This window comes from Neocloeon triangulifer, unplaced genomic scaffold (genome assembly GCF_031216515.1).
Source record: "Neocloeon triangulifer isolate White Clay Creek 2 clone unplaced genomic scaffold, ASM3121651v1 ptg000014l, whole genome shotgun sequence".
Lineage (NCBI taxonomy): Eukaryota > Metazoa > Arthropoda > Insecta > Ephemeroptera > Baetidae > Neocloeon > Neocloeon triangulifer.
Genome location: NW_026775556.1, coordinates 135201 through 630220, shown reverse-complemented (window position 1 = coordinate 630220; position 495020 = coordinate 135201). Strand labels below are relative to the sequence as shown.

Below are 495020 nucleotides of genomic sequence, written 5' to 3'. Positions count from 1 at the left end.
AGAATCTGAAAGTCTTTATCACGCAATCTTGTAGTGAAACATACAAGATTTTTTTTTTCGTTTTAAAAATTTGTTCAAATTTGAAAGATTTATTTGAGAATGGGAAATAACATCCTTTTCATGGCTTGCAATGAAATCCTCAAATTTCAACGCATAGAATTTCCCTTTAGAATTTATTTGAACTGCTCCGGAATGAATTAATTTTGAGTAGAATAAAATATGGCGAGGGAGCGCAACTAAATATGGCAGTCGCGGGCGAGCATAAGGGGTGCTTTTGTTGCAGGGCTGGTCCGCGCGCGGTCGGGGCTGCAGGAAGCGGATGCGGTGTCCGGCGAGCGAGTTGTTTCGCGCAGGATGTCGCAAGTGCGCGCGGTGCAAACACAAAATAAAGCGGAATGCAAATCAGCGCGCGCGCGGCTGCATTATCGGTGGAAATATTGCCGGAAGCGAAAACTCGCGCATCAATTTTCCAGCCGTGCTTCCGTTTCGTTCGCTGATTTTCCTGTCGCCGGCAAAATAAACTGCCGCGCTTCGACATGCATAATGTCGTCCCTGTATATGTTTGTATTTGGAATTAATGTACATGCCAGAGAGCAAAACTCGCCGCGAGCTTCCTCCTTTCGAAACGCGCCAACCGCGCAGTGAGTTTGCAATAAAGCAGCAGGAAAAGGGAGGTTTAAAAAAAATGAGAAAGAGCAAATAAGCACAGAGACCAAATGTGCCGATTGATGAGTTGGAAAAGAATCAAAATTTAAGTTTAAGAAATAATTATGGCTGAGGAATTTTTTTTCAAATAAGAAATTAGGATTTTACTTCAGCGTCGAAATTGAATTATTTTGTCACTCTGCACAAGTGTTGTGAAATTTCACCACATCAGCGGAATGTTGAGGAAAATTTTATTTCACGTTTAGCAGCGAAAAAAATTTTTTCTCGGTGGCCTGTGGCCCCCGGAAAAATCCGGGCCACACAGGCACTAAATCCGCCACTGTCTATATGCCAAATTTGAAAAAAACAGTCGTAAAAAGTATGAACCAAAGTAATTATTGACATTAAAATGATCCCCAAAAGCAGCAAATAGGAGGTGAGTTAATGATGAGAAAACGACTCTCCATGACAAATTTAACTAGTACGTAGAGCCTAAACCTTTTTGGCTTCAAATCAGTTCCTCTTGACAAGACCTTTTTCTATCTGGATGTTTTTTTTATGTGTTTGAGCAAATTTTGAAGGCGGTGGGGGAATCTTTTGGATTCATGAGATTACTTACTTAATTCATTTAATCGTTGTTTAATTAACTAATTTCACTGTGACCTTGACCTTTTTGGTCACCAATCGATGCTTCCAATTTTTCGTATGGTTACAACGCTATAAAAATGAAAAATTTAAATGATAATTTAATTGTGAGATGATTTCATGCCATTATTAGAATCAAAAAACACTTTGTTTTTGAAGATCATTTTCTGAAATCTTTAATTTTCCTTATTATGAAGGAGTTTAATTACTTAAAATTATTTTATGTTACCAACCCAAGTTTTTGAAAACACTTTAATTTAAATTAATATTTGATGTTGCTATTGATCACGCAGCAAGAATTTGGAATAATACTTTTTATTTAAAAATAGTCATCCTTTACGATGTTAATGCCTGATTGATTTTTATTTCAATTGAAGGAAAGTGCGTCAAGATTTGAATTCGCTCACGAAACTTAGTTATCAGGGGCGAACAATTAATGCGGGCGGCGTTCGCGGTCGCGACGTGTGCTGGTAATAAAATTAATTTATTCTCAGCAGATACCGCGAGAAAGAGTAATAATTTGCGCCTTGCTTCCTTCCACGGAGATCACGCGGGCGTTATCTCTCAATTATTTCTATCTCTGTCGCGCCAACTCGGCACGTGTGAGAGACTTTGAGAGAGATAATAATGGAGAGAGAGAGAGACGCAAGCAAAACTTGCTCTCGTTTTTCAAATCAATGCGCGGGGGAGAAAAGTTTTATCTTTTTGAATATCCAATGAGCCTCGGTCGTTATTATTACTTTATTGGGGGCCAATAAATTACTCGAGAGAGCCGCTTTTTGCGGCCGGGTGTGTCAATCGCCATAAATCGGGCCCATATTTTGCGCCGACCCAGCAGCTGAACCGCAAATTGCACTTGGCGCCGACAACCCTGAACAATTTCCTCTTTTGATTGGCAATTCGCAATCTTAGAAGTTGTTGTCAAAAAGCATAAAGAGCCTCTGAAGTCTGATTATGCATCATTTGAATGTGATAAAAAAAATGCTAAAAAATTGGTGCTTTTTTTAATATAAACATGTTGTTGGCTGATTGCATCTTGTCCAGAATGGGCTTCATGACTACAACAATAGTGTGTTGTAATTCATTTCCAAACACACAAAAAACCTCATAATCGAAAATTTGAATGAATTTGGTATAGAAATTAATATTAATTGATAATTGCTTTTAAATAATATACAAACAATAAATTAATGAAACTTTTAACGTGCCAAGTTCCTATAGTCTCTATTATATTTTCAAAATATAAAATATTTATAGCATTTTCTGATATATTTCTCAAATTAACTACCAAACTTATAACAAAAATTTTGCTGCAAATTTTTTGCCACACTTTTGTCCACATTCATAATTTTTCCCGTCCCTCACAATATTTTAATTTTATTTCAAAATAATTATATTCAGTTATTTAATTAATGATTTGTAAGTAAACCTGGTATTTTATTTTTAGGCCTGTCATGAATATTTTATAAAAAATCCTGTTTTTTTCTGCAAAAAGGAGGGGTTAAAGTTAAATCAAAGTTGTGAAGGAGCTATAATTTTGGAATTATATGATATTATTTGCTCTCCTTGAGCGCGTGGTTTTATTTGACGCATAAAGTAATGTGATGTCTCTCTGCCATATTTCGCAGTCGTAAAAATGCAAATGCTTTGGGTGCAAAAAATGAATAATTCCGCTCGGTGAGTTCGGCTGAGAGGGGTTACGTATCGATTGCGGCGCGGCGGGCCGGGGGAGCGAAACTAACGCATGCACAATGTGATATTTTCGGTCATGTAATGTAATTAGTTATGATAATATGGTGCGCCGGAAAGACGGAGCGGCGCTTCCTTTGCCAACTCGTCTTAGTTCACAAAAGAGAGTCGCGGCGCGCGCGGTGACAAAGGCTGCAAAAATCGCGTCCCCAGCTCTCTTCCTCTCTCCGCCGCCGCCGCCGCAAGATAAATGACCAAAGGACATATTTATGCAAATATGCACTACGCCTAATTTGAGCAAACAAGATTCTAGAGTAATTTACATTCTTGGCTTTTCCGAGAGACAAAGTTTTGGAAATAATTTGGCGCGAGTTTTGTTCTTTCCACTTTTTGTCTTGATTTAGTGCAGATGTTCATGCAAAACATTATGCCGCTGTTATCTTTAATTTCATTCTCGCCGCGAGACGCTCTCTGCTTTTTGGCAACACGCGCCCTTGACCGCCAAACGCCGTCGCGCTCCACTTTTTCGCACAATTTTTTTTTACAAAATTCATGTATTAATTAAATCATTACAAATTTTGTTGATTTGAGCAGAGATCAGATTAAACTTCCTAACGTCGCAGTCAAAAATAATCTAGAAATTTGTGATTGCCATTGAATTTAAACTCTCGTGGAAATTGTTTCTTTTTCTCACGACTTCTACTTGTTGTTAGGAAATAAGGAAACAATTTTTCAAATTTATTTTCAAGAAATTTTTATTTGGGTTCGATTGAGGGCAACTATGCCCCATACTTGAACTCATCCAAATAAATGGCTAAATAAAAAATGAAAACAAGAGAGAAGTAAACATTGCTCAAAATATTGCTTTTTCAGTACTGCCTTAAAAAAACTTTTTCATTTAAACGCAGATTTGATGGTAATGCTTTCCGAGCCTATGGCACATTAAAACAGTTATCCAGCAGCTGCACCTCCACACTAACAAACGGTGCGAGCTGTTTCATTCGGTGCGCTCTTGTGCGCCCAAGCAGGTCAGCAAATTAAATTAAATTTTAAAATTCCCGGATGCCCATAACCATATCCTAGGCGGTCCGAGGCGTTGGAGTTCTTTCCCCTCAAAGTCACTTCATTTCATCTGGCATATTTCCTTTAAATAAATATTGGGGCTTATGCTGTATACTATTTAATTTTATATGATTCAACAGTCTAAAAAATAATTCTAGCTTTCAATTTCTACTAGATAAGTAACAAAAGAGTTTTTATTGTCACATTCTGAATGGGAAGGACAATAATTCGTCATAATTAATATTAAGAGTGTTTTTTTTTTTAATTCAAAAACTTTTTCAAGTTTTTCACAAATCCGTCTATTTTATAACAGAGTTTAAATACTATTTAGGGTGACAGACACATTTTTCTTTATTTTGGAAAATACGGACAAGTAGTTGTGAATTCGTGCGGCACTTGCAGATTTCGTCTGTGCCGGCGCACGTGTTGTGGGCGTCGTTTTGATTAATCTGGCAATAAATCAGACAGAAGTTCTCGTCGTCGTGTATTTTAATTGTGCGAAGATGAAGTGGCGCGCGCGGTGCAGCGATAGGATAATGGAATTTATGTGGTAAGAAGATTTGAGTTATCTTGCAGGGCGCACACGTTGCTCGAAATCTGCTTTGCCCTCTGCGCGCGGCGCGTAATATTGGGACGAGGCTCTTTTTATTCTCGGCCGCAAGATTTATGGAGCCGCGCGCGACCGGCTGCAGCTCTGACACTGACAACAACCAATAAATCCCGCGCCCCACATAAACCAGCACCGTGTGTGCGGCTTAAGCAATCAAGGTGCAAAAGATAAAAAACCAGTGCGCATTATGAATTAGAAAAGGGGTGAATAAAGTTCCTGTTTTGCATGAAAGGGATGAGAAATAAAAGGTTTAAACTTTTGCTAAAAATTTGTTCTCAACTATCACAATTTTGCTCTTTAATCTCGGAAACAAGAAAAATTTGAGACTTTTTCAAAAAGTTTTGCTATATTTTGCATTTCAAATCACATTTTATTCAAAGGTGGGGGATTTTTTTAGCAAAATAATTTTAAAATTTTCATCTTTTGAAAAGAAAATGGCATTTTGTAAGGGTGCGTTATAAAACAGACAATTTGTGAATTTGAGGCCACAAAAAAAGTTCAATTTTGCTGTTTATCAAAATTTTGATTTAAGGAACTAGGGTTTTAAAAAAAAATGGATTAACTTAAATGATGATATTTTTTTAATTAATCTTTTGTACATTTTTAATGATCGAGACAGCTGTAAAATATAATAAGTTAAGAAAATAGAACTATTGAAAATTTATAGTCTTTGATGGAAATTTTCTTAATTTTTACTCAAAATTTAGCCAAACTAAAATTAATAAAAATTTTTTAAGTTTCATTAAACAAACTTCAAGCTTGAGGTCAAAATTTACGATTTGAAAGGAAAGTAATCACTTTAAATAAAACGATAATTGTTTTTAAATTATTAAAATTTTGGATTTCGGAGTTTATTTTAAGGGACAGTTTGAAAAAGACCTAGCAAAACCAAATGGACTTTGATTATTTGTTCTGTTTATTACAAAATTGACTCTCTGTCATTTTCTTTTTATGAAAACGTGCGTCAAATTTATAATCAATATAAAAGTGAAAAAGTTGGAAGCTGCGAAAGTTTTGAAGAGAAAAGATTGGTGGAGCAAAACAAGCCACTTTGGCCCATCACAAGGGCGTTACTCAAACTGCACATACGCCGGTCCAAGAGGAAGAGAAAGAAAACAGCTCTTTCTTTCTTTCTTTCTTTCTTCGGCGGCCGGGCAGGCAATCGATATCTTATGGATTTGCGATGTCCTGCCGCGTTTTTTCTTTTCCGCAAAGCACACAAAAACTTTTTCCTTTCGTATCGCCGAATGGTCAGAGAGTCCGAGTGCTTAATAATCAAAGTCGAATCATTATTTGTGCGAAGTTTGTTTTGAATATTTTAAGGTGTATCACCTGCCATATTGGCGGCGCACAATCTGCTTCGGGCCGGGCGGGCGGGCGGGACTAAGGGGCGCCTCCTCCTCTCACTCCTCCCCCAACCCATAAATACCCCCGCACTTTGCACCCCCGCTCGATCGCTCGCTACATGCACACCAATCCGCGTGTAATCGCATGAAAATTCGCGCACCAAATTCGCACCAAATCTCCGATTGTTAATTCTCTTTTGACACGAAATTGCAAAGTTCAACTCTCACTGCGCACTTACAGGGTTTGTCGTTTTACTAAAAATCAGGAAGAAAAAAAAACAGTCATTTTTATTTTTACAATAAATATCTTTTCTATACCAAAATTTAAATCTGCACATTTTTAACGCATCTCTCAAAAAATCTGCAAATTAAGATTTCATTTAGTAACTTTATTGTCTGAAATTTTTATCAAATTTAAAATAAAGATATTGCTCACCGTATAAATTCAAAAATGACCATCAGTTCCAAATTTTTCTTAAAGAGGGGTGTCGAGTGACGAAGAAACGTGAGAAAAATTTACTGAGGTGCGGTTTCCTGAATTAGCAATGAAAATTTACAGGTTGCAGGCCAGATTTTATTTTTGCAAAATTTGATTGAGTTAATTTTTATCAATTTTGGTCGGATCAATTTAGAGTAAAATATTATTTTGGAATATTCCCAGTAAATAATTTAAGGAAAAATAATGAAATCTCAATTAATTAATTAACCTTTCTTTACTCCATTAAACAGAGGAAATTTATAAACTATTTCCAGTTAAAAAAAAACATAAGTTGAATTTTAAATTTAACTTCAAAATCTAATAAAAGTTTCTGGATAAATCTCTTCTTTTACAAAAAATTTGATAAATAAATTTTTTTATTTTAAATCTCTTCCTTTTTGCAAAAATGATTTTACTGCACAGGTTTGTCTTTTCCATGGAATGAGCAGGAATGGTTTTTTTTATATCTTTTCACGCATTCATGCAAAAAGGTGGTTGTATCTTTTTTGCAACTCCATGTGGACGCGATTTATAGCCCTCGACGCTTCTCCTTTTCTTTCTTATTCTTTTTCGCTCTTCCTCTCAACCTTTTCCGCTGCCAAGAGCATATTTGTGCGCCGAGAATGGAAATTTATTAGCAGGAATTCGGCGTGTCGTGAAATCAGAGATAAATCATATGGTCCTGAGAAACAAACTTGGCTCGACCGCAAATGAATTGAGAGAGAAGAGAGAGGCGAGGTGTCTGCAGCGGCTGCACTCCGACCAGATGAAAATATGGCTACGGAAGAGAGAGGCTTTCCACAAGATTAAATTGTTATATAGTGAGTGTGCAGGAGAGGAAGAGACACTTTCAAATTAAGCGAAAAATGAGTGGGCGCTGCTGCTGCTCGCTCGCAAGTTATGTGAAAAAAAAATCGTGGAAAATGTTTTCTCCCATTTCGCAGATTAAATTTTCTGATATATCTTGCTGGTGAAGCCCTGCATATGCCCGAAGCTAATTGAAAAATTTAGAACTACTTCCAAGATTTTGAGATTTGAATTTTTTAACAATTACGCACCTAATTAGCTAAAAAATCTGGATATGAAAAGGTTAATATAAAATTAAGCTTTTTAAATACAGAGCAAAGGCCGCGCATCAGCTCTATTATGTTGGCCAAAAAAAAGATGTCTTCCGCCCGAGCCATAAGGCCCCATGGCTCTGACGGCAGCCGTGTACCAACATAATTTTGGGATGCGCAGCCTTTGATACAGAGTAAAACTTTTAAATTTGAATTTTGTGATGGAATTTTATATTGGAGCTCATTTTTAATTATTTCAAAATAGAAATAAGGCAGATCTGATTTTTAAAGACACTTTTAAAATGAAATAAAATGACTTTTTCTGAATATTTTGTAAGAGAGAGCTGAGGATTAGTGAACAAAAATTAAGGTTTTTAGAGATTGATTCAGAAACCATCTATTAATTTTATAAATATGTAATTAAACCTATTAAACATTAAAAAATCAATATATAAACAAAATTTATTCATCTTCAAATAGTAACTTATTTTTGCTCCATATCCACACTGCAGTGGGAGTTGGAAATAATAAAAAATGAATCGCGGGAGCGCCGCGCAATCGGGAAACAAAACGCGGAGCATCATTTGGAAATAGTTACGCGGGGGTTCCTCTGCTGTATATTATCGTGGAGAGGGACGAGGGTTGCAGGGGTTAGTGGCGGCGGCGGCGGCGACACGGCCTCGTAAATAATACAGCAAAACTAGCAATATCACTCTCTCGCACCCCGACCATGAACGCGCGCGTGCAGCCATTTAGCGTAAAAGCTTTTCATTATTTCTTCGTATGGCTCGCCATGCGCCAGCCAATTAAATTAGCGCGACCTGCATTCTGCCCCAACAAATCAAGTCTGCACTCCGAATTTTGAAGAAAAAAAATCGCTCAAAAACAAACTCTCAAAACTTTGGCAAATAAAAGAGATTTTGGCTGTTTTAGTTTTGCTTTCTAATTTTATTATCTGCTTAAGCTTTGCTTTTAGTTACCAAAAACTTACCAAAATGTACTTTATTGAAATTAGAGAGACATAATTGAAGGTTGAAAAGTGCAAAAAATTTAAATAATATTATTTAAATTGTAAATAAAACTCTGGAATTCAAAAGTTTCAATAAAAAATTGCATTATAGCGATTTTTAATACCTCTCTGAAATAAAAAAAAAAAACGCAATTTTTATCCTGCCATAAATCTGGCAAAAAGTTTGATTGGAAATACGTTTTTGACAATCTCGGCTCCGAAAAATGCCGTCAATGCAAAAAGCGAATGTAACCGCTGCAAACTTTTTATGATTTATGCGTTTCCTCCCAAGCAGGGCCGACCGAAATTTTGCTGAAAATTGACAAACTCATTGGAAGGACAGGTTGTTAAGAAATCGCGGAATTGATTTGTCTATTTAGCAAAATGACTCTTATTGCTTTTCCGGCGGCGCGCGGGCACTCGTGTCTCTCTGATAAGCGCGTGGTGTGACAAGGGTGTTGACACGCCGCTTTGCAAGGGAGAGCAAATTTATGGCAGGGACGAGGGTGCGCTAAATTGTGGGTGCGCCGATTAAAAGCATCTCAAATCGAATGAAAGCCACACACTGATTTCGGCGGCGCTCATGAATTGAAAAAACAATCCACGGCCGAGCTGCGGCCAAAAACACTTGAGATAAAAAAAACGCGCAGGGGGACAAAAAAAAACGCAAATGTGGCCAAAAGCCTAACCGATTCCAAAATCAAAGCTTTAATTAAAACGATCTGAAAATGCCATAGGAATTCTGGTTGAGGAATGGTCATTAAACATTGATTTTGTTCTTAATAAGAAATTTTCCCACAGTTATTCGAAGTTAAAATTTGATTTTTAGTTTTATTTTAATCTATAGCTTTATTTTTTATTCTTAACAAGTTCAAGATAATAAATAAAATATTTTAACTAAAGATTTATAGAATTCTGATGCTCATTTTTTTTAGTAAGAAACTTGTGTAGAATTCAAAGCTTCACATTGAAAATTGGTATGTTCAATAAATTTTCATGTTTGAAAAACCTATAAAATGATTATAATTTCAGTGCGGCTTCCTAAATTAATGTAAATTCTGAATTTTGCTTAACCCAAAACGGTATATTTTGCATAATCAAATAACTCAATTCTACCATTTGCATCAACCGCAGCAATGATTGGATTGAAGGAGTGTAAAGTAGGCAAACATCCGCACACAGATGACACTTTTGTTGCCTACTTTTCAAACCCAAATAAAATTGAATGAATTTTTTAATTTGACTTGAAATAGAGTCAAACTTGAGAACAAGAAAGTTTCAATCACAATTTTGTAATAAATTAGTACCTTAAAATGAAATTTGTACAGAAATAAAAGAAACCAAGTTTTATTTTTTAATTTATTTGACACAAGAAAGACAAAAATTTATTTGGCGATAAAAATAGGAAATTTTTATTTAATCCAAAATCCAATTAAATACATAATATTTCAAAGAATTGAAGAAACAAAACCAATTTAATTAATATTGATGATCGGAAAGGAAAATTAAAAAAAAAATGATATCTTCCATCGCTGGAAACGAAAACTTTGTTACATGAAATTTTCACATCGTCATGATGTTGATGCAAATCTTGCCGCCTCTCTTGTTTATTACCCTGAGCGTTTTATTTATTCTCGCGATGAAAAAAGTGACGAGTCACTTTGGTGCGAAGCCATTATTCCATTATTCAAATGCGGATTTGATGAAATAAATATCGGCGGCGGCGGCGCGAAATAGGCAATATAATTGCGTTCGCCCGCGGCTCCGATTTGAAAGCGGCGGCGGCGGCGGATTCTCAGAAAATATAATAAGCGCGTTTAAAATGCAAATTGCTTTTGCTCGTCGGCTTTGCTTTGCGGCGAGAAACGTGAATTAAACATCGTGCATTAGAGAAAAATAGAGAGAGCGAGCGGTGCTGCTGCAGAAATAACAAATGCTAATCCCTTTATGCTAATTTAAGTGGCGGCTGAACATGCAAAAAGGTGTAGCGTGTAAATTCATGGCTCTGTGCCGCGCTAATATGTTGTTATTACGACACGAGAGAAGGACTAAACAAGGTTACCGTTTCAATTTCTGTGTGCAAAGCGACCCTCGCTCGCTACACCCGCCCTAATCTAATAAATATTATCTTCCGCTGCAAACTCCGTCGCTTTGCAAAACACCCGCGCCGCAACACGCCAAATCGCGCGTTAATTTCATGCATGGACTTGTAAACGAGAATGACAAGTAACAAAACACGTCAACGCATCACTTTAATATATTCACACAAAATTCATTTAAAAATTGTTGCCTCAGCTTTTCAAATAATTCGATCTTGAGTATACTTATCTTTGTCTTCAAGTTTAAAATTTACAGTGTTATAATTTATGAAATTTCATACAAACAGCAGGAAAAAATTTTGAAATTTTGAAAAACTTTCTTAAAAATAACAAATGTGCGGAAAAACTCTGCTAGATAAGAAAAATTTTAATCATTGCTGGCAACTTAGGTTTCTTGAATTTTTTTTAAATTGAAGGAACTGCGCTAAGTGTGCGAGCTGCATTGGAAAACTTTGCCTAATGAGGAATTAAAAAAAATTTAAAAGAAAAAACATCTAATACACGAATTACGAAAAGATATAGGGCGTCTTTATTTAGCCGTTTAAACAAAAGATTAAATTCCAAAATCATAACTGCTTCTCAAAACATCACTTCAAAATTTGTGTGAAATTATCTGTTGATTTCAGTTTCGAACTAGTACTATAATAAATTAAAACAGGAATATTTTAGTCTAATTAGTAATTGTTTGAAAACCTTCAAAATTTAATAAATTTCCATAATATTGACTCCGTCTTAAATTGCTCCGAAACAACGGAAACTTTTTAAGCACAGAAAATATAATATTTGAAATTTAATTATGAGCATTTTGAACTTATAAATGTTTTGTTCAAAAATTGTGATATAAATAGTATTTTTTACAATTTATTTTTATTTTTCAGTCTTGTTTTTTAACATAATAATGTAGTAACAGATGATTTTCCTACACAATTTTCATTTCATATGAAATAAAACTTGCAATCATTCAGCATTTTACAAATATTATTAAAACACTTTTTAAGATTTTTTTTACTTTTAAAATGACACATTTTTATGTGAGAATTTTGTAATTAAAAAATTTGTGAGAGTTCAAATCCCGATTAACTTTGTGAATGTATTTTATGTTTTAGAACCGCACTAACGGAATATGCAGCTGGCCACTTTTTTGTCATCTCGACCACACAAGTGCGGCTTTGACGGAGGGAAAGGGTTGGGCCAGCGGTGCCGGCATAAGTGCGTGGTTGCGCCACTTTATTGGTTATATCGTCGGCCAGACCGAGCATATTCGCCTCTTCTGCACCTCCCGAGCACCCCAACTAGACGCACTGCGGCGACAACACATTCTCTCTTTCAAAAAAATAAAGTTTTCATTCAAATCGAGGAGGGAATGAGAACTTTCTCAAAGAAAGAAAGAGTTTGGTTGGTTTTACGAGTGACGAAAAATTACTTTTTATTTTGCTGGGGAAAGCGAATTTGCAGATGATTAGTGCAGCGTGGTGGCGCCAAAGTATATGGCATATTTCTCAAGGAAAGAAATTCGCCGCGTCTGGACCAATAAAGTTGTGCGCAGTGTGTGTGTCTGGGCCGTTTTTTACGACGCGCGCGGCTTCTCGAACTAAGGAAATCCATATGTCATTAGAGCAGCAGAGAGGGAAGGGCTGGAATTGATTTAATTAAGTGTGCGGCGCGCAAGGCCCATTTACTTTTACGCCGCGCACGAGAGTGTTATAAAAGAGATGAGCGACTTTGGGGCTTTGAGTGGCGGCTTGTCTATGTTAGATAAGAAAAGATTATGTGCGCGTCGCCGCCCTCGCGCGCTGCACCGCAGCAGCTTTGCTTCCGAAGCAAATCTGCTCAAATTATTGCACTCTCTCGCGAGCGAGCGCGCACACAATGTTTATCAAGATAAGATCGAACGGCATAAATTGTGCTGCCACCAGAAGGGAGCAAAAAACAATAACGGAAAATCATAGTCAACCGGAGGATTGTGAATATAATATCGACTGCTGCTGCTGCTGCTGCACCAACTCACTTTTAATTTTTTTTTCTTGAATTTGACTTTCTCTCTGAAATAAGAATAACGAAATGAGATTATTGACTGATTCATTCTAGTATTTTTGCTTTTTTTTGCAAATACTAAGTATTTTTATTTTATAATAAAAATTAAATAAATTTATTTATACACTTTGTAAATTGACCGGATTGAATTATTTTATTTATCAGGGAACGTCAGGAAATAATATGGAATTAAAAAATCAAACTGCAGATAGCGCAGAAATCGAGGTCTCTCACTAAAAGAGTGATTATGAGACTGAATTTAGAATAGGAAGGAGCCGCGTTGAGCTTTGGTGCATGCAGCACATTTATATACATACCAGATACATACATACTTTTATACTTTGCTTATCAGAAGACTTTGGTGGCCCGAGCTTTGAGACCCATCGAGCAGGGAGAGCATCTTTCATTCTCATTGACGTCCTATTTGAATTCAACACTTGAGCAAAGACAGAAGTGGCACTTGTTAGAATTTGGTGTGTCGTTAGATTGCCACTGCAGAGCCTGCTCTGAGAACTGGCCTGTCCTAGCTCACCAGCCCCAAATCCATGATTTCATCAAACAGAATCCCATCTATATAGAAAGGTACGAAAAGGAGTTCAAAACAAAAATTGCTCCATTCTGCAATTTTTAATAAATCTGAAATTAATCTAGGTGACGTTCTGGTAGTGGAGGATCCTTTGTTTTACATCAACTCGTCCATGATCACAAGCTTCGAACCCAGCTGGATCCATTGCTCAGAGTGCTTCAAACAGTGTCTCAATCTGCAGCCGTGCACTACTTGCTCGCTGGTAATTTTCTTTCTAATCTAAATGCAGTAGTTGTTAAAATATATTTAACTTTTTACCGCGGCCACCAGCTGTGATGCATTTGTGTATAAGAATTCTCCCCTATTTTTGTGCACTTTTTCTCTTTTTGAATGCTAACTCAAATATCAGATAATTTTCATGAGGTATCATCCAGCTTTTATTTGTCCTATGTCTTGTGTTTTATATTTAAAAACAAGTCACACGGATTTCCTTTCTAAATGGGTATTTTATTTGCTTTTTTTAAGCCTGGTTTTGTCTATTCCAAAATTTATGGACTATGGACATCTATAAGTTTCTTATTAATTTCTTTTTAAATTAATTCAAAATAATAATTCAATAACTTTTTATAATTGTAAAATAATAATATATAAAGAATGAAATGAATATTTATTAATTTTAAATAAAAAAAAAATCATTACTTAGTCAATATTTTTCATGATGAATTATGAACAGAGAGCCAAACTTCCATATAAAATGCAATAAAACATTTCATAATGTATTTTTGTATCAATATGTTTTCTAGGTGCTGTACTGCAGCCAGAAGTGTGCCGATGAAGCCTGGGAGAAGCACCACAAAATAACGTGTGCCCCGGCCAAAAAGATTTTCAACAAGATGTCCAGCAAGGAGAGCAACAAAGTCAATGGTTACGATGTTCTCCGAGTGTCGAATCAGGCACTGGCGATGCTGGCACATTTTGGCGTGGACAACTGTGTTGGGGCGCTCGTCAATGGCCAAGTCTCCAGCGACGCTTCCGCAGAACTCGGAGACTTTTTAAACTTGCATGCGGATCAAGCTATGACAGAATTGGCCTCTAGCAAAGGGAGCTCTGAAGCGATTGAGATGGTTGTGGAGAGCATCGATGGCCTCAGTGATGACAAGAAGGACAGACTGCTTGAGTTCCTCCGCAGGGCTGTGCCCATCATCCACACCTACAATGAGTTCATTTTTAACGTGGTGCTGGAGCGCAAAAAGAACAAGCTCATCCCCAGCAAGATGAATGTTGTCGGCCAAGGTTTCTACCTCCGACTCATGTCCACGCCCAGAGGGTGCGAAGCAAATGCCCAAAGGTGTTCGTACCTGAAGACGTTGGTCATCAAAGCCCTGAGGCCCATCGAAGCGGGCGAAAGGATTTTCTTCATTCATGCCAGCAGCTTCACTAAGTACCCCAAAGCCACAAGACAAGTTCAGTACATGGATTTATACGGGCCCAACTTCAAGTGCCGCTGCAGGGTGTGCAGCGAGGATTGGCGTGTGTTGGACAAGCAGCCCGTCATCCACAACTTCATCGAGAGAAATCCCAAGTACAAAAAGAGCAGACTTAGGAAGGAGCTTGTGGCTTTAACCATGGCATGGGAAACCGAAGAGCTCCCACTGAATTGGTTTACCTCCGAAAAACTGGACTTGTGCAATAGAATCCTCGAGTTCTACTTGGGAAAAAGGAGGGATGACCTCCAGTGCCACATCGTCCTCGAGCTGCTCACAAGGCACTTTCCCACCACGACCAAGAAGCATATTGAAGGCGACAACACCGTCGCCTCTTCTGGTCTAGACCACTGCCTTGTCTTCAAAAACATGATGGAATAATTTAGAAGTCGATCACTTTCAAGACCGTGAAGTGCTATGTCATCTTTTTCTTAAATAAGTGATGAAACTGTTAAATTTATTAGTGTAATAAATAATTGAAAGGTTTTTGCAGGGAATTAACTTGAAACTGTCGGCTCTGTGCCTTTAAAGAATGTATTAAGGCCTCCTTATTGACATCTACAACTTCTGTTTGCGGAAAATCGGCCCGAAATTATTGGACCCAGATTTTTTTTTAGATTCCTGCCCACCAGTGGAGTTGATTGCACAAAGAAAAATGGGAGATCGCGCGGATTAATCTTGAAATATGATTTTTTGAAATTTAACATGGCGTTTTATGGAGATTTTTGGTTTTGGCGATTAAAAAAAATCTGCCCGAAATTTTTTGCTCAAAATTGCACAAAATGATAATTGAATGACCCTAAACAGATAAGCAGCAAAAAAATTGGGGGTTCATGGGGCAAAAATTTTACATTGGGCATATGGGAGATCAAAAAAACCTCTTTGGTACTCTTAGCATTGCAATAAGGAGTCCTTAATTAAAGGCAAAAGACTTGTATGTATATTTTGTTATAAGCCGAAACTTAATTAAAGGTAAACAAATATTTTAATTTTGATGAAATAAGAACTCTCTAGGAAATAAAGAGAACGCACAATATCAGACATTATAAACTAGTATGTATAATTGAGACAAATAAAAATTTTGAATTTTGCATGGGACAAATGTTTTGAATTCAATATATTATAAATGAATGTAACAAAACAGTCTGCAGAATTTTCGCCTATATAACATAATTTTTGATTTACATATTTGAAATAGACGCTTTTACAGCGGTCGGACTACTTAGTACTTATTCTTGTTGTTAACTAAAAAGAATGTCTATATAAGTAGAAAAGGAAATTTACAGAACCAGCAGCATAGAGTTTAAAAGGTGTTTTTGTTATTTTAAATTTTTTTTAATTGAATTTGTTACAGTCCGTGCGGCATATTTGCAGCGCGGCGACCCAAGCAGCAGATGAAAGCACTCGTCTCCAATAAAATAACGGCAAGTTTCATGCTCCCTCTGCTTATTTGTCGACTGCACGCCGGGGCAAATAGGAGAATAAATGCGGCTTTTCTCTGCTTTACATATTTCTTCCATTACGCGGCGGCGGCGGGGCAGCAAACCAATGTCATATTTCATATCAGTTTGCGCGAATAAAAATTCAAATTCATTTCCCTTCACTCGATCCCTCTCTTTCTTGCGCGCGTCGTAAAAGTTGACTTTCTTTTCCATTAAATACTTCGAATGCTCTGGCTTCATACTTGATTAGATACGCGTCGTCGAATTTATATTTTCTGTCCTCCCACAGCGCTCTCGTCCGTCCGGACGTGCAAATTGATTCCAATCGCATTTGCATAAAAAACTTAAATGAATCGAGTTCAAAAAGTGTTTTTTTCTGAATGTATAATTTTTTTTATAAATTTCCAAAATTTATCTTTAATAGGAAATTTCGGGTAAATCAAGCAAAGAGAATAAATAGAGTTGTTCTCTGGCTTGCGGGAGAGAGGAGACGAGATGCGATTACGAGTGGCAGCGCCGAGGGAGTTGCAATGAGAGGCGGCTGGCTGTCGCATCATGTCTCTGTGACAGTTCGCATTCGCGCAATTCCTCCGCAGTGCCGCTCCCGCTCAATCAAACGTCTCTGGGGGCTCGTGTCTCGGCCGATAAAACCGCAAATATTGCCGCCGAGCCATAAAATTGCGCCGAGCGCGCGTTTTATTAAATTAATTACACGCGCGCGCCGCAGCCTACAGGATTATTTGTTTTCGTCAGGGGAGTCCATCCATAAGGCCGGATCGGGTGCGATTTCCGCTTTATTGCCGACAAACTTTAAATTAGAAAATTGTGTTTATGAGAGAGAGACGACAATTTCGGAAATAATTCCATCAAAAGCTGGGAGAGCGGAAGAGAATAATTGTCACGCAACCGGCAGGACTCGAAAGTTCAGCGGATTGCATACTTTCTAAATATGCAGGCTGAAATAGTTTTTTTTTAGGAAATTTTAAATTACTAATGATTTTTTTTAAATGAAATTCTACTTGAAATTTAAATTTAAAGGGAAGATTTTAAACAAACCCGTTGATGAGAACTTTCTTTATGATAATAGAAAACAAGACAAATCTATGAAATTAATGAAAATGAGTCAAATCACAATTGGCGCAAGCAATTGTGTTAAGGAGGACTAAAAGAGCGTGTGGAACTTGTTAAAATGCAATACGCGGCGCCGAGCTGGCAAAGTTTTGCGGCAAGAAGAAGTGTTTCTCTCTCCTTTTCTTCTTATCCGGGCAGATCACGTATTTGGCTGAGGCTTTTCGCTGGTATGGGAAGGAGCTGCAGTAATTTGACACAACAAGGCTAGCTCACTTAGCGGCACGTGAGATGATTAGATATCAACTGCGCAATTCCAAATCTGCTGCTATCTACGCGCCTGATCTACACAATCTTCATCCCCGCAGATGACAAATGGTCCGCCGTGCTACAATTTAATTTCCTTTCCCGGCAAAGTCTTTATTTCTCTCTGCACCGGGTCGAGAGAAAAGGGAACTTTTCTCGCACTCGGACGCTAATTGGTTAATTAATTAACTGGCTATAAGTGCATTTCATTGGTTTGCAGTTCCCCCACTAACATCAATCTTGGGGGAAGAGAAAGATTGCACTGTGGAGATTTTATTGTATTTGCTGAGCAGAGGAGTTAATTCGGCTAAAAGCTGCCAAGTACAAATAGTTACTACATTTGTTTTGTGACACTTCCACTGCGGTTTAGGAACAAAATATTTAACCCAAAATTGCCATTTTTTGGGTTAAATTTTAAATTGGTTTAAGTTTTTATTAAACTTTCTGCTCTCGGATCAGACCAATTATTTTATATATTAAAATTATAACTTGTAAAAAATAAATGGGCAGACTGATTTTAGATTTTTTTTTCCACTCTTAATTTAAATTTGGTTTTGTTAGAATCTAATTAGAAATAATTTTTTTAATCAAAAAGATTACAAAAACTTCACTTGATTGCATTTACAGACTGATTATTTAAAAAAATCTAAATGAATTTAATGACTTTTATAATTTAGTTTTTTTTCTGATTGAGATTTTGCAATTCCAATCAAGTTTCTGCAAATAATAATAAGAAATCATGATTCAAGAATCCCTTAATCGTAAATCTACGACTTCCAAAGCCAAAGTATCATTTAAAAATTGTGTTGACATTAAAAAAAGATATGGATTTACTTATTCCAAGGATACCAACGATTTAATAATATATTAAATTTATCACCACAGCATTCACTTTTGAAACGCCTCCAACAGTTCCGAGTGCCAGTCGGGAACACACACGAGACGGTCGTTCACCTGTCCAAGGTCACACATTGACCCACTCCGGTCTTCACCATTCACATCCACGGAAATTATTTCCTGCGTTGAATGAAAGTTAAATTAAGGGTACTTGAACGAATTAAAACTGTTTTACTTGTCTGATGTTGCTCGAGGCGGCCATTTCAAGGCACATACTATGGTTGCCCATCTTCAATCTCGCCTTGCCTGACTTGAGTATTTCGATGTAGCCCAAAAGGCCCTCCGGAAGGTCGCTTAACGTCGCAGGTATGCTCTTTTTTGTCTGAGGAAAATATGCAAATTTTTAGACTGAATAAAATTTAAATAAAAAAAGTGTTACTTTGGAAGTTCCAGAGGACGAGGGTTCTTCACTAATTTCTTCCTGCTTTTCCACCCTGCCCGGAAGACAATCTGGAAACTGATCAATTCCATTTGTCAGACAAATAAAGCAGAAATTTAATATTATAATGTCTTTGGTGAAAATGCTGCCCGAAGAAAATAAAAATTTAAATTTTTCATTTTGAAAACAAAATGTTCTAAATTCCCCTCGTTGATGTGCCACTGGTAATTAAATTTTAATATTGTCAAGTTCAATAAAACATTTATTCAGATAATTATTTAAAAATTAGGCCTGTTTGTAACCTGAATTTTGATTGTTAGAATTAATTTGATAAACGGAGACTTTTTATCAACCTGAATTAGAAATAGTTCGTTTGTCCTGCCGAGGACCCCCGACACAGTTTGGTTTTCAGGTTCGGCACAGCTGGTGGGTGACACGTCCTCCTCGGCGTCAGGGTCCGCTTTGATCTCCACTTTGGTCACAACCTTCTGCTGAATCAGCAGCGGCTTCGAGTCGCCCCACGACGCCTTGGCCTCGGGGTTGTCCAAGAAGTCTGCGCGCTTCATCTTGAGCACCACCTCGTCCTCCGCCGCCTCCGCGTACTCCTCTTGTACTTCAATTAGTTCCTAAATTTAAACCCTCAGTCAAATTGAACGACAATAAATTTGAAAAGTGGTGCCTCTTTTTTGAGGATGGGTCTGGAGACCTCAGTCTTTTTTGAGCTGCTCGCGGCCGACGAGCAGACGTAGTGGTCCTTCACTTTGAACTGCCGCTCCGCCTGGCCCTGACCAAACACGGACCCTTCCGTCTGAAATGATTCATAATCAGTTTTGGTGCAAATTTAAAAAAGGAAACACGGACTTGGATGAAGGCGACTCGGTCTTTGGGCGGTCGTTTCCGAGCTTTTTTTGCCGGCGGCTCTTTGCTCTTAGATTCTCTGCTGGGACTGCTGACGGGGGTCGACGCCTTGACGGGGGAGGTCTTGGCCTTGCCCTTCTTCGGCAGGGTCGGCTCGAATTTGCGTTTCTGCTTGACGCCCAGGGTGAGGTCGCGTGGGGTGCGGAACGACTCGAGTTTGCCCCGCGCGCCCAACGACAGCAGCCCGTTGCCGAGGCTCGGCAGGCCCATGCTCGGTTTGCCAGGGTCGGCCATTGCCTGAAATCACGACAAAATCTGTAAAAACTTGCAAGTTCAAAAACGAGGAGACACGTCGCTGAAGGAGAGAAGTGTCAAAAAAATCAATTTTCCTCAAATGAACCTCGCCGATTTTGCCCAGGTTTTCAATTGAAATTTTTTGATTAGGTTTCGAAATACCTGAATTAATTGCTTTAAATTATTTCTTCAGCAAAATTCCTGGCAAAACGTTTCTTTTGAAAAACCATCAGCAAATTGTAAACAGAGACCCATGTGTTTTCCTCCTTTTCGTCCTCACGCAGCTGCATCCAAGGAGGGTCGCGCAACGCAGCGATCTGATTGGCTCTCGAGCGACACCCCAGCGGCGCCTTGCGGACATTCAGTAAACTAAATCCCTTCAGCGTCGATTGCGTCGAACACGATGGCCTCGTCCGAAGACGGTGCAACGCTGTCTCTGGTTTACGATTTTCTGCTCAACTCGACGGACAAAACGTTCGCGCAGATCTTCCAGAAGAAAACCTCGGCGGTAGGTTTGCGTTTTGCCAAATTTTTCGGCCGAGTCAAGCGGCGAACGGGCCGAATTTCGCATCCGACCGGCGTCTCTGCAAACCCCCTTCGAGCACAAACAAAGCAAACCACGTGCGTTTCGGCCAAAAACGTGGCCGTGAACATTTTTGGATTGATTTTCTGCAATTTATCTTCAAATATTCTTGTTATTAAGAGTGTTTTATGATTTTTGACAATTAAATCGACTCAATTAACGACCCTTTGAATTATCGATTGATTTTTTACATTAAATTTGTTTATTATTAACCAAATTAATTCCTTTGTTTTACTTTACAGAAACCACTAGTGTCCAAAGCTCCTAAATTGAAGGATGTGGTTAAACATTATCTGACGTAAGCATCCTATTTTAATCATTGAAAATTATTAATGAATAAATTTCAGATCGTCGCCACTGAAAGAGAAGTTGCTTGCCTCTTTAGAAAAGTCAGACGATGGTTAGGAAATAATTTTAGTTGGTGATCTTTCGTTTAAAAAGTTGATTTTTTTTTCAGACGAAGAATCTGAAGAGAGTGAGGAGGAGCCAACGAAGAAGCCTGTAGCAAACGGCCTGCCTCCGAAAAAGGTTCCTGCCAAGAAGGAGAGCTCCAGCGAGGAGGATTCCTCGGAGGACGAAGCGCCCAAGAAGGCCAACTTGGCCAAGGCGATTGCGGCCAAGGCGCCTGTGGTCACTCAGAAGGCTGTCAAAGCAGCGCCCAAGAAGGTCAAAAGTTCCAAAGGCAAAGATGACTCGGATGAGGAGGTCGTGGTCAAGGCCAAGCCTCTGGCCAAGGTTGCCCCCACAGCCCCCAAGTCTGCTAAAAAGGACAGTTCGGACGATTCCTCGGACGATGAAGAGTCTTCAGACGACGAGAAGCCTCCAAAAAAGCTTCCGGTGAAGGCTGCGGCCCCTGTGGCCAAAAAGGCTGAGAGCACCAGTGACGAGGATTCAGACGAAGAAGAGGAAGTTGTCAAGAAACTTCCTGCCAAACCAGCCCCAGCAAAGCTTGCTGCCAAGAAGAAGGAGAGTTCTTTGGAAGAGTCTAAAGCAGCTGCAAAGAAACCTCCAGCAAAAACGCCACCTGCCAAGAAGGCACCTTTGGCCAAAAAGGAGAGTTCAAGCGATGAGGATTCCTCTGAGGAAGAAGAAAAGCCTGCAGTTAAAACGGCCTCTCCTGTAAAGAAAGTAGTTCCTGCCAAGAAGGAGAGCTCCAGTGAGGAGTCTTCTTCGGATGAGGAAGAAAAACTAGCAAAGCCAATAATCTCTCCTATAAAAAAGATTGTCCCTACAAAGACAGTTGCCCCTGTCAAGAAGGTTGCCCCTGCAAAAAAGGAGAGTTCCAGCGATGACGAATCCTCGGAGGATGAAACGCCTGTGGCACCAAAACCAGCTGCCTCTCCTGTGAAAAAGGTTGTCCCTGCTAAGAAGGAGAGTTCCAGCGAAGAAGAGTCTTCGGAAGACGAAAATCCTGTTGTTAAAAAATCAGCAGTTCCGGCAAAACCAGTGGCACCTGCCAAAAAGGCTCCAGCAAAGAAGGAAAGTTCCAGTGAGGAGTCTTCGGACGAGGATGAACCTCCGGCAAAGAAGGCAGCCCCTGTTCCCAAAGTGGCTGCAAAGAAGGAAAGTTCGAGTGAAGAGGAATCTTCGGAAGACGAGGCTCCGAAAAAGGTTGCCACTCCTGCACAACCTGTGAAAGCGCCGCCCAAGAAGAAGGAAAGCTCAAGTGAGGAGGAATCCTCAGAGGAAGAGAAGGCGCCGCCCAAGAAGGTTGCACCTACTGCTAAGGTGGCTCCCAAGCCTGCAGCCAAAAAGGAGACTTCCTCAGAAGAGGAATCTTCCGACGACGAACCGGCCAGCAAGGTTGCGGCAGTGGTTGCCAAAAAGGCGCCGGTCCCTGCTAAAAAGGCTGAAAGCTCCAGCGAAGAGGATAGTTCAGGTTAATGATTTTATAAAGATCTCAATGGGAAATCCTAATGAGTGAACTTTGTAAATTTTTGTTTCAGATGAGGATGAAACGCCAGCTGTGAAATTACCACCTAAATTAGGAAGAACCGCTGCCAAACAAAATGGATCAAGTAAAAAGAATAAATTGTTTCATAATTTGATGGTTTAACAAAGGTTCTCTGTAGAAAAAGAATCTTCTTCGTCAGGAGAATCATCTGATGAAAGTGAAGAAGTTGTGACAAAACCAAAACCAGTAGTAGGAACCAAAAGAAAGATGCAGGAAGAAGAGGCACCTCCAAAGGCAATGAAATGCAACTTTATATCTCATTGGTACTAATTATTCAATATTTGCAGAAGAAATTGGCTGTTGACTCTCCAATGACTGGGAAACCCAAAGCAGCGGAGGCTAAAACCAAAAAGGTGTGTACGAAATAACAAGAAAAAGATCCAAATTAAAACTTTTCATGTGCAGGGTGCCAACGTCCCCTTCAAGAGGGTGCAAGAAGCAGAAATTGCGGTAGACCCGAGGCTGGCAGACAACTCGTTCGACGCCAAGGTAAATAGTTTAAATTAGTTGCTCGGAGGGAGACTGGGGATGTCTGTTGGTCACGCCCGTTTTGTTTTGGTTGCAGAGTGGCGGTGACGAGGGCGGCATCCCCGGATTCCCTTTGTTAGCGGTCTCGGGCTATGCGGACGGGAAGGGTTACAATTTTGGCAAGGACGTTCAAATGCTGGCGGGGAAACGGGGCTACCTGGGGGTGTACACCGAGGAGCAGAAGAGGGGAAGCGGGGGCTTCAAGGACAGGAGTCGGGGCAGAGGAGGAGGGTTCGAAGGAAGAGGCAGGGGTAGAGGGAGGGGGCGGGGCACCCCTGGGGGCTCCTGGGGGGACACCTCGAGGGGAACCCAGTGGAGCAGTTGGAACCAACAGCACGTTCCGGCCAACCCTGTCAACAATAAGAAAATCAAATTCGACTGATTGCAGAGAGGCGCGCGCGGGTCTTGGGGCGAAAAGGCCAACAAGGACCTCAGATGCACCAAGGGCAAGTCCTTCCGCGCTGAGAAGACCAAGAAGAAGCGCGGCAGCTACCGCGGCGGCATGATCGACATGACTGTCAACTCCATAAAGTTCGATTGAGCAATGTGACCAGAGAAACTTATTAAACTTTGTTTAAAGTTTACGCTAAAATCAGCTAAAATGTATTCTAATTTTTGATATTATGTTAAGTGCAGAAATAAATATGCAATCACTCCTGAGTTAAATCTGAAATTGTATATTAAAAAATCACAGGCAGTCGTCTAGCATGAGGGTAGGGAAATCCACTTCGGTCTCTATTTTTCTGGCCACATTCAGTAAATTGCGCTCTCCGAAGTTTGGGGCCAAAAGTTGCAGCCCCAGAGGCATTCCGCCCTTAGACAGTCGAATTGGAATTGAAATTGCCGGACAACCTGTTGAAATCAAAATTTAAATCTGTTATAATTTTTTAATTCATTACCTGCTAAATTTGCTGGCTGGGTGCAGTAGTCCTGCGTGGCGCACTGCTCCCTGTTGTCTTTGAGTTTGAAATCTGAGTACCTGGGCGCCTCACCCAAGGTCACAGGCGACAAGAGCAAATCAACGCCCTTGGCCCAGACCTTCAAAAAGTCCTCAGAAATCAGTCTCCGCAACTTCAGCGCTTGCATGAAGTGATTTTCGTAATTCCTTAAAAAGAAGTTTTTTATTTTGTTGAACAAAAACTGATGTGCTCACCTGCTGAGTAAAAAGTAGTTGCCGGAAATAATTCTGCCGCGCACCACCTGGTTGAAGCCGTGACTCCTCGAGGCTGCAAACATTTCCTCAGTCGATTTGGTTTCGGCAGCTCTAAAGCCAAACTCGATTCCGTCATACCTGGCCATGTTGCTCGCCACTTCGCAGTGGTTCAGAATCGAGTAGCATGCAATTGAGTATTTTGTGTGCGGAAGAGAAACCTTAATTTTTTTATATTGAACATGAAAATTATTTGGATTAGTTAAAGATAAAGAATTTACCGGAATGACTTTGGCGCCTAGTCTTTCCAATAAGGAAGCCACATCGCTCCAAATGTCCAAAATTTGCTGGTCGACGTCTGGGTTGTGATATTCTGTGGGTATCCCCACCGTAAGCCGGCTCAAGCTGAAGTTTTCCTCCAAATCAATTGGTTCGAACAGATCTGAAACCGTTGTCGAGTCTTTCGAGTCCCATCCGGCCAAAATATCTGCAAATTACAATTAATATCTTTTTTTTTAACAAATACAAAGGGAAAAATATATGTTTTTACTTAGAATAAGAGTTGTGTCTTCAACGTTCCTGGCCACAATGCCTGGAACGTCCATCGAATTGACTAGGGGGATGAGTCCATGCCTGGACAGGAGGCCGTAGGTCGGCTTCAGCCCCACAACCCCACAGTAGGCGGCCGGCGTCCGAGTCGAACCTCCAGTGTCGGAACCCAGAGCCCTGAAAAAAAAGGATTTCAAGCCAAATATTCAATGTTTTTGCAAAAATTTACGCAAAACAGGCGCCAGAGGCAACGGCGGCTGCACTGCCTCCGGAACTGCCGCCAGCAATAAACCAGTCCTCAGGGTCAACCTTTGTGTTTAAATTTTCCACTTGACTTTTCCACACATTCCTCGTTGGCCCAAATGCAGAGTCCACGGCTCCAGAACTAGAGATTAATATAAAATATAGAAAAATTCAAATCAATATCAAAATGTGTACCCCATGGCAAATTCATCCATGTTGGTTTTGCCAACAATGCAGGCGCCGTGGTCGATCAGTTTCTGCACTACGGTTGCGTTGTACGAAGGGATGAAGTTTTCAAGCATTTTTGAGGCACACGTCGTCCTCACCCCACTAGTGCAGAAATTGTCTTTCACAGCCACCGGCAAACCTTCCAAAGGACTTCGAGCAGAGCCTGAGATTTTTAAATTTTAGATAATACCTAAAATAAATACAAAGAAAAAAATGCCTGATTTAATTAATTTTTCTGAATATTGAACTTGATTTTTGGCGAGTTCGCTGGAAACGGTGATAAAGTTGTTTAGGTATTTTGTGTTGTTTATCCTCTGCAGAGAGGCTTGGCAAAATTCAGACGACTGGATTACGCCTTCTTGGAGTTCTTTTGAGACCTGAATTCACGTAAATCAAATTAAAATTTAGAATTAAATTAGAAATTTAAGAAAATACCTGTTTGATGGTCATCTTTGTAGCCCTTGACAGCATTCTTGAAGGATATGTATAAGATAAAAAAGTGATCCTTGCAATATTGGTGCTTCACAAAATTGGAGCAGAAATGAGCCTTTTTCCAGTTTCTTGGCTAAATATATAGGACGAATTAATGAATCTCAAGTTTCCTATTATGCTAAAATTTCCATACGCACCTCTAACAAATAATTTCAGTTCCTCCTTACAGATTTTTAGAGTTTTAAAAGATCAACCATGCCTGTTTTCCAGACACAAGATTTCTCGAATTTCAAATTTCGCGCCTTGTTTCTATTTACGTTTTTTTGCGCATATTAGTGCAGTTCACGACCGGCAGATAGCTCGCGCGTCTAGTTTTCTGCTGCTTTTGCAACACGAACACACGATTGTTTGCATTTCGCATCGCATCTAATTTTGACTGAAGCTTTTTCGGGAAATTTGCGCGTTTTCGGCCAAGTGTGCTTCGCTAAAGAAATGAACACGAACAACAGCAGTTCGGGTGCGCTGTTCGCGTGTTCGCGGTGCTTCACGAGGCACCCCTTCGAGGAACTGTCGGCCGGACAGCAGCTTTGCAAGGTGCGATCACCGACCCGACTCTCTTTTCATTTCGCTTTTCCGCTGAAAGTTTGAGCTCTGGCGACGTGCTTGCGAGCGGAAATTCTTCTCTTGGCCAAAGGCACGCGACGAGAACGAAATCAAAGGACTCGGACACTCGCAGAGGTCGAGCTCAACTTCCGCTCGAATTGGTGTCAATGCCATGTTTACAGTTTCTCTTGTCAAATCAACTAAAAATTGAAAATTAATTTTGATTTTTTTTTTGTAATACATAAATTTAAGATTGAAGTTCATGAGAAACAAATTCAAGCCCAAACTTTTAACAATTTAATAAAAAATAAAAAATTGAATTTTTCGGTACTTTTCTTAATTTTGTGTTTGATTTTTTGTTCAGGAATGCAGAGGTTCTTTCCCAATAGTGAAATGTACTTTTTGTCGGTCGGAGTTCCAACAGAGCACGTAAGAGGATAAATTATTTAAATCAGAAACATGTTATATAAAAAAAAGAAGAGAGCAATCCGTTAGTCTCAAGGACGACGTTGTATGTTGTTTTGAAATTTCTTGATCTTGTTCCAAAATAGAACCCTTGCCAAGTATAACAAGAACATTTTAGTACAAAAACATTTCAATCAAACAGCCATAAAATTTTTGCAGAAACATTTTTGTGGTTTAATTTTGTGTGTAAATTTCAGGAAGGGGAGCACGTCGACGATCTGCAAAAAGTGCGAGCAGAATGTGATGCAGTATGGCAAGCCGAGTGCGTGCAAGTATTGCAACATCATCGCCGGCTTCATCAACAACAAATGCCAGCGGTGCGCCAACTCGGAAAAGAAGTACGGCCCGCCTGTGACGTGCGACCAGTGCAAGCAGAAGTGCGCCTTTGACCGCAAGGACGACGACAAGAAGGTTTGCCAAAAGTTCTAAAAAAGAAATAATTAAAACCAAGAGTAACTTGTTTCAAAATGGAACGGCAGGTGGACGGCAAGTTGCTGTGCTGGCTGTGCACACTCAGCTACAAGCGGACGCTAGCCAAGACCAAACAGACGCAGGCCGAGAGACACAAAATGCAGCAGAAGGAGCGCAAAGACAAGTAAAGAGCAATTTTATTTTACAAATATATTGAATTTAGGTAATTAAAAACATAATTATGGATAAAGTTTTGGGCTGTTTAATATTAAAAAGAGAAAATTTTATTATCTTGGAAATCAATTTCTCTTTGATTGTTTTTTATTCAAAATTAATTTAATTATTCCTAAATATTTAAAAAAATTGTTCAACATAAATTGATGGAGTCCATTCATATCATTTGTGATAATTTCTCAAGAAACAGATTGTTTCCAGTTGGAAAACTTTGTGAAATTTATGCGCTACATTTTGTTTGTGAAGTTTAGAATTTCCTTTATTATAATTAGTTTCTAATATAATTTGAACTTGCAGAGGTGGTCACTACAGGCACAAACGGCCTAATAGGGTAGACGTGACCAAGCTGCCCGGCGAGCCCCCTGCCAAAGTGGTCAAAGGCCCTCCTGCGCCCATAATGGAAATAGACCCGAATTCGAGTGACCATGTCGTGGCCATGACTCAGTTGAAAGAGAAAATCGCCTCTTTGCAAAAGCAAATCCAGCAGAAGGACGCTAGTCTCTTTACCAAGGACAAACAAGTTAGTCCGCGATTTTTTTTTTCCAAATTCTTTTCTATGAGAACTTTTGCAAATTCAGATCACGGAACTGAAGGCGAAGCACTTCACCGTGGAGCAAGAGTTGCGCGCCAAAATGAAGTCGATGCAGAAGGATCACGAAAACAAGGCCGAGCAGATGCAGATCAAGCTGAAGAACCTGCAGAAGGAGTTGGCCACCCTGTCCAAGAGCAAGGGCAAAAGTGTAATTAGCAAAGAAATTGCCGCCGGCAGTGGCAGTGGAACGGACAGTCCGTCACTTGCCTGAGAATCCTCCTCTGAATAGTTTTGTAAAATCTCTTTCCATCAGACGTTTAATCAAGTTGTGGTGAATTTTTCATCGTTTTGGTTTCCAACGCTGAGAAGAAGTCCCACCAGATTCGGTCGGATCATAGACGAAATTTTTATCACGTTTTATCTCTTAATTTAATTTTAAATAAACAGACAATTTTATTGCATCGAAAATTAATCTGCCTTTTCACATGACCATTGCGACAAGAATCTTTCACCTCCCGAATCTCTGGGAATATGAAAGTATTGGAGATGGGAGGGTGCGGTTTCATTGCTGTCCATTGGACTCGGCCCCTTGGAAGTAAATACTTTCGCTATTATAGAAATATACTTTTTATTTGGTTTAAATGACTTAATTATGTTATTTCATATTTAAAAAACTTTTTAAAATAAGATAGAGTATTTATTGAACACAACTAGGTGTACAACGGGTGAAAAATAAGGGTTGTTAATTTGGAAGGGTAGAAGTTTTTCTCCACCATTAAAGCTATTAGATGGGAGGATTTTTTTTTTAATTTTGTAAATTCAATTTGTTTTGCATGAAATGATTTAATTTGAATGTTTTTATCTAATATAATTAAGACACAGGGTATAAAAAATATACATCAATGTATAAGTTTTTTTAATTTTTATTTACACTGACATAATAAATGAAGTCTGACCCACTAGCATGTCTTCATTTGCAAAATATGAAGATATTTTTTTTACGTCAAGACTCATTTTGACTGAAGATTACATGAGATGGAAATTTGTTATAGCACCAAAAAGCTTATTGCCAACGGACACGTCCGGATGATTATTAAGAGGAAATTTTGAGGAGCGTTTTAAATATTTAACCCACTTTAATATGAAGATCTCTCACAACCAGCGCAGGTTCTGTACTGGTAGAAATCATATGTCAAAAAGGCCGTCATCTATTAGATTAATTTAATTTTAAACCCAAAATGCAGAGCTATTGCTATTATTCACTTTAATTTTTTAAACTCCAATAGTTGATGTAGAAAATTTTAATCAATTATTAAACATAACCATGTATTCACATGTCCATGGCGACGACAATCTTTCCTCTGGTGTGTCCCTCCTGCTGGCACTTGAAGGCCAGTGGCATCTCGGAAAACTTGAACGTCTTGTAAATCAAGGGCTGGATTTTGCCCTCGCTGGCCAAGTGGGCCAATTCCTCTAACCCTTTTGAAGAAGGGGTCACCGCGCCCCACTTGACCACGGCCCCTTGAGTTGCGAGGGAGAAAATATTCAGGGCGATTATTTCTATGAGACTCTTGAGAATTCCAAAGATGAGACCGTAGACGTCCGTATTGGTCATGAAGGAGTGGGTGATGGTCACGTACTTGGACAACTGCCACTTCTTCAAGTTCTCCAGGTGGGGAGTGCCCAACATACCAGCTGCGTTGAAAATCAAATTGTACCTAGATTAAATAATAAATTTTGGACTTTATTTTTAGAATTTCGGAAATTACGGTCCGTTGAATTCAATCTGCTTGTTGTAATCGGCGCTTCTGTAATCAATCACCTTGAGTAGCTTGTAAGCTTCCAACTGAGGCACTGCATCTTTGCTGCAAGTTGTCACCACCTGAATCAATCAAAAACCTGATTTAATCAGAAAAAATTATCATTTTATTTTTTACCTGACATCCCCAGGCCTTGAGCATTTGGACAGCAATCGATCCGACCCCTCCGGAGCCCCCCAAAACCAAAACCCTGGCGTTTTTCAAACCTGATGTCTTCAAAACACACCAGGCTGTCATTCCAGCCAAGGGCAGACACGCAGCCTCAATGTCCTCCAAATTGGCAGGCTTCTTCACAACCTGGAGATTTTATTCGAAATTTGATAAAATATTTAAATTTTAAAGGGAAAACATACATTTTCCTGAGAAACAACAAGGAAAGTTGAGTGCGTGCCCTGCTTCAATAGCGGCAACATTCCCATGACGCGGTCTCCAGGCTGAAAATTGGTCACTTTAGGCCCACAGGTGACCACCTCTCCAACAAAGTCGCGGCCCAGGGTCAGCGGGAAGTCCCTGAAGAGCCCAAGAAAGCGAGCACCGTAGCCGCCTGTTGGAATTCAAGTTGTTTTCAGAAGAGCATATTAATAATTAAATTTTTACCAAGGACGTGGACGTCGATGGGGTTGATGGAGTGTGCCGAGGTTTTGACCAGCACCTCTTGAGGCCCTGGCAGTGGTCTGTAGCCGTCCTGTTGGGTCAAGGTGAGTTGGTCGGCGCCTCCAAACTTGCTGATGCACCACGAGAACATTTTAACAGCAAGGAGCGTTGACGAGCCGGCGCAACTGACAATTTATATGAGTCATGAAGTTGAACCGACCTTGGTGCGCTCCAAGTGAATGTGGATGTGGTTAGTCTACAATTGACTCTGAATTCCCTTCCATTCCGCACATTCTTATCAGATTCTCAATGTTATTTATTTTTATCTAGATATTCATTTCTATAATGTGACTAAAACAGGAACATACAAATTCTGCTCTAATTAACATAATTAATATTCAAAATTATTTAAGTTAAATTATTATATTTTAATAATAGTAATTCTAATTTATACATAATTTTTTTTTGTAATAATTTACGTAAGTCTTAAACGTCCATCACAACCACAATTTTGCCTCTCAAGTGTCCCTCCTGTTGACACTTGAAAGCCTCTGGCAATTCAGAAAACTTGAATTTCTTGTGAACCACCGGCTTGACTTTGCCGTCGGCGACTAGTTTGCCGAGCTGCTGCAACCCCTTCTGTGACGGGGCAAAGAAACCCCACTGGACGAGCGCCCCTTTTGACCTCAGAGACTGCAAATTTTGCATGGATGCGTCAAGGACGCTCTTTACGGTGCCCACGGGGACGCCAAACTCGTCTGAATTCCTCAGCAGAGGAGGCGACAGGGTGACGTAGCGCGCCAGGCGCCACTCTTTGATATTGTCAATGTGGGGTGTCCCAGACAGGCCTGCAGCGTTCAGAATTAAGTCGTAACTGAAAGTGAACAAGAGTTGTAAAATATGAATAAATACAATTAAAAATCAAGCAATACAACCGATGCTTAAATCAAGTAATAAAATTAATAATTTGATCAAAATTGAATGGTCAAATTTAACTAAATTTGTAGATTTGATTTTGAAGTGGAAATGTACAAACTTAAGTTTTTACTTAAAATTTTCTGCTTGAAATTAAGAAAACACATCAATATTCGATAATCTCAAAATATAGAAAATAATTGCCTAAATTTATGTTGAATATTTGTATGAAAGCAAAAGAAAAAGTTCCAGAAGGCTCAGTTCAGTTAATTTAATGGTAAAAAATTTCAAATAAATTGCTTAATTTTCTGAACAAATAGACTACAATTTGCATGGTTAACTATGAATCGATTAATGTTGGATTTCTAACTTACGGGCCACACATTTTGATGTCCCGCGAGTAATCAGGACTTGTGTAGTCAATCACAGCCTCCAGACCAAAACTTTCCAATGTAGGGACAGCGTCCGTTTTGCAAGTTGTCACCACCTAAAAATTTGAAAATTTACAAAAATTAACAAAAAAAACACACATTTTTTTAATAACAGCAAATCGTATAAATAGGACGAATTAAAATATAATTTTTTTAATATTTTTTACCCTGCTTCCGAATGCCTTGAGCATCTGGACTGCCAGTGAGCCGACTCCGCCAGAGCCGCCGAGCACCAGCACTTTTGTCCTTGGCCAAACATACTCTGAAAACGGCGCCCAAAGTGCAGACCAGGCTGTGAGACCAGCATAAGGAACGCAGGCCGCTGAAACGTCGTCAACATTCTCTGGTTTCCGCAACACCTTTTTAACCAAAGTTTTATTATATTAATTGATTCATTTTAATTCCAGAAATATTTTCTTACGTGATCGGCAGATGCCTGGACAAACTGTGCGTGGGCGCCCCTTCTGTAGGGTGGGATCACCCCCCACACGACATCACCAATCCTCAGGTGTCGCACCTGAGCACCACACTCAACTACCTCGCCCACAAAGTCCCTTCCTGGGGTGACGGGAAACTCGAGAGAACTCAACTCGGCCGCCGCATTTCTGCAAACGCGGTCTTCCGCCTGTTTGGCCAGATTGAGAAGAGAACTGCCGTAACCACCTGACAAGATAAAATTTAAATTTTCATTCAACATTTTAATCTTTTTTTTTTACTAATCATGGCCAAGTCAATAGGGTTGACAGAGGTGCAGTTGACTCGGACGAGGATGTCGTTTGGTTGGAGCAGTTTTGGGATTCGCTCCGAGTCGGTCAATCCAAGCTGGTCGATTCCGCCAAAGCTGTGCACCTGCCAGGCCATCATTTGGTTCTTTTTCTGAGGCGGTTTAGTTGTTGCTTCTTCAGCCTGCTGGGTGGATGACTGGTGCCTTTGCCAGCCACACATCACAAGTCGACTATTTGACAGCAGCAGTCGCGAAGAGCAGATCAAACTTTGGCAACCAGACATTTTCCTAGACTGTAAAAGATGTATGGGTTTGATCAAACTATGTAAATATAATTTTTGTTTTGTAATAAACCTTTTAGGGTTGAATGAATGTGTGTGCAAATTGAATCGATTATGTAAGCAGTTCTTGTACTTCAGACTTTTTGGTTCTTAGCTGAGCCAGAATTTCTAATTGCAGTTATGATTAGAAAATGAGTTACAAGTGCATTTTTCTCCGGCTTTCATTGTTTCATTTGTGAAAGTTGAAAGTTGCAAAAACTTATTTGTTTTGACTTTTTCGAAGCCCAAGTGGCTGTTTAAGCGAGGAGTTGGAAAATTTCAAAATTCTGTTGTAATAATTACCAAAACAAGAATGAAAAATTGATCGGCTCTGTAATTAAAGTTTTTTTTATTAATTTTATTTATATTCTGTATATTTAAGGCTAAAAAATATCATTAAATAACGAGTATAGTTTAAAATCGTCTCTCTCCTTTGTAAAACTCTACCGCTCAGGAAAGTCGCCAAAAACATATGATCAAATATGGCGACTGCGCGTTACGCCTCTTTGTTTTTGGAATAAAATAATTTTAAGAAATTTCGCCGAAGCTCTGCGAGAGCTTTGCATGTTGTTGGGCGCATGAAAAAAGAAAGGTCACGCCGCAATCGAATGCCCTTTTTTAATTAATATGACCTGCCGACAAATCAGACTTTGGCCTTAAAAGAGAAGAAGAGATCAAAGAGAAGTGTGTATAATGTTTTTATTGTTGTTTATTTGTCCACATTGATACAAATACATTGTTTACATTCAATTTTTGGAAAACAATTATTTAGAAAAAAAAGAGATTGTTGGACAAAAAGGCATCACCACTAGCAAAAATTTTGCTAAAACTTCCGAGATCAAAAAGACCCCATCCGCCGCAGTGAGCCTCGGTTGTGAAGTGTTATCTGTTTGTTATGTACATATTTCCTTTGATGTGTGATAAATATACTCCATCGTTTTAATCATTCCATTTCTGGTCCAATTTTAAGCCCAAATTAATTTTTTTTTCAGATGATTGCTATATAAGGAAGGCATAACGCTAATACTTTTGATCCTAAAAATGTGCAGCTTTCCAGACGAATAAACGGGAAGGGAAAGAAAAAGAGGAGAGAGGAAAACGTCAACAGTGAAAGTGGTTCACAAGATTTTGTGAAACTAATAATAGATTATGGAGTACAAAACCGAAATAGAGGTTTGCAAACTTACATTAGCCTTGTACGTTGTTGAAATTTAAACCTTGCCCGGTTCTTCAGGTGGATCTGGACGACGAGGATGACTTTGATCCTCCCTTGGTGATCGCTGGTCCTACGTGCGGATTCTGCGAGCGGACGCTGCCGGACGCGACGACCCTGCTGGAACACGCCCTCAACGAGCACGACATCAAACCTGATGTCTTTCACGGCGTGGACCTGGACGACCCAGCGGCCGTGCAGGAGGCCTTCCTCAGGGCAGCCAACCTGCGCCAGGAGTTTGTCTCCTTGGGGGAAGTGGAACGCTGCCCTGAGTGTGGTTTCCTGTCCACTTCAGCCGCCGTCCTCGCCTCCCACAAGTGTTCGGTCTCCGACCCTCTAAAGTCACCTCACAAGGACCCCTTCTCCATCGTCAAACCCCGAGACCCCCTTTTAGTCCCTCAAGTTGTATGATCATGATTAATTTTTGCCAAAAGCTTTGACTGAAAAAAAAAACTTTTAGCATGCTAAGAAAGTGGAAAACACGGGTGTGCTGCTCTCGAAGAATGCAACTATCAACCATGTGCTCAATGCTGCAGCAATTCCCATACTGGTATGCAAAATCATCAAGCCCTTGAGGAAACCTACTATTAAGCTCACAGTCGGCAACGTCATCGAAATGTCCCTGGTCGATATAATTTCCAAAGGTAATCAACAGTGATTGCAAATTTTTACTGTCATCAAAGTGGAAGTTTTTTTAATAATTTAAATTAACTGACCGACCAAAGTTCATCCCAGTTAATTTAATTCACAAATGTTTTAAACCTTCTCAGTTATTTTACATTATAGATTCATGTAGGACTTAACTTAAAAATCAAAACTATTGCTTTATTATAATATTAAGAAAAACCATTTTTATCTTCAAACAAATTAAAATAAAATTAACTCAAAATTATGCCAAGATTTATTTCATCCATCTGCTTGTAGCCGGGATGAGTGTGAAACCTCCTGAAGACTACTGCCAGGAAGCGGCCATGGATGAGATTTACAGACTGTGTTTGGTGCCCCAAACGAAAATGGCAGAGAAAATCCACAGCATGTCGCCGACCAAGTGTCGACATCTGCTGACCCTTCTGAGGGCAAGACGCATCCGCGTCCCTGTCTCGGACACCATGTCCCTTTCCAACCTGCTGCAGTACAGCGCCGGCTCGAGCAACCTGCGCAAAATCCTACCTGCCCCCACCCCTGACGGCCTCCACCTGACCCTGATGGAGACCCTGCTGGACGAGGCGAGGGTGCACTCGGCGCAACAGCAGTCGGTAAAGGTGCAGGCCAAGCTGCAGAAACAAGCGGACAAGTCGACCGCGCCAACCCTTCAGTCTCTGCTCGTCTCGTCCATTCCCACGTTGAAGGTCAAGCCGCTGTTGCCGGAGGTCAATGTCGTCCAACCTGAACCGCCTGCGGTCATAACCTTGGAGGAAGACGTGCCGCCCCCTCCTAGACGGCACTCGAAGTGGGTCTAAAGCTATAAACCTTGGGTGGAATTCAAGTTTGTTGAATTTTGTTTCAGGGAGATTAATTATATATGCGAAGGTTGCGAACGTTCCTTCGAAACCGAGTACAATTTTGTCAAGCACATGCAGTGGAAGGGCTTCACCCAGGAGGCCCCGGAGCCAATTTTCTGTCGGCAGTGCCCAAAATTCACCTATTGCGAAAAGGGACTGAAAAAGCATTTCTACCTCAGCCACAAGGAGCCAACGAATCTCGAATCTTTGTCTAAGGACGGCCAGATTTTTGACACATACAAGTAAATTTTTTACTTCCATCAGATTTAGATGTAATTCTAGCCAAATTCCAGGTGTCCCCATTGCAAAAAGAAGCGAATTTACCCGACTTTGGCTTTGTATCGGCACCACTTGGGATTGTGTTGCAGACGGAAGAACTGCAAGTTGTGCCAGCCCTCCTCTAATAAGGTCGCTCCGCCTGAAAGGAAGAAAATAGAGAGGAGGAAGGTGGAAAAGGAAAAGACTAAAAGGAAGGAAAAACTTAAAATTAAGATATCGCCCAAGGCAAAAGTAAAAGTCATAAGTTTTTCAAATCTATCGTTCTACAATGCCTTAATTTTAGAAAAACAAACTAGCGCCAATAGAATGTGTCATGGTGAAACAGGAAGGCGGAGATTTTGAAGAGGAATCTTTAGCTACGGAACCAGTAAGCTTTAAATTGGCTGTAATTAAACTGATCTAATGAACAAGTTTCTGCAGTTTGCCTTCATCTCACTGAAGTGCGAGCCAGCCGAACTGAATTGCGAGCCAGTCAAAGAAAATGCACCAAAGGTAAAATTTATCCAAACAAAATAAGAAACCTTTCAACTTGTTAGTTTCCAAGGTGCTGGAATCTCAAGTCAAGGAGGAAAGTGTTGGTACGGTAGAGACTGTGGAGGGCATTTTTGAGTGTGTGGCGTGTGAGTGGAAAGGGCTGAGTACTAACAGACTGAGGACCCACTTCCAGGAAGAGCATTCTGATGCTCTAGACGAGTTCCAGGTTTCTTTTTTATCTACGGAATGAGTTGGCCTGAAATAATTTTGTTTTCTTTCAGATGAGTGTTAGTCGGTGTGGCACTGTGAGCGCCCGTTGGGTTTGTCCGTTGTGTGGCAATATTTTTGCCAGTGAAGAGGCCTTTTTGGGCCACGTCAGCAACCACGGCGTTGCGCCTCAAGATCTTGTGGCCAAAAGGTGCGATCTACGTCATTTGCCGAGTCTGATGACGACTCTGCTCGCCCTCAAGGCAAAGAAAAAATAACTTTTTTTATCTATTGATATGATCTCTTTGTTTTTACCACAATTGCATACGTGTATAATGCATTATTAAAGCAATAATGTCCGGATCAAAATTTGAGTTTTATTTAAAACACATAATATTATACAAAAATCAAGACTTTTAGAAAACTATTGTGATAATCGAATTCTTTTCATATTGAAGATTATAAATCATAAAATAAGCCCAAGCAATTAATAGATATTTACAGGCTAAAAGACAGTAATTTTTATTTAATCTTTTTCATCACATTTGCGATATTTCAGTAAAAAATCAATTATTTGAATCACATAAGAGGAAATTATATTTTTTAATCATATACCATTATTGTTCTTTCTAAGCATTCAACGTGAATAGTTAAAAGATCCCTAAATGTCCCAAAATGAATTTGAAACCATCAATTTGGTCAAAACCGTTACAAAGATAAGATTTTTTGACTTGCTTATCAAATTCCGTACTTGCAATTTCACACGTCATCAATGCAAGTCTCGGGGCATAAACTGGAAGGAAGCAGAGGAATTTAATCAACTCAGTGCAAAAGCTAGGTTCTTGATTGATACAATTAAACGTAAAGGACTTAAGATTTTGCAAAATGCGTCCGTCAACAAGCTGCTCAGTTAAATGGACCAGGTGTTCATGGGAAAAATTCCAATTGGAAAATTTCTCTAAGTCTGGCGCTGCCAACACAAGTGCAGTTAAATCTGGTGGGAATTTGTTTCCAATGCGTGAGAGCGAAAAGTCCTTCAGGTATTTTAAATGGTTGGCATTCACTTGAGGTTTGAATATATTTTCCTCTCCGTCATATAAATCAGAGCTAACGTCAAGTTTATGCAGCTGCGGGCACTTGACAATTAACTCGTAAGGGTTTATACCTGCTTCAGAATCCCAGATGTATATTTTCAGTTCATGAAGCTTTGCACCACATTGGGTAAGAAGATCAGACACATCAGATTCTTTAACATCACTCAAACTCAAAACTGTCAGGTCTGAAAGTCCTCCAATTCCATTCAGATGCGTTTTGAGAGGTCCTTTTAAGTGAAGGTCTTCTAAAAAGGGTACAAGTTGCAAATCGAAGCCACCTAAAACTTCCATTTCTTTAAGGGCGAGTTTTCTTTTGCCTCGGTAAGGACGAAAGTTGTGGTACTCTCCACCTCCTGAGCAGTACTGCAAGCACGGCAGCTGTTCGATGCATTCGGTTTTAAAGTGATTGAAGTAGTGGGTCTGCTCTCCAAGCACAGCCTATAAAAATAATAATGAAAATATTTTAAACATTTTGCATTGTATTTTACAAACCGCGTCGTCAATATTGAAAAATTCGTCTTTGTCCCAATTGATTTCCAATCGTTCCAGGTCCTGGAGAAGGAACAATTTTTTCAGAGTGTCAAAGCAGACCAACTCAAAAGTGACTGACAAAGTTAGCAGCTTTGGAAAATGATGAGCAAGCTGCACCAAGTCTTCTGAGTCACAAATATAATATTTCAGGACAATGTGCTTCAGTTTCCCAAATTTCTGTAGGAAAGGCATCACATTTTTAATGTGCAAGTTTTTCTTCTTTGGGTTCGAGGAGTCCGTTTCATGGTAGCGCTTGTCGTTGATTTGCTCCAAGTTTGGGCACTTCTCAGCCAGCATGTGCCACACTTTTTGGGCACGCTCATAGTCTGCACAATGCTGGAATTGACCACCGAAGATGCCAAAGTCAAACTCCTTTGTGGTGGTATTCAAGAGACGGCTCGCCAATTCAAATACCCAGGCAGCTTTGGCAGGGGTCAGCCGATTTTCATTGGAGGCCGCCATGCGACTCGAGATTTCTTTTTGCAACGGAGGCGCTGTAAAAAAAGAATTAAGACTATATTTAGTAATAAAGTGATAAATTATATGGAACGTTTGGGAATGTTTGTTACAAAATAAACTCACAGAGGTATTGAATTAGTGCAAGAGTGGGTTGTGCACATTCATAGCTGCTTGCAACATTTATTGAAGTCAATTCCTTCAACGGCCTCAAGTTTTTCACCTCCGACCTTTTCACTATAGCACTCTCCAGTAGTGGCTCAAGCTCCATGATTGCTTCTGAAATTATAATTATCTATCATTCAAAAACTTAAATAGAATTTACTTAAAACTTTATCTTCCTCAGCACGAGGGAAAAAATTATGTAAAAGTCAATCAGTCAATGATTTTGATTCATTAAAAATTTATGAGGAATACAACGTTAATTTTATAATTCAAATATAAATGGCTTCTGTGTTGAGATGTAATGATCAAATAAAAAAAAATTTTCAAAAAATGTTCAATTTTACTTTACCTTCCATCACTTTTAACCATTTTTGGTTTAAGCGTATGTGACCCTCTTGTCGTCAAGTCTTCGTCAAAAGATAAGAAAGCAATCTTAAATTATCACACACCTGCAAAATATGGAAGCAACTTATTAAAACAAAAAGTAGTGTGCAATTTTATTGATGTTTTGCTTGATGTAAATAAAATTTTATTATTGATTTTTTCGATTTTTCAAACAAGTGTGAAACTTGTCGATCAAAGATCGAAGAAAAACACCAGAATAATCTTAAACGGTAATGGTACTCGCTCGTCACTGACCTCAACTGATGGTTGGTGTATTCAACGCGGGTGTATTATTTTCAGAGAATAATTTTCCAATCTCCCAACTGCGGCCCCTGGAGCCAAAAATCAAAACAACCCAATAGCACTTAAAATAACATAAATTTATGTCAAATATGGGAGCCAAATCAGTTTATTAAATTTAAAAATAAAAATAAAAAAAATAGTCAAGCTCGCAGATAATTTATTTTTGCAAACTTACTTTAGATAATTTTTATCAATTTTATGGCTCAGATCTCAGATCAGAAGCAAACCTGGCAAAACCGACCAAAACAAGCAGCCTCCTTGTTTTTACGTGACGTCACGCACGAGTCCCTGCGAGTTGCGCCTGCGCGCGCAGCTAGCCTTGATTTCAGCAGCTGTTGCTGCCGGCATGTCTCAAAAATGTCCTCAAACTTGTTTTTGTTTTGATATTTATGCTTGTTACTCTTTGAGCAGCAGAAAATTGGCAACTGACAAGTACACCAGTAAGTAAATTAATTATTTATGTAGCGTGTAAAACTGTAAATTAAGCAAAGGGCCAAGGTTAATTTCAGTAATTTCACGCGTTTCTCCGATCGTATTTTTTTTTTTAAATCATTTCATTGCAATTTTCCAGCGTTGCTTCGAGGTGTTTTCGATCGCTAATAATCAACGTTTGACGACGGATCATATATCACGAGTCTCTCGCCGCAAGTAAATCCCAAACGCTGTACCTAAAAATGTCAAAAAGGGCAAAAAGGTATATGTAATCAACAAGTTTTTTACCATTTTTGTATGTTGTACTGTGTTGTACGTACACATTTGTGTCTTATAAATATTTGATGACGATGAAAAGTTTTTTACAAATTAAGGAACCAAATAAAACGTTTGATAATTATAATTTCAGAAGTGCTTATGGAGGTTTGGAGCTTGAGCAACTACTGGAGATTGCTACAGCAAAAAGATCAAAAGTGGCAAACCTGAGGCCTTTGAAAGAACAAGCTTTAGAAAAAGTAGCAAGTTTTGAATATGCACAGACCTCTCTCGCTCCATTTCAGTACCTCTGTAAGTGTCGATTCAACAAAACTCGTCAAATAATATGAAATTTTCTTTGTACATTTTAATTTCTCACTTTAATGTTGTACTTCAATGAGTTAAGACTTAAATTCTATTTTTAAAACTAAAAACATGTTAAAGCTTTAAAATTTTAATTTTTTTATTACAGCACCTCCGTTGCAAAAGGAAATCTTGAGTCACGTGGCGGCTCAGCAACGCTGTAGTGAGGATTGGCTGACCCCTGCCAAGGCTGAGTGGCTTTTTGAAATGGTGAGCCGTCTCTTGAATGCCAACACAAAGGAGTTTGACTTTGGCATCTTTGGTGGTCCAAATGGTCTATTCCACTGGTCAGACCATGAACGCAACCAAAAAGTGTGGAACATGCTGGTTGAGAAGTGTCCAAACTTGGAGAGAATCTTGGACAAGCGCCATCATGACAACAGTGACGCCTGGACGATCTCATCGCCAGTGAAGACTGACCCTAAGAAAGGATTCTACTTGCGAAATGTGATGCCTTTCCTACAGAAATTTACGAAACTGAAGCACATTGTTCTGGAAAATTATATTTGTGACTCGGAAGACTTGGCGCAGCTTGCTCATCATTTTCCGAAGCTGCAAACTTTGTCTGTTGCCTTCAAGTTGGTCTACTTTAATACTCTGAGAAATTTGTTCCTTCTCCAAAACCTGGAACGACTGGACATTAATTGGAACGAATATGATTTCCGTAATATTAAGGACAAGGTTTGTTCAATCATATGCTCAATGTTTAAAAATATTTTTGAATTTCATATTTTTATTTTTCTAGTTGTTGTATAACGAGCAGACCCACTACCTGGATCACTTAAATACAGAATGCATGGAGCAGCTGCCATGCTTGCAGTACTGCTCCGGAGGCAGAAAGCACCACAACCACCGTCCTTACCGTGGACACAGAAAACTTGCTCTAAGAGAAATTGATGTCATGGGTGGCTTCGATTTTCAACTTGTCCCCTTTTTAGAAAAACTTCACCTGAATGGACCTCTCAACATGCAAATGTTTAAAATTAGAGCTCTTTCCAACCTCACATCATTGAGTTTGAGTGATATTAAAAAATCTGATGTTTCGTATCTTCTGACCCAGTGTGGTGCCAAGCTTCATGAACTGAAAATTGATATCTGGGATTCAGAAGAAGGTATAAACCCTTACGAGGTGATGGTGGAGTGCCCGCAACTGCGCAAACTTGACTTTGACACGTTCCTGTGCGACGGAGAAGCAGAGAACGACTTCATATATCAAGTGAACGCCAACCACTTCAAATATATGAAGGATTTTTCATTCTCATGCAATGATGATTATTTTCCACCTGATCTAATTACACTCGTACTGGCAACACCAGCCTTGGAGAAATTTTCCTTTAAGGAAAACTGGAATTTATCTTATGATCATCATCTGGTCCATTTAACTGAGCAGCTTGTTGAAGGACGCATTTTGCAGAATCTAAAGTCATTTGAGTTTATGTACCTCAATCACGAGCCCAGCGCTTGTATTGAGCTGGTGAAGTTTCTCTGCCTCCTAGCAGCTCATGCCCCGAGACTTGAATTGATTCGGTGTATCATCGGAAGAACTGAATTTGAAAAGGAAGCCAAGAAATCATTTCTATTTGGTGGTATTGACCAAATTGATGGTTTCAAATTCATTTTGCAGGATTGAATGATCCTTGAATTGGGAACAATTACATAATGATCTTTGAAGTATGCATTCATAAATTTGTAGTTCTCGGGAACAATAGCTCTTTAAATAACTGGATCTGGTGTAATTCTAAAAAATTAAATTTTTCCATTTTAACAATTATGCTATGAGCATGCAATAAACTGATTTGATATAGAAGATTAAATAAAAATTATTTTTTTCTTGTCTGTATGAAACCATTATTATTCGTATTAATGATAATAACGGATAATAAAATAATAATAATGATTTTTAATTCAATAAATTTTGTTATAGTTTGTTTGTTCACATTGATTAAGGAAATTACATTGGTACAAAAAGATTATATTTAATTATATAGGATATAAAGCCTTGTAATTATTTGAGTGAAAAAAAAACATTAATTTCTTAATGTAATTAATACATAAAATCATATGCATTTTATTAATTTAATTATAGGCCAGCCATGGATAAATCCATGGTCCAGCCTAACTAGCAGGGGCGGATCTCACACGAGTTGCGCGCGCAGTGCTCTGTGTTTTGATGTTTCGAGCTGCGGCCGGATTGAAAAAAAGTGGTCTTGGATCCTCAGATGAGCGCCGTCACCCCAAGCACCGTCCGAGGTTGTTCTTCCACTTGCAAATTGCAAATAGGTGCGTTCCTCCACTCTTTGCTCCCTTTCGAACCGTCCAATTCATTTCCTCTTCTGCAGACATGCCGAAGGGCGTTTAGACGAGGGAGCGAAATGACGCCCCCGCCGCCCCTGTTGGAGGTCAAAGCGATCGGGCGTCGGAAGGGCTGAGAGATGCTGGGGGCCTGGTTGCTGGGGGCGGCACTGGTGGGTCTGGCCTCGGCCGCCCCCAGCGCCTGCGACCGCTCCCGGACGGTCCTGGACGGCCCGAGAGGTCGCTTCAGCTCCGGCCCGCCCGGGTCGAACTACACGCAGGACTCGCACTGCCAGTGGCTCATCCAAAGTATATAAATTTTATATGAAATTAATCGGAAATAATAGGAGGATAATTTTGAATTGAAAGGTGATCTTGGGGCCGGCTGGATCACCATCAAGTTCAACAGGCTCAGCACCGAGTGCTCATTCGATTACATCTTTGTTTTCGACGGGGACTCCCCTGAGTCACCCCTGCTGGCATCCTTCAGTGGACAAACGCAGCCGCAAAATGTCACTGGAAACTCCGGAAGTGTGAGTTTTCATTTGGATACTTTGATCCATATCTGTTTATGGTTTTTAAGACATTGATCTGAAAAATAAAAATTAAATCTTTATTCCTCTATTTATAATTTAAAATATTTTCAAAATTGGATATAAAAGTAATTAATTTATAATATTGGAAAGGAATTTTTAACTTTTAAGCAATTAATTTACTAATTTTCATTCCATGAAACAATGTGTGTAATTAAAAATTCTGATCTTCTCTGATCTTCTCTCAGATGCTGGTGGTTTTATACTCGGACACAAATTACGTTCTGGAGGGCTTCGAGGCCGAGTACTTTGTGTCTGCATGTCCCGCCGATTGCAACGGCCGTGGCTCCTGCACCGAGGACGGCCTCTGTGAGTGTCATCAGGGCTTTGGAGGCCCCGAGTGCTCCTGGCGCTTGGCCGCTGAGGGGCCCAGTCAGTGGGCCTGGGTGCCCCAGCGGGGGATGCGCGCCAGGGCCGCCCACTCGGCCGCTTACGTGGCCGCCTCCGACCGCCTCTACATCTTCGGAGGCCACGATCTGAACAGGCCCATGGGGGACCTGCAGGCCTTCGACTTCAAGGCCAACGAGTGGCTCAACATTCTGGCCGAAAACGTGCCATCGCCCAGATTCTCACACGCTTCAGCAAAGTAAATTTATTTGATAATTATTTTTAATTGAACTAAATCAATTTCTTGCTGTATACATATTTTTTTTTTTAATTTTATAAATGCCATTGTAATTATTGAAATTAACTCTTTGCCTGAGTTAAGTAAAAAAAGTTGTCTTAACATGAATTTTCTTCTGTTTATGAGACTAATTGCTAATTTTACAAGAGAAAACGCAAATATTTTAGATTTCTTAATAATTTGGAAAAAATTTAACAAACAATGAAAAATTATATTTCTAATTTATATCATATTTCAACTATTTTCTAAAATTAAATTAAATTGTTCTTAAAGGAGACGGAGACCTTGTGTATCTTTGATTAAATTATTTAGAGCTTATTTTGTTTGCAATTGTTTGAATTTTTTTTTAATTATTGTACTAAAATCATTGTTTTCTTTGTAGTCATCCTCTTGGTTTTGTGATCCACGGCGGCCAGTTGTCGGACGGAACGTTTTCCGATGAGCTGTGGGTTTACATGGAAGCCAACAAGGATTGGTCTGAGCGAGGACTGTCCTGCACCGTGCGGCCACCCTCTCTGGCCAGACACTCGCTCACCCTCGGCCAGCACGACTGGCTCTACCTTTTTGGCGGCCAAACCGAAGACGGCCACTTTTCCAACCAGCTGTGGCAGCTCAGGGTCGGCCGCTCCCCTGAAGAGGTAAAAAATAAAAATAAATTCCAATTTGATTTTTAAAGAAATAATTTCAGGACGAGTGTCATTTGATCGAGGCCAAAGCTGGGAAAGAATTGAGTCTGCGTCTGGCCGGACACTCTGCAGCTTTTCATGCCGACTCGCAAATTCTGTTTGTTTACGGAGGCCTTGCAGTTTCTCACGCCAAAACGGCGGCCCTGTCTGATAGGATGTATGCATATCATGTAAGTCGAATTTCAACCTGAAAAAGGTTCCTCTTGGAAGTCAAAAAGATTTTGAATAATTTGATGCTATTTTGTCAAATTTTTACACATTAAAAAAAAATAGCAAAGTACTACTTACAATTAGTGATTTCCGAAAATTACTATACCATTTAGAATTAAAAGAAAAATGTGTTGCAGTTACTCTTGCGTTTTTTTTATTGGATGAATAAATTGTTTTTGCTTTCATTAATTGATTTTGTTCATTATCAATTCTCGCAATTTCAGGTTGAGAGTGGAGTTTGGTCCGAGCTGCACTACCCGCGCTCGCAGGACGCCAACATCCCTCGAGAGCGCGCCTTCCACTCTGCCTCGATCGTGGGTGAGCTGCTGGTGGTGGTGGGGGGCTACAGCCAGCGCCACCACCAGCACGAGACCTGCCACGACCGCTCGACCTACCTGTACCACCTTCAGTGCCACACCTGGCTCGAGGTGCCGCCCCTCAAGGCCCAGCTGCCCGAGGGCCGCTACTCGCACGCCACCGCCCTCAGGGGCAGCCAGTTGCTGCTGACAGGTGGCTACGGGGGCAAGGTGACCTCCGACCTCTTGGTGTGGACCCCCCTGGCCGACGGCAGGGTAGTCTGCGTGCGCCTCAAGGGCTTCCTTGAGTGCACGGCCAACCCTGAGTGCGGCTGGTGCTCGGCCGACGACACCTGCCACCCCCGGACGGCGGGGGCAAACTGCACCACCAACCTGCAGACCACGCGATGTCCAGTAATTACTCACTTTTTTTGCTTTTCAGCCACATTTTGAAAGTGTGGTCAGTGTTAATAGAATTCGGCTGGCCTAATTCGAAATTTGATATTTTGGCAAAAAAATAAGTTTGACTATATTTATTAATTTCAAATATTATAATCATCCCAAATATGCGTCTCCTATCTAGTCACATGATGTTTGGAATAGTAGGCCAATCAGCCATCGAATAGTTCTTTTCTTTTGCAATTTTTTTTTTAAATTTCCAACTTTGTTATAGTTTTGCTTGAATTTTTTTAATTTAATAATTTTTAAAGAATTTGTTCAAAATTGGATAAATAACTTTTTTTAAAGAAATGGTTAATGCTATTATATTCTAATATTGTATACTAAGAATTAATGCCTTGTAGCAAGATTTTGCGGTTTTCATAAGTTTTTTTAATGTCAAATTTTTATTTCCCACAAATTTTATCATCAAAGTTGATATTGAAAATAAAACTAAAATATATAGCTCTCAATGTTTTACAAGCAATAATTTGCTGATTTTATTTCGTCTTTTTTTTACGAAAAATATAAAGATGATCTTTGATTTAAGGAAATTTTATAAAAACTTCAATGAAATATAGTGTGATTTTTTTTAAATTTTCCTTCGCAGGGTATCTGTCCAGCCCTTTCCGACTGCCACTCGTGCCTGGCCCTTGGCAACGTGACCAAAGGCGACTCTATCGCAGTTGGTTTGAGGCTGGGCCAGTGTTCTTGGTGCGTCCAGACTGCTCGGTGTTACCCCAGAGATGGTAATGCATAGTAATGTTTTGCTAGTTGAAATTAAATTTGAAGTGGAAGCAGATAAATGGGGGATGTGCGGAGCAAAAGAAGACACGCCTACGCAGTCTCCGGGCTGGTGGGGCTCCAAAGGAACCGAGGTGCACCAGATTTCTGCCTGCACCAAGTGGGACAGACGACCTGGACTGACCCTTCTCAAATATGCACACCCGGCCAATTTCTCCCAGCCTGATTATGTGAGTTAAAATGTCATTAACAGTCAGTGCAATTTTAATTTTTTTTTCTGCGAACCAATTCTAATATGAATTTGCTATTTACAATTAGGTGAGTGTGGTGAACGCAACCTTGGTGGAGTTGCCGTCGTTGGCCGGCCTGACCGTGGGCAGCGACGCAATGGCGCGGCTCCTCGGATTTCTCCGAGTGCCGGCTGCGTGGAACGACGAAGCGCTGTGTCTGTGCGTGGAGCACGCGGCCGCCTTCCTCAGGGTGTCACCCTCACCAGGGTCGCTGCCTGTCATGGTGGCCAATGTCTCGACCGAACTGCGTCGCTGTGGCCGAACGGCGTGGCCCACCGGCAATGACGCAAAACTCAGTCCTGGCCGCCTGGCCATTGAGTTGGTGGTGCGCCAGCCCCTAGGCCGCAACCAGGCCTCTTCGGCCGTCGTCCAGGTCGCCCATGGTGGCCACTGCGGACCCGACCACAAAACCAAGGTAATAATGGGATAAAAATTATGAGTTATATGGAGATTAGGACCAATGTACAGATTATTTTACTGAAAAAAATGTGCTTTATTTATTCAAAAGTTATTTTTAGGTATTTTATAGTTAAAAGTTGTAACCTTTTTTCATCAAAAGCATTTTTAAATCTTGAATGAGATAATTTCCAAAATATTACATCACAGTTTTAATCAAATTAATCGAAGTCAGGAAAAACTTCCCGTAATGCATAAATTCATGATGGAAAAGCAGGTGAACTTCTAATCAACCCTTGTTTTGAAGGGATGTTAATCAATTGATTACGATTTGAAATTCGGAATGCAATTGGTAGATTTTCAGGATGGTTACGTATATTATGAAGAATGAATTGCTTAAAATTATTTCCAGATGTTTACCTTTGAGCATTTGGAGGCGTGGGAGGGTTCCGAGTGCGGGGTGCACCACAACTGCCTGCAGTGCGTGGCCGACCAGGGTTGCGGGTGGTGCGAGCTGAACGAGCGGTGCGTGTCGCGCAACACCAAAGAGCAGACGAGTTGCGCGCGCCCCGAAGGCCACTGGCGCTTCCTAACCCTGCAACCTTCAGCCTGTCCGCGGTGCTCTGATATCACGGCGTGCGGCGCCTGCGCGGCCAATCCGCTCTGCGAGTGGTGGCCCCACGAAGCCCATTGCACGCGCAGGGGAAGGTGAAAAACTCTTCAGAAATTATCAGAACAAGAGATTTAAATGTGGATTTTTAGGCTTCAAGGCGCCGTCCGGCAGAGCGAGCAGTGCCCTGCCGAGTGTCACTTGCGGAAAAGTTGCGGACAGTGTCTCTCGGACGCCGGCCCATGTGTTTGGTGCCATTCCAGACAGGTAAATTACCATTACTTGATTACCTTAAAGAAATTTCTGCTTAAAGACGGTAAAATATTAAATATTTATACACATCAAGATTCCAAAATAAGAGGAGAACAAATTTTTGGCTCAATGGTTGGAGTGCTTGCATTCTGATCAGTGGGTAGCTCGGCCGTCATGGGATCAATGCTCAGCCTGAGGCTCAGACCTAGGATGGATTTGGGCAACGGACAACGCCTCGGAACGCCTAGTAGCTTAGTAGTAAAATTATTTGTGAAGTAAAGGTTTTATACGCCGGCTCGAAGCGTCCTTTTCTATTAGTTCTCCAATTTATTACTCGCTCACTCAGCTTACACACAAGATTTTCTGGGAGAGCAAGGCGTTTTTCAGCCCTGTTTATCATGTTCTTTCCCCTCATAGTCACTTCATTTCATCTGGCATATTTTCTTTAATGTTCATAACCCTCTGATTTTTATAATTTGCAGGAATGCTTCTTGTTTTCCGCCTACACATCTCAAATGCAATTTGGGCAGTGCCACGATTGGCAAGACAAGGCGCCGTGCAGGGAGTGTGAGGCTCTGACAAACTGCTCATCTTGTTTGCGCACCCTAGGCTGCGGTTGGTGCTATGAGGTGGACAACCCTGTAAACGGCAACTGCGCCGACGGAGATTGGACCAGTCCAAAATCAGGTAATTATTATTATTTTTTTTAAATAATGTTAAGTTAATTTTTTTAACTAACACTTGTGATATTACCAAAGGTCTATGTCCTACCTATGCATCATCAAACTCGTCATGGGCGTACCGGACATGTCCGGATGTGGATGAGTGTGTGCTGGGGCTGCACGAGTGCCATCCGGCCGCAACCTGCATCAACACGCCTGGTGCTTACGAATGTGCTTGTCCGCACGGTTTTGTGGGCGACGGGCGCCGCGAGTGCCGCCGCACCTGCTCTGTCGAGTGCATTCACGGCCACTGCAGCGACTCGCCCGACTACAAGTGCACCTGTGGCCTTGGCTGGACGGCCGAGGCGTGCAACGTCTCCTGCGGCTGCAACGGCCACTCCTCTTGCGTCGAAGGGCCAGGCCTCTGTGACAAGTGCCACCACTTCACTGCAGGCCAAAAGTACATAATTTATCACTCGTATACAATTATTAAAACAATTTCTGCAATCTCAATTTTGCACCCAAACTTGAAGAAGTGCTTAAACTTTCCAGTTGCTGTTCCTTATCAGCATAATTCAATTTTAAATTAAAGGTTTTAAATACATAAAAACGAAGGCTCTATGTGCATTTCCCTGAAAAGCTTATCTAAAATTATTTGCTCCAATATGACTTTGATTTCCCCTGATATCTATATCCCCTAAATTTCTTAAAAAGGGAAGTCAGAATAGTTTAAAATTATTGGGTGACCTTTTGTCATTTGGATATTTTAAAATAATTTCTAATTTTTTTACACATGATTAGAGGAGATTTTAGCGATTTAATTTTTAACCTCTCAACAGTTGTTCAGAGTGCAGTCCAGGAGCTTTTGGGGACCCAACGTCTTCAGAGGGTTGCCTGCCCTGCGAGTGCAATGGGCACGGGGATGAAAACATGGGGTTGTGTGACCCCGCGACGGGCCAGTGTTTCTGCGCAGACAACACCGAAGGCCCGACCTGCTCGCACTGCCGAAGAGGCTTCTACGGAAACCCCCGAAACGGAGGGTTGTGCTACAGGGGTTGCACCCCCAGGGCTCTCCTCTCAGGGCTCAAACCTGGTGCTTTTGGTGCTGCTGACGCTCGTCCTCTCGACGAGTGTCTTTGGGTAAACATTTTTTGTTTTTAAATTTAATTTACGTTTAAATTTAATTTCCATTCAAGGTGATATGGCCGCTGGCAAACATGACGCAGCCGCCGGCCGTGGTGATTCAGATGCGGATCGAGGCACTGAAGGTCGAGTGTGGCCTGAATGCTGTGTACCTGTTCGATGGCCTCCCTTCGAGTGGCCATTCCCTGGCTGTGGTTTGCAACAACGACACCATTCTTCCGCTCACAATAGAGGCCAGATCTGGTCTTCTCTCAATCTACTTCCAAAGAGGAGTGAGTGTCATTTTTTATAAATTTACTGTAAAAATTGAATGCAAAATTTGTATTTTTAAATTACATTGCCGTTCATGTTTTAAATTAGCAACTTTCTTGCATTTAAACTTCCAAAAAGTTGGTTGAAAACAATTTGACTGAATTTTTCCAGGAGTTTGGCGAGTCTTTCAACGCCACATATAAAGTGTTCAGTTGTCTGGACGACTGTTCAGATCGAGGCAACTGCGTGGATGGCGTGTGCGTCTGTTCGGAGGGCTGGACAGGCCCGAGTTGTGCTGGAGTGGTTTGTCCGTCCAACTGCAGCGGCCACGGCTTCTGTGATCTGCGCCTCGGCAGTTGCGTTTGCTCGCAAGGGTGGGGCGGCGCTGCCTGCGACACCCTAACACACCAGCGTCTGGCCTTTTTGTAATCAATCTCCCATTTCTCTTAAAGCCGAATCTAATTGGTTTACTGCAGCACCCTGTTCCAAGCAGACACTTTGCCGGACAGCGTCGACCACCTGCGAAAGACGCTGCCTCGCTTCGGGCACTCAGTGGCTTTGGACAGGAGAGGCGGTCTGTGGCTTTTTGGCGGGTTGTCTCTGTCCCTGGGGCCATTGAACGACATAAGGTTGTTTGACACAAGGAACAGGACCTGGATGCAGGTCAGTTTGGATTATTTTTTATCAATTACTTGAAAGTGGAAACGGAAATCCTTATAAGTTAAAAAATAAAATTTTTTTCAAAAAACAATCACTTTATTTAATCATCTGGAGACAATATTCATGAGCAATATTTTTTATCCTGAATTATTCCAATGCAAAAAACATGTTGGCTATGTTAACATTTTTCTTACGCTACAATCCTAATAAAGTTACAGTTTAAATTTTTTGGTTTTTTCTAACTTCAAACTTAGATAAATTACGAAGCATAAAAACAACACTACTAAAACTTTCAAAACATCAAAATTTAGGAAATTATTGTAGACACCAAAATTAGTGTCATTTTCAGTTTTTTTTCTGTCCAATTTTTTGTTTTCTTTAGAGCGTTTTTTCTTTTTGCATTGAAACTGTCATTTTCATATCAGGTTACGGTGGATTCAACAAGAGAAGCGTCTTTGCCAGCCGGGCGTTACTTCCACGCTGCGGTGTTGGTGGCGTCTCGCCGCGAGTTTTTTGTTTTTGGTGGTTTGAGGGCCACCCGAGGGCCGGCAGAGGGTCCCTTTGGCTGCAGAAGTTTCGCCACCAGAGATCTGTGGGTCTTCAGCCTCAAGTCGCACCGATGGGAGCAGATCGAACCCCTCGAGAGTCCTCCCGCCCTCGCTGGCCACACTTTGGTGCTTCGTCCCGGCTACGGGAAACCTTCGAGTCTCATCCTCATCGGTGGTTTGGACCCCTGCCGAGGACCTCTGGACGACACCTGGGTCTTCCTGCTGGACACGAGAGTCTGGTCCAAACTGCCAGTCACAGGAAACGGGCCCCCAGGTTAGATTTAGACGAAAGATTATTGAAATTTGGTTTGATTTTGTTTCCTAATAGGAATATTCGGACATTCCGCGACCTATCACGCATCAACGGACGTGGTTTACGTCTTCGGCGGGTACGTAGGACCCAGGGCAAGACCCTCTGACCACCTGTATGCGCTGCACATGGGCTCCAGAATTTGGACCCTGCTACCACCCTTTGCTGATTACAACCCCATTGAGTTTCCAATGGTAAAAATTTCTCCTTTTTTGGAAATATTGACAAGTTTGTTAACAAAACTTTGGTGTTTTAGCCGAGGTCGCGCTCCTTACATTCCAGTGTGATGGCCGAAGACTACCTCCTGATATTCGGAGGACGCACATATCCACACAGCCCACCTGATCTGCTACTTGCCTACAATTACGCTTGCAGTTTGTGGGTGCAGCTCCTGCCCTCAGGTAGAGACAATTCTCAAATTTTCCAATAGTTTATTTTTAATATTTAATTTAAAAACCAACTCAATCATGTGATGTTTACAGGAATAAAAAATTCCATTTAATTGAGATTGATTTTTTTAATGCAGATTTGGAGGTGGTGGGGAGTGCGCCGTCCAGCAGCGTGGGCCAGGCGATGGCGCGCGACGCCGAGAGCGGCGCCGTGTTCGTGGTGGGCGGATACAACGGCGCCGCGCTGGGCCGCGTGACTGCAATTTCGGCGCCGGGGCAGCTGTGCGGGCTGTTCGCGCAGAACAAGGACGCGTGTCGCGGCGTGCGCGGCTGCTCGTTCTGCTCGCTGCGATGGAAAGACGGCGCCGAGAGCTCCACCTGCTTCGCCGCCGGCTCAGAAGACGCGTGCGGCGCCGCCCACAACGCCACCGTCGTCAGCAACAACGGCCAGCGCTGCGACGCCGCCTGGCTCGCCAAGCGCGAGTGCGGCTCCTCGCGCTCCTGCGCAGAGTGCCAGGCCCTCTTTCCTCTCCAGGTATACCTTTTACTTTCAAGATAGAAGTTGATATATTAGTTGCAATATTCTGGACAAATTTCCAAGATCTGCTGTTAATATGATTGATAAAATTTTAAGTTGGAAAGCGTAACTTCCAAAAATTGTCTTAAATTTATTCACTGTCTTTTTTTAAATTCCAAGTACATATATCAAAGTTGAAAAATAAATTATATTATATCCTTTTTTTATAAAAAACGTGGTTTTTAGTTGTTTAGATGAATATCAATTGTGTATTTTTTTTATAAATTTTTTAAATTACAATGAAAAAATTATGTTTATTCTGTTCACAGACGCACGAGAGCGGCGCGACGTGCCGGTGGTGCAACGGGCGTTGCGTGCACGCGGCGGCCGAGAGTTGCGGCGCGCCTGCGTCGTGCCAGTCGCCGTGCGCAAGCGCAGCAAACTGCGCGTCCTGCGTCGACAGGGGTTGCGCGTGGCGCGACGACGCTTGCGCCGAATCGCCGCCGAGCGAAGGGAGCGCGTCCGGTGCGTGGGGGCGGTGCCCCGCCCCCTGCGCCGCGCAAGTGACGTGCCGGGCGTGCCTGTCGGGGGCTGGAGGGTGCGCGTGGGCGACGCGCAGCAACACGTGCGTGGCGCTGGCGCATGCGCCGCTGCTGTGCGCGGGGGGCGCGTGCGGCCTGCTGCTGCGCGGGGGCACCGACCGCTGCCCCCAGCCGTGCACGGCGCTGACGCAGTGCGCAACGTGCTTGCGCCACGCGCGCTGCGGCTGGTGCTGGACGCACGCGCTCAACGCCACCGGCCAGGGCTTCTGCGTCGACGGCTCGATGGACGGGCCCGACGCGCGCGCCACCTGCGCCGACGACACGCACAGCTGGCACTACGCCGAGTGTCCGCCCGAGGACGAATGTTCCAACGGACACCACAACTGCGACCCCCAGTCCGAACGCTGCGTCAATCTGCTCCATGGCTACAAGTGCGAGTGCAACGACGGATACCAACCTGACAAGTAAGTAAATTCCATTTACATTTAATTTTTAATTATGTTGATTCAATAACCCGTCAAAATTTGCGTTCATAATTTTAAACTAAAAACTGAAAAAACGATTATCACAAATATTCAACGATACCGTTGATTTGAGTCGTGATTGAAAATAAAGTATATAAATGAGAAATTCATATATTCAAAATAAATTGATTCTCTGCATAGGTGAGAAAAACATTATGGCGTAAATAGTTTTCCAAGCCTCAGAAAGACAACGTGCAATCCCATTCATTTTTAAGAAATTATTGCAGGCGTCGCCGAACATGCAGAAGAGTTGCAATCCTGACGTAACGCACAATTTCTAGCATTTCTCATTTCCATGCACAATAACACGTTCTTAAAAAAATCATAAATTTAAGGTTAAGCTCACCATTGATAAATTAATCCATTAAAAGCCTTCAATTAGTCTAAAAGAATTCATTTTAACATTGATTAAACGCACAATGAACTAAGATTAGTTCATTTTTCATCTTCTTAAATTCTCAATTTTAAAACAAAATTTCGTTCAGTCAACAGGATATTAAAAAATAATTGAAAAAGTCGCTCAGACACACTTGAAATTAATTAATTTGAGGATAAGAAGCCGAAAATTGGCTAAATGAGCGGCTTTTGATCCTGTCCAAGCGCACAGACCCCAGATTTCCATCTTTGCCTGGAACATCTATTTTTTTTCCTTTATTTGACAAAGTGTTTTGCTTTCAGAAACGGCGGCTGCATCCCTGTGTGTCCGCAAGGCTGTGTTCACGGACGCTGCGTGGAGCCGAACAAGTGTGAATGCGATTTTGGCTACGTCGGATCTGATTGTCGCCTTCAGTGTCAATGCAACGGCCATTCCCAGTGTGGCGGACCAGAAGCTTTGGACAAATGTTCCAAGTGCTTAAACAACACAGAGGTGAGAAAATAAATTTAGAAAAAAATGATAAATTTGATTTTTTATCTGTTTAATATTTTAGAGAAAAAAAATTAAAATATGCAATTTAATCGAACACTTTTTAATTTCAATTTAATTTTGTGCGTTAATGTCTTATGCAAGAATGAAGTTGTTTTCAAATAAACTTTATTTAAAAAAAAAAAAGAACTTTGGTGATTCTGTATAATAATTTTGAAATTTGTAGGTAAAGTTGAAGTTGAACTGACAAATGTGTTGTGTTTCAGGGCGCGCAGTGCGAGCGGTGCAAGAGCAACTACGTGGGCACGCCGGCCAACAATGGACGGTGCGTGCCGTGCGCCGAGTTCTGCCACGGACACTCGTCGACGTGCGTGGACGGTGGCGCCGCCGCGGCGGTGTGCGTGCGTTGCGCGAACCACACGGCCGGCGAGCGGTGCCAGGTGTGCGTCCACGGCCACTTCCGCGCGTCGGACGCGGCGCTGGACGCGTGTCGGCCGTGCGAGTGTCACGGCCACGGCGACGCGTGTGACGCGGCCACCGGCGGCCACTGCAACTGCCACAACAACACCGAGTCGGACGCCCAGTGCGCTGCCGGCGCCAGGGTCGGCTCCGGCGGCGCCCCCTGCTGGCGCCTCCAGTGCGCCCGCTGCAAGGAATACTTCATCGGCACCCCCACGGGTTGGTTAAATTTATTTTGCCCAATTCCACAAAAAAATTCTCCTCAAAGTTTTGTCCTACAAACGATTAAAATATCAATGTCCCAAAATAATTTTTTTCTGGCAATTGTAATTATTTATTACAGAAATCAATTTATACTTTTTCTTAATTCATGCGGTTCATTTGAAATGCAACAATCACAACAACATCAAAAACAAAATTTAATAGAAACACTAAAATAATATTTTGGTAATAAATTTATAATCTTAAAATTATTTTATTTAAGGTTTTCATTTTCTCTATTTATGTTTAATTAATAATACTAATTTGGATCTATTCAATTCCTTTTTCTTTTCTTTGTTTATTATAAGTTTAAACCATTTAATCGTTTGTTTGTTTTTTCAGCCCAACCTAGAATATATTAATTTTTCCACAACGAAACGTTTTGTGCATACCTATTATTAATCATGCGTTTGAGCTTATCACAGAGGTTTCCATAATGCTATTATTATAAAATAATTATATTTTTTTGGTATAGACTTTACTATTTGTTTGGAAAACAGTAAAATTTTGTGAATTCTTTAAATTGATTAATTGATATCATGCCTAAATTCAATTCAAAAACTTTCAAACGAGATGGACTGATTTCAAAGTTACATTTTTAAAATGATTGTTTTATTTTTCTTGTAATTTAAAAAAAAAGAGTGCTCAGTAGCAAAGTTGTTTGTGTGTGCTTTTTGTCGTTGTATTTCACATTAATTTTATTATAAGAGATTAAATTAAATAGATTTAATTGCCACTCTTTTCTCCAAGAATTAATGATCCGAAAACATTTTGTTAATTTTCCTTGAATTTATGAAATTTTTATAATTTTGTGGATTCTCTATTAAATTTAAAAGGACTAGAATTTACGGTGTTTGAAAAATAGGCCATTTATTGAGGGGCAAGTACTTTTTGGAATTTAACATCAGAAAACAAAAAAAAACTTAGTTATGAATTTGGAAAAGAATTATTTGAATTTCCAGCAAAATTTGCATATCTTTGAAATCGTTAGACAATCTTTTACGCACCTCTATTATATTATGAAGCATTCATATTAAATAATAGTCAAACGTAATATTTTGGAGGATGAAAATAAAACACAACTTAGCTTTAAAAGTTAAAATCAGACAGTGAAGTTTTAAATACCTCAATTTATGACAAGAAAGAATGAATAATTTCATGTTTGGATACAAAAAGAACAATGAATCTTGATGCAAAACAAAAACAATTGAAATGTAGCTTGAAAATTTGTGCTAATAAGATTATTTAACAAAATTTGAAAGATTTTCCTTAGAATTTTTTCAATTTTCACGGCTTTTAAGAGGGATTTAAATAGAAAAATTGTTTTGAAATCAATCGAAAATTTGATAAAAATTTTCTATTTAATTATTTTCAGGGGGCCACGCGTGCTATCGGCAGATGTCAGTTGAGCTTGACTACTGCGCGAACGACAACTGCGGGTCGCTGGACGCGGGCCGAGCCGCCTTTTTCGCGGTGCAGCCGCGCTTCATGAACGTGGACATTCGGCTGGTGGTGGACGTGGGCGGCGCCGGCGCCGACGTGTGGCTGGCGCCGCGCGATGACGCGTTCGTCGTCGGGCTGGACGGACGCGTGGCGCTGGACGCGCGTCTCGGCAACGCGTCCGTGCTCGAGGTCGGCGCCCACGGCCTGTCCACGTTCGCCACCCTGGGCGGCGCCCACGCCCTCGTCGTCCGCGCCCTCCGCCACCGCCTCGTCGTCACCCTGCCCCAGAGTTCGCACGACCTCGCCGTCGCCCGATTCTACGTCGCCGTCCAGGCCAGGGACGCGCCCCTCCACGGCCAACTCCACTTCAGACAGGTATTTTATCTTATTCTACTTTTAATTTTCATATAAAATTTGGCAAATATTTCAAGTGTATCTTAATTAAAAAACGTTCAAAAGATTAATAATAGTTACAAATCCTTCAATCGATGATTTCTCAAACATTTTCGCAGTGACCTTGACCCTTTTGGTCACCAATCGACTCCTTGTGACCTGACCTTTCCAATGATGTTGAAGTGTTGAAGTCAATTCAAATTTGGTGGAGGGGGAACCTTGCAAACCAATCAGATCACTCGATTTTCATATTTTTTATTAATCATCTTGATTGACCTTGACCTTTTTATTTGTATTCCCCGTGACTTCAACTTTCAAAATTATAATAGAAACAATTTCATTGTTTTGATTTTAATTTTATACAAAATCGAGTTAAAATGATGAATTATTTTTGTAAAATTTATCATCTCTGGATCTTTGAACTGATTTTGCACATCAAACGCTTTGAAACTCACAGTGCACCGAGGCGTCAAATTAAACGCCGTCGCGTTCTGAAATTTTCCTCGGGCGAAATGTGCCCATTAGAGTGGCAGTAACGCAGCCCACGGCTAACTAAGAAAGCTCCACTTTTCAAACCGCTTCTTGTTCTAAGCCACTTTTGCGTACAGTTAGATTTTAATCAGCAAACGACACAATTTTTTCATGCAAAACTTGAGTTTTTAAAAACGAAAAGTAATGAAAATTTATTTTCTACGAATTTTGTCGATTCAAAACTCGATTTTACGATAATTCACAGAATGAAGAATAATTTTATTTAAATATAAATTTTCAGCAAAGCATTATTTCCGATCATCAATAAAAATAAGAGAGCTGCAAGTTTCCTCTTTTGTCAATCTGCAATATTCTCTGCGTCCTCTAAGATTTGCATTGTTTGTCCAACAAATTTCCCTTGGGAGAAGGAATCGGCACAAAACGTTCAATTAACGAGAGTGCTTCAGATCTTTCAGATCTTTGTATCCCAATTTCCATTACCCTTTTCTACTCTACCTCTGATATATATTATTACTGAACGGTTAATTGAGAATTTTATTTGTAATTCATTTAATTAAAATAATTGAAAAAAAGGAATCTTTAAAATTTTATTGCCTGCAGATAAAATAATCAAAATTACATCGTCATATTATTTTAATCAATTTTAACATCATTATTTTTAAATTAAAAATTAAAATATAAATTAATTAGAAATTTTAAACTTTTACTTCTATTTTAAGGAACCAAGTTTCCTTTTCAAGCTGAATAATAAAAGAAAAATTAAATGAGATTTTTTCTGTGAGTATGAAGAGCAAAACTTTAAGAACTGTAGCTTTTCTTACTTAAATAACAATCAAAAAATTTAAATGAGGAAAAATATTTGAAAAAATAATAAACAAAATAATCAAAAATAATAAACAAAATAATCAAAAATAATAAACCATTTTCAATTATTTTTTAACAAAAGCGAAAATGTTTGTGATTGCAGGACCAGCTACACATCGACCTGTTTGTGTTTTTCTCGGTGTTCTTCTCGTGCTTCTTCCTGGCGCTGGCCGCCGGCCTGCTGCTGTGGAAGGCCAAGCAGGCGGCCGACCTGCGGCAGGCGCGGCGCCGACACGTGGTCGAGATGCTGCACCTGGCGCGGCGGCCATTCGCGTCGGCCGCCGTCGTGCTGGGCGCGGCCGCCGGCCGCCCGCGGCGCCACCGGCGGCCGCGCGAGGTGCGGCCGATGGCGTTCGAGCCGACGGCCGACGGCCTGGCCGCCGTGGCCACGGTGCTCGTCGAGCTGCCGAGCGGCCCCGTCCGCCTCGCCCTCGCCTCCTGCCTCGTCCTCATGGCCCGGAGGCCGCCCGCCTCCTGACTGACGCCCCCGCCCCACCCCACCCCCACTCAGGCTCAATGCGTCCTTTGAATAAAACAAGATGTGAAGCCACAGGTTGTTGAAAAACAAAACGCTCTGCTCGTCACCAAACCTACCACAATATGAATCTCATTTTAAACTTAATTAATTGTAAATAATATATGATAATGAATAAAAAGTGAGGATGCGCCAAACGGATATTAATTGACTTGCGCATCCATTCAACAAATATACAAAAAAAAAACGCATTTTAATTACTCAAGACAATCATTGAAAGTTTAATTTTGTTAAAATTTCAACAGTTATTTGAATTATTTAATCTTTTTTTTTTAATTAATTCACTGTTTTTAATCAACAAGTTTTGGAATGTGTAATAGGAAAATCAGCACATCTTTTATTTTTGTTTCGAAATCATTTCACTGTGACATTTGTGGCAAATGATTTGATTTAAAAAAATATATATAGATCTGTTTCGGATGAACATTTCATGCAAGTGATGCCAATTATTTGAAAAAATTTAAACTTTCTGTCATAATCACCTATTTTAACAAATGATATATCCAGTGAAATTAAAACTCCTGAACTCTTTTAACATAAGATCAATGTAAATTTGTGTTTTCGACTGACCTGATTCTAAAAAAAAAGTTCAAATTTTATCAGTCTTTTAACAATATAATCAATATATAATAAACTAATAGATCTGTCACAATTTTTAAAAATATCTATGAAATTTTTTGTTCTGAAGTTTTCTCGGTTTTCTCCATTAATGCTTCCTTGTTTTTGCTACATTTATTCTGGTTTTAACCAGATTTAAAAGCATTGAGAGTTTTTTTGACAGAATGACTCGTCAAAATCAGAAATTCCCACGTTGCACCAGGATAGGTTTTCTTTTCTTCTATCTCGTAAACTGTGTAACTGGAGCAGAAGTGAATTTCCATTGCATTCATCAGAGAAGCAAACAGAAGCCGAAAGCAAAAGCTGACGTAGAAAAAGCTGCAATTCAATTGGGCGATAAAAGGCTCTTTCACTTTTCTTTTATTTCTCCACTCGCAGAGATTGGAAAGACTGAGTGCGGCGGCCTAACTGTTGCATATCAAACCGGCCAGGGGCGCACCACCCCTCTTTTCAGACGCCTCCACATCAAGGGTTGAAATCCCCCGTTTTCAAACTAATTTAGAAATAAATCTAAAAATTCTAGAAAAATTCAAATCAAAAATAATTTTGAGGTTTTATACTGTTTTTAAATCAATTTTGGGGTGGACGCGCCCCTGACAGGGTCGAGAGCATTAATGGAGCGGCGCGAGTCGCCATGACGACGGCACACTCACTTTTCTCTCTGAGCACTTTGGCAGACTTGTTGCATTTCGGACGAGGCCCGTCGTCATGGCAACCAGACTCGCACGCCTAATTGCGCCTATTCATCCCTTCAAAGGCAAAGGGTTGATTGCGCTAATAATCGAGTTACTCGCGTCGAAAATCTCGTCTGACCGGCGCGACCTTGCGCTTGATCCACTTTTGCTCTCGTGTATAGAAAGCGAAATCTGACCTTCCTTTAAAAATATATTATTTATAAATATATCCTTCCTTCCTTTCTACACTTGCATAATACATTAATTCACACGCCACATTGACTCTCAGGTGCACTTCAATGCACCGTTGATCAAAATTTAATCAATCACACAACGAGGAAAAGTGTTTGAGGAAGAAAAATAAAAGGAAACTACTGATCTTGGACGTCACTGAACTCTTCTTGTATTATTGATAGGATTTCCCCAACTAGATGCGTCGCTTTGCAGACCAAGACCGGTGTATTATTTCACTCAATTCCAAATATTTTGTTCAGATTTTCCTGTTCTTTGCAAACTCGCATGGAATTCCCAAGCTTTACTGCTGGAGCTAAAATTTTACTAACGATTTTTTACAAATTTACTTTAAATATACATTTTTAGTGAAAAGTTTTGTAATTTTTATCAGAAATTATTCTGGCAGCGATCAAGTTCCGGATAAAAAATCCGAAAAATTTAATTTTTGTATTAATTGGCAAGATTTTGCTTAAAATGTTGAAATAAACAAACTTTTTTAATTGAATTTCAGCTATAAAAAAATGTGCGAATATTAGCAAATTAAGCTATATATTATTTACAAATTTTCAAAACGTGTCTTTGCATTTATTTTCCTGGATAAAATTTGACTGATTTCAAAACTTTGATTTTAATTTGAAGAGTTCTATGTTGCAAATATCTTTTGTTAATTTTCCAACACTATTCTGTTTTTGAACCCGGTTCCAAATAATTCATAGAAATACTGTCAGTAGCAAACTAAGCTAAAAAAATTGGATGTTTTGCTTAAAACAAATTATAATGTTATTTTTCCTTATATTTTTTAATTCAATATTTTGTTAAACATAATTTAAGCTTCAACTTTATAATATTTAAATTTATTAAATATTTCTCATTGTTAGTTATATTACATCAAAAATAAAAATAGCTTCATTCTGGATTAATTTTACTTAGTTGCATAAATCTTTAAAGTTATTTTCTTTTGAAAATGGAATAATCTCATTTTCAAAATTATCATATCTGTTTTTGAACGTTCAGAATCAATTTTTTTCTATTATTTTCATCCACTTTTATTTCACGGAGGATCGAGACTTTCTACCGAATTTTCTGAGCAATGCAATTGAAATTGTCAAATTTGCAAAAGATGAAACTTTTTTCAGGTATGGTATGTAAGGACTTACCAAAACATGCAATTTATATACAATTTATTTATCATTTTTCAATTATGTAATTAAATTGTAAATTAGACATTTTCTTGTTACTGCAATTTTGATACTCTCAGTTTCATTCCTTTTGGTACAAAATGTTTAATCATAATTAGTTGTATAATAGAAAAAATGTGTTTATGCTGATGTAATATTTCCTATTATATAATTTGAATCATTCAGCTTTCACAAAAATTTTCAAACAGAATCGTTTCCTTCCGAACAAACAAGAATGTCCTGCAACCTTGATACATAATACCTGCCAGAAAATGGGGCGCCTTTTCTAAATCGGTCATTTTTAGAGCGGCTTTCGCAGAGATTCGTGGTCGACGGACCGACCGGCCGTCACTTGAATGAATGAATGTGTAAATAAAACCAGCCGCTATCAATTCGTTTGGTTTTTTCGGTGCTCGGGCAGGGTTGCGAAATTCTTCCCTTCCTCGGTCGCAAGTGCCAAAGGAAAGGAAGGCGCGCAGCGCACGCTCCTGGCCCGCAGAGTGGAAGGAACGATTTGCTCATTCGGCCGCCGCTCTTCGCTCCAGCACCACACGCGCTCTCTCCTGCCAGCCAACAGGTAAGAAACAATGACGAAAAAAATGCAGCCAATTTAGCAGGCAATTAGCTTTTACTGCCCAACAGATAATTGTTTAATAATCCTTGTTATTACATCCAGCGTTAAATTTGTAATTACTTGGGCGGAACAGAAAAAAAAGTTGCTACGCAGGGAAAAACATTTATTGAATGCAAATAAATTTACGAATTCTATTGAACTTGAATTTAAATATTATTTGAAGTACTTTAGAAAATTCGGATAATGGTAAAATTTTAATTAGTGCTAGATTTTTTCGATTTTTTATTTTTATTGGCTCTCATTTATTTTTCGTGACTTTAAATCGTGCTTGTTTTCCAGTAATAAATGACAAATTTAAATTTTATTACCAAGACGTCAAAAATCGTAAAAATTTAAACAATTCTTCGAAAGTTTGATTCGTTTGCATATAATTAATGAGTCGTGTCGCTCGTTTGAAATATTAATTTACGACGCCCACTCGTTTGCTTTTACGATTGAAAACTTGTGTATCGCCGGCGGAAAAGCGAGCTCGACTTATTACTAAATTATTATTAGCGCGCGCGATCGAGCACCGCTCACTTTTACTTTCTATCCGAGCGACTCAACGAGCGACTTTAATTCGAGCAAAAAGCTACAATCGTCACACCAGAGCACATTTCTCAGGTAAAAGCGGCACAATGCGTTTTTCAATTCTAACGGCTTGACCGACCGGATGAAGCAACCAACTCTTAACCTCTGAATGTCTTTGCTTGACGCGATCAACCGCAAAACTTTTGGTTTAAAAATAACTCAAAATGAGCAGTAAAATATACAATTAAAATATATTTGCCTAGTGATTTTGATCGGCTGAATTATTCTTTGACTGTAAAAAGTCATGTCCATTTTCAAGGTAGCTTTAATTAATTAAAAACAGACAAAACATTAATTGCATCAAAAATATTTTCTCAACATAAACTTCAAGGCAGCTAAAATAATAAATGATTTGTAAAAAAGAAAAATCAAGTAAATTGTTCAGCTCAACGTAAAAATCATACTTATTTGCGGCAGTTGTTATAAATCGAAACTCTTATTCTTTATCTTTATCTTTATTTGTATAATTGTGTTTAGAATGGACACGGCAGAATTTAAGGATTTTGCCCGGAGCATGGTCGACTTCATCGGCGACTACCTGGACAATATCAGGGACAGGTATTTCCAATGCAAACAAATTTTATAGAAAATAATTTAAAACTTCTTCTCCGAATTTTTTGTTTGCCTAATTTATGGAGAGTGTTACTGGAAATATTTTTATTTTTATTGAAGACGCGTGCTGCCCGAAGTGGAGCCGGGGTACATTCGTCCGCTTTTGCCGGACGCGGCGCCTGAGGATGGCGAGCGCTGGCAGGCGGTGATGGGCGACCTGGAGAAGGTCATCATGCCCGGCGTGACCCACTGGCACCACCCGCAGTTCCACGCCTACTTCCCCACGGCCAACAGCTACCCTGCCATCGTCGCCGACATGCTCTCCGGCGCCATCGCCTGCATCGGATTCTCATGGGTCAGATTTCAACAACTTTTAAATTTAATTTTATTGAATATATAAAAAAATTATGGAAAAAAATTCAAGAAATAATTAGTACTATAAATTGTCTCTTTTTTATTATTAATTATACCTAGATTTATTTGAAGGTTGGAAAGTTTAAAATATTATTATTATTTTTTCATTTGTGAGTTCATGCATTTTGTTCCAATTCAACTGATTTTGTAGCAACTCTGTCTTTGAATGTCTCTGGATCAGAAAATTGAAACCAATTGAGGCCAATCAAGTCAGCCTAATTTTTTTTATTAGATTTGTAACACCACATCTCATTTCTTATTCTTCAACTAAGCTATAATTCTAATTTTAAACCTTTACAGTAATACACATTTAAATTTAATACTTCATTGAAGAAAAATGGTATTTTTATTTAATTTTTTTCAATAATGATCAATAATTTCATCCTAGTAAACTTTCCATATTTTCTCTATCTCATTTTCGTGTTCAATTTGATTAATTACTTTTTAAACTATTTTTAATTAAAAATATTTAATTATTTTGAGTAAAATTTTATTAATTTTTGTTGTTAGATTGCGAGTCCGGCGTGCACAGAGCTGGAGGTGATCATGCTGGACTGGCTGGGCAAGATGCTGGACCTGCCGGCCGAGTTCCTCGCCTGCTCCAACGGCAAGGGTGGCGGCGTCATCCAGGGCACGGCCTCCGAGGCCACCCTGGTCGCCCTGCTTGGCGCCAAGGCCAAGGCCCTGCGCAAGGCCAAGGAGCTCGAGCCGGACCAGCCCGAGGCTCTGCTCACCTCAAAACTCGTCGGCTACTGCTCAGGTACCCTTATTAAATTAGGATAATTAAATTTTTAATTATGAAATCGAAATTTGCAGACCAGGCTCATTCGTCGGTGGAGCGCGCTGGACTGCTCGGAGGGATCAAACTGCGCACCGTGGCCGCAGGGGATGATTTTCGTCTGAGGGGGGAGGCCCTGCGCAAGGCCATCAGGGAGGACAAGGAGGCTGGACTCACTCCTTTCTTTGTAAGTTGCAAAAAAACTTTTTAAATTTATAGTTTTTTTTATTTATTTATTTTTTTAATTTAAAAAGTTTAAAAATAAGGGTTCTTTTAACTGCATTTTAATGGTGGAATAAAATAACAAATTCACTATTTGCTAATTTTTTTAATATAATTTTTTTTAATATGGACAATTACTAAAGTTTTTTTTTTAATTCATGAATTAAATTTGAAAATTGGTATTCATTTCATTTTATTTTAGAACTTTCTTTTATTATTAAATTTTGCGTTGTTTTACTTAGTCTAGTTTACAAAATAACAATTTTTTTATTTCAATTTTTCCAGTATGTAATCATTTTCTTTAGATTTTTCATAAAATTAATGAATTATTATTTTAATTTTTTTTAAATACAAATTTTCTCTTTGATTGTGTGCAGGCCGTGGCAACTCTAGGCACGACGAATTGCTGCGCGTTTGACGACCTGGACGAGATCGGGACGGTGTGCGTGGAGGAGGATTTGTGGCTGCACGTGGACGCGGCGTACGCGGGCTCAGCGTTCATCTGCCCCGAGTTCCGGCCGCTGATGCGCGGCATCGAAAAGGCCGACTCGTTCAACTTCAACCCGCACAAGTGGATGCTGGTCAACTTTGACTGCTCGGCCATGTGGCTCAAGGACCCCAACTACGTGGTCAACGCCTTCAACGTCGACCCCCTCTACCTCAAGCACGAGCAGCAGGGCGCCGCCCCTGACTACAGGGTCAGTATTTTTTTTTATCAAATTAAAAATTTTTCCAAAAACTTTTCCTAATTCAGACAAGATTTTAAATTTAATTGAATTGTCTATTTATTTAAAAATACACCGAGGTGGCCTTGACCTTGTGGTCACCACTCGATTCCCAAGACCTGACCTTTCTAATGATGTGTCACACTTTATGTTTTTAAGTAAATTTGAATATGGATCAATGTGGTGGTGAGGGAACCTTTCGAACCAATCAGATCGTCTGATTCCTTTAATTGCTGTTTTCTCAATCAATCTCTTGGTGACCTTTGATCTTATGGTCACCGTTCAATTTCTTGTGACCTGATCTTTTCAAAAGAATCTAATTTTAAAATCGACTACATACAAAATCAAGTGATTTATCCCTATTATTTGAATTTAATCTCAGTCAGAAAAAGCCAATTTCAAAGCTGATTTTCTCAATAATTTGATCGATGACCTATAATGTTCTAGGCATATTCTGAAAGCTTAGAACTTATCCTTTCCAAAAGTGTGCGATTCACACCACATCATCAATATAATAATTAAAACCCTTTAAAAGAAAGCTAAAAAGAAATGCCAAATTTGTGCAGCACTGGCAAATCCCGCTGGGCAGGAGGTTCCGCTCGCTCAAGTTGTGGTTCGTCATGCGCATCTACGGCGTCAAGGGTCTGCAGGCGCACATCCGCAAGCAGGTGGCCCTGGCCAAGCAGTTCGAGGGCCTCGTCAAGCAGGACCCGCGCTTTGAACTCCTCTGCCCGGCCTCCATGGGCCTCGTCTGCTTCAGACTCAAGGTATGGATTTAAAAATAATATTAACATAAATTTAAAAAAAAAACAACATCATCAGGGGAGCAACGAGAGCAACGAACTGCTGCTGAAGAAGGTGAACGCCAACGGCAAGATCCACATGGTGCCCTCCAAGATCAAGGACACTTATTTCCTGCGCATGGCCGTTTGCTCCCGCTTCTGTCTGCCCACCGACATGGAGTTGGCCTTCAACGAGGTCGCCTCTTTGGCTGCAGAGTTTCAGTAGAGACCGGCAAATATGGTAGTACTTTTTTAGTATTTAGTCGCGCAGTGTAGGGAGGACAATAATTTACAAAAAAGCACCCTCATGACAATATATTGTATGTATTTCTCAAACGCCAACATTTTCACTCATTTATCCATCAATGTACTTTCTGTCAAACTTATCAAGGGACCAATTTATTTGAACAAATTTTAAATCATTTGTTTTGTGATGTTTTATATTTTCTAAGTTATGGATATTTTTGACAAATAAATTTAAATTTACTCATAATTCTCCAACTCAGTTATGAGTCAAACGTATTTATTGTGTAGTAAAATAAAATAATATATGAAACTTTTCTTGAAATTGATTTATTTGATTACACTTTTTTTTAAAAAAAAAAGCAGCTGTATATAAATAAAAAAATACGTCAAGATTTTTTTCTCACACTTAAATATAATGAAGAGTATTATAAAAATGGGAGGCATGTTGTAATTATTATTAAACTGTCAATAGACTTTACCTGCTACCATCCTGGGCAGAGAGGTAGTTTTAGAGCAGAGTTTTAATTGGTAGCAGCCAAAGTGCACAAATCTGATGTAGATTCGCAAGGTTTGCTGCTCAAGAAGTCTGACGCAACCTGTAAAATTCTCAAATTAGCTCAACACTTCATTTGTCAGTAAAAATGGCTTTCTTAAAAAGTTTTTGGCCACAATTTAAAAATAAAATGTATATATTATATTTTTTTTACACTTTTGAAATTTGAGATTGCACATAATGGAGCCTTTACCTTTTCAAGCGCTTCCAACACCGTGTCTGCCAAGTGGTCTTTAAACATAACCGGCGAGATCAAAACTCGTTGGAAGTCGGTGTTTTCCGTCCAAAAGGCTTCATATTTTGGCGACTTCTTTTTGATTTGTCTAAAAATAATATGAGAATAATATTAATAACTAATAAGTTTAATCAAATCTGCTTGAAATTATATTTTTTAAATGTGCTATAAACATTTTAGTAAAAAAAAAAAATAAATAATAATAATAATTCTCCTCACCCCTCCTCATTTTGCTGCTTTCTTACGACGTGGATGATTTTCCCTGGGAGGTAAAGGGGTTGGTGGAGGGTGAGTACTATCGAGCTGTCCGTCGGGTGGGCCGTTTCACTCATCTGAAATAAAAGTTTGTTCAAAATTTTCTTTTATTAAAATTCCACACACAATGACAGCCTCTGGATCCAAGCTGGCTTCTTCATCTTCTTGCGGCCGGGGTGCGCAGCAAAATGCCATCCCCCCAGTCAACGTCCTCCACTATGGAAATTAAAATTTAAAATAAGTTTAATAAATTCATGTTTCCAAGAATAAAAAATCAAACCTTTGGATCGGAGCTGAATTTGATTGCTTTGATGAGATCAGCCCTGAGAGATTCCATTTGGCGCAGACCGATGCGCGGCACCAGGTCCTTTCCGACCACCACGGAAATTGTGAACTCCTTTGAATACTGCGCCGCAGTCAAGCTGTCAAAGTAATAAAATATTGTTATATAAATTTTTATTTCTAATTTTTAATTTAAATTAGAATTAAAAGATAAATTGGAATTTTAAAACTAATTTATTAATTAACTCGTTTTTCAAAATATTAAATTTTAATTCAAGTGAACTCAACAAGGAGCTTTTTTTTTTTTTTTTTTTTTAAATCACCATATTAGGCTTCCCAGTTTATTTTATTCCAATTTTTTTTCGACTAATTTTAGAAATTTTAGAAAGCAAAGTTAAATCAGCTATGATGTATCCTTTGCGAATGCATAAAACAATAAGCATCAAAATCAATTGAGCCGTTTTATGGAAGATGAAGAAATTAATAAGAATTTATATTTTACCTGAGGAGGCCTCCAGGAGGGGAGTAGGCGTAGCACCTGAGGTCAGGGTACTCCTCCCTGAGCAGGATGGCGACAAGAGCGGCCGTGCCAGCGCCCAACGAGTGACCCACGACGACCAGGTCAAATCCGTCGGTGCCCTTGGAGGGGTCGAAGGCGCGCGCCAGAATACCTTCCTCCTTGATCTTGTCCCTGACGTACACGGCGGCTTGCACCATACCCTGAAGTGTTATTTTCAGAAGAAAAAATAATAAAAATAAGAAATGAAAGACCTTGTGGGCAAGCCAGTCGTCTCGGGGCGGGTGGAGGGGAAGTGGGGCGGCGTCGGCGTTCAGGTCGGTCAGGACGTCGGCCATGGACAGGGTGCCCCTGATGCTGAGCACCACCGCGCGCCGATCAAAGTCGAGGGCGACGAAGAACGCCGTCTGGCCGATGCCGACGTGGTATGTGGCAAAAACCACCTCCACCTGGCCAACCTCCACCTGCGCCCTCAGGGCAGCCACGTTGCACTCCAAGCACGACGTGTCCTCCAACACCGCTGAAGAAGTAGAAGGAGGAACGCGCCGGCAACAAGAGCATCTTCAATTTTCAATTAATAATTTTTTATTTTGATTATTGGTCGAGAATTTAACTTTTTTTTAATTATTTCAGGATTTAATTTAGTGTTTTGGATTACGGTTCTTTCAGGTATATAAAGATTAATACAAAACACAAAATAATTATTACAATTAAGGAAAAAGTACAAAATTTCATTAAAATTTCCAAAAATCCATTAGACTTGGCTTTTCTTTTTGAACTAACAGTAATTTTAAGAATACAAAAAATCATATTTTATATTTTATCTACAATCGAAATATCCAAGATGCAGAAAATTTGAGAGAATTTCCTTTTTTTAAATTATAAGAAAACTTTTTTTAATTTAAATTAAAAATCGCAGGTCAAAATAAATAAATTTAGCATTAATGTAATTTTAGGTATAAAATTGAGCCGCTCTCATACCTGAGTTTGCTGCACAACCTGCAAGTGTCACAGGCGGAGTGCGTGATAACGTACATGGGCCATCCATAGGCGCCGAGCGCGAATTTCATGAAGTGGACGACCGACCTGAACTGGGCCGATTCCTCTGGCTCGTCCAAGGCCACCAGCTTTGGCGTCTCGTTGCCTACTTCCTGTGTTATTAAAAAAGATTCTTATTTCAAACACTTTGCCGGATGAACTTGGTGTACCTGAGAATCTCTTTGTCTTTGCGACTTTTGCATTTTGCGCAGGAGAATCAAACCGGCGACCACGTCGCTCGGCACCACGTCCAGATCGCAGAAGAAATCGGTCAGCAGCTCGGCAAGGTCCGGAAAGCAATTCTATGAATCAGTGAAATTTAATCGAGAATTTTAATAATTCATTTCGCTTTTTAGTGCAAATAGAAATAATTAGCTGACAAATTAATACAATTTTTTAATTAAATGAAAAACAAATTTTTAAAGAATTTTATTCCATTGAATTAAAAGTTGAAAGAATCTTGGTTGAAAGGAGGCCAAAATTTAAAAAGACGCTCACAGCGGTGCTGTCCGAGGGGCTGACGCTGCAAAACAGGAGGCGACACCTTTTTTCCCAAGTATCTTGGTAGGCGCGCAAAACTCCGCTGCAACAAAAGTTTTTTTAAAACCGTCCTTCGCGAAAACTCTCTATAAATCAAAATTAAAATTGATTTGGAACAAATTTGTTTCACCTGTGATGCCTGACACTGCCTGATCTCGATTCGGCACTTATTTGGTTTTTCTTCAATTCGACCCATGAGCGGCCGGTGGCGTCATAAGAAATCAAAATCGTGATCAACAAACTGGTCAGAACACAGCCGTTGCCAACAATCAATCCTGTATAAATCATTTTATAAAAAAAAAACATTAATAATTATTTAGACTTGTTTAAAATGCTTTTAAAATGTATCTAATTAAAATGTAATTATTAAGGTTATTAAACAAAAGTTTAGAGTCATTCAACATTTTGAAGATATTTAAGATAATGAATCAAAGATTATAATTGGGCGAAATTTTTAATGCAGAAATTTGAATACAAATTTTTTGCCAAACAGAAAGTAGCTCACTGACTCACCTAAAACAAGCACCCTGTTTGAGTCGACGGGACAGTCTGCGTAGAATTGCACCAGCCACACCACGCCGAGGACCAGCCAAATCAGCTCCAAAATAAACAAAACTGCAAAATAAAAATGAATTTGTTAAGAAATTTTTGCAAAGAACGAAATTTAATATGAAATTCCACGCTACAATTTTTATACAAATTTTAATTAATTTTTATATGTGTATATTTTATTTAAGAATACAATTGATTGTACCTAGTCTTGCATAGAGCAGAAGGTGGATTTTTTCTCTGGGCCGCGTGTCCAAAATGGTGCCCCTCGCGGCCACAAGGGCGATGCCGAGTTCGAGGGCCATCGCGACGCCCAGCATGCCCAGGAAGACGCCCTGGTGCACCCTGAGCAGGACGACGCAATCCTCGGCGCGCCACAACGACTCGCTTGACAACACCAGCACCACCAATACGGCCCTGCAACAATAACATAATTCAAGGAAAACTTGGGAAAATTCAAGAATTTCATATTTTATTGTTAGGATACAAAATGCTCATCTTGGCTTATTTATATATAACTAGAAAAAATTGATTACAACATTTAGTGAGCTAAAATATTAATTATTAAATTAATTTTTAATTTGATTAAAAAATAACGATAATTAATTCATTTCCTTCATTTAAACGCTGCTTCGCTTCTTGAATTAAAAATTAATTGTTCCTTTTTTCCAATAAAATTAGAACTCTCAAAGCGAAATAAATTACAATACATGTACAAGTTATTTTATTTTTCTTTCTATTTATAATTCAATTGATGGGGAATAAATAAGTTCAGGATTCAATTTCTGGCTCAACATGTCTGTTAATTTGGCGCGCTCTTGATAAGTTTTTTTTGTTAGATAATATAATTTTTTTATTGCGGGGCCTTCAATTCAAAGTCAAAATTTATCTCACTGAAGGTCAAAGCACTGCCAGAGCCTATCATTTGTTTTAGCGCGTCTCTTGACCAAACTTAGCCGCGAATAACGGGACCGCGAATATTTTATTTCAATTTTAATTTGTACCCTTAATTTTAAACAATTACAGCGGATTTATGCCAAAATTGTTCAAAATGTTCAAATATATTTTGAAAGTTTGAAAATAATTTGACACAACAAAAAAATTTTAATAAAAATAACAAATTTAAAAAAAGTATTTGTATTCCTCTTTAATAAAAAAATAGAGCATTAAAAAATAACAACATCTTCGTTTTTCTCATCAAAATTTAACTAATGACGATTTTAGCGCATCGCACCGTAATTTTATTCCGTCGTTTTTTGCGTTGATCATGGATTATTATATTATTTCTAAATTGTTAAGCACTAAATTTGAAGTTTAATTACAATATAAATAATTCTTTTTACATACCACACGGTGTGCAGCAGAAAGAGGAATATGCCGGGCAGGACAAAGTCATCGCTGCCGACGTTCCATCGACGCCTCAAAAACACCAGACCAGGCATGCCTTCGACTGCTCAAGATCAATTTTTTCAGGCGCTACAATTTAAGGTACCCGATGGCCGAAATGAAACAATGATCAAAGTCTTTTGAGTGCCTTTCCTGATCCACGCCAGTGCTTGAACTTCATCATTATCTATCGTGTGCGGCACTTGAATGCTCAATAGAACCCCCCAAAACACCCACTTTGAGCCTTAATTCTGCACACAACATTTAACGCGCCCTTCTTGCAATCGCGAGTCAGCTGACCTCTGTTCTGTGCAGCTGACCGACCAGCCGAACACGCCCACTTTGTCGTTTTTTACTCATCATTTTTTTTACATTCAATGAAGCATCCGCTGATCCGCTAGCAGATGAGCAGAAAATGTTTTCAATTTATTAAATGCTTGTTTTGGAGGTTAAAAAAAATAAAAGGATCGAGGTGAAGTTTTTTGAACTGCCCTTTAAGATGGTTAATTTTTAATTTTAAGCTACATTTAATCACTTCTGTACAGACCGAGAAGAATAAATAATAATAAAATATCAGCCTTTGCACACTCGCGATAATTATTTAAAAAAAAATAATAATAATGTTCAAAAATATTGTTTTTATACATTTTTATTCTTTTGATGAATATTATAGCAAATTATATGATGTATAGAGTATTTTAGTTTAGAATTTGGATTTATTTTAGATTTTTCCCTGACTCAAAAACGGGCGGAAAAACGAATGGCGTGGTCAAAATCAAGATCCCTTCAGCCGTTTTGGAGATATTGGCGTCTGAAAATCGAGTTCTTGGTACTTCCTCCTTTGAATTTACCCGTCGCTGCAACAATCGAAAATAAGAGACTGTCGAGAGCGGATTTGGCTGATCCCGACTTGGGTCACGTTAGGTCGTCAAAAGTAAATGAAAAATTAATCAAAGTGAATAAAGTTTTGGAAAATAAAAGTTAAAGAGTTGCTTGACACGGCCCTTTAAATTAAATTATTTAATTTTCACGGACACCTGAGATATAGAAGGGTTTGCTAAGAGTAGTGCCATTTGATAAATAATTTTTTTACAAACAAAAACTTAATGGGAAAGTTGTAGCCAAAGACATGTTCTTTCTTTTTTGCATTGAAAAATTTTGCGTAAAAATTTTTATTATCCCTGAAAAAATGAAATAAATTTGAAATTTATATTTTTAAACATGAAATAAATTTTTAACATTTTTTCTGAAATAGCCAATCGATTCAGCATGTATTCATTAGTTTATGACTAAATTTTCATCAGAAAATTCGCAGCCGTTAATAAATAATCCTCAAAATACTCGGATAAGTCGTGTTATTGAAAACAGCCAAAAGAGGTGTCCTTGGACTTTAAGCTATAATTTATTAACGGCTGCGAATTTTCTGATGAAAATTTAGTCATAAACTAATGAATACATGCTGAATCGATTGGCTATCTCAGAAAAAATGTTAAAAATTTATTTCATGTTTAAAAATATAAATTTCAAATTTATTTCATTTTTTCAGGGATAATAAAAATTTTTACGCAAAATTTTTCAATGCAAAAAAGAAAGAACATGTCTTTGGCTACAACTTTCCCATTAAGTTTTTGTTTGTAAAAAAATTATTTATCAAATGGCACTACTCTTAGCAAACCCTTCTATATCTCAGGTGTCCGTGAAAATTAAATAATTTAATTTAAAGGGCCGTGTCAAGCAACTCTTTAACTTTTATTTTCCAAAACTTTATTCACTTTGATTAATTTTTCATTTACTTTTGACGACCTAACGTGACCCAAGTCGGGATCAGCCAAATCCGCTCTCGACAGTCTCTTATTTTCGATTGTTGCAGCGACGGGTAAATTCAAAGGAGGAAGTACCAAGAACTCGATTTTCAGACGCCAATATCTCCAAAACGGCTGAAGGGATCTTGATTTTGACCACGCCATTCGTTTTTCCGCCCGTTTTTGAGTCAGGGAAAAATCTAAAATAAATCCAAATTCTAAACTAAAATACTCTATAGTGTGAATTAAATATTCTGTGTGTTGCAAACCATAAAAAAATGAAGTGACAGTTGTGCAATAGTCAAAAAGTCAACAATGAGAATTTTTAAATCTGGAATGTTTTTTCCCTGTTGCTAGAAGAATTTCGGAGATTCGCACTCGCAACGGTCATTTTGAGTTTGTCGAGTGATCTTACCAGTCAAAGTGGTCCTGAATCCTGCGAAGTGGAGACGGCGAGCCACGATTAAGAAGGCAAAAAAGGTAATTTTTTCGCTCGTAAAGTTTTAAGCGAGGTTATTGAGATATCGGATTAGCAGGTTGAGAATTCCTGGCTCTGCGACATGAAATTCTGCAAGAATTTTAAACTTTCTGTCAGTTGAGAGCGCAGAATGCTTGCAAAATTTATAAATTGTGAAATATTTCAAATGTATTCATGCTCAGATTCCCTGAATATAATCATAGGAGCACGTCATCAATTTGAAAAACACAGAGCCCCACGAGATTCAACGGGGTCTTTAAAAATCGTGAGTTTGTGCCATTATATTCAAAAATATTTTTATTTTAATTCTTTTGATGAATTTTTCAACAAATTATGTGATAGTATGTGTATTCATTATTCTGTGTGTTGCAAATCATAAAAAAATCAAGTGACAGTAGCAATAGTCGAAAAGTCAACAATGAAAATTTTGAAATATTTGAATTTTGGAGATTTGTATTTTCAACGATCTTTTTTAATTTTTCAAGTGATCTTGCCAGTCAAAATCGTCTTGAGACGGCGATTAAGAAGGTCTTGAGGTAAATAATGCGCTCGTAAAGTGTTAAGCGCGTCAATTAAGATATCGGAAAGCAGACTGAGAATTCTTTATATGTAAATTGAGCGCAGAATGATTGAGCATGCTTGCAGAACGCAGCGGTAATTTATAAATTGTGAGAATTTTTAAATGTATTCATGGATCTGAGCATGAGAATTTTTCATGTGATCAACTATTTTTGGTCACGAGCCGCGTGCTCTCGCTCATAATAGACCGGCCCTCGCTCTATCTTGCTCACGTTCAAATGCCCCGAGTTTAAGCCAGCGATTTGCAAAATGCAGTCTCACTCACAGGTTTGCCATCTCCGTAGAACCCGAGATGAAGGTTGGCGACGCGAGGCTCTTTTCTTTTGTGCCCGAGCAGGCTTGTAGCAAGATCATCAACTCAAAACTTGCCACAAATTTGAACAAATGGTCCGAGTCGGCAAGGAATTGTCAAACTTTACTATCGAAAAAAATTCGCACAAAAAAAAAACAAAAGCACGCTTGCTGGAAGCTGCGCGCCCATCCACGTCTGGGCCCACAGCCTTTGCAGACATGACCAAGAGCAGTGTCGAAACAAGAGCAAAAGTTTCAGCGTTTCGAAAAAAGGGCCCATTAAAAGAATAACTTTCTTTTTGGTCACAACTCACTTTGAGCCCAGATTCCGACTGACTCTTTCTTTGACTCAAGTCAGACACGAGCAAACAAACCTCAAAATCAACGGCTGAACAAGTCAAGAAGTATTTTGTAAAAAAAAAATTATTTCCAGCGCTGCGAGGATGTCCGAAGTCCACGCATTACATTTTCAGGCGCGGCCAGTGCACTCTGAATTCATGGATAATGCTGTTGCAGTACCTCCTGATGAAGAAGGTACGCGTTTTTAATGTCCACAAAAACTTTTTTATGCTTTTGCATTCGGCTAATTAAATTTTTCGTAACTTTTTGCCTGCTCTACTTTTGAAACAAACACTTTTTTGACGTCCTCAGCACATTTCGCTCTTCAAGAGCCTTACCGAACACTCCAACCTCGATAAAAAATTTTGGGAAAAGTTGTCGAGCTGCTTGAGCAGGCCCACGGACAGATAAGCAAGCAGTCCGAGACTGCTAAAACCTTGGGCGTTTTGGAGTGGTACATGAAATGTATAGCATAACAAAACTGCAGTCTTAATAATTTATAAATTAATAGGAAGGCAAAACTAAAGGCCAAGGAGGCAGAGCTAGGCATAGATTTGTTCAAACTCTACGGAGAAGAGGCCATGAAAATCTGGACCGCGTTGAGCAAGTTTGAGACATGCGAGGAGTGCAAGACCACGGAGTGCACCCTGCAGCAGCCGAACCTCGACAGGGCCTCCTTTCTCAGCATGATCCGTGGCCGCACAGATATAGCGAGCGAGTGCAAGGTAAAATTTCTCCTCCAGAATATCACACTTGATATTTATGAATTTATTTAATTTTCAGTGCGGCGGAACTAGAACGGTTTATTTTGTTCTTAGCGAGTCGGGCTTCTACGTCGACCTGGCTCAAGAGTTCACCCGTGAGAAGCAGCTTGAATCCCTTCTGACAGATTTTCCACCCAAGTTTGAGATTGGCAAGAAAACGTTCACAAGACTGGTGCTCTGTGAGTTGAATGTTGAATTAATTTTTCAATTTTAATCAAATTGCTGCTTTGTTTTTTTCTAAGGCATGGGAGAGTTCAAAGGCAAGATCGCTCACCAGTTCCTCATTGTGACAGAGGATGGAGAGTTTCAGCGACTCTGTGACGGTTCGCCTGAAATTTTGTGGACCAAGTATATTCCAGATCTAACCTATAAACTGGAATTGACGGCGCCGCCGCTGTGCAGAATCTTGCTGGCCCAGACGTCGGCTTAAGTCCAAGACTCTCGACAGGACTGTTAAAAAAAAATGTTAAAATTTCGGTAGTCTTATGCACTTGAATGTTAAAAAGTTTGGAGATTTAAATGCGTGAAAGACACTGAACTTGTCAGCTTTTCAAATTTTGTTCATTTTAATTAGGGCAAAGTGCTTAATATAATTCCAACAAAGTCTTAAATCTTTCACTGGAACAGCTATTGATTCCAATCGATTCTACATAATATATTCGAATAAGTATAAAAATTCGTTCAGGAAATCTTTGTTCTTGGTTGTGCCACCTGTTCGGGCAATTTTCTTTTCTTACTTTCCAGGTCAAAATTTTTCTCCTGCAAAGTCTCAAAATTTTCAGGCGTCATTATTATTTGACTGAGTTGAGATCCGCTAAAATCACAGGTTTTCCTTCAAAATTAACTTTTTTTTAATTGCTTTCGGTAATATTTTTTATTCCAATTCTCGAAACTGCAAGTGGATACCAGGTGCATGAAGACACCAAGGTTGTCAAGCAGAATTGTGTAATAAAAATTCATTATTATGAGATTTAGGAATGCGATTATTAAAACAAATCTCTTTCTTTGATTTTAAATTTCCATCTAAATTATAAATAGAATAAAAGATAACATGGAGTTAAAATCGAAACGAGTAAAAAACTTCAGATTTTTGGCAAAGTAAAAAGTTATCGCCAGCTCACCATGCACGCAGTATAATGCATGCAATATAAAAGTCTCAACTTCAACTGCCAAAAATTAAGATAAAAATAAGACGGAGCGCGATAAAAGAAGTAATAAAATATCTTCTTGCCTTCATTGGTAATAACTGTTGCGGCGTCGTCCGCCGACGACGGCCGACGGCCATTCAAATCAACAAGAACTGTCCGAAAACGCGACTTTGCTTGTCAACTTTAGAAATTCGACTGGACGGGGGCGTGGCAATGTTTACAGCGGCTTTCAAGTCGGCCACGCCCACTTTTGTATTTACTTCAATAAAATTTTCTACGATTGGAATTTCGCAAATAATGCTGGTTCCGAAAACTTGAATCAGTTCGTACTTTTCCGTCTTTTCCCTCTGAATAGTCTGAATCTCACTGCCGAAGAATGGACGATAACTGGGAGGAAGAGGGACTTCTGCTTTTCCACAGGGTTGACTCGGATCAGGTTTTTTTCTTTTTCCAAACTCCTTTTTTTGTTTGCAACGAATATTTAACTTCCCATTCGCAGGTAATTTACCAGCGCGGCCCGAAAGGCGTGAAAATGGTCGGACGATACGTGGTGGGCGAAGTCCTGGGCGAAGGTTCCTACGGAAAGGTCAAGGAGGCCCTGGACCAGGACACGTTGACCAGGAGAGCCATCAAGATTCTCAAACGAAACAAGCTCAAGCGAATTCCCAATGGAGAAGCCAACGTTCAAAGGTTTATTGATCAAACAAATCTTAATTTAATTTTTAATTTTCCAACTTGCAGAGAGATTAAACTTTTGTCTAGTCTGAAGCACCCAAATGTGATAAGTTTAATTGAGGTAATTAAGTAATAATCACTTTTTTGGATAGTCTTTGAATGGGCGACTTTTTCAGGTGATGCGAAATGAAATCAAGGACAAACTGTACATGGTCCTCGAGTTCTGCCTGTTCTCCCTGCAGGCCTTGTTGGACTCTGTCTCGGAAAAGAAGCTTCCATATTCGCAATCGCACTAGTAACGAAACCATAATATTTTCTTTATAATTTTGGTAAATTTCATCTGATTAAAGCTACTTCTGCCAGCTGGTGGACGGACTCGAGTATTTGCACAGCCGAAGGGTGGTGCACAAAGACCTGAAGCCGGGCAACCTGCTGCTCACCATGGACGGCACCCTGAAGATCTCCGACTTTGGAGTGGCCGAGGTCGTCGGCCTTTTCGACCCTGAGGACTCGTGCCAGGACGGCCAGGGCACGCCCGCCTTCCAGCCACCTGAAATCGCCAACGGGGCCAACACCTTCTCAGGGTTCAAGGTCAATGCATAGTTATTTCTGCACTTGGGACAAATAGGTTTTTTTATGAAAATTAAAAGAAAAATAGTTGTAAAGAGTTTTTGTTAAATTTTTTGAATAGCCCTGATGCTTTTAGGGGAAATTTTGTATTTCAAACTTGTAAAAGGTAAAATGATTGTTGATTTGTACTTTAAAAAGATATTTTGGGCTTATTACATTGAAGATAATTACTAACAAATGTTAAATTTGTGATCACCTATTTTTCTTTTACCCTTTCTCGAAACTTAAACCTTTTTCAAATCCAGGTTGATGTGTGGGGCTCAGGAGTGAGTTTGTTCAACATGTGCACAGGACTGTACCCTTTCGAAGGTGACAACGTGTACCGGCTTTACGAGTCCATTGGTCGGGGCACTTTCACGATGCCCCCAAACCTTGACCCCTCCCTGGCCGACCTCCTGTCCGGTCTTCTTTGCGCCGACCCGCACAAGCGCTTCAATTTGAATCAGGTGAGAAAATAAACTGGGCATATTTATTTATTTTTTAACGAACTCTTTGACTGGCAGGTTCGTCACCACCCTTGGATAGTGCGGAAGATGCCCAAGTGCGAGCCGTGGGTGGAGGTGCCCGGCGACAGGGTGCACTCAATGAGCGTCCTGCCCTACCTGCAAGACCTCCACTATGGGCCTGACCCTGACGAGCAGGCCTTTTTCACTCAGCGCCAGATCAACGGTAAACTAATCTTTGCAAATTTGTCCACTTTTGACTTATTCTTCTGTTCTTTTCAACAGAGGCCAGGCAGCTGGCGGAGGAGAACAGAAATCAAGAGCTGCAAAACAACAATACAAAGACTTCTTGCATCTCATCCAAAAAATTCTCTTCCTGTAGACAATCCTAAGGTTTTAAACTTGATTTTAGAAGGGGAAACAATTGTTATTAGTAGGGCTTGCACATATAATAATAATAAAAAATACAAATTAACGTTTAAAAATTGTTTTATGATAATTTTTAAGAACGGATTTATCGATCCGAAACGAAAGCCAGTTAAATCGTTTCTGATTCAAATGCGGGTTGACAGGTGTGTCTGTATCAAACAGGTCACAGGCTTATTAAAGACGTTGCACACCACAAGCTACATTCGATCCAAATGTGCCTTGATCTGAATAATTCTGGAACAAAATTTTAAACATAATTTTTCAACTCGCCGAGCAAACTTGCTTTTTTAATGGCGAGTTTTTCATCACCTTGAACTTGAAGTGCGGTGGCGTGTTTTGTTTTTAACACGCATTGCACAGCAGACGTGTTCATCAGGCAGTTATATATCAGTGTAGAGCAGGAAGTGGTGTGTGCCTTGATAACAAACGTACTTGCACTCATACCACGCTCTCAGTCGCGTGGAATTTTCTCGGAGGTGCGTTTATTTGAAATGTTTTGTCGAGACGTGGTGCAAAAGTGAGAGTAATGCGGCGAGAAGAAAATTTGAGTGGCAAAAACAGCCGTGTCCGCAGACATACCATAGCAACAGGTACAATACAAAATCATTTTCCAGAGTGAATTGAAATTCTGTAAAAGGAATTATAAAGTAAATCTAAATTTTTTTAAATCAATTTAGTTATCTATTGAGCAAAAATTTTCAATATGGTATAAAACATCAAAGTGAATTAAAGAAACCCTGCTTCCTTTTACATTCGTTGTCTTCGCTGTTTTTTTTTTTTTTTTTTTTTTTATAGGCAGCTAGTATATTTGAAATAATTTTTTTATAAATTTAATCGTCAGTTTCATTTAGAACATTTTATAAATAAAGCTGGTAAAATGTTAATTGAACAATTTTTGAATGATTTTCCTTGTTTGATAATAGCAAAAGAGTCAAATGACTACTAAAATTAACTTCTATTTGGAAGTAATTTAAAATTTCTTGAGACGCAGCGATGCGAATCGAGACGAATCGCTCGTTGCTGGAAGAGTTGCTGCACGAGATTTACCGCGACGGGCCGGCCATCAGCTCACCCTCTGAAGGCAGCATCGAGCCCTGCTTCTGGGACACGTTGGCGCCGTCGGCCGGCGCCGACGGAATCGCCACCCTGCGCTCCAGCGCCGACGCCCTGAAGGCGCAGGTCAAGTCCCTCGGCGCCCACCTCGGCCGACAGCTTCGGCTGCGCGACGCCCTGCGCAGGAAGTGCGACCTGCGCTGCGAAGTGGTCACTGCCCTCCTCAGGGCCAACTCGGCTTCCACAGGTAATCAAAGTTATCTTTTTTTAATGAAATTCTTAAATTCTAATTAATCTTGTTAATTTGTTAGTGTGAGTGAGTGTTTTTTGTAAATTTTAGTGTAGAGTTTGAATCCACGTTAAAATTCTTTTGAAAATCTAATTAATCTGTTTAACTTTTATTTAAAGAAAATTATATGAACATTCAATTTTCGGTTAGAATAAAGATAAAATATAGGATTTAGGATATAAATTTCAATTTATATCTTGAATATTTTTGCCAAAAAAGTGACTTACAAATTTTAAAGATTCATCGAAAGAATTAAAATTTCAATAAGAAAGATTATGTTCTTATTTTACAATCCTACATCCTACTTTAATTTTATTCACTCAAAAAGCGTGTATAGGTAAAAATTTTACCTTCTCTAGTATAAAAGAAATTCGAGCCTAAAAATATAAACCCGTTTCTTAGAGATAAATGTCTACAAATCTCTGCTTATGTGGCTAGATTTTTCGGCTTACATTTTAGCGATTAAAGCTATATAATCTTTTAGGTTTATGTGATTAAAAAATCTCACAACTAATTAAATCTCCAACGGACTTGCTACTTTTTCCTTTCAAACTTTACAAACCTTTATAAGACAAAAATAAAAAAAGATTTTCGAAATGCAGCCCTTCAATATGAAAAGTGGCGCCAGACAATGTGTCTCGCGTGCATAATGAGGTCGCGCGCGTATATATCTAATTTTCGATGCGCTGCCGTACTACTTGGGGTGCCAAACAGATTTGAGCACCGCGGCAGGGGTGCCACCCCCGTCGGCCACCCTTAGCCATTTAAAAATCGATAGACGGGGTGGGTGGCCGCCCGCGCAGGAGTGCCAACCGGGCGCGCAATGAGTGGCCTCTTCAGCTCCATCAAGAGCCTGGCCGCCGGGGCCAGGGCAGGACCCTCAGGTATACCACCCTCCGCGCACCCTGACCCTTGAAAACCGAATTCCCTTGTCGCGTGTCCGTCCCTGCTAAGGGGAGGAAAAGAAGGCGAAATCGCGACACACTCGCAACCCCCCAGAGTAATGTAATGCGCTGACCTTTCGTCGCTATTTATAAATATATGAATTATTCAATTAGCTCGGCTCGATTACGCGCGTGCAAATATTTACGCGTCAACAAATTCGCACTGGCCAGATTTTGCAAGTTTTGTTGTTTTAAAGGAGCTACGTTAAAATTTATCTTGGTTGTTAATCATTTTAAAGAACTTTCTCGGTTATGTTGCCTTTTGACATTTCACTTTTCCTCTCTCTAATGAAATTATTATCTATAAAGATTGATTCATTTTTTATTTGTATATATTCTTATTAATTTTTAAACGATACGTTTCACCAAAAATCAATTCAAACAAATTAAATTCAATATAATCCATATGTCTTTAAAATTATTCCAACTTTTACAATTGATAAAAATTTTGATGACATTTTTAGGTGAGGATGCGCGCGTCCGATTCAGCGTGGTGCCGCCGCCGTCGGACAGCGGCTTCGTCCAGTGGCGCGACGCGATGAAAATGGTGGCCAAAATGCCCGGAGGCATTCCTCCTGAGTTCCGTCGCAGAGTAATTATTGCAAAACCTAATAATTTTAACAAATAAATTAAATGAGAAACCAATAAAGCTTTGGCTGACGTTGGCGGAGCGGCACTTAACGGCCAGGTGCGTCGACTGGTCGCAAACAGAGCGCGTCATTTTCAGTGACACCAGCAACCCTGACGATGAAGAACTCGGCGTCCAAATCGTCAAGGTCCGAAATTTATTTATTCATTATCCTTTCAAACAAAAGTTGAATTTTAAACATTACAAAGCTTATATAAAAAATCCTAGGATCTGCACAGGACGGGGTGCAGTTTGTTCTGCGGCGCGACGGGCGAACACAACCAGGCGCTGCTCAAAAGGGTGCTGCTCGCCTACGCCAGGTGGAACAAAAACGTCGGCTACTGTCAGGGCTTCAACATGCTCGCCGCTCTCATTCTTCAAGTATAACCAAGATTATAAAAAAAAAGTTTTTTAAATTAACCATTTTAACTTGCAGGTTATGGATAAGTCTGAAGTGGATTCTGTCAAGGTAGGTTCCTTTTTTTAATTAAAACGAAATGAATTTTCCTCTTAATTTCTAAAATTGTAATCGACCGTATATTGATGATTAAATAATCATAATATTTAAGAAAAAACTGCGTTTGAGAAAAGTTTAGTTTTAAAAACACTTATTAACATAAAAATGTTTGACATTAGGTGATGATTCTGCTGATCGAGGGTGTCCTTCCGGACGGCTACTTCGCGAGCAACATGTGCGGCCTTTCGGTGGACATGGCGGTGTTCCGCGAACTTCTGCGGCTGCGGCTGCCGCGACTCTCGAAGCACCTGGAGGCGCTGCAGGCGGAGGCGTCGGGCGCCGGCTACGAGCCGCCCCTGACCAACGTCTTCACCATGCAGTGGTTCCTCACCCTCTTTGCCAACTGCCTTCCACACAACACGGTGCTCCGCCTCTGGGACCTCGTCCTGCTTGAGGGCAACGAAATCCTGCTCAGGGCGGCCCTCGCCATTTGGTCCTCATTGCAAGAGTTAGTTCAAATATTGCAAAAAGATTTTAAAAAATGTAGTGTTAGTAATATTTTTAAGAAAAGAATTTATTTTTGCATAATTATTAATTAGTTTCAGATCTAAAATTAAAATTAAGTTTGCGAAATAAAATAATATTCAAGCATTAATAATGAAATTATGCAAAAAGTGGTGTTTGGCAAAAATAATCATCACTAAAAATGGCCTTCTTATAACTTCAGTTTGCTTTAGATGCTTTTAAAAGATAATATATGTTTAGTTTTTTATTAATTGAGTCAATATTTTTGTGATTTAGTGTTGCCATTGTTGCCAATTTAGATGTGAAAATTTGTGAAAGTTACATAAAATTTCCGAAAATATAAACGCGATTTTATTCCAGATTTTCTTTAAAAATTTTTAACAAAAAATGGTCATTTATTGTCAATTTATTCAATTTGAATAAATGAAGTATTATGGAATAAATATTGCAAAAAAATCTTTTCTAAATGAAAATTAATCTTTTAGGCGGATTCTGGCGGTGGAAAGTGCCGACGAGTTTTACAGTATCATGGGTGTGCTGACGCGCGAAATGCTCGAGTTCGGTCTTTCGGACGCGAACCAACTGATCATGGCCGTGATCGCCGTCAAGCCGGTGACCGAACTGTCCGACCTGCGCGACAGGTTCACGTACAACATCACACCCTGGGGCGGCGCCGTGGGGGCGGCGCGCCGGGGGCTGCGGCTGCTGCAGCTCGACGACGACACCGACGACGACCTGGACGAGGACAAGATGGCCGTGGCCGCCTTTGGCCTGGGCTCGGTGTTCGGGGGGCGCAGGCCGTCCGTCGACCGCGAGCGACTCAACCTGGACATCAGCGCCCTGAAGGAGCAGTACTCACGGCTCAGGGTGCGCCAGAGACAGGCGCACATCATCATCTCAGGTCGGTTCAATCAAAACTTTGCATTTCTATTTTTCATTTACAGTATTCATTTTACTATTTATCAAAGTCTATGGTTGAAACTGGTAAAAATTGTCAAAACCTTAAGCTAAAATGTTAAAAATTAGATGCTAAAAAATGTAGTGCGACGCTCGAGATAGATAAAAATTGTTTTTAATGTCAGGCTTCAACATTTTTTGTTTGTATTTAAGATACGAATAAATATTTTGGCCAATTTAAAGCTAAAAAATCAAGAAAAATCAATGGGGGAGATTCAATAGACTTAGCTCTCCCGGGATAAAAGATAAACCGAGATATATCCAAAGGGATAAAATTTAGACCACTGTCCCCGGTTAAATATTTTTTGTCCCGCCTTCAATTTTTTCTCCCCAAGTCATTGGGGGATATCTTTTCTTAGCCCCCTCTACGGGATAAATATTTAACCCGCGCTAAAATAAATCAGCTGGTAAATAAAAGATCGTCAACATGCTCGAAAACTTTTTACATTTTGGCCAATTGCAAATTAAGCAATTTGAGGTACTCATATGTGCACCTGATATGAGGTGCTCAAATCAGGTGCTCATATGTGCACCTGATATGAGGTGCTCATTTTAGGTGCTCATATGTTCACCTGATATGAGGTGCTCAAATCAGGTGCTCATATGTGCACCTGATATGAGGTGCTCATTTTAGGTGCTCATATGTTCACCTGATATGAGGTGCTCATTTTAGGTGCTCATATGTTCACCTGATATGAGGTGCTCATTTTAGGTGCTCATATGTGCAACTGATATGAGGTGCTCATTTGAGGTGCTCATATGTTCACCTGATATGAGGTGCTCATTTTAGGTGCTCATATGTTCACCTGATATGAGGTGCTCAAATCAGGTGCTCATATGTGCACCTGATATGAGGTGCTCATTTTAGGTGCTCATATGTTCACCTGATATGAGGTGCTCATATGTAGGTGCTCATATGTGCAACTGATATGAGGTGCTCATTTTAGGTGCTCATATGTTCACCTGATATGAGGTGCTCATTTGAGGTGCTCATATGTTCACCTGATATGAGGTGCTCATTTTAGGTGCTCATATGTTCACCTGATATGAGGTGCTCATTTTAGGTGCTCATATGTGCACCTGATATGAGGTGCTCATTTTAGGTGCTCATATGTGCACCTGATATGAGGTGCTCATTTTAGGTGCTCATATGTTCACCTGATATGAGGTGCTCATATGTTCACCTGATATGAGGTGCTCATTTGAGGTGCTCATATGTTCACCTGATATGAGGAGCTCATTTGAGGTGCTCATATGTTCACCTGATATGAGGAGCTCATTTGAGGTGCTCATATGTTCACCTGATATGAGGTGCTCATTTTAGGTGCTCATATGTTCACCTGATATGAGGTGCTCATTTTAGGTGCTCATATGAGCACCTCAAATGAGTCTATTTGTAGTGAATTTGTAGTCAACTTGGAGTCGTTTGTAGTCGTTTTGTAGTGAATTTGTAGTCAACTTGGAGTCGTTTTGTAGTCAACTTGGAGTCGTTTTCGACTCTCATACGACTCCCAAAATGCGCTAAAACACGCAAAGCTCGTTCTCCCTTCATATTTATATACCACCTTCCTTAAACATCCCAACAATTTTACCATCAATATGCCGTCAACTATTTCAACTGTTGAACCACCTGACCTTGCTATCAATTTTGAAACAAAAAGGTCAGCCGCTAGTAATAAAAAATTAAATACAGTCAAAAATTTTCTTGACATTGGCTGAGCTGAGTGTTCATTGCAGATGCACTTTTGACAGCCGGCAGCCGTAGCCAGCCACTGGTTCAATACTTGATTTGATAGCAATAAGAAAAAGATTTATTTGCCCAAATTAACTTTGACGAAAAGGTATTTAAATATTTGGGAAACACTTAAGATGAAAGAAAAGCAAATTCTTTTTTCTTCTACTTTTTCACGTTCACTAATTTTTTTCCTTTTTATTTGTTAAGTGTAATTAAAAAATATTGGCGAATTTAATTTATCTACAAATAAAAAAATAAGCTTGAGAATTTTAATTTTTAAGCGTTGAGAAATTTGAAATTGTATATGCACAAAATTTGAAAAGAAAAAAATCCTTGCATAATTTCGCTTTGATGAAGAGGTCTTTAGAAATTTCTGAGCAAAATAAATAAGCAATTTTAAATTAAGTTCGATACAGAATTTTGTGTTACCTTTGGATTTCAATTTTGCCCTCATTTTCATGATCCTCACAAAATTTTGATTTGAAAAAGTTTTTTATTCATTGCAATTGGCCAAAATCTAAAAAGTTTGCGAGCATGTTGACGACCTTTTATTTACCAGCTCATTTGATTTTAGCGCGTGTTAAATATTTATCCCGTAGAGGGGGCCAAGAAAAGATATCCCCCAATGACTTGGGGAGAAAAAATTGAAGGAGGGACAAAAAATATTTAACCTGGGACAGTGGTCTAAATTTTATCCCTTTGGATATATCCCGGGATATCTTTTATCCCGGGAGAGCTAAGTCTATTGAATCTCCCCCAATATAATTTAATAGTCAAAATCGAACCCATTTAATAAATTTCTACATTCCATAAAATTTAAACTTTGATTGAAATTAATTAAAATTGCAGTTCATTCAAAACTTGAGTGAATTTTATGAATACAATGTTTTATTTATTTATATTTCAAAGTAATATTAAATTTTTCGTTTCAAAACAAATTATTAATTGTGAATAATTTCAGCGGCCTGTTCGCGAGCGCCGGGTCCATCCGGGCGACCTGTGACGGCCCCCGTTGTCATGAACCATTTGCTTCTAGGCCGTTCCGCCCTGCGCGAGGGCCCCCGTCGCCCCTCGGCCCCTGCCCTGACCCAACTGCACACCCCGCAGAAGAAGTCGTTGCAGCCGCCGCGGCGAACCAAGACGCCCCTGGCCGCAGGGTCCACCATCAGGTGGCACGAGCTGCAGGGTCGCAGGAGTCCGTCGCCTCCAGAGGGCGGCAGGTCGTCGTCATCCACCTCCACCGCGTCCAGCAGCACCGAGCTGTGCGACTCGGACAGCGACAACGAGGACGTCTCACCGCTCCCCTCCCTCTCCCTCCCGCCCCCCGAAGAGGAGAAGGAAGAGGAAGGACAGAAGGAGGAGGAGGAGAGGCGACCCAACACCCTGGAGGTCGCAGCGCCCATCTCGTCGCTGCTCTCGCCGATGGACTCGCCTTTCGAAATGATGCCCTTGTCGCCCGTCCCGCCAGAACTGCCGCCCGTGACACTGGACAAGTCACCGCCTTCGCAAAACGCAAGTCTTTCACAAGAATTCGACTTTCTGTCCGACAAACTGCTTTCGTGTTCCTTGGACGCGTCGTCGCCCAACCCGCCGCCCTCCGACTCGTCCAGTTCCGACTACTCCTTCCCCATCGAGTGCACGCAGAAAATCACCATCCCCCAACTGACGCCGCGCACCACCCCTTCGCCCCAGTTTCAAGCAATAGTAGACTTCTCTTTCCCCGAACCGAGCGTAGCAATAGAAGAACCAGTCGATTCCGACAAACTCTCAAGCTTTACTCCTCCGAAAGAAGAAACTGAGATTATCAAGACTCCAGTGAAAATCAAACTGATGAACTTCAAATTCCCCTCGCTCTCTCCGGACGAGGAGGACGAACCACCTGAAATTGAGCAATTAGCAAGTGCGACCAAAATTTCACCGACTGATCTGTGTGGACAAAGTGTGGAGGGGGCGGGAGTGAGTTTGTGTCTGCCTTTGATGGACAGTCCGATTGCTTCTTCGTTCACTTCTCCGGACTCCTCCTCGAACATGCCCGACTTGGTGGCCGACCTGTCGCCCATCAGGTTGGAGCCGGTCAGTCCTCCGAAGGCCGTGTCTCCGCTGTCGCCCATGCTGGAGGGGTCGCGGAAACGGTGGACCGTGGCCATGTGCGAGTCCGCCTCCTCCTCGGTGGAGGAGGAGGTGGAGGGGGAGGCGGCCGAGCGGCGGGCGCGCGCCTTCCAGGTCATTCGAGAGAACTCGGAGATTCTGCAGCGCATCGTGCAGCAGCCGCCAACGAGGGCGGCCGGGTGGGGCCGCGCGGCCAGCGAGGACCGGCCGTACAGCCCCTTCCCCAAGGCCCGGCAGCCCAACCGCGAGGCGGGCGTCCGGCTCGGCCTCTACAAGAAGTGACGCTCCCCAAAATCAGCCTTGCCGCTGCCTGCGGCCCCACTGTTGATCGTTTGCCAACCCTAAAGGCGGTGGCCAATTATTTGAAATTGTATGCAAAGCAGGTTAATGAGGATAATTATTAAAGTTGTGAATTCTTACGCCCAGTGTTTCTGTTTGAAAAAATACTTTATAGATACGTTGCATTAAATTTACACTCTAACTTGAAGTTTGAAATTTACAATAGAACTTAAAGAATAAAATAATATTCACATAGTTCTTAAAGTTAGGTAAAATTAAGGTCCTACTTGTTTGCCCTGGACTGCATAATTCTGTCCACGTTAGAAACGCCATCAACGAGTTTTGTCTTAAAAAGTACATTCGCATTTTTGAACATGCCGTCCTTGAGCGAGACGATGATGAACTGAGACTGCTTAAAGTGTTTCTGCACCAGCTCACCAATGTTCTCTGTGTGAGACGGGTCCAGGGCAGCATCAACCTGAATATGTGATATTGCAATGAGTTTCTTTTCATAAGAAGTTTTTGGAAAAATCGAACCTCGTCAAGAATGTAGATAGGGGCAGGCTTGAACTGGAGCATGGCCAGCACAAGAGACAAAGCCACCAAAGATCTTTGACCGCCGCTGAGCTCGGAAAGACCTTCTTTCCATTTACCATTAAAACCGACGTGGACCTGAATAGAATAAGTCAATTTTGCTTTTGGGAAAATATTTTAAACTACCTCTAATCCGTCAATGATTTTGTTGGTGCGACCAGTTGGTTCCAGTTTGGCAGTGGCTCCCACCAGCAGTGTGGAGAAAATGGAGCCAAAGTCGGTGTTGATTTTCTGCCAGGCTACGTCAAGCGCCTCGACCATTTTCTTGTCCAAAGCCTAACAATGGAAATTTAATTGCAGAAAAATTAACTAAATTAAGAGTTCTCACCTCAATGACCACTTTCAGTTTTAGCCTGTCACTTTCCACAATGTCTCTCTTCTTGAGAAGCGCCAGCAACTTAAATTTTCACATTTCAGAAATCTTTTTCACCAATTAGGATAAAAAAGCGGCTTACTTGCTCTTCGTTTTTGGCCAATATGTGTTGAGCATTGCTGTTTGTCCTCTTCTCAAGCGCTCTCTTTCTCGACTCGAGAGAAGCCAATTTCTCTTCCACCACATTATGAGCAGCAAAGTCGTAAGGACCATTCTTCTGGCCGAACAAGTGCCTGTCCGTCACAATCCAGTCGTTCTTCCTCTCCAGTTTGTGCATGTAATCTTCCAGCACTTTGATTTCCTCCTGGAATTTCAATTGAAATATTCAATGAAAAAAATTTGTCTTGTTCAAGAACGCACCGTCAGCTTCTCTATGGCGTGCGCCAACTTCTTCAGCTCAAGTTCGCAATCAGATCTTTCTTTTGTCAATTTATCTTTGGTCTGGTTGATCGAGTTTATCTCCTTGTTCTGTGCGTTTATTCGGTCCTTCTCCTGAGTGACCTTTGCCCGCAGCTCTCTCACGGCTTCCTTAGCCCCCTCCAAATCTCCTCGTCCTTCCTCCAGCTTTGCTTCGTTGGCCTCTATCAAAGCGGCCGCCTCCTTTGCTTCCTCCTTGGCTGTTTCAATTGCTGTCTTCAGCTGCTCCATCTCGGCTTCCATAGTGCTGAATTCCTAAAAGTTACATTCAAGTTAAAACTCTACATGAATTAAAAAAGTGAAAACTAAAAACCAACCTGCATTTTCTGTTCGGAGGACTGTTTGTGCTTGTCGAGCTGCTTCTGCAGCTCTTTGAGTTCTTTCTCGGCCTGCTTTTTCTGCTTCTCGGCGTGATTTTTGCTGTCCTTCATCAAAGCCTCAACTTCCTTTTGCTTGCTCAGGCTCTTGGCCAAAGTTTCTCTTGCAATCTTCACCTTTTCCTCTGCCTCCGTCAGCTGGGTCTCGAGTTCTTGGTTTTCAAGCTCAAGGCGGCCTCGGTTGCTCTTGGCAATAGAGTCTCTGCACAGACTGGCACTGTGTTGCGCCTCCTCCAACTCGGCTCTCAACTGCTGCTTCACTTGCATGCCCTGATTTACAAAAATTATTACTCTGATCTCTTTAAATTATACAAAAATAAAAATATCGAACCTTCTCGTTGTTTCTGAGGTGCTCTTCAATGTTGGCCAATTCCATCTGTTTGCCTTTGAGTTTTTCTCTCGCCTCTCTGGACTTTTCAAGCACTGGCAGCAACAGAGACTTTTTGTCGGTGGAACCACCACTCATCACACCGGAAGGACTGAAGGAATCGCCTTCCAACGAGACACAGGTGCATCCAACCTGAGGAAATTTTGTTTTAAAATCATTTCTCATAAAAAATGCATTTTTACACACCCTAGGGTTGAAAGGAAGGGACTTGGCAGCGTCCTGCGTTCGGCAGACGAGCGTGTTTCCAAAGATCCTCTGCATGGCAGGTTTTAGTTGCGGGTCAAATTCGACAAGGTCCATGGCCAGCCAGACGTCATTGGCGCCCACCAGGTTCTTGGCGGCGTCCACCCTGTCCTTGGGCAGAGTCGAGGACTGGAGCTTGTTGAGGGGCAGGTAGGTGCGGCGTTCGTGAGCCGACTTGATCAGCAACTTGGCCGTCTCCTCGTTGTCCACCAACACATTGTACAAGGAGCCGCCGGCCACCGTTTCGATGGCCAGGGCAAACTCTGGTTTCTTCACTCGGACGTTGTTGCAGATCAGACCTTTGACCTTGGAGCGGTCAAAACCAGGGCAAGGATCTGGGAAGTTGAAGGTTGCACTTGGGAAATTTCGCAGTTGCTCCGAAACCTTATTTTGTACATTTCAATAAAAAAAGTTATGATCAAGAAAAAAAGTGCATTAGTTACTTGTTCTTTGAGACTGGAAACTTCACGGACGACAGCACGCTGCTTGTGTTTAGCTTCTTCATAGGCCTCTTCACAACCAGATTGCTTCTCCAATTTGGACTATGAGAAATAAAATTGATATACAAATTCAAAATTAAAATCATTTTATCACTTTTAAAGAGGCTATCTTTTCCTCTAAAGTTTTGAGCTTGTTTTTTTCCTGTGTTATATCTTGACCACTTGCCCCCTTCAGCTCCGCTTTCTTGGCAGCCAGTTCCTTTTTCAGTTGTGTGATCTGCATCGAAAGGGTGCTTTCCTGAAGGAAAATAAGTTACAAATAGAATCTTTCTCTTAAGTTTTGAGCAAACTTGAGTTGTTGCGCTGATGGCCGTGGTTTGGGCGTCGATGAACTGCTGCTGCAGAGAGGTGGCTTTGCCTTCTTCATCAACAAACATGCCCATGCTGGCCGCCTCGTGCCGTTTCCTGGCCGCCTCCAAAGCATCAGTCAATTCTTTCGTCTTAGCGTCAGCGGCCGAGAACTCATCCCTGCCTCCAGCCAATTGAGCTTCTTTGGTAGCGAGAAGTTTCTCATCATTTTTCATCGATTTCAAAACCTGAAATTTTTAATCCTCGGTTGCGATAAAAATTTCTAGCGTAGAAATATATCTGCACGCTCTTCTCTCCTTGTGCATACCTGTTGCCGCCTTTTGGCTTCGCTACTCGCAGCCTCTCCAAGAGACTTACTTTCCGCTGCCAATTTTGCATCATGTGTGACAGCTTCATGCAATTCTTTTTCAAGAGCACTCAGAGCGCTCTCGCCCTCACTCTTCTTAGCCTCCATCAACTTTTTTAAATTCTCCTCCAGCCGCTTGTATTCCTCGGCCTTCGACTCAACCTGTCCCTCCAACTTGGAAACCTTCTTCTCTGCGTTCTGCAGGTCTCCGTCCAGCTTCACTTTTTGCTCCTGAAATCAAAAATTCATTTTCTGCTTCTCATCAAAGTGAAAGTTTCTCCCAAACCTGGTATTCATAATATTTGTGGGCAGTGTCCTGCCGAGAGAGCGTCTCAATCTCTCTGGTGCACTTCTGCAGCTCCAGGTATTGCGCCTTTTCCTGTCGAAGCCGCTCGATTTTGGGTTGCAGTTCTTCGTTTACCTGCCTATTGACCTCCACCAGTTTTTGGTCTTTTTTCTCCAGCGTTTTCAGCGACTGCTCCTTCTTGGTCTTGTACATTCGAGTGCCGGCCGCTTCTTCTACCATGCTCAAAATTTCTTTCGGTTTCATGTTGAGGACTTTGGTGATTTTTCCCTGCATGATTAAAAAGTGAGGGTTGTTGACATTCAACTGCACCGATTTGAAGAGATCAGCAACACGGGTGTTCTGCACAGTGATGCCGTTGATGAGGTACTTATTTTTGCCACCGATGATCACCTGTCTGGTGATACTGATGGTGTCCTTCTCCTCATAGCCTTTAAAAATTAATTTAATTGCAATTAGAATTTGACGAAAACCAGTACTCCAGTAGTACATAAATTTAGGAAATGGATTATTCTTCCCTTAAATATTTATTTCAAATTAAGTTAATTGAAGATTAAGGGCATACCACAGGGACTTTGTTCCTTGTTCGTGTTGTCGAAAGTGACGGTGACCGAGGCTTTGGTCACATTGGCCTGGCCGTGTTTGTATACCAGCTCCTCCAAGGAATGCGCTCGGACGCTAGACAGGTTGGAGATGCCCATGACGAAACAAAGCGCATCCAAGATGTTGGACTTGCCTGAAAGTACGAGTTAAATTGAAATTTTAAGCCGCATAGCAAGAAGACTTTACCAGTTCCGTTCAATCCTGTGATAGCATTGAAAGACGGATCGAAATCTTTGATTTCCACTCGGCGACCGTAGGACTTGAAGCCCTCGATGATGATGCTTTTCACATACATTTTGTCCAATTCTTGCAAACAATTTCACTAAAACTAATAAAAACGACTGTTTCTAAGTTCTCGAAGGCAAAATCACTCTAGAAGGCCAGATTAAAACAAATTCATAACATTTTCGGCTGAAAATCGTCTTTCGTTCATCCAACGACTGCTTTTGCTTTTATGAGAAGGCGCGAAATGCGGTCACTGCTACCAACATCACCAAAGGTACACACATCGCAGAGTAGCCAACCTCACCGATACGAATACGAACCCCTGACCACCCCTGACACCCCACTCCTGGTTCACGTTCACATTCACCCCTTTGGAGCCATGTTTGTGTTTTCATCTGGGCAGAGATGGAATTCACAGATTTGAGAGATCAAGTTTCAACTTGAACCAAATTAAAATTGAATCGCGATTTGTTGGGTCGTCGAATTTTCGCACAAAAACTCTCTTGGAATGAATTTGGAGGCTGCTATTTTTGTGTTGATTTTTTGTTTTCATTTCACCCCCAGCCGTGGTAAGATTTTCAATTTTCCTGTCCGGGTATTTTGATTTTGACTTTTGACTGCAATTTCATCCAGGTTCAATTCATAAAAATCTGAAATACTTTGAAACTCTGTACCCTCACGAAATTGCCCATCGAATCGTGAAGAGAGGATCTGACCATGGCACTCACCAGTTCAACAAAGTCCGAGAGGTCTCCTTCAACGGATTCGGAAGGTTTGCCAATCATATTTCAGGTATTATTTTACATTAAACTTTGATGCTATTTAGGGAATTCCGACTGATTTTGTCTCCGAAAAAAGAGGTTTTGCACCCGCAGTTCAAAGCTGTGGAGTTGGATGCAACTGGGAATGAAAAGCCAGTTGCAGTTGGTACATATATTATTTAAAGAAATAATTTTTTTTTTAATTTTTGAATAAATTTATTTCTTTTCCCAGACCATGAGTCCTTTTACCATGGACGAGTGTTTGGTGAGCTGCAAAGCCAGGCGCATGTCCATCTCAATAATGACACAGGAGAAATGACGGCCACAATCCATTTGCCTCACGATTCTTATCATGTTGAGGTAAATTAATTTCGATAATTAAATATTAACTTGTTATGAAAATTGAAATGTTTAGCCTTCCTGGAGGCACTTCAAAGAGGAGGATGGTGAAGGCAGTGGGCGCATGTTGGCGTATCGAAGTTCCGATGTGAAGCTTAGCTGGGAACATGACGAGGATGGAAACCCACACAACTTGCAGACAAAGACCTGTGGGTACATCAAAGAGGGTCCTCAGGGTGGTGCCAAGGACGAGGAAGAACACCGAGTAAATTTATAAATTTTCTTTAGTAAATATACAGATTTATCAGATTTGATTTTTTTTTCATCATTTTTAAAAGGGTAAAAGACAAGCTGATCAGTACGAGTACACTCCAACCAAGACTAGGTGCCCCTTGTTGTTGGTTGCCGACTACAGGTTTTTCCAGGAGATGGGCGGCTCAAATACCAAAAACACAATTAATTATTTGGTATAAATTTTGAAATAATTCTAATTATCCTATATTTTTTTTTTAAATGTTCAATTATAGATCAGTCTCATTGATCGGGTGCACAAAATCTACAACGACACAATTTGGCAGGACAGAACGGAGCAGGATGGTTTTAAAGTAGGAGTCGAGAGCACTGATTTTATCAATTTTAAAAGCCAATACTTTACTTTTGCAGGGGATGGGATTCGTAATCAAGAAAATCGTCGTTCATTCGGAGGCGACGAGAGTGCGCGGAGGCGAGGCGCATTACAACATGATCAGAGACAAATGGGACGTGAGAAATCTCCTAGAGGTGTGTGTTTTTCATTTTATTCCGGTGGAGCTTTAAAATTCATGGTCTGGGCTAATTCTTTTCTGCTTCGTTGGCTTTGGTGTTGGGCAGGTTTTCAGTAGGGAGTACAGCCACAAAGACTTTTGCTTGGCGCATCTCTTCACAGACCTCAAGTTTGAGGGAGGCATCCTCGGCTTGGCCTATGTCGGCAGCCCGCGCAGAAACTCGGTCGGAGGAATCTGCACTCCAGGTCTTCCAACGAAACCAATTTCCTTCTTTTGTGCTTTATTTTTCGGCATGAACTTCTAATTTCATATTTTCCCTGAATTCCAAAGATTTTCAGTTTTGATTGGAACATAATAATAATTTTCAGAGTACTTCAAGAATGGCTACACGCTGTACTTGAACTCTGGCCTGAGCTCAAGCCGCAACCACTACGGCCAAAGGGTGATCACCCGAGAGGCAGACCTGGTCACTGCCCATGAGTTTGGCCACAACTGGGGCTCCGAGCACGACCCGGACATCCCCGAATGCAGTCCTGGCGCCTCCCAAGGGGGTTCCTACCTCATGTACACTTACAGTGTATCCGGCTACGATGTCAACAACAAGGTCAGCCTAATTTTTTTTAACACAAAATTTAAATTGAAGGTTTTTTCCACAGAGGTTCAGCCCGTGCAGTCTGCGCTCGATCAGGAAAGTGTTGCAGGCAAAGAGCGGCCGGTGCTTCTCCGAACCAGAGGAGAGTTTCTGCGGCAACCTCAGGGTGGAGGGTGATGAGGAGTGCGACGCTGGGTTGCTGGGCACGGAGGACAATGACCCCTGCTGCGATAAAAACTGCAGACTCAGGAGAGCATCTGGAGTTTCTTGCAGGTGAACCTTTTGACCTTTGATAAAAAATGTTTATAAATATATGTTAAATTTTTTTCAGTGACAAAAATTCACCTTGCTGTCAGGATTGTCAGTTCATGTCATCAGGTAAAACTTCTTGTTTTGATGAATAAAGCATTTGTTCTGATTTTACCCATTTTTAGGAACTCGTTGTCGAGAGGCTCAACACGCAACCTGCGAGCAAGACTCGAGGTGCACTGGCACTTCACCTGAGTGTCCTCGTTCTCCACCCATGTCCGACGGGACACCCTGTCTTGAGCGTGGTCAATGCAGACATGGCAAGTGTGTTCCGTTTTGCGAAACCCAGGGCCTTCAGAGCTGCATGTGTGACACAAGTAATTAAACACAAAAATTTTTTTTTTTTATTGAAAATTTATGATTTTAGTTGGTGATGCTTGCAAAAGGTGCTGCCGCATGAACTTGAATGACACCTGCTTTCCTGTGGACCCGCAGGACATTCTTCCAGACGGCACTCCTTGCATTCAGGGCTTTTGCAATAAGGTGAGATTGGTGAAGGTTGTCGACTTTTGCCTTGCTTAACTGGGGCGAATTTTTAAAATTTCAGGGCTTGTGTGAGAAAACAATCCAAGACGTGGTGGAGCGCTTTTGGGACATCATCGAGGATATTAACATTAATAAAGTGTTGTTGTTTTTGCGGGACAACCTTGTTGGCACTGTGCTTGTTGTCACTGCACTTCTATGGCTGCCTGCCAGCTGCCTTGTAAGTAATATTGTAATTCCAACTCTTTCAAGAAACAGAAATTTGGCCCCATAAAACGTACAACATTTTCTAAATTGCCAAACTCAAAGGAAACAAACTACATTGGCTAGTAAAGAAAGCACTTAAAGTAGTTTTCTCACTGCCAATCATCTATTATTTGGGGACTAATGCATTTATTTAAATTTAAACTTTTTTTATATTGTTGATGAAAAGATCATTTCATAAAATCTTGCATAATTTTTAACTTGATTTTATTAATGTGAGACTTCTCTAAATCAATCAAAATTATCTTCCAGTCTTGAATTTCAATTTTAAAGTGATTGAAACTGTAGGAACTTTTGAAATCAAAATTTAAATTTTGGATTAAAACTAAAATTTTGCTTCTAGATCAGTTACGTTGATCGTCGTTGGCGCTCTGAGGACGCCGCTCGCTGGGAATGGCGCACAAGGGAGGACCTTTTGCACCCCCGAGACCCGCCTCGCAGGGTCATCCACGCCAAAGGGCCAAACCCAACCCCACTTAGAAGAGTGCACCTGGCTGCAGCCCCTTGCATCCATTAACAATACACAATCCAAAGGATGGCTTTTATCCGAATTTATTTTAGTTTCAAGAGAACCAGGCCATATTCTCATCACAACTCATTATCCGCTTCTAATTTAATTTTCTTGATCTCAGTAAAAACTTCATGAGTGTTGAGTGTCAATCTCTAATTTAGTCAAACTCGACTGCCGTAAAACAACTAGTCATCTGAATCTTTTTCGAGTCAATTTATTTTCAAGATCGATTAACAAATTGCTGTTCAATAAATGCCAAAATTGAATTTTCCGACAATTTGATTACTCTTACATGATTCCTTTGAGTTTTCCGTGTACTAAATGCGGTGATAAATTAAAAACCAACTCGGGGCAATGTGTCAGAGCAAATAGTGGTGAAAGAGCATGAGAATGACGCTTGAAAATGTCCCGCTGACAATGGCGCACAAGCGAACTTGTTGTTGGCCGCGTTCCAACGGCGAAGCAGCGACGCAGCAGTGCCGTCCGTTCGCCTTCATCTACTCGCTTTACTCAGTCGCCAACATGACAATGGACATTGACATCTCAAACTTCCCACTGGAGGTGGTGGAGAAAATCCTCTCCAACCTGCAGGGCGAGGCCCTCATCGCCGCCTCCCAGGTCTGCTGGTTGTGGAGCTGCGTCGCCCACAGGTTAATTTTTTACATAAAAAAACGAATAATTTGTGACTTGATGATTGACAGAATCATGCAAACTTCAAACCGAGACTCTTTTTCGGACGAACTGCTCGAGGACCTCCGACTGGACATCGAGGACCTCAAAGGCGACCTCCTCCTTGACCTCTACAGAGAAACGCACCCGAATTTGGTTTTGCTGCAAGAAACGCCTCTGGTCCAGATGCACCATTTTGCAGCGGTCCTTCAAGCCGATGGTAAAATAGGAAAAATAATTAGAAATGAAAGAAAATCAATTTTACCGGAAATAGGCCCTCGACTGTACGCTGGAGACGGTGTTGGAAACGTGATGGTTTACGAGCTGTTGGAAAGCGAGCAGAGTTTTCTCAGCCCTGAACCTGTTGTTTCCGTTGTCATTCCAAGCGGGCCTGTTTCGAATGTGAGCAAATTAAATACTCCAAAATATTGGATAAATAATCATTGAGAAAAGATGAGCTTGATGAAGGCCCACGACCTCTTGTTTGTGTGCTCCCCAAGCCAAATGCACGTGATGAGCACCAAATGCACCAAAACCGGCATGGTCTGCCTTGACCCTTTGGAGCCATCGACCCCGTGCGAGCACAAAGAACTCACCCTCAGGTTTTTATACTTATAATATTAATATAATTATAGCTTTTAATAAAAATTCATTCAGGGTGCACCAAGATCTGCTCGGCGTGGCAGAGGGTAGTTCACAAATAAAAATCTTCCGAGTGGAGGGCGTCGAGGAAAATGTGGTCATTATGAACCAAATCGCAGATTTCGCCACCCCCTTTGGCATCTTCAGATGGAAAATTTGGAATAACCAGGTTTGCAAAATAAAAATATTATTTTTCTTAAATTTAATTTTTAATTTTAAGGTTTTGTGTGTTCTGAAAACGGGAAGTGTTTGCGTATGGGATCTGGAGCAGGCCGGGTTCACTCACAACTCAGAGCCTTACTCGGAACTGCGGTACCAGAACCCCTGCTGGCTCTACCAGCGTTACGTGCTGAGCTCGTCTGAACTTTCCAGAAACCTTCTGTGTAAGTGTGCAATGTGCCCCTCGTCACCACCATCATCGTCGTCTTTGGAACTGTACCAGTGCGAATTTATTTTTTCAAAATTATCTCCAGCATCAAAATTTTTCACAATAAAAAAATCGTATCATTTTAATTTAACACATTATTCTTGCATTTTTAACACTCGCATCATAAATATATATTGGCATGCAAAAAATTAAGGGACGAATTGGTATGGTGGTGACCAATCTGTTGCAGCCAGGTATATCATGCCTACCTGTCCTGCAGCCTACTGGCACATCTCGTGCGGCCCGGCCTATTGGCTCTTCGGCAGACTCGACGGCAAACACGAACCCGAGCCGGAAAAGTACCGCGGAATCATGCCCAGTGACGTCACGTCTGTTTGTCTGAAACGCAGATTCCTCGCCTGCGCCAAGAGAAGCCCTTGTAATTTTTTTTTTAAATGGTGAATGTTTTAGTAATTTATTTTATTTTCAGATCAAATCGTTTTGTATCTGATGCCGAATCAACTTCCGAACGACAGAGAAGCGCTGACCAGAGCCCTCCAGACGCCCCTTTTGACTTTCAACGTCCCCGAACACATCAACATGATGGAGTTGGGCTTCCAGGGCTCTCGCCTGCTGCTCTACACTTATTCCCAGCCAGGCAACATTCAGTGTTACATTTTGTCTCGGTGATTTTTTGCATAATTTTTTTACTCGAAGTGCGGAAAAAAAGTGACCTGATTATTGATAAATTTAACCGAGCATATTTTTACATGAATTATTTGTAAATAAATCAAACGTAGATTTAGTTATTGCATAAAATCTGTGAAAATTGTGAATTTTAATGGAGCGAGCGTGATTCTCCTCCCGCCGTTTCCCCCGGGGTCGATTCGGCACTAGCCCATCAGCGCCCCTAGCGGTCGTACTTTGAACGACTCTGGACAAGTGATCCAGAGGGACCGTTCTCCTCTCGCCAACCGCTGCCAACAATGCCAGCATCATCAGTCACGTGACCCGGCGAACCCGGTGCAATGTAAAGATGCCAACATTGCAAAAATAAATAGCACAAATTAAATCGAAATTTATACCTTAACTCATTATTTTTACTATAAAAAGCTACCTAAGTATGTAATGAAGTATTAAATCAAATCTTAATTAATCAAAATATTGATGAATTCTTAAAACAATTTTGGAATTTTGGCGATGGTCGAAGTTCAGTTTGCGTCACTGCTTGTTATACGTGTCTTGTCGTTTGTCCGCTTGCAGCCAGAAAGGCTGTCGGTCGTGTCGAGCTGTTGACGAAATTACCGAGATTTGGCCTCCGTGGTGAATAAAAGTTTTCCGCAGGCACCTGCTAAACCTCCGACCACCCTCACTCAGCCATGGGCCGTAAGTATCCGCCACCCCCGAGCCACCCCCGCGCCCCGAAGGCCGACCGAACCGAGTTGCTTTCGAACGAACGGGACTTGACACGGCGCATATGGCCTCTTGTGCGACCGCTGGGGGCGGCCAGGGCGCACCCACCCTGAGCCACACGAAAACTAACCACCTTTCAACCTTCTTGCAGTTAAATTCTTGGAAGTGATCAAACCCTTCTGCTCAATTTTACCGGAGATCGCCAAGCCGGAGAGAAAGGTGAGACCTGGCTTTTAATTTTTAAATTGAAATTCCGGCTGAAGTTCCTGTTTCTATTAATTAACTAAATTTACTTTTAATTCATCGGGGGTTAATTTCTTGTTACTATGTTCGCAGATCCAATTCAGAGAAAAAGTACTATGGACGGCCATCACCTTGTTCATTTTCCTCGTGTGCTGTCAGGTTTGTTCTCCTTTCTTTTTAATTTAATATCTTCAAAAACCTTACCTGAGTAAAAAAATCACATTTCCCAAATGGTCGGGGTCGCAGTAAAATAAGCATTGTTTAAATGGTAGATCCCGTTGTTCGGCATCATGAGCAGCGACTCTGCGGACCCCTTCTACTGGATACGTGTCATATTGGCGAGTAACAGAGGCACCCTGATGGAGTTGGGCATATCGCCCATCGTGACCTCAGGGCTGATCATGCAGTTGCTGGCCGGCGCCAAGATCATCGAGGTGGGCGACACCCCGAAGGACCGAGCTCTCTTCAACGGCGCGCAGAAGCTGTTCGGCATGGTCATCACCGTCGGCCAGGCCATCGTCTATGTCATGACGGGCATGTACGGTGACCCCAGCGAAATCGGCGCCGGCGTCTGCCTGCTCATCATCATCCAGCTCTTCGTCGCCGGCCTCATCGTCCTGCTGCTCGACGAACTTCTGCAGAAGGGCTATGGTCTTGGCTCGGGCATATCTCTCTTCATCGCCACCAACATTTGCGAAACCATCGTCTGGAAAGCCTTCAGCCCTGCCACCGTCAACACTGGTAACCTTCTTTTTATCAAAGTTTCGGAAAGTAAATTAATTTTCTATTAAAATTCAGGTCGTGGAACGGAATTCGAAGGCGCGGTCATTGCCCTGTTCCACCTGCTGGCCACCAGACAGGACAAAGTGCGCGCCCTCAGGGAGGCCTTCTACAGACAGAACCTGCCCAATCTGATGAACCTCCTGGCCACCATCCTCGTCTTTGCCGTCGTCATATATTTCCAGGTAAGTCAAAGGTCACGGATCTCAGAATGAATGAATTATTCATTCATTGACTCTCTTTCACCTCAGGGCTTCAGAGTGGACCTGCCCATCAAGTCTGCCAGGTATAGAGGGCAGTACAGCAGCTACCCGATCAAACTTTTCTACACCTCCAACATCCCCATCATTCTGCAGTCGGCTCTGGTCTCCAACCTTTACGTCATATCTCAGGTTGGTTCTCAACTTAGCTTCTCTTGAGCGGAAATTAATGCAAATTTCAACTCAGATGTTGGCAGTGAAATTCCAAGGCAATTTCTTTGTCAACCTGCTGGGCACGTGGGCGGACGTGAGTGGTGGGGGGCCGGCCCGAGCCTATCCGGTGGGCGGCCTGTGTTACTACCTGAGTCCACCTGAGAACGTGGGCCACATCCTCGAGGACCCCATCCACGCTTTCCTCTACATCATCTTCATGCTTGGCTCCTGCGCCTTCTTCTCAAAGACGTGGATCGAAGTGTCCGGATCGTCCGCCAAGGACGTAAGTCAAATTTCATTCTTGAATTTTTTATTTTAGGCAATTTCCGCAACTTTAAATCTCATTGTTACAACATGCAATTTTTGAAATATTCCAATTATTTTATCTTGAAAACCAACTTTTGCCATGACATTATAGAAATGACTAAAATTTTAATCTTCTAATTTTATTAAATGCTCAAAATTTGGATTTGTTTGTTGTACCAGGTTGCAAAGCAGCTGAAGGAGCAGCAGATGGTGATGCGTGGTCACCGCGAGAAGTCGATGATCCACGAACTGAACAGGTACATTCCGACGGCGGCCGCCTTCGGAGGCCTCTGCATTGGCGCGCTGTCCGTGCTGGCCGACTTCATGGGGGCCATCGGCTCCGGCACTGGTATCCTGCTCGCCGTCACCATCATCTACCAGTACTTTGAGATCTTCGTCAAGGAGCAGAGCGAAATGGGCGGCATGAGCACTTTGCTCTTTTAAACACACATTTTCTCCTCTATTCATGTTTCTGTTGTTGAGAATGAGAGCGCGCATTATTTTGGGGACCACTTTGCTCCTGTCCACTTTGCGGGGCGGCCAAATTCATCCTTCTCCTTTAATTTCTCTGCTTGTTTTCTTAATTTAACTCAATTCATGCGCATAAAAGACAGTGGAGGAGCAAATCAGGCCCAGAAAAGCAAGGAAGTAAGAAAGATGTGCAAGTTACGTTAAAATGCCTCTTTAAATCAAGAGAGAATTTTTGCAAAAAAGAAAGAAATTCTGTCCCTTTTGGTTGATTTTGTGAAATGACATCGACTCTTTGTGTTGTTGCTGGTGCAGAGTGAATGAATGGGCCTAATTATTTAATTTACAAAATGTAGGCCCTCTCAAGCGTGTTTTCTATTAAAGAGAGAAAATAACACAATATAATTTATTGTGTGCCCTGTTATTAACTGCAGCTTTTGATTTCAACACCCTTAAAGAAATTCTATTCAATGACGCAAACAGTCGCCGTGGCACCTCTCGTCTTCTCAGAGGGCATGTGATGCATATTGATTAGTGATGACTCATCCATGGTCGAATTATTGTTACATGGAAAAAAGTTCAAGAATATAAATTCTACTTTACTTAATAAAGAGCTGAAATTAAAAAAAAAAAAATAGATGAAAACTAGATAAGTTTTTGTTTTTTTCATTTTTTTTTTAGGCCAGCATCGGTGCTTTTTTTACCACGTGGTTGCCATGGATACGAACACCTAACAGTACTTTGTTACTCTACAATAATATCCTGTTCGTCAGGCATATCAAGTCGAGCTCTCTTTTGTTTACACCTAGTCTTTTTATTTATTGCAGTTTTTCTCTGTGAAATTTGAGATATTTAGCATACTTCTATTAAAAGAAAATGTCTCTGCGCCAAAATCTGAAGGTCTGCGTGCGTCTGCAAGTAATGAGGGCAAGTTGAGATCTATTTTTATTCAGAAAAATGAATGTAGAGCCATAAAAACCCAAGGTGAAAAGTCCTGGAATGTGTAAATCGGGGAGCAAGGGGGACCTGCTGCTGCATCTGTGGCTGATGGACCAAACGCTGCGGACGTCGAGTGTGCCCGCGACCTACCCTCTCCACTTCAACCAGACCTTTCACATATCAAAGGTTATCAGAATTGATTTTTTAAACATTTTATTTTTATCAAGGCTTGCAGATTTACGACGCGTCCGACTTGTTCAGCCTGCACGGCTGCCTGGCGTCCGAGTTTGCTCGCGTCGAGTTGCAGGAGTCGGCGCCTGGCCTGCGCTCCGTGGCAATTTTCAAGAGCTCCCTCCTAACTTTGCTTTTCCCAGAGAGCGGCAGCCTCAGCTGCACGCCCACGACCACCCTTCAGATGCAACCACTGTGCCATTTTTCAGTTAGAGCACAATTTAATCAAAATCGTTTGACTTAAAAAACATAAATTTAGGGGCTCCTGGGTCCTGAGCTTGAGGTCAGCACCAGGGTGAGCATCCAGCAGGTCACGCAGCCAGCGACCCACAATTACTTTTCGCCGCAAAAGAGACTCTCCTCAGTTGTACGAGCGACTTATTTAATTAAAATTAAAAAAAAAATGATAAATTATTTAATAGGAAATGAGTCCCTGTCAACAGGTGAAGTTGGCAAATCGGTATTCTAAACTGACGTGTGGCTGTCTGCGTGAAAACGAGAAAAAACCACCCTTCGTTGTCAGACATGTAGACCCCGAGATTTTCCACCTTTCCAAAACACCGAGGTTTGATCAAGGAAATTCAATGGAAAAATTAATATAAAAATCTAGCCCATGTAGATCGAGAAGGATTAAAAAAAATGTCCACTATCAGGACATGATGAGATCTAGCAATCAGGACGAAGACTTTTCCCATTCAGATTCGCATGCAGGTATTTCTTTGATTTTTTAAATATGATATTTCAAAAATTTCATGGCGCAGATTGCAAGTGCAGCGTTTGTTGCCTTTACGAGGAGTATTTCGGACGGCCGTACCCGCAGCACTGTCCCGAGGAGGACGAAGGGGTGGCGGACTTGGTGCACGAATTGCAGGAGTGCTGCTGCTGTCACCGCGCCAAGTCGATTTGAATTAAACGCAGTTGCGAGTCGTATATGCGTCAAAACGAATTTTTATTTCTCGTATATATATAATTTTTTTACTCTTAAAAGAACATCGTAATAATAATAATAATAATATACTAAAATACAAACTTTGCTAGGCAACAAACGAAAATTGAAAATAATATAACATCTCCGTTTAATTTAACACATCTGGTTACAGACAAAGATGTTACAGTGTATAAGTTATATTATCGCTTAAGTTGAAAATTTTTTCGCAGACATTTTCGCACATTCTTACGGTTTTTATCAAGTACTTGGGCTGCTTCTCAATGGTACGTGTGAGTAGTGTGGCGGGGCGTCGTGGATTCAATCGAACTTTTGTAAGGCGGCCAATCTGAATCAGATCCATTTGATTTTATTCAACAGAAGCAACAAATCGAAGTAATTGGCTGACCACGTTTTAAAATTCCATCCATCAGAAGAAAAATGAAAATCGAGCCCTTGATTTGATTGACCTCGATTTTCATCTTTCAAAATTGACTAGAAACATAAATGTGATTCTAAACTAGAGCTTTTAAGTAGTAAATTTGCTGCTACTTTGACCCGCAAATAACAAACAAGTTGTGTTAAGTACTTAAAATTGGGCTGAAACGGGGTCAGCGAATCGCTTCCGATTCATACAAAATTTCGATCAAATCCATTCTGAAATGTTTTTATTTCTGATAATCCACTAATCGCTATACTGATGGGCAGATAAATAATGTTTGTTAAGTTACGACACTAATTATGACAGGGCAGACTCGCACTTGATATCACAGCATCCTTATTTTCTTTTTGTGCACACCTGATCGGGGGCATTCGATTTCTGACCAATTGGAAATCACAAACATTTTCGCAGACGATTTCACTCGGATATATTTTTAAAATTAAAAGTTAATTTAAGTAAGTTAGTTGTGCTCATCGAGAAATTAAAACTAATTATACTCCTAGATACGTTAAATCAGTATTTGCACCCAGCTGTTTGAGAGATGTTGATCGAGGTCGACCTGATATTTCATGGAAAAACGTTCGTCTCCGAAAAAAAGAAGACTTTTCATGGAAACTGGTCAACAATCACACTGTTGTGAAAATGCGTTTAAGCAGCTTAAAATTGAAATTCAATCATCTACGGGAAATTAAATGTTAATTTACAAACGACAGTCCCAGGAATATACAATATTGGTTACGAAGGAAATCAATTAAACTTGACTTGGGCACTTCGGTCGAATCTCTACCAATTGGGGGAGAAATCAGTTAATTCTCTTGACGAAAACACCTTCCTTAAAAATTACACTTAATGAGATGTGTATGCACGACAAATAATATATCCATCTGCATTTTTATAGTTAGGCATGGCAAAGCATCAAAATTGTTAGCGGCTGCTGGTGACTGGCTAGAAGCTTCTTGTGATTAAAATTGCCTGAGAAGGAAAAGGTTTTGAAAAGTTCCAAGAGAGAGTACATATTTATATTATAAATGCAGGTTGGAGAGACAAAGAGAGACAGAGAGACCAACCTTGAGTCAGAAGCAAAAACTTTTCGAGGCTAATTTGGAAGCCCGGCTGAAAATTGCCAGCCACCTCAGGGGAACCTTGCATGCCCAAGCTGCAGGTTTTAGTATTGCTAGGCAGTGTATTGCGTTCGGAATATATGTCCAACTGCAACTCGCACTGTTTCCAAACCGAGATAATATATATTTATATAAGTATGAGCAAAAGCTTGAAGCTTTTGGGATTTTTCGCCGGGGACTGCAATGAAAAACGCTTCCAAGTATGACTAAAAATGCACCAAGGGGGGAAGGAAGAATGATTTCTCAACGCAGGGAAAGTTAGCAAAAGGAGGTTTGTACTAGAATATTTGGTCGGGTCCACCGCTTTCTTTGCTTCTTTCGTTAATAGAGAGGCGACCGACCTGTCAATAATTAACCCATTACGCAGAATAATATCACAAATCAGGTCCGATTTGGCTGAGCTGAGACTAAGTTACTTTCCTTAACAATTAATTCTACTGCATATCACCATTTTCTAGACGTTTCGTCTGCGTCCGGTTGTAGAGACTTTGAAGGGGCACGTGCAGCAGTTCCATCAGCTTTGGAAACTCGGGCTCTGCAAATTCAGTCTTTCTCGTTAAAAAATTTAACACTAAATATAAAAATTACCAGAGTCTGGAGAGACAAAGCCGTGCCTGATGAGGAAGTCGAGCACCACCGGGCAGCTTGTCGTTTTGAAGTCTGGTGAGAAGATTTTGTCTAGCGCGTCCTGCAATTTTTTTTTCGGTCAGAATTTCCAAATAATTAATTTGACATTTCCCACCGAAGCAGGCAGAAGTTCAAAGCTCTCCACCTCGCCATCACTGTTGATGGGCACAAAGTCAAGGGGCAGTTCCAGGTCGTAGACAAATTCGGTGTTCGGGAAAAGTCCCCTCTCACTTTCGAAGAAGAACCTGAGAAAAAAAATCTTCCTTAAAATGTGAACTTTCTACTTTTTTTGGAAACTGACGAAACAGAACCGGCCGGAGTGAGTCGTTGGTCCAGGATGCTCCTCGGGATGGACGCTTCTTCCGCCGCCTCCTTCAGGGCCGTTTCCAGAATTCCAAAACCTACAGAGAGACCACCGCCGACCATGTTGTCCAACTTGCCGGGCCACGTTTGCTTCGAGGCCGCCCGCTTCTGCAGCCACACGCACACGCCCCTCTCCGGACACCGGATGTAGCCGTTGATGTCCACCCCGTACTGCCGGATGCCAAATAAACCTGCGGCGAGATTTGAAATAAATTGTCATTTCGAAAAGCAATTTAAGGACTCACATGTGGCCGATCTGTCCATCTTGAGAAGGGGGCTCTTGGAAAACGCAGCTCGAACTTCGTAACACTGAAAGAATAAATTTAATTTTAGTCTGGGATTTGAAATTATTGATGAATTGAGAGGGCAAACCTCCTCTCGCCAGCCTTTTAGGGCGACGAAGGCGCCGTCCTTCCTGAACCTGCGCAGGACGGCGTCGACCCTGGCGCTGCGCTCCTGGTAGTCTCGAAACGCCGGATTGAGTTCGACGACGTCCGAGTGCACAAGGAAGACCTCTGGGAAGCGCGCCAACTGGGCCGCCACGTCAGGCCGCACCAGACCGACTTGCTGCCCTTCAACAACGAACGGCCGACAGTCGCCCTTTTGCAATCCTGCAAAACGAAAACACAAACGCTGATGAAAATAAATACTTTTGATTAAATTAAAACGATTCTGTGGGTGCGGAAATTCAGCAAGAATATCGCCGAGCGAAATTTGTTTCTAATTCGCGATTGCGGTCGATGCTTGGCGACGATTGTCCGCAATGTTTACCATCGGAATTGACAGCGCGAAACTGCGTCGAACGCAAATCGATGGGCCGTGCGCGGCGCCGCTCGGCGCCGCACCGGCAGACTGGCGCCGAATTCGCGGCCCGTTCGCCCGAGGGGTGAACGCGCACGAAAAACGCGACCTGGCCTCACCTGTCAGGTAAAAGCAGTTGAATTTGTGGGCGAGTTTGAGGAGCCGCGACATGGATTCTGTGTTAGAGGCCATGTTGCGGAGGCGGCACCGCCGGGACGTGACTGGTTGATATTTTCTTTTCAGAATGCCAAAGGAGAAGTTCGGGAGAAGTGGAGGAGCGGAGGAGAGGGTCGGGGGATCGGGCGTGTGACGTCGCCGCAAGCGCTTATTTGCACTAACAGTCCGTGCGTTTTGCGTTTTACATTTACAGCTTAGAAGAAAAGAGAGGCAAGAATATAATGTTAAATATAATATATTATACATCGTAATCCAAGGATCGTACCCTTGTAGTGCCTTGTAGTAATCGCAGAAATTTAAATTTCAAATTTCACAAAGGATTTTAAAATCACACTCTTCTGAGCAGGAGTTTTGAAACAATCTTTGAAATATTCGCAACAAACAAATATTTGAAAACTTATTAATTATTACCGCTAATTACAAAAAGGCAATAAAAATATAGAATTATGTATAATAATGCATTAGAAAAATTATCAAATAAAAAATTATTATGCAAACATTACATATATAATCCTCAATAGTGCTCATCTGTTCGTTCAGGCGACCTTGTAATATTCATCTCATGGATAAGGTAATTTTCGTAATTTTTAAAGTGGTCTTTGGTCCTGGAAAATGATGTTCGCCGTTCGCAGGCACAAGATAAATTATTAATCACACAAAGCACAACTCTTATTTTTGCAATAACTCGAATAATTTAGTGTGATGGAACAAGTATCAGACGAGAAGGGCCAAAAAGGACTCTAAGCTAGGTCAAGAGGATTGAGAGGATGATTTAATCTCACAAAAAGAAAAAAAATCGGGTGATAAATTTTATTTCTTGAGGGATATGTAGCAGCATAAAAGGCAGATCAAGAAGGTGAAAGATGACTTTTTCAACCCATTTTAGTAATTATAATTAAAAATCTTATAATTGATTTCCAATTTTGCAGGATTGATTTTATTTGAAAAAAAAAAAAAGTAATGAAAGTGCTTTTGGCAGGAACGAGGAAGGCGTGCACGGAGCTTGGGTGCGAATAGGAGGAACGGGGCCGCATCGATGGACGGGGCGGACGGGGCAAGCAAGCACCCCACCCCGTGCGAGTTGGCTGCGCTCGGCGGCCGCGGATAGCGCGCAGGCAGCCAGTGCAATCGCGAGGCCGCCCCGCCGCGCACCAGCCGAAGCCGAGTCGCCAAGACAGTCTCTCTGTGCCGAGAGAGAGAGAAGAGAGAGAGAGCAGAGAGCGGACGGACGTCGGCCCGAGTTAGGATGGAGGGCGACGGGTGCGGGTGCAGCCCCCGGGGCGCCTCTAAAATGGTGGTCGTGGTGAACCCGACGACCGGCGGCCAGCTGGAGGTGTCCGTGTGTCCCAGCGAGTCGGTCGACTCGCTCAAGAAGCGGCTCAGCAAGCGGCTCAAAGTGGCCAAGGAGCGCATCTGCCTCCTCCACAGGGACAGGTACACGTCCGGCGCCATCTTGCCCCCCCCCGCAACGATCCTCTCTAAATTCATCAAACCCCAAAAGCCCCCCAACGATCCCTCGGGGCTTTGCAAAGCGAAAGAATTAAGGGTGGCTGGCGTATCGATCTGGACACGGGCCGGGCGGGCCCTGCTGCTCCCCAGCCAGCTCCCTATCGGCGGGGCGTGCATTTAAATGGCGCAAGTCGTGACCGTGCAACGCAACGGGTTTCTCGCTCGCTCGCCCGCCCGCTCGCTCGCTCGGCCCAGCCAGCGGCCCCCTTTAAAGATTTAAATTCCCCAAATCGACCCGAATCCGTGCTTGGCTTCGATCGGCCGCGATTCGTTCCTCCCGGAAAAATGGCCTCCGCGCCGACGTTTTTTTCTCTCCTCGGAACGGATCAGGGAGGAGAGACGAAGAAGCTTTACAAAGAGAGAGAAAGAGAGACGCTTGGTAACAAAAACAGAAGAAAAAAAATGTCGAGCTCTCGGTTCGGCCGCCGTCATTTTGGGTGTGGGGCCTTCGAAAAATCCTCCCGTCAAAAGCAATTCCCTCCCCACTGGTCAGGAAACGGTGACCTTCGGCCAATATGTTTGAACTTTGCGATTCCACGCATTCCAAGATGATTAGCGATTTTGGCATTTTTATCTACTATTTCATTTATTCGACCACTCTGGTTGTAGAACCTGCAGAAGATTTCAGTTTTGAATTAAAAAAGCTCCTTTTGCGGTTGTCAAAACAAACACCTGGTTACCCTATCGAACTTTGTTTGTTTCACAGAAGTGCCTGATTCAAATTTAATCGCATTCAATTCTCCGGGTCCTGTAAATTTCAAAATAATATTCCAATCGTCAGCAGTTTTTTATCGTAACTCATTTGTTTATCTTTCGAGTGCACTCGAAACGGAAGTTGAGAGAAATTGCCATGTTTTTGAGATGCAGATTTGTGTATCAAGAATTAATTTAGGCACGATTTATCCCGGAATGCTAATTTAAATTTATATTAAAGAACTATTAAAAGCGTTTGCCTACCTTACAACTTGCAAAGTAATTAAAATAAATAAGTTGACAAAAACAAGCAAAAATTACTGGCCCAAAATCGGGATGTCTTTCTTTGACTTATCTCAAAAGTCACAAGTTTCTTCTTGGTTTACAAATTTGTGCGCAACGCGTGATTCACCCTTTTTCTTTCTCTGTTACAAAACGTGGCGACTCAATCGAAACCGAGGAAGCCACGTGCCCTGTTTGAATTCTCATTTGTTTGAGAATATAAATAAAAAAAAAGTGATAATTGTGTCTCGTCCTCGTCGGTGACCGAGTTGTGTGCTAACTTGTTGTTTGTTGTTGCAGGCAACTGCGCGAGGGCAGTTTGGAGGAGAACCAACTGGTCAATGGCAGCCGACTGACCCTGCTGCCGAGCGTTGAGACTGGACTTCTGGTGAGTTGCACCATTTCAATTAAAGAGGAAAAAGGCTCCAATTCAAGGCTCAAACAAAATTAATCGAAATCAAAGCAATTCAAAGAAAGCTAAAAAAAACATAATGTTATTTGGAGAAAAAATTACTTCAAATTTTACATTTTAAATAGAAACACATAAATCGATTGTTTTTCAACCCAACTTTCAGTTAAATTTTTATTCATTATAATATTATAATTATTACTTCAAATTTGCTCAAATTGCACGTTTATTTGCAAATAAAAATTTAAGCAAGGCTTTATGTATGTGGAGCAAGGAGAGCTCGTCGTTTGCGGCGGCAAGGAACGCTGGAAATGTGAAATAGCTGCTCGGAGAAAATGTCGGCGTGTCGTGCTCGGAAAGGAGAAGAAACTCCTCAGTCGGCTGCAAGTGTTGCGGATCGATCGCGAATTTGGTTTGTGGCCGACGAATTGTGTGCGAGTCAGCGAATGGGCGGCCAAAGTCGAACGGGGTGTTTAAATAACTTGATCAACGTCCGTTGCATAACGTGAAATAATTGTGTTGTGATGAGCGAGCGAGCGACGGGCCGACCGACGCCGCAGACTAGGTTACGCGCGATAAGACTTGGGAAAAATAAAACGCAGCGAAAACACCAGCGAACAGGAAAATAACCGACAATTTCATTCCAAACGCGACTTTTATTATTTAAATTGCCGTTTTGATAGAAAATCAAGGGATCTTAAATTTTATGTTGCTAAAAATAACGATCTTATTAATTTTGATGGGTAATTTTTCTCTACATTAGCTTTGGTTTGTCAGTTGCAAGGAACCGTAGAAAAAAAATAAAATTATTGGGAGAGTAAATTTTTTTAAATTTAACATTACTTATGAGAAAATTATATTCTCAATAGTCAAAATTGACCTGATCAAAATTGTTAAAAATTTTTGTAAAATAAAAGTAAATAGGCCAGCCGACATAAAAAATTTACATCATGGGAAAAGGTTTCAGAGAATTTAACTCGATCGTAGGTATTGTGAGCTCCTTATTGATTGCAATTAAAATTGAAATCACAGTCATATCGGCCAAGTTCAAAAATTTCATTTTTGAACAGCACTGAAATAGAAACTAAACCATTCTTTAGGAAAATGGTAGGATTTTTCGGCCAAACTTATTTTTATTAAAAAAAATTTAGTTACTAATCGATTCTTGATAATCTGACCTTTTAAATGATATGTCGCTCATTAGACATTGGAGTCAGTTAGAATGTGGTGGTGGGGGAACCCTCTGGACCAATCAGATCAATCAATTCAATTAATTGCGGTTTTATTAACAAATGTCTTATTTTTCTTATTTTCACATTTATAAGGAAATAAACCTCAAATTTGGTTTCTTATCTTTAAATTTTGTGCCAGATTTCCAAGAACAAATGACTTTTATTGAAGATTAACAAAGAAAGAAACGTCAAGTTTTTACTGAAATTGAAAATAAATTTTGGCGTAGAATTGTATTTACTCCATTTTGTTGTAAACCATCATTTTAAATCTTGAAAATTTCCATTAATGATCAGAATTGAAACTTGATGATAATCGCTTGGTTATTTCGCGATGGGAGGAGAGACCTTTGCTAGATTTGCCGCTTCTCGTCGGCGGCAAATCGCCAATTTTCGTCGGGTCTGTCGGTTGATGTGTTTTTGCGAAGTGGCTGCCGCTGCTGCAATTACGACTGCAGAGGAGCAGAGCAGCAGCCGAGAGATGTCCCGCTAGGCGTCTTACTTGCTCAGTAGGTCACTCGGCTACGGCGGCTGCTCGCGCGCGTCTCCAACAGCAAAATAAGTATCCGTTTCTCGGGGCGAACGCGAAATCGGGAAAATCACGGCGGAAAAATAAATATTTAAAACAGGTGGCAGGTTTTGCTCCCTTTGACCCCCGAGAGAGAGCGGCCCGGGGAGACGCGCGAGGGGAAAGAAGAGAGCGTGTGATTTTCAGTTAAACCAACCCCATTGTTGCAGCGGCCGTTCTTTGCTCTCGCGGCTCCCCTCTTTCCCAAGAGAAGAAGAAGAAGAAGCAGAAAAAATTTACACAAATCATCCCCTCGAATCGGCCGTTTTTCTCATCGATCACCTTCGAGGGCGAAAATTCGGAAATTTCCGATTAAAAGCAACGCTTGGCTGGATTCGGCCACCTGGGGAAGGTTATCTTCTTTCCGGTGTTTTTCAAACCGCCAAACGGTCACCGTGAAATTTAAATTTTTCTTTTTTTTAAGCGAAATTGTGGCCAAATTTAATCAGTTTTTCCAGAAAAACGACCCGATAAATTTTGATGATAATTTTTATTCTACATAAGCATTTGTTTGCGGATTTCAGTTCCAAGGAGAAATTCAAGTCGTTTGGAGAACTGAATTTTTGAAAATTAACATTATTTCTTATGGGAATTTTTCAAAATAATTTTTTCTCGAAATTAGCCTGACCGCGAAATTGATGAAAATTGACCTAATCACAGTCAAATCACCACGGTCAAAACAAAAAATTAAAATCAATACCCCGACATATCAGTCAGCATAAAAAATTTTCATTGATCTTTCAGTGAAGATTTTTAATTGTAAAAATTATTATTATGGTTTGATAGTAAAAGGAGCAGCTGACTTTGGCGTCGAGGTTGAAAAAAACGATTCGAGTGTCCGTTGGAAGCAAGTGCATTTTTCATTTTGGCTCGTTTCGCATTCAGCCATCATGTAACGCTAATTCCTACGTAAATGAACGAAATCAAATCGGCCGACAGCTAAACAACGGTTAATTAGCTTGTGGTGCGCAAACGCTTTTCACGCGCGCGATAATAACCTTCTTTCCGCACAACTGCGTGGCGGCAATTTTATCAAATAAAATGATTTATTTTCAAATAACTCCCCAAAATGCTGCTTTTCTCTTTTGGTTTGTTCACATTTTCGCAATCTCGGAGTGACGAAACTAATCTGGCCAGCTGGTTTTATTTAATTTTGGATTGTCTTTTCCAATCGGCACCAGCTTTTTTCATAGTTTTTAATTCGAGCCGAGATAGAGAAAGCCTGGTGAAAGAATCAGCTGGGTTTCGCGCGCGCCACAAGAAGAAGTTTGCGCGAGTTGAGTAATTTGATAGAAAATCAGTTTACTTTCCCACGAACGGTGGTGGTGGTGGTGGTGCCGCCGCCGCCGTCCGTTATATATGAATGTGCTCACACATACATAATGCATCTGGAGAGCTGGCGCGACTAAAGAATCGCTCGCGTTCATCGGCAGCCGCGCCAGGTGCCTAGCGGTCCCAACTGTTCATTCTCGCGCCGCTCTACGCTCGAATAGCTCAAAATTCAAACTTTCAGCCCACGATTGACACCGAAAACCGCTCCCTTTTCAATTGGAAATTAAAAAAAAAAAATTTATTTATCCCTGAAAAGGAAATTTTAGTCAAGTTCGAAAGCAGGAAATTTGAATTGGAACATTGTCAGTGGCCTTTTATAAACTCGTAATTCCGTAGGAGATCGTTTATTTTTTTAATAATTCCCGTTTTACTGCATAAAAAAGGGAAACACAGGAACAGTAGTTTTCCCACGCGGGAGCCATCTTTGTATTTCAGGAACTTTGTATGCCAATTATTTATTAAATTTTTACCACTGAGTGAAAAAACCAATGCTCAAGAAACGAATTGAAGTTTCAACTTTTAATCAGAAATCTTTCTTCTTTTCGAAACAGATTAGGATTTTTGTTTCAAAAATATTAATTTTTAATGTTTAAAAAAATCTATCTTATTGTTGGTCATGTTCAGTGTTTTGTCGTTTGTCTTGATTTTTAAGTTTTAAATTTTGGGAAAGCTAATTTTTTGAAATACAAATCCAAATCCGTTTTGGTATAAAATTTAAAGTTAGAATTTTAATATTTTCCCCAAGCATTGCTTTTCTTAATCCACGTAAAATTTCTGTTGGAAGATTAAAACTGGAATATACTGAACAGCGCAAAAATGACGAAACTGCGGGGAAAAAATATTTAAAAAAAATTTAAACATTTTTCTCAATTAATACAAATAAATTTAAATTAAAGTTAAATTAAGTTGTCCTCAAAGCAATACAAATTTTAAAAGTTGAGCATTAAGGAGCTAATCGTGGCGTTTGCAAAGTTTTTTTTATTAGGATGATTAGAGCTCAATTTAATTAAATTCTTAGTACTATTTATTGACAAAATTAATCTTTAAATCAACGGCGGTTCAAATTGTCCTAAAATGGCTCCTTTGTTTTAAACACTTGATTTGACTGTTCCGATAACGAGTCCTTAATTATAATAAAATGGGATTTGTTATTGCAGTTCTCCCAGGTCAAGCGTTTGCAATTTCAAACTAAAAATTATTATTCAATAGTTAAAAGATTCCAATGACCGCTCGGCACGAGATTAGTATTTCATAAAAACAAAAAACTAGATTCGTCCGCGTGAAAATCTGTTTCAGTGGTTTTGGAATTAGACAAACTTTTCCTTTCAAATCATTCCTTCAACTACAATCTGAAACTGGTTTTTTTATTGAATAAAGGAATTTCTTAAACCTTTTTGTGGTAGAACTTCAGGATTGAGGGTTGAATTTTAGTGATTTGAATTTAAAATCTGCCTTTCCTCGATGGGTTTTGTGTGTCGTTTAAGGAAAAACCATCGAGGAAAAACCAACTTTAAATTCAAATCCTTGTCTGATTTCTATGAATTTTCAGAAAGATTTAAAAACAATATAATCTATAAATTCAAATCTTAAACAGACTGTTTATGAAAATAAACAAAATTTTCAACACAGAAGTGAATCGTTTGGGGGAGCTTGGAAAAAAAGAAACAAAGAGCTAGGGGGGAATTAAATGAATCCGACTGGAGGAGACACATCTTGAAAAGATTGATATTATTTAATCCTTTCCTTTGGTTGTCGAAACATCTGTTGGCGTCGTGGGACGAAGTGGAGGAGAAATTTTGTCGCACCCACGACTTCCTGGCCTTGACGAAAATATTCGGCACAAAAAAACGCGCACGGCCAGCTGTTTCTTTGCTACACAAGAGAGCCTTGAAGAGTCTTCCTTCCCCTTTTCACTTCTTCACCCTAGCAACCGTCTAATCACGTGTTTGTGTCGCTCTTTGATTGCAGGCGCAGCGGCCAGAGCAGAGTGTGATGCAGGCTTTGGAGAGCCTCAGTGACTCGCAGGTAAACAATTTTCTCAGACCTTCTTTCCCCTCCAACCGACCGTGTTTTCCTCAAATCTTTTCACTCCCTGGCAGATGCGACCTCGAAATCGAAGGTGGAAAGAAAGAAAAAATCCTCTTTTCATACAAACATCCACGATGCATTGGAGGAAAAAAATTGTTTTTTATTCCACAAGTTTTTCGTTCAATAATCCCAAATATAAAAATTTCCTTCAAAAAACAATCTCAAAATTATAATAAATTAAAAATTGACCCATTTAAAATTATTTAAACTTGTGATTTTAATCAACGAAAATGCATTTATTAATTATTTAACAAATCTATAACATTTTCATGCATTTTTGTTCCACATTTGTTACAATTTTAGAAATTCACAGTAATTTTGTCCATTTTTTTTCTTTATTGATTTATAATTTGAATTTGTCTCTTCAGGTGCATGACTTCCTGTCCGGCAAAGCTCCCCTGAACCTGACCATGCGGCTGGGCGACCACATGATGCTGATCCAGCTGCAGCTGTCCACAGTGACCCCGTCGTCGAGTCGGAGTAGTTCGTCGTCCTCCTCCTCTTCGTCCTCGTCCTCCTCGTCTTCGGCGAAACGCAGCCGCGAGTGTCCGGCGGTGGCCGTGGTGATGCCCACGCGCAAGGACTGCTGCTGCGAGCCGCGGCCCCAGAAGGGCGGCCACGTCCTGGACACGCGCGCCCTCGCCGAGGCCTCCCGCAACCTCACCAAGACCCTCAAGCAGCTCTCCTCGGAGGTTCTCACCTCCAGAGCCACCACCACCGCCACCTCGACGACCACACCTGCCGCCACGCCCTCAGAAGAGGTAACGAAAATTAAAAAAATTTCTCAATCAAATCAATTCAATTAGATTTTCTTGATCTTTTAAGTGGTTTTGGCAATCTTTTGCTTAATTTCAAGACAGTTGCAAATAAGTTTGAGCTTTTCGAATTTAGATGGAAACAAAACTGTATCAGACTTTTCAAAATAGCTATCATATCCCTTTTCATATCTGAAAAAAACGAAATAATTATGCTTTTTTGAGGCTTCAATTTAGATTAAAAAAAAAAATGTTGAAAACCTGACAAATCAATTAAACTTTTATTTTCGTCTCAATCACAATGTTTACTGTTTATTTTAGTAATTTTCCAGTAATTATGATAGAAATGAAAGAATTCAGTAACTTTTGGTCTTTGGAAATAATAATAAACTGGTCTTCAGGGTATAATTTGATGTTGTAAATCAAAGAAATAATTAATTATTTATTGATTAGTAATTTTGTATTTTCAAATCTACTACTTCATTAGTTAAACTTGCCATTTTTTTATTTTATTTGCAGTTAATTTCATTCTTGAAAAAAAAATTTTTTTAACTCTTTTGCAAAATCGCCACGCCTAAAAACCTGCCGAGATGAAATCTGCACCTGCCCGGGGTATTATAAATTTAATTTCGAGCGGAGCGTCTCTTTCTTTCATTCGCTTTTGAAAAGTTATGAATTTAAGTGCTCGGCGCTGGGTTGTTGACCGGCGGCCGAGTGGCAACGCCGCCCCTCTCCGCCGCCGCCGCCTGGCCAGCCGGCCGAGCGACCCGGCGGCCTCCAACGCACCGAATTCCTCGCCGCGGAAAGTGAAAATAAATGATGTTCGGAGAATTGAGGATTGTGTTTGTGTTGCAGGAAAAGAAGCGGCAGGGCGCCATCATCGAAAGCATGCACCACCACGGCAAGGGCGTCTACTCGGGCACGTTCTCGGGCACGCTGAACCCTGCCCTGCAGGACAAGTTCGGCCGCCCCAAGAGGGACATCTCCACCATCATCCACATTCTAAACGACCTGCTGTGCGCCACCCCCCAGTACCGCGGCGTCTCCAGAAGGCACGCCGCCTCCGCCCTCGCCCAGACCACCGACGCCTCCGGACAGCCGGGCAATGCCCCCGAACGTGAGGACAAATCTATTTTCAAATTCAGCCAAAAGTCATTTCTCAAAGGCACTTTCCTAAACTTGAAATAATTTAGGTGGTGAACATATTTGGAAACCTTTGGAAATTTACAACCTGATTATATAAAAGTAACAAAACTGCTTGGTTTTTTTATTCGTAAATTGCTTGCTAAAAAGATTTTTTAAATCAAAATTCTATCAAAATTGATTTTAGCTTTTGCTAAAATTAATCATAAAAGAATTGCAACTTTTGTGTTTTGTAGAATCTTCAGAGTTCTTAAGTAACAGAAGTTGCAGAAAAGTGTTTCCAACTCCATTAGTTCAGTTAAAAAATTCATCATTCTGCACAACTTCAGAATCCTATTAGCTGCGGGACTTCTTGAAGTCTGACGGGTTCATTCTTTGAATGGTTTCCATTGAGAGTTCAAAGACAATCTCTTCAATAATTCTTGGAAATTATATTCACATTTAATGAGAATCTTATTTGAGCACAAATCTAGCAATTTGAGGAACTTTCTACATTATTAATTCATTTTCAATTTTAAAGAGAAATACATTTTTAACAAATCCAAAATATTCCAATTTCATCTTGTTTTCAAGCAAACATTTATGGAACAATCTTTTTTATTTTAATTATCAAATATACATAATAATAATGTCAAATTGACAATTCTAGTTAAAATGATCATTTATGCTGCAATTCAGAAGTTTCAAATTGCAAATATAAACCTTAATTTTAAATTAACAGGTTAACTTTAATGTCAAATTTTTCCGAATCAAACTATTCTAATAATTTTGAAATTCATTTCTTTTTGTTCCTTTTTCAATTAAATAAATGGAACTGCTTCCTTTGAAATGAGTTTACACTTATAAATATGTAATTTTTTTTATTCAAATTATAGTTAAAGATGTTTTTCATTCCTAATGGTATCCAAATATTTTTAACTTTCCACGTTTTACATTTTTGCTCTCCATTTTCCAAAGAATACTTTTGTCAATTAAGTATTCCTTTTTACTGAAAGTAGAAATTATGGTCCTTCCCATTTTCTTTCTATATTTGTTACTACTCTTGAAAGCTCTATTAATCCAAGGGGTGGATTTTCTTAATAAAAAAAAAATAATAATAAAATAAATTTCTCAAATTGATGAATGAAAGTTAAATTAATGTTTAGCTCTTTGGCAGTATTAAATATCTGACATTTTTTGAAGAAACTTCTTTGGAAGAAATAAATTTATATTCAAGATTTTATTTGCAAATAATTTATTTGAAAAATTTAATTTTGCAGGACTGGACGAGTCAACGAGCGAGGAGAACCTGGCGACGCGGTGCAAAATGGAGCAGCTGCGACTGATCATGGAGGAGCGACGGGCACGGCGGCGGGCGCGACGCGAGGCGCGGGCGGCGCCGTACTGGTCGCCGTCGCACGAGGTGACGTCGGCGCCGAGCAGCCCCCAGCAGCAGGCGTGCACGGCCTCGATCGCCGCCTCGGCCGCCGCCGACGACGCCATGGACACCTCCGAAGAGCTGCACGCGCCCCCCGAGGCGCTGCTCGCCTGAACTGAATTCAATAGTGATCGCTGGCCGCCGGCCGCGCCAATGTGCAAATTTCCGCGGCCGGCCCTCGGGTGTGTCGTAGTCCTTCGTCTGTCCACACTCGCCGCCAGGCAGCAGCACCAGGCACCTCCCCTGCAAAGACAGACACTCGAGCTGCTTTCTCAACTATACCCACCTAGCATATGTACATATAAATGAATGTTTAAAGCTTCTCAAACGTTTGTACACTTTTTTCCCCCCACAAAAAGTGTGTGAATTCGCCCTCTTCTTCGTTCGGACGTGCCCAGTGCTGCTGCCCCGCTTTACTGTAATACTATTATGACTTCTGTGGCAGAAAGTTCAAACGGTTCCGCAAAATAATTTCTGCAAAATTAGACTTAATAAATAGTACCACAAACACACACGGAGCCTTTCGACTGGCTGCCTCGTTGGCTACGAAAATAATTAAAATTATATACTGCTTGCAAAATTCACCGAGTTGACATTTGTTCTCATCGCGAGGATGTACCTACCGTATCGGAAATGTATTATTATTATGGAACTATTTAGATTCGATTGAAAATCAATCTCTTTTTATTTGTTGTTGAATTTTGCAAGCGCTCCATTAGCTACGATGTAATTAGATTAATTGTTTGCAACTTTCATTGTGAGAGCTGACTGGGTGAACTTTGTTATCGATTGGCTGGTTGTTTGGTTGATTGTGCGTTTTCTCAGATTAAATCCACTAGTTCTTAATTACCGAATCATGACCTGCTTTCTTTTCACTCAAAAACACAAAATGTGATATGTTTTCTGACAATTCAAGTTTATTTTTTAATGGCACATGAGAGATTTATTTATCACTTGGAAAGGATAGGGGCAAAGGACTGCATCAGTTCTTTTAGGAACTTGTTGTCACTTGACGAGATGCTCTTCTGAAGGTCTTCGAGTTTGTCACTCAGATCCGCACCCTCCACATCAAGGCTCTTGACCTGCTCCAAAAAATCTTCCACCAGTTTTTCTCCATTCTGAAATTGGCTTGAAATTAAAACACTTTAATACAAACTTTCCAATAAAAGTACCCTTCTGTCCTCATCCTCCGTGGACAGGAATTCTGACGGAACCCACTTGTGCAGGAGTTCCAACTGCTTTTGCTTGTCAGCAGCTCTCTGGAAAACAAATTGAACTGTTGAAAATACTTGGATGTGACAAGCCATTACAGGGGTGATGGAATAACTTGCGTCAAAAAATATGAAAACCACGTGAAAGAAAGGTTGCTAAATAGTAAGTCAAATAGTGTCTGCAATAGTTATCCGATCAGCTGAGGAATAGTTCCTCCGTATTTAAAGTGTTTAAAAAATGGAATACCTCAAGGACATTTTTAGGAAACTCGGTCATTTCAGCCACGTGGAGTCCAAAGCTCTGGTCGCAGGGGCCTTCCTTGATGCGGTACATGAGGGTGAGGACCCCCTCTGAGGTTTTAGCCACCACATGACGGTTGACCACGCCAGGAACCTGATTGGCCAGGGCTGTCAACTCGTGGAAGTGAGTGGCAAAAAGGCAGAAACAGCCAATCTCCTTCGCCACATGTCTGCAATTGCACAACAAACATAGAATCTTAAAACTTGAAATCCCTAATGTTTGTTTTCCGACTCAAACAAAATTAGAAAAGCCCAGCAAACAAATCATTGATTTTTCAGAATTTTGTTAGCTTTAGGAAGTGAAATATTGAAGGACTAACTCTGAAATGGCCCAGGCCAGACCGAATCCGTCATAGGTGGAGGTGCCTCGGCCGAGTTCGTCGATGATGACGAGCGACTGCTTGGTGGCCGCCTTGAGGATGGTGCTGGTCTCGAGCATTTCGGCCATGAAGGTGGAGACCCCGAGGGCCTGGCTGTCCCCCGCGCCAATCCGCACCAGCACACTGTCCACCAAACTGAGCGAGGCTTCGGCAGCAGGGACGAAGGAGCCCAGTTGGGCCATCACCACGGCGGCTGCCACGCTGCGGATGTAGGTCGACTTGCCACCCATGTTTGGCCCCGTCAGCACCACCACCCGTTCTTTCTCTGTCACGGTTTACCAAAGTTACAATAATTCTTTATAATTATTAATTTCTCTCTCTCTCTCTCCACCTTTGTCAAAGACAGCGTCATTGGCAACATAGTCTACTCCGTTCTGTCTCTCCAGGCAAGGGTGTCTGAGCTGCTTGAAATTCAGGACTCCAGAGCCAGGAGGGTGCAGGGTTGGTCTGCAGTAGGGTTCGGCGCTGTTCGAAGCAGCAATGGCAAAACTGTTCAGAACGTCAATATGCGCCAGGATGTCACCCAAGTTGTTGATTGTGTCACTGTATGTAACTTTAAAATGGAAAAGAAAAATTAGATTAATTTTCAATTTTTGATCGATAGAAATGATTTAATTTTTTAATCTGATTGAAATTTCCAAGTTTACCTGCCACATCGACAACTCCTTTGACAATCTCCTGCTGCGTTTGCTGATACTCTTCGCTAGCCGCTTGGAAATCGTCATTCAAAGAGCGCAGTTTCTGGTTCACAAAGCGAATTCCTCCTTTGTTGGTATCCAAAATCTGGCAATTAAAATTTATTATCAAAACCTTATTCATTTTTCAAGAAGCGTTTTTACTGTGAACTTCTTGCTTCCTCTGAGAATCTTCTCATTGTTTAGTGTGAGTCTGAAAAAGAAGCCGAGCTGTGGCGTTTGGTCCAACTTGAGCGTTTTGTTTGCCTCCAGGTCAAGTTCCCTGCTCGCTTCATACAGGGCGCTCTCCATTTCTTCCCTCAAATCGGATCGTTTGCTTTGGATTTCTATCAAAATAAAAATATTTATAAAAAGAAAAAACCTCGATTTGTTCGAAAAGTTAAACCTTTGAGGTTGTCGTCGAACTCAGGTCTGATCATGTATTCGCCCTGAGCTGCCTGATCAATGTCTAAGGTCTGCTCAACCATTTCCAAATAGTTAGCCATGTCATCATTTTTCTCTTTCAGCGGCTCCAGCAGCAATGCTTTGACAGAGGAAAGCACTTTTTCTGATCCAGAGAGACCTTCCAATACTGATACGACGCCCGAAAGTCTTTTCACTCCTTGATAGATCCTTAATATTATAAATTTATTTTAATTTGTAAAACAAAAATGTAAATTAACAAATTTTGAACCTGAAGAGATCCTGAAGGGTGGCTTTCTTTCTGTGGATTTTCTTGGCCAGGTACTGCAGATCAGGAACACCTTTGAGGAAGTCCTTGGACAGACTCTCCATTGCTGCCAGGTCAGAGTTGAGCGCCTCAACACAGTCCAGCCGCTCCAACAGAGGAGCCTCATTCCTCAGGGGCTGCTGCAGCCACTTGAGCAGCAGCCGGTGACCCTTTGATAAATAAAAAATCAGTTTTATTTAAAATTAATAATTATAAATTACATGTGGGGTGCAGACAGCCTGTCCCAAGAGGCCCACGAGGGACTCGTGGGGCTTGCCGAGGCCACTGGAGCCGACCCCTGGCTTCAGGTTGATGGCTCGGACGGTCTGGCCGTCGATGCGCACAAACTGCTGACTGTTGAACTCGGAAAGGCCGAACTGCCTGAAGTGGGCGTTGTCGCTGACCAGCTCGAGGAAGTGCACACAGGCGGCCAGCGCCGCACTGGCCGCAGAGTGCTTCAGCTCTGGCAGGGCGGCCACGTTGTCTGACTGGCCAGGTTTGAGGCGCAGCAGGCGGCCCATGTCCTGCAGGAAGGCGTCGTCCGCCTTGAACGTGTTCTTCGGCTTGGTGCTCACCAAAATTCCACACTGCTCGCCAAACTAATTTTTTGGCACACTTAATATAAATTTCATATGTTTTTTAAGATTTAATTGTACTGTTTTGATCGTGGAGATGTCCTGCTCGTCCATGCCTGCGGAGACGAGGATTTCCCTCGGGGCCAATTGCTGGATGACGCACTCAGTGTTGCTCAGGTTGTCCAGGTCAGGAAACTGAGCCACCTTCATTTTGCTGTCACTTGTGTCCACAAAGCCAACTCCAACGAGCTTGAATCACCGACGTAATTTAATTTTATTATTTAAGATAATAAAAAAAAACTCATACCTTGCTTTTGCCATCGCTAGTAATCTTGATGGCAGCAACGCCGGACTGACCTTCGGACTTGGTGCTGAACAGCAAATCCTCAAACTGACTCAGGTTCCCTGGTGAGGCCTACAACAAGATTTATTTTAGCCGTTTAATAATTTACAATATAAAAATAGATTCCACCTTGAACTCTATGGTCCAATTGTTGCTGGAGTTGTTGGGACTCGAGTAAACCTCGACTCTGTAAGTTTTGTTCAAGAGGAGGGTTCTCAGCAGCGCCTCAAAGTGGTGGTGGTTCAGAATCACATACTCCAGTTGGTCTGTAAAATCATAATTTTAAAATGATTTTTATTTTAAATGTCATATAACTCACTTTGGCCGTAGTTCATGTGCTTGACTGAAGACGTTGACTTGAAAATCTCTTTCGAGGCGAGGATGGCGTCCGAGCCGTGCAAGGTGTAGTACTCGTTTCGGTTGAAAATGCGCACAGTGCATGCTGATTTCTGAAAATTAATAATAAAAAAAAATGGTAATAAATATATGGAATGAAAAAGGAATGTAAAATTTAAAAGCTGACGGAAGTGCAGGGAATAGGAAATGTTTACTAGGCGACCTTGCAGGCGGATAAGTGCATTCATCATCATTATCATCTCAAGTGTCGTTAAACAAGCTAAGCACGCTCGACTATCGCAATGATCTCTCTCAAATTTTAGGACACAATGGAAAATTACATAAATTTTACTATTTTATTTACTCACTCCCTACCATGGAATAGTTTGTGCGATTAATCTTAGGAAACGACCTTGGTCGGGTTTCAAAGTTGCGTAGAAATTTTGCTGTCAAAGCGGAATAATAAATAAGAATAAAAAAAACTAATTAGAACACAGGGCTTGGTGTGTCATTTCAAAACATAGCTCGTAATTCCAGTTTTGTCTTGAGAGCGATCAGCGCGTGATTCATTCAACCTTGACACGTTTTGTCATATTTTTTTTTCTTTAAGAGCCCTTATGTTTTGCAGAATTTGTTGCGAATCGCCCTCATACACTTTGAGCGTGAAAGTTGCGCGGCGTTGAGGACCGAAGTCGCCAGAGCGCGCCGACTGCGTTTTTTCATGGAGGGGTCGCTCAAATGACCGCGGCTGGAAAGGAAAACAGAAAGAACGAAACGTACGACTCCGACAGTTTCGTCTTGTTCTCCGAACTTATCACACTTACTCGTCGTTGCTCCCAAAAAGTAAAAAGTAAGTTTGGCAATTACTAATTCACTTTTTATTTCAAATTATCATTATTCTCCGCGATCCACTTTTAATTTTGATGTAAACTTATTGTTTTTAATTTAAAAAATTGCTCTGGGAAAATTTTAAATATAGATTTACAACTCAAACTTAAATTCTTTTAATTTAAATGTCTTTGAAATGAGAGAAATTTTAACGAAATTTTCGGTGATTTGCAACTGGCCTTTTAGCAATTTTGCCGCTGGCGTCAGCATTCACAAGGCCATTCTCAGTTTTATCCACGCATAGATTCCACAACGACTAATTTAAATGCGGACGCACGGTTACATTATTAACAATGAATACATTAAGGCCGCGCACATAATTATACCCTGTGCTATATTTGTGCCACTAAATGCCTGCACGTGATTCCTTTGCCAATCGAAAGTCATTTTGAAATATTACAGTCATAAATTTTAGATTCTTTTCAAATGTATAAAAGTTTTATAAAATTTATTTTTGCTTTTAGAAAGAAAAAAACCTCATAATAAATCTCTCAGTTTTTGCCCAAAAACACTCATTCTTGAATTAACAAGTTTTTTTTATTGTGATTTTCGCAGGATGCAGGTGAAATTCGTGTTCGCTCTGGTGACGGTGGCCCTGATGGCCGCGTACGTGCAGGCGGCGCCGGCGCCTTCGGACGTCGAGGACAAATTGTCCGAGCTGGGCGAAACGATCGCGGGCGCCTTCACCACCGAACCACCCTCCCTGTGGGACCGATTCTCCAGCTCGGTCAAGAACACCTACGAAAAGGCCAAGGACGGCACCAAGAAACTCGCCGACCGCGTCCAGGAGTCGCTAGGAATTTAAAAAGAAAAGATCCTTCCAAGAATAAAAAAAAAACACCTTTAAAACACACCATCCATTAATCACTATTTTATTTTATTAATAAATTTATCGTTTGTATATCTATTTTCTTGCACAAAACCTTTGTTTCATTCAACAATTCCTGCATAAAAAATATAAAATAATTTAAAAAAGATCTAGTAGTAAAATTTTAAAATAAAACTAATTTTTTGAAGGATCTAACTTTGAATGAAATTTCAGAAATTTGGAAATATATTTTTTACACCTTTTAAGTACATTTAAAAAAAAAGCTATTTATTTCCAAATAATCTAAGAAAAGTTGGCTATTTTTGGAGGTGACCGCTTTTTAAGTTGACCTTTGACCTGCATTGGGCCTGTTGTTGTTTTGACACCAAAATAAAAACGAATCCAGAGTGAATGACCATCGCCAGTTTGGGGTATTCAAGGCGAATCGCACCGACGCAGCTTGGATAATCAAAGGCCGGGAGGGAGTCAAAGGTCTTGATTGAGCGCTCGTTTTCCGTCAACGTGCAAAGTCGCGCGCAGTCCGGATCAAGCAGCGAACCAAGTAAGTCCTCACAATTACATCGACACGTTGCTTTTCCTTGTTTTGCAACACCTGGCTTTTATTTTAGTGAAAATATTGAGTTGCAATTTGCGTTCGGAAATAATTGCTGACGGCGTGGCAAAGACGAGGCCTTGAATTCCAAGGCGCAGTAAAGCGCTAATTTTTGCAAACATATAAAGTAATTTCAATAATAAGGAAACTCTTGATGCGAAATAAAAATAATTCAATAATATTCGGTTCAAAATATGTTTGCAGGTAATTTAGACGTGCAACATTTTTCTCGTTTTGTTTTCCACTTACATTCTTTTCTCTACAAGGAGATTAACGCAGTTGTTTTGGTTTCAAAAGGAAGAAATAACCTGAATGACCTTCAGCGTCCCTCTTCTTTGGAGATAATTTCATTTTACTTGTGTGAGCGATGGCTAGACGCATGCATCTCTGTTGCCACACGCACGAGACTTTTGAAAAAATCTCCACAAACGCCTGAGTCGGACGAGTCGTTTTGCGACTTGAATGTTTATCGACGTCATTAGCACTTTCAAGAGAGAAAAAATGTGTCAGTAAAAAAAAGATGCAAATCTTAAGAGGACGAGTTTGTGGCGGGTTTGCTCCGGCAGGAAAAATTAGTCACTTTCCAGATTGTGCCAGTTTGTTAATTAACGTTGATGGCGTTTGACTTTCTTCAACTCTCGCTTGTTTTAAAATTCCACTCCTTAGATTTAACTTGACATTGACAAGGAGTGCAAGTAAGCGATCGAGTAGGAAAGGGAAAAGTATTTAAATCTTTTAAATTACAGTTCAAATGGAAATCCCGAGACAAAGATAAAATTTCACAAAGAAATATTTGAAATATTCAGTAACTTCTATATAAAAAAAAATGCATCAATCCGTTTCTATTTAAGGCAAATTAATTTCATTTAGCTGAAAAAATCTAAAATCTACCCCTTTGACTTTATAAAGTTTTTTATTTGCTTTTTAATTAAAAATTAATTTAAAATAAGCAATAATTGTGTGTGTGTGTTTTTTTTTAAAGATTCACAATTAAAATCATAGAGTTAAAATAAAATTATTAAACAGTAAGTTGTTCCATCTTTTCTTAAGTTTTTTACTTAAACATCGCAGATCGAAGATTTGGTCTATATGATTTACATGCATTGTTTGTGCTAGTTGAATATTTATAAACAAAAATGACAGGTAGAAAGGTTTCACATTAAAATATTACTCAATTTTCAACATTTAATTGGTTGAAATTGGTGACTAAAGGTTTCATAATTAAGTTTTGACTAAAAGCTTTGTGCATTAATTAAAAACATATTAAATTTTATTATTCCCAACAAGCAATAATTTGAAGTTATTTATTTGTTGTGACACTTTTTTATCTACTAAATTAAATGGAATTAATAAATTTTGTAATATAACACTTGATATTAGAATAAATCAGTGTAAATAATTCAGCCACGGATGTATTTTAGAATAATTTTAACTTCAAAGAAATATTGAAATTATTAAAAAAAAAAAAAATTAATAATATTAATAATAATTAAATTATTTTATCATCCTTTTGTATCCTTTGAAATTAATATTCTGTTTTTCATAAATTGTAAAATGATGAAATAATTTTGATTTGAAATTTTTCTGCAGAATGAAGTGCGTAACGGTGGTGATGTTTGCGGTGGTGCTGGTGTGCGCGGCCGACGCGTGTTTCTGGGGCGGCAAGAGCAAGCAGCAGCAGACGCCAGAGTGGCTGACCAAGGAGTCGCTCAGCGAGTTCAACTCGGCCCTGGACAAGAACCAGAAGAAGCGCACGAGGCGCGACACGTCCGAGGAGGAAGTCGCGGTCACACCGACCCCAACCACCTCAGAACGCGCCTCCTCCTTCTGGGAAAAAATCTCCAAGGGCGTGTCCAACGCGTACGAAAAGGCCAAGGAGGACGCCAAGACCATTAAGGACAGACTCGAGGAAAACCTCGGAATTTGAATCTACTTAATTAAAAAAAGATTATTTTCAAACGAATATTGTTGCTAATTTAAGATTAAATAAAATTATTACATATATATTAAAATAAATGCTTGTGAATAATTTGGTCAGAGGAGAAAATTTATTGCCGTAGAATAAAAAGGGCTTGAAAAACCACGTTTTTTCACTCTTTGACTCGGAATATCTCGAAAATGAATCAACTTTGTCGCCCAATTTTTTTAACATGTTGTGTAAAACTAAATTCTGCAACTTTTGGCTATTTTTAAATTAAAAAAAAAAAATTCCCAGCTACTTCAGCAGATTAATTAAATATTCAGGTTCTAAAAGCTGATCTTGAACTTTGACCTACAACTTCGGTTTATATTGCAGATTTGTAGGGCACCTAATTCCAGACAACTTTGGTAATAGGAACACATGCGCTATCTTTAACAGGAGCTGAGATATTTTAGGTTTTCAAAATCACCGATTCCAAAATTTTCAATTTTTCATCATCTTTCAAAATTATTCTATTAATCTATTTTTCTACATTATAAAAGCGACTAACCTGCAGATTTTTGTCATCAGAATAGGTTGACTTCAGGCCACGAGTGGGTCAAAATAAAATTAAAAAGTATCATCCAAATACATATTTGTGAATAATTTCTGGTGGATTTTAAATTTGACCTATGATCAGTTGATTCCAATTCGTTGTTAAAAGTGGATCGCCGCGACACAAGAGATTAGAAAATGACCTGCGACCCGTCAGCGGACCTAACGAGATAATAGCGGCGATTATTGCGCGGAATAATTCACACCCGCTTCTACGCATCATCATCCTATTCACTTCCATTGTCGCGTCTTCAACTCTATTATAGAGTTCAAACAACTGCGCATCTGCTGCTCCAACTTGAGCAAATTAATTTATGTTTGATTTTAATTCAGAAGTTACGGAAGAAAATTTATTGATTAAAATATGAACTCACCTCAGGCATGGACAGGAAGAACCGAGCAAAGGCTGCTTGCTGCGAGGCGTCTGCAAACACAAATTTTCAAGAATTTATTTAAAAATATTTAGAAAATAGCAATGATTTGATGTGAGCTGTAAAGGGCTGGGTTTCATTCAGTCCTTATTTGTTTCAAATCATTTGAAACTTAACTATTTTCTTTGTCAGAGATTATAAGGAGTCGCTCAAATCGTCTTACTGAAGACAAAAGTTGCTCAAGCAACAAATTCCATCTGCCAAGGTATGTTTTCTAAATGAGATGAGCCGATTTATTCCGTAACTTTTAATTCTCTATATAAGTTTTAAATTATCTGGAATTGCTGCCAAACGTTTTTTAAAATATCAAAGAGGGCATATAGTTCTAAATTATTTTAAAAAATATGCATCAAAATAATCTTGTTTTATTTTCACACGGCCAGAGTAGAATTAAATTTAAAACTGGTGGTTTTTAAATGGCAAAATGTTTTATCAACGGAAGAAAAAGTTAATAGTCGCACCAATTTTTATCAATTACAATTTTTCACTTCTCAAACATTCCCTGGCAGAGTCGTTGGCCTCTCCTATTCCCCTTAAAAAAATGCCTACGCAAAACTAGTTTTGTGTTCATCTCGCAGGTACCTGAGCAATTCCCCTTCCATTTCCCATTTGCCCAATTCTTGATTAAAACCGAGAGGTCGAAAGAGATTCAAAGCAAATCGAGATGAAGCCAAGACTAAGCATCACCCTGGTTCTTTTGCTGGCCACCTGGGCCTCCTCAGCAGGTCTGGAGTCAAATCAACCAGACCACGAAGGTAAGAAAAAAACACAAGTTACTTTGCTTTTAAATTAATCTTGATGCAAGAAGGGATTTTGATCAAATTCCTTATGTTTCCAGAACTAAAATTAAGGAGAGGACGCCAATCCTTCAACCCTCCAAATCCGCCCAACCCTCCGAACCCAACGAACCCGCCCAATCCGACGAATCCTCCGCAAGCGGCCCACTACAACCCCTGGAACAACTACAACCCCAACTATAACTACAACAACTATCCACCCTACTCCAACAGCTACCCCCCTTACTACAATAGCTACCCACCCTATTCAAACAGCTATCCGCCCTACTACCCTCCCTTCTACAACTATCCCCCCTACTACAACAACCCGCCTAATTATCCCAACCCGCCCACTTATCCCAACCCGCCGAACCCTACCAATCCCCCTGTGGCTCCCAACCCACCACCAAATTACCCCTACTACCCGTGCCATTCACCCTACCAGTGCTACTACAACCCTGCCATGAACCAAGCAGGTCAGCAGGGCTTCTCCAGCCCTGACCAGCAACAAGCCTACCAACCCCCACAACAGCAAAGCTTTGCACCTCAAAACTACCCCCAGCAGCCACCCTACTACCCGCAGAACTTCAACGGCTTCAACCCCCCGAACCCTTTGAACCCTCCCAACCCGCCGAACCCCACCAGACCACCGCAGATGGGTGGAAACGCACCCCAAAATAACAGACCTCCAGGGCAGCAAGCAGGCGGGGGTGGCAACAAGAAAAAGAAGAAGCCAACCACCCCTGCTCCCCCTCCAGAGGAAACCACCCTCTCGCCTCAGAACGACGAATATGAAGAATAAGACAAAACTTGATCATCTATCCACATACGTAACAGACTCTAAATAAATTCGTTTTTGGATGTTTTTTTTTTACACTTATTTGTATAATTGTCTGCGACCCTTTCAATTTTGGATTTGTGCTGAAACCTCACAACATTTTCATTTTAAAATATTTTAAATTTAAAACAAGTTTTTTTTTAAGAATGGAACAAGTTTCTTTTTCTGCTCTGTCTTTGTCTAATTGTTTGAAATTTGAAGAAAAAAATGAGAAATATTTTTAGCTAGGGCCGAGTTTAAAAAACAGATATCAGCACTGGAGTGCGAAAAGTCGTTCAAAGTTATTTACACATACAACCCATCTCAATACAAGATTGAATTTTTTTGACCACAAAAAGGTCCGCTTGTCTAAAGATTGCAAATATTTTCCACTCTTTCAATAAAAATCATCAGTTACGAGTTCAGAAAAGTTGTCTGACAGCTAGCGATTCAAAGATATTTATTTATGGTGTTTGTAAAAGGGGCAGCCCAATTAATCAGCAACCAATCTAGCTATCAAAAAAAAAAAAAAATCCTAAACTCGTTTTACTACATCTTTGTTGGTGTGCAAATCGAAACCAAAGGAGCTTGAGATGGAAAACGTTCACATTTAAAAATAATCAACACAACAAATCTTAGAAATTCTTTTAGTTTGTGTTGAGCTTTTTTAAATTTTAAGCCAGAAAATTTAAGCGTATAATCAAGTCTTCTTAAGGAGAATTAGAAAATTGATTGCTCCCACAATTGTTATAATTTGGAAGGACTTCATTGAACCATGTCAATAAGGAACCCTTACACTTCTAAGCATGATTTAGAATGGAAACTTCCATTTCAAATATATTAATAACAAAACACAAAGAACAATAATACAAAACGTACCCATGGACAAGACTTGGTTGGCTTGGACGCTCATTTTTCAGCTTTTCGTGAACGGGTCGAGCAGCAATTTTCAGATTTTCGCTCAACGCGAATCTTCAGGTTCACCTGAGAAGTTCCAATTCGGAGTGACGAGCAGTATTTTGGAATTAATCGCCGAAAAACGAGCAGCGATCAAAAGCCCAGGCTGGACCAAAACATGCCGCGGCAACCTGCAGCTGTGATTTACGGGTGTTCGCAAAGGAGACGCATCATTGACACGGACCATGTCGTTTTCCCAATGAACTTTGTCTTAAAAAGTCAGACGTGGAATCAAAAATCGTTTAAGTTGACCAAAGTTTTAAATATTTGCACAAAATGCGGTACGTTATCAGTTTTGTAAATTGGTACTCACAAGCAAATATGAAACTCCTTTCTGCACTCCACAAAATTATACCGGGAAATAAATTGATTGGAGAATTATTTTCAACATTATTTTTTTCATTTTTCAAAAATAAAATTGTAAAAGGAAAAGGAGGATAAATTTTAAGAAGAGATTCAAATTACTCTTGCAATAAAAATTCCAACAAATGAAAGATCTGTAAATAGAAATTATTGGAAAAAGAGATGCGACCTGTCAAAGTCTCCATCTGACGTTTCTTGGCCGAAGCTGTTGAACGTTGAGTTTGAATTTGGCCCGACGAGGCGCGAATCGGCACATTGCTGCTGCCCCTCTCTGCTTCGCTTTTTGCAGAAACTGGATTTGGCCTGAAGCGCTCAGGTATTGCTAAAATAGGGAGAAGAAAAAGAAAAAATATGCGCGCAGATCGAAGGAGAGGCAATAATTAAAGCAAAACAGCGTTCGTCTCTCTCTTATCGACATCAACTAATTTTATACAAAAAAAGGGAAAGGAAAAGGAGACAAAATTTATTCGCAACAAAATAAAATCAAGTTTTTTTTACATGGATAAATTGTAACTAAAATTAAATCATTTTTATCGATTTTTACGTTATGTAAGAGCAGAAAACTTTGAAACATTCTATTGAAAAGATTAAAAGGATAAAATTAGATGTCCCTGCTCGCGTTCTGCTACATTTGCGATCGGGTGCGCGAAGAGATAAAGCTTAGCCGCCCACGACAAGTTGTCGGCATTGTGCGATCACCGTTACAGTTCAACACTCTCCGCCAATCCTGCTCGTCCCACTAATTTTTTATCTCAAATCAAACTTTTTGTATTTATTCAAAACCTGCGATAGTTTTAAAAAGAACCATTTTTCCTAGTCAGAACCAACACGCATGTCTCTAATTAACGTCGTCACAGGTCGATCAAGAGAGACCACACGCCCTGTTGTTCCCTCTGGGCCCCTCGGAATGCCAAGAGCCTTCGGAAGAAAAATCCTACTCTGTTGTAACGAGAGAGAATTAAAATGAGATTTCATGAAGTGTCTGATCGTCATTAATTCTGTGAAGGAGGATAAAGAGGTGCCAACAATTGCATTGTAAACACTTTCGCACGTCTCGTCGTAAATTTTTCCAATGACTTTTGCTAATTTTGAATTAAACTTCCTTCCTTACCTCCAAGAATAATATATCATTCTGTCAAATTATAACAAAAAAAATCGAAATTAGAAATAATAATAAGAAACGCCCAGAATTTTTTTTATAATTTTTTAATCTTCAAATTGCTGTTAAAATTAAATTTGAATCATATTAAAAAAAACTTTTTTTTAGTTTACTTCAGTTTTTAATTTTATTTTATTTAAGTCGCAAGTAAAGTCGCTTTTAAACAAATAAGTATTTTTGAAAACGTTTTTAATTCAAATAAAATTCGTAGCAAAACAATAATCAATTAAAATTTAAAAACGTTAAAAACACTTCCAATAATTGATGAAAAAATTCTCAAAATAGTATACTATTTAATAGTATACCAAAATTAACAAAAAAAAAAACTTTTTAATGGAACATTTTTTTAATGAGAATAACATTTAAAAAAAATCTATCATTAGTTGTTAAGTTCAGAGCAAATCAAGAAAAATTGAAAATACTGAAACTGCCAATAAATAGAATCTCTTGAAGAATTCCTTAATTGAAAGTTTTTAGAAAATACTGTTAAAAAAATTCAGATTAATCCACAAATTTTGCCAAAATTCAACATTTTCTTCTTCTTTAAATATTTCATTGATTAAATTAATTTTTTTGTAATAATTTTCAAATTTAGATTTCATGATTATAACGATTAAACGATTCTTCAATTCCCATCTTTTTAATTAAAAAATTGCTCAATTAATTTGCAGTAAACTCTTTTTAAGGAAAGACCGAGAAAAAAGGATTGTGTGTGTGTCTGCGTTGAATGAGAAACCTGTCCAACCGGGTGAAAATTGTTCCCATCCATCACGTCTGTTCTGTGAAACCGACCGCACCATATAACATGTTATATAAAATTTCGGGGGGACCGCAAGCGGCGCGGTGTTAACGCCCTTGGCCGTGAGTAACCCGACGACGATCTTCTCTGCAGCCCAAATTTTAAATTTACATATCCCCTAATCCAGATCCGAGCTCTCAGTCAGGCGCAAATGAGAAGAAATAAATAAATAAATGCAATGAAACGAGTTTTGCGTAAAGATTATTGTTCCCGCCACACCCTTGCCAAAAGTGAAGTTCACGGCCAAGAGTGGTGCGCGCCGAGCAGAGGTGCCTTGTGTGTCCGTCCGTCGACCAACCGCCGAGAGAAAAAAGCAGAAGCTTCTTCGGAGAGGAGTAGGGACGGGTATAAAGGCTGCCAAGTCCACTCGAGTGCTCCACAGGGTTGGAAAACGCGCAGCCCGAACCAGTGCATGTCGCAACAACACTCCTTGCGCAACACAGGTGAGCAACCTCAACCTTTTTTTTTTAATTAAAAACTCCTTTTTTAATTAAATCCGTTTAAAAATTAAACATACGAAGTAAGCAATTAAACTTGGCTATAAAAAAAAATATGCTAATGAGGCAACCACAAACGAGATTGAGATTAAATTGCGCGCAAAATTTACATCGAGCTTGTTTGTTATCTCCGCAGGTGTGCTCTTGTGTCACTTTATCAGCAAGTAAGGAAATAAGCTTTTTCTCTGGAAAAAGCTAATGGGATTTTATGATGTTCAGATTAGTTTAAAATTAAAAAAACATTTCCTTTCATCTTTCTTTTTCATTTCATAAAAATTGAAATATTTGTGAAAATCAAATTCATCATAAATTATTTTTGAAGACATTTATATTTTCATTCAAACACCAATTAGTGAGTTAAATTATAGCTCTGCATTTTAAAAGAAAAGTTGCAGATTATGGCTGTAAATATTTTTTTTTTCAATTATTGACGTGGTTTAATTAGTGCATAATTTCCAAATTATTATGTAACATTCATTCTCATTGTTTGTGATGCTAATTTTATTTAAATAATCCAATAAAAATCTTATGTTTTTCTTAGTTAATAATTGTTTCAAATATAATAAAAGGACATAAAATTTAAAATAAATGATACTTCCTACAAATTCGAATTGAATTTTATCTCTGATTAGAAGAAATATTTCATCAAAATTTAAATTCGATAAAGATTATTTGATTTTCCTTGTCAATTTTGTAATAGTTTATTTAAGTATTATCACGAGTGATGAAAACAATCTTTCTGGTTGATTTTTTATTATTTTCAAACACACTTTATGGCACAAATAAAATAATTTCACAAAATATTAAGGATATATATTCAGATTTCTTCCTGAAGATGAGCATGTTCATCAAATTAACTACCTTTTTTATGTTGTAAAAACTCTATTTTTTTTCCCCATTTTTATTGCACATTTTATTAAATAAATTGAAACCAAAGGATGAAAACACAATTTATTTTTTCACATTTTAGTCGCAGTTGAATAAAATTTTTCTTTCGTTGTGATTTTAATAGTTTCGATTTCATTCTTGGTTGCTCTTGAATAAAACTGACTTTTAATTAGTTTGTCTGCTGAAATTGACAATCAATATGCGCGACGCATCTCGGCGCGAATGCAATTTTTCAAACGCCGCGCTGCTCACGTGCGACCTATAAGGCCAAACAGGCTACCCTGAGGCAATCGCAGCCTTCGAGCGCGACACGAAATTAGCAAACTCGTGCCAAGCGATCAATTCGTATGGATTTTGGCCTTTGTCTCTCTTCTTTTGCTCTCTCTCTCTCGACTCGTTTTGAAACTGAAAAAGCGCAAAAGTTGGCGAGAGTGCGACGAGTGCGTTGACCCCTGGCGTGAAGGTCACTATCGGTTTCATTGCCCCGCCCCGACAGTTTCCGCGGCGGTCACAAGTCCCATCTCAACACTCTTGATTTTTCCCCAGCCTTATTATAATTCGGAGGAGGAGCAGCGCGCCGACACAAAAAAGCACCTCACAACAAACCGGTTGCCGCGATACATATTTTCAGCTGACCTCAGCAAGGTCAAGAAATAGCTCTGCACACGTGTCGCAGCACACCTATGCCCGCAGACATCGCAATTCCCAAACTCAATTTCATATCAATTGTAAATTGTTTGACTAAATAAAAAAAAAATTGGATTGTTTTTTTATATTCTTCTTTTAATTGGATTGACAATCGGCTTTGTTTCATTGGAGTGCTGCCAATTTAATTTTTCACTCGCAAGGTTTAATTGTTGGTCGCGTGTGTGATGCACACGCATGGGAAAACCGCGGCGACAAATGCGGAGTGCGCTTCCATTTATAACACTTCGAGGGGCACGCCGCGATCTTGATCTCTCACGTTTCTTTGCTTTGATCACTTTTCTGCAAAATTAATCCAGAGTGAGTTCAATATCGACGCATCTAATTACATACAAGCTTATAAAAAATCTCGATCAAACGCATTCAGAGTGAGTCATTTGCAACTCTCGAGAATTTTCTGTGCTGATATAAAAGTTTGTTAAATATAATCGCTTCACAAATTTTTGCAATTAAATAAACACCATTTTCATTTATTTGGAAAGTTGCTTTTGAGTTCCTTAGGTTTTTATGCTTAATCAGTACAATTTTAAAAGATTTACTCCCACAAGTGCTGCCCTGGATTCTTTAGAGTAATAACAACTTGAATTTTTCAAACATTTCCATGCCGTAGATTCAATTAAAATGAGTTTATCCGATTAAAATGTTTAGAATGTAATTCTTTAGGTGCTTATAAATTCATTTTTGTGTTAGTTATTAATGCAAATTCAAATGAATTTGCGAATTTTCTATTTTACCTTAAATTGCAAGTACAATCCTTAATAAAATTTGACCCAGAAGAATAAATGAATAATAAAATTGATTTTTTAAATTTCTTGTAAAAATTCAAGCCACAATTATTGAGGATTTTAAAAGATTTTCCCCAATCTCAATTCAAACATTTTCTAATTTCAGTTCATTTTTTTACTTTACATTTATTGGAAAACCTCCAAGCGCCTGCTTTTTTACAAGCTAGGCAACATCTTCACAGCGGAGACGCGATGGTTGCATAACCTTCGGGTGTTTGATTATTTTTCCCACTCTCTCAATTAGTTTATTCGAAAGAATCATGAATTTCCCTTTCTATAAAAAAGAATTCATTAAATTTGGAAACGTCAAGAAACTCGAAATTTGTTATCTCGCTTTAAAAAGGTAAACAAACGTTTGTGTGGTTTTGAGGTTTTGTGGCTTTTTTCAGAAGTGATTGAGCCTGAAATTTGATATTTTCACAGACGATAGAGAGCCCTAGGATGGGTGGACTTTGGTTGCTGGCAGCGTGCGTGCTGCTGGCGTTCGCCCCCGGCGCGCCGCAGTTCCAGCGAGGCGCCGTCGAGCACATGCCCGAGAGACAAAACGAATTCCCCGAGACGTCGCAGGTGCTCGAGAAGATCCAATTGCCCGGCCTGGGAACGCGCCGACTGCCCCTTCGCGCCGCCGTCGAGCACCACTTGACTGCTCAAGAGCGGTAAGTTTATAGAAAAATTAAAAAGATTGGAAAGAAAATTTTTGAAACGATTCGGTTTCGGCAGAGCTCAGCAACACATTCCCCTGAGAGAGGCGGTCGAAAGTCGGCCCTTCGGAATCCTCGAAAGGCAACAGGCGCAGGCCTATTCAGCGGAAAAGGAGCTGCAGGAAAACCAGGAGATTGACGATGTCAATGCACAAATCCCAGGTAAGGAAATTTTCATCGGTTAATTTCTTTCCTGAAAATAACCAGTCAAAAATTTATTACTTTTTTTCTTAAATTTCTTTACAATTTGAATTAAAGCCTTAAAAAACAAAATTTAATTGGAGATTTTATCCCCCAACAAATAGGTATTTTTTAGGTTCATAGAATTACTTTCGGCTTTTTTTTATATTTTCTATTTATTATTTCTTGAAAAATTCTATAGAAGATTACTTTGTTAGGAACACACATGTTCACAAAAAAGCCATTCTAAGAACTAAAAGAAAAATCTAGATAGTTTTATATATTTTTATTTTGGTAGCTTTTTTTATTGCTGACCATTAAACTTGGCTATGTTTATAACCATTAAAATTGCTATTTTCAAATCAATAAGTAAAGTAGCGCAGACAAACATCTTTGTATTGTTTTTCTGTCAAAACTGGTCTCTGTTATTTAAAATTCCAATTTGTTGAATTTCAAATTGAATTCGGACTAAAAACGTAAGAATAATTCCAGGGCAAGAACGTTACCCGATCGGAATCAGCCCCATCAGCGACTATCGCGTCGTGTGCTACCTCGAAAGTTGGGCCGCGCATCGACGGGAACCGATGAAGTTCTTCACCAAGGAGTTCAACCCTTTCGCGTGCACCCACCTGATCTACGCGTTCGCCTCGCTGGACCCTCACACACTGAAGATTGTTCCGCAGGTAAATAAAGATGATATTTGAAAAAGTGATCAAATACAATTGCAATAAAAAAAGTTAGATAGTACAATATAATTCACCTTAATTATCAAACAAAAATTAAAATTTTTTATATAATATCTCAATGATTTTGATTAAAAGTGATTTATAAAATATAAAACTAGGGATATAATTTTTTTTTTGATCAAAATTAAGTTGCCAAAGCTGCAGTTTTGGTTATTTTCAGTCGTTTTAAAATTATATTAAAATATTAAATTATTTATAAAATGAAGCAAATTTAAAATTTTCTGATTTTTTGCAACTGTGCAGGACGAGGAGTTTGACATTGTGAAGGGCGGTTACAAGGCGGTGATGCAGCTGAAGGAAGTGAACCCTTCGCTGAAGGTGATGGTGTCTGTCGGGGGCTGGGTGGAGGCGGCGCGGCGCTTCTCCGAGATGGCGAGCAGCGCGTCGAGCCGGCGCGAGTTCATCCGCTCGGTCGTGCACTTCCTCGACGAGCACAACTTCGACGGGCTGGACCTGTTCTGGGAGTTCCCGGGGGCCAAGGACCTCGGCGCCAAGGCCAGCGACCGCGACAACCTGGTGCTGCTGGCCGAGGCGCTGGCCGAGGTGTTCGCCCCCAAGGGCCGCCTCCTCTCGGCCGCCGTCGCCTCCTCGCGCTTCCGCATCGAGGACGGCTACGACGTGCCCCAACTCGCCAGGCACGTCGACTTCTTCAACGTCATGAGCTACGACCTGCTCAACGAACGCGACAAGGCCGCCTACCACCCCTCGCCCCTCTACAGAAGGGCGCACGACCAGGGCATCGGCGTCTTCCTCAATGTTGTGAGTCGCAAATTTATGCAAATTCAACCAATTTACAATCAAAATTGAGTAGAAATTTCAATCTTTTTTTCGGTTCTTTGGATAGAAGGGTTTAAATTGTTTCGATATTAAAAGTAGATGATCTACTAAAATTATGTTTCAAATCCTTCAATTTTATTTTCACTAATTCTACTCCATTGTTGTTTTGAAAGGACTACGCAATTCAATACTGGCTGCGAAAAGGCGCACCGAGCCGCAAACTGACTCTGGGTCTTCCCTTCTTCGGACGCACCTTCACCCTTCAGGACGCCAACGTCTTCGCCCCTGGCTCGCCCATCAGCGGCCCAGGCACCGAGGGAAAATACACTTTGGTGAGATTCAATTGAACGCGACTAAATTTTGAATTAACTTTCAATCGGAGCAGCAAAGGGGATTCATGTCGTACTTTGAGATTTGCGAAAAACTGGCCGAGGGAAACGGAGGCGAGCGCTGGATGGAATTCACAGACGAAGTGGGCAGTCCGTATATGGTCAAGGGCAACCAGTGGATTGGCTACGACGACCCCAAGAGCGTCAAAAATAAGGTGAGAGTTATTTTTCCATTCACCAAATAATATGAAATAAAAATAAAAAACAAGTACGAAGCATAAATTAATGTTGTTATATTTTTAAGAAATTTTTATATTTTTATGATAAGCAAATTTTAATATTTCTGATATTTAATAGCAATTTTATGTTGTGCATAGATATTTCACTTACAGAATTATAACTAATTGTAAAACTACTTAATTAATGAATTTTAAATGTTATATCCCAAAACTTAATCGATTTTTGCTTTTAAAAGTTTTATTTATTTTCACAAAAGATGCAACCAATTTTTCCGCAAATTAATTATTTTAAGCCCTACTCAAAATTTAAATCCAATCTTTCACGAAATTTAACTTAATAATTCGTTTATTGTAAAGATGGATTATGTGAAAAAGTACAACTTGGGCGGCGCCATGGTGTGGGCTGTCGACATGGACGACTTCCTCGGCTTCTGCGGCCGCAAATACCCCCTTTTGTCTGCGGTCAACGAAGGATTGAAAGGTTCAAATTCTAAGCAAAACGTTCAAAATTTATAATTCTCCTTTTTCAATCAGCAACCCCTAGTCAAAAACCGGTGACGAGTGCGCCTGTAGTCGCGGCCCCTCCACCCCCTCCACCTACGAGGCCCCCGGTTGAGGCCGTGGAGGCTGGGGAGGCGGCCATGGTGGTGCCGACCCCCGGCCAGGAAATCGTCACCATCGGACCTGGAAACTCGTGCAAGGGACACGGATACGCGCGCGAACCAACAAACTGCCGCGTCTACTACAGGTCAGTAAAAACCAAAAACCAAAATATTTATCAAGTTTTTCGTTCAAATATACACAAATAAAAATACCCATCAGACAATAATTTTTGTAAAAAACAACTCTGCTTTTATATTGAAAATTTAAATTCAATTAAAATTTCTAAGTTAACAATTATCTTTTCAATTTTTATAATCTTTGGATTTATGAGTTGAAAATGGTGCAGAAAGAATAAAAATTTTAGGTTAAATTAAAAAATGATTAAGCTTATATGATTACAAAAACCTTTTTTTTTTACTAATCAGAACAAACTTTGGTGTCCATTTTTAGAAAACATTTTGTATGAGAATAATTTTTTTATAAATGGAAGAACAAAATTTTAATTTTTTTGAGGCAATTTTTTTTAATTTTTAATTTAACTTGCAGATGCGAGTGGGGCGTGAAAACGACTTACGTTTGTCCCGAAGGACTTCACTACGACGCCGCCCTGAATTTGTGCAACTGGCCAGAAATGGCAGGTTGCGAACAGGTGGTGCTCATTCCCGAAAAGTACGTGCTGACCCCTCTGCAGCAGTTCCTGCTTCGGTTCGCCCTCCCCTACTACCCCACGCAGCACAACACCATGAGTACAAAATTTGACAAAATTTCCTTTAATATTTTTAATTTTTCTCCTCGGACAGTTTCGCAGCAGCAGCAGGTGGGCGTCGACTGCAGTTCGGACGGTCTGTACAGCGACCCGAGCAGCCAGAGCTACGTTCTGTGCCAAAACCAGAAGAGCTTCGCCATCCGGTGTCCCCAGGGCACTGTCTACAGCGTCCAGTCCAACCTCTGCGAACAGCAGGTACTTCAACCTGTGGTCAAATCGGCGGCTCAACAGTTTGAGCAGCTCAAGATCGACGAGCACCAATCGCCAAACGCCCTCGACGGCAGGAAAGGTTCGTCGGAGATTTCAACGCCCGAAAACAGTATTTTTATAAATTTCCAAATTTTGCAGAAAAAGGGTACAAGGTGGTTTGTTACTTCACCAACTGGGCCTGGTACCGAAAGGACGACGCCAAATTTGTGCCCGAGCACCTCGACTCGAGGCTCTGCACGCACATCGTCTACGCCTTTGCTGCCCTCGAACCCCACGATCTCAGAATCATCTCGTCCGACACCTGGACTGATTTGGAAAACAGTGAGTTTTTTTTTTATTGAAATGTTATAAAACACGCACACACAATATTATATAAATATAAAATATAAATGAATTAAAAAAAATGAAAGAAAATTGACTTGTAGTTTATAAAATACATTTTTAATTTGACATACGAAAATGCATGAATTTTGCTCTCTCAAATCAATTCAATTCATTCAATCTTGAAAATGCACAACTTTTCTGCCATAAATGTTGGCAATTTTAAGAGAATTGACAAATTTTTGTTCAGGAAAAATTTATTTTTATTTATATCAGAATAATAATTACAAAGAGGCTCATTTCAAATAATTTTCTCATTCTCATCTTTATTAAAACTAAATTTAAAAATTTAATTTGCAGATTTCTACCAAAGGGTAACGTCGATTCCGGAGCCGCGTCGCGGCGACTCGGACGTGAAGGTGCTTTTGTCGCTGGGCGGGTGGACGGATTCCTCGGGCGACAAGTACTCGCGGCTGGTCAACGACCCGTCGGCGCGGCGCAAGTTCGTGGCCGAGAGCGTGGCCTTCCTCAGGTCGCACAACTTCGGCGGGCTGCACGTGGACTGGCACTACCCGCGCTGCTGGCAGTCCAACTGCGGCAAGGGTCCCGCCTCGGACAGGCCCAACTTCGCGCAGCTCGTCAAGGAGTTGAGGGCCGAGTTCAGCCGCCAGAGCCCCCCGCTCGAGCTGGCCGTCGCCATCTCGGGCTACAAGGAGGTCCTCGACGTCGCCTATGACGTGGCCGAGATCAGCAGGAACGTCGACTTCATGTCGGTCATGACCTACGACTACCACGGCGCCTGGGAGGGACGCACCGGACACGTCAGCCCCCTCTTCTACAGACAGGGCGACAGGTTCCCTCAGTACAACACGGTACGAGTTTTAAAATAATTGTTGAATTCTAAAAAACCTAAACACACAAAAATCTACCAAGAGAACAAAACTATGAAATTTCAAGGCCAAAAATTTTAATGTTAAAATTAACTATTTTAGTAAAGAAAACAGATAACATTTGACAAAATGTGTAAATTTTGGAGAAACTACAGGAAAAAGTTTAATTTTTTTTTAAATATTTTACGCAGCTTTCGGAAATTTTCATGATTTTTTTTTTAATTTTCTTTTACATATAAAACTAGGAAATATATTGCCATTAATTTGTATTAATTCATAGTAATCACACTAAATATTAGGAAAAACCACCAACAGCAAACTTAAGCTCCAAAAAAATATAATTTTTAATTGTTACTTTGTTGCCAAATGTGTTATAATAATGAAGTGAAAAATGATATTTTTTATTCATTTCCCCACTTTTTAATTTGGTTTTATTTCAATTCAAAACGACAAAACCAGTCTAAAAAGAAGTTAATTTACACTTATTTAGTTGAAAACCCCTCTAAAATTGGCAAGTCTTATCTTAATTTTAAAATTAACGATTTTTCTTCTTTAGAATTTTACTCTCGAGCACTTGGTTGCGATGGGAGCTGACCGCGAAAAGGTCATCATGGGCATTCCCCTGTACGGCCAGAGCTACACGTTGGACACGGAGACAAACAATGACGTCGGCGCCCCCACCTTTGGCCCTGGAGAACCTGGCGAATTCACGCAGCAACCTGGAATGCTCGCCTACTTTGAAATTTGCGAAAGAGGTACTGAATTTTACCTAATCATTTATTTAAATATTAATTTTTGTCATCAAAAGTGCACGCGAAAAAGTGGAAGGTTGTGAGGGACAAGTTTGGCGCTCACGGTCCTTACGCCTACTCAGGAGATCAGTGGGTCGGTTACGAAGACATCGACTCCATCAAAGAAAAGGTTTAGCATTTATTGCAAATTAAATTTTAATTAAAACGTAAAAATCAGGGTCGCTACATTCGTAACATGGGCTTCGGAGGTGCGATGGTCTGGACAGTGGACCTGGACGACTTTACGAACCGTTGCTGCAAAGGACCTTTCCCCTTGCTCAGGGCGATCAACCGCATCTTCGACAGGGTGCCCGCCGACATGGAACCGACGCAGGACTGCAAAAAGCCGCCGCAGCCCGTCACCCCTGCTTCCCCTACCCTGACGACCGGCGTCGACACAGGTAAAGAAAGATTTACAATTTTGCTAATTTTTCTTTCAATCTGCCCACTTTTATAAAAAAATTATCGGACTTTGTTAAGAAATCTTAAAATAATAATAGATCTGTTGAGTTAATTTTGAAAATTGTGCTTAACAAATTATCTGTTTTTTTGTTGTATTTAATTTTATTTAAACGAGACGCAAAAAAGACAGGCAATTTTTTTATTAGAAACATCAATTTTTATTGGAAATGAAGATTCGGGCTTTTCCTCGTTGCAAAAAATTGTTTTTTATTAAAAAACAAACGGCTCTACCAGTTTCGGTCACGGTCTGCGACCCTATTTCATGAGCAAACGCGCTGCTCGCTGACTAATACAAGAATGACCGTGACCGAAACTGGTAGAGCCGTTTGTTTTTGAATAAAAAACAATTTTTTGCAACGAGGAAAAGCCCGAATCTTCATTTCCATGATCATCTCCTCGAGTGTCAACTTCTTCAAACAAAATCAATTTTTATTATTTAAAAAAAAAAAATCAATTTTTTTTCGCCTCAGTTCGACTTTTTGTTCAACACTTTCAATCAATTTTTTAAATTAATTATGTTATTTTTTTTCTTAATTAACTTGATTTTTTATAGCTTAATTGAGATAAAAAGCACTACTTAATTTTTATTTAAATTTAATTTGGTAGGTGCCGAGTCAACCACAACTCCGATGAGTCCGAAACCCATTCAGGTCTCGACGACCAGCCCTTCGACGACCAGCCCTTCGACGACCAGCCCTTCGACGACCAGCCCTTCGACGACCACCCACTCGTGGACGACCACCTCCTCCACAACCACCACCAGCACCACTTCTCGGCCGACAACCCCCACTCCGAGCACCACCACCGCCTCAACAACCCAGGTCACTTGGTGGCCCCAGTCGAGCAGCACTCAGCAGCCAGGGTCGTCGACCTGGTGGCCCCAGGCGACGACGGAGGCGCCGCAGCCGGCGCCCGTCGCCAACCCTCCCGGCGGCGACGGCGAACTTCTAAACAAGGCGTGCGAGCCGGGCGAGCACCACCCCGACCGCAACAACTGCAACGGCTACTACCGCTGCATCCAGGGCAAGTTGAAGCGCGAGTTCTGCGCCGGCGGCCTCCACTGGAACCCCACCCTGCACGCCTGCGACTGGCCCAGGAAGGCCGGATGCCAAGCAGGTCAGTTTGACACTTTTTTTTTACAAAATCGTCTTCATACAGGTTTGGAATCCGAATTAAGACACTGAATCTCAGCAGATTTATTTATAAAATTGAATTTTAATTAACAATTGCTTTAAATCTGAGCAGGACAGGTATCGAATCCTAACTTTATTGGATTGCTCGAAAAATGAAGAGCTGAAAAGCTCAAATATTTGGCATAAAAAAGGCGCCGCTTCAGAACAAAGTCTCTTTGATTATAATAGGATTTTTAATGGATTACAGAATTTGAAGGAAATTTAATTTAATTGCTCGTTGCCAATAGTTTGCAAAAATATCTTCAAATTTATAATTTTCATCAATACATAATTTTATTTTATTTACTTTACATTCTTACCTACAAGATTTACTTTTTTTACATATAAAATTGAAAACCTGAAAATGAAAATTCACCTTTTTTGAGGGAAAAAAATACTTTTTTCTGCCTTCTCGTCATAAAGAATTGAATTCATTTTTTATTTTAACTCCTTAATTTTAATAGAGAAAAACTCTCATTTTCATTCTGAAGTTGAACTTTCCAATATATCCAATTTTTATTTTATTTCTTTATAAAGAATGAAACTATTTTAGACGCCAATCTGTGTTTATTACTTGATGAGCTCTCCGGCCGCATTCATCCGTTGAATCTCGAACTCAAAGTTGTTGCTGCGGCAGAAGGGACACGGCGTCCTCCTAATGGTGTTGGCGCGGGTGGTGTTTTTCACCAGCAGCTCCTCGCGGCAGTGCTCGCACAAGCCCACGTGCATGCACCGCGTCAAAACGTACTCGGCCACGTGTCTGTAGCACGCAATGCACGGAAACTGCAGCCGAGGAGCTGCCTTCAGATGAAGAAACAAAGAATTTCATGGAAACTTAATAAATGATACGAGCACAAACTTACTTTTAGAGGGCCTGGCTGGACGTTGGCCATCAGAGCGGCCTGGTGGATTTTCAAATTGAAAAAACCAGACAATTTTCAAGTTGATTTTAAAAATTCGTCAGACTCTGAAATTTTAAACGCGTCTGATCTCAACAATCGAGAATAATAGAGTATGAAAAAAGTTTGTTAAATGCAACAATGCAATTTTTTCTTAAAACCTATAGTTGGATAAACAAATTGCCTCTCTTGTAAAAATATGGCACCAATAAGTGAATTTTTAATCTGAAATTTCAGTTGAAAAGTCCTACGTAAAATCAAATTTGTCAAAAGAAATTTAAAAAATCCCTTATTTGGCGAGTTTTTATTATATTCTTCCAATAAAACTTGAAGTTATTCAGGTTACTTTTCAACGTTTATTTATACCGACAATTATTCAAACAGTAGTTACAATATAATATCAAAAATAAAAAATTATAATTCCTTTAAATGATTAAGTAAAATAAAATAAAAATCACAAAAGATCTCAAAATAATTCAAAAATGTAAAAAAAAGAATGAAAAATTTCTTTTCATTCTCCAAAACAACCAGGCCAAACATTTCTGAAAAAATAAAAAATATATCGTACTTTGCCTCACATTTATTCATTCAGAATGTTAAAATTATTTTGGGAAAGTATTTAAAAAAAATGGATTTTATTGATTCAATCTACCAATATTAGTAGAAAAACCCGTTTGTAACTTCACGGTCTTTTTTTTTTTTAATTTTTAACCTATGCAAAAATCCTCAACTAAAATAATTCTACATTTAAAATTTTGGAATTTTAGATCAAAATGTGCCGACGACGAGCGCACCTTGGTGGCCTCAGCAGCCGCCGACGGTGGCGACGACGACGACGACGACCGAAAGGCCGAACGAGTGGTGGACGCCGAGCACGGAAACGTCGCAGCAAATCGTCGAGGGCCGACCGACCACTTCGGCGCCGCCCAAGTCTTGCGTCTCAGGCTCGTACGACGCGAACCCGAGCGACTGCGGAAAGTTCTTCATCTGCGTCAACGGCCGACAGACGAGCCAAAACTGCGCCACCGGTCTTCACTGGAACCAGGACAAGAAGTACTGCGACTGGCCCAGCAACGTCCAGTGCCAGGCCAGGATTTCGCCCGACGTGGAAATCGTCAACGAGTTTGGCGCCGAAGAATCCGACGGTATAAATTTACAAATACTTGGATGGGTTGAAAATTTACATTTTGCTGAATGCAGAGCTGCGGCTGTTCAAAGGCGAGGCTTGTTCTCGCGACTTCATGAGGGACCCTGCCGACTGCTCCGTCTTCTACAGGTGCGAAAACGGAAAGGTCTTGTCTGTGGAGCACTGCGCCGACGGTCTGCACTTCAACGAGGTAAGTTTTGTTGAAATATATAGACAAATTATCGAAATTAGGAGTGCCTTAAAATATGACTTATAAAATTTAGTAAAAATTTGACTTAAATTCCGGTTTTTTTTTCAATAAAAATGTTTTCATTTTAAATTTAAATAACAATAATTAAGCATGATTTCTGAAGAATTGACAAGGTTCAATTACCACAAACAAAACTGATCCATATATGGTCTTTTTTTATTTTTTTTTTTATAGGTAAAATTGTAATAAATTACAGCAAAAACATGTGCAAATAGATTAATTTTTTGTATAAAATTCATAAATTCATAACACGTTTAATGCTAGAAAGCTATTAAAGGTCATTAAAAATAAAAATTAAGTTCAAAAAATTAAATTAAATTTTAAAATCCTACTGTTAAGCAACCAAATCTTACAATTAATCAAACAAAAATCCTTTCAGCATTTTACCCTTTCTTCATCAGATTTAGTAGAAATTTCTTTTTGACATCAATTCATTATATTGAAAATAAAATTAATAGGAACAACGGCATTGCGATTGGCCTGCCAGCGCCGGCTGCAAGTCTTCCGGAGACTCTTCGGCCGCCACCACCAAACGCCCTTCGCCCGCCACCGTCAACCTCCCTGCACCCGAGCACTCGTGGACGCCCCCTCCAAAGGTCGAGGTCACCACCGTGGCGGCGCCAACCGTCGTCGCCGACCCCGCGCCCGCCCCTTGCACAGGTAAAATTAAAGTTTAATAATAGATGCCCTAATTAAATAATTATTAATTTTTTTCTCCAAAATAATCATTGGAGACAAAAAGCAAGAAATAAAATTTAAAATTGAATTTATTTATTAATTCATATGATTCATATATGAATATTTCGGATATAAACTTGAAGTTGTACCCAAATGATTTAATAACTTGCATTCAAATTTTTATAAAATTATACATTAAAATGAAATTTTACATTTAGTTTCAGAATTTTGTTCATTGGGTTCAAACTGAGGGCAACTTTGCCCCATACATGAACTCATCCAAATTAATGACAAAATAAAAATTTAAAATAAGGGGGAAAGATAACATTAATATTTCTCAATGAATTGCTTTTTCAGCGTTGCCTTAAAAAAAATTACATTTTCATTCAAACACAAATTCAGTGGTAACAAATTCCAAAACCTGTAGCTTTGCACTTGGAAATTAAATATAATTAAAAGATATCTTATTTCTTATACATTCATTTTTCTTGAAATTTTGTTTCCTTAGGAAAATGCCTGATGGTTTGTTACTTCACGAACTGGGCCTGGTACAGACAGGGCGTGGGCAAGTACTTCCCCGAGGACATTGACCCCGCGCTGTGCACCCACATTGTGTACGGGTTCGCCGTGCTCGACTACGAAAACCTCATCATCAAAATGCACGACTCGTGGGCCGACGTTGACAACAGTGAGCAAAATTTTTATAAAAAGAAAATGGAATTTTTATAAAATTGCAATTTTAAAGGGTTCTACGAGAGAGTGACCGAGTTCAAGAAACACGGCAAGAAGGTGTTGATCGCGATCGGCGGCTGGAACGACTCGGCCGGCGACAAGTACTCGCGCCTCGTCAACAGTCCCGCGGCCAGGAAACGCTTCATCAAACACGTCATCGAGTTCATGCAAAAGTACAACTTTGATGGACTCGACCTCGACTGGGAATACCCCAAGTGCTGGCAGGTCAGTTAAAAATTACAAATATTTCATTTTGGAAAAAATTATTAATTTAACAAGATTATTTTTTAATCAAATGCAATAAAAAATTTAATTAAAAGGGTTGAATTTTTCAGGTTAATTGCGATAAGGGACCTGATTCTGACAAACAAGCGTTTGCCGATTTCATCAGAGAACTGCGAGCAGAGTTCGACGCCGCCGGAAGTTACCTTCTGACAGCCGCCGTCTCTCCGAGCAAGACTGTAGTTGACGCAGGTAAATTATGAATTTTAAAAGAGCTAAAATTAATTGAGAGGGTAAAAATTTCCACTGTGGAGACTCTAAGAGATCTTTGCGTAAAAATTAACAAATTTAATTTTGGAAAAAATTGACGCACCAGTTCACTTTCCTACTTATTTTCCCATTTATTAAATTATGAAATAATTTAAGAATTTTTGGTGGAAAAATATTTTTATTTAAATAAAAATGAATTAAAATTTGTCAAAAAAAGAACATGAACTTTATAACTTGCTCAAATTATGTTTAAAGACTTTTAAGAAATCTTTAATTAATATTAATTAAACATTTCAATTTGATTAATTATTTTAGGATATGATGTGCCTGCCGTCGGCAAGTACCTGGACTACGTTTCAGTCATGACGTACGATTTCCACGGTCACTGGGACAAGAAGACTGGCCACGTGGCTCCTCTGTACGAACACGAGGACGACGACTTTTACTTCTTCAACGCCGTAATTATCCCATTAAATTGGAAAAAATCATGGTTATCAAATAAAATTATTACGATTAGAACTACTCGATCAACTACTGGAACCAGCAGGGCGTGCCCAAGTGCAAGTTGATCATGGGCATGCCCTTGTACGGCCAGTCGTTCACCCTGAGCAAACCCTCGGAGAACGGCCTGAACGCCCCCGCCACTGGACCCGGACAGGCCGGAGAATACACCCGCGCCGCCGGATTCCTCTCCTACTATGAAGTACATAATTTATAAATTTATAATAATTGCGATTATTTTAATTAAAAATTATTATTATTCAGATTTGTGATAAAATCAAGAACAAAGGGTACACGGTTGTGAACGACCCTGAGGGCAGGATGGGTCCCTACGCCTACAAGGATCGCGACTGGGTCAGCTTCGACGACATCAAAACTTTGACCAAAAAGGTTCAGCGAAATTAAATCTTTTTTTTAAACAATAAAATTTAATTTTTTTAGGCGCAATTTGTGGCCAACATGGGACTTGGTGGAAGCATGATTTGGGCTCTGGACTTGGACGACTTCAAGGGCACGGCCTGCGGTCAGGGCAAGTACCCTCTGCTCACGGCCATCAACTCGCACATGTGCTCAGCTTCTGGTAAGAAAATTGAAAAATTAATTTTTTAAATAATTTTGAAATAAAATTGCAGTCGTCAGCGACACCTCGCAGCAGACGAGCAAGCCAAGCAAACCTGAGGTGGTGACCTCTGCACCTTCCGTGCCCCCAACAGCCTTCCAACCTGATGAAATCCCCACCAAGGCACCAGCCATGGCGCCGACCGTGGCACCAACTAAGGCACCAATTCAGCCGAAGCCACAGCCAGTGACCCTGACCCCAGGAGCGGTGACCCCCGGCCCTGGCACCGACGTTGCCACCTGCGGAGGGTCCACCTCGCCCTGCGGCCCTTACAAGGTCGTTTGTTACTTCACCAACTGGGCCTGGTACAGGTAAATCAAAATTCCAAAATTATTTTTTCGTAAAAATTTAATTAAAAAAAAATTAGGCAGGGAAATGGAAAGTACCTTCCGAGCGACATTGACGCGTCGCTCTGCACGCACATTGTCTACGGATTCGCTGTCCTGGACACGCAGTCACTGCTGGTCAAGCCCCACGACTCTTGGGCCGACTTGGACAACAGTATAATTTAATTTATAATTTTTTTTTTTTTTTAATTTTTAAAATAATTTTTCTCTTGAAGAATTCTACGAAAAGGTGGTTGCGTACAAGGCCAAGGGTCTGAAGGTGCTGCTGGCCATCGGCGGGTGGAACGACTCGGCCGGCGACAAGTACTCGCGCCTCGTCAACAACCCCTCGGCCAGGGCCAGGTTCATCGACCACGTCATCAAGTTCATTGATGAGTACGGCTTCGACGGCCTCGACCTGGACTGGGAATACCCTGTGTGTTGGCAGGTGGACTGCAAGAAGGGCCCTGCGTCAGACAAGGCTGCCTTCTCGGCCTTTGTCCAAGAACTCAGGGCCAAGTTCGGACCGGACAGACTTCTGTCCGCCGCCGTTTCGCCCAGCAAATACGTCGTTGACGCAGGTTTGTTTAATTCTCTTTTATTTAATGTGAAAAAATAATATGTTTTGTGCTTGGAAAAGTTTAAAGATAAATCATTCAATTTGAAAGTTTTATTATTTAATTTTTATTCAATCAATTATATTTTATATTTATTTTACGTACTGAATTTTTAAAATTTGAACGTTAAAATTCTTTTAATATTAATGAATAATATTTTTAAATATTAAATGCAATTTGCAATTACGTTAAAAATTAATATGATACATATTTTTTTAAATCAAGAAATCTTTCAAGAATCTAATCCTTTTTGCTTTATTTTATAAAAATAATCAGAATATAAATTAGTTATATTTGTTTTAAGAAAGATTATTTTGATTCTATAACCAAAATTATCCATAATGATGATATTTTTTTGTAGGCTATGATGTGCCGGCCCTATCGCAGAATCTGGACTGGATCGCGGTCATGACCTACGATTACCACGGCCAGTGGGACAAGAGGACGGGCCACGTGGCGCCCATGTACGCGCACCCTGACGACGCCGACGCCACCTTCAACACCGTAAGAAAACAAACTTGGTCAAAATTAAATTACAACAAACTTTCCCTTGCAGAACTTCACCATCAACTACTGGATCAAGAACGGCGCCAGCCCTTGCAAGATCGTCATGGGCATGCCCATGTATGGCCAAAGCTTCAGCCTGGCCGAAACCACGAACACCGGACTGAACGTGCCCACCTACGGCGGCGGAGAGGCCGGCGACGAAACCAGGGCCAGAGGATTCCTCTCCTATTACGAGGTACTTTTTTTTACAAAAACAAATTTTTTTCTAACTCAAATTTTGGCAGATTTGCCAACGCATCAAGAGCAAGGGGTGGCAGGTGGTGCAGGACCCTCTGAAGACGATGGGCCCGTACGCGTACCTCAGGGACCAGTGGGTGTCCTTCGACGACCAGGCCATGATCAAGTACAAGGTCGACTTCATCAGGCAAATGGGGCTGGCCGGCGGCATGATTTGGGCACTTGACCTCGACGACTTCCGCAACCTGTGCGGCTGCGAGGCCCACCCCCTGCTCAAGACCATCAACAGGGGGCTGTGCAGAATCGACTCGCCGGCGCCTGACTGCAGCTTTTCCTCCAGGTTTGACGGTAAGAGCAGGTTTCAAATTATCTATAAAAGAATCTGAATTTTTAGTAAATTATAAAGAAGCAAAATATTTTGGAAAATATTGAAAAATTGAAAAAAGTTTAAAGTTTCTAACAAACTTTTCAAGATGATAAACATTTAATCGTTTTCAAAAATTTTTTGTTCAAAATATTGAAGAGTAATTTAAAAGTTTTTATTATAAAATAAGCAAGAATTCAATTTAAAACTTCAGAAGTGAACAAATAAAACAATTTTTTCAAAAAGGAAATTTTATAAAACAAAAACAAAAATTTTTTACGAAAATTTATCATGATTATTACTATGAAATTTTGTTATTTCAACGTTCTAAAAAATATCTAGGAAATAAATCGTTTTTTTTCTTTTATTATTTTTTTTATAATGAATTAAAAGTGAAATTTAACACTTTTCAGTGGAGGAAGATGATGATGCGATTAAAATGGTCTCGGCTAGCGAAGAAGAGACGAACCCGAACGATCTGAGGGAGGACACGTGCAGCCACTCTGGTTTGCAGAAACACCCCGGCACGTGCTCCAAGTACGTCGAGTGCGTCAACGGCGTCAAAATCACGCGCAACTGCCCGCCAGGCACAGTCTTCATCTTGGACAAGCAGAACTGCGGCTGGGCCGCCAAGGACAGCACGTGTCTGCCTCAGGAGAACGAGGTGGCCGAGGTCGCCACGCAGGCCCCGCAGGCGCCGCAGCAGGAGCAAAAACCAGTCGTCCCGATGAAACCGAAGCCGCAACCAGTCACCGAAAGGCCTGTTTTCCCGCCACAAACCGGAGGTGGAAAGCAGTGCTCGGACGAATTTGTGCCGCAGCCCAACGACATGAAGGTCATTTGCTACTTCACCAACTGGGCCATTTACAGGTCAGAACTAATCTGATAAAATTAATTATTCTAAATTATTTCTATTGAAATGAAAATAAATTAATATTAGGGTAAATTTTTTACAAAAAAATAAAAAAAATCTCAATTTAATTTCATTACTATTGATGGAATTTCTCAAAACAAGTAGATTTTGTATATTTAATGTGCCTTTGATTTATTTGGTAAATTATTTACCCAGACCTGGAATCGGCAAGTACCGGGCAGAGGACATTGACACCAACCTTTGCACGCACGTCCTCTACGGATTCGCCGTGCTGGACGGCTCGACCTTGACCATCAAGTCCCACGACCCCTGGGCCGACTTCGACGACGGATTGGGTACGAATTTGAAATAAATTTGAGAATATTTTGCTGAATTTAAGAAATTGCAGCGCTTTACTCGAAGGTGTCCGCCCTGAGGCAGAAGGGCGTGAAGGTGCTGCTGGCCCTGGGCGGGTGGAACGACTCGCTGGGCGACAAATACTCGCGCCTCGTCAGCACCCAGAGCTCGAGGAGCCGCTTCATCAAACAGGCTTTAGACTTCATTGAAAAGTACAAATTCGAGGGATTGGATCTCGACTGGGAATACCCCAAGTGCTGGCAGGTAATGAATTTAAATTAATAAAAAAAATTAAATTTAAAATTTTGTCGTAAGTGAACAAATAAAAATGCACAATTAATTAGTAAAAAATATGGAAAATATTAAGTTTTTAAACAAATTTATTTTGAAATATGTTTTTGACAATCCTCCCCATTCTATAATTTATTATACTTTTATTTAAAAAATAAGTAATTTTTGCCAAAACTTTTCCGATAAGAGGAAAATTTATAAAATAAATTCCTTTTCAATTATGATAAAAATCAGGATGTAAAATAAATTTTGGTGATAAAAAATTGAATCTTTTTCTCAGGTGGACTGCAGCAAGGGTCCTGACGCGGACAAGGAGAACTTTGCGGCGCTGGTGCGCGAGTTGAGCGCCGAGTTCAAGCCGAAGGGGCTGCTTTTGTCGGCCGCCGTGTCGCCCAGCAAGATGGTCATCGACGCCGGCTACGACGTGCCCACCCTGTCCAAGTACCTCGACTGGATCTCCGTCATGACCTACGATTACCACGGCCAGTGGGACAAGATGACCGGCCACGTGGCGCCCTTCCGCGTCCACGAAAACGACACCAACGTCTACTTCAACGTCGTGCGTATTCGAAAGTTTGAAATTAAAACAAAAAAATTATAATAAATTTTGGTAAAATCAGGATTACACCCTAAACTACTACATCAAGAAGGGCGCCGACCCTAAGAAACTGGTCATGGGCATTCCCCTGTACGCCCAGAGCTTCACCCTGATCGACCAGTCCAACACCGGACTCGACTCGAAATCCTCAGGGCCAGGTTTGGCCGGAGAGTTCACCAGGGCGGCTGGATTTACAGCATTTTATGAGGTTCGTTTCAAAGTTTTATTTCAAACGCGCACTCCTAAAAATGATGAAACCACTTCAAGGCAACAAAATCATCCACCAAAACAAATATAGTTTTATACATTTTTGAGAACAGTGAGAAAAAAAAATGATTTTTTTTGTTACCCTTTTCATGTTTCCAGGAAAATCAAGTTTATTTTAGAGCGCTTAAAATTAATCGATTTAATAAAATGATAGTTCAATTTTGATATCATTCTAAAATAAAACTGCCAAATTATTTCGAGTGATGATTTGTTAATTTGCACGGTGTAAGGTTCGGCTTCTATTATTTATGGTTTGACACCCTGGATAAAGGTAAAAATTAAACGTTTTTTGCCCCATAAAAATATGCAAACCGACAAAAGAATACAAAATAGCCAAAAGTTTTATCATGACATATCATAATTTCTAAATTAAATAATTATTTTCAACTAATAAAATTTTCGTTTCAAGGTTTGCCACATGGTGAAGCAGCAGCAGTGGACGGTGGTGCGCGACCCTTCGGGCGCGATGGGCCCGTACGCCTACCGAGGCAACCAGTGGATGTCGTACGATGACGTGGACATCATCAGGGACAAGGCGAGTGACCTCAAAAATAATAATAGAAAAATAACTTTAAATTTTTATTTATTTTATGGGATAATTTTTAATTTCATTTTAAAATATATTAATTATAATTTGATAAAATTTAAAATTATGTTAGATAAATGTATGATTAATTGTATTAATAACCCTAATTATAATCAACCCTTTACTAGTCCTTTAAATCGAAATTTCCCTCTTTAGATGGCGTTTGTGAAGAAGCTGGGCATCAGCGGCGCCATGATTTGGGCGCTGGACTTGGACGACTTCACAAACCGGTGCGGCTGCGGAAAGTACCCCCTCCTCAGGACCATCAACGAGGAGTTGCGCGGACAGGGCTGCAAGTTGAACGCCTGCACATAGGACCGACTCATACAACTACCACTTGCCAATCACGCGCTAAAGAATTGTTCTAATAAAACGCACACATTTTTAAGTGCAATTTCCACATCATAAGGAGAAGGTTAATTAATAAAATATCAAAATTGTGATGGGGAAACTGCACAGAAAATGACCAATTTTTAGCATATGTTTTGTTCAAACTCTTGCTTGAAATTGGAAAATGCCGTTTTTAAATGAAAGTGCCAAAATTGAGTGATATTAATTCAATGTTCACGGATGTTTTTCTACTCTTTCAATGTACCAGGACACAAAGATAATAATGAATTGGAACTCTCAACGCACTTAACTTTTATAGTAGACCATATGAGTGCGATTTTTGTATGATCTTTTGTAATATTGCAGAATAAAAACACCAAAATACTAAAAAATACCATATTATGTGAGAGCATTTTAAATTAAACATATCAATAAATTGCAATCTATGACCACCGAGGCCTGCCTCCGAGCGCCAAGGGCTGCCTCCTTATAAAATAATCCTTAAATTTTATTATTATATCTCATAATAAATATCTTGAAATATTTAGTCTGATTTTGTGTATTTTATGATTAGAATATGAAAGTACAGGACTAGATTAACAAATAATACTCTAGTTGTAAGTACAAAACAAATTATTTATATCATTAATAATAAAATAATCTGTCATCTTAAAAAATAAGCAACAAAAATAATTTCAAAATACATTTCGTTTCGTCTTTCGCACAAAATAATACTCTTGGAATGTGGCTTGTTCAGGATCATTCGTTGTTTCGATATGAATTTCAATGTCAGGCCCGCGGCCGCGCGTTTTTGATGTCGAACAACTTTCGGACGAAGTAGACCTGGACGACGGTGGTGCAGGCGATGACCACGATCTGCGCCACGCTCCACGTCTGCACGTACCGATTGTTGTCCAGCAATGTGTTGAAGTGGCGCGCTTCATTGCTGCGTGCGTAGTGCTGGTACTGCAACATGTCCTGGATGTTTCTCTCGACGCCTCGAATCGTCTCCTTCAAATCATAGAGTTCATTAGGTAAATATAGATTTAAAAAAGTGCTAAATTATGCAACTTTTTTTGTCATTTGAACTTATTTTCTAATAATTTTTACAGTTTAAAAATTTAATTAAATGGATACTTTAAAATACCCATTTTTTTAAATAGAAAGCTCAGAAGACAAATTATAAATGTAAATTAAAATACTTAATATAAAAAAATTGTTTCCATTTAATTTTATGAAAAATTCATTAATACTAGTTTAAATTTCTCAATGCAAACTTCATCTCATGAATTAAATTTTAATAATTTAAAAATAAATGCAGCTAACGATGACAATAATTAAGATCAAATTAATTTACTAGAAACTAGATTTTATAAAATTTTGCACATAAAAAGACATCCAAAATGGATAAAAAAAATACCGTGAAATTCTGCACGCTCAGATCCATGTCCTCAACTTCCTTGCTGAATTTGTCCCACTCGTCGTATCTGCAAAATTAAAAATTTGCATTCCAGGCCAAAATTTGGTTGATTTGAAACTAACCTGATGACTGTGATGTACAGATTGACCAACTTGGCCGCAAAACGCGAGAACTGGTTGTCGATGCAGACGGCGTAGTAGCCGCCGGTGGACGACTGGTCCTGGAACTCGGCGTTCTGCTTCCACTGATAAGGGTGGATGATGTTGCCGTTGGGGTGGCGCACCGCGAATCCGGCCATCCCGTCGCCGCCTCGTAACACCTGCATTCAACAATTTTTTTCATTAATATTTAGAGTTCCACCGGAAAAGTTTGCTCCAGGAATTGCAACTTCATAAATAATTTTGTCTACAAATTGCCACGTTTTAGGCGCCAGTTATTTATTTCCAAGTTTCCAAAAGTAATTAAAAATATTTGCTGTATAATTTGAATCGAGTTCTCAAACATGGTACAAAAATTTTTCCTGTTCGGTTATAAATTTTCATTGGAAAAAAAAATTATTTTACTAAACATTTTAATTTCAAGAATTGGAAAAACCCATTTCAACTTTTATTTAAAAATTTTCAACATAAGTCAAGTTTGACAAAAAAAAAAATAGTAATTTATTTTATTGTTAATTACTCGAGGGAATCAATAAAAAATTTTGAAATGAACTTGTTTGTGATTGAACTTGCTATAAAATGAGGAAAGACTTTTTGTTGTTGTAACGCCGAAGCTGTTTGTCTCTGGGCGACAAATACAATGCTTGTCCAGCACCCCTCGCTCTGTTAATTTGTAACTTGTTGTTTTACAGCCACTTTCACTAACTAGCCGATATCTTTGAGTGCATTCCACGAAACCCCTGCTTGACTGACGTTGGGGAATTCAATCACCAGTGGGTTTAAATCTCATTCAATATCAGTCGTAATTATTGAAATTGCATTGCCCTCTGTTTAATTTTTCTTTTTAATTTAATTGAGGGGAATATTAATAAAAAAATGATACTAATTTTTTCATTTTGACATTTATACTTATTTTTAAATGGTATTATTTTTAATTTAATTGGTCCAAAATTAACACAAAGAAACGATGGAAATCTTACAAAATTTATACATGAAACAATGTTGTAAAAAAATTTAATTAAAATAATAAATAATGTACAAATTAAATAGGGCAATCGAAATTATAGTTAGAGTTCAAATTCAAGCAACTTTTTCACTAATTAAACGAGAATAAAATTATTGAATGGGCAAGGGCGCAGCGTGAATGTCAAGGTCGACGCTCGTTAATTGGAATTAAAGGACGGAAATAGATTAGATTTTGAGCGCACCACCTGTTGCCGAACGCACCTGGAAGCTGACGTAGAAGGTGGCGCCGGCGTTGACGTATTGGTAGTAACAGTCCTCCTTGCCAGGGTCGATGTGCACCTTGTAGTCCATGGCGACGGCCGGCAGGGTCTCGTACCACGGCAGGGTGGTCTCGTGGCCCGCGACGGCGGCCGTCGGCTCCTGCGGCGAGGCCACAACGGCCAGCAAAACCACCAACAACAGACACCGCAGTGCCATGTTTGCTCTTTTTTGCTCTTCTGATCTGACGGACACGCCCCCTTCGGCGACGCCAGCGCCGCCACAGCGAAACCACGCGAAACGGGCGGCAAACGGGAGAGATAAAAGAAAGGAGCCATCAGAACTGATCAAATTTACGTTTTGTGATTTTCTTTGTAATTCAAAAAATATTAAATTCTATATATTTAATAAGAAATTTACTATAGGCTGAGGAAATAAAATTAAAAATTTAATTGTAATCATTATAAAATTAGGTCGTTTTTATATTCAGCTGATCCGATCATTTCAGAATAACTTTTCTATAATTATGAAATATAACTTTTTTACGAAAAAAAAAATATCTTTTTTTTTGCTGCACCGATTTGCAGCGCCGATTTGCGGCACCGAATTGCGGCGCCGATTTGCGGCGCCGATTTGCGGTGCCGATTTGCTACGGATTCTGTTAAAATAAATAAATTCAAACAATCTTTATTTAAATTTCTATATTTTTTTATAAAAGCTGAGGCAATAAAATTAAAAATTTAATTATAATTAAAATAAAATTAGGTCGTTTTTTTATTCAGGTGACCCGATCATTTCAGAATAAGTTTACTATAATTATGAAATATGTTTTTTTTTCTTTTTTTACAAAAAGAAAATAAATCTTTTTTTCTTTGCTGCACCGATTTGCGGCGCCGATTTGCGGCGCCGATTGCGGCACCGATTTGCGGCGCCGTTTTGCAATGGATTCTGTTAAAATAATTAAATAAATTCAAACAATCTTTATTTAAATTTCTATATTTTTATAAAAGCTGAGGAAATTAAATTAAAAATTTAATTATAATTAAAATAAAATTAGGTCGTTTTTTTATTCAGTTGACCCGATCATTTCTGAATAAGTTTTCTAAAATTATGAAATATTTTTTTTTTTAACTTTTTTTTACAAAAAAAAAATAAATCTTTTTTTCTTTGCTGCACCGATTTGCGGCGCCGATTTGCGGCGCCGATTGCGGCACCGATTTGCGGCGCCGATTTGCTACGGATTCTGTTAAAATAAATAAATTCAAACAATCTTTATTTAAATTTCTATATTTTTTTATAAAAGCTGAGGCAATAAAATTAAAAATTTAATTATAATTAAAATAAAATTAGGTCGTTTTTTTATTCAGGTGACCCGATCATTTCTGAATAAGTTTACTATAATTATGAAATATGTTTTTTTCTTCTTTTTTTTCAAAAAGAAAATAAATCTTTTTTTCTTTGCTGCACCGATTTGCGGCGCCGATTTGCGGCGCCGATTGCGGCACCGATTTGCGGCGCCGATTTGCGGCGCCGATTTGCGGCGCCGATTTGCGGCGCCGTTTTGCAATGGATTCTGTTAAAATAATTAAATAAATTCAAACAATCTTTATTTAAATTTCTATATTTTTATAAAAGCTGAGGAAATTAAATTAAAAATTTAATTATAATTAAAATAAAATTAGGTCGTTTTTTTATTCAGGTGACCCGATCATTTCTGAATAAGTTTTCTAAAATTATGAAATATGTTTTTTTTTTTAACTTTTTTTACAAAAAAAAATAGATCTTTTTTTCTTTGCTGCACCGATTTGCGGCGCCGATTTGCGGCGCCGATATGCGGTGCCGATTTGCTACGGATTCTGTTAAAATAATTGAATAAATTCAAACAATCCTTATTTAAATCTCTATATTTTTTATAAAAGCTGAGGAAATTAAATTAAAAATTTAATTATAATTAAAATAAAATTAGGTCGTTTTTTTATTCAGGTGACCCGATCATTTCTGAATAAGTTTTCTAAAATTATGAAATATGTTTTTTTTTTAACTTTTTTTACAAAAAAAAATAGATCTTTTTTTCTTTGCTGCACCGATTTGCGGCGCCGATTTGCGGCGCCGATATGCGGTGCCGATTTGCTACGGATTCTGTTAAAATAATTGAATAAATTCAAACAATCCTTATTTAAATCTCTATATTTTTTATAAAAGCTGAGGAAATAAAATTAAAATTTAATTATAATTAAAATAAAATTAGGTCGTTTTTTTATTCAGGTGACCCGATCATTTCAGAATAAGTTTATTATAATTATGAAATATGTTTTTTTTTTAACTTTTTTTACAAAAAAAAAATAAATCTTTTTTTCTTTGCTGCACCGATTTGCGGCGCCGATTTGCGGTGCCGATTTGCTACGGATTCTGTTAAAATAATTGAATAAATTCAAACAATCTTTATTTAAATCTCTATATTTTTTATAAAAGCTGAGGAAATAAAATTAAAAATTTAATTATAATTAAAATAAAATTAGGTCGTTTTTTTATTCAGGTGACTCGATCATTTCAGAATAAGTTTATTATAATTATGAAATATGTTTTTTGTAAAACCTTTTTTTACGAAAAAAAAAATAAATCTTATTTTTTTTAGCTGCACCGATTTGCGGCGCCGATTTGCGGCACCGAATTGCGGCGCCGATTGCGGCAACGATTTGCGGCGCCAATTGCGGCACCTATTTGCGGCGCCGATTGCGGCACCGATTTTCAACGGATTCTATTAAAATAATTAAATAAATTCAAACAATCTTTATTTAAATTTCTATATTTTTTATAAAATCTGAGGAAATAAAATTAAAAATTTAATTATAATTAAAATAAAATTAGGTCGTTTTTTTATTCAGGTGACCCGATCATTTCAGTAAAACTTTTCTATAATTATGAAATATATTTTTTTTTTCAAAACTTTTTTTAAGAAAAAAAATAAATCTTTTTTTTTTTGCTGCACCGATGTGCGGCGCCGATTTGCGTCACCGATTTGCGGCGCCGGCTTGCGGCGCCGACTTGCGGCGCCGATTGCGGCACCGCAAAAATTTATATTTTTTTTATAAAAGCTGAGGAAATAAAATTAAAAATTTAATTATAATTAAAATAAAATTAGGTCGTTTTTTTATTCAGGTGACCCGATCATTTCAGTAAAACTTTTCTATAATTATGAAAATATATTTTTTTTTTCAAAACTTTTTTTAAGAAAAAAAATAAATCTTTTTTTTTTGCTGCACCGATTTGCGGCGCCGATTTGCGTCACCGATTTGCGGCGCCGGCTTGCGGCGCCGACTTGCGGCGCCGATTGCGGCACCGCAAAAATTTATATTTTTTTTATAAAAGCTGAGGAAATAAAATTAAAAATTTAATTATAATTAAAATAAAATTAGGTCGTTTTTTTATTCAGGTGACCCGATCATTTCAGTAAAACTTTTCTATAATTATGAAAATATATTTTTTTTTTCAAAACTTTTTTTAAGAAAAAAAATAAATCTTTTTTTTTTGCTGCACCGATTTGCGGCGCCGATTTGCGTCACCGATTTGCGGCGCCGATTGCGGCACCGATTGCGGCGCCGATTTGCGGCGCCGATTTGCGGCGCCGACTTGCGGCGCCGACTTGCGGCGCCGACTTGCGGCGCCGACTTGCGGCGCCGATTGCGGCACCGCAAAAATTTATATTTTTTTTATAAAAGCAGAGGAAATAAAATTAAAAATGTCTGATTCTTTCTGTTTTCACATACCCCGCCCAAAGTTGAAGATATCGATATGAGATTTTCACCACTTCACCATCTTAGTTTGGAAGCGACTTTCCTAAATTTTTGACTAAAAATTTTCAAAATTGCGGGTTTTACGGGACATTTTGGAAAAACAAAAAAACGTGATTATCTCAGCTTCTAGTGGTCGTAGAACAATTTTCCGGGTACGGCTGAACTCGTCTTAGCAAGTTCTACAACTTTGCTGTTGAATGTAAAATTTTAGGTCAAAGGTCAAGGTCATTTTTGTTGACCTGAAATTTTCAAACTCAAATTTGGAAATGTGCTGCATGATGAAAATCATTTTTGAGATTGCCATTCGATTTATCATGAAATTTTACGTAATATATGTCAAAATTGCGATGGTGATATTTTTAGTTTAATTTAAATAAAAATAAGAATATTAAAAAACGTGGTTTTTCGCACCTTGGCAGGCAGTGTCAACAATATAATCGTGTGTAACTTTTGTTCTGATGATTTTAGGTACAAAGTGGTTATGACCAAAGTTAATCTCCACGTCAAGACCAATCGATTTGTGTATATGTCGATGACCTTTGGTGACCTTCAGGTCAAAGGTCACCCAGGTTGGTGACCTGGGGTCACACGACCTAAATGTGTGATACGTACTTAGAAAGGTCTTGTCATGTAGATAATTTAAGTCACAAAGTTTTTTAGTTTACGTCTACGACAAATCGAAAAATTATAATATTTCCTAATTAAATGCAGTAGTTTGCGTGAAATTTATTGGAAATTAGAGATTACTCGCTTTGTGGTATACGTAAAGTAAAAAACTTGGTAACTAAAATTGTCCTCTTGACAAGACCTTTCTAAGTACGTATCACACATTTAGGTCGTGCGACCCCAGGTCACCAACCTGGGTGACCTTTGACCTGAAGGTCACCAAAGGTCATCGACATATACACAAATCGATTGGTCTTGACGTGGAGATTAACTTTGGTCATAACCACTTTGTACCTAAAATCATCAGAACAAAAGTTACACACGATTATATTGTTGACACTGCCTGCCAAGGTGCGAAAAACCACGTTTTTTAATATTCTTATTTTTATTTAAATTAAACTAAAAATATCACCATCGCAATTTTGACATATATTACGTAAAATTTCATGATAAATCGAATGGCAATCTCAAAAATGATTTTCATCATGCAGCACATTTCCAAATTTGAGTTTGAAAATTTCAGGTCAACAAAAATGACCTTGACCTTTGACCTAAAATTTTACATTCAACAGCAAAGTTGTAGAACTTGCTAAGACGAGTTCAGCCGTACCCGGAAAATTGTTCTACGACCACTAGAAGCTGAGATAATCACGTTTTTTTGTTTTTCCAAAATGTCCCGTAAAACCCGCAATTTTGAAAATTTTTAGTCAAAAATTTAGGAAAGTCGCTTCCAAACTAAGATGGTGAAGTGGTGAAAATCTCATATCGATATCTTCAACTTTGGGCGGGGTATGTGAAAACAGAAAGAATCAGACAAATTTAATTATAATTAAAATAAAATTAGGTCGTTTTTTTATTCAGGTGACCCGATCATTTCAGAATAAGTTTTCTAAAATTATGAAATATGTTTTTTTTTTTTAAACTGGCTGGTGCGTTTGTTTGAGCTAACCTGACTCCTAGTGGAATTTTACCCATCTCATAGGCTCAAATAAACTTTTTTTTAGCGTTTGATTATTTCATTTGCGCTCGGATTCCGTTAGTATCAATTAAGATCATCACAAACTATTACTTCGACAAAAAATCTTCTAAAACGTTGAATTTTATCCTATTTTCCTTATTTTTCTAATTTTTCACACATTTTAAAATTTTTAAGTATGAAAATAAAAATTGTCAGAATCGTTATGAAATATGAAACGCATTTATATTTCTCTATAATGTATTGAATCTAATTTTTTTCAAGCTTCTGGATCAAATTTTATGGAAATAGTTTCTAGAAGAGGAGATTCTAATTATGAAACATACTTGATATTCCGCTCAAATTGTACTTGCGGAATGAATTTCAACGAAGGCTGTCACGCCAAGCGAGAGATTTCGTTGCTGAAATTTCGACCAATTTCCATTTTTCGCTTGTGTGTGTGCTATAAAATAATATATGTTTACATATCTTTCTATAAGGTTTTGTATTTTTGCTGGATCATTATATAATTCCAGGCAGCGATTTTCGTTATATTCGAGTCTGCTGATTATGTTTTGCGATTACAATGGAATGGAGTCTGCAGACTGCTCGCTCATTAGGCGAAAATTCTAGGTGTGGTCGTTTCGTTCGTACTCCAGAGTCGTGAACTCGCGAAGGTCGGATGAAGGCTGCGCCGAAAATTGATTTAGGGTGTTATCCTCTCCTGCTATAAAACGTCTTGTTCCGTCCTGCTTTAAATATTTTGTCTAGCAGCAATAAAAACAGGAAGAATATGGCATTAACTTTGCCTTGAAAAAGTGGAATTATCAAGTACTCGGGATCAAAACAAGTTTTCATAGAGAGAGGCTCAACTAGTCAAAAGAATAATTTTTAATTCTTAGAGAAAAAAGACAAAATTGACTCTGATCTTTCAAATTTGAAGTATTAAATTATGAAGATTCCTTCTAATATAATTTTAATTTTTGGCCTTAAACAATTAAATATCTATTTTCAATTGATTTAAAATCATACATAGACATTTAGGGGGAATATTGCCGAAAATTTTAATTATTCAATGAGAAATCGCACATATAGAGTTAAAAGGAAGAGATAAGAAACCCAATTAAGCGTTCAAGTTTTTAAGATAGTTACTGCTGAGTTTTAATTTAAATCAAAATTTAGCTCTAACGCTTGGATTTGACATTAATCAGGGGCTCGGCTTGTTTGGTTCAGATTTAACAATTTAGAATTTATGAAAAACCGCACGAAGAGTTTAAATAAGCAACTAAGTAAGTAAAGTAAAATAATCTCATTTATTTTTTTCATAAAACTCGTATTATATTTTAAGCGTAAATCATGAATTTGAATTTAGTTTTAATTATTGAGTTTTGAAGTGTTTTGGAAACTCTTTTTTTTTATCTTCTGTATAAGACGAGAAACACTGACAAACAAAACATGTCATATTATATTTTTGAAAATCAATCATTGAAAATAATTTTTACTCAAAAGGTATATAGATGTCAAGTTGAAGTAAAAAAAATATACTGTTAAAATCACACATTTTGTATTTGCTTGGAATTTAATGCTCATTAGCATTAATTATTATTCACGGCAGGAAATGTTTAAAAATCTGGTTGTTTGCAATGCAAATGAAAAGACTCTTTCTTTTTCTCAGCTCATTACAAACGAGAGCTCCGCATTAATTATACGCGGCGCATTCAAATTGAGAAGCCAAACACACGTACTCGCTTCGTGCATCTACTAATTAATTAAAGCGCTATTAATTTTTGACAGAGCGCAACCTTACGCAAGGCAGGAGTGCGTGACTGCGTGGACGCGCGGTGGCGGCTGCGGAGAAAGAGAGGGAGGGGCGCGCGGGGAGGTGAGGCAGGACCGGAGGGGAGGTGAGGCCAGGTGAAGCTGCTTTCATTTCGTTCTTTTGTTGGCAGCCTCTTAGGCAGTCACTTTTATTAGAGAGTAAGTTCAAAATCACACTTTTCGAAAATCAGTTCGCGCCGATTGCACCCCGGCCATGACTCTGAAGCAGTGAGACCCGTTTCGCCCCTAAACCGGACACCAATTTCAAAAGTGAGTCCAATTAAAAAAAAAAAAATCGATTTTTACTCGGCACGATCTGGAAGAGAATTCACTTTCTTTTCGCGCATCCAGTGCACCGACCGTGTTTATAATCGCGCGATAATAATTGTGAGTGAGTTGGTTCGGAGGAAACTTTCATAAAACGCCGTGAAATTCCACGCAGCCCGTTTTATTTTGTGTGATACAAATATATATATAATTGAATTTAAAAAAGGAGTTGTATAGTCTCGGTGCGAGGGCACACGATTGTGGCAGAACGAGTTTCGTTCGGTCTCCGAGGTATTTCTTCGCCGCGCAGACCAGAATAATAATAAAATATAATAACACGGTGTTTTCGGTGACCAACTGATTGACATTGACTCTCGCGCCACGACTGAAAGCGGCTGCTCCAGTTTCCCACTTTGGCGAAAAACATTTGAATTTTATCTGTGTATTAAAAAACATTCATACCTACATTTAATGTTAGATAATCGGATTGTTCACCGAAGCAGAGAATCTGAAAGGAATGTAGAATGTGAGTGCCGCGCCAATAAAAAAGAAAATTTCCCTAGTCATGGGTTAATAAAAATGCAAAAACGAATGGAAAAGTGATCGTGGAATTATCCAACTTTGCATAACTTCCTGCACGCAATCGGCGGCGAAAAGCGATTTTTTGGCATTTGCTCTGAATTATTTAAATCCAGACAATCGAATTCCCAGCACATTTTGCTTACTTTATTAAAATTCAAAAAAATTACGCAAGAGATGCGCATTTGTTCACTTCCCGTTCTCCTCTTTCTTGACGCCATTCGAAAGAAAAGCTGAGATTTTGCAAAAAAGTCGCTGACACGAAAATCGGCATTGTCGCGCGAATCCTTTGTCGGCGGCGCGCAAATAACTCACCTACTTGACGCGAAATGCGATACTGCATTTCCTAGAGTATCTCATGCTGCACTCCTAGCTCCGACTAATGCCGCCAGCTCATATGTTGTTCGCAAACAAAAGAAAAAAAGAGGTTGGTTCTAATTTTGAACTTCGCACAACAATGCAATCAAGGGCAATTTCTATCGCCAAATTCGGATTCAAGGCTACCTTGAGAAAGTCCTTAGGCGTGTCAATGAAACTAATCGAATCGGTTAATAAGTTGCATTACTCATTCTTCAATATGCTTCCAATTTAGATTTCATTTTGAAAATTAATTTCCTCAGCTCAAAGTTATGCTGCAGCTTGATCAAATTTTAAAATTATTAATTTTGATATAAGTAGTACTTTTTTTTATCAGCGGTTTAACTAGATTTAAAATTTTACATTTACTGAAAGAAATTTAACATTGAAAGGAGCTGAGCGAATTATGATTTCCTAAATTTCAACTTTTCATTGGAAATCTAATTTTTTTTTCCAAAAAAATTAGGATTTCTGTTTCCAAAATATTAATTTTTCCGAAAGAAATATTAACGTGGATTCAGCAATTTAACAACATTAATTTTTCCATTTAAAACTTAAAAATCAATGCAAACAGCAACGCACTGATCCTGTTTTCGCTTCTTGAAAGCTCATCAGCTAGCTTAACAAAATTGCTCTAAAAGAAATAAGTGAAAAAGAGTTGAATCATTAAAATCAATCGATACTGTTTGTAGAAAAAAATGTAGTCAAAGGTTGCGAAGCCTTGAATCAAGTAATAGTTAATTCATTTCTTTTCTGCTTCACACTTTCGATTGTAAGATTAATAGGGTTGATCAATAGTTACGAAAATTTTACAGAGGAAGTGATGATGAATTTTGACAGCTCAGTGTTTGTTGTTTGTTTGTCAATCCAGTTTTAATGCTTATAAATTTTATATTTTGTTGCAGGGAGTGCGCGTCTACAGCGACTGATGAAACAATGCGACCTTTCCTCCTCATCCTCTCAGGTGAGTAAAATAAATATACAGTTTCATTTAATGCTCTATTTGGAAACCGTGATTGGGAAATGTCCGTTAATCCGTCTCATTTATAACAGTCGAACGAGTACTTATAGAAATTTAGAAAAAATTTCCGCTCTCTCAGGAATTTAACCTTGCAACTCTTGAGAGTGGCGATTGCACTCTCCGTACTCATTGCGATGGAATTTTCAAGATTAATTTATCCAAACCTCATGTATAACAAATAAAAGTATAAAAAGGCGGGCGGGCGGGCGGGCGTTGTCGATACTATCCTTGAACTCGTTGATTTTGGAGCGCGGTTTATCCCGAGGCGCGTACAAATATTTTTGTGTCCTCTCGAAAAAATGCTCAAATAATTAATTCAATTGTAATCATTTTGAGGTTGTTAATTTGCAAGTATCAATTAATAAGAAGTGAGTTGTGCAAGTGGAGATAGGTAGGTGGCCTTTCGGTCCGAAATGTCTTCGGCGTGCCGTCATAAACACGTTCACTTTTTGCCAGTTTCTGCTCGGCTGCAGAATAAAAAAAAAAGAAGCGTTCGTCCTACTTGCTTGCTCGATGAGCAAATAAATGAAAAGGCATTGTCAACATATTGACCTCCCAATACCGGTACAACCCAATTTTCTGAATCAATTAAGATATTCATGGAAATCCAGTGTATTAAATTCGGATCCGCCGCAACCCGGACTTCCCGCCGCGCGCCTCGTCTAAATTTTATGCAAATTTTGGTCAGCCTTGAAATCTCGGGTCGCTCACACTCATCTCGTTCGTCATTATAAATTTTAATCGGGCTAGGCGCCCTTGCCACTCTTTCTGACAAGAAGAGATGATCTAAAAAAAAATTGCCTGCGATCTCCAATTTCACTCTCTTGATGAATAGAAAGGCGAGTTCATGAGTGAAATTGATTTGGAAGGGCTGCATGTTTTTGGCGCTAATGAGAGGGTACGTATTAATTAGAGGAGAAATCAAGCGTCGATTAATCTGTCAGACATTCACTTCCAATCGTAAAAAAATATCTATGAAATATCAAAATTTCACTTGTTTTAAAACAATTTAAAATTATTTCCAGCCCATAAGTTTGAAATTGATCTATATTATTTTTTTTTATATTTTTATTTCAAATCTTCAATTTTGAGATATAAAATCACTGAATTTGAATCAATTGAATGAAATGCAAAGAATGTCGATGGGAAAATAAGGCAGCGAAACCCGATATGTCGGCGCTCACTTTTATTTTCTTAGAGTTACAAAAGTGGTCTGGTGTGCAAGATGGTCGCCTGCTTATATTTGCGCCGATATTTCAATACGACACACTCGCGTTCTTTTATGACGAATGGACTACTTGTTGTAGGCGGTCTGTCTAATAAAAATAAATTTGGCACGGTCACGCCTATGAATTAGCAAGTGGTCTAGATTCGCCGGCAAACGCCCTCGCATTAATTTGCGCTTTTTTTTCTCCACCAAAGTCAAAGGCTGCAGACGCGGAAATTTTTGTCGAGTTCCGCAAAACAAATTGTGCGATTTCCACTTTCGATCATTTTATCGCAATCGCCGCGTCACGTGTTATGAATTGAGCGGCGGCGAAAATTGATTATCGGCCGCGATGATCTGCCCCTGACACTCCACACAAGTTTCTAATTTTGCAGCCTTTCTTCGGCGGGAGATGCGCCGCCTCAACTTTGTCCTAATTTACACGCTCCGGCCGTCATTATATAAGAGAAATTGAGATGCGCGCCTTCGCCTCACAACACAGACCTATTCAATTGCGCCATAATACGGCATAAAAATAATAAAATAAAAAAAAATTGGCTATTGCTTTGATCAGTTGGAACGAGTTATAATTGTGCAGGCGCCGAGGAAGTAGAAACTTCCTTTCACCAATTATCTCCTCCACATTGCAGTGAAAACACGCAAAATCATTTCAGTCTAAAGTTGGAATTATTTTTGAATACTTTTCAAAACAATCTCTGCTCTTTATTCTCAATTATTTGGAAATTTTTTTAAAAAAATAAGGCAGACAATATAAAACGGCTGATTCTTGCGAGCATCCAAGTCTCCGGTGCCGCCAGGGTATAATTTTCTTTTTCTCCGATACATATATTGATTTATGCCGTCCAATCGCGCACACAAACATGCACGCCTGGTCGTTATATTAATTAATGTACGCAGCCTCACGAAAGGATAAAGCGTTGCTTAACCCTGCCTTGCGATAAACGGCCGAGCAAATTTGTGTTGCGCAATCTAATTTTGAGTTGGTTGGTCTGCAAATTCTGGCTAGGCTCCAACTAGAAATGAAGAAGGCTTTTAGAATTATTTTAAATTAGTTGAAAAATGAACTCTTCGGGCGAGCTCGGAGAATTGTGTCAATCCGATTTAAAATTACTTTTTTTAGATCAATTAAATTTTTAATCATTTTTTTTTCAATTTATGTTTAAGAAAATTCTTAGTGTAAATTAACAATAATATATTTTAGCAAAGTAAAAAAAATATTATTTTAGAATTAAAATGACACATCATCCGTTTACTCTGAAATAGCAAGACAAAGAAAATCCTCAAATGAGAGATTTCATAAATAAATATCTTAATTGAGCATTTTTTTTTTTTAAAGAATCAGAAAATATTTCCACAGACAATTGATTCATTTCATTAGATCCAGAGCGTACGTAAAGTAATTAAAAAAAAATTATAAAACTAGATAATTTTAGATTAAAAGTTTAAATAAAAGGCAGTCTTTGATTAATTTGAGACTTCTTTTGCTTATTCAACTTACAATAAAACTGGTACTTTTTGAACTCGCCTCCTTTACTTCTTTTTCACCAGCCCAACAATGGACCGATTAATTAATGCCAGACAAAGGGAGATAAAACAAAACGGAGAGAAAAAGAAAAAGAAACTAATGCACAATTTTACGCCATTAGAACACGCGAGGGCGTCAACTGCTGGTTTTTTTTCTTTTCATTTAATCCGATATATAAATAAATTTATAAATACGTAATTATACTGGATCGAGGGTAGGGTAATGAGGCTGGATTCTGGTTTTGAATGGACGCGCTGCGCTGCTGCACGTGCGTTGCGACACGCCGGTCAAGAAAATATTGCTAATAATTCCTGTTCTCAAGTCAATCACTTTGAGCGCGTCTCTGCTTATAAAGAGGGTTAGCAATCTTCACTTCTTCTTTTTTTATATATTATTTTGCTTCTCTGCACACTCAGGAGCCGGTTGGAATTTTTATTTGGGCGCCACGCCCTGCACGGTGTGACGCGCGGCGAGCGGCGGCGGCGTTCAATGTCGGGGCTGAAATTAAAAATAAAGTGCAGCGCACACCGAGGCAAGGACGAAGCCGCTTCGATTCTTTTTCTCGGACCACGCCCTTGCTTGCACTTTCTCTGAGAGGTTGGCATTTATGCCTGTGATTGTTGCACTCGCGTTTTTTTTTCTTCTAATTCTGCAGGGTGAAGAAATTTTTTAAAAATTTAAAATAATGCAAATTTCGTTCGGCACGAGGAATCGAAAGTTGGGAAAAAGTAGCATCTCTCAAGATCCGACGCGTGATTGAAAATCTCACGACCTTTGGCGAGTGGGGGGAGTGAGGGTGGGCAAAAAGCAGGTAACTCGCGATTCAGGTTGCATCACTTTTTTTTAATAATTTTTTTGACCAAAAGAAAAGACGAGAAGTAAATTGAGAGAGATTCTAGAACGACATACTCGATTAATTAGATAGGATGCCCAAATTTGGCAAGTGGTCTTTTTCTCTCTCGTCCGCAGCATCTCAGGTCGCGTTTTGTCTCTAGCCTCGACCTTCAAGCTCCTGCTCCGCGCTATAATGAACACACGCTGCTTTTTACGCCAAAGAAAGATGATCCACTCGAGCGAATTCTTCTGCGCACCACAAATTTTCAGGTTTCCTGCTTAAAAAACAAAAATGCTCATCAGCATACCCTTGAATATCAAATCGCACCTTCGCCATTATTTATTACAATCTCATTAAAACGGTAATCAAAGCGCGACATCTCTCAATTTATGGACTGGAAATTTATTTTAATTGATTACAATGAATAAATTTGTTTCAGTTTTGGTATGCTGGGGAGGACCTGGTACAGTGTTGGCAGCTCCTGGAGTAAGTCTTATATATTTCCTTCTATTTATTCGTTGGTGAACATAAAATTAAATAGCCTCATTTCCCTCACGAAAAGAATTGACTTATTTAATTATTAGTTAATAAACTCACTTTCAAATGATTTTCTACAATAAAATGTTCATTTCCAATTTAAATTAATTGAACTTTTTTTGCAGTTCCTCGACTTCGACAATCTGCCGGAGACGGGATTTTCATGCGAGGGCAAAGTGATCGGCGGTTACTATGCGGACGTGGAGACCGGGTGTCAGATGTTCCACGTGTGCACCGTGGGCCAGAAGGGCGAAATAATGGACATCAAGTTCCTGTGCCTCAACGGCACGGTCTTCGACCAGGAGACCAGGGTGTGCGAGCGGGTCGACGAGGTCGACTGCAGCAAGACCGAGGGCTTCTATGATCTCAACCTTGAACTCTACGGAGCCCATGGATTTGGGTAAAATCTTAATTTACAGTAACAAAGACACAGAGTTTTGCAAAAAGAAAAAAGTAATGATTTCTCTACTCTTGTTCTTATAAATAGAGTTTTGGTTCATCTCGAAAGTTTGTTTTTCAAGTGATGAGAGAGGTGTGGTGGAAAATAGGTGAAACTTTTTAACTGATAAAAATGTAGATTCAAAATGAAGTTTAAATTAAATAATTTTAATTGAAATTTTAAATGTGACAAATTTGTGAATTTTAAAGAACATTTGTTTTAACTTGAATTACATACACAAAATTTGTTTCGCAATTTTCATCACCTACTTTCCCTATTCTCAAAAGTGATCCTATTTCATTTTCAAATTGTATGTTTGAGAGGTTCCGGTCGAGCTTTTCATTATTATATAAATTTTACACTTGGGAGTTTCTTTGTGCTGATGGAGAATGCGGAAGCAGCCGTTTGCGTCGCTCTCGATCCGCTCTGCTTTTATTACTATATTGTGTTTTTCACTTTTTCCGCCACCGACTCTTTGCGGCCGGTTAGCCTCGGCGCGCGGCAGGTGTATTTAATTATTTGACGCTTGACTGGAGCCTCTTTCTATATAATATATTGCGTGAGATTTTGAGTGCGAAAATGAGAGTGTATATTTTAATATGACACTTCAAAGGATGAAAAAGAGGCGATTTTCTAGCAGGCAAAAAATGTATATGTTTGCAGCAGTGAATGTTGTGCGAAAGAGTGGATGTCTGCGGTGGAGAACAACGAGATTGCCAACCAACGGTACTTGTAAAAACAATCGAACGCATTTTGATTTTTTTTTACGTTTCAGTTACAAATAAAAATATAAACACATTCACACACTTTTATACACAAAAGGAAAGGGAGCCAGAAACTTGGACAGCGCTTTCCATAAACACGTGTTTGCCTGAATGAAAACTGCATGCATGGGAGCGGATGTGCCTTTTTATAGGTTTCACTCTCGGATCACTAATAAAATGCAAAACAATATATTCCCGCCAGTCCTAAAATCAAATCAAACACGGCATGGAAAAGCTTTTTAAAAAGGGCATGGCCGAAAACGAGACCGAAATTTTGTTGGTGCCAAAACTCTTCATAAATCTTTCGCCGAATTTTTTGAAAGAACAAAATTTATTGAAAAAATTTGCAAACAGCATCCACGAGGAGGAATCGGAGGAGGACGACGAAGTGGACCATCGGCCGATGACGATTCAGGCGTCGTCGACGACCACCACTACGTCGACCACCACAACAACGACGACGACGACGACGACCCCTCGGCCGACGCTGCAGTCGTTCCCGTCGAGTTCGCCGAGCGCCGTCGCCCTCCTCGCAATCCACAATTCCTTCTCGGGGGTGCGCCCCGTCCAGGGCGAGCTGCGCCCCCTGGCCACCGAGCTCCAGCCCCCCACGCCCCCCAGCTACACGCTGCGGCAACAGCACCACCCGCACGGCGTCGCGCACACCTTCTTCAGCAACACGCCCAGACCCTTCCAGTTCTTCGGCCGCAGCCTCCAGCAGCAGGCCAGGACCACCATCGCCTCCACGGTCATCGCCACTTCTCAGTAATATCAAATTTCACAATAATTCCAATAAAACAGATAAATTAAATAACTTTATGAAAATGACGTAAAGAATTAAGCAAGAATCAAGGAAATGAGACATGCAAAAAATGAATTTAATTGTTCCGAATTGATTGGCAATCTTGCTCAATCATCAAAAAAACGGAATATTTTTAATAAAAGTCTAAATTCAAACAAAGTAGGTCAGTACCTGAATGGATTTGCGTGGCTTTTTAAAGCTTCTTCTGATCCAAAACAACAATCATACTTAAAAAAACAGACATTTAATTTTGAATTTGTTGCCTCAACTCTGGTTTTTCAGATTCAGAAATTTCAAAATAAGCACCCTAATTACAAATAAACTACAATTAAAAGTGATTAAAAGTTTTGAACATTTTGTTCTTATTCTATTACAATTAAAAAAATTTTACGTCAGTATTTGATTTGTATTTATTGTTTATTTTATAGAAAATGTGATATTTTCTCAATTTTAATCTTTTAAATTATTGCGAATGAAAGTAACATTCTAATTTATTATTTTAAAAGCTAGAATAATCTCCATTAGAAAGTTTGTGTGCAAAATTTCAGCATCAAAAAATATGCCCTGAAACCTGAAGGTCACCGACTTTTTTTTGCAAAGAACATTTTATACCCTGATTAAATCTGCTCGTCTGAATGCTGTCACTGAACTGTCCTTGACTGTCACCTGCTAAAATTAATCTCGTTTTTTATGCTGTCCATCTTAAAATCTGATAAACACTAAAATTCCTACTTCAGATTTGAATCAAATTATAATTATTTAATTTCCCTTTTGGGCGTTTTCTTCTTCCTCTTCTGCCTTTTTAATTTCTTTTGCTCTGATTGTCAGGTCGATGACATCATCGGTGTCTGTGACACACCCAAGCACCACGGCACCCCCTCCACCACCACCCACGGAGCCGACTGGTCTTGTCGACTCTGACTACGACGCCGTCAAGTCGTTTTACGAAGATGTGCCAAGAGAAGTGAAAACAAAATCAATCTCACTTTCCGTCTCCACCAGCTCCTCCAGCTCCAACAACAAACCCATCATCGGTATTATTATATTAAATAGCGAAATTAAAATAATTTTTTAATAAAAATTTAATTGCGCAGTGACGCACCACCATCCCGTGGGTCGCCCCAAGAGGCAGCTGCGCCAAAGCAGGCGCCGGACGCAGAATTTGCGCACGACGACCACCGAAAAGGTCGAAGAACCTCCGACGACGCCTTCCCCTCCGCCCCTTCTGGAAACCAGTTTCACTTGCGCGGACAAAATTCCCGGCGGCTACTACGCAGACATCGAGGCCGACTGCACCATTTTCCACATCTGCGTCCTCGGCAGACACAAAAAGTAGCATAGAAATTTACATATATTTTTTTTATTTTTAATTAATATTTTCTTTTTAGAATCAATGATCACAAATTTTACTGCGGAGTGGGAACGAAATTCGACCAGCAGAGCAGGACGTGCATTTCCCAGGAGTTTGTCCGCTGCAACCAGGCGGCAACCCTTTATCACTTGAATGACCATTTTTTGCCAACCCAAGGTACAAAAAATTTAAAAAAAAATGTGCGCAGTTTACTTAATATTTATATAAATTTCAGTTAACGAGAACCTGGCAGGAGCTGCTGGATTCGAGTCTAAAAAGATCAGAACTAAGAGACAAACAAAAGGTATCGATAGAAATTTACGCATATTTTATTTCTTTGTAGAACTCTGGCTACGAAATTTTATTTTCATTCTTAATCTTATCTGATTATCTGCTTTAAAATTTGATTTTAACCTACGTGTATTATCAAGTAATCTTCATTTTTATTTTACTTTTATTTTGAGACATGTGATTTTTTTAAATAAATGACACAAAGAAAGTGTTGAAATCTAAAACTGTCGGTAGGAGAACATTTTTATGAAATTAGCATTTGAGTTGCATGGATTCTCAACCAATTTCTCTAATGAAATAATCTACTCAGAAACATTTTTTTAATTTTTCGAACTCTTGCAATATCTTGAAAAGTGGTATTTTTTTAATTCATTTAAAAGAGTATAAATTGACTGCCCTTGATTGAAATGGCAGTAGAGCCACTTATTCATATTTTGAAAACAATCTCTTAATTATTCAAATGTCAGAAAAAGTGTACAGAATAGACTAATTGTAAGAAAAGCCGCACCTAATATATGAACCTTTTTAAAATTCAAATTCATTTATTAGGTCCTCCTCGGTTCACGCTGGAGAATCTGCCGCAAGCGACGCGCAAGTTCGAGTGTCCGGACGAGGACGGTCTGTTCGCAGACCCGGCGTCCACGTGCCAGGCGTACCATCAGTGCAGCGCGCACCACCACTCGGTGCACATTTGCCCGCACCCGAGCGTGTTCAACGAGGCGCTGGGCGTGTGCGACCAGTGGGAGAACGTGGACTGCAACCTGTACGGGGACGCCTTCTACGAGAGCTCGCGGACGAAGCGGTCGGCGGCGTCCAGGAGTTGCGAGGACCACGCCCACCCTGCGGGCACCCCGATCGCCGACGAGTCCTCCGACTGCCGCAGCTACCACCTCTGCGTGTACCGAACCGAGGCGGCCGGACAGCTCGTCCAGCTGCGGCTCAAGTGTCCCGCCGGCAAGGTCATGCACCCCACGCTCAAGCGCTGCGTCAAGGGCCACTCGTGTCAGGACGCGCTCAAGCAGACCTTCTTCGCCAAGAAAGCGTACAAAAAGATTCGATAGCAGTCCCGCATTTCAAAAGGAAAAAATCTCTTTTTTTCTAATACATGAGGCTGTTGAAAACGCAAAAAAATAAGTAGATTTGGAGGCGAGCCGCCCCGGAAAATACTCCCTACGTTTGTTTGTGTGACCCCATTGCATTAATTTTATAAAACATTTGTCGCTCTCTTCAATTCGATTAATTTATTTTATCATATATTGATTTTAACTTAATGTACTGCGCGCATTTTGTCAAACATTTCACTTCCGTTGAGTGCAATCTCATTTTTTTTTTATAAATCATAGCAAAAAATTAAATAAGTTTTTGTAAACGCTTTGGAATTTGTTCTTTGATCTATATTTTAAAAAAGGAAAGAAAAACACGACAAAGCACAAAATTATGTAAATTTGGATAGGCTGAAGCTTTTGAATTTGTGCGTTATGCTTTTGAATAATTTCAAAAAGGACAAAACCAGCAAAACAATGCACCTGGTTAAAGCATTATTGATGTTATTGGGATTTAAATTGTGCCGGATTCAGTCAGAAATCAAATTATCCTAAACCTGAAAAGAAGGGCCCAGAAAAAACAACAATTTATGAGAATTTTCCGCTGCAGAGCTGGAATTTCTCAACCTCTCGCTCTGCATCTCGTTTTGAATGACAGACGAACTGGATTGACGTTTCCTGAATCGTGTGAAAATATCTCGAGCCGACTTGTTGATTTGCTCGCGGCTTCTGTCTCTCATTGTCAGTTTTTTTTTTGTACTATCCATCACCAAGCTCTGATACATAAGTGGATCGAAGGCCATCATTATCTCTCAGTAGCAGCATCTAAAAAGCAACAAGCACGCGCAAATTTACACGGCGCACAAAACGCGGCCGACAATTAATTTTCCCACCGAGAAAACGCACGCAGCTCTTGTAGCGACAAATAAATTACTCTCTCGTTGCGAAATTCACCCCTGCTCCCATCATTGGACATATTGAAATGCGTGTGCTCTGCTGTGTGTAAGTGTTTTTTTTTCTTCTTCTGTGTTAGTGCGTGAAAACAGCCCAGGGCTTGCGTGACTTGTGTGCTGCTGTCAATTAACACACGTTCGCTGCATATATATGAAAATACAAATTTTAACGAAAGCTTTTGTTAGTTTTTCTCGTGCTGGGTCGGGCGGCCCTTTTCTGGAAAACTGCACAGCCTCCCTCATTTTGCAGGTCTTTGCTTAGCGGCCGCCGAAAAAAAAAACGGCCACTAAGCAAAGACGGCTGATTTTCCGTCAAGGGCTTCCGCGTAAAAACGGGAAAACGCACGCGATTCCCGCGCTGATGTTTGCAGTTTTAAGGTTTTTATTTTCTTAGTAACAAGAATTTTTAGATCAAACAATTTCATTAACACTGTCCGCGAGTTATGAATGAAAAAATAATGTAGCGAGCTGCTTTGATCATACGATTTTTGTACTCAAATAAAATTATAAATGCAGTCAAATCAAGATTTACTGGTTTCATTTAATTTGATGTCATAAATTTTGAGATGTATAAGAGGAATAAAAATTTCAAAGAAGTTGTATTATTTATTTTGTATTTATTTTGCAGGTTAACGAGCAAGTTTGCACTCATATCCACTTTTATTCACAGAGATAATTTTACACCGTCACATTTTTACCCATAAATCCCCCAAAATTTGGCAAAAGTACAATAGCTCGTGCGTGGTCTTGAATAAGCTGCAACTTAATTTTTATAAACTCGCAACAATACAGATATAGATAATATTTACAGGAAACCTTCAAACACATTCGAGTCTTTCAGCACGTGCGCGGCACCAACACACAAAACCATTTTTTAATTTAATTAATGAACTTAATTAGCCCTGCTTGGTTTTGGCGAACTCGTTGATCTGCTCGACGCCCTCGTACTGGTCGAACGGCGTGTCATCGTAGTAGGCGTAATCGTAGTCGGAATTGGCGTTGGCCTTGCTGTGCGCGGGTTTCAGGGTGCTGCTGGAGCCAAAGGCGGGAATGGTCTCGGTGACCGGCCGCAAGGTGCTGCTCACACTCTGCCTGGACGAGGAGAACTGCGGGGCGAAGGTGCTGCTGCTGAACACGCGAGGGGTGGTTTGGGCGCTGCTGGCGGCAGAACTGGCTCTGCTGAACGGTTTCGGCGAGCTGAGGCTCACAGGGGGCTTGGTGGGGGCATTGGTCACGCCGAAGGTGGGCTGCTGGGGACGCGGGCTTGACTGCTGGGCGCGGTGGATGGCGTTCAGGTCGGAGGCCCTGAAGCTAGAGGAGTGGGCGGTCCTCAGGAGTTCGTCTTCCTTCTCTTCGGAGAAATCGTTTTCGCGCGGCCTCTGAGGACGACGCACCTGGAAGGGCTTCGGAGAGACGCTCTGGCGCTGGCGCGGGTTGAAGGTGACAGGAGAGTACAAGGTGGCAGACGGTGTTTGGCTCACAGCGTTAGAGGAGGGGTTGAAGGACGAGCTGGGGTTGAAGGTGCTGGGTGAGGTTTGCTGCTGGTTGTTGAAGTTGTTGAACGGCTGGAACTGTTGCTGGTTGTTATTTGCGACCGGCCTCTGTTGGTTCACTTTCTGTTCATTCACCGGAACCTTCTGAAAGTTGTTGAAGTTGTTCTGCTGAGGTGCCTGGCTGGACTGCTTGTTGTTGATCTTCTGGAAGTCGTTGAACTGCTGGTTCACAGGTGGCTGTTGGACGTTGATGGGTTTCTGAGGTTGTCTAGGTTGGTTGTTGAAGCTATTTTGCTGGGGTTGTCTTTGTTGGTTATTGAAATTGTTCTGTTGGTTGTTGAAGTTGCTGGGTGGCTGAGTTTGCCTTTGCTGATTGTTGAAGTTTGAAGATTGTTGGTTGTTGAAGTTAGCAGCCTGAGGCTGGCGTTGCTGGTTGTTGAAGTTGTTGGGCTGCTGACTGACGGCTTGCTGTGGCTGGCGTTGCTGGTTGCTGAAGTTGTTGGGCTGCTGACTGACGGCTTGCTGGGGCTCCTGGTTGTTGAAACTATTTGGTTGCTGAGCAACGGCTTGCTGAGGCTGGCGGGGCTGGTTGTTGAAATTATTGGGCTGCTGCTGGTTGAAGTTGTTGGGCTGTTGAGGCGCTCTTTGAACGTTGCTGGGTTGTTGCTGCTGGTTGAAATTCTTCTGAGGCTGACGTTGGTTATTGTCGTTGAAATTGCTAGACTGCTGTTGGTTGAAGTTGTTGATTGGAAGTTGAACAGGTTTCCTTTGCTGGTTATTATTGAAGTTGGCAGGCTCTTGTTGAAGTTGGTTGACGTTTTGAGCAGACTGCTGAGGTTGTCTCTGTTGATTATTGTTATTGATAGGCTGTTGGTTGAAGTTTTGAGCAGGCTGAGACTGTCTCTGCTGATTGTTGAAGTTGTTGGCAGGCTGCTGAGTTGTTTGCCTCTGCTGATTGTTGAAGTTGTTGGCAGGCTGCTGAGTTGTTTGCCTCTGCTGGTTGTTAAAGTTGGCAGGCTGCTGCTGGTTGAAGTTTTGAGCGGGTTGAGGCCTCTGTTGGTTGTTGAAATTGTTCTGTTGAGTTCTCCTCTGTTGATTATTGATAGGCTGTTGAGGTCTCTCCTCGGGCAATCCGGTAGTGGCGGGCGTAGTGGACACAGCAATGAACTGGTTCTCTGGGCGCAGAGGAGTTCTGTTAGCGGTGTTGATCTTCTTGCCAGGGGAAGCAGAGGTCTTGCGTTGGGCGTTCTTTCTGGCTTGGAATGCGGCGTAGGTCGTGGGCGAGATGGTGGATGCAGGGTTAACGGTTTCCTCAGGGGTGAAGGTGTTGGTCACCGTTGCAGACTCAGTCACGGCGGAAGGAGCTTCCACCGGTGGCTGCAGATCCTTTCTTGGGGATTGCGAAACGTCCAGACGAGGGGTCACGGCCTCTACTCTCTTCTGAATAGGTTGCTGCGGTTGTTGCTGGTTGACGTTGTTCTGAGGTTCAACAGGGGCTTGTTGAGGGCGCAGACGACGGTGCTGCTTGCGACGGACAAGTCTCTGGCCTGGCTTGGGAGAGGGTTTTGGTGCTGGGGCGGGAGGAGCTTCATCTTCCTCATCCCTACCGCGGTGGATGTCCGAGCTGGAAGCGGTGCGGAAGAACTCGTCTTCGGCAGGCTTGGGTGGCTGAGGCCTTTTGGCAGGCTTCACAGGCTTCACGGACAGGAACTTGTCTGATACAGGGGCGCGCTGGAGGACATCGTCGGGAGCCGGGCCACGGCCCACGCGGAAGAGGTCAAACGACTTGCTGTAGTAAAGGGTTGACGCTTCGCAGTCAATGTCGAACCAATTGGCACAAATTTGGTTTTCCTGATCAAACATCGTGTCATTGGGGCACAGGAATCGGAAGTCTTGGGTCGCCTGAAATGAAATAAAATGTAATTGTTGAAATCTGCATTTTAAATTTGAAATTTAAAATAAATTTATCTATATAAATGGATTTAAATTGAAGATAAATGTATCTATGTAAAGTAAATTAATTTATTTAAAACAAATTTAAATTTGAAAAATATTTATTTATTTTAATTTTATGTAATTTTAAAAGAACAAAATATCGCACCTCAGCTGGGCCCATTTTGACGCAAACGTGGAACATTTGGCAGTCAGCCTCAGGGTCAGCGTAGTAGCCACCAATGTCCTTGTCGCCGCAGTCAAAGCTGGTCTCAGGCATGTTGTCCTGGCTGTAGTTGGGTGGTCGTCTCTGGGCAAGGCAGCCTGATGCGAGCAGCACCGCTGCGGTGCAGGCTGAAATAAGTTTTTATCAATTCCAAGCATTGAATAAAGTAAGTGTGGGATTTGCAATTTTGTATTGGGAATTATTACTCAATCTCTCCAGATAAAATCATCAGCGAATTAAAAACACATTCTCGTCTATTCAAAACTTTGCCATGGGATAGTGCCAAAAATCGCTTCATTAGGATTGCCTGGCGTAATTGCCGGTTCGCGCGTCTGTGACGTGAGATTGTGATTTAACTACGATTCATTTCCAATGTGTGAATTTTCAAACAATGCCTCCTACACACTTTCTCTTTCCCGGTCGTCACAACTCCCAGCCAGGCGACCAGGGGATGAGAAAGAAGGACACAATTAACTGGAGCACACACACGTGTATTTTGCAAACTGTCGATTTTAAGCAATTCAACAATTAATGGATCGATAAGTATGTTTATTTGTTCTCGGAATCAAATGTGTTCTCCAAATGAAGAGGATGAGGATATATAATATTCAAATTTGCGAAAGAATTTCCTGCTTGTGGCGAGCGAGGAGATTATCAGATGGAGATAAGGCGTTGAATACAATGAAGGGTCAATTTACCTAATATGAGCGACCTCATTTAGTCGTAGTCCTGGTTTCGCCTTCTGCAAAATACGCGGCACCTGCAAACCAAAAATGGACACAAAATTAACAAGATAATAATAAGTCATTGTTTGAAGAAGATAAACAATAAATTTTAAAATTCAGTCTGGAATAAAATATAATAAACGTTCTTTTAAAATTTCGTTTTTTCCATTATAAATAGTAAAAATGGCCTAATGGACCGGCCGATAGAGTTCGTTGAGGATTGCGAGACGAAATAATAGTAATAAAGCCTTAGGGCCAGTAAAATAGCGTGGCCGGCGGTGCCGCGCGCGATTCTGCATAAAAGTGAATGTGTGGCGGAGAAAGTGCTTAGCATTTGATGAGTCTCGGAGATGAGCCGCGGTGACGCAACGCGCGGCCCGACATCTAATTATGTGCCTTATATGCCATAATATCCTGCAGGTGCCCGTCTGCCCGGCAGAGAAAGATGCGTGTGATTTACTTGAACTTTTCAAACTAGAGATTGGTGCAATAATTAATTTGAGACAATATCGATTCGAGACGGTCATTTTCGCAACTCGTTTACGCACAATCTCGCACCAAATACGGCCGAGAGATTTCTCCCATAAATCAGCACCAGCAGAGATGATTGAATATCGATTTACGAAATAATAAAATGACATTTAATTCCTGAATACAAAAAGGGTATCGTTGGAAAATAATTTTTGAGTTGATGGTTTTAAAATGATCTGCGCTGACCTGCGTTGTTGTAACCGAGCAGACTCATTAATAACAACGCCAAGTGGCGAATCCCGTTGCATTATTATTATATAAATGGAGAGCGACGTCCTTGCGCTAGGATGAGATTTTGAGAACCCAGTTTTGCCCGGTGAGAAATATAAAAATAATAACGGCTAATTGGCGACGCGAATTGAAGGTTTCTCTCATAACAAACTCATTTTCTGAAGCCACGAGACGTTTTTTTTTTACGCCTTTCGAGATAGATGACACGGTCATTTTCTAAATTTTTTCATCGCAAAAAAAGAGAGATTTATTATGCAAATTCGATTATTTTATTTTCCAATTTTACGACACGGATGAAGTTTTTCTTCCTTAATTAAGAGAAAAAATATCTATTTTTTTTTTATGTTTATAAAGCAAGGATTGGCACGATTTTCACGCTCGTTTTTTTTCTTCTGCAGCTCGTAGGCGGATAAAAAAAAATGATATATTTGCACGTCCCCGGGCGAGGAGATTCTCTTCTCCGCGGGGCCAATCGCAACAAGTACCACATAGTTCACCCAAGGTGCTTTCACTGCGGACCTTTGACCCAGCGAAGATGAGAGGCAGCAACTTTCTTTCCAGCGGCCGACGAACCAATTGAACGCGTAATGCACCTTACATCAAAACCATTTTTCTGAATAAATCTCACACCGCCGAAATTTATTATATTTATTTATTCGCCTTGACAAAAAACGAAACTTTCGGCATGCAAAGGAGGAAAGAAAGCGCGATTGGTGCGGCCGAGCCCATCTCTGACGAGTGACAAAGAATAAAAATGCAAAAGGGCGCCGCGTGACCTCGAGTGCAAAATCGAGTGAAAGAAAGAAGAGTAAAGCACTGCTTTCTTTTGTTTGGATTTCTCTATTTTTTGCTTCCGCTTCTTTTCAACAATTGTAAATAGAGTCTTTTTATTTGCTTTTGTATAATATTTCATTAAGCGCGCGCGGATCTAAATGATGCGCAGACTTTTTCAAAGGACCCTGTTAACAACAAGGTGATTCAGCGAAAACTTTTGATTGGAACTGGTTTATGCGTCGCTAAGCTCTACAAAGTTATTAAGAAGTTAATGATTCTGACATTAGCAAAGGTCCGTGAAATTTGTGGTTTAGAATTATTTTATTGAATATTATTTCCAAGTATTTAGTCACATTAATTTATTTACTTAAAACCTAAGGTCATTTGACACTGAACACAAACAGAAATGAGATTTTGAAATAAGTGACTGTAATACAATGATTTAATATCAAAACTATTTGAGATTTTTCTCGAATTTAAAAAAAAAAATTTCAAACTACTGAACTTTTTCTTTGCTTTTTTCCCGCATTAACAAAACCGCTTTGAATATTAATGGAAGAAGAAACCATCTCTTAATGTGCCATTTAAAAATTATTATTCTTGCTTTGAAAATTTGGACGAGATTGTTTTTTTTTTTCAATTAAGAACAACGAAACCTAAATCAACAAGCATCTCTTAAAAAGTTACAGCAGTTCATAGAGGCAAAATTTAACATTGCTTTGAGGGAGAAAAATCGTTTCTAGAAATAAAATTATTGAAAAAATAACAATTAAAATATCCTCACTAATCACAGTTTTATTAAATAAAAAATGGTTCTTCCAATATTGAAACTAATTTTGAGGAGAAAAGATTAAAAATTAAATTTTTTGTAGTTTTAAATCAAATTTAAAAATTGCTTAAATAATTAACACCTTTCACCTTTTCTATGAGGAATACTCTCATTTGTTAAAATTAAAAACTTATTTAAATAAATGAAAGCAAATATTTGAAACTACTAGCAATAAAAAGCCAAGGAAAATGATGAGAATTGTATGTAAAATGAAACACAGATCTTAATTGAATGTTTCAGGTGAATTAGAATCGCAATCTAGGCGACTCTTTTTACATGTTTAATTAAAAAACTCGTGCAAGAAAGTCTTGCTTTGACTTTCGGTTTTGCGACCTCCAAAGTGAAATAATTTATTCAATTTAAAAGAAACACGCAAACCGGACTTTGCGCTAATTAGAAAAAAAAACCGCTTTCTTGATTTGGCTCGAAATTTGTGAATTATTCAAATAACGAATTAAGGAAAATTCGTTTGAAGCAAAAAAGAAATTTGTGCAGCTCAAGAGATAGTGAAAGGAGCGCGTTAGGTAAGGCAGATGCGCGGCCATAAACGAATAAACGGCTGCGTGATTTGGGCGACCTTGGCATTTCTCGGCGCCGCAGAAAGCTGCGAAAATATAGCTTCTTTTTTTTCACTCGGAGACTAATTTTATGCAAGTGTAGCAGCTCTTGAGAGAGAGAGAGTAATTAGCCCCGTGGGGTCCGAGAGCGCACCTGGCCGGTTTTACAGCCCTGTTGGAATCGCGAGCAGCAAAATTAGGCCACGCGATAACCTTAGCAAAGTGTCGATAGAGAGGATGGATGGATCTTTCAGCGCATCTTGCATAATTTTCGTCCTCATTGTGCACGCGGCGTGCGCAATTCTACAAATCGTAAAACATCTCTGAACGTAGAAACATATTTTTTATATAAATTAATTACTTTTTTTACTTTTGTTTGCTAGAAAAATAGCAAATATTTGCTGAAAGGAGCTGCTGTGTTTGGATAGGCAAATCTTTTATACAAATATTTGTAAGCGATGACGAGGCAATTTTGTTTCTAGAGCTGTCTAGGCCGACGCGTGTTTCAATTTTTTTCTTCGTCTACACTAATAACAGCCCACGCCGCTGACAGTTTGATGAAAGGAGCTATTTTAGGTGCCGCCACGAAATTAACCAGGTGAATTAAAATTTATTTACCGTTTATGGCTTGACTGATAACAAAACATTAATAAAAAAGTGTGGTTTGTTTGGCAGACAGACTTTGACATCAGACAAATTATTTCCAATTAATCTCAAATGTCAAACGTGAAGCAGAAAATTTATAGGATGAAAAATATTTATCATCTTTTTTCTTTTTAATTGATAATATTAATAAGAACTTTTGTCACTAACTTTGTTGACATTTGTAATAATTAATAAATATCACAATTAAGGAGCAAATTTTTTTAAGAATTAAATAAAAATTGAATGGAGTTTTGATATAAAAATTTACCAAATCAACGCTTCAATAGAACTGTTTTTAAGATTTATTTTCTTAGATCATTAAAAAACTCTGGTTAACTCGCAATTAATCAAGCTGGTGTATTTTTGCAAACTCATCTATTTTAAACTTATGTCGTTAAATTGCTGTAAATAAATCCAAGCCATTTACAAAATATTTACATAACGTCTTAGGAATTGATCTAAGAAAGTGACAAGAGGATCAAATTTAATATTATTATGATGTAAGATTCAATGAACCTGCAATGAACTCAATAAATTAGTATGTAGTATCATTATTTCAATATCATAAGCTCCTGGGAGATTTGGACCGCCCAATTTAGGGGAATTCTTTATAAAAATAGAGCAAACTTAAATATCCATTTATAGTAACAAAACTTTTTTTTATAAAAATATTTGCAATTAATTGCGACATGAAAAATTTCCAATTTCTTTAATGAATCGCTCAAAATTTTGAGACTTTGGAAGGCTGAAAAATTAGCAATTTTAACCAATAATTAAAAACGAAACCAAGTTATTAATTCAAAAAGTCTTGGATAGATTTAAAAAATAAAATTAAATCTGGCTAGCAAAACCAAAACTTTTAGCTACAAGACATTTTTAAATATATTTATTCTAGACTGAATTTTGCAAATAAAATCGTGGAAATAAATACCTGGAAAGAAGAAAAAGTATGATTAACACGACTAGAAGTAAAGAGTTATATGAAATAAAAAAATGAGCGAGACAAAGTCGGAAAGGCTGACCTGGATGTTGAGAGGATGATCGCAGGAGTGAGTATCAGGGACTGCGTGAAAGTGAAATGGATGAACCCTGGGATGGAAGGTCCCCTCCTTCCTCTCGGCGGGTCAACTCGCATCCCACCAACGCCGCTGCTGCATCTTCATACGGCACCTCACACGCGAAGAGAGAAAAGATACCCTGACTCTCCTCACCTCCCACCGCGTCGTGACCTGCACTCGTTGCATGCCTCTGCACATTATGGTTCTCTCGCCACCTCCGAAATCGATTCCCTTCGATCGAGAGACGCATTTTATTGCCTAATTTCATAGTGCTATTGTTGCCTCCGGCCATTCAAATAACACACATTTCAATTTGCCATTGTTCTCGATTTTATCGGAATCCAATAATCAATTATTTGAAATAAATTTGACTATTTGTAAATTAAAATCGAAAATTTGTTAATAATTTTACTGTAAAATTTTTAAATTTGATAATTTATATTCAAAATATAGAATTTTTTTAAAAGAAAAGGTTAGAAAATATTGTTAAAATTATATTTTTGCATTCAAAATGAGCGAAAATGAGTGAGAATAGTCTTTATGATTTTTTTAAATTCGCTTCAAACTTCATTCTTAGAATGGATCTCAATTGTGTCTGCAGATTCAAAATATTTAAGATTGATTACGAAAATTTTCTCAAACTATTTAGCGACTTCAATTACAAATATCTGGAAGATTTTATGATTTTTTAGGGAATTTGGATTTTTCTGATTCTGCCAGAGGTGTAAATTTTCAAGTAAAGGATTCCTTTTCATTTGAAAATTTTAATTTTGATCAGTTGAAGAATTGAAATTTCTTTCCTTCTTTCGAATTGCACGTTTTTCAGTTTTTAGGCCAAATATCAATCCTTCTTTAATTTTATTTATTTTACTTTAATAATTAGTATTTGAAAGTAAAAATACACTGTAATTTTTCTTAAAAATTAAAAACAAATTGTCCTCGAACTTTAGCAATTATAATTCGTGACTAAAAGTATAACCTTTTGAATAAAATAATTTCATTTAATTTTCACCACTTCGACAAAACTAAAAATAAAAATCCAAAAAAAGTCACAATGCTTTTCTTATAAAAAATGGACGTTCTAATTTCACTGCTCTTTGCATTTAAAAATAAACACTATTTGTGCATTTCATCAAAAATTCTATTTTTTTGAGGTCTTAAATACTTGATATTTGGCATAAAATAATCGATATATGAGATTTTTTTTCTCACTATAGCCTGAAAGTAGTGACTATATTTTTTTTACAATGAATTGCGCAAGAGGTGAAATTGCAATTAGTTATTTGTGAACAATCCGCGCGCGAAGAGTTTTGGGATTTCCGTGTGTCTTTCCTAACATGCCCCTCGGCATGCAGATTAATTATTAATAGCGTCGTTAATTTTATATAAGTTTTTATTGTGAACGCCGCGCATTAGATTAAAACAAAGGAAGCCTCTTCAATTTTATTGCCCTTTCATTTGGCTCAAACGTCAAATTCCAAAATGTTTCATTTTCAAAATCTTAATATTTCTTTTCATCTCGCCGTTGAACAATGTAAATTTCTCACAACAAGGTATGGCTAATTGAGATGCGGTTGGTGCGCTTTTCTTTTTCTTGCGAAACTCCGAAGCCTACGCTGGTTAAATTAACTGACTTTTACTCGAAAACGCGTCACAATTTGTTCTTTTCGAGGCGCTTCCTCGGCCCTGGCTGTAAAATTTGCGGTTTTTGAATGGAGGTGACGTTTACGTAAATGAGCCTAAATTATGCGGACGGAAATCAACTCTTTAAAAGGAAATCCTTCAAACGATTCCAATAAAGTCGTTTTTTCTTCAAATTTTCATGGTTATCAAAGAAATAAGTTCATCACCAGATTAGATTCATTTGGGTATGTTTCAAATTTTTAATTTTTCTCAAAATATTATTAAATATAAATATGAATTGTAAATTTTATTCTTAAATCTTTCAAAATTTGTTTAAAAAATAATGTAGTCACAAATTCTGAAAATAAGAAAAAGTGAAATACTAAAGAAGTATTATTTTTTAATAAACGTTGTTTGAAATTAGATTCCCACATAATTTGAAAAAAGGCAGTAAATTTAAATAAAATTTAACACAACTTTTGCTATTTTCATTGAGAATTGAAACTTATTGTATAATTTTTACAAAATAGTAAATAAGAATTTATTTTTGAAATTTTATTTCTATTAATTTTCTTTATATTTTAATTTTAAATTAAATTGATTAACTTGTTAGTTTGGCAAGGAGTGAAACAGAGTGAAATTCTTCGCCCGACCTATCTAATTTTGATTCAAGTTGACCTGGTCGTCCAACTTGGCGATCTCTGACATAATAAAATTCCCAAAATACTTAAAGATTATTTTGCCAAAAATATTTTGTTTACAAATTTGTATAAATATTAAGAAACTGTGACATTCGGTGGGAAAGATAATTGAATTAAAGAGTCAAGTGCACTCACCTTTAGTGAGAAAAGTGAGTTTTTTTCTTGCACATTCGCGTGCGAGACTGCGCGCGTCCTTGCGTCGCGGTCGCTTGTCTGCGGCTCTCTCGACAAATAATGCGATCTTTGCGTCCGACCGGTTGCATAATTCGCGTGATTGTTTGATTCGCTTGATTTATTGGCGTGCAATTCTCAAATCGGCGGTGATTGTCGAGAGTCACGCGTCGGGAATTACTCGCTGTCAAGCAGCGCATTTCGAATTCATACGTCATATTTCGAGTCGGCCACCTCGAGTGGGCCGTCGTGTGGGAGTAATGGGGGGCTCGGCTCATCTTTCGCGCGCCGACCAACGCCAAAAAGGCCAAAGAGCACTGGAAAGTTATTGAAATTAAATCCACCAACCACCTGACCACAATAGAAATTTATACACATTTTTCCAATTATATTTCAATTTATGGTATTTATTCTTATTTTTAGCAGAAAAAATGACTATGTTACATTAAAAAATAAAATTTGAAGACTGGCGGAAAAGCTTTTTTTATTTTTAAACTTCTTCATATTTTAATTCTGCCAACGAATCTTTAAAAATTTTGTTATTTATATTCATAAATTCAAAGGAGTTTTAAAAAATTTTAAATTTATTTTCTTTCCAGACTTAAGATTCTGCCCAAATTAAACCAAATGTAATTTTTACCAACAGTTATTTTTAGAAGCTTCTAAAATATAATTATAGAAAGTGATTTTTTTTCTTTAGTTAAATAAAAGCTAATTCAAATTAAAATGAAAATCAGTCATATATTTAATTCTTAGAACAAAATTTTCATGAAAATATTTTCAATTTTATTCGCTTTCTACTGAATTGAAAATAAAAGACTTACTTTTAATTTTTAGTTAAAAAACGACTTTTTACCAGCAAAGTTTTGAGCTTTAAAACATTCCCTTCATTAAATTTTTTTTACCACCTGTAATCTTGATAAAAATTTCTCTTTTCATAATTTTTTAAGATCAGGAAATAGCAGTTTGCACTTTTTGTCTCACACCTTCTAATTTGATTTGCAAATCACTGTACGATAAATTATCACTCTAATTTTTTTTTTGCGTACTCCAATTTGCAGCCGCACAAAAGAGTTCCCACGCGGCGGCGGCACTTGATACATAATGCACCGAGATTGAATTAAAATGCAAACGTCCGCTTTTTTTCCTGACGCAACAATTAAATTTTCCAGCGACTCATCTCCGTGTCGACACGCGCAATTATGTCCGAAGAAGGAAAATCACGTAACAATTTTTATATTTTTCATGCTAACGAGGCGAATCTTGTTGTCGCGTCACTGAAAATTTTATACATATATTTATGCAACGATAGGAATTTAATTCGGAGAGTGAAAGTGGCAACATTTAATAAAACAAGTCGGTGCTGTATGGAGAAGAAGAGAAGAAGATCCTCTTCACTTTCTAGCCATCTGACCTTTGATTAGGAACATTCCTGCACTCACGTTGCCCAACTCATTCTCTTAACATGCCTCTCTCTAGACCTGCAAATTAGCCTCGCTCTTTTTCAAAACAACAAACTCTGTCACTTTTGCGGAGGAAATTTCGGCGCCCAGACCAAAGACGCACCCTGACTAATGCAATCTGAGACGTTCGTTCATTCATTCGCCGCAAAACATAAAAAAGTTCACGCTTCCGTCACGTCGAGTGCTTTTAAAACATTAGCACTTTTAATCTCATCCTCAGATTGTGTTTGGGAATTTATTTAACATAATTTTATAAAATTTCTATAAATTTCCCAAAATTACTCATATAGGAAAAAATAATAATTTTTGTATTTATTTAGCTTTTGTTTTAACTCTTCTGCATATAAAGTTTCAAAAACTCAATAGGACATGATGTGGAGAAAATATTAGATGTGTTAAAAATGTTATGAAATTATCCCCAAGTGAATTTTGTTTGTCCTTTAATTATTCTTTAAAATCTGGAAACTTGTATGTAGCTTAACAAAATGCCTAAGAAATGAAACTAAAAAAATATGTATTTATTTCACCAACGATTCTTGAATGTTTTCTAATTTTCGTTGGACCAAACAAGTTTCTGCTATATTTTGAATTTTGGAATTTATGTAAATTTGATGGTCTGCAGCAAATAAAGTGGTTTTTTAATTTATGACCTTACAGTTTTCAATTCTCACTTCAAATTTACTGTCAACAATATTGATTGCAATTTATTAAAATCCACCAATTTAAAAATTAAATAAAATCAACAAAATCTATTGTTCAATTATTGAAATTTTTGGAATATTGCCATCATTATTTTTTTTTTTAAATAGAATAGAAAATGTATCATTTTTTCACCTTTTCCAAAACAAATTTGAATTAAATCACTTTTCAGTTCAATTTTAAACTTAATATGTATTTTTTATTTCCCAAAAAATATGAAATTCATAACCTTAAAGTTTTTTAATCAAGATGAAATATTGAAGTTTTGACAGCTGCACAGTTTTTGCTCTTGATTGCCGCTTTTGTAAACGAGACAAGGACGGATCACGTCTCTCTCTGCGCCGAAATTGCCACTTATGTGATGCGCGCCCATAAAAATCGGGCTCACAAAGGAATAATTTATTTTAATTTCAGAGTGTTGAGCGAACAGTTGTAAAAAATCGTCTCTTTTCGAAAGGAGCGCGCGGATCATTCCACTTTTCAACCTTGATCCACTTGGGCGCCGATAATCGCGGCGTTTGACTGCTTCTCCGTGCTTGCTACACTTTTGAATTTTAATTCTCTATGAGTGTTTTATAATAACGAGCGTGTAATGAGAAGTGCTAGAGAAAGACACACGATCTGCTAATGAGACTCTGATTGCACTTGGAAAGAAAGAAAGGAAAGATGCGCTCGGCCGATATCCTCTGCAATTCGCGCCGAGTGTAATTAGATTTATGGTTTGTTTTTTCTCGGTTGTTTAAACTCCTTAACAATCACGATTCCAATGTTACTGCAATTAAAAGAGGGGTATTTTTATTCACATGTTGCACAGATTCCAGTAATTTAAAAAATAATTTGTAAAAAAGATCAATTTTTTCCATTCCATTTTTATTTGTCTAATTTCCTAATTTTTTTATTCCAAATTTGTGGTCGGATAAATTTTTTTATAAATTTTTTCTCTCATAAATTAAAAAGGAAAAATTAAGCTGAAAGTTAATTCAGATATTCGATATTAACATTTTTAATTTTTGCGATTCATTAATAAAAGAATCCCGTGCGCGCATAAACTGCTTTGATATCTCAACTAAAAAGCAACTAAGTATATAATTTTATCTGCAAATCATTAGTTTGCTAAAAAGCAGTAACTTTATAGCCTGTTTTAAGTGTCAAGTGATACCAGCATTACCCATTCGTCGGTTTTTCTTTATTACCAAACGGACATGACGCGTCTCCATTGAACGGGTCAGAGGTCAATTTTCTGCCGAGCCTCTTTGAACTCGGCAGAGTAAATTGACGCGTTTCCGGTGCAAAGAAGGAAAAAAAAGAGAAGAATTTCGGCGCACATCAATTATTGCGGCATTTTGCTGGCATGCATAATCGCGTTGCAGCCGCGCCGGTTCTCACATGAACACATTTTACGTAACTTGCTGAGAGAATTCGTTTGCTCACTCATCTCTGCTTTCACTCTCAAGTTGCTGTGAGAAGCGCTTTAGCCGCACCTGCCGCCGCCGCCGCCGCGTCCTCCGCATCAAAATAACAACCCATTACGCCGCGTGTACTGAAGTGTGCTTTCAAAATTAATCATCGGTTCCTATCCATCGCCAGCGACACAAACTTTTCAATTCCCACACTACAAATCCAAGCCTTCGCTCTCCAAGGGTACAGCATCGTCGTTAATTGAATAAATTTCAATTTCATATCAGACAACATGGTTTTCTTTGCCTATATCCTTTAAAGAAAAAAATTCAAAAATAAAATGAAAAGATCAAAATGCCAGAGCTTCTTGAAACTAAAGAATAGTGATTATAATTGCATACAAATATAAAATTGACAAAAAATAATTAAATCTCAATTTACCACAGCCAAAAGTCTGAAATTTTTTAAGCTATTTCAAATTGTATTTATCACAGAAAATGATTGAGTACATTTTTTATTCTTGTACTTTGTTTAATTGCACGAGTTTACAATTTTTTTTAAATTATCTCGCACGCTAAATATCTCATAAGGATTCTTCGTCAACTTATTATTGCTTTTCGTTGACTGCGAGTAGCCGATTTCTGTACGGACATAAGACATAATTCATGCAACAATCTGTCGATAACACACAATTTTAGTTCCTAGCTGGCCACAGCATCTCTACTGCCACGTTTCAAAAAGGGTTTGAGAAAATATCAAAATTCCTCAGTTAAAACAATCCTAATTAGGTCTTTACGTGCAGATTCCAATAATTTGTATGTGTTATTTTATTCCTGTAAGGTATGTGAAGGTGATCGAAAAATAATTGCTTTTTTATTCAATCTGATCCCCCTCGACATCTTTTACAACAAAAAGATTAAGAAGCTAAACGCGTGATAAGAAAGGGACTTGATAGTAAATTGGATAATTATTCGCATTTCAGGCATTATAAAATTATATTTAGTCCTGTAAGGTGTAGGAGGGAGAAGAATACATTTTTTTTTATAACTTCTTGGCAAAGATCTTCAGGGTTTGTGGGCAACCCCTTGCCTGGCGATGGTGGCCGCCATGTCTTCGATTTGCCGCTTCTTGAATGAACTCGCCAGACAAAAAGACATGATCGCCGCAATCAACTGAAGAAAACAATTAATTAGAACTCAGTAAGAAGTCGACACGAAAAAAGGCAATTTCAGCGGATTTCAAATGGGGTTCTCCCCAAATCTTTTACCCGCTTTTACCAAACAAAATTGATTCAATTATGAACTGTTTCTGAAAAATAATTCTTAAATTGGAAATATTGTAGGAAACTTTTAATAATTTTTCCAATAATTTTCGACCAAGACCCATTTTGGAATTCTATATGTATGATGATTTGGCGTAATTTTAATTTTTTAAGGGTCGTCAACGTCCTTTTAAAAGCGTTCAAATGTGCAAACAGGATAATTCTTGCCTGCAAGACTGCGGTGGCGATGATTCCACCGCCGATGATGGCGACGCTGCCCGGGATGACTAAGATGTAGACGCCGCCGAAGATCTGCACAACGACCAACAAGAGCATCACCACGCCATACTAAAAAAGAATAGTTGTATAAAAATGGAGCTTCTTTCCTTGTCAGGTATTTTCGCGCACCGCTTTCATCATGGAGGGCGAACCCTTCAGGGTGCCGCAGCACGCGAGGAAGGACACGAGAAGGGTGACGACGCCAGTCGCGATCAGCGCCCCTGCCACCGGATCTGTCTGTGGCCAAATCAATTAGCTCTTTCATTTCTATTTTATGCCAATTTGTTCACCATCCACTCGATGACAACGTTTCCTGTTGAAATGAAAAAAGGACGCCGCCCACGATCATCGCCAGGCCAGAAATCTAACAGGGTTTTCTTTATAATCTGGTGTTTAAAGTGAAAATTTGAGCAATCCCACCACAAAGATGAAGTTGAAGATGAAAATGTACCACCGGAAGCAGCAGAGCAAACATCCGCCCACGCAATTGCACATTTTTCTGCTTTTGCGAAAATTCCACGTCTAGACAAACTGGAGGTCGGAATAGTTTCTAATATACAAGCGTGAACATGGTTTTGCAAAATCTTATATATTTGCAATCAGTAAAAATAAGTGATTACAGGAGATAACAGGTGCATTTTGCCAAGTACTGTGCTAATTTCAATACATTCACGTGTTCACATAGATAAAAAATCACGTTTTTTTTTCATTGGTTTGAACATCAAATATGGTGAACCACCAAAAATTTAAAAATAGAAGACAAAAATTAAAAAAAAAATCTGGAAAGACCAGGATATGTTTTATCAATTTTAATTTGTTCTTAATAAGTTAATTTAAAAAAAATCGAATTTTTTAAAAACTCTTATATATAACATGCATAACGTTTCGTTATTTAATTCTTTTAATAACCACCACAGGATTTTCATTCTGACGTGAGTACTTTTGATTATTTTCTAACCTCTCCCTGTACTTAAATTCTACCTGTGTCTTAAGTCTTTTGCTCAAGAGTATTTTGTTTTGTAAAAAAATATTTAAGGCAGATAATTAAACTTCATTTGTTGGTGATGCGAAAATTATAGCCAAATTAATGGACTCACGTGTGTCCTTGAAAGCGAAGATAATGAAAAATATGATGATAATCTTCATTCAATTCACTCAATTGTGTGCTTTTTTACATGAGCCACATGTGCGTTTTTATCTGAGATTACAACTCGGACAAGGATTCACAAGTATGAGCAAATTTTATAGATAAATCAGTAAGATGAAACTGAGAAAAGTATTAGTGAAGAAACAAATTTTTTCAATTTTCAATACAATTTTCTCATGGAATCATTTTCCCAAATTTGTATACACGCGCGGATTTTGAGAAAAAAATATTTTTAATGTTATAAATCGCAAAAGGGTACTCACCCCATCTTCCTTCCTCCTCTTCAGCCTTTCATCGCAGTCCTGAAATCAGAATTTCCAATTAAAGCAAATGCCACGTTAAATTTTGAAGAACACTTTATATTTCCACTTCATTTATATGAATTAATGTACACACAAAATATTTCAAATTTCTACCTTCGTCCATCTCCATCGATTCCCGCGCTGATTCTCAACAATTCTCAAAAATCTTGCACACACAAATCATTGTTCACAGTTGCACAAAGTTTGAAACTCAAATCGCACGCCGAAATGCGTGAAAACTGAAAAGAAAATGGGAAAATTGTAAACCGAACCGACGTAAACAAAAGCACATGTTGACTGAAGAGTCAGAAGAGTGACGTGTTGACGGCGATCGCTGATTGGTGCTTGTCTTTGGGGTGAGTATATTCCTTTTGTTGTTTTATCGCGTATAATTTCTTAACTAAGAAGAAATATTAATTATATGATTAAAATAATATTATAAACCTAGATACAAAAAAGGACTAAGATTTATGGAGATGCATTTATCTTTTTTCCTCGTCTCTATAAAAAATCTTATCTCGATCTTTATCTATATCTCTATCTATATCTTTGTGGCAAACTTTGTGATCAGTGCCAGTTAATTTAAGAACAAAACTTAGTCAACTGCGGCGGATGGGGTCTTTTTGGCCTCGGAAGTTTTAGCAAAATTTTTGCTTGTGGTGGTGCCGTTTTGTCCAACAATTTCTTTTTTTTTTCAAATAAATGTTTTCAACAATTTGTGTGTAAACAATGTGATGTAACAATTTGGACAAATAAACAACAATAATAATAATAAGACACACAATAAGATTCATAAGTTAAAAAAATGAGAAAAAAAGAGGAGAAAGTTGTTTTTTGCGGAATGAGATGCCAGTGCTTTATTGGCAATTTATGTGATTTTGGTATTTTTGTTTATTATTTTTATTCACATATATTATTCAATTTCTTTCTTCACTTTCTTCCGGCGTCGTTCATCACCTTGGGCAGGCCGAGAAGGGAGTTGATGAGCTCCGAGTTGCGTTTGCGTTCGCACATGGGCTTGGCCGACCTGGCGAGCGCCTCCTTGGCCAGGTCGAGCAGGTAGTTGGCCAGTTCGCGGTAGTGGTGTTTGCACGACACCGACGACACCCGCGAAAAGTGGTTGATGAAGTTCTGCTGGCTGTTGCCGGTCGCCGCCTCTTGTTCCGCGCCTCCGGATTCAGCCCCGAATACACCGACGCCCTCCGACCTGCCCTCGACGACGCACAGGGCCACCACCAACAACGCTGACGCCACCAAATGGTTCATATTATCTGCAAATTTCATTAAAATTAATTAAAAATTAAACTTATATAATCTTATATAAAATATACCAGTTTTGACTTTGACCAGTTAAATTTAAATATCTTACAGAGAAACGATATTTGACAGAATTTGCATAAATATGGAAAAACAAAACAAAATATCTTTTAACAATTTCAACCATTTATTAAATTAATATTTTTTTTTTTTAAAAATAGTTATTAATAATCATGTCTATTTAAAATTACAAAACTTTAATAGAAATATGAAACAATCAAAAGAAATTATAAAACAGATTGCATAAGAATTATTATTCACAATTATCAATTATTAAAAATAATAATTACAATTTAAAGTGGTGCTTACTTGGATAGAGTAGTTTTCGAAGGGATGTTCCTGCTTTGCTCGACTAACAAATTGTAACGACCGAGGGTGAGCAACGTTGGCTTAAATACCCCAATGAAGGGGGTGGCTTTTCAAAAATAACCCTGTATCTGTTAGTGATCCGCGCGGCCTTGCCTTGTACGCAAATTCACGCTTAAACACACACAAGAAGCTTGTGCGAGACACTTCCTCTCAATCTGCCCCGCGAGTGTCACATCCACATATTTCCAACCCCTGCCCTGCCCACGCATAATTCAACTACCTGCGTGACTGTTTAACATAATCATAGTTATTTTAATATCTATGCTCATTTTTAGATGAAAAGAATAGTCATGTTTTCGTATTTTTTCAAACAGCTGGGATTTTATTGTTTAAAAAAGCAACAAACGGCAGTTCAATCACCACAATTATTCCCTTTTGCATCACACAAGTCAATAGTCAGACAGACAGACAATCAAACAAACAAACGCTCTTCCACTACGTCCTCTTCTTGCCTTTAACAACAACTGGCCGGTTTTTCAAGGACCCTTTCTTCCTCTTACTAGTCTGAAAAATTCACACAAGATTTAATTACAAATTTATATTGCATTAAAAATTCCAACCTTTTTTGATACGAATAGGCGACTTCCTTTGATCACACGGTTGGCCACGGGAATCCTCGGCCGGTTGAACTCATTTTCCTTCTTCACCCTAAAAACCAGAATTGATCAAAACAAAAGTCAGTTGAAAATCAAATCGATTACCTGTAAATTCTGACAAGCCAGTGTTCCGTGGTGTAAGCCTCCTCCAAGTAAGTCAGTTCGAAGTTTTTGTTTCCGATGACGGCCTGCCTGGTGCGGTCGAGACCTGCGGGGCTTCGGTAGTCAAGCTTGAGGTCGCCGAACTTGTAGTAGCTGAGTTTGTACATGAGACAGTTGAGGAGCGTCGGGGTGCCCTCCTCGTCCACTCGGAACTCGCCGCGCTCGGTGAAGAAGTCGCTCTCCCTGATGTCCTTGGGGTGCTCACCCTCGGCAATGCGCACCATCCACAGGAACTTGTTGATGTCATCACCACTGTAGCCGATGACGCCGCCGAAAATCACCAACACATAGTCCACGTCCAGGGCTTTCATCACCTAATCAATTCAAAATTCTGATTTAAGTAAAAGTGAGGGAAACAATTTTTACAATCTTTAATCTTCTATTAAGATCAACTTGCCATTTATCAGTTTATTTAAAATTGGCATAAAATTCATTCCATTTTAGTAAATATTATTAATTTTATTTGGACATTTATTAATTTTTTCTTAAAATATTACTAAATCAATCGATTCAATTCAATTTATAAACTGGCCATAAAATTTGAATCCATTTTGGAAATTTAATGTGATTAATTTTTTTAAATGAAATAATTTATTTCATGCTTAGATTATAAAAAAATTTAATCAATTGATTTCAAAATTTTAAAATTTGCGATAAATATTGAATCAGTTTGGAAACATTAATTTAATTTCAAAATTTAAATTCATTTTTTCCTTTCTTCAATATAAAATTAATTCACCTCGTAGGCAGCGCTTTCGTTTGACGACATGGCTTTACCAACGAGGGCAATGTGACTGTTGTTCCAAGTATTGTTGTCAACTAGAGTGGTCCTGTTGGCCATCCCTGCTATCTGGTAGCCGTAGTCCCACCAACTCATCACTCGAGCATCGTCGGCAGTATTTTGACTCAACCAGTAGTAGGCCTAGTCAAATCAAAATTAGCTTTCTTTGTGTAAAAGGGGATGGCCAGAAAAAAGTACTTCTCTAAAATCGTCCAGGATTTGTCTGGACCCGTCATTTCCGTATGAGGCGAGCACGATGGAGGGGCTGCTGTAGGCATTTGAGGTGACCCAGGTGCAGTGCACGGCAAACATCATCAGCATCATGACAGTGGCCACAATGCTCACCATGCGGATGTTGGCGCCAAGACTTGTCGGCTCGGTCGGCTGTTCGTGTCTCATCCGACGCATTTTTCCAGCCTATAATTTAATATTAATTAACACGTTTTTAATTTTAATAAATTAAAAAATGTAGGTGTAAAATAGTAACTTCCTCATGAGGAAATAAAAATTGAATTTAAATTATCTTTACCAACAAAAATTATTTAGGAGTTGAATTGTTCAAATAATGAAAAGTATAAAAATATATTGATGTACAAATAAAGAAATTTAAACAAGTTTTTAGCCCATATGAAACTCTGCTTACATAAAAAAACCTTTCAGGCTTTCATTGAAAAATGAATTAATAGTTGGGGTTAATTGACCTTGTCGTAGAGTTTTCGTCCAGTCATAGTTTCAGCAGCATCGTCGCCCTCCGAGTCGGCCTCATCAATGGGCACTTTAGGGTCTTCGTCCTTGAGGTAGAGTTCAAAGAGGCGCGAAAAGGCAACGCCGGCCAAGATGCAGACAACAGGTGTCAGGGTGAGCATCAGGCGCACCATGACGCCAGCAAAGTAGACGGCGGACAGGGCGTAAAGGACAACAAAGACGCGCTCGTCATTGATCGACTTGATGCAGTACCACAGGCCAACTGGGAAAGTGCCCACCAGGATGTGCAGGTCAAAGAAAAAGGAGAACCACGTTGTCGGCTGGTGCTCGGACACTGACGCAATGATTGGAATGTGTATTTTGGCGTAGCCAGTGTCCCACAGAGAGTAGAACCTGCAAATTCAATTTTGTCAAATAGATTTAAAACAAAAATACAATACATCTACAAAATAATTTCAAGATTTAATGGCAAATTTCATGAAAACATATGAAACATGTGAAAATAAATGAAAATGTAGAGGTTTTCAAATATTTCAAAATTAAATTGAATTTTTTATACCAGATTTTTGGCAAATGAAATTGAGCTTAAATAGTTTTGGGAGATTTTGAAAAATTTAAAATTTTTACTTGAAACTAAATGAAAAAGTTCTTGTTTTTTTTTTAAATCTCACCGTCCACTCCAGGGGGCAATGACGCCCATGTAGGTGAGGCCGATGACCGCAAGGAAAACAGCTCCGGCGGCCGCTGCGGCCGCAGTGAGGAAAAGCGCCTTGAGGTCCGACTTGGAGATGAGGGCCTGGACATACTTGAGGGCGCCGATGGCGTTCAGCAGGAGGAAGACGCCCGTGCTGGCCATGTGCTCGGAGGTGCGGACAGGCTGGAAACCAACGAAGGGAATCTGCATGCTGAGCAGCAGGCCCAGGATGTAGAAGGTCGAGTAGGCCGTGTAGAGGCGCGCCGAGTAGCGGCCCATCAGCAGCAGGGCAAACACATGCAGCGGCACCAGGTTGATGATGAACACGTAGCCACCCCATGCACTCACCTGAAAAATCAAGTTATTTTGTAATTAAATGTCGCATTGTTTTTAAAAAAATATGCCAGATGAAATGAAGGACTTTGAGGGGCAAATAACTCAATAAACGGTGCTGAAAGAAACCTTGCTTTCCCGGAATACATTGTGTGTAACTTAAGCAAGTCATCAATTGGGGAAATAATAAAAGTGCTGATGTGACATCAAAAAAGACAATGCCCATAACCGTGCGAGGCGGTCCGGCGCGTCCTCCGATGCTCCTAGGCGGTCTGAACTGTCGTAGAAGTATGAATCAAACTGCGCTAAATTAATCCTTTTGTGCAGATTTAAAATATTTCAAAATTATTTCCAAATTCTTAGGGAAAATACTTTTCGAAATTGGGGAAAGTGAGGAATGCAATCATGAGTGTGGGCGTTTGCTGGAGACAAGTCGTTAGGAAGGAACAAAATAATATACATTATGGAAGAGACGGTGCATCAGTCAGCCGGAATTATGTGAAGTAAAGGTGATACGAATATTTTTCACGCTGGCTTGAAGCGACCTTTTTTATTATTTCCCCAATTGGTTACTTGCTTACACACAAGATTTCAGGGAAAGCAATGTGTCTTTCAGCCCCGTTTATCATGTTCTTCCCCTCAAAGTCACTTCATTTCATCTGGCATATTTCCTTTCATCCTAAGATTATGAGCTTTTCTTATCTCTTTTATCGAAAAACTTTTGGAAATAATAGGAAAAGTCAGAGTTATATTTTCATAACATGAATATAAACATCAATTATAATAGATGGGAATAAATCTTTACTTGAAATTTTCAGTTTTTTACCATTTTGTCTGAAGAACTATTACAAAAATTTAATTTATTTAAAAAGAAATGTGTTTTAAAGTTTTAGTGACAAAATTTGTATTTTACTAAAATTAGAACTTGGATGCTAATTTAAAGCCTTTCGGCATAAATTTAATTAAAAACATTTCTGGATTTTTTCAAATATTTCTTAGTTTTCTATGCGATATCAATTTCTGAAGTTATTTAAAATAAATAAATTGAACTTTTAATTATAAATTTTGAACTTTTATATTTTCTCACCATGTAGAAATAGGCGAGTGCGGCCATGGAAGCCCAAAACACGGATCCGGTTTTCACAGCCTTGACCCAGAAGTAGTAGGTGATCTGCAGGGCGAAGATGGCAATGCCCTCATTGTCATAACTTCCAGCCACCTTTGGGAATAAATATTTTAGTTAATTTTTCCTTTCTTTGAAATATCCGTAAAATTGTACCGATCTGCTGATGTATCCAGGGACAATGGCGATGAAGGCGGCCGCAAAGAGGCCAGCGCCCGGTGACCAAAGTTCCTTGGTCAGGAAGTAGGTCGAGATGGCGGTCAGTCCGGAGAAAACAGGCGCCAGGAAGACGCAGATGTCCCTGATGTGGACAGGAATGTTCAGTGAGTGCAGGACGTAGTGGATGGCGCCCGAGGTTAACATCAGCCCGGGGTAAACGGTGCCCCCAACGATTCGGCCCAAAGGGTACCACGCTCGCTCGTCGAACCAGTTGAGGAAATTGTAGAAGCCATGCTGGACCATGTACGCAGTGGCTCGGTAATTGAACCTGCAGAAAATATTTTTAATAGTATAATATGTAATTTTTTACTTAAAATTGTTATTATTCCTCATAAAATTTAAAACAATTTAGAAAGTACTTTCGGTAAATTTTCTCCTTTGTCAGACTTGAATAAAATAATTAAATTTTCTTAAAATTTTCAACACGGAAGTTCCCCGCTTTCTTATCTGCACCTTGATAACACATTTTTATAGCTTCAAGTTAGCCAGGTTTTCACTTTATTACAAGACAAGTTAATTCATAAAATAAAAAAATTGAGACTTCACATTGATTGGAAAAAATATTAAAAAATTCCATTGTTGTTAAAATTATAACCAGTATTTTAAAATTATTCTCCCAACTTACAGCAACATCGATTTTTCCCAATAACAAAAATTGAAATTCATAACTCAACAATTAAACTTTTCCAACAATGTAACTGCTCATTGTTGATGCGCAGAAAAATCCGTGATTCTGCGCATCTGATAAGACAATAATCGTCTCTCGATTAGCGAATTTTTTGTCGCAAAATGACTGAAGCGGAAGCATTAGTTGGTCGTGGCGTGCGTTCGGCTAGAGCTGAAGATTCGGCGGCCGAATGTTTTCGCAGGCCGGCCGGTCACGAAATTCGCTGATAAAAGATTATCGCGGACTGACACGTCGCCTCTAGGGAGTTAGGCCGTACCATGGATCGAACTCGTGAATGATGCTCTCGAAGCGGATGACGGCGAAGAGGCGCGACGCAAAGCCACCGATCCAGGCCAGCAGCAGTACCAGAAAGACCACCAAACTCTGCAGTCCCGACGCGTTCACCAGGGACGCCGAATTCGGTGTTTTCGGCGGCCGTGAACCGACCGACACGCTGCCGCCTGCCATCTTGCCGGTATACACACCCACCGACGGGTTGGAACTTGGCCTTATTTGCACTGAGGATGCGAAAGGCATAATGTGTATTAGGCGGGAAAACTTGAATTTTCTTCAAAACGAAGGCGATGGAGAATTTCAAGATGGCGCCTTATGCGCATCCTCTGTGCGCATATTTGACATTCGACTTTGACATTTTGCTTTAATAGGCAAAAGGCAAAAGCTGCTGCAAAAAAGGAACAAAAACAAATCCTTATCACGCTTCAATTGAGTTTTGAATTAAATAACCTTATAAAATGAATGAATGGAGAGTGTCTGAGCATGATTTCCTCCAGGAAATCACGTGTGTCAAGTTTCCCGGCGTCGTGAAAGACTCTGGAGTCGCGAAAGCGATTCAGGCCCTTGGAGGAACCGCATCATTGTCACAGGTTGAAAATAATAGATTTTATCATTTAGTATTATTTATTTTTTCGTTGATTTTAGGCGATTTCCAAGAGCCACAAATTGGAGCTGAATTTCAATGCTGACAGCGTCTTCCACAAATCAGTTTTTGGAGAAAGAGAAAGGGTTCCTGCAGTCCTTCTTAGGGTGAAGAGAAAAACGTATTAACTTTTTCATTGGGAACAAAATACATAAATATTTACAAATTTTAATTTTGTTTTCCAGGTATGAGGCTAAAGTTGTGGGAATCGTCAACACGTGCTATAACTTCAAAAGTATACATAAAATGAAAATATTTCCTGCAACTTTTTTGGTTTTATTTCAGGTATGTGCGACTTCCAGTTCTTGCCGAACGCCAACCCAGACACCTCGGTGTTCCCTTTGAGTACGGTACCTGACCCTGACTCCCTTCTAAGGAGCGATGCGACTGTTCCACCCCTCTACTTCCCTTCCTGCCACCTTTCAAAAATGGACACTCCGTCGCCGTACTGCTACTCGAACCGCTCAAACTCATACGGCAACCGACCCTCCAGAAGGAACCACACACAGCGGGTGCCTTTCACCCTGAACGCCCCGTTGCCCTCCACCGCCCTTCCTGGCGCCATGAAAGTTGCCCAGAGTAGAAAATTGGATCATATTGTGACCATCGTCAAAGACTTGTTTGACAAAAGGCCCATTTGGACACGGGCTGCCCTGCTCAATGCCCTGGGTCTTGACAAGACAACCTTCAGTGCAGTCATACCGTGCATTGCGTTTTTCTTCTTGGTACTTGAATAAATTATTAAACGTTGAATTTATATTTTACCAAAACAACTTTTTAAGGGAGGGCCGTGGAGGCTGACTTGGTGCAGACACGGTTACGACCCGAGGACTGACCCTGCTGCCAGGTATTGGCAGATTATCGAGTTCAGGGCGCAGTCCATCGACCTTCGAAAGCACCTGAAACTGAGGACAGGGGAAAAAGAAAACCCAGTTTTCACCGAAGGGCAAATTCCGTCGCAGCTCAATTCCCTTTTCCAGGTTTGAAAACTAACTTTTGCTAGAAAGGGTTTCAAACTGCCGTTTCTAGTTGGTGGACGTTCATGTGAAGGAGGTTCAAAACCTGCTTTTGTCTGTGCCCTTCAAAATTTGCCAAGAGAAGCACGGGTGGGTTACGGCAGGAACAATTGACAAGATCAGGAAAATCATTGACGAAAAGGCCACTGACGCAGTTGTCATGAAATATGGTATGATTTTAATCTATGATTCCAAGCATTAAGATTACCTGAGTTGAATACTAGGTCGCACCGTGCCTGTGCAAGCATGTGAAGAGCAAGACGAGGATAGTGACGACTCGCTTGTAGTCCTGAGCAACCAGAGTGCGGCCGAGTCTGCAGATTCAACAGATCTAGATTCGGATGATGAAACTTGAATTAAAAATCTTTTTTGTCTTATTGGTACTTCTTTTATTTCATAGGTGATTCAGGAGTTAAAATTAATGTTCGACGATACAGTAACAATCACAACCATTCAAAATTTCTGACTTATGTTGCTTGCCTACAAAATGAAATTTCCTCTAACTCCGATTACAATAATCTCTGGTAATAATTGTGATTCGGGAAGGGCCTGTCCCTAGTGAAAATCTCGTTGCACTTGACTTTCTCAGTTCAGCATTGTTTTCTCGGGGTGAATATTTTTTAAATGCACAACACAACAGTCACAAATGCAATTAAAAAGGAATTCGTAGAACTTAAGTAATATAAAAAACGGAAACACCGATAAGATCACAGGCGAGTTGTTTTTGAATTAGCCAAGCAGGAAAGCGGCCAGTTCGTTGGGACACACTGGTTGGGCGTGAAGCGTGGACACCTCCTCGGCCTCGTGCAGGAATGTGAGGGACGCCTTTTTCATTTTAGCACCGAAGAATCCGGGCAGCACGGAACTCACGTTGACCAAACTGCTCATCTCTGGAGCACACTGCAGGCCTGGGGGTGGGGGCAGACACTCGTCCCAAGACAGCTGGTGAACGACCAGGCCTGCCCTGGGACGTACCTTCAGCCAGCTGGTGCGAAGGTTAAGAACGTGCAGGCCGCACTCAGACTTCGAATTGGGGGTGAAGGAGGGCTTGAGAGGAACGAGTGGGTCGCCTGCGGCAATCAAGTGCACCAAGGGCATCAGCAGGGACTGGTGGCTTAGGTGGGCGGCCAGAGAGGCGCGCGGCCAATGGTCAGACTGACAGCTCTTGCGCTCCAGCAGCAGGCGAAAGACGTTGGGAGTCGGGTGGTTGTCCTGAACTCCCTGAAATCCACCAAATCAGATAATTTTAAATAATTCAATTACCATTTATTCTAACCTGGTTCAGGCCACGGTTGTCATCCTGACCGAGTCTCCTGTCCTGCATGACCTCAAATTGGCCAGTCTGCAGAGAAGCCGCTCCGAGCGGCTGCCCTGAAACCAAAGAGAGGCGGACTCCACTGTCCTCAATGAAGCCCATACTTGACATGGGAAAGTAATGAGCCTGCAGTGGCAGTTTGCTGAGTTGACGCCTCCTCTCGATCATTTGGAAGGCGTTGAGATCAGTGAAGTAAGTGTCACCACTTTCGATGTCTGAGGAAAAACGCATGGCAATCTCAATGTTGTTTCCGTCCACCAGCTCGACAAGGTTGACAATTTCAATCGAACCTCCAACTTCTCCTACAAAGTCAAGATTTATTTCATTTCCACCAGCCAAGAATAATGTGTTTGTTTGTTTGTTTACCTGAGCAATTATAAATGGTTGCTGTGTGCAGTACAAACGGCAACTGGACTTCGATCTGTGTGGCCACAGGGCCGCTGATGACCCTGACGAGAGGCGCTTGTCTGGTGGTTACAATCTTGGCGGGCCCGTCTGGCAGGAAAAGGTAAGCGCCGCTCCTCTCTCCACCCTTTCGAGCGCCGTACTGGACGAACTCGAGCTTGACAGGAATGGTTAGGCCCTGGACGGTGACCGATCTGAGCAGACCGTGGTTTGAGAAGACCGCAGACAGTTGCTGGGAAGTCACTTTGATATCCTGGCCTTCAGGCAAAGAGCCGATTTGCTCGAAACCTTCAGCCGAGTGCAGTCTGTGCTGCCCTTGGTGGTTGGCTAGAGAGACAGAAGCCAGCGGAACTTGCTCCTCGACACTGCTCGTCCACGAAATGAGGTAGGTGGACAAGGAGAAGGGTGGCACTGTAACGATGAAAATCAACTCGTATTCGCCGTCCACCATCGAAGCCATCTCGTCGAACAACGGCTGCACCTGACTAGGCACAGATTGGCCGTCATAATCTGAAACCTATAAATTTTTTGTTTAATAAACTGAAATTTTTCTAAAAGGTTCAGTAATACCTTGACATTGTATTGAGCGACTCTGAGTTTTACGAATTCAGTTCGGGCTCTGTTCAATGAGTTGAAAAGGACAATTTTTCTAGTGGCAAGACCCTCTCCGAAGGTGATTTTGTTTCTCTTCGACAAGGCCCCTGTTCTGGGCCTTGTGTCGTCCAAGTGGAAATAAATGTCATTAGGATCAAGTTGAGGATTTAACTAAAATAGATTTGCTTTAGAGAGAATATTTAAATTTAAAATATATAAGAACCTGATGATAGAGCAAATACTGAGTGCTCATTTGGATAACATGCTGCGCAGCATCAATGGCCTTGATCATTCTATTAACAGAAAATTTAACAATTTCCCAAAGTAAAATTAAATTTTCCATCTTTACTTGTTGCCATAATCCCTCATCACGTGGTCCTTGGCAGTGCCGGTGACACCGTCGTGGTGCTGGAAGAGGGCGTTTGCCTGCCTGGCCATGTCCAGCTTTGTTCGAAGCCCAGCGTGCGGAGAAGTGAGCCACTGCGTCACTCCTTTGTTGTCCTCGGACTTTCCGTGACCCCAGGCAAGTGAGAACAGAACTTCTGCCGCTCTCAGGTAGCCTATTAGGACCCTGTCCAGTCTCTTGTAGTAGGGTCTTGAGGTGAAGTAGCCGCTCCAGTAATGATCATCTCTGTCAGCATAGGTGAAGAAGTCACCCGTCAAAGAAGGAAGATTTTTCTCCCCTCCAGTCTCCGCTTTCAAAGCTGAAAAAAATTCATCAGAATTAACTCAAGCATTCGCAAGAACAAAATAAGTTACCATTAAAATAATCGGCAAGAGTGGCGAATTTGGCCTCAACATAGAGGTCGTGCCTCGAGTTCATATGGTCAAAGAGAGCCTGGTAGTTGTTGAACTGAGCGTCCCACTCGGCCGAATGGTCGTACCTGAAGTCATCACCCAGAGGCACCAGCAGCGCGTTGGTCCGGTACAACTGGGCCTTTTTACGGTACTGGTCAAGCAGCAGCTCCGCCCTCTGCCGAACGTTGTCGTCCGTGATCTGCTGGGGCGAAATTCGCCAGGGACAGGTCACGCCGTACCCTGGCAGTCTCTTGAAGTCAAACTGGCAGCACACCTTGGGGTCAGGGCCGCAAGTGTGCGGCACGTCGTAGCTGTAAAAGGGCATCATGTGGGTGAGCATGTCAGTGGAGGGGCCCGACCAGCCCTGGCGCCACCGGAACTCGAGACCCTTGTCCTGCGCCAGGCGCTTCTTCACCGAGTAATGCACCCTCTGGATCAGGGAGAACTCCATGCGGCTCTTCTTGAGGATGTAAGCCTCGGTGGCCGAGTGGCCGAAAGGGTCGATGGCCCACGCGTGCTTGGGTCGCACGCCCAGGTGCTGCATCAGCCACTCGTGACCCTCGGTCAGCTGCTGCACCACGGCCCAAAAGTGGGCGTTGGCCTCGTCATTCATGACCCAACCGCCGGTCACAATTTCCAGCTGCCCGCTCTGCACCAACTGCCGCAGCTTCTCCTTGTTCTGGTCGTTCTGCTCGGACCACCACAACATCAGGTACGACACCTCGGCCCAGATGAACTTGCGCCTCGAGTCCTCCGACAGTTTCGCAATCAGGTTGGTCAGGATGGCTTTCGTCTGCGAGTGGTAGTAGTCTTCAAAGGTCTTCAACCAACCTGAAAGTTAAATTAATTTCAATTTTCAAAATTTTTACTTTTCTGATTTAAAAAGTTTGTTTCATTACCAGGGTCATTGTGAGAATGGGGGATGAGGAAGACTTTGAGCTTCCTCTTGGGTCCCCACTGCTGCTTGTTGTACTCAATGTTCCACCCCTGCTTCCACACCCCTCCGTCAGGGTTGTCGAAGGGGATGCTGTTGTAGAGGTCGAGCATCAGGACGTCGGCCACAGTCGGTGCCGGACACGTCCTATCGTCAGCAGCCTGAACCTCATTCTCTGCATCTACAAAATAAAAATTATGTACTTTCAATTTTCCCTTTTAAAACAGTTTCTCACCCTTGAGGTCAGTGTTGATGTGGACGAGTTCGCTGATGGTGTCGATGGCTTCCTTGATCTCCTGAACCTTGTTTTGGTTCCTTTTGATGTCTCCTTCCAATTTTTCCAGGCTAGATTCAAACTGTTTGCCCCACTTTGTCTTAAATTAGAAAATTGTATATAGAATTTCCTTTTTGGTAAAAATTAATTCCTACATTGGACGAGTGACTCTCTCTGGTGAGGGGAGCGTGGTTGGCCGAGGGGATCAGGGTGAGGTCAAGCACCAGGTAGAGCAGAACGCACCCTCCGAGCACCGTCACGGCACCCACCAGGGCGAAAATCTTCCGCAGCCGCATTTTCCTAAACAATTTCATTAAATACAGAAAATTGAAAGTTGTAATTTTAATGTGAACGTTTTTACCTCATTTGATAAAATTAACAGTGCAGCAAATTTTCGTCTTCAATTAAAAGCCCTGAAGTGTTGTCGTGGCTCACTATCAGCAGAGCAGCCCACAATCAGACGCGAATTATCAACAGAAGGGTTCATTTGGTGTGCGGCTCGTCCGCTACTTTTTAGGCCGCGTTGACGCAGGACACATCTGTCTATTATTCCCTTTTTCCGGAATTTTCAAGTTTCACGTGTCAACATTTCCTGGGGGATATCCTGAGCAAAATATTAAAATAATATAAATTAAAATATTAATAGTAAAAATATCGTCGACGCAACACCCATAAAAAATGTATAAATAACAAATTTTTTTCAGTACATATTATGTATAAAGAATATTACCTCAGGTTTGAAATAGAAAATAAACTGGCCGGTTCACGTTGTGTCCCACAGACGTCCGGCCGGTGGCTGCACAAAATTTTGAGTCGTTTCCGTAGCCAGAAAAGAAAAGTACGTGTTTTGAAAAGGGGCGGAGCTCTGTTGGTGTGAAACGGGGCGAATCGCTATTGACACGGCAAGTCCGTGAAAATAACAACTGTAGCGGAACGAAAGGCCAGGGTCGGTGACCTTTGGCAAAGATCGCCACCGCAATTAGCCCCGACCTAATTAACCAAATGCCAGAAAAGGGTTAATTTTTGCTGGAATTTTGCTCCGAAATGAAAAGGAATCGCTTTTGGCATTCACTCGGAGAACAGGTGGTGCTTTTTGCGCGGCGATCGACGCGCCGCCCGCGGGTGAACCGCGAAGGTCGGCCAGGTGAGAAGGTTGAGACGACTTTTCCCATGCCTAGGGTCGCTCTGCTGAAGCTGGAGGGTGTCGTGGTCATGGACGTGTGAGGGTGAGGTCACCGCCGTCCGATGACCTCGCACGAGCTGTACTGCAAGGTGAGTGACCCGAGCAAGAGGTTCACCCGGAGAAGGCAGGATCGGAAATTGAAACGCGGAGCTGACAGGAGCAGCTTTTTTTCGTTTACGTCAAACTAAAAAAATATTATAATTATTATGCACCATTGTATACAAATGAAGTCGGCTAATGTGGAGCAGACCAGATTTTTCTTCCTTTGGAGCCAAAGTTTCTTTTAAAATTTGTTCTCGCTACGAAATTAATTAATTTCTGAAACTGAACTTTTGTTAAAATTAGATTTTTAATTTGACAGAAAGTAATTTTTTTAAATTCTTGGATTTTTTTAATTCAATTTTTTTTCATTATCAAAACAAACAGGAAGTTTTGCTAGTTAATGGTGGGAGGATCGTGTGTGGTGTCGGAGGAAAGATTTTCCCCGAAATTGTAAAGCAGCTGCACGTTTTTTTATCTAATCGCTCTTGCACGCTGCGCCTTTAAAAAATTTTGCGCTGACGTTTTATGGTATTTTTTGACACCAAGTTTATTTTATAAAACCTCGTTTTTACTCGGCTGAATTTCACGAATTGCAAATTAAGAAACAAATCAATAGTGGCGGCGTGCGGATGTGAGAATTGGAGCTTATTCGGGGAGATCGATAGAGTTTGCCTTGAAAGTAGGCCACCAGTGCCAGCAGCGGCAGACGCAGAGGGTGCACGGGGCCAATCTGCGCCGCACCGAGATCATTTCTTCCGTGATTTATTAAAAGTTAACATGCCACTTGATTTAATGAAGATTTATATTGAGGACAAACGAGCGCGAAATTGTTTCGAAAGGGAAAATTAAAGAGCAATTTTTTTATTGGCGCGACTTAATCGCTCCGCTGGTTTGCGGAAAAAATGCAGAAGCGATCGATCAAGCGAAAACTCGTTTTGTTGCGAGCAGAAAAAATAATCCCACGTGCTAAGTAATTAACATGAAGAGATAATTGAATTTTATTGTTGATTTGTTAAACGCTTTACATAGGAAATATTCATCATAAATTTTTAATCAAGAGTTGTTAATCATTTGCCATTTTATTGAGAACTTTGAAATGAAATTTTGAAATTTTTAGCAGATTAAATAGTATAATTTGTTTTTTTATAATTTTCCATTGTAACAATTTTGCCCATTCATTAAAAAAATGATTAAATCTCTAAGATTTAAATTGAAATCTAATTGAAGTTTATCAACTGATAATGAAGTTCCTTGAAGTTGGTGATTTGAATTTAAAATCGGCTTCTCCTCGATGGGTTTTTGTGAGTTGTTTATTGTTTCAGAATAAACAATATCCTGCTCAATAAACAACTCACCAAAACCCATTGAGGAAAAGCCGAAATTCAAATCACCATGAATCAACCCTCGATCGTGAAATTCTACCACAAAATTCCTTGAAGTTCTTGATTAAAATGTTTAAATCAATTTCGCATAAATAAAATTTTTAGATATGAAATATATGTTCTTATTTATATTTTTTAAGCATGTAAACAATGACATAAATATCCCTGCCATGCCAAGAAGAGCAAAAGGTTGACGAGTTTATAGCTCTCAGTTTGAAAACTCTGATGCATTTTTCGGATTTTTTTGACACAGTGAAATTATTTTCATAAAATATCAAAACCTTCGAATCCTTCCATTATTTATTTCATTGAAATGTTTGTGGACTGAAAATTCAAATTCATTTAATATTTCTTACTCTCAATTACTCTTAAGTTTAATTTACAAACGTTCATTATATTTCATTTTCAAGCGACTGAATAGTTCATTATTATTTAAAAATTTTACAAAGAATTTAATAGGAAAACCATTTAAAATAATTTGTCAAATTAATAATATTATTTTTGTAAAGTAATTATTTTTGAAATTTCCTGATTTGATTGCTTATATCTTCAATTAAAATTTCTTCAGTAAAATTTTATCATAAATGCCAAAATAAGTTTTTTTTTAAGTTACTTGTAATTTGTCTTAATTTACAAGGATCATTTCTCGAGGCTACAAAGCGTCTTATAATTTTCTGCTACAATTACTTTGACATTCTTGCGGTCACCCATCTTTCTCTTCTCTCTTCTGTGTTGTCACCAAAGCTCGTCTGCAATCAGAGGCGACCCTGAAAGGTTCCTCACCTGCCGGCGGCGGCGACCACATTACATAACGCGCCATGAATAATTTGGTGGCAACAATTTTTATCGCCAAACGTCTCCGAGAAAAAGACCTTGGGCTTAACACAATGGATCGCAAAATCGAAAATCAGGTGCCAAAAATCAAAGTCACATGATTCGAATTGTTACATTGCCTGAATAAAAGTCATGTGAGCAATTCAAGCTAAAAATCAACAAGACAAGAAGGTTTGCGTTGTTTTTCTTTTTTTTTCAAACTACTCTTCGTTTCCTTCTTTGAATTCTGTTCCGTTCATAATCTTTTTGAAATCAAGTTTCAATTTTAGACCATTTAAAAAAAAAATTGAATGTGAAAACAAAGCAAGTCAATTTTTAACTTCGTAAGAAAAAAAGGCTTTTTTTCTCAAAATTAGAGTGAAAGATTATTTGCTCTTGGCGTAGCAAAAAGAGAAGAAAAATGCAGTCATTTTGCTAAATAAAATTAAGTAAAAAGGAAATTATTGATAGTAAAAAAATTACAAATTAATTGAAAATGTTTTAATGTACCTGTTATCGTTTAATTTTAAATAGTAGACCTACCTGTAAAATATAAATTCACTAAGAATGATGCAAAAAAAAAATTCCCGAAGAGAATGAAACATTTTAATCTAAAATTTTAGTTGCAAATTAAGATGTTGGTGTAAACCACTAGCAATTTTATAGTAATATTATAATATTTGCCTGAGAAGACGGCACCTTAACTCTAAACGTCATAAAATTCTCATAGTTTTTGGGCAATTTTTGTAACAAGAAAATTGTCCTTAATTCTGCTGAAGCAACAGAATAGTGCATTTTTTCTTAAATTGGTGACAGCATTGATATTCAAAGACATTGTTGTGAAAAAATCCTAATCTTTTAAGTTATCAGGAAGGAAAGTTTTAAAAATTTGCACCAAAATATTTTGTTCAAACAGCATGAAAACAAGATATGAAAATTCTATAAATTAATTAAAAGTTTCTAAATATTCTGAAAATAAGAAAGCATAATAAAATTCTTTAAATCGCACATAATTTGAATCAGAATGAATGTATCAGATTAAACAAAATCTTGTTGTACAACTTGCATTTATAATTAATATTAACGCAAATAATAGCAATAGTTTAATTATTAAAAAATTGTTTACAAACGTTGAATGTAAACAATGTGATGTGACAATTGAAAAAAAAAAGTTTTCGATACGCGCAGGTGGCCGAGGAGGAATGACGGGCGCGATCGGAAAGGGACTGCAAGTGGAGTGAATCGATCACGGGGGGCAAAGGGGCCGCGCGGCGTCAGGTTTCCTTTTTTCTCTCTCTCCGCGTCCTCTCTTCTCGCGCCTCGAGTCAGTCTTTCAGTCAAACAAAGTGCGGTCGGTCGTGCGAGCGAGAGTGGCGATTGAGCAAAAGTGGCCCCGATGCCATGATCCGCGTGCTGCCCCGGGTGCTGTGGGCCAAAGGCACCCCCGTCAACGGCTGCCCCGAGGGCCCCGAAGGCCTGCCCTCGCACCAACGCCGCTTCGGCCGCTGGCACGCCGCCCCCGACTTTGCCCACCTCTACACCGAGGTAAAAAAAAACAGCTGAAATCTAATATCAGATAGAATTTATTTATACGGTCACGGGGACTTCGAGCTCCAACAAACACACACTCAATCAAGAAACCCAAGAAACTGTAAATCAATTCCATCGAAATAATAGTTTCCATGCCTTTCACACGACGCATTTTGAACAATTATTTCAATAAGAATTTCAAATTCTAAATAAATTCTTATATAGAATATAAAAATAAAAATAAATTTATTTTTATTTTGTTTTCAAATTTTATAAACATAATTTTTTTGATGCTCAAATTCTTTCTTGTGGTAAACTACAAATTCTACAGTTGTTTACTCTCGTTTTGAACTCGAAAATTTTCTAACTATTCCAAGGTTTTCTTTGGAACTTATTATTAGCAGCTCTGAAAACCAGTTTTGCACGTTGGCATCAACCAGTGCAGAATTAATGGCTTAAGCTTGGGACCTTTTTGCATTAGATGTCTATAAACAGATATTTATATATAGATTTAAGAGTTGACACAAAATCCTCAGCCCAATTTAATTTTGTCACGATATTTTTCAGAGTAGAAAGTAGCCACGTGCCTTCCATTAATTCCGATGAATTTTATTTGTGATTATTATATAATTTGGCTTAATTCTGCACAACTGTTCTATTGATTCTATTGAAATTGGAAAATCAGAACTTAAAATGGTAATTAAAATTAATAACATTCTAATCGCCTTGCTGGAAAAGCATTGAAGTTTCATGTTTTATTGTGATTAGTAGGCTCAAGTTTTATTGCAGAAATAAATTACTTGAATTTTTATAACAAGTTTTTTTCATTTTGATGTATTTAAATGTTTTTAATTATTCAAATTAATGGTCTCTTTTAAACGATATATTTATTCTAAGGATTCCTCTAAAAATATATTTTATCTTGTTTATCTTATAATTGAACTCAATCAAATTAACTTAAATTGCTCAAATCACATAATAAGTAGAATTCTAAAATCAGAAATATGGCGGCTGAAACAATAACAAGACCAACGCTCAGATTTCGGGATATTTTAAATCGGTTTTATAAACAAACCTTTTTCATTAAGGTAAAAAATGAAAGTTAATCATCAAATTTAAAAACAATCACTTTGAAAATGTAAAAGAAAACGGATTTACATCAACTATGTCTGCTCGTCTTTTAATTTTCCATTTTTACTTGTCGTGGACTTTTGTTGTCTTTTTCCGACAAAATTAATCCACCCACGTCTGACGGCGGATCTGAGCTTTAAGCGTGTGTTGTGCATACATATAAAAAAGCGGCGGGATTTCTCGTGCACGTTAAAAAAATCAACACCATTTGTACGGGTTCACGCGCGCGCATTGTATAGGTGCAGTGATCAAATTTCCCCTCGATCCTGTCAAGCCTTAAACTTCAGCCACTGCCAAGTGCAAATCGGACACTTGCTCCAAACCGCCAAAAAATTATTCCTATGAAATGCAAATATTCACATCAGACCGAGTTGAAAAGTTATTTCTTTCTTGTGCTGGAAAGAAGAAAAAAATTGATTAGCCAGTCACGCGTTGAGAATTGACGTTTTTATTGGGAGTCGGACGAATGAATGAACTGAAATTTGACGTGTTGTGTGTTGACAGGGGGCCCGGGTGTGGGTGCCCTGCGCAGAGGATGTGTGGGAGGGCGCCGAGGTGCGCCACGACTACAAGGGTGGCGCCCTCGTCATCCTCACGGAACGCGGAAAGGTAACAAAAATAAGGGTTTTTTCGAAAGATTTGCTAATTCTGGTCCTGCAGGAACAAGAGCTGACCATCAAGGACGACAAAGAGTTGCCGCCCTTGCGCAACCCAGACATTCTGATCGGCGAGAACGACCTGACCTCACTCTCCTACCTGCACGAGCCCGCCGTGCTCTACAACCTCAAAGTCAGGTTCTGCAGCCAGAACGCCATTTACACCTACTGCGGTCAGTGTTTTGAAAATTCTCCTACTTTTCATTTGCAAAAATTTTAATAATTTTGAAATTGAAAATAATCGCTCCACTTTCACTTTTAATTAATTTTTATTGTCCAAAAAATTTAAAACTTTCAATTAAGATTTGAATATTTTCAGATTAAAAGATAACTTTTTGATTAATTAAAAATTACTCTCATAATAAAAAGTCAAAATTTTGGTATATATTCCATTCTTTAAAGCCAAGGTTTTCTCGCACAGTGTCATTAAAACCACTTAAAAATTAAACCCTGAAACTGCTTTACAACACAAACAAAGACATAACTTTTCCCTAATTGGTGCAGAAACACACAAGCACACTAACAACAATTTGGAGAATTTATTTTTACTTGAATCATATTTGTTTAGGAAAAACGTCAAATATAAATTCATACAAAGCCCATCACAAGTTTCTGATGTTAATTCTACAAATAACTTTTAAACCCTTTCACTTCCCGTCCGGCTGAATTATGATTCAATAAGTTGATTGGCCTTGACAAGATCGCGGATTAATTAAACATGTCACATGCTTTTTACATTTCAACTTTTCTAGCCAAGAAAACTGGACGACGTCATTTAATGTTGTTCTAATAAGCGATTCCATAATTACTTTCCAGTTTTTTTGTTGGGCTCTTGATTCAGTTCTCCTAGTATAAAAGTTATCCTCTGAGGAATCCAAATGTATAAATTTTATACCGCTGTCCTAGGATAAATATTTTTTAATCCCACCTTCAATTTTTTGTCCCCAATTAGTTTGCCATAACATTATCTAAACCCGCATCAATAGGACAAACATGTAACTCGAGCTGTAATCAAATCAGCTGGTTATGGTTATTTAAAGACTCGGTAACTTTTTAAATTTTGTTTGTTGAAACAAATGATTTCTTTGAAAAATTGTGCGTGTAAAATTTCCCAACTCCAACGGATTCGGTAAAAATTAGTAATTACGAATTTAATTAAAGTTGTTATAAATGAATTTTTAAATATCGATTAATACGAATTTTATTTAAATTGGTAAATGCACATGTGTACAAAAATTGTTAAATAATACTAATTTTAATAATTTTGTCCGAGACAAATTATATAAGATGAATTTTGAAATTTTCATAACATTGGAAAACACAATTTTCCAAAACTGAGAATCACTCATTTCAAAACACGCGATTCACTCATGCAAGTAAAATTAAAACATTATTTCCAAAACCCAATTTTACACAGAATTTAACGGTAGATATGGATATCTATTTTGCCCTCATTTTCATGATCCTCGCAAAATTCTGATCAATAGGTCAGTATTTAAAAAATCTGGTTTGATCATAGCGCGTGATAAATGTTTATCCTTTTGACGCGGGGTAAGAAAAAGTTATCTTTACAAAAAAATTTAAGGTGGAACAAAAAAATTATTGATCACGGGTCAGGGCATTAAAATTTATCCCTTTGGATTTATCTCGAGATCCTTTTTACATTGGGAGAACCAAGTCAATAATGTGGTTGCCAATATTATTTTCAAAGTTTCTTTTCTTTTAATTGGCAGGAATCGTGTTGGTCGCGATCAACCCGTACCATGAGCTGCCGATTTACGGCCCGGACACGGTGTGGGCGTACCGGGGTCAGGCCCTGGGTGACCTCGACCCGCACATCTTCGCGGTGGCCGAGGAGGCGTACACCAAGCTGGAGCGCGAGTCGCGCGACCAGTCCATCATCGTGTCCGGCGAGTCGGGCGCCGGCAAAACCGTGTCCGCGAAATACGCGATGCGCTACTTTGCCACGGTCGGCGGCGCCGCCAGCGAGACGCAGGTCGAGAAGAAGGTGCTCGCCTCCAACCCCATCATGGAGGTGAGAAAAAATGTCCACTTTTTTGGCGGGAGAAATACTGAAAATTGTCTTCAAAATTTAGTTCAAACCAAAACAACCGGGCCTAGTCAGGTATTCTTAAAAGTATGAAAATTATTAAAAGATTAGTCTTTCCTTTACAATCTTTTGATTAAGGTCAGCTTTGATAAAACATTTTTTGCTATAATAATTACGCTCCAATTTCAAAGATAATCTGTTGATTTCTGTGGCAATTGCAGGCGATCGGAAACGCGAAGACGACGCGCAACGACAACAGCAGTCGCTTCGGCAAGTTCATCGAGATCCACTTTGACAAGCGGCACCACATCCAGGGCGCGAGTATGCGCACCTACCTGTTGGAGAAGTCGCGCGTGGTGTTCCAGGCGCCGGGCGAGCGCAACTACCACGTCTTCTACCAACTGTGCGCCGCGCGGGGGTGCGCCGAGTTGGCCGAACTGAGGCTGGGGCCGTGCGAGTCCTTCCGCTTCACCAACCAGGGCGACGACGCGTCCATCCCGGGCGTGGACGACGCGCACGCCTTCGAGGACACCAAGAACGCGCTGACCCTGCTGGGCTTCGGCCAAGAGCAGCAGGCGCGCATCTTCCGCACCCTCGGCGCCGTCCTGCACCTGGGCAACGTGAGCATCTGTGAGGCGCAGGAGGCCGAGAGCAGGGTGGCCGCCGACGACGCCCACCTCAAGCAGGCCTGCGCCCTGCTGCAGGTCGACGAGAAGGCGCTGCGCAAGTGGCTCTGCACCAGGCGCATCGTCAGCATGCGTGACGAGATCATGAAGGCCATGCCGGCAAGTTCAATTCTAATCTCAAATTGCAACATGTTGGAAATTTATTCAAACTTTTTTTGGAATTTGTTTCAATTTATGATTAAAATATCAAGAATTTTAAAACATAAAAAAAGAATTAAGAGTAGTTTCTGAGTTACTTGTTATTTGTGTGAGAGTTTTTAATTCTTCTTTATTATTCAAACTTTCCTTGAATTGAAACAATCAAATTTATTTGGGAGTAAATTTTAATAAATTTGAAATCATACAACATCCTGGCAACATTTTGCTTAGCAATCCAATAGTGGTTTTACAAAAATCCATTCATCCTGGAATCAAAAGCATTTTGCATTATTTAGATGAAAATGTTAAAAGCAAAAAGTGTGCAAAATTAAATTTTCGACAAGTTTTGTTTGAAACATAGTTCTCTAAAATGTTTTCCACAAGAGCTAGAGATAAAAACAATAAACAATGTAAGAAATTGGCCTTTCGTCAAACAACTGAATTTTTGACTAATTTAAGCAAACTCAAAGCACATCTAATAAGTGGTGAAAACTTTAGGCGCATTAATTTTTTCCAGGCTGAAACCTTTCTTTCCTGGACTACATTGGCTTTTAAATTAATCCTCATGTTAGTTTCCACACCAAGAATTAATGAATTACCTTTGAATTGACAGGTGGGTGAAGCTTCCGCAGCAAAAGACGCTTTAGCCAAGCACGTTTATGCGCAGTTGTTTTCGTGGATAGTGCGTCAGATCAACAGAGAGTTGGAAAACACAGGCCGCGGCCAGAGTTTCATCGGCGTGTTGGACATTTATGGTTTCGAGACGTTCGAAATCAACTCGTTCGAGCAGTTCTGCATCAACTACGCCAACGAAAAGCTGCAGCAGCAGTTCAACCAGCACGTCTTCAAGCTGGAGCAGGAGGAGTACCTCAAGGAGGAGATCGAGTGGAAGTTGATCGACTTCTACGACAACCAGCCGTGCATCGATCTGATCGAGGCCAAGCTCGGCATCCTGGACCTCCTCGACGAAGAGTGCAGAGTCGGTTTTAAAACAAAATAATAATCAAGTGTCGGTGTGTTTTGTAAAGAGTGAGTTTGGTTGCAGATGCCGAAAGGCTCGGACAGTTCGTGGGCCGAGAAGTTGTACGAGCGGTGCAAGAAGAGCAAACACTTCAACAAGCCGCGCTTCGGCACCCACGCCTACATCATCCACCACTTTGCGGACGAGGTCGAGTACCAGAGTGGTGGTTTTTTGGATAAAAATCGTGATACTGTGATTGAAGAGCAAATAGAAGTTCTTCGTCAAAGCAAAGTACGTCTCAATCAAAAAAACAAAATTGAATTTATTTTTCACGAGCTTTTGCAGGACGAGTTGATTAGGGCGTTATTTTTGGAAGAAGCGGCCCCAGTGAAACAATCAGCAACCAAAGTCAAAGTCCTGCCTGCAGCTACAGGCACTGCCACAAAAAGTCACAAAAAGACGGTAAGAAATATGACAAAAAGTCTCTTTACTTTGAGCAAATGTACTAGAAAAAATTGATCAAAACTTTTGAAGACTGGATTTGTAGCAAAGTTTAATAAAACCAAATTTTAATAGAGGAAACACCTTTGCCCATTTTAACCGTGCATGGTAAAATTTTTCTGCAACAAACTATTCTTTGGCCAATCATATAAATATTCCAATTCCAATGGATGCAAAAAAATTAATCTCTCTCATTCTCTACCTCTAATCTTACTTTGAAAATTTTGCCGTGGAACACTTGATATTTCACGTGAATAGTGAATTTTAAACTGCTTCATTTAGCACAAAAAGAAATTGCTCTAAACATGCCCAAATTGGAAAAATAAACACCGTAACGAAGGCAGTTTTAGTGAAATAGTTCAATGCAAATCGCAGATCAATCTACCTTCAAATCATTCAGACATATTTTACCAAAATATCATGTTTATCAATATAATATAATATGATATCCCATACCTACTTGATGAGACAAGTCTTTTTTCGAAATTCAATATTTTTTCAAATGTGCATTTCCAATAGATACCCTCAGGGCCTTCGGAGCAATTTTTTTTTAAAGGAAACCAGCAATCATTTTTAGTCTCACATTTATGTTTGAGAGCATTTATAAAGGAATTGTTCATCAAAATTTTAGAACCCAAAAATTTTGACTTACTTGTCTTTTTGAGAAATTTTGATGAAAATTTAAAACGTGTATAACTCTGCAATGGCGAATGCTAGAGTGATACAAATTTTTGGCGTAATTTTTTATGTCAAACAACTTTTCATCATCAATTTTCATTAATTTTTTACTTATTTATTAATGTTTTTTTTTATTAAAAAAAATCAATATCTGGGGATGAATGTACCTTTTGATTGTTTTGCAGGTATAGGAGAAATTGTAGCTTGTGTGATTTTGCATAATTTATGTAATTTTCAGAAGTTAAATTGTTTGCTTTCTCACAAATCCTATTCATATTAAAAAACAGGAAAAATGTTTACTTTTATTAAAAAAAATCCGGAAATAACAGGCATTACAGTTCAAATTGGTCTGTTAGAGTTTTCAATTATATTCAAATAAACAAAATGGGCTTATATTTTAATTCACTCACGTGAAATTGGTGGCTTTTTCACCTGGTTTATTAACTCCGGACGTGATTTGTCAACAATTCAAAACTATTCTGAAAATTACATACTTTATTGAGCATTCGAGATAAATTTCCTAAATTTTTCCTATACAAGCTAATACATCAAATGGGTCCGCCATCTTTTTAACTTTGTAATAAAGAAAATCAGAAAATCGTTGTTAAAAGTGACTTTGACCTAAAGCTTTGGTGTCAACAGTAAAGTTGTTCTGTTCAGCATAAAAAATTACATATATAGGTGATATTTTGATCACTCTAGAATATTCGCGGTTGCAGTTATAAAAAAAATATGAAAAAAATATATCTTCAGGAACTGCTCAGGAAAATTGATGTAAATTTTAGCATGATTTTCGTTCTTAATCATTTTTTTTTCAGGTGGGCTCGCAATTCCGCGACTCACTGAACATGCTGATGCAAACGCTGAACGCGACGACGCCTCACTACGTGCGCTGCATCAAGCCGAACGACTCGAAGGCCCAGTTCGAGTACAACCCGAAGCGGGCGGTGCAGCAGCTGCGGGCGTGCGGCGTGCTGGAGACGATCAGGATCAGCGCCGCCGGTTTCCCCTCGCGCTGGACCTACCCCGAGTTCTTCCAGCGGTACCGCGTGTTGTGCCGCTCGTCAGACGTCGACCGCGCCAACATGAAGCGCACCTGCGAGCACATCCTGAAGCGGGTCATCAAGGAGGAGGACCACTTTTGCTTCGGCAAGACCAAGATCTTCTTCAGGGCCGGCCAGGTCGCCTACCTCGAGAAGCTGCGCGCCGACCGGCTGCGCGCCTGCTGCCTCATGATGCAGCGCACGGTCAGGGGCTGGCTGCAGCGCCGCAGGTACACCAAGATCATGCGCGCCGTCAGGGGCATCCAGACCAGGGCCAGGGGCGTTTTGGCCCGACGCCGCACCCAGAACGAGCGCGAGAGACGCGCCGCCATCAGAATTCAGAAACAGGTAATTATTAATTTAGACACGGAGGAAGCACGAGACAGTGCAAGGCGTTCCGAGACGCTGCTTGGCGTTCCGAGGTGTTCTCCGTTGCCCACTCGCGCTCGTGGCTTGAAAAAAATGAGCTTTTGAGTGCTCGTCAACACTGGTAGTTATACTAGGAGCAGAGTTTTTGCATTTTTTCGCAATCAAATCTCTTTTGAACTCTATGAGAAAAAAAAACATTTCGATCGAAATTTTGTGTTGTAAAAACCAGTTAAAAATTTACATTATTTTAATTTTTTCAACCAGTGCCATTTTGAATTCAAATTATGAAATTAAAACCATTTTCTATATACAAATTTGTTCATTTTTTTTCCTTCTAGATTCGAGGATGGATGGCGCGGCAGAAGTTCCGGGCGATCAGGAAAGCAACGGTCGGTCTGCAGACGAGGGCGCGCGGAATGCTGGCGCGGCGGCGGTACATGGCGTTGCGGTACAACGCGAAGGCCATCATCATCCAAAGGTGGGTGCGCGGCTGGCTGGCCAGGCGGCGGTACCTGCACGCGACGACGCGACTGGTGTTGGCGCAGAGCGTCATCCGACGCTTCCTGGCGCGCCGCAAGCTCAAGAAGTTGAAGGCCGAGGCGCGCTCGGTGGAGCACGTCAAGAAACTGAACAAGGGCCTCGAGAACAAGATCATCTCGCTGCAGCAGCGCATCGAGGAGATGAACAAGGAGCAGCAGCGCCTCAAAGGCGCCTCGGGCGACCTCAGTGTCACCAAACAGCAGTTGGAGAAACTCAAGGCGGCCGAGCTGATCAGCAGGAAACTGCCCGAGAAGATCGCCGAACTCGAGGAGGAGCTGCGCATCGCCAAGGAGCAACTCAGGCACGAGATAGACGATAAGGTGGGCTGTTAATTTCTTCAAATATCTTGCCAAAAAATTAAAAAGCAAAAAAATAATTCATAATCGAGCAATATTGATTGAAATGAATAAAATTTACTTATTTACAATTGAAATTTTTGTAGATTGATCTCACGAACGCCGCTGCCAGGAAAGAAAAGGAATATATCCAGCAATTAGAAAATGTGAACAAGCACAATCAAGGCTTGAAACAGGCTGTGGAGCAACTGAATGAACGTTTGAAGTCGGCTGAGAAGGCAGTCAGAGGTAAGACTGTTGAATCGTTTTTCTTCATTTGCTGTGTAATATTCATTAACATTGGTTCTTACAATAGAATGTATCCTTTTAATCCTATAAGATGCCAAATTAGAAATACTGGGGTTGGAAAAATCAAAATTGGTTCATTCAGGCGACCAAAGAATTGCAAAACTCCAAGAATTAGCTTTGTTTACGTAATTTACAATTTTTTGGTTTCCTGCACCAATTTTGATGTTTCAACGCCAGTTTTTTTTTTGCATCTTATTAATAAGAACCAGTGTTATTTAATTAAATAACTGGTGAAGTGGATAAATTTTTTATAATTGGAATTATTTGTTCGCAGAGGATGCAAAAATGCAAATAGAAAAGGAGAAAGCGATGCTGATCCAGGAGCAGGACGAGGAGCGGATGGCGTACCAGAAGCTGCTGGCCGACCATCAGGAGCTGCAGAGCCGGTACGAGGCTGCGCTGAAGCCGACTCCGGCCCCGAGAGGTCGTCGCATGTCGAACGACGCGCCCGAGGAGGACTCGGGCATGTGGGGCGAGGAGGACGTGGGGCTGGTGTTGAAGCTGCAGCAGAAGGTGCGCGAGCTGGAGCGGGAGAAGGAGCGCTTCCAGCAGCAGGTGGAGAAGTTCGAGACGCGATCAGAGGCGGGCGAGGAGGTGGTTCGGGCCAAGGACCACTTCCGCCTCCAGGAACTGGAGATGGAGAACGAAAAGCTGCGGACGAGCATGACGGCGCTGAAGAACGCAGCCTCGGACAAGGACTCGTCGGGCGTGGCGCGCGAGTTGTCGCGGCAGACCGAGGCCCTGACGGAGGAGTTGGTGCGCAGGAGGGAGGAGTGCATCCAGCTCAGGTGCGTCCTGGCCTCGCAGACGCAGACCCTCGAGTACGGCAGCGAGAGCGAGTTGATCAACGAGGACGGCGAACTCATCATGGCCCTGGAGACGCAGAAGAAGATCAACCGCCAGCTGGAGGAGGAGGTGCAGAGTCTGCGGAAGCGCCACGAGAGGCGCGAGGCCGAGTGGCGCGCCGAGGAGGAGCGGCTGCGCGAGGAAACCGACGCCCAGCAGAAGATCCTGGCCATCGGCCTCAACGGCAGCCCCCAGTCGCAGACAGAGGCCTACATGCAGCACGAGATCAGGAGGCTCACCGGCGAAAACTTGGTCAGTGCAAGATGCTTTATCTAAATTCAAAACTACACTTTTATAAAAATTTTTAATTAAGTATTTTCCCAACAACTGGAAAATACGCTGCGATTGATTTAAAATTATTCAAAGTGTGTTTTAGTATTTTAAGTTTATTATGAAAAAACAATTTCTTTTCACCCAATCGCTTCAGTAAAGGGTGCCAAAGTAAGATCCAAGGGTTGAATTAATCATAACTGCTGATTTTGAGAATAGTGATGAAGTGAACTATTTTTTTCTAGATAGCTTTCGATTTGAAAAATGTCAAAGTTTCCAAAATATGTAAAAAATATTATATTTTTACTGAAATTTTTTCACCCCCTTGAGAAATGTGTTTTTTTTTCAGTCATTTAAAAATGTCATTTCTCCGACAGTTTAAAATTCCAGAAGAGGTATACTGGCTTTTTTGGATACTTTGACCTATGACATCTTGTGAATCGAAAGCTATCTAGAAAATAATACTTCAACTTCACGTGGCAAAATCAAAAGCTAAGAGCAAAAGAAGGAAGGAAAACGTGGATGATTACCAATTTTTGACCTTTGAACCTTATTTTGGCACCCGATAAGGAAGTGATGGGGGCAAAAAGAAAATAAATTCATACTTGAAACATTCTCACACAATAATTAAACTCTTAAATCCAAATCGTTTTATATCCATCGCAGCATTTTTGCAAATCCTTAATTAAAAATTAAAAATCTGTTTTAAAATTTATGCCACTGAGTGAAATAAGTGGAATTATTCAATACAAATGTTTAAAACTTCCTAAGAAATTGTCGAAATGTCCCAATTTTAAACAGAATTTTATTTAATTTTGTTCCGTTCCTCTTGAAATTGTCAGGATTTGCAAGAGAAAATCGACAGCCTGATGGAGCAGCTGCGGAAACAGCGCAAGGCAAGCAAAGTGAAAAGGCGCGACGGCGACACCCTTCCGATGGCCAAACAGGATCAGTTGCCCGAGTCGACGTCGCCGCAGCCGCAACCGCCCGTGCCTGTGATGCGCAAGAAAGAGCGCGACTACATGGGCATGTTTGAGTACCAGTCCGGAGAGGAAACACTCATCATCAGGAGAATCATCTACGGTTCGTTATTTCAAAAATTTAAATTTTTTCGTCATTATTCATCTCATTAATTTTCAGAGTTGAAGCCGAAGGTGGCCGTGACCCTTCTGCCAGGGCTGCCCGCCTACATCCTCTTCATGTGCATCAGGCACACGGACTTCAAGGACGACGACGAAAAGGTGCGCACGTTGCTGACCAACGCCATCAACGGCCTGCGCAAGGTCATCAAGAAGCGCTCCGAGGACCTGGACACGCACGTCCTCTGGCTCAGCAACACCCTGCGTCTGCTGCACACCCTGAAGCAGTACAGCGGCGACAAGGCCTTCCAGGCTGACAACACGCCGGCGCAGAATGAGCAGTGCCTCCGCAACTTCGACCTCTCGCAGTACCGCCAGGTGAGGACAAATTTCTATGAGGGTGTCTACATTTAAAGTGTCTATTTGACCAGATTTTTATCAAAGCTTCAATCAAAGAGGATTGACAAAAATGTTCCTGCTGACGTCTTCTTTCCATCCATGTGTCACACACTTAAACAAATTTCAAAAAGGTCACAGGTCGCCAAGGGGTCAGTGACCTTTAGTAACCTGATCACCATGTTATTGCCTTGGTAGAGACTGAAAAAGAATGAGCTAAAAATTGTCCTATTAATTAATTTAATTTTAAATTGTCGAAGAACAATTTTGTCTAAATTATAGACGTGGTTTGGTTTGAATTGTGGTTTTGAAATGTGGTAATTTCTGTCAGGTGCTGAGCGACATCGCGATCTGCATCTACCAGGCGCTGATGAAGCACCTGGAGTCGCGGGTGCAGCCACTGGTGCAGCCGGCCGTGCTCGAGCACGAGGCCATCACGGGCCTGTCGTCGAACAAGCCGGCGGGCATGCGCGGCCGGTCAGAGCCGCTGTCGCCGGTGGGCGCGGCGGCCGACGGCCGACTCGGCCTCAACTCGCTGCTGGACGAGCTGAGCTTCGTGCACCGGACGCTGGTGCTGCACGGCGCCGACCCCGAGGTCGTCACGCAGATCTTCCGGCAACTCTTCTACTTCATCTGCGCCGCCGCCCTCAACACGCTGCTGCTGCGCAAGGACCTCTGCCACTGGTCCAAGGGCATGCAGATCCGCTACAACATCAGCCACCTCGAGCAGTGGTTGCGCGACCACCGCGTCTCCGACAAGAGCGTCGTCGACACGCTCCAGCCCATCATCCAGGCCTCGCAGCTGCTGCAGGCGCGCAAGACTGAGAACGACGTCGTCGCCGTCTGCGAAATGTGCGACAAGCTCTCGGTCTTCCAGGTTGGAAATAATGTTTCTGATTGATTTTGGCTCTTTTCTTGAACACCGATTTTGTTGCAGATCATCAAAATACTTAATTTGTACACGCCGGCTGATGAATATGAGGAACGAGTTCCCGCCTCGTTCATCCGGCAAATCCAAGAACGGCTCGGAGAACGAGCCGAGTCACAAGGACAGGTAAAAACCTTGTTATTTCTCATTTTAATTTGGTGCAAAAAGTTTATTTTGTTATTTCATGAAAAAAAAAAACGATTCCAATCAGATACATTTAAATTTCTTGCATTTGCCCTGATTTAAATCATCTAAATTTTTGAGGATCAGTGTCTTTTGCACACTTTATTCTCCGCACTTTTAATCTATCTAAATTATTATTATTAAATATATTGTTATAAAACATAAAATTTTTTAAAATATTTATTACTATTTTTAGTATTAATAAATTTTGCTATGAAAAAATTGCATAAAAACTAGGAGTAAGCAGACCAGCCGGTTTTGGCTTTTGAAATAATTTAATTTCCTCGATCACTTTTGCCCAGATTCAAACAAGCTGATTTGCAACTGCCCACTAGATTTTTGTCATTCGCTCTTTTCATTCACCGCACTTTTTTTCATTCTTTTACACTTATTGTTATTTTGCTACCGTAGAAAAGCATAAAACCAGGATTAATTAATCCATGCTGGTTTTCCATCAGAATTAATTTATTTTTCTTGCATTTTCCCTGATTCAAATCATCTGAATTGGCGAGGCCAACTAGTTAAGTCTCTTTTACACACTTTAATCTCTGCAATTTTTTTCAATCTCTCTTTTGTGAATTTCGCTACAAAAATAGCGGAAAAACCAGGTTTAAGGATTAAACAGACCAGCCGGGGGGTTTTTTTTTTATTCAATTTCCTTGCGTTTGCCCACTTTCAAATCAACTGATTTGAATGTCAGCAGTATAGATCAGAGTTTTTCGCACACTTTATTCTTCTCACTTTTTATCAATTTTGTTTATTGAGCTACGGAAAAATAGCATTCGATTACATATTAACCTTCATAATTAATTTCACCTACCAACTTGGTTGGGGTGATATGAACTTCGTAAAAATTTTTATTATTTTTCATAGGAGGACATTTAAAAAAATAGAATATTTTAGAAAAATTTTGTAAGAAATAATTTTATTGTTAAAATCATTTTTTTATGTGAATTTAATTCTTCTTTCCTCAGAAATTTCATCTACAAACCAATGCAAAAGTATAATTAAAAAATCGTCAAAATTAATTGTGCTGTATTTTAACAGAAGCCCCTCATTAATCTCAATTTATTCGGACACCAAATTTTTTTTTCATTAAAATTAACTTTTCCCCCCTGATTCTGTGTCTTTGAAGTAAAATATTTTACACATTTTACTGTTTAAAACATCAAATTATGAACTTTAAATTAAATCTAACTATTTTTGACACTATTTTCAAAATATTTGACTTTTCTCGGTAATTTCTTTACTAATCGTTCTATATTCGGAATCTGTTGCAGGCTACTTTGTTGATGGACTCAAAGTTCAGTTTCCCCGTCCGCTTCCCGTTCAACCCTTCGAACATCAGGCTGGAGGACGTCGAAGTGCCGGACGTGCTGAACTTGCCAATGTTGCGCAAGGTGTGATCACATGTAGCACGCCAGCAGATCATAATAACATTCCGTTTTGTTACGTTTGGTTTTACAAAGTGTTTATTGTTGATAAAGAAAGATCAAGAGAGAGAATCTAGATTAATTATATATATGAGAATATAACTGTTTCCTTGGTTGTGCAGAACCAAAATGAAAAAAAAACGCATTTTCTTGCATTTTTCCTTCTACGAAATGAGACGCGATTTCGAAGACAATAGACCTTTATTAGTTTCATCCTTAAATATTCATATAAGATCAATTCATAGAGTGTTTGATATTGTTTCCGCACTTAAATTGCGTCATTTTCTGATATCCTATCGTTAATATAATATATATTATTATCAGAGAGCTGATTCTAAAGCACTTGTCCTTATTGTCGTTTGATGAGATATTATTATGTCATACATGATTCCTTATTTTTGTTTAAATTATTCTCCTGCGAGAGTCTTTCGTCTAACAAGTTATACAGTTATTTACACAGCATATTGTCGCTTCGTATGTTTTTTACACATTAAAAACCAAGTTCGGTGTGTATATAGGCCTAGGCAAAAAGGTTATACAAATCATTGCGCGTGGAAACTCGAACGGCGCTGCTCGGATTTTTATTGCCTTAATTTTCGCTCTCACTGTTTTCTCACTTAACATTAAATGGCACTTCTTCTTCATCTTTCCCCCAAGTAGTAGTTTATCCAGCAGCAAATTTTAATCGCACCGCCGACCGTACACACAATGAACAATATTTATACACATTATTGTATTATTTCAATTGACGTTTTCCACATGAATTTTGGCACAAGAGCAATTAATAAAATCGACTTCCGTCTCACAAGTACATACTTATTATATATAGACCGACTTTGCGTGTATAAAGGAGAGATATATTTATTTCGCTTTTGATATTATTACTCGAGACAAAAAAAATGTGCGTCCGTCCGCGTTTTGGATTTTGCAAAAGGAGTTTTTGATACGTCTTCAATGATAAAAAGTCCCTATAGCTAATAAAATACCAATTAACGGCGAATATATGTGTAGAGAGAAAAAAAAGAGACTAGAGAGCAGAGACCACTCGACTCCGAAGCAAGGGAATTAAGCAAAAATGCCGCTAGTCACAGAGGAGTATGTACAAAACATTGGTGTCCTACTATATTTTAATTGTTACCAACAAAAAAATGCAGAAAAGAGATATGGTTTTCCGAAATGTGTGGCCATGTCTCAGACTTTTGTATATAAATGTGCGCGTGAGTTTTACAGCTAAGGAGAAAGCTCTATTATTGACTGTAGGAGAGGCGTTTATAATTTTCGCACCATTTTCTGTTTCTACGTTTTCGTGCCCTATCAAAATACTCGTCAGCAGATCTGTTTAGTCATTAGTAATCCGTCCATTTTTTCCAAGCCAGATAAAAATTTAATTTGATAAAAGATTATGTTTCATTTTCATGGAAGGGCTTTTTTTAGAAGGAGATTTTAAAAGCACCTAATGTGGTTTGTACAAAAATGGTGGTCGTTTTATAATTGCAAATACTTTGATGCAATCCGTCCTAAAATTAAAAAAACTTATCACCTAAAAATTAAAGACCATTGTTGTCACATACAAAACAAAAGGGACATTTTCGGCTTGATCTTCCCTAAATTGCGCGCAGTGTAATTTGAGACCTGCTGACTGAGAAGACGAGACACGTTTGCACCCAGAAACGTTTGCGTTTTAGACGGTGCTGGTGGAGTTGCAGCAGCGGTCGAGGGGCAGGGCCTGGCGCTCCTCGAGTTGCATCTCGTATCAAGCCTGTTGCTCTTGGTCGGAGGAGCCCTCGAGGTCGCGGCCCTTGGTCTCAGGTACGAAGGCGAGCACGAAGAAGAGGCCGGCGACGGCGATGAGCGAGTAGAGCCAGAAGGCGCCGCCGATGCCCAGCCACTGCTGAAAGTCGACGAACGTCTTCACGCCGATGAAGGCGCACGTGTAGCTGAAGCCGGTGCCGATGGCGGCGCCGGCGCCGCGGTCCTCCAGAGGGAACAGCTCGGCCAGCAGCAGCCACGGGATCGGGGCGATGCCCAGCGAGAAGGCCACCTGCAACACCAAGACTGCTTTTTAAGTTAAATTCTACAATAAAATATATATAATAATGTCTAGGGAAATGGTTCAAAACTCAGCAATATGAACTAAAATGACAAAATTAACAAATCCTGATATTATAGTTTAGATCGAGCCATATTAGTGAAATTATGTAATTTATATCTAACGACGAAACGCCCACGCTAAAAGAAATAATTTAGAAATATTATGAGTAAAGAGGCTGCTACAAAAATACGGCAGGACTACATGGAAGATCATAGATAATTTTGGAAATATTTAACATATAAAGACATGCACTGCAGTAAAATAAAACACCAGACTACAGCTCAGTTGTGTGCGTTGATACAATGAAATGATAAAATTTTCAATATAGTCCAGCTGTGTGTGTATCTAGAATAGAATGTTGAAATTTTTAGATTAGCCCTGAATTGTGAGTGGCTAGGATTGAATGTTCAAATTTTCAAAATAGCCCTGATGTGTGAGTGGCTAGAATTGAATGTTCAAATTTTCAAAATGGCCCTGATGTGTGAGTGGCTAGGATTGAATGTTCAAATCTTCCAAACAGTCCTGTTGTGTGAGGCTAGGATTGGCTCTAACTAGATTTTAACCGCTTGATTGTGTTCACAAAGGCTGAAAGATACAATCAATAAAGACACTTTGCAACTAAATCGAGTGATAAATTCAGGTCGCGCACGATTAAATTTGTAGCGAAGGCAAGAAAAGTGAAATTAAGAAAAACGCAATTTATTGAATTTTCCATGGCCAGAACTTGATTTTAACCGCTTAATTGTGTTCACAAAGGCTGAAAACATACAATCGAGTGATAAATTCTGGTCGCGCACGATTAAATTTGAAGCGAAGGCAAGAAAAGTGAAATTAAGAAAAACCCAATTTATTGACTTTTCTGAGCCTCATACTAGATTTTAACCGAATGTTGAACTTTTCAAAATTGCTCTGTTGTGTGAGGCTAGGATTGAATGTTCAAATTTTCAAAATAACCCAGTTTTGTGGGTTTGTACACAAAAGAATTTTAGAATAAAACTTGCAAAATCCTATGAATTTCAAACCTTGCCTTTTAAAATTGTTCTTGGAAGGTTTTGTCACTAAATACCAAGCAGGAAAAAGTTTTGTGCCCAAACTTTAGATTGACTAACCGTGAAGAGCAGGACACAGGAGAGCTGGAGCCAGGCGGAGGCGGCGCCTTGAGAGGCGGCGGCGCCGAAGCCTGCCAGCGAGGCGGCCATGAGGGCGAGTGAGGCCGCGAGGAGGGGGACGCGGCCGACGCGGTCTATGAGGAGGCCGGAGGCGAGGGCGGCCAACAACTGCACGATGCTGACGACGATGGCGCCGGCGTGCGCGTTGACGCCGCTGCCCAGCGTCTGGCGCAGGATGGGCACCGCGTAGAAGTTGAAGGCGTGCGCGCCTGAGAAGCGCTGGAAGAACATGAGGCCGCACGTGAGCAGCACCGGCCGCCACATCTGCGGCCGCCAGCGCAGGTGCGACTTGGGCCGCAGCACGTTCGAGCGCAGCGTGGCCAACTCGCACGTGATGTCGGCCTGCGGCCCGCGCAGCCACTGCAGCGCCTGTGCGGCCTCCTGCTCGCGGCCCTGCACCAACAGGAAGGAGGGCGACTCCGGAAGCCACGCCGACGCCACCAGCAGCAGCAGCGGCGCCGCGACCAGCACGCACGCCAGCTGCCGCCAGTTGATGTACGCGCCCAGCACGAAGCTCAGCAGCACCCCCACGTGGTTCGCCACCTTCAGCATCGCAGACAACGCGCCTCGCACCTCCGGAGACGCGATTTCACTCACGTACACCTGCGCAAATTCAATAAAATTAGAGAAAGGCGAATATTTTGTTCCTCAATTTGCTATTTTTCATGCCTAAAAGATATTTGAACCAGTATAATCAGGATTAAGGATTAAATAAAGTGTAAAAATTGATTTTGAACAGCCTCATTTTGAACAAGGGGTGTTATTTTATCAATGATGAAACTGGAGCAACCTTTTCAATCAATATTTTGATATTATTTACTCATCAAATACATGCGGTTGATTTGCTATTTGAGGACTGACCTCTTTTTGTTATCAAATTTCTTAATATTTCTAATGATTTCTAAAATCTCTTTGGCAGCAACTATATTTTTCATAAATCAAAATACAAAATTCGCAACTCAATAATGCCTCATACATATATAAGAATAAATTTTTCCATTGATATTCCTTTTATATTATTGAAATGGAGATTTAATAAAAAAAAGTTGGAAAATAAAGATTTAAAATATGAATGCTGTAGATTCATGGGTATTTTTGTCAGTTTCCTCCAAAACAATCCATCTTTTTGCTGCTGCAGTGCCACTGGGAACGCTTATTTTCTTAACAAAATCAGTTTTCACAGCGTTACCAACGACCAAAAGCCCAATTATTATAACAAAACTGACGGAAAGATCCCTATAATCTTCATAGCAATTCAGGTTTACTTATTTGTGCAAAAAAACAACGACTTGGAATTTTTACCAGAATACTAAAAATTATTCGATTTTTCATAGAAAAAGCTACCATAGTTGGTTTTTAATATTCATTAATTGCACCACTGATGCAGACAATAATTTATCCCATGAATTTGAGGAATTTAATAATTAAAGCTTCCAGCGAATTCCTTTGAAACAAAAACGTTTCTCACCCCCCTTGAATATTCGAGGCAATTGATTTCAAATTACTCGCTGGGGTCCGCATTCCGTTTGCGACAACTCACTCTCCTCTTGAGAAGTTTTGCTTTCGTCGCTTGACTATTCGCGAAGTATGCAACCCGCTCGACGCGCGCGTCTGGCTGGTTGCATGCCTTTGCAAAGTTTTGAAATCCCTCAATCAAGAAAAAAGATTCCTGATTGATTAAAGAGGCGCTTTTTCCAACTTCGCTTGCCTTGACAAATTGAGCCGAAACTTTTTGCCGCGTGTTAATGAAAGGAACAGTTTTTTTTTTTAGTGTTCGACTCACTTGAGTGACGAGCAGAACGAGGGCGCAGCAGTAGCCGCCCGCGAAGGCGGTGGCGAACATCATCTCGACGGAAGTGGCGAACACGGTGAGCAGCCACGACGCCGAAAACGGCACCGCGCACACGATCAGGATGCGGCGCCGACCGTAGCGCAGCGCCACGCCGGCCATGGCGCCGCCGAACAGCGCCCCCAGCAGCGACAGACTCGCCACCCACGACGCTTGTTGCTCAGAAACGGGGAAGCCATCACTGAAAAACGAAACAGATTTTAAAATTTATCAATTCAAAAAAAGATTCAAATTTTTTTTTTTTTTATTATTCAAAAATTCGATGTTCAAACTTTTATTTTAATAAGAAAACAACGATTTAAGAAAATAATATAGATTTTCATTTCCATTAAAAATTTACAATTTTTAAATTAATTGTAAATTGCATTGATATTTAAAAGGTTCCAAAAAAACTTACAGAATTCTTGATAGATTTTCTAGTAAAAATTAAAAAAAAAAAAAAACTAATTTTATAAAAATTTTCATTTTTAGAACTTCTGCAGATTTCCATTTTGGAAATAATCTTTGTTTCTTGATAAATTCTTCAAAATTTTGGCCGGGAAAAATTCTCCAAAGACCGTTTCAGGTAATAAAAGATATAATTAGACCGTGCTTTAATTTGATAATATGAAAAATATGTTTTGCACTTACTGAAAAGTTGTGACGTTGGCGAGGTTGGGCTTGGAGCGTCTGGCGAGTTCTCTGCTTTCCTGGATTTCCTGCAGCGACGCGATGGCCGGCGAGCTGTAACCCTTGCCGAGGCCGGCGGCCAGCGGCCCCAGCGAGACTGCCAGGGCGGCCAGCACCTGCGACAGGTGCTTGTACCTGGTGTTGCTGACCACGCGGACGGTGAAGTTGGTGCAGCCATCCTTGGACAGGGTGCTCGACACGTTGGAACTGCTGCGGCTCAGCGACGGCGGCGCCGGCAGCCGCGGAAACCCACCAAGGCTTGCCACCTTCAAATTAGAAAAAAAATATTCAAGGGGATGTGGACGATTATCAAAAGCAAAACAGACCAGGAATGAAAAGGTAAACAAGATAAGCAATGGGTCTGATTGAATAATCTTAGGGTTGAATTCCCCTGGCGAGAGGAACTTTTGTAATTCAAACCGTGAAAAATGTTTCAACGTTAACAATAAAATCGAGGTCTGATTTCATAATGCCAGCTTTATCGGGGTCATCCGAGCTTGTTTCAATAAAATTTTAATCAATCTTTGTCATTCCAATTTTAAGGAAACAATTATTGTAGAAAATTGCCATAGAAAATTTAGTTAATTTTTAGCAATTAAGTCCTCCCTTGTCTTATAATGTTTCCAAATTTTTGAAAATCTGATAATAATTGCTAATAATAAAGAAAAATGTCCAAAAATAACCGTATTTTAGTAGAATTAATACATTTTTAGTTAAATATTTAAGATGAAACCTGATAATTTGAACTGTCCAATAATCTTTTTTACAATCCCCCTTAAAGCTTAATGATTATTTTAAAACAAAAGCATCTTAGGATATTTGGCTGGTACTTCAAATCGTCTTTAAAGAAGGCGAAGGCAGTTGTGTGCTGTCAAAGTTCAAATTCTTAAGCAAAATTTATAAAATTCTTATTCAATAAGACAAAAATATTACAGAAATTATCAGTTTTTGTAGAAATCAGGCATGAACTTAAATATAATATTCATAAATAAAAATTTTGGCAATGATGATTTTCTTCTTTAAAAATAATGTTTAAAGGCAAAGAATTCTACTAAGTGCACTGATTAAATTTTTGAATTGCTGGTTTAGTAATTTTTTTTATGGTCTAGTAAATTAATAATAAAAAACACAAAAATATAGAGAAATTTGCTTTGAAAATTCAAAAATAGGCATAATAAAATTATGTTTTCATTTTGTCTAAAATTTTATACAGTCAAGTTAAGGAAAGCGTTAAAGATTAATTAAAACAATATTAATCCGAGTACAATTAGCTGTAAAATTTTTCGGTTGGAGCATCTCTTTAGACAGATGCACCGTTTATCTGGCTGGCGAGCTTTTATCAAAGTCAAATATTATTTCAGACGCCGCGCGCGTTTGAGAGCAGATCAAAGTGCTGAGCGCCGCTTTGTGTAACAACATTCGCTCTTTTCAACGAGACGGGCAAGAGAGTTGAAGAATTGAATTACGAGAGCGTATACGTTTTTCGCAGAGCTCTTTGCTCTTTTCCTCGGAAATTAATGGACATGTTAATTAGGAGACTTTCTAGTGCCGCTCTCTCTCTCAAGAGATGCATTCAGCTCCGAGACTAAACATAGCACAAAGAAGGAAAGAAAGCCCTGCTTTTGTGCGGCGCATCTCATTTTCTGCTCCTTTACAACATTTTTGTCGATTTTCCAACTTTGTTTATTTTCCGACGAGAGCGGCCGCGGCGCGAAAATCGATAGATGCTGAGCGCAGCAACTTTCTACTTTCGCATCCACTTGCGCCAAAAATTGGAAGAGAAAAAAAATCGGTAATTTTGCATATTTTTATAAAAAAAAAAAAAACTAAAACTCTCTCGTCTCAGTCGATTGTGAGAAAAATCGATGCGGCGCTTCCTGTTCTCGATTTCAGGCCCGCGCATCTGCGGATAGGGGTGGGCATTTGTTTGTTTTGAAGGGAGGAAAATAATTGTGCTCACCTGGCTGCAATCTTGGCTGGCGGTCATCGCGGGCTGCGTTAGTTCATGCCTCAGATGAGAGGGTTTAGCGCAATGCGGCGCTGGGGGCGGCGCGAGGGGCGGCGGCGGCGTCTGGTCGGGGGCGCGCTCGGGGCTGCACTGCCAGCAGGAGAGAGAGAAAGATGTGTGTGTGTGTGTGAGTCCCTCGGTCCGTCGGCCGTGTCCGTGCTTTTGCGCCGAGCTAATGGCTCGCCCGCCCGCCCGCCAGCCGCGTCGCGCGAGAGGGGAAACAAACCGACTGAATGGGGCAGTATGTCAAACGCTCTGCCACTTCGGGGTGCAGATTTGCAGAAAATAAACGGAATTCAGAATCGGACAAATTCAGTTATCAAATTAATTAGAAAAAATTATTAATTAATCTCAATGAATTACTGCAATTTTTTTAATTATTTTTCTGTTTTTTTTTTTTTTTTTATATTCAAGAAGTTAAATTAATGGTTTTAAAGTTTTAAATTTCAGTTAATTTCTATAACTACAATTGTAAAGAAAAAACATATTTCTTATTTATTAAAGCAAGGTTTCCTCTTCAGACTATTGCAACAGATTTGACTGCATTCCAAGAAAAGGCAGAAGATTGTAAAACAAACGTCATATCCATACATCGTTTCTCATGTATTACATTAAAACTATTTCCATGTTCAGACTTTTATAGGAAATTAATTAAATTCTCTTTCTAATTGTTAACAATACTTTTCAATCATAAAATCTATATGAATTTTGAATGAACTTTAATCGTTTTAACAGTACTTATACGCTCTTTGTTTTCTATCTGTGTAAATAAATCAATTTAATTAAATTTATTTTTAGTCTTTATTCAACACAAATGTGTACATCGTCATGTATTGCTGGTCTAACAAAATTTTTTTTTGTCTTAATTATTTTTGTAAATTAAATAATTGAAAATTCATTAATTCTCTTCGTAAAAACTGACTTAATTTTGTTGCGCTAATTACAATGAGAAAAAAAAAAATTGATACAGACATTTAAAATAAATTCAAACTTACAAGGGAACATTTTTAGGTGCCTGACTGCGATTTTGATCAAATTTGGCATGTCAATTAGGAGTCCAGAATTAAATTATTAGCTGCTGAAATGCATTTATCACTCCCAAAAGAAGGTTTAAAATTTGCCATTAAAATAGATGATGACATTATTTATTATCTCAAATTTGGTACGAAATTGTGGTAACAAATTTTGGTACCACAGTGTGGGAGCAAATTGTGGTACCACATTGTGGGAGCAAATTGTGGTACCACATTGTGGGAGCAAATTGTGGTACCACAGTGTGGGAGCAAATTGTGGTACCACAGTGTGGGAGCAAATTGTGGTACCTCAGTGTGGGAGCAAATTGTGGTACCTCAGTGTGGGAGCAAATTGTGGTACCTCAGTGTGGGAGCAAATTGTGGTACCACATTGTGGGAGCAAATTGTGGTACCACATTGTGGGAGCAAATTGTGGTACCACAGTGTGGGAGCAATTTGTGGTACCACATTGTGGGAGCAAATTGTGGTACCACAGTGTGGGAGCAAATTGTGGTACCACAGTGTGGGAGCAAATTGTGGTACCTCAGTGTGGGAGCAAATTGTGGTACCTCAGTGTGGGAGCAAATTGTGGTACCTCAGTGTGGGAGCAAATTGTGGTACCTCAGTGTGGGAGCAAATTGTGGTACCACATTGTGGGAGCAAATTGTGGTACCACAGTGTGGGAGCAAATTGTGGTACCTCAGTGTGGGAGCAAATTGTGGTACCTCAGTGTGGGAGCAAATTGTGGTACCTCAGTGTGGGAGCAAATTGTGGTACCACATTGTGGGAGCAAATTGTGGTACCACAGTGTGGGAGCAAATTGTGGTACCTCAGTGTGGGAGCAAATTGTGGTACCTCAGTGTGGGAGCAAATTGTGGTACCTCAGTGTGGGAGCAAATTGTGGTACCACAGTGTGGGAGCAAATTGTGGTACCACATTGTGGGAGCAAATTGTGGTACCACATTGTGGGAGCAAATTGTGGTACCACAGTGTGGGAGCAAATTGTGGTACCTCAGTGTGGGAGCAAATTGTGGTACCTCAGTGTGGGAGCAAATTGTGGTACCTCAGTGTGGGAGCAAATTGTGGTACCACATTGTGGGAGCAAATTGTGGTACCACAGTGTGGGAGCAAATTGTGGTACCACATTGTGGGAGCAAATTGTGGTACCACAGTGTGGGAGCAAATTGTGGTACCTCAGTGTGGGAGCAAATTGTGGTACCTCAGTGTGGGAGCAAATTGTGGTACCACATTGTGGGAGCAAATTGTGGTACCACAGTGTGGGAGCAATTTGTGGTACCACATTGTGGGAGCAAATTGTGGTACCACATTGTGGGAGCAAATTGTGGTACCACAGTGTGGGAGCAAATTGTGGTACCTCAGTGTGGGAGCAAATTGTGGTACCTCAGTGTGGGAGCAAATTGTGGTACCACATTGTGGGAGCAAATTGTGGTACCACAGTGTGGGAGCAATTTGTGGTACCACATTGTGGGAGCAAATTGTGGTACCACAGTGTGGGAGCAAATTGTGGTACCTCAGTGTGGGAGCAAATTGTGGTACCACCAAGGTTTTCATTAAAATATATGATGAAATTATTTATTATCTATTTTAATGGCAAACTCAAACCCTTCTGTAGGGGGTGAAAAATGCATTTCAGCAACTAATTATTTAATTCTGGACTCGACTAGAGAATCCTAATCGACATTCCATATTTGATCAAAATCGCAGCTAGACACCTAAAAATGTGCCTTTGTTAGATCATATTTTTAAAAATGTGCAAACATGATAATTGTTTTGAATAATTTTTTAACTAGATATTGTAAATGTTAAATGTTAAATAATTATAATCCAAGTTCGTCTTCTTTGATTTAAAAAATTTTCATAATTTGAAATAAGCGCTTGGCTACGAATCTGCGCCCCTTTGTGGCACGCGCGAGGGGTGCGGATCGTGTACTTTTTGTGCGCGGCCACCCCTCTCATGAATTGCATCCCCCTCGACAGACTTCTCTTTCTTTCTTTTTGTTCTCTCTCCTCGCGAGAGACCGCTTGATCTATTTATTTTACTTTCATAACACGCGCGGTTTTTGTGTTTGTGTGAAAGGAAACGTCGTCGTTTGCTTTGGGGCGAAGTGAACATGCCGGCGGGACGTGCGAGCAGATTATATTGATCTGCAAATTGGGCTGCATTCCTGCACCCCCGACCACCATCGTCACCTCCGCTATGCGCCCCTACAATTTTCCGCCCCATTTAAATTTCCTCCGCACCAAAAAACCTTCCGCTTCCCGAAACCCTCTCCAAGGGATGAAATTGCTTGAATTTTTCATCCCTCGCAGGAACGTAAGGGAGCAGGTTTTTATGGCCGCGCAGAAAGGCGGGTGGAGAAACTGAATAATGGGGCCACTCATAAAAAAAAACTTCAATATTCTCTGTTTACTTGGGATGCTTTGAATGACAATAGCAGCACTTTTCTTATACAATATATTATGTTTATTTGCGTTTGACTGATTTATTTTTCACATTCAACGAGGCGCTCCACTTTTCGTGCTCGAACGCTTTTCATGATAACAAAAATAAACTCTCTCACAAATATACACACAAGAATATATAAATTAATTAATTTAAAGTACTTTATTTACAAGAGGAAGCTTTTTAATTAAACGTAAAAATGCTTGTTTTGGAAGATCGCAGAAGAATTGTTGCTCACTTTCTTTCTTTTTCACACAAAAGTATTTTTCTCCACACGCACACTCTCTCGTACTGAATCACAGCAGTGAAAAATTATTGTAACTTTGATACATTCTTTAGCTTCCACCGCGCGGATGCGATATCAATGCTGCGGTAATTAATTCATTTCGGTGTTAAGCACCGCAGCAGAAATACATCTGCGACCCCTTTTCTCCCCCCAGTGGTTTGAGCAAAATCTCTTCAATTTATTACATGTTTAATGCGCCGCGCCTGCTGCAGACACGCTACTTTTGCTCTACATCAATTTGGCCTCGCGCTCCAGCGTCACCACTTGGTTCACCTCGTCCGACTCCACCTCCTCCCCCTGCTCCTCCGGCAATCTGCAAAATCAATCAAACAGCGAATTGCAATCAACGGTCATATTTTAACTTAAAATCGGTTGAAAACAAATCAATGAACAAAAAATTAAGAAAACGCACAAGATCAATTTCATTTAACAAGGAGTTCTATGATTTAAATTGCATTGAGATATAAAAACTTTTCAACCTTTTCCCATAATGTTCAATATAAATTTTTTATGTCAACTGAGGATTGATTTTATTTTCTCATCTTAATTGGAGTGATATGAACGTGATTTGGTGAAATTTTTATCAATTTTGATCGGACCAATTTTAAAGAAAAAATTATTAAAGAAAATTCCAATAAAAAAATTGTTCAATTTCAAGAATTCAGTTCTCCCAAAGACTTACATTTTTCTTGCTATGCTTCCTTGGAAATAACATCAAAAAGCAATGCTAACGTACAAAAAATTACCATCTAAATTAATCAGCCCTTTTTTAAATAAAATACTATTAGAAAATGAAATATTTATATCAGTTACCACAAAATAGAATGAAATTAATTTCTAAATTTCTATAATAATTTTGAACAATTTTACTATTGATTTTCTTAAACTCACTTAAACTATGAATTGAAAATCAAATTTGATGATTTTTATATTTTACCAGCATTTTCAATCAAAAATTTTGATATTTATTTTGAATTTAAATGGATTATTTTACCTGTGGTAATTGGACTTCCATCTGAAGAGGGACTTGGGACAGTCGCGGTGGTAGCGCCAGCACTCGCCGCCGTCTCCCTGGCCTCGCTTTTCCGCTTCCACGTACTCGGAAAGCAGACCGGAAACTGGAGACTTACTCGCCCTGGAATTCACAAATTTTTTTTTAAATATTCATTAGTATAAAAAATAAAAATAAAGAATCTTGTGTATTGTTTTAGGAAAAATTTTTTGAAATATTTAAAATTGAAACATTTGGAAAAACGGAATGTCGTAAATTGTTGAAGATTCTCATTGATCTTATTAGCAACGATTGGATTTTTAAGATTTCCATTTATAATTTCCAGTTCATTTAACTCCCTGTGAATTAAGATTTTAAAAGGGAAGATTTTAAAATTGAAACAATTCTTCCCAATTTCCTTTAATAATTTGATTGTTTCAACAAATTTGATTTTCTCTTCAAAATTGAATTTAGTTTGTTGAGTGTTTGGCGCGGTGTTTTGTGGCGGGTGAGAGCGAGTTTCACTCTCTCATCGATTTTCGAGTGCGCGCGGAACAATGAAAAGGCGTTCGTCGGGGCGGACGTGTTTTGCATTTGGGCACGCGCGCGCGCGAGCGAGCGCCGCTTGCTCATTTATTTCACCAGCACTCACGTGAGGAAGAGTCTGAGGAATTCGCCGAGGAGGCCGTAGTTGTCGAGAGGGTGTCCGTGCACCTCGCAGATGGCCCTGAGCACGCACGCCTTGCCGTCCATGCCCAGGTTGGCGAGGAATTCCTCCAGGGTTTTGTAGAGCAGGGCGCGTTCGCCGCCCATCAGCGCCGACCTGACGGCCGACGGCGCCGGGCCCGACGGCGCCGCGTTCCTCTTCGTCCGGCTTTCCAGCATCGACGAGACGTACGAGGTGATGGCGTCGCCGGCCATCCGCCCCATGCTGCGCGCCAGAATCGGCGGAAACACGCCGTAAGGGTTCGCGTTGTCGGTCAAGCCCAGGGTGTCAAAGTCGACTGCGGAAGAAAACCAAATTTTAGTCAAAGCTGAATTAAAGAAATACAAAAATTTAAATTCAAGCACAATATTGGACAATACAAATTTCTTTGTAACAAAAAGCTTCCTTTTTTATTCAATCTGCTAAATTTTATTGTTCAAATTAAAATTAAAAATGAGTGCTATATTTTTTTTTAATATTCCATATTTTAAAAATTTTTTTTTTTTTTTGGTAGAAATTCATTTCAATCGATTTAAAATCAAATTTATTTAGTTAAGAAAAAAAATTTGCAACAAAATTTTGACCTTTTTGTACACAAAGGGCTAATTTCATGCATATTTCATGTAGAGTAAAAATTGTTAATTAAAAACAAAAACCCGAGCAGAGGGAGAAATTCTTGTTTTGAACTGCGGCTTGGTGTCGCGGCGCGGGGAGGTTTTGCGGTGCCGCTACCCGCAGGGCACCGATGGTGTGCGGGTTGCCGCTCCGAGCACGTGCAGGGGCTACATTTTTATTCTCATTTGAATAATGGCAGTGAATGAAACAACTGCGGGTTTTAGCACTACAAAGGCCAATTCCAAATAACGCGCCGCCGGTAAAAAATTTAGCCATTTAAAAAAAACAAGCGTCCATCAATCTTCCTTTCATGTTGAATAAAAGTTTTGTGTTTTAATCTTTGAATAAATATTGCATAAATCAATATTGGGGCACTTAAAATATGAATGAATTTTCTAAATTTTATCATTTTGTTTAAAGGGAAATGCGGGGAATAGTATAAATGTATTTTTTAATTAATTTTAATTGAAATTAATCAATTACCTTAAAATATTTTTGAACTTGAAAACAAACTTATCTTAATCTGTGCCTTTGATTATTTTCCAGAAAGGATTGCAGTCCTCATTTCTATTTATTTTTAAACCGAATTTTTTACACTAAAATTGGATTTTTTTAAAGGGCTCGTGAATTTTTTCTAAATCTTTATCCTTATTTTATACCAATTTAAAATGTTCTTTCCAAATTGAAGCTTTAATGCAAAAAATATTGTGCTTTTTTTACATTTTATTGCCACTTTTTAAATTGATTTAAGAAAATTTGATTGGAATTAATTGATGATTGAGACTCACTTGTGAAGGGCAGGCTGATGGTCATGTTGGAGAAGAATCCCTCGGGCGGGTACCTGACGAAGGGCAGCGAGAGGGAGGGGGTGATGACGAGCGAGGTGCCGGGGGGCAGCGCGAGGCGGCCGTCGGGGGTCAACCAGAGGAGGCGCTTCTGGCGCGAGTGCGGCTCCGTCGACGGGTCCGTGGCCGGCGTCGCCACAACCAAGGCCGCCGCGAGCACCGTCGCCGCAAAAAGTGACCGCATCTGCCAACCAAAATTAAATTCGCATCAGAGACAGGTGTCGGCGATTGGGACGGGCCCTCCCTTGGCCCGCCCGACACAAAAGAGCAGTTAAGTGCGTGCCCCAGTTTCGCGCATCAAAAGATAACACGGCAGACAAGGAAAATTGGCAACACAATGAAGCAAGCAAAGGGTCGCGACAGGCTCGAAAAGCATACAAGTCGAGGAAGAAGACGGAAAATTTTAGTTAAAAGTCGCATTTTTGGCTCAAACGAAATTCTCAATCAGTAAAATGTTCAAAATAATAAAATTCTGCGAATTTTCATTTGGTATTATAAAGATTATATTAAGAAATTTCACTTATTAAAACATATTATCTCTGTAAAAATTTCACTTGAGACCACCACAATTAGCGATTATTGATTTATTTATTATGATCAGCAAACTTTCAGAAATTTAGAGGTAAAATTTTCCTTAGTTCAAATTTAAAAAATAAAATTGATGGACTTCTTTAAGAGCTCTTCAAATTTCCTTTCTCTGAAACCAGGAAAATAGGGGAGTGGGAAAAACAATATAATTACATACCTTTTTTCTTTTCTAAAAAGGTAAAAATGAGCTAAATAAATTGATGATTATGTTTAATTGTTAAAAACAAAACAGTTTTATTTAAAGAAAATAAATTTTAGCAAAATTACTCCTCTTCAAACTAGAGTTAAATAATTTTTGCACCTTTTTAATTATCTATTTCGATTTCCCGAGCTTTTACATTCACAGAACGTTCTTGGTTGTCCTTTCAGGTGAATAAAACTTTTAGTGCTGCAACTTGAATATATTTATTCAAAAGATGGGAATGAAAATTCTTTATTGGCAGAGCCGCGTTGGCACGCCGCGTTTTCTGGTCCTTGCGCTGCCAAGATTTTCAGCACCTTTCTTGCAAAGTATTTGGAACTGAGGAGGTTTTTTTTGTTTGCAACAAAAAATGATCGTCAGCAGAGCATTCCGCTAGAAATAATAATTTCGATTTGAAGAGCAGGTAGCGACTGGATGGAATGATGTAACCGAAGGAGGATTTCGTAATGAGCGGAGTCGCAAGCCGGTCCTACCGGTCCGGCGGGCCTCGCGGGTCTTCCCTGACTCGCGCGCACTCTTGACCCAGAGACACGCTGCCTTTTTGTCTGAACGCAGAAGAAGATGCGATCGGGGGGCAAACAGTAAAAAATACGGTTCCCGCATTCCTCCTCTCGTCAAAATCGCAATTATTTTAGAAGTAGAAAAAAAACTGAAATTTTTTGCTCGTTAGATGAAGAAATTCCGCGAAATTGGGCCGACAAGGCGTCCATTCATCAGCGAGGGCTTATTAGCAGCGGGTGCGTCTTTCCTTTCCCAACAATCGAATCGTTGACTGGTGCAACTTCAAAGCGGCGACAAACATGGATGACCTTTCCGCTTTTTGAATTCAACGATTCATGTAAGTCTGTGAGTGATTTTAGCGGTGATTTCTATTTACACATTTGATTAGTCTTGAGTATATACTGAGTACTGAGTTAAAAAAAGAAACGAATAAGTGAAAAGTTAAATTTGAATAAAAATCTTTAAAGCAAATTTATTCCACCCTCAAATAATGTTGGAATGTTTTTGAAGAAAAATTTAGTAATTATTTGTCTAAATAACTCAATTTTAAGATAACAAAAACAAACAAACAGGAAATCCCATGAACAATTTTGCTTTAAAATAATTCAAAATCATACAAAATGGGGTTTGAATATTTCAAAAATGGCAGTCAAATTACAAAATTTTACTTAACAAAATTTTGATAATATTTAAAAAAAATTTACAATTAAAAATGTTCAAATGGTCAATCGATTATTGACTTAGTTGAGCTGTTCCCATCAGACTTTGAGGTGGATAAATTCCCTGGCACACGCACACATCTCATTGTTGGTGCCGATAATGAAGCGGTATAAGTTTCTTCCGCATTTGCTGGCATATTGGTGGCGCGTGATTTGGCTCGGTCAATTGTCCGTCTCTCATTATAGGACCCGCTGGCTCGGTAGGTGTGTATAAATAGGAGCCACCCTGAATTTCAATTAGCAGAAACGAGAGCACGCGGTCGTAAAGAGCTCTCTGTTTAGCTTTCCGATTTGAAAACATGCACACGATAATATGCATAGAGTCGAGTGCGCCGCGCGCCAACCCTTTCTTTCTTTCTTTGCATTATCTGCGTTCCGCGGTTATAAATATTCAAGAGACGCTTCCTTGCTTACGCTCACAATCGGTAAATACACGCACGGCTGTTGAACCTGTTCATTTGTAATTTATGCACCGGCGCTTATTTTTTTTTCGCCCCAAACAGTGTCAATGTGTCACAAATTCGGCGCGCACCTGCCGCCAACACACACCCACGTGATTTATCGTCCACCCGGCCCGCCCAGCCCAGAGAGCAATAAAGGGTTGCGGAATGTTCGCCCCTTGATCGATGACTCCGGCGACAGTTTCAAACCGGCACCAAAACGCGTCATTTACTTGATAAAAAAAGATTGAAATTAATACAGAGAAAAAAAATAGCTTATAGCTTTAAGAACTAAAGATATTGTTTGAATAAAATATTAATTTTATCAATTTTTGCGTTAAAAACTATGAACATGGAGATTTTTAACTCAATTGGCACTGAACAATATTTGTCAGAATAACTTTTGAAGCAATTTAACATAATTTCGAATTTAACTTATAACTTAAATGTTTGAATATCACGGGATATCAATTGGAATTTTTTAAAAGAGATATTCAGGATGTGAGCGAGAAAAACAATTCCTGGAAAACTATAATTTAAACGTGCAAATGTTCAAATTTAAATTTTTACCATAACATGTTGCGATTTTTTCCAAAAGACAATCGGTCGGCAACACACTGAACATGATTTTTACGTTTAAAATTAAACAAATTTCATTTTTTTTTTCAAACAGAACAGATATTCTAGTTTGTTTTGAAAAAATTAAGATTTCCAATTAAAATTTGGACATTCAGACATTTTAATTCGTTTTCTGAGCATTGGTCGCTCAGATTCTAAATTCACGTTAAATATCTTTTGGAAAATGAAAACCAGAACCAGAAACTGGAATACACTTGTCAACGCAAACAAGACACAACTCAACACTAAAAAATTTCAAAAAATTCATACCCTCACTAACAAATTAACAACACGAATGAACTGTGTTTTGCGTTTTTTGAATGTTAAATAACAAAAAAAAAAAAAATTGATCATCCTTTCTCTGCCTTTAATGACAATCTTTACATTAAGATCATTTTATAAAAACTACTAATCTGGTTTAATTTAATAAAACACCTGGAAATCAACCAACTCTTTTGAGATAGAACTGATAGAAGTCGGTTGTTTTTAATAAATTGAAAACTGAAATTATTATTAATTGAAAAAAGAAAAAATGAATTTTTGGCTTAAATTTTGATTGAAACCATCCCCAATAAGTTGTTCTCTACGTAAAAAAATCATATATTTAAAATTAAAAATGATTTTTCAGTTCAAATAGAGAAAGGACACAATTCTCTAAAAGATTTATTAGCGCAGAATGAATTTCAAACTTAAAAAACAAGTTTTAACAGAAAATTAATATGAAGCATAGTTATTGATGTAAAAAACTGGTACAAGTGTTTATTCAACTCATATTTTAGCCCAATTTGTACCGTTACAAGTACTAATTAAATTTTATTCAACTCGATTAATATGATTATCGCGGAAGTACAATTTAAGACAAACAAGTTTGGCTTTTGTTTCTGATTTTACGGAGCGCCAAAATCGCGAATTGTGACCCGCCACGCGTCTCTCGTTTGTATTTAAATTTTGATTGTTTCTTTGCTCATTTCTGATCGCGTTTTTTATTATTTTAGGCGTGTGCGTCGAAAAAGTCAAAACCGGTCCGAGCTAGGAAAGGTTCGGAGGAGCACCTTTTTGCAGGTTTGCCCAGAGCGAGGGTCATCGAATGTGCTGCAAATTGAACCCACGTGTTCGCGCATCTCAGTCAGCCGGACAGACAGAGACCGCAGCAGCGAGAACTGGTTACCGTTCGAATCGCGTCTAGCCCCAGAGTAAGAAGAAGAAGTTGCAGGTCTTTCGAACAAACAAGAAAGATCCATCCGGTGACCTCCGCTTTGGAAATTTCCGCGTATTTTTCGTCTCGTAAATTGCACAAAACGCGATTATGCATCTATTTCGGCCTGCGTCCGATTATTTTCTTTGCTGCGAGAGAGAGATGAAAAAATAATAATCAGCTTGTCCGGGCAGATGCAGTGAAACAAAAATAAACGCGCCAATTTATTGCACGCCAGCCAACCGAGTGGTCTTTTCCGCCCATGATTTACGAGCGGCGTCTGGATTAAAAAAAATGCTCGAATTACAAAACACGAATCGAAAAATAAACCCCGTGCGAAAAATAAATAAAAGTTCCAGCCCTAATGGTGCCAATTGGCGCGCGCAACACAACAATGGAATGCGCCAAACGCACCCAGAATCGCTAATGACCTGCCCAGCCATTGTCACGAGGTCAACGCGGAATTCGTATCAAACTCATTACAATTTTAAATTTGTGCTGAAATTATGCCACTGAGACGTGTTCAAATGTTTGCGGATTTGTATAAGGAAAAAAGTTATAAAACAAAGCAAATAAAAGTGATGAGCACTCGGAAAAGGTGTCAATTGAGAGAAGTGTTAATCTGTTCTTAATTTGCTGCAAAATTTATGCATGAGGAAAGGATTTTAAAAATTTATAAAAAAAATGCATGTTTTATTTGTATAGAATTTAATTTTTATTGAGAAAATAGGGAATTCAATTTTTAAGAAATTTCCTAGTTTTATTTTCTTTTTTACTTTAAGTTGTTATATATTTAAACAAATATTAGATTTATTTGAATTATTTAATTTTAAATAAATAAAAATGATTAAAAAACATTTTATGATAATATTTTTAATTAAGTAGCAAAAAATTGAAAAATATTTGATCAAAAATTAAAAAAAAAATAAAAACGTGTTTAATAAATTTTATTAAAATAAAATCAATGGACATTTTGATGAGGAAACAAAAAAAGGAAATAAAATAGTTGAGAAGTAATTTAAATTAAATTTTTTTACTTTAAATTCTTACATATCCACGCATTTTTATTTTTAATTTCAATTTATCATATTTTAAAATTTAATTTAACAAAAAATTAAGGATGAATTTTACAAGAGTGTGGTCTAACAATACGAGGAAATAAACATTTGAAATGATAAATAACGCGAATGTCAGCAAGAGCAATAAATCGTTTAGATCTGAGAGTTATTCTCGGACTAACAGTATAATAATTTTTACAATTAAACAATTTTTCAATTTAATGCAATCAATTTGAGTGGTTTTTACAGAGAATGCCGAAAATATCGTTGGTAAAAAAGAGACTGACCGTGTGGTGTGGTGTGTTGTGGGGTGGAGGTACCGTGCCGGTGTGTAGCGAGTTTGCACGCGTGCGGTCGACTGAGAGCTGTTTGTCCGCCTAAGGAGATGCAATCGGCGTGTCCCCGCCACCGTTACTGGGTCAAATGCAAATTTCTTGGCACGCCGGCTAAATTTTCAAAATAAAATGCTCACCTGCCAATCAGCCGAGGTGACAAACTAATCACGGCACAAAACACACCTCAAATCGTGTAAACACTTTTAATGAACCTAGAGAGAAATTCCTCCGCTCTTTTTTTCTAGCTGCGCGAATGATGTGAAAATTTAACTTAAGTAGCGGTTGATTTGTTTTCTTCCGAAAGCGCTCGACTCGAAAAACCGCATCCGAGTTTTTCGAATTTCAAGGTCTTTCGTCTTTTGAATTCCCGTTGAAACGAGTAACGCGAATAAAATTCAGATAAAATGAATCAACTCTGAAGCGCCGAGATGAAAACGCTCGAGGCTGCGTTTCGCACTCTCGACCAGCGGCTCTGCCCCTACGCACAACTACACGTATCATTATTCACTTTAAAGCACCGGTCTCGGCATAAATCATGTCTATTTTAGAACAAGGATGTGAAATCAATCATCTCTCTGATTAATTATAATCATGAAAAAATTCGTGTTGAATGCTTTACCATTCTCACAATCAGCTGAAATTAAGAAAATGTATAGTTTGTTTTGCGTGAGTTTGTCGTAAAAAAAATTTGCTCTGCTGGCAGAAAAATTTTACACTAAAATATCCTCATCGTAAAATTTTAACATGATAGATTATCAAGAATAATAATGTTGATATAAATATAATTTTTCTTTTTTTCATAATGGTAACAATAATTGCTCAAAATTAATTATTTTAAAACCATAATTTGGCAGAGGTTTTGTTTGGAAATTGAAGATAAAAATCTTATTTTACTAGTAAATTTAAAAAAATCTATTTAGTAAAATCTTTTTTTGTTGCAATTTTGGTAAAAAAAACTTATTGGATTTTAAATAGAAATGAAATCAATGTAAAACCAATCTTACATTATTATTTATTTTATCAGCTTCTTTTTCCTTGAAAGTTTTAGATCAACTTCAAATAATTCAAATTAAATTCACTATTTTTTTTAAACATTATTTAAAATAAATAATACTTTCTTGCAGTATTTTTCCTCTATTTGAAACATCTCTATCATTATAGGAAAGCACATGCTCCGATTTCTGATGGAAAGTAAATAATTTTCCCTTTTTTTCTCAATAAATCAATTTCCTCTGGCGTACTTCTTCTGTTTATTTCTCGCAGAAACGACGAACGGACAATTTGATTCCGGGAATGCTCGACGCCGTCGGGCTTTTGGTTTTACCTGGCGATGGAGCGACGGCCAATGCAGAGGCTCCTCCCAGAGATCCCGGTGGCTAATTATGATTGATAACGAGCGCGTTCGCTTAATGCCGTGTGCGTGCATCGCCCTAATGACAGGCCACGGCGTTCGCATCTGAATCAGCTCGCGTCGTCATTATCGACTGCGCGAAATTGTCACGAGAGATGCAAACTTTAATGGCGATGCTCATTATCAGCTTCCTGATTCTGCACAAAAGGGTTGCGAAAAAATCAATCAATCACTTTTGCAGTCAAAATAATAGATTTTATTTTCATTATTTCGACACAAACATAATATCTTCTAAAATTATATAAAAAACTGCAACAAAATATGAACTAAAAATTAATTTTAAGCAAACACAGCCTCAATTTGCTTAGCAAATTGTTACCCCGCAATTTAACACATTCTTTATTTATTTAGTATATTTCTTATTGATTTAAGCTGGCAAATAAAAAGTTTAACAAAAATCAGTCCCATCGAGGAAGGCCACGGTTCACTCTTATCATTGTGATTCGCCCTCATCGAATAAACCTGCAAACATTAGGCCTGAGTGAATTGCCTGGCTCTGCGGCCAAGATGTGCGGGCCAATGTCATGCTGGTGCAGTTAAATTTCTTATGAATTTTTTTTTATTAATATTTATGTACCCTTGTAGGCATATTCGACCGAGCTCGAAACGAGTCGCATGTCCGTTTCGATGCTCTTGGCCCAGTTCTCGACGTCGCCGATCTCCTTCAGGGCACTGCTGAAGTTCTGCACCAGCAGGAACCACTGCTGCGTCTGCTTGGCGAAGGTGGTCGCGTTGTGGTGCAGGTGCTTGGCCTCCGTGTCCAGCCGCTTCTGGTTCAGATACGCCTGCGCCACCCTGCGCGATTACCAAAGATCATCTCTCAATGAATGAAGCAGATTTTCGAATGAAATGCAACACCAGCTCGAGGCTGGAGCGGCTGGAGTGGCCCATTATCTTACCCGACGTTGAGATGGTCCACAAGAGCCTGCGTGAGGTCATTGGCCGCCTTGACAGCTTCTTTCCGCTTCACTTCTGTTCGGAAAAATGAGAGTTTTGACAACTTTTTTCGAAGGATTTTCGTCGCCGAACTAACCTTGCTGTTCTTTCCGGACCTGCTGCCTACCCTGATGCTCTTTCATCACCGCCGACAGCATTTTTTCCGAGCAGAGAGGGATTTTCTTTTTTCCGTCTGTGTTGTTTTTGAAACGTCAAACAAGGGGGCGTGGTCAGAGTTGCTATTTACACGGAATTCATTCGTGTTCGTCTCATACTTTAAGTGCACCTGCCCCGTTTAGGTCGATCATCTGTGTTCAGCAGTCGGATGCCAGACGTAAACAAAACATAAAATTATTGGTAAAAGTGAAATTTTTAACCAATTTTAAGAACAAAAACCGAAACAATTCTAAACTCCTTGCGGAACTCTCCATATTGACAATGGCAAGTGCAAATTTTCCTTGTTTTTAGTGAAATTGATAATATTTTGATCTTTTTCAGGAGGTGCCGGCCGAAAAAAACGACGATGACCGTGGCCAGCAGTTGGAGCACAACCTGGACGACGAGGTTCTGCAGGAAATCCTCGGCTCAGGGCTGGACCTGCGGAGGTATTGCAAGCAGGTTGAGGGCGAGTTGCTGCAGGCCGAGAACAACTCAATCCAGGACTACATCAAGGAGAGCCAGAACATCGCCAGTCTGCACAACCAGATCTCGACCTGCGACGGCATCCTCGAGAGGATGGAGTCCATCCTGCAGGGCTTCCAGACGCACCTCAGCAGCATCAACTCGGAGATGATGGAGCTGCAGAAGCGATCGACGCAGATGAGTCAGCAGCTGGGCAACCGCCAGGCCGTCAGGGCCACCCTTAGCCAGTTTGTTGACGACATCACCGTCTCCGAGGATCTCATCAACAGCATCGTCGACGCTCCGGTCACCCACGAGGACTTCTCCACGGCCCTCAAGGAGCTCGGACACAAAATGAGCTTCGTCAAAGTACAAAAATAGGATTAATTTTGAAAGTTTTCTTGTATTAATGAATGAAATTTTAGGAGCAGAGTTATCGAGACTCAAGGTCAGTGCTGGACGTGAAGGAGCCGCTGGAGCACCTGCGGGTCAAGGCGGTGACCAAAGTGCGGGTGTTCCTGCTGGAGCAGGTGTTCAAGCTGCGCAAGTCGATGGCCAACTTCCAGGTGCCGCAGGACAACCTGCTGAGCAAGTACAAAATCTTCTACGAGTTCCTGTTGGCCAACGAGCGCAGCGCCGCGCAGGAGGTGTGCGTCGAGTACGTCGAGACCATGGGCAAGGTTTACTACTCGTACTTCAAGGCCTACATCTCGCGCCTCATGAAGCTGCAGTTCGACGAAAACCCCACCAAGGAGGACCTGATGGGCGTGGCCGAGAACGCTGCCGGCAGGGGCCTCTTCCACACCAGGTCCAACCTGAAGAACCGCGGCGCCGTTTTCAGTCTTGGCACCAGGGGGGAGGTCCTGGCCGCGGGGCTCAAGGCGCCCATCATTGTGCCGCACGCGGCCACCAAAGCTGAGTTCAAGTTCCCCTACGAGACCATCTTCAGGTGTGTTTTTTTTTCTTAAAAAATAAAAATTGATTTATATTGCATATTCTCCTTCAATCATCTTTTGAAAAGTGCTTCATCTTTACATAAATCAAAAAATGAATTAAATGAATAATTAATTAAAAATCAAATTTGAAGAAAAAAAATTTTTAAAACAAATCCCTGGCCGCTGTAAATTGCTTTTCAAACTCTGCACCAGAAACAAGCTTATTGACTAACAAACTTACTAGCGCCAGAAACTAATTCACAGAAACATTCCTACTGGCTTTTGAAGTACCTACTCTCAGAGTACGAGCTCCTTATCTAGAAAATGAAAAACATAAGTTCACGAAAAGAAAATGATTTTTTATTTGAAGCAGCAGAATTTATAGATGAGAAAAACGCAACGGTACAAATTTTTCCCGCTCAAAAGTGCTAAATTTATAAAGCCAAGCTAAAATTTGTCCCACCACTATCCTCCAGGGACAAAAGTTCCCCTGAGGGGGTAATCTCAAGTGAATGTCCCCCAATTATTATTTAATTAACTAAGAATGAAAGCAATTCATATTTTATTGATTTTTTTTTCATTTCTGAAATTTTTATTTTTTTACTGTCTTCAGGAGTCTCCAGTTCGCCCTGCTTGAGAACGGCTGTCGAGAGTTTATCTTTATCAAAGAGTTCTTCATCGTCCAGGGCAACTCGGCTCTTGAAATGTTCAACCAGGTGCTCGGAATGACCCTTGGTATGCTGCAGAAGAACCTCGAGAATTATGTGGCTGATTCGTATGACGCCATTGGACTCATGTTGTGCGCCAACATTTGCCTCAAATACAAACAGATCTGCGAAGAAAGGTGTGAAATTTTTATTTTAAAAATCAATTCAAATTTTGTTTTGTAAATTAACTTTTGATGGCTTGCAGGTCAATAGCCGCTTTGGACCAGCACTGGTCAGTGATGCAGGCGGCCATCTGGCCCAGATTCGAGTACGTCCTGAAGCTGCACATCCAGAGCGTGAAGCAAATCGACACCGCCAAGTTCAATCGAGAGTTGCGGCCGCACTACATCACCAGAAGATTTGCCGAGTTCAGCGCGGCCATCGAGTTCATGAACGACGCGCAACCCAACGAGGCGGTCACTCGCCTTGTGTCGCAGCTCTCGGAGGAGGTCGAGTGTCTCCTGCTGAGGATCGCGGCCGCCTTTCCACAGAGGAAGGAGCAGCTCGTCTTCCTCATCAATAATCTTGACCTCATCCTCAGCGTTCACGCCGAACATGCGAGAGAGGCGGCGGGAAAAGACGCTGCGGCTCGAGAGGAGCCCAGAAGAGAAATCATCGGATTTCAGGAGCATTTGAGTCAAAGAAGTGCCGAATATGTTGAGGAAGTGTTGCGGCCGCACTTTGGCGCTTGCATGCAGTTTGTGAAGGAGGGAGAGGCGTTGACTGCAAAGGGCCAGGGTGACAACCTGAGGCAGCAGGAGACCAAGTGCATGGACATGGCGCACAAGTTCTCCGTTTGCTGGCGCGGCGCCCTCGAGAAACTCAGTCAGGAGGTTTTGTCCTCTTTTCCCAGTCTACTGACAGGGTCGCACCTCCTGCAACTCACCCTGTCCACCCTCGTGACCTACCACCAACGGCTGTACGCCCTGCTGCCCCCAGCCGCGCAGGCCACCCTGGCAAACAAGCACCAGCTCATGGTCGAAATCAAGAAATACAAAACCACCTTCTAAGTCTCTCATACTTTAGAATTTCTCAGTTCATAAAAATGTTTCAATTGTGATCAACTAAATTCCATTTACAGATATTTTATATTTGTTATAGATAATAAATTGTATAAAAACATAAATGAAATACTTATTAATTGCACAAAGAAATTTTAAACAAATTGATGTTTATTGAAAGTGAATAAAAAAAAACTAACATCCATTTTGCAACTGAAGAAGTGAAACAGCCCTTAAGATGACAGAGGTTGTGTTGACGCCTTGTTCGATTCCGAGCTTTCCCAACTTTTTCAAAATAGTCAATGCATGTTCTGCAATTATTCATGAAAAAAATCAGCTTAACTCTAAGAATAAGTTTGAACGTACCTTGGGCGCAAACCACAACTTCTGGAATCCTTTCAATGGCCGAGGCTTGGATGTCCGGGTTGCTGCTGTCCAGGCAGTGAACGAAGGTGGTGACGGAGGCGCTCGCCGCCCCAGGGTTGTAGCGCAAGTAGCGCAGCAGCAGGGTGTGGGCCAGACTACGCGTGTTGTTGGAGGGGTGCAGCAGAAGTCCCGCCAAGAGGTCGACGCAGCCCTCGAGGATGGCCTGGCGCCGCAGGGAGGTGTGGTCGAGGTCCTGCAGCGCCTGCTGCTGCACGTCCTCCGACTGCTGCTTGCCGAGGCGGCCCACGATTTGGCCCACCATGGCCGTCGGCTGCTGATTCTCGACGGCGCCCACTGCGGCGGCGGCCACTAGAACTTCGGGATCGTCGCCGTCTCGGGCCGGAAGGGACAGACCGGCCAAAAGGGGCTGCAGACCGGACACGCCCGGATAGGCTGCGTGGAGGTCACTGGAAAAAAGGACAGTTTTTCTCATTAAAGACTGAAAGTTTGAATTTCAGCGGCAACCAATTTAAGGATTACTTTTATTCGCTTTTAATTTCATTTGATTTGAATTATAGATTTAAATGTTCACAACAGACTGACGATTTAAAAATATGCGGCCTAAGTCAACAAACCGGCTAAATTTTGCGCGCCAGCTTCGACTGCCCTGGCCCGAGATTAATTTTTCCAAGAGCTTTTCGGCCAATGCGCTTTCGCGGCCTTTAAGTCTTTGGGCCGCGGCCGATTATCCAGTCTGGGCCTCACAATGAACTTACTGCAAAAGTTGACAGTGACGCTGGAGATATTTGAGTGCTCTCTGGGCATCGTAAGATACAAAACTCTGCAATAGCGCCACAGTCCTATTCAGAGCAATCTGCACGTCCCTCAGCTGGTTGTGGAGCTAAAAATCAGAATGTTGAATTTTTATTGCAATCTTATGAAAGACACGACTCGAATTACATGGAACATGGCAAAAAAGGAGTCGAGTATCAACTCCAAAGACTGGGCGTATTCCATCTGGAAAATGTGTGGCTGCAGGATTTCGAGCAGACCAAGAACCTGCATGAAGAAAATCAGGTGGTTTCTGTTCCGGAAAACAGACGACTCAAAGTGGACGCGCCCCCTCAGGGAGGTCCCGAGCATGGGCAACTGGCGCAGCACCAGCAGAGGATGCGTGGCCGTCATTTTGCGGGCGGCCAATTCGTAGTCGTGACTGCGGCGACTCCAGTCCTTGGCGGACCCTGAGGAGGACGCCAGGGCCGAGAGCAGCGAGTGGGAGGGGATGTCGAGGGCGCAGGGGCCGTTGATGGTGCCTTCGGCCAAGACGTCCTTCTCAGAGTCGCTCAAGTGCGTGATGAGGACGGGCACAGCCAGGTAGAGTTGGAGGAGCAGTTGGCGGCCGACGGTCGAAGTTTCAGGAGACTGCAGGGTGGCGGCCAGGTGGCGCACCAACTTCGGCAGGTAGGCCAGCGGCAGACACTGAAGGATCAGCGACACTCTGCTGTCTGACAAGTCTTGCCCACTGCTCAAGGCCTCATCCAGTACGTAATCCAATAGAACACAAGTCTGAAATTGATAAAAATTGAAAAAAGGTTAGAAATAATTACTAAATTAATAACAAATTTAATCATAAAATAACAGAGATGTATGAAATTTTAATAGAATTAATAGGAAATATTAATAAAACTTTATTCAAAATAGCGTGACTTTTGATTTTAATTTATAATATAAACATGACAAACCTGTTTCTGATTCAAGCATAAAATGTCATCTCGACTTTGATGCTTTGACGGCCTCTTTTCCCTTCCCTGCCACAATTTTGGATTACCAATGAGCGCCCATAAAAAGTCCAGAACAGCACTTGAGTCGTAACTGAAATAAAATAAAAAAAATTATGTAATTTTCATATACAAATCTTTCGTTTTGAATCACACCTCGGGTTTCTTTCTTGCAGCAACTGGGTCATGCAGTTGTGCAGGGTTTTCCAGGTGGAGCTGTGCGTCAACAGGGTGAGCAGGTAGGGCCTGCAGGTGGTGTGACCTCGGCCGAAGAGCAGCTGCATCTGCTGCTCGATGGGCACCGTCTCGATGGTGGCCAGGCTGTCCAGCAATCGGCCAGTGCTGTCCCCTGGCTCTTGGTGCAGCAACTTGTGCGTGGCCACCTCGGCCACACTCGGCTGCTTCTCCTTTGGGCCTTCCACCTTTGGTTTTGGGGCGGCCAGCATGTGGGTGAGGGGCGTGGCCTGTTTGGTGGCCTTGAGCAGCTCTGCCAGCTGCAGAAGGGCCTCTTTGAGGGCCGGATTTGGCCGCATGGTGACTGCCAGACGCAGGAGCGGCCACAGGAGAAGTGGTCTGCTGAGGGCGTAGTGGGCGAAAGAGGGGCGGTTCCTGATTTCTCTCACTACATGGCGGATGACGGTCAGAAGCAGCGGCGACTCACCTTGGCTCACCTCCTTGCAGACCGTCTTGTGGATCTGGTTGAAGGCGGCCCTGGCTTCGGAACCATCCTCGGAAAACAACGAAGGAACCATAGAATCTACTGCTTTCAAAACAGGCTTCTTCTCTTCCACCTTTGAAAAAGAATACAAATAGAAATAAATTTGCTTTATTTAATACATTATAAAATCATAAAGTTGACGAATGATATTCAATTATTCTTAAATTTAATTCACAATTTTGACATTTCAGCTTTATATATTTATATTCAAACTTTTTGTCTCGCTAAGAATTTGTTTTTCAATGTAAAGGTTTAGCACGGGGGCTATAATTGAGATTGGAACAACAAGAAAGGTAAGTGAGCTTAACCTTCGAGATATATTGCTAATTCAATAACAATAATTTATAAAATATATGTAATTAATTATAATTAGCAGGGAAAATTTTAAATTGTAACTAAATCTTATTTGATTCTTTACCTCCGGCAAAGGTGGTCTCAGTTCTTCCTCGACCTCCTCCATTGCAACCTCGTCTGGCTGTTGAGGGGTTGAGTCGAGGAACTGAAGGAACTTGTGTCCATTCTGTGCGCCTAGGAAGTGCTGCACCCGCACCAGTTGGACCATGTAGGTCCTGTCCTGCAGAGCGTCAGCCACAGCCTGGGGTTCGGTCTGCACGGCTCTGTCCAGGGTGGCGAGCAGTTTGCCCATGTTCTCCGAAGGTATGCCAAAATTCTGTGCAAACAGAAGCAGTTGAGGTGGTTCGAGGTCTGTCAGGGCGGCATCCACCAATCCTGGCGCCTCGGACTGGATCATCTTCAGCTTGAGCCAGTCCGGAATCAAAAGAGCTTCTTCGGAGGTGTCCACGAGGAAGGCTCGAGGGCCTGTCGGACCCAGCCAGATGTCCATCAGCTGGAAGAAGAGGTGCGGCTGTCTGCCCTGGCCGTAGGTCAGCAACATGACCGAGGCGTGGACCACCAGTATTTGGAGGGTGCACTCCTCGCCGCTGGGCCACTGCACTAAAATGTGGTCTTGGCTGTCCGACCAGACGTACGCCTCTCGACGAGGTTCTCGCGCCTTTTGCAGATAACTGGAACAAAATCATTTAAAAAGAATGCATTTTAAATCTCTGATCTCTAATAACTGTGTGTTCGTGTTCCATTTGAATTCCATCAATAGCAATGAAAAATGCAGTCATTAAAATTTAAAAAAAATGTTATAATACTAGAAAAATATCAAAAGGAGCATTAATTGCGAGGATTAAATTGCTTTGCGTTCTCGCTTTTGATAAAATCTCATTGCAGTAGATGGAAAATATTCACTGAGATTTCATTAAAATTCTAAATCACACACCTCTGGGTATTTTTTTAATATTTTAGTACAAAGGTATTTTTTTTTTTAATTTCGTTTGGTTGCTATTGATTTCAAATTTTTGAGTGAAACAAAAAATAATAATAATTCAGCTTATTTTAAAATATACCTGGTGAAGATGTGCATGAGATGGGCTAAAGAACTCTGAGCTTCTTCACACTCGAGCTGCCCTCGAGACGGAAGGAGCAGATGGGTGATGTTGTTTCGCTCAACAACCAGTTGGGCCATGTCGAGAGCAAGGTCAGCCAGACTGTGAAGGGCAGCGTCCTTGGTCGAATGGTCAGCCAGGAATCGCAGGTACGTCCTGAGCGTGGGAATGTTGTTTTCGGTCAGGCAGGCCTGTCGAAGGGCCAAAATCGCTTGCGGCCGCACTGCTGCAAAGTGGGGGAGGGCAGGGAGACGCTCGAGGAGCCAATTGCTCACCACTCCATCCTCTTCCTCCTCTTCCAACAGAAGTCTCAGGCCCTGAAGACGGTAATAATTAACTTCAATTAACTCCCACTTTTCAAAAGATTAAAAAAAAATGATTTTTTCTTTATCTCTTTGTATGAAAAAAAAAAAAATTTTTATATAGATTTAATTTTTTAAATACATTTTAAATTAAAAATATGAAATTGAATAAAAAAAAATAGAACAAACCTTGATGGCTTGGTGTCTGCTGCACGCCTGAGGAGAGCCAAGTCGCCGCAGGAAGTATTCAAGAACCTCACAGCATTGTGAAGCAGCATCAAGGCCGTCTTTGTCCACCAACAGCCCTCTCAGGTGACCAACAAGCTGCTGCTGCTTCTGCTGTCTCGACTGTTCGGCAAGAGGTGCTGTGTCGCTCAACAGGAACTCACACAAGCACTGCACTGGCAGGTGGCTGCAAGTTGTTGCAATTAAATTTATTATTATTAATTATTTATTCTTCTCGGTTAATTAAATTTCCATTATTAATGTTTACAAATTCTTTCCCGAAATTTGGATATATTGCCAAGCTTCAAGCTTTCGTTTCATTTGAGCGAAAGTTAAAAGAAAATTTCCCAATTTCAAAAAGGACCTTCCCGTGGGAATTTTGAAATCATTTTGACATATTTAAAATCTGCTCAAAAAGATGAAATTAGCTCAGTTTTATTCGTAATCCTACGACAATTCGGGGTGAATCTAGTTCTGGTACGAATAATTTTTGTTCAAAGTATTCATGTTATTTTGCTCTGTTCTGATCATCATTATAAATAGTACACCAGACCAGTCATACCAGATTTTTTTTTATGGAAACATACCTTAGAGCTCCCTCAGAGCTTTCGACGAGGTCAGCGAGCCAGGGCATGGCTTGAGAAGTGCCCTGCCTTTGTATGACGTCGAGCAAGAAGTCAGGGTTCCTGCTGCGGCACAGTCTGTGTCCCAGGTGCAGCTGGTTGTTGAGGGCCTGCAGAGAGGCAAGAACGGCAGCCGGGGGGCGTCGCGCGGGTCCGATGGGGTCAAACGAGGTCAGCTGGGGCAGCAGCAGAGACGTGTGCTCGGTGATGGTGGCCTTGGTGGAGGCGGCGGCCAGGTGAGTCTCAAACTCGAGGATCTGCGTGCGCTCGTGGGCGGCGGTTTGCGCCTCCTTGGCCGCGTCCTCCTCCAGCAGGGCCATCGTGGGCGGGGGGAAACGGAAATGGTTGGTGATGCACATTTCCATGAAGGCGCGCAGGGTGGCGTACTTTTCCCACGCCGTCGCCCCCACGGTTGCAGGGTTGAACGCGGCGATCACCACCAACAGACACCAAACCTATAAAAAAAAACAAAAAAAAAAATTAAAAAAAAAATAATAATAAGCAGCGACCCAGAGAAAATGTTTTCTAAAAAAAAAACTATTTTATAAGATCATGGTAAATTTTGAGACTAGCTACTAATTGATTTTGATAAATTGTTTAAAAAAAATTAGCATTATTTTGTTCTAAATATTCCCTCAAGAAGCTTTCAACACTTCAAAAATTCATTTATTGGTATTTCTTCCAGAAAATGAAATCTACAAACTATTGCATACGTATTGGATAATTTCATGATAAATTTAACTCCCGCTGGCACAATTTTGGAATTGATTCAATTTCTTTTTCAAGAAAAATTTCAAAACTGACCTTCCAGTACAAATTTGATATGGCAAGTCTCGGAGGGCAGTAGCCAACAGGCAGGGTTATGTTGTCAGGGTGTCTGTAGGAGCAGAGGTCGAAAATGACATCCAGCAGGTCTGTCTTGTCCATAAGCAAGGGGTTGAGTTGCTCACTGGCGATTGAGGCGGCTCTCTTGATGATTCTCTCCTCGATGTCCAGCAGGTCTGCGCAGGAAATTGGGTGCTCCTTGGACAGGCCGATGATGTTGAGTCTGAGCAGGGTGTTCTGGAAGACAGGCACCTCCGAGGCCAGGCGGTACATGGTGCCGCGGTCGTTCTCGGGGGGCCAGTTGTCCTTGCCGTGGTACTGGTCGCCCTGCTCCAAGAAGAGCACCTTGTGCAGAATGTGGACAAACTCCTGGGCCGAAGGGTGGTACATCTTGATGACTGTTTCGTGGAGCCACCAGACCGAGTCTCGCTGAATCTTGGCCGCCATGTTCTGGTAGTTGATCATGGTCTGCACCTCCTTCCGTTCACCCCTGAAAAGTTTTATTTGCTTAAACCTTCAAAATCTTGATTTTTTTTATTGTAAATCTCCTACCTAGCTATCAAGGAGGCGGCTTCTCGAACTGCGGGTGAAATGCCGAGCAAAACGCAGAGGCAGACGAGGTCAGCAATGGCGGCCAGCATTCGTTCCTTGAAGCCAAAGTCCCTGAAAGTCTGCTCTTTGGAGCGGTCGCGCATCAGGGTGCGACAGAAGGTGACCAGAGGCATTTCAGCCCTGAGCATGCGCACCAACTCTCTCAGGAAAAGCCTCAGAGGCTTCAAGTAGTCCTCTCGGTTCATGAGCAACTCGTGAAAAACCTCGGCCAACATCACGGCCGCCTGCTCAGGGTATGTTTGAAAGACGACCGCAATGACGGACATGTTGTTGGTGTTCCTCGAGTTTGACAACTCATTGTAGATGGTCAGCTTCAGCACCAGACCCAAATTGTCTCCGTTCGCTGCAATCAATTCTCTGCAAAATTTTTAAAAATTATTTTGTGAAAATTAAGACATTTGCTTTTTACCTAATTCCGGACAAATAAAGGTTGAGGATGGCTTTTGATTTTGGTCTCATTTTGACCAAGTGGCCAACAACCTCCGTATCTTTAGAGCTGCTGCAATTTGCGCAGACGGACAAAAGCAGCTCCTGGCTCGCTTTCAGAAGTTTTGGATTCTGGAGCCACAAATCCAGTTTGGAAGCAGCCGATAGCCTCACCTATGCCAAGATTAAAATCAATGTAAATTATTCGTGGAAAAAGAACTCACTTCCAGAAGTCCGCTGGCAGTGGCCATGAGCTTCAGCAGGTTTCTGCCCACGGAGTCCTGCGGTTGGCGTCGTCCGAGGTGTTCCTGGACGGTGGCCATCACGATCCCCTCCAAGACCTCCTCCTTGTACCTCTTGAGCACAGGTCCAGTGTCCATGCCCTCCATGGCCGCCTCCTTCCTTGCCGACGCTGCCTCGTCGTCACTCCCGGGCGACTCGCTGCGTCCGAAGCCAATCTCAGAAGGAATGACCAACTTCTGCAGCTGCTTGGTGCCAAAGGAGGCCACAATGTTGTCCACCAAAGGCTTGGCCTCGTCTAGGTCAACCCACAAGTGCTCACCGGCCGCGTCTTCTACATACGCCCTGGCCAAAGCTTCGGGCCAGATAGAAAGGTCTTGCAAACCCTTCATCAACAAGGTTGCCGCCAGTGTGACCGCCTGGCTCTTGATCTTTGACCTTAGGAAGCTGCAAAGAGCGCCTGATTCTGCAGTCAAAAGCTGAAAATGTTTACCTTGTTAATTCTGTGGATCATTTTAAATAAAAAATTAGTACCTGGGGCCACTGTTTGCCAACGAGCAAGAGGGACAGGGTGAGAATTTTGTCCGCCTTGCCCTTCCTGAGGAGCCAAAGGCCACCGCAGAGGAGACTCCTGGCTTTGGCGACGTCGTCAGCCTCCATGGCCTGGCTGATCGTCGCCACCAAGTCGGCAGGGTCGCACTCAAGGGCGTTCGCGTCCCACGACGTCTCCTCACCTTTCATCGGGCTGTCCAGTTTGGCCTTCTTGGCCGGAGGAATTGGAACGGTCGGCCCCAGTGCCTCTCTCTTTCTCTCCGAGGAACCTTAATTTTGAGGAAATATTTTTAATTTTAATTCATTTCAAATAAAAATTAACTTACCCGGAGCCGAGGGTGCGGCGCCGATTTTCGGGGCCATGGTGGGTCTTTTGGGCTCCGTCAAATCGGGTCGAGAACCGCCTGCTTTGGACCCGAGCGGTATGAAGTTTGCCGGGTGCTGGGGGGCTTTGCTCTTGCCCCCGCGGCCCGTTCCTCCTTTACCCCTCTCCATTATTAAACCCTTTTACTCATTCACCCTTCAAAAAATAATTTTTGTCGATCTCTACGTGCAAATCTTAGCAAAAAAAGTGAGATTTGCACAAAAACGTGGTTTGTTTACGATCGTGAAGTTGGCCACTTATTTCAGCCACTCGCCTGAACTTGGCCACTTTTCCGAGCCACTCGTATTCCTTCGAAAGAACAATGTTGCCAACATAACACCGGCATAAACGTAGAATCAAAACTAAAAACACGGGCTTAAGATTTGAAAACGATTTCATCCGTCAGAAAGGTAATAAAAGAATCAAATAATATACATTGAACGCATTGAAGTTTGGTTTTACTAATCTGTAAAGTGAAACTCCTCAATGTTATATACATAAATATTTTATTTAATCCTTGTTGGTGCGACTACGCATTTTTTTAAAATTAATTTCTATGGTTGAATTTTGCTGATTTTTTGCACAAAGGTGGCCCAAGTACTTGCCTACAAAGTGACAATAGCCTCATTGATGATCGCAGCTCAGGAGCCGCTCTTGAGGGCAGCCACATTTTGAAAACGACGATTTTCACTTAAAAAAATAGTTTTTTTAATTTAAATTCATTTCTATGGTTAAAATTTTATTAATAATAAATGGGCAGCAATTGCCTTTGTGATAGTACAATAAACACAATTAGCTTCTGCTTCTAACATTACATATTGTGAGACGCAGGTGAGACGAAGCAAATTAGAGTTTTAAAGACCGCAACCCGCCTCACAGAGGTGTTCGGCGGCGCTGCATAGCCTTTTGTAAGATCTAACATGGATTTATTGAAAACGACGAATTTTCCAAGAAAAATTTATTTATTTTCATCGCCATTTTACGGTCAAATTCTTTTAATATTTTGCACAAGGAAGCCTTTACTTTGAAAACAAAAAAATTAGAGGTGCGCTTTTCTTCAAAATTTACCACTCAGTTTGCAACAGTTGTTGAGAATAAAAAGTTATGGTTGATGGAGAGGAAGCAAAGACATTGGAATTATAATTATTATCTTTTTTTATAGAAAAACCATTTTCGTTGCTCATGCGCGCAATTTTCCCGTTTCCATTTTCGTCATGTAAAAAATTGCCCTATTGTTTTACAGGATAAAGTAAAAAAACTGAATTACCTCATAAAATGGTATGAAAGATTAACTCGCGTTTTCAAAGTTCGTTATCTCTGCCCGATATATGCTCTATCACACGTTTTACAATTACTTTTATACACTACTTCTTTTTCTGATGGGGGAATTTTCGGTTTTACACACATTAAAAATTTTCTTAGGGTGTTTCTGTTTGTGAAGGCGATTCTCACTTTTGGGGTGTGTTTATTAATCATCCTTTTTATTGCCTCTGCATTTCCTTTCACGTATGGCATCACTATTGTTTGCATGAAGTTACTGCATGAATCCATCTTTCAATAATGCCTCGGTTTGGCCAGCGTATTTGATTCAAGTCATTTAATGCGCCGAAACAATAAAATTTAATAAAGATATAGTGGAATAGTGAAAAAAATAAAATTCATGATTTTCACCATGAATCCATCTTTCAATTATGCCTCGGTTTGGCCAGCGCGTTTGATTCAAGTCATTTAATGCGCCGAAACAATAAAATTTAATAAAGATATTATAACGGTTAATTGGCAGATGAGTCGGGCGAAATTTATAGACACACATTTTTGTTTATTTTTTGAATGATTATTTTTTTTTATACACTTTTTTTAATTCCAACTTTTACCCTTCCTCTCACCCTAAAATTTGTAATCACAATCGTTCGCCGAACAACATCAGAGGCGGCGGATTGACAGCGGGGCGAGAGTGGGGCTCGTTGGCGAGTGCACTTTGCACTCGCAGCCGATAGGTACCGAAAGGTGGGGAGTGCGTGCACTCTCCGCGGGTTGCAATCGAGGTCAGTGGCCCACAAACTTTGAAGGGCGACGCACTTGTGTTGGCGTGCGTTCGCCCAGCAGCGATCGGCCGCGTGCCGAGTCGGATCCGATTAAATTTCTGTCGACATTACGAACGTAAGTGTCAATTAATTTTCCCTTGCGGGCCAATTCCGGTGGGACTTCTGTGCCACCCTTTTTTCCCAAACGGGTTCACTGACTCGGTTCTTCCCAACCTTTCAGGTGCCCCTCGGGGCCGTTTTGTATCGACTGAACGGTCTCGCGGAGCCGTCTCGGGGCGTCATACCGAGCCGGACACCTAACCACCACCCAGGTGTCCGGGCGACCTCGTCAATTGGGTCGCGCCGCGGGCCACCACTCACATCAGAAGCCGCCCTTCAGCGAGAGGACGTCACCATTGTCGCTGGAACAAGACGGACTGCATCGAGGAACACCGAAGTCGATGAGTACCGTGTTTGATTTATTGTGCGCACACAAACTGTAACCTATCCTTATTTCCTACCCTTTATTTATTATAATTAGTTGAATATTACAATTACACATTTTTCAAATTACTAATCAAAATAAAACATTTATTTCAACTAACTCCATTTGCAATATATTGTTATAATATTCACCATTTTTGCAATATAACCATCAATTAATTTTCAACCGAGTTGCCAAAGTTTATTTATTTTTGAGCCGAACCAAGAAACGAACCCTGCCTCTGCGTTTGTTTAATTTTGTTGAGATAGAAAGTTCTAGAAAGAAATCGTGGTAAGAAATTATCACTGGCATCCCAGAATTTAAGAATTTGTGTCTGAGCAGAAATAAGTAAATTCCTGAATGACGATAGGTCGTTATAATATAGTGGAATCGTGAAAAAAATAAAATTCATGATTTTCACCATGAATCCATCTTTCAATAATGCCTCGGTTTGGCCTGCGCGTTTGATTGAAGTCAAATTATGCGGCGAAACAATAAAATTTAATAAAGATATAGTGGAATAGTGAAAAAAATAAAATTCATGATTTTCACCATGAATCCATCTTTCAATTATGCCTCGGTTTGGCCAGCGCGTTTGATTGAAGTCAAACAATGCGCCGGAACCATAAAATTTAGAAAAGATATAGTGGAATAGTAAAAAAAATAAAATTCATGATTTTCACCATGAATCCATCTTTCAATAATGCCTCGGTTTGGCCAGCGTATTTGATTAAAGTCATTTAATGCGCCGAAACAATAAAATTTAATAAAGATATAGTGGAATAGTGAAAAAAATAAAATTCATGATTTTCACCATGAATCCATCTTTCAATTATGCCTCGGTTTGGCCAGCGCGTTTGATTGAAGTCAAATAATGCGCCGGAACAATAAAATTTAGAAAAGATATAGTGGAATAGTAAAAAAAATAAAATTCATGATTTTCACCATGAATCCATCTTTCAATAATGCCTCGGTTTGGCCAGCGCGTCTGATTCAAGTCATTTAATGCGCCGAAACAATAAAATTTAATAAAGATATAGTGGAATCGTGAAAAAAATAAAATTCATGATTTTCACCATGAATCCATCTTTCAATTATGCCTCGGTTTGGCCAGCGCGTTTGATTGAAGTCAAATAATGCGCCGGAACAATAAAATTTAGAAAAGATATAGTGGAATAGTAAAAAAAATAAAATTCATGATTTTCACCATGAATCCATCTTTCAATAATGCCTCGGTTTGGCCAGCGTATTTGATTCAAGTCATTTAATGCGCCGAAACAATAAAATTTAATAAAGATATAGTGGAATAGTGAAAAAAATAAAATTCATGATTTTCACCATGAATCCATCTTTCAATTATGCCTCGGTTTGGCCAGCGCGTTTGATTCAAGTCATTTAATGCGCCGAAACAATAAAATTTAATAAAGATATAGTGGAATCGTGAAAAAAATAAAATTCATGATTTTCACCATGAATCCATCTTTCAATTATGCCTCGGTTTGGCCAGCGCGTTTGATTGAAGTCAAATAATGCGCCGGAACAATAAAATTTAGAAAAGATATAGTGGAATAGTAAAAAAAATAAAATTCATGATTTTCACCATGAATCCATCTTTCAATAATGCCTCGGTTTGGCCAGCGCGTCTGATTCAAGTCATTTAATGCGCCGAAACAATAAAATTTAATAAAGATATAGTGGAATAGTGAAAAAAATAAAATTCATGATTTTCACCATGAATCCATCTTTCAATTATGCCTCGGTTTGGCCAGCGTATTTGATTAAAGTCATTTAATGCGCCGAAACAATAAAATTTAATAAAGATATAGTGGAATCGTGAAAAAAATAAAATTCATGATTTTCACCATGAATCCATCTTTCAATTATGCCTCGGTTTGGCCAGCGCGTTTGATTGAAGTCAAACAATGCGCCGGAACCATAAAATTTAGAAAAGATATAGTGGAATAGTAAAAAAAATAAAATTCATGATTTTTACCATGAATCCATCTTTCAATAATGCCTCGGTTTGGCCAGCGTATTTGATTCAAGTCATTTAATGCGCCGAAACAATAAAATTTAATAAAGATATAGTGGAATAGTAAAAAAAATAAAATTCATGATTTTCACCATGAATCCATCTTTCAATAATGCCTCGGTTTGGCCAGCGTATTTGATTAAAGTCATTTAATGCGCCGAAACAATAAAATTTAATAAAGATATAGTGGAATAGTGAAAAAAATAAAATTCATGATTTTCACCATGAATCCATCTTTCAATTATGCCTCGGTTTGGCCAGCGCGTTTGATTGAAGTCAAATAATGCGCCGGAACAATAAAATTTAGAAAAGATATAGTGGAATAGTAAAAAAAATAAAATTCATGATTTTCACCATGAATCCATCTTTCAATAATGCCTCGGTTTGGCCAGCGTATTTGATTCAAGTCATTTAATGCGCCGAAACAATAAAATTTAATAAAGATATAGTGGAATAGTAAAAAAAATAAAATTCATGATTTTCACCATGAATCCATCTTTCAATAATGCCTCGGTTTGGCCAGCGTATTTGATTAAAGTCATTTAATGCGCCGAAACAATAAAATTTAATAAAGATATAGTGGAATAGTGAAAAAAATAAAATTCATGATTTTCACCATGAATCCATCTTTCAATTATGCCTCGGTTTGGCCAGCGCGTTTGATTGAAGTCAAATAATGCGCCGGAACAATAAAATTTAGAAAAGATATAGTGGAATAGTAAAAAAAATAAAATTCATGATTTTCACCATGAATCCATCTTTCAATAATGCCTCGGTTTGGCCAGCGCGTTTGATTGAAGTCAAACAATGCGCCGGAACCATAAAATTTAGAAAAGATATAGTGGAATAGTAAAAAAAATAAAATTCATGATTTTCACCATGAATCCATCTTTCAATAATGCCTCGGTTTGGCCAGCGTATTTGATTAAAGTCATTTAATGCGCCGAAACAATAAAATTTAATAAAGATATAGTGGAATAGTGAAAAAAATAAAATTCATGATTTTCACCATGAATCCATCTTTCAATTATGCCTCGGTTTGGCCAGCGCGTCTGATTCAAGTCATTTAATGCGCCGAAACAATAAAATTTAATAAAGATATAGTGGAATCGTGAAAAAAATAAAATTCATGATTTTCACCATGAATCCATCTTTCAATTATGCCTCGGTTTGGCCAGCGCGTTTGATTGAAGTCAAATAATGCGCCGGAACAATAAAATTTAGAAAAGATATAGTGGAATAGTAAAAAAAATAAAATTCATGATTTTCACCATGAATCCATCTTTCAATAATGCCTCAGTTTGGCCAGCGCGTCTGATTCAAGTCATTTAATGCGCCGAAACAATAAAATTTAATAAAGATATAGTGGAATCGTGAAAAAAATAAAATTCATGATTTTCACCATGAATCCATCTTTCAATTATGCCTCGGTTTGGCCAGCGCGTTTGATTGAAGTCAAACAATGCGCCGGAACCATAAAATTTAGAAAAGATATAGTGGAATAGTAAAAAAAATAAAATTCATGATTTTCACCATGAATCCATCTTTCAATAATGCCTCGGTTTGGCCAGCGTATTTGATTCAAGTCATTTAATGCGCCGAAACAATAAAATTTAATAAAGATATAGTGGAATAGTAAAAAAAATAAAATTCATGATTTTCACCATGAATCCATCTTTCAATAATGCCTCAGTTTGGCCAGCGCGTCTGATTCAAGTCATTTAATGCGCCGAAACAATAAAATTTAATAAAGATATAGTGGAATAGTGAAAAAAATAAAATTCATGATTTTCACCATGAATCCATCTTTCAATTATGCCTCGGTTTGGCCAGCGCGTTTGATTGAAGTCAAATAATGCGCCGGAACAATAAAATTTAGAAAAGATATAGTGGAATAGTAAAAAAAATAAAATTCATGATTTTCACCATGAATCCATCTTTCAATAATGCCTCGGTTTGGCCAGCGCGTTTGATTGAAGTCAAACAATGCGCCGGAACCATAAAATTTAGAAAAGATATAGTGGAATAGTAAAAAAAATAAAATTCATGATTTTCACCATGAATCCATCTTTCAATAATGCCTCGGTTTGGCCAGCGCGTTTGATTGAAGTCAAATAATGCGCCGGAACAATAAAATTTAGAAAAGATATAGTGGAATAGTAAAAAAAATAAAATTCATGATTTTCACCATGAATCCATCTTTCAATAATGCCTCGGTTTGGCCAGCGCGTCTGATTCAAGTCATTTAATGCGCCGAAACAATAAAATTTAATAAAGATATAGTGGAATAGTGAAAAAAATAAAATTCATGATTTTCACCATGAATCCATCTTTCAATTATGCCTCGGTTTGGCCAGCGTATTTGATTAAAGTCATTTAATGCGCCGAAACAATAAAATTTAATAAAGATATAGTGGAATAGTGAAAAAAATAAAATTCATGATTTTCACCATGAATCCATCTTTCAATTATGCCTCGGTTTGGCCAGCGCGTTTGATTGAAGTCAAACAATGCGCCGGAACCATAAAATTTAGAAAAGATATAGTGGAATAGTAAAAAAAATAAAATTCATGATTTTCACCATGAATCCATCTTTCAATAATGCCTCGGTTTGGCCAGCGCGTTTGATTGAAGTCAAATAATGCGCCGGAACAATAAAATTTAGAAAAGATATAGTGGAATAGTAAAAAAAATAAAATTCATGATTTTCACCATGAATCCATCTTTCAATAATGCCTCGGTTTGGCCAGCGTATTTGATTCAAGTCATTTAATGCGCCGAAACAATAAAATTTAATAAAGATATAGTGGAATAGTAAAAAAAATAAAATTCATGATTTTCACCATGAATCCATCTTTCAATAATGCCTCGGTTTGGCCAGCGTATTTGATTAAAGTCATTTAATGCGCCGAAACAATAAAATTTAATAAAGATATAGTGGAATAGTGAAAAAAATAAAATTCATGATTTTCACCATGAATCCATCTTTCAATTATGCCTCGGTTTGGCCAGCGCGTTTGATTGAAGTCAAATAATGCGCCGGAACAATAAAATTTAGAAAAGATATAGTGGAATAGTAAAAAAAATAAAATTCATGATTTTCACCATGAATCCATCTTTCAATAATGCCTCGGTTTGGCCAGCGCGTTTGATTGAAGTCAAACAATGCGCCGGAACCATAAAATTTAGAAAAGATATAGTGGAATAGTGAAAAAAATAAAATTCATGATTTTCACCATGAATCCATTTTTCAATAATGCCTCAGTTTGGCCAGCGAATTTGATTCAAGTCATTTGATGCGCCGAAACAATAAAATTTAATAAAGATATGGTGGAATAGTGAAAAAAATAAAATTCATGATTTTCACCATGAAGCCATCTTTTAATAATGCCTCGGTTTTGCCTGCGTGTTAGATTCAAGTCATTTGATGTGCCGAAACAATAAAATTTAATAAAGATATGGTGAAATAGTGAAAAAAATAAAATTCATGATTTTCACCATGAATCCATCTTTCAATAATGCCTCGGTTTGGCCAGCGTATTTGATTCAAGTCATTTAATGCGCCGGAACCATAAAATATAGAAAAGATATAGTGGAATAGTAAAAAAAATAAAATTCATGATTTTCACCATGAATCCATCTTTCAATAATGCCTCGGTTTGGCCAGCGCGTCTGATTCAAGTCATTTAATGCGCCGAAACAATAAAATTTAATAAAGATATAGTGGAATCGTGAAAAAAATAAAATTCATGATTTTCACCATGAATCCATCTTTCAATTATGCCTCGGTTTGGCCAGCGCGTTTGATTGAAGTCAAACAATGCGCCGGAACCATAAAATTTAGAAAAGATATAGTGGAATAGTAAAAAAAATAAAATTCATGATTTTCACCATGAATCCATCTTTCAATAATGCCTCGGTTTGGCCTGCGCGTTTGATTGAAGTCAAATTATGCGCCGGAACATTTAAATTTAATAAAGATATAGTGGAATAGTGAAAAAAATAAAATTCATGATTTTCACCATGAATCCATCTTTCAATGATGCCTCGGTTTGGCCTGCGCGTTTGATTGAAGTCAAATTATGCGCCGGAACAATAAAATTTAATAAAGATATAGTGGAATCGTGAAAAAAATAAAATTCATGATTTTCACCATGAATCCATCTTTCAATAATGCCTCGGTTTGGCCAGCGCGTCTGATTCAAGTCATTTAATGCGCCGAAACAATAAAATTTAATAAAGATATAGTGGAATCGTGAAAAAAATAAAATTCATGATTTTCACCATGAATCCATCTTTCAATTATGCCTCGGTTTGGCCAGCGCGTTTGATTGAAGTCAAATAATGCGCCGGAACAATAAAATTTAGAAAAGATATAGTGGAATAGTAAAAAAAATAAAATTCATGATTTTCACCATGAATCCATCTTTCAATAATGCCTCAGTTTGGCCAGCGCGTCTGATTCAAGTCATTTAATGCGCCGAAACAATAAAATTTAATAAAGATATAGTGGAATCGTGAAAAAAATAAAATTCATGATTTTCACCATGAATCCATCTTTCAATTATGCCTCGGTTTGGCCAGCGCGTTTGATTGAAGTCAAACAATGCGCCGGAACCATAAAATTTAGAAAAGATATAGTGGAATAGTAAAAAAAATAAAATTCATGATTTTCACCATGAATCCATCTTTCAATAATGCCTCGGTTTGGCCTGCGCGTTTGATTGAAGTCAAATTATGCGCCGGAACATTTAAATTTAATAAAGATATAGTGGAATAGTGAAAAAAATAAAATTCATGATTTTCACCATGAATCCATCTTTCAATGATGCCTCGGTTTGGCCTGCGCGTTTGATTGAAGTCAAATTATGCGCCGGAACAATAAAATTTAATAAAGATATGGTGGAATAGTGAAAAAAATAAAATTCATGATTTTCACCATGAAGCCATCTTTCAATAATGCCTCGGTTTTGCCTGCGTGTTAGATTCATGTCATTTGATGTGCCGAAACAATAAAATTTAATAAAGATATGGTGAAATAGTGAAAAAAATAAAATTCATGATTTTCACCATGAATCCATCTTTCAATAATGCCTCAGTTTGGCCAGCGAATTTGATTCAAGTCATTTGATGCGCCGAAACAATAAAATTTAATAAAGATATGGTGGAATAGTGAAAAAAATAAAATTCAAGATTTTCACCATGAAGCCATCTTTCAATAATGCCTCGGTTTTGCCTGCGTGTTAGATTCAAGTCATTTGATGTGCCGAAACAATAAAATTTAATAAAGATATGGTGAAATAGTGAAAAAAATAAAATTCATGATTTTCACCATGAATCCATTTTTCAATAATGCCTCAGTTTGGCCAGCGAATTTGATTCAAGTCATTTGATGCGCCGAAACAATAAAATTTAATAAAGATATGGTGGAATAGTGAAAAAAATAAAATTCATGATTTTCACCATGAAGCCATCTTTCAATAATGCCTCGGTTTTGCCTGCGTGTTAGATTCAAGTCATTTGATGCGCCGAAACAATAAAATTTAATAAAGATATGGTGGAATAGTGAAAAAAATAAAATTCATGATTTTCACCATGAATCCATTTTTCAATAATGCCTCAGTTTGGCCAGCGAATTTGATTCAAGTCATTTGATGCGCCGAAACAATAAAATTTAATAAAGATATGGTGAAATAGTGAAAAAAATAAAATTCATGATTTTCACCATGAATCCATCTTTCAATAATGCCTCGGTTTGGCCAGCGTATTTGATTCAAGTCATTTAATGCGCCGGAACCATAAAATATAGAAAAGATATAGTGGAATAGTAAAAAAAATAAAATTCATGATTTTCACCATGAATCCATCTTTCAATAATGCCTCGGTTTGGCCAGCGCGTCTGATTCAAGTCATTTTATGCGCCGAAACAATAAAATTTAATAAAGATATAGTGGAATCGTGAAAAAAATAAAATTCATGATTTTCACCATGAATCCATCTTTCAATTATGCCTCGGTTTGGCCAGCGCGTTTGATTGAAGTCAAATAATGCGCCGGAACAATAAAATTTAGAAAAGATATAGTGGAATAGTAAAAAAAATAAAATTCATGATTTTCACCATGAATCCATCTTTCATTAATGCCTCGGTTTGGCCAGCGCATTTGATGCAAGTCATTTAATGCGCCGAAACAATAAAATTTAATAAAGATATAGTGGAATAGTAAAAAAAATAAAATTCATGATTTTCACCATGAATCCATCTTTCAATAATGCCTCGGTTTGGCCAGCGCGTTTGATTGAAGTCAAATTATGCGGCGAAACAATAAAATTTAATAAAGATATAGTGGAATAGTGAAAAAAATAAAATTCATGATTTTCACAATGAATCCATCTTTCAATTATTCCTCGGTTTGGCCAGCGCGTTTGATTAAAGTCAAATAATGCGCCGGAACAATAAAATTTAATAAAGATACAAAGGAATAATGTAAAAAATAAAATTCATGATTTTCACCATGAATCCATTTTTCAATAATGCCTCGGTTTGGCCAGCGAATTTGATTCAAGTCATTTGATGCGCCGAAACAATAAAATTTTATAAAGATATAGTGGAATAGTGAAAAAAATAAAATTCATGATTTTCACCATGAATCCATTTTTCAATAATGCCTCGGTTTGGCCAACGAATTTGATTCAAGTCATTTTATGCGCCGAAACAATAAAATTTTATAAAGATATAGTGGAATAGTGAAAAAAATAAAATTCATGATTTTCACCATGAATCCATCTTTCAATTATGCCTCGGTTTGGCCAGCGCGTTTGATTTGAGTCATTTAATGTGCCTGAACAATAAAATTTAATAAAGATACAGTGGGAAAATCATGAATTTTATTTTTTTACATTATTCCACTGTATCTTTATTAAATTTTTTTGTTCTGGCGCATTAAATTACTAAAATCAAACGCACTGGCCAAACCGAGGCATCATTGAAAGTTGGATTTTAAGTGAAAAACTTTTTAAAAAATGGCTGCCCCCGGGGGCGGCTCCTGAGCTGCGATCATCAATGAGGCTATTGTCACTTTGTAGACAAGTACTTGGGCCACCTTTGTGCAAAAATCAGCAAAATTCATCCATAGAAATTAATTTTAAAAAAATGCGTAGTCGCACCAACAAAGATTAAATAAAATATTTATGTATATAACATTGAGGAGTTTCACTTTATAGATTATTAAAACCAAATTTCAATGCGTTCAATGTATATTATTTGATTCTTTTATTACCTTTCTGACGGATGAAATCGTTTTCAAATCTTAAGCCCGTGTTTTTAGTTTTGATTCTACGTTTATGCCAGTGTTATGTTGGCAACATTGTTCTTTTGAAGGAATATGAGTGGCTTGGAAAAGTGGATAAGTTCAGGCGAGTGGCTGAAAAAAGTGGCCAACTTCACGGCCGTCCTAAATGAGGAGAGGGGAAAGGGGAACGATGGCAGGGGAGGTGTGTGTGACGACGGGGGCGTGTCTCATTGAAAATTTGCAAAACGTGAACTGACACCGTACCCGCTGAACTGCCCATTTAATTGCACTTTTTCGCTCGCGGATTCGTGCACAACACTTTGGCTGCTCTTCATAGCATGCAAATTTACAGCCGGTCGTCCTTGGCTTTTAATCACAAGACCGCAAACGCAGCGTCATTATGTACGCATGTAAATTTTCCGCACTTTTTGTCAAAATAGACACCAAACATTGCAAAAGATTTTAACACGAGATCGTTTTCAGAACCTCTCTCCGAAATTCGGTGCTACAGCAAGGTCAAATCCAATCAAGATGAGTCCGGCGCACGTCAAGTCCCTTTCCTCACTGTGGACCACTGGACGTCACTTCAAACTTTTCTATTCCGTTTCGGCAGCTAGAGTAAATGTTAATTTTTAATTATTATGTAGCTTCTCATTTCATCATTGTATGCATTATATGTATTAATAATTTTCTCAGTGTTACTCGACTGGCAACAAAAATGGCAAAGTCTACCCTTCAGCCTTGGAGGCTGTCAAGGACATCCCGAACGGAGCAACTTTGCTAGTTGGAGGTTTGATTTAAATAATTATTTTATATTTTTGAGATTCGTAAATAAACATATATGGAAAGGTTTTGGACTTTGTGGCATCCCTGAGAACCTGATCAGCGGGTTGCTGACGACAGGGGTGAATGGCCTGACGGTGGCCAGCAACAACGCTGGCGTGGACACCTTTGGCCTGGGGCTGTTGCTCAAGAAAAGGCAAATCAGCAAAATGATTGCCTCGTACGTGGGCGAAAACGCAGAGTTCGAGCGACAGTACCTGAGTGGTGAGTTGGAGGTGGAGCTGACGCCGCAAGGCACGTTGGCTGAGAAGATCAGGGCTGGCGGCGCAGGCATCCCTGCCTTCTTCACCCCCACAGGTTTCGGCACCCTTGTGTCCGAAGGTGGCGCCCCTCTAAAGTACGCACCTGGCGGCGCCAAGGTCGAGATCGCCAGCTCGGGGAAGGAAGTCCGAGACTACAACGGACGCAGCTACATCCTTGAGGAGGCCATCACTGGGGACTTTGCCTTGGTCAAGGCTTGGAAGGCGGACAAAGCTGGAAATCTCATTTTCAGGTTGGCAATTTTAACCACCAATGTTTATGATCTAAAAATAATTTATGATTTAGAAATACTGCTCAAAATTTCAACCCGTCAATGTGCAAGGCTGGAAGAATCACAATTGCTGAGGCAGAGGAAATTGTTGAAATTGGAGAACTTGACCCCAATCAAATTCATGTACCTGGCGTTTATGTACAGCGCGTTGTAAAGGGCGAGAGTTACGAAAAGCGTATTGAGGTAATTCATCTTGTTAAATTTCAAGACAATTTATGATGCAAATGAATATTTGTTTAAATTTTACATTTTGTCACCATTTAAACTCATGTAGTCAGTTATTCTTCTCAAATCCCCAGAGACTCACCCTGAAAAAGGCAGCTGGAGCCAAAAGCTCCGCCAAAGTTAATCCAGCCACAGCGCACAGAGAAAGAATTGTGAGAAGAGCAGCTTTGGAGTTTAAGGACGGCATGTATGGTGAGTTATTAAATAAAACCATATTTAAATTGAAGTTTTTAATTTACATATTTAAGCCAATCTGGGAATTGGCATGCCCATGCTGGCCAGCAACTACATCCCGGCAGGTGTCAATGTAACTTTGCAAAGTGAAAACGGAATTCTGGGACTTGGACCTTTCCCTGAACCAGGTCAACAGGACCCTGACCTCATCAACGCTGGAAAAGAAACAGTTACCACCCTGCCAGGCGCTGCCTTTTTCTCAAGTGATGAAAGTTTTGCAATGATTCGAGGGTGAGTTTCTTTAAAATACAAATGGTTGAAGTTGAATTATAACATTAAATTTGAATCAAATTTCAGAGGACATGTCAATTTGACCATCTTGGGAGCCATGCAAGTCTCTCAGAGGGGAGATCTTGCCAACTGGATGATTCCTGTAAATTTTTATCTCAAAAAAGTAAAAAATGTTCTAATTTATTTGAATATTTGCATTCCAGGGCAAAATGGTGAAGGGAATGGGAGGTGCCATGGACCTGGTGTCCGCACCTGGCACAAAAGTGGTTGTTACCATGGAGCACACAGCCAAGGGTGGTGCTCACAAAATCTTGGAGACATGCAATCTTCCTCTCACAGGACAGCAATGCGTTGACACAATTATCACAGACCTGGTATGTCTTTACAATTTTGTTGATTGTGTTTTTAATTCTTGTTGTACTAGTGCGTCTTCCAAGTTGACAAGGAGGCTGGTGAACTGGAGCTGACCGAAATTGCTGAGGGGGTCAAAGTTGAGGAAATTGTTGCGGCGACCGGATGCACCTTCAGAATTGCCAGTGAAGTCAAGCCCATGGCGCAGGTGGAGGTTGATGAGTAAATCAACACTTTGTTAACAAGGCAGATATTGATATTTTTATATTTGTTATTTTTTTATATAATTATTGTGAACAATGAGTAATTATCTGCCTCAAAATAAAACTGTTATGCTTAAATAAAACAATGACGAATACAAATATTAAAAGTTTTTTTTATTTATACTAAAATTGTTTTTATGTAAATCTCATATCCATTTAGCCAGTACCAAACAGCTGCTTTGCAGACAATTAATTACTTTACACATTTGTGGGAGACGAATTCATTTAAGAGTAAATAGTTTTGATAGATTGCATTCAAAATTGCCTATTAAGTCATGAATGCCAGATATAAAAGTTAAGGAAGTCCAATTAGTCATGTGAAATAAAATAGCCTACACAAGTTTCCAAGCAGCGCTACTGATTTCTCGATCCAAGCACTCTCCTTCCAGGTTCCTGAGACTGCTCCAAATTTTTGACCTATGCAGATCAAATCATCAGGATATGTTGCAACCTTTATGCAAATTAAATTACCAAATTCACAGCAGCTTCTTGTAGCCGGTTCTCCACATCAGATGAACCAGTGGTTGTGGAAGAATTTGAATTTGAGGGAGAGTTCAAGCCACTGTCTGGACCTTGCTAAAATTCAAAGTTAAACCCTTATTAGCAAAATTAAATAATTGTATTACATTTTGTTGTCTGGCTAACTCGGCGTAGTGTCTGGCCAAGATTCTGGGGGCTGGTGAGGAGAACTTGAGCTGCCGAGGGTACTCGCGCTCCTGTCTAGCAGGGGTGGCTCCAGTTGGGGCGTATTTGGCCAGCTCCGAGTTGACAAAGGTGACGGCTGTCTGCCTGATGCTGTCGATGTGACCATTTGCCACCTCCCTGCCCTCGACGGCCACTTGCTGCATCATTTCCAGCTCTTGTCTGGACACCAGCTTTTGTTCCTCCAGTTCTTGGCCCTTTTGAGCGGCCATTGCAGCCACCTGTTGTTCCTTTGTCTGAACAGCGGCCTCAGCATTTTGTAGATAGGCGTCCTGCGCTGAAATATGACTGGCCAGAGTTTCCATCTTGGAGGACGAGCTTGACTTGAAGTCAGACACAGCGTTTTGAAGAGAGATTTGTACTTCCTGCGCCTGCGAGTTGATCAGGTTTGAGGCAAGGGCAAGGGTGGAGTCTGCAGCAGCGACCTCACCCTGGGCCTCTCTGTTCTGCTTGGCCAGGGTCTTGTTCACGTTTGTGTATTTCTCCATCAGATTCTCCATGTTTTTTGAACTGAGACTGGCGATGCTCTGGGCGCCTCGATTGATCTCTTGGCTAATTTCTGCAGCGCTGCCTGTATGAGTTTTCAAGTTTTCTTCAACAGCATTACACTGCTGTTCAAGGTTAGTGAAGTCCTGCAAACTCATGGAGCTGCCTTCCAAAACCAGCTTCTGGATGAGGGAAGTAGTCGACGACCAATAAACCTGGGTTTTGTTGGCTTTCTCTGCACACTCAGCTTTTAGCTCCCTAACTTTAGTTTGCTCTCCAATCAAGTCTCTCTGCAGCTTGTTGTTCTACAAAAGTTATAAAAAATGTATTCCATCTTCAAAATAGAAATGGATTGTTACCTTCTCCTCCAGTGAAATCCAAGTTTTGCTCACTTCATCGGCCTGCAGTTTGGCATCTTGGATGCTTTCTTCAAAGGCGCTGGTCACTGATTCAATTACCGTCTGCAGGTGCTGCGCCAGTTTTTCCTGCAGAAGCCGCAAATTGATGGCAGCCAACGCCTCCAGCTGTTCAGCGGCATTTCTCTTGACCATTTCCACAATTTCCTCGTTCGTCAAAGTGACAGCCTGAGCGATTTGTGTTTCAAGCTGCTCGATTTCCTTGCCGTTGGATACAAGATTCTGACGAGCCTGTTGGAATTGCGCCGTCAGGTCCACCTTCAATGAGAGGAACTCGTCCCGCATGGCCGTGATTGTCTGCATCTGCAACTCCTCCAACTTTGAGGTGCAGCGCTCCAGATTGGAGATTTGCGTCTGTTGATTCTCGCAGTGTGACACCGACTCACTTTTGGCCAACTTCAGCAGGCTGTCCATCTTGGAGGTGAAAGTGGCGGATGCCTGAGTGTTTTTCGCCTCAAGATTTCTGCAAAAACAATAATTCAATTAAAAATATCTAATCAATTCATCATTAATTGTATAATCAATCTTAAGAAAAATTGTTTTACTTCATATAGAATTCTACATAAATTAAATTTTCACCTGGTTCTTTCCAGGGCGTCATGCGTCTTCTCAAGATCTCTGGTAGTCTCGTCTGTGACACTGATTAATTTGCCAGTTTCCACTTTCAAATTCTCTTCTGTGTTGAGGTGGTAGTCTAGAAGAACTTCTTTTTCGTCTAGATTCCTTTCAGTGATGGCAAGGTTGGCAGCCGTCCTTTCCAACCTTTCTGTCGTTTCCTCTAACTTCTCACTCAGATCTTGAACCACACTCTTTAAAGTAACAAAAAAAATTAATTTAAATCCAAATATTTAGTAACAACAAGTACCTCTCTTTTCTCTCTTTCCTCCTCCAGAGATCTGATGATTTGTATCTTCTCCAGTATTTCTACGTCCTGTCGCTCGATTTTTGTCTCCATCTCTTTGTAATTCTCCGGGTCAACGTAGATTCCTGCACCTGATCGTTGGGCTATCAGGTCTTTCCTGAGACGCTCGATTTCCTGGTCATACTCTTTGATGAAGGCCTGCTTGGACAGACGCTGGTTGATCTGCGGTCTGTTGGTTATGCTTTTGGCCCTGTGAGCATAGTCCAGGGTGCTCAGGGTCTCCTCCAAGTTGGCCAGCACTGGCGAGACCGTGGCCACAATGGCCGTCTTGGTTTTGCCGCCTAACGAGTCTTGCAGCAGTCTCGTCAGCTTTGATTCTCGGTACGGGATGTGAGGCGTTTTCTCCACCAGCGATGTGATGACCCTGCCTAACGTCAACAGACTCTGGTTGATATTTCCGGCCTCTTTAGCCCTCTGGTTTGTGGCGCCCGAGCGGCTGATATTCTCGGAGCCAGCAAGATCAACAAGGTTGATTTTGCCGGTTCTGATCAGGTCTTCGCCAGCCTCAGTCGACTCACGGATGTGGATTGTCACCATGAAAATTGTGTGAGATCGACTGAAATTATTGATACGAATGAATAAGTTGAACTATTTAGATGTTAATTAAAAATTTTGATATTTTACCTGGAGGTGGCGTTCATGAAGGTAGCAGCTGTTTGTCTCTTTTTGGAACCTCTGGAGAGGATATCATACACCTGCTTTTTGTCCAGCACTCTGACATCTGTCAGCCCTTGTACGATCACAGACCCTTTCGATTGAGCGTCTTCAAACAAACTACACGCAGATTTATAGTTTTTAAAGACAAAAATACAAAAATTCAATTTCAATACCGCAGTTTGGAGTTGTCCTCCTCAGGCGAGAGCAAGTCAATCAGCTCTTCGTTGTAGAGCTCGAGATAACTGACGGCCATGGTGAACTCTATGTTCTTCAGCCTCAGCTCGTCAAACATGTGGCTCAGGACTCGAGGAACCAATCCGCAAAGAGGGTCCTGTCAAAAAATTTCTCATTACATATTTCATGAATTAAAAACATAAATCTACCATCTGAATTGAAAATAAATCAATATAAATAAATCAAAATTAAAACAATATTACTGAGCTTTTTGTACCTTTTCCCAGGTCATATCATCGTTTGACCTTTCACCCTCCATGGTGAAGGTCTTGCCAGTCCCGGTCTGACCGTAGGCAAAGATGGTGCAGTTGTATCCCTCGAGCACCTCAGAGATCATCGGCTGGGCCACAGCTTTGTAAACGTCGACCTGCTTGGAGTTTGGACCAAACGCCTTGTCAAAGGTGAAGGTCTTGGTCATGGCCAGGTTGGTGCGGTCGCGCACAATCACTTCGCGATCCTTTTTCAGCTCGACCACATTTTGGTTTTTTCGCTCCATCCGCTCTTTTTCGTTCATGGGCCTGCAATGCACCAAATTTCAGATTAAAATCGGTACTTTTCTGTTAGAAAGCCAATTTGACGACAATTTGAAATCGAAACTGACCTGACTCGCACGTAAACCTGGATATTTTCGCGTTTGCTGGCGGCAGCTCCACACTTGTTGTCCGCCATTTTCGCAGGAGTTTTCAGGTCTCTGTGTGACATTCAACGAAAAGAAACCTCGTGACCTCAAACACGAGGAAAATTTGCGGAATTTCCCTCAAAAACAAGAACTGACAGGCACCACCTTGCACTGCGCCCACAACGACAACACAAGTCACGAGAGAAACCGGCTGTTTTGGCGTTTGAATTTGGCGCCCCGCGTCACGTGGTTTCACGATGCCGCTTGACCAATCAAAACTCGTGCCAAAAAAACATGAACACATTATAACACTAACTATATATCCGGGACTTCCGGGAGTAGCTCTAATGGCGCTACTGTCTTCAGGGGCCTTGAGGAAAACCAGCCAATCAGAGAGGGCCGAACGTCTTCGGCCATCAGCCAACTGGTGTAGCTGGTGACGCTTTTTTCTACCTTGTTCGTGTTTTTGTATACACAAATAAACGAAACCAAGAACGAGATTCGGAAATAAAACAAAAATAATTTCCGCACTTAATTGCTTCAATTGTAATGAAAAGACAACGAAGAAATAATATAATCTCGTTTGGAGTATTTATGTAGGAAATAGATTAGATATTAGGGTACAAATCCTCAATTTCTGGGGCATCTATTTATTATTTAAATTTAATATTTTTTTTTAGAAATCGCATCTGACGTTTTTCACATTTATGTGGTGGGGACCACACCTCAACTTGTTACTCAAATTTATGCATATTATTCATAGGGAGAATAATATGTCTATTAGATCTTCAAATATTCTCAAACAGCGAATTTAATAATAAATAATTTCATCTTATAAATTTTTTTACAAACAATTGGGGTTAAAATATGTTTTCCGCTTTTTGTTTTTACAAAGACTGGGAAGAAATACATTATATTTATATGGTTTAACATTATTTATGTTGGAAACGCTCTGTCAATATAGATAGGCGGCTTTAATTGGACACACAATATATTATATTAATTAATAAGTGTTTATAATGGAAAATAAACAGTACATACATTTGAATTGGATCAAAAAGTGCCTTAAATCAAAACACAGCATGTAATTTCTCAGTCACGAGCAACAGACAATCCTATCGATTTCTTCTTGAGCTCGTCTGTCAAAAATTTCAAGCTTGCTGACGACTTTCGAGTTGACTGCTTTGCTGCTGGACTCAAGGATTTGGTAACAACCGGCCATGTCGAGGGCGGCGTTCGCAAGGGTGGCGTAGTCGGCCCTGTTCTCCAGGAAACTGGCCTCCGCCTTGGTCAGGTTGTTCTGAATTCTGCTCACCTGAATCGGCCCGATGTGAACCCTGAAATCGTTACAAAATTTTAATATTGGAATAAATAATAAATTATCCTGAACTTGAAATACATACAATTATAATAATTATATACCTGTTTTCGAGTTTGTGCAAGGCTCGTCGCTCGTCCACGAGCTTGATCCACTCAACAACCGTGGGATCGGAATGTTCGCTCGGCATTTTGACCTAAAAAGGTAACCGAAATTGAATCAATTTGAGCTTTTGTGACTGAAATCGCTTTATTTCTACACTTCCGCGCCAAAAAACAGCTATTCGCAATTTCGCACGGACTTGTTTGGTTTTGTGGTTGCGAAAGTGACCGCCACGTCTTGGTGGCAGCACCGGTCGGTCAAAAATCAAGACGCGATTTGTGAATTTCAGAAGATGGCGAAGAAGCAGACGAGTGCTGCCTGATTTGTTGTGGAAATTTTATCATTGACGAGCAGAGAAGTCAGAAAATTACCGAGCAGCTTTAATTTCGTAAGTCTATCGTCCGGAAAGGCGTCTCAATTAAGAATACGCCCGATTTTCCACAAATAATCTCGGTTTTGGGCGGTCGGCGAAAAGCAAAACAACCCGCGTGGGTCGCCTGCTGCAATTCGGAATTGATCAATCCTCGAGCAATCTGAAATTAATTGTTCTAGAAAGATTTAATGAGTCTGAGATTTTACACCAGGCAGAATTTTCAATTGGGGGTGGGCGTTCGCCGTTCGCCCCACTCACGGTTTATGTTCGTAGGCAAGGTGAACTCGAGGTTGTTTACGCGCTGAACGACCAGAAAAAAACAATCAATGCCTAGAATTTGAGAGATTATAAACTGGACTGGATGTAAAGTAGCTTTAAACGCACCAAAATTTAAAATATTAGCACGAATTATTGTCCAATTTAAAATTCTGCTTACTTTATTAAAGGCGCAATTTGAATCGTTTCGAATGTAAATTCCGGAAAATTCCTCATGTTTGCTTTTGCTTTGTACTTTTTTTGCACTGATTTTCCACGCCACTGTAATTTTGTGATAAAGTTTTTCAGGCCGGAAGTGGAAATGCCACGACGGACGCGCAAAACGACGGAGCCGTCGGTGGAGCCGGTGGTCGTCGCTGCCCCAACGCGCCGCTCGAGTCGAGCCGTGAAGCAGAAAAAGGCCGCCGAGTGGAGTGACGACGAGGAGGAGGAGGAGGTCATGCCCCAGACCAAGAGAAGAGGCCGCGCCTCCGCGGCAGTGGCCGCCGTCGCGGCCGCCGCCTCGGGAAGCGACGACTCGAGTGAAGTGAGTTTTGAATTTTTTTAATTAAGCTTGGAAAGTAATTTTTAAAAGGAGGAAGTGGCGCCCCCGACCAGAGGCCGCAGAGGTCGGCCGTCAGTGACCGAGGCGAAAAAGCCGGCGGCCAGGAGAGGCCGAGGCGCGGCTGCAGCAGCCACTCCTGCTCCGGCAGAGGCCGAACCTGCACCTGAAACCACCACCAAGAGGGGAACTAGGGCCAGGTGAAGAAAATTTAATTTTCCAATGCAATATTTTGAACGACAAATAACTCGTTTTCCATCAAATCAAAGTTAAACCTGAGAAGTACCAAAATAAGGTTTATTTGCGCGAAGACTTGCTAATCAAAATTAGAAAAATTTAGAATTTGACTGAATAATCAATTCCCCTGGCGCAGAAGATATGTTAATTCTTTACGTCTTTTTTTCTGGAAGGATTAGCAAGTCAAATTTTTTTTATAAAAAAAAAGTTGGTTTGATAATAAAATAAATTCTAAATGTTATGCGGCCTTTCAGAATAAGGCTTTTTTAACTTGGAGGACTTAAATGGATAACTTTATATATTTTTGCAAATTGCACTGATTGAACTCTTTTGATAGTTAAATCTATCATATTATTTTTGAGTCCTTTCTTATTATTCACAAGTTAATCAGACAAGAAAATTGTAATGAATGTACCAGGAAAAATGCACAAAATTGATAAACTCCCGCATTTGTGTAAAGTTTTTTCCTCATTATCTTCAGACGTGGCGTGGCAGAGGAGGTGAAACCCGAGGAAACTCTAGAAGAAGAAAACAAAAAGACACCAACCAAGAACCCACCTATTCACTTGGCAACAAAGTAAGCAACTTGAATATGTTGAAATCCCTGACTAACAAAAAATTTGCCATTTTGAGGCTGAGCAGAACTCCGAGTGGCCACTGGTTAGTTTGTCCAAGCACCACAGAACCTGAGGACGAGGACGAAGATCAGCCGGCCCAAGAAGTTCCGCCTAAGACAAGGACCAGAACCGCCAGGGTTACGAAGAAGCCCATTGTGGAAAAGTCTTCTTCGTCTTCCTCGTCTTCGTCGAGTTCCTCTTCGGAGAGTGAAGACGTTGCAGTGCCCTTGCCTGCGGTGGTGGAGGCGCCTGCCAGAAGTTCTGCAAGGAGGGCCTCACCTGCCAAACCTGTGGAGGTCGTTGAGTCTGCACCCAAGGTTGTCCAGGCTGAGGAGCCCAAACAGGCTATTCCGGAGAAGCCAAAGGTGATACCTGAACCTGAGAAGGTAGTTGCGCCTGAGCCTTGGGAACCAGAGAAGGTAGAACTTCCCAAACCTGAGGTAAGTGAACCTGAGAAAATAGAAGAAGAAAGACAAGTTGAAATCAAGGCACCTGAAGAGACTGCTGCGCCTCCTGAGAGGAAAGTTGCAGTGGTTGCACCAGTAAAAGAGGAAAAGATTGTCCAACCTGAGCTGGAATCTTCAAAGATTGACAAACCTCCAAAGCTTGAAGTACCTCCAAAGGACCAAGAAGCCCCTAAAATTGAAGCACCCAAGGTCATAGAGCCTCCAAAGGTCCAAGAACCCCAGAAGGTTGAAGCACCCAAGGTAATAGAGCCTCCTAAGGTTGAAGCACCTTCAAAGGTCGAAACACCTTCAAAGGTTGAAAGTGTTGAAACACCACCAAAAGTCAAAGTGCCCAACAAGGTCGATGAACTTCCGAAAGTTGAAGAACCTGTGAAAGAAGTTGCAAAGATTGAGGAGGAGAAGCCGCTGGTGGTCGAACCTGAGCCTGTTTTAGAACCACAGGTTGTGGCTGAAGAGCCAAAGGTTGAAGTAGCCAGGAAAGTGGAGGAGCAGCCGACGGAAGTGGAAAAAACTGTAGTGGTTGAGGAGGAGAAGGCGCAGAGCCCTGGCGAGGTTGTGTGCGGAGACATTTCTGAGCAGGACGAGGTGGATCAGGTGGACAGTGCTGACGAGTTCACCGGCAAGAGGCAGTCCGAGGAGTCGAGGCGGGAACTTGCCAAGGAAAAGACCAAAAAGGAGAGACGAAGCCCTGAAAAAAAGAGTGAAAGGTTTGATTTGATTTTGATTCCAAATACATTTGATTCTAAGTGGTACATTCAGGCGAGAACGAGATCGTTCTGGAAACAGGGAGCGCCGGAGAGGCTCGAGCAGACGCAGCGGCAGTCCTTCGAGGTAAAAAAATAAAATTTGAAAGCATTTCGTGAATTTAATTCATGCGTCAGAAGTAGAAGGGCTGATAAGAGAGAAAGCAGTCCATCGAGATCCAGGCCTGCCAAGAAAGCTGAAAAGGTTTCGCTTAAGAGGAACAGGTGTGCTTAGCATCTTCAGTAAAAGCACGAGTTTTTAAATTGAAATTCTGTTCAGGCTTTCCGAGGATGTGAAAGAGCCAGAAAACGCCACAGATGGCCCAAGGAAGAAGAGACGCTGGGGCCTGAGCAACGTCTCAGTCTCTAATTCGGCCGTTGCCATTTCCACAGACTCTCTGAAGGTAAATCCAGTTCATCAATCTGATCCCAAAATTTAATTCCTATTTTCAAAAGGAACTCATTCCTGACGCAAAACTGGCTCCCGAAGAGGAGGTGAAGAAAATCTTGGAGGAGGAACCAGTTCTGACTCCGATGGACATGGCGCCCGCCATGCCAGTTTCTCACTCTGCGGAGGTTGCTGATGAAGTTCCAGGTTAGTAAAGAATCGCAAACAAATTTTTGGAAATAATAAAATTTGTGTAATTTTGCAGGTGCTCCGGTTCGCAAGGTCATCCTGCACGCAGCCACCGAAAATGTGGCCATGCAGCCGACGACACCTCCCAGATACGAAACCTCCTGCACTCTGTACATCTCAAACTTAGTCAGACCATTCACAATTCAACAGATTAAAGAACTGCTGGAAAGGACGGGAACCATTGTCGAGGGCAGGTTTTGGCTTGAAAAAATCAAGTCCAAGTGTGTGGTTGAGGTAAGGCTTGAATAAGATATTGCTGGAAATTTACTTAATTCGGGAAAAAAATCAGTTTGCATCTGAGGAGCAGGCCAGCCTCACAAGACAAGCTTTGCACGGAATTCACTGGCCGCTAAATAATCCAAAAGCGCTAAACGTCGATTTTGCCCCAAGAGAGCTGCTCGACAAATATCTGAGCTTGGCTCCTGAAGAAGTCATCACCAGGAAGGTGGTGATCGTGCCAACCTCTAACGGATCATCTGTTCCAGGTTAGATTGTTTTCTAAATAAAATTAAATTGCAAGGTAATAAAGTTTTATCTTTAGAAAAACACGAAGGGGTGGCAACGATAATCAGGAGAGTTGAAATTGAGACGACCAAGGAGAAAGTTTCTGCCAGCAGGAACGCCGATTTAGAGGAAAGGGCTGCTCTAATGAAGAAGAGGGTTGGTTTCGTTGATTAATTTGATGGATTTTGTTTAAAATGGATTGTGGAATTAGGTCGAGGGTCCTATCCGGGAGTGGGACAAGCACAAGCTGAACCAGTCAGAGGTGCCGAGGAGGGAAGCCGAGGAACGACGGCGCAAACGCTCTATTTCTGCGTCTCCACGTAAGAATTTTTTAATTTTTTTTTCATATACAAATTCTTCCATTGAATTTGTATTAGTACAAGTTTAAAAAAATAATAAGTGAAGGGGAAAGAAATTAAAAAGTAAATTAATATTAATATTCCGAGCCAACCCCATGAATTTTGAAATATGCAAAGCAGCACTTCAAACCAGTTTTACCAAAGCACCTTCGGCAATTGAAAACGCTCAGAACTATTCACGCTCAATTCACGACTTAAATCTTTTGAATCCAATTTATTGATAAAACCATTTACAATTGTTTTACCAGCGAGGAAGGTGAAGAGGAAGGAGGAGGAAGCTCCGCCGAAAATGCTGGACGACCTGTTTCGAAAGACCAAAGCGACTCCCTGCATTTACTGGCTTCCTCTGACCGCAGAGCAGGTGCGTACCGCCTCGGCAAATTGGCAGAAATTGTATTTCAAAGAAGAAATTCCAACAGATCGGTGAGAAGGAGAAGATGCGGCTCCGCAGGTTGGAAGAGCACGAGCGGCGCAGGGCCGAGATGAGCAAGGGGCGCGACCCCAAACGCAGCCCCCTGCCGCGGGGGCGTCCGAACAACGCGTCGCCTCCGCGCAGGGGCCCAAGGAGGAGTCGGAGTCCTCGCAGGAGTCCGAGGCGCGCCGCCGACAGACAAAAGCCCCTTGACGCGAGCCAGTGAAGGCCGAGACCGGACATGGAGCCAGAATGGTCTGTGCTCCTCCCACTAATTGAATTGGGGCTTTTAATTTTAACTTCACTTGATTAATTTCCGTTTGGGAGGGAGGTTCAATATTAATCAATCATTGATTCACCTCAATTAATTGCTTGTAGTGTTTTTTTTTTCTTTCTCGGTTTTCATTTGTGACTAATTAATCTCCGACCGGACCCTTCATATCCTTTGTCCCTGCCCAGTTTTTGACTTTTCAGGAGGATCGACTGCCCGCCCGAAACCACTATAACTTGCTAACTTGTTTGCATTCACACTCCAAAGGCAATTATTTTATTTCTTCAGGCTAGCCCATGAGGAGCAGGTTAAATTTTGCGTCGCAGTCTCTCTCTCGCGCGGTTAATTACCTGTCTGTGCCGACGTGCGGCGTCAGTCTCACTGTCGGCCCCGATGCAGAATAACATGAATTTGCAGCCGCCGGGCAGGCGGGCGCGGGCAGCACCACCGCGTGCTTGCCAAAACCAAAGGGGAGAAAACGCCCCCTCACTCACCCTCCTCGACTAGAAAAGCTATTTCCAGATCAAAATTGGAGTAGAAACAAAGAAAGACATAACGGAAGCAAGAAGAACCCATGCTTGTAAAGTCTATTCGACCCTCGGAGCGTAGACCAATAAATTTGTGCATCTCTGATTTGGCAATTTCTGCTGTTTAATTCAATAAAAAAAAAATCCTTTAGACTTACACCAAAATAATACTTGTTTGAATTTTATCCGAATAGTTTCAAAAGTAACAAATACAAATTACTTATTAATTGTTTACTTTAACTTAATAATTTTTTAAATAATCATTGATATTATTTTACAAAAATTAAGTGTATTAAGTTAAATGAATTCATACAAGATATTTTATTATATATTTAATTATTCTAATTAAGTTGAATAAATGATATAATGTTTAAATAAATAATATATGTATTTGTAAAATTTAAATCTATAAAGGTATATTAAAAATTTTGATTATTTCCATTTTTTTCTTTAAGAAAATTAATATTAAATGATTTAATCAAATAATTTTAGACTCAATTTATGTGTAACACTTGCCATATAGTTATGATAAACTTATTTAAAAGTTATTCAAAATTCGTAACCACGTGACTTGATGTGACGCAAGTTGGCAAGAATAATGTTCCAAGACAATGGTTGGCACTCTCATTGACAGTCCCGTCTGCTCATTGTACAAGTGTCGTTCGCCTTTCAAGTAAGAACCGCGTCCAAAAAGGACAGGGTGTCAATTAGCATTCCAATCGGCACTCGGAACTGAAACAATTTGACACCTGTACTGCTTACAAAAGCAGCCGCAGGAATTTTTTACCTCCTCGGATTAATTAATTTAACTGGTTTTTTTTTAATTCGATTTTTAGTTACGAACAAAAAGAAAGGTTGGGAAAGAAAATAAAAGCTGGGTCGAGTTGATTTACATTTAGTTCAAGAACCATAACATTTATTTAAGTTTGTGAATTCAGTGAAGGTGTTAATGGACAATTTTAATTATGACCAAAAACAGCAGCAGTTTCGTGTGTGTTTGAGTCGATTCTCTTTTGTTCTGTGCGAAACAAAAGAAAACCAAAGGAATTGAAAAAGAATGTTTATTACGTGTATAATAATAATAATAAAGTGTTACTTTTAGACCAACTCTAAATAATAACAAGCAAAAAAACACATTTGAAAGAAATATATCAACACATTTCTTTCTAAGCACAGATCTCTCTTGGAGGATGTAAAATAAAATTAATTCGTTTTTTATGCTTTTTTTTTTTAAATCGTAGTTTTAGGTAATTTTTTTTTAGAAATGCCTGCCACAACAGCTGGAAATTAAGTGATAAAATTAAAGAACTGCTAGGTTTAATTAAGTAGTCTCCTTTCCGCCAACATTCGGCGCTAGGAAAGGCGCCGGACGAGACTCGATTTCGCTTCTCTTTTTAGTGGATTTAGTGTTGTCTCGTGTCAGTCAAATAAACACCGGCAATCGGCCGGACTTGTTATTCTCATTAATAAAATATCCGCGATAAAATTAATAACAAGTGTTAGCGTCGGGAATGGTTGATTTTTTACATAAATTTCTTCTCTGTATATCACGATGCACAGCAAAATTTATTTATTTTTTCTCTATTAGTTTCATTAGTGTAGCAAAAAAAAAATGGTGAATTCGATTAAAAAGAGAAAGGGCTGTTCGTTGGAGTGGTCGACAACGGAAGATTTTTTTCCAGCGGCCCCTGCCTCGAAATTTCCATTAGTTTAACAAACACCCAAAATTCTAAAGCACCTCGTTTCAAATCAACGCAAAATAAAATGAGCTCGAATTCGGCAGGGGCGGTTGAAAAAAATAATTACTTCATCGAAACTAAAAGCTGAAACTCCACACACATTGCAAGCTCAACCCACTTTGCTTTGTGGCCCCATCGTTAATTAAAACCTAATTTTACTTTGAAAGATATCACCACATGCGTTACAAGTTGAACCGAATTATTAAAAAAAAAGAAACACTACATGTTTTGGGCTGAGCAGGCAACACTCTGGCCCACGCTTTGATTAACTTTCAAATCTCGCCGCATTCTTTCAAATTAAGGCACACGAACGCTTTTCTAGCACCACGTGGTTCCGTCCAAGGTACGTTCACTGAGTGATCATTCGACACGCCGCGCACTGAGAGTTTCACACAAACAGAAAATACTCGGGGCTGTTATCCATAATATTTACAAGACTCCCTTCCGACGAGAAGCGAAAACCACAATTTTGAAAAAGGGAAATGCAGAATCGTGTGTTAATCGAAATATAACCTTGGGAATGCTTAGAACTTTCATTTCTTAGAAATTTTGACGAAATTTTGATTCGTCCCGCTCGATTTCGGCCGCTCGTCGGAATCCATCGGAGTCTCAACCAAGTATATACTCAACAGCATCACATAAATTTCTCAAACAAAATTAATTAATTGGTCAAACAACAGAGGCAGATTCTACTGCAAAGTAAAGTGTCCGAAGCGTCCGGTTTTTTCTTTTATATTCGACAAAACTCGTTTATTTGTGAAGAAGCTCGAAGCATGTTTTGTGTCACCGAGTGAAGGCACCTCTCCTCATGACTAGGCAGCATAGTCCACTTTGTCCCAATTGAGGGCGCTCATGTCCGCCGAGGACATCTTGAGGTCGGTGTCCTCCAGGTTGAAGAGGTCGAACACGTCCTGGCTGTTGCTCAGCAGGGGGTCGTAAGTGTCCAGGTCGCTGCTGGGCTGCATCGGCCTCGGCGGCTGGCTTGTGCTCGGCAGCATCGACTCGAGCCAGTCGGACATGTCCAGGTCCATAGGCATGTCCCCGCCGCCACCGCCCGACACCAGCCCCTCCATCGGCTCCTCGCCGTGCACCCCAGGGTCGCACTTGTCCAGCAGGTCGGCGCCCTCCAGCTTGATCGGGTCCAGCTGGCCAAAGTCCATCGACTCCAGGTCCAGCCCCAGGTCCACCGTCGGATTTGTAGACATCACCGGAAGCGCCTGGAACGACACCTGAAACAAATTTTTAACATTTATTTTGCTTTTTGAAAACTATTAAAAAAAAATTAAGGTTTATTTTAACTCGGAGATGAAAATAACATTTTTTGTGAATAATTTATCTTTGAAATTCGATAAAACCGCTCCTAGTATAGTTATGACAAAATTTCAGGTACCAGAATTTTCCTCTCAATCCATGTGTCACACTTGCAAAATACATTGTGGTAATGCCAAAGGTCAACGACATTTTGTGACCTGATGCAACACATTGTTTAATAGATCAAGTCAAGACAATCACCTTTAGCCACTTTAAATTTTATCCTAAATCTAACAGGAAAAAAGTTACAGAGGTTCAAAGCTTTGAATTTTTTTTTTGCATTTAATATTTTAGAAATAAAAAAACCGTGACACATGAAACTTTTTAGCAACGTATTACATATAAAATTTTACGCTCTACAAAATGGCTATTTCAGAGTTTAAAAAAAGAATTGTGCTAACAATAAGTACCAAATTTGAGGTCACAAAAAGCAGGTCCTAGAATATGGTAACGAACCCATGATCCTTGCCAACTTTTGAGCACCTTTGAAATCATCAAATCCGAATAATTTAATTACCTGTGTCTGGTTGAATAAATTGTTGCAGTGCATGCTCATGGGCTGGGGATTGTTGCCCGTCTGGCCCAGAATTAGGTCCAGCTGGCTCATCACAAATGTGTTATCACTTTTCTCCATCGCCTAAAAGTCCCCGAAATTCAAATTTTGCTTTTCAGTCGAGAATTAAAATGGTTTACCTTGGGATCTGGAAGGGCCATGTCGCTGATCATGGACTGCAGGTTAAGCGTAAAAGTGGGGTCTTGGTCTGGCATGGTGACCGGAAGGGGCGGCGGGGTGGGCGGGGGAGCTTGTTTTGTCTCTTGTTGTTGAGCAGCAGCCTTGAACACGAGTTCGTGTTGCGTGGAGTGGCCTGGGGTTGTTGGGGTTACAGGAACTTGAGCAGCACTCGGAGGAAGTTCTGCAAAGAAACAAACAGCTTTCGATCAAATCTGATGTAAAAATGAAAATAAAATTTTATTTTTTCAATTATTTCAATGACAAGAGAAGTTCTTTCAAGCGCTTTTATTCTTGAACTTACCTCCATTTTTGATCAATATTTCAAGCACATCGTCGACGATTTGGCTCTTGATGTGCTTTTGCTTCGTGGAGTTGGCGTCCTGAAATAGTCGAGGGTTGTTTAAAATAGAGAAACACGCTGGTTTTGGTTTGCCAAAAAATTACCTGCTTGATGTGCACTTTCAACAGTTTGGCCGCCTCTTCGTAAAGTGGAGGCGGAGATTTGTTGAGCTCCGGCTTCGGAGACGCAATCTGGATCACTGGGGGAGAGCCCTGCGGCTCAAAAGAGCCTCGGAAGTTTGGCAAGGAAGCAGTTCTGAAACAAGTTCAATATCAAGTTTTGGAATTTATATAAAGCTGCAAACTAATTTCAATTTTGAAAAAAAAAATGGAATATTACCGTTGGTTTTGTTGGTGGGGAGGGTTGGCAGGGGGCTGGGCGAGGGTGTTGCTGCGCTGCTTCTGCAGCAGGTTGATCTGGTTAAGGGCCAACTGGTGCTGCTGCTGGTTCTGCTTTTGCAGCAACTCCTGCTCCGAGCGGTCCTTGTTATTGACAACCACAGTGTTGTTGTTGTTATTGACGTTGTTGTTGAGGTTGTTGGCCACCTGCGGCTGGCCGGTGGTGGTGATGCTGAGGAGCAGCGGGTGCTGCGTCTGTCCGAGCTGGGCCTGCTGCAGCAGGAAGGCGGCCAGGCTGGCCTTGACGTTGAGGCCCTGGGCAGGTGCGGCCGAAACCGCGGTGGCCGGCGGCTGCTGGAGGGGCTGCTGCAGAGTGGCCGCCTGCGAAATGTTCTCCTGCAAATGCTGCTGCTGTCGGAGGGACTGCAGCTGCTGCAGCTTCTGCAGTTGCTGCTGCAGCTGCTTCTGCTGCTGCTTCTGCTGGAGGTGCTGCTGCAGCTGGTTCTTGGTCGAGTTGTCCGCCTGGCTGGACACCTGCTGCACCTGCACGTGCTCCTTGCTCTTGATCTTGTGGTTCTGCTGCTGCGACTTCTGCAGCTCCCTCTGCAGCTGCTCGATTTTTCGCTGCTGCTGGTTGATTATGTCTTCGCTGACAGCACTAGGGTGTTTTGTGATGATTCCAAAGGGCGACGCTGGGGACATCGGGTTGGACACCTGGCTTACCGCAGGAGAACACGGGGCTTCGGTGGTGTCCATGACGCCCATGTCCATATCCCCGTCAACGTCCATGTTGGTGGAGGGGGAAAGAAGGTTGGACGCGGGCGCATTCGACATTGGTCCGAGGGATAACGGGGACGAAGGGTGCGAGGAAGGGCTCCTGGTGCTGTTGCTGTTGTCCGGACTCGTGCAGGCCTCCAGACTTAGGAAGGCCGTGTCCGCCCCTGGCGAGCAAGGCGCGTCCATGGAAGACAAATCTAGAGAATAAATCCAACATTTGATACAATTTCAAAGTAAAAAAAAACGACGAAAAAAAGTACCTGAAAGAGATTCCTCTCCAAGGGCCAGGGTGCCGACAGACTTGGGATTAGAAATGCCATAAACGGAAGACGCAGAGCTGGAGGCGGTGGATTTGTCCCCGCCTAATTGCAGCACCACTTGGTCGCTGAATGGTCGAAGTCTGTCGATTAACTGGGGCTTCGAGCCTGACACCGGCAGATTCCTCCTCTTGAGCTCTGCCTTCAGGTCATTTACTGCAAATCGGATAAGTTGATTTTGGTGCAACTTCATGATGAGTGAAGACAAACCTTTCATCTCTTCGAGTTTTGATACTGCTCGGCCGCTATCGGGGGTCAGCGGAGGCAAGGAGGGCGTCGACGGGGTCGAAGGGGATGGAAGAATGGTGGGGCTCGGGGAGGGCTGCAGCGGCGAGTTGAGTGTCGGCTGCGGCTGGATTTGGGGAAGGGGCGACGCCGCCGTGGTCACAGCAATGAGGTTAGGAAAGGTGGCCTCTATGCTCGAGGCGGGCTTCTTTTTCGCGGCCGGAAGAATTATTTGCGGATACTGCAAAACAAAAAGACAAGTCAGGTTCACAACCTTTAAGATGAAGAAAAACTACGTGTAAAAAAAAGACGACTGAAGAAATAAATCCAGCACCTTCGGATTGCATGCGTTATTACCTTGTGTTGCCACTCTAATTGCCACTGGAGGAATAATTGCTGCTGCTGCAGAAGCAGCTCGTACGAAGTCTCGACCGGCGGAGGACTGTTGTTTGATTTTTGAGCATTGGGTGGACCCTGGCGAGCGGAAGGTTCAAAATTTGCGGTTAACCGAATTGATTTTCTCACCTTGTATTCGTGAAACTTGATGGTGCGCGCCTTGGGCTGCGTCTTGGTCTTGGACTTTTTGCGATTCTTCTGCTGCTCCTTCTCGGCGCGGCTGATGGGTCGCTGCGTGGACATGAGGGCGGCGGCCGTGGGGGCCGTCAGGGCGGTTGAGATCGACGTGGGGGCGGTCGGCAAGGCGAGGGGCGCGATGTGCTGCACCGTGATGGTGGTCGGGGGCGGCAGCGGGGGTGGCGTTGGCAGCGCGATGACCGGCGTGGCGACGAGCGCGGGCGACGGCGTCTTGGGCGACGCCACCGAGCTCACCGGGCTCAGGCTGGACAGGGAGGTGCTCACGCTCGGACTGGCCGCCGCCGTCGTCGCCGCGCACTGCACCACCGACACCGGCACCACCACCGACTTGCCCGGCTCGAAGCACATTTCCGCCGACAACAACAGCGTCTGTGCCTGGCCTCCCAGCGACGCGGGCAGCAGCGACGGCGGCGCCGAAAGCGGCGCCGACTGCGGCGGCGACTGCCCGCCCTCGGAACTCGAGTCCTCTTCGAGGGTGATGTAGCGACTGGGGTGCTGCGGCTTGGTCAGGTGGCCCTCGCATGTCGCTCGGAATGGAATCTGGCCCTCTATTGATCAAATCACACACATTTTCTTTTCATAAAAATACAAACAAAAATTCATCAAAATCTCTTTTATGAAATGTTTTATCTAATTTTGGCTCTTACATTTTAAGGACTTCAATAGGAAGAAATTCAAATAGTTTATTTCCTTGAAGTAGATGAAACGAACTGCTTAGTGTTTTCAAATCTTTGAATTTTGAATGGCGAATAAAATAAACCTAATCAATTTGAATCAAATTATAATGAACTAAATTTTGGCAGCAGTTTATGTATCTCCGGCGATTATTGAAATTTTACAAATATGAATTGTTTTCATAAATTGGGCATTTTAAGAACCATCATATGAACTATCGCGATATTTGTTTTCCGAAATCAATTTGACGTACTTCAACATTAGCTTGATTTTCTCGAAAAGTAGAAAAATGCGAAAAGCCACAATTTATAATCTTCAATTAAACTTTTCCAACAAGTTTGCGTGATGTCAATTCTGCAGCAGGGTGAACATGTTGCCAAAGTTAGTTTCGTTTACTTAAAAATTTCACCCCAATGATTTTTGTGAAAAAAGCAAGCCGTGTTTTTCTCAAAAAATTACGCCTCAAATTTTCAGCTTATCAAAATCCCTACGGCCTAAACTATTAATTTTTGTGTAGGATTTTGTTTCCTTGAGGTGCTTGCATTCTCTTAAAAATTTCAAGAAAAAATAATAATTATTGAAATTTGAGCATTTTTCTTGCTCCGAGGCATTGAGTAATAATTTTGGTTTGTTGAAAAAACTACATTAAATTGTTGCGCCTACCTTTAACAGCCCTTTCGATGGTCTCGTCTGTGTGCAAAATGTTCTTCTTGATGAGCTCAAGAGGGCCTGGTCGGTGGGACAGCTGATCGTTCAGCGCGTCCTGCAGTCGGGCCTTCTTGAGCATTCGCTGCCTCTCAGCCAGCGACGGGTCAACGTGACCCACATCTAGAAATGAAACGTCAACAATAAAAAGGGTTGCTCGGACGAAAATGCAAATGCAAACCTTCGAGAATGTGTTGCCGGACCAACTCTTGCCTGTCAGGTCTCTGTTGAATTTTGGCTTTAAGCAAGTCACCTGTCTTAGCACGCTCCAACTTTTGGCGTTGCTCGTGGAATGCTGGCGGAGTCTTCAAAGCTGCGGCCAAGTTTGTTGTAAGAGGATTTGAACGAAAAAAATTAGAAAAAAAAAACACTTACGCGGCATGATTCCTTGGGCCACGAGTTGGTTGATTGGTCTGCGAAGCATCAGCTTCACTTTGAGAGCTGAAACATCGTTTTGATTGTAATAGGAACTAATCGACTGGTCATGACGATAAAAGTAGTTGGTGAATTTGACCATCGCGACTGACAAAAAAAATTAATTTAAACACCTGGTGGAAGCGCGCGAGTGGGTGGAGCGTTTTTATTGTATCTGGAAGGAAACAATACGGTGGAGAGGAAGACCATCTGCAGGTCATTGATCATGATAATAAATGTACTGCCGCGCCGATTCAAGTGTCACCCACATACTAATGAGCGGAGGTGTTGCACCTCGCGCGCCCGCCGCGGCCAGATTTAATTTTAGATCGGCCGCCGGAGCTGCTGCTTTTCTGTCTGTCGGAGACGCTGCAGTACTTTGGATTTGTCGAAAGTCGAGAAATGTCGCTCCTAATAAACGTTTTACGGCTGCTCTTAATCTCACTACCCAAGTCATGAAAATAATTCGGCGCCGCTAACGAAGAGATCTTGGCAAAAGGCTTTTGATTAAAACAGGCCACATTCGGCCGTAAATCAACTTGGATTTCTAACAAAGCGATTCTGATTGATATTGAAATGGAAAAGAAACAATACTTTTGAAGAAAGCGATTGCGTTTGGACAGTAATTTTCAGTACTTGGAAAAAACTTCAACAATTTAATAAATAATTATATTATTCATATAAATGTTAAACGAAATCAAAAGTGGGCCAGTTTTTATGATTGTCATTATTTTCGCAATAAAAAATTGGAATCTTTAAAAATTGAAAGCAGGTCTTTTCCTGCTGAAGTTTTTTGTTTTTTTATAACAAAACTCTCCGAAATCAGGACTAATTCAATGCTACAATTGTAATAAAAAATTAATTTTTTATAAATAAATAATTAAAGGATCTTTTAAGGAGTCTTTTGCTAACAATAAAAATAAACAGCCTGACTTTAATGGTAATTTTTCTCTAAAGTAGCTTTAGTTTGTGATTTCAGTTCCAAGAATTGTTAGAAAAAATTGAAGTCACTTTGAGTACTGAATTTTTGAAAATATTATTTTATTTTATATGCAAATGTTCTAAAATAATTTTTTCCTCCAAATTGGTTAGACCAAAATTGATAAAAATTTCACCGAATCACGTTAAAATCCCCCAAATTAAGATGGAAACTAAAATCAATAGGTCAGTTTATGAAAAATTTACATTTTGATCTTCAGAGAATTAAATTTCAGTGTAGACTTCGCTTTTGCTAAACATTTCTTTTGACACATAATTGTAATTTTCATCACAATTTGAAACTTCTTACATTCTTTATTTTTGTCCATGCACTTCTGCAGCGGCGAGTCGTCGACTTCGGCCTTGGGCGGCGACTTGGGCGTGCCGGCGGGGGCGGCGGACAGGCCTCCGTCGCTGCCCCCCGAGCCGCTCGGACTGCTCTCGGCCATGTTCAGCAGCAGGTCCAAGTTGCACTCCTGCCGAGACAAACGCGCTCTTTCAAATTCAAATTAGCCACAGAGAAAGATTTGCAAGTGGGGCGGCCTCGCGCAGAGACTAATTCGGGATTAAAGACAAACAGCGGCGGTGAAATTAGGCCACTCACCTTGAACCACTCAGGGTAGATGGAGATGATGGTCTCCAGGAGATCGCGGTCCAAGTGGATGCGCCAGTAGACGGGCCCAGAACCTCCTCCGTATTCGTCTGAAACAAAAACACAGACACAATTTCAATTTGACTCGAGACACAATAATTAATGGCGACTCGGAGAAAGGAAAGTTCTAGCCAAGGGTTGGAGCCAAAACTTGCTTTTGATCCTTCGCAATTTATTTTTCTTTCAAAACTCATCAATTTCTTTTTCAACATACTGCTTTTTTTACAGATAAACTCATACAAAGTTGAAGCAAGCCATAAAGTATTTAAACATCTACGAGATATATTTCCTAATTTGAATTTTAATTAAATGACGTAAACAAGAAAAACAGAATTTGATCAAGTAATAAAATGTGCAACAAAATCTTTCCCATTTATGGCAATATTTTTTCTGAAGTTTGCACTTTAAATATAAAATGTTAATTTTGTTTAATATTTGGAATTTTTTATATCGCACGTCCTTTTATTTCAGTTCAAATATATCAATAGAGCAAAATTTTAAATTTTTTTATTTGCTTTTTCCCTTTTTCGTGATTCACTCTTTTTTCGAACTCTCCAGAAGTTGCCTTAAAAAATTCCTCGCGATCTCTTTCTATGCATAAGAAAATCTCACGGGTTGGAGATGAAAATCGCGATTATTAATAAAAATCGTGGGCGCGCCGAGTGAAAAGTGAGTCACGTCTGCTGGAACTCTCGCAACAGCGCCACCGATGCATGCGCAGAGGCTTTCCGATTAACTACGACACGGACCTGCCCCTCCTGCACGTAGCCTCTTTAGCTCAGAGGTTAGAGCACTGGTCTCGTAAACCAGGGGTCGTGAGTTCGATTCTCACAAGAGGCAGTTTTTTGAAAGGCACTTCTGCACTCAAATACCTAAGAATTTATTGCCATTCAATTAGAAAAAACATAATTTTAGTTATTAATTTTTAAAATGTCTCCAAAAGCACTTCATTTTTTTTTCAGTTTTTAAGCAAATTTTTTAAATACAGCTGCGTCTTTTCTTGAATTTCAATTTCGTTTGCGTTGATTGAGGCGATTTGTGTCAATTGACGGACGCGTTAGGCGACGCAATTAAGAGGAAAATGAGCGATAGGTGGGTTAATTGCGTGGCGGCGGCGGCGGCGCTTCTGCTTCGGTGCGAGACGCCGCGAGATAAAAAGAGAGGAGGCCTCGAAAGCAAATGGCCTGTTAACTACGCCAAAAATATTATTGTTAGAAAGCCATCAACGGGGTTATATTTATGAATACACACACAACACACACACACTGGCTCCGAGGGAAAAATCGGGGCTCGTCTTTGAGAGTATTTGTGGCTCGCGGCAGGGCAGAGAGCGGTGACGACAGGTGTGTGTGGTGCGCCTCCAGCCTGCATCCTCTCTGCGGCGACAACTGACATTGTGCGCCCACTTTTATTATTATTACCCGCGGCTATTTTCAACCGCGCCGTAAAATCTTCTTTAAATTAATTACGGCAGTAAAAACAGAGATTTGGTCCTTTGAGTAAATTTATTCAGAAGCTAATTTCTGGTTGATTTTTTTTAAAATTTTTTAATCGATTAGATAAGTTCCGGCTCCTTTCGTTACTAGATTCACAAACTACCAAGAGATTGAGAAAAACTTATACAAATCTCTGATCTTGGCGTTTAACTAAAAAATTTAACAAAAATCAATCAAAGGTTTTTTTGTCCCTTAGAAATTGCTGCATTCAGGTCATTTAAATTTTTTTGAGTGTATATGGATTTTGTTGGACGTGCGAAAATGATAAAGAAGAAATTAACCAAACATCTAGAAACTTTCAAACGTAAAAAACTGCAGAGATTTCAAGGATTTATAAATTAAAACTGATTTGCAAACGGAATTGGATTTTAATGCAATTTTACTCTAAAATTTACTTTCAAATTTGATGTAAACGAAGAGTTTTCAAGAAACTTTCATTAGGAGATTTTCATGACATATATTTAGAAATGTCCTTTTTTTGTAGTAAATTCCTTTTAAATTTTCATTAATTACGGGAATATTGTATTTATTTTCAGTTTGAGTAAAAAAAGTGTTGGAATTCTTTTGATTCAGGTCTGTAGCAACTTTGAGAGCAAAAGGAATCTGCCAACAACGAGAGTACTTTGTAAACAACGAAGATCCAATTAATTGCGGCCAACCTACTTTCAATTCTCAGCAGCGCGCATAACTCGCGGATTAAACAATAAATAGGTAGATTTTGAGAAATTGTGGGCTGCAGTTTTGAAGGCAAGGTTTTCAAACGAAACATGTCGGCAGGCGAAATATCGCTGCTTTTGAAGGCATGTTTAAAGCCGGCCGCTTGTTTGCTTGTTCTTTGGGCCGAAATATTTGGACGAGCGCGGCGGGCAGGCCCTGGTTGCGTAAGAGAGCCATTGTAATTAGCGTGGGAGGCTGTGCCGTGTGTATTGGCTGGGTGAAATTCGTTCAGAACGGATATAGACCGCAGCAGCCTCGCCCGCAACGTCACTACCAACTAAAAAGTAACCCTCGCAGATGCAAACGCCGTACCAAGCAAATTGTTCCCTTTCTCTCGGTGCAAAACGCAGGCAGGTGCAAAATAAATAACGGACGGAATTGGCGCCAACAAGTTGGCGGACCGTGGCCGCGAGCCACCCAAATAAAATCCGAAGGTTGAAAGAAATAAATAAAACACGAGAAATTCCTCTTGTTTTTCTTTTCGCCCTCGCCGCTTGCATCATTCGCAAACTTTGTTGGCTCGACTTCTTCGTCTTCTTCAGCCAGAACGGGGGGCGTGGCCGTCTCGGGGCAATGCACTGGGATGCACCGAATGCTGGAATTCGCTGCACAGGGTGATGGAGAGGCACACATGCGGCTTAATTGCCTTCTACCACTTTTAAATGTGCCTCTTTTTTTTCTCTTTTAGACGTTTGAACGCCGTCACTGGTAAGGCTTAAAAGCTCTGGCAAAATAGATGGCAATGGTCGCAGTGGATTCTTCACAAACTTGAGGGATGAAGACTCAAAACCTTGAACCCTTTTTGTGCAAAGGTCAGAACAATCATTTGAACCTCCCAGTCAGTATAAAGAAAACTCATCGATACAAGATTCACAAAATCGAACCTCTTCAATGAAATTGATTTTGACTAGAGTGACTCAAAGAGGAACAATCAAGACCAACATCGGAACTCGAAATCTTACAAAATCCGTGACTCGAAGCGGACCGTAATTTGGCAAAGTGAATTCATCGGTCTGGCTGACGTGTTTGTTTATCTTTGAGAAGAAAAGCGTTATGCAGAGTTAGTGAGGTAGAAGGGTAGAGCTCATTTCGAAAAGGGAGTGAATCAGACGAGGTGCATGACGAAGAGAGTGAAAACGTCGCGTTTGTTTTCTTTTTCTGGAGCAACGCGGAAGGAAGAGGAGAGATGGAAAGATCCCATGTGCTCGGCGCGCTATTTGCAGCAGCCAACGCGAGCAATTGCGAAAAGAAGCGGAAGAATTTCCAGAAGAAACACCAAAGTTCGATTCAAAAGCAAGAGGATTCAGGTCAAAGTATTTTTTTATTAGTATCAAAAACACGAGTACAAATCGATCTGCAGCACGAGAGTGTTTCTTGTTTTGAGTTTGTTTTTTCTCCACAGGGGCAAAAGACACACACACAAGCACACGGACAAACGGGCGATCTACCAACCTTGGCAGTGCGGACAGGTGTCGGCGGCGGGTCTTGCGGGGGCCGGGGGCGGCGACGGAGGCGGCAAGATGGGCGAAGGCGTCACGAGGGAGTCCGCCGCGACCGTGCTGACCGGCATCGCATTGGCAGCGGGGCGACCCTGCGCGGCCCTCAGGTCACCTCATGCTCCAGCATCTCTCTTCTCAGCGCCTCAAAACAACATGGCGGCCGACGGGGTGTCCGAGGGGTGCTGTCGACGCTGCTCCTTCGTCTCGACTGCCGTCGCTGGCCCGCCCGCCCGCCTCTCGGAGGGGAGCCCGAGTATTTTGGACGCGTGCCCGACCGACCGACCGACCCACTCTCTCCGCTCCGCGTCACACAATCGAGCCCAAGCACCACCTAGGAATTCCTCCACTGTCCCAACAACTTCTTCTTCTTCTGCTTCTCCTCGTCTTTAGCAGAAAAAGTGCGACCTTTTAGGATTTTGCCCTTTTTTGTTGCAAGGGCGTTTTCTTGTATTCTCTTCATGGAGGGGAAACGCTCAAAATAAATTCGGCGTTAAAAAGTAGTTCGATAAATCAAGATTTAGTGCTTTCTTCTTGCCGGCCGACATGAACACAAACACGGCTGGGAACTTTTTAATATTTTTAGATGCGCCTCTTTTACGCTGGTGGAGAAGCGATTTTGTTTATGGCGCCCGATTTATCAGAAAGTTGACAGTAAAGGTGCGGAAAAACTTTTAACGAGCCTTCACTTAAAAAAACTATTGAACTTCTTTATTCGAAAAAAAAAGTCGTAAATGCAAGTTACGTACTGAAAGAAATTGTTCATTCAGCTGAACTAATTAAGGGAAAAACACATGCGCGATGGAAATTATGAAAATTGAAATGTTGGAAACTCTGATTGCGAGTCAGAGAGAAGGACTTAAGATTGGCTCACAAGTTAATCAGGAGCATTTCAACCCCCACTTCTCAATGCAGCTTCAAAAAAAGAAGAATTAAGATGATAATTGAATTTTTCAAATTTGCATGAAAACTGGACAAAATTTGCTTTAAATAAGGACTGAAGTTTCTTGAACGTTTGATTCATTTTTTCTTGACCCCCTTAAAATGAATAATTTCTAGCAATAAAATAAATTGTAAGCAAATTTTATTTCCTAATAAAGAAGCTTTATGATAATAATTGTTAAATAACGGATAAGTTTCAATAAAAGATAAAAAAAATCATAGCTGAGATGATGCAACTGATTGTGAGTAACGATTCAAACGTTCTTTGTTCCTCATAAAAATTGTGAATCAAAACAAAAGATGCTCATTATTCCACAAATTTTGGACTTTCATTTTTCAAAAGCTTGCACCTGATTTAGGAATCATTGTTTTGATTAGATTCTTGGAGAACTGCACGGTTAGCATTTGGGTTTCAAAACATTTTTCTTGCCCATTGCGAAAGTATGTTGCACTTTTCGCCGAATCGGAATAAACAAACAAAGCAAGCCATCAAACTTTTATTGGGCGCTGGCGCGCTTCTTTCTTTTAATTTGAAGCTCGCGGCGGCGGCGTTTAGCGTCGGGGGTCGGTGAAAGGCTGTTTTCTGAGGCCCGCGTCTCTCTTTCTCTGTCTCTGGCTCGGACAGATAAATTTATCGTCTCTCAAAAGTCACGTCGGAGCAAATGGTGCGGCGAAGAGGAAAAGGCCAATTGCGATTCGGCTTTTCTCAGCATCAATGGCATTTGTTTTGCGTTTGACCATAGGACGAGAGCCGAAATAGACGCGCTTGCAGCCGAGTGTGACTCGCAGCGAATGCCGCCCGCCCAGTTATGCAACGAGCATTTGTACCGATGCCCCGTCCTTGCACAACCGGCGAAAAATCGGCAAACCAACCATCGAAGACAACATGTAGAAACGAACTTTTGCTCTCTTTTTGCGACGCAAACCAAAATACCTCGAGGATTTTTACCAAGATTTAAATTGGCGGCGGCGGCAGGTACTCGACACACATTGCGCCGGTGACTAAGCGTTAATTCTGTTTATCCGCCACTATCGAAGAAGAAGAAGAAAAAGGTTAATGCCAAAGTGAACACTTTCTCTCGAAAACCGAATGCCAATGACAATTTCAGCCGAAAATAAAAGTAGCACGCAAGTTTTGAGTTTAATTTCAAGGAAAACACCAAGATTAAAAATTAAATGCAACCAAAACTCAACAATTTTATTTTCATGTCGAACGCAGAGTAAGAAGATCACTTCTTTTAAGGAAAGGCTTTTGCTCTGATTTTGAATTTTTGTTTCAATATTGTTACAAATTGTGATTAATTTCAAAAACCAAGTTAGATTTAAAAAGAAATATGAGAAAATTTAAAAAAACAAATAGTTTTATTTATATTCTATTCCATTGTATAAGTTATCTCCTGCTTAAACATACAAATAATAATATCTTATTTAAATTAAAATAATTAAAATATAACCCTATTGATTAAACATTTATTTAATGCAAGTATTCAATAAATACTTAATTTGTTAATTTTATGAAATGAATAAAAAAAATTGACGCTTCTGTAAAATTTGTTCTAAATTTTTATTTATTCTCAAAACACTAAAGAAAAATGCAGCGCCAATGTAAAGAAACAAATTGCTTTCCCACCACATTCTGCACTAATGAAATGGAAAAGTAATTTGAATTATTTGTTGTTCAAAATTAAGAAATAACGAGTGAATGAGGAGACGGACCGCGTCACTCGCGTGAGGGGAGAAAAGTCTTTCTTTCTTTCTTTCGTCCGATCAAATCTAATGGCGAGACTAATGAAAAGACGTAAACACAAACAGCGCGGCGAGGTCACTGCCGGGCGACCTGAGACGTGCGCGGGCGCTTCCGCAGGAAGGATGGGCATTAAGGTGGCATTGGCCGCGCACATCCGACCTCAACAATTGATTTAAGATTTTCGACGAGAGTCAACGAACTGGAGAGAGCAGAACCTGCCAAGTCTTGTTCTATAATTATTGACCAAGTTCGAAAAAAAAAACCAGGGCTTTTGGCCCAAGTACGCCGATTTGGGGCTCTAAATTTAGCGGCCTAATTTATGGCCAAACGTTTTTTATATATTTGCTTCTTAAAGAAGAAAGAAATCGAGAGAAGAAAGACCGGAGCTCGCTTTTTCACTTGTTTGTGCGCGGGTTATTTATATTTCAGCGAAAACAGTCCAAATGCACGCGGCGGCGAGGGCGAGAGCGCCGGTCTCGCGTTTGTCTGCGACTCCCGTTTTTTTATCTTTACGAATTCCTATTGGCATCGCCGGCAAAACTGTTTATTTGTATTTTTCTGCCGTGCCCAAAATAGATGTCGTAAATCTCATAATTCACAATTGAAGACGCAAATTACAGTCCAAAAACTTCAGAGTTTTTTTTATGTTATTCCATTTACGAGTGGAGAAAAGTTTTTGTTTGCGGTGAAAATTTATGCAACCAGCTTGTCGCGCGTGGCGAGATGTTGCATAACTCGGCACGCAGACTTTAAGCGACGCCGCTGTTGTGACAGGGCCAGCTGCCGGCGTTACTTTTTCTATTTTTCAAAATGCTCTTTTAAATATTGCCGCAGTTGATGCTCCTCCGAGATTTAATAAGCCCTAACTTTTAACACTGGAGTTATTTTTGGCAAGATCACAGTTGTGGTGCAAGAATAATAAAAGACCAAAATCATAACACCTAAAAATGTTTCCCTCGAAATCTTCAATTTTGAATGGAATACAATAAAACCTACTCAATTTGACTGAAATAATAAAAGAATAATTTTTTATATGTAATTAATCAGCAGAGATTCACAAATACTTTAGTTGTCTGATCGAGCTGAAAAAATAAAATTGCCGGAATTTATTACAACGAAATTATTGAAAATTTGTTATCTGATGCAAAATGACATGGCGCATCTTTTGGATATCTCGGATTTTTATTCAGGTTGCCTATATTCTATTTTCAAGGAGCACAGAATTTTATATTTTGACTTTTTGCTAGGGTCAATGACCTCTGACCTAGAAACTTGGTGACCATGGAGAAAAGATGCCTTGGTCCATTCGCTCAAACCTCCCACCGAGAAAATTAAATAATCTTCACCCGTATTAATTTGACAGTAGATTTAGGAAACCTTGATTTATCTCCGTCGGCCATATTGGAATTTGACAAATATGAAAAATTTTCGTTATTGGGTATTATAAATAATACCAGATTACAAACTACCATTGTAATTATTTGCACAAATTAATTAATTTTAAGTGATCCAAAATCTACTTGATTTACTCAAAACGAGGGGAAAAAAATTCGAAACTTGAACTTTTCTTGAAAATTGTCTGGTTATAAAAATTAACGTTGTGGTTAAAACTTTTAGTTTTTTCTGAGGATTGTGCAAAATCCTCTTTTAATCGTAGAAAGGAAGTTTGATAGGCAAAGCAGTCGGTGCTAAAATCCGGAGCTGGACAAACTTCCGACAGCTTTGGCGTAAAAAGTTGGGCCGATAACGAGCCGCGAATCCTGCCGAAAAGCTCCTTATGCGAAGAAAACACAAACACCTGCGTGCAGTGTTTGGCCTCGCGATCTCCGGCACGCTCGATGCAAGTCACATGGCTCGGGAATGTGACGTTTCAAATTTTATATACAATTCTGGAAGTGCCGAAATAATAAAACAGGCGAGTTTGATTTTTCGTCGTCGAGCTTTTGACACGCGCCCGCAGCACCATTTTCTACTTTTAGAGCGGCGAATTGGCAGCGCAGATAATGGCTAAAGATAAGTACAAGTGACAGAATGCGCACGATGTGGCCTTTGTCAGCAGAGTGACCTGCCGAGCGAGACAAAGACTCGGACGCCATCAAAAGTTATGGACGCGATTTCGGCGAAAAAACAGAGCTTCCCAGAAGCTCCATTGATGCTTCGGTGGAAAAACATTAAAGGGGTTTACAACTTTACGGGGGCCGCGTTCGTGTGACGTCAGAACTTTATAGGTGCGGCCGCGGCGATTTCATTGATGCGAGCAAATTGTTTTTCGGCCGAGAATTGCCGAAACTGCAACAGTTTTAACGAGAGGAGCTTCTGAAATCTACACTGTTAAAAAATGTCCTATAAGATGTAAATTTTTTATGTCCACTGATGATTTTATTTGGCATCTTGATTGGGGTGATATGAACGGGATTTGGTGAATTGGTTTTCTCAATTTTGAGAAAAAATTATTTCAAAAAAATTCCCATAAGAAACAATGTTGAATTTTGATGTTTCATTTCTCCCAATGACTTAAAAATTTTCTCACTATGTCTCCTTAGAACTGAATTCTACGAATGTAGCAGAAAAATTTGCATCAAAATCAATCAAAATTAATTTAATTTTTTTTATATCAAGACGCCATTTTTTAACAAGATGGCGGCCAGTTCGAAATCTTCGGAATTGAATTCGTAAGGGAGAAAAAGTGGTGCGCGCAGGGAAAAGGCCACAAATATTTGGTGCCAAATATAGAGCATTTGGGCTCGCGCCCAAAACGAAGTAGCGGCGCAGAAAAGAAGAAAAAAAAAGAGATAGAGCGCGCGGCGTATTTGTTTGCCTTCCTAGTCGAAACTGCTGCGATCGTGAGAGATATATAATTATTTTTCGGCCGCAAAACACAGGCATTTACGAGCCAGCCCGCCGACGCAACCCAACGCCCGCGCGCGCCCAGTTCGCCGACGCTCCGCTGAGGCGCTTCAAAAAAAAAAAAAAAAAAAAAACAGGTCTCTCGCTAATCTCCACAGACGCATAACGCCGCCCAGACTCCAAATCAACCACAATCTACCTACATTCACAGCTAAACTTGATAAAAAAAACTGCAGGATAAAAAACTTGAAATATATAAAATAAAATCACCCCAAAAACTTGTTTCCCGGAATTGCAATAAAAAAAGAAAATGTTGAAAGTTGAAAATGTAACAAATTATTATTACCAATAAAAAAAATAGTGTTAATCAAAGAAAAAAAATTAATTTATCAATTTTTCTAGGTTATAGTTTCAAGTTTAATTGATAGTCTTTGCAATCTTTAATTATGTCTATAATTATTTTGATCCAATTAACGCTGTTTTCTTTTTTCAACACGGAAATTAGCAATGAAATTTGCGGTCGGAACGGCGCGAAATTAAGTGAGTGAGGAAAGAAACGGTAAAGTTGGGCGCAATTGAACAGCGGCAGTTTTTTTCCACGCACGCCAACGCACACTTCTTCTTCTTCTTCGTCCGTCAAGCCCAACAACAAAACTTCCGCACTAACGCGTTTGGGCGACGAAATGAGTGGATTTGCGTGGAGTAGGGAAAGGACCAGATTAATCCAAATTCAAAGTGGCGATAAAAAAACAGATGTTATTTAATTTTTAATTGGAAGTACAATAAAATTTAAAAATATAAAGTTTACATTTATTTCCTTCAAAAGAAAAAGAAAATTATAATTTGAAGTTTGATGCAGTTGAGCGCCGTCGCGAGGCTTCAAAGTGAAGTACGAATTGAAAACAAAGGGGGCAGCAGATTTTGGGGCGGATGCTGAATCGGTCCGATGAACTGTCACTTCTGCAACAATGGCACATCTGGTCCTCGCCCTTCCATTCTTTGACCCACTGCCCGAAAATATATTTATTTTTTTCTTCCAATTTATAACAAATGTATTTTAGAAATCCAATAAATTGCTTTATTTCTTACTTTTTAAGCAGCACCTGGCCGATGACAATAAAAATTAATTTGACCCACATCGGGCAATTCGGAATTTTCAACAATTTCCTAATTCGTTACGAAACGAAAAGGTCGACGATCGCCGCGCACTTTCAAATTTCCCTCAACTCCTGCCTGGGTCTAATTTTGTTTTAATTCTGGAGCAATTGGGAGCAAATTTTGGGCTTCGAATGAGCTCAAAATTTCAAAACGCAACTTGATTTTTTTTTAAATTTGAATAAATTCAAGGGTGGAAATCGTCAGGTCTGCGGCGTATCACGATGCATCTCCTTTCCAAGGACGTTGCGAAGAGGCCCAATTTCGCGGCCGATTTGTGGGGCGACGGGCGGCGCCGCGGCGCCAGTGGCGTCGCCGGTCGAAAATTCTCGTCTGACGTTTGCGTCACGCGGCTCGATTCGGACGCACGTCGCGTACGATGCAATTAAATCGAGTTCTGATTTACATATTGTTTGGTGTGAGTGTGTTTTGCTGGTGGACGAAGGATAGGCGGAAGGAAGGTGGGAGGAGGGCGCCCAACTGGGCTGCAAAAGCGCCCGCCGAAGGGCCAGCCACTTACCAACAGCACTGTTACTCGCGCCAAAGGGTCCCGCGTCGACCCATCCGTCAGAAACGTCGCTAGTCCGACGGATATTCACACAAAACAACGCAGAAAAAACACTTGGCTGTCAGTGATAGAGATGTGTAGTCCGCCATTACAAACTTACTAAACGAGACAAGAAAACTGTGCTGATTGTAGTTCGCTCGCCAGCCGCAAGGTGGAATAATCCAAAAATTCTCATTTTGAAAGGGTAGTGCTTGAAGGAGTAGAATGAAGTAGTGTTATCATTTGTAAAATTTACTGTCTTAGATGACACATTTAAAGTAAAATGTATTAATTTATAGTTTTTTGACACAATTTGATGGGATTTTAAGACTATTTATCAATATGAGTGTTGAGTAAATGAATATCACTTTGTTTCGCAAAACTCCTTCTTATACTCCTGTCAAATGTTTACTTCTGAACAAAACACATGTGAAATTGAAGATGATCTAATTTTTTAAAATTTTTTATCATTCAAAGACAGATCAAAGTGTTTAAGTTTTGATTTCCAATCTGTCAGGGAGGAATGAATGTTTTGATTTAAAATTTCCACGCTGACAATTCGAAAATTCCGCTGAATTTTGACCAAAATGTATCGTGTGCCGAAAGTCAATCGTCTCTTTCGTCGAAGTTTCTCCACTCCTGCAGGCACCAACCAACAACTTGTTGGCACCAACACAGCCTCCGACATAAGAAAAACTTTTATCGAGTACTTCGTCAACGAGCACGGACACAAATTTGTCAAGTCAAGTTCTGTGATGCCACCTGGAGATGATCCCACCCTTCTTTTTGTTAACGCCGGGATGAACCAGGTTTTTTTTAATTTTCAAAAAACTTTTTGAAATATTATTTTTATCAATGAAATTTCAGTTCAAATCGGTCCTGCTGGGCAAGGCCGAGCCCGTGACCCCAAGGGCTGTGAACAGCCAAAAGTGCATCAGGGTTGGAGGAAAACACAACGACCTGGAAGCTGTCGGAAAAGACAGCACTCATCACACCTTTTTTGAAATGCTCGGCAACTGGTCTTTTTCCGACTATTTCAAGGCAAATTGCTCGAATATTTTTGAAAAGGTTATTTCATAAAAACGTTTATTTACAGGAAGATGCGTGTAAAATGGCCTGGAATCTCATGACTGGACCGTACGGCCTGGATCGAGACAAACTCGTTGTGACTTATTTCGGCGGCCACACAAAATCCAATTTGAAGGCTGACCAGGATTGTGCTGAAGTCTGGAGGTCCATGGGGTAAAGGGCGTTAATTAATGACTCAATTTAAGTTAAAAATTGAGTTCAGTTTGTTGCCGAGACAGATCATTCCCTTGGGGATGGACGACAATTTCTGGGAAATGGGACTCGTCGGGCCGTGCGGGCCTTGCACTGAAATTTACTACGTCAAAGATGGCAAACTGATGGAGCTGTGGAATCTGGTTTTTGTTGAATACGAGAGGAAGACGGACGGAGAGTTGCTGCTGCTTCCAAAAAAGCACGTAGACACAGGAATGGGGCTGGAAAGACTAACCAGGGTTTTGCAAGGGGTGGACAGCAATTACGACACAGACCTATTCAAACCTCTTATTAAAATAGTTGAGAAGGTGAAGTTTTAAAAAAAAATGTAAATTTCAAAATTAACTTTAGACTTGTAGGTGTCGAATAAAGAAAAGTACAGTGGCGTTTACAACGACGAGGCCATTTTAGACACAGCCTATAGAATTCTAGCAGATCATTCCAGGGCCATCAGCATTGCTCTGGCAGACGGAATGTACCCTAATAAAAAGTAATTTTACATCAAAGCTGAATTCTTCTCAATAAAATTTGGTATATTTTCAGCCATAGACTGAGAAAAATTATAGTGAAATGCTTCTCTCTGTCCGAGACGGTGTTCAACAAGCAGGGAATTGAGATTCTCCCACTCCTTGTTGAAGGTGTCACTGAAATTCTAGGTAAAATTGTCCTTTTACCTTGAAGATAGAAAATAAATTTTAATTATCTCAGGAGAATCATATCCTGAATTGCAAACCAACCTCGGCAGATCTCAGGAATTGATTCGGCAGGAGTTTGAAAGGTATAAGGAATTGAAGTCGCAGGCAAAGTCTGAGTGGGGGAAAGTCCTTGAGGAGTATCCTTCTCTTCAGTCCCTGCCAGATGACCACCCTGGTCTAGCACGAGCTGTGAATAAAGTCAAAGTAAGCAATTCTACTTAATTTGAACACAAATTTTATGAAAATTGCACAGGATTGTAAAGAAATAAATGGAAAGCTGGCCTTCTACCTGTACAGCAAATTTGGTCTCGATGAAGTCCTTATTCAAAGTCTGGCCGAGTGCCTGGACATTCCAGTCGACCTCGAAGGTCTTCACAAATTGCGCAATGCGGACAAAATTAAAACCATCGCAAGTTCCGGTAATGCCTGAGATAAAATTATAATCAAAAATTAAATAAAAAATTAGATAATTTGGAGAAAATCTTGGCCGATGAACATGTGCCACCGACTGGAGACCAATCCAAGTATTATTGGGAGTACAGAAATGGCCATTACATTTTTTCGGAGCAAATGGACTGCAAAATTTTAGCGTTGCTGCAGCACCATACTTTGTTGCAACAAGTGAAGGCTGGAGAGAGATGCACCGTTATAGTGGACCATACCCATTTTTATCACAAATCCGGAGGACAAATTTCCGATTCGGGAATTTTGTCTACCACCTCCGGCACTGGCGAAGTGGTTGATGTGCAGAGACACGGTATTAAAAGAAATAATTAAAAATAATTTTATTTTTAAACAATTAAAATTTATGCAGGTAAATATGTGGCGCACACTGTAAATGTCACCGAGGGAACTTTAAGCACAGGCGAAATCGGGAAACTGAAACTTAACACTGCAAATCGGCTGGGCTGCATGCAGAACCACTCGGCCACACACTTGCTGAACGCAGCCCTGCGCAAATTGCTGCCTAGCGTTCACCAGAGGGCCAGCCTAGTCACCCCCAACTTTTTGAATTTTGACTTTTCAACTCAAGTGGTGACGAAAGGGGGCGACCCGCCTACTTTGAACGACGAGCAGATCCAGTTTTTGGAGGATTTCGTCAACGAGCAGATCAAAGCTGCCCTGCCGGTCGCAAGGTCGACTGTCAGCCTCACAGATCTACCCCAGGGGACTGTAAAGACTCCTGGGGAAAAGTACCCCGAGACTGTGACTGTGGTCACCATTGGCAAAGACGTGTCCATCGAGCCTTGCTGGGGCACTCATTGCAACAACACGGCCGACCTTTTACACTTCTGCATCATTTCGGAAACGTCGGACAAGACAGGGGCCCTGTCACTTCGGGCGCTCACAGGTCACAAGGCCCAGGCGGCGGTTCAGGAGGGAAGGCAGGCGGAGCAGGAGGTCAGTGACCTTCAACTGGCAGTCCAAGGAAGTTACAACGGCTCTAAAATTAGTGAGAGTGTAAAAGTCTTGATGAATAAGCTTAAGGAAAATGACGTTCCTCTGCTGGTGAAGAAGCGCCTCATCAACTCTCTTAGTGAAATTGACAAAAAGGTAGTAAAAATTTTATTGCAATCAAATATATTTAATTTGAATTTGCAGGTTTCTGGTGACAGAAAGGCAATTTGCAAGGAATTAGTGGAGAAGCACGTCAAGGAGTGTCTTGCAAAATCCAAATCTCCGTACATTGTTTCGTTGTTGTCCAGCAAACATTATGAGCCTCTGAGTCTTAGACTCGCAAATACGATGTGCCTGCCTGACAAAGCGTCGTTATTTATTGCCAAAGACGGGGATGGATTCCTCAGAGGAAGATGCGTCGTCCCAGTGGTGCGCTTTTTTCCAGCTTTGAACTATTAAAAATCTTATAATTTGTATTTAATCAGGATCTAGTTTCTGCGTCGTTTGATGCACAATCGTGGATGTCCCCCGTTTTGAAAATTCTCGGCGCCGAGGGAGGAGCGCCTCTGAAAAAAGACGGGAAATCGCATTTTCTGATGAACCCGAAAAAATTGACAGATGATTTTGACAGCGCCCTGCTCGACAAAGCGTTAAAAGAGGCTGAAAATTACGCTCGAGCTTCCCTTCTGCTGTCAGCATTACAAAGGGAACAGTGAAAATATAGATATTAATTTATTAAAACAAGTCATTTTTATTTTTTATTTACTATAAAAATTAACCTTTTAAAACTGGATTTTATTGGCCTCAACAGGAAAACAAACAGATAAAAATCAAATGAGTGTGTAAATTATGCAGCATGTGGTCAGTAATGATCTTGCCAAGCAACTTCTCCTAGCTTTCTATAACATGTAAAGTCGAGGGCGGGCCGGATCTGATCGAACAACTTAATGGAAGGGGAGAGATGGAGAGTGGGTGTCTTGCTATGATCGTTCGTGAGAGCCTCGGGAGCTTGTCCTTCAATTTTTACCTGAACCTTTGTGTTTCCTGGGCTGTTGCCACCACATAAAAAGATTTCAACTGACAGGCGCAGAAACATATTTTACGATCTTTTTTAATAGATAAAAATTAGCAAATAATGAAGAGGGCAGATTATTCATAAACAACAAGAGAGAATTGCTTTATTATTAAATGTTTTGTACGTGATCAGAATGAACTACAAAAAGCAAATCAATTTGCCCTTGAGTGACGAGTAACAAAGAAGCTTTTGATCGTAATAATATGAGGGGCGGCATTCATATGAATTAATAATTCTGCGAGCGTTTGTCGTCATCAAGTAAAGATTTATTTCTCATTACAATAAATTAACCAAATGTTATTACATCACTACGCGTTATTACTAAATGTTGGTGTGTGTGTGTGTTGATTGTGTGTATAAGAGCATTGATAGAGAACAAAAGGCGCGTATTAAAGTGGAAGACAGAATTCGACCAAAACACCAAAGCATTATCATTTTTTTTTTTTATCTTCTCTTGGTCCTTCTGGTGGAAAATATTTTCTTAAAATGTACAACGCAATTTTAAATTTGCAGCAAAATAACTGCACCTTCTTGAGTGGACTGGGATTTACGCAGTCCTGTTTTTGTAATAATCATGTTTTTTCCCTCATAAAAATGCACACGCGGAAAACTCACACAATCAGCAGATGATTGACATTTCAGGGTTATAAAAGGGTTGACGGGCGATCCTCACAGAGGCGCAAAAAAGTAAAGCAACTTGAGTAGGAGTAAAAGTAAAGGTTAGGGAACAGACCAGAGAGTGTTTGTAAAAATATACTAAAAATTCACATGCGTTTACTTTATTAATTTTGGGCCAGCAATCTCGCTTCTCACACTTTTCATCACAGAGGAGAGTTTTCATATATTGCAATTTTCACAAAAAATATCTCATCTTATCCAGACAGCTTGAGTAAAACTTTGTGCAAAATTTTCCAAACTCCACTGCAACTGTCCACACTTGAAAACATACCAACTTATTCTCAATATTCTAAACAAACTATGAAATTATTGTGCTATTAGTTTTTTAATTTAAAAACTCTTGCTGTAGTTTCTGAGGAACAAAGTTGAATTTCTTTGTCTACGCCGTTAATGGTGTGTGTGTAAAAATATTAATCAACATTGATATAAACCACTCTGCATTGTAAAACGTCTCAACATTTGGTGTTCAAATATAATCTTATAAAAACAATACAGTGCCCTGCACCTTCCTTCACAATCAACAACAAGGAGATTTCCACCAGAATTTGATAAAGCTTGTTTTCCAGAAAATCGGCGCAATTTTCATGTTGGTACAAAAATACAATCAGATGTAAGCATGGTGTACACGGAAAGAGATTAAATTATTATGACTATGAACAATGCACTAATTTTAAGGCACAGTGAAAGTTAGTTATTGGCAAGCTGGTATTTAAACACGCTGGTTTTCCTCAGATTCAGCAAATCCATCAAATGTTCCCCGAACAGTATCAAAACAACTGTAAAAATTTCAAAAATTTTGAGTCTATCTCATTCTAAGGCAACAATAGACTTTGACATTTAAAGGCGTTCACCAAATCATTTGCATATATCACTGATGGAAGACCACATTCGGCAAAAAGCGCATACTTCACAAAAGTTGACAAATAAAGTTTGTCATTCGGCAATTTCTTTCTCTTTCTCAGCTAGCTTAAGTTGCTGCCTCTCCTATAAGAATTATGTACAAGCCAGTTACATTCTACGTATTAGTTTTTATGCATTATTAGTGCTCAGAAGTCCGTGTCCCAGCCAGAGACGTCGTCAGGAGGCGCCCCCTCGGCGTCCGGAGGGTACTCGTCAAAGTTGGACACGTCAATCTCGCTCTTGACTTGAGGAAGAATGGGGGGAATGAGGGTGTGGATGCGCAGACCTTCCCAGTTGAAGCCATCAAACCACCTTAGAAAGAAAAATAAATTATTAATTATATTCCAATAAATTTTTTTTTAGAAAAAATGTACTTGTGTTTCTGAATTTCGCTAATTCCTCCTTTCTGGTACCCAAGTCTTTCTGCTGGATTGTCTCTGTGGTAGAAATATGTATTAATGTTTTGACGATTTATTTAAGATGGTCTTCCAAATTACCGGCAAAGCTTTTTGATGAGGGCTGTGGCGTTTCTGGTGATGTTGCGAGGGAATTCAATGGCGTCGATGCCCTTGAGGATGATGTTGTAGGTCTTCATGGGGTCAGCGCCAGTGAAGGGAGGGGTGCCGGTGAGCAGCTCAAACATGAGGACGCCCAAGGACCAGTAGTCAGCGCTAATGTCGTGACCTCGGTTCAGGATCACCTCAGGCGCCACGTACTCCGGCGTTCCGCAGAATGTCCAAGTTTTACGACCATGCTACAATTTTTATTATAAATAAATTTAGAAGAAGAAATAAAAAAACAATTTTTACCACGAGTTTCTTTGCGAAACCAAAATCGACAAGTTTGACGTAGCCGTTGACGTCCAGAAGCAAATTTTCAGGCTTCAAGTCTCGGTAAATGATGTTCCGGCTGTGCAAGTAGTCGAAAGCTTCGACCACGCAGGCCGTGTAGAATCGGGTCGTCGAGTCGTCAAAGTGACCTCGGTCTCGCAGGATTGTCCACAACTCGCCGCCCAGACAGGACTCCATCAGCATGTACAAGTACTTCTGGTCCTTGAAGGTTTTGAAGAGTTTGACGATGAAGTCGCAGTTGGCCTCGCCCATGATCTCCTTCTCGGACATTATGTGCTGCTGCTGCCGAGTTTCCACAATCTGCGAGAAGATTCACAATTTTTAATCAATTTCATCCTAAGAAATAAAGACTAATTTAAATTTCGCACCTGGGCCTTTTTCATCTGCTTGAGGGCAAAGGAGCGATTGTGGTCGCCCATGATTTGGACGAGCTCAACTCGGCCGAAACCTCCGACGCCCAAGGTGGCGATGATGCGCAGGTCTTGCAGACGCACTTCTTTGAATTCTTCATTGATTCTGAAATAATTAGAAAGCATCAGCTGATTGCTCAGTGCAAACGTGCGCTGCAAATCAAACACAATTGCTGGTTGACCTTACCGGATTGTTCATCCTTTAGAGCGATAGCGTGTTTTAACAAGAGAAAGGCGGTGATAGAAAGTTGGCACCTATCTGGATTGAATTAAAAGGAATTACCTTCTTCTTTCGACGACTTCATCCTTGTAGCGCGTTCGGATCTCGTCCAGGGTGGAGATGAGTTGGTTGAACGTTTCCCGATCGATCACCAAGCAAGAAACGCCCTCGGCATCGTCCGCAATAATATTAGCCGTTCGCAAGTCATCTCTGCGAAAATAAATTTTTTTAGATTTTGTTATCAGAGTGAATTAGAAGCGACTGACCCTTGCAACGCTTTCTCTCCAAAAAAGTCTCCTTTGTGCAAGGTGCGGATGTACTTTTCTTGGGTCGTGTCCTGCTGCTTGATGGTCACTTTTACCTGGAAAGGAATCAGGTCAAAAAATGAATGTGTTGAAACTCATAAAACTGACCTTTCCCTTGCTGATGATAAAGAATGTGTCGCCGCGTGCGCCTTGTCGCACAATATAGTCGCCTTCATTGTAAAAAGTCTGAAATTATGTACAATTATCGTGAGATAAAGTCAAAGAAAACGAATAAAAAAAGCCAACCTCTTCAAGAACGTCTGATATTTTGATCAACGTGTCTTCTGGCAAGTTTTTGAAAATAGGAACACTGAAATTTGATTTCAATTTTAATAATAATTTTCTTAAAAAAATATAATATAAAAATTTCACCTTTTCAGGAAATCTGTGTATTCGGCCTGGCGAATCAAGCCTGTCCTCATCATGATGGTCTGGAAGCATTGTCGGTCGATGGCCCACAATTTGCAGTCAGTGGCAGCTGCAAATCACAATCAAAGCAATGTTTTGTATTGTTTTTTTTTTGTCCTGCTTACCCTTGATGGTGGCCGTCCTCTTGCAGTTGTACAGAATGGCCAGTTCGCCAAACACTTTGCCCGGGGCCAGAGTGCTGAGATACTTCTCATCTCGCGACACTTCCACGCGGCCCTCTGAAGCACAAAACAGAGAGATTCATTTTTAGGATACAAAAAGAACCGTTATAAGCCGCTGGTTCTCATAAAAAATTCTATGATTTCGTCTGGATTCATATTTTGAGCAGCTCACTTGAATCCTAAAGACAGAAACGCTTTTGGAAAAACAGAAAATTCTTTGTTTAAAATAAAAACTAAACCTTGAGGCATATTGGGGGAATTGTATTTAATTACAGGAAATTTAAAATCAATTGAATGTGAACTTAAGTAAGAACACGTTGAAAATTAAATAAATTGGAATTTTAATGAGGTGCCTTTTTTTAGTTTGGAATAATCTGAAGTGATCTTTTTTTAATTTTTTACAAATTGAAGTTTTTCCTGAAGATGAGGTTTGGCACCAAAGAAGGCTCATTGTGTTGCCTCCATTTCTCTAATTGTTGAATAAACTATTTTTAAAATGATTAATTTAAAATTTTTTAATCTCTCTAAACAAATTTTTCTGATCTAATTTTTTGTCTTTGTCGCTGAGCATCAAATTACGCAGGTAATTAATTAAGTCTTTCCAGTAATTTTGGTGTCGTCGCAATTAGCGTGTTGCATAGTCCAAAAGGGAGAGTTATTACTCAACGCGTGTGCAGACAATGGGAACAAGTGGCCTCCAACAAAGCGTTACATTTTTCTCATAACGTAAGAGCACTCGAGAGATGATCTCGTTGAAAAGTGAAACGCCCTTAAATCATAGCGCGAATCTAAAAATAGCACGCCTGGCTTTGAATTTTAATCGGCCAATAAAACTCTTTTTTGTTTTCCACGTGCACCCATCTGTCAATAGCGCGCCGAGTGTGTTTGCTTCGCTATCTTGAAATTTATCAAGCGAGAGAGTGAGAGAGCAAACAAAATTATTATTATGCGCACTGCTCCTTAATCTCCCCTGGATCAATTTGTGATATTTTCTCTCTCACTCTGCTGGCAACAAGTGCGCGTCTTGTTTTTATCTCTCTCAATCCGTTGAGAAAATTATAAACTCTGATTCGAAAGTGAAGGAAGCTTCTAAGGGAGCTATTTGGTTTCACGCGCCGAACTGGTTGTTGAGACCAAATCAAGGTGAAATACACACGTTTTGTGTTCCGTGTTCCAGATGAACAAAAAAAAATTCAGACGAAAAAACGACCGACAAAAGAAGGAAAGGACGGAGAAGAATATAACCTTGAGTGCAACAACAAAAGCGCTCCTCACGCTTGCAATTATATTTCTACACTTGTTGTTGCTGGAGTGAAAGTCACTTTTCATGCAACCGCAATTTTTACTGAAATTTTCCGATAGATTCTCAGCACATTTATATTGCCACGGATTGACTGGCTCTGGTGAGAGGCACAAATCGACTTCCGCTATTTAGTTTTTGGCCGGCGGGCGATCCATTTAAGTGAATGTCAAAGTCGCGGCGCGCGAAGGTTTTGGCAACGAACAAGAGAAAGAAAGAGTTGGAATAAAGAAGGATTTCCATCACGGTTTTAACGAGTGATTTCTTTCTTGGTTTTTTCGGCCGGCCACGTCGAGTGCACTCGAGCATGGTCATGCGCCGATACCGTGACTCATCCGATTGTGAGGCAACAAAGAGTGAATTCCCCGCGACGGTGTCCCAATTTTTCCGCCACTGCTGTAATATTTAACCGTTCAATTAGGTCCTTTTGTTGCGAAAATAAATAATAAAAATACCGCTTCGGAAGTAAAGCAGGTGGCCACGCTAAATCGCGAATATTAGAAAGGGTGTTCAGGCTTAAAGAGTCTGGAAACTCTTTAAAAAAACATTTAAATCTCTAATATGAACATCATCTTAGGTCTTGGCGTAAAGATTCCAACGCTTTGAAATAATTTTTTTAGCACAAAAATTGGAAAAACTATCAAATTTTAAGGTTTTTAAGTGGCGGCTACCTTTGTTTCTGGGAAATATTGGAAGTTGTTAATTTCTTTAACGGAAACTTTTAAAATGTTGATTTTCAAGCAGTGTGATGACCTGCGCAGTGGATTGCAGACTGCACCACGCATGCGCAGAAAGCATTTCTGGATTCCTTGCACCACCAATTGCAATTCCGCGAGGGAGGTTTTGTCTTTACCATGGTGATTGGGTTCAGGTGACGAGGTGATTGACTGGAACCAGTTGCCGGTGCGTCGCTTGCGTCCGTTCGCGTGCACCGGGACGATCAGCTTGGGCCTGGGGATGCAGAAGGAGTCGTCCGTGGGGGCTCGTTGGCGGGCCGAGGGGAGGCGCGGGAGGGTGGGCGAGGGTCGGTGGCGCCGCTGGTTGTCGGCGGCGCCGATCAGGAATTCGCTGCTCGGCGCCAAAAGCTCCAAATCGTGCAGCTTTTCGTCTTCGTCGTCTTGAGATCGGTCGGTGACTAGAGGGGAGGGGGAGGAGTCGCTGCTGCACAGGGCGCTGAGGCGCTTCAGGGTGCTCTCGTACTTGTTGTCGTGCAACGAAGGGTAGACGAGCGAGTCGAGCTGCTCGACGGCGGCCTCCATTTGTGAGGAGGAGCGCGACGACGACGAGCAGTCGCGCCACCGAGACTCGTACGCGTCCAGCCTGTCGGCCTGCGACTGCAGCCCCCGCCCCTCCCCCTCGCCCTTCTGCTCCACGGCCTTGCCAGGGTGGTGCCGCAGGGTGCAGTCCAGCATGCTACCCGCATCGCATCCTCCTTCCGATTTAGAGAACAATTATTTCCGAGCGCCCGACACGAATCCACACGAGCGACTGCAGCTCTTCGCCTGCTCTACTCTCTCATTTCTTTCTTCCGAGCGTCATGGCCACTCCGGCTAACGGAGGAGGAGGCGGAGGGGAGTGCGACCAGGATCCGCTGCAGCGCACGGTGGGGACCAACACACTTTTAACTTTTACTCAAACGACCTGACTTCACCAACTACTTTTTACGCTAAAAAAAGGACAATCGATTACTCCGAATGAATCCGAACAAAATCAATTTCTAATTCAACCTTTTTATTTCTTTTTTTTTTAGATAAAAACTTTTTTACTAAAAAAGTATCAGTTTTGTGAGCGTGATGGTCCCGTTTACTTCCGCTGGCCTAAATTGAGGAAGTGCTGATTTTTTTTCGTGCCCACTTTCAATCCAATTAAGGCGAAACATTATTTTTTTTCCTTATTCTGATTTATGTTCATTCCAGTTTCGATTTCAGAATCACATGATCGTTTTCTATCTCGGTGCGGCAGATGGCGTGACACATTAATGTACAGCTAATTGTTTACCTGCTGACCTCGATCGGCCGAGGAATTTTCTGTCTTTTTTACGCTAGAAAAGCTGCAGCGTTTTGTCGCTCTACTCCACATTCATCGCGAGAAACAAAACGGTTCTATTTTTAGAGAGAAACTTTCTTTCTTGAATAAATTTGATTGATGTGCGTTTACCTTCCATGACGTAGACGATGCTGCCGACATCGCCCTCTTTGATGATGAGACTGCCTGCCTGGTACTCGACGGGGTACATGCAGTCCACGATCTCGCTGATGTGCGTCATTTCCAAATTCTTCATGAAATCATTGTCCAGGATCGCGGCTTTGATGAGTTCGCGCGATCTGCAAAAAAAGAAAAACTTTGTTAGCACTCTTTGAAAAGCCAAACCATTTTGCACTTCGCGCCGGTTTGCTAAAGACAAGAGCACACAAAGGAAGCTAGAAATGTGAATTGGCAAATAAGCTCAAAATCCGCAGAAAAATAATTCATCCAAAATTTATTAATAAATTTTTTCCGTTTTTAAGGATTTAAATTTACTAATAAAAAATAATTTAAAAATTAAATTTCATATCTAAACGTTTTCTTTCATTTTTCTTTTGAAAAATAAATGTCGTGCGGGTTGCGGACAACTTGTTATGCTCGCCAAATTTATACCAACTCTCGCCTAGACGAGTTGGGGATTAAAAGGCGATCAGAGGCATGGGAACCGCATGTTCTCTTTTGGATGGAGCTAAATTTTGATCAGCAACCGCATTTTAATTTTCAGAGTAAAAAAATATAATTAATTTTGAAGCAATTAAATTTTGTTTTCAACAAAAATCATTACTGATTGTAAGTGAATGTAAATTCCTATTTGAAAAATAAGAATCTTTAGAAAAAAAATGTTTTTAATTTAATAAATTATTGAAGTTCATACAAATAAAAATAAATTAAAATTCTATCTTGCAAATTATTTCAGTTGTCTTGTTTTTTAATTGGTTTTAAGTGTGAAAATAAACTCTAAACTTAACTCGATAAATAAATAAATGACACATTTTTCTTGGGATTGCGTACGAGAATTGGTGTTTGCGCGCAAGTGCGCGCACCTTCTTGTCAGATCTATTTTGAGTTTTGCATAAACGACGCGAGATGACAGACGGAAATGGTGGCGAGGTGTCAAAAGATAATACCCTTGAGAGCTCTCGGAAGGGAGCACTCCAAACAAACCGAGGGTGCTTCAAACGACAAACAAAGTGCACGCTAAGTGCCACAAGTTTGTACTCCTTTTTTTGCTCATATCAATTTTTTAGGTCTGCGATTAAAATAGGGGTTTAAAAAAAAAAAAAAAAAAAGTTGAAAAGTTTGGTTCCAGCTGTTAATAATTTACTCTGTGTCTCACTGGACGCCACCGGCATGAGAGAGAAGCGCTATTTTTAGCCTCTTGCATAATTCCACTGATCAATTCGACTCGGTCGGCCGAGCTCGAAAAAATTGAGAGCGCATATTTTTTTCAGCTCTCTAAATTTAACTCCAAATAAATTATTTCCAGATTAATTTTCTCGAAAGCGTTTGGTAAATATTTTGTCAGGATTATTGGCTCGCGTCCGATTTTCAGCCAGGGAGTGTTGCCAAAAGAGGAAATTTACTGCATGCGAAATGCGACACCATGCTTAGGTGGTCTGTCAATTTCTGGTTTTTATTCTATCAGGTCCCCGCCTCCAGCCACCCCCGGCCCGAAGTGTGTTCGGCCAGCGCGCTTTTTCCTTCAGGGTTGTGAAGCCCTGGAATGACCTGCCACCGATCCTCAAAGACTGTCCAACCAGCAATTTTCCCTCCCTTTGCAAGCAGCACTTGTGGCAGCAATTTTAAAGTGTCGTGATTATTCTTTTTTTTAAATAGTGTGGGTTCACGCGGTGGCCGATTTCTTTTTGATGTCGGGCGTTTTAGCAGACCTCTGCTAGTTGTGATACCCTTTCTGCTCATTTTTTCCAAATCAATTTTTTTCATGTATGACTTGAGTAGAATAAACAATAACAACAAAACTGTCACTTTTCTAGCTGCCCATTTAGTTTCTAAAATATGTAGCAAGACAAAAGAACCGGAATTTTTTGGTTGATATGATTATTCTTTTTGTGACAAATTTGACTCCTGTCCAAGTTTTTTGGGTCGAAACATATTTTAAAACTCGTAGAAATGGCAGATTTACCTCTAGTTTGGGTCAATTCTAAATTCGATCTTTCAGAAATATATTACAACCAGCGTGAAATTTTTTTATATTAATTGGAATCTATATACTGAAAATAAAATAAGAGAACTTCGAAATACTTTAATCTACCTTTTCGTGACGAGACAGATTCAATGTAAATTTATTAGCAACATTTTCATTGAATTTATTTGATTTAGAGAAACAAATTGCATCTGTTTAAAGATAAAATGGGAAAAATGTAATTTAAAAAGATTAATTTCAATTAATAATCTTGAAAAGTTCAAATCCGACAAAAAATGATACAAATGAATTCACTGCAATTGAAAAAAATTATTTATTTCAATCAGCTCTAAACCAATAGTTTCAAATGTAATGAATTTGCAAAGCAAAATCTAAGAAATCTAAAAAGTTTAGTTTGAAAATTAAAAAACTGATCAAAGCTTTCATAAAATTCGCAAAATTCAAGTTTCCAATATGAAATTTTTCTTATGATATCCTTGACCTTTTTAAATATAAAATCAAATTCAATTAAATACTTCACAAAGGCAACACAATATTTACTAATGATTTCAAGAAATGGAAATACTTAAAAAATTCAAAAGTTTGCACTTAAGTTTTCATTAAAATTCATTTAATTTGTGATATTTTTACATTTTTACAGCCAATTTAGCAATTCAACGTTCGCTTTTAGTAAATGGATCGTTTGTCAAAATTGAACAATTCCGTCACAAAAAATTTGAAAAACTTCAGAAAAAAATCTTTTGAATGAAGTTGACTTCTCTGTATGTAAGATAAAGATTTTTGCGTGTTTTTTGGCAGCTCGACTCACTCGTCGGTTTTGTAAACGGGCTGCGAGGTGGCGCCGCCGGCGGCGCCGAGCGGCTCGGCCGAGATGGCCTGGCGCTTGACGCGGACGGGGAGCGGCTTGGGCAGGTGGAAGGCCGGCCGCACCACCTGCTGGAACTTGTCGATCTCGTTGCGGAGGGCGCGGATGACCCTGTCGCGGTCGCGCACCTCGCGCTCCAGGTACTCGACGACGGCGTCGCGGCGCCGCACCTCCTCCAGCCGCTCGGCCAGCAGCCGCTGCAGCTCGCGCAGGGTCGCCATCCAGCCTCCGAGTGCGAGTGACACGCCTCGCCACCCCCGGCGACACCCAAGCAGTTAAAAAAAGATCTCGGGCGACGCGCAGATTCACCTCGCGCACCGCAATATCAATTTCAAACGTCAAACTCGTTCAAAAGTGCGGAATTTTAATTTTCTAGTATTCTTGCTTCATTTTTTATATTTATAAACTTTTAGCACTCCTCGTAATATTTTTTATACCTCAAGTATTGGAAAATGTAAGTTTTTAGGAAAAAGAAATTAAAACTTGCTTTCCTTAATAATAGGAATTCATTGCCGAAAACAGTCGTATAGTTCAAGATTCTTGCCACTTTTAATAAGAATTTTTTTAATTGCATTTCTGGAAATCTAAACAGTCAGAAACGCAAAAAGAATTTTTTTATAAATTCAAATTTCAAACCTTTTTCGCCAGTTTTTAGTTTTTTAAATGTTTCAATGGAGTTGAAATTTGCTATAATTTTGCAGTTCTCATTAATAGGGCTGAGAAGCTGAAAAACCAAAATATTTTTTTCTCCGTCTCTCTCTTCAGTATTTCACTACTTTCATTTCTTACTTTTTATCAACTTTTACATGTTATCTCTTTTAGAATATTTTTCAGGGCACTGGTAGATCTCACTTTCCGTTCTATATTAAAAAAAAAAACTGAAAATAAGCTCTTTTTCTTCTTCAAAATTCTCCTTGAAATTCTTCCAATTATTAAAGAAGATTGTCCTTGCTTCATTATTGAAAAAAAAACCTAGCTCTGAAGCTTTAATATTTCTTCATAATTCAATCCGAAGCTTTTGAGGAAATTTCTAATTTTAAATGTTTGATGTATTTCTCGGCCGTCAATGTTGGAGGTTGCATAATTTACAGGAGCACCGCAATTAATTTTTTCACCTTGTTGGAAGGTCGCTGACCTTGGACATGACGACATGACAAGCTGGTCTTTCTATATAGGTGGTCGTCGTTTTTTTTCCAAATCAGGAGCTTCAACCTGCGCTGACGCGAGATTCATTTGACCTGTACAGACCTTTGCACAATTTTCAGATCCTCAAATAGAAGCAAAAAGGTAATCTCTACTTTGAAATATCAAAAGTTTCCTTTTTTAAATCTAAAAAATTTAACTTTTTGTTCAAAAACAAAACTGTTTTTCACTTGATTTCATTATTGACTATTTTTATTTAATTATTTTTTTAAGCTTATTGAAAGATCAAGTTATTAAAAACATTTTGACATGAAGTCAAAACATTAATTTTCTCACGATGGCGTCGCAGCAGATTAAAATTTAACGATTTTTCAGGTTGCGATGGGCCAACGATAAGGTGGTCTCTTTTGAATTTAAAACAATTTCGCTGCGTAAGGAAAATCATTTGCACATATAATCGGATTTCCCGAGGCTAAATCGTTAAAGCGATTTGTTTCGAGCGAGAATGACATAATTCGCCGCGGCTCGTCTAAATAGGATGAAAAATCGGCCGAGCAAAAAGTGCGAAAGATTGAGATAAAAAGCGGTTCAGGTTTTGCGAGCTATAAAAACGACAGCCGCGTGTGTGTTGACGCGTTCCTCGTGCATGCATGACTGCTTTTACTGCAGAACCAAATATCAAAAATGCTGCCTCAACATGTACGCACGCCAATTAGCATTCACAGACACAGATTGTCGTTCAATGTTTGCTTAGAAATGAATTGCTAATTATTCAAACTCGTTTCTTCAAATTAATTGGAATCCAAATACTAAATGTTTCGGTGAAAAAGATTCTTATACGACTTTGCGGGCTTCAATTTTACTTAAAATTTCTTTAAAAAAAAATAGGACTGAAGATTTAATGCTTATTTAAATTATCCTTAAGACCTAAATAAATAAATTGTCTTTAAACAAAAATGATTCAAATGTAATAATTTTAATTGTCCTCATTCTTTTACCAAACAAGCAAACATCTCTCCATTTTGAAAGATTCTCAAAATTTAGATTCTTCAGAAGACAAGGAACTGATATTGTAAGGTTAAAGCAATTTTAAATTAATAAAAATTTTGTAAATAAATTTACCAACCGAAATAAGTAATAAAAATTGAAATTCACAACAAAAAATTCCAAACTTCATTTTATCTGATTTTATTTGCATTTGGGTAGTAAAAAAATCACTAATCAATATTAAAAGGTTCAATAAAAGTTTATTTGGCCCTAATTAAACTATCTAGTGGATCATAAATTTAAAAAAAAAAAAAACATTTGGCCGTTTTTTTTCTCATCGGCGATATTTTAATTAGGTTTACTTTAATTGCCGCAATCAAAGTGGCGGCGCCGTGACTTTCAAAGACACGTCAATTAACATGGTGTGAGCACAATGAAAGTTTTGAGTTCCCAGCTGGGCGTATCGAAAGCAAGATCTGCGATCGGCGATAAAAGAGCAAAAATGGCTACTTGATCAGCATGCAGGCGACAAACGCCGAATAGAACAAACAAATTGTGCCGCCGGCGAAAATTACGGCGGCTGATTGTTAATTCGCGCTGGCCGCCGCGACTCCCGTTTCAACACCCAAGGGGTCAGCGTGACCTGGCCGGCCGTGCCCGCCCAAAGATCCGTTGCATTTTCCCCGCGAAAATCGCGGGCAAAACCTGTTTCCACTCGCGCGCGATATGAATTTTCGCTGTTAATGTAAAATACAATTTTTTCTTCTTCATATTTTCAGCGTTATTTATTTTTCCTTTTGTGGTCGGGTTATTGACCTTTTGGTAGGTAAATTTTAATTGCAAATCAGGCTGGTACTCGGTGTTGTGCTGGTTAATTAAGCGCAGAGCAAGATGAAGTACACGAGAGACCCATTAAATAATTCTTTTCATCGAACCGAACCACGATAAAACAAATTTATTCAATTTGCCTGAAAAAGAGCTGTTTTAACAAAAGTAATGAATTCTAAATCTAGAAGAAATGTAAAGTTTAATTCCTTAACAATATTAAGAAATTTTAAGTTTTTTACAAATTACTTCAGTCCAAGATTGCGAAATTAATCCGGATTAATCCGATATTTGATATTTATTTTTTAATTACAAGTAATTCCCATCAATGATTTCAGTTTAAAATATCTTTATGAAACATTCTAACAATAAAATACATTGTTTGTTACATTTTATTGAATTATATTTTGATAATTTTCCAAATAATTTCTGCATCTGAACACCAATTAAAAATTACCTTCAAATTTTATCAAACAAAACCACATCAAAGTTATCTAACTTTAGTATTTCTGAAAACTAATTTACAGTGGTTTAATTTTTAAGGTATTTTTCAGTATTTTTATAAAAAGAAAACAAATATTTTCTTTTCAAAAAAATTTCAGTAAATTGAAAAAAATTGATTAATTAATTATTTGCTTTATTATTTTCATCTCTTTTAATAATATTAATTATATTTTTGTTGATGTAGCCAAAATTATACGTATATGATCGTGAACCTCGAGTAAAGTCCGTGGTGATTTTAATTCCAAATTACCTCAAAATGAATTACCGACCCTGTTCTCAGACAAAAAATGTCACTAACAAATGTTAAGCACGTGATCGAAAGTGAAACAGCTTTGAACTTAATTATTTCGGTCCTAAATTTATCTGCGTGGAAACATTTTGACGCGGACAAATGCGGCTCTTTCTATTAACGCGCAAAAACGAAATTGATCACCTCGTCAGTGATGGCCGATTTTTCACATCCACTAATTTAGTCGTCGCCGCTAAGTGGCCGCGTGAAAATAATTAATTCACCTTTGACATTTCCGCGCGGGAAAATAAAGCACGCATAATGTGGGCAGGAGGACGCGCGATCGGTGCGCAGATCAGGGTCGCGCTCTACCCTATTTTAAAACGCGCTGACGTTTGTATTTCCCCGGCAATTTTCCTCGTATTTGTGTCAGCTGCTGGGCGTGTGTGTGTGTGTGTGTGTGGTGCATTTCATACTGGATAGAGTTTCTTTCTCGTTTCGCATTACAATGCTTTATTTATACCGAGCCGTGTGTGTAATTAAGAAAAACAAAGGCTGTCATTCTTCTGCAAGCAAAGCCGGAGAGTGGGACGAGTGCAAAAAAAGCCCTGATCTCTTTTTATTTTTGCCTAATTTATTTTGAGCGATAAATCACGGGCCAGCGCTCTCATTTTTTTCCCCGTGAAGAGAGGAAAAGCCGCTTTCATTTGCCATCTGCAGCAATTTGTTGTAGAAAGCATTTGCGAAAATTATAATGTCTCGCCCCGAAGGGAAAACGTATACGTAACTTGCCTCGCATGATTATTTTAGAGGAATCATTATCTTTAATGGCGGCCGCCGCGGTGGCTTTCTGCATTTGTATTCGTTTGCGCATTATTATTAAGTTTATCCTTGACACGTTTTTTTGCAAAACTGGCAGACAGACGGATTTGCGTGCGCGCGCGCGCGGCCTGCACTCTTATCCGCCCCAGGGGCGTAAAATCCATTTTGCACGCGCCTTTCCACCACACACACCAATTTCCAAACCTGTAAATTCGCCGTGCGGTTCATTCCGACCCGCGAGAGTTTGATCGCAGCAACCACTTCCATTTCCGGCGATTCAATTAACTTTTTTCTCTACCAAATCCACGCAGGCAGGAGGTCACGAGGTGCCTCCCGATCTCCATTCCCACTCACCGCTTAAAATAAAAAATTAACCACAATTCTTAAACTCTAATTAATTACAAGTTTCTTTACCTAAACGTCCTTTAAAAGATTTTCAAACATTGCCCGATAAAGAATCAAATTAAGAATTAAGAGCTTAATATAACAATTATTATAGAGTGGAGGGAAACTTTTTGAGACTTAAATAATCGCCATTATTTCATTTCCAGACGACCAATCGATTTCTGGTGACTTGACCTTTCCAATGATGTGTCACACTTTATGGTTTGCAGTCACTTTGAATGTGGTGGTGGGGGACCCTTCTGGACCAATCAAATCGCTTATTACTGTCTTTAGCCAAAAAAACAACCTGATTCATTGTGAAGGTAATTTTTCTCTTCATTATAGCTTCAGTTTCTAGATTTCAGTTCCAAAGAGGCAAAGTAAAATAGAATTTAATTTATTAAGATAGAACTGAATTTGCGATATTTAACATTGTTTTTCATGGGAATTTGCTGAAATATTTTTTCACAAGATTTGCCTGATCAAAATTGATGAAAAATTTCACCAAGCTATGTTTATATCACTCCAGTTTAGATGGAAAAATAAAATCCGTAAGTTAGTCGACAAAAAATTTACATTGTTTGTATAGGTTCAGACACTGTTCAGAGAATTTTATTTCAGTGTATTTATCGTCAGCTCCTTGTTAACGATTAGTGACCTCGACCTTTTGGTCACCAAACGATTTATCACGACAGCGCATTGCACTTGAAACTCGGCGAAAAGATCAATTTCACAAATTTTTAATGAGTTTATTTTAGAAGTTGGTTTTACTATCCGAGAGTTTTTTTTATGTTCCTTGTTATTATTACAAACAAGTGCGTAACCTAGAAACTTCAAAATTCGAGCCTGCTTCAAACGAATTGAGGCGCAGTTTGTTATTTTTCAGGCCGAGTATATTAATTAGGGCCCGTCGGAATTCGGTTTTCCTGCTCTCGTGCTCTCTCCAGAACAAATAACACCTTGTTTTGTTATTTCCACTTGATTTTGTTTGTGTTTCTTTTCGGCTCGTTTTACGACGCCACCGTGAATTTCATAAGTCACGACTTTACAATTTTTTAATCTCCGCGATGACCGAAATTCGAGATAATGGCCGATTACGACGCGGCTATTTTTGCCGCGGGGGGCGGAGAAATTTATTTATTTTTCTTGTAAATTTACGGCAGCCTTTTGGCCGCGGGAAAAGTGGTGCCTTCAATTAAAGACAAGAACGAGTCTGTGGTGCAAATGCACATTATTTGTATGTTTTGCAAGAGATGACATGTATTTGGAGCATTCTTTAATCGCGCGTTGTTAGCCTCAATTAGCCTTTTGATGAACCGCAGCGGCTGCGACCAAATTCGGATCAAGCCTCGCTCGTTGCTTTAATCTCCCTTTATATTCATGCAGCGGGGACAAAAGAATTGCCGGCACTAAATTTTATTTGGCCCAACTTTATTATTATTTTTTTTTTTATTCCAGCGTAAAACAAACATTGTAAACTTTTTCCTCTCAACAACTGACATAAAGTCATCATGGTCGGTTAAAAAGCAATTAGTGGAGTGACACGAGCAATCAGCCTTACTTGTCCAGCGAGAATAATTTAATATATTTTTACGACCGTAAAAGCCGTCGGCGGCTGACGGAGGTTGTTGTTTTGCAAGTTCCGAGAAAATCTTTGTATATGTTTGGCAAATTTTCTTCTTTCATGCGAAATTATTTTTCACGCACCAGATACGAAAATCCTTCTCTCCTTTAACAGAGAGACGCGGCCTTGCAGCCAATGTGCAGGATTCTCCCTCCCTGCCTGCAAAACACTGCATCTATAAATTAGTCAGTCAACATCCTTGGTCGAAATACCAGCAGATTGTGTATACGCGCGTTTTGTAATCAGGCTATTTTCGGATTCAATGAATATTACGTCATGCGCATCAATTAATGTATACAAACTCCGCAACATAGTTTCACTTGTGCACGCTTTTTAAATCCAATATTCCAAAGATTCAAACAAAAATGGTAAATTTTTAGCAACTTGGTTAAAATAATTCTTCTTGAAAAATTAAATATTAAAGTTTATGTTTGCTTCTCATCATAATTTATTCAATGAAGGAAAAAACGGAATTGAATTTTAAGAGTAATAATTCCTAAGCCAATCAGAAATATCTGAAGGATTTTGTTCACAAATCGATTTCTTTTGACCTTTCCATCTGTGATTCCAGTTTTACAAGGCGCGTCGCCATCAATTAAACATATGTTCAAAGAAACTTATTATTTTAATATATCAAAAGCCATAAATCTTGAAAACTCTGAGCCAATTTACATAAGAATACGATTCCATACGGGCACGTAATAAAAAGTGCCAAGCGAATATGATAATTTTATCAATCCATGGGGTTTAAAAAAACTTCCAATTTCTTTTTTTAAAAACATCCAAAATCCAGTTATCTAATTTCCCTGTTTGTGACATTAAATTAACGCATCGTCACGTCTGACTTTATTTAGGTGATGCCCGGTAAAAATGAAGTTTTGAATCGATAAGCTCTATTTTAAAAGTACAATATTTTTTATTTGCTTGAGGTTACAATTAAGAAAAAAAGTAAATCCGGGCAGTGCGCTGACGGCTAACAAGAGAGCGCTGAACGTTTTCATTTATGTAACAAATTTAAATAAAAAATCACGCTTTTTAAATTTAACCATACCGATTCTAAATTTAATCCCTTTACCTAAAAAAACCAAATTCATTTCGAAAATTAGACTCAAAGCATAAAAATTTAGCTGAAAGTGTCCTTGAACCACACGTTTGGTCACTTTTGGAAAGCTTTTTTTTTTAAATTTGAAATAATATGAAAAAATTTAAGGATTTGTTTTACCCTCATCATTGTTAAAATTATTGACCTCTGTTGTACTTTTCAACGTCATACATAATAATTGATTTGCTTTTAAACGATTAATTTCTCTGTAGAAAAAAAGCGAAGATGGCTGCTTAGTTTTTACTGCGTCTCGATGTTGAAATGAATAATGCATCTGGTTTTAGTGACGGATCGCTTCTAGGTGACAACGCACGTCCATCAGGCAGCGACCCGTGTGTGTGTGCAAGCGATTGCGTCGAACAAACAGGCGCGCGTCCCCCGAGCTCAAACTCACCTGCCATTCGAGCCTGAGCGAAGAGAAATGCATAAGTACAAGTAGTGATACCGGAAACCTGCAGCTTGCGTCACTATTTGCATCGAGGAGAGAAAGATGCCACCGCGTGTTTTCACTTTGTACTGAGGAACACGACGACTTTCGATAAAACATAAAAAAAATTGTTCATTATAAATTTTTTGCAGGTTTTTATGTGTTTTCGCAGATAGAGCCGCGGCTTTTATTTTGTTTATTTTTGCGCGTTGTAAAACTGTGCTCGGCTGTCACGTCATCGTGCAAACTCGAACAAAACAACCGAGAACAACGTTTAATGGCGAATCATTATCATGCGCGCCCGAGCTAAACGGGAACACGCCCATATGTGTCTAATCGCTCCGACTTTTTTCTCTCTTTCTTTGCACTTTTTGCACGGAGAGAGACACAGACGCGCGCCCAAAGGTGTTCGGCCGTGACAAATTAGCCGCCGCACAAAGATCACCGGACCGGCCACCGGATCGCCCAGCTGACGCCTTTAATGACGTCTCAATTAAAATTAGGTGGGCGCCGAAAGCAATCGACCGACTCGTCCGCCGTGGGAACGCGTGCCAATCCCAGCAGAACACCCTTTTTCATCAAGCAAATCGATTCCAATAAAAATTTTATCAGGAAACTGATTTTTATTTCAAGCGTAAAATATTTTAATTCATATCTTTTGATTGAGCTTTTTAGATGATTTGTATTTTTCTCAATGCACAAACAAATTTTAGACTTTCGCCACACTCATGCGCATGTTTAAATCAGGGAATTGAAAATTACTTCATTAGTAAACGGGAATTTATGAATTAAATATTTATTTTATTTATTTATAATAAAAATAATAATATAAAATAAAAGTTATGTTGTTTAATTTAGCCTTCAATAAACCATTAGATTTGCTTCTTAATAATTTTGTTGTAATTCATGAACTTATTTAACGAAAGAATAAAAAAAAATTGTTTTTTTATTAACTTCCTGTACCACAATCAAGGGTCAAAAGTTTATTGCATATTCTTTTGGCCCACATTGATAACGAAAATCAATGGTTATTACAAAATGTATTTTTAGCATCAGCGAATTATTTAAAACTTTTCCCATTCGACCGCAGAGCAGAACTTTAAACACGATTTTTTTTTTACATTTTCTTATTTTTATTTTTACTTTATGAGTAAAAAAAGTAATGATTGAAGCTTTTCGCGAGTTTGCATAAATGCCTTATTGCCCTATTGCACGCGTGAGTGAAAAAAGAAGTGGGTTTGCAACACAAAAGTTCACAGTCTTGCCAACGGTTTGCGTTGGTCAGTCTCTCTCTCTCTAACGTGTATATTCAGATTCGTAATTAGCAGTTTTTATACTTTCACGCTCGGCTGACGCGGCTCGTTGGCCGCGCCAGCAGTAAAATGAAGTAATTTTCTCTCCCTCGCACAAATGAGCGTGCCAATTATCTTGCAAGAGAGCATTTTAATTATTGCCGTCGTCAGAAGTAAACAGAGGAATTCGCTTGCCCAACGGATTCGCTCTTTTCTTTTGAATTTATATAATTATTTAGGTTATCGCTATATTTGTGAGCAGCTCACTCACAACACACGTCAAATAAATTACTTTTTGCTTGCAGCCTAAAAAGAAAGGATTAACAAAACTGACAGCGGCATATTTGAAATTAAAATTTCTCGTTCCGACTCGTTTCAAAAAACACGGGAATTATGACGTCTCCGCCGGCTGACGACTCGATTGACCAGAAATTTGTGTTATTCTCGGAACTTTTTTTTGCCTCTAGAGCGCAAAAGGGCAATCAGATTCGGCCAAGTTTGGCAACTTGTACAACAATGGTCATGTTGAAAGGCACCGAGTTAATTATCATTGTAAAAAAAGAAACTCGAGGCATTGCTTAAAATATATACAACATTGTTTCAAGTCTTGTTCCAACCCCCATTTCTTGGTACTGGATTTGTAATTGTAATTTGGTTTTCGGGAAAGACATTATTTAGATGGAACCGCCTAACAAATTTTAGTTCAAACTATTCAATTTTGAATGGAATACAATAAAATTTGATCAACTTGTTTCAAATATTTAAAAAACCAACAAATCTTATTTTATAACTTTAAATAAAAAGATAATTTTGAACCTTTTGAACGCCATTTTGAAATTATTGAAAATATTATCAATAAGGCTCATTACGAAAAAAAAATTAAAATTGAATTTGAAAAAGACTCTCGGATTTATTTTCAGGATCATAAAAATTATATTTTTACGTTTTCCAGGGTCAACGACCTTTGCCTAGGAACTTGGTGCCCATAATGAAAAGATGCCTTGGTCCATCAGCTCAAACCTCCTACCGAGAAAACTAAAAAATCTTTAACAAAATTAATTTAGCAGCAGTTTTTGTTACCCTTATTTATCTTTGTCGGCCATATTGGAATTTTTCAAACATGAAGTTTATTATTATTTAAATTTTTTGTATTAATTACGATAACATAAGAATGAACTTATGAATTATCAAGACATTTTTTATTGCAAAAATCAAGTAATTCTAACAATAAGAGCTAGAAATTTAGCGGAAAAGAGAAAAATTGGAAAAACACGTTTTTTTTTATAATATAAAAAAACCTTCAATTAAACTTTTTTCGGAAATTTACGCAAATAATATTCTGGTTATCAAAATGATCCTTGTGGCCTTAGTTTTTTTTATGTAATATTTTGCTGCCCTGAGGTTTTTCCACCCTCTATGTAACTAAACAATGATTCGCTTTTGAAATTTTTTGTAATTTTCCACCTGGCTAGGAAGGAGATTATCTGCCGAGTTCATCTGAGGAAACACCTGGAACGCGCTGCAGAGTAAAACAATTTTACGTCTCGGGCAGATAATGACTGAGAAGGCAGCTTGTTAAACGGACACAATAAAGAAATAAAGCAATAAAATTTCGGTCGGAACCTACGCGCGCGCCCCGTTTTCTTCTTCCCCGCCGCACAGGGCGCGCGCGCACGTGCAGTACTTTTCGCCGCCGCGGCCATAAATTATACAAACATCGCGCGCTTTCAAACAACTTCTTAGAGAGAGAAACGGAACACCTGGCCGGACAAAATGTGTGCAACGAGATGGTAATTGCAGTCCGCCGATGCACTCTCGAGGGAAAAGCCAGCCAGCGCCTCCCCACGGGCGACGCTTTTTGGGTCAAAGCAGCGCCGCGCGATGCAGATAATGCATTATCAACCTTTGCCTCGCGTTTCAGTTTTTTTTTTCAAGAGCTTATCGAGACCTATTAAGTGTCGCTTTTATCGCTTCATTACGGTGAAATGAGACAACAATGACTTTAAAATAACTTACTTAATTCGAGGGTTTGATTAAATTCAATAAGTTTTCCTATAAAAAAATGTTCTAAATTTTGAAATACTCTTTCAGGTTGAAAATTGTATCAAACAATTTGACTCCACCTTAATCCAAAGCAAGGATGAATTATTGAGTGAGAGTTGGCCAAGGGTTATTGAGAGGGAAAGCTTTTCGGTCTCGATTTTCTCTACATATTTTCTTTTCAACGCAGCAATTAAGCGCGTGCGAGATAAAGCCAAAAGCTTATCGCCGCGCCGACTCTATTTTGAGAGATTTTGAACACACACGGGATTTAGCACTTTTCAAATGTTTTACTAGGTCATTCATGTAAGTTGTAATTAATCAATATAAAGCGCGGCGAGAACCTTGGGGCACGCCTTGCTTGTTTCGCAACGTTTCCGCCGTTTCTGCGCCAAATAAATCGACCCGGCCACGCGAATTCGTGTCCCTCCGCGTCCTAATGCATCGCACGAATCTCATTCCGCGCCTCCGAGGGCGATTTGCGCAACGTTTCATTGCTTCCAGTTTGCGGTCGCATTCGCTTTTTCTCTACAAATCGATTCAGAAAATGAGATCCAATCATTTATGTTTTTCATACATATAAATTTTGCAATTGTCCTTGCACAAAAGATTTTTTAGCATTGAAGCGGAGGTTCTGTCCGACGCAGTATTTCTGAAGAGACCTCAGGGCAGAAAAATCCTCCAATTGCTCGATGTTTGCAATGGGAGAATTTGATATTTCACAATTTAGTTATTAAAATACCAAAGATTTGCAAAAAATTCTTATTTGTCAGATTACAACATGGTCGGCGTAGATATAAAGAATTCACTAAAACAGCTTTCAAATCAATTTGAGTGAAGATTTTTCAATTTTCTTGGTGGTTTTTCTTAATGATTGTTAATGATGACCCTGGCAGAAGGTCAAAAGGGTGAGTTTTGCATTTGCAACCCTGGAGAATATGAAACCTGACAAAAAATTTGCAATTGCCAAAAGATTCATCATCGCCGTCCTTTTATATCGAAGCTAAAATTTTCAAAAAATGTTTAAAGAAGTTGTTTTCAAAATATTCATTTTAAAATGACTTGAAAACAGTATGTGATGATTGTTGCCGGTTGACTTAATTTTTAAGTTTTAAATAGAGAATTAATTTTTTTGGAGAAATTAATGTTTCCAATTAAAAATTGTAGTTTGGCCATTCTAATTCATTTTCCGAGCATTGCTTTTCTCAGTCAGTTTCTAAATCCATGTTAAATTTATTTTTTTTAAAGGTTTCTGATGAATTTTTAATTAGAAAAATGAGGTTTTTTTCCTTCATTCAAAATTGAATTATTTCAAAAATATTGCTTATTATTATTATTCCATTATTTTATACTTGTTTTTCATGAAAAGTCACTTCATGAATGAAGCTTAGACGCTACTTGGAATTCCTTGACATTTGTGGGCCGAAGAATGATCGAGATTGGAAAGCGTATAAAATTCGCAAATTTCCACTCGTAAATAAGCGGCGCAATTCGCTTTGAGCAATAAAAGGATTCGACTGAATCGAAGCAATAAAAAGACCGATCTGCATCTCTTTCCCTCGCGCCAATTTGCACGCAACACTCGCGGCCCTTGTTTTGTTTCGAGGAAGTCGGGATCGTCTTGCATATTAAATATCGCACTCGTTTCCTTTCCTGCGCTCAGAGGAATTTTACAACTCTAGGCGAAAACCAAATGATGTCAGACAGGCGGGGTGGGTTCGCCTTTTTACTGGCGTGGGCAGAAAATTTCAAATTTGACGTGATCACGAAGCGGCGGCGGCTCGCATCAATCAAATAAGAAAACGTCAGTCAGGTCAGCCCTAATTGGATATTTTTTTTCTTTTATGCGCCGTCACACATCAACTTTGAATAGAACAGGTGCTTTATTTTATTATTTTTTGCACACAAAAAGGAAAAAAAGGCCATTGTTTGGTTGGAACCAGTCCGAGTGCGTTTCTTTCGGCGCCTTCCGCTTTCACTTTCCGACCCGATATGAAAAATAGGCCAAGACTTCAAACGCCCGCCGACTCCATTAAATCGGCAAACGGCCCAGAACTAATTGCCAGTCTCAAAACAAAATCGTTTTCTTCTTCAAAGCACTTTTTTTAAGACATAAAACGTCAGTCTTTTTTTTCGGTAATTAATTATTGCGAAATGGTTATTTTTAATTTTGAGCAACGCCCTTTTCCTAATTGGGTCTGCAAGAAAATTTGCCCAAAAAGGTTCATTATCGCTGATATTATCAAAATAAATTCCACCTGCTACTTTTGAACAAGGTTGAGGTCGTTTCGAATGAGGTCGCAAACTCAATTTTCCAAGGAAATTGATAAACTTTAAAGATAACACAGGGAAATTTTGAAACAACCAGAAGTAAAAATAATTTTAGCTAAAAACAGACTTTGTTCAAAAAATATTTTATCATATCAAAATTTTAATAAATTATCGAGTTTTTCGAGCTCAGTTTTTACAATATCAATCACCTGAAATTGGCCTCACGTCAGACGTGATTTATTTTTCAATATCTATTTTGATTTTTTTTTCAGCTTTAAATTTGGTCTAGAAAGAAATATTTTCATTAAATTTGAGAAAAGCAGAAAAATCAGAACATAAATAAAGACAATTTTTCAAATTCACTTACATTTCATTTTCGCTGCATTAAATTCATTTTAATTTTCAATCTCCCCATTAATATTTTGGTTTCATTAATAAAAATCCACGAATCGGAAAACCTTGGTCATAAAATCTGACGTTTGATATATTTCATTGTGAAATATCATGGAAACGAACCAAAATTTTAAAATTTTCCATTTGGGAGGAAATATGATGTTGTTCTGGCCTTGGTGGGGACGCAGCAGCGAAAAATAAAACAAACTCGCTAAGAAAGCCGCGCGCGTTCTGACTAACAATCTAATTTAGTATTTCCTCTTTTCTATTTTTAGCGCGCCTTTATCACAAGACGCGGTCGTTTCTTTTTTTAAAATATAAAATTTCAAATAAATCATACAAAGAAAAACCCCTGCGACGGCGCAATTTATGCAACGAGCCGGGTGCAGGGGATGCGCGGGTTGCATCCCCTCTCTGGTTTGAAAAATATAATAATAATCAACCTGTTGCCGGCCGAGTGTATACGTGCGTCGGCGTTTTCAAACAAATAAGCTGCGAAAGAAAAGAGATAAAAAAGCGAGTTTCAAATAAACAAACCTGTCATTCTTCTGGAAGACGGGGAACTTCTGCTGGTTGAGCTCCTGGATGGTGCTGAGGCTCTGCGGCTCGGCCGAGATGCCCTGGGCCCGCTGCTTGCGGGGTCGCGCGGCCGCCACGGCCGAGCCGGCGTGGAACGGGAACACGCTCTGGAACTTGTCCAGGTGCGACCTGAGCTGCAGGATCTCCTCGTCCCGCAGCCGAAGCTGGTGCTCGAGCTCCTTGATGCGCTCCTCCTTGGCCGTGAGGAGGGCCTGCACGTCCAGGTTGTTGTTGTTGCCGGTGGCCGCGGCCGCCGTGTTCAGATTGGCCGCCCTGCTGGCCGCCACGGTCGCCATCGCTGCGTCCTGCTGCTGCTGCTGCGGCGACGTCGAGTTATTCACTTGAAGGGTGATTTTCGGAGACTGTCTCGGAGGCGCCGCCGTCTCGACGACGTCCTGCTCCCTGCGCGGAGAGAAGCACAACTTTTGGAAGCACACGAGCATTAATCGGCGCCCGCAGGGTCGATCGGTCGCCGAATGCGATCTGCCGCTGTCATAGCTCGGCCGTGCACTGCGCTTCCCAAACTCCTCCTTCTCGGATCGCTTGCGCTCGCTCAACAACAACAACTAATTAGTTAAGGAAACTTGCTGCTGCGCAAGGACGTCGTCGACGTAACTATGTCACTCGATCTATCCTATCTGGCGGACCCGTGTTTGCTCTCGGTCGGCAGCCAGGCGGTGTGACTTCCCAGTTCTGGCTGGCCCTGTTTGGATGTGGATGGACTGCCCTGCGCTGCTGCTCGGTCTGGAGCGGAGAGGAGGGGGGTGTGGTGGCGGGAGCTCCTTCGTAAACCCCAGGTACTCTGCGAATTCAAACGCGAAAGACTGCATTAATCGTGAATTATTAAAAAAAAATTATTTTACCTTGAAATCTTTATTCAGTTTAGGAATATTTTGCCCTGATAAAGCTGAAACCAGACAAATTCGGAAACTCCAGTCCAAAATCCAATGTATAATATGTTTATCAAGGAGACGAATGATATTCTCGTGCGTTGCCATCATTTTATTCGATAATTTCGTGTTGAAACTTATAAAAATATTCAATAAACAATTAAAATAATATAAATCATTGAATATAATTTAAAGTGGGAGTAAATCCACGCAAACTAATTTAAACGTTTACCTCCTTTCCGTACACTCCAAACAGCGCATGCGCAGTGTCCATCTCGCTTAATCCTTTGAGCCCAAGCACTTCCCCTCCTCCCTTTTCCCTCCCAAAAAGTGCTTTCCAGCTCGCGGTTTTTGCGGTGAGGAGCGAGAGTGTTGCTTTCTGGTGTTGTCACTGTTGTCTTATCAGAATCAGAAGGCGTGTTGTGTTTGGATCAAAAATTTATTTTACCCGGAAAACATTGCAGTCGTCGTTTTCCTCCTCGATCCTTCTCACAAGAAGTACCAGGACGAAAATATTAATATTTTCCAGCAAGACTGCGCGGCCCTCGAGAGAGTCGGCCGCCTTGATGGCTCGATAGCCGAATTTTGAGCCGCGGTTTTGCCGAACACGTCCGTGCCGATGGCAGATCGCAACGTCAAATTGATTGGCAAACTCATGCGAAAGCCTGGCAATTCCGAGTGCAACGAGTGCGGCAACAAAAGTGAGTCGGAAAATAACAATTGCTGCCCACGCGTTAATTAAAATTGCATTTGAAACGTTTGTTTACATGCGGGTTTGAATGAGATGCAAATTTTTTAAATGATGCAGGGTGTGTACATCACAAAAAAGGATGGACATTTTCCTGTTGTCTATAATAATCTTGAACTACTTTTGCTTAATTTTGTTATGGAAAAGAAGAAGTAAATTAAATTAATCTGCATAATTATGCACATCTCTGCATAATTATGCAGATCTCGACACTATTATTAAGTGGAACAATAAATCCTACACTTCATTGATTAATTACATGAGTATCCTTGTTTGGACAGATTTGAAGCAATTTAAACTTTCGAAAATTATTATTCGTACATTAAATCCTGCTTTTATGGTTTATAATTCCATCTTGGCGCATTATTAATTTCTCCTCGTTCATGACACGTTCAGAGGCAAGACCGCACTTTAAGGCTGGGCAGGAAAAGTTAAGATTAACTTGACCGCAACGTTAAATGCTCGGTATAAAAATAAGATTTGACTGAAAAACTGAAAAAAAAATTTGTTGCAGATCCGGAATGGGCGTCGTACAACATTGGCGTTTTTCTGTGCACAAGATGCGCAGGCATCCACCGCGGTCTCGGCGCACACATTTCCAAAGTGAAGCACCTGAAGCTGGACAGGTGGGAGGACAGCCAGGTGGAGCACATGAAGGAGGTCGGCAACGTGGCCGCCAAGCTCAAGTACGAGGAGCGCGTGCCGCCCTGCTACCGACGGCCCACAGAATCCGATCCACAGTAAATTTTACCCTAATTTCATTTATTTTTTTTTCTAAATACAAAATTCAAATTTTGCCAGAGTGCTGTTGGAGCAGTGGATCAGGGCCAAGTATGAGCGGCAGGAGTTCAGCCACCCTGAGAACCAGGTGTACACCTCTGGCTACATGCAGGGCTTCCTGATGAAGAGGGGAAAGGACGAGAGCAAGTACCACCCCCGCCGCTTCATTCTGCAGGAGAAGGACGGCACACTCAGATATTTTGTTAAGGAGGTCAATAATCTCCAGGTCGAATTTTCAGTCCGGTTTTTAAAAATTCTTATATATTCCAGAAAAAGGAACCAAAGGCAATACTTAATGTGATTGATCTCAACGTGGCGTTTGCGCCACCAAAACTGGACTGCCCCAACTCGTTGCAGTTCAGCTTCATCAAGGACGGGGTCACCAGACACATTTACGTCTCCCACAACGACCCCGAGGAGATAGTCAAGTGGTACACGGCCATCAGATGCGTCAAACTGCACAGGCTGCAAGTCGCCTACCCTTCCGCTTCGGAATCGGAGGTAATTTTCAATAAATTTCATAAAAAAAAAAATATTTAATGAAAATATTCCTAGCTGGTGAATTGTTTGAGCCGGGACTTCATTCGAGAAGGGTGGCTCTCGAAAACGGGTCCGCGACCTACGGATAGCTACAAAAAGAGGTGGTTCACCCTGGACGACAGGAAACTGATGTACCACGATGACCCAATGGTAGAGTGAAGTTTTTCCTTAATTTTTGTTTAAAGAAAATTTTATTATCCTGGCAGGACGCACATCCGAAAGGAGAAATCTTTGTGGGCTGTTCTAGTGACGGCTACGCCATCAGGGTGGGGGTGCCACCTGGCGCGAAGGAGCTCGAGTTTTGCTTCACACTGCAAACACCTGGCCGCTCATACCTTTTATCCGCAACTACCGACGAGGAAAGAGACAAGTGGATGACGGCCATCGAGAAAGTAATAGAGAAGAGTCTGACACCCCAGGACAATTTAGGTGGGTGGTCGCAATGATTCAGCATGGTTTTCATAATTGGAAGAAAAAAAATAGAACTTTTATGCTCTTGTGGGGAATTAGATAAATCTGTTGTTATTTGTGCTGTTACAGTATTTCTTAAATTACAAGGTAGGCCACACACTCTTTCATTCGTAGTAGATTTGCAAAATTATTTTTGTTATCGGTGTTGAAATGCATTCGTCTTGGAGGAAAATATTGATTTTCTTGTTTTTGCAGTTGCGTCGAGAATCGTTTCAAAGAAGAAGGGCTCGAGCGGACTATTTTGACAGAAGTAATATATAGAGAAGCCATAAAACTGAGCTTACTAACTTTTTAGTAAGACCCAACCATAAAGCAACATGTGATGCAATCAAACTATTCAACTGTTGTTCTTTTTATTGAAATCTTGACCGATTAAATAATTTTTAGTACATAGCATGAATTAATTAACGATTTCTGTTCCAATTATTCAAGAACAAAAATTCGCTACATATTTATCATAATCAGATAGAATTGGTTGACATTGACTTTTGCTATAAAATAAAGATTTATTATAAATAATCATAGGATTATACTAATTTGCTTAATGGAGTCGCTTTGATAATTAATTTAAATTGCATCTTTATTCCGTGAAACATAAAAAACCTGTCAAATTTCGACTTCAATCTCCCTCCTCCGTTTGAAGTTTCCAAAGAGGTCCGAAAGTGCGTTCGTTCCTTTTGGTAAAAATAAATACAAAAGCTCTTTGGTCTTGTTTGGGGCAGGAATGGTTTTATGGCGTTTGAAACAAACATCAAAATCCTGCCTATATTTTTTTCATTTATGTCGAATTTCGCCCAAACTCTGAGCCCGCATCGACGCAGTCATGAAAAAACTATTCGACGGCGTTGTGAGTATAATTTTCCGCTCCGTTTCTAGCGCGGAAAACGACCGCTCCGGCAAACAAAACAAACCCTGCGCTGGCTGAAGGGGTCGAGAACAATATTTTCTGCCAAACAAATACATAAGTGTTCGATTTTCCTTGTTTTCGAAATGCGAACCCAAGGAGTGCGAACCGTTCTCGGCCGAAAAAAGACGCCACATCCAAGCTAAATTTTTGTTGGGAAATTTCACATCAGATTAGTTTGTTTTCAAAAACTTCTCACTGCTGCATTATATGTAGGTCGCGTCGGTCATAAGACTTCTCAAGTAGATTTTATTTGCTGCTAGTTTTCGGCGCAGTTTAAATTCGACCTACATTCTTTCTAGACAATATTTCCACCCTTTTTTTTTTAGGGATATTTGAATAAAAAGTTTCAAAATCACTGCTTCTCTGTTAAAGAGAATCTTTTCATCTATAATCTCTGCCAAATTTTCCAGAAATCGGACATAAATAGTGGTAGAGAAGAACCGCCGTCCTCAGGATTCCATCAGATGGCCAAGCCAGCGGCGTCCATGCCCGTCTCAGTTCCGGCCAACCCTCGGGAGGAGAGTTTGGCTTCATCGTCTGGCGCCTCGGTCAACAGCAATATCACATTCAGTGCCCCCAGTTCGGTGAGCAGCAGCACAAGTCCTCAACCGGCCAACAAGAGATCTGCAAAGGACTTCATTTTCGGCAAAGTCATCGGCGAAGGGAGCTTTTCAACGGTTTTGCATTTCCATCGAAACTCTCCAACTTTGATTTTATATTAACCTTTGGTTTTAGGTTTACTTGGCCAAAGACATTCACACGCACAAGGAGCTTGCCAGTATGTACATGTGAACTTGCAATTATTGTGATTTCATATTTTTGATCTTGTAATTTTCAGTTAAAGTTTGCGAGAAGAGGCACGTGATTAGGGAGAAGAAGGTCGAGTACATAAAAAGAGAGAAAGAAGTTCTCAACATTCTGAGCATGAATGTCAAACCAACTGGGCCTTTCTTCGTCAAACTGTTCTGCACCTTTCAGGATGCTGATAGACTATGTAAAATATTCCACAATGTTGGCAAAATTTACTATAATTTCTGGTCTTTCTACAGATTTTGCTTTAACCTATGCTAAAAACGGAGAGCTTTTGCCGTACATTACAAGAGTAGGATGCTTCGATATTGACTGCACTCGATTTTACTCGGCTGAAATTTTGCAAGCTCTAGAACACATGCATTCATTAGGAATCATACACAGGTATGACAAAATAAAACACTATTAGGCTTATTAAAAAAGAAAAATATTTGCAGAGATCTAAAACCAGAGAATATTTTACTGAACGAAAACATGCACGTTCTCATCACTGACTTTGGCTCGGCCAAAATCCTCAACCAGGCTCACCCTAGTGAAGATGCTGAAAGTAATTATAAAAAATTAATCACCATCGATAGTTTATAACTTTTTGACAGACGAAGAGAGAGCCATTCGGAGGAGAAACAGTTTTGTGGGGACGGCGCAGTACGTTTCACCCGAGCTTTTGACAGACAAAAAGGCAAGTCCGGCTTCGGACTTGTGGGCCCTCGGCTGCATCATCTACCAAATGGTGGCAGGAATCACTCCATTCCACGCAGGGTCAGTCTTGGTTATTTTTGAAATTTTGGTTAATTAAAACTAATCTGATAACAGGAGCGAGTACATGATTTTTCAAAAAATCTTGAAACTGGACTACTTCTACCCAGACGGATTCTGTGCAAGTGCAAAAGACTTGGTTGAGAAACTCTTGGTAATTTTTCTTTTTTCATTATTTGCCTTGACTTAATGCAATCACAGATTATAAAAAATGTAAATTGTTTCGTATCAAACTAATCCATAACTCATTCCAAAATTTGACATGACAGAAGAATTTTTTTTGAAATGTTCAGTATCCATTTATTCAGTCTACACTATTTTTTTTTCAATATATAGCTAAATTTGAATTAAACATGTTAAAATTAATTTGGAATGCATTCGAGTGATGTTTTCTCAGATCAGAGGGCCAAAAGGTGCCATCATTGGTCTGAGGGTCAGCAAGCCATCTCTGAGGGATGGGCTATAGAATATTAATCAATGCTAATACAATTTTCCGCCTCCTATCTTATAATACTATGCCAATTGCTACTATTTCACTTCCTGTTTTAAATATTTAACCTGTCGTTTGTGGAATAGCTGGGAACAATTCATTCGATTATAAATGCGCTTATTGTTACATCTTTGCATTAAGATTCAAATTTGTTTTACTTTAAATTAAAAATTTATGTTTTGGTGTCCCGTGTCTCTCTGTTTAATTTTAAACTTAAAATTCATACCAAATTGAAAACAATTGATTTTTTTCCTGTATTGGTAGGTGTTGGACGGCTTGAAAAGGTTAGGTGCTGCGGACGAGACTGGCTATCCGTCCATCAAGTTGCACCCGTTCTACCAGGACATCGACTTTGACAGTCTGTACTGCCAGACGCCTCCTGTCATTTCTCCCTATTTGCCAGGAACCTCCAGTCACGAGGAGCTCAGAAGCAATAGTCAAATATGCTGTGTATGTTGACAGATTTTTTTTAAATGATTTGTATTAATTAATATGTTACAGGGTATTCCGGATAATATAGAGCCTGGTCTGGACGACAGGCAACTGACAAGATTACTAGGACTAAATTTAAGAGAATCGACTCCGTTGAGCAGTGTTCCCGAGTCGCCAGCACCCGTTCAGGAAAAGAGCAGATCTAAAATCTCCAGTTTCTTTCATTTGTCTGATGAAGAGGTTTGTCCGATTGATTGAAAATCTGAAATATTTAAACTAATCTTTTTTTCAGTTGAAACAAAAGTTGGAGGCGCAAAAGGCGTCTTCAAAGTGGAACTGCTTCGTGGAAGGAAACCTGATTCTGAAGCAAGGACTCATTGACAAACGCAAGGGGCTGTTCGCCAGACGGAGAATGCTTCTGTTGACCATGGGACCTCACCTTTACTACGTCAACCCCACCAACATGGTTTTGAAGGGCGAGATTCCCTGGAGTTCCTCCCTCAGGGTCGAAGCCAGGAATTTCAAAATCTTTCTAGTTCACACGGTAATTTGAAATTTTATTAAAAATCATAGTTTTGAATTAAAATGGGAATCGTTTTGCAGCCAAACAGAATATACTACCTAGAAGACCCTGAAGGTTACGCCTTGGAGTGGTGCAGAGCAATCGAAGAAGTGAGAAAGCTAACCTACGGACCTGATTCGTAACTAACACTCTATGTCTAAGCCCAGAAAATATTATTTTAAGTTATTCAATATTTATAAAATGCAGTTGAAAGCAATGAAAAAAAAATAATAAATTCATAGTAAAACTCTAGTTACTCTACTTTCTTGATTTTAACTTACACACAAAACCGACCGATATTACTGTTTTTTGTTCTAAACTAATTAGGTTGTAATCATTATTTCTCTTTCTTAAAATTATTGTTTTAGGAGAGAGTGTTAAATATAATTATTATTGTTCATTCTGGCGCCTAAAATGGTTCAAATTGTCTGTGGAACTTGAAGAGTCGTCTCCAGTGGCTAAGTGGAGTATGCTCTTGCCCTCCATCCCGGAGATTGTGGGTTCGATTCCCACTCCAGGCGGATTTTTCTTGGGGGAACCTGAGTGATTTCTCATGCTGGGACTGCGAGTGAAGGGTTGAAAGTCGGCCGGGGGCCGCAGGATTTCGTGTTGAGAAGGGTGTTTGCATTGCACCCTAGTTGTACGCAAAAGCGTTTAATACAAAATCCTTTAAAAAGAAGTTTAAATTCGAAGCGCTGCCAAACTCGTGCTGACAATGAGCTAGTTTTTGAGAGAGAGTTCAGCTCAGATATTACAGATGTAGTGAATGTCCACTTGAGCGCCGTGTTTTGATCTGCTTTTGTTCATTTACATTTGTTTCCGCTAAGGATGAGTTTTGTTGTTGTTAAAACAGTAGATGACGGTCGACGCATGACCAGCAACAACAATTGCGGTCTTGGATGCTGCCGAATATTTATGAGATACATTATGAGACCGACGCCTCTTGAGATAAAAGCTTTTTGTATTTTGCCTCCGCACGCCAAGCACTGCCATCACATCAAATAATTATGTTGTTCTTTAGATAATAGAAAAAAGTTTCAATGGAATTAATTTAAGAGACCAAATTTTAAATACAAGATTGAATCTACTATAGAGTAATCCAATGAATGTAATTACTGCATTTTAAGAGCACAGCCTCCGTACGCCAAGCGCTGCCTCCGTACGCCAAGCGCTGCCTGTTTAAAATTGTGTCTTAATCGAAAAAAAAAAATGAAAATTTTCCATGCAATAAATTTTACAGAGAAATAAACACGTTTTTCATAGGGAAGAAAAAATTAGAGGAATTTCCGAAATAGTTGATTTGTCTAAAATCGCTCGGAAATTAATTTTCGACAATTTAATTTTTTTTCTCTCTACCAATAAAATAAAAAGGATCTAATTCACTTTCAATTATCAGTCGGACCCACGTACATCATCCGGTTGCCTTGCGCCGAGTGATTCAAAAGTTATTTATACATCTTAATGCGCTATTTATTTTATTTCACCTGTGTGTACAGAACCTCGAATGCGTCTCGCGAGACGCTCCTCTCGTTTTTTAAAACTGCCTTGCCCTTGAAAAATCCTCAAAACATTTGCCGACTCACGAAGCTTTGGGCAGGATAATTTTTTAGTCTGACACCTGCATGCACACTCAATTCGTGCCAAAAAGGTTGTAGTAGAAATTGTTATTAAATGACAGGAAAATAAAATAAAAAATGAGCAAAACTTGCGGTGTTAAAGATAAGACTATGGTTGCAATAAGCGGAGTGAACTGTCCAAGCTGACTCCAAGGAGAATTAATTTATTTACTCACTATACTTCTAATTAAAAAATAAATATGAAATCGTACATTTTAAGGGAAACTTTTTGACAGAAGCGGCTAGCAGGAGGTAATTGCTCAAATTTTCATGGTGCAACCGCTTTTGTGTAAAAAGTGGAACATTTTATAAGGAGGGGCTTTTGAATTTAATAATTTATTTCTCTATGTAATACCATTAATCAAAAAGAATGCATAATGAAGATCTCATTTTTAAAGCAATAATTATGATATCTTTTAAAAAAAGAAACTTTTTTCGGCCTAATTTGTTTTTAAATAAATTTCTCCACATAATAGAAGTGTTGATTTATTAGGTTCTTTTAAATTCTTCGGTGAACTTCCGCGCTATTCTAAAAAAATCTAGCAAATTATACAATTGTATATATATTTATGTACTTTGTGTTGTGTGTCTACTCGGCGCGTTTTCTATCTGATCAATCTGATGCCAAAGGTTAATCTTTTTGCACCAACAGCGCGCGTCTCAAATTGCCAGCGCAAGCGCGTCTTTTTATTTCAATCAAGAGGACGCGATCCCTTTTATTTTATCAATTTCTATTCATACCTCAGATAAAAAAGGGTCTTTGCAGTTTAGTTATTTTAATACTTCTGCTATTTGAAAAAAAATACAGTTAATTGATTTGCTTCTCTAATTATTATTGTGCATCAGAGATTCAGCTTCATCAGAGGTAGACTAAATTTACAATGAAATATCTTTGATATTTGCTAATAAAAATTATAGGCCAAAATTCATTGACCTCTTGTTAAAACGCGGACCGATCCTTTCCTTCTCCCCCTCCTTGGCGCTTGGCAAGTTGCCTGACAATGTGAGAGAAGAGAGAGGAGAGAGAGTTTTGAGTTGAGATTGAAGTTCAGTTGGTATGAACATGAACGCTGTGCTGGGCGAGTGGTGTGTCTCATGACTCATATCCGATGATTTGCATTAATTTGCCTCCGCCATGGACAAGGAAAAGTCTATGTCAACAAGGTCTATGTTATGTGGTAGAATAGTGAACGACATTCGCGTAACAGGGCAACGAATTGCGCTGCGGCTTCCAGTTGGTTCGTACGAATACTTATTTTTTTGGTACGCATGCCATATGTGTTTGTGGATAGAAAATTTGGTCGCAAGAAATGTTTACTTTTCGTCTGATATTAGATAATTTTATTTTCTCAATCAATTATTATTTATTCCGAGTATAAAACTTTTGACGCCGCTTAAAAATTTTGTAGTTCAACTGCCGATTTTCTCTCATTCACTTGCGATGAAGTCTCGATTGATTTAAAATTCAAATGCACGTTTGCTTTACAAATTTATAAGGATAAATACAAAATGTGTATTAAACTTGGATGTGCAAGAGGCACAGGAATTGAGCTCCCCACAGGCAAGAAGCGCATTTATTTTTTGCCTGCACCCCCCTTTTTCTCTGTAGTCTGTTTATCTCTTGCGGGCGGCCTTGAAAATCCCTCTTCATTGTAAACTTTTGGTAGATTGACCAACGCACGAGGGAGAAATAGGGAGGAAAAAATTGTATGGTTTGCCCTCCTTACAAGGGGATGTAGAGCGCGCCCTGCAACCGAGTACATAATATTCCACTTAGTTAAAAGATGTTGTTTTTCTTTTGCTCTTTTATACACATTTTTCGCTCCCTGCTCAATAAATGAGGATTTTTCCTTCTCTGAATGGTCAGAAATCAAAATTTAATTAATCTTTTTTCTCATTTGAAAATCTTATTCGCACCTGAAGACAATTCTTCACATTTCAAACCTCTCTAATAATATTACATGAATTATTAGAATTAACTAAATGTTACTACAGTAAAATTCAGTGAAATGCAGAATTAAAATTCTGCCTGGATGAAAAATTTTACTTTTAATTAAAAAACTAAAGATCAAAAGGAAAAAAATTATGCTTTATCAATGTAGGCTAAAAAATCTCCAAATATGATTTTCGAACCGCAGCGTCTTGCTCACCTTGAAAAATTATTCTGGAGGAAAATGTTTAAAATAATATTGTGTGTGTAAATTGCGCATTGCCTGCAGCTTTTGTACATTTTTTAAGAGTTTCTGGTTGGCAGTGAAAATTTTGTCATTTTATCTGGACCATTTTGTGTACCAGAAAGAAAAATAAATACACTGTAGGAAAAATCGTGGAGCTTGAATGAATATCCTTTAAATTGAGCATGAGCATTGAGCACCCTGCAAGTGAGCATGCTCATGAGCAACACTAGTTGAGCAGATGAAAATGCTCATGCCCAGAAACCCTGTAAAAAACTAAAATGTTTTAAAATAGTAATAATTATAATGACTAATGACGATCTTATTAATTTGTATTTATTAACACCAGTCATTTTATTATTTCAATCATATTATGAATGAGTTGATTTTTTTTTTAATTTTAACAAATTTAATAACATTTTATATAACTCTCAGGACAAAATATTAACGATTACTTTTTTATTTGAACACTTTTCTTAAATAGCTCGGAAAGATTTAAATTATTTATAATTTACGCGCAAGATGATTAAAAGTCATATTATCACTTAATTTGTGTATAACATTCTACGATCACGCTTTTTTTATCTGCTGCTGCGGTTGCCCTCTGAAAGCATGAATCACTTTCCTCCAAATAAGACTCGTCTGGAGAGCTATTGAAATTTTATTTGGCATTCACCATTCACCATATGCAAAGCACAAAATGGCCAACACATGTGCTTACGGTGCACAACGAAGGATTTATTTCCGTTATTAATTATTTTTTTTTGCTCGTGAAAAGATTGTTGAAAAAATATTAATCAATATCTATTTATATAAATTTAATTCCAAATTTTTTTTATTCGAGCACAGGTTTTGGTCTCTTTAAATTCTGGTTCTTTTTTACGCGGTGGAAATGATTAATTTTGAACATTTTCAGAAAAACCACTTCACTGCTCTTCAGTATAATATATGAATTATGGCAACTTGCTGCATCGCCTGCATCTCATTACTTCTAATCTTGGCCTGCTCAAAATCGGACGCCGCTGACAGTATCTGTGGGGTTGGAGAGCTAAATGAAACCACCAAAGCATATCCTTGGGACGTTGAGCTTGTTCAGGCAGAACGTAAATTCAGCTGCCCTGCCAAGATAATATCCAACACACAAATCTTGGCCCGTAATTTCAATCTGCAGAAAAATTAATACAACCAAAAGGATTAAAAAATCTTTTAATTTAAGCTAGCAGCTGCGTTCTCAATTACGACGACTTTGAAGTTTACAGTCCTGCTGGATATCCTCTTTCCAAACTCACCAAAGGAGTAAGAATAATTTCCTCCTGTTAATTAACATAACATTTAATAATTTAAATTTTTTCAGCTCACGCGGGATAAAAACTTTTACGGAAATGGAGTAACATTTCGTTCGGAAGAAGAAATGGATATGACGGAGTATAATATGCAACCAATTTGCGTCATAAGAACACTAGACTCTGCCGTGCATCTTGTAAAATATATTATTTCTGCACAGGATTTTTCTGTCTTGTTTCCTGAAAATGGTGCAACAAGCCAGATTGAGAACGCTTTTTCGGAAAGTGAAACAAAATGCATGTGCAAGTCGGGAAATATGAGGAGCACTAGATATGACACTTATTTTTGTGGTAATAATACTTGAGCAGTGATCTTGATAAAATATTATTAACATTTAACTTTTGTTTAGTTGGAGAAGTAGGAAGTAACGTGACATTGGACACAAGCAAGAGTTCCTTTTTGATTGGCAAAGACGAAAACGACAAATATTATCTTTGGGGAATTAGCCTGAGTGAAAGTCGCAAACCGTGCAAAAAAAGTGACGGCTATTTCCGAATGTGCTGTGCATATGAAAACTTCAACAATTCGGTGCAATTTCTATCAACCAACTCCAATCCAACTTCAAATACCGACACCCTGAATGACAATCCACCTTACGATTGGAAACTTGCTTTCGTAGTCATATTACTGGCATGTACTGTTGTATTAACAATTGTCGTATGTTGTTTGAAAAGAAAGATCTTGTTTCTGAGAAAACGATTGTGGATTTCCCAAAATTATCCTCATAATCATGCAAGGCCAGAAGAGGTCGCCGAGTGCTAAGAAAGGATGTAAGAGTAATTCAATTTCACCCTCGCCCTAAAAATTTTTTACGTTCTAAGTTTTTGACGCATACCTTTTTTTGAGAGCTTCTAAAAATGGAGTTTCTGATAGTTTAATATGCAAAAATAAATCAGCTGCAATAAGTTGCAAATTATATTTTTAAATGGTATAATGTTATGAAATATTGTTGTTTATTCGCCACAATTGAATACTAATTTTGAGGAAAAAACTTTCATGATGAGCGTTTTAAATTTAGTCGCTGCTTTATTTCAAATTCTGTCACAAACGGGAGGCGCGGATCAAACAAATCTGCCAAACACAATTATTCCGCTCAACAAAATAATTAACGTTGAACTTTCCGCATTTCTCCAACAATCTCAGAGATAAAGTTAAAATTAAGAAAACAAATTCCACTTTTTTTTATCATTGTGCATGTATTGAAGTTGAATTGTAGGTTTGCTGTGAGCATGTTTAATTCCTCTTCGAATTTATAAATTCGTTTTTCATTGATTTTCCCCACCGGATTTTTTGTGCATGGAACTCATTTAAAATGAATATATACTATGTAGTGGAATATTGAAGAGCAGAAAAATTACAATAAAAAATGCTTAAAATGGCGGTAAACAAAACGACATTAACTGATTTTAATTTGGAATTGAATTTTATTGCGCTTCAAATTTGGCTAAAATATAATATATATTTTACAGGCGCAAAACACAGTAATTAAAGGTTGTTAAAAATCTTGTTTATAAAATAATAAAGGCGGAAGATATAATTATAATGTTAAAAGTGTGCTGTTCATTATAAAAAAATAATAATTAAATTTTTTGATTGTATTATTCTGATGCGCGAAATGCCGCATCTGATGCTGTGTTGTGCAATATAATGACAGATTTAGACATTAGAGTTTTTCTAGACTGATACATATTTTTTGAAACATTTAACTTCATATTTGTATGTACCATAAATCTGAATGATCGTAAAATATTGCTCATCGATCAACATTTATGATGTCAATAAAAAAAACTTTATTATTATTTACGTCTTATTTCAATTGAAATTATATTCGTAGAACACTTTGCATTTCCAAAAAGCTGACTTTAAGGTTTTTACACACGCATTTAATTAGGCGGGCAGAAAAATTGCCAATATGGTTTGCGAATAAAAAATATACTTCAGAAGGGTAAAAGAGTGTCTTGACTTGTCATGACATCATGCACACACAAATTTGTTAATTGGACGCGGAGACAATACCAGACCTTAATATGATGTTTCTCTCTCGCAACTGATGTTCATGTGTCACTTCAATCTTTGCGCGACTTCCTCTGCTCTTTTATTGCTGCGCTGAAGAAAAACGGATGAGATCATCACATTATTAAATGAAGCTGTGTTCGTTAAAATTCATGATGCTTGTCAAAACCACGCACCGCCAACCGCTCACACTCCCAAATATATTTATTTTAATTCTCAGATAATTGTTAGTGTGCGTGTGTTTTTTCTGTTCATATTAGTGTAGAGTAGTGTTTTGTTTGTGTTGCCAAATGTTTCTCGCACAGTTTCAGTAAATCCACGGAAAAAACCTCTTAAAAAAAGATTTATTTTACTTGTTGCCAACACTGGTAGGCAGGGACAGCAATGAATAATCGTCATTTTATTTGATTGAAATTAAAAAATCACACTTTTAATTTAATATTTCTTTCTGGGCTCCCATAATTATATATGCTAACACATCGCTGAAAAAAGTTGCTCGAAAAGGGTCGAGTTCTGGTCTGGTTAGATATTTTGCATACGTTTCATTTATCGTAGAGGCTTGAATGCTGCAAACATTGTCACTTTTTTCAAGGAATTGCGCGCTCCACTCGTTTTTTTTTTTTTTTTGTTCGTAGTCGGCGGTATTTTGTTCCGTTGATCTTATTTCAATATACGTGCTCCTAGAATATCAAACAAATTTCTAAACGCTAAATAAATTTTTTAAATTAATTAACTCCAAGCTGTAATTCTATTTTATCAAGTCATTTGGAAAATATTTTTGACATAGAGTTATCTAATTGTAAACAAAATTTAATTGGGACGTACATATAACTCCGATGTTTTTATTTTTAGTTGCGAATTTTTAAGCCAAAAAGAACAAAAAGTCAACGAAAATTAAAACTTAAAACGCGCATATACGTCACATTAAAAGAATTGTGCACAGGCGTTGCATCGATGTAAAAACGGCAGCGGCCCCTTTGCATGTTTTAATTTCCACATACAGACTTTTATTAACACAGAGAGATGGAAATTCTAACAGCTAGGATTCCAAAAGGGAAACAGAATAAAATACAGAATAATATTTTATATTGCCAATAAAAAATTTATATAATCTTTAATTACCATTTTTACTATAGAGCAATGTGGAGTTCCCTCTTGAGAATACTTTTAGATCAAATAAATCGAGGGCCTCGTAAAAAAGTATCACATCTGAAATTTAATTTTTGTGTTTTAAAAGTTGGTCGTCAACTCGTCAATCCCTGTCTAAAAATCTATAACATTCCGTGATGTACTGTTGTAATATTCGCATGAAATAATAGCGCGTTTCCATCTGGTGTCAGAGGCCGAAACTGTTCACTTGGCGCGAATGGCGCTCTTCCTTTTTCGTCTTACATATCGCAGCAGGTACGTGTGCGTCAATTTTCATCCAAAAAATGAATCATTTTATTTTACATTTCAAAGTGAATCTTACTTTCAATCTCCGCAAGTGAAATCCTTAGAAATTTTCATTTAAAATTCATTTTTTTGATTTAATCATCTTAATTCTGACATTCAAAGCTGGCGATATACAACAAAAGTATTTATTTTCGTAATATCGTGAGTGTAGAATCATGACATCAAGAAAAGAGTCTTTTTTCCTGCGAAGGATCATCGCTCAATTGCAAGAAATCCCTTAGGTTTCGGACACGCACCTGCGGAACATTTTTACTTTGATTTATTTTAAAACTCGCTTAATTACATATTGAAATGTTTAATGAATGGTTTAAAACCGCGATTGGTAAATTTACGACCTTTATTTTCTCTCAGCCATGCAAGGGGGAAGGCAATCCAATTTCCATAGCCTGAGTTGCTCTTTCTCACTATCGCTGCACAATCCTGTTTGGGCGCAATTCTCCTTTGCATCACTAATCAAATACTGTAAGCCGCGGGCTGTAAGGAATAAGGAAATGCATTTTTTAGATCATAATATTTAATTTTAATATATATCTAGTTAAAAAACTCTCGTTAAAAATGGACCCTATAGATTAATATACATGCAAATATTTACGCTACAAAATACTGAGCCGCCCGTTTTGTAAAATGAAAAAAATTAAAGCGCAGCTTAATAAAATAAATTATATTTACCAAAGACAAAAAATTTGTAATATCCGTCTTCTGAAGGGTTTGCCTCGTAGTACCAACTATCCTGGAAAGAATTTGAATGAGCCTCAGCACTGGCCACCGTTTGATTCAACTTGAGGGAGAAAAACAAGAAACGGTCACCGCTCTGCAAGATTGCTCTGCCCAAATCATTGTGCCTGATGCTCCAAAGGTCATCGTTTGAAGATCCTTGGCCAACCGAGGTCACGGCGGACAATCCGTCGTCAACCAACACATCTGGCAGAACTCTGAGGGCCTCACCGCTCAAACGATTGATCAACCTGCAGCTTGAAGTGTCAGCCAGAGTGAAGTTTTGAGCCCACTTCGGAGCCTCTTGGATTATCTTCTCGCACATTTGCTGGTCATCAACGACCTCTTGGGCATTTTCCGCCGTTTTCAGAAACTGAGACACCTGCGAGAGAATGATACCCGTGGAAGGCAAATGTGACATATTTCTTTCTCGGAGGTACGACCAAAGTTCGTTTTGAGTCCTACAGTGGTTGAAGCCGGTCAGCTGCGATGTTGCGGCGAAGCCTTGTTTTACGTATTGTCCAGTCACGGTAACTTTGATGGCGAAACGCGTAATTTCCTCAAACTGGCCTGACCGAGGAGAAAATGAGTTCGATTCGAGAATGTCCAGCAACATGTTTCTGGTGCACTCTGTCAGTTGATTCTGAAACTCTGTGTCTGCTACTTCTTCGCTCTGTCTCTGCAGTCGACGATAAGCAGCATTAATTTTCTTGAACCAAGGACTGCACTGCATAGTGTAAACATTTTCCGGAATCGCTTCTTTGAGAATGGGCAAACGGATCAAGCTGGACAGATAAAACTGCAGGGTCTGACAAGGAGTCAAGGTTTGGTTGCTGTAATTGATGAGCTGGTCGTAAGCTAGTTGAATTTGGTTGCAGTATATTTCCTCGCCACGCAAGAAGTACTCGACATATTTGGCCACGCTGGAAGTTTCGTTCTGCACGTATGGCAGGTAGTAAGAGAATATTTCAGGGAGGAAACGATTGAAGCTTCTAAGCACCGCCATCAGTGTTGCAAATCGCCTCGTCTTGAGGCTTGGCCGAGATGAGAAGGAAACTTCTGACACGGCCTCGCGCACAACAAGCTCCTTCGCAACGTTCAAATCGATTAAGAGTGATAACATTTCGTTTTGCTTTGTAGCCGATGGTTCGAAAAAGTTGCCACTATCGATAAAGCCTTGCACCCCTATGATGATATAGAATATGTCCTCGGGATATTTATTGAACTGACCTTTCGTTTTCATCAACTCAAAGATGTGTCGATACACTTGTGTCGACTTTGCAGCAGACGCAAAAATCAAAAGATGGGGAACTTGTCGACGCTCCAGTTGCTCGTCAATCACTTCACTTATGACCATCTTTGCATATTCCTCGTGATTCGGCAGACTAAGGATTATCTTCCCCGCTTCAGTGGCACCGCTTGGATTCAATCGTATCTTACTTTCCGCTAATTTAATTTGCATCCTTACTTCCGACGGAATTATTTGTGCAGCAGAAGTTGTGCTGGCGACCTTTTCAGTAGTAATCTCTACTGTGGTCGTTGCCACAGTGGTTTTTTGTGTTACAATGGGAACGAGTCTATCTTGTGGAGGCTTTACTGGAGAATTGTAGCCCTCAGTTGTTGAAGATTGTCTGACAGTGTCCAAACCATCCTTGTAGGAGTTTGAATTTATATTTATAACGATGGTTCCACCACCACTTCCCCTGACATTATTAATTTTGGATTGCAATGCATCGTAGAGCCTTTTTAATTCCGTCTCTTCTTGATTAAGTTGGTTCACATTTGAACTTGTAGGTATGGAAATTTGTATTTCCCCTGTAAAATGCGGTGAAACTTTCAGAATTATCTCCTCTGAATCGGGAACATCTGCGATTAGCCGTCCACCTAATGGTCCGGTGCCCTGGCGCAATGGTTCAATAAGGCTGGCGTTGGCTAAGGTTAAGGCGGCCAGTAGAGTTGAAAAAGCCATATTATTTAACCTCTCGGAGAAGATTCCTTTAAAAATATTTAAATTCAGTTATAAATATTTGTTGATTGAAATAAAGGAAAGGTGCCCAAGTCCTCGCTATAAAGGGAGTACTGATTGATTTTTTTGGAAAATCAATTATGCGGGGAAATATTATATTATGGAAGTGCTGATGAAAGGTAAAAATATTGCCTCTAGCCGGCGTGAAAAATATTCGCTTCACCTTTACTTCACCTATATTTCTTGTTGACAGCCATGCCCTTCTATAATGACTTGTCGCCGCGCATACAAAATTCTCGCTCTGCGTTTCTCATGTTACCTACCAATTTCAGTGCTTTTCATGCTCTGGAAATTATACAGGTAGAAATTGAACCGCGCAGTTTGATTTGTATTTCCAAGACAAAGCAGTTTTGTTCAAAATGATTTAGTTTTTATTTGCATTTTTTTACTCATTCTGCTCATATTTTCTGAGCGAGTATGTGTATAAAATTTTAATCATCATATATTATGACGGTATAACTATTTAATTTTTAATTTATTATTTGATTGTCACGGTTTGTAAAAGGCATTTCTCATTTATCTAGCTACTCACAATCAGTCAAATTAACACGCACCGTTTTTGCAAGGATCCGCCGGCGCCTTGGGGTCTGCTCGTCTGCTATGTGATGCGAAATTTCAGTACTTGTGGTATTTTTATATAATATGAACATTGATAGATTAACTAATAGTAGTATTATTTCAATTTTATTTAAGTTAAAAAAACGGAGCAGCATTATGTAGCGATCGTTACATCGTTATCAATTTATTAAATTTATAATATTTAAACAGAGTTAAAAATTTGTAAATAAATAAAACCTTTTTTTAAATCTGTTGCCCATTAAATTTTTCTCGTGAAAGTTTTTGTTTGAAAAAAAAAATACAATTAATAAAACATTTTTTTCCAGAGGATGAAGACGTTTATGAACGCCTCCTTGAGTGCCAACTGCTTCACTCGAATAAATTCTCTCTCATTCCCTTCAAGTCGGATTGGTTATTTAGTTACAGAGACTCAAAAATTATACATTGAATTTTATCAGTTTTTTTTTATATAATTTTCTCAATATTTGCCAAACGACCGGGCAATTAATTTTGACTCTTCTATATGAAAATGTTATATAAAAAAATCATCCCTTTTCAAATTAAAAAAAAAAACTTATTTACAGCACTTTGCAAGTAGCAATTTTCACGCAAAAATTGAAAATGTCCACCATATATAAATGAAATTCAATAAAATAATAATTTTAATATATTATTAAGCATAAATAAAGGCAAATTTGATTATAAAAATTTAAATATATACATGATCAGAATACAGCAAATGAGTTAGAAACTTAAATAAGAGTGCCTGAGCAGCGAGACAGACTTCGACGCGCGCCCGAATCATCAAAGTTTGTAAGCTGCGAGGTGATGACAAATAGCACCCCCGCCTCCAGCAACCAATAAAACCAACAATAAATTCGGCCGCGGCGCATTTTCCTTCACAATCGTTGAAGCCCTGGAACGACCTTCAAGACTATTCCTCAAGCAATTTTCCCTCCCTCTGCATGGAGCATTTATTGTGGCATTAATTCAAGATTTAAGATTTTATAATGCTCTTATTTTACTAAAGGTTTACCGCGGCGCCCGAGTCTCTTTTGATATCGGGTGTTTTAGCAAACATCTGCTAGTTGTGAAGCCTTTCTTCTCTTTTTTCCAATTTAAATTTTTGTATTGACCGAGAAGAATATTAAATATAAAAATTATTTATAGCAAAAATATACTTAATTGACTTTCAATTTTCAAATAATATTTGTGAAAATATTTTAAAATTCCCAATGCATAATTTTTTGAAATTAGGGAAGCATGACTGTGTGAGGGCTGGCGACAAAATTCATAAGGAAATTAAATATACGAGAGAATATTGGAAGAGACGTATGCGTTGCATAGGTCAACAGGAAATATTGGTGAAGGTGAGAGGAAGAATATTTTTCTCGCCGGCTCAAATTTTGAAGTCACATCTGCACTTAAATTATATTTTTTTCCCAATTTATGCTCGCTTACAAAAGATTTTCCGATAAAATTAAGTAAAGGGTGTTTTAAGTGATTATATTTTCCGCCAAAAAACGTTATAACTACATTATTGGGCATCTTTCCTATAAATAAAGATTGAAATTATATTTTTTACCTGAAGCTTTTTAAGTCAAATTTGGATATTTGCACTTTCCGCCTGGCCGATGCCCACTTTGTTAAATTCAATTGTGGCAAGATATCTTCTCGACTCTATCGAAAGCACTGATCCCTCTCCACTCTTGTTTGATTGGCACGGGGAAAAATTTAACTAAAGCTCTGCAACGATATTTTTACCCTTGCGCGGCCTTGGCAAAAAAGAATTCAGGAAAAACCGGTGTGTGCTCCACGCTGAGATCGAGCTCAGGTTGTTTCTTTTGCTGTGGGCGAACGAGCTGGAAGATTTTCATCGTTTTCACAGAGTTCATCAGACTCTGCTCTTTCAACAGCTGCGCCCAAATCGTCGTTGTAAATAGGTGAGCTGCTCAAAAATCAAAGCGTTTGTTTTTAAAATATAAATTGCTGCTCAAAAATAAAAGCGTTAGTTTTTAAAATATAAATTTAATGCGGCCGATTTTAAAGCAAAATAACAATTACAAGTTTATATACTTTTAGCAAAAAAAATGCTTCGGCGGATTCTGCTCTCGGCAATAATAATAAGCGGCCTAGCGCTGGGGCAAAAGCAAATTGTAAATAAAACGCAGTGCAAAGTAAATGAGTTCCTGTACATCGCGCAGCCCGGTAGGTTTACTTTTATAAATCATTAATTTCTTTAATAATATTTGATTTAGCTCGTAAAAATTTACAACCAATTTTGAAGTTTTTGCAGATGGGGAGAATTTGAGCTACAAAGAGTGCGGTCTCTTGGCAAAAGACGTCGTTTCTCGTCCTGGTCGTCCTCCCTGGACAGTCAGCGTGAACTACGGTGACTGCGAGGCCATCCTCATTTCACGGCGCTGTGCTCTCGTTGTTAAAAGTATTGAAAAAAATTAATAAAATTACTAAATTTGAAAGCGCAACTTATTTTATTTATTTTTTCTTATGCTTGTTGCTGTATAGATGAGTATGACCTTTGTGACGATAAAACGCCACAAGATGAGCTTGACATGGTAGCACACCTGGGCTCGTGCATTTCAAAACCTGCGAGCTGCAGCCCAAACGACGGATTCAAAATAAAAGTATTTAAGCTTTTTTAATTTTATATATGAATACGATTTTTAAATTTTTTTAATCTTGTTAAAGGTGATTCAGGTGCACAGACTCTCAAATTACGCGGTAGATTCGATTTTGATGCTCGTCATGAATCCAGTGCCGCAATTCAGCGCTCTGGCTAGGCCAATTTGCCTGTTTAATAATGATAATTTGCGAGATTTTGCTGAGCCTTTTGCAACGTCAATAGTGAGTATTTTTAATCAGATTCCAACGTTTGCTGCACAAAATCTATGATAACTTCACTTGCAATGTGATGCTAGAACAAAAATTCGGGTACAAAAATGCTCCTGCTGACATCCTCTTTCCATCCATGTGTCACACACGTAAAAGAATTCAAAAAGGTCACAGGTCACCATGGGGTCAATGCCCTTTTGTGACCTGATCACCATGTGTGATACATGATCTTAAAGAAAAATTTTAGGCAATTATTTTTTGTCATTATACATTTAGTCCTAAATCTAACAGGAAAAAAGTTATGGAGGTTTAAAATAAATTTTGCACAAAAAACGCTCGGAAAACCACGTTTTTTGCCCTTTGATCCGGAAAATCTCAAAAGCGAAAAAAATAAGTCTCACCAAATTTTTATATTTTGTTTATTACTAACTGGAGCAACTTTTGGCTATTTTGGAATCAAAAAAATTTATTGCCTTGGTACTTTGGTAGAGACTGAAAAAAATGAGCTAAAAATAAATGACCTTCGGGTTTGACCTATGACCTTGGTCACTATGGCAAAGTTGTAGGGCGTCTAATTTCCTACAATTTTGCTTCGTAAACTTATGCGCTATCTGCAACAGGGGCTGAGATATTTTCGATTTTTGAAAACGCCATTTTTCAAAATTAGCAACTTTGAGCCCCTGTAAAATAGGCAATTTAGAGAATTTTCAAAAATCCTTCTAAACTATTTTTTCGCACCCTAAGAGCAACCGACCTGCCAAATTTCATTCAAATCGGTTGACCCTTGCCAAAAGTGTGGCCGTTTAAAAAAAAGTGCCATTTAGAATATAATATTTTAATTATTTTACAAATATTTTATCTATTTTTTTAACAATTACATTTTTTTAAGCGGCGCCAAGCGAACATGAAAATCGTTGAGCGCCAATTATGCCTGCCTGAAGAACTTCCCTTTGACAAATGTGCCCGCTACAGCTACTTGCTGTGCGGCTACACTGACCAGAGTATAATAATAATTTATTTTAAGTTAAATATTTAAAAAGTATCAATATCTGTTTGCTTTTTAAATTAAAGAAGTCCAAGAAGATGACCTCTTGCTAAAAGTTATCAATGAGCGATATTATCTGCGAGGAATTCGCGTGCCCAGTGTACAAAAAACTTTCTTGAAATACCAAACATATCACGACGTGATGATTTTCCTTGAGAAAATCGTAGAGCTCGCACCAGACATTCACATGCTGCCGAGATCTCCACCGACTCAACACGCAATAAGTAGAAATTTTATATAACTTTTTATTTTAATTTCAAATTTTTTTATCAGCATTTGATGGAATCGAAAAGCTGAGTTTTCCCAACTGCGGCCTCGAACAAGAAATGGAAAACTCTGATCGATCTCGTCGCAGCTCTTCTTTGTTTGAAGATGAAGAAGAAGAAATTGGGCAAGTGGCCGTGCCGCTTGTTTTCCACGGGGCTCCCCGCGGCAAAAGAAAACACCCGTGGCACGCTGCAATTTCGTTCGAAATGGGCAACGGAACGGTCAACAACTGCGGCGGCTCCCTCATTTCACACCGCGCGGTCGTCACAGGTATATAAATTTTGAACACTTTTTTCTATTTCTTTTATTCTTGATGAAGATTATTAAAAAAATTCAGCTGCGCACTGCGTGTTCCACGACGGGGAACTGATTTCTCCGCGATACATGCTGGTCACGATGGGAAAATTCAATTTAAAAAAGAGCTTTGAAGCTTCTCGGCAAACTCTGCAGGTGCGCGCGATTGATTTTTGTTTAAAATTGACGAAGACTTGATATTGATTTTTATTACAGCCCAATAAAATTCTGCTGAGTCCCATTTACAATAACACTGCTGGAGATTTTCGAGGAGACCTGGCCGTTCTCGTATTTGCCCAAGACTTCAATTTCACAAAAGACGTTCAGCCCGTTTGCCTGTGGAACGACGACGACGACATTAAAAAGATTGCAAACAAAACTGGAGAGGTTTGCAAATTAATCTTATTTTTATAATTTATTGCTGTAGGTAGGAAATTGTTTTTTTTTTTTACAAATTTTGAAAATTTAATTTTCTATTAATAGATAGTCATATAAAAAAGAATTTTTTGTTGATAGAAAATTTCGCTGTTTGACTAGATTATTTTATCATCAATGAAATTTTTTTCAAATAATTTAAAATTTCCACAATTAATACTGCTTGCAAATTAAGTTTTTTTTCTAAACAAATTGAAATTAATTAATCGTCCTTTTACTCCTGTTTTAAAAGTTTGTTGGCTGGGGTTTGACCGAGCACTTGACACAGCCCGACGAGTTGCAACAAGTCGTTTTGCCGATCAAATCGCACTTTCAGTGTTTCCTGCAAAACAGACCTTTTTTCTCAAAATATCTTAGGCCGGGACTCAGTTTCTGCGCTGGATATTCAAATGGTATTTTATTTTTTTTTCACCTTTTTTAATTTTTTTTTTTTTATTAAATCGATTTGTTTTCAAGGGACCGGATTGTGCAATGGAGACAGTGGAGGCGGTTTGATGATCAAACTGGGAGCAAGGTGGTTTCTGCGGGGAATCGCCAGCACTTCTAAGGGAAAAGTGCAGCTGCTGCCTGGAAAAGAAGTACCTCAATACATTTGCGACACAAATTATTACTCGATTTTCTCTGATGTGGCTTACTACGTAAATTGGATAGCGCAAAATCTACCCCATGAAATTTCTTTCAAATGAGATCATTAGTTTAATTGCATTTAAAATACTTAATTTTTAATTGCCAAACTTTGAAGTTGTTGAATGATAAACTTAATAAAGGTGATACATTAATATATTAACATTCAGCTTTTGTTATATAAAATTTTAATTAAAATTAGTTGAGGGCATTTCAACATTTAAAATAAAACGTCGACTGCATATTTATTATATATTAAAAAAGACAAGACATTTGTGCTGCCTTTGAGATGTGAACAAAAATAACAATTAGATTTTAGTAGGTAATTAATTTACGTCAATATTGATTTGCAGTTTTCTTTTCCATTTATTTTCTCACTTCTCAAGTAGAAACGGATGAATTTCCTTAAAATATTGACTGAATAATACAAGTAATTAATGGAAAACTTACTTAAATTTCAGCTTGGCACGTTTCAGTCTATCACAACTATAGTTGAAAATGCATAACTTTGAAAGATTGCCATCGATTGGTCATCTTTTGATCAAACAGTTGAAATTTATAATTTTTTTTCTGTATTTTTTGATCACAAATTTAATCATAAACTTTGTCCGGCAACCTTTGGAGGCTTCGGCGCATCACCTGCCGATGGCTCATGAGCCCTTTGGGAGAGGACCTGTCTGTGGAGATTCTCAGGTGTGCCAAGTCGCAACCTAGGCTGTACAAGGCGGTGCTCGCCAACCTGGAGGGTCCCGGCCTGAATTCAGGGTCAGGATGAGGCACCCTGGCGATATCACCTTCTTCCCAATGCGCCACTACGGGTGGTGCGGCGGCCTTGTCGACCGTGACGTCAGGTTCAAGGTGTGCACCGAACGCGACGAGTACCCAGACAAAAACCTCTTCTGCTCTGCCTGATGCAAGTGGTGCACCTGGAATAAGAACATATATGTCCACACCTTCTCGAGATGTGCGACTTGGACAGGGTGTGCAGACGCCATGAGAATTGTTGTCATTGATTTACTTCAGGGCATTTCAAGGCGGAGCGTCACTACTGTTCTATGAAACAAATTATTTTGCTTATAAAGCATTCTCTTTGTAAATTTACTTAAAATTAAACAAATTAAAAATACAAAATTCAAGCCACATTCAAGCTTGATTATTGTATTTTTTAATGTGCAAATTTAATATAACTGACTTTACTGGACTTCCTAGGTTTTTCTAATTTAAATATCAGAAATTCTTTGTAAATTAAAATTATAAAAGCAAGGGACTTTTTCCTTAAAAAGATTAGATTCTCATTTGCAATTTTTTCAAAAATTTACTAAACCTTAAGTTTTTACTTGTTGCAAATGCTGGTAAAAAGTTTCAATAAGAATAAAGAATGACAAAAAAAAAAGAAAACTAGAAACAATACCAAGAATTTAAACAAAATAATTTGTTTTATGGCCATTAAATTAAGCTACATGAGAATTATCTTTAAACATTGGGCACATCTTCCATTTGCTTTGGAATTCTGCGCCACTTGGGCAGCACATCGGCCAAGAGCAGCTGGTGATGCTCATTGTTTCTTGTGACATACGCTTCACAGCACACTGTTTCCAGCCGAGGGCAGTTTTTAATCAGAGTAGATAGAAGCTTGTTGTGCACGTCCAGGGTCTGACACCACACTTCGTTGTCCTCGGGTTGCGGCCATTTGAACTCAAACCTAGTCTTGAGGGAAGTCAAGTGAGGCAGCAGAGGTTCGGCGTGGTCGAGGAGGGCCCGTGGTTCAGAGAAAAGAAAGTGAAAGAGGCCGACAGTGTGGAGATTGGGCGCCAGGAGAAGATACCAGAATGGCAAAAATTGGTTTTCACCGCTGACATCGGAGATTTCTGTCAATTTCAGGTCCTTCAACTTCAATCTGGACGGGTCAACAGGGTGAATCTGGTTCTCTTGACGAAAGTAGCCGTTCAGGTGAAGCTTCTCCAAGTTGGGACACAAGACCAGAATTCGATGCAAGTCGGTGTCGCCCCCTAATAGGTCTTCAACAACAATATCCACCAGTCTGGCGCCCACCAATGCCAGGATCGGGTAGTCCTCAGGTAAGGAAGGCTCGTGCAATGATCTCAAATGGGGAAGTCCAGAGTACACCAACAAGGGTTGGTCAGAACTTCCCACCTTTTTTAGTCCACTAAGGTGGGTGTGGATTCTGCCGAGAAAGAAAAAAATTAACTTTTTAATTAAAAAAAACTAAAAGCTACTTGCCTTTGGATATTGCCACTGATGTCCCTGACCTCTTCCAACATGAAAGGCTGTGGTGGATTCTTCCGGATCAACAAGTCTGGCGGTTCAAAGATTTCACCTGCAAAAATGTGTGGATTATTTTATATCTTTCTTTTTGTCAATCAAAATAAAAATGAATATCAACTGTATACACCTCAGGGGGGTTTTTTTTAATTGAGATAAAAATAGCTAGTTGCACTTGTTGATATCAACACAATCTTTGGATAGCAAAAGAAAGAGGCCAAGAATTATTTTTAAACTTTTGCAACTGAGGGATGTGAATTATTTAATCCCATTTAATTATATTAACAAAAGCAAAGTTCATTACTTACTGCCAATATCAATGTTCCAAAGGTGGATGAATCTGAGTTTGGGCAGCAATTCAAATATTTGTTGATGGTCCGCAGCTTTTCGATGGTTCACTGTAGGTCCACTGAGATCATGATGATAAGCAGAGAAGCAAACTCTGTCCAGCAGATGCAACTTTCTGAGCGAGAGTATTCCTAACGTAGTCAGATCCGGACTTCTAATCAAACTAATACTTGCGAGCTTGGTGCAACTCCTCCTCAACACTCCCAGATCCTCTACATCAAAATTTTAAATTTAAAAATAAAGAATTTTCAAAATCATTATATATACTGTCGGTGAATTTGAATGTCGTAAGCTGCAGTTCACTAAGGTTAGGGAACTCGGCAAGGTGTTTGACAATCAGGTGTCCAGGTCTCGGCACCTGACGAGCTCTCCACCTGTCGCGAATGCTCCTCAAGTTGGGAGCTTTGGAGGCCAAACACTTCCATGTTTCTTCAGAGTCCTTGCTGAGGACAGAGGGATCTTTCTCGATGATGTTAAAGTCGAAGTTCACCAGGTCGGAAGTGATTAGGAGCTTCAAAGTGGACAAGTCAGGCTGAAGCGAGTCTCTCTCCTCAAACGTACAACCATCGTAAAATTTCTACAAAAAAATATTGTTTATTGAAATATAACATAATTGAGAGGAAAGGGTTTCAATTTTCTTTTCAATGGGCCAAATACTTTAAAAAGAGTTTGTTAAAATTTTTCGCCAAAAATGAGTTGAATATGCTTTTTAAAAAAAAAAAAAATAATAATAATTTTTAATTCCACACTGCATGCGTGGATAAAAAGCGAAATTGAACAATCGAACCTTAAGCTTGCAGATGCCATCTGGGTCAAGGTGCAGGCCAAGTTTGGGTTGTTTGTGACTATCAGCATCCCTGGGAATCGATTTTGTTATGGCCTCCAGGATTGCACACTTCGTTCTAGAGGCTGCAAAAATTGAATTGTGGTTTTAACTTGGCAGATATAAGTAGTGTTAACTTACGAAGGCAGTCGATCAGGTTTGGGTCTAGTATGGACAGGTTGGAGACGACGGTGCGCATGGATGACTCCTCTAAAGTCACCAGGTTCAGTCTCTGGGTTTGCAGCACCGTTGCCGCCCTGACCAGCTCGTGAGTGCTCGCCCGTCTTTTCACCAAGTCTGAAATTCCAAAATAAACGCTGTTATTGCGGATTTTAAATCCTTTTTTATGCACCATAAAACTCTATTTTTCCATCTAGCGAAACAGGAACATCCATTTTCAAAGCACTTTCTCACGTTATATGCATAAGAAGAATTTTCGAACCAGCGATAGAAAGAGAAATTCCTCTTTATCGAAAAAAAATCTTTTTATGAAAAGTTTTTGTTGTTGTGCAAAAAGTAAAAACAGAGATTTTGCAGAAATCCCAGAAATCTGACAGGCGTGTGTATAGAGACGATTACAATTCATGTTTTGTGACAACTTATTCCTTAAGCCGAATCAGACATTTTAATGAAAATAAGTGAGAAAATATAAATAATTTAATTTCCTCAAATAGTTTTTGTGCTTTTTATGAATCTTTTAGTCCGCTTAGATGCGTTTTGATGACGGCCAATCCTTAACTCCGCTCTGCACACCCTCCAACTCACAGGCCTCTCACCAGAGGGCCAACCCGCAAGAATAAAATCAAAATAAAATTCTTTAACTGTAATTACAAATTATTTAATTCCAGAAGTGTTAATTAGTGGTTAACAATTTTGTTTGGAAAAACTGAAGTTACGTATTGTAGCAAAAGTTATTTACAACTTCTGAATTCGTTTTAAGCCAAATTCAAATTCATAAATTTTTGCTATTGATAAACTTTTAATTTTTTTAATTCAAATTTTTGAAATAATTATTAATTTTAGTTGTAAACGAGAGCAATTATTAAGTCTGTGGCGATCTGACTCTGTGGTTTTGTTGACAGACCAACGCAGAGATGTGGGCACTGTGGGCAGAGATAAGCTGTCACCAGGACCAGATTTGGGGGCGGGGCCGATCACAGGCGAACCCCTAACAACAACATTGCAGAAAAAAGTCCATTAGTTGGTTCTCACGTGCGGGATCCGGGTTTTCAGTCAAATTTAAAACTAGGAAAATTTTCTAAAAGATCCGTTGCATATAAATTATCATAAAAAATGGCATCATATGGACTGCACAATCCGACCACGTGTATAGTGTGTATAGCAGAAGCAGAGGTACATAAATTTTGTAGAAAAGTCCAGGTTTTTGAAATATGTATGTATCATTTCGTTCTAGTTACAAATGATTATTATATTCCATTATTCACCATTTTGCTAATTCATTGGAATTTTGTTTTTTTTTCACATAGAGGCTAGTTCCCATTTGGATACAGAAAAATGGTTGCCCGGTTGCAAAGAAGCCAAAAAACTGCTCCAGGCAGCCCAAAAGGCTGCGCTCGAAGGTCTGCAACATGGTGTCTCTGCAGAAACTGGCCACGAGGAGCCTCATTCTAAACCTGGACAAGATTGGAAAAAGCCCACGGTGCTTTGAAAGCCTATGTAAAATCAATGAATTATATTTTCTTTTATTTATCAAATTTTTAAATTTAGGTCAAGACGTGCGACATCACAGTTGCTCTTTAAAAAATAATACATAATTATTTCTTTATTTTTCAGCAAACGGAGTTAAGTCTGATGTGGTCTTGAGGATTCTGGAAATATTCAAATTATCAAGAAATAATCCATTTTTCGAAAATTATCAAATTCCATACGACGAGAAAATATCTCATGCTATGAAGGTAACACCTATTTGGCAGTTTAATTTTGCCAGTAAAAATTCAATTTTTGTGGCACACATTATCTCAATCTAGTCTAGATAAAAAGCATTTAAATGTGGATAGTGGCAACTGGGGTAGACACTTAATTTTTGATGATAATTTCACTAAATTATTACTACATAAAAATATTTTGGAATGTTTGCGTCCTTGTTGATTATATGGTGTGCCAATTAGAGCAAAACATTTAAAAATTATTTGTTCAGCCAAATAAATGTAGTAATTTGGTTAAAATTTAGTGATTTAAAGTTTCATTATTAATGTGTTTCCTTTCCTATGAGGGGAATTAAAAATTACATCAAGAATATTTTAAATGTTGCAGCTGTCAACGTATGGCCCTCGGTGGCCGAAATTTGAGATTCCTCTACATTTCAGCGTCCTCAAGCGCCTCATCAACCCCTCTCTGTCAGCGTTTGAATTTGAAATCTGCGGCGGTGAAAGGTTTTTCTAGGCCCAGGGATTGGATTTACAAGTTTTGCAGTTGCTAATTGCCAGAACGCCTGACGGCATGATGAGCATTGTCGACCGGCGGCGCGATTCACCACATGACCACCCACCTCCATGTTCAGGCAGCAGTGTCATTAATTGTGTCATTAAATTAACAGTGTCATTAAATTGGTGAAATTCACTAACTTGAAGCACCTTGACATGAGCACCGTCCACTTCAGTGATGGTAAAATTCAGATAGTTTTATTAATTTATTCATTAAAAAATACAAAAATGCAAACTTATGCTGGAATGCTCAAAATCTCACGATTATTTTAAATTAATTTGGAATTTTTAAAAATTGGAATCCATAATTCTTTGGTTGCATCGCTTTTAGGGAAATGGAAACTACAAAATGAGCTTTTTCTTTGGCGCTGAGAGAAATAGTACGCCGCATCCCTTGGAGTCTCATCATGGTTGTGGGCTTCAGATTGTCAAATAAATAAAACAAAACAATTGCTTCCAAACCTCTCCAGGGCGCCGAAGAAGAAGAAGACTCGTACTGAAGGTTCTATTTCCCTGAAACACTCCAAAAATGTATCTTTTGTTTCTTTTATTTGAAATCACGTATCCTTCAAACTCATTGCTTCAATTCAAGATCGATCTATTTTAAAGCTCAAATTATTCAAATTTTGCAGATGACCTGGAGAGGCTGAGCAAAAGTTGTCCCAATTTGAAAAGTGTAAACCTGTTTAATTTAAAGTCTCTGAGCATCGACGGACTTGGATTTTTAAGCACCCTCCCTCACCTGGAGACAATTCACCTTGGCTGGCAATACTGCTCAAAATCTAGGGAGACGCGAGCTAGTGCTAAGAATGCACTGAAAATCATTCCTCACTTAAAGGAAATCTCTCGTAAGTTCACTATTTTTGTTATTATTAACCTGGCCTTGCTTTACTAGAGTGGATTTTTCATACATTTATTCCATATAATATATGTTATAACGTTTTATAAATATTAAAACTACATGAAATATAAAATGCTGCATATTATACCTATGCAAATTAAGCATGAAAGCTTAATTTCTTCTTTTCATTTTTCATGGACAATATTTAAGTTTCTTATGAAACTAAATCTAATAAAAATTAGTTCAGCGTCCACCTCATTTCAACGAAAGCAAAACGTTATTATTAAAATCTGGGGATTGAATCAGTAGTTTAAATCAATACATTGGTTCTAATGGCAGCCCTATCTTGGAATGATTGATCTTTTCACTCCAATAAGATGCAAAATAAAAATTGCTTTCGGTGGAAAAATTAAAATTGGTTCAATCAGTCAATCAAATATTTGTAAAGTAGGCAACCAAAGCCAATTCTTGGAGTATCTGCAATTCTTTGGTCGCCCGACTACAGCCCCACTCTGGACCAAATTTCAATTTTCCCAGTATTTTTTTTATTATTTTGCATCTAGTGTCACATATCTTAGGATTGAAAAGATAAATCATTCTAAGGTAGGGCTGCCAAAAGATCCAATTTTATTTAACTGCCGAATTATTGGCAGAAAAAGTAAAAATTTAGAAAAAAAAAAATTTCACGCATTTTTTATTTTAAAATTTTTGACAGAAGAAGAATTCAATGAGGAGGACTTTCTGACCATTCCCAGTACACCTCAACCAACCTTTAGCCTGGAGGTACTCAAAATGAATGCAACTGGCTCTGTTGAAAAGTAACAAAAAAATTAATTTTTGCGCATGAATATTAATGTAAATATTAAATTTCCCTAGCCTTGCTGCTTGCGTGCCAAATTTGAAATGGGTGCAACTTTTGCTCAAGTATCTTATTCCTCCGGAAGTGCTCAGCCAGCTGCCCTACCTTTCTTCTTTTGCAATGAACTGCAGCGATGAACGAGAATGGCCTCTTGTCTTCAACTACCTGACGGTCCTCGGCCCAAGACTAACTCGGCTTGAAGTGGTGGATTGTATGTATGCAGGTGAAAACCTGTACACGATCCTGTTGCTCTGCCCCAACCTTGAGTACTTGAATGTGGAAGACCCACTTGGAAGTACAGTCCAGTGTGCTGCAAAATCCATCGACTTCAAAAAGCTCAAGCTCAGGGAGCTCCACCTTGTAAGCCTTGAAGTTCCACTCTCACGGCACCAAGCCTATTGGCCCCTTCTGCAAGCCCCCGAGCTTCACACTGTCACGCTACATAGATTCTGTTTCACCTACCCTAAGAAAGTTGCAAATATTAAGGGGCCACTTTTGCAGAATCTCGTTAACTTTGAGTGCAGCTTTTCAAAATTTGCTTCACCTGCAGCCTTTGACCATTACATCCAGTTCTGTATTTGCATTTCGCATCTTGCAGAATTGCCCCAAGTTGGAAAGGTTCTTGTTCATTTCTGACAAAAAGGAAGTCTTGAACATTTGGCCTGATGCCCCCTGTCACATTACCATCAAGAATTTGTAAACTCTGTGTTGGTTGTGATTCTGCCTCTCAAATTCCTATGGCTGCTCTCTGATTTCACTTTCTTTGAAGTTTAAAAAAATGTCAGGTGTAAAGCATTTCATTACAAACATTTAAAATTATTAAAATACTTTCATCCAGTTTGCTGCATTCTTGTTTTGTTTAGCCTTCTGATGAAATTATAACTTTTTGCGTCAAAAAAAATATGTATTATAATCCAGTTTTCTTCGTTTCCCTCGCTAATGGCTTTTCCTGTAATTATGATTTATTCATAATATTTCTTTGCTTCTAATTTAATGATTTTGTTCTTGGGCTGAATTTTATTCATGAATTCACTGTTAAAAGCTCTTTGAAGTTATACTGATCACTTCCGAAATGGTCAACTCTTCAGCAAAGACTCAGAAGAAACATTGAAGTGATATTTGTATTAAATAAAAATTCGCTGTTATGTAGCGCTCCCTTCAGGTGGCGTTTGCAACACAAAATCATATATGTTTCATGAAAAATAATTGAAATTAATGAAAAAAAAAATAAATGATCTAATTAATAAAATGTTAAATTACGTTTTTTTACTGTACAGAAAACGCAGCCGAAAGTATAAAGTTGATTCTATTCGAAACGACAAACTTTTTGCGTACGAAATAATTATCATAAAAGGAGCAGAGCGAAAGAGCGCCGGAGTGAGAGATCAATGAGATCATGACTGTGATATTTTAATATCAACATTTGTAAATTCGGTAAATTCAATAAATTGTGACTTTTGCACATTGTTCGTAGATAATTGCAATGGACTAACGAAAGAAAATTTAATAACCTCTACATCAAAAGAGCAAATTATTAACCATTAATTTATATTTCGTAGGAAATAAAAAATATATAAATTGACCAGTTTTATTATTTTAATTGATCATGAACTTGAACATAAATCTGCGTGGATGCCAAGAATCATGAAGTGGAGTAACTGCTTCTTCGAGGTGGTGCTGCAGCTCACACTCGGGGCAGGCTACGGAGTTGTTACCATAGGAGGTCTGGTCAGCATCAGACCGCGGCAAGTGCCGCACACTTTTCTGCGTGGCCGCAGAGGCTGAAGACAAATGTGGATTGGGCAGCGCATGCAATTTGCAGCCTCGGGAGGAGCAACTTCAGAGGATGCACTTGCACTTCAGCCAGCTGCGCCTTGTCTGAGTAAAAAATTTTTAAATAAAAATGGGCTCAATATTGCCCAGATTTCCGAAAACTTACTCCAAACCGCGATCCGAGATGTCACTTGTTCGTGCGTGCAAATTTTAATCCCTAGTGCAAATTACTGCAAACAAGAAATTTGCACACGTTTGATTCAAGGGTTGCGAAAGTGACCGCCACGTCTTGGGGCAGCACCGGTCGGTGTCAAGAATTTGCCGAAGTTGTAAAGAAAGATGGCGAGAAGCGCAGTCGAGTGCTGCTGGATTGGATTTGTTGTGGAAATTTTATTATTGACGAGCAGAGCACCGAGAAAAATCATCGAGCAGCTTTTCCTTGGTAAGTCTATCATCCGGAAAGACGTCTCGATGCGGCCGATTTTCCGCCACTAATCTCAGTTTTGGGCTTGGGCGGTCGGCGACAAGCGAAACAACCCGCTCGGGTCGCAGGCGCGGATTCGGAGGAAAAAATTCATGAAATTCATTCTTTTTGAGCCGGCATTATTTTCATTAATTTTTAATTGGAGGCCTGCGACGACTCTCGGTTTATATTCGTAGGCAAGGTGAACTTGTGAGGTTATGTTTAACGACCTGAAAAAAACAATACATTTATGTACAATTATCGCCCCCATGAAAAAGTTCTCGTCCGATCGTACGGTACATATTATGTAATTCGCATTTCGCAGCCCCCTTTGGACACCACTGGACTGGCGCGAAAGTAGAGAGAGTAAAAATGGGAGACGCGAACGACCAACGCCCCCTTTTTCGGCACAACACTTACACCAATCAGCGATGGCGTTAGTCATTTGTCTTGTCGTCGCTGATTGGTGTAAGTATTGTGCCGAAAAAGGGGGCGTTGGTCGTTCGCGTCTCCCATTTTTACTCTCTCTACGCGAAAGTGACCGCCACGTGTTGGTGGCAGCACCAGCCGGTCGACATTCGACAATCAAGACGCGAAACGCGAATTTGCCAAATATCGGAAGATGGCGACGAAGCAGACGAGTTGTCGCGCTGCTTGATTTTTTTTAATTGTCGTGGAGTTATCGGCACTGACACGAAGAGAACCGAGAAGAATCGGCGAGCAGCTTTTCTATCGTAAGTCCAAATTCGAGTGCGACTGATTTTCCTCCATTATAAACTGCAGTTTCGGGCCGGTCGGCGGCAAAAAGCAAAACAACCCGCGTTGGTCGCCTCTGCGGTTCGGAGGATAAATTTCATTCTCGAGCCGATCTCAATCCGAAATTGATTGTCCTTGTCCTGGAAAGATTTAACGTAACTGAGATTTTACACCCATCAGAATTTTTATTGGCGGAGGTGGGCCGCGATCGCCCGACTCTTGGTCTCGTTTTATTTTCGTAGGCAAGATGAACTTTTAAGGTTGATTAATACGCCGCGCGCTGAACGACTAGTAAAAGAAAATCAGTGCCTATAGAGATTGGTATTATCTATTATTTTAATATTTTCCAGGAATTCTTGTATGTGTAATTCTTTCAAAGCGCGATTGTTGCCACATTTTATTAAAATCTTATAAAAGTTGGATTGTTAATTGGAACCGCTTATTCAACTTTCAGACCAACTGTTGCTGCACATCCGTCGCGTCGTTTGTCGTTTGGCCGTCGTTGTCCTTTTCTGCTGCACCTCCATGAACCCCGCCGACAACCCTGCTGACGCCGGCCCGGCAGGCCCCGCACTGGCGGCCGTTCCGAACAGGGTAAGTCTCTCATCAAAAATTTTACTATTTTCGTTTTGCGAAATTCTGAAATTCAAAAAAAATTCTCGTCCAATCGTAATTCGCAGCCCCCTCTCTACACCACTGGACTGGCGCCTAAGAAGATCAAACTTCTGAGGCGTAAATGCCGTGCCCCGTCCAACCTAGAGCTACGCAACAAAATGAGGAAATTAGACCTGAAGCAAGTGCTTCAGCTGAATGGCCAAAAGTTCTTGTCAAGCCAGAGTAAATTCTAAATTTTTTCGCCCGTTCTTTTAATTATTTGTAACTACGCGCAGACAAAGCCAGTTTGGTCCAGCAGGTCTTCAACCTGTTGCAGGAGGTCGACCGGTTCACTGAGCCGCCCCTTCACGTGTCTCTCACAATGCCAAAGGTGAGTCTTCAGAATTTTCCGTTTTTTCACTTCGCAAGTCCCAAAATCTGTTCGCGCAGAGATTGTAAAGCGAATTTTTAAATTATATTCTTATTCTCAATATTTCTCATCGCGGTTTAAAAAATTCTCAGCCGCCCCTGTGAACCACCGCGGCCTGAGTGCCAGGGCCACTCGACTTCTCCGTAGCAAGACGCGGGGAATGCCGCCTCTGAGTTGGAGTCCACTCTGAAAAAGATGGAGCTACAGATGGCCATTAAAATGAATGGGCGTCGCATCAAGACCACTTGGAGTAAGTTGTTGGAAATCTGAGGTATAGTCGGGCTCATTTATATTTACAATATCTTGACTCAGACAAAAAGGAGCTGGCCCAAGTCCTGCTGAATTTGCTGGGCACCCTGGACAGGCATGCCGTGCCTCCTGAAGGGCCACCTGCTGACCCTCCCGTCTCTTGCATGCAGTGCCGAGACGCTCTGCCAACTTTCCTCTTTGGCAATTGCAGGCACGCGGGAGTGTGTGGACCCTGCCGTGATCTCCTGATGACCGGCGCGCCTGGAAACATCACAGCCACTTACCCACAGTGTGGACTCCTTCATACTGAGCTAGAGGTCACCCCGCTTTGAAGAAACTGAGGAAGTTGGATTTGCAGCAGGTGCTCAAGTTGAACAGACAGTTGGTGAAAACTGCCTGGAGTAAGTCGAGCAATTTTGAGATTTTTGAGCCCTTTTTTACACAAACCTTTTGAAACAGACAAGACCAAACTGGCTGAAGAGGTGTCTTCTTTCCTAGGGACCGTTGTCAATTGGGCTAAGGGTCCACTCCCCGAGGCTGCAGCGCCTGCCCCTGCACCGAACTGCATGCAGTGTCGCCAGTCACCCATCCAATTCTTCTTCAGCATGTGCGGACACGCAGGACTTTGCGGTCCTTGCCGCGCTGCCCTTCTGACTGGGCCAGCTGAAAATAAAACAGCAATTTGCCCTCAGTGCGATCTGGAACACCCAGAGGCTGCTGTCTCTATAATTCATATTCTGTAGCTTAAGTCAATTAAAGGTCCTTGTGACCATGACCAAATAAAACAACTTATCGTTAATTTTTTTAATATTTTGTACATATATTATAAATTATGAGTTGGGTATAAATTTGCATGTATAATACTGTATACCTATTTATTGATTTGAAAGAGATTTAGTGAAGTTTATTGTCAAGTATTGAAATATTAGATAATTTTTTTTTTCTTGAAAATTTAATATCTATCTTTCCTTGAGTTTTTCGTGCATCTAAAAAATTTCAAGTTTGAATAAAGGTGAAATTTCAAGTAAATTATAATTTTTCCTTGTAATTTAAAAGACCAATTTTTATGCAATAACTTTTTTAGAGCATTACACATTTTTTTCTTCTTTAGTTTTCGTTATTCTAAATTAATGATTAAATGATCAATTGCGCTCAATTAATGATTTTAATCGCAACAACTTGCACCCCAGCAAAAAGACAATTTAAATTCATTAATTGAGCGCAATTGATCATTTAATAATTATAATTGCGCGTAATCTCCGTAATCTCATTATTTCTTTGAGTGAAATTCAGCCTTTCAGCTTTAACAGAATATAATACCCCTGTCTCACGCTGAATATAATGGCAAAAAGTAAAACAGAATCCGTATGTTATACAATAATTGTACATATTTAATAGAATAGAAATGTACGCGCCGGCGTTTGGAGCAAACATTTGGCGCGCTTTTTCTCGACCTGACCCCAGCAGCTGGACTCTGGACGGTGCCGCGCATTTCTCTAACAAAAACAACACGCTCTTCGTCGGCTCCGCTTTTATCGAAACCTTTTTGTCTTCGGTCGGCAGGAGCGCAGAATTCATCTCTTAAAATTCATTTATCTTTGCTCGTGAGCCGGATCCACATTCGAGTCTTTCGTCCGATCCAAAAACACCTCAGAACTATGGGAATTTTGGGCCTGTCCAAGTTGATTTCGGACGTCGCGCCGGGCTCGGTCAAAGAGAGCGAAATCAAGCACTATTTCGGTTTGTCCTTTTATTCTCAAAACTCGATTCTTAATTCAAACGTGGCAGGTCGGAAAGTGGCCATCGACGCGTCCATGAGTCTGTACCAGTTCCTGATCGCCGTCCGCTCGGAAGGCGCCCAACTCACTTCGGCTGACGGAGAGACGACCAGGTCTGAATTTTGGGACTAAAATATTTATAAAATTCTGAAATAAACGGTCTGTAATTGCAGCCACTTGATGGGCACCTTTTACCGAACCATCCGTCTGGTCGAGAACGGAATCAAGCCGGTCTACGTTTTCGACGGCAAACCTCCGGAGATGAAATCTGGGGAGCTGGAGAAGAGACAGGAGCGACGTCAGGAGGCGCAGAAGGCTCTGGAGAAAGCCACAGAAGCTGGTATATTTATTGCAGACAATTTTGAATTTCTTTTTACACCATAATATGCCCAGGTGATGCCGAGCAGGTGGACAAATTCAACCGCAGACTGGTCAAAGTGACCAAAACACATGCCGAAGAGTGCAAGAAGTTGCTGACCCTCATGGGTATTCCTTATGTTGATGTAATTTTATATATTTTATAATTAAAGTTTATTACATAAAATTTTATTTGAACAGGCTCCGTGTGAAGCTGAGGCTCAGTGTGCAGCTTTGGTCAAGTCGGGAAAAGTTTTCGCCACGGCCACCGAGGACATGGACGCCCTGACCTTTGGCTCCAACATTTTGCTCAGACACATGACCTTCAGCGAGGCGCGCAAAATGCCCATCCAGGAGTTTCACTTGGACAAAGTTCTCGGCGGACTCGAACTCAGCAAGGAGCAGGTTAATGCAATAATTGTATCCTGAATTTGAATGTATAATTTTGTCAAATTTAGTTTGTGGACTTGTGCATCTTGCTGGGTTGCGATTACTGCGACTCGATCAAAGGCGTCGGACCCAAGAGGGCCATTGAATTAATCCGCAGCCACGGCAGCATCGAGAAAATCATCAACAATCTCGACAAGAAGTTCACAGTTCCGGAAAACTGGCCCTACGAGTACGCCCGCCGACTTTTCGTCGAGCCAGAAATAACAAATCCAGATGATCTCGAGGTATTTATTTAATTTTATTAAAAAGTTCAACTGCACTTGAAATTTTATTATAGTTGAAGTGGGGTGCGCCTGATGAGGATGGACTTGTCCAATACTTGTGCGTCGAGAAAGGTTTCAAGGAAGACCGAGTGCGCAGTGGAGCGGCCAAACTGGCCAAGAGCAAGAGCAGCGCAACCCAAGGCCGCCTCGAAGACTTTTTCAAAGTGATTCCCAACAGCAACCCCTCGGTGAAGAGGAAGGCTGACGAGAAAACTAACAAGAATGCCAAAAAGACCAAGGGCAAGGGTAGCTTCAGAAAGCCCAAATAAATTTAATCAATAACACTTTTTATGTTTTTACCTCAATCTCATTATACGTATTTTTAGGAGTTAATATTATCATGCAAGCAGTGCGTTTTGGTAAATAAATAAATTCCTCATTTTTAATGAAGTAAAAGTAATATATTTTTGACTTTACTTACTTTGCTTTCACTTCCCAAACAGCTTCATTGAAAAAAATTAAGCTTGTATACATAATATTATGTTCTCACATAGAATAATTATTTTAAAACAATTGGAATGCAAAGCACATAATTTTGAGTAATACTAGAGAACAATTCATTATTGACTACAAAACATTTAACAAATTACTATGTGACATTTTTTTCACTTACTATCTTCGAAAAATGCCGTTTCTCTTTCCTCTCGGAGTAATCGACGAATTCTGCAAATTTACAAATGATATACAAATTACATTAGCAAACATAATAAGATACATGCAACTAGAGTACATTATTTACAAAAGTTTAACAAAAAAACATCATTACAAAATGTCAGGTACATACAAAGTTCGAATATAAATACAGAATTTTATCAAAAATAAGCGAGGGAAATTAGTGAAAGGAAGGTTTGAGCTTGTTTCAAATTTAAACAGGAAATTTTGCAACATAAGTGGTTTTGCTAAAATACCAAGACATCAAGTGATTAAAAGTTACAAAGATAATAAAGAAAATAAGCACGCTAATTAGGATTAGAACTGGTCGACGGATTGCAGGTGAAATCTGGGTGGACGTCTTGAGTGGGTTCCTGCATGCATCATTCTTAGATTAGGTGCAAAAGAAGAGCAATAAAATAAAAACCGCAACCAAACACAAGATATTAAAACATACTTCGTCTGAGTAACTTTTGTCTTGGCCAACACGCTTTGAACTGCCCATGAAGAGCAGCCTCAAACGACTGGGGGTCGAGCTCTTGCGCTTGCCGGCACTGTCGAGCAGGGCAGTGTTCTGGTTACACTCTCGCAGAACGCTCCTAGGGGTGGTTTCCTAAAAAGGCCTCAATCAATTAAAATAATGCCAGGGGCTGTGCAAATATCAAGTTGCAAAAAAATTGCAGAATTTATTTGGATATGAATCAAATTTGAAGATAATTATCAACTTACGCCTGGGGCTTTGTTATTCTTGCCAGGAGTCGGAGGTCCTGGTTTCTTGTAACGGGTCTAAATTTTTAAATTATTTTCAGTTACAAAACATTGGATAAGTGAGTAGCAGATTTACCTGAACTCCTTGCGGACGTTCTTTTTGCTTTCGGTTGTCATGACTGGCATTGCCCAAAAGCCATTCGTTCTCATCAGGTGCTGGAGGAGCCTGCAATAGAAATGAAAACAAGTTTTTTAAATTGGTATAAAAGAATGGTAAATTATTATTGTACCTTGAGCTCTTCCTCCTTTACATCAGGAAGGAACTGAGTCTCGACAGGGTAAGAAGACTTCAAGTGACTTGGGTAGAGGGAGTTGCGCCTCTGCAGCTCGCTCAACCTTCCCGTTTCCCAATCACTGCCAACACCAGTTCCTGTTCTCAGGTCATCCAAAAACTTGGGATTGAACTGCTCGCCTTCTTCGTCTTCCATGCGGAGCAAGTTGCCTGCGAGATAAGGAAAAGGGTTGTTTCATTCATCACCTTATTTGATATTATGTTCACCTATGCCACACACAAAAGTACCTATCACACAACTGAAAATAAAAAATGGTTCAACTCTAAAATCAAAATCTATTAATCATAATTAGAACCCCTAAATTTTAAATCCAAAACCATACAAACAAAATAAGCTATTATCTTCTACAAATTTAATGCACCTTCAAAACAACTTCTGTGAAACTAAATTAACTAATAAATACTACCCAAAATCAAATCACTCAGAAATTTTGTAATACTTGTGTGAAGCAGCATTTTGGTGCTCTGTTATTTAACAGGGTGACGGCTTGATTAGAAGAGACGAGAAAAACCTACGCCCGCAACTGCAACTTACCGATACCTGAGAGAAGAGGTCGAGTGCTACCTGAGCTGGTGTTTGACGAAGCATTACTACTTCCCAACAATGTGTTCTGACTGCGAGCTCTGGGTTGAGCTACGACAGGCTTTGGGGCGGCCCAGCTGCCTAGACTGGAATTCAAAAATCGGATTTAAATTAATTCTTCTCAATAGTGGTTTAAAAAAAACCAGATTTCTTTTTTTAAAAAAAAGTAAACAATTACCTTGAAGAGCTTTGAACTTGTCGAGTGGGAGGAACTGCGCTCCTTGGCGGAGGCATGTTCTGGCGCTCGATGATCTGCTTGCGCTCCAAGTCGGCCAGACGGGCCTCCAGGTGACGACGCAGACCAGTTTCCTCGGCCAACGAAGCTGCTTGTCTGTTCTGCTTCTCCCTGTTTTCAGCCGCCTCCTGTTTCAACTTGGCAACCTAAACAATAAAAGGTGAAGTTCGGAACAAAATTTAAGATTGAAATTTACCAAAACTCTCAACTGGTCCCTTTCTTTGCGCTTATTGCTGATCTCGATCTGCAGTTCAGCCGCTTGATTGTTGACGTACTCGCCCAACTTGACTTTCATCTCCTCCAGTTTCTTGTCGTACTTGGCCCTTATTGCCTTCTCCGTGTCACTTGCCTTCATCTGCAACTCGTTCTTGAGGGCGTCATTGGCCCTGGACAGCTGAGAGTACTGGTTGCGGACTTCAGCCAGTGAAGATCGCATCAAACTCATCTGTAAATATTCAGAAAACTTGTTATTTCAAATAAATCAGAGCATAATATTTACCTCATGCTTGTACTTTTCTTGCGTCTGCTGCAATGATTTAATTTCCTCCTTGCACCTGTTGAAGTTTTCGTCCGCGTAACTTTTCAGAGTCTTCTCATGAATCAAATCCGCTCTCAGTTTTTCCAGCTCCTCGGTGAGAGCTCTCACTTCTGTATTTGCATCTCCAGCCATTTCCATCTGAATGTTTAGCTCATTCAAATTCCTAAAAATATTTTATAACATATTTTTAATTTGAAATGAAATCTTAAATAATTTTTTTACCTCTTTGTCTGATTGTGTTGGTTTATCTGGTCATCAAGCTCTGCAGTCTTTTCACCCAAAGCAGCTATCACCTCTTGGACCTTATCAAGTAGCTGAGAAATGGAGCTCTCCTTGGCCTGGATTTCATTTTTTAAGCTCTCTGCTTCTCCAGTCTTGCTTTCCAACTCTTCCGTCAGCTTCTCAACCTTGGTCCTGGATTTCTTCAGTTCCAAATTGCTGAAGGCCAGGTCTGCATCCAAGTGGTCCACCTTGGCCTTCTCATCACTCAACTTTTTCTCCAACTTGGCCAACTGCAAACATTTAAATGAAACAATTGGTTAAAAAATAGTATTTCTTTTACGTCTGCGTTTTTCTTCTCAAGAGCAATTTTTCCGTTGCTTTGCTGGGTGTTTAAAGTCTCGAGCTGCGATTCCAAACGACACTTGGCTTCAATCTCGGACTTAAGTGTCATTTGCACACTGCTCAGGATCTGCTCCTGCTCAACAATGTTGGCCTCCAACTGAGAAATTTTCTCCAGTGCCAAATGCGTCTCTTGCTCTTTGACCTTCAAAACCTTAGCACTCTCTGCCAGCTCTTGGGACAAATTAGCCACGTTTTGTTTTGTTTCATTGAGTTCCTCCTCCACTCGAGCCAACTCATCCTCCTTTTCATGGACCGTTTGCTCAAGGTTCCTCAGAGCCAGGCTACTTTCCTCCAATTGCTGCTCAATCTGACGAGATCAAAACAGTAAATAAATCTATAACATAGTAATGATGTTAGCAAGTACCGAGTCTAATTTGGTCTGTTTTTCCGCAAGGTGTGAGGTCACTTGCTCGAGCTTATCATTGGCCTCTTTGTAACGACCTTCAATCATCTTCTGGTTCTCAGCACTCTCAAAAAGAGACTGCTCAAGAATTAGGACCTGCTCAAAAGCATCCTCAGCCAACTTGGTCTTATCGGAAAGCTAGAAGTTCAAATTAATTATTTCTGCCACACATGCTAGGAAAAATATTACCAATTTAGAATTATCTTCCAGTTTCTCTTTCAGGGCTTCGGTTTCAACAAAACTCAAATTCAGCTGCTCTTCAAGCTGGCCAATCTTTTCCATCCTAGAGGCTAATGTGTTGTTCAGAGTGACTTCTTTGCTTTCAGCTTCTTCAAGCTTGGCGCAAGTCTCTGAGAGACAACTTTCAGACGCAGCAAGATTGTCAGTCAGCAACTGAACATGGGCTCGGCTTTCCTTCAGATGGACTCGTTCTCTGCGCAGGGCCTCAATGCAGTCAGCCAGTTCCTGCTCCTTGTTGGCGAGACAAGTGGTCAGCTCGGTAAGAGCGGTCGAGGTCTCGGATAGTTGACGGGACATCTCCAGCAGACTTTGTTCCTTGCTTTCCAGACTGCTCGAGAAGGCTCGCTTGCTCGTTACAGATTCATTCTCCTCACCTGAGTAAAAAAAAAACACATTTAAATGTGGTCAAATGAAACAGAAATAAAATCTTACGTTCAAGTTTTTCCTTCAGGTTGGAAATATCCTGCTTGGCATCTTCGAGCTGGCGAGCAGCTGAGCGCAAGGCATCCTGGTCCGACTCAACCCTGGACTGCAGCTCGGAGACCTCAGCCTTCGAGGACTTGGCCTCTTGGTGTGATTGGGAAAGCTGTTCCACCAGCTGGTCCCTCGCTTCCGAAGTGGATGCCAAGATTTCCTGAGTCGTCGAGAGCTCGTGACGTGTGCTCTCCAGAGACACCTCCAATTTCTTGATGTGCTCCTCCAACTCAGCCCTTTTGCTTTCCAAATTAACCACCTGAATTCCCAGAGTGGCTCTGCACTCCTGCAACTCCCACTCGAGTTCCTCAATGTGGCGGTTCAAGTTCTCAGACTCGTTCTGAAAACCATTAATATAAAATCAATTTCAATTATCAAACTTTTTCTACCTCCAGTTTGTCTTTCTCTTTGGCGACGTGGGTAAATTTCTCCACACTTTGGCTCAACTCGCAGCACCTTTCATTGTAGTCCTGCTTCAAGTTGTTGTGCTCAACGAGCTTTTCATCCAAACTGGCCTTTGTCTGTTCCAATTCCTGCTTGGTTGATTCAAAGTCATCTTTGTATCGAGCGGCAACCAGAGTCACCTCTTCGAGTTCCGATTTCTGCCTCTCAAGCTCCTCGACCTTGGTGCGCATCACCTCTGTTGTTGCTGCCAATTCAACCTGGAGTTGGATAATTATTTTTACTTAAGTTTTAATTGAAGCTACCAAATTACCTCAAATTTGATAACAGACTCCTTCAAAAGTCTGCACTCGGCCTCAACACCGATGAGGCCAGCTTCCTTTTGCTGCAAATCGGCCTCGAGCTTTTTGCAACTCTCCTCAAACTCGCTGATTTTTTCTTTGGAAATCACCAACTGGTTTTGAACCGACTCCAGACTGCGCGTTTTCTCACCAAGAGTTTTCATCGACTCGGCCAATTCGCACTGGCAATTATTCAGCTTCGAGTTTACTTCCTCAAGGCTGCCTTGCAACTTCAGTTCATTCGCGTGGGTTTTCTCCAAACTGCTACGAGTTTCACTGATTTCCATCTCCAACTGCTCGAGGGCGTCTCTCTGGCGAGTGATTTCACCAAGACGCTCCTCCATGGCAGCCTGAAATGTTCATGATTTCCATTGGTTTATTTAAACTAATCATTAAATAAAGGTTTTTCCTGTACCTGGAGTGAAGAATGGTCCTCGTTCAACTCGACGACCTTCCTCTGAATTGTGTCCGTTTCTACCCTGGACATGTCCAACTCCTCCAGGCACTTGACGAGCCTCTCCTCAAGGACAGTCCTGTCCGTTTCGAGTTGGACACGTTTTTCTTTCTCACCATTGATCATCCGGTCTTTTTTGTCAATTTCCGCCTCCAACTCTTGCAATCTGGTCATGAGAGACTCGATCTTCTTGGACAAAGTTTCAATTTCTTCGTCCTTTTCGATGAGCTTCAAGTCAGTCACGGCCTCTGCCATATTTTCTCCTACGCTTAAACGTGCTGAAATGAATGGAAAATCAATTTATTTCATTGCATTGCATTATGAAATATTACCAGGAGACATGGAAACGTCAAAGTCTGGTCTGTTCCTCGAGTAAAGCATTTCACTGATTTGCTCGTTCTCCAATTTCACCCTTTGCAGTTCTTGTCTGAGTTGAAATTCCAAGTCCTTCAGTGTCTCATTTTCACTCCTCAGCTGCTCTTCGCTTTCTCTGAAGTTCCTGCTGCAGGCTTCAGAGGCTGAGAGCTGCAGGAAATTTTATAAATATGTGTAACCATGTAAAAAAAACCTACCCTTTGAGCGAGTTTTGTTTTTTCCTCTTTCAGTTGGTTGAAATTTTCCACCAGACCCTCATGTTGGGCAACATGGGCTGCAAACTCTTCTCGCAGCTTTTGCAGTTCCCGAATTTTCTGCGTGTTTAAAGTCTGCAGTTCTTTGTTGTTTTCTTTCTCGTTACTCAGTTCTTTTCTCAGAGTGTCCGACTCTTCCTGAAGGTTTTGGCTTCGCTTGGCTGAGAAAAAAAATATTTTTAAATAATTTTCAAAACTAATTTTGTACAAAAGAATTTTATTTTAAATTTGCTATTAATAAACAATGAATTATAATAATTACTCAAATCTTTGGATTTGATTTGTTCGTCCTTGAATCGCCTCTCCAGCTCGGCGTGCTTTTGCTGCACATCCTCCATTTCATCCTCAATGTCATCTATTTGGCGTTTCATCCTTGAAACTCTATTGCGGTCCTATTTAAAAGTAAAACAGTGAATTAATGGAAATTCATTCGACGCAAATTAAAATTATAGCGTAAAAAGTTGAGAAAAGCCAGCGATTGAGTGGTCTTACTAGTAAAAATTGTGAAACAATTGCTAGTCCAGAAATCATCACAACAGCTACGTCAAAATGGTTAAAAATTAAAAATAAATCTTTTATGATAAACTTAATTTGCTTAATTTCTTTGACACACAAGTTTAAAAAGTAAAAACCAGAGAGTGCAGTCAGAAAAGCGTGCGTTCGGAATAAAAGGTGAGCTGCAAGCGTGCAAGTCTCTCGAAGGCGAAGGCAAAGTCAACACGAGCATGCGAGTTTGAGCAAATTACCGCCGTGTTTGTTCTGTGCACGACCCGACCGATCTGTGCTCGCGGCGTCAAAAATCGTTTGTCCCCGCTCAAGTTCTGCATTTCAACCTGCATTCGCAAAATTCATCAGATTCTTGTCAATAAATTTCTGTCGGTCTTTGGATGAGCGAAACGTAAATTCCTGCGATTATTCGATGAGGAAAAAATAAATCACAAACAATTCACGTAAATTATTATTAGAGTTTCCAAGTTGAGATCACAAACGAAAAGAAAGCAAATTATTATAAATTTAACGATGAAATCTTGAAAAGGATGCGGTTTGTGTCAAATCTTTGCGAGACGAATTATCCACTTTCTTGAATTGAATGCACCGAAAAAATGACGTCAATTGAAAAAGTGGTTTGTCATTTACAATTAAAATAAAATAATTAATCGATTCCACTTGCCTTAAAGTAAAAATATCACTTTGGAAAACGAATTTAATTCGCACATCTGTTGATTTTTTGTTGATGGTCGTTGGTTGTTTGTTAACCGTCGTTTCGATTTGTAGTTCGTTTTTCTGCCACTCTCTTCTGCCGGCGCTCTGAATTATCCGCAAATAGAGACGCAGACGCCAGCTATGTCCAAGAATGTCAACTAAACCATTTTGAACTGCTCTCTTATCCATCCGTCGGCGGCCCGTGCCCGCGAGTGTGGTTTTCATTACTTAAATATTTCTTTTCTGCCATAACAATAAACGATTTTAAATTATTTTTTCAAATTTTTTTTATGATTGAAAAGAATACACGAAAGTTTTAACTTACTTGAGAGGCAGTTGAGAGGGATTTTGCATTTTGGGCGTAAGAAATTATTTCGCGCCTCCCCTCTTGTTCTCATACCTGAAAATTGCCTTCCACCTGAGAGGAAAAGGTGGAATCTGGAATCATAACAAAAACAAGACGCGGGCGCAGGGAGTTTATAAGAAAAATAAGACTTGAAATTATATTATTTGTTTTCCGATGGTGTGAGACGGTTGAATGTAAAGGATTTTAAATTCACTTTGAAGGTATATCACATAAATTACATAAGATAAAACTGATTTTTTATTTGTTTTCAAAATTAATAAAAATATCCAATATTTTGTAGCTATGTCGCTCTACTTCAACTACAAGGTAGACCTATTTTCGAGCAACGCGATCCACGTGAATGCCTCGCTTCACTCTCAACACAAAATTTTGGCGGTCGCCTCCCACAGCGAGGAAAAAGGAGGAACAGTCACACTTTGCAACGACGAGGTTTCAAAAGTTACCAAAAAAAAAAAATGCAATTAAATTTTTAATCAAAATTTTTAGGGCGAACTGGTCAAAGGAGTCTCATCGACGGCCCAAATCGCCGCCCAGGCAGTGTCGCTGGCGTGGCACCCTGTGGAAAAAATCCTGGCCGTCGGCTGGGAAAACGGAGGCCTCAGTCTGTGGCTCGAAGACCGACTGCAATTTGTCGAAGTCAACTCGCCACACAAAGCGCCGGTCGGCATTCTGCAGTGGAGCTCCAGAGGCTCCAGACTGGTTTCGGGCGACGCAGTAAATTGAAGCAAAATTAAAAAAAAAAAATTAAAAAATATAATTTAAAATACAGGTCGGGACGGTTGTGGCCTGGCGAGCCGACTCGAAAGGAATTCTGCAGCCCAGTTTTCAAACAGATCTCAAAGAGCCGTTGACCTGCTGCGCCTTCCAAACGGAAAGTCCCAAAATTGATTTAAGGTTAGGAAATAATTTGAAATAAATGAGACAAAAAATTGAATTAAAATTTTGCAGCAATTTGGCAAAGGCGGCAGTGGCGGGCGACGAACTGGCCCTCGACCTCTTCAGCTCTTGGAGACCAAAAACCGCCTCGAACAGATTCGCCTCAAAATCTGCGTCGGACGAAGGCGTGGGATTTTTCATTGGTTCCATTTCAGGTAAAATAATTTTGAAATTCACTTACAAAAAAAATTATATAATTCTGAATTTCAGGAGCAATATATTATTTCGACGACGACGGCGTCGTCAGCGAAGTTTGCAACGAGAAGTCGCCAATCAAGAAAATTCTGTACCACAGCACAAAAGGTCAACTGGTTGTCCTGACCGACGGCCTTGTTCTGTCCCACTACAGCGTCCAGTCGGACGGAAAACTCATGGAAATCACAAGGCTCAAGCTCAGCGGAAGGTCGCAGGTGCGATTCAATAAAATAAATTTGGTAAAAGGAAAGAAATGGCACATTAAATTCAATTATTCTAATGGAATTTACAATATATAACGAAGATGTTGAATTTAAAGTTCCATTTTTTACTTTGACAATTTATGCTTCCAAAATGGAACAAATTTAAAATTTTAGAAAAAACATTATAAAATAAAATAATCGTAGGACGCGATTTTGGTTTGGTGCGGCCCGAACGCAATTGCGGTGAGCACGAGGGAGTTGTCCGTGCGTTGTCTCAACCTGGACACCAACGACAACTATTTGCTGACGCTGGAAAACCCTTCAGACCGAGAGCATTTCATTTGTCTGGACTATAATATGAACAGGGGCATCTTGAGCGGGGGCACCAATCTTGGCCGCGTTGCGATTTGGAAATATTCACCGTCGCCAGACGGAGATGCGGAATCTGCTTGGAAGCTACAAGTATTTTTATTATTATTTTTTTTCTAAGAAATTTAAAAAAAAACATTAATTATTTCAATACAAATTGTCTTCCTTAAAATTTTGATCCATTGCGGATTTTTAATTTGAGAAGAAGTTGAAATAAATAATGAGGTAGTTCATTTTTCTTAAACCATTTCTTTGGACTTGTACTTAAAAACTGAAATTATAAATTCCCATTAAAAATTTAATTGTGGTATTCTAGAAAAAAACAATTAGTAAAATGACAACCCATTGCAGATGCCAAACAAACTGACTGGCGGCGCCATTCAGCACATTTTGTGGGGCGTCGGTGGCTCCCTGTTGGTGGTGCACACTGTCAAGGAGATTTTCTTACTTCGAGAGCAGCAGGTTTTTTTTGTTCAAAAAAATTATATGAATTCGTTAAAATGTTATCGACTGAAATCTTAACCAGGTTTGCGCCGAGTTTTGCCCAGATATGAGCGCGGTGCAGGTGGCGCCGAACCAACTGACGGTTTGGCACCCCGAAGGCCCAATGGAACTTTGCTGCGACACGCAAATCAGGGGCATCGCCCTGACCGGCCAGCAAGTGGCGATTTGGGGCACGAAAAGGATCACGGTCTACGAGTTGAGTCAGAAGCACTTCAAAGTGGTCGGCTCTTTTGCTTGCGAATGCGTCGGGGCCAAAATCTACGAACACAGTCTCTACTGCATCGAAGGCAGCAACGTTCAGGTAAAACGTTTGAAAATTAATTTAATTGAGATAAATCCAATTTAATTTAATTTTAATCTTTATAAAAGAAAGAAGAAACATTTTACCTTTGAAAACTTTTAAAAATTCAAAATTTTTAGTAATTTACGTATTTAATCAATCAAATTAAATAAATTTTATTTCTTTTTAAAAAATACAATATTTTTTTTTATTCTTGTTAAAATGTCTAGAATTCAGTTTTATAATATTTTTTCAATTTAATTCAATTAATTTAAATTATATTTAATTATAATTAAAAATAATATATTTTTTGCATCTTAATTATTCAACATTTTAATAATTAATTTGAACTATTGTTTTAAGGTTCGAACGACCCAAGGCACTGTGAAGCAAAGCCTGGCTTTCGCAGCCGACGAAGGCGAACCGATCGGAATCGAACTTTGCGGCAGTTATCTGACCGTGGCGACTCTTTTTGGTTGGGTCAAGGTTTGGGACTTGTCGCGGCGGGAGGCCAAGTTGCACACAAACCCCAAATACTTGAACGACGTCATTCACGATTTCGGAGAAATTATTCTGGCCAGGTAGAAATCATCGAATTAAGGATTCAATTTCTGATTTTAAAATTTGTTTTAAGATCGAACTGCGAGGGGAGCAAAGTTTCCATCACCGTGGCGAGATCAAACTTGTTACCGGACAGCAAATTGTACCTCTGGTCCACAGACACGGACACGCTGACGTCTTTCGATTTCTCAACGCAGGAGGCTGCACTTGCCGATCGATTTGCTTTGAGTCACGTTTGGGACATTGAGGAGCCGAAACTTTTAGTTTGCGAGGCGAAACTTCAGCCGCGCTTAAAAGATCAGAGGAATAAGCGGAAAGTTGTGGCGACGACTTTGGCCAATTCACCAGAAAAAGTAATTTTACGGATTTTTTTGTTTTGTTTTTTATTCATCCTATGCTAATTTTCTCCTTTTTAGCCGGAAATAATGCTTGTTACGATGTTTGCGACAACCGAAGGGCAGCTTCTGATTCAAAACAGTGACATTTTGTCTGACCCGTTCTGTCGGCTCATTGGAGCTTTTGCTCCGAATTACGTTTTACTGAAGAAACCTTCAGGATTGGAAAAGGTGTCGATATCATAGGACTTCTTTGTTAATTTGTTTTCAACTGATTTATTTTTAGGAGGGTGACGCGGGTCTGGTGGCCAAAGTCTTGATGCAGGACTTTGACGGGCTCGGGAGCTGCGACAAGTCAACCAAAGATGCAATTTTAAATTTCAGTTATTATCTGACCGTCGGCAACATGGACGAGGCGTTCAAGGCTATAAGAGCGATAAAAATGTAACAATATCTTTTTTTTTCAAGTGAAAAATTAATTAGAAAAATGTATCAGTGCCACCGTTTGGGAGAGCATGGCCAAAATGTGCGTCAAGACGAAGAGATTGGACGTGGCGTTGGTTTGCCTTGGACACATGCAACACGCACGCGGCGCCATGGAATTGAAAAAGGCGATGAGCACCGAACCAGAACTCGATGCCCAAGTGGCCGTCCTGGCGTTGCAACTTCATCTGAACGTGAGTTTATTCAGATCCAATGAATTTGTAAATTTTAAAATTCAAATAGGACGAAGCTGAAAAGCTTTTGAAAAATTGCGGTCGCTTCGATTTGCTGAACAAATTTTACCAAAACACTGAGCAGTGGGACAAAGCAATTCAAGTGGCCGAAACGCAGGACAGGATCCACATGCGGACCACTTATTACAATTACGCCAAGCATTTGGAATTTATTGGTATTTTTTTTCCTCATTAATTTCCGTTAATTTCAATTATTTGAATTTTGCATTTTATGATAGGTGATCTCAATAATGCGATTAATATGTACGAAAAGTCTGAAACGCACCGTTTTGAAGTTCCGCGAATGTTGATGGAGGACCAAAATCTAGAGTTCTACATGACGAATAACAAGGACCCGTAATTTAAATTTAAATATTTAATTAAAATAGATTAAACGTTTATTTTATAGGCATTTGATGAAGTGGTGGGCTCAGTATTTGGAGAGCAACGGCGACATGGAGGGAGCTTTGGAGTATTACGAAAAGGCCGGCGACTCTTTGTCTTTGGTTCGCGTGCACTGCTTTTGCGAAAGCTTCGACAAGGCCGTTCGAATCGCGTCCGAGAGTGAAGACAAGGCGGCTTGTTATCACTTGGCGAGACAGTTGGAAAACGCAAATAAAGTGGAAAAGGCCATCGAGTTCTTCTGCAAAGCGCAAGCTCACGGAAACGCGATTCGATTGTGCAAGGTGAAAAAAAACGACTTGATAAATTTTGATGCTAATTTTTGGTTAGAAGATTAGAGTTCCAAGGAGGCATAACAAGAAAAATTAAATTCATTCAGAGAACTGAATTTTTTAAATTGAACATTGTTTTTTATATAGGAATTTTCTTTATTCTGAAAATTGGGCCGACCAAAATTGATTAAAATTTCATTAAATCACGTTCATATCACCCCAATTAAATGGAAAAAGAAAATCAATAGGTCAGTCGACCTATTGAAAAAAAAAATTTCCATTGGTCTAATAAGAAATGGGTTCAGAGAATTTAATTTCAGTGTAGATATCAATAAGCTCCTTGTTTATAAAAAATTTTAAGATTTTCGTTCAATTCAGGATCAAGGATTGAACGAGCAAATCTGGAGCTTGGCTTTGAAAGCGAATCCGCAAGACCAACTGGAAGCGGCGCAGTATTTTGAGCAGCGACAAATGCCAGAGCGGGCTGTGCGCCTTTACCACAAGGCTGGAATGCTCCACAAAGCAGTAGATTTAGCTTTCCAGTGAGATCAAAATTTGTTTAATTTCCTGGTTTATAATTTGTATATTTTAGAAACCAGCAGTACAGCGCTTTGCAGAGCATAATAGTCGATCTGGATTCGAGCTCGGACCCAAAATTATTGGGGAAATGCGCCAAATTTTTCGTCGATAACAAACAGTTCGAAAAGGCGGTCGACATGCTGGCCATCGCCAAACAGGTAAGGCCGAGTTAAATAAAAAATGAAAAAATAAATCAAAAGGTGAATTAGTATGATGCTGCGATAGAATTGTGCGTGCAAAACAACGTGCCGATAACGGAAGAGCTGGCCGAACGCTTGACCATGGAAAAGGCGGAAAACAACGAGAGGTCGCGGATTCAGGTGCTGCTGGCCGTGGCCCAAAGTGCGCACATCCAGGGAAACTACCACTTGGCGGCGAAAAAGTACACCCAAGCCGGCGACAAGGTAAATTTCTATTTATTTAATTACATTCTGATTAAAACGATTGAAAAGGTGCGGGCGATGAAATCTTTGTTGAAATCTGGAGACACTGAGAAAATCATCTACTACACGAATGTGTCCAAGCAGAGGGAGATTTACGTGATGGCCGCGAATTATCTGCAGTCGTTAGATTGGAGAAACAGCCCCGATATCATGAAAAACATCATCGCGTTTTACTCCAAAGGAAAAGCTTTGGATCTCCTTGCAGAATTTTACGTCGCGTGCGCCCAAGTAAGACAAAATTCAGAAGAAATAAATAAATTGAAATATGATTTGATTTAAAGGTGGAGGTCGATGAATTTCGGGATTACGAAAAGGCTCTTGGAGCGTACATTGAGGCTAGTCGGTGCATCGCAAGGGGAATAGCTTCAAATCGAGCGAGTGAGGGAATATCGGTCGACGACCAGAAGCGGCGCGGACACGAATTGGCTCAGCGACTTGATCTCATCAAAAAATACGTCGAGATCAAAAGGTGGGTGTGGAATTTGGCGAAATCCGAGCCTGATGTTGCCTAATTTCAGACTTTTCGAACGCGAGAGTGACTCCGCTGTGGCCTTGAGTCGGGAGCTGCTCAAAGTGCCCGAAGTTGAGGCGACCGTTCGCAAAGGGGACATTTACGCTCTGATGATCAGCTACCATTTGAAAAGCAAAAGTCTGCCCGCGGCGTCCAAAGTTTTGGAGGAAATGAAAAGCGTTGGGATTAACCCGACTTTCTACTTGGACGCCGAGATGCTCAGGGCTTTGGGCGTGCCAGGGCAAAGCCAGAGTGAAGCAGCCGCAAAACAGGACGATGACGAAATTGAAGAACATGTTGAGGAGGATAATAGTTTAGGTGCTGATTTTTAATGTATTATGACCAAAGAAATTGGTTTTGATTTAATATCAGGCCAGAAATTATTTAAAAAAGTTATTTTTTATTTATTTTCATGTTCAATTTTCTTCGTCTGAAGTCATTGGGATAGAATCAAAAAGCATTTGAACCCAGTCGTACTCGATGCTAGCCACGGATTGAAGATTGCTCTCTTCAACAGGGAGCAATTTTTTCGACTCTGATTTGCTCTTCTTTTTCCTTACCTTCTTATTTATTTCTTCAGCGTCAGAATCAGAAGAACTTTCCTCGACAAATTCCATAGCGACAACTCGAGATACCTCTTCTCTTGGTTTCAGTTTGGCACCAGATCTGAAATAATTTATAAAAACTTGGCCTTTGCTAAGATTATTAAGCTTTTTACTGGATATTGAGGTATTCCTGGATTAGATCCCCGACTAATAATTGTACCGGTGGAAGCATATGGGCTGGAGTTTCGCACATCTAAAATGAGGGAAATTTGAATATTGATTTGCTTTACAGGAAAATATAGTTTTAGATTTACCATTTTTAAGAAAGAACCCTGGTGGGCGTTAACTTGTTGTTTCCACATGGGCAAAGGTTCGATCTTTTTCACTTCAGACAGAGTTTGTTTTGCCACGAACGCAGCCAGCGGCGTTGCAAATGCATTTTCGTCTTGGGGAAAAACAAGAGGGCTGGTTTCGTCAATTCGCAAATCATCCGACGACTTCAATGTATAAATTTCCTATCACCAAATTAAATTAGGAAATTTTAGCAAATGGTGAAAATATAAATACCTGATTTTCTGTCATGAAGTAAAGTTGTGCTCGACGTTGCCAGGAAATTTTTGTTTTCTGCACCTCATTGTGTGGCAAGTACAACGCAGAACTAACTTTCACATCAGTCAATATTTTCTTCTTAAAAATAGGACAACTTTCAGAAGGCGAGAATACAACCACTGAAAAGTTAACTTTGGTTTTTATAAAAACGTCATCAATTATTAGAACTTACGCTCCCCATTTTCAGCAAATGCTGCCATGTGATCGTTTGTTGGGTTTGCTGCCAAGAAAGAAACTTTCAATCTAATCATCCTCACCAGCTGCAAAGTAATTAAGTCCCAAGTGGAGATTTTTCTGTCACTGGCTGCTACCAAATATCTGCTAGACTGGTCATTGCCGAATTTGATGAAGCTTGTATAATTTTTCAGTTGAGAAATCAGCCGCAAAAAAAATAGTGCTTAATATTACTTGATTCTCTCGGGTGCATCGGGTCTGGTCAAACAGCTCTTCATCTCATTACTTCGAGAGTCCCAAACGGACAAGCAGTTTTCAAAGCCCACAGCAAAGATGGAGCCATCACGGGAAAAATCGACAGGTCTGGGAACAAGTTCATCCAACTTTCCAACAAACTCCAGCTCCCAGTTATTGTTCTCTAGAGAAACTTATTGCTATAGTTGACGAGAATTTTACTAAATTCGACAAATACCTTCAGTTTTAAACCAGATGATGAATTTTGAGTTCATTCCTGTACTGATAAGTCTGCAACAGTTTTCTTCGAAAGCAGGTTGGAAGATGATGTCGTTCACTTTGCGCTGGTGTGGGTTTTCAACACTTGTTTGCAGCTTAAACCTGAGGTTAATCGAGAAATTTAAATTAGTTTATTAAAATTAGGCTTAAGTACCTGTGCTGCCAATCCCAGCTCCAAAATTTGAGTCGACACTCGTAGTGATGTTTTCCATCGTCTCTCTCTTCTACCGTTGCAAGCCAGTTTCCATCACTGGAAACTGCCGTCATCACAACTTCAGTGTTCACCATTTCAACACCTCTTTCTTGATTTAAGAAATTTTGATGCACAACATCTAGCTGAAATTACTTTGTATTTTTAAAAAGACCTCAGCATGAAATAAGCTCACTAAGAAAAGGTAGGACTGGTTTTCAATTGAGTAGAATTGAACGTGTCCCGAGCGACCGTTGACCACAATTGCTTTTGTCTTTGGGTCAAAGGCCATTCTTGCTAACACAGACTTTGCCTCTGCCCTGTCTTCGAAGTGCGTTGAAACGTGCTGAATGGTCTGGCAGATTTTCATTTGGGAATTTACAATGTTGATTGCTGGAAATTCAGGTAAAATTTTAGTATTTTAAAGTTAAGTTTAAGCACTTAGTGTACCATTGTCTGACATTCCTGTAGCTACGTATTTATTGTCAGGTGAGATGACGATATTTTTTATCGTGGCTTCCATATTTGGAAGGAACTCTTTCGAGTCGCTGCCGTCGAGCCACCACTTGACCAAAACGGTCTCTCGGCCGCCGGAATAGAAACTGCTGGCCTGGTCGGTGAAAACGATGTCATTGACTGGCAGTTTGTGCCAATGGTGCAGAGTTTTGATGCTTTGAAGAGTCATTATGTCCCTCCAGAGCAAGATTCGACCAGACTTGTCGCAAGTGGCCACCAAGTTCAATTTAGGATGGGCTCTTACGCAGGTGAAGTTACCCCAGTCCGGGTTCACTTTGTGCCTAGAAATTATTTTGGTTAAGAAAACTTGATATTTTAAAACTTTGGCACATACTTGAATTTTTCTAAAGTTTTTAAATTTATTATTCGCAAGTTGCAGATGTGGATTGTAGCCAGAAAAACTTCACTTTGAGAACCACCAACTGAGGAAGTAAACATTCCCAGTTGTCCTATGGTGGGAAGATCTTCCTTCTCATTTGAGTCGAAATCATATTTGACAAACTTTTTAATGGACTTCTCTAAATTTTCAACAACAACAATGCCGCTCTTTTGTGTTGCCCAGTGGAAGCCAGAAATTTTCTTTCCTTCCGACAAGTGAAGAGACAAAATCTATCAAACAAAGTATCAGTTGAAGCTTAAAACTTGGTGAATAATCAAACCTTTTTGTTTTCAAAGACACCCGTGTCTTGTTTCCAGGTGATCAGCTCTCCGGCCGATGTAAATGCGTGAAGTAAATTTGAATCAGAGGGGTTGGCGATCAAAGTGACGATTTTCGCATCGGTCGGCGTTTCCAGTTTCTGCACAAAATGGCCAGTTTTCGTGCTGTACTGCCGCACGCCGTCGTCCCAGATTATGTACAGAGATCTACATAATTGACAGTTAATAATTTAAGAGTTAATAATATGAAGCAACGATGAAAATCTTACAGCGAATCGCTGGAGAACAAAGGTCTGTGTTCGGTGATGGAACCGCCAGCGACCCGTTTCAGCACAACTTCCTCTCCGGTTGAAATCATTTTACGGACATTCCAATCTTCTACTATCAGCCGGTGAAACTGTTCTTAACTTATCGTGGGTTGAAAGTTAAGAAAACTTTTAACTTTTAAAATACTTTTCTAAACGTAAACACACGTAAGAAGCAACGTGAGAAGCCACATGGTTTTTTTGAACCTGATCGGTGATCAGGTATGACTGAAAAGGAGAAGCGCTGCAGTTGCCAAAATACCAAAGCGCGAAATTCAAATTAACACGGTTGGTATCGGAACCTTCAGTACCAACCATCTCGCTCCTTTAAAAACTATGCACCTTGGTTGAAAAGTCGTCGTAGTCAGCCAACATAGTCAGCTTTGGAAAATGTGTTTGGCATGAAAATCATTAAAACATAATTTCTTTGTCGGGAAGTTAACATTTTCAAGCTGTTCTTTAGTGAATTATTCTTCCAACTATGAATCAATTTAAAAATCATCATCGTGTTGTACGCATTTCAAAATGAAGAACAGGTTCAATTCCTTGGATCTTGTGTGCTCAGTAGTTGAGCTGCAAAAGTTAGTGTTTTGATTTTTTCGAATTTTTATTCCATAAATTTAGCCTTGAAATAGGGTGACATGAATTATTTACAATATTTTTTCACTCTCTAGAGTCGTTGGTCTGAGACTGCAGCAAGTGTACGACATAGATCATCGTACTTATCTGCTCAAATTGCAAGAAAAAGATGACAAGGCCGTACTTCTCATCGAATCTGGCAACCGAATCCACACCACAGCCTTCGAGTGGCCGAAGAACATGGCCCCCTCTAGTTTCAGCATGAAGGTTCGATTTTGTTAAAATTTAATTATAACAACAGGTTTTTTTAAATTGGGTTTTGTGCTGTAAACAATTTTATTTGATCAATTTTGTTAATATGTTATTTTCGTCTATCATAGATGAGGAAGCACTTGAAGAATAAAAGACTTGAGTCGCTGACTCAATTGGGCATTGATCGAGCCATTGATCTGCAGTTTGGTACGGGCCCTGCTGCATACCACTTGATTTTGGAGCTTTACGACAGAGGCAACATTATCCTCACCGACTGTGACTTTGTCATCCTGAATGTCTTGCGGCCACACACCGAGGGAGAGCAAATTAGGTATGTAATATAAATTAATAATTATTAAAATTTTCACTCACAATTGTTCACTTAAGGTTTGCGGTGAAGGAAAAATATCCTCAGGATCGAGCTCGAACCAGGCAAGGTGCACCCGATGAAGAAAGACTGAAGAAAATCTTTAGCAAAGCTAAGCCAGGAGATCAGCTGAAGAAATTCCTTGTGCCTAACACAGGTAATTTTATTTGGCAAAAACTGATTTCCAGTTTGCTAAATATTTATTTTAACGTTGATTAGATTACGGTCCAGCTCTAATTGAGCACGTCCTTCTGGGAGCTGGTTTTCCACCAAATGTGAAGTTTGGAAAAGATTTTAATTTGGAAGAAAACTTTGGAAAAATTCATGATGCCCTGTGTGTGGCAGACGAGATTCTTAACAAGGCGTCCACGGAGCCATCGAAAGTAAAATAAAAACTTGTAACATAAATTTGTCTTTATTCTCTCAAATTTGGCATTAGGGTTATGTAATCCAAAAGAAAGAGGCTAAAGTTCACGAGGAAGGTGAAATTTTGACCAACGTAGAGTTCCACTCGATGCTTTTCAAGCAGAATGAAGGAAGACCATATAAAGAATTCCCGTCCTTCGATGCAGCGGTCGACGAGTTTTTCTCCAGCTTGGAAGGCCAGAAAATAGAGCTGAAAGCTTTGCAGCAGGTCTTGATTTTGATGGTTTTGAGAAGCGTTTATTATCATTATTGTAATTATTTAATTAGGAACGAGATGCCATGAAGAAATTGGACAACGTCAAGAAAGATCACGACCAGAGACTGAAAGCCTTGTCTGAAACTCAGGAGAGTGACCGGAACAAGGCTGAATTGATAACCAGAAACCATGACATGGTGGACCATGCAATTCTTGTTGTTAGGTCTGCTCTAGCAAAGCAGGTTTGATAAAATAAAAAAGGCAGTTAAAAAAAATAAACTTGATTTACGTTAGATGTCATGGCCAGATGTTGCAAGGATGGTCCAGGAGGCCAAGCAGCAGAACGACCCTGTCGCCTCGGCAATTGTAAATCTAAAGTTGGAAGTAAATAATATCACAATGCGCTTGGCGTGAGTTCTGGATTAAACTGTTTTGGGCTGATAATTCTATCTTAACTTTTACAGTGACCCATACAGCACTGCAGTTAGTGATGACGAAGGCGAAACAGGCCTTCAACCTACCCTAATTGACATAGATTTGGATTTGAATGCTCATTCTAATGCCCGAAAGTGTGTTTTTAAATTGATATCATTGAATGAGAAATAAATTTTTAATATGCCAGGTACTATGATCAGAGACGATCGGCTGCAAAAAAACAGCAGAAAACAGTCAAGTCGCAGAAAAAAGCTTTAAAGTCTGCTGAAAAGAAAACTAAGCAAACTCTTAAAGACGTCCAGACAGCCACGAGCATCCAGAAGGTCCGCAAAGTCTTCTGGTTTGAGAAATTCTTTTGGTTCATCTCGTCTGAGAATTACCTTGGTAAAACTAAAGCAATATTTCAGGTTGATTAAATCCGTGAATAATTAATTTTGATCACAGTTGTTGGTGGTCGAGACCAGCAGCAGAATGAGTTGGTTGTTCGGCGATATTTGAGGGCGGGGGACATTTACGTCCACGCCGACCTCCAGGGAGCGAGCAGCATTGTTATTAAAAACCCCAGTGGCGATCCGGTGCCTCCGAAAACTTTGAACGAGGCTGGCATCATGGCCATTTGTTACAGTGTGGCCTGGGAGGCTAAAGTTACTTCTGGAGCTTGGTGGGTGATCAGCAACCAGGTGTCGAAGACTGCGCCCACGGGAGAGTACTTGACGACGGGCAGCTTCATGGTGAGGGGCAAGCGAAATTATCTGCCGCCGACTCAGCTCGCCATGGGATTCGGGTTTCTTTTCAAACTCGAGGAGAGTTCCGTCGCCCGACACGTGGACGAGCGGAAAATCAGGACCACGGAGGAGGAGGAGGACATGTCTGAAATATCATCTGTGAATGACCAGGAAATTGAACTTGAGGGTCCAGATGAGGAGGGTGATGAACCTGAGGGTTAGTCATTGAAAATGGAAATAAATATTATTGTTCATAAATATTTTTACAGCTACACTTGAAAATTTAAAAGAAATGACTATTAAAGAAGAACCTGAAGAAAATGAACCGGCTAAAAGCGAGTCGGATGAAGAAGATCAAGGTACCTAAAAAATTTTTGAAATTATATTTTTCTAACCCCTTCTGAATAGATAATTCGGAGGAAGGAGAAGACAATGTGGCCTCTAAATCAAAACAAATTGAGTTTCCTGATACGGAATTGAAGCTGCCACTTCTTGGAGAATTGTAGGAGCTCATTTGATAATAATTTTATTTCTTCCACTCACTTTTATCATATATGTGGCAGAACTAGTGGCACTCAACTGGCTGACACTGACACATTTGTCATCGGAAAATCTGTTTCCATCCCTAAGAAAACGGCTAAAAAAGATGTGGATAAAGGTCTGTAGCTCAATTATCCATAATAAAACTTACCAAATTATTATTTTTAATTAGAAGCAAAAGCAGAAGCAGCGAAGCAGTATCAGCAGCAGCAACAGATGAAAAGAGGACAGCGAGGAAAATTGAAAAAGCTGAAGGAGAAATACAAAGATCAAGACGAGGAGGAACGGCAGCTGCGAATGCAGATTTTACACGTTAGTTTATTTGCTGAGATAAGATAAAAAGATAGAAAATTGAATATTTTTTTTTATGGATTCAGGGAGTTGATGGTGGCAAAGCAAAGAAAGACAAAGGAAAGAAGGAGTCGGAAAAACCCATCAGCAATAAGCAGAAGCAGCAGGCCAAAAAGCCAAAGGCCGGACCTTTCTGTGATAGAACGGAATTCGTTCCTGACCAACTTCCACCTGATGAGGCTGCGGAGTTGGACACGGAGGCGGCCCCCGTCACTTCTGACCTCGAAACACTCAACTCGCTGACCGGTCTTCCCGTTGCCGAGGATGAGCTTTTGTTTGCCGTGCCCGTTGTTGCCCCGTACAATACTCTTACAAATTACAAGTAAGGCTCGTCAATCAACTTTTTGTCAATATTTGAAATTCCAACCATTTCAGGTATAAGGTCAAGTTGATGCCAGGCACTGGGAAAAGAGGGAAAGCCGCCAAAACTTCCCTGGCCATATTTTTGAGGGATAAAACTTGTTCTCAGCGGGAGAAGGATTTACTCAAGAGTGTAAAGGAGCAGGACCTGGCCAGGAATTTCCCCGGCAAAGTCCGACTCTCCGCTCCTCAAATGTTAAAGTCGAAAAAGTGAAAGAAAACTTATGTTAAAATTTTGCAGCAAAAAGTAATGCTCAAATTGGTTTTCTGCAGAAGTCACTTCTTTGTTTAATAATCTTTAAAGCGTTGATGAATAAAATATTTTTTTCTAAAGTGTAAAGCTAAACCCTATTAAATCGTGGTTATTTCACCCTCCTATAGATGTCGGTTGCCACTCTCAAGGGGGCAATTGAGAGGGATTCTCAAGCTGACCTACATTTTGCAAGTATATGAAAAATCAATTATGTCATACATATGCCAAAAGTGTACATGACATTTATGTGTTATTCAATTATAACAAAAAATTGATCAATTCCGTAAAATACGTAATATATTCCCTCGTAAAGTTAAATAAATTTTAACTTAATGGGATATTTTTAGTGAAAAGAGTGAACAATTATATAATATTATTAAACAGCATAAAAATTGAAAATTAATTCATTTAAGGTCTTGCCTTTAGTGCTGAAAAAATTTTTTCTTTTAAATCACTTAAATATATATTTACGAAGTTCAAATAATTACGTTCAGCGTTTTTCTCTTTTTAGCTCAATAAATGTTCCAGAATGTGCATCCAACTCAAAAAGTTTGACATGAAGTATTTTAATCTTGCCAATTATTTTTAAAATCGTGTTCTGGGACATACATTTGTTAAATACAGTTTTATGAGTTTTAGAATTAACCCTAAACTAATTAGATTTGAAAACTTAAATTATATTTTTGTTCATTTTCATATAATTTTTTAAATTGTTGCATTTTTTTAAAAATGGGATGTGCTCATCAATGCGCCTGTAAGATATTTTTGTAAAAGGTTCTTTTTTATTCTGAATGCTCAAAACTGTTCAAGTGTGTTTATTATTCCATGCAGAGAGCACCAATGACGTTATAAGCGAGAAAGTCAATACTTTGATGACGTCAGAGGGCACCGCGCAGACACCGCGCCGTTCTTTCAAAGCCTCATCAAATTACAAATCTCTCTGCCTGAAACAATTTTCCCCCAAAACTCTGCTTTCATCTTTTTATTACATCTAGCGGATCAATTTTTTATTTTCAAATTTATCAATAGAAAAATGATAATAATGAGACGGTGCCAGTGAAAATCCCACAAATTCTATTCAAATCTAGCGCGAAGTATTAATCAAACTACTTCTTTGCAAAAAACTGAGTTTCTAAAAATAAAATTTATTTGCTTCACTAACTAGCAGTAATTTATATAAAGTCACCAAATAAATCAAAATACGTAAAATTATCAATCGTTTTACAATTTTAATTTGAAGTGAAGACGCTTTTATGGTATTTGTTTTGACCAGCGTAGTGAAACAGGTTGCACTTGATCGGTGACGTCATTGGAATTGGTCTTTCTCGCTGTTGGAAGATGGCGTCAACAGGCAAGTTGTCGGATCAGGTGAGTGAGACATTACCTTTAATTTACCTTAATTTAACGGCCGAATTGATTCGGATCGGGTGCACAATGTTTCGGCACATTTTTCGCCACCGAATCGTGCCAAAATCTGGGCGATCGGCCGCGTCGATGGCCAGATTCGGGCCGACACTCGTTCTCCGTTGCCGCGGCCCATCAAAACAACAAAACCTTCGACCTGCCGAACGCCTTATTCGGCCTCCACCTTCCACCTGGCAACCGCTCGCGAATTCCTCTTTTGCCAATTATTCAGATTCCGAAATTTCGGTCCGATCCGCCGCGGCGGAAAATTTGTGAAAATGGAACGTTCTCGCGCCGTTTTGTTCTGCTTTTGCCTTGCATTGTCTCCAAGTCCACGCCCTAACTTTTTTTGTCCGCTTTGTTTTCACTTGACAAGAATGTGCTGGACACTTGACATGTTGTTTGAAGGCTTCTATTAATAGCAGGCCTAGACTCAACCGCTGAGACTTGTCGTTTTTAAAAACATCCGTTTTTAAATATTATAAACATCTCTTCAGGTATTAACGTTGAAATATTTTTATTTTATTTAAATTTAATTCACATATTAAAAACTTAATTAAAAACTTTATAAGGATTGCAGCAATTCCATTAAAGGGGCTGCAGCTTTTCCTCAAAGGGCGCTATTAATAATTAATTTGTTAAGTTGACGAGGCGTTTTTTTTTCTCATCCACACCTGCCGCACCTGTCGCAGGTTCAGGGGATGCGACGCCGTAAACATTTATTCGGAACCGCCGCCGCCGCCGCGGACAAAAGCCACCGCCCCTTCGCGTTATTTATTCACCAGAGACTGGCGTTATTTTCAGCACCGACAGAAATTCGCTTCCATAATTAAACGCGCTTATTCTCGCCTTTCCCAGAATTTTTGAATTTCCGTCTGGCCGAATTTTCAACTCAACTAAATTATATTTAGAGTTTACCGTAAATAAGTGATCGTTTTTAATCATTTGATATGGACAGAAAATAGTCCAGAAGCCAAAATAGGCTGCTGAAATTTTGTAAAAATAATCTCATTTGCACTTTTATATTTAGGTCAAAGGTCACTTTTTGGAACCTGAATATTTAATTAACCTGCCAAAGTACCTAGGAAGTAATTTTTTTTAAATATCCAAAATTTGCATATAATTTAGTTGTTAACAACATATTATAAAATTGTGATCATTTATTAATTCGTTTTTGAGATATTCAGAGTCATAGGGAAAAAACATGGTATTTCGAGCCCTTTTAATGCTAAATTAATTATCAACCGTAATAAATTTTCTGTCCCGGGCCAAGATGGGGCAACATGAAATTAAAATAAATTATTTAAAAAATTTCCTCTTTCCATTACAATTTAAATAGAAACTTTGAAATAAATAATCAATAATGCAAAGAACAACTCCAATCAATTTTGAAATCATTGCACTTTCTCTCACAATTACAGAATGTTTCGAAACTTAATTGCAGCAAAAACATTCTTCTTTGTGATTGATGAAGTCGGCCCTCGGGGTCCATCAGCTGGTCAAAAGCCTCGCCGGCCGAATTCAAATTGCAATTCATTTAATATTATCCAATTGACTCGGACCGAGTTCGTGTTTTCTTATTCCATTAATGGAAATCACGCGCGACCAACCGCGAGCTGAGCAATTCGCGGGCGCCGGCGAATTTTCTCGCGCGCAAACAAACACACCCCGTGCTGGCAAGTTAATTACTTTTAATTCGCGCAGTTGAGTGCTCGCTGCTAATTGTGGCGGTAGTAAAATGCACTTCACGTGACTCTTCCAGACGAAACGTTTATTAAAATAAAATTAACTAAATAAATGTTTTACTACATTTTATTTTAAAACAGTTTTTAAATCAATTAATTACTGACGATCGATGGTAAAATCCTTTGCAAAAATTATAGTTTAGAGGATAAGGATTATTTTGATGACCAGAAAAGTTAGGTCATCGCATAGATTTTTCAGAAAAGTTCAATTGGAGATTGAAAAATTGTTTTTCTTTTCTGGAATCCTCTTTTTTTCATAAAAAAAGAATAATATTTTAAAACTGGTTTTCCGCAATGAAAGAAATTGTCATTCTTTATTTATTCCTTAAAATACCAGAATAATAAAATTTGTAAATTTTATTTTCATATTTGAATTTTTGGCCGCTGGAGATAAATAAGGGTTCAAATTAATTTGAGTGATGATTTTTTAATTATGTCAGTGGCATGCCAAGGTATCTTTCCTCAATGGTCAACGGTCAATGACCCCGGAAAAGGTTAAATTGTAGGAATGACAAAAAAATTGAGATTGCCCAGAGATTCATAATATCAGGATAATTATAATAATTATATATTAAAATTTTAGTTTGGTTAACTTAATTTTTTTTAATGAGGATCATATTACAAAATAAATTGGGCATAAGATTGTTACTATTGCAGTCTGTCATAAAAAATTGTAGAAATAAAAATGAATAAAAGTTTTTACAACTTATAAATATTGAACTAATTTTTCTGGAACCGCTTTTATTGTAACTTAAAAATTAAGTGCGCAATTTGAGCAGCGATGCCCTTTTGGTCAGCGCGACCCCGACCTCTCAATGTCGTTTCTTTTTTTTACATTTTCTCTGTCTCTCTCTTGTGAGATGATTTTGGCCGCTCTCGGCGCATGGAAATTACGCATTCAAACAGAAAGTTTGTTCCAGCATAATAACCACCGAAATGTATAATAACCCACTTTTGCTCTTTGCCTTGGCAATTATCGTCGCGAGTTGGAGCAACGCATTGACAGGCGCGCGTTAATTCGATTTCGCATCGGATTAATTCCGGAGCGAGCGAGCCAAGAATTGTTTCCTTTGCAATTAGACGGCGGCGCGTGTGCCTCCTTTGAAGTGCAAAAATAATCGCCCCGGACCGATGTATGTGTTCATTGTGACAAGGAGACAGACAGACACACGTCTGCGTCGGAGGAGAATTGAAGGGAAAAAAAGAGCAATCATTTTGCCAAGTTGGAAGTTTATTTTTGTCTGGAACTCGGCAATTACACAGATTTAAAAATTTCCTTGACGATTATCTTTGAACTTATTTTAAAGTAGAATTTTTTGCAGGTTTTATTTGAAAAGGAGATTAATTATCTCTAAGTATTTAAATGAAACAGACTTTCACAATTGACATGAATTAAATTGAAAATAAAAATTAAAGAAAACTAACTTTCTGTAAATTTTTGCAACAAAAATGAGTAGGATTTTCTAAACATGCCTTAGAATTAAATATTTTGAATAAGTTTGGCTACTCAAATTATTTTGCTCTGCCAGAAAGACAGTTTAAAAGCAATTTTGCTTCTGCTGATTGGCGTGGCTTTGTTTGTTGGAAAACGCAATTTGCCGAAAGGAAGATTTGATCGATTCAGTGGCCGAGGCGCGTGCGGGGGTAGATTAGCCCTCTTTCATTATGCACGAACAATTTTCGCCACAAAAGCGCCGCGGGAGCCCATCTTGCCGAATTTGCTGCCTCTCAAATATTTATCAAGCACTTAACTCGAGACCGGGAATTTTTTCGCTTCGACAGAAACCGCGAGCGGGCTCATTGATTGATCAAGGGGTTAATTTAGCTGATGCTGTGGAATCAAGAGAGCCTTGCCAATTCATCCCAAGAGTTGCGTAATTTGTTTGCTTTTTAATTAGAATGAAGCTCATATTTGTCTTTAAATTCAATCTGCTGGAAAAAATTAAAAATAATTAATTATAATTTCCAACAAAACTGATTTTTTATTTTAATTTTTTATCACAACCATAATTGAAATAAGTAAAAATCGCAAACAATTTTAACTAAATTTTAAAATTTGCAGAAAAATATCCAAAATTTGGAAAGTTTCTTTCTCGGTCAGTTTGAACACTGTGTTAATTGTTGGTAAATTATGGGGAAAAGTTTGGCGCGTGCGCCGACGGCCGACGGCCGCCGCCGCGTCTTGCCAAATGCTCGATGGTGGGCAGCGTCGGGAATCGATGAGGAGACCGGCGGCGGCGGCACCTCACTCTTGCTTGGGTCGATGTTGCCGCCCCGGTGTGTCGGTCGCTCCAAGTCTAGGGCACAACGCGATATGCTTAGCAATTTCGAATTCGCTCCATAATGCATGTCTGCGCCGCTTTGTTTCGCTTCTTCTTTTACGACCGCTATTTTATTGCAGGCCATAAAGAGGCGTTTTATTTATTAATTTCATTCTGAAAGCAAGTGAATATGAAAATTAACGCAAAGTTTCAATTATGAACGGATTTGGTTTTTATATTTTAGTTTTCTCGAACCATTTGGGTTACTGGAAGTTTATTTATTTTGAAAACTAATAAATTTACAAATATTTTATTTCATTTTCAAATATTTTTATTACTGATATTTAAGAAAACAGAAAAACTTGTGCTTAAATTCAGACACTGCTGAAATGGAATTTAGAAACGAAACAAAAATTTAGGGGAAAAAATAAAAATTTGCTGAAACGAAGGTTGAAATTTAAAATTGTATTTTTAATTTGTTATGAAATTAAAATATTACTGGAATTTAAGCCTGCAAATTACATGGGAAATCTAACAACAAAAAGAGAAATCATGTGAGAATTTTTTGAGCATCCGAAGATCCTTTTTAAAAAGGAAAAGTTGGAGCAGGTTTTCTTGAAATTAAACAAAGTTTCTTCAAATCGTTTACTGGCGCACAACGTACACTATATTTGAAGTGTGTACGAGAAATATATAGTGCCGGGGCCGTCGTAAAAGTTTCCCGGCAGCAGAAACGCGGTGGCCCATATTTGCCAGGGCGGCAAGCGAGATGCTATCGATCTATCTAGAGAACATGCAGGCCTTTTTGCTCTCGTACTCGACTTTTCAAATTGTGTCCGGCCCGACTTTGAAACTTTGGAATCAACGGGAGCGATTGGCATCTGCACGAACAGCATAAAAGGTCTAATCACGATAAACAACACCATAACATGGACAAATTACCACTCTTTTCCCCTACCCGGTTATTTTGTCTGATGAATAATTGAGAGAGTGTTAATTTGCGTGGGTCACTGGCTTGTCAGTTGTTGCTACGTTGACATTATTCTATCTGAAATCTAATTTCCAAAAATGCTAGGATGGTAATTTAATGTCAATTCATTAGATCATAATTGAAAATAAGGACAAACAGGACCAAATCAAAAGGAAAGATAAAATGGTTAATCTCGGATTGCAGAAATTTTTCTTAATTAATTTAGTTGCAAAAAAAGTAGTTTTTTTGCAATCTCTGCAAAAATCTAGTTATAAAAATATTGAAAAATAATTACTGACTCGTAAATGTGAAATCTTTAAATGTAAAGTTTTTATTTTTTAAGAAAAAGTTGCGGTAATTATATGTGCTGCACAAAAGTGTTTTTTTGATCCAAGAATAATTGAAGTCAATTAACTTTGGTTTCATTGAACAAACTTGATATAAATCAAGGAGTGTCAAATCAAACAGATCTGAGAAATCTTGGTCGCCTCTTTAAATCCCTCTATTTATTTTCGCTGGCAAAGTGAGTGATTTATTTGCTCGGCCTCGCGTCTGCTGCTGCTGCTGGTCCTGCACCATTCAATGCTGTGTATTATAACCAACTTTAATTCGCCACATCCTGCATGTAGCATACATTAATGATACATTTACGGTCGTGCCATTTTGTAGGGGCTTGGTACATACATTCGCTAGAGTCCTCTCGCCGCCGAGGCATTAACCAAATTAATTACGAAGAAAGCGATAAGGAGGCGCGTTTTGCAACGGCCATAAATCGACGCACGATTCCTGCATGTGCCGGCCGCTCTTATCTCGCCTTCGCGGGGCTGCATCGACGTAATTAATTTTGTTTGCTGAATTATATACTTGCATTGGTGCTGCGACAAATAGCGCGTCAATCCGCAGAAATATGGAGATAGGGAAGAGTTTTCTTTCCAGCTCGTCGCTTTTTTGCCGCCGGAATAAAGCACCAGATAAGCTTAATTAGAAGGCTTATAGAAGAGAGGCAAAGTTTGTTGACTCTAGATTAAATGATGAAGAATTCTTCATCAACTCGTTTGCATAGTTAGTATTTCTTAGTATATATTTGAGCAAAAAGAACAAATCTGCTTTGACGCTGTTTCAAATTTGCCAAAGTCACTCCATTTGTGACTGTAAATGTTGCAAATTTTGTCAATCAACGATTCCGATTGAGCGAAACGTGACCAGTCGGCGTTTTAATTTCCCCGCGGTAAAGAGCGCGACGATAAAACGGAACAATAATTAATGAAGTTGGTTGCCTATGGAGCGCGGCGCAACCTTGCTCATGATTTAGTTAGGCAGTCACGCTGCGACGAGCGTGACTTTCCATTCAGCCGATAAAGAATGGCCGGGGGAGCGAAACTTTGAACAAAACGAGTTGGATTAATTTTTGATCAGCAATACGAGGTTCTTAAACGGAATTCCTAATGAATCTTTAGGTTAAAGGGGAGCCCCTTATTGTCCCTAAAAGCATTTCTCTTAAAATTTGCAAAAAGCATTTTTTCCTAAAATCCTTTTTTCATTTCCCTTGAATTCCTTTACTCATTTCTCCTAAAATTCATTCTCCCTAAATTTATTTTCCCCTTTAAAACTTAACTTCGGTTTTTAAATGAAAAATTGAAAATTAGGTTATTTGTGGCGGGCGTGTTGCCTACTTGGCCGGTAGATAATTAAACGGGGCAGTCCGCGGAGGCGATCTGGCTCGGGAGGCGATTGCGTAAATAATAAATCTAAATTTGTATAATAACGCACGCGGCGGCTGGCCAAAGCTAGGACGTCACGGGTGTCACTTAGGAACACATCTAGGCGGCTCGAGGGGGTATTTCTGGTTCTTGATAATATTATTAGTAAGTGATGTGTCCAGATGTGCGTCATTTTCCTCCAAGTCTGACGTCACTCACACGTGTGCCTGCCATCCCCTTGCTTTCCTTCCTTACCTGCTGCAAACGTGCTGAAAAATGCATGCCATCCGCTGCAGAGTGTGTATCGAGGCCTCCCCTCAATAATGATGTTATTGATCAGCCCTTTATGTCGAGATGAATTCGGAAATCATCGCTCAAAGTCACGTCACCCTCACACGCTGTTTTTATAAATACACTTTCCTTGTACTTTGGCTCAAACCGAATTATGGTCAAAACCGCAGCGTCAAAATGGACATTCAACATTCGATCAAAAAGCGGCACGGGTCGGAAATGACGTTGGCTAGAAATGCGTGACTTTGGGAATTTTGGTTGTTGAAAGCAAAACTTCTTCAAAAGTGGGTCAAACTCGTGATATTGGGTGCTGAAAACATCCAAAGTGTTCTGTTTTATCTTAATCTGCGCAATATTATTTATTCAAAATTAGCAAAGGTTCTCATTTATGGAAAAAAGGAGTGGAAATTTGTCACCAAATTATAAAAGGCCAGAAAAGAGAGGTTTCAACTTGAATTTACATGTTCATCAACTCAGGTGGTTTTATTTGATTAAATTGAGAAGGAACCTAATTTTTTTTACCTTTCCTCATTTTTAACTTTTGCCACTTTGGATTTTAAAGAAAATGTTAAACACAAAAAGTGTGCCTTATGAAATTTTCTGCAAGTTCTGTTTGAAACATTTTCCTCTAAAATGTTTTCCACAAGAGCTAGAGTAAAAAATTTAAATAAAATAATTGACGTTTGCTCTATCAATTCAAATTTTTTGCATCGAAAATTGCTAAATTTAATTAAAGTGGTTGAAGCTTTGAAAGATAATTAAATTTCCTATCAATCAGAGTAAGTCTTGTATTTGTGTAAAAAATAGAAAAATTATTAAATAAAAATAATAAAAACGCAAACTTTCAAAGGTATATTTTTACCTTGTTATATGCTGTTGTTTTTCTTGTCATTTCTAACAAAAAGCTGCCAAAAGTAAAAACCGCAAAGTGGGAAGTCTTCTGAGCAAATTTCTTTCTTTTTTTTACTGAAAGAGATTCATCGCGTCCCTGGAGATTTGCCGCACTTTTGGCCAACTCGAAACTTTCTTCTGCAAAAAGGCAAGCGAGTAAATATATATAAATTTCAATTACGAGTCCCAGCAGCGCCAGAGCCATTTGGAAAATTGATAAATTCCAACTAAGCTGCAGAATGAAAACACATCTCTGCGTCTGGAAAATTTAAAGGGCCGAGAGCGGCATACAAATGAATGCAGCAGCACGCGAGGCTAAATCCGGAGCTGAGAACAATACCGACATGTCTTTGCATCGTGCGTCACGTCCCTTGGGCTGTTTTGCGCTTTTTTTACACGCGCGCAATATGCATGCGGTCGGTACGCATATTGGACAGAGCCGGAAAGAGACGTCCCTTTTTTCGCAAGACGAGAAACAAAAGGGCTGTGATGGAGAAAAGGAGGACTCGATGTGTGTGCGCGTTCAATTTGCGGCGCGCAACGAGTCTGCAAACACCGACTTATTTGTTCGACGCGGAGAGCGATTTTTCACTGTTTGCCCACGGCCATCGCAAATGCAGTCAATTAGCAGTTTCGCAGTTATGTAATCGGCGCTGCAACGTCACCAGTTGCTAACAAAGAGGATGACGAACGAAAGGAAATTTTAATCTAAAATTCGGAATATGAAAAGAATAAAAAATAAAAAAGGAAGCAATCAAGATGAATTATAGCTCTGTTCATCTGTTAAGCGCGATTCTCATTCGTAGAGATCGAGCAAGCAGGCGGAAAAGATGCTGAATTCGCATCTCGCCAGCAATATTTGCCTCCAATAAATCAGAGCTCAATAATTTTCGCCGGCGTCCATTACGTGGAAAATTTCCCGTCGCACTAAATCATGTAATCGCGAAAGCCAATTGAAATGAAAAATACACTGTATAAAAAACGGGATTTATCTGATTTTGATAAAAATCCGTTGCAAATTCGCTGTCACTTTTCCAATTACTGGAAAATCGCGCTCCATTTGAGGGAGGCAGGGTGAGCCGAGGAGAATTTTCGTGCCCTCTTGGCGTGTCAAAGGGAAAATGTGGAATAGGCGAGAGAGAAAAAGAAAGGATTTCGGCGGCACTCGCGGTTTCTATGGTTACTGCGGAAAATCTGCGTCTTCAGATCAGCCAAAGGTACGCGAGAGGGCGAAATTGTGGAATGAGCACGCCTTCAGGAAATAAGGCTATTTTCCTCTCTCAGACGATTCGCCAGCCTGTGAAATTTGCAATTTCCGAATCGTGAAATGGTTTTTCTGTCCCAAATATAGAACATAATTACGGCGACCCTCGTGAAGAAGATACAATTTGCTTTCCACCATGAAAATTATAATATTGTATCTGAAATCTTAATTTTTTTGACAAATTTTCAGTGGGTTCTTGTTTAAAAAACATAATTATTCAACTGAATAAGTTTGTTTGACAGACAGAAGAAGTTTTGATGCAGTAAAAAATTATTATATCATAATTTATTCTGTAAATCTGAGAATGGCAAAACGTAAAAAAAGAATATTTCAACTCAGTAGGGAGAGTTCTTTATCTTTTGAAAAGCGGCTTGTGATGATCCGAGGGAAGCTCAAGGGTGATCTCGCTGTGAATGGGGTGTCATTTAAAATGCACCAAACTAAATACCCAGCAGCGGTCACATTATGCAGGATTCCAGCATAGAATATTCTATTCTGCGCCCGCTTACAAAATTCACAATTCACAAGGGAGTTTTAATATTCAAAATCGTGTGTTCAGATTCTCCCCCCGAGGAGCGGAATTTTCAAGCGTGCTGGAAATTAATTACCACTTGCAAATGCACCGCGTCATTTTTATTGTTCACTTTTTTGTCCTGAATCTTGGACAAGCGACTGGCAAGTTGCCACTGCAATGATGCTATATTTGGGTCACTCGCTTTATAAGCAAGCAAGGCAAGCGCTCGCCGGGCTTTAATGTGTGTTGTTTCATAGTTTTCAGCCGGCAGCTCTAGCGAAAGAAAACCACGATTCTAGATATTCCCTATTGATTTTCCATTTGGATGCGCCGCTCGTTCAGTCAACCCGTCCATGCCGAGCGAAAATAAATTGTCCAGAAATCAAGAATTTATTTCAAATTGCAAATTAGGATTTTTATAAAAAAAATATTTTCCATAAAATGGAAGTAATTTTTTTATATCAAATGACATATTGCTTTTATTTTTTAATGTTGAATTGAACGTGCTTTGTTTAAATTTAAAAAAAAATTGTTTGCAAATTATTGAATTTAAAAAAAATATTACTCATTAAAATTTTGAATTTAAAAAATTCAGCCCTCGCACTGCCCTCGTAACGACTTCTATTTTTATTGCATCTAAAAACCAACGCTGATAAAAATACCAAAAATACCATTCAACAGTCTGTCTTTTGCAAAAGCCTCTCCTTAAGTTAAAACTGCAAAATTGGATAAAATAATAATAAATTTTTAAAAAAAACTTTCAATTTACAGAAATATTGTTAAAGGTTATAACGTGAGTTGGAGACAATTAATTATAATAAACAACAATTATAATTTTGGCAAGAATAACTGTTTGCAAGACAAGATCTAGAATGTAATTAGATTCTGCTGCACGAACTTCTAGAAACGTCAAAACATCAAAAGAATGGAGGACCCAAGGTCAAAGCAAAACAGTCTTGGGCAAGGTCCAAGTTGAGAGAGTAAAAATTCAAGGCTGGGTGCGTTTTTCTTGAAAAAAACCTCCTCTTTGAGGAGTTTGAAGCGTTCTCAAAAGCAAGTGGCTTTTAATTTGGCCGCCCCGAAGGTGCAATTGGCCGACAATTAGGCTGAAATATTCATCGCTCGGGGACACGCGGACGTTTTATTCGCCCAGCAGGTCACATGTCTGCGGTAATTAGCCCAAATCGCGCGCACCGATGTCTGGCCGGCTGCAGCGAGCGCGGCTTGGCTTTGCTGCTATCTGGTGGAGTCGCGCCGCAACCCAAGTATGGATCGGCCGAGGGAGAGGTCCAACTTGGGTGCCGTGAGGGTGGTGGTGTAATCGTTGCGTGTGTGTTCTCGATTCGCCCGACTCCACTTTGACCCTCGCCGGTCAAGTTGTTCTCCAAAATAGTCGAGACAAAAATGTCAACCAAAATCTAATTTTGTTTATGTTCGCTAAAAAATGAATACACGAACAAGTTCATTTTAATGGTAATTTTATGTACATCAGCATTGTAGATTTCAGTTCCAAGGAGAAATTTGTGTCATTGTGAGACCTGAATTATTAAAATTGAACATTTTTTCTTATGGGAATGTTCTAAAAAAAATTATTTTTGATAGAAATTGTTAAAAATTTCACCAAAAATTAAATCAAATAGGTCAGTTGAAGTAAAAAATTTACATTGATCTTTGTGGAAAAGGTTCAGAAGTTTCAATTACAGTGTCGATATCACAAGCTCCTCATTAACTTCCTAAAAGTGTTAATTAGGGTGGCGTGTTAATTTTAGGGGTGAAAGGCATCAACATTCAGCTAATTTACATAATAGTACTCCAAAATAAAATTTTTTTTTATTTTTAAATACTTAATTCTTTTTATTTTGTTGCTCTAAATATGTTATTTTAATCGATCTGTTTTAAACCAATGAATTAAATTATTGGAAATTTAAAAAAATTGGATTAAAAATTGCACAGGTGAGAATTTTGTTTTGAATTTAGCTCATCCACGCCTAATTTTTACGCATTTCAAAGGCGTGAATTCAAAGCAGTCCTTTTGACGATAAATATGACAAAAGAGCGTCGGCGGCAAGTTGGAGCGAAACAAAGAGTTAAAAAAAACTCTAATCCGGCTCTCGCATGCATATTCATGCGTCGGCTGGCAAAAAAGGCGAGTAAAAACTGAATTAAGCCGCGCGACATTATTCATTATTCGCGCGAGAAGATTTATTCCGAGTGCAATCCCTGATTCAGGGCGAGGTGCGCGGCGGCGGGTCTGATGGGGTGGTGCAATGCAGATGCTGCGCGCCGCCGCCGCAGCCAGGCCACCTCGATCGTTCTCCATTCCGTGCAGCCGCGTTCGTTCTCGTTCTTTCTTCGCTCGCCCGCCCGCCCGCCCAAGGTGCTCCTCCGTCCGACGGTGCAGGGCGGGGGCGCACCCGGCGCCAATTAGCACTCGCAGGCGCCGTAATTTAATTTTCGCCGCGCGCGCTTTATCTCGCAATTTGTCAACTTTCAAAAAATACACTCTTGCGACAAAACACCCCCTTTTTACGTGCGAACGTCATAAAAATAAAACTGTGTCAACGCGCTTCCCTCTCTTTCGAGCAAATGAATAAAGGCTACTCCCTCGTCTTGCCATAGAAATTAAAGAAGAAAAGTCTTCTACGTCTTTCCAACCTGTCTCAACAAAGACTGCATAGACTTAATAAATATTTTTGAATATTTTTTTAAATTTTAGGTAGTTTTTCCACATGATTTACATCTTTGGGTCAGACAACGCCCCCTTTTGAATTGAAGTAGATTTATGTTTCTTGTAAGCAAGTAAATTGTGGCATATTATGGAAGCTCATTAAATTGGCAATCTTTTTGCCATTAACAAAAAAAAAATCCAAATTCAGGCTCTAAGTATTCTGAAATCGTGGTGCAAAATTAAAGACCGGAAGTTATAATCTGAGATAGCAAAAATTTAAAGTCACTAATCCTTATCAATTTCCCAGGATAAAAATTATTTTTCCTTCAGCTGTTTTTAATATATTCAAAAACTTCTCTAAAGGGCCAGGAAAATTAAAAAAAATCATAAAATTTGGTCAAGTGATTTATAGCATTCTTCGATATGTTTTGTTACAAGAGGAACTTGCGTACCATAGATTCCAAAATGTCAAAATTTAAAATGTTTTTTCCAGAAAAAAAAACACCCTTTAAGCCTAAGTAATGTAAAATTTTTATGTAAAATTTGAGTTAGAATAAATTTTTGGTTCAGAAAAACTTTAAGTCCCATAATATAGTGGGTCGCAGTAAATTATGTAAATCAACTTTTAAAGGGGGCGTTGCCCGCGAGTTGGGCATGCAGAGGAGGTTGAGGGTTCGTGTCTGATCAGTGGGGTATGCTGATTGAATTTTTGGCCAATACAGCATAAAGTAAAATTTTTTCGTTTCCGGTTTAGACGGATGTGTTGAAGTGTTGAAGACGAGATGTTTTGATGAATAAAAGAAGCCGTCTTTTGGAATTCAGCAAGTAGTCCCACCGGCAATTTACCTTCCCCAAATACCGGTGGCGCCTCGGCTCAAATCCCACCGCCAATAAAGACAAGCTGCACGCGGGAGCGAAGGAAAAACACAGCATGCAAATGACCTTGCTATCGATGCGGGGTGGCCATAAATTATGTTAATAGCACCAGGCATTAGTTATCGTGGAGAGGCTGAAAAACTTTACGATCGCACTGTGAATAATTTAATTGTCAATGGCGAGCGTTGGCACATCCTGTGACCTTTGCTTTGTTGTCTCAATTTGCTCAATCCAACTTTTGAATAAGAGCCGGAGGAGAAATTTCAATTACAAAGTAATAAATGACGCGCGTCTCTCGTTAACGAACGTTTGAGTTAATGGCGCGTCTGCTTAAGATGCAAATTACATGAAAGGATTCCGAGTTGACCTAAAAATTATGAATTTCTCTCGTTCGCGAGCAAGCAAGCAACCCTCTGCTGGCGCGCCCAAATTGAACCACTTTAACAAATCAATGGGAGCGCCAGCGAGCGAGCGAGGAAAGAAAGAAAGAAAAAGAGAGGTGGGTGCATCGCGTGCCGGGCGAGGGTGGCTCTTCGCGTGCTGCGATGATATTCCACACCGTCGCCAAGCCCCACAATCATTTGACCCGAAATTTATGCATGCTGCCGAAAAATCCCACACTGCTGCATAAATTATCAAGAATTCCCCCTATTATTGTGATTATGTCGTAGTTACTAAACTGAAAAAATTGCTGTACCAAAGTAAAAAAAGTAAAAAAAAGGATTCAAACAAAGCAAAAACTTACTACAAAATTTCATAAAATCAGATTTTATTTTCAATGAAAGTACTTTTTTTGTCCATTTGAACAGTTTCTAATAGAAATGTTATTCCTCTGAGCATTTTAATTTTGACAAGACCCTGAATTTTGAAAAAAAAAATCTTGTTATTTTTATAAAAGGGAAAATAGATTTCGGTTTCATTTTGTGCAGTTTATGAGCGGCAGTGGCGAGGGCTTAGTTGGTGGGTCATCGACGCAATATTTGTGGTAAATTAAGGGGATTTGCGCGAGAGGCCGTGGAAAAGAGGCCGCGTGATTGGGGTGACTTGTGCGGGAGGCGCTCGATACGGCTTAGCAACTCCTCCCTTTGTCACCGACTCGCTCCTCACCCACTCGGCCGCCCGCCCGTTCACACACATACTCAGATACATAGGATATAATATTGTTCTTGCGTCTGGGCATGTGTGTGTGTGTGTGTGTGTGTGTGTGTGTGTGTTTTCACACCCGAGCGCAGAAACAATGGCTCGTCGCATTATGCTCCTCCTAAATGTGCACTGCCGAATATTAACAAACCCCGCGACTCGCGCTGAATCCTAAATGATTTCTCCCAACGCCTATTGTTTATTTTTTATTCTGACCCGTTACGTGTTTTTAATGCAATCAATGACAGCGCAATCTAATTTCTTAATCGCAAATTGTGCAAATAATTTGTCAACTAATATTTGACATTTCTTTAAGACAAACTGAACTATAAATTTAATGATTCTGAAAATTTCAAATTCCATGTAAAATAAGGTGAGCTTATTTTTTCCTATACCTGCAAAATATTGAAAGGGACCATCGTCTTGAGAATTAGATTTTTTTTACTAAAAACTGACCTTGACCTTTGACCTAGAGCTTTGGTGCCTACTAAAAAGTTCTTCGGCATGAAAAATTTAGTCGAGAGGTGAAATTTTTTTATCACTCTAGCATTCGCGGTTGCAGTTATTCACTTTTTTTTAATAATAAAAAAGGAAGTCAAAATTTTTGGGTTTGAAAACAATTCCGTTTTAATAGCCCTGCAATGGATAGTCAAAATTATTGGTTTTATAAAAAAATTCCTTCGTAGGAAATTTTATAAAATTTCCTCAAAATTTTAAAATAACCTGTTTATTTGTTAAATTTGTGCAAAACCGTCGATAAGGACACATTAATCGGTAATCCTGGTTCAAGACGAAGCAGATCGATTTGGCCACATATGCTGCGCGACCATCCGGCTTTTCCCGCTGATTAACAGCCAATTAACCAAGTACGGAAACCGCCGACGTATGTAACGAGGCAAAAATACCAGCGACCGAAACCTCAAAATTGCGTCGTCCGTGCGGTGGAGAGAGTGAATTTTTTCGTCTTTCCACGGTTATGCAACCGGCCGGACGCCTAGGACGTGCTGGTGGCCTAGACTCGCGCGGGGGTTGCTGCCGTGCAATAATTCATTCACCGGCCGCCGCTATTATTGATTCCGATGTTCGCAAGGCCAGCCGGCGATAATTTAGGAAAGTTGTAAACCAAATTCCAGACGCGCCAATATAAATACAATTATGCTGATTGCTTGAGTGCGTCTGAAAATAAGACAAACAGCACATCTGGAAATAAATTCCAGTCTGCCTTTCTATGAATTATGTTTGCAAATAAATTAAAATTTTACTCTAAAATAATTTTACTTTGATGAAGAAAAGCACAAATTTGATAATAAAAACCTTCTTATGAAAACCGGTATTTTTCCTTTTTTTATATTAATTAAAATTTGTTTCAGCCTCTTTTTTCAATCAAAGTTTCCAATTGAAAGTCAAATTTATCATTTCAAATCACCGGCTAAACCAAATAATCAAAATTCATGGTCGAGAAGAAATTTTCAGTTGACCGGTTTTTCGCTTTTCAGAAGTTGCAGAGAAACTTTTAATGGGGCAACATTCAACATCTTCGCCTTTTCACGACCGCATTATCTTTTCCATAAACAAAGTTGCCGTCGAGAGAGATCAAAGGGCGCTTTATTTGCAGCGGCGAACGATTCGGGAGCCAAACTACGGCAGTCGTTCCTGCAGAACAGAATGTGCTCGAAGTTTACACTCTCGCGTTATCACCGCGTGTTCGCGTGCAGGCCACTTTAAATTATAATGCGGTCGCCGCGGCATTTGTGTTTTAATGGCGAAATATCAACATCCTCTCGTACTGTGCGCGCTGTTATTATAAATAGCCGCTGCTCCTCACGCCGCGCGGCCGGATGGCGAGAAATCTGCTGGATTATTTACGCCTTTCCTCCCCGCGCCACAGTGACAAAAGTTAATTAATCGAACCAAGGCTTCTATATTAGAGAAAACGATCGGCCGAGCGTGAACGCGGCGAGTACCTCAATGCGCGCCTCGCCAGGTGAGGTCAAAACAAACACACAGAAATAATAATGTAGAAATTTCTCGAGCGGCTCCGTTGCCAAGGATTCCCGAGAAAAACAGGTTTTGGTGGTTCAATCGGCTGGAAAGAGACAAACGGAGCTTTTACTCGCTTCGATAGAATAACGCAATGTCCTTTCAACTTGAAAGTGAAAAATATATTTATAAAAAATTGATCAAATTTTTCAATTTTGAAATAGTACCTTTTGCAAAAAAAAATCTCAATTAAAAAGGATGGAATCACCTTTTGGCAGCAAAATCGTCCACAAAACTAATATTTTAGGCCCTAAGGATCATTCGGAAAACCTGAAAATTTATTTTTAAAGTGTAAAAATGAAGAATTTGAAAAAATAAATTGGTAATTTACCACCTTCACCGTGTTTTTCAACCTTTTTACGGTGCAAATAGATCAATATATTTGGCGCCATTCGCACAATCGGTGAAATCGTTGTTCCTCACTCCGTTTATTGCCGGAATTTATTTCGCAGGAATTCCATAGTTTACGGCCGAGCGTCATCCTCGACTGCACATGACATTGCATAACATCAGAGCGATAAAAGCAAAGGGTGTATCGATGCAATAAACCGAAAAAGAAATTCTCAGATTCGATTGACCCGGCCGGCCGGCGACGCTTTGTCCCTTTCGGAGGGAAAAAAATAAATCCCGATTTTCAGAGTTTTTGTTCTCAACACGTCAATTCTTTGAGAAATCTCGCCGTCAAAACAATGACGAATGTTATTATTTGCAAAGTCGGACTCGTTTTGATTGACGTCACGGTTGAGAGAGGTGACGTCACCCCTTCGGAAGGGTGTTTGAGGACCGGCGTCTGCCACGCCAACGGGCGCGTGCTCACTAAAAATATCTCCACTTTTTTTTCTGCCTCTGGCCAATTCGCTTTTTCTCTCTCTCGTTCCACACCGGTTTGTTGGAATGAATTAATCGGTGCGCGCGCGACCTTTTGTGTCCTTTCCTCTTTAAGCCGGCGACGGGATTGACCGGCCAAGCGCGAAATCTCCTTTTGATTCCGTTGTGTTTATTTTGGTGCGTGAAAAAAATTTGGCTTATTTAATTAATGCTCGATTAGCCCAATCCAATAATAAAGGGGTAATTTTTTTGGCAAGAAATTGACTAAAAAAATTAAAACTAATATCCTGTATTAAAACTCCAATTAATTAAAAATCAACCTACAAGTGGGTTTCACTTAAGACTTTATATTTGAATGTCTTAAATTTATTTCTAACAATATATAAATAGTTTTCAAGAAATCCATTACTTGGGAATGATTAAATTACAATGTTTCAAAGGATTGAATCACCCGCAGTGCACATTTAAGTGTTTGTTTGCGCTTTTTTAAGTGGGCGCTATTTCGAACTGGCGCAATTAACTTTGACTCGTGATTAGTCCAATCGAGAGAGATGCTTTTGTTGCGAGCGAAAACAAAAACGCCGGTGTTTGGACTCGCGCGGTGCTGAGATGAACCAACAAAAGCGCCATCAGCCCGTCCATTATAAATTAAGCGGGCGCTATTTCGGGGTTGCACCTGACCGTGGTTTTGCAATATTATTCGGCTCGCAGGCGCAGCCCGACTCTTTCGGTATATAATTGTCGTCGTGAATTGGCACTCGGCCTATTTGCTCTCTCGCTGGCTCTCTCGATTCGGGCTCCCCGCGTCTGCCTGCCAGCGGCGAATTAAATGGCACACCAGGAATTCGGCTCCCAATCAGCTGACTCGGTTTAATCAGCAAAATTGGATTCGAATGCAAATTCAGCCCTCGGAACTTTTTCTTTTTTGTGCAGACAATAAAAATTCCTCCACTCTGCGCAGGCGAGATGAGACCTGGCTTCTTTCTCAAATTGATGGAGACGTTGACAAAGGACGAATGCGCGACGATCGAGAAATATATTTCCTCGAGGGCTCTGTTTTCAGGCCGAGAGCAGCTTGTTAAGCTTATTCGATGGAAAAGAAATAAGTATGTCTTCGAGATCTCTTGTGATTTTCCTTCAATTCCTCGGGTTGCCACTTGAGCGGAGAAAACGTCTCGAATCAACCACAAACATTTGCAAATTGAATCTTGCATTTATGGAGATTTATTTTCAAAGAGTCTACAACTTAAAAAATGCATTTAAAACAATACTTAAAAATAGTCCAGGAAAGAGAGATTTCAACCGAGAAAAAAATTCACTTCAGTCTATTGAAACCCATTTTCTGATATTTTCCAAGGTGATATTTTTCCCTGCCAGGCAAAAAAGTACCTTTTGGTTTTTTTAAATTTTTTATATTTTTCTAGTAATTTCTCTATTTTGTGTAAGGACATGAGACCAACGTCAATCGATAGGCAATTTAAGATGCTTTAAGAACCTCACAAAGTTTTCTTGATCCAGACAATTTTGGCGCCAAAATTTTCAATAGTTTGAAAAAGGTCGCTTTTTTGTAACTTTTTTATACGACTTTGTAGCTCTAGCTCTTCTGAAAAACATTTTAGAGCAAAATGTTTCAAACAAAACTTATAGAACATATAATTCTGCACACTTTTTGTATTTAACATATTCTTTTAAATTCAAAGCGGCAAAAGTTATAACTGTGGAAAGGCTGAAAAATGAGATTTTCTTCTCAATTTCCATCTTAAGTGTGGAAATCAAACAATATCCTCTGAGGTGTTGCCGTTATAGGATGAATCTTGCCAATTTATAGAAATTTCCTCTCAGCCGTTCAAATTCGAGAATCCCCATTTGACCCAATTTTATTCGAGTGCCATCAGCTTGGGAATCTTTTCAGGTCTGAATTGCGTGTTGAACGACCTGATGCGATCGCTCTTTTCGATATCAAAACGTCCGAATCTGGAATTATTTTTGAGCAGCCTCGTTGCCAGTTTATTTTATTGGCAGCGCGGTCTGGAGAGAATGGGAACGCCGAGCAAGGGTGAATTGATAAGAGCAGAGCTCCTGAGCTGGTGCTGCTCTGAGGGAGTTCAGCACTAGGGCCGATCATCGATCTCTCTCTTCTCGCCCCAACTGCAGCAACAACACACACACAGAGTGCTTTCGCCCCACCGCCCCCTGTCTCTGTGTGTCTCTCTCTCGCGCCAATGTAGCACACACATGCAGTCCTCCAAATGTCAAATGAGCACCACCGGCAACTAACTCTGCGATTTTCCTCATTTTTCGCCCTCTCTGCCGATTTAATTATATTAATGGGCATCGAGTTCTGCCCTGGTAGGAGAATCGCTCCCCCTGCGCATGTTTTATTTGCACACTCGGCTTGTTTGCTCTGGCTGCTGGCTAATTCATCCCCGCCTTGAAAGTGGAACATGAAAGGTGGCAAACTTTGTTGCTGCAAATTAAACGGATCTTGCTTGTTTCGATTTAAATAGAAATGTGAAATTAAAAAAAGTGATCATTTTGAATTTTGTAAACTCAGCTTGATTAAAAAGAAGAAATTTATTATTATTGAACCTGAAATTGAAATTTTTTTTGATAATAATTTTCATTATTTTTATCCTGTTTCAAAATTGCTGGATTTTTGAATTCTTCATTTCAAAATTTTGCGCATTTACCAAATTTTGTTAAGGGGTGTGTGAGTTACATTCACCAAATCCCTCTCGCATCAAAGAACTTTACAACCCCTTTTTGTCAGGCAAATTTTTTTTTTACGATTTTGCATTTGCAAGAAAAATTTACGCCCGAGTCAAGTCGCTGCTCAGATTTTACTATCGAGCCTGCTGCAAGTATAAAGAGCTTCGACGACCCTGCATGTTATTTTTTTTTTCAAGATGGGGCTCGGCGAGAACAATGAAAAAGCTTTTCAAGATGACATCCTTATTAGACGGAGCGCGGACTGGCTGCAGCAGTAATCCATATATTATGCTGATCGCTCTCCTACTATAACTCTGACGCCGACTTTTTAACTCGCCATTTCCTCTTGATGTGATTATGGTGTGGATCAAATCCCGCCCATCTATGTAAAGCAAACTGGCCGCGAGCTGCGCTGCAGCGAGGGTGCTTTTGCAGCTGCCCTACTCTCTTCTCGGCGCTGCAATTATTGCTCAAAGACTCAATCCAGATATCGATTCCAACTAGCTCCGATTGAACTCTTCTTATCTCAGCAAAAGCATCTCAAACTAGGCGAAAAAATCTTATCTTATCTGCGTGGCCCCTTTTCCGGCCGCACCATTTTCACCTTGTTTCCAAACAAAAAGTGGCCCTCGTTCATAAATAAAGTGGGAATTGCTCCCGTCTGCCAGCTCACTCAGTCTCGCCGCAAAAAGTTGACTTTTCCTCGAGCAAAGAAAAAGAAAAATGGATATCAAAGTGCCGAAATCCATTAACACAGCGGCGCCCGCATTATTTTCCCGTTACACATTTTCCTGCTCCTTTTATTGCCGGAGAGGCCGCTTTCAAGACGCCTTTTCTTTCCCTCCGATCTTTCCTTTGTGGCAAAATGCAATTTGTATTTTTTTCTTTTGCCTTCATCGCTTTACGTTTCAGTCTGGCACAAGTAAAATTTCTGCAGAACTTTCAGAAGTAATTAATTTAAATCCCCAGTTTAAACCTTCATTTTCAATCTTTTCTCAGAATTTTCAGCATCTGTTGCAAGAAGAGAGATTGAAAGAGGGGGAAACTGAGATTTTGTTAAAATATTTCGTGCAAACGGAGCCTACGATCGCAGCTGTGTATGAGCGATGGTGGCGCCGTCAGTCGCAGTTTTCATAAATTACTTGAGTCATAGGGCCATTAAATAGTCGTTTCCAAAATTCAGACATGTTTTGCGCTGATCCTCACACAAAGGTAGAAATTTCAATTTCATTGTTAGTCAGAAATGAAAATTTTTAGTTATTTTTGGTGAATCGAGGTTTTTTTTTAATAGGTCTGGAAATTTCCACGAGATGCTCTTCAGAATTTATGCTCGCAATGAAAGTAATAAGGCGCGGGTTGGAATGGGAACGAGAAGAAATTTTCATTACTAGAAGTGGGAGTCGTAAACACAATAGTCAGTCAGCCACCCCGCACGTCACACAGTCATAATAATCACATCAGCATTACGTCATGCGGTATGTAATGGGAAGAATCTCAACTGGCTGCCCCACTCGATAATAGGGTAATGATCGTCGTCAGATTTGCTAAGTGGCCGGACTACTTATTAGAGCTGATGGAAGAGAGACGCACAGATAAAGCTGATGCACTCCAAGGCCCAAACACCTCCAGCTTTGTACTGCTAATCAGAGTTGAAGGCTAACAAAGTTGACGAATAAATTAAAACTGATTATCAACTCGCAGCAGTAAGCTCAAAAGTTTTTTGCGCCGAAAAGCAACTCTTAATTAACAAAGTTGATCTTGGCATGCTGCGGGATCAATCAGTTAATTCCCTTTGAAATTCAGGTACATTCAAGATTAGATTAGTATTTTAATTCCATTGTTTACAAAAGATAATGTAAAGAAGAAAGAGAAATTTTTATTTGAAGGACACAATGAATTGGAAATTTATCCAATTGATCTGAAAGATTCTGTTTTTTTCGTCTGAATTTTGGTATATTTCCGTTGTCAAGTCTTTGTCAATACCGGCCGGGCACGCCACAAAAGCGATCGAAGTTCGATAAAAATAGCTCAAATTTTTCACTCTCAATCGTGATTTACTTGCCTAGTGTCAAACCAAGTCTTTTCGGAACCGCAGCAAGTTTGACCCGGTGCTCGATTGTGACTTGTCATGCAAACGCCTCGTTGCCCTTGCTGCGAATAAAAACACCGCCCACTCCGGCTGATTTTTTCTTATTCCATCTCAGACTGAGAGTAAATTGTGTCAAATCGAATCTGCGCGGCGGGTCAATGTTAATTGAACTGCGGCAAAATTGACGCGCGCACGCCTCGGGCGAAAACCTTTGACCTCGGTTGACCTCCGCTCACCCTCGCAAAAAGCAGCCTTTGTCGCTCGCCAGAAGTGGCCGTAATTTTGGATTAAGGGACGCGCGCGGCCAATGAGGAAGCACCCTTTAATTAAATCTGCCCGAGTTTCCCTCACCTGAGAGCTTGATTTGCTGACAAACTTTTGTTTCTGTCAGACCTGTGTGTGTGCAAATTGGATTCAAATCTGATTTGTGCGCATGGAGAACAGCCCGGAGAGAGAAGGCGGAAATTGAATGATTTTGCGAATGGCTGGTTGGAAATCGGGGAATCGGAGCGCAAGGGAGTAGAATAGCGTCAGCTCAAAAGCAAAATACATTCGAGCGACAAAAGGCAATGAAGAGATATTTAAGTGGAATTAATTTTTGATTTTTTTAATATGATTTAAATTACTTATAATTTGAACCTAAAAATCAAAATTAAAACTATCTATATTATAAAATATCTTATATAACCAACATTTTAATTACTTTTATAATCTTACAAATTGTACCGTAATTAAAAAAAAGAATTAAATTCCGTCTGCTGGAGTTTGTTCTTAGCGTGATTAAAGTCGATTTGAGCACGCCAATCAATCAATCAATCAAACTATAATCAGCAAAATTTACAACTCGTTAAACTTGCCGGCCCTGGAAACTTATCAAATTGAATTTCATCTTGATCTTTAAAACTTTATCACTGCGTGCCACGAAGGTGATTAGGCCATGCATTTCAATTAATCGATCACGCTTTAATTTGATTACTGCAGTGCAATGTTATTGTTATCAAACAATTGTATTATGCAGAGGATTTTGCTATATAAAAACGTCTTGATTATTATTGATGTGAATTTTTCTCTAGATTAGCATTGGTTTGTATAGATTTCAATTCCAAGGAGAAATTAAAGTCATTTTTATAATTGAATTTTTGAAATTTAGCATTGTTTTTATAGGAATTTTCTAAAATAATTTTTTCCTCAAAATGAGACTAATTAAAATAATTAAAAATTTTACAAAATCACGTTCAATTCGCCCCAATTAAGATGGCAAAATAAAATTAATAGGCCAGCCGACTTAAAAATTTACATTTATCTTCAATCTTAAATTTTAGTGTGGATATCGTAAAAGTTCCTCATTTAAACTGTAAGTTTTGGGAACATCTTGGCAGCAGTCAGATGACGGCGGCTGCACGCTCACTCTGCGTGAGCGATTGTGAATGCGCTCGTGACATTAAGACGCGTAATATGAACTGGTTTTCACCACAAAAGAAGCTCCTTTTTTAAATTGATGTCCAACCCAATTGCACTATCACAAGTCGCAGTCGGACCCTGAGCGGAATTTCGTGTCTGCTGACGGAAATTACCAAAATCCCCGGGTGAATTTTATACTACAAACGGCGCCACTCCGTTGAACATCTTTTTCGCCCTATTTAACACCGACGGGGTACTTTTCATTCCGACGACATTCGCATGTGGTGCGAGCGAGACACGTGCCTAGGACAACGCTTTGCGTGAGTAAATTCCCCACCGGCGCGCGTTATCTTCTCTGGTTAAACTCCATTATTATCATGTGCTCGGCCGCGACTCGTGCTGAATTAAGTATAAATTCCAAATACGTGAGTGTGCACATCACAGTTTAAAGAAGATATTTCTCAAGAGGAATAAATTGTTTGAACATCTGAAATGCAAATTTGCGCAAATGTATTCGGCAAACATGCTTGGATTTAAATCTGTTTTATTTGAATTTTATTCTTTGCGTGTGAAGTAAAATAGAAATGTATTCAAATTATCTTGAAAATTGTGCTTAGCTGGTGCTTACATTGAATAATGTACAATTAAAATCAAAATTGATAAATTTAAATTATAAATTTAAATATTAAGCAATGATCTGTTTACAGCAGAAACCATCTTGAGTATTTTCCAATTAATTTTGTTTCAAGTTTTTGTTTCATTTTTAAAGCCAATAGTTATAAATTATTCTATCTATTTAAACATTTATTCATGTTTTATTTTTACAAATCTTTATTTTCCTTCGAGTTACAGGTAGCAGGGCAATTTGGGTGCAAGATCCGAGTCCAAATAACGATTTGCAAAGCAAACTGGCGCGTACGCACGCGGTGCTGTGCCGGCGCACAGCGGCAATTGACGTAGGCGGTTATTTAATATTGACTTACAGAATTAGAGCTCTCGCGCGCTGCGCTCGGCGTCGCAGGTATGGTGCAACGAAATATTTATCTAATAATTTATATCGCGCAGGTAATTATGTCAAATAATAAACTCGTGCGCGCCGCCGTCGTCTCCTCTCCTTATCGTGCAAATCAAACATTGGGAAAAAAGAAAGAGAGAATTCCACAAACGCACTCTCGCTCGCATTATTTATTTATTTATTCAGCGGAGGCCTTCTAAGTAGCAATAATAGTACAGTCGGTTTATGAATGCGCTCGCACAGGCCGGTGACATTACAGAGAGCGCGCTCGGCGACGGAGCCCATTACATAATTAGGTCACTCAGCTCTGAGCCAACAATCAAGTGATGGAAGACGATTTCGAGTTGATGAACAAGGAGAGCCTGCGCCGGCAGACCAGCCTTTGTTCTGCATAATGGCCCTGCGCACAATGAAAACGGCCAAGAACCCGCGCTCGATTTTATTATTGCAATCGTCCGTCCGTGATTGAGCCGCTCATACATTTGTTATTACTTTTATTGATCGTCGTCATCGCCAGATTGATTTGAACCGGAAAATTCAATTTTTTTTCCATTTCATTAGTTTTAATCAATAATTTTATTTTTATTATATAACAGAAACTTTCCGATTCGAGATAATTCCTTGGTGAATACAAATGATCTTCTAGAGCGTTCAATGAAACTGGCGAGAATTACGAATTCTGTTGGCAACCGTTGAAAATTCCATTCAAACCTTCGCTCTGCCTGTCCACGCGTCAGAAGAATGAGAATTAGCAGCTCTCGACACCCGTTCCAAAGCCACGCTCGTAAAAACGCCCTTTAAAATTACACACGCGTGTCATTTGAGGGCAAACACTTCTTTTATTTGAAGACTATTTGCGGGAAAAATAATGTTACTGAAAAGTTATTATTTTCTGAAAGACCTGTGATTTTATTGGGTGTTTTTATACACTGCTAAATTTCAAATATCGCGTTAAAACACAATTTTAAAATATCAAACCGTTGCATTGGAATCACAAGAGAGCCTAATTCGAGTAATTTGTGAAAAAATATGATAATTTAGTTGTTTTTCAGGAAATTTGTTAAAAAAACTTCAGCTTTTGGTGACTGGTGGCGCTGCCATCGCTGATTTTGCCATATTTTCTGCACAGCATTATGAGAAATGAGTGGCAAATTCAGCGATCGCAGCACCACAAGTGGCCACAAGCTGAAGTATTTTGACTAAACTAAAATACTCAATTTCACATATTTATCACGCGAATTAACTCGAATTAGGTTTTTCTCGTGATTGCGTTGTTTCGGAATTTTCACAAATTATGCTTTCAGAATAAAGACGATTAAAAATCATCAGAGTGTGGTCTTAATAATAAATTTTTCATTAAATTAAGAAAGAATTGAGCTTATACAAAAAAGTTGCAGTGTTTGTTTACAATTTATAGTAATTCGATTGGAGAGGGTCGTTCGGGGCAAGGTGGAAATCAATCAAGGGCGTTTCCTCATTAGCTTTGGCCGAGCAAAAGGAGCGGGTCCGTCCGGTCTCGGTGCTTTTAATGACGCCGAGGAGCGCGCTGGTATTTTATATTCGGACAACAGCTTGCCAAAAATTAGTTTTTGGCATAGTTACATGAGCAAGCGGCGGCGGCGGCGGAATCTCTGGTCGGCGAACGACCCGAAAGAGTCAGCCCGGTTATATTATTATTCGGCGGCGCGTCTATTTATAAATAAATTAACTAACGCGGCATTTTTTATTATGAATGTATACGGGCCGCATCATTATAGTCGCGCGCGGATCGGAACAATTCCATAGACTGGGTGGAAGCCAAGCCAAGTGGGCTGCCGAGAAGCTCCAAAACCTCGTGTCCTGCAATTGCATTCCTATTGAGAATTGCAAGGCCTCGACTCGCCCCACAAAAGGAGTGTTACACATTTATTATGCACACGCATCTCCCGTCTAATTACCCTTGCAAATGAATTATTAAGCGATAAATTCGCCGCTCGGCTCGTTAGCGCGGTAAAAAAGAGCGTGAACATCAGGCCGCGCGCGGGTCCTCCCTGGGGTGATGCTCCAGTTCCAGTTGCAAACCACGCCCTCAAGTGCATTATTCCGGCTCAATTACAATATTATTGTTCAATTGCACTAAAGCTAAATGATGAGAAAATGTTTAAATTTATTTTAAACTGGTTTTTCATTCAATTAATTTGTCACTTTAATTAAGTTATATTACTAGATAATCACTTTAAAAAATAAATATTGAAATTATTTCAACTTGACCTGCAAATATAGTGGAGAAGGAAATATTTGAATTTTAAAATGGGTTTTATTTTCAATACTTGTGTTTCATTCGTTTTTTTATGCGGTATCCATTTCAGGGCTTGGATAACTATGTCAAAGAACCCACAGAATCGCGCGTTGTACCAACTTTTTGCCGTGAAATTTAAGCTGCCATATAATGTAAGCTCTCGTTTAACCATACTTGCGAGGCGAGACCATCAATTGGCCATTAAATGGACTCTTTGTCAGCTCCATTTGTCGCCTAAATGGCCTCAAACAACAGAATTGATGGAAACGAAAACGCAGTAAACACAAAGGCAAATAATAGGGCACTTGACAAGCAGGAAGCAGCCCAGAATTGTTTTTGAAATGATGCTATACAGAGCTTTCAAATTCATTCCGAAATTCAATTTATTAAATTTTAATTCAACTGTCATATCGTTTTACAAAAAAAATCAGCAATTGCGAAAACTATAAAATTAATTATTTGTTAAGACAATTTTGCAATAGCCTAGTGTTAACTCAAATTTTATTACGAAAGAAGCAATTTTTCTTGCCAAAATTTAATTCCGGGAGACGTGTCTGCGGTTGAGAAGTTCCGCTGTGGGAACTTGTGCAAACAATCGCGACCTTTCCGCCCGAGAGAGCGGCACCTTTTGAGCCCATCCCCCTTAAAAATTATAGAACCCCGGGGAAGGATGTCGCCGCAATGGCCGCACGCTGATGAAGTTTTTATTTCCACGGAGTAAAAAACGCTTCTGCTTCTGAAGCTGCCGATAGATATACGCAGTGGAGCTCTTTAAAAGACATGCATCGGCGCGACCTTCACCTGGATAATATCAAAAGGGCATCACGTGTCGCCAAGCGAGCGAGATACCCCGGCCCGATTTGAGCTGCTGTGCATGCAGATCTCTCTCCACACAATGAAAAACGAGCTGGCCAAAAAGAGCCGTGACCTTGGTAAAAACTCATCCTTTCAGAACTGGATTCCATAATTGAGCTGCGGGATAATTATTGCGAGGGGACCAATGGCAAGGCTGCGGATGCAGTTAAGGCTGAAAAACAAAAACACACGCGCTCCCTGAATTCTGCTACAAAAGATGTATTTCGCAAATTGTTTTGATATTGTGCATAAGGAAGGTGAATTCAATTATTTAGGCGGAAAAGAATTCCAAGAAATGCAAACCAATAACAAATTTATTCAAAATATTGGTTTGTTTGCAAGATAATTTTTAACCTTGAATACCTCTAAATGCAGGTAATTGGAAATTTAATTCTATTGGAAATTTAAAAAATTTGAAGATACTGAAAACGCCAGACACTGAAAAATCAAAATATACAAACACCTGAAAAAATTATAAATTAATTATATATATTTTGCTTTTCAGAAAAAAATGGTTGGGCTGTAATTTAAACATTTAAAAATGAAACGAATTTCCCCACATTTGAAAAGTTTGATCGCCGCAACTTCCTCTTAGGCGGCAGAAAAAACTGAAGCAAACCGATATTAAAGGCATCCGTTTTCCCCTCAACTTTGTTATCATCTTCGAACGTATTATTTTCCTGGTACAAGAAGAAGTGTGACGTGGGTTTTTCTTTCAAGAGGCATTTCCCAGTTTGTAACAAGTGCGGTCAGCGAGGAAAACATACCGATTGTGCGCAAATATCAGAGTAAAAAGTGACATAAAAATCGTTTGCGAGCAATAAAGCAAAAAAACAAGCGCTCTCGTGTCATGGCCGGTGCGATAGCGCGACTCGCACACGCATCTATGCAAACGCGCGGGGCTAACCTTTGACCTTGAGTGCTCTTCTCGGCTCATTCATTTCGGATATAAAGTGGCTCAAGCAACTGTGGTCACGCAGAACCGCCTAAAAGCGTTCCAGTACACGACATTGCACATTACATAAGCCGTGCATAACGGTCTCGTAACAATTCAAGGGAAAAATCCCAACGAATTAATTAAAAAAGAAGGTTTCTACGAGGTTTTACTGAAACTGTGCTTTATTTGCCAAATTTTTTTCTTTAATTAATTTACAATGACTCAAAAATTTATGTTTTTCTTTCTCTAAAAAATAAAAAAATTTGATTAAATTAAAGAAAACAGAGATTACATTCTTTAAAGCCAAGTTTTTTTCAGTATAATTAAACCCTGAAACACAAACAATTTTTAGAAAAAACTGATTTTTAGTTGCAAATTGTGTTTATTGATCTATCACAAAGGCAATTGCTGCCCTTAACGGGATACATCATTTATCTAATTTATCTAATATATTTTTTAATATTTCCAAATGAAGAAAAAAAAATTATGAAATTTTACTTATAATCTTTCTGATTGTTATTGTATTTGTCTTTTAAAAAATCTACTCCTTCTTTTCTATTTCAATGCAAAAAGTGCATCGGGTTTTTGAGTGAGCTCTCGGCGGAGAAACTTCGCCGGCGCCCATGTCGGCGAAAATCTAGGCCAAACGCGTCTGCATTCGCTGCACCCCGACGGCGAGCCAACGACCCCGCGGATTTGCATAACGCCGCGGGCAACGACCTTTGGCCTCGGTTTTGCAGAATCTGCGATCGGGGACCGAAAGAGGCCCCGACCGAACCGTGCTGGGGGTGAAGTGACGGACGGGCCAGGGGGGTTGGTAGCCATAGTTTTTGGTGACGCCGCCGCAGTGTGACGTCAGTGGCGCTTGCTCGATGGTGACGGTGCTCGCGGCCGCCCCCTGCCCTCCCCCCGGCCGCCCCCCGCCCGTGCAAAGTTGGCCAGCTTTGCTTTGCAATGCTACACTCGATGTGGGGTGTACGACGAGCCGGCCGAGCCGCCGCTCAATAAAGTGTATTGCGGCGACGCGGACCCACTCGGGGCTCCGACCGACCGACCGACTTTGCTCTCGCCGATGATCTACTACACACCGCGCCGGCGGAAGCTCGTTTTTCCCCCAAATCTCGTGCCCTACATACAGGGGATGGCATTTTCCATCTGCACCCCCCAAGACGGCCTTATCCGGGCCGTTCCAACCCCACGAAAGCGGGCCGAAATGTGTGATAACAGTTTTTATTGTGAGAATCTTCACCCCTGATAAACTTTTTACATCAACTTCGCCAAGATATTTTGAAACTTTGACTTGCCAATAAAGAGAAGAAAGTGGAGATCTTCGTGAAACAAGAATGTTAAAAAAAATCAAGTTTAATTCCAATTTTTTTAAACAAGAAGCTTATATGATATCTACACTAAAATTAAAGCTTCTGAAACTTTCACATAACATCAAAATGTAATTTTTTTTCGACTGACCTATTGATTTCATTTTTCCATTTACTTAGGGTGAATTTAACTAGATTTGGTAACATTTTTATTAATTTTGGTCAGGCTAATTTCGAGAAAAAAGTTATTTTAGAAAATTTCCATTAAAAACAATGATAAATTTCACTAATTCAGCTCTTCCAATGGTATACATTTTTCTTACATTTTCAAATGAATGGCAATGCTGAGAAAAATTACCATTGCTTTGCCTCTCCAAATGTGAATTATTTTGTCATTATTATTTAAGTTGTAATTTTTCTTGCTTGAAGTGCTAATCAAACAAAATTATGTTCTATGTTCTTTTCCCATTTAAACAAGGACAACTTCATTTCCATCTAAAGTCCTAAACGCATTTAATAATGAATAGTTTTGTCCGTTTTGTCCTAATTGCAGTTTCGACCTTTCTTAAAAGGGGTCGCAAGGAATTAGTTTGGTTAGCCCTGTCACTGAAGATTATTACGCGCATTAATATCTGATATGTCACGGCTGCGAGGGCAAAGTGCGCTCCGGCCAATTAGTCACGAAACGCGCTGACGTTTATTATTTATTTTCTCAGTGCACTTTGCAAGGCAGGAGTGGAAATCTGCCTGAGCCGCGAATTTCACTCGTACTGCAGATTTGGCACTCTCGCACTCTTAAGTGGTAAAGAAATGACAAAAGAAAAGAAAAGGGCGGAGAAAGAAGTTGCCAGTCATGATCTAACCCAAGTTTGATCCGCTCGCAAAACATGGGCGCGGAATTTGCATCTGTCGCTGCTCTCAATTAGTGTGTTTAGGCGCGCACATGTTTTGCAAGGCTGACTGAAAATGGCACGGAATTAGGAAAAAAATGTTGCGCAAACTTTAATTGTTTAAAATTTAAATATTGCTAGAAAGGCGCTAGAAATTATAGTTAAAAGTTCAGTTACGGATGTTTTACTTGAATTTAGAACAATAATTAAGTAATTTCATAAAATTAAATAATTATTTTAATTAAAATCATGCTATAAATTAAACTCTATTAAAAAAGACAAACTTGACGCAATATTTTAATTGTAAATTAAATATTTTGAATTGTTTTAATGAGTAAATTTGTGTTTGATTTCAGTAGTTCGAGTGACCCGTGCAAGGACCTGAAGCGACGTTCGCTCTCCGGCGCAGATAAAGCGAGCTTTAGCGGGGACCGTTGGCATTCAGCGCCGTCGCCAGTGGGTTGGTGCGTCTGAGTCGCCTGCCCAGACCCCGTGTACCACCACTACCGCCTCCCCCACACTCCTCCTCGTTCCCCAACTCCGGTGCCTACTGCTGCCGTCGAAACCGCCAGCGCCAGCTTCTCTTCGGGCTTCGACCGGCACAGGCTCATACATCTGTGCGAACGGCCCTTTTAATTTATTTTTCCAAAGGCAGCACCGAATTGGATTCAGTTTGTTAGCAACACCTCAAGAAGAAGCCGCCGCCGCCGACTCACCACAAACTCTCGCACCCGCAATCGGTGCACAACACTTGTTTTATTGGATACCAGAGGTCCTATTTAATCAGTGATTCAACATGGGTGATAAGGTTAGTAGCAAAGTGCTTCTCCATCCAGAAATACACGAGTGGACCGCAGAAGAGACTACTTTTCATATTCTCTTTAAAAAAAACCACCCCAGAGCTTCATTCGTGCATACATGCATTTTTTTTCTTTTCAAAATTAGTTTTCACGTTAGAAATTTCTGTATAGTGAAGAAGAAGAAGACGAAGTGCGATAAAAAAATTAGGGGAACCCAGTGCTTGTTTTTTTTTAGCTGCTTCTGCCTACTTTTTTCCAATTTAGTTTTGCTGCCGACATTTATCTCTGTAGCGAAAAGTGGACTGTGCAAAAATAGACGTGTCTCGCTCCGGCCTGTGGGCCTGGCCCGTTTAGAATAGTCTATTAATAGTGGAGCTTGCATGCGTGTTGCTCTTCTCTCTCTCCCCGTATAAAATTTGTGTGCCGCCGCCGAGTGTGAATGGGACCGAATATCATTTCCTCCTTGTCTCCTCCTAAATTTACATGAGAATTTTTCGCGAGAGCAGATTTTCGCAGCCGGTCGTCGGGTGAGCAGAGAAATGGCCGCGGCCTCACTCACTCCTCTACCTGCTGGTCTCGCGAAAATCAATATTTCGAGCACGATTCCTCACAATTTTATGTACGCAAGCCTATAAAATCGGCCGATCAATAAATCGGTCAATGCAATCTTGAGAATGCATCGATTGCGAGCGAGATAAGGATGACGTGACTATCGATTGCATGAATATTTGAGTTTGTGCCCCATTAATTTATACATTTCTGTTATTTTTTGTTTTGTACGTATGCATTGTTGTTTTTTTTATTAGCATGGACGCTCAGATTCGTATCGCGTAGCTACCATTCCATCTGTGCCCGACGACAACATGACAGCTGACGGCAAAGCTAAGGTATCCACCCTGTCCTCAAAGTCCTCTTTCTTTCTTTCTTTTTGCGCCAGTGCTTGCCAAAATGGTCGAAGAAAAAAAAAGGAAAAAAAATCGCGACCTCATCCAACAATAAAAAACTTTCTTGTAAATTAATCTGTTAATTTTTTCCAATATTTAATCTTTTAGAACGAATTTTGAAATTGGTGGAAATTTGAATTTTTTTTTGTATTGTTTTGCGAGTGAGCAAAAGAGTGCGTCGGTGCCTGTGCCAACTGCTCCTCCGCTTCTGGCAGTCGCGCGTTGGATTAATCAATATCCAGAGCTAGAGCTAGGCACCAGCAGGCGGGCCAGAGAGAGCTCGTTCTGCAGGCGCCTCTCAGCCCACTCGGGCCCTTTCGCCCGATTTTTCCCTTTATTTTTCTCGCCGGCCCTGTCGGCGGCCGATCGATTCGTTTTTCGGCCCGGTCGCGCCCCGGCCGGCCCCGGGCGGGCGGGCACGCGCGCTGCTGCAAAGTGCAGCGCCGAATTCGCCGTGATGGATGTGCCCAATGCTGCTGCTGCATTGGGCACGTGCCAAACTCGACTAATTTATATCAACTTATTCACATCTGCAAATACGAAAAGAAAGAATTCTCGGTTTTGGCGAAACTGGTGCAAAAAGAAAGGAATAAATTAATGTTCCAAAACCCCTGTCACGCTTATTATAATATTTTTTACTTTGCGCTTTGTTTGTATGTGAGTGCGTGTGTGCATTCTAGAATTTCAGCGCAAGTTGTTGGCCCTGTTTTTTACACCCTGCATGTTACTGGTTCCCCACCGCACACCACCGACAGCGCAAAATCGATCGTGGAAAAGTGGAAATTTGCAGAAACCCGCGAGCACGGCCGCCTTTTATCGAGGCCTCGACGATCCGAAATTTGCATTCGTTCGAGACGAGTTAAAACTTTAAACCAGCTGTTTTTTTATCTCTGTTTTTATATTCAATTCACCTCCTTATCTGCCAAAACAAACAATGGTCCCTCCAGATTAGAGCGTTTTTTCAACAGGGCTAATTACCGAAACAAACTTCCTTTGTCTCCACGGGCCAAGTTTTTTGTGTCCTTGCCAGGCTGCGAGTGTTAAAAATATTTCCCAGTGAAATTCATTGAGAGCGCCGCAAGGATTTCTCCTGCCTTCGAATCAAAACTAAAATTTTATACAAATTAATCTGACCCAATTGGGATGCCCGTCTCGCTCAGATGACACTCGGAATTCCCGGGTGATTCGAGCGGGAGCCGCTTGAAACTGGATTCTGTTTGATTTTTCTCGGCCAGAGCATCTCTCTTGACTAACCGGCCAAGAAACTCGCTTGTTACAAAACAAAGTACTATAATCACCATCTGACTGCTTCACGCGAGAGAGTGAAATTTATTTTTTGCCTAAATTTTTCCTCATTTAAAAGCAAACACGAAGAAGCTGTCACTTTCAAAACGAATTTCAATTCAAGTCTTATTAAAATTCGCAACTCTTACTTATAAATTGAATAATAAAAACTTGTTTCGAGCAGGTTAATTGCGAGGTTTTAGAGATTTCTCCTGTGGAGGGGCTCGTCTCCCGTTTTTGTTGTTGAGATAAAACGAAAAACATGCTCGTACTTATCGCCGCAGCACGCATTCCTCCTCTAATTACCACGCAGCGCTCATGTGACCGGCCAATTATTATTCGCCGGCGAGTTTTGCTTAGCGCATTAGTGTCGTCGCCAATTAGCGGTTGCGAAAGACGCGCGCGGCGTGCACACCTCGTGCTCTTTGCACCTCCGATAAAGAAGAACCGCGAGATAGCTCGCTCGAGATGTGCTCCAATTTAAAATACATATTATCCCAGTTGGGAGAGCGGCTCGGGCCGCGGGGAGCGCCGCTGCCGCTGCCGCCGCCGCCGCCGCCGCCGCTGCAATCTCGCTCGCTGCGGCTCGATATTTGCCTTCCACTCGACCCCTCGTGTTCCGCTGATGGTTCAATAATGTTGCAAAATTGAGAGAGCGAGCACGCTGTTGAGGGACAAGTTTTAAAGCGCGCACCGGTCTCGCCACTTGCGAATCGAAAATTATGCTTTACTAAATATTTATAAATACAAACACGGTTCAAGCAACTTTGATTCTTAAAAAAGAAGTTGCAAACTCAGCAACTGACTTTCAAATTGCATTGTTTTTAGTTGCAAATTATGAAGGAAATCTACAAAAAGATTCACATAAATTCTCTTAAAAAGTTTAAAAAAAAAAATCTATAATATATCATTGTGAAGTTGGCACATAAAAAAGTTGATTCCTTTATTTACTTTAAATTAAATCGTCAAATTTGAATCAAGTTTGAGATTCGCACGTGCATGCTGAGTGGAAATTAAGGTCGGTCGAGCAGAGTGAGAGTGGATTTATCTGTCCGAGTCTATTCAAATCGCTGCTCTATGACACACTGACTACTTTTTTTTTCTCTTCACCTGAGGAGTGACTCGCGGATTGGACGCCGGCCGCCGTTTCGCTACTCGCGCCAGTGCGTTGACCCGACTCGCAGGCAGGGTCGCTTTAGAAAGTGCCCGTGGCTCCTCCTGCAGTAATTATGTTGCGCCACCTGATAATGAACATATAAGTTTGCACCTGCTGCGAGAATTCCGTTTTTTTGGACTTTTTTCACGCGCGAGAGTAATTTTTCCCAACCTTGAAATTTTTCTGGAAACGGCCGCGTGCGATGACACTGCAGGCGTTGCGAAAGAAACCCGTCCTTTTTCTTATCGCGATGACGTCCTTCATTGGTCTCTCTCTCGTTGCTGCAGGACACATTACAATGAGCCTCGTTTGCATCTCATGCGCGCCGCAATTTAGTTGTCAACGGAGGAAATGTGCAATTATGCGCGCGGCCCGGCACGACCGCCAGTTGGTTGAGGCCGCTCTCGTTTGTTTTCCAACTCAATTCCACGGCGAGACGAGCCGCAGAGTTTTAAAGAGTCGGCCCTTTGCTCGTTAGCGCAAAAAGCCTTCTGTTTGTTTAACAAATTTGCACTTTTTGTGAAAAGAAAAATTCCTCCGCCGAAAGCTCTACAAAAACTCTCTTAAACTATAATTTTGTTATAACTTTTGATAAAAATAATGCATTTTGTTTAAAAATTGACTCCATTTGCTCTTACCAGAAGGAAATTATCAACCCAATTTATAAATCTTTTGTCCGATCAATACACGCAGCGTTACGTAAGGCCCATGCAGTACTCGCAGGCCAAATTCATGCGCAGAGCGAGGGTCGATCTCTCTAGAGTCCCATTGTCTTGAACAATTTAAGCATTCTTCAGACTTTCGTTCGTAATTCTGGTCAATCGCCAGTCTTTTGTTTCCTGCGATACGAGGGCGACTCTCGGACTTCCTAAGGCTTTTGGTGTTATCTAATCCGATGATGAGTGGAAAAGGAATCCGCAAAAATGCCCAAAGCTCATTCCAGTCGCGGTTCACTATCCTCCCCTGCACTATTATTTTCCTCGACTGTGTCATGTGCCACAAAACCGTAACATAGACCCCGTGCATTCAGCGGCAGTGGAGGAAAAGCAAACACAGCGAAAATTATCACTCGATCGTCTGTCACAAGACCACGGTGTAGTTTTTCCTCCTCTAGCTCCTCTCCACTTCTCTTTCTCGCTCTCATGACGTATGCAAATTTAAGAAAACCTGGCCGTCCAAACTGGTTATGCAAATTTCCCCGGGCACCGTTTTTATTACTCAAATCAAAATTCAAATATATAAATAACCGCATCTCTAATCTTGCGCTGTCATTATTTTTCAGTCTCGCCGGAAAAACCCGAAGAAGCGCGGGAAGGATGACAACTTAGACGATTTGAAACAAGAATTGGATATTGATCACCACAAAGTTCCAATAGATGAGTTATACCGACGTTTTCAGACCAACCCAGAAACAGTGAGTATAAAAATGACACTGTTTATCGCCGGTGGAGCAAATAAAAAACAATTCTTGCGTAACCGCTTATCTCGTCTCTCGGGCAAAAAAAAATTACCTCAAGAAAACGAAGCATTTCAGTATATTGTAAATTAAAAAGCCTATCGCAGAGCAAACACGAAAATGCGGCGTTTTGAAATTGTAACACATTTATTTTTTTTTATTTTCAGGGTCACACGCACGCCAGGGCCAAGGAGTTCCTGGAACGAGATGGACCCAACGCCCTCACGCCCCCCAAGCAAACCCCTGAGTGGGTCAAGTTCTGTAAGAACCTGTTCGGCGGTTTCGCGCTGCTCCTCTGGATTGGAGCAATCCTGTGTTTCATTGCCTACTCCATCCAGGCGAGTACAGTCGAAGAGCCTGCTGACGACAATGTAAGTATCCCGTCAATTTTTAATTTGGTTTTCAATCGATACGTCATTATTAAAAAAAAAAGATATCAAATTTTGTGTTAAATCAAATAAATTGGCCGACGTTTAACTTTTGCCCCCGATCTCTACTAATTCTGCTTCTTCGTTTCAGTGCCGCCATAATATCTGTCCGAAACCAAAGTAGAGTAGTTTGAAATAATTGACTAACATCGTCTCTCAAAAATGTACATTCGAAATTCCATTTCACACATCATTTTTCGCTAAGAAAGCAAGCTGTCCGTTTTAGAATCAATAAATAATGGGTACCAATGAAGCCAACGTTTATCGGCACTAATTTCTCAACAGCATGCGTAGCGTGAATTCTCTTTCACTCGTAAAATATTTTTATCTTACCTCAAGAAGTCCGCATGATTCAGTCAGCATGTTGAAAACCGGACTAGTGTTTTGATCAAACTAGGACTCTCATGAGTTGCCAAGAGCGAACCAGTAGTCAATTTAAGAGCTACTTTTCAATTTGGTTTGGCTCAAAAATCAGTCAGTAAAAAGATATGCTTGCATTTCAGCACCATCAATACACAGTTAAAAAAAAAGCAGAAAGCCTTTTGCGTAGAGTTTAAGTTGAAAATTGAAGCAAAGGTTTCCTGCTGCCTTTCAAATTTCTCTACAAATTTCATTTTGATCTTGCACCATTCTGTCTGGAAACCCAATCCAGAGATACAATTTAAAATTCTTTCGATATTTTCGTCTCTGGCTTGCGTTTCTTCAACTAACCGACGTTTACATGAAACCTTGTATCTTGTCTTGTGTTTTAACAAATTGCTCTTCTTTGTTCTCTTTTATGCTTGCCTAAGCTTTACTTGGGGGTTGTACTTTCTGCCGTGGTGTTCATCACGGGTTGCTTCTCCTATTACCAAGAAGCAAAATCTTCAGCAATCATGGATTCATTTAAAAGCTTGGTACCTCAGGTAAATGGTCCCACAGACACACGCCTCTCTAAATACACACACATTGGTGGTTTCTATATATTCTCTATATATTGATTGTCGAGAGAATCAAAGCGGCTCCAACCACCCTCGTCAGGCGACCAGGTAACGTTGGCTGTAAATAGATGGAGATTATTACAATATTTTGGCTTTCGATTGAATAATCACACAAAATTAGTGTCTGTGGATAGCCAAAACTGAGAAACGACAGCAAAAAAAGGAACGGCTCAATTCACAAAAGCTTGCTTGGAAACTTTTCAAACTGCTTAAAAAAAACTTAGCAGGATTTGTTAGATGTTTCTTGTGGTGTGCAAATGTGACGAGTGCGTGTAAATATATTTCATAGAGAGACGAATTTTCAATGTGCTTCTTACGTCCTTCCTAACGTCTTTTCAGTTTTTTGTTTTTCTCTTATTCACCCCCGAAACTATCTGAAATCCCTTGACCCGGCCAATCAAATACAGCTTCTTGCAAATCACGACTGTATTTTTTTTAAATGAACACAATAAAAAAATAAATATTTATTTGAAATGACGAAGATCGTGTGAAATCTCTGCAAGTGAATGTTGTTTGACACGTGTATGCCGATGACACTTTCAGTTGTACCTGGGTTGTGTACTGGCTGCTGTGGTTATCATCACTGGATGTTTTTCATATTACCAGGAAAGCAAGAGTTCAAAAATTATGGAATCATTCAAAAACATGGTCCCACAAGTAAGTATAACCCTAAGTTACCTATCCTTCAAACCTTAATTTTTTGCAAATATCTAGATGTTTTTTCAAACAATTTTTTGAATAATTTCCTCTACCCAAGTAAAAGAATTTGCTGTATTTTGGTGTTTTTTAATATATTTGTCCCCGTTAAACGAGCTTAAGATCACCAGCGAGAAAAAGAGATGATTTTGCTAATTGATCTTTTCCTCGCATTGTAAAAATTCAGCTCTTCGGTGTTTTTGGTGTATTTTGGACTCTTCTCACAAATGACTCTCCATTTTTTTTTCAATCCGATGACTCCAGCACGTCAACATACCTTTCCCTTTTCTCTCTTACTCTCTCATTGTCAGTTCCAATAATACCTCTCTTATCTTTACACTCAACTGTACTAACAGGTAAAAATAGACAATGATAAACATTCACTTCTTTTTCGTGATGGGTGTCTTGACACAAAACTGCTCGACACCAATCCAGCTCACAATTAGACGATTAGTCTTGTTAGAGGCTTTGAAACTAGATTCCTAGTTGAGTGTTCTTAAAAACTTAGTTTATAGAGAGGAAAAGTAAAGTAAAATATATATTAAATAGTTGTTTTTGTGCCTGGCGCATTTTTACTTGAGTCATAATATCTTTTAAGGGATGTCTGCCGTTTGACTAACACGAGTAAGTTGTTCAATACGCATAAACTAGCAGCCAGGTTTAAATTAACAAATTAATATAAAAATAGAGGGCAGCGCTAACAGGGTTGACGATTTGCAGTTCGCCACTGTTCTTCGTGAAAGCCAGAAGCTCACCCTGCGCGCTGAAGACATTGTGCTTGGAGACATTGTGGAGGTCAAGTTTGGAGACCGAATTCCCGCCGACATTCGCATCGTCGAGGCCCGCGGCTTCAAGGTTGACAACTCCTCGCTGACCGGAGAGTCCGAACCTCAGAGCAGAAGCCCTGAATTCACCAACGACAACCCTCTGGAAACCAAGAACTTGGCTTTCTTCTCGACCAATGCTGTTGAAGGTCGGAACTTAGTTTTAATTATAAAAGAAATTGACTAAAAAATTTAATTTTTGCTCAGGTACCGCCGTCGGCATTGTCATCAGCTGTGGTGACAACACTGTCATGGGACGTATCGCTGGTTTGGCTTCCGGCTTGGACACTGGAGAGACCCCCATCGCCAAGGAAATCCACCATTTCATCCACCTGATCACAGGTGTGGCCGTCTTCTTGGGTGTGACCTTCTTCGTCATTGCCTTCATCCTCGGCTACCACTGGCTCGACGCTGTCATCTTCCTCATCGGAATCATTGTGGCCAACGTACCTGAGGGTTTGCTTGCTACCGTCACTGTAAGTTCCGAAACTTTTAAAACGATTCAGATTTACTTAAACTCTTGCCTTGCCAGGTGTGCTTGACACTCACTGCCAAGCGAATGGCCTCAAAGAACTGCCTGGTCAAGAACTTGGAAGCCGTCGAAACCCTGGGCTCCACCTCTACCATTTGCTCTGACAAGACCGGAACCCTGACCCAGAACCGAATGACCGTCGCCCACATGTGGTTCGACAACCAGATCATTGAAGCCGACACCACTGAGGATCAGTCCGGAGTGCAGTACGACCGCACCAGCCCTGGATTCAAGGCCCTCGCCAGGATAGCCACTCTTTGCAACCGCGCCGAGTTCAAGCCCAACCAGGAGGGAGTGCCCATCCTCAAGAGGTCAGTTTAAATTTTATTTTTAAATCACCTACAAATTTATTTAATTCAGGTTAAAGTTTTAAGTAATGAATTAAGGGAAAAAGTGAATTTTCGTTAATAGCAATCAAAATTATTTATTATTTTTTCAGGGAGGTCAATGGTGATGCTTCCGAGGCTGCTCTTCTGAAGTGCATGGAACTGGCCCTTGGCGACGTCCTGTCGATCCGCAAACGCAACAAGAAGGCCTGCGAAATCCCCTTCAACTCGACCAACAAGTTCCAGGTGTCGATCCACGAGAACGAGGACGCCAACGACCCCAGACAGATCCTGGTGATGAAGGGTGCCCCGGAGCGCATCCTGGACCGCTGCTCTTCCATCTTCATCAACGGCAAGGAGAAGGTTTTGGACGAGGAAATGAAGGAGGCGTTCAACAACGCCTACCTCGAGTTGGGCGGCCTGGGCGAGCGTGTGCTCGGCTTCTGCGACTTCATGCTGCCCTCTGACAAGTACCCTGTTGGATTCAAGTTTGACGCCGACGATCCAAACTTCCCCACCTCCGGACTCCGCTTCGTCGGACTTATGTCCATGATTGACCCTCCCCGCGCTGCCGTGCCTGACGCCGTTGCCAAGTGCCGATCTGCCGGTATCAAGGTCAGCAATTCCCAACCCCAAAGTATGAAAATTTGCTAAACTAAATTTGGTTCGCAGGTCATCATGGTCACTGGCGATCACCCTATCACTGCCAAGGCTATTGCCAAGTCTGTAGGAATCATCTCCGAGGGTAACGAAACCGTTGAGGACATTGCCCAGCGACTCAACATCCCCGTCTCCGAAGTCAACCCCCGCGAAGCCAAGGCCGCCGTTGTCCACGGTTCTGAACTGCGTGAACTCACCTCCGACAACCTGGATGAAATCCTCAGGTAAATTAAAAATAAGAAAGAAACTGATATAATAATAGTACAAAAAGTTATTCTTCTTTTATTTTGATTTAAAACATTTTAAAGTTAAAATTTAAATTCAATTCTAATTTTAATAGAAAATTTAAAACATTTTTTTATTAATTTTCAGGCACCACACTGAAATTGTGTTCGCCCGTACCTCACCCCAGCAAAAGCTGATCATCGTTGAGGGTTGCCAGCGCATGGGTGCCATTGTGGCTGTAACTGGTGATGGTGTCAACGACTCTCCCGCCCTCAAGAAGGCTGACATTGGTAAAATCCTATCTCTAGGTTAAGTATTTTATTTTTTACTCATTCCGAGGGAATTCCAGGTGTTGCCATGGGTATTGCCGGTTCCGACGTGTCCAAGCAAGCCGCTGACATGATTCTGCTCGACGACAACTTTGCCTCCATCGTCACTGGTGTTGAGGAGGGTCGTCTGATTTTCGACAACTTGAAGAAGTCGATTGCGTACACCCTGACCTCCAACATCCCTGAGATCTCGCCCTTCCTGCTGTTCATCTTGGCTGACGTGCCACTGCCTCTGGGAACCGTGACCATTCTCTGCATTGACTTGGGAACCGACATGGTGAGTATGCGTGGGCCGACCCGAGCCCACCATTTCTCTCTAACTACCTTTTCATACTGCAGTTTGGACTGTTCCTGAAAAAAATGCATTTTTTATATAACATTCGGATCAATTTTACATCTGAAACTTGTGAACTCGGATGCTTAACTGTTAAATTTTTGCAATTAGATACCTGCCATTTCTTTGGCTTACGAAGATGTTGAGTCAGATATCATGAAACGACGACCAAGAAACCCCTATTATGATAAATTGGTTAACAGCAGGTAACTCCCAAAGTTCAAATCACTTTCTCCAGTAAGCTATTCTCTTCTCTTCTTTGTAGCAAGTTGAATCTCATATAAAATCATTTAAATTGAGTATTGCTAGAAAATTTTTAACTATATTTTGCATAAATACATTTAAGTCCAGGAGTTAAAAACAACCAATTTTTGGTTCAATTGAGCAATCTCATCTCTAGAGAAAATCACAGTTCTCTTTATCTTCTGAACTTCTTTGCTCTTGGTCCGTCTCCTCGAAGGTTGTCAAATGGTTTCATTTTGCGAAAACAGTCCAAAATTTGCAATAAATTTTATATCATGAACTTTTGGCTCATTTTCGGCTGCAGTTAAAAAAAAAACAGGCGCCCAAAATGAGTCACTAATCTGTGTTGTTCTGAAGGCATATGGATTTATAATACCAAAAACTGGGACTTTTAAATTTAAAGAAAAACCAATTGGCCAAGCAAAGTCCCAGTTTTTCACAAAAAATGTTGATTAATTGGATTCAAAGCTGGTCAACAACTCTCGTCCGAGAATAATTTAGTTTAGAATTTGATATGTTTAGTACTTTTATTTCTCTCCATGTTAGTCCATTTCTAATTGACACAATTTTTCTCACCGAACAATTAGCTGCCTGCAATTTCCCTTGCTTATGAGGAAGCTGAGGCAGATATCATGAAACGCCCACCACGCAACCCATATGTTGATAAATTAGTAAATGAAAGGTAGCTAGGTGACATTTTTAGTTTCTCTGGTTTGCTGAGTTTTCCGATGAGTGAATATTAACAAGTTTTAATTTAACCATTTGCTAGAAAAGTGGATTTTGCAGAGTGACTTAACCTGGTGACCAGATTGATTGGACACATGAAAAATTTGAATACACTTTATTACCTCGAATTGAGGGATTTCAACGCCAGAAATTTCAGACTTGAAATCCCTCACCGGCAGATCTTGGCAAAATTTCGTCTCAAATGTAGATAGTCAATCTTGACAAGTCGGATTTTTTTATTAGAATAGTTTTCCTCAATGATGCAGAATTATTATTGCATTTCACCAATCTAAATAATTTCACTGAATTCCCCTGACATGATAATTAGTAAAAATATATCAAAGCTTGGCCTAATTTTGAAAAAAAAAATAAGTTTCACACTGGCGGTTTGAATTTCCCCACCCGTCACTTTTGGTTCCTCAGATTTTAGCCTTTTAATTTTTTTTTTAAAGATTCACACACTATACCAGCCTGCACTGAATGCTTTTTATATAACTGTGCCCTGCCTGCAGCAAAAGAGTTATATTTCAGATGTTTTTTGCCTTTTCAATATAGAGAGTTTTTAAATCTGCAAACAGGATTAGAAATTTGCGAAAATTTGCGAAAACAAACAAAACTCAATTTTTTCACAATTGATCCAGACTCAACAAAAAATATTCCATATTGCCTGTTGATTTTTGTACATGTTGTTGGTTTTCCTTTGGTTGTTGTTTTACTTTGATTTTTGTGCCGTGCCCGCAATCAGGTCCCTGCCATTTCGTTGGCCTACGAGGAAGCCGAATCTGATATCATGAAGCGTCAGCCGCGAAATCCTTTCTCAGATAAACTTGTAAACGAAAGGTAATTTTTCCAAAACTAAACCGTCGAGGCCAGCAGCCTATTTGCCTCTTATTTTTCTATAAAAAAAAGAAAAAGCAGCAATTTTCTCTATCTATACATATATATTTTCCTCTTTCTCTTTATCTATCCACTCCTTGGTTTTGGGTTGTCTAGTCTTTGTTTTGTCATGAGATGCGTCGTGAAATTTAAACCAATCTCCAGAGCAATTCTTTTCAAATAAAAACGTGCATATTTTTTTATATCTCAATTATATAAATGATAAGCTGAAAGTCCGAATTCCGAATTGGTCGCTCGCTCGTCCAAGGTAGGTACGCGAATGCCGGCATCAATCAGATTCTGCCTGCCCATTGAAATACCAAAGTATTATTTACCGATTTTCAACTCGTAACTCTAGTCCAGATTTCTTTTCACTTTCCGTTGATTTCGCTCAGATTCATTACTTTATTTTTTGCCTGTCTGTATTTTTGTCTGCGTGTCCGTGCCGCTTCACTACCCTGTCACACTCGCTGCGAGATTTTTTGATTTCCTCTCTTTGAATCACCACTGTAATTGAGACCTTTTTTGGTTTTGAACATGGAGGCCGCCTTGTTGATTTTGGGTCAAGCGCATGCGGACGAACCGAGATTCGAATCCGGTCGCCCTATCTCGATTTTTGCATAAAATAATTTCATTTGATCATATAATTATATTTACGAAATGCGATTTGTCCCACCCACCAAGCAACCACAAGTACGAACAACCACCACCACTGCTATTACTACTGCTCCTATCTAACTTGCTCTCTCACCACAAAATACTGTCTCATTATTATTAATCTTGATTTTGAACTAGTCTGTTTCTTTCATACTGCTCTCCTCAACTACCACTAACTCGGCCTGCCATATTATTTAGGTACCTGCTATTTCTCTGGCCTACGAGGCACCAGAATCTGATATCATGAAACGTCAGCCTCGTGACCCTTACAGGGATAATCTAGTCAACCGAAGGTGGGTTGTGGCTCATTGCAAACAGACCAAAAACTACACACTAAATAAGCCTCAACTCGATGGTTTTCTCTTTTTTTTCCTTTTTCCGAAACTTTTTGTTTCAAATTCAAAGCAATTTTTTTTCGATGATTTTCGTACGCTCAAGAGTTATTTCTATCAATATGATTTTGATATTTTTTAGTTTTAGCGAGTGATAAATGTGCTTTTAATCGATGTCGTCGGTTCTCAAATCAGTGTGTTTAATATATTTGGTCAATTCGTAATTTTTCTTTTTTTTATATACATTCCGTTTGGTGTACATACATACGAGGGACGCATGTTACGCAGAAGTTTACCAACACACGATTCCGACAAACAAAAATATACTTTGCCGAAAGGAAGCTTAACAATTTTTGAAGCTTTTCACCAGTTTTGATGTTTTAGAACGGTTTTTTCAATAGAGTTTTTATATACGGCTGACCCCTGAGCATGGTGTTATTTGAGACCAAAAGTGCCACAATTAAAAAAAAAAGAAAACATGCTGTGTACAAAGCTCAATTCACTGTGGACGATTTTCAAAAGAAGGAGAAGCACAGAAAAAAATCCTGACCTGAATCTTTCATTCTTCATAACTCCTGATATTTCTCTCTCATTGTGCGCCAATCTCATCTAATTTCATGCTTTTGTCCTTCACCCATCTCACCCTTCTTTCCGAACACAATTTTTGAGAAAAAAAAAGAAAAATCAATGCAATGGAGATATTTTCAAACCATTATTTTGGTTTGTGTGTTAGACGCAAGCCCTTTTCGTTTCCTTGGTTGTTGGTGTGCGTCTGTCTCATAGGTGCTATGGAATGCCTTTCTTTCTTTGTCTGGTTCTTGTTCGTTGGTCCTTTTTGTCACAACCACTCACTCACACTGTCGCTCACACCGGCCGCAGAAGGACGAGGAAGAATTGAACCACTGCTTTTTTCGGACATTTATACGTGTGTATCTCTTTGTGTAGAACCGAAAAAAAATATGTATGTGTGCAAGCGAGGAGCAAAACCGTGAGTATTTCGGTGTAAATATTTTTCCTCTGCTGCTCTTTGATTTGGTTTTATACTTGCTGCCTTTCTTTATTTACAACTTACAACTAATCTCGTGTGTTTACAAAAAAAACTAACTTTTCGCATAAAAAACTTCTCACTTCTTTTGCGAAAAAAAAATAAGAATTCTCTCTCTCTCTCTCATTCTCTTGCGTAGCTTGTTTTCACAGCTCTGCTTGAAAAAGATTTTTCGAAATGCCACCTGTAAATTATTTCCATAGTAATTTTTTGAGAGTAAAAATAAAAAATTCAAATTGGTGGCGTCAACTTTGGATGTTTAGAAATTTTCTAACTTGGCTCTTGTTCCCGTATCCAGGCTCATCTCCATGGCCTACGGTCAGATTGGCATGATCCAAGCTGCTGCAGGCTTCTTTGTCTACTTTGTCATCATGGCCGAAAACGGCTTCCTTCCCGGAGACCTCCTCGGAATCCGCAAGCAGTGGGATTCCAAGGCTGTCAACGATCTTACCGACTCCTATGGTCAGGAATGGGTAAGAAATTCATTCGTAACCTAAAATGAATTTATTGTTTACAACATAAATACTTTTTCAAAATTGGGATCAATTTGATTTAATTCGAGTTTAAGTTGAAGTGTTGAATTAAGAAAAGCAGTGAAATATAATATTAAATTAAAAGCTATATTTAAATTACCCTGTTCTTCTTAATTCGTTGCTTTTGAAGTGAAATGAAATAAATTCAATAAAAAGGTATGCAACCTGCTCGTCACCCGCGCCTGCCAAGTTGCATAATTTTTAATCAAAACCTAAATTTTTATTCCTTTTCGCAGACTTACCGTGACCGCAAGACCCTTGAGTACACTTGCCACACTGCTTTCTTCGTGTCCATTGTGATTGTGCAATGGGCTGACTTGATCATTTGCAAGACAAGGCGTAACTCCATCGTGCACCAGGGCATGAGGTAAAATGACTTCAAAAAATGTAATTTCTTGTATTAACAAATTATTCTTTTCTTGCAGGAACTGGGTGTTGAACTTCGGTCTGGTGTTCGAGACCGCCCTCGCCGCCTTCCTCTCCTACACTCCTGGCATGGACAAGGGTCTCAGGATGTACCCTCTCAAGTAAGAGCCAATTTTTATTAACAAAATTCAATAACATTGGAAGAAATGATATAAATATTTTGGGGTTGAAAAGTCTAGGGCTCATTTTTTGGATCCTGATTTTTAAGGATGGGTTTCAATTTGACAAATCAGAACTTGGGACCAAACTTCATGCTAAATAAGAAGCTCAATATCCTTAGCAAAACTTTTCTTCATTATTTATTTCCTTTTTTTAAACCATTGCTTTTAAATTTTCTTGAAATGCTCTGCAATTGATTTCAATCATTGGGGAATTTTTAAGTGATTTGATAAATTTGGCTCTATCTAATTTGTGTGATTTTTTGTTTGCAGGTTCGTGTGGTGGCTGCCAGCCATTCCCTTCTCCATCACCATCTTCGTGTATGACGAATGCCGTCGTTTTTACCTGCGCCGGAATCCCGGTGGCTGGTTGGAGCAGGAGACCTACTACTAGACGCGTCACTTCTCCTTTCAAGGCATGTGCGACTACCCTACTTTCTTTTATATTATTGAGGCGACCTGATCCGTCTTCGCTTTGCCAACAAGAACCATTTCGACGACAACAATGCCAGCATTATTCCTCAGCATCATCTCCTCCTCCTCCTCCTGGGACGAGAACGCGGTCGCGCATCGGCAGAACAACAACGTGTTTCGAGAAATCAAAACCGAAAAAAGAAAAATATCTCTATATAAATATAAAAAGAGGGAATCCATTCATAGGTCGCTTTGCCTTTACATGATAAGGAATAATTATCGATGAAATATCAACGCTCCAAGCATAATTACCAACCAGATTAACTGTAGTAGCAGCAGCAAGCGGCAATAGTGGCACATTCCAACCAGGGGCTGTGGACTTAGTGGAGGCACCGGGAGGGGGACAATATTGCCGCCGGATCGCCAGCATCGTCCCCCTCCCGCACCAAAAGACCTTTTTACGTTACAAACCAAAAAAAGCACACTCACACTCAAATACACACAGACACATACAGGCCTGTCTCGAGCAGAAGACCGTCGATTGGGATCAAATGAAACTCAGCCAGCAAGCGAGGAAGAGAAAGAAGATTGCCATCCGACGACCGCTGTCCCACCTCTAATCACGCGATTGCTTCTTTGCATGTTGCCACCATGGAAAAATAAGAAAGAGAAAAGAACCCATAGAGAATTCCGTTGCAAGCTAGCCAAAATCAACGAATTCGCTGCTGCCCCGCCGCGGACGCGAGTTCATTGAGAATGTTGCAGGAAAATCACATTGGAGCGCTTTCTTATTCTTTGCTGGAGCCACGTTTTAGTAGGCCACCATTTAACAGTAGTGACACTTCTGCGAACTGAACTTGTTTTTTGTCGCCAGTAAAAACTGGCTAGAGTAATAACGAGAGAAAAATTTCAAAAAAAAAAATGATGATGATTTAAAAAATAAGGAGATCGGAAGAAGTAAATCCAAGTGCTAGTGCGAAAAACATATATTTGAGGAAAAAATAAATGCTGTATTTCAATGTGTATATTGTTTACTCGTATATGCATCTCAAAAAGGAAAAGTGGTAAAGCAGCATTTCTTTTTTGCTAGACTGTTCACAAGAGAGTTAAAATTACAAGTACATAAAAAACAAATGCTGAGGAGTTGTTTGTCTGTTCGTTTCTGGCGAGTTGGTTAATCTATTTAAAAAGAAAAATGAAAGAGAAACGACACACAAAAAACACGCAACACTCACATGGAAAGGAAGAAAGAAAGAGAGAAAATTAAAATAAACCAAGATGTAAAAATGCTGTTAAATCTTCTTCACTACTTTTATCTTGTTTTTATTAGTTTAGTGCTGAGACGTAATGAGAGAGTAAATGCACACATCACCACACAGGAACATAAAGAAAAAGCACTAACTAACCGCAGTGGCAAGGAGTATAAGAAAAAAAAAATGTCCGATCATTGGCTCTCGATTGAATTGAAAGCGAATATATTATACACACACACACACATAAAATGAAGCAGAATTGTGCTGGAAATAATAAATTTAGTATAAACACACACACAAAAAGTTCTATTCAAAATTGTTGTGCTAGAGACCATTCTATTCTTGAGAAAACTGTTGTATAAAAATCGCGAAAAGTATTATCACGGCGAGAGAAAGAGAGCGAACGAAAGAGGAAACACTCGAAAAAATCTGTTGTTCCCCTTTTGAATATTAAATGAAGCAATTGAGACCGTTTTATTATAAACCGCGTCTTCGGAAACGATCCTCCGCGCGCGGCCGCCGACCATCGAGCGCCCCTTCGGTTGAGCGTCGCCCTGGCGCGACCTTTCGGGAAAAGGTGGCTCAGGGCGGTCGGCGGCGGCACCTCCGGAGACGATTGCTTTTGAGGACACTGCCATTTTATTAATACTAACTATAATTATTATGTGCGAGTTATATTTTTGTGGCGTGAAGTGTTATATAAATTGTTAAAATGAGAGGTTATGAGTGTTTATGTTGTTAAAAGTAAAACAAAATGGAATTTGAAAAATCTTGAAAAAAAAAACAATGAAGAGCGATTCACGTGCGGCGAAAGAAAGAAAGAAACGGCAACTTCAATGTCTGTAGTGGAAGGAGATTTTAAGTAAAAATACAATAAATTAAACAAAATGGAAGAAGAACTTTTGTTTGTATAAAAAAAAAAATCAAAATTCAAGGATATATAAATCAAGGTTTTGGTTTTGTAATTGGATTTGATGTGAAGCTGCTTAAAGTTTTGAAAGGGGCAAGGAGACAACTCTGTATAAAACTACTGTATGAGGTTTTGCTGCTTCCATTAATATCATTATGATATGATACAACATGAGAAATTGTTTAGCTGCCTACGACACACACACAATACATGACGGCCTGTATAGATGAGATGATGAAGATATTATTAATTCATTATAATGAATAAAACGCAATGAGGTATTTCATCAAGAATAAAACCAATAATTTAAAACAAATAATTCAAAATTGCTGATCAATATCGCATCAATCCTCCGCAAGTCCCGAGAAATTCGCAATGCAGGCCCCTCTCTTGAGTTTTTTTTTTTTACAAAAGCGAGTGAGAAACAAAATCAGTCCTCCCTTCAGACCGCCATAGACCTGTGAATGGAAAGAAATACCAAAAATCGACGCGACGAAAGCAAGTCTTTTTCTAGTTTTGTCCTTGCTCAAAAAGAATAAAAAGAACACACGAGACAACTTTAATAGTGGCTTTTATGCACACTCACGACGAAAGTAAAACAAAAAAAACAACCTTTACTAGACTTATCATGTAGTCTGCGCTCCTGATTTTAAAAAAAGAAATTGAAATTATCGAGATACGATATTCGAGCGAGATGAAAATATAAAATGAAGAAACCAAACAAAAGTGCATCAAAAATCCTGCCATTGATGAAAAAGGAATGTGAAAATGATGTTTTTAAGAGAAAACAAATAATGTTGCGAGAAAACACGTTGAAAATTTTTGAAGAGATAATAATAAAGAATATACTCAGTTCACTTCTTGTGCCGGTTACACACTTTCAACAGTAGGGCCCTTCTTGTTAAAGTAGCTCTCAGATTTATTGAACGCCCCCTACGAGCAGAACAAAAAATTATTATTACTACATTCCAGTACAGTTTGATGATTTCAAAAACCGATTTTTAAACAACCAAATATATAATTGTTTGTCCCCAGAAAACGACAAAAACAATTTCAATCGCGTGCTTCATGATTTTTGTTTTCATTTTGCAATTGATTTGTCACGATTTTGCTCCGCAGTGAAAAGTAAAAGAAAAAAACGAAAAAAAAAATACGAATAAGACGATAACTGTTGTATGTAATCGTTTTGTTGATTGATGATAAAAACGATCGTAGTGCGTACGCCGCTCCTTCTGTCTGTTGCATTTTTCAACTTGTTAAATAAAGACACACGACACACACTCACACACACAAACACTTATGGCAAGTTAAAAAAAAGGAGAGGAAAAAACAATCACATACACACATTGCGACTCACAGACACACGAATAAAAAAATGGAAAGCAAACGAAGAAGAAGAAGTAATTTAAAATAATAATAATAATAAAATTGACAGTGCGTTCGTTGGTTCGATGTTTAAATAATAAAATGCGATTGATTTAAATCACCGAAGTTTTATTCACTCATTTGTATATTTGACAAAGATTTTATAGAGCCGAGTGATATCTAGAAAACTGATTCACGAAGCTTGATGGTGATTAATGATGAATAAAAATTAATATATTAATAATAGAGAAGAAGAAAAAAAAAACAACCAACAAAAAGTGATGGTCGATGAAATTTCGACACTATTACTTCTGGTAGCATGTATGAAACAATTGCTGTTCTAGATGTTGAATGAAAAAAAAGGAGAAATTAAAAAAGGCAAAAGGCAACACACCCGTTTAAACACACAGTCTGTATAACTTATAAAAAATGCGTTATTTAAATGAAAATTAATTAACATTGGTTATAAGAAGAGAGAGGAAAAGATCGTTTTGTGTGTGAAAGAAAAAGGTTGAAATAATCAGAGGCGACGAAGTTTGAAAGGAATAATAAATTTAAAATACTACATTTTTGGAAAATGGAGATGGATGCTAAAATAAAAGGTGGTTTGATGGTTAAAGAAGAATTATACTAAAGTTATTAACACACGTGTTTGAGTATTGTAAATATTTTATATGAAAAATAATGAAACCTAGATGGACGATGCAAACAAATATAAAAAGAAAAAGTATTTCTTGTGTTCAAAAGTGGTAGAAATAAATATAAACTGAGAAAGAAGAAACTCGCGTATTATATATACAAAAAATCTATTCACTCTCGTGTGTGTGAATGAGAAGAAAAAATAATAATACAAAGATGGCAAAACTGAATGGACCTTTTTCGAGCTCAAAAGAAAGAAATTTGATTCGAGTACATATGGAAGGGCGAGATTCAGAATTATATAAACATGAAATGTGCTTTGCGACGCTGTACATAATTTCAAATACGATCTATAACATTAAAAGATTTACCTATAATAATATTACGCTCTGGAAGAACTAACTTTTTGATCACTGTTGCTGATGCTGTGTTAGAGAAAAAAGCAGTAATTTAACTACTAATATTATGCATTGAGAAAAAACCCGTAATTATGAAGGAATAATAAATAAAAAATTACAATTCAACATGAAGTGCATTAGTTGGGGTAGCGAGAGAGTGCTGTGTAGAGTTGAAATACTGTTAATTATTTTCCAGGAATTTAGTTTTACTATTATAGTCTCGTAAATAAATATAAAATATTCCAGCAGTGAGATTTGCCCAGATTAGAAATTTAAAACTTTGTCAATTTGGTTGAAAACGAAAATTCAATGATTGGTCAAAAATGTAAATGAAAAATTATGTTTTTGAATCAAAATTTTTGAGTAAAATTTTAAGATTTTGCTCAATACTGAGATTTTGAAATTGAATTTCACTTTTTCAATCCTTTTGAAGAAATAAATAAAAATCGTTATTAATGCATTGAAATTCGCTGCTGTTACTTTTTCCGGTTTTTCAAATCTTAGTCTCGTAGGACATTTTTCCTGAAAGTAACTCACCAGCTCAGATCTCACGCTGTGTTGGAATTGGGCTCCGATCTCGCGGGCTGAATAGCGCTTAAGACACACCACCGGTTTAATTAATGTAGACCACACGCATTCGAAATCAATAATTCAAGCAACATAATCCACCAGTTTTTCCATGAGTATACATAAATTTGCATATATTTACACACGCGCACGTATTTGAAAAAATAACAAATAAATTTCACGCAAAAAAAGATGAAAATAATTTCTGCTGTTAGAATCTTTGATTGTTTCTCATTTGACGAGATTCTAATTTAGGATATATGCGATAATTTTCAATAAAAAACCTTGTTGAAAATAAATCACACCGCCTTGTTTCTTGTTCCAATTTCTCACAAAACCAAATCTGTCCAAGAGAGCTGCATAATTTAATACAAGGAGGAATGCAGGCATTTCCGTCCTAAAAAGAATTGCATTCGCCTCTCTCTAGAGAGAGAGAAAGAGAGGAGTGCTGTGCTGTCGCAGGCCTTTGTACAATACATTTAATTTAACACACACCGCGTGCATTGCCAGTAGCGTGACTCATTTTTATTTACATGAGAAGCACATTCGCCCGATACATCACGTTTTCCTTTCAACGAGAACAAAAAAATCAAACTTCAGAGGATTGATTTGAGCTGCTGTGGAAATTGGTCCTTCGGCGAGAGGCTGCACAAGAGAGAGGAGCGCAATCGTCACCAAAAACACTGCAAAATTTGCTGTTGACCATCATAAAAGAAACTCATTTTTTTTTTATAAATAATTGAAGTTTAAACAATTACATAATTATTAAATGTGGCAAAATTAATGGTAATTTAACAAACAAGATCATTATAAAATTTAATATTTTATTAATTTAAATTACATAAAATGTATGTTACAGTTTCATTTTTGTGTTTATTTTAAAAATTTTTTGAATACTTTTTTAGTCTTATGTAACCGCAATGCATTGAGGATGCACCGGCTGCCTATCTTTGAGAACCTTGAATTTTATCTTAAAAAATTGAGCTCTCAAAAATTAATAATAAAAAACACTCTTTATAATATCTTTACTCCAATTATCAGAAAAATCTGATTTCATATATGCCTTTTTATTGACAATTTTCATTATGTATTTATTGAAAAGAGCGCATTTTACCAGAACAACGCTGGGATTAACTCTGGTTTTAATTAAAATCCGAGAGGCATTAAAATATGTTTCCAGGGCGTTAACAGACTTTTCTATGAAATTATAAATAGTTCGTACTGCGAAAGTCAACACGTGCATGCCTCAGAGGTGATGCGGTCCACAAATTATACAACTTGATACGAAATGGAATGTCACTGATCCGGATTTTTCATCAAGAGATCGACCAGCCGATCCCACGTATGCTCATCTGCGCTCTCTATGAATCATCTTGGTTCTTCAACCTGCTAAAAGGTAAAAAATCAATCATTAAATTTTTATTATACTAGAGATTTCTTTTTAAAGTATCATTTCACGTTGAAATGAAAAAATGTAAGCGCTTTAAAAACTTAACAACAAGAAAAAGAGAGACGAAGGAAAATAATTTAATTTTGCTTTTATTTTGTCAGTGAATTATAATTAAGGACCATAAAACTTACAGCGTTGAAAATTACTTATAAAATTTGGAACACATCTGGTGGCAGAAATTCCTATACATTTTTTTTGGCCAAACTTTCTTCATTTTTAGAATTTTTATTTTAAGAAAATTTCCTTTTTTATTTAAAATTTCATTATTTTAACAAGGTGTTGACCCTTTTGTAGTTTTGATCAGAAAGTTGAGGCAATTATGATGAAATCAACAAAGTTATAATAGAATAATTTTGACGATTGAGGGATCCTTTCACTCCATACTGACTTACTTTACGAGAAAAGTAGCCATTTTTAACCGTCATTTGAAATTTTGAAGCGAAATTTAAATTCAATCACCAACAATACTTAATTTGAATTATATTAAAATTGAAACATTTTATTTATTTTTGATCTAAAGATAATGTTTTTTGTTGGTCATTTGTACAATTTAATACAAAATAATCATTCAGGAATAATATTATTTATTGTATAAGACATTTTTTTGAGTGTAAAATTGAGAACGCCCGCAGACGGCAAATTGGAGCAGAGCGGGTGAATGAAATAATGTGCAGAGGCGCAAGTGAGCAGGTCTCGGCTCTCGGCGTCGGCTGATCAATAATTATATGCTGCGTCACACAGACTCCGGGAAACGAACCCCGAGAGTTTGCAGCCCGCGCGCGCCGACTGATCCGTCAAGCCTAGGTGGGCGCGCGACTATTATTTAATTCCGTAGAAAAAATAAAGTATAGTGCATTCGCCTTTGCGGAATTCGTCTATCTTTGTTTTTCTTCTTGAGTCACGGCCGTGCTTGCTCTGATGTCACTGTGCACCAGGCCGATTAACAATTCGGATATCCACAGCTGGTGCCCCCGCGCGCGCCAGAACGCAAATTGGCTCACGTGAATCACACGCCGACAATGTGACGCGCTGCGAAAACAAAACGCACGATGCACGTAAATGTGCACTTTTCTCGCTTCCTGGTTTCGCCAAAATGAGAAGAACATTCTCGGCCTAATTTTTTTTTTTTTTTTTTTTAATAATTGACATGAAAATCTTTTAAAATTACGATTTGAGAGAAGATTCATTGAACAAAAAATATAAGGATTCTCTTAAAAGCTTCCTCAAGAAGTTATAAATAATAAAATGTGATTTTGCTTTAAAATTATTATTAAACTTTTGAAATTTAGATTAATATCGGAATAAGATAAAATTTTTCATTTAATTATTCGTTTAATTTATTTTTCATTTTATAACTCATTTGACTGTTCAGGGGGTGAAATAAATCAATAAAAGTATTTTTAGTCTTCTTTATTAATTTTTTTCTCTTGTATTATGTTTATATTTTTCTATAGTTTAAAAACATCTTTCATTAAAATACTTTGATAAACTCAATTTTTTTAATCATCGAACAAGTTTTTTCATTTTTGTAAAAATGTTTCAATTCCAAGGCTGGGCTTTTGCCCTGAAGACACATTGGCAACCTCACAAAACGCAACGAGGTGATTCACAATTATTTTCAAGCAAGATTTTTCTCATATTTCTTAAACAAATATTTACAAATCAGTTTTCCAAAGGATAAAGTTCAATAAATTACAAAGAGAGGGAGATTCTCAGCACTCTCACATGAAAAGGATTTCAACGGCTCAAAAGCGAATCATTATTTGAAACTGTTGATTTGGTTATAAATTATTTTGATCAACGGAAATTGTGTAAACTTTTTAGATGATTCCCGCGAAAAAAAATACTACGATAGTTCATATTTTGGTTTTGAAAGCACAAAAGTTATGAACGTATCTCAGTCACAGATAAAAAGGTGTTTACTAAAAATGCGAGATTTCTTGCATTTCTCTGTAGGAGGTTCAAGATAATAAATCAAGTGGTGAAAAAGTTTCTAAGTCAAGGGGTATTGAATCTTGTCAAAGGTCAAAAAGTATTTTTACTTTTGTCTCTTGAAAATATACAATCTGGACCAAATATTGAAATCATTAAAAGATGCGCCATACCTTTTAACATTCTGTTTGAATTTTAAAATTTTTTGATTAAAAAAAAGTCTTCGAATTACTGCAATTAAATAATTGGGTAAACGTTAAAATTAGGGATATTTCCAAAATATTTTGGCTCGATCGATGAGATTTGATGCATCGTATCCAAAACTGATGATTTAAAGAGACAATTTGGGCATTGTTGAAATCCACTTTAATTCGCAAACAAAGTGACAATCAATGATAAATACTTAATTATAAAAGTTATTCAGCTTCAAGCAAACTTTCACATTCAATGGCGGTGGGGATTGTTTCAACTGAAATCCACTTTGCAAATAAATACAAAATCTTCATTGACTGGTTCTCTTCATTCCACAAAGTATCACAAGTTCTCACGATTTGGTTCATTTATTGTCAATTTTCGTTTTCACCTGCGGTCCTCGACGATGGGGTTGACAGGCAGGGCCGGTTTGCCGTTGCTGAGCACGCACACGCAGGCCGAATTGACCCTGATGTTGTGGTGACGTCGCACCGACCTGACCCCTCTGCTTCTGCCCAGCGAGCGCTCCGCCCTGTTCGCAATCAAACTCTTGGCGTAGGAAACGCCGAGAGTGGTGTGGATTTGCTTGCAGGTGCCTCCAATCTGCTCACAGGTGATGCCCGTAGGCATGGCGTCCTCCGAGTCCGTGTTCAGGATCATGGACTTTGAAAATTTACAGGTGAGTTGGGTGATTGTGGCAGGGGTTCGTGTGTCGTCTCTGTCCTGCTTCGCCTCGAATGGGCAAAGCGCCGCGTCTCCAATTTGTCTGATGGTCGACGCGTCCGCCGAAGCCAAAACCTGCAACCAACACAACACACAAATTTAATTTGAGTTTAGATTTCATGGTATTTAAGTAGATATTTGAATGAATTGAAATTTTCGAATCAAATAAATAGCAATTTTTAGTTAAAATCTTTCAAAATATTTTATAGAATTTTTAAATCACATAAATACAAGACCCAATATTATAGATTGAGGAGAGGCTTTCGCAAAAAAAAAAAACGGCCTGATTAATTTTATAATAATGCAATACGATATTAATAATTTTTTTATTTTACTTAAATCACATCAAAAGCAATGTAAAAAGAGGTATATTTTAATTTTAATTTCACCACACATCCTATTATGCATTTGTATAAGGTGCGTGCAGCTTCTTTATATATAAAAAGGTAGGTAAACTGCGAAAACCGCAAAGATGAAGCGCGGTGCCGTTACAGTCTCTCTCTCATTTCTACTTGTTTGTTTGTTTGGCCACAGTAATTAAGGCAAGGTCGTCTCTCGACTCCGCGCCGCCGCCGCCGCCGCCAATAACAATAATTAGCCCTTTCTCGACGCCGCCAGGTGCAAAACCGCAGCAAAAATCGCCCTTTTTACCGCCGCGGTGACTAACAACGACAGATTGCACAGATACAAAATCATCACGCGAAAGTTCAAATACTTGCGAAAGAAAATTTCCAACAATTATTTCAAGAGAGGCTCAATTGGATGTGATTTAACAATTAGAATTATATTTAGAAAAAGTTTCCCTTTGAAAAAATACCATAAAAATATAACTTATTTCCGTTTTATAAGTTTTCCTGTTTGAGGATAATTTTCTTTTGCATAACCTCAATTAATTAATGATCTATAAAATTTCCTAGAATTGCAAAGCAGCAAATAAAATTCAAGTCAGCACATAATTGTTTTAGGGCAGAGGTACCGATTATCGTATCAGAGATTGAGCGATTTGCTTGAGGTTAGACTTAATTTTCTGTTTTATTTCTCATTACTTTGTAATTAATTCACACCTGCAGGTAACAAATAAATACGTAAGACTTTCATTGCTCGCAACATGCACATAGGAATCAATGACGAATCTCGCTTTTGATGAAAAACGCATGAGTCGCGCGCGTTTCCGAAAACAGGAATTTCACAAACGCAAGAGCAAAAACAACACGCTCTGCTGAGTTTCCACGTAAATGTGCAGAAATTCCCATATCAATTCCTGATAAATAATAATATAATAAAATAATAATTTTTCATTTTATGAAATAAAATTTTGTGAATATCAAATTTAAAAACTTTCAAATGTTTATTTTAAAATAACTGATAGGTTCAAATAATTTTTTTTAATATTTTTAAATTAATATAAATTTTATAATTTCTTTTTAAATATGAATATAATTTATAGTTGAAATAAAACTTTTTATTGTTTCACTGGTTAAGCAAGTGATAAGTGGAACTAATAAATTAAAATTATAATACAATAATTAACTTTCTTTAAATGTGGCAAAAATAATTTGCAAAAGTAACATGCAGATTTGAGACATTTGAGTGTCCCAATTTGTACTCGGCGCCGCCGAAGAGCCAAGTTTACTGATGGTCAATATAATGGACCCTTCCGGGGTTGCAAATAACACGAGTGCGGGGCGAAAGAATGCGAAGAATATTTTTTTTTTCCGGTGCCACCGCGGCCGGCCAAAACGTGAAAGTTTCCTGTTAGCTAATTGAAGTGGTAGAAAGGGGTGAATCACAAATTCCACCGAGCTTATTTATCCGCGGCAGAAAATATGAGCGCGAGGCGACTTGTTGAGTTTTGTCACTCGGGTGGCGCCGCTTTGAATTTAATACATGCTGTGGTGATAAAAGACGCCAGATGAAGATGTAACGAGGAGCAAATCTGTTTGGCCGCGCGTGCCGCTTTTTGGAGCCGCTCCAAAAGTGTGCATGGGAATTTCTTCCGCTCTTCCTCCTCACTCAATCACGCCGGGGCCTCTTTTCAAAGGAACAAAACAAACCGCGCTCTCAAAAGCTAAATGCAAACACTAGAAAGACTCTCCAAGAACAATTATTATTGGAAATTAAAACAAATTGTTTAAAAATTACTTAATGAAAAATATAGTAGAAACAAAAAACAATCTTGATTTTTTTTGGTTTTGGTATGTTTTCTCTCAATGGAGAGTGATTAAATTTTTATTCAGTAGTGAATGTCCGGTGATTCATTAATAATCATTATTTATAAAATAACCAAATGAATTAACATGAAAGAAAATTGAATTTTTTTTTATTACCTTCAAGAAAATTTTCATCTCTCTGCAAGAGAAAATATTGAAATTAAAAATTAGTTTGGTCAATCGAAGTAAAATCCGTCAATTTTTAGCAAATTTGCACAATAACGAGAAAAATAATTACGGTTTGAAATAATTTTATAAATTAAAAACCTTCAGATAAGGTGCAAAAAAACAGAGTGCCTCGTCCTTGAAATGAACAAAACCCTCCTAGAGTTTTGCAATTAGGCCTGCGAAGAGAGCAACAACTGCAAATTGTCATGTTTTCAAGCGATCGGCGCAGAGGCCTCTCTTTCGGGAGGCACACAAAACTTCTTTTCGCAAGTAATCACTTTATTATATTCGCTTGCGGTTTGGAAAAGAGCGCAATTAGAGGCGAGAGAGAGGTAAATCCCGCATTTCTTTCTCTCTAGTTTGAGAGACAAAAATTATGCTAACTTTATTACATTGGCAACTGCGGTCGAGACAAAGCGCCGCGCGCGTCCGGAACACACACACACGCGCATGAAAAGGGGCAATCAGACGCGAATGTTGCGGTCTGCCGGCCGGCCAGGAAATGCCAAATGTGCCACTTCGCGGAATCTGCAGATGCTGGAGCATGATCTGCGTGCATGTGCACCCCTTTTGATTTGCCGCCGCCGCGCCGATTATCCAAGGAAATTTTCTCTCCTCGGCGAGATTTCAAAGTAAATTTAGGCGACTCATGTGTGGTCTTTTCTTCTTCAGGCATATCAACGTTTATATATTCATATCAAATTTAAATAATACAAAATTGATCCTTCTAGGAATTAACCGGTAATAATAAAAAGCGCGACCGTCAATTTATATTAAATTAATTAATTGAGAATTAGATAAAGGTTGGAAACTTGTTTATCATTATTACGGCAGTGCTAAAGTGACGTGCAAAAGGCAAAATGACCCGCACCAAAAGGGATCCGATTCAAGTGTCAAGAGTGGCATCCTAAACAACATCCTGCACAGATGCGTCGGCGCATAATTATATCGTCTATGTCCTGGGAATAGGATTTCTTCAGTCAGTTTTCCTCTAATTATTCTACAATTAAAAAGAACTGCCATAATTTTATGGCTTAATGATGCATCGGGAATTTAATTGAGGAGAATTAATCAGAAATAACAATTTTTTAATGTAATTTTTCAAAATAAAACATAAACATTACAATAATTTTATATTTTGAAGAAGTTGACACTCGAGGAGATGATCATGGGAAAAGCCCGATTCATTCATTTCAATAATTTTTATGTCTATTTTCAATTTAAAATAGTCAAATTTAAATGGTATATAATTAGAAAATAATTATTGAATAAGTATAAATATTAAATTTAAATTTGAAACAAACAATTTAAAAAATTCAACAGACCGAGAAGAATAAATAATAAATAAATAAATAAACATCTACTTTTTGTTTCCTCGCCCGTGACATTTTCCAGTGAGCTTTTTTAAGGTCTACGACACGTTTGTTCAAAAAGGACGATGACTTAAAAGTGACTCAAAATTTCCCAATAGAGCTGCGTTCGTCGCTGTCTGCATACATTGTTGCAATGTTTATGCAACAATCACAATAAATTCCTTGCCAAAAATTAGTTAATATCCAGGACTTGCAAGCTTTGCGCGAATAAACGAAGGCGGGGAATCCCCGCTCGCGATCCTCAAGCAGGGTGAGTGAGTAAGAGAGAAATTAAGCGTGCGAAAAGTGTCCAAGGCTGCATAGCTAACGGTTAAGACTAGAAATCAGCTGGAGTTGCATCAGTGGACGGATTCGATCGGCTGATTCATCAAAAAAGGATGAATGGCCATGAATGAACGTACAACTTGAGAGAGAAAGAGGAAAGTGATGAAAAAATATTAAAATGGTCCTTATCTGTGTCTATTTCGGCGGATGAGGCCGATATCCGTTTTGGGGCCGAAATAAAATGAAATAAAATCCGGACGCGGCGATTTCTCGTGCAAACAAAAAGCAATGACCCGTAATGGCGTAAACAAAGGCGCAAGGAATTTCCAGGCCCAGCGCATCTCATTGTTTGCTGCGGGGTTTCCACTTTTTTCCAACAACTGCTAAATTCGCTCTCGATCCTCTCCGTGCATATTAATGACCGCGCAAAAGCAGCCAAGTGTCAACGATTCCCACTCGTAAAATCGCACCGGTCGCCGATTTGCGATTATATAGAGCTTTTTTACTCAAGTGACCGGCCAAAGTAGATTTCGAGGTTCTGTGAATTGTTGGCCAAGTTCGAAGAATGCATGATTAAGTTGACCGATTTGGACTGAAACCGTGCATAAACGAATCGTTTCAATAGGGACAGGAAAAGTAAAATAAAAAAGTCTTTAATCGTTTCATGTTCGGAGGAAATTTTCTTCTTGAAAGGAAGAACCAAGAGAAGAGAAAAATTATAATTTTTCAAGGGACTAAAATATGTTGCAAATATTGCATAATAGATCAATAAACAATTAAATAAAAAAAACTAAAATAAAATATTTGATAAAAATAAATTAATTAACAAACAGTTTTGGCTCTTTTTCACACATTTTAATTTTTTTCAATTTAACAAAAGGATGATAATATCAACAATGTAATTGTAATTTAATCTCCTAATCTTCTCATAAGATCAAAGTAAATTTCTATTTTGATTAGCCTATTTTGTTTTAGAAAATTCTCAAAATAACTCAAAATTTTCTTAATAATTATGTCTCCTTTGAACTTAATTTAATTTTGGGATAAATTAGCATCTAAATTTTAATCCCCTCAAATGGCTCAAATAAATTCACTGCTTTCAGCTTCAAATCAGATGAGCAGAGACAAAAATTAACACTTCTTTTCTACAAGGAAAATAACTTTGTACTTAAAGGTCGTGCAATTTAAATGCAATTCATCATTGAATCATTCCATATTATTATAATCCTTTTACGTCAAAGGATCAATTTCCTTCATGGGTGTGATCGGCTTGTTAATGTGTCTTGGGGAACCCCTTTTTAAATGTCTGCATTCCTTCTCCACTGTGTGAACAGGCAAAAGATCCCATTCATCGTTTTCTTTTGCCTCCCACGCGCCAGAGACGCAGGTGATCTAATAATCGCAGCGAGCGACCTTAACATTGCAACTACTATTGCCGCCGTGCATGCGGCACGAAATCACCTGACACACCTCTTCCGACTCTTGACCGATTGCAATTGTGACGCAAAGCCCGAGCGCATTCTTTCACTCGATCAGCATCCGCTTGAGATGCAGACTCGGATGTGCGACGAGATGAGAAAGAAATGTCAAGATCGGCGAGCGCGCCAGACCAAAAGTGAAATTCACCGTGATTGCCGCCGCTGTGGCAATAAATTCACGGTGACTCCTCTCCATAATTGTACGGTAAAAAAAAAACAGGTGCTGTGCTGACTAAATCTAGCGTTGTTTCCATTAATCTGCCGTTATGCAATGAGTAAATTGTGATGATTTTTTTCTAAATAACGCTAAATAATACAAAAAAATATAATTTAATTTAAGCATTAAGTAAGTGAAGAGATTTTATTTATAAAAAAATCAAATTATTGTTTAATTTAAATAAATAATTTTTTAACAAAATATTGTGCCAAATAAATGAAAATATCATTTAAAGTTAAAATATTTTGTAAAAATATTAGAAGTAGATAAATTAAAATTAAAAAATCTTAATTGACTCTATTTAATTGAATTTGTTAATATAAGAATAAAAAACTAAATTACATTACAAAATTATAATCTTAATTATAATCAAGACTAAAAATTATCATGGAAAGTTTTACAAGAGTTCATTTAAATTTTACAGACCTTCAAATACTTTTAAAAAATTCATAGCGTTTTCTAAATTTAGAGGCTTCATTTTGCTCCCAGAATTGGCGCTTTTAATAAAAACGGCTAAATTGAGATTTTATAATTTCATAAAACTTCCTTTTGATAAGCCAAGCTGTATTTTCCTTTAATTAATCAAGTATGTATTTTTTTTTATAAAATTATTTTTACTCAAAGTAGGGAAACACCAGCAGAACCCTCGGTGGAAAATACGGCGGCGCGTGCGGTGGAGAAAGAAATTGGGTTGTGGTTTAATGTCTCTGATTATGAGACTTCCTGAATCTCGGTCTTTTGTCTTCCGTTTCAGAAAGCACGTTCATGTTTATCAAAATTGCATCTGTTATCAACTTACGGCAATGCAATGAGAAGCACAAGAAGATGGACATTTTAACTCATCCTCCTTTTAAGGAAAAATTAAATTATTTATTGCGAAGCTGAGATTTGGTTTTGAAAGCCGCAAGTTGAAACCGCCAAAGCCACGCAATTATAAAGAAAATAGGATGTTTTTCTCAAAAATTCAAATTCATTCATTGTTTTATTCTGGTGCTCGAAAAAAAAATTAAAAATGACGTGTAAATGACCGGAAAGGAAGGAGGAAAGGAGAGCAATCTTTCTCTATTAGTGAAATTTTATTGATGAAAATACCAATATAGGAAATGAGTGATAAAGGTTATTTTTATTGAATAATATTTTATGCCTCAATTATGGTATTTTAATTCAAGATTAGTTTAAAACCATTCTCCTAAATTAGTTGTAAATTTAGCTTGAGCTATAAAATTTAAGTTTATTTCCTCTTTATAAATTTTTCAGATATGCTGCCTTGCAATGGTTTATGAGTGAACAATAATTTGAATTACGTGGTTCTTCCATATTTCGTAAATTCCTGGGCAGCAACAATATTAGATTGCATCATCTTTTTCTATGCGAAAGTATGTAGCTGCCCATTTCGATGCAAGCACGGACTTGCATCGCACCGACCTCGGCCGAGTCCGCTGCATTGTAAATCGGTTCAACTTGCTCACGAAGTTGCTTAAAATATTGAAATTTCCAATTAAAACTCCCTTTATGATGAAAACCACAGATCAAAATGTGCAGAAATAGACGATCGTTCAAAAAATCACGCAAGTCAGTGAAAATTTTCTCTTAAATGGCTCGGGAAAAGGGTTGAAAATTGATAAAAATTGAGACTTACTTAATTTAATCTTCCTTTTCAGTGAAAACCACGGACCAAAATGTGCAGGAAATTCACAATCGATTAAAAAAAAACACATAAACCATTAAAAGAGTGCGGTATTTTGGGCTCGGTTCGGAAAACAATGAAAATTTGTACTTACTTGGAAGAGGAGGATGAGAAGTGAGCAGAAGGCGAACATGTTGGACGGATTGGAAGTGCACCTGTGTCCTGTGGCGTGGAGTGGCTGCGGCCTGGCCGAGAGTGTCGTTGAAAGGGGGTGCAGGTCGGACCGGCCGGAGCAGGGAGGGGAGGCGCACGTGCAGGTGGACGGGGGTGCGAGTCTGAGGATGGTGGGCGCGTCGTCGGTGGTCATCGCAAGGGTCGAGGACTTCGAGGACGGGCGGGCGCGGAGAGAGCAATTGCGCGGCTGCTGGTGTGCAAGTGAGGCGAAAAAGCCGGCACGCTAGAGTATTATAGCATAAGCGCGGGTGAGTCACGCCGCGCGCCGCGTCCATCCGCGATGCACCTGATGTGTGCGCCTCCTCGACTCTTTCGAGCTGCCTTTCGACGATGGCCTGGCCCACCGCACTTGGGCCCCACACAAGAAGTCCCACCCCACCGGCATTTCCTCCGCCGCTGGTCCCCGCGCCGACAGAAACCAAATTACACTAATTGCTCTAATTCAACCCTGCTTTTATACAAATTTACATTAATTTTTTAATTTAAAATATATACCTGATTACTTATATTATTTCAATAATTTTATTAATTACACCTCAATCTTATTCCTTGTAAGTGTTTGAAACAGTGATTTTTTTTATTTAAAAAGCAGTAATTTGAAATAAATTAGTCTATAATTTTGAATCGTCTAAAGATCTTTGTAAATACAATTTGCTTAGATTATGATAATTGGCGCAAGTGACTAATTTTAAAGAAGTGAGTAATCTCATTGAATATTTATTGATATCCAACTAAACATCTTGACAATTTTTTTAATTTTCAACATTGCTCCACAAAACGATTATGCTTTTTTTTAAATAATGACAATTTAATGACTTTAGAAGTTTTCAAATATTTCAATAAAAACACAGTACTTTTTTTATTTTTTTATTTTTGAAATCTTCTAAAAGTCTATGTAAATATAACTTACAACTTTGAGATAATTATGAAAATAGGCGCAACTGCCTAATTGAAAGAAAATGCTTCATTGAATTTGTATTGATAAAAAACAGATTTGAGAGAAGATTAGTTTAATTTTAAGTCTTGAATTAAATCTAAGGAATGATTCAATCCTAAGAATATTTTGTTTTAATCCAGAAGTGAAAAGCCGTAAAAGTTTTTTTTTTCTTAAATCTAGTATAATCAGTCTTTGGACTAATCACTCGCTGTGGGTTTTGAATATATAGCTAAAGAGTAAATTCAATGATTTTTAGTTTCAAAAGGAATGTTTTATATATTTTATCACTATATAAAATGTTTTTAAAAAAAAGTAACATTTTCAATAAGTTGCACCAATATTTTGTCTAAATTTATTGAATATTCCACATTTTTATGGATATCTTGAAGCTCAAAAACTTTCTGCCTATGAAAAAATTAGTTATAATACACATAAAAAGTTAGTATAATTATGCATTACACCCAAATTTATATTGGTTATGCAATAATTTTTTGAAATATTTTTATTTATTCCGTGCGACATTCACAAAAATTTAAAAGCGGTTTAATTATAATAATTACACTTAATTCAACATTGAATTTTAATTTTGAAATGTGAATAAATTGTATAAAAATTGAAAATTAATATGTGTAATAATCAAAATTTTTAAATATGACTTTTTTTTATTTTAATTATAGCAAAACTCGTTTGCATGGTGGTCAAATAAATGGTATAATTTAAATCCCAAACACTATATTTTCATTTTTATTATATATTGGTCAAATTTATTAAGTAATTAAAAATATCGAAAGAAATTTTAAACGAAACAATGGACTTATTAAGAAGTAAAAAAAAATTACTGCTTGATAAATTTATGATTTTACTCGCACCAAGTCTTTGCAGGGAAATGAAGTCGCAGTACAGGAAGGTACTTGACAGGAAAATATTATCTTTCCTGAATTTATAGGAATAATTGAGCTCCGTACTCAGAATCATTGATCGGTGGCGCCGCCAGAATTTTGACTCTTCCTCCTACAGTTTTGGAGGAAAACTGTTTAAAAATTCCCATTCAAATCGCAAAATTTGTTTCTTATTCGCCGTTTCCACTCTGATGGAAAGTTCCGAATTTCGGGCTCGGCAAAGATATGACAAATGCTTTTTTTCTCGGAAATAATTACTTAAGTCGAGCGTGCGTATTTATTTAAAGCGAATTAGCCGCGCTTGTCTCTTTGCACAGGACCTTCTTTTCACTCTTCTTATGAGGCATTAACCAAACACAGGATTATTACGCTCACGTATGCATGCGCAAATGCAGACGGAATTTTCTAATGTGAAAAATCCCCAGTCATCATCTCTCCCATTCATCCCGCGACCGAGAGACGCGGAGCAAAATCGCGGCGACGATCTCCAGACTAGACGCGGGTCCCGCCCGCGAATTTCATTCACAACACTCACGCTTTATTTTCCTGCTCTTCGGAACAATGAAATCGACTCACGTGCAATTTTATTCCTTAAAATTAGGATGCGCAAAACCGCGTGATTAGTCACAGAAATAATTGTTGCATACTCCCTCTTATTGTGTTGCATTGTCAACGTTTTCATCAGGACGAAAATGTTTTAAAAACCAAGTTTTATTAAAATTGAGTTAGTTTATTTCATTTTTACTATTTAAACAAACAAAAATAAACGTTGTACAAATATTTATTATTAATAATAAATAAATTTTTATTATATTTTCATTTGTTATAAAAAATAAAATGAATTTTATAAAATATAGTTTAATATTTTTCTAAATTAACATAACTTTTATTATTATTATTTTCAAAAATTGTTGTCTTTAATTAAGAAGCAAACAATATTTATTTTAATTTTTACATTTTTTTTTTAAATTAACCAAGCCAGTTTGACTATTTTTGTTTGATTTAGCGCAATTTAGCGAAAGTTATGCGATAAGGGACGAGCACGTTGAAATAAAATCCTCCCGATTGTATAAGAAAGAAAAAAACATTCAAATCTACGTCATATCCCTTATCAGCGGGCACGCTGCGTCCGATTGGCATAGACAGCGAGGTGTTAGGATAAAACATTTATTCCCACGTGTTGGTGCAAACTTGAGGAAATGACGTTCAAAGCGAGTTTTTGTTCGGATAAGAAAATCCATTGCCTTATAAAGCATACAAATGAAAGAAGGATTGAACTAATAAAGGATCTGATGAAAAAAAAATCCGGACTCTGTTGAAAACGTAAATATTTTCATTCGAGGAAGTGGAAGAGACAAAAAATTTAAGTTGTGCACATGCAAATGAGCAAAAAACTGAAATCCTAGACGGTTGAATCACATCATTGTCGCCAAGATTTGCGTCACAAGTCACCGCCTGTGCTGAGCAGCAAACTTGATTTGTATAAAAAAAGTAGGCGCCACTTGGGAAAAGCAGAAGCACCATTTTTGTCCAGGACCATCGAGATTTTCACACTTGGACTTTTATACAAACCGCGGCGGCGGCGCCAGAGATAAAAAAAACCGTTTCTTTATTAATTCCTTTTGAGTCCAAACTGCAGGTCGCGTTTGCTCCTTTTAAGACGATATAAAAATGACTCACTTTTGTATATATTTTGCGTCCGCGGACACAAAAACAAACCAGAGATGAATCACGCCAGCAATTTTGGATCTTTTTTTATTCCCTAATCGAATTATTAAGTAGCTCAGTTTTATGTCAGTCAGGTGTTTGCACTGCGGCGGCTCCGAATCCTGTTTCTTCCTTTTTTTGTGTATAGATATAAATTTTACGACCGCAGAGTTGATAATTTGCCGAGATTGTTGTTTCGGGCAGTTTAAATCTTGCGATATAATTTGAGAATTCACACGGTTTGTCTCGAGGGGACACGTTTGGAACCTCCGAAGGCCGCACGCATGATGCACGTCGCGCCTCATGAAAAATTCAAATCGCACGCTCATTGACGCAGATTTCGCGATCAAAGATGTCACCAGAGGACAATGTAATAAAAATTCGACCGATTTGATCAGATGAGAAGTTTATTTTTAGTTTATTTTTAATACAAATGCGTAACAACAGACGCACATAAGTGAGGGAGAAGTTTATTTATGTCTTTTTTGTTTCCTATGCGATTCGCGAGAAATCATAGTACAATAATTACCTTCCTCCAATTTCAAATTCAATTTTCGCATGTCTTGTTAGTTGAATTATATTAAATTTTCAAACAAATTACCTTCTTTCTTTTTACTTAATATAAATTAATTACACTGAATTATCATAATTTAAATTATATTTTATTAATATTCTTTCATTATAATGAAACTTACAGGATTAAAAAATTAAAATAATTAATGAAAAAATTAACAATTTTTTACATCCAATTGGATGGAAAATTTGAACTAATTCAAAGTTTATAATATAAATTTATCATTTTTAAGTTAATAGAAAAGTGTTCCAGTAAATTCTGATAATTTTTATATTGCGCCGCTGAAGAGAAACTTTAGTAAAGGTGATGAACTTATGATAATTATCCACTCTGAAATTAAAAAACTGCCCAACCAAAAGATCTCAATGTAAATTTTGTGTTGTTTTTTTTGACCGATTTTGAGAAAAGATTATCACAGAAAATTCCCATAAAATTTCAAAACCTATGCTTATGTAGGGAAATATTACCATCAAAATTAATCGGGCCTTTTTTGAGTGGCAAAATGAAATTATATTTTCATTTTATTTATGGTGTGATGTGTTTTGCCGGATGACTTTGCAAAAAGCTTGGCTCACTTTCCACTGCTCTCATTCATGCCGATCTGCACGCGCACTGTTTTTTTTTCAGCTCGGCGCGGGAATCAATTTCACTTGTAACGGTCTAGGTCGCGGGAACAATGTTAAAACCATGCGACAGGAATTTCCCCGCTTTGTCAAAAGTTCCCTTCTGTGTTAGCATTCGAGTCGGGAGACCAAAAATCGTCGTGATTTATGCTCTGTGTGTTGATTTATTCGGTGACGCAATTAACCATCGCTGACGTCTCAAATGCACCGTCTTACGAGTCTTATCGGTCGATTCTGCAGAAACAGGATACCCCCCTTGCCAATACACATACCCACCCATCAGCCCAACGGTAAACATGGTGTGTGCACCGGGCTTTTCACCACCAATAAGTACGTCATTCCTGACAGAGCTATAGACCAAAACACCGGCCGGAAGCAACTGTGGAAATGCCGGAAAATTGAATTCTATTTCAACAAAAAATTCCATTTACTTTTTTATTTCGAAAAATCATTTATTGTTAAAGAATAACCGTTTTAAAGCTTCAAATTAATGGCAATATTGACAAGGCTTGACAGGCTTGTTTGCCCCTTAAATCATGTAAAAGACCAGTATTGACCTCCGAGTTCAACAATCAGCAAAATTCAAATTTAACAATGCACTGATCTAACCATTGCACAAGCTTCTCCTTGAATTTTTTACCCTTTTTAGTTTCAAGAAATTTGTTTATAATTTGGGTTTAAACTTAGGGCGCTAAGATAATGACAAATAATAATAATAATAATAATAATAAAATGAGATATTTTTATTACTTAAAAAAATTACTTTTTTGAACTTGAAGCATTATGATTTAAAAGAAATTTTATACAATTTCGTTCGAACACAAGTTCGATGGAAACAAATTCAAAGCCTGTTTTGAGATTGAAATTTTATCAAATATCATCCCATATGGCCCATATGGATCAAAACTTTGTATTAAAATAGTTTTTAATTTTGGTTGAAATTCAAAAATTTTGGTGCAATTAAAATTAAAATTACCACACAAAATTAAATTATAAAAACGGTCGTATATTGCATCAAGCTCAAACTTGATCCTAGATTCAAGGGCGGGTGACTCAACCCTTTCAAAATGTTCTAAATTTTATCTCCAACAAATATCATTGATAATTTTGCGTTCTTTTCATATGATTAACTGAAATCATTATTTTTGAAAAAAAAAAAATTATAAAACAGAGACAATTTTGAATAAAATTAAAAGTCATCAATCATTAATATATCAAGCAACCTAAATACTTTTGAAAAATGTAAATCCGGTTTTTATCTTCATCAACTTTCCAGTTAAAAATCTTAGTATGATAAGCACACGTAGAGACGCAATCCGACTTTTCTTTTGTTATGACAATGCAATGGACGACGCCCCGAATCTATTTTGCAAACTAATATTTAAAACCTTTCCTTCGGGAAACCCAAATCTGCAAAGATCAGGTGATGTATGGACTGGAAAGCTCACGACCACTTGATGAATTGTTTGACTTTTTAATGCATATAAAGTGCGTTTTTATGAAATTGCTCTTGCGGTTTTCAAACGTCCGAAATCGTTGGATTTATGTTGATGTGAATAATAAAGAAATTACACACTCGGTTCTCACAAACGCACGTGTGGATTTCGTAGTGGCCGCAGGTCCATTTATTGCGAGTTATAATAAATATTATTTTATGCAATAAACTAATATCTCTGGACGGATGCTGGCTGTAGTATGAGTCATCTTTTCTCTCTCTCTCGTGTTACACAAAATAATCGCGGCGGCGAAGGCGGCCTCTGTTCCTATGAAACAGGGAAAGAAAATCAATGTGAACATTATAATTTTATTGCCGCCTTTAATTTGCGCGCGGCCCGAGGCGGCACTCGTTACACCGATCAATGGGCACACATGCAGGTGTCCTTTGTGTGTGTAAACGTTGCTGACCAACCGGCGAGAGAAAAAATAAAAGAGATCTCGCACACGGAGCTCCTCTTTGGCCGCGCTGCAGCTATTGATGTGGTCGCGCCTTTTTTGCATTAATTTGCTCTGCCTCGCCACCGCAGGTCAAGCGGACAATTATACCCTAACAAGAGCTTTGCTCGTTAAAAAAGGAAGGGACGAAATGGGAAAGATAAGTATTTATTTATTAATTTATCTGTGCTAAAGAAAAGGCAATAATTATTTGGTTTTATTTTTATTTTGAAATTATTAATATCTGATATGAGTCTCTCAGTGAACGAGATGAGCCAGTGAGAATGTTAATAAATAACATTAACATATGATATTATTTAAAATATCTTCAAATTGATTATTATTGCTTTCTATCTTTGTGTTTGACTAGCGCAGGACTAGCGTTTAAATTGAATTAAGTTTTCAGCATAAGATTTTATAAATAAATTTAATATACATTTTAAAAATATTTTTATATAGGAAAGCAAAATATCCTCCCTAATTTTTTTAAGTCACCCACAAAAACGTGAAAGTTTAATTTTTATTACAAATTTATAATTTGAAATTAAACATGATAAAATTAATTTAATGTTTATTTTCTCTAAATATTCACTTTTTTTAATTCTTTCTCTGAATACTTCATTCCAATGGGCCCAAAACGAAAGCGCTTTTCATTCGATGAAAATTTAATCGACTTTATTTTAAATAAATAATTGTGAAAACCAGGAAAACCCAGCTCTTCTTAATCGCTTTATGCTACCGTTTAAATGTGGGCGTTTTTTGGCTTCATCACAAAAGCTGCAAAATGCAGATAAACTGTATCATTTGTCTTGAGCGGACGCGGGATTTCGCAGCAGGCCTATTAATCGAGCATAATGTTGGTGCAAGAAAAAGTGGTGCTATTAGCATGGACAGCTCTGGTGGTTGCAATTATGTTGCTCACTTACGTCTTTAAAAAACCCTTATTCAGAAAGATCGCCTTTGATGGTATGTTTTCTTTGTGTTATTTTAATTAATAAAAGATAATTTATTTTTAAATCTCCAGAAAGCTCCATTACTATGGACATGATAAGTTACCACAAGGACTTTACAAATGTGCCACAATACCTGAATGTGCGAGACAAATTCCACACAAAAATATCGGTATTTGCAAATAAATTGTTTAAAATGAAGTATTCACTTATTAAATATATTAAAATTCAAAGGAAATGATTTTGGAAACAATTTTCTATAATGTTCTATAATGAATCAATTTTACATTATATTATCTACCTCATTTAGTGTTGTAATTTGATTCACACTTAACTAAAAATGTATATAATTATAAAATTATAAAAATTATTCCCTCTGTCACTTGAGATAAAGCAAAAAAAATTATCTTCCTGCAAATATTTTGCAGCTTCTTGAGCCAGAAATGAGGGAATTTATGGGAAAATGTGCATCGAAGACACCAAATGATCAAATCGGCATCAACCAAACCTACCTGATGTTGCGGAAAAACTATCAAGGAGCTGAAGATCTTCAGATTTTTTTATCTGCAGCTTGTTCTTGTAAGTGAAAAATTGAAAAAAAATTCATTTTAAGATTAAAGCTCCAAGTTTTCACTGGGGATATATAAACAATATTAATGAATTTTTTTAAAGATCTGACTATGGAAGCAACAAACTCCAGCGTGGTACAAAGAATGATTCACAATCAGTGCTACTCAATAGAGGGCCAACAATATTTTCTTCTCCTGGCTGATGTAACCCAGTCTACGCAAATCAGTTCTGAAATGTGTGGAAATTGTACGGAAGACTATTGCTTGATGACCGATGAGTACCGCGAATCCGTAATTACAACCCCCCGGGAAGCAATACGGGAGTCTTGTCGGTCGCAACTTGGAAAGCACCCGTTTCTCGCGTATCTTCCAAATGTTTTTGACTCTTCGCCAACGTTGTTCTCCTTTTGCAAAAAGCTGCACAAATTTGAGGAAATGTCTTATTATTATCAAGGCCAGGACAAATTCTACGACGATTATATTGAATTTATGGATCGCTACATTCTTATGTACAACATGTTCTATTTGCCAATTGTTGGTTCGTCCCTGTTCTCGCTTTTGCTCCTGAGCAATCTGTACCGCGCCCCATTTAAAGTACCAGGCAATCAGTGTCTCATTTTTCACGCGCTTTCCAACCTGATTTTGAAATTGGGAACAGCAATAACTTTCTTTATCCCGTGGTCAAAGCTCGCAGAAAACAGGATCTTGGGTAAAGTTTCAAAATAAAAATTAAATTTTTGGATTTTATAATTGGCAAATTTTTTTAAAGATATCGCACTAGTTCGCCTGCCCTTCTTTTTTTCCATGGCTGCCATAATCTGGATCACTCTTTATAGTTACGACTGCTACTTGACATTTAAGTATAAAAATTTTCCTCTTCATTTCATGCTTCTGTCAAACAGCTCTTATTATTCTTCAATATTTTAATGTTTTTTATTAAACAGCGCCAAAGGAAGGATTGATGAAGAAATGAAAGTAAAAATGATTAAAACTTACCACATTATTGCCTGGTTGGCCAGCCTCCTTATTTCAGGAACTTTTTACTTTTCCGTCGACACGAATCTGATTGTTTTTTCAAACAAATCACGGGATTACGGAAAATTGCGTAACACTTTTGCTATTTTTTTTTAACCACTTTATTTATTAAAATATTGTATTGATTCGCAGTGAATTCCCATCTTCCACGCCTTGCATTTTTCCTGGTTTATTTATTCTTCAGCTTCAAGACGTACAGAAAAATCCGCTCCACAATCAATGACACGAAAATGGCTGCAGCACCAATGAATCGAAAATTGAGGTAAGATTCGAAGTTATCATTTTAATATTATATTGAGATATAAAATACTTAATCTAGTTTGCAGCTGGTGTTCTTGAGACTTTTTATTGTCACTGACGTTTTGAATGATGTTTACATCGTGCTAATTTACATCATCCCGAGCATTGCATCGCATACTTTTAATATGTACTACTTTTTTATTGCTTTTGCTTTTGGCGAACCATTTCTGTACACCATTTTCTTTATTGCTCCGAAAATTCAAAAGTGTTTTCAAAGGACGCCAAATGCAACAACACAAGCACCAATTGAAATGGCTAAAATGTAACATTTCCTTGGATATAGGAAGGAGCATAAATATTAAATTCATCACTGTAGTTAAAGTAGATATTATTTTTACTTCGAACAATTTTTATTTTAACAATAATTTACAAATATTTCAACAGTTTTCTATCAATAAATGCATACATAAAATAGTTTGCTACATGGCTAGAATGTATGGAAAAATTATTTTGTAATAAATATTACGAAATAAATCGCTTTAGTTTTCAAGTATACTGAAACTTATTAAATGTGTTTTTTTTTTACCTAATTTAATGCAACGTAATATTAAATGCATTTGATAAATTGATTTAAGTGCCCCAACAGTCATTGAACTATAAATGTTATACTTAAAATCATCTCCCAAATAATAGTGAGAGAGATTAAAAAAAAAAAAAATAAGAATACGATGCCTCTGGAATATAAATTTTGCTAAACTAAGAGAGGTCCGCGCCAAGATGGTCTGAAATATCAATTTTTTCACAATAGAATTGTAAACCACAAAAAATTGTATTGCCAAACAAGATTTTATCCACAAGGGGGAAATTGCTGTGCAACAGAAGAAAATAATACAATAATAATTATGTTAAATATTTGGAATTATTAATTTTTACTAAAAACGATGCTTAAATTAGTGCTATGGTAGTTTTATTCTTTTGTCTGGAGGCGTTTGTAAATTTGTTGTAATCACTGCCATATCGAGTACGCAAAACTGCGTAATTTAATTCAATATTTAACATATTTTCTGGAATATTATTTCGATTTGCAGTTAATTTCAGCGGGCCGCGTTCTGCCTTCTACTTCCTATTTTTCAAATTGAGCTTCAAGGCGGCGAGCACAATTCGTTCCACAATCATCAAATCAACCAAAATCTTTAATCGGAAAAAGAGGCAAATTAAAAGATTAAATTTTAACAAATTTAAAATGGGTATAAACTCATAGTTTGCAACTGGTGTACCTGAGACTGGCAATCACGCTTGACTTCATCAATGATGTGGCGCATCTTTTAAGCCTTCACACGCCTTTTGCAGTTCACTTCATTATTGTCATGCACATTCTTGGAGAGCCGATTTTATATTCAATTTTCTATTTGGCGCCAAATATTCTGAATAATTTTCAAAAGGCGCAAGGAATAGCAGCGCAGGGCGAAATCTAGATGCGCCGATTGTAAAGAAAGATTATTTTGCAGTGGAGTTTATATCATCTATTAGTATCAATGAATAAAGTGCTTTATATTAATCTATATCATTTTTTAATTTTCTTCTCCTGTATATATAATACTTCCCTAAAACTGACTGAGTATTGTCACATCACTTACAAAATGTATAGCAGATATTTTTCGATTTAATTTTATCATTGTCATTAATAGAATCATATAAAATTTTTGTGCGTGCCTGTTTATTTGTGGGCAGGAATAAAAATGTTTCACGCCAGTAGAATTATTGTTTATGCAAATAAATAAGAGAAAAAATCCATCAAATAGTAGAATAAGCACCAATAAAAACTTGAAGTCTATAAATCACCACTTCAATTTTTCAAAATTGAAAAGATTTATCCGAGCTCGAGGCAAACAGAATTAATCTTTACAAATTGCTGCCAAATGCAGATAAAAGTTTATCGCTGGGACGCAGGATGCTCGATGGATTTGCAGAAGAAATCGCGTCACTCTGTACAATGCTGGTGCAGGAAAAAGTTGTGCTCTCTGTGTGGGTGCTGATGATGGTCTCAATTACAATCATCACCGATGTGTTTAAAATACCATTGGTTCCACTGAGTGCAAGTATGTCTATGATTTTCTTTAATTGATGCAATCAGGGTATTGATTTTAATAATTATTATTAATTTTACTCTTCATTTCCTTGTAGTTCTGTACACGAAAAGTGACATTCGAAGCAATAAAATTTACAAGGAAATTAGAGAGGATGAAATGTCACGAAAATTGGTATGTTTAATCAACGTTTATTTGTTTTTCGTTTTTTTTTTTTATATTTGTGCTTATAATTTCTATTCATGCATTTGTAAATTTTAGAGTCTTAAACCGAAGATGACTTCAGTGAACGCATGTGCGCATAATGAGACTGAAAATCAGAACCGCACAAATCACAATTTCCTGATTTTGCGCAAAAAGTTCACAACTAATGAAGACCTCCAGATCTTTTTGTCTGCATCTTGCTCGTGTGAGTTTTTAAATGGCACTTTTTATTTTATTCTGACCCACTCTTGGCACGAGGTCAACCGATTTTGATAATAATTGGCAGGTTGGTTGCTTTCAGGGTGTAGACAAATAGTTTAGAACGATTTTTGAAAATTCTCAAAAATGCCTATTTTACAGGGGCTCAAAGTTTGGCAATTTTTTTAAAATTACTTTTTTAATAAATTTTGTAGAAAATGGAATGATTTGATAAGGAAAACCATTGATAACTCAGCTTTCGTTGAAGCTACAACCAAATACCAGGCACCAAAAAGTTTCTGCTGATGTCCGCTTTCGATCTATGTGCCACACATCCTGACAAAATAATTTCAAGGTCACAGGTCACCGCGGTCAATGACCTTTTTTGACCTGGGCACCTCGTGTGATGCATGGTTCGCAAGATAAAAGCATGGGAATCATTTTTTGTCATTGGGTGTTTTGTCCTAACTCTAACAGAAAAAAAATTATCGTAGATGGAAGTTAATTTCCCAAAAGAAAAGCTCAAAAAACCACGTTTTTTTTGTCTATGACTATAAATATCTCGAAAACGAAAAAAACTTGTCTCGCCATTTTTAAATATGTTGTTAGCAACTAAATAAGGCAACTTTTGGCTATTTTCAAATTGAAAAATATCACGTACCAGGTACTTTGGCAGGTAAATAAAAAACTCAGGTTCCAAAAGGTGACCTTGAACTTTGACCTACGACCTTGGTCACTATTGCAAAGTTGTAGGGCGTCTAAATTCCAACAATTTTGGTAATAGGAACATATGCACTATCATGAACAGGAGCTGAGATATTCTCGATTTTCAAAATCACCTTTTAAAAAATTGCCAAACTTTGAGCCCCTGTAAAATAGGCAATTTTGAGAATTTTCAAAAATGGTTCTAAACTGTTTGTCTACACCCTGAAAGCAACCAACCTGCCAATTATTATCAAAATCGGTTGACCTCGTGCCAAGAGTGGGTCAGAATAAAATAAAAAGTGCCAAATAATTTATGATCAATAATTTTGACTAAAAGTATTTTTAAATTAAGCAGATCTAACCTTTGGGGCGCCAGATTCAGACTGGGTGCCAAAATTTGCAACACTATACTACCCAAAAGAGGGCGAGCAATTTTTCTCACTAGTTGTGAGAGCAAATCTGATTGTGAATGAAACTATTGGTGAATCCAAAATGACGTGCGGAGATTGTCAGGAAGATTTTTGCTACACAGACTCTGCCTTTGATTTCTTTTCACGTCCTAACAGAGGGTCATCAATTCAGTACAGCGATTCTCTGCCGTTGGATGACGGGTTTTTCTTTTACTTGCCTGAACTATTTGAAAATTGTGAAACTTTTCCCTCTTTCTGCCGAAAGCTATTTACGTTTGGAGAAATTGCTTACTACACAAAAGCTCAGGAAATTATTATCGGCAAAGTGGCCGACAGGTTGAACCAGATAAAACTTTCCTCCAATTTATTTTTTGTGTCTTACATCGGCTCATCCCTATTCTCACTTTTGCTTTTGGCCACTTTGTACAAGTCCCCGCTGAAATTACCGGGCAACCACTGTCTTGTTTTCCACGCATTAACCAACCTGATCACCAACTTGTCATACACTATATCGGCGTCTTTACCGCAACAGAAGGAGCAACAATATCTGCTATCACGTAATTTATTTTATTTTTTTAAATTATTCATAATGTTAATTTTTTGTAGAAATTACATTTGGGAATCTGCCTTTTTTCACATCCATTGCATCTGTTATTTGGATAACGCTCTATAGCTATGATTGCTATATCGCTTTTAAGTAAGATATAAATTAAATTAACTATTTCTCTTTTTCACAAAATCCTTTCAATTGAAGTGCTAAAGGAAGAATCACTGATGAGATGAAAGTGAGAATGATTAAAACGTATCACATTATTGTTTGGACGGCAATGATCTTTATCTGTGGGACCTTCTATATTTGTGTATACAGTGGTCTGATTACTTATTACAATCAATCCCGCAAGATTGGAAAACTGCGTAATTAATTATATATTTTTTTTAACTTTACAAAAGTATTTAACCATTTTTGTTCTAGTAAATTTCAATGGTCCACGCTGCGCTTTCTACTCATTAATATTCATCTTGAATTTCAAAGCGGCGAGCAAAATTCGTTCCACAATCGAATCAACCAGAATGGCAGCCGCAGCACTTAATCGAAAAATGAGGCAAAACATATAAATTTCACTTGAACAAGATGATATTAATTGTTGATTTATGTAAAAGCTTGCAATTGGCGTTCCTGAGACTTGCAATCACACTGGACCTGTTAAATGATGTCTACCAAGTAAGCTTCACCCTTCTCGACGTTTCCAACCCCTTTTTTCTCCAATTCTCTGTGTACATTTACATGTTGGGCGAGCCTATTTTGTATTCTGTTTTCTTCTTCGCCCCGAAAATGCTGAAATATTTTCAAAACTCGCAAGCAGCACCGAAAACTTGTGAAAATCCAGCAGTCGAAATGGTCACAAAAATCTAAAAGAGAACATTCAAATAACGCTGTGTTCCAAACAGGATAAATAGCATCATTTTTTGCTAGTTCAATGGAAGAATGTATTTTTTTTTTTAATAATATCCATACAGCAAATTTAAAAATAAAATTTAGAAGCAGTTAATATTATTATATCCATTTCCTGATTATTTTCTTATTAAATAAATTTATTTCATTTTGAAAAAAAAAATCATTTTAATTCGTCTATTCAAGTGTAGTTGCTGCAAAGTGGCTAAAAAATCTTTCAAACAGGAGAAGGAACAAATTTGTGAAGTAAAATACAAATGGTTTTTAAATTTTGTAAACTTTTATTGCTTATTAGCAGTTGCATCATTTCCATATTTTTCCTCTCTTTACAATGTCTTATTAACATGTCTTTCACGCGGTCGATTTACTCACCCACTCTCGGCACAAGCACGTTCATTCCAATAAATACATTTAACTAGGGATGAACCGCATTTCGTTTGCAAAAAAATAAAGTCGGACACGTTCGTCTTGTGCTCGCGGAAAGCAAACGAGCATTTTTCCTCCGAAACAAAATTCGTCGCGCGATTATTTAGCCACAGCAGTCCCTAACCAATAAAATATCTTTGGCTTTGAAAAAATAATCGTTATAATTATTTTATTTATTTATAGACAATCGATTTGTACATTTTCGTCTCGCAAACTCTTTGCATAGCCATCCTTACTTTTGTCAGCCATCCTTTCTACAAGAGTGAGTAGCAGGTCCGTTTTAATTCATATAAACTCTACACGATTGCTATTGATTTTTAACTGCTGGTGAGGTCACAAAAATTCTTCGCTTCCCACATCATGACGAGCAAGTACAATTCCAAAAATTTTCATACCAGTTGTAAAAATTGGCCCATTTTGCATAGAATTTATACAAAAGTGTCCGTTTTTTCTTTCGTTAACTTTTAGTGTTTGATTGTACTTGGTTTTTTTTTAGATAAAACGGTTTCAGTAAATATAATCCCTGACTATTGACTTTTCTTTTACTCCAGTGGGTTTATTGCACTCTTTTCGGCCTCAACCCCCGGCCGCCTCCTCCAAAGGGCGGCCGGAGCGAAAATTTCACATAGATCATGATGCGGAAACAATCATTAAAATTATCCACCTAATCGTGAAAGCAGCATTACTATTTATTATACATTAAACATGATTATCACAGCACAAGTCTGTAGTTCTCCGTGTTTTTAAGTTTAATTTTTTTCCAATTCCAATTTTATTTACTCAGCAAATCCAATGAAGACAATATTGCTTTTGTTCACATTATTTGAGCTTGATTAACTAATTTGGAACCACAGATTTGTAAAGAAAGAAGGAAAGTAGTACATCTAGTAGTTGAAGCGGCTCTAAACTAAATCTCAGCTGCATAGTTTAAGTCATCTCATGAGACGGAATTGATTTCAACACTTTAGAGAGCCCGGTGGGGCTGCGGAGTTGGCATGGGGTGGAAAATTCCCTGGATCCAATTGACCGTCCTGGAAATTCGGCATCCCGGCCGGGGCCAACTCCGCACTCACCTAAGTTGGCAGAAATAAAACTTATTACTTCTTAAATCAAATAGAAAAATAGCAACCTCGGTTTGTTTCGATCTTTGTAAAAAAATTGTAATACTTGTTGTTGATCTTTCTTGTCGTTGTCATTTGAGCACACTTTGAGCATAACCGAATCTCAAAAATTGAAGCAAAAATTTCGGCGACCAAAAGTTTGGTACAATGCAGCAAAATAATTATTTATTTCTTCCTAATCAGACCTGCCAGAGATAGAGAGCGTCAATTATAAGGATGGCGTTCAATTTATATATAATAATTCAGTGGGTTTGGATAATTTTTCTCTAGTGTCACAACCTCTTGGAAAAATTCTGATCAATCAAATAAATTTCAAACAACCGTTTTCGTCGTCGAGTACAAAAGCAGAACCTTATCTCAGAGAGTTATATCACAAATAAATAATTATATATTTATAATAATATTTTATGCGAAGGAGAAATATAGTGAAGAGCGCGAAGACGTTTTTGTTGAGAACAGAGAGGAGGCCGGACACGCGCCCCAGTTTTGGCCACAAAAATGCCGCTTGGTTAATTAAATTCAAAATTGATTCCAATTTGTACAAAACAAGCTGCTCTGATCATATCTGAATGACGCGTCAAGTTTTAAAAACTAATTTCAATCGAGTAGGAAGGAAAGGCCAAAAGCGGCGTTGTCCGGCCGGAATATAAAGTTTCAGAGTTTGTATATTTTGACGGGGCTACGTGCCGACGAGCACCTGCATCAAACTGTCCACGAGCTCCTCGCCGTTGACGCCGGCGTGGTGCACCAGGGTAGTCCGTTCAAGGGACTTGAGCACAGAGTCTTGATCACTGCAAAGTCTCCACTCGGAGGAGTGCGAGGAGGAGTCGAGGTCGTCGCCGGCGGCGGCGCCGCCGCCGCCGTTGTTGTTCAGCGGGTCCAGGTCGGACTGGCTGGACAGACTGAGCACCGAGCTCCAGTTGATGGAGCTGGACACAGAGGAGGAGTCGTCCGCGGAGCCGGGGTGGTGCGGACTGGGGAAGGGCGTGGCGCGGGGCGCCGGCGACGCGAGATCTCGCAGCTCGAAGAAGGGCTCGGACGGGGGCGGGGGGGTGGCCGGGTAGACGACGGGTGGCTGGTACGGCGCCGCGGCCGCCGGTGGCGCCGCCGCCGCGGCCTCCTGCTGGCTGTCCTTCTCCATCTCGCGCTCGATGCGGCGCAGGGTGTTGCAGATGAGCACCGAGCGGTGCAGACTGGGGTCCGGGAACTGCCGGAAGCGGGACAGTTTGCACATGGAGATGTTGAGCACGGTGTGGCGCTGCTGGCGGTAGGTGGCAGCACGCGACTTGACCACCGTCGAGGCCGCCGAGCCCAGCTCGAGGTAGGACTTGCCGTTCTCGGCGCACCGAATTGTCTGCATGGGGGTGGGGGTGGGCGCGGCCGCCGGTTGGTAGCAGTACTGCGGCGGCCAGTACGTCCGTGAGAAGCCCCTGGGGGGCCCTGGGGGGCAGTAGGGTTCACTGGCGGGCGCCGAGCGGTAGAAGCTGGCGGGCGAGGGCGGCGACGCGCCCTCGGGGTAGCAGTACAACTTGCTGCTCAGCTCCTCCAGCTCGTCGTCGTCCTCGTCCTCGTCGCTGTCCGGCGGCGAGTTGTCCTCCGGCGGCCACGGCCGCGGCCGTGGCGACGACGGCCACGCGGGCCCGCGGCCGCACTTGAGCGCCGGCAGGTCCGCGCTCGTCTCCTCAGCGTCGTCGCGCTTGCGTTTTGCCTGCAGCCCCGTCATGGGTACCTGAAACAAGGGTGGAATTAGAAAATTTTGTTCAAAAGGGGTTGAATTAAATGTAGGGATGAACAAGATGTGTTGTCGATTCAATAAAAAAATATCAATAACCCTACATTTTCAATTTCCATTGTTTTAATTTTTCAGATTTTTGAAGTTTTTTTTTAATTTTGACGATTTCTGGATGAAAGTTTAAAAATACTAAAAATAAAATTAAAATACAAAATTTGGTTTAATTGATTGATATTTTTATTTATTATAACGATAAGTGGGAAATTGCAAATGAATTGCTTGAATTATTTCCTTCTTAGCTTGTTATGAATAAATAATCTAAAAAATAAATGTTTAAATTTATTTCATAAAAATTATTTCAATAAATCCTTTGCATTTTCCTCAACATATTTGTAAATCTTAAATAAGTGTTTTTAAAATTATTCAAATACTAAAATTGTACGTAATTTTGTAAAAATATTTGAATTAACTAGTTTTATTCTTAATTAACGGATCTTTTTCCCGCTACACAATCTTGACGATTTTAAAAATCTAGTTACAAAAATTTGTCTCTGCCATTTTCGAAATAATTTTCGCATGCGAGCTTTTAGTGAGCAAGCCTCGGTATTATTTCTCTCTGGGCTGCCTGGCTGGCTCTCTTGTGAAATAAATCTGAAGTCAACAAAAAAGAATTCTCATTCCCTCTCTGCCGCCGCCGAGGCCTCGCTTGTGAGTTGTCGAGGAGCCGAGCGAGCAACAGCCGGAGAGGCCGCCGTTCTTTCACTCGAATACCAAAGTGCGGTGCCTCTAGCTAGTGGAAAGCGTTTTAACTAAACTGGTCGACCGCGAAAGAAGCGGCTTCGAGGAGCAGCACCGCCGAAGAAAGAAATAAAGAACACCGGAGGAAAAGAAACAGCTCGTGGAGGAGGAATGCGAAATAACCGGATGAGGAGCAGAAAAAATTTAATTTGAAAATCTGCAAAAAACATAATCAATTGTGTGAATTTAAGTTACATTTTAATGAATTTTAGTTATTGATTTTAATTTATTAGATTTTTTTATTATTTTTATATTAAAATAATTGAAATTTACAAAAGAAAATTATGTTTTTTAAATTTAATTTCAATTTCCCATATTAAATATTTAAGATAGTTTGGAACACAATTAAAATGTTTAATTTGGGCTCCCACTTAATAATTTTTTTCTGTAGGGAGCGTATAATTCAGAACCACATCGGGGGTTCCTTGTGGACAGACGCACAAAAAGTCCGACTTCCTTTTCCTGCCGGCCGATTTGAACCCGATTTTTTATTTCATTCTTTCATTTTATTTATTTTTTTTGTTCCTCGATAAAAATCATCAGCCCTCTTTATCTAGGCGGTTTCACTTTTTTTCCTCATTTGTCTAGAATTGCAGAGGGACAAAAAGATCCGAATTGTTTTGTGCCATTAGCAAAGTGCAGAAGGAACGAGCGCGAGCAACAGCAGCGGCTCCAACAATGCTCCCCATCTGACAAACTCCCCCTTGGAACGAGCCACCCTTGCTTGCTGCAGCGCGACTGGGGTGCATTGTGAAGGGGAAGCGAGAAGCTGCACCCCCCGTCCGTCTGCCGCGGCTGAGAATAGAAAATGCAGCGCGGCAGGAAGAGCCGCGCCGCTTTTACAAATGCAAGCAAGGCAGATGCGTTTTCTAATGCGGTGACTTGAACGAGTGAGCCTACGAGCAGTGAGACTTTGTCTAATCAAACTTAAGGAGCACCTTGCGTGAACAATCGACGCGCTCATTCACAACCTGTATTGACAAACGAATGGAAAAACAGAGTTAAAAGTTGTCAATAAAATGAGTTAATTTAAGTTTGTCACAGCTTTCATTACAAAAAAGTTATTTATTTTTATGGTAATTTTTCTCTAACTTAACATTGGTTTATAGTTGAAAGGAGACGTAGTGAGAAAAGTCTAAGTCGTTTTCATTTGAAATTTAACGAATTTTCTTAAATAATTTTTCCTTAAATTGACCAAAATTTATTAAAATATTCACCAAATCCCGTTCAAATCACCCCTATTGAGATGGAAAAATAAAATCAATAGTCGACATGAAAAATTTACAACATAAGAAAAGGTTAAGAAGTTTTAATTTCAGAGAAGATTAATTCAGAAGAAAAGCCACTTAATTTTTATTTAAATTTTAAGGTCAAGATAAATCACGATTTTGTTTCAGCAAATTAATAAGGATAATGAATTGGAGAAATGTGAAGTTGGTTTTGTGAAATCTCAATTGAAATTAATCAGCAAGATTTTGAGAAAATTCACAATGTAAATTGAAAAAAAAATAATTTCTCTAATAATACCTTTGAATTTGGTTTCCGTGAAATTTTCAACTAATTTTTTCAACAAAATTTCTTTCACCTTTAAGAAAAGTGTTAAAATTTTTGTAATTTTTCAAATTTTCATTTGGCCCACTCGTTGGAATTTGGGCCGCGGCAAGAAATAGGTTCAAGGGCTTTGTAATGCTGTGTCGCTGAGGCATTCGAAAAGGGTCTTTTCAAAGGAAGGTTCGCTAGGCGTGCTGGTTGGCTCGCTCGCTCGGCTCTCACGAAGGAAGCCAGGTATAGCGGTGACTATACCTGAGAGCCTCCCTCCCACTCTTTGTGAAGCAAAAGGATCTCGCTCGCTATGTGTGCCTCTCTCTCTCTCGCCGCTCGTTCCCATCAAACTTCTTCTTTGCCTAACCTGTTGGCCGCTCGCTCGGCGATGCCACTTTTATTCCGAGCAAAGAAATGACCCCGCCGAAGCCCAAGTTCGACCCCCAAAAGCACCCCTCGCGCCGTCCGAAGCGGATTTTCAACTAAATTTTCACGGAAAAGGCAAGGGTTCGGGAAGGGAGAAGGCAAAGGACGGCGGCGCTGGCGGCCCTGCGTGGCGTGGCAACGCAGCGGCGTTCCGTGCTGATACCCACGCTCGCTGCTGCTGCCAGGCTTAAGCGCGCAATACAACAAATGCGCCGTGCGAACCTCCGTTGTCCACGCGGCGGCGGCGGACAATTAGTGACGCTGCAAATTGCGCCGGCACGACAATGCAAATGACAACATCGTTCGAGGAAAGCGAAACAATTATTTATTCCGATTTTGTTTAGTAATTATTCAAAATTATATTTTAAAATCTCGTAAAAAAAATGACTAAAGATAAAACAGTAAATTTCTAATTAATTTTTTTCAGATAATTATTTAAAAGAATTGTTTCCGGTAAAATTTAATTATTTCAAGTCCAAATGGATATTTGAGATGAGAAATGAAACTTTTTTTTAATTAATTTGGCATTTTTTCCGATTAAATGGCGTACTTTCCAATAATTGTTTCTCATATAAATAAAGTTTCAAATAAGTTTTATGTAATTAAATCATTTGTCATAGATTGTCGCTGTTATCAGCTTCACATTGATATGAATTTTTTTAAATAAGGGTCACTGCTTCACACCTTCTTCATTGTCATAGATAGTGAGTCACGTGTGAATATTTGGTCACGTTGCCTGCACAGTCTCTTAGAAAGCTGAATTTTCGTGGACAAACGTTAGTCAAAATTAATTTTAATTTATAATATCGGTTTCATCGAATTCTTTATTTAAAATAAAAAGTGACATATTTGATCAATCATTATTAAGAAATTGGTATATTTAAATTCATTATTAATTTATAATTTTAATTAAAAATATAATAATAATCAATTTTATAGAAACGGCACCTCTGGAGGAACCAATCAAGATAAATTTATTTGAATTACACAATATTGAAAATAGGGTTGATGCATATTTATTTATATTTGATATTAAAATATATTATGTTTGCTTTAAACTGGGTAAACTTATTTCAAAACGCAACAAATTAAAACAAATACAATTAATGCAAGTTATTGAAAAATATGATAAGTATTAAATATAAAGTGAAATAAAGAAAATGAGCATTTGAAAAAAAAATTCAAAAATATGCATGTTTAAAATATTTAAAAATTGTATTGCTTTAGAAGAAAATAAGCAGCAATTAAGAATAGGGAACCAATATTAATAATAATTTTTTGTACAAATTTATAAAGCCACGTGTGTGACTCTATTAACCATGGATCGGTGTGACTTTTCCTCAGCAGCTGATCTTGGTATTGAAAGAAGTGAGAGCTGGTTGCGCGGGTCGCGGCGTGCGACATCAAAAGTGATACGCGATACCCACGTAATCGCATCTCTCTCTCTCTCGCTCATACTCGAGAAAAAAGTCCAAGTTATCACCGCCGCGTGTGGCTGCTGAGCTGCAATTCACCACGCGGCTAGGTCAAGAAAGAAAGAATTCGACGCAGCGTGTGTCACGTGACTGACAGGTGTCGCGCCTCTTTACGCGCTGCACACACGCATTTGCCATAAATATAAAAAAACTCGAGTGCATTTCAAAGCCGTGAAGGCAGCACGCGCCATTAATTAAGTCGCAGACACGACAAATTAGCCGGCGATTAATAGCAACGCTCGATACAAATGATACAATTTAAATCGACTCGGCTCAAACTCATTTGCATAAAAAAGGCACTATGCATCGCAAACTAAACGCTTTGTAATGGGACAGTTTGATTCTTTTGTGATATTTTTTTTATCTCAATCAAAGTCACTTGAATAACCAATATAATTTCAAATAATTATTTAATATTTTCTTTATTATAATCAAATTAGACGGTTGTTGAAAATAAAAATTACACAAATTTTTCGTTTTTTAAAACAAATTAAAGAAGAAATCTCACAAAATTATCAAAATTTCAGAGCAAACACTTTGAATTTACCGTTCATTTGAGAAAAAAATTTGCCACAAAATTTATTAGCTTCTTTTTTTAAGTTAAATTGAAATGTGAACTTTGTTAGGATTTTTCTGATAAAATTAAACGTGGTTTTGGTCTCTTTTGCTTAAACCGGGCACCAAAATCAGACAATAGAAAGAAAATCAGGAAATAAAATAATGCCAATAATTTAAAATCAGTTTTCTAAAGAAAACATTATTACATTAAAAAATGAATTTAATTTTTTAATAAATTTGAATGAACTTTAAATTAACGATTGCAGACAACTGCAGACGAAAATGCACGTGCGTGCATAAAATAATTATCGCGAGCTGCGGGCGCATAATTTGAGAGAGCGGGCGCCACTTTATAGCTCGAATATGAATGAATGCGCTTTGACGCCGTCGCCGCCGTTCACATGATATGAATAAAACAAAATACGCGCCGATGCTTATCAGCGGCGCAACATATTTGTATGTAATTTGAATTTGGCTCCCACCTTGCTGGCTCGGTTGACCGGCGCCGCGGCACTGACCTAGGAAAAGAAGGCCGCACGCTCCATCGAGCCGATTGCCATCAATCAATTCCGACCACCATTATTTATGGCGCGCGTTTTTCTCTGTTGCTCTCTCAGAAATCAAGACAGACACAGTCAAAGACCATTATCTGCGCTTTGTTTTGCTTCAACCGGCAGACCGTAAAAAAAAATAAAACAGTTTCCTAAAACGTTCTATATAAGGTGAATTTTGATGATTTTTTGTTTATGTTCGTAAAATTTATTCTTAAATTGTTTATAATTTAAATAAATAATAATTTAAATATTTGATGAAAAATAATTAATTTTCCAAAATTGAAAGCTCAGCAACTTTAGCATTTTAATGAATTATGAAGGAAAGCTTCAAACAATTGTGACAATGAGAAGTCTCAATTTTATATTTACAATTAAATTAGAAAAAATAATAATAAAACAACTAACTGGTTTAAATCTGAAAGTAAATTGTAAGAATAAAATTAAGTTTAATTAAAAATAATGAAAAATGTTGATTATTAATTAAAAACAATTGTACAGTTTAGATTTGATAAATGGCTCACATTGCACTATCCACGAATCTTTTTGCAATAAAATCACATGAATGGACGCAAACTGGTGCGAAATTGAAAGGGAAATGGCATATCGCACGGCTGATCGATCATCACACCAATAAATCACGCGCGCGGCAGAAACATCCTTAAACGCCGCGGCTGCTCATAAATATACAAACGCGCGCGTAAATTAAAGTACACGTGTTTTTATCGCTGTGTCAATAAATTTAATGTAAGTATGAGCATAAGTGCTCGACCTCATAGTAAACATTGGACGAAAGAAAGAAAGAGTTGCTATTAATCACTGCCATAATCAGCCGTAATACACTTCTAAGCTCGAGTGGCACGCGGCGCGGCAAATTAATAAATTATCATTACGCGGCCTTGATCCTCAACTTGTTACATAATGACCGCGTGTCTGCTGATTGTTGTGATGCCGCCGCCGCGGGTGCAATAAACCGGCCAACACATTCCGCCGGCCAGGAAACGTCGCGCGAATTTTTTTATCAGCCACAAAAGTGCAGGACGCGTAAGTCTTAATTGCTTTCAATTTCATTTGAAAATATTAAATGCAGCTCTTATTGTTGGCTTTTAATTAATACAGAAGTACAACACAAATAAAATCTAGTGTATTCAACAAAATAGTTAGATTTGAAAGAAATTATTTAAAAAATTTAAAAATAATTATATTCTAAATGAACTGAATAAACTTATAATTATTTTATTACTAATATTATTTTTTTAATTGATTATTGGTTGGTATTTTTCATTTCAAATATATTTGGTTAAAAATTAATTTTTTAGTTAAATTATTAGTGTTCTATTGACTTTAAATAAATTTTGTTGATTATTTAGATACATAATTTTTTTTTAATTTTATAATATTTGTGACCATAATTAATCTGCATCAAAAAGAAGGTAATTAAAATTGACTTTTTAATTAATTTTTTTGCTGTTATATCAAAGTAGCAATAATTACGTTTTAAGCAAGATAACTATTATTTTTTATATAAAATCAAATCATGAGCCTTTTTTAATTACTTTTAATTGATTGGGCGCGTGAAAAATTAGGCAGAACCTTGAGCTGGGCTGCACGCATGACCAAGTGATTATTATTATTATTGTGACAATAATGAAATTCACGCTCAACCCCCTCTCTGGATCAATATTAACACTATTACATATATATTGGTTACTATAGCAACGAAACTTCAACCCTCACACTACACACAGAGAGTCGGGTCGGACCGAGTTCTCTCTTCTCTCTCTCTGCTGTGGCGCACAAGCAGGTTTAATAATATCTTGCGAGGACGTCCGTCGGCAAAACAAACCCCGATTAAATTATGTTTGCGAAATCTACTTTTTCGCCCGATTAGCGCCTTAATTTTTAATTCCTAGGCGAATTAATTAATTCTGAACTTGGATTATTGAAAAGGGATTAGCTTTTGGAGGCGGCCACGGTTTATATGTGGGTTGCCGTAGAAGGCTGGCCAGCAGCCAACGCGGCTCTTTGGGGCACAACGGGGAATCGGCCAAGCAGCCTCGCTGGGCCCGAAACAGAAAAAGAAGAAAACGGCGACGGCTGCGCAGCCAGCACAATTATTTTCCCTCTGCTCTTAAAAAAATGTTACTTATGTGATTGGTTATTTTTAGATCAGACAAGTATTTCTATCTATTTTTATTAATTAATATTGTTGTGCTAATAAATTAATAAAAAGTGAGTACATTTTAATTAAAATAAAAGTACAATTTCAAAAGGTTTAATTAAATGGACCAATTTTATTGATTTTTAAAACTAACAATCGATTATTTATTCAACAAATTAAGTTCTCAAATTTATTTTACATCCGAATAAAAGGCCAAAAGAATAAAACCCTTTTGCTAGAAACATTTTTAATAAAACTAATGTAGTTTAAATATTATTAATGAGCGGCCCATCCAACACGAAGTAAGGATCTGAGCGATTAGCGACGGAAACACCATCGATGGCTGGCGCGGCGCCGCGTTAATTAATCATTTCACCGGCGCGGAGTGATTGAGCGAAAACAATCAGCGGCCCGGGAAACTAATCATTTTCGCGCCCGTAAACAAACAAGCCGCTTGTTTTTACTTTTGTTTTGCGAAAGCGCCAAAGTTGGAATGCAAATAAAAGAATTTCTCTCTCTCTCTCTGCGAATTAATGGGGAGGTGCGAAAAAAGTAATCAGAGGTCAGGGTTGAAAGGAGTTCATTCAGAGTGAGTCGGGGGCTAATTAACGCAGGTGCCGTGAAACAATGGCCACGTGCGTAGGGAGGAAATGCAACAAGCTGAATTTGAGCCGCGCCGCAGAGGATGGACGCATGTCCAGCTGCCCTTTTCACCAAAGCAAGCTGCACTGCCGACAACACACACCGAAGAGATTAAAAAAAAAGCTAAAGCTGCTCGTCGGATGTCGCTTTGTGCAAAAACCAGCTCCACCAGCTCAAGAACTCGCGGTTTTATTTTTCAAAACTATTTTCAAATCCTGATTCAAGTTTCAATTCGTAAAATTTAATAAAATTGAATTAACCAATTTGAAATTTGGCGCCTAAATTTTGATTTAATTTCAAAATTTAAAGACCCTCACCGCAGCTGCCAATATTTGAACTTACAGGACAAGGAAGGAAATAATGTTTGATTATTTATTTGAAAGGAATTTTCCTCGTTCGGCTCGGGATTGTTAGGAGGAAAGTGGCACCGAGCGCGGCGTTGGGCTCTTTCGGTCGCACTGACTACGAGACTGGACTTTGGCGTGAATTGGGCGAAAAGTGCGTCTTTCTTGGTCGTCATGGTAACGATGCACATCCATAAGGGCATAAGGAGCAGAGAGACTGGGTAATAGGCGGTCTCGTCACCAAGAAAAGAAGAATGAAGAGTAAAAAGAGAGTAGAAGGGGATGTTTGCGGCGGACAACGTGAGTGCGGCGCCTCCCCTCCTGTGCCGCGGTCGGCCCGCGCGCGAGATATCAACATAAATTGGCGAAATCACATGCTCGACATCTCGACAACACCTGCCTGATGGACTAGGACTTTGTCTCCACTTTTGTTTAAAAAAATTACCTGCTGCAGGGTGTTCGGGCAGACTGGCGTCGTCGTCTGGTCACTCCACATCGTCGGAGTCAGAAAAGGGCTGAAGGCCGCTGCCAGCGGCCCCTCTTCACCGTCCTTTTCATTGTTCGGCGGGCGAATTGTCGAGTCTCTTCTTTGCTACTGGCAAGGGCCGCTAGTCCATGTGCACTGCGAGCCAACGAGAGCAGGGATGACGAGACCAACACAGGGCGCCATGCACACGTACGAGAACACACAGTCGACTGGATGGATCTGCTGTTATCCCGCCTCCCGAGTTCGCTCGCCTTGCTTGCTGGTTTCATCACAGGCGGGCAGCAGCAGTGGCACACACACACCAACCAACTTCCCCTACTTCCCTCACCCCAACCACTTCCCCTCGCCCCATCGCACCCAGCCTGCCAGCGAGGAGAGGAGAGGAAACTGCCGGCGCCGAAGAATAAGCGGTGCCGCGCAAAAAATCGGCCCGAATTCAGACAAAATCCAATCCTAGTTTTCAATTTGGAAAAATAATTTTTATTTTTATCTTGGAAAAGGTTGGTGTTTCTAGAAAAAATTACCAAATATAAAAATGAGCCTTATGGCCGAGGGCGCAAGGGCGAGTTTCGCATGCGCTAGGGGCGGACTTTGGCATTGTTATGCGCCGTATAGTAGTAGCTTCGTATATGTTCGTGTTGTATGACCCGAGAGCCTTGGGCTGTGACGAAATTGTCATGACTCAGAGCGGCGAGTGGAGCGTGGCGGGGAACGCTTGAGCTAGCGTTGCTGCGATCCTCGGCCGCGCGGCGCGCGGCTCTCGCTCGCTCATTCTCCAAATGTACTTTGCCTGCCTTTATTTTTTCTCTCCACTCGCGTCGACGACGACTGTGCTCTGTGCCAGAGCAGTGATGGAGCACATTTTCCATACCAGCAAACTGTATATCGTGCCCTACCAATCGCTCGCTCTCTCTCTCTCTCTCTCTCTTCTCTCTCTCTCGCTGCTGCTGAGCCGGCGCTCGCACTCGCAAAACCCACAAACACACACGGACGCCTCTCTCAAAATAATATTACATTTTTTCATTAATTATTCAAGTTTTTATTAACTTCACTAATTAACATGAAAATATTAAATTTATATTTTTAATAATCAATAAATAAACTTTTATTGTTTAAAATTTAAAAATAATCTGAAGTGTTTAAATCTTTTATCTAATTTTTCTAAATAATTTCAATATGGCATATATTATGAGATCCTATAATTTAAATTAATTATTTCTTGGATTTCTTGAAACAAAATTCAATTTTAATTATATAATATTAATATCTAGACTTTTAAACTCAATTGTTTTTCAATGAAATCCAGTTGGGATAATAGAAACTGATCAATTAAATCTTTTGATCAATATTATTGGTTTAAGTTGTCTAATAAATTGTTATCTTTATATAACCTCTTACGGACAGTTAAAGAGCAACTTGAAACCTAATTACTTATTTCTTTTTCTTTTGGTCTAGCTAACCCTGAGCCCTGAAACTATTTTCAAATTTTTAAGGAAGTTAATTTTTTACAATAATTAAATTAATTATTGCTTTTGCATAAGGTCTTTTAAACCGGTGTCTTCTCAATTCTTATCAGCGACGCTCTTATCAACTGATAATTCTCTCCCAGCAAAAATCCCAATTGTGTAATTTAGTATTTAATGTGAGAGCTATATTTGAGAATCTTAAAACTACTACATGCAAAATAAAAAAAAAATACTGGCGCTGGAAAAATTAAAATTGGTTCAGCGTGACCGAAGAAAACTCTAAGAATCGGCTTTGGTAGACAACGTAACAATTCTCTGATCTCCTGACTACACAGTCCCCTACTGGACCAATTTTGATTTTGACTAGTGTCATCAAAAAATCAAAGAATTGAAAAGATGCAATTAATT

General features: G+C 39.5%; 63 protein-coding genes and 1 non-coding gene across 111 annotated transcripts; 35 read left to right on the top strand and 29 right to left on the bottom strand.

Moving 5' to 3' along the window:
* The first annotated feature begins 10761 nt into the window (after positions 1-10761).
* On the top strand, positions 10762-15071 carry LOC132201451 (uncharacterized). Its single transcript, XM_059627625.1, has 3 exons — positions 10762-10768; positions 13327-13463; positions 14005-15071. Exons 1-3 carry the CDS (start codon positions 10762-10764, stop codon positions 15064-15066), a joined length of 1206 nt encoding a protein of 401 aa, XP_059483608.1. The 3' UTR covers positions 15067-15071.
* Positions 15072-18326: 3255 nt separating this feature from the next.
* Positions 18327-20245, bottom strand: LOC132201379 (DNA-directed RNA polymerase III subunit RPC4). The gene is made up of 7 exons (XM_059627513.1): positions 20092-20245; positions 19639-19932; positions 19457-19585; positions 19131-19403; positions 18778-18855; positions 18574-18720; positions 18327-18518 (listed from the first exon to the last, which is right to left on the bottom strand). The coding sequence occupies exons 2-7, from the start codon at positions 19927-19929 to the stop codon at positions 18390-18392; spliced, it is 1047 nt and encodes a 348-aa protein (XP_059483496.1). The 5' UTR covers positions 19930-19932; positions 20092-20245; the 3' UTR covers positions 18327-18389.
* A 36-nt stretch (positions 20246-20281) lies between these two features.
* Positions 20282-23663, top strand: LOC132201372 (nucleolar protein dao-5-like). The gene is made up of 9 exons (XM_059627498.1): positions 20282-20437; positions 20755-20810; positions 20860-20912; positions 20970-22391; positions 22459-22530; positions 22585-22700; positions 22754-22819; positions 22872-22955; positions 23383-23663. The coding sequence occupies exons 1-9, from the start codon at positions 20333-20335 to the stop codon at positions 23533-23535; spliced, it is 2127 nt and encodes a 708-aa protein (XP_059483481.1). The 5' UTR covers positions 20282-20332; the 3' UTR covers positions 23536-23663.
* LOC132201377 (glutamyl-tRNA(Gln) amidotransferase subunit A, mitochondrial) lies at positions 23649-25943 on the bottom strand. Its single transcript, XM_059627511.1, has 10 exons — positions 25794-25943; positions 25600-25729; positions 25382-25541; positions 25132-25327; positions 24923-25078; positions 24695-24870; positions 24426-24631; positions 24148-24365; positions 23894-24099; positions 23649-23846 (listed from the first exon to the last, which is right to left on the bottom strand). Exons 2-10 carry the CDS (start codon positions 25633-25635, stop codon positions 23683-23685), a joined length of 1518 nt encoding a protein of 505 aa, XP_059483494.1. The 5' UTR covers positions 25636-25729; positions 25794-25943; the 3' UTR covers positions 23649-23682.
* A 37-nt stretch (positions 25944-25980) lies between these two features.
* On the top strand, positions 25981-28525 carry LOC132201381 (protein FAM76A). The gene is made up of 6 exons (XM_059627515.1): positions 25981-26190; positions 26564-26628; positions 26862-27075; positions 27144-27259; positions 27607-27829; positions 27888-28525. Exons 1-6 carry the CDS (start codon positions 26089-26091, stop codon positions 28110-28112), a joined length of 945 nt encoding a protein of 314 aa, XP_059483498.1. The 5' UTR covers positions 25981-26088; the 3' UTR covers positions 28113-28525.
* A 223-nt stretch (positions 28526-28748) lies between these two features.
* Positions 28749-30546, bottom strand: LOC132201380 (reticulon-4-interacting protein 1, mitochondrial-like). The gene is made up of 5 exons (XM_059627514.1): positions 30259-30546; positions 30015-30205; positions 29779-29958; positions 29611-29723; positions 28749-29559 (listed from the first exon to the last, which is right to left on the bottom strand). The coding sequence occupies exons 1-5, from the start codon at positions 30404-30406 to the stop codon at positions 29172-29174; spliced, it is 1020 nt and encodes a 339-aa protein (XP_059483497.1). The 5' UTR covers positions 30407-30546; the 3' UTR covers positions 28749-29171.
* A 48-nt stretch (positions 30547-30594) lies between these two features.
* LOC132201378 (reticulon-4-interacting protein 1 homolog, mitochondrial-like) lies at positions 30595-32909 on the bottom strand. The gene is made up of 6 exons (XM_059627512.1): positions 32680-32909; positions 32318-32618; positions 32023-32264; positions 31769-31960; positions 31545-31657; positions 30595-31129 (listed from the first exon to the last, which is right to left on the bottom strand). Exons 2-6 carry the CDS (start codon positions 32607-32609, stop codon positions 30742-30744), a joined length of 1227 nt encoding a protein of 408 aa, XP_059483495.1. The 5' UTR covers positions 32610-32618; positions 32680-32909; the 3' UTR covers positions 30595-30741.
* A 235-nt stretch (positions 32910-33144) lies between these two features.
* Positions 33145-36689, top strand: LOC132201373 (uncharacterized). Of its 4 annotated transcripts, none has more exons than XM_059627501.1 (11): positions 33147-33329; positions 33638-33818; positions 33880-34260; positions 34319-34502; positions 34783-35308; positions 35366-35602; positions 35654-35870; positions 35923-36006; positions 36060-36131; positions 36184-36339; positions 36395-36689. In XM_059627501.1, the coding sequence occupies exons 2-11, from the start codon at positions 33795-33797 to the stop codon at positions 36596-36598; spliced, it is 2085 nt and encodes a 694-aa protein (XP_059483484.1). In that variant the 5' UTR covers positions 33147-33329; positions 33638-33794; the 3' UTR covers positions 36599-36689. The 4 variants fall into 4 exon arrangements, with proteins under 4 accessions (XP_059483485.1, XP_059483484.1, XP_059483482.1 ...); XM_059627499.1 differs by having other exon boundaries at positions 33880-34263; XM_059627502.1 differs by lacking the exon at positions 36184-36339 and having other exon boundaries at positions 33145-33329; positions 33880-34263.
* On the bottom strand, positions 36678-39545 carry LOC132201375 (uncharacterized). Of its 6 annotated transcripts, XM_059627510.1 has the most exons (7): positions 39429-39545; positions 39206-39282; positions 38916-39015; positions 38528-38680; positions 38025-38439; positions 37907-37966; positions 36678-37852 (listed from the first exon to the last, which is right to left on the bottom strand). In XM_059627510.1, the coding sequence occupies exons 3-7, from the start codon at positions 38920-38922 to the stop codon at positions 37693-37695; spliced, it is 795 nt and encodes a 264-aa protein (XP_059483493.1). In that variant the 5' UTR covers positions 38923-39015; positions 39206-39282; positions 39429-39545; the 3' UTR covers positions 36678-37692. The 6 variants fall into 6 exon arrangements, with proteins under 6 accessions (XP_059483493.1, XP_059483487.1, XP_059483490.1 ...); XM_059627504.1 differs by having other exon boundaries at positions 37907-38439; positions 39429-39544; XM_059627507.1 differs by having other exon boundaries at positions 37907-38439; positions 38528-38677; positions 39429-39544.
* A 16-nt stretch (positions 39546-39561) lies between these two features.
* Positions 39562-42110, top strand: LOC132201374 (uncharacterized). Its single transcript, XM_059627503.1, has 5 exons — positions 39562-39693; positions 39825-39947; positions 40095-40252; positions 40413-40984; positions 41049-42110. Exons 2-5 carry the CDS (start codon positions 39928-39930, stop codon positions 41931-41933), a joined length of 1635 nt encoding a protein of 544 aa, XP_059483486.1. The 5' UTR covers positions 39562-39693; positions 39825-39927; the 3' UTR covers positions 41934-42110.
* Positions 42111-42469: 359 nt separating this feature from the next.
* On the top strand, positions 42470-58757 carry LOC132200069 (multiple epidermal growth factor-like domains protein 8). Its single transcript, XM_059625258.1, has 27 exons — positions 42470-42583; positions 42643-42904; positions 42965-43128; positions 43377-43774; positions 44196-44451; positions 44502-44669; positions 44934-45419; positions 46054-46192; positions 46245-46417; positions 46506-46892; positions 47286-47581; positions 47636-47750; positions 48218-48422; positions 48494-48857; positions 49237-49537; positions 49594-49812; positions 49964-50217; positions 50269-50455; positions 50878-51274; positions 51329-51504; positions 51567-51711; positions 51837-52234; positions 52546-53222; positions 53961-54150; positions 54414-54825; positions 56243-56685; positions 58163-58757. Exons 2-27 carry the CDS (start codon positions 42736-42738, stop codon positions 58535-58537), a joined length of 7494 nt encoding a protein of 2497 aa, XP_059481241.1. The 5' UTR covers positions 42470-42583; positions 42643-42735; the 3' UTR covers positions 58538-58757.
* Positions 58758-61803: 3046 nt separating this feature from the next.
* LOC132201883 (aromatic-L-amino-acid decarboxylase) lies at positions 61804-66536 on the top strand. 2 transcript variants are annotated; one of them, XM_059628421.1, is made up of 8 exons: positions 61804-61875; positions 62980-63060; positions 63175-63409; positions 63979-64228; positions 64285-64433; positions 64846-65166; positions 65760-65960; positions 66016-66536. In XM_059628421.1, the coding sequence occupies exons 2-8, from the start codon at positions 62981-62983 to the stop codon at positions 66199-66201; spliced, it is 1422 nt and encodes a 473-aa protein (XP_059484404.1). In that variant the 5' UTR covers positions 61804-61875; position 62980; the 3' UTR covers positions 66202-66536. The 2 variants fall into 2 exon arrangements, with proteins under 2 accessions (XP_059484404.1, XP_059484405.1); XM_059628422.1 differs by lacking the exon at positions 61804-61875 and adding an exon at positions 62486-62535.
* On the bottom strand, positions 64846-72220 carry LOC132201880 (diacylglycerol lipase-alpha-like). The gene is made up of 15 exons (XM_059628416.1): positions 71538-72220; positions 70396-70607; positions 70155-70256; positions 69772-69916; positions 69600-69684; positions 69272-69403; positions 69045-69214; positions 68318-68624; positions 68049-68266; positions 67545-67686; positions 67391-67480; positions 67229-67341; positions 66968-67097; positions 66701-66817; positions 64846-66184 (listed from the first exon to the last, which is right to left on the bottom strand). Exons 1-14 carry the CDS (start codon positions 71630-71632, stop codon positions 66743-66745), a joined length of 2016 nt encoding a protein of 671 aa, XP_059484399.1. The 5' UTR covers positions 71633-72220; the 3' UTR covers positions 64846-66184; positions 66701-66742.
* Positions 72221-74481: 2261 nt separating this feature from the next.
* LOC132201450 (uncharacterized) lies at positions 74482-76889 on the top strand. The gene is made up of 4 exons (XM_059627624.1): positions 74482-74510; positions 75577-75790; positions 75849-76008; positions 76072-76889. The coding sequence occupies exons 1-4, from the start codon at positions 74482-74484 to the stop codon at positions 76257-76259; spliced, it is 591 nt and encodes a 196-aa protein (XP_059483607.1). The 3' UTR covers positions 76260-76889.
* Positions 76890-77206: 317 nt separating this feature from the next.
* Positions 77207-79212, top strand: LOC132201885 (serine/threonine-protein kinase STK11-like). The gene is made up of 8 exons (XM_059628424.1): positions 77207-77413; positions 77477-77667; positions 77719-77773; positions 77829-77947; positions 78003-78243; positions 78528-78728; positions 78786-78951; positions 79011-79212. The coding sequence occupies exons 1-8, from the start codon at positions 77354-77356 to the stop codon at positions 79115-79117; spliced, it is 1140 nt and encodes a 379-aa protein (XP_059484407.1). The 5' UTR covers positions 77207-77353; the 3' UTR covers positions 79118-79212.
* Positions 79213-79333: 121 nt separating this feature from the next.
* Positions 79334-88392, top strand: LOC132201877 (TBC1 domain family member 30). 2 transcript variants are annotated; one of them, XM_059628412.1, is made up of 9 exons: positions 79334-79744; positions 80146-80454; positions 81905-82032; positions 82091-82216; positions 82297-82449; positions 82505-82537; positions 82705-83033; positions 83536-83951; positions 86704-88392. In XM_059628412.1, the coding sequence occupies exons 1-9, from the start codon at positions 79681-79683 to the stop codon at positions 88131-88133; spliced, it is 2988 nt and encodes a 995-aa protein (XP_059484395.1). In that variant the 5' UTR covers positions 79334-79680; the 3' UTR covers positions 88134-88392. The 2 variants fall into 2 exon arrangements, with proteins under 2 accessions (XP_059484395.1, XP_059484396.1); XM_059628413.1 differs by lacking the exons at positions 79334-79744; positions 80146-80454 and adding an exon at positions 81200-81380 and having other exon boundaries at positions 86704-88386.
* On the bottom strand, positions 88274-93063 carry LOC132201876 (structural maintenance of chromosomes protein 2). Its single transcript, XM_059628411.1, has 16 exons — positions 92771-93063; positions 92547-92717; positions 91964-92412; positions 91639-91908; positions 91313-91558; positions 91117-91260; positions 90966-91064; positions 90466-90906; positions 90223-90411; positions 89832-90161; positions 89458-89769; positions 89180-89401; positions 89053-89121; positions 88851-89000; positions 88668-88802; positions 88274-88608 (listed from the first exon to the last, which is right to left on the bottom strand). Exons 1-16 carry the CDS (start codon positions 92877-92879, stop codon positions 88414-88416), a joined length of 3531 nt encoding a protein of 1176 aa, XP_059484394.1. The 5' UTR covers positions 92880-93063; the 3' UTR covers positions 88274-88413.
* Positions 93064-93099: 36 nt separating this feature from the next.
* LOC132201879 (ADAM 17-like protease) lies at positions 93100-97098 on the top strand. 2 transcript variants are annotated; one of them, XM_059628414.1, is made up of 16 exons: positions 93100-93378; positions 93443-93581; positions 93636-93736; positions 93803-93930; positions 93986-94174; positions 94248-94376; positions 94437-94514; positions 94573-94689; positions 94780-94918; positions 95042-95277; positions 95330-95538; positions 95597-95643; positions 95700-95891; positions 95942-96057; positions 96122-96277; positions 96665-97098. In XM_059628414.1, the coding sequence occupies exons 1-16, from the start codon at positions 93318-93320 to the stop codon at positions 96836-96838; spliced, it is 2211 nt and encodes a 736-aa protein (XP_059484397.1). In that variant the 5' UTR covers positions 93100-93317; the 3' UTR covers positions 96839-97098. The 2 variants fall into 2 exon arrangements, with proteins under 2 accessions (XP_059484397.1, XP_059484398.1); XM_059628415.1 differs by lacking the exon at positions 93636-93736 and having other exon boundaries at positions 93443-93601.
* Positions 97099-97234: 136 nt separating this feature from the next.
* Positions 97235-99600, top strand: LOC132201881 (uncharacterized). Of its 2 annotated transcripts, none has more exons than XM_059628419.1 (8): positions 97235-97482; positions 97534-97721; positions 97776-97903; positions 97955-98103; positions 98159-98312; positions 98364-98526; positions 98791-98949; positions 99001-99600. In XM_059628419.1, exons 1-8 carry the CDS (start codon positions 97250-97252, stop codon positions 99198-99200), a joined length of 1374 nt encoding a protein of 457 aa, XP_059484402.1. In that variant the 5' UTR covers positions 97235-97249; the 3' UTR covers positions 99201-99600. The 2 variants fall into 2 exon arrangements, with proteins under 2 accessions (XP_059484402.1, XP_059484400.1); XM_059628417.1 differs by having other exon boundaries at positions 98761-98949.
* A 135-nt stretch (positions 99601-99735) lies between these two features.
* On the top strand, positions 99736-102561 carry LOC132201882 (protein transport protein Sec61 subunit alpha). The gene is made up of 8 exons (XM_059628420.1): positions 99736-99896; positions 100075-100142; positions 100260-100325; positions 100439-100907; positions 100965-101131; positions 101198-101338; positions 101394-101642; positions 101846-102561. Exons 1-8 carry the CDS (start codon positions 99890-99892, stop codon positions 102107-102109), a joined length of 1431 nt encoding a protein of 476 aa, XP_059484403.1. The 5' UTR covers positions 99736-99889; the 3' UTR covers positions 102110-102561.
* Positions 102562-102840: 279 nt separating this feature from the next.
* On the top strand, positions 102841-104264 carry LOC132201886 (uncharacterized). Of its 2 annotated transcripts, none has more exons than XM_059628427.1 (7): positions 102841-103060; positions 103118-103258; positions 103308-103511; positions 103563-103670; positions 103726-103868; positions 103923-104014; positions 104065-104264. In XM_059628427.1, the coding sequence occupies exons 1-7, from the start codon at positions 103010-103012 to the stop codon at positions 104208-104210; spliced, it is 885 nt and encodes a 294-aa protein (XP_059484410.1). In that variant the 5' UTR covers positions 102841-103009; the 3' UTR covers positions 104211-104264. The 2 variants fall into 2 exon arrangements, with proteins under 2 accessions (XP_059484410.1, XP_059484408.1); XM_059628425.1 differs by having other exon boundaries at positions 102846-103060; positions 103914-104014; positions 104065-104263.
* LOC132201884 (uncharacterized) lies at positions 104227-107842 on the bottom strand. The gene is made up of 8 exons (XM_059628423.1): positions 107702-107842; positions 107154-107392; positions 107027-107090; positions 106720-106972; positions 106534-106663; positions 106380-106479; positions 106240-106326; positions 104227-104577 (listed from the first exon to the last, which is right to left on the bottom strand). Exons 1-8 carry the CDS (start codon positions 107772-107774, stop codon positions 104510-104512), a joined length of 1014 nt encoding a protein of 337 aa, XP_059484406.1. The 5' UTR covers positions 107775-107842; the 3' UTR covers positions 104227-104509.
* A 1027-nt stretch (positions 107843-108869) lies between these two features.
* LOC132202106 (midnolin) lies at positions 108870-120039 on the top strand. The gene is made up of 6 exons (XM_059628841.1): positions 108870-109193; positions 110544-110631; positions 115750-115806; positions 116238-116630; positions 117480-117741; positions 119027-120039. The coding sequence occupies exons 1-6, from the start codon at positions 109006-109008 to the stop codon at positions 119296-119298; spliced, it is 1260 nt and encodes a 419-aa protein (XP_059484824.1). The 5' UTR covers positions 108870-109005; the 3' UTR covers positions 119299-120039.
* A 42-nt stretch (positions 120040-120081) lies between these two features.
* On the bottom strand, positions 120082-195920 carry LOC132202105 (DNA mismatch repair protein Msh2). 4 transcript variants are annotated; one of them, XM_059628836.1, is made up of 17 exons: positions 195759-195920; positions 195606-195644; positions 128932-128981; positions 123717-123846; positions 123527-123663; positions 123362-123469; positions 123136-123303; positions 122701-123078; positions 122444-122649; positions 122156-122382; positions 121915-122096; positions 121723-121858; positions 121407-121628; positions 121016-121340; positions 120643-120865; positions 120357-120443; positions 120082-120302 (listed from the first exon to the last, which is right to left on the bottom strand). In XM_059628836.1, exons 3-17 carry the CDS (start codon positions 128938-128940, stop codon positions 120135-120137), a joined length of 2706 nt encoding a protein of 901 aa, XP_059484819.1. In that variant the 5' UTR covers positions 128941-128981; positions 195606-195644; positions 195759-195920; the 3' UTR covers positions 120082-120134. The 4 variants fall into 4 exon arrangements, with proteins under 4 accessions (XP_059484819.1, XP_059484818.1, XP_059484821.1 ...); XM_059628835.1 differs by lacking the exons at positions 195606-195644; positions 195759-195920 and adding an exon at positions 131461-131681; XM_059628838.1 differs by lacking the exons at positions 128932-128981; positions 195606-195644; positions 195759-195920 and adding an exon at positions 126292-126310.
* On the top strand, positions 125866-128005 carry LOC132202108 (uncharacterized). Its single transcript, XM_059628843.1, has 2 exons — positions 125866-125991; positions 127633-128005. Exon 2 carries the CDS (start codon positions 127634-127636, stop codon positions 127967-127969), a length of 336 nt encoding a protein of 111 aa, XP_059484826.1. The 5' UTR covers positions 125866-125991; position 127633; the 3' UTR covers positions 127970-128005.
* Positions 134161-155995, top strand: LOC132199286 (probable chitinase 10). Its single transcript, XM_059623886.1, has 40 exons — positions 134161-134302; positions 137158-137390; positions 137455-137597; positions 138108-138298; positions 138605-139120; positions 139312-139470; positions 139524-139682; positions 140064-140187; positions 140241-140454; positions 140856-141055; positions 141110-141364; positions 141424-141606; positions 141967-142478; positions 143053-143251; positions 143305-143417; positions 143466-143688; positions 144356-144865; positions 146588-146965; positions 147021-147157; positions 147676-147877; positions 148404-148583; positions 148641-148852; positions 148963-149101; positions 149435-149577; positions 149637-149822; positions 149885-150010; positions 150062-150200; positions 150253-150550; positions 150607-150740; positions 150802-151146; positions 151544-151686; positions 151739-151924; positions 151974-152274; positions 152704-153160; positions 153360-153499; positions 153553-153764; positions 154072-154350; positions 154412-154597; positions 155066-155191; positions 155399-155995. Exons 2-40 carry the CDS (start codon positions 137176-137178, stop codon positions 155555-155557), a joined length of 8724 nt encoding a protein of 2907 aa, XP_059479869.1. The 5' UTR covers positions 134161-134302; positions 137158-137175; the 3' UTR covers positions 155558-155995.
* Positions 156188-158628, bottom strand: LOC132199287 (transmembrane emp24 domain-containing protein B). Its single transcript, XM_059623887.1, has 4 exons — positions 158378-158628; positions 157115-157311; positions 156993-157059; positions 156188-156583 (listed from the first exon to the last, which is right to left on the bottom strand). The coding sequence occupies exons 1-4, from the start codon at positions 158591-158593 to the stop codon at positions 156362-156364; spliced, it is 702 nt and encodes a 233-aa protein (XP_059479870.1). The 5' UTR covers positions 158594-158628; the 3' UTR covers positions 156188-156361.
* On the top strand, positions 165716-178124 carry LOC132199343 (uncharacterized). Of its 2 annotated transcripts, XM_059623984.1 has the most exons (11): positions 165716-165877; positions 167716-167774; positions 171859-171905; positions 172082-172356; positions 173059-173121; positions 173514-173924; positions 174790-174995; positions 175056-175293; positions 175350-175489; positions 175548-175616; positions 176153-178124. In XM_059623984.1, exons 2-11 carry the CDS (start codon positions 167747-167749, stop codon positions 176662-176664), a joined length of 1989 nt encoding a protein of 662 aa, XP_059479967.1. In that variant the 5' UTR covers positions 165716-165877; positions 167716-167746; the 3' UTR covers positions 176665-178124. The 2 variants fall into 2 exon arrangements, with proteins under 2 accessions (XP_059479967.1, XP_059479968.1); XM_059623985.1 differs by lacking the exon at positions 173059-173121.
* Positions 178191-186640, bottom strand: LOC132199342 (GATA zinc finger domain-containing protein 14-like). The gene is made up of 4 exons (XM_059623983.1): positions 186565-186640; positions 181949-182010; positions 181194-181378; positions 178191-180994 (listed from the first exon to the last, which is right to left on the bottom strand). Exons 2-4 carry the CDS (start codon positions 181965-181967, stop codon positions 178496-178498), a joined length of 2703 nt encoding a protein of 900 aa, XP_059479966.1. The 5' UTR covers positions 181968-182010; positions 186565-186640; the 3' UTR covers positions 178191-178495.
* Positions 193164-195564, bottom strand: LOC132202107 (uncharacterized). Its single transcript, XM_059628842.1, has 5 exons — positions 194616-195564; positions 194486-194559; positions 194325-194432; positions 194145-194264; positions 193164-193827 (listed from the first exon to the last, which is right to left on the bottom strand). The coding sequence occupies exons 1-5, from the start codon at positions 194668-194670 to the stop codon at positions 193720-193722; spliced, it is 465 nt and encodes a 154-aa protein (XP_059484825.1). The 5' UTR covers positions 194671-195564; the 3' UTR covers positions 193164-193719.
* Positions 195921-196512: 592 nt separating the features above from the next.
* Positions 196513-197512, bottom strand: LOC132201343 (pigment-dispersing hormone peptides-like). The gene is made up of 2 exons (XM_059627443.1): positions 197271-197512; positions 196513-196915 (listed from the first exon to the last, which is right to left on the bottom strand). The coding sequence occupies exon 2, from the start codon at positions 196908-196910 to the stop codon at positions 196575-196577; it is 336 nt and encodes a 111-aa protein (XP_059483426.1). The 5' UTR covers positions 196911-196915; positions 197271-197512; the 3' UTR covers positions 196513-196574.
* A 111-nt stretch (positions 197513-197623) lies between these two features.
* On the bottom strand, positions 197624-203114 carry LOC132201340 (dolichyl-diphosphooligosaccharide--protein glycosyltransferase subunit STT3B). Its single transcript, XM_059627439.1, has 10 exons — positions 202888-203114; positions 201881-202211; positions 201689-201820; positions 200246-200616; positions 199571-199967; positions 199068-199286; positions 198828-199010; positions 198032-198402; positions 197891-197978; positions 197624-197834 (listed from the first exon to the last, which is right to left on the bottom strand). Exons 1-10 carry the CDS (start codon positions 203076-203078, stop codon positions 197766-197768), a joined length of 2352 nt encoding a protein of 783 aa, XP_059483422.1. The 5' UTR covers positions 203079-203114; the 3' UTR covers positions 197624-197765.
* Positions 203103-204940, top strand: LOC132201342 (general transcription factor 3C polypeptide 5). The gene is made up of 7 exons (XM_059627442.1): positions 203103-203494; positions 203550-203668; positions 203733-203782; positions 203833-204272; positions 204330-204527; positions 204577-204733; positions 204788-204940. Exons 1-7 carry the CDS (start codon positions 203363-203365, stop codon positions 204916-204918), a joined length of 1227 nt encoding a protein of 408 aa, XP_059483425.1. The 5' UTR covers positions 203103-203362; the 3' UTR covers positions 204919-204940.
* LOC132201339 (alpha-mannosidase 2) lies at positions 204936-209981 on the bottom strand. Its single transcript, XM_059627438.1, has 12 exons — positions 209614-209981; positions 209245-209487; positions 209039-209183; positions 208845-208983; positions 208575-208790; positions 207637-208506; positions 207227-207581; positions 207101-207170; positions 206854-207048; positions 206245-206800; positions 205840-206180; positions 204936-205784 (listed from the first exon to the last, which is right to left on the bottom strand). Exons 2-12 carry the CDS (start codon positions 209247-209249, stop codon positions 205293-205295), a joined length of 3384 nt encoding a protein of 1127 aa, XP_059483421.1. The 5' UTR covers positions 209250-209487; positions 209614-209981; the 3' UTR covers positions 204936-205292.
* Positions 209840-228983, top strand: LOC132201338 (unconventional myosin-Va). Of its 2 annotated transcripts, XM_059627437.1 has the most exons (17): positions 209842-210155; positions 215469-215573; positions 215625-215793; positions 217354-217655; positions 217892-218455; positions 219108-219473; positions 219540-219746; positions 219801-219917; positions 221453-222025; positions 222385-222906; positions 223029-223170; positions 223505-224328; positions 225189-225429; positions 225487-225803; positions 226153-226698; positions 226759-226875; positions 228213-228978. In XM_059627437.1, exons 1-17 carry the CDS (start codon positions 210129-210131, stop codon positions 228336-228338), a joined length of 5265 nt encoding a protein of 1754 aa, XP_059483420.1. In that variant the 5' UTR covers positions 209842-210128; the 3' UTR covers positions 228339-228978. The 2 variants fall into 2 exon arrangements, with proteins under 2 accessions (XP_059483419.1, XP_059483420.1); XM_059627436.1 differs by having other exon boundaries at positions 209840-210155; positions 219540-219917; positions 228213-228983.
* On the bottom strand, positions 227898-236294 carry LOC132201341 (facilitated trehalose transporter Tret1-like). The gene is made up of 5 exons (XM_059627441.1): positions 236105-236294; positions 234106-234410; positions 233410-233656; positions 231567-232229; positions 227898-230406 (listed from the first exon to the last, which is right to left on the bottom strand). Exons 1-5 carry the CDS (start codon positions 236129-236131, stop codon positions 230119-230121), a joined length of 1530 nt encoding a protein of 509 aa, XP_059483424.1. The 5' UTR covers positions 236132-236294; the 3' UTR covers positions 227898-230118.
* A 3339-nt stretch (positions 236295-239633) lies between these two features.
* On the bottom strand, positions 239634-248768 carry LOC132201346 (uncharacterized). 2 transcript variants are annotated; one of them, XM_059627450.1, is made up of 5 exons: positions 248687-248768; positions 243016-243257; positions 241559-241910; positions 240910-241050; positions 239634-240228 (listed from the first exon to the last, which is right to left on the bottom strand). In XM_059627450.1, exons 2-5 carry the CDS (start codon positions 243254-243256, stop codon positions 240144-240146), a joined length of 819 nt encoding a protein of 272 aa, XP_059483433.1. In that variant the 5' UTR covers position 243257; positions 248687-248768; the 3' UTR covers positions 239634-240143. The 2 variants fall into 2 exon arrangements, with proteins under 2 accessions (XP_059483433.1, XP_059483432.1); XM_059627449.1 differs by having other exon boundaries at positions 243016-243256; positions 248681-248767.
* Positions 248769-250312: 1544 nt separating this feature from the next.
* On the bottom strand, positions 250313-251330 carry LOC132199411 (biogenesis of lysosome-related organelles complex 1 subunit 1). The gene is made up of 4 exons (XM_059624087.1): positions 251173-251330; positions 251039-251111; positions 250717-250934; positions 250313-250601 (listed from the first exon to the last, which is right to left on the bottom strand). The coding sequence occupies exons 1-4, from the start codon at positions 251231-251233 to the stop codon at positions 250573-250575; spliced, it is 381 nt and encodes a 126-aa protein (XP_059480070.1). The 5' UTR covers positions 251234-251330; the 3' UTR covers positions 250313-250572.
* Positions 251027-254474, top strand: LOC132199409 (vacuolar protein sorting-associated protein 52 homolog). Its single transcript, XM_059624086.1, has 5 exons — positions 251027-251516; positions 251574-252065; positions 252122-252645; positions 253245-253475; positions 253544-254474. The coding sequence occupies exons 1-5, from the start codon at positions 251514-251516 to the stop codon at positions 254346-254348; spliced, it is 2055 nt and encodes a 684-aa protein (XP_059480069.1). The 5' UTR covers positions 251027-251513; the 3' UTR covers positions 254349-254474.
* Positions 254473-263108, bottom strand: LOC132199408 (integrator complex subunit 1). The gene is made up of 16 exons (XM_059624085.1): positions 262787-263108; positions 262443-262729; positions 261893-262387; positions 261652-261842; positions 261183-261599; positions 260610-261120; positions 259770-260260; positions 259147-259369; positions 258617-258972; positions 257620-258226; positions 256640-257274; positions 256448-256577; positions 255666-256271; positions 255482-255606; positions 254706-255172; positions 254473-254650 (listed from the first exon to the last, which is right to left on the bottom strand). Exons 1-16 carry the CDS (start codon positions 262953-262955, stop codon positions 254535-254537), a joined length of 5826 nt encoding a protein of 1941 aa, XP_059480068.1. The 5' UTR covers positions 262956-263108; the 3' UTR covers positions 254473-254534.
* Positions 263109-264846: 1738 nt separating this feature from the next.
* LOC132200064 (succinyl-CoA:3-ketoacid coenzyme A transferase 1, mitochondrial) lies at positions 264847-277451 on the top strand. 4 transcript variants are annotated; one of them, XM_059625253.1, is made up of 11 exons: positions 264847-264984; positions 265090-265313; positions 275137-275271; positions 275341-275443; positions 275503-275989; positions 276043-276211; positions 276328-276445; positions 276502-276718; positions 276785-276860; positions 276922-277092; positions 277143-277451. In XM_059625253.1, exons 3-11 carry the CDS (start codon positions 275185-275187, stop codon positions 277293-277295), a joined length of 1581 nt encoding a protein of 526 aa, XP_059481236.1. In that variant the 5' UTR covers positions 264847-264984; positions 265090-265313; positions 275137-275184; the 3' UTR covers positions 277296-277451. The 4 variants fall into 4 exon arrangements, with proteins under 4 accessions (XP_059481236.1, XP_059481235.1, XP_059481234.1 ...); XM_059625252.1 differs by lacking the exons at positions 264847-264984; positions 265090-265313 and adding an exon at positions 274882-275055; XM_059625251.1 differs by lacking the exons at positions 264847-264984; positions 265090-265313 and adding an exon at positions 274882-275063 and having other exon boundaries at positions 275350-275443.
* Positions 277426-281564, bottom strand: LOC132200063 (kinesin-like protein KIF11-B). Its single transcript, XM_059625249.1, has 10 exons — positions 281351-281564; positions 280967-281267; positions 280689-280846; positions 280483-280632; positions 279802-280414; positions 279516-279745; positions 278880-279399; positions 277959-278825; positions 277804-277908; positions 277426-277749 (listed from the first exon to the last, which is right to left on the bottom strand). The coding sequence occupies exons 1-10, from the start codon at positions 281449-281451 to the stop codon at positions 277687-277689; spliced, it is 3108 nt and encodes a 1035-aa protein (XP_059481232.1). The 5' UTR covers positions 281452-281564; the 3' UTR covers positions 277426-277686.
* A 346-nt stretch (positions 281565-281910) lies between these two features.
* LOC132200223 (uncharacterized) lies at positions 281911-283642 on the bottom strand. The gene is made up of 3 exons (XM_059625524.1): positions 283598-283642; positions 282791-282882; positions 281911-282705 (listed from the first exon to the last, which is right to left on the bottom strand). The coding sequence occupies exons 2-3, from the start codon at positions 282874-282876 to the stop codon at positions 282465-282467; spliced, it is 327 nt and encodes a 108-aa protein (XP_059481507.1). The 5' UTR covers positions 282877-282882; positions 283598-283642; the 3' UTR covers positions 281911-282464.
* Positions 283028-288859, top strand: LOC132200222 (apoptotic chromatin condensation inducer in the nucleus-like). Of its 6 annotated transcripts, XM_059625517.1 has the most exons (16): positions 283028-283176; positions 283718-283963; positions 284012-284178; positions 284697-284792; positions 284849-286006; positions 286059-286130; positions 286181-286267; positions 286323-286446; positions 286499-286637; positions 286696-286913; positions 286969-287164; positions 287221-287339; positions 287395-287503; positions 287791-287903; positions 287950-288209; positions 288514-288859. In XM_059625517.1, the coding sequence occupies exons 2-15, from the start codon at positions 283739-283741 to the stop codon at positions 288178-288180; spliced, it is 3054 nt and encodes a 1017-aa protein (XP_059481500.1). In that variant the 5' UTR covers positions 283028-283176; positions 283718-283738; the 3' UTR covers positions 288181-288209; positions 288514-288859. The 6 variants fall into 6 exon arrangements, with proteins under 6 accessions (XP_059481500.1, XP_059481505.1, XP_059481504.1 ...); XM_059625522.1 differs by lacking the exon at positions 288514-288859 and having other exon boundaries at positions 286187-286267; positions 287950-288344; XM_059625521.1 differs by lacking the exon at positions 288514-288859 and having other exon boundaries at positions 286184-286267; positions 287950-288344.
* Positions 288860-289947: 1088 nt separating this feature from the next.
* On the bottom strand, positions 289948-309632 carry LOC132199245 (myocardin-related transcription factor A). Of its 2 annotated transcripts, none has more exons than XM_059623832.1 (16): positions 309471-309632; positions 298503-298600; positions 298209-298374; positions 296882-296947; positions 296688-296819; positions 296465-296629; positions 295058-295674; positions 294890-295006; positions 294518-294773; positions 294251-294463; positions 293215-294187; positions 292980-293130; positions 292837-292915; positions 292496-292716; positions 292320-292439; positions 289948-291720 (listed from the first exon to the last, which is right to left on the bottom strand). In XM_059623832.1, the coding sequence occupies exons 3-16, from the start codon at positions 298345-298347 to the stop codon at positions 291304-291306; spliced, it is 3666 nt and encodes a 1221-aa protein (XP_059479815.1). In that variant the 5' UTR covers positions 298348-298374; positions 298503-298600; positions 309471-309632; the 3' UTR covers positions 289948-291303. The 2 variants fall into 2 exon arrangements, with proteins under 2 accessions (XP_059479815.1, XP_059479814.1); XM_059623831.1 differs by lacking the exon at positions 309471-309632 and adding an exon at positions 302216-302481.
* Positions 299318-299390, top strand: Trnat-cgu (transfer RNA threonine (anticodon CGU)). Its single transcript has one exon. It is a non-coding gene; the product is annotated as a tRNA-Thr (tRNA).
* LOC132199247 (alanine--tRNA ligase, cytoplasmic-like) lies at positions 309398-313617 on the top strand. Its single transcript, XM_059623833.1, has 12 exons — positions 309398-310306; positions 310365-310538; positions 310594-310739; positions 310789-311086; positions 311138-311268; positions 311322-311434; positions 311487-311677; positions 311727-311892; positions 311940-312230; positions 312288-313027; positions 313076-313300; positions 313357-313617. Exons 1-12 carry the CDS (start codon positions 310085-310087, stop codon positions 313585-313587), a joined length of 2928 nt encoding a protein of 975 aa, XP_059479816.1. The 5' UTR covers positions 309398-310084; the 3' UTR covers positions 313588-313617.
* Positions 313618-314175: 558 nt separating this feature from the next.
* LOC132199276 (cGMP-dependent protein kinase, isozyme 2 forms cD4/T1/T3A/T3B) lies at positions 314176-339600 on the bottom strand. Of its 2 annotated transcripts, XM_059623872.1 has the most exons (13): positions 338835-339600; positions 321358-321524; positions 317844-317957; positions 317683-317788; positions 317557-317620; positions 317419-317496; positions 317272-317366; positions 317069-317215; positions 316744-316891; positions 316334-316675; positions 316022-316278; positions 315899-315961; positions 314176-315836 (listed from the first exon to the last, which is right to left on the bottom strand). In XM_059623872.1, exons 1-13 carry the CDS (start codon positions 339317-339319, stop codon positions 315671-315673), a joined length of 2232 nt encoding a protein of 743 aa, XP_059479855.1. In that variant the 5' UTR covers positions 339320-339600; the 3' UTR covers positions 314176-315670. The 2 variants fall into 2 exon arrangements, with proteins under 2 accessions (XP_059479855.1, XP_059479856.1); XM_059623873.1 differs by lacking the exons at positions 321358-321524; positions 338835-339600 and adding an exon at positions 320054-320678.
* Positions 339601-340104: 504 nt separating this feature from the next.
* On the top strand, positions 340105-342763 carry LOC132199277 (arf-GAP with dual PH domain-containing protein 1-like). The gene is made up of 7 exons (XM_059623874.1): positions 340105-340467; positions 341029-341254; positions 341316-341505; positions 341565-341795; positions 341850-341984; positions 342041-342263; positions 342501-342763. The coding sequence occupies exons 1-7, from the start codon at positions 340386-340388 to the stop codon at positions 342548-342550; spliced, it is 1137 nt and encodes a 378-aa protein (XP_059479857.1). The 5' UTR covers positions 340105-340385; the 3' UTR covers positions 342551-342763.
* A 249-nt stretch (positions 342764-343012) lies between these two features.
* On the top strand, positions 343013-346517 carry LOC132199892 (3-phosphoinositide-dependent protein kinase 1). Its single transcript, XM_059624981.1, has 12 exons — positions 343013-343152; positions 343623-343889; positions 343948-343990; positions 344051-344206; positions 344262-344406; positions 344460-344569; positions 344619-344781; positions 344836-344932; positions 345533-345718; positions 345770-345940; positions 345993-346244; positions 346304-346517. The coding sequence occupies exons 1-12, from the start codon at positions 343129-343131 to the stop codon at positions 346403-346405; spliced, it is 1716 nt and encodes a 571-aa protein (XP_059480964.1). The 5' UTR covers positions 343013-343128; the 3' UTR covers positions 346406-346517.
* Positions 346518-348602: 2085 nt separating this feature from the next.
* LOC132199420 (serine protease gd-like) lies at positions 348603-372834 on the top strand. Of its 8 annotated transcripts, XM_059624111.1 has the most exons (22): positions 348603-348743; positions 348797-349116; positions 350969-351206; positions 351269-351348; positions 351407-351686; positions 351746-360105; positions 360245-360370; positions 360459-360605; positions 360689-360807; positions 360872-361027; positions 361905-362016; positions 362087-362284; positions 362334-362597; positions 362665-362777; positions 362838-363008; positions 363289-363448; positions 363513-368811; positions 368929-369050; positions 369409-369759; positions 369910-370426; positions 371135-371237; positions 371296-372834. In XM_059624111.1, exons 7-17 carry the CDS (start codon positions 360253-360255, stop codon positions 363740-363742), a joined length of 1788 nt encoding a protein of 595 aa, XP_059480094.1. In that variant the 5' UTR covers positions 348603-348743; positions 348797-349116; positions 350969-351206; positions 351269-351348; positions 351407-351686; positions 351746-360105; positions 360245-360252; the 3' UTR covers positions 363743-368811; positions 368929-369050; positions 369409-369759; positions 369910-370426; positions 371135-371237; positions 371296-372834. The 8 variants fall into 8 exon arrangements, with proteins under 8 accessions (XP_059480094.1, XP_059480093.1, XP_059480090.1 ...); XM_059624107.1 differs by lacking the exons at positions 348603-348743; positions 348797-349116; positions 350969-351206; positions 351269-351348; positions 351407-351686 and having other exon boundaries at positions 359467-360105; positions 360450-360605; positions 363513-368487; positions 368622-368811; XM_059624105.1 differs by lacking the exons at positions 348603-348743; positions 348797-349116; positions 350969-351206; positions 351269-351348; positions 351407-351686 and having other exon boundaries at positions 359467-360105; positions 360450-360605; positions 363513-368527; positions 368622-368811.
* LOC132199419 (uncharacterized) lies at positions 354976-359899 on the bottom strand. Its single transcript, XM_059624102.1, has 4 exons — positions 359748-359899; positions 355534-357573; positions 355200-355338; positions 354976-355100 (listed from the first exon to the last, which is right to left on the bottom strand). Exons 2-3 carry the CDS (start codon positions 357545-357547, stop codon positions 355202-355204), a joined length of 2151 nt encoding a protein of 716 aa, XP_059480085.1. The 5' UTR covers positions 357548-357573; positions 359748-359899; the 3' UTR covers positions 354976-355100; positions 355200-355201.
* On the bottom strand, positions 365091-368169 carry LOC132199421 (uncharacterized). Its single transcript, XM_059624112.1, has 7 exons — positions 367487-368169; positions 367276-367431; positions 367099-367220; positions 366579-366888; positions 366272-366523; positions 365922-366018; positions 365091-365865 (listed from the first exon to the last, which is right to left on the bottom strand). The coding sequence occupies exons 1-7, from the start codon at positions 367527-367529 to the stop codon at positions 365154-365156; spliced, it is 1692 nt and encodes a 563-aa protein (XP_059480095.1). The 5' UTR covers positions 367530-368169; the 3' UTR covers positions 365091-365153.
* A 514-nt stretch (positions 372835-373348) lies between the features above and the next one.
* On the top strand, positions 373349-375544 carry LOC132200381 (uncharacterized). Of its 2 annotated transcripts, none has more exons than XM_059625806.1 (5): positions 373349-373493; positions 374725-374864; positions 374951-375107; positions 375161-375255; positions 375387-375544. In XM_059625806.1, exons 1-5 carry the CDS (start codon positions 373391-373393, stop codon positions 375396-375398), a joined length of 507 nt encoding a protein of 168 aa, XP_059481789.1. In that variant the 5' UTR covers positions 373349-373390; the 3' UTR covers positions 375399-375544. The 2 variants fall into 2 exon arrangements, with proteins under 2 accessions (XP_059481789.1, XP_059481790.1); XM_059625807.1 differs by lacking the exon at positions 373349-373493 and adding an exon at positions 374088-374248.
* A 1464-nt stretch (positions 375545-377008) lies between these two features.
* On the top strand, positions 377009-378791 carry LOC132199422 (flap endonuclease 1). The gene is made up of 7 exons (XM_059624114.1): positions 377009-377283; positions 377332-377434; positions 377495-377661; positions 377715-377824; positions 377880-378083; positions 378137-378352; positions 378406-378791. Exons 1-7 carry the CDS (start codon positions 377202-377204, stop codon positions 378658-378660), a joined length of 1137 nt encoding a protein of 378 aa, XP_059480097.1. The 5' UTR covers positions 377009-377201; the 3' UTR covers positions 378661-378791.
* LOC132199414 (early endosome antigen 1-like) lies at positions 378758-386342 on the bottom strand. Of its 7 annotated transcripts, none has more exons than XM_059624092.1 (22): positions 386197-386318; positions 385772-385858; positions 385288-385417; positions 384969-385186; positions 384729-384921; positions 384358-384674; positions 383915-384292; positions 383589-383861; positions 383158-383539; positions 382675-383099; positions 382447-382623; positions 382021-382389; positions 381681-381970; positions 381420-381621; positions 381117-381365; positions 380864-381066; positions 380638-380771; positions 380041-380252; positions 379887-379976; positions 379772-379828; positions 379500-379655; positions 378758-379430 (listed from the first exon to the last, which is right to left on the bottom strand). In XM_059624092.1, exons 2-22 carry the CDS (start codon positions 385850-385852, stop codon positions 379257-379259), a joined length of 4710 nt encoding a protein of 1569 aa, XP_059480075.1. In that variant the 5' UTR covers positions 385853-385858; positions 386197-386318; the 3' UTR covers positions 378758-379256. The 7 variants fall into 7 exon arrangements, with proteins under 7 accessions (XP_059480075.1, XP_059480081.1, XP_059480076.1 ...); XM_059624098.1 differs by having other exon boundaries at positions 378758-379054; XM_059624093.1 differs by having other exon boundaries at positions 380644-380771.
* Positions 386240-393293, top strand: LOC132199415 (intraflagellar transport protein 140 homolog). The gene is made up of 23 exons (XM_059624099.1): positions 386240-386795; positions 386876-387024; positions 387082-387309; positions 387365-387489; positions 387544-387686; positions 387742-387941; positions 388134-388391; positions 388650-388760; positions 388825-389103; positions 389446-389663; positions 389717-389996; positions 390060-390209; positions 390265-390422; positions 390475-390655; positions 390705-390870; positions 390934-391051; positions 391104-391380; positions 391747-391910; positions 391961-392105; positions 392157-392351; positions 392400-392618; positions 392672-392859; positions 392909-393293. Exons 2-23 carry the CDS (start codon positions 386878-386880, stop codon positions 393231-393233), a joined length of 4275 nt encoding a protein of 1424 aa, XP_059480082.1. The 5' UTR covers positions 386240-386795; positions 386876-386877; the 3' UTR covers positions 393234-393293.
* Positions 393282-396635, bottom strand: LOC132199418 (WD repeat-containing protein 75). The gene is made up of 13 exons (XM_059624101.1): positions 396375-396635; positions 396108-396312; positions 395783-396057; positions 395383-395729; positions 395129-395325; positions 394897-395078; positions 394702-394844; positions 394464-394647; positions 394228-394406; positions 394014-394174; positions 393761-393961; positions 393620-393699; positions 393282-393567 (listed from the first exon to the last, which is right to left on the bottom strand). Exons 1-13 carry the CDS (start codon positions 396461-396463, stop codon positions 393318-393320), a joined length of 2493 nt encoding a protein of 830 aa, XP_059480084.1. The 5' UTR covers positions 396464-396635; the 3' UTR covers positions 393282-393317.
* Positions 396636-396785: 150 nt separating this feature from the next.
* LOC132199417 (ribosome quality control complex subunit NEMF homolog) lies at positions 396786-401224 on the top strand. The gene is made up of 17 exons (XM_059624100.1): positions 396786-396991; positions 397085-397256; positions 397370-397572; positions 397629-397765; positions 397828-397991; positions 398048-398242; positions 398302-398472; positions 398525-398640; positions 398695-398799; positions 398853-399049; positions 399110-399607; positions 399660-399749; positions 399799-399892; positions 399954-400048; positions 400103-400242; positions 400308-400603; positions 400657-401224. Exons 1-17 carry the CDS (start codon positions 396936-396938, stop codon positions 400853-400855), a joined length of 2928 nt encoding a protein of 975 aa, XP_059480083.1. The 5' UTR covers positions 396786-396935; the 3' UTR covers positions 400856-401224.
* Positions 401225-402196: 972 nt separating this feature from the next.
* Positions 402197-451400, top strand: LOC132200115 (sodium/potassium-transporting ATPase subunit alpha). 5 transcript variants are annotated; one of them, XM_059625325.1, is made up of 18 exons: positions 402197-402262; positions 433333-433784; positions 434583-434663; positions 438443-438574; positions 438784-438987; positions 440568-440681; positions 441441-441693; positions 441752-442020; positions 442077-442387; positions 442516-443017; positions 443075-443286; positions 443435-443577; positions 443637-443893; positions 445665-445759; positions 448128-448302; positions 448599-448729; positions 448788-448889; positions 449220-451400. In XM_059625325.1, the coding sequence occupies exons 2-18, from the start codon at positions 433773-433775 to the stop codon at positions 449338-449340; spliced, it is 3114 nt and encodes a 1037-aa protein (XP_059481308.1). In that variant the 5' UTR covers positions 402197-402262; positions 433333-433772; the 3' UTR covers positions 449341-451400. The 5 variants fall into 5 exon arrangements, with proteins under 5 accessions (XP_059481308.1, XP_059481305.1, XP_059481304.1 ...); XM_059625322.1 differs by lacking the exons at positions 402197-402262; positions 445665-445759 and adding an exon at positions 446651-446745; XM_059625321.1 differs by lacking the exons at positions 402197-402262; positions 445665-445759 and adding an exon at positions 444781-444875.
* A 6031-nt stretch (positions 451401-457431) lies between these two features.
* LOC132200898 (uncharacterized) lies at positions 457432-466548 on the bottom strand. Its single transcript, XM_059626671.1, has 2 exons — positions 466281-466548; positions 457432-458864 (listed from the first exon to the last, which is right to left on the bottom strand). The coding sequence occupies exons 1-2, from the start codon at positions 466491-466493 to the stop codon at positions 458454-458456; spliced, it is 624 nt and encodes a 207-aa protein (XP_059482654.1). The 5' UTR covers positions 466494-466548; the 3' UTR covers positions 457432-458453.
* A 7174-nt stretch (positions 466549-473722) lies between these two features.
* LOC132200793 (uncharacterized) lies at positions 473723-476310 on the top strand. Its single transcript, XM_059626516.1, has 8 exons — positions 473723-473998; positions 474057-474154; positions 474411-474561; positions 474655-475260; positions 475321-475411; positions 475496-475656; positions 475719-475848; positions 475906-476310. Exons 1-8 carry the CDS (start codon positions 473887-473889, stop codon positions 476150-476152), a joined length of 1596 nt encoding a protein of 531 aa, XP_059482499.1. The 5' UTR covers positions 473723-473886; the 3' UTR covers positions 476153-476310.
* Positions 476311-477819: 1509 nt separating this feature from the next.
* LOC132201449 (uncharacterized) lies at positions 477820-481873 on the top strand. The gene is made up of 8 exons (XM_059627623.1): positions 477820-477925; positions 478011-478087; positions 478175-478322; positions 479376-479987; positions 480037-480127; positions 480185-480345; positions 480404-480533; positions 480592-481873. The coding sequence occupies exons 1-8, from the start codon at positions 477820-477822 to the stop codon at positions 480842-480844; spliced, it is 1578 nt and encodes a 525-aa protein (XP_059483606.1). The 3' UTR covers positions 480845-481873.
* LOC132200563 (histone-lysine N-methyltransferase 2B) lies at positions 481133-493438 on the bottom strand. Its single transcript, XM_059626109.1, has 2 exons — positions 493105-493438; positions 481133-484159 (listed from the first exon to the last, which is right to left on the bottom strand). Exons 1-2 carry the CDS (start codon positions 493153-493155, stop codon positions 483110-483112), a joined length of 1101 nt encoding a protein of 366 aa, XP_059482092.1. The 5' UTR covers positions 493156-493438; the 3' UTR covers positions 481133-483109.
* Between the last annotated feature and the right edge of the window lie 1582 nt (positions 493439-495020).

Bases quoted from the DNA above. Each gene is read 5' to 3' on its own strand.
- LOC132200563 (XM_059626109.1), bottom strand. From the start codon at position 493,155: ATGTGGAGTGACCAGACGACGACGCCAGTCTGCCCGAACACCCTGCAG. The intron at 484,160-493,104 runs GTAATTTTTTTA...CCCTTGTTTCAG, and splicing joins GCCCGAACACCCTGCAGCAG to GTACCCATGACGGGGCTGCA.
- LOC132199422 (XM_059624114.1), top strand. From the start codon at position 377,202: ATGGGAATTTTGGGCCTGTCCAAGTTGATTTCGGACGTCGCGCCGGGC. The intron at 377,435-377,494 runs GTCTGAATTTTG...CTGTAATTGCAG, and splicing joins GCTGACGGAGAGACGACCAG to CCACTTGATGGGCACCTTTT. The intron at 378,353-378,405 runs GTATTTATTTAA...ATTTTATTATAG, and splicing joins CAAATCCAGATGATCTCGAG to TTGAAGTGGGGTGCGCCTGA.
- LOC132201886 (XM_059628425.1), top strand. From the start codon at position 103,010: ATGTCTCTGCGCCAAAATCTGAAGGTCTGCGTGCGTCTGCAAGTAATG. The intron at 103,061-103,117 runs GCAAGTTGAGAT...TAAAAACCCAAG, and splicing joins TGCGTCTGCAAGTAATGAGG to GTGAAAAGTCCTGGAATGTG. The intron at 103,671-103,725 runs GTACGAGCGACT...ATTATTTAATAG, and splicing joins AAAAGAGACTCTCCTCAGTT to GAAATGAGTCCCTGTCAACA.
- LOC132199409 (XM_059624086.1), top strand. The intron at 252,646-253,244 runs GTGTGTTTTTTT...TACTGTCTTCAG, and splicing joins CCCTACGAGACCATCTTCAG to GAGTCTCCAGTTCGCCCTGC. The intron at 253,476-253,543 runs GTGTGAAATTTT...GATGGCTTGCAG, and splicing joins AAACAGATCTGCGAAGAAAG to GTCAATAGCCGCTTTGGACC.
- LOC132201343 (XM_059627443.1), bottom strand. From the start codon at position 196,910: ATGAACCATTTGGTGGCGTCAGCGTTGTTGGTGGTGGCCCTGTGCGTC.
- LOC132202105 (XM_059628835.1), bottom strand. From the start codon at position 131,494: ATGAGCGTCCAAGCCAACCAAGTCTTGTCCATGG. The intron at 123,847-128,931 runs GTGAGTTCATAT...ATTAATTTTCAG, and splicing joins TCTTCCTGTCCATGCCTGAG to AAATCAGCATGCACTGTGCG. The intron at 120,444-120,642 runs GTATTCCATTTT...TTTGTTTTCCAG, and splicing joins TTCCTAAAAATGTCCTTGAG to AGAGCTGCTGACAAGCAAAA.
- LOC132201372 (XM_059627498.1), top strand. From the start codon at position 20,333: ATGGCCTCGTCCGAAGACGGTGCAACGCTGTCTCTGGTTTACGATTTT. The intron at 20,438-20,754 runs GTAGGTTTGCGT...TTTACTTTACAG, and splicing joins TCCAGAAGAAAACCTCGGCG to AAACCACTAGTGTCCAAAGC. The intron at 22,701-22,753 runs GCAATGAAATGC...CAATATTTGCAG, and splicing joins AAGAAGAGGCACCTCCAAAG to AAGAAATTGGCTGTTGACTC.
- LOC132199247 (XM_059623833.1), top strand. From the start codon at position 310,085: ATGTATCGTGTGCCGAAAGTCAATCGTCTCTTTCGTCGAAGTTTCTCC. The intron at 310,307-310,364 runs GTTTTTTTTAAT...ATGAAATTTCAG, and splicing joins TTAACGCCGGGATGAACCAG to TTCAAATCGGTCCTGCTGGG. The intron at 310,740-310,788 runs GTAAAGGGCGTT...AATTGAGTTCAG, and splicing joins GAAGTCTGGAGGTCCATGGG to TTTGTTGCCGAGACAGATCA.
- LOC132200069 (XM_059625258.1), top strand. From the start codon at position 42,736: ATGCTGGGGGCCTGGTTGCTGGGGGCGGCACTGGTGGGTCTGGCCTCG. The intron at 49,813-49,963 runs GTGAGTGTCATT...GAATTTTTCCAG, and splicing joins CAATCTACTTCCAAAGAGGA to GAGTTTGGCGAGTCTTTCAA. The intron at 54,151-54,413 runs GTGAGAAAATAA...GTTGTGTTTCAG, and splicing joins AGTGCTTAAACAACACAGAG to GGCGCGCAGTGCGAGCGGTG.
- LOC132199418 (XM_059624101.1), bottom strand. From the start codon at position 396,463: ATGATTTCAACCGGAGAGGAAGTTGTGCTGAAACGGGTCGCTGGCGGT. The intron at 395,326-395,382 runs GTACACTAAGTG...CTGAATTTCCAG, and splicing joins TACAGGAATGTCAGACAATG to CAATCAACATTGTAAATTCC. The intron at 394,175-394,227 runs GTAAGTTCTAAT...TTAACTTTTCAG, and splicing joins ATTTGCTGAAAATGGGGAGC to TGGTTGTATTCTCGCCTTCT.
- LOC132199286 (XM_059623886.1), top strand. From the start codon at position 137,176: ATGGGTGGACTTTGGTTGCTGGCAGCGTGCGTGCTGCTGGCGTTCGCC. The intron at 140,188-140,240 runs GTTCAAATTCTA...TTTTTCAATCAG, and splicing joins GGTCAACGAAGGATTGAAAG to CAACCCCTAGTCAAAAACCG. The intron at 149,823-149,884 runs GTACATAATTTA...ATTATTATTCAG, and splicing joins GATTCCTCTCCTACTATGAA to ATTTGTGATAAAATCAAGAA.
- LOC132202107 (XM_059628842.1), bottom strand. From the start codon at position 194,670: ATGTTTGCTCTGCTGCTTCCGGTGGTACATTTTCATCTTCAACTTCAT. The intron at 194,265-194,324 runs GTGCGCGAAAAT...ATTCTTTTTTAG, and splicing joins CGCCCTCCATGATGAAAGCG to TATGGCGTGGTGATGCTCTT. The intron at 193,828-194,144 runs GCAAGAATTATC...TGTTTTCTTCAG, and splicing joins TCGCCACCGCAGTCTTGCAG to TTGATTGCGGCGATCATGTC.
- LOC132201877 (XM_059628412.1), top strand. From the start codon at position 79,681: ATGCGGCGAGAAGAAAATTTGAGTGGCAAAAACAGCCGTGTCCGCAGA. The intron at 79,745-80,145 runs GTACAATACAAA...CTTGAGACGCAG, and splicing joins CAGACATACCATAGCAACAG to CGATGCGAATCGAGACGAAT. The intron at 80,455-81,904 runs GTAATCAAAGTT...TGACATTTTTAG, and splicing joins GGCCAACTCGGCTTCCACAG to GTGAGGATGCGCGCGTCCGA.
- LOC132199892 (XM_059624981.1), top strand. From the start codon at position 343,129: ATGAAAAAACTATTCGACGGCGTT. The intron at 344,407-344,459 runs GTATGACAAAAT...AAATATTTGCAG, and splicing joins TCATTAGGAATCATACACAG to AGATCTAAAACCAGAGAATA. The intron at 344,933-345,532 runs GTAATTTTTCTT...CTGTATTGGTAG, and splicing joins ACTTGGTTGAGAAACTCTTG to GTGTTGGACGGCTTGAAAAG.
- LOC132199276 (XM_059623872.1), bottom strand. From the start codon at position 339,319: ATGCTCGTGTGCTTCCAAAAGTTGTGCTTCTCTCCGCGCAGGGAGCAG. The intron at 317,367-317,418 runs GTCAGTTTTATG...ATTCCTTTCCAG, and splicing joins TTATCATCAGCAAGGGAAAG to GTAAAAGTGACCATCAAGCA. The intron at 315,837-315,898 runs GTACATTTTTTC...TTTCTTTCTAAG, and splicing joins AGCGAAATTCAGAAACACAA to GTGGTTTGATGGCTTCAACT.
- LOC132201451 (XM_059627625.1), top strand. The intron at 13,464-14,004 runs GTAATTTTCTTT...TATGTTTTCTAG, and splicing joins CGTGCACTACTTGCTCGCTG to GTGCTGTACTGCAGCCAGAA.
- LOC132201882 (XM_059628420.1), top strand. The intron at 101,339-101,393 runs GTTGGTTCTCAA...ATTTCAACTCAG, and splicing joins ACCTTTACGTCATATCTCAG to ATGTTGGCAGTGAAATTCCA. The intron at 101,643-101,845 runs GTAAGTCAAATT...TTGTTGTACCAG, and splicing joins CCGGATCGTCCGCCAAGGAC to GTTGCAAAGCAGCTGAAGGA.
- LOC132200064 (XM_059625250.1), top strand. From the start codon at position 274,992: ATGCAAATTTACAGCCGGTCGTCCTTGGCTTTTAATCACAAGACCGCA. The intron at 275,444-275,502 runs GTTTGATTTAAA...ATATATGGAAAG, and splicing joins AGCAACTTTGCTAGTTGGAG to GTTTTGGACTTTGTGGCATC. The intron at 277,093-277,142 runs GTATGTCTTTAC...TTGTTGTACTAG, and splicing joins ACACAATTATCACAGACCTG to TGCGTCTTCCAAGTTGACAA.
- LOC132202108 (XM_059628843.1), top strand. From the start codon at position 127,634: ATGAAGTGCGTAACGGTGGTGATGTTTGCGGTGGTGCTGGTGTGCGCG.
- LOC132201449 (XM_059627623.1), top strand. From the start codon at position 477,820: ATGCTGGTGCAGGAAAAAGTTGTGCTCTCTGTGTGGGTGCTGATGATG. The intron at 479,988-480,036 runs GTAATTTATTTT...AATTTTTTGTAG, and splicing joins GCAACAATATCTGCTATCAC to AAATTACATTTGGGAATCTG. The intron at 480,534-480,591 runs GCAAAACATATA...TTTATGTAAAAG, and splicing joins GCACTTAATCGAAAAATGAG to CTTGCAATTGGCGTTCCTGA.
- LOC132199420 (XM_059624110.1), top strand. From the start codon at position 360,253: ATGCTTCGGCGGATTCTGCTCTCGGCAATAATAATAAGCGGCCTAGCG. The intron at 362,017-362,086 runs GTATAATAATAA...TTTAAATTAAAG, and splicing joins GTGCGGCTACACTGACCAGA to AAGTCCAAGAAGATGACCTC. The intron at 363,009-363,288 runs GTTTGCAAATTA...CTGTTTTAAAAG, and splicing joins TTGCAAACAAAACTGGAGAG to TTTGTTGGCTGGGGTTTGAC.
- LOC132201339 (XM_059627438.1), bottom strand. The intron at 208,507-208,574 runs GTAATGAAACAA...TTTAACTTTCAG, and splicing joins CCATTCTCACAATGACCCTG to GTTGGTTGAAGACCTTTGAA. The intron at 205,785-205,839 runs GTTAGAATAAAT...GGTGGATTTCAG, and splicing joins ACAACCGTGGCCTGAACCAG to GGAGTTCAGGACAACCACCC.
- LOC132200381 (XM_059625806.1), top strand. From the start codon at position 373,391: ATGGCGAGAAGCGCAGTCGAGTGCTGCTGGATTGGATTTGTTGTGGAA. The intron at 373,494-374,724 runs GTAAGTCTATCA...TTCAACTTTCAG, and splicing joins CATCGAGCAGCTTTTCCTTG to ACCAACTGTTGCTGCACATC. The intron at 374,865-374,950 runs GTAAGTCTCTCA...CGTAATTCGCAG, and splicing joins TGGCGGCCGTTCCGAACAGG to CCCCCTCTCTACACCACTGG.
- LOC132199245 (XM_059623831.1), bottom strand. From the start codon at position 302,333: ATGCCGGTCAGCACGGTCGCGGCGGACTCCCTCGTGACGCCTTCGCCC. The intron at 295,007-295,057 runs GTGAGAAAATCA...TCCGCTCGCCAG, and splicing joins TCAAGTTTCACGAATACAAG to GGTCCACCCAATGCTCAAAA. The intron at 294,774-294,889 runs GTAATAACGCAT...TTTGTTTTGCAG, and splicing joins AATTAGAGTGGCAACACAAG to TATCCGCAAATAATTCTTCC.
- LOC132201374 (XM_059627503.1), top strand. From the start codon at position 39,928: ATGTCAAAAAGGGCAAAAAG. The intron at 39,948-40,094 runs GTATATGTAATC...TTATAATTTCAG, and splicing joins ATGTCAAAAAGGGCAAAAAG to AAGTGCTTATGGAGGTTTGG. The intron at 40,253-40,412 runs GTAAGTGTCGAT...TTTTTATTACAG, and splicing joins CGCTCCATTTCAGTACCTCT to CACCTCCGTTGCAAAAGGAA.
- LOC132199411 (XM_059624087.1), bottom strand. From the start codon at position 251,233: ATGCTGTCGGCGGTGATGAAAGAGCATCAGGGTAGGCAGCAGGTCCGG. The intron at 250,935-251,038 runs GTAAGATAATGG...GTAATCGCGCAG, and splicing joins GTGGACCATCTCAACGTCGG to GGTGGCGCAGGCGTATCTGA. The intron at 250,602-250,716 runs GTACATAAATAT...TAATGTTTGCAG, and splicing joins GGTCGAATATGCCTACAAGG to GTTTATTCGATGAGGGCGAA.
- LOC132201375 (XM_059627504.1), bottom strand. The intron at 38,440-38,527 runs GTGAGTTTATTT...CTTTTTTTACAG, and splicing joins TGCACTAATTCAATACCTCT to CGCCTCCGTTGCAAAAAGAA. The intron at 37,853-37,906 runs GTTTGTAAAATA...TTATTTTTATAG, and splicing joins TTTTCAATATTGACGACGCG to GCTGTGCTTGGAGAGCAGAC.
- LOC132201338 (XM_059627436.1), top strand. From the start codon at position 210,129: ATGACCTCGCACGAGCTGTACTGCAAG. The intron at 215,794-217,353 runs GTCAGTGTTTTG...TTTAATTGGCAG, and splicing joins CGCCATTTACACCTACTGCG to GAATCGTGTTGGTCGCGATC. The intron at 225,804-226,152 runs GTGAGGACAAAT...AATTTCTGTCAG, and splicing joins ACCTCTCGCAGTACCGCCAG to GTGCTGAGCGACATCGCGAT.
- LOC132201876 (XM_059628411.1), bottom strand. From the start codon at position 92,879: ATGTATGTGAAAAGCATCATCATCGAGGGCTTCAAGTCCTACGGTCGC. The intron at 91,559-91,638 runs GTATGCACAAGG...TAAAAATTTCAG, and splicing joins AAGCCAAAAGGCGGCAACAG to GTTTTGAAATCGATGAAAAA. The intron at 90,907-90,965 runs GTAACTAATGCA...GTACAAAATAAG, and splicing joins TTTCCAGTCTCAAAGAACAA to GTTTCGGAGCAACTGCGAAA.
- LOC132201346 (XM_059627450.1), bottom strand. From the start codon at position 243,256: ATGCGGTCACTTTTTGCGGCGACGGTGCTCGCGGCGGCCTTGGTTGTG. The intron at 241,911-243,015 runs GTGAGTCTCAAT...TTTCTTCCGCAG, and splicing joins CATCAGCCTGCCCTTCACAA to TCGACTTTGACACCCTGGGC. The intron at 241,051-241,558 runs GTGAGTGCTGGT...TGTGAATTCCAG, and splicing joins TTCCTCAGACTCTTCCTCAC to GGCGAGTAAGTCTCCAGTTT.
- LOC132201381 (XM_059627515.1), top strand. From the start codon at position 26,089: ATGAACACGAACAACAGCAGTTCGGGTGCGCTGTTCGCGTGTTCGCGG. The intron at 27,260-27,606 runs GTAAAGAGCAAT...TTGAACTTGCAG, and splicing joins CAGAAGGAGCGCAAAGACAA to AGGTGGTCACTACAGGCACA. The intron at 27,830-27,887 runs GTTAGTCCGCGA...TTGCAAATTCAG, and splicing joins TCTTTACCAAGGACAAACAA to ATCACGGAACTGAAGGCGAA.
- LOC132201879 (XM_059628414.1), top strand. From the start codon at position 93,318: ATGAATTTGGAGGCTGCTATTTTTGTGTTGATTTTTTGTTTTCATTTC. The intron at 93,737-93,802 runs GTACATATATTA...TTCTTTTCCCAG, and splicing joins TGAAAAGCCAGTTGCAGTTG to ACCATGAGTCCTTTTACCAT. The intron at 94,919-95,041 runs GTCTTCCAACGA...AATAATTTTCAG, and splicing joins CGGAGGAATCTGCACTCCAG to AGTACTTCAAGAATGGCTAC.
- LOC132200898 (XM_059626671.1), bottom strand. From the start codon at position 466,493: ATGACCACCGACGACGCGCCCACCATCCTCAGACTCGCACCCCCGTCC. The intron at 458,865-466,280 runs GTAAGTACAAAT...TGTTGGTTGCAG, and splicing joins TTCTCATCCTCCTCTTCCAA to GTTTTGGCTTCGGCGGACGC.
- LOC132200222 (XM_059625517.1), top strand. From the start codon at position 283,739: ATGCCACGACGGACGCGCAAAACGACGGAGCCGTCGGTGGAGCCGGTG. The intron at 286,268-286,322 runs GTGTGCTTAGCA...AATTCTGTTCAG, and splicing joins GTTTCGCTTAAGAGGAACAG to GCTTTCCGAGGATGTGAAAG. The intron at 287,340-287,394 runs GTTGGTTTCGTT...TTGTGGAATTAG, and splicing joins CTGCTCTAATGAAGAAGAGG to GTCGAGGGTCCTATCCGGGA.
- LOC132199287 (XM_059623887.1), bottom strand. From the start codon at position 158,593: ATGGCACTGCGGTGTCTGTTGTTGGTGGTTTTGCTGGCCGTTGTGGCC. The intron at 157,060-157,114 runs GTTAGTTTCAAA...TTAATTTTGCAG, and splicing joins CTGTACATCACAGTCATCAG to ATACGACGAGTGGGACAAAT. The intron at 156,584-156,992 runs GTATTTTTTTTA...TATGATTTGAAG, and splicing joins TGAGCGTGCAGAATTTCACG to GAGACGATTCGAGGCGTCGA.
- LOC132199421 (XM_059624112.1), bottom strand. From the start codon at position 367,529: ATGGATGTTCCTGTTTCGCTAGATGGAAAAATAGAGTTTTATG. The intron at 367,432-367,486 runs GTGCATAAAAAA...TTGGAATTTCAG, and splicing joins TGGAAAAATAGAGTTTTATG to ACTTGGTGAAAAGACGGGCG. The intron at 366,889-367,098 runs GTTCGATTGTTC...ATTTTTTTGTAG, and splicing joins ATGGCATCTGCAAGCTTAAG to AAATTTTACGATGGTTGTAC.
- LOC132199419 (XM_059624102.1), bottom strand. From the start codon at position 357,547: ATGGCTTTTTCAACTCTACTGGCCGCCTTAACCTTAGCCAACGCCAGC. The intron at 355,339-355,533 runs GTAAATATAATT...TATTCCTTACAG, and splicing joins TTACAAATTTTTTGTCTTTG to CCCGCGGCTTACAGTATTTG.
- LOC132201340 (XM_059627439.1), bottom strand. From the start codon at position 203,078: ATGGCAGGCGGCAGCGTGTCGGTCGGTTCACGGCCGCCGAAAACACCG. The intron at 202,212-202,887 runs GTACGGCCTAAC...TATTTTCTGCAG, and splicing joins ATTCACGAGTTCGATCCATG to GTTCAATTACCGAGCCACTG. The intron at 199,011-199,067 runs GTACTTTTTTCT...TGATTTGACTAG, and splicing joins TCCTGGACGATTTTAGAGAA to GCCTACTACTGGTTGAGTCA.
- LOC132200793 (XM_059626516.1), top strand. From the start codon at position 473,887: ATGTTGGTGCAAGAAAAAGTGGTGCTATTAGCATGGACAGCTCTGGTG. The intron at 474,562-474,654 runs GTAAGTGAAAAA...ATTTTTTTAAAG, and splicing joins TTTATCTGCAGCTTGTTCTT to ATCTGACTATGGAAGCAACA. The intron at 475,261-475,320 runs GTAAAGTTTCAA...ATTTTTTTAAAG, and splicing joins CGCAGAAAACAGGATCTTGG to ATATCGCACTAGTTCGCCTG.
- LOC132199342 (XM_059623983.1), bottom strand. The intron at 180,995-181,193 runs GTGCGATATTTT...ATTTCATTTCAG, and splicing joins TCAAAATGGGCCCAGCTGAG to GCGACCCAAGACTTCCGATT.
- LOC132201380 (XM_059627514.1), bottom strand. From the start codon at position 30,406: ATGTTCTCGTGGTGCATCAGCAAGTTTGGAGGCGCCGACCAACTCACC. The intron at 30,206-30,258 runs GTAAAAATTTAA...GAATTCCAACAG, and splicing joins CATCGACGTCCACGTCCTTG to GCGGCTACGGTGCTCGCTTT. The intron at 29,959-30,014 runs GTATGTTTTCCC...TAAAATCTCCAG, and splicing joins TTGTTGTTTCTCAGGAAAAT to GTTGTGAAGAAGCCTGCCAA.
- LOC132200223 (XM_059625524.1), bottom strand. From the start codon at position 282,876: ATGCCGAGCGAACATTCCGATCCCACGGTTGTTGAGTGGATCAAGCTC. The intron at 282,706-282,790 runs GTATATAATTAT...TAACGATTTCAG, and splicing joins TTGCACAAACTCGAAAACAG to GGTTCACATCGGGCCGATTC.
- LOC132199408 (XM_059624085.1), bottom strand. From the start codon at position 262,955: ATGGAGAGGGGTAAAGGAGGAACGGGCCGCGGGGGCAAGAGCAAAGCC. The intron at 261,121-261,182 runs GTAGGAGATTTA...AAAACTTTTCAG, and splicing joins GCCGCCTCCTTGATAGCTAG to GGGTGAACGGAAGGAGGTGC. The intron at 255,173-255,481 runs GTAAGTTCATTG...CCTTTTTTCCAG, and splicing joins CGTCACTGTCAACTTTTGCA to TGACCTCCACGCAGCCTATC.
- LOC132201885 (XM_059628424.1), top strand. From the start codon at position 77,354: ATGGACGATAACTGGGAGGAAGAGGGACTTCTGCTTTTCCACAGGGTT. The intron at 77,774-77,828 runs GTAATTAAGTAA...CGACTTTTTCAG, and splicing joins ATGTGATAAGTTTAATTGAG to GTGATGCGAAATGAAATCAA. The intron at 78,729-78,785 runs GTGAGAAAATAA...TTTGACTGGCAG, and splicing joins AGCGCTTCAATTTGAATCAG to GTTCGTCACCACCCTTGGAT.
- LOC132201884 (XM_059628423.1), bottom strand. From the start codon at position 107,774: ATGGCCTCTAACACAGAATCCATGTCGCGGCTCCTCAAACTCGCCCAC. The intron at 107,091-107,153 runs GTTTGCCCTCTC...TTATTCTTTCAG, and splicing joins TAAAAGGCTGGCGAGAGGAG to TGTTACGAAGTTCGAGCTGC. The intron at 104,578-106,239 runs GTGATATGCAGT...GATCTGATTCAG, and splicing joins GACGAAACGTCTAGAAAATG to ATTGGCCGCCTTACAAAAGT.
- LOC132201377 (XM_059627511.1), bottom strand. From the start codon at position 25,635: ATGCTGTCAAGGGCTACAAAGATGACCATCAAACAG. The intron at 24,871-24,922 runs GTAAATTTTTGC...CTTTTTTTTCAG, and splicing joins GCCTCTGGCGCCTGTTTTGC to GGCTCTGGGTTCCGACACTG. The intron at 24,366-24,425 runs GTAAATTCTTTA...AAAAAAATTAAG, and splicing joins TAGGCGCCAAAGTCATTCCG to GTTTCTCTTCCGCACACAAA.
- LOC132199414 (XM_059624092.1), bottom strand. From the start codon at position 385,852: ATGCAGAACTTGAGCGGGGACAAACGATTTTTGACGCCGCGAGCACAG. The intron at 385,187-385,287 runs GTAATTATTATA...TTTTTTTCTCAG, and splicing joins AATCAAATCCAAAGATTTGA to CCAAGCGAAGCCAAAACCTT. The intron at 382,390-382,446 runs GTACTTGCTAAC...TGATCTCGTCAG, and splicing joins AACAGACCAAATTAGACTCG to ATTGAGCAGCAATTGGAGGA.
- LOC132201341 (XM_059627441.1), bottom strand. From the start codon at position 236,131: ATGACCGCCAGCCAAGATTGCAGCCAG. The intron at 234,411-236,104 runs GTGAGCACAATT...TCTAATTTGAAG, and splicing joins CCAGCCAAGATTGCAGCCAG to GTGGCAAGCCTTGGTGGGTT. The intron at 232,230-233,409 runs GTGAGTCGAACA...GAATTTGCGCAG, and splicing joins TCGTTCTGCTCGTCACTCAA to GTGTACGTGAGTGAAATCGC.
- LOC132201880 (XM_059628416.1), bottom strand. From the start codon at position 71,632: ATGCCTGGTCTGGTGTTTTTGAGGCGTCGATGGAACGTCGGCAGCGAT. The intron at 69,215-69,271 runs GTACACCAAGTT...TTAATAACACAG, and splicing joins AAAGACAAAGAGATTCTCAG to GAAGTAGGCAACGAGACGCC. The intron at 68,267-68,317 runs GTCTTTCATTTC...ATAACACTTCAG, and splicing joins ACGACTGGCTTGCCCACAAG to GGTATGGTGCAAGCCGCCGT.
- LOC132200115 (XM_059625325.1), top strand. The intron at 438,575-438,783 runs GTGAGTATAAAA...TTTTATTTTCAG, and splicing joins TTCAGACCAACCCAGAAACA to GGTCACACGCACGCCAGGGC. The intron at 448,303-448,598 runs GTAAGAAATTCA...TCCTTTTCGCAG, and splicing joins ACTCCTATGGTCAGGAATGG to ACTTACCGTGACCGCAAGAC.
- LOC132199343 (XM_059623984.1), top strand. From the start codon at position 167,747: ATGCGACCTTTCCTCCTCATCCTCTCAG. The intron at 173,925-174,789 runs GTAATATCAAAT...TCTGATTGTCAG, and splicing joins ACGGTCATCGCCACTTCTCA to GTCGATGACATCATCGGTGT. The intron at 174,996-175,055 runs GTATTATTATAT...TTAATTGCGCAG, and splicing joins CAACAACAAACCCATCATCG to TGACGCACCACCATCCCGTG.
- LOC132201373 (XM_059627499.1), top strand. From the start codon at position 33,795: ATGGAGTACAAAACCGAAATAGAG. The intron at 35,871-35,922 runs GTAAAAGTCATA...CCTTAATTTTAG, and splicing joins AGATATCGCCCAAGGCAAAA to AAAAACAAACTAGCGCCAAT. The intron at 36,132-36,183 runs GTAAAATTTATC...TTAGTTTCCAAG, and splicing joins TCAAAGAAAATGCACCAAAG to GTGCTGGAATCTCAAGTCAA.
- LOC132201342 (XM_059627442.1), top strand. From the start codon at position 203,363: ATGAATGAATGGAGAGTGTCTGAGCATGATTTCCTCCAGGAAATCACG. The intron at 204,273-204,329 runs GTACTTGAATAA...CAACTTTTTAAG, and splicing joins GCATTGCGTTTTTCTTCTTG to GGAGGGCCGTGGAGGCTGAC. The intron at 204,734-204,787 runs GTATGATTTTAA...GTTGAATACTAG, and splicing joins CGCAGTTGTCATGAAATATG to GTCGCACCGTGCCTGTGCAA.
- LOC132200063 (XM_059625249.1), bottom strand. From the start codon at position 281,451: ATGTCACACAGAGACCTGAAAACTCCTGCGAAAATGGCGGACAACAAG. The intron at 280,847-280,966 runs GTACAAAAAGCT...ATTTTTTGACAG, and splicing joins ATGATATGACCTGGGAAAAG to GACCCTCTTTGCGGATTGGT. The intron at 279,746-279,801 runs GTACTTGTTGTT...GTTACTTTAAAG, and splicing joins AGGAAAGAGAGAAAAGAGAG to AGTGTGGTTCAAGATCTGAG.
- LOC132202106 (XM_059628841.1), top strand. From the start codon at position 109,006: ATGGAGGGCGACGGGTGCGGGTGCAGCCCCCGGGGCGCCTCTAAAATG. The intron at 109,194-110,543 runs GTACACGTCCGG...TTGTTGTTGCAG, and splicing joins TGCCTCCTCCACAGGGACAG to GCAACTGCGCGAGGGCAGTT. The intron at 110,632-115,749 runs GTGAGTTGCACC...CTTTGATTGCAG, and splicing joins GCGTTGAGACTGGACTTCTG to GCGCAGCGGCCAGAGCAGAG.
- LOC132201379 (XM_059627513.1), bottom strand. From the start codon at position 19,929: ATGGCCGACCCTGGCAAACCGAGCATGGGCCTGCCGAGCCTCGGCAAC. The intron at 19,586-19,638 runs GTCCGTGTTTCC...GAATCATTTCAG, and splicing joins ACCGAGTCGCCTTCATCCAA to ACGGAAGGGTCCGTGTTTGG. The intron at 19,404-19,456 runs GCACCACTTTTC...GTTTAAATTTAG, and splicing joins GACCCATCCTCAAAAAAGAG to GAACTAATTGAAGTACAAGA.
- LOC132201883 (XM_059628421.1), top strand. From the start codon at position 62,981: ATGGACACGGCAGAATTTAAGGATTTTGCCCGGAGCATGGTCGACTTC. The intron at 63,410-63,978 runs GTCAGATTTCAA...TTTTGTTGTTAG, and splicing joins CCTGCATCGGATTCTCATGG to ATTGCGAGTCCGGCGTGCAC. The intron at 64,229-64,284 runs GTACCCTTATTA...CGAAATTTGCAG, and splicing joins ACTCGTCGGCTACTGCTCAG to ACCAGGCTCATTCGTCGGTG.
- LOC132201378 (XM_059627512.1), bottom strand. From the start codon at position 32,609: ATGTCTGGTTGCCAAAGTTTGATCTGCTCTTCGCGACTGCTGCTGTCA. The intron at 32,265-32,317 runs GTAAAAAAAAAA...TTATCTTGTCAG, and splicing joins TATTGACTTGGCCATGATTA to GTGGTTACGGCAGTTCTCTT. The intron at 31,658-31,768 runs GTAAAAAATATT...TCAAATTTTTAG, and splicing joins TCAAGGCATTCGGAAGCAGG to GTGGTGACAACTTGCAAAAC.
- LOC132199277 (XM_059623874.1), top strand. From the start codon at position 340,386: ATGGCAGATCGCAACGTCAAATTGATTGGCAAACTCATGCGAAAGCCT. The intron at 340,468-341,028 runs GTGAGTCGGAAA...AATTTGTTGCAG, and splicing joins CAACGAGTGCGGCAACAAAA to ATCCGGAATGGGCGTCGTAC. The intron at 341,506-341,564 runs GTCAATAATCTC...TATATATTCCAG, and splicing joins TCAGATATTTTGTTAAGGAG to AAAAAGGAACCAAAGGCAAT.
- LOC132199415 (XM_059624099.1), top strand. From the start codon at position 386,878: ATGTCGCTCTACTTCAACTACAAGGTAGACCTATTTTCGAGCAACGCG. The intron at 387,025-387,081 runs GTTTCAAAAGTT...CAAAATTTTTAG, and splicing joins TCACACTTTGCAACGACGAG to GGCGAACTGGTCAAAGGAGT. The intron at 392,106-392,156 runs GTAAGGCCGAGT...AAGGTGAATTAG, and splicing joins TGCTGGCCATCGCCAAACAG to TATGATGCTGCGATAGAATT.
- LOC132201881 (XM_059628417.1), top strand. From the start codon at position 97,250: ATGGCGCACAAGCGAACTTGTTGTTGGCCGCGTTCCAACGGCGAAGCA. The intron at 98,313-98,363 runs GTTTGCAAAATA...TTTAATTTTAAG, and splicing joins GGAAAATTTGGAATAACCAG to GTTTTGTGTGTTCTGAAAAC. The intron at 98,950-99,000 runs GTAATTTTTTTT...TTTTATTTTCAG, and splicing joins CTGCGCCAAGAGAAGCCCTT to ATCAAATCGTTTTGTATCTG.
- LOC132199417 (XM_059624100.1), top strand. From the start codon at position 396,936: ATGAAGAACAGGTTCAATTCCTTGGATCTTGTGTGCTCAGTAGTTGAG. The intron at 398,473-398,524 runs GTTTGATAAAAT...GATTTACGTTAG, and splicing joins GGTCTGCTCTAGCAAAGCAG to ATGTCATGGCCAGATGTTGC. The intron at 400,049-400,102 runs GTCTGTAGCTCA...ATTTTTAATTAG, and splicing joins TAAAAAAGATGTGGATAAAG to AAGCAAAAGCAGAAGCAGCG.
- LOC132201450 (XM_059627624.1), top strand. From the start codon at position 74,482: ATGATTGAGCATGCTTGCAGAACGCAGCG. The intron at 75,791-75,848 runs GTAAAATTTCTC...TTTAATTTTCAG, and splicing joins ATATAGCGAGCGAGTGCAAG to TGCGGCGGAACTAGAACGGT. The intron at 76,009-76,071 runs GTGAGTTGAATG...TTTTTTTCTAAG, and splicing joins GTTCACAAGACTGGTGCTCT to GCATGGGAGAGTTCAAAGGC.